At 44.0% G+C, this 531,368-nt stretch overlaps 9 protein-coding genes and 1 pseudogene across 10 annotated transcripts; 5 read left to right on the top strand and 5 right to left on the bottom strand.

Moving 5' to 3' along the window:
- The first annotated feature begins 50,652 nt into the window (after positions 1-50,652).
- Positions 50,653-64,254, top strand: SPARC (secreted protein acidic and cysteine rich). Its single transcript, XM_056866917.1, has 9 exons — positions 50,653-50,716; positions 52,117-52,170; positions 52,787-52,871; positions 54,583-54,704; positions 56,566-56,686; positions 60,397-60,530; positions 61,202-61,350; positions 62,545-62,693; positions 63,935-64,254. The coding sequence occupies exons 1-9, from the start codon at positions 50,660-50,662 to the stop codon at positions 63,961-63,963; spliced, it is 900 nt and encodes a 299-aa protein (XP_056722895.1). The 5' UTR covers positions 50,653-50,659; the 3' UTR covers positions 63,964-64,254.
- Positions 64,255-168,300: 104,046 nt separating this feature from the next.
- Positions 168,301-245,093, top strand: FAT2 (FAT atypical cadherin 2). Its single transcript, XM_056847555.1, has 23 exons — positions 168,301-171,517; positions 172,159-172,473; positions 188,984-189,045; positions 191,968-192,279; positions 192,917-193,127; positions 198,986-199,125; positions 201,979-202,254; positions 202,916-203,126; positions 205,643-209,695; positions 210,315-210,511; positions 213,208-213,361; positions 213,825-214,058; positions 215,009-215,398; positions 217,485-217,699; positions 220,094-220,231; positions 221,080-221,223; positions 221,717-221,914; positions 222,805-223,618; positions 225,226-225,371; positions 236,118-236,559; positions 240,345-240,501; positions 242,383-242,975; positions 244,532-245,093. The coding sequence occupies exons 1-23, from the start codon at positions 168,301-168,303 to the stop codon at positions 245,050-245,052; spliced, it is 13,140 nt and encodes a 4,379-aa protein (XP_056703533.1). The 3' UTR covers positions 245,053-245,093.
- Positions 245,094-248,445: 3,352 nt separating this feature from the next.
- LOC130475723 (melatonin receptor type 1A-like) lies at positions 248,446-253,728 on the top strand. The gene is given in 4 exon segments (XM_056847565.1): positions 248,446-248,467; positions 251,395-251,514; positions 252,147-252,845; positions 253,703-253,728. Coding segments are annotated over 4 exon segments (867 nt in total).
- Positions 253,729-260,765: 7,037 nt separating this feature from the next.
- On the bottom strand, positions 260,766-283,780 carry LOC130486315 (proton-coupled amino acid transporter 1-like). Its single transcript, XM_056859575.1, has 10 exons — positions 283,621-283,780; positions 282,240-282,330; positions 280,810-280,898; positions 279,513-279,608; positions 278,517-278,601; positions 276,262-276,480; positions 274,409-274,507; positions 271,316-271,482; positions 266,965-267,134; positions 260,766-261,174 (listed from the first exon to the last, which is right to left on the bottom strand). Exons 1-10 carry the CDS (start codon positions 283,761-283,763, stop codon positions 260,915-260,917), a joined length of 1,419 nt encoding a protein of 472 aa, XP_056715553.1. The 5' UTR covers positions 283,764-283,780; the 3' UTR covers positions 260,766-260,914.
- Positions 283,781-297,115: 13,335 nt separating this feature from the next.
- Positions 297,116-318,542, bottom strand: GM2A (ganglioside GM2 activator). The gene is made up of 4 exons (XM_056865068.1): positions 318,423-318,542; positions 311,306-311,455; positions 298,806-298,988; positions 297,116-297,289 (listed from the first exon to the last, which is right to left on the bottom strand). Exons 1-4 carry the CDS (start codon positions 318,540-318,542, stop codon positions 297,116-297,118), a joined length of 627 nt encoding a protein of 208 aa, XP_056721046.1.
- A 33,512-nt stretch (positions 318,543-352,054) lies between these two features.
- Positions 352,055-391,840, top strand: CCDC69 (coiled-coil domain containing 69). Its single transcript, XM_056863496.1, has 9 exons — positions 352,055-352,102; positions 370,415-370,484; positions 377,075-377,244; positions 377,529-377,616; positions 378,865-378,938; positions 380,623-380,724; positions 384,775-384,894; positions 387,901-387,998; positions 391,490-391,840. The coding sequence occupies exons 1-9, from the start codon at positions 352,055-352,057 to the stop codon at positions 391,653-391,655; spliced, it is 936 nt and encodes a 311-aa protein (XP_056719474.1). The 3' UTR covers positions 391,656-391,840.
- A 4,681-nt stretch (positions 391,841-396,521) lies between these two features.
- Positions 396,522-406,160, bottom strand: LOC130480938 (platelet-derived growth factor receptor-like protein). The gene is made up of 6 exons (XM_056853566.1): positions 406,005-406,160; positions 404,772-405,114; positions 404,249-404,400; positions 402,997-403,290; positions 398,333-398,472; positions 396,522-396,749 (listed from the first exon to the last, which is right to left on the bottom strand). Exons 1-6 carry the CDS (start codon positions 406,126-406,128, stop codon positions 396,528-396,530), a joined length of 1,275 nt encoding a protein of 424 aa, XP_056709544.1. The 5' UTR covers positions 406,129-406,160; the 3' UTR covers positions 396,522-396,527.
- A 4,921-nt stretch (positions 406,161-411,081) lies between these two features.
- LOC130475735 (cationic amino acid transporter 2-like) lies at positions 411,082-424,808 on the bottom strand. The gene is made up of 12 exons (XM_056847576.1): positions 424,788-424,808; positions 423,921-424,296; positions 422,922-423,077; positions 421,513-421,681; positions 418,790-418,926; positions 417,835-418,057; positions 417,205-417,341; positions 415,605-415,707; positions 414,372-414,514; positions 413,685-413,851; positions 412,608-412,716; positions 411,082-411,300 (listed from the first exon to the last, which is right to left on the bottom strand). Exons 1-12 carry the CDS (start codon positions 424,806-424,808, stop codon positions 411,173-411,175), a joined length of 1,869 nt encoding a protein of 622 aa, XP_056703554.1. The 3' UTR covers positions 411,082-411,172.
- A 13,034-nt stretch (positions 424,809-437,842) lies between these two features.
- On the bottom strand, positions 437,843-441,896 carry LOC130475746 (uncharacterized protein K02A2.6-like; annotated as a pseudogene).
- A 22,784-nt stretch (positions 441,897-464,680) lies between these two features.
- Positions 464,681-515,328, top strand: ANXA6 (annexin A6). Of its 2 annotated transcripts, XM_056857253.1 has the most exons (25): positions 464,681-464,725; positions 474,983-475,073; positions 475,997-476,091; positions 476,870-476,983; positions 477,272-477,362; positions 477,836-477,915; positions 477,999-478,055; positions 480,023-480,116; positions 482,049-482,144; positions 484,303-484,361; positions 487,852-487,974; positions 488,251-488,309; positions 490,221-490,299; positions 491,466-491,547; positions 493,435-493,529; positions 494,774-494,887; positions 495,933-496,023; positions 497,873-497,952; positions 500,185-500,238; positions 507,553-507,570; positions 509,155-509,248; positions 509,713-509,808; positions 512,761-512,819; positions 514,146-514,268; positions 514,942-515,328. In XM_056857253.1, the coding sequence occupies exons 1-25, from the start codon at positions 464,708-464,710 to the stop codon at positions 514,999-515,001; spliced, it is 2,022 nt and encodes a 673-aa protein (XP_056713231.1). In that variant the 5' UTR covers positions 464,681-464,707; the 3' UTR covers positions 515,002-515,328. The 2 variants fall into 2 exon arrangements, with proteins under 2 accessions (XP_056713231.1, XP_056713240.1); XM_056857262.1 differs by lacking the exon at positions 507,553-507,570.
- The last annotated feature ends 16,040 nt before the right edge of the window (positions 515,329-531,368 follow it).

A 531,368-nucleotide genomic window follows, 5' to 3' on the forward strand; every position in this document is an offset into this window, starting at 1 on the left:
AACTCACTGGATGACCTTGGATTAGTTACTCTCTCAGCCTGGCCTTCCCTCTCAGGATGGTGTGGAGAGAAAATGGAAGGGAGAACCGTGTATGCTGCCTTGTGTTCTTTGGTGGAACAGTGACAAAAAGATAGGATTTGGTTCAGGAGAATGGCCTACGTTCTGCTCCTTGTGTGCTATGAAGACATAAGCCACACCATAAAGTGAATTGGGAACAGCTGAAGAACAGCAGGAAGTGAGAAGCTGCACTGAAGAAAGTAGCCTTGCTAGTTTTGTAGTATTCAGAAAAATAGAGTGCATAGTTGACGGGCCATAGACCTGTATGTATTTACTACTGTAAATACCTCAGGCTAAACTAACTCAGGTCCTGCACCAAGAAAAATTAGATTCCCAAACATATGCATGTAAATGAATCTAATTGCATATATTTGTGTATTTGGCAAACTTTGTTCTTGTTAGTCTCGAGGAAAGGAACCTTGCAAGGTGCTGGAGCCCCACCTACTTACCAATTCTCAACACTGCCCACTTCTCTGTGTTTACCAAGCATTGCTCAGACACTTTCAAGAGCTTATATTCTGCCCTCCCGTTTGGACCAGGACTTAGCCACAGTTATAGTGAGAGAACTATCCTATCTTAACAAAACCTGTGGTTACCTGCCCATTACAGGTGTTAACTAGTTTAGCATAACTAGTGAATGTTGAAGTCTCTGTTTTTTTCTGGACTAGATTTGAATTTTGCGTAATTAAATTTTATACTGTATGGCCTGCTTCTCATGACCCCTTGAGCCTTGTAGTATCTGAAGAAGGTGGGCTCTAGTCCACAAAATCTTCAACAGAAATAAAATTGTGTTAGTCTTCAAGATGCCAGAAGACCTGTTTATTTTCATGAGCTAAAAACTTACTTTGAACAAGCTAGCTTGCTCAGAAATGCAGGGGAAGTGAACTCTGCCCCAGAAACCAATGTCTGTGTTTGATCAGAAGGGCAGCATACTCGCAGCCCTGGTTTTAGTTCCAAACTCCAAAGTAGTTTTTGGAGCTTTCGGACTGTAAAACTGCAATGGCCATAATCAAAGAGCAGCTGCTCTGGCTGATACATCCCACCTGAACTCCTGCTTAAGAACATAAGAGCATAAGAAAGGCCCTGCTGGATCAGACCAAGGCCCATCAAGTCCTGCAGTCTGTTCACACAGTGGCCAACCAGGTGCCTCTAGGAAGCCCCCAAACAAGATGACTGCAGCAGCATCCTGCCTGTGTTCCATGGCACCTAATATAATTGGCATGTTCCTCTGATATGGGAGAGAATAGGTATGCATCATTAGTATCTGTTTTGACTAATAGCCATGGATAGCCCTATCCTCCATGTCCACTCCCCTCTTAAAGCCTTCCAAGCTGGCTTCATTGGAGGGGTGTCTGAAAGTCATTTTATTTTTCTTGTATATGGAATCTCGATTACTAATTTCATTTATTTCATTTAAAGTCTGCCTTTTCTCACTGAGACTCAAGGCAGATTACAAAATACAAAAATCAATTCAAACAGCACAGACCTCCAGTAAACAATGCAGTAGGACTGGGATTACTGATTTGAAAAACAATGCAAAAAAATGATCTAAGGAATAATATACCGAAATGCTAAAAGTGGATTGCAAAGGTAAAAGATGGTACAGTAAAAGGAAGGGGATATATACAATAAACATTGCAATAGACTACAGTATTATCCCTTAAAGTGTAGCCTCCCAAGCTGTTCCATTATACTATAGCTCTCCTAAACACTTCTGTTCTGCACATTCTGTGAAACAGAAGTAAGACCTTTGGGACCTCCTCAGGCAGGCTTGTTCCACAAGGTGAGGGCCACAACAGGGAATCCATGTGAATGGGCAGTTGTTGATCTTGCCTGTTTGCAGGGTGGCACCTCCAGAAGCCTTTGCTCATATGAGTAAAACTGTCATGGCAGAGCATAGCAAGAGAGGCAAGTATGTGGGCCCAAAGCCATTAAGGGTTGTGTAGATGATAACCAGAATCTTGAATAGAACCCAGTAACTGATAGGCAACCCAATGCAGGATGGATGTGACATGCATGTTCTGCCTGGCTCCTGAGAGCAACTGAGCTGCGGCATTCTGCACCAAATGGAGCTTCCAAGTTGTCTTCAAGGGCAGACCTACGTAGACTGCATTGCAGTTGTCTAGTCTTGAGGTAAACATAGTGTAGATTCACGTGGCCAGCTCAGCTGTGACAAGGAAGGGGGCCATCTTCCAGGCTAAAAGAAGCTGGAGGAATGCATTTTGTGCAGCTGCATTAACTTGCTTCTCCAGCAATAATGCTGGAGTATAAACCCAAGGCTCTTAACTGAGTCACTGTGTGTCAGCTGGACCCTGTCAAAAGAGGGAAATACAGTGTCCTCAGCCATTCCAACCAGCATTACCTCTGGCCTGTCAGGGTGCTGTGCCTGAGAAAATAAATATGTGCTGTCCCACTTGCTTTCCAAATAAACCTCCAGATCGCTGCCCTGCCCATACAAACACACTATATCCTGCTCCATCTTTGTGCCATTTCTAAAGGGGCTCGTGCACTCCCATAGCCCTTAACAAGCAGTTCTAATAACACCCCAAAAGGCGGGCTTCTCCCCATATAGCAGAACCGGTGACTGTCTTAGTGCAGAGAACAATGTTGATGCTGGAAGCTGATCGTTGAATCCTGTACTTTTCTATTTCTAAAAAGCACAGGTTCTGACAGAAGAAAATTGATCAATAACCTAAACAGTGGGCTTCAAAGGTATCTGTGGAGGGTCTTTGTTATTATCCCCACTGTAAAGTTAGAAATGAGGGCAAACCCATTCTTCTCTGTCTCTTTCTCTCTGTGCATTGCGCACTGTTTATGGAACCTCCTGTGTGAGTCACAAAGTTGCATTGTAAGAAACTAACGTTTGCAGTTTACAGACCAGTCTGCTTACAGAATTCTGTTATTAGAACTGTTAAGAGATATGGGAGTGAGGAAGCCTGTTCCACTGAGGAACCACTCTTAACTGTTAGGAAGTTCTTCCTGATGTTTAGCCGAAAACTCTTTTGATTTAATTTCTGTCCGACCTTCTGGGGCAACAGAAAACAACTCTGCATCCTCCTTTATGACAGCCCTTCAAATACTTGAAGATGGCTATCATCTCACCGCTCAGTTGTCTCCTCTTCGGGCTAAACATACCCAGCTCCTCCAACCTTTCTTCATAGGACTTGGTCTCCAGACCCCTCACCATCTTTGTTGCCTCTCTGTGGACACATTCCAGCTTGTCAACCTCCTTCTTAAACTGTAGTGCTCAAAACTGAACACAGTACTCCAAGTGAGGTCTAATCAGAGCAGAGTAAAGCAATACCATCGTTTCGCGTGATCTGGACATTATACTTCTGTTGATACAGCACAAAATCGCATTTCCCTGTTTAGCTACCGCATCACACTGCTGACTCATGTTAGTATATGGTCTACTAAGACACCTGGATCATTTTCACATGCACTACTGCCAGGGCAAGTCTCCCCCATCCTATAATTATGCATTTGATTTTTCCTACCTAAATGCAGAACTTTACATTTATCTCTGCTGAAATTGATTTTGTTAGTTTTAGCCCAGTTTTCCAGCCTATCAAGATCATCCTGTATCTTGATTCTGCTTTCTATTGTATTTACTACTACTCCCAATTTAGTATCCTCTGCAGATTTAATGAGTATCCCTTCTATTCCTTCATTCAATTCATTTATAAAGATGTTGAACAAAACAGTGCCCAGGACCAATCCCCAAGGCACTCCACTTGTCACTCCTTTCCAAGAGAATGAGGAACCATTTACAAGCACTCTTTGGGTGTGATCAATCTACCAGTTACAAATCCACCTAACTGTAGTAGGAGCCAAACCACCAACTTGTTAACAAGGATATCATGTGTAACCTTATCAAACGTCTTACTGACATCAAGATAAACTATTTCTACGGCATTCCCATGATCCAACGGTAACTCTCTCAAAGAAAGGAGATAAGGTTAGTCTGACATGACTTGTCCTTGAGGAACCTGTGCTGGCTTTTGGTAATCACAGCTGTTTTTTAAATGCTCAAGGACTGACTGATTATTTGTTCTAAAACCTTACCACGTGTGGACATCAAGCTCAGTAGGTGCCTGGATCCTCCTTTCCCCACTTCTTGAAGATGGGGACAACATTTGCCTGTCTCCAGTCTTCTGGTCCATTTCAGAAATGGGGTTTTTTTGGGATCGGGTCAATAATTTTTATCTATGGATTTGTTGAGCAATTAATATTGTTTTATGGTGCTCGTATGTTATTTTGATTTGGTCAAATGACTGTAAATTAAATATTGATTGATCTCCAGTCTTCTGGCATTTTCCCTATTCTCCAAGAATTCTCAAAAATGAGGCTCTGAAATTATATCAGCCAGTACCCTTAGATGCAGTTCTGGCCCTGAGGACTCAATTTCGTTTAAAGAAATTAGGTGTTTACATACCACCCCTATTCCCATCCTAGGCTGCAACTACCGTCCCTCACTCACTCACCATGTGTGTGGTTTTTTTTGCCAGGTTGAGCACTGTTTCCCTTCTGTTTTTGTCTGCCAGGGCCTGCAGAAACGGGCGGGTGGTGGTGGTGGTGGCTATCAAGCACCTGACATGTCACCTTATATGATTGGTGGGCTCCATTCAGTTTGGGGAGGAAGTCACAAGTTGTGCAAGCTTTCAAAGATGGAGGAGGACCTCAGTTATTTGTAATTAATTGGCTTGGCCTTATATATTTGATACTTAAAGCTAATATTCCTTCTAGGTGTGGCCAGCAGGTGGTGATCTTGTCTAATGCTGTTTGCTCTCATTTGTTTTGCAGCAACGCTAACATGGCTTCAGTATGAAGGCAGCTGTTTATACTTCTGTCAGTCTCCTTCCTTTGACCACAGTTGCCCTGCCAGATGCTGGAGAAGAGAGGAAGGGTGGGAAGCCAAGATGTTTTGTGTGGGAAGGACTGAAATACATTTTAACCATAGCTGTCTGAATCTCCTCCTACAAATGTAGAGTTTATGCATCCTTCTTTTTGCGCCTTGTAATAAAACAAGGAGCTGCTTCTATTTTCAAGTAAACATTATGGCTCAGTGTTTTTTCTTTCAGTCTTTTTGCTCTGGTTCGATGGGAGGGGTACACACATGCTTTTTTTAAAAAATGAGATATTATCCCTTAAGAAGGCCTTGTCATTTGTTTAGGAACAAGTTAGCCCCATGACTGCACCAGCAAAAAGACTAGGCACTAAGTCATGCAAACTGGCCAATTTGTAATATTCTAAGTTGATAGACCAAGAAAGGTTGGGGTAATGACACCATTAACTAGGTCAGAAGTTCTAACAGGGATACATATTTCTTGGCCTCAAATTATTTGATTGCAGCACCATTACAAAATAGTGGGTGTCGTGGATAAATAGCCTTGGACATGGACTGTGTTTTGCACAGAGATCACTGGGTGTCCTTGGCCAAGTTACCATCTCTTGAGTCTAACAACCTCGCAGAGTTGTATGGATTTAAAAAGTGAGAGACTCCCATGTGTACTACTCTGAGCTTTTTCAAGGAACAAAAGAAAAAATGTAATATGATAATACAATTGGCTCCTTCCACTTTCTAAAATGTTTCAGTAGGGTTCAGTTGTTGTCAAGTGCTGCTAAAAGCAATTTCCTGTTGTCATCACAGTAGGCCATTCAGACATAAGCACAGAGGTTGTGTGTTCTCACATGAACACATGAAGCTGCCTTCTACTGAATCAGACTCTTGGTCCATCAAAGTCAGTATTGTCTACTCAGACCAGCAGCGGCTCTCCAGGGTCTCAAGCAGAGGTCTTTCACATCACTTATTTGCCTAGTCCCTTTAACTGGAGATGCCGGGGGTTGAACCTGGGGCCTTCTACATGCCAAGCAGATGCTCTAAAAACTGAGCCACAGCCCCTCCTCAGTCTCTCACAATCCACATTATGTGTGCACCAAATTATTTGGTTTCTAAGTGGCAGATGGTGATAACACCTAAGGACTAACTAAAGGTAATGCATTACAAACAAGCAGAAAATTTAGTATATGGCTTCTACACTAGCTAATGCCTCTCTAGACATCCAGATTAATTTGTCTCATATGTCTCAGGGGATGCAAGTAGCTGTTTGGTAGAAACATGTTTCTATCACAGTTGTACCCACTGTCAGGTAGAAGACTTGAAATAAGTACTGAGAGATGTATTAGATGGAGGAACAAGTCTCATCGCCTCCTTTCCCCCTGTTCATTATCCCTTTACCTCAATTATAAATATTAATATGGTTACCAAAAACAACTTTTACCAGAGATTAATACTTTGAAGGCAGGTTCACAAGTGCATTCTCATCCCTTCGCCACTCAGCTTTTCATAACAAAAAGAGTATTAAACAGCATACAACCATATTCACAACTTAAACAGAGTATTAGACATTATGTGGTTCTTAAAAGGTAACGATAGTTCCAGGCAATATTCCTTAAGAGAGAGAGAGAGCAATAAATCCTAAGCAGGTCTACATAATTGTCTCATTTTACTAAATGGGACTTACTCCTAAGAAAGTGTTCTTAGGATTGCAGCTAGAAAGGGTGCTTAGGATTGCAGGCGTTTCCAATAAACCGTCATCCACAAAAGAGAGTAAAGAGAGGGACTGCAATAAACAGGCTTTTCCCTTAAATCTCAATCAGTAGTTTAGGCTTGACAGGGCTGTAGAGTGCTGGACATTTTTTGTACAACAGTTGTATATACAATTCAGAACAAAATAAAAGACAAGTTGAAGTGAAAGTCTGGACTGTACCACTATAGATTGCAGGGGAGAGTCCTGTTTCTATGACTGTCTGCCTGATGTGCTGGTGTACTTGAAGCCAATTTGGTTTTGTTTAAAAAACCTACAGATGCAGACAGATTTGTAGAACATGGTTAGGTTATGGAGTAAAATGTAACCCCACTGTTGTTTTACTCAAATAATTTATATAGATATCAATCATCAGGTTACTGATGATACTGATATTCTGATTTTATACAATTCTTACTTCCCCACCACCATATTTGTGATATCTGTCATGTTTTTGGTCCTCTAATGTCCTACATTTGCCCCCAAAATACTAAAGGTGTGAGACCGAGCCATGAAATAAGTGACTCGTCTGAAAAATGTGGCCAGTGAGCAGCCTCCAAATTTACTGCATGGGTGATTTGTCCACACAATTTTTTATCTGTTTGTTTTACATTCTTGGTCACTTTAGTAAAATTTGGAGTGAAGTTTCCTGACTTTAGGATTCATACTGACTTAAGTAGGATTTTATGTTAAACTAAGCAAAAAAAAAATGTTTAAAAAGAACGCAATGCAGAACAGCTATACATACTTAAATCTGAACATCTAATCCATATTTAAAAGTATGCAAGGTGTGTACTGAAGCCATATTAATACTGTTAAGAACATAAGAAAGGCCATGCTGGATCAGACCAAGGTCCATCAAGTCCAGCAGTCTATTCACACAGTGGCCAACCAGGTGCCTCTAGGAAGCCCACAGACAAGATGACTGCAGCAGCATCCTGCCTGTGTTTCACAGCACCTAATATAATAGTCATGCTCCTTTGATCCTGGAGAGAATAGGTATGCATCATGACTAGTATCCATTTTTACTAATATCCATGAATACCCCTCTTCTCCGTGAATATGTCCACTCCCCTCTTAAAGCCTTCCAAGTTGGATCTCTGTTGGATCTAGTGTTGCCAGGTCCCTCTTCGCAACCGGCGGGAGATTTTGGGGGCAGACCCTGAAGAGGGCAGGGTTTGGGGAGAGACTTCAATGCCATAGAGTTCAATCGCCAAAGCAGCCATTTTTCTCCAGGTGATCTGATCTCTATCGGCTGAAGATCAGTTGAATTAGCAGGAGATCTGCTACTACCTGGCAGTTGGCAACCCTAGTTGGATCTCTGTTGAATCTTTCTGAATTTTATGAAATCAGTTTAACCACTGGATTATTTAGGCTAACATTGAATGGCCCTGTTTACTTATTATAACAGCTTTTCCTTTGGCTTCCTTCAAACCACAGATGTATGCAAATGCTGGATGCTTGTTCTAAGGTCCTTCATAGCTAATTTTAGTGTGGCTTTTCCAAGGAAGCAAAACTAAATCAAAATGGACAATTGTATAAGTGCCTGACTTTAGTCACTCACAGTTGAGTATAAAATTGAAATAATTCTTACCTCCAATGCTAGACATAATTACTTAGAAAGAGCTCACTGGAAAATAAATGTGCTAAGGACTGTTGTATAGGAATTACAACACATTCCTGACTTCTGAGGATGAAAGTCCTCAGGAGGCCAGGAAGGGGCTGTGCTGGCGTTGGGACCCCCCCCCCGCCAACGTCTGGGCTACTTACGCCATTGTAAGTGGCCCCAATGTCGGCGAGGAGGCCTGGACACTGGTCTCCCGACGCTGCCACGGCAGCGCCAACCTAGGACACCAACGGGGCCTTCCGCCGGCGTCCCACCAGTGTAAAGGCTCGCACCGGCGTTCCAGGGGGTATTCCAGCGTCCCAGGGGGCATTCCCGGGGTGTTCTGGGGGCGTGGCTGCCTATAGGCAGCCTCCTGTCCCCCTTTGCCCCAGGTATGCCGGCAGGGAGAAGAGTGAGAGTTTTTAGCAGGCGCAGCCTCACTATTCTCAGTGGGGCGAAAAGCCCCATTTTGAAAGAAAAAAGGCTTTAAAAGGCTTTTTTCGAGCTTTTGGCAGTCATGGAATGGCTTAGGAGGCACTGCAGTGGCACCTCCTCCCTGCCGTCCCCGGCCACCGAAAACTCAGGAATGGGCTGTTAGTCTTCTACATTTCACAGCTATTTCTCAAGACAAAATGAAAAAACGAACATAGGGGATGTTCAGCTAGAGACTTGTGGGCTTCATCTAGCCCCTGTCCCGATTTTTGTGGCTGACATCTCCATGAGCCTGATTGGAAGTAGACTTCGTCTGGAATGGAATGTACTTCTAGGGCAAAATGAGAAGATGTCTCACTCTGCCACTCTGTTGTTGCAGAATTTCATTTTGGTTTTTGGCTTGGCAATACCACTTTCTGATGGGGAAAAGCTACCTCTCCAGGCTGAAGAAGCTGCCCATTACCAGCATCTAGACTTTATGCCTAGCCTACTCGATCAGGTCCTCATCTTCAGCTTCATAAGCTCCACCTCTCCCCCTCTCCCCCAAAAAAGAATAGAATGACTTCTTTTCTCACAGAAGAATCCAGTTTTCATGGCCAGAGTTCCACAGAAACTCACCATACTGGATAAAAGAGCAATGATTTTCTCTTGGGGGGGGGTTCTTTCCATCTTTAATGGACCTAGACATACATCACTGAAATAAAATGTCATTTTGCATCTAGTAACATATCATTATCTGAGGACCCACAGTTTTCCCCTGCCATTATCTTTACTATGTCTGTAATTTTCTTGGGATGGTACGTTTTAGTTTATTCTGTGATGCCAAAAGGTATCCTTTTCCAGCTCTCTGCTAACCAAATCTTATGGCTCAAGCCTTTGGAGGGTGACACCAGTGCTTTGTGCCACAAGATTGTGAGTTCATTCTCTGTGTTTTAAAATGTGTGTTAGCTCTTGGCAGGAAATTTGCTGTTTAACTGCCAGAAAGGTACACCATTCTTTTTCGGTGGTTGGTCCCTCTTTGTGGAACAGTCTCCCCAAGGAGGTAAAGAGGGCACTGACCTTAGAAACTTTAAAGAGATTTGGTAAGGCTGTTTTATTTACCCAGAGCTTTTAATGGCATGTAAGTTGAGGTCATTTTATCAGGGTGGGGAGAAGAATTGGGTTTGTATGGTTATTTGGTTTTTTAAAAAATTATGGATTGTAAACCACCTTAAGCCACAAGAAATGCAGGATATAAAGGTTTTAATAAACATGCATTACTGGCTGGTTTAATTTATATCCCTGGTACCTACTGATCAGTATAAATTCAGGATAGGGGAAGAGGACGGAAAGGGGAGAGGAGAAGAGGAGAAAATGTTTCCTTTTGACCTCTGATGTCTACTCTGAGCATAATTCAAAATAGTTCTAAATAGATATTTGTTAGATAAATATAAGTTAAGATAAAGTGTCATGGCAGTAAGCATTCTGTATTCTCCCAATCAGAGCCCCGTGGCGCAGAGTGGTAAGCTGCAGTACTGCAGTCCAAGCTCTGCTCACGACCTGAGTTCAATCCCAACGGAAGCTGGTTTCAGGTAGCTGGCCTTCTATCCTTCCATCCTTCCGAGGTCAGTAAAATGAGTACCCAGCTTGCTGGGGGTAAAGGGAAGATGACTGGGGAAGGAACTGGCAAACCACCCCGTAAACAAAGTCTGCCTAGAAAACGTCCGGATGTGACATCACCCCATGGGTCAGGAATGACCCGGTGCTTGCACAGGGGAGCTTTACCCTTACTTTTATTCTCCCAATATCTTTTTCCTTGTGATATGCTAATGTTTTGGACAAAATCATCTAGTGTAACCTCACTGAACCTTGCAATAGGGCCTATTTAAAATTGTAAATGTTCACCCTCCCAATTCTCTTAATTCCTGTGAATCAAGTTTTGAAGTTCACTCAGCTTTCAGAGTGCAACCTGATGCTACAGTGTGACTGCAAAAGAAACACAAAAGTTTAGAACAATTCACGCAATATTAGGACTACACAAAAACAGAGGAAACCATCCATGTTCCAAAACAGGTTACAAAGCCTAACTAAACGTTACATTGAAATGTGCAGTAGAAAGCTTTTTGGTCATTTTCAGAGACAGAAGCTTGATTCAGGATGGGGCAATTAAAAACAGAGAACTGGTTGTGATGTTAGCCTGCTGTTGCTTTGTTCCAAATGAGTCTCTAACCCACTTGCCTTCCCTCCAATTTGGCAAAGTAAATGCATTCCTAACCCCATGTGGGGAGTAGTTAGAGAGATAACTTGAACGGGGAAGAGGCAATCAAGGAAAGGGTTGAGCTCTCATACCTTCTGCTTATCTGTTCTAAATCATTCCTCCCCAAGAGAAGTTTGATTATTTGCATTGAATGTTTAATTATGCACTCAAGAAAGCAATTTATTGACATTTTTTCAGCACACTAGACATCTCAGATTTGAATGACGGTGGGAGGGGTTGCACAGATATTTCCATTTTGAGATTAGATAATCTATTTTCCGGGTGTACGCATGCACTAAACCAAGACGGACACTGTACTCCGAGCTCTCCTTTGAACTAAAAAATTTATAGCTCAAAAAGAATGTAAATAAGGGAGTTCTAGCATATACAACGAGATAAGAGGGGAGAAAAACTAAGAGAAGCAGAGGAGATAAAATTTGGAATTTCAACATCGGTAAGACTGCTTTATTTATAGCTCTTCTGTGTGGGAACGCCTTGTGGCTGCAAACAGCTTATTAACTCCCCTAATCAGCTTCTAAAGATGGCAAAGAATATCAAGGAACTATCAGAGCAAATAACTGCTCTTCTTAACACAGTGTTAGCATTTCAAAATAAAATGAGCGAAGAAATTAAGTCTATACAGGATGACGTTGCTAATGTGGGAAAGGAGTTAGCAGAGATTAAGCAAATAGCTTCTTCCGCAAAAGAACTTGCAACAGAAAATGTGCAGAAGATTGCTCACTTAACCCGGCAAATTAATGAACTCTCTGACTGCAACAGAAGAGTGAGCAAGAAATGGAAGAAGAAGCAGAATTTGAAGAGGACCCTGAGGAAGGAGGGTCAGGAAGAGCTGAAAAACATCCTAGGACAGACTCACAAAGTGGAACTACCTAAAAGGGAAGTATAAAAATGTTAATTGAGCTAATGTATAATATTTAAGAGAGTTTAGGAGAGGGAGGGGATGTGTGCACTCCATGAGGTGGAGACACGGGATGTCTTTTTATCCCCGAATGGTTTCTCTACCACAGGGGGGGACGGGAAAGGGAAGGGGTGGGTTAGCAGACTATATAAAATACCCTCAGCCACGAAGCTTTAAGACCCAAAATATTAAGGAATATGGATAGGTTAATAAGATTACTGACACTGAATGTCAATGGATTAACTTCGGATCTTAAGAGATACAGAATATCTAAACTGGCAAGAGACCAAAAGACTGATGTAATATGCCTCCAGGAAACACACAAGAAAAAAATGATAATAAGCCGCTTTTAAAGGATACGGCCTGGGTGACATTAGCAGAAGCTAGAAGTGATACTAAGGTCAAAGGGGTAGCAGTCTTGATTCATAAGAAATATAAAGTGGAGGAAGTGGAAAAAATAGTAGATAGAGACGGTAGATACTTATTAGTTACATTTAAATTGGAAGGTAAGAGGTATACAATAGTAAATATTTATGCCCTGAATAAAGGGCAAAAGAAGTTCTTACGTAGAATTTTTTTAAAAAACCAAATAATTTTCAGAGGGGGAAATTATTATAGCAGGGGATCTTAATATCGATATTACAAAAGATAAAACAATTAATTTGGGAGAATGGGGTCTGAAAGAGGCGCATGAATTTATGGGCTTACAACCCAAACCCACTCACATATCTAGTAGACATAAAACAGCATCAAGTATAGATTATATAATCCTAGGAAAGAGTAGCAACATGAACATAAAAGGAATTATAACTCACCCAATCTGGATATCTGACCATGCTCCAATAAGTATTGAAACAGTAATAAACCAAGAACAAAAAAAAAGACACTGGAGGTACAATAATCTAATAATGGTTAAGGAAGAGGATAGACAATATATGAAAGAGCAGATAAGGCTGTATTTTGAGGAAAACAGAGGGACGGTCACTACCAATATCTTATGGGATGCTGCAAAGGCGGTGATAAGGGAGTATTGCATAAAAAAAGAAAGAATTATAAAAAGAGAGTGGTACACAAAAAGACAACTTAAAATCCAGGAATTGGAAAGGTTACAAAGTAAACAAATGAACAGATACAACCCCAGTGTACAGAGACAAATTTCGGAACTTAAAAAACAGTTAGAGGCTTTAGATTTAGCAACAATATGGAAAAGGGAAGTTATAGTGAGGATTGAATTCCAAAGAAATAGCATAAACTCAGCAAAAAGACTGGCTAATTATCTGAAAAATAGAAAGGAAAAACAAAGGGTCAAAAGTATAAAAGTTAATAACCAAACATCACAAAACCCTAAAGAAATTATGGAGGCGTTTGAGTCTTTTTACAAAAATGTATATAAGAAGAGGGATACAGTAGGTTTTGAAGAAGACATTAACTCAATATTGAAGGAGTCTGAGAAAGCTAAATTGGAAGAGGATATCACATTGCAAGAGATAAGAGACATAATTAAAGAATTGAAAAAAGGCAAATCACCAGGTCTAGATGGGTTTACAGGCGAATTTTACAAGGAAATGGCAGAAATCCTAGCCCCAGAACTTCAGTCGGTGTTTAATGAAGTCTTGAAGGGTAAGAAAGCTCCAGACTCATGGAGACAAACAGAAATAATAGTGATTTTAAAACCACAGAAAGACCCTGAAGAGGTAGGGTCATATAGACCTATAAGTCTTCTTAACCAAGTCTATAAAATATTCGCAAAAATATTGGCAAATAGACTAAAGAGGGTTATCCCAAATATAATAAAAGAGGACCAGTATGGATTTGTAAAAGACAGGAATATAGCACACCCTATTAGAAATATAATTAACGTCCTGCAACATGGCCAACGGAAAAAATTGGGCCTCCTAAAACTGGATGTATTCAAAGCCTTTGACACTCTTTCCCAAGAGTACCTGTGGCAGGTTATGCGCAAGTACAGAATAGGAAGTAATTATCTAAATGCAATTCAGGAGATATATAGGGATAGAACAGCAGTGGTGAGGGTTAACAATGATCACTCACAAGCTTTTCAGATTCAGAAAGGAGTTTGTCAGGGCTGTCCGCTTTCACCGCTCTTATTTATCATAGCGATAGAACAGCTAGCAGAAAGGATAAGAAATAGTGCAAGGATAGAAGGCTATAAAATGAAGGAAGAAGAAATGAAAATTAATTTATTTGCTGACAACATTATAGTTATTACGACAAACCCTAAAGAAGGGATAAAAGAAATAAAGATTATATTAGAAGACTTTGAAAGATGTTCAGGGTTAAGAGTCAATGTGGCTAAATCAGAAATTATATATCTCAATGTGAACAAGGATGAAAAAAAGAGAAATAAAATTACAAATATAGGAATGGGAGCTAAAAAGTTTAAATACTTAGGTATAGTATTACAAAAGAATATTAATAGAATATCAGAGGTCAATTATAATAACGTATGGAGGAAGACAGAGAAGGATATGAAAAGGTTGAGAAATAAAACCTTAAGAATCTCCTCTAGAATTAGAAGTACTAAAATGTTCTGGGTGCCTAAGTTAACGTATTTATTTTAGACGATACCATTAGGAATTAGTTAAAAAAAAATAGAACACTGGAATAGAATGATAAGAGGGTGGATATTTGATAGTAAAAAATGTAGAATTAAAAAAAGATTGGTATATAGCCACAGATCAGAATTGGGTTGGGGAGTCCCTGATTTGAATAGCTACTATGCCGCCTTCCAATTCAAGTCATTATTAGAGATAGGGGAAGAAAGCAACCAGAAATGGGTTAGATTTGAAAACAAGATCAACAGGGACATAGGAAGATTTGGTATTTTCTCCAAAGTTATAAGTAAAGATTTAAAATTAACCATAGGGCCCAGACATTCAGCACTAGAGGTATGGAGTAAATGGCAACCTTTATGGCTAGGAAGGACTTCAAGATGGGCACCGCTAGAGACTATGCACACTGAAACGAGGAAATGTAAATGGTGGGAAATCCTAAGGTCAAAAGGATATTATAGACTGGGAGATATTTACAGAGGAGGAACCCTAAAACCTTTATAGGAGATAGTAGAAGAGACAGGCAAGCAATATTGGTTAAAAACAACAGGCCTCTACAGAAGGGTTAAAATGATCAATGATAAAGGGGATATATGGTCAGAGAAACCAATGGAAGAAATATACAAAGAACTGCAAAAATCAAAACTAGGATTGGAAGAAAAATTTATAGGAAAATGATATCAAACAAAGATAAGACAATATCATATTTACAAAAAACTTGGAGTAAGGAAGGTCAGATATCAGAAAACAGCAGGTAAAATTATGAAAGGATTAGAGGAAATTAAAGTGATTAAATTTAATGAGTTGGAACATAATTTTTTTACAAAATGGTATAAAACACCAGCGCAATTAGCGAATATGATTCCGGGACTAAGCCCCATGTGCTGGCATTGTAGACAATCTAAAGGATGGTTCTCCCACATGTGGTGGGAATGCCCAGAGGTTAGGGATTTTGGGACACAAATACTAAAAATTATAAGGAGAATATGTAAAGTACCCTTAACCATAGATTTTAAGCTAATGTTAATGAGTATAACAGGGAACTTGGCGGTAAACAAGAGGGATCAAGCCACATTCAAGGCTATGTTATTAGCAAGCAAAGCAGTAATAGCTCTGGGTTGGAAGGATAAAAGCAAATGGACTATAGAAATCTGGCACAACTATTGGTTTGAATTTATACAGTCAGATATCGTCGAGATGTTGCGTCAGAAGACTTCATGGGAAGATAAGAACAGGGAAATCAGGAGTAGATGGAAGACCTACTTAGAGTGGATATCAATGGAAGGAAGAAAAGACATTCGGTGGAAGATCCAGACTTGGTGCCCATGGCTGGGGTTAAGAGACTAAAAATTACAAGGAGAAGGAGCGGGGATAGGGAGGGGGATGGAAGGGGTGGGAAGGGAATGAGAAAAGTACGATATACAAACAATGTATGTTGAATAAGTAATATATATTAGAAACTTGTATAAAAAAGGTAAAGGTAAAGGTCCCCTGTGCAAGCACTGGGTCATTCCTAACCCATGGGGTAATGTCACATTTCGACGTTTTCAAGGCAGACTTTGTTTACGGGGTGGTTTGCCAGTTCCTTCCCCAGTCATCTTCCCTTTACCCCCAGCAAGCTGGGTACTCATTTTACCGACCTCGGAAGGATGGAAGGCTGAGTCAACCTTGAGCCGGCTACCTGAAACCAACTTCCATCGAGATCGAACTCAGGTCATGAGCAGAGCTTTTGACTGCAGTACTGCAGCTTAACACTCTGCGCCACGGGGCTCCTATTGTATAAAAAGAAATAATAATTTAAAAAAGAGAATCTATTTCCATCTATGCTTAGTCAGAACAGAGAGAGCTCACAGAATGGTGTTTCTTCTAATTGTGGGACTTTCTTGCCACAGAGATCTATTAAAGTCTGTAGCATTTGATGGAAGCACCATCCTTCATACTTGGACAGGTTTTTAACAACATAGTAAGAAAATAATAGGGCAATTGTTTAGCAATTTAGAACCTTATGGGTCTTTTATTGTACTATGGTCTTAGTGGGCATGCCCACCTTAAACACAAAGACAGAGAAATAAAATATGTCGTGTTACTTCCTTGGCTATGATTCTTGGCTACTCTCTTTACCCTAATTTTTCCTTTTAAATGTTCTTTTCATGGTACCTTCAGTTCCCTGAAAGTAGCTCCTATTTTTCCCCTAAGGTTTTCTGTTCCAGCTGTGAAGGGGAGGGGGACAGACCAGCTGGAGTTCAACCACAGCTGTTGAAGCGCAGTGGTATTCCAGAAATGTTAGAGTGCATACTGAGAGGATTGGGGAGGGATTAGCACTGGGAGAGAGCAAAGCAAACAAAGGGATGATCGTGTGCCGCTTGTCCACCAATCTTATAAGCAAATTGGTTTTCATGTTAACAGGGCAGCTTCCCAGGGCTAGTTTTGTCACTCAATATTGATTTATCTTTGATTAAGTAATTTTAATCTGTCTGTTTCCTACGTGGGCCTTTAAGCAATGGCATCCTCCACCCCTTCAGCAATCCTGGAAAAGTAACAAGAGGTCACATATGGTCCCAGAGGAGGGTTACCAATGTCAGTAGGGTTACTTCCTCTCCCAGAATTACAAATGATCTCCATGTGATGGTTCTACCCAGCTCCCCAGTGGGATACTCTCATTTCCTTCCTCAGGCAAATAGCCCTCGAGCAAGGGAGTGAAAGGCAGCCAGGCTCGGAGGCTGGGACAAAAGATGTTCTTTCACTCCCCAACCCCCATTAAGAGGGATCTGGAGCCTTCCTTCATGTAGTGTCCACGATCTCTTGCTTGTCTCTGACACCCCCTTCTCTTGGTTGATGCCAAGAGGCACAGCGTGACCGTGCAGCCAAGGCCGTGGGTAGGAATCAAAGCAAGGTGTCTTAACCAAAATAACTTTATTGCTATGATACACACCTCTAGATTAAATACAGTTCCAGGACTACAATGCAGACAAAGAAAAGAAACACAGGAAGGTCACTAAACTATTTGAGCCTTACACATCCTGAGTATCTGTCCTCCCTTCTTTGCCAGGAGTTGCAAATGGGTGCACGCAAAGAGTGGGTGCTGGTGCTTCTACATAGCTTCACACACAGTCACGCACATGCACACACACAGAAGGGACAAGTCCTTTTCAGGTCTCTTCCTACGTGTGTCAAAGAAGGCCTTAACCAAACTCGGCCTCATCCCAAAAGCCTGGCAGGCCCAGCTTGGCCAATAGAGAGGTGTTCACCTTTCAAAGTGATGCCATGTTTTCAGTCCTGGCTGTAACATTAAGCTTATCCAGCTGCAAAGGACTTTTCCCAGCCTGGTGACTCAGAGCTAGTCCGTCATCATAAAGGTCATGCCCTATGTGTCCAATCCGCCCATCATTCACCACACTCCAGACTACAGAGATCAGCTCCCCTAGAGGAAACTGCAGCTTCAGAGGGCAAATCGTATGGCATCACATCCCTGCTGAGAGCCCTCCCCTTCCCAAACTCTGCCTTCCCCAGGCATCACTCCCAAATCTCCAGAAAGTTCACAAGCCAGGTTTGGCAGGCCTAGCCCAGACTGGTCTATCTCCCCCCCACCCCCACTGACCTTGCTTAGCTTCTGAGGTCTGACAAGATCAGGCTATTCCCATGCTGCCTTCCCTCCCTAAAGCCATGTTAAAGTGGCATAAATCCATTTAGGTTTGTATCTTGCGTAGGGCCATGGTCTGCTGTTACCGCTAAGCTTGCATGGAGAGCAAAGAATGAAAAATTGGGGGAACTTGTGAGCATGATCTTGGGAATTCTTTCCCACTCCCAACACGATGCTTATGATTATTTTCTACAAGCCTGGACATGCTTTTAAGGGTCATGAGCGTGGTGTACTCTCCCATAGACTAAGTGAACTCTCTTGGCTTCTCTACTCCTGAGATGGTCCGGGTTAAGTGGATGGTTTGAACAGCTCCAACCTGGTTCTCGGTAGGCTGTTCATTCGTCTAGTGACATTTCCCACTGAACTATCTCATGTGAGTCTGAAAGAGCTCGATCCCTGACCAGGTGCCCTGGCTAAGTCACCAAAGCTTTAATGCGACTGATCTGCTTTCGGCCCTTATCAAAGAAATTCTGCACCCTGTTGCCCATAGCTGCCCTCAAAGACACTTCCTGCCGGAGCTGCTCAGCTCTGATGCAGAGATGCTAATCAAGCCACTTGATCAGTTAAATTATCTCACAAACTGGGACCAAAGGATCACAGGACTTCGCTTGGCCTTTTGCAAACGTATTCAGCTACAACAAGCACATTTCTGCATCTCATTTTGACTTGTTTTCTTCCTTGCCCGTTTTCGGTAACACACACACACATTCACCCGGCTTGAAGGGCTTCTCTTTCTACATTGTGAGCTGGAAGCGAAGCCCTGTGCAGCCAGCTCAGGCAAACGGCAAAGGAAAGCAACACAACAGATCTTTGCGGTGCTTTTGGGTTCCGCAGCAACTGAGAGCTGAGCTTTCTGCGCTTTATTTTTAACTTTGGCTTAACCAGTTTTCCTGAGCCTTTTATAGCGTTCCTTCAAAACAAAAATATTTGCAATACCTGCCAGTACATTCATTGGTGCCCTCATCCATTACATCTATTTAGCCGATGCTGTTTGACTGAGTTTTAGCTTCTATATTAGGGAAGTTCAATAAAAGCATCATTTTAGGTTCATGTGTTTTCTTGCCCCTTTGGGGCTGGCAATGATTCTACAGACATACACTGTGATAGTCTGAAGACAGTGCCTGTATGTTTGGGCAGAAGAGTAGTTTGAAAGCAACAGTCTAATTAAGGGATTTGTAGAGCCAAAAGGCGCAGGGAATAGCATATAAAGAGCTGGTGAAGCATGAGAAAAGGAGTGTTTGCTAAGGGATAAATCAGATTTTTTCAAACTTTAATTTTACGCTCATGTTAGCTAGTCATTTCTGCCATCGTTATCATGTTGTTTCCTGCTCATTTCCTGCTCATGTCCTTTCCTGCTCAGCATACATGGAGTTATTTTTTTCTCTACATCTTTCCTTTGCGATAGATTGATCACTGTGTAGGTGATGGACAGATGCAGCCAAGAGGTTGTGCGTGTGTGTGTACAATTAAAGCCTCACTGCAGCAGCACAGGTTTGTTCATGGCGTTTCCCACTAATTCTATGCGTAGCCAGCCAATGTAGTGGTGAAATTAACCAGACCAGATGTAGTGCAGTTTCTGGTCTAATCAGTGTCACTCCCAAGGGAGACTGTTTTTTTAAAAAAATAAGGGAAAACCCTGTTCTTAGAGGGCCAGAAATTGTGGGGAAAGATAGTTGTGTCATAATATATAGGGTTGCCAACCTCCAGGTACTCGCTGGAGGTCTCCCGCTATTACAACTGATCTCCAGGAGATAAGGATCAGATCCCCTGGGAAAAAATGGCTGCTTTGGCCATGGGACTCTATGGCATTGAAGTCCCTCCCCTCCCTAAACCCCGCCTTTCTCAGGCCCCACCCCCCAAATCTCCAGGTATTTCCCAGCCTGGAGCTGGCAGCCCTACATAATGTATAATAAAGAAGTCCTACTTTTAGAAGTTTCCAGAATTGTTTAGGGCATGGAGGGAGAAGGGCTTATTCATTATGGCAGCCAGTTTTGGTGGTTTTTTTGAGGGGGGAGTCAGGCAGAAAGTGCCCAGGGCAGGGGTCTTCTCCTCCACTGACCACCCTTGTGTCGAAAACTGTTGTGGCTGAGATACAGATCAATCAGACAGCCATGTTGGCATGTGGTTACCACATGCACAGGGCCATGCATATCAGCCCCTGTCAAGAAACAAAAGGGTTTTATTTTGTGCCTCCTCAAGTCCCAAAATGGCTTTAGCGTTTTGTTACAAAAAGTGGTGCATGTTGTCTAGCTATGCTGCAGCAATATTTAATTAAAGCTAAAGATAATTGATGGTCCTTCAAATGTTTTGAGATCTTAAGGAGAAAAGAAAAACAGAAATGTTTGGGGGATCTTGAGGAGAAAAGAAACAGTTAGAAATGCTTTTGTCTAGGTGTACAGATAAGCAGATCAAAGCAGGGATGTGCTTCCCTGGAAATCCACAAAAGGAACAGGCCACACAACCTTCTGCCTTTCTTCCATTAACTGGAAGGTACCAGAAAGGGTTCATAACTAGTAACTGTCCCCATCTGGGAAGACAGGTTAGTGAACCATGACTAGGGTTGCCAACCTCCAGGTACTAGCTGGCGATCTCCTGCTATTATAACTGATCTCCAGCTGATAGAGATCAGTTCACCTGGAGAAAATGGCAGCTTTGCCAATTGGACTCTATGGCATTGAAGTCCCACCCCCTCAGGCTCCGCCCCCATTACGCCTTCCTGGAGTCTCAGCATAACAATTAAGGAAATATAGCAGAGACCTTCTTCTGTAGAAATGTGTTGCATTATTTTATATGTCTGCATATTTAAGGAGCTTTTATAGAACAGTGCTGAAAATAGAATATTTTACAGAAAACATTCTGTGCTGAATTGGTTTCAGTGTATTGTTACAAAAAGTGAAACATGTTGTCTAGATATGCTGCAGCAATATTTAATTAAAACTAAAGGTAATTGATGGCCCTTCAAGTGTTTTGGGATCTCTGTAGGAATAGGATCAAAATGAGCTCTGTATCCACACCTGGCTTTCTTTCGAAAGATTCTTAAAAAAAAAAAAAAAATCAGAAAGCATTTCTAAACAGGCCTACTCAGAATCCTCCTCAGATCTATTCAGTGGGGCTTACTCCCAGGAAAGTTTTCTTAGGATTGCACTGTAAAAAAAAAAAAAGATGTTAAGAAAGATGAGGCATTTTCTGAAGCTACAGCATTGAGTGACAACCGATGTATATGAGATTACAGAAGAAAAGTCATGTTTAATCCAAGTTCCTTTTCTAAAGCATCTGCAGTGGAATATTTCTTTTGAAATTCTTTTCTTAAATATGCAGTCCTTCAAGTTACTTAAGCCACAAGAAGAGAGAATTAATATTGCTGTAAAAGGCAATAAAGCTGGTCGCCCTGTGGAATGGTTGCAATTTCCCTAATAAGTAAGACTGTCTATTTGGCTCTGAGGGCTTCAGCTAGTGTTGAAATTTCTATTGCCACAGTTACTTTTGTTCATGGTTTCCTCTCTTTTTTTGTGTTGTAAATTCAGCAGCTCCTCTGCCAGAAGTGGCCAAGAAAAGAGGAGATGTGGCACTGGCAGGATTTCTTGCCTGGACTTTTTGGTTGACGGTGCTTTTTTCAGTGCTAAAGGAGGTCAGGAAGGCTTCTGTCATTCTGCAAACTATGAAAATAGAATTGTTCAGGAAAGCATTTTTATAAAGGTGGTAAGGATATATTATAATGGAATGGTTCAGGAAGGTGCATATAGAAACAGGACTGTAGACTATGCCACAGTGTATGGTATGTATTAAAGGTAAAGGTCCCCTGTGCAAGCACTGGGTCATTCCTGACCCATGGGGTGATGTCACATCCCGATGTTTTCTAGGCAGACTTTTGTTTACGGGGTGGTTTGCCAGTGCCTTCCCCAGTCATCTTCCCTTTACCCCCAGCAAGCTGGGTACTCATTTTACCGACCTTGGAAGAATGGAAGGCTGAGTCGACCTTGAGCCGGCTACCTGAAACCAACTCTCATCGGGATCGAACTCAGGTCGTGAGCAGAGCGACTGCAGTACTGCAGCTTACCACTCTGCGCCACGGTGCACATGGTATGGATTATCCATGTGCTATATTTATTATTATGTTATTGCATTGTTTTCTGTTTTTGTAATATCCTTTTATGCATTGTTTGACATATGTTTAGTACTTTTTACTTTGTTTCAACTTTTTAAAATCCTAGTTCTATTGCACTGCTTATTAGACGCCTCATCCTACTGATTTCATCGACTTACACTCTGTTATCTGCCTTGAGTCTCAGTGAGAACGACGGACTATAAATAAAGTAAATAAATAAACAAGAAAACATAACTTGGAAGAAAAATACTTAGTTTCAAAGGATATGTCTGGTAATAATAGGTCATCACCTTTTATGATGTTGTGAATTTAGATCCTGTCCATGGTTCTCATATAATGTGCACTGCCACTGCCAATGTGTTTTTATCAACTATTTTCAGGAGAATGCTGTAAAAATAGCAGCTGTAATTTAGAAGCTCAAGGCTGATGATGAGTAGCAATTGCAAAATGAACATACAGTCTCAAAAGTATATTGATGCAGAAAGGGTCTATTTAGCTTAGTGGCCTCGAACTGCAAATAAACATGCAATGTAGAGAGCCCCAAAGGCTCAGGGCCTCTTCTAAAATAATCATTGTCACAGAAGAGCTTTCTCCTCTTTCCCTCGCTTTTTTCAGGACAGACATTTTCAAGACAAAGCTTACTTCATGGGATCCTGAGAGGAAAGGCTATGTCAGCCAGCTCCCTGACGTCAGCTTGTGAACAGAGTGATCCGCTTTCCATTCCAGATGCAAGATATCGCTTGGCAAAGGCAGACAGAGGGAAGCTGAAATCTATTTTTTCCCCTCTCTCGGCAAGTAACTCAGAATACTATTTGAGAGCCCTTTTTTGAAAGAGAGAGAGAGAGAGAGAGAGAGAGAGAGAGAGAGAGAGAGAGAGAGAGAGAGAGAGAGAGAGACCATTACAAAGAAATTGCATTCCTTTATTAGGTTTGATTCCTGACCTATCACGAATCACGGAGATTCATCTGTCTCTATCATTGTCTTCCTCTAGCAGGTGAAGACTTTTTTGTTTTGTTTGGCATTCCACCACTACTGGCCCTCCTCCCTGGTTGTGTTGTTATGTAAGTTTGTGTGTGAAATGTTTTATTGAATTGTTTAAATATTTAAAACAATTAAAATACAATTAAATATTTAAAACAATTAAAACAAAAACAATTAAATATTTTAAACAATTAAAATACTTATACTTTAAATGCCGTTTTAATGTCTTGGTGCTTGAATGTTGAAATGTCTTTAATGTTTTGATGTTTGCCGCCTTGGCAATCCCGTTTGGGTGGAAAACCAGCATAGAAATGTTTTAAATACATACAAGAAATAATAAATGTCCTTTATGTAAAGTTTGAGATGTATATTCTCACTATACCAAATCCACTGTACTGGGAGCAGCTGGGAGGGAGAAAACTGAATGAGAACCAAAATATTTTTTACTCCCTTTCTTTAGGATTCACCAAATTTAACAGCTGTTTCAGCAGCAGCAGCACAGGGCGTAAGGTTTAATGTTTGTATCCATCTCATAATTTTTTACTGCTAATTCCTGCACCTCGGACAAGACTATATATTAGAAGGATTACCCTTTCTGCCCCTCTTCCTCTCCTTTGCTTCCTACCCAGCAACAAAACAGATTTGCTCACCTCTTGGGTCAGTCAATAACACCTTCTATTTTTAATGCCCCAGAAAGTTACAGGCTGGAGTGGAGAAGCCATCCAGAGAGAGCAAAGCAAACATAGATGCACTTCAGAAAATTAAATAGAATCCTGTTTTCATTCTGCAGAAAACTGTAGATGGTGTAAACTTGTTCTGGGCAGAAGAACAGTTATCCCACCTTTAAATTTGTTTTGAAAGAGAAAAGTATTCAGAAACTCTATGAGGGCTCTGAATAAGCCTCCTAAGAATTCAATGGCCTCAAAAGGCAGGCCATATTATTAAAGGAAAACATGACCAGAAAGATCTTGGATGGGCAGGGGATGGAAAACTGTGATGGATGCGGTTGAAGAATAGTTCAGAGAGACTTCCCAGCCCTGATCCACACAGAAACATCCAAGAAAGCACATACACCCAGAGACATTATCCAGGGATTCACAGTCTCCTGTACATTATAATGTGCATAGAAATACACATGCTCCAGCTATGCTGTGGTATGTGAATGAGAAATGTATTGGACATTACTTTCCCATCCGCAACCAATCTCTATGTGGGTTCCCTACCCAGCAAGAATGCTTATAAGCTACTTCCACCCCCATATCTCTCTTCTCAGATCAAAAGGGTGACTACTAAGAGAGCTAGTCTGGAGCATCCTGGTATTAGTGTTGGGGGTAACAGACAATGTAAGCCAGGAGATGCTAAAATTCATGGGGTCACGATAGGTAGTTAAAAATCCAGGAAAGAAAAAAAAATCCAGTTATTTTTATTTATTATTTTGTTTATTTGTTTAGGCAATTTCGATGCCACTTCTTCAGAGTCCTGTTCAAGGCATGTTTCAATTCAAACCATGTCAAATTTTTAAAATCTGGCTTAAAATGGTTGTGGAAAGTGCAGTCAAGTCTTAGCTGGCTCATGGCAAACCTTCATGGGTAGGGTTGCCAGGTCCCTCTTCACCACTGGCGGGAGGTTTTTGGGGCGGAGCTTGAAGAGAGCGGGGTTTGGGAGGGGAGGGACTTCAATGCTATAGAGTCCAATTGCCAAAGCAGCCATTTTCTCCAGGCGAACTGATCTCTCTTGGCTAGAGATCAGTGGTAATAGCAGGAGATCTGTTGAGAGCGGGCTAGCCATCCCATCCAGGCTTAAAATATGCCTGTTGAAAGCTCATTCAAACCATGATCAATGTGTGGATTTCATTACCATGAGTGGTATAGTGATTAGACTAGGATCTGGTAGACACAGGTTCGAATCCCCATTCTGTCATGAAAGCTTGTTGGATGACCTTGGGCTAGTCATACACACTCAGCCTAATCAGCCTCACAGAGTTGTTAAAATGAGGAAAGGAGAATAATGTAAGTCACTTTGGCCCCCATTAGGAAGAAAGTGGGGTAGAAATGAAGTAACTTGAAATAAATACCATGGAAAGTTGTACAAGGCAATAACATAATTGAATTCATAAAATCTCTATCAATTGTTAGTAATTACCCAAGTCTTAGCCTGAGAATTAATCTTATTTTAAGTGCCTCCTTATAATGCTGAGAGGGGTTGGGGAAAATGCTGGTTCTTTTTTCAACTTCTTTTGCATTGATGGTTTGTTGCATACATGCTATAAGCAGCACTGGTTTGAGCATCATGCATACACATACACGCAACCATTGGGCCACAAACCAAAACAAGGTAAATAAACTTGAATCCAGTGCAATCAATTCTGTTGTGGATTGTGGCCTGTATAACTACTGAATATGTCTGCGTTTGGGAAATAGTCAGTGTCAACTTCCAAAACTTTAAACTGCATCCAGCTACTGAGGTTTCTATTGGTGATGTCCAGCAAAGTTCCACTGTGACGCATTCCAGCTGGGATGTGATGTGGCCTTCCTTCCTCAGCCCTCCTCAGACTTGCGCAACCTCATCTGCAACACCACACCCATGCTGAACCATGCACACGTCTCCTGTTCTATTTAGCTGGCAGATGCACAGGAAGAAGAAAAAGGAGCAGTCCGCCCACCCACCCCACACACGGCAATCACTCAGAGTTCAGCGGTGCAGTCACAAACTAATTACAGCTGGGATGGGTACATAAAAGGTTTTAAATACATTCTAGTAATACCGTGTGTTAATTAAGAGGCAAATAAAAGGCTGGCTGTTCAGCATCCTCAGGGGCCTTGCTAGCTTTTCTCTGATTCTGTTTAACTACCTTGTTGAATTATTCTCCCCTTCGTTGTTGTTTTTTAGTACCCTTAGCACCACACAACCCCACTGTATATTCAGGTGTGGCTCCATTTGTATCTAAATCAAACACGGCTCATTTTCATGTAAAGCACTAAATCATTGTGCTGTCATATTATAGAACCGAAAGATGTTTGAAAGCATTGGTCAGACCAATGAGTTAGAAAAATGGTTGTATGGAAATTCTGGAAGTTCATGTCCCGGTGTTTTACGGTTAGGGTTGCCAGCTCCAGGTTGGGAAATAAATGGAGATTTTTGGGGCGGAGCCAGAGAAAGATAAGATTTGGGGAGGGGAGGGGAGGGTCTTCAATGCCATAGAGTCCAATTGCCCAAGCGGCCATTTTCTCCAGGTGAACTGATCTCTATCAGCTGGAGATCAGTTGTAATAGCAAAAAATCTCTAACTAGTACCTGGAGGTTGGCAACCCTACTTATATTGAACGCTTTAAAGATCTGAGCTTCCATTCTCTGAAGCCAGGACTCGTTCCCCTATCCCACAGCCTGCCAATGTATTTCATTTAGGACTCGCTTTTTCTGTCCTTGAGCTGGCATTAGGGTTGTGCATATCAATAAACCCAAACTGAAAATAAACGCAAAGCCATTTCAGTAAATTTCGGGATTCAGGTTTACCAGATACCAAAAACTGGGGATAAAGCCAGAGCCAAATAGGCGCTTCCAAAAAAGCCAAATAATTATTCGGCTTTTTCGGGTTTGGCTATTTGCCTTTGCTCAGAGGCACAGCTCTGTGCTTTCTCCCCTTTTCCTATCTTTTTTTGACTGTTTTTGTTAGGGCCCCATAGTCCTTTAAGGTTGAGGTCATGTTATCAGAGCCAACTTGGTCTGACCAACCTTACAAGTATATCACCCAACAGAAGACTAGCCTGCATCCAGCATTAGGGTTATTTAAAAGATGGGGCTTACCCAGCGCCGTCTGGAAGGATACACCCTCCAACCAAAAAGAGCCAGCTTCAACAGCTGCTGACAATACCAGGAGATTTCTTCATCCACGTGGATGAGCAATCTCCTTCAGATAGCCCCCATGGTTGAGACTTCAGCTGGCTCCGATCTCACTACCACCACCCATGAAAACCTGCTTTCCAAAAGGTCACCCCAAGTAGAGGCCTTGTTTCCCCATACTATGACCATCTCTTGAAATAAGATTTTTGATGACCATAATAAAGGACTGTTCATAGGATGTCATTTGCCACCCAAAGAAAAGTTTGCCTTATTTCTCTTGCATTTAAGCCCTTTTCCTACATTTGGAAGCTAATTTGCATGGACATCATACAAAGCAACCCAGAAACGAAGGCAATCGGCTCTTTCCGTCAGTCCTCGGAAACACTGAACTTTTGAACCTGAAAACCAATGGACAGCTCGGCTCGCAAATGCCTGGAGGATGGGGGTGAACCGTTTGTGGGCCCATTAATTTGGACCCCGTCCCAAAGTTCACCAAACTTTGGTGACTGTCTAAGGAGAATCCCTTGCAGCCATGTTGCAAATTTGGTGACTCTGCCTCCAAAAATGCCCCCCTAGGAGCTTTGGAAAAATCCCCATAGACTATAATGGACCTGAATTTTTGGGGAAACCTGAAAAGAAGCCAAATACCGAAATTTACCAGAGTGTGTATTCAACTTATTTCGGGTTTACTGAAAAAAATCAGGTCCAATAAACCTGAATCCAAAATTTACTGGAATTTTTTTTTTTGCACAGCCCTAGCTGTCATCGTAGTTTTTCTGTAGACATTTTTACTGCAAAGGATACCATTAGATTTTATTAATTTGACTGGTGTCTCCCAAAATATACTGCATTTGTGCCATGTACTGTATGGGGGTTTATCAGGCATACGTATCTACCGAGGCTTCTGCAACGCTTGGCAGCTCAACTGGATCCATCTTGCCAGCATGTACCACATTTTTGAAATTCTGACCCCTCATTTTAGAAATTATGAAAATTCTACAGGCTTGTGTAAGCTGAATACCTTTAGAGAGACTTTTCTTTTTATATCTTTTCTAGCTGTGTCTCTTTAGCACTGGACAACCTTGAGGGACTTTGACAAGCAGGGACTGACATGCTGATTTAACAGTATATTTAATAGTATAAATTGTGGGGGAAACTGCAGTGTGGAAGCCCTGTTGCAGCTGTGTTGAACTGGCAGCCACAGCAGCAAAAGGGACACTTCTGAAAAATATTCCCATTTAGAAGACCCTCTTCTGTCCTGTATAAATAGTTACATTATACATGAAGTGTATCTTATCACACTTTTGGGCTATGTCTTACAAGAACCATTCAAATCACTCGTAAGAATCCACTGGTAGGGTTGGACTGTGAAGTTTTTCCCAGTCTTTTACAATCCAAGGCTTTAGCCAGTTCTGTGAGCCAATGTAGCCAGTTCTTCTTTCCTACCCGGGCCCTCTCTCCAGCGATGAAATGAAAGCCAGGCTTAACTGGCAGGCATTGTGCAAAGAAAGTGGGCTGTCTGGGGGCTGCACTCTATCAGATAGACACCGTGGCCTCTTTTCTACATAAGAGAGAACCGGCATATTATGCTGGAACTTGCCAGTGATGGAACTTAAATGTGAGCCAGTCTTCCATCTTCCAGCATGACCGCAGAACAAATCTTGCCTTTTGCTTTTGTCAGTGATTCTTCTTTCAGCTGCCACGTATATGAGGAAATTACAGTTATAATTATCTTGCTGGCTGTGTCATTTGGTGTTCTTTATGGGTAGGTTTTACTTCAGGCCAGAACACTAAATGCTAAGCAGTTGCCACGTTGCAGCTATCAAGAGAGGTGGTTCTTCTCTTTAAACTTTTCCAGATGTTTTTGTCTTAGCAAGTCCCAACAGCTGTACTCTTTCAATGCCTTGACACACAAGGCATAACTAATCTATTGCAGAGCACATTCAGCCCTGCTGGGGACAAGCAGCTGAATATAGGGCTGGGAATACTAACGCAGAACACCCATTAGGACTGAAGCCTTTTTACTGGCCCTGCTCCACTGCATTTAATAGCAGCCAAAGATTTATAAATTTATCAGGTAAAGCCTTTTTATCATTCATTTTATCACTAGGAAAAGGTCTGCTGACAGCATGTCAGGTGGCTACTGAAAGGAACATGGGCAGGTTTAGTAAAAAGGGGGGAGGACACAGCTGTGGAACCCATATCAATGGGGATGGGGTCACCTGACTCCCAACAATCCCCCAAAAATACAACAAATGGAGGTTAGGCTAGGGTTGCCAGGTCCCTCTTCACCACCGGTTGGAGGTTTTTGGGGTGGAGCCTGAGGAGGGTGGGATTTGGGGTGGGGAGGGACTTCAATGCGATAGAGTCCAATTGACAAAGCGGCTATTTTCTCCAGGTGAACTGATCTCTATTGGCTGGAGATCAGTTGGTATAGCAGGAGATCTCCTGCTACTACCTGGAGGTTGCCGTAGGAAAAAACAGCAAGGAGCTCAAAAATGAGTGCCATAACCAGTCCTGAGACTGGTATCTGAGGAAGTGAGCTGTGGCTCACGAAAGCTCATACCCTGCCAGAAAATATTTTTTAGTCTTTAAGGTGCTACTGGACTCTTGCTCTTTTCTATTACTGCAGAATGACTAACTCGGCTACCCACTGTGAACAGTCCTGAGAGTTAAGACACGAAGCCCTTCGGGGCAGACTAAAGCTGACTGTGCTATAGAGATGCTGAAGAAGCCCCCTATGGGCGAAAACGTGCTAAAACAACCTGGAAGGCGTTCCATTTCCCTTTCTGGCGTTGAAGATTTCCTCACAAGCCATTGCTTCTATCATTAGCTTATCAGGCAATAACTATCTGTGTCGTTTGTATCGCGCATGCACTTTAGCAATGCCAAGTGCATAAAAGAAGAATGATTTACACAGAACCTTTTGTATATAATTATTGTGTTAGATTGTATGAGTCTTTATCGTTGTATGTATTGTGTTTGTGCACTTTGGTGGTATTTTTCACTTATACACTGTGATTAATGTTTTGTCATTTTTATTAGCTTAATACAATTCTTGCACTCATTTTTGAGCTCCTTGTTGTTTTTTCCTACGACTACTTACCTTACAGCATTGGTGCATATTTTCTCCAGTCACTACCTGGAGGTTGGCAACCCTAGGTTAGGCACAAGACAGGAAGTCATTCCCCAAGCTGAAGCATTCTCCATGCTTCAAGCCTCTCAGTATGTACCCTGATTTTCCAGTTCTCACAACAGACATACAGAATCCTAGGTTGCAGAAGTGTGGCGCAGTCCACACAGAGGAATATGCGATGCTGGTACAAGAAACTCTATGTCAGGTCACATCTTCTTGTCTCTAAAAACTATTTCCCATTTTTTTGGTTGGGTATTGAAGCGCAAACTAGGCACTGGGGCTTGGAGGAGGGGGGTCCCATGCTCATCCTTAATAATATATAAACCTCTTTATCTATTTGTCTGGGATTGGAAAATGGGGTGGGCTGGGAACGGGGAGATTGGATTTCAAGCACCTGATAGGCCATCTTGTTGCATCACAGGCTCTTCAGGCATCAGGGCCAGCATGGTGTAGTGGTTAAGAGCGGCAGACTCTAACCTGGAGAACTGGATTTGATTCCCCACTCCTCCACATGAGTGGCGGCCTCTAATCTGGATAACCAGGTTTGATTCCCCACTCCTCCACATGAAACCTGCTGGGTGACCTTGGGCTAGTCACAGTTCTCTTTGAGCTCTCTCAGCCTCACCTACCTCAAAAGGTGTCTGTTGTGGCGAGGGGAAGGGAGGGTGGTTGTAAACCACTCTGAGACTCTAAAGGTAGATATAAGTTGGGTATAAAAACCAACTCTTCTTCTCCAGGGGCAGGCAACGTTATTGGTTCAAGAGCCCCCCTCTCCCCAAAAAAATCAGCATCTACCTGTGAAGATACTGGTGTGTCTGCAAACAAAATGGGGGAGGGGAGATGAGGGTTGTACTTGGCCAGACATACTCAGAGCAAGCCAAGTCCCATTGGCGTTGCCAGAACCTCAGGGGATACTATTGGACTTAGCTAGTGACTGTGCAGATTTGGAAGGCAATGACAGGCACAAGCCATGCCTGTTGCCTTCTCCTGTACTACTGGCTCCAGCAGTGCTGCCAGTACTTAGGCAGAGATTTGGCTCTGAAGCCAAGCAAAATGGTTTGGTGTGCCACTGTCAGCATGTAAGCCGAGGTTGCCTGCCCGTACACTGTCACTCAATTCAGACATCACAAACAAATTTTAGTTTGTTCTAGGGATGCCTGAATACCCACAAGTTCAGCTCATGGTCTGTTCACCTACTGCAAACACAGAGCTGTTTTTCATTGATATGTTAGGTGTTCAGGAACAGTTCAACCCTTTTAGTGTACTTTTAAAATTTGCAAGCTGTACAGTACAATATAGTGCAATCAGCAGCATTTCATGCGCATTCTCCATAGCCCAATAGGAGTACTACTCACCCCCCCACACACACATCTATTGTTATAGTATGTTACACAGCAATCAATTGTATATTACACAGGGGGCAAATCAGTCAGCTGGCACTAAATATTTTTTAAAGTCTTCCTGTTTGATGTTTGTCTTGGTTATCAATATTATTTTTAACTTGTGCATTTTCACACAGCCTTATGGGAGGCATAGTTTCGCCCATGTCATTTAATTACCTGGTCCAACCATCCATTGTCCCGGAAAGAATAATCTCACACACTATACAGGTGCAAAAACCCAACAAGGCAAGGAAACAAAACTCCACCACCACAGCTGCAAAAGCTGTTCAACAGACTGGAGGATCAGCTCATAGGCAATCACAGCTGTTGAATGTGGTATGTTCACCTTTCAAACATGTTAATTGTGAAGTTCATGAAATCTCTCTTTGTTCATTGAAACCTGGTTAACAGCCAGGCTCATGCACTCCAACCCAACTTCAACATTTTGATGATAACTGTTTAACTGTAAAGATCTGAATTTACTTAGAAAGTTTGCTTCTCAGAATATTGAAGAAGGTTCATTCCATCAATATAACAGTATTCCTGGTCATATGAAGTTTTGTTATCTCTTTCTCTGGTGTATTCTGTATGGAGAATAAGCTAAATAAGAAGATCCAAAAAAGAAGAAAGCAAAAAAAAAAAAAAGTTTTGTGGAAAAAGTAGCAACCTTAGTTTGCAGTTTTGCATGTTTTGTTCAGCACATGCTAGAGGTTTTCTGATGGACACTGGCTCTTTATAGTGTGTTCTATGGATGTGCATTTAACTGCAGACAGCAGTGGGTACAGTACTTATTATTTATCATATCTGTAGCCACCCCCTTCTCCAGTGAATGCAGGAGGGTATACATCAAATTATTACATTTTATCCTTACAACATTCCTGTGAAGCAGATTTGACTGACTTAAAGTGGCCTAGTGTTACAGCTGAGCAGAAATTCAAACCTGGATGACCTCAGTCCAAGACCACCTTTGTGATAATTTATGATAACCGCTCAGCACATAAGCATTGTTGTGACCCTTGGAACTGGCCTACATCATATCATTTAGGGGAGGGTGGCTCAGTGAATGCGGTAGGTAGGGAATGCCAGATCTTTGGCTTAGCTGCCTTTCTCTAATTTTTTTTAAATTTATTTCGCATTTTTCACTAAAATACCACTTCAACACACACAGAAAACAGGCAGGGGGTGGCTGGAGAATTGTGATCGTCATGATGGTGTTGGAGAAATAAGCGGACTACTTGGAAGTAAGCTTCATGTTACTCAGATCAAATGAGAGAATCCCACTGCGGGGCTGACGGGGGCTGGTGACGTGTTTCAAAATAATACACTTCAGCCAATTACAAAGCAGCAGTTTCAGAGGGGAGGGACTCATGCCTGTGCTGATGTAAGGGGAGTGGCTTCAGCAGCTTCAGCAGCTTCGCAATATCACGTGGGAAATATGCATGGGCACATTACTGTAAGATTAGACTCGGGATTTCTTCGGGGCAGTAAGCTGCCATGCATATAGTTTTGAGAATTCAGATGAGAAAAGTGTGGATCAAGAGAGCATCTAACCCAAGGCAAACTTCCCATGCATAAATGGCCAGAGTAGAAATACAGCATGCTCTTCTACTCACATAAAAATGGAGAGAACTCTGATTTGTGCGTGGTTTTCCTGAAGGTGGGGATAAGGTTAAATCTCCTTTGACTTTGAAGAAGATAATCCCTACTTTAGTGTTGGAAATTTCACAGAGTACCACCTTACTATACCTCTCTCGTTTGCCTATTACTTCACTGCTCACAATAGATTCTTTGGCAACACAAAACCCTACATATTTTTTCTGTTAAAATTATTTGGCTGTCAAAAATTCTTGAAAGATGGGGTTTAATGTGCTATGAATGTCTGTTAAAGGCTATGATGCCTTCTGCTCTATATTTGTTAAATGTCATAAAATGTTTGATAGAGTATATGCACCACTGTAATGGAGGTAAAGGTCATGAAATGAACAGTGTAAGAAGACAAGTATTAGACTACTCAATCACTAATCACTAGACTTTATGTTCCAATTTCATATAAGGGTCCCTTTAGACAAAATCTTCTCTCGCACTCAAATCTGTCGGCTCACAAATAAAGAAACCCATTTTGGAAGTCAAAATGGTATCCTGGATAGGCAAAGCATTTTTCTTACATCTATGTAAAGGTAGCCCCCAGTGCAACCACCGGGTCATTACTGACCCATGGGGTGATGACACATCACGACATCTACTAGGCACACTATGTTTATGGTGTGGTTTGCCATTGCCTTCCCCAGTCATCTACACTTTACCCTCAGCAAGCTGGGTACTCATTTTACTGACCTCGAAAGGATGAAAGGCTGAGTCAACCTTGAATCAGCTACCTGAAACCAACTTCCATCAGGATCAAACTCAGGACATGAGCAGAGTGTTGACTGCAGTACTGCAGCTTACCGCTGTGCACCACGGGGGTCTTTCTTACTTACCTACAACTATGTACAGAGTAATTGTTGCTAAACACTTACAGAGTGGAATTGCTGAACACTGTCAGCTAATTTCCATCACCAATATATCTAATTCTTAGCATGGTCAGATCTGTGAATACTTAAATGTGGAGACTGGAGCCATGAACGGACAAGACAGATGTTTATACAACCCTGAAAAATGCCCCTGGTTTTCAGTCAATTAAATACTACATATAGCTGGCTATGAGGGGCAGATAAAAAGAAGGATGGTTTGTAGGTGGGTGAGAAGAAGAGAAGGAAGCAGGGAAGGGCTATGGGAGTTTTCAGGGAAAGGAAAGAAAAAACAGTGGGGGAGGGGGGAATGCTCCCCACATGTCCTTGCAGGTCCCCCCTGCTAAATTCATAGTGCTTGAACTATGCTGGGAGTCAGCTAAATTATAGAATTTATTTTATTTGCTTCATTTATATTTTGCCTTTCTCCCTAACAAGGACTCAAAGTGGCTTATAGTATGAGCATATGATGTGATCATTGACATCTGTATCTCCATTATTGCTCCTCTTCTTAGCAGTTGCCTTGGTCTGATGTAATATGGTAAGCATCTTGGGAAAGGGATGCTCTTATGCTGGGAGGGGGGATTCTTTAAACCCACTAGTGTCATACCATTGGGGATTTCTGAGTTTATGAGGGCTCAAAAGAGATGGTTTGTTATCTACTTACTTTCTATGACCATTCAAACATGGGGCGGAAAGAGAATTAGTGATAATTATCATGAATAACAAAGTGTCCTGTGGCATCTGAAAAATAAAGTTATTGTGGGATAAGCTATTCTGAGTGAGATCACATCATCAGTTGCAAGACAAACAGGGCTACGACTTATGAAAGCTTATGCCACGATGCAGTTTTCAATGAAGATTCCTATGGCACTTTTAATCGATGATCATTAGTGGTCTGGATCCTATCCCTGATCAATTGCGCATCACTATACAACAGACTTCCATTGGTTTTCAAGCCTTTGGTTTATCCGAAGGACAAACCATAGTGATAATATTTGGGGGGAACACATAAGAACAAAATAATCTCACTGGAAAGCTGAATTCTGGCAATAATAAACATGGCCGTCGGTGTCATTCTGCACCTATTCTGCTTTAGAGTTCGCCTAAAGGCACTGTGTGTTTTTCCTCTGACACTACTTGATTGCTCTGGTCTATCGTTTAGCTTTTGGCTGCAGCCTCAGAATATATTTTAGGAGAAGGGAACTGGTGGGGGGGGGGGAGATGTGAAGGCCAACCCACTGTAGCCGGAGAGAAAGGATCAGATTTGGTAAATAGAGGAGGAGAAAGACAGACAGACAAAAACCCAGCCCAGCAAACCCCCTGAATGCTTTCCTGTTGCCTCCTTCTAAGACATTCAGATTCCTTCAGATCCTTCAGAGAGGCTGAAGTTTTCTCAACTCCAGCGCCCCTGTCCCTGAGGTATGGCATTAAATCCTTCTTTTCCATTCTCTACTTTCAGTTATTTCTCAGTCCTCAGATTCTTCTCTTTATTTCTAACAGCCTTTTGCATAAGGTCTAACACTACCATCTGAATTATAAATTAGTAGGAAAAGTTGTGGTGCGTGAGAATATGCTGCATTTTGTTGCCTTTCTACTGCTACATCCATCTGCCTTGCTTTTGATAGACAATTTTTGAAAAGGAGATTTTCTTTATTGTTCTAAAAGATTTAGAAAAAAGTGCTGCTTATTTCAGTTTCCCACCCCCCCCCCCCACAATATATGTATGCATGCATTTTTGGAGGCTACAGACTTTGTTACTGTGTCGTTAGGCTTTCACAATTAATCCTCCCTAATTAATTAGGTTTGGCGCATGGCGCACATCCTGTCACTGAGTACTTCAGACCACAGTTCTTCCAAGGCTCTAAACCGATCAAGAGATTTTTTTTTCTTAACAAATTTCACCAAAGCATATTTTTCTTTTCAGAAAAAAATTGCCATTTTTAATAACACCCCCCCACACACACACACACACACATAACAACAGCCCTGTACTTATTTTCTCCCTGTTTTTCCGAAGACAGCGTTTGGAAGGCAAACACAGCAGAAGGAGAGATTCTTTCCGGCCAAGAGACTGTGGACTTATTAAAAATTAGGAGTGGGTGTTCACATGATACGTCTCTGTTCAAAAGGACAACTTTACTGCCTTTAAAGGCAGCAGCTGCCTCCCCTGCTCCCTCTGGGGCGAAAAATTGCATGGCTTTTGTCGCTGCTATCCTTCCCTCCTGGAACAGTATTTTATTTTGAAAACCTTGCCAAGGAAAAGACAGTTAACTTCGACATTCCCATGGAAAGATTCTATCCGGGGTAAAGCCATAAAGAAAGGGCTTCGTTGCCCCGAGCTCTCCATTTGTAAGGGACAAATCATGAAATAGCAGCCAATTGTTAGTCTGGAAGGGTGATAAAGTTGAAGGGGAGAGGGTTTTTTTTTTTTTTTTTTTTTTTTGGTTTTCGGTGAGGGAATTAAAGTCAATGCCTGCACAGTTCTATGAAACCGTTCAAACAAAGCCATTGTCTGCCACATAGGCAAACTCAGAAGATGGGGGAGGGGGAGGGGGAAGAGAGATATCAACTTTTCAAACTTTTGCCAAACTCCACCTACTGGGGGGGGGGGGAGAAACCCTCTTTTTTTATATGACTCTCCCACAGAGGAATGTCGGCTTCCATGGAAACCCTTTCAGTGTCTTCTGGTTCAGGAGATGAAGGGCTTTTCTGGCCTTAGCTGCGGAAAGGAAAGCCTGTGTCCAGTTGCAGCTCCCCCCCCCCCCGAATTTAAATGTGGAAAAGTTCAAAGGGTTATTTTGAAATGCTGCCGGTTTGGGTCTGAGTCGCCCTACTACGCAGTGCACAGGGAATCGGCATGAAAGGAACATAGCAGACAGTCTCTCGGCTTTTTCCAGTTCTTGCAAATATTTCCCGGTGTTATTCCTGGGTATATTCTGTACATTCTGTAGAATGTACAGAATGTATATTCTGTACATTATCTAGGCTTGTACTGCACGCAGAATATTTTGTAGAGTCAATAAAAATTTCAGACCCAAATCACGCATGCATAGTCGAGTGCGGTGACTGGAGGATGAATCGCAATTGTAAAGGAACCTTCCCAAATGGAACGGCCACCAGTTCATCCAGAAACCCAGGTCCGGTGCGTTTAAACCTGCCTCTCTTTTTCAAACATCAGAAACCTGATTCATTTAAAATTGCTTTTCTACTTACACCAACAGTGAGTGAATGGCTGAAATCACTTTAAATGAATGTCTGAACCCAGACTCGCTTTTACTCAGCATCTTCAGTCAGGATCTTTCTCTGCTTCAGGGATGATCTGTGCTTTATACCTGGGCTAAATTCTGGAATATGAGCAGCAAAAATATAAAGCAAAGAGCTCCACAACATGTACAAAGTGCCTTCACTAATCACAGTCTGTCCCTTTCCATTTTGGATTAAGGAGTATGGCTTCCAGGAAGGCTCAAATCCCAATTCAGCTTCATTTAGGTCTTAACAGCAACAGATCGGACTTTTCTACACAACCAGTATTTAAATATGTACTGAAAGAACAGCGGTTAAGTTCTGAAGAGGTGAGCTGTGACTCACGAAAGCTCATACCCTGCCAGAAATTTTGTTAGTCTTTAAGGTGCTACTAGACTCTTGCTCTTTTCTACTGCTACAGACAGACTAACCCGGCTACCCATAGTGATCTAAGTACATACTGTTATTTATGCCTGCCGCTATACTGGATTTATTACGGTACTTAAACAAAGGATTATGCAAACCTAGTAGCAAGAAGTAGTAATTCTTTGTAACTGGGTATATTGCTGGCATCTTTTTACACTGCTTTGTTTGTTTGTGTGTGTGTGTGTGTGTGTGCGCGCGCGTGCATGCACATGTGCATGTGAGTATTAAGGAGTTTTACAGGTGGTGACTATCTGGGCTTCTATCCAACCCAAACTTTTGGCCACTTTTCTCTTGGGACACAATGTCAAGAGCTGACAGCATGACTGTTAAACACCTGGACTCACGTACACAGTACCAGCAAATCCATAAAATAACAAGATCAAAATTAGCTAGAAAATTGCAGTCAAACTAAGCCTGACTTTCCTATGCTGGCCTTCTCTCACGCAGGTGATAGCTGTATCACCAGACTGATGGTGGGGGCTCATGCAATTAAATTTTCCTCAATACAAAAAAAAAAATCTTCAGCATAGAAAACCAGGTATCAAGGAGCAGTTTTCAAATCTAGTCTTTCCCCTGCCTTGCTAGTTTTCTATGTGGAGAGATTTAGGAGGGGGCGGGCGGGACATTCTGTTATGTAAGCCCCTACTTCAGAGCCAGCCTCAGCAGTGCCCAAAACCAGGAATCTACTGAGACCATCAAACTGTCTGGGAAGCCACTGCCAGTTGGACGTACCATGTAAGTATGTTGCTGCACTCCACAGAAATCTGGCCAATTACAGTCTACAAATCTTCTGCCTATGCTGCTGTGCTTGTGGTGGCAGAGCATGCCTCCCACTGCAAGCAGAGAGATCGCCTCAGAGGCCCCTGCGATGACTCACACTCCTTCTGGCCCCACCAGCACCAACCTTCTTGTAGAAACAGGAATGTAAGAATTGCTCTCCTGTCCTTCTACTGAGCTGTTCCCCTCCCAACTCCCAATGAAAGGAGGCCCTGGGGGGGACGGGGATGGATCACAACTCTCTTGTGCTCCTTTTGAATCGGTTGGCATGACATTATTTTTCCTTCAAGTACATGGAAAAAGATGCTCCCTCAGAATTCAGCTCCAAGCCCTGCTTATTAGCTTATGGGACAAGCATACTGGTTGCTTAAGCAAACTTTCTATTTTTTGGAGGGAGGGCTACATGGAGGAAGGCCAATGCAACACTCTTGCAGTCCTTTCGCAAGGATCAGTATGTTTGAGGCAACCAGTGCAACCAGGCCGAAAGCAGCGAGAGACGGTCTCATTCCAGTTTGTCCGCTGCCACCAGGACTGGTGAGATCCCACCATGGGCCAGAGGCATCAGGGAGAGGAGAAGGCTTTCTGCCGCTCCTCTCTGAAAAATGGCTCCTCCCTTGCATATTTTAAGGGGCTCACTGCAAATATCTTATCTGAGGGATTGGCAAAACATGGGACGGGCATCACCCAGTCTGTGGTCTGATGTGCAACAGTCTGGACACAGGTTTGTAAGATCAGTCCCAGATGTTGGGAGGGGACTTTAACAAAACGCCTTCTGGTGGATCCCTCAATAATGTGGCTCCCCACTGTCTGGGGCTCTTTTTGCACACGTTCCCCATTTGCAGGGCGAGACAGCCACCTCTGGCACTCGCCTTGGGAGAAGCAAGTGAACCCACTTGCCCAACAGAAGCGGCAACGGCTGTCTCTCCCCCCTCCCCATCAATTGCTGCGGCACCCTCTCCCTCCTGGTGCTGGCATGAATCCAACCACCATATAACAAAAGTGTTCTCTAGCCTAGTCGCTTCCCTTCCCACTCCTTTCTTGGTGCAGCCATAGGCAATTGCCTGCCCTTCCATGCCGGTGCTTACTATCTAGCTGCCCATTTTCTGCTGCTGGCACCCATGTTGACAGGGACAGATGCTCCTGGAAACACTGGCTAGCATGATCACTCCCCCATCACTTTTTGCCTCCTATTGGGAGATGGTGAGTGGTTAGGGTTGCCATGTCCCACTTTGCTATTGGCGGGAGGTTTTTGGGGCGGAGCCTGAGGAGGGCGGGGTTTGGGGAGGGGAGGGACTTCAATGCCATAGAGTCCAATTGCCAAAGTGGCCATTTTCTCCAGGTGAACTGATCTCTATTGGCTGGAGATCAGTTGTAATAGCAGGAGATCTCCAGCTACTACCTGGAGGTTGGCAACCCTATGGGCAGTAGCGGTGGACCACCCTGGGTCTGTGAGTTTCTGACAACTGCCCAAGGGTGCCTCTACCCCTTAAGACAGGCCTAACTGCAGTGAGGATTAGATATCAGTTCATTAAAGATCACAAGTGTGCCTGCAAACTGATTTTATTTTAGAAATTATAAGCTAAACCAGTTTGGAACGAATCTTCTTTGTACATTCATGTTTATAGCAATAGCTAGATCATATTCCTGACCTAACAGTTAGAGCGGTTCCTCAGTGGAACAGGCTTCCTTGGGAGGTGGTAAGCTCTTCTTCCCTGGAGGTTTTTAAGCAGAGGCTAGATGGCCATCTGTCAGCAATGCTGATTCTATGACCTTAGGCAGATCATGAGAGGGAGGGCATCTTGGCCATCTTCTGGGCATGGAGTAGGGGTCACTGGGGGTGTTGGGGGGAAGTAGTTGTGAATTTCCTGCATTGTGCAGGGGGTTGGACTAGATGACCCTGTTAGTCTCTTCCAACTCTATGATTCTATGACCTTATACTTACATAATATATTTTTTTCTTATCTGCACATTGAGAATAGCCTTCTGCCCTTCTTTGCCTTTAGATGATGGATATTTTGATAGACCAATATTCTTATAATCATTCCTACTGCCATATATATGATGCTGAGGAGCTAAACACGATTCTGAACAACCTCTTCCTATAAAGGCAAAATAAAAAGGGATACTTCTGTTTTGTCAAAATGTTAGAGTTAGGGCAGGCGAGTCTATCCTGTTTTATGGCAATGATACTGAATAGAAATGAGGAACAAAACCCCAATGACAGCATTTCCTACATGCTGCTCTCCAGGCCTTCTTATGCCAGAGTAAGTGTGGCCAAAGTACCTAGCGAGAAGATGTAGGTTCAAACCCCAGCAGAAATATCAAGTTACTGGGCAGTTTTAAACCTTGGCAAGGTACTACTTTTCAGACAATTTGCAACTGCAAAACTGTAATAGTAATACAACCCAGATTGTGGAATTTTTCTTCAGATGAAGAAGATTCGGATTTTAAAGCATGTTGTGCACTGCACGCATCATATTTTTAGCAACATTGTTCACCTTATACCTGAATGCTCATTACTTTTTCTGAATTTCATTGAAAGTATATCTGACAGTAGCAGCAAGTGCACAGGGGTTTGTGTACCATTATAAGTATGTTTGTTCAGAAGTAGTATGAACTATTGAGTTTAATGGATTTACTCCCAGGTAAGAGTTCATGGGATTACACCCATCCTTAGTCTGCCAGCCTTAAAGCAACATCTCTGGAACACTGAGGTCTCGCTCATGCATGTGTAATTGCAGCTACGGGGCTTGTTATGAGCTTTATCTGTTAGCAAATTTGCAAACGGGATCACCACTTTTTACTAGAGCATCCTAGTCTGTACATAAAATTGCCACCAATTAAATGTTCTACTGATAGAGCAGTGTCATGAGGAGGAGCAGACTCACCCTACAAAGCCATTTAGCTGCAGTACAGCTTTCAGTGAACCTTTTTAGGGGAAACGGGACAGCGTGAGGGCCAATGTGCATGAATCCCAGGAGCACAGTGACTACTTGAAATCTGATGATGTGGCAGTTCCAAGTCCCCAGTTATTGTTGTGAATCACATGTAGAATTGGACTAACTGCCTGTATGCTACCACAAACCCGCTGACGTGGAATACCCTGCAGAACAGTCTGGTACTACAGGCAGCAGATGCTCCAACACTGTGATTTCTCATGGGCTGAGTTGTCAACAAGCAGAATAATTTTTGCTCTATTATCTAACTTTTATCAGTTAAACATGACAACGAAATAATAAAAAGATGCCCTTTCTTTTTAACAATTAGTATCAGCTTTTGTTTATTACATTTACAATTGTTAAAAGGGAAAATCTGCTTTTTTATAATGTCTTTGTCAAATTACTGTAACTCAGTGGTAGAAACAGTACTCTCAAAAACAAGTGGGCCTCCAGCTCTGTGCCCCCCCCACCATTACAATTTACACTCAATGAGTGTAAATTGATTAACTAAAATCAACTAAATTGTTAATCAACTAAAAGCTGTTGTTGATTAATCTTCTTGTTAAAGTTTACATCCTTAGCATGAGCAAATATAAAATGACTATCACATTATCAGATGGTGTGTGAATCTACCCCAAGTCAAGTAATTACATTGTTGACACTTTGAAACTGCAAGTCCATATTTCCTCCCCTTAATTTAACCTTAAATTTAAATTCAGTTGCCACAACACAAAGAGTAACTGTTTCAGTTAGAGAAAGTATGGGAATGTCTTTCACAACTTCCAACTATAGACTTAAACTATGGAGATAGTCTCTTAATGGAACATATGAATCTGGGACCTGCTGGCTGCACGCAAAACAGATGCCCTACCATAGTGCTATGGTCCCACCCTGACCATTCTCCCCTTCATTGGCAGTTGAACCTATCATTGTATTGTAATTGAGGGAATGGCTGTGTGTGGTTTAATGGTAGAGCACATGATTTGCATGCACAAAATCCTAGATTAATCTCTGATGGTTAAGGAAGAAGGTATTGACAAAGAGTAGGGTTGGTGCCAGAAGTCAGTATTATTGGGCACAATGGCTCCCAGAAATAAGGGGCCCAGTATAAGTGAACATACTGATGATTATTTGCAGCATGGTAGCTGTAAGAGACCAGTGAATCAGGAAAATGGTAATAGTTCCCTATAAGAATTCCCATTATGATTTTCCTTCCACGTGTCTGAAGAAGTGAACTGGTTAGTCACAAAAGCTCATAGTGAAATCAATGCTGTTAGTCTTTAAGGTGCCAATGGATTTCAGCTTTATTTTGTTATTCTAGACTAACACGGCTACCCTATTGCAATCATTCGAGCTAGAAGCAGACAAAGGAGGAGTTAATCAAAGCTATTCAGCCTGTCTAAGGCAGAGTTTGAAGTGGAATCCTAGCTTCCTCAAAGCCTTTTTCTTTTTTCTTTTTTTGTTTTATCAAGAGACTGTTGTGTTTCAAGTGTGTAAACCTCAAAACTAGGACTGGATAAGTTACCAAAGGAGAAGGGCATAGTGTACTTGAACATGTCAGGGCAGCAACTAATTTCAGAAGAGAAGATGAAGCATGAACAAAGGGAACGGCAGAGAAAATGGAACTCTGTAATCGTTTAATGGGCCAGAAGTAAAAATTAGTCTTCCTTGAGAATGGAAAAGAAAGTGGGTCATGTGGAAAGCAGAGGCAAACAATGCTGACCTTGGTGAGAAAAGATAATAGGGCCTCTGTTGATCAGAAATCACATTTTGTAGAAAGGGTTACTTTCAATATGTACCCACGTAAAATTAAATCAAACAAATGGGGGATTCCTGGTGCCCCCATCCATTTTTTCCCCTATTGCTTTGTCTAATCAACCAGTTCTTGCCCTTCCTAATCCTACCTGATCTCCCAGTTTTCTCCTCCCTCCTAAACGCTCTAGAACACCTGTTTTCTTTTCCCCTGGGGTTGCCAACTCCAGATTGGGAAATTCGTGGAGATTTGGGGGTGGAGCATGTAGATGCTGTGGTTTGGGGAGGGGACAGTGGGATATGATAAAAGTCTAGAAAGTTGGCCTTTGAAAAAAATAAAAATGAAAGCTGGGATTCTCAGGATGCTGAACTCTGTGAACAATACTAATTTTTGTTCTCATGAATGGGGGCTGCAGACAGGCCCTTACGGGAACATATAGGGCCACTCCCCTCAGTGTAATGCTTTCTTGAGCAGAAATGCCATGGCCACCCACAGTTACTCCTTCCAGTTGTAGGCTTGCCAGGTCCCCCCTCTCCTCCGGCGGGAGGTTTTGGGGGCAGAGGTGAGGCAAGATGGCGTGCGCGCAGCCGGGCCAACACGATCGCATCACTTCCAGTTTACACCCAGAAGTGCCGCATCACAAGGGGCCTTTACCACTCATATTCATAGCCTATTTTGCGTCACAAGTTGTTGTGAGGATAAAAGGCAGCAGGAGGGAAACATTGGGTAAATTGATGTCACATCAACATTGTAACATTACTTCCGGCATGAACCTGGAAGTGGCATTGCCATGATGCTCTAAGGCTCCCCCCAAACCCGATGGTTTGTGCTGGAAGCAACAGCACGGCATTTGAATTTTCCTGCCCCCAAACACCCGCTGGTTGCCAGCATTCAGCTGGCAAGCCTAGACTGAAGTCATGCAACCTGTAGGCACATCATCTTAACAATGTGCAAACAAAATATGCATATTTGTAATATCTCACGTTCTTCCAGTAAACAGTGTGGTTGCCACTACTACTGCCAGAATCTCAAACTGATGGCATAAAATTAACTCGTAAAGAAGTCATTACATCAGTACTGTGCAGAAAATTTAGAAACCATGCCTTTTGAAGCAGAATTCCCAGACAGGAAACAGCTGTGATGATTATTCCCAAGAAAAGGAAACTCTTCACATGCTCAGAAACGATATTTTTAGTCCAAAATTTAAAAATCTCATCTAAAGCAAACTATTGAATTCTAACTGGGATCACCATCAAATCACCATATGAGGCAAGCCGTGGCTGACACTAAGCGTTGACCTTGATTTTTCTGTAGATCACACTGGGACAGTAACTTTGCCACTTACCAGTAAATGTTTGTCATCTGGAATTATTGATATTTAAATATTATCAGAAGTTATGCTTCCCTAGGTGACTAGCAGTGCAATGGTAAGCAGAGTTACACCTTTCTATATCCATTAAAGTCAATGGGCTTCAAAGAGTTTGACTTTACTTAGGATGGCACCATAAGCCATAGACAGAGAAATGTTGAAACTTTAAACAGCGTACCTAACTCTTTGGTTTTCCAGTTTATTCCTTTGGGACATGAAATGCAGTGGCTTGAAAAAGGAGGTTTACTGACAAATATAATATAGAGATCAGTCTTGAAAAACATGTCCTGGGCCTTACGCCCTTTTGTAGAAATGCCCTTGACAGCATGTCTCATGACCTTTTTTTACAGGTAGTATGCTTGATGGCTTTGAAATAGATGTTTACTATAAGATATTACATTATATATTTGACAAGGATCTCATTGCAAAGCATCAAGGACCTTGCTGGCCAGTTTCAGAGCTTAAACGTCGGTGCAATTCCACTCTAAAACATTGGTTAATGAGGCTTTTCTTTGCATTTTATTTGTAAAATAAACTCTGCTTCCTGTCTTGGGGAACAGACATGTATGCAAAACTTGTTTGCTCAGAGAATTTATCCATGTCCCTTCTACCTCCAAATACAACAGTGGCAGTTCAGAGTATTTGCTGGCTTGTTGTCAGGTTGACTAAAAACCCACAGCTCAGACCCAGTCTTTGAAATCTGATGTTCTCTGGGGCAGGGGCTGCTGCTGAGGTCTCAGGTCAGACAGAGATCTGGGGAGAGGGTCTTGGATTGGGAATACACCCCCTTGACACTCCACTAAAACCTGCCAACTTATGCAGAGAACATCTAAACGAGACATAAATAAGGCCAATACACTCTGAAAGGAAAAGCACAAGAAAAGCCCTTATAAATTAGGGATGAGGGAAACAGCCAGATTCGGCTGTACTTTTCCACACACACACACACCCCAATGCCCTTTGAAAGGGGAAGAGCTGTTGACCTCAGTTTTGGGTCTTGGCAGTCATGGCGGATGCTTTCAGCAGCCTCCAGAGCAAATAAAAGAGAGAGGAAGGGACTTGGTGTACTGAACGGGCGGGGAGGGGGGGGGAGGAAAATGCTGTATGCATTAGACAGCAGCCAAGTCAAAGGAAAATGGATCCCCCATCCTATCTGTATCTATCCAGGGCTTCTAACCAGAAAGTATCTGCAATGCTGAAATGCCAGCCACATTTGGTATAATTTGGTGGGCAACCATACTGCATGATTTCCATCTGAACCTCATTAAGATCCATATGGATGAGTATATGTCCATCACATGAACACACATACTATATCATGCAAAATAACTGAAGAGTAGAATAGCAAGCGGTTCTCCAGGTGAATACAGAGGCTGTGGCATAAATATTTTTCCAGTAGGTTTTAGTATAAGTATTTGTAAAGCCAACTGCAGATGTGAACATAAATAACTGGAAAATTCAGAGGCATCAAACATTTATTTCATTTGAGGTCCCTCATTTCAGGTGCAAAATCCATTAAAATAAATTCCATTGGAATCTGGCATAGAAATAGCAGAAGAAACATTTATATTCAATCTGATGGTTGGCAAAAAAAATAATATATGTTTTCATATTTCAAATATGTTTATACACATCTGCATGTCAAATTTTGAATTGATAATTTGGAGTTCAAAATTTGACACTTGCGTGTCAATTTCTTTGTGACTTTTCAGATCTGAGAGGAGACCTCAGTTTGGGGTGACTGACCGAACCATCCTATGCATACTTGTTTAGAAGTAAACTCCACTGTGTCCAGCAGGGCTCATTCCCAGGAAAGGATGCACTGGATTATCATCTGTTTGTGTCTAAGCTTTCCTTTTTTTCTGAGCTGACTGTTTTCAACATAAAAAGATAGGGTTTGGACTCTCAAATATCACATTTCTTGTTTCGTAAGAACCAGTTGTTCCAAGGAAATATGTTTTTGTATTGTTTGAGGCCGTGCCTAATGGAAATATGTTTATGATGTTTGGTGAGCTCAGAACTCTTATATTCAGTGTAGCCTTACAGCCCAGTATTTAAGAAGGATGTTTTCATTTTTATTATACATTAGCGGGAGATTTCCCCCATCCTCTGTCCACATCCTCTGTATCTAATGAAGGGAGCTTGACTCTCAAAAGCTCACACCTCGAACATCTTGTTGTTGTCTAAAGCACTACTGGACTCCAATCTAGCTGTCCAATGTTGCTCATCCATCTTGTGTGGTTGTAGAACTTCACAGGCAGCTAGAGAACAACTAATACTTTGTCCTCAATAGCAACTTGCTGCAGGGGATGGCAGGATGAAGACAGGTGTAATGTTTTTTAAAGCAGCAGAATCAACCTGGAAGTGCTCTCATTGCATTCCATCCAAACCTGCCTTTTCTATCCACACTCAAGCTCTGAAAAACAGGCTTCTTCTTGTTTACAGCAGAAGCCAGGGAAAGAATTTGTAAGTCTGAGAGCTGCATGAACATTTGATTTATCATTGCCCATTTCAGTTGTGATGCCAAGCGAAAGCCAGGCTTACATTGCAGCTGAAGAATTCATGACCAGTTGGGTTTTTGTAGTACACCTGTCTTCATGTTCAGCCACACAAATCTGCTACCACGAGTACAACACGACAATTTCTGGAAGATTATCAAGTTCATCCCTGCACATCTGTTTTGTATTCTTACAGATGTCCCTTCCCTGTTCAAAGAAGGAAGTGATTAATGAACAATAGACACTATCTGAGCTGTAATGGAGGCACTTGTAGCTCTCCTGATATTTAGTCTGGCTGTGATTCTATGATAGTAAGCGTCAGCATATCAATACGCGGTGAGTGGCTTGGCTTGTAGCCAAGGCAACTCATCTCGAGTTCATTTGTCATTTAATAGCAGAAGAAGACAAGCTCATTTTTTTTCTCAGCAGTGTCTAACTGCTGCCACACATTCAGATTCTTGTCAGCATGCCAGGCATAATAACTTTTTCCCCCTTCCCCCTAGTTCATACCACCATACATGGATATATTTACATTAGATGTAGTGAAGTACAGTTACCAACTCTGAGCTGGGAAATACCAGGAGATTTGGGGGGTGGGGCCTGGGGAGGGAGGGGTTTGAGAAGGGGCAGGACCTCAGTGGGGTATAATACCATAGAGTCCTCCTTCAGGGGAACTGACCTGGAGATGAGTTCTAATTCCAGGAGATCTCCAGGCTCCACCTGGAGGTCAGCCACCCTATGGAAATGAGAAAGTTGCCAAGCTTACTTTGGGTTCATGAAAACAAGGCTCTTGACCAAAACCATGAATCCCTAACAATAATATTTCCAGAGGGAGGATCGAGAACGGTGAAGTCTCTTCATGTCTGAAATTGTTTTCGACAAAGCAGTACCTAAGCAAAGACTGAAATCACACTTGGGATTTCCTGCTTTGTTTTCCCAAGGTCAGCACTTGCTTTGAAAGTAGGGTTGCCAGGTCCCTCTTTGCCACTGGTGAAAGGTTTTTGGGGCAGAGCATGAGGAGGGCGGGACTTGGGGAGGGACTTTAATGCCATAAGAGTCCAATTGCCAAAGCGGCCATTTTCTCCAGGTGAACTGATCTCTGTTGGCTGGAGATCAGTCGTAATAACATGAGATCTCCATCTAGTTCCTGGAGGTTGGCAACCCTATTTGAAAGACAGACCCAGAAACTAAGAAAGGCTTTAGACCAACAGAGTGGCTTGGATCCTGCCTAAAAGCTCCACAGATGGCAGGGGAGGGGTTTTTCTCTGATTCCCCTGTCCTGTGCCAGGCATACAACTCCCTAAACAAGCTATTGCTGGGGAAATCCTGTTCCCCAGGAACAGCATTTTGATAGGGGAGTTTGGACTACAGAAGGAGGGGAAATTTATGCCCATGGAAATTTTAGGCAGTTTCTAAGCCAATGCAGGGAACAGGAAGCAGAAGTAAATAGAATCATAGAGTTGGAAGGGACCACCAGGGTCATCATGTCCAACCAATCTTACTCTTATTCGCCACACTTGCTTATAATTAGGGTTGCCAGCTCTGGGTTGGGAAATACCTGGAGATTTTGGGGGCAGAGCCTGAGGAGGGTGGGGTTTGTGGAGGGGTGGGACTTCAATGCCATAGAGTCCAATTGCCAAAGTGGCCATTTTCTCCAGGGGAACTGACCGCTGTCACCTGGAGATCAGTTTAATAGCAGGAGGTCTCCAGCCGCCACCTGGAGATTGGCAACGCTACTTATAATGTTAGAACTGGAACTTTTGCATCCCTCACAACAGTCAGACACATCTGTTCCATGTGGTGGGGGGAATGCATGTCAGGATATTATAGAGACTGGGGGAAGCCCTGGCATTGGAAATCAGTGCCCCCCCTTCTGCAGTTCTTATGATTCATAAGAATGACCTGTGTGGATCAGGTTGAGCTTAATCACTTTATTTCCATGTTGTCATTTACACTGTTGTGATTATGTGATGTACATTTTATGTGCAGTACCTAAAAACATGACACACACCCCAACAAAAATGTACAACGATGATATTTTTAGCATTAGAGTGCTTCCAAATATAAAAGTCAAACTCAGCCCATTGGTGATTTCTTGCTAGGTTACTGACAAATGTCTCCTGTGGTCAGGATTCCCCCGGTGTACTAAGAACAAAAGAGGCTTCATGACTTCCATTCATTTGTGAGCCACTTTACAAATCCATGATAGCAATCACATACAGAGATTAAGACAACGATATTTGTCTGCTGGTCTGGCCACACTAGATTTGTAGTAGGGTTACAGAATGAGTGGGCCAAACCTTGCGGCTCTAAGACCATCCTTTCTTTTCTGCAACAGGTTAAAAGCAGCATAAATGCGGCTACATATTCTAGTCCCTCGCCTCCAAACACCACATCCTGTATTACCCCTGGGATCTTCTGCAAGTAGAGACAGGATTGCTCTGTTTGTATTCTCCCAGCTATGGTATTCTAATTTTTTCCCTGCAGCTGCAACATTCTTCTATCTGGTGTTGAAAGACTGGCCGTCACATACTGAATTGCATGACATTTCAAAGGAGATTTGTGAAAATGTAAATTCCACAAAGAGGTGGGGGGTGGGGAATGGTTCTCTTTAAACTTGTGGAAACTATTCCCCTCCCCATAAGGAAAAAACTCAGTAATGTCGCAATCCTAAACTGAGTTACACTCTCAGTGGGCTTTGAAGGGTGTAATTTTGCTTAGGATAGCTGTAATCCTAAACAAGATTCCAAGCCCGTTGAACAAGGTATTACTATTTGCATTAGCAGAGATCAGCTGACAAATGATATGTTGAAGGGTATAACGAAGATTGCCAGATCCTCTGCTGGGGATGGTTCCTACAACTCTGAATCTTCCATCCCCCCCCCCATTCTTTTTTGTCTGCTTGCTGTGGGACAAAATTGGAGTCCTAGGCGCAGCAGGGTGACAGCTGAGGACCAACTGATGACCTGAGTGGCACAGCAGTTTTGGCCTTACATAGGATTGCCAACCTCTAGGTGATGGCTGGAGATCTCCCGCTGTTACAACTGATCTCCAGGTGACAGAGATCAGTTCACCTGGAGAAAATGGCCACTTTGGAAGGTGGACTCTATGGCATTATACCCCATTGAAATCCCTCCCCAAACCCCACCCTTCTCAGGCTCAACCCCCAAAATCTCCAGGTATTTCCCAACCTGGAGCTGGCAACTCTAGCCTTACAGCAGGATCCAAAGGGGCACTAAGCAAGGGCATTTACCTCTCTAAGTGTGTTTAGGACTTCAGCCTTCATCAGCAGCTTTATGCATTTAAAAGCATTGGTTCAGGGCCCAGAGGAGACTATTCTGGGAGTAATCTGGCTACCAGTTGCCTTCAGTGGGGTTTGTGCAGGAGTTGATAGGCACAGATTCCAATCACTTTAATTAATTTTTTTTTTTGAAGAGGAGTCCTTGGGGATGCTAATCAATGTGATAAGCTTGATGCCACCAAGACCTTAGAAACAGATAACAATTGTAATACTGTCCTGACTATTTCATGCTAACACCCATTGTTTCTATTAAAATATAGCACAAAATAAAGTAAAATAAATTCTATAAGCTATTACAGTTTAAGTCATTTTTTTTCCTTTCCTCTGCACTCCCAGGCTTCACTGAAAAGATGCAGGCTTGGATTTTCTTCCTCCTCTGCCTGGCAGGGAAAGCCCTGGCAGCACCGGTAAGTAATAAAACTATCTCTTTCTTAAAATAGATTTCCTTGCTCCTGCTCCATAGCAGCATTTGCAGATCATATAAAAGCAGAAGTTTCAGGGTCTAAATACACATCATGGGGTTGCCACTTTGGGACCTTGATTGTAGGGGAGTTACAGGAAATGCTCACAGGGTGATGCCCGATTTATGCAGCAGCAGGTGGGCATGTAGATTAAGTGCTTGACTTCTCTGAGACTGGTTTTAAAGACCGTGGTTCACGCTACATGTCTACCTGAGCACAGAAAGACTTTTCACACACAAACGCTGCTCCGACCTCCACACTTTCCTGCTATGTTTCCGCTGCATTTCTGTAGGAAGAATGGCTTGTGGAAAGAGGCCCCTCAGGCTCACCTCTGCAGTCAGGCAGGCTGGGAGTGAAGCAACACCAACAGCCGCAGAAGGAGCTTGATGTCTGGCTCAGAGAATGGAAATTGTCTGATATTGCTCACTTCGTTTCATAACTGAGGCTCAATGACTACTGAGCAATAGGGAAGAAAGCCAATGGCCAATGCCTCCTTCCTCACCAGCCTAGAGGTAAAAAACGGTTGAATTTCTGTGTGCCACACCATCATTTAAAAGCCCAGGATCTCTGTCAGGAAATAAAGGTGGCAACCTTGTGTGCTAAATGCAAGAGCCTGCTTGTGAACCAGGCAGTGGTCAGAATCTGCTTTTCAGCAACACATGATGTTCAAGATAAGTCTGGTCTAGGATACTCGAAAAGAAGAAGTGTGGGTTTTTTTATACCCCACTTTTCTTTGCCTTTAAGGAGTCTCAAAGTGGTTTACAATCACCGTCCCTTCCCCTCCCCACAACAGGCACCTTGTGAGGTAGGTGGGGCTGAGAGAATTCTGAGGGAACAGTGACTAGGGTTGCCAGGTCCTCCCTCTCCACCAGCGGGAGATTTTGGGAGCGGGGTTGGGTGGTTGCGTGCACGTGGCTGTGCGTGATGTGAGTGGCAAAGTGTCCCATTGTGATGCGGCGCTTCTGGGAGTAAACCCGGCAGTGACGTAAGCACATCATGCACGGCTGCCACTCCGAGTAGCCTGCTGGATTGGCGGGCAATTGCCCGCAGGTTCCAGCAATCTAGCAACCCTAACTGTGACTGGCCCAAGGTCACCCAGCAGTCTTCATGTGGAGGAGCTGAGAATCAAACTCGGTTCACCAGATTAGAGTTCACCGATCTTAACCACTATGCCTCACTGGCTCTTGAGTGTCTTCAACATGAGATAAGATAAGGCCACTTTCCAAACCAAAGTGACCTAAGGAGCCTACTGACTAACTCCCATCTACCAGAGAGCAGGGAGTGAAAAAGAAGGAACTGGTGGCGCAGAAGAATGGGAAACATTACCTCTTTTTGCTTACTTACAGCAGGAAGATGTGTCAGAAGATATGTATGTAGTGGCAGAAGATCCTGTAACGGAGGTAAGATATTACACAATACTGACTCCCTTTCATTTCTGACCTGCAGCATTCCCCATGCATGCCATCATAATTGGCCCGAAGCATCAATTGTCAAATTCAGTCCTCATCCCTTTGATCAGAAACAAAGACTGTGCAAATACAACATAAAGATAACCAGCACTGGCCCCACTTCTTTTTATCTTTCCTCTCGACTGATCCAGGGGGAAACTCAATTTGTTGTCATATCCCTAAGATAGCAAGGTCTGCGCCAAAGAGTATCTAGGTCGCATTCCCTCCCCCCTCCGCACACTTTCCCTTACACAGCTCCCCTGTATAGAACAAAGGAAGAAAGCTGCAGTCAAGCACAATTACCCCCATGCAACAATTGGCAGGAGGCGGGTGGAGCAAAATTCACTTTGCCTGGGACTTTGATATAGCATTAGCTTTCAAGAAAATTAGCTCTATTGATAATTAGACGTTGCCAATATTTAGAATTAGCAACTAAGAACTGAAAAATCCCCTGGCTCCGGCCTTCCTGGGCTTTTACTAATGATGTGCATTTATGGATTTGGCATCCATGTTGCAGAAGTCAATAAGAGCACAGTTCTAACTGATCTTTTCCCATTTTCCTATTCAGGAGCCTGTAGGCGTTAACCCAGTTCAGGTGGAGGTTGGCGAATTTGAAGAGCCCACTGTGGATGTGGAGGAGGTGGCTTCTGAACGTAAGTGGTCTCACATCTAATACCAAGTGCCTCTGCTTAAAAGCAAAAGCCTACTTCAGACATGATCAGCAGGGTTGCCAGGTTCCTCTTTGCCACCGGCTGGAGGTTTTGGGGGTGGAGCCTGAGGAGGACAGGGTTTTGGGAGGGGAGGGACTTCAGTGCCATAGAGTCCAGTTACCAAAGCAGCCATTTTCTCCAGGTGAACTGATCTCAATCGGCTGGAGATCAGTTATAATAGCAGGAGATCTCCAGCTAGACTGGCCCTTGAACTGACCACAAATGTTCCCAGTGGAAGGCCACTGGCAGCCAGAAGGAAGCTGAGCAGAGGAGTCCCTGCAATACATTATACCAGGAACAGATATTGGGGAGACAAAACTGGCAATAGTCACCATGTAATGTGTAAAGAGGTGCTCTAGAGAGAGGGAAAATCCCATAATTTCAAAGTGGAGCAGAAAGAAAATGTGTGTGACTAACACATGGTGCAGGAAGCTCCAAAAGGAAAAGTTGCCTGTCTGTTGGGGGGGGGGGGATGCTGAGTTTTCCCTGTCATGAAGACCGTAATTATAGATTGCAGTGGTGATGAGGAAACATTCCCTGTCACCATTCTTTGTATGGAATAAGATACTCCTAATATAAGATCTCAGGTGGTCTGCAAAGAAAGATTCCCACTGGGACATAGTGTAGAGGTCAACCATGAACACATGAACCTGCCTTATACTGAATCAGACCATCAGTCTATTAAGCTTAGTTGTTGCTTGATGTGACTGACAGAGTCTCTCCAAGGTTTCACGTAGAGGTCATTCATATCATTTACTACCTGATCCTTTTCTTAAAACTAGAGATGCCAGAGGCTGAACTTGGTTAATTCCAACTAGTCCTGGTGTAGACTGAACTGTTCTTGGTTATCTTCTAGTTGTCTGATGGCATAACAAATTAGTTAATTATGAAATGTGTGGTAGCTTGTCTGCAGGACCATGATATAACGTTTTATTTTGTGCACCGTGACTGACATTTCTTCTTGTGGAGTCATATTGAATTCTCAAGGTGCCCCTATCATTCCCTATCTTCGTAAATAGGGCAGAATAGGCTTAGAATAGACAGCATTGGGGACTTGAAATGATTCCTCACCAAAACCTACCAGGGACAATGGCTATTCGTGTTCGTGTGGACACTGGCAGCAGAAAACAGAGGTCATTGTCTTCAGAGATCATATTCCTTCTGTAGGAACCTTTAAACGGCAAGGAGGGAAATTTCTCATTTGAAAAGAAAGTGGGGAGAAGTGGCCATGCAGGGCATACTTCCTCTGAGGCTAATGAAATTTTCAGCCATGATTTCCCCCCCCACACACACACACACACTAATACCCACTTTTTAAAGATGTATTGGTCAACCAGATGGCAAAGATTTGAAGTACATTAGATGTATGATTGAACGTCTGCCATTTATAATTTAATTTGCTAACCAAATAGAGGGGTTCTGGTCGTTTTCTTATAACCTTAGCCTGTCACAAATGCAAAATAACTGACTGTGTCTTATTGCATAAACATTCTTGTTAGTATGTCTTTCATCCAATGAGCCAAACAAACACTAAATTGGACATTTCAGACATGGATGTTTGTGAAAAGGCTGAGAGTATATCTCTATGATTAGAGCTCCAGTTTTTTATGAGGCACTTTTTGGCTTCTCACATTGCTTTTCTGATCCCACTTAGACCCCTGCCAGAACCATCACTGCAAGCATGGCAAAGTCTGTGAAGTGGATGAAGAAAACAACCCTATGTGTGTCTGCCAGAATCCTTCCAACTGCCCGCCCAGCACTGCAGTGTTTGAGAAGGTGAGAAGAGACTTTATGAGTGAACCCAGGGGCAATATAACAAAAAGGCAAAAAAACAACAACCCTGAAACCCTAGGAACAGTGACAGCATGGAACTCTCAGGTTCTATATGTGTGTTACACAGAGCTAGTGGATGCTCCTATTTTGAGGTTGCTCCTATGAAGCTCCCAGTAATATGTGCAATTCTGGTATGTAGCCACATTATCCACCCTAATCATATGAACAGAAATTTCAGATGTTACTGGGAGCAATTGCAGCATGGCTGACCATGAGATGACAAGAGTCACTGGAAAAGACAATCATGCTAGGAAAAGTTGAAGGCAGCAGAAAAAAAGATAGACTGACTCAATCAAGGAAACCAGGGCCCTCAGTTTACGAGACCTGAGCAAGGCTGCTAAAGATAGGACGTTTTGGAGGACTTTCATTCATAGGGTTGCCATGAGCTGGAAGTGTCTTGATGGCATCTAGCACACAAACACACTCTGGCAAACATACGCACAAGGCCTTGGTCATAGGTCTAAAGGTAGTCAGTCTTGGTGATCCAAGAGTCAAGACTACAGTGATCAAAATAGGACATATTTGGCTGAGGAAGAATGCATGTTGATCAAAGTAGTGGATAAGATCCTCAGAGAACTGAAGACTGCAGTACCTCTCTTGGCTGTTGCCTGTCTTGACTAGTGAAATCTGTCCAGCCTGATTCATCTATGTTGCTGACAGCTGTGGCAAATAGATTACTAGAGGAGGGTTGTCCGTTTATGAAGATGCCCTCCCTGGACCCAGATGATCTGAATAACTGTAGGCTGTTGTCATATTTGCATTTCTTAAGCTTGGTGATCAAACAGCTCCAGGAATTCTTGGATAAGGTGTATTTTCTGGGCACACACTAGTCTGGTTTCAGAGCAACGTTAGCACTGGTTGCCCTGGCTCTGTATTTAGAGATGGGCAGAGACTAACTGCATATTCTTCTGAACCCTTTGGTGGTTTTTGATCTAATACACGATCAAATCCTTGTGGATCTCCTGAGGCAAATGAGAGTGGCACAACAGGAACTGCTTGGCATGCTTATGCTCCTACCTGACTGGCCAGTGCCAGCGTGTCCTATGGGAGAATACAAGGTTACATCTTGTCCCAGAGGTTCTTTGTCATCTATATGCAGCTTCAGGGGGAGATCATTCATCAGTCTGTAGTGTGATTATATACTGGTTACATCCCACTTTATTTTTCATTTTCATCAAATCCAGAAGCTGGAATGAATGCTTAGAGGAGGTTTGGGGCTATATGAGGGCCAACTAGGGTTAATCCAGAAAATACATGTTTATGACACTGGATCTCAAGAATAAATAATTTAACCAGTTCTGGATGGGGTGACACTTTCCCTAAAGAGGGAAATGTGCTACATCTCTAAAGGGTGGACACCAGTACAAAGAAGGTCGAACTCTGTGACCTCATAGATGAGTCACGGCTTCTTTGTAATGTTGCCCACACTCTAAAATATGCTTGCATCAGAAGTATTAATGGCAATTTCTTTCTTGGGGTTCTTGTCATTGGCCAGTGCGGGCTCTTCAGTGTTGTCTGAAAGTTTTGACTTGATGCTCATATTTTTAAAAACACTGACAGTTGTTGATAGCCTCTTAAATGTGTATTTGTGAGTGTTGATTTTTGGAAATTGTTTTTAATGTTTTTTGAATGTTGCACACTGCTTTGAGTGTCACTTTGGCAGTTGAGAAGTAGTATAGAAATGTTATTAAAATACCAATAGCCTTCTTCTGCAATCTCTGTCTAACAGAGAGAAAAAAGTGGATCCTCACCACATTTGAGCACTTTCTTATTTCTAATGCAACTACTCTCTTTTTTTGCAAAGGTATGTGGTACTGACAACAAGACCTATGACAGCTCCTGCCACTTCTTTGCCACCAAATGCGCTTTGGAGGGGACCAAGAAGGGACACAAGCTCCACCTGGACTACATTGGACCTTGCAAATGTAAGTTTTCATCCTTGGGCTGAAGGGCAATTGGATTAGAAAGTAACTTATCAATAATTTAGTTATAGGCTCTGGGCTCTGGCATCCATGTGATCTAAGGAATAACCAAAATAATTTCCATGTTGTCCTAAGATAAGCGAGCATGGGACTCTACAGGGATGTGTATAACAAATGTGAGTCACAAGGAGTTGTATAACTGGAACTTATATCCCTCAAACATTAGATTTAAAATTACGCTTCTCAAGATCAAAGGATCAAGGAGCTTCTAAGGGATAAAGGAAAGGAAAGGATAACTGGAACGTGGATAACTTGGAGTCTGGGAGAGGGGGGAGGAGAAATCCAATTCTTCCCCATCATCTCACCAATAATACTGTGGAGTTGTTTTGAGCTCAGGTTTCAGGGAAGAGGCGAGACTCCAGAGTGCTTCGAGAACAAAGCTGCAGCTTTTACTGAATATAAATTTTGCCCTTACAACAAACATGCATCACTCACCAAATGACTGGCCAGGCGAGGGTCCTTTCATGCTGATCGATCAGGAGAGAAGCTTCAAGGGAGGATCTCTCCTTTCTGTGTCTTCTGGATTAAACAGCTTTCCCCCCTCCACCCTGTCTTCCTATCAGTGCCTCCTGGCAATGTAGGGTCACACTGGCACCCAGGGGTTTTCTGCCCTAGATGGACATTCTGGCACGCTCCTACTCAGGCCTATGATTTCCTTGCCTCAGCATCCTGATGGGGTGACTTCCAGTCTCAGAAAATACATCACCAGATCCACATCAGTGTTTCTCTGCATGTCTGTGTGCCATTCCCAGTACTAAAGTGACACATGTAGGTTCTCACTAGAGTCTGGGGTGCTTCTTACGTCAAGATAATGGTGATAATGGTGACCAAATGGTTGCACAAATGCCCTTTCGTATTCCTTGGTTACAAATATCAATCAGAGCCACCAACCTGGTCTAGAGAGGTATGAGATTGCTTCTAATTAGCAAGCATTTTCCAGCATGACTAACAAGTATAGCTGGAAAACAAGCTGAATAAATCACAAACAGGATTCCCTGCCAAAATTCTGAGCTGGAGGGGCATGGAGTTACATCAGGTCACAACACAAACTTTACAGTCAAAGTTGCTCTGTTGTACTTGGCATTGGCAGGATATTCTAAACACATGAAGCTGCCTTATACTGAATCAGACCTTTGGTCCATCAAAGTCAGTATTGTCTACTCAGACTGAAGTAGCTCTCCAGGGTCCCAGGCAGAGGTGCTTCACATCACATCCTAACTCCGTGTTGGCGAACCTATGGCACGGGTGCCACTTCCGGCACGCGTAGCCCTTTCTGCCGGCACGCACGGTTCCTCCAAGCCACTGGTCTTTCCGGCTCTGCCCCACCCTGGATGGGGGAGGCTGTAGCCCAGGGGTGGGGAACCTCCGACATGACTGGCGGTGGCCCCCGGACTCTCCCACAGAAGCTGCCGCCATTGCCACCGCTGGAGCGTGCGCGGCCAGCCAGGCGGGTGGGAGAGCGGGGAACAGAAGCTGAGCGCTCACACTCGGCATGGCCGGCGGCTTCTCCGGCGCCCTCTGAGCCTGTGCCGGCGAAGGGGCATGGCTGGTCGGTGGGTGCGAAGGAGGCGCCCTCTGCCCCACCCTGCTCGCCTCTCACAAGCGTGCTGCCGCGCCCCACCGAGTGGCAAATCCAAGGCAAAACCTCCCATGCATAAATGGCCTCTTTCTTTTTCTGTCTCCCTCTGTCCTTTTCTTTCTCTCCCTTGCTCCATTTCTTTCTCCCTTTCTCTCTCTTTTTCTTTCTTTCTCTCCCTCCCTTCCTTCCCTTTCCCCCTCCCTTCCCTTCTTTCCTTCCTTCCTTCCTTCTTTCCCTCCAGTGGCTTCTCCGGCACCCTCTGGGTCTGTGCGGGCGGAGGGGCGTGCAGTCCTATTCCACCTTTGAAGTGCCCACAAGCTATCCTCCAAACACCTTTCCATTTGTCTTGAAATGTAGAGAGAAAACACTAAGGAACTAGTTGCCAATCTCCAGGTACTAGCTGGAGATCTGCTATTACAGGTGATCTCCAACCAAAAGAGATCAGTTCCCCTGGAAAAAATTGCCACTTTGGCAATTGGACTCTATGGCACTGAAGTCCTTCCCCAAACCCCGCCCTCCTCAGGCGCCACCCCAAAAACCTCCCACTCATGGCGAAGAGGAACTTGGCAACCCTAGCCTCTCCCTCTGGGCCCCCTCTGGGGGTGGTATTCAGGTTAAATTGCCGCATTGGCACTCGGCGATAAATAAGTGGGTTTTTGGTTGCAGTTTGGGCACTCGGTCTCTAAAAGGTTCGCCATCACTGTCCTAACTGATCTTACTAGCTGCATATGGCAGGAACTGAACCTGGGACTTTTTACACGTCAAGCAGATACTCTACCACTGACCCACAGCCCCTCCCCAATTTTCAGCTTTACGAAGTCTCACCTTTTAAAACAAAAAGGAGCTTCTGCAACGAAGAAAACACATTAGCTGCAATCTTATGCAGTAATTCCATTTAAACTCATTAATTTCTATGGCCTTGAGACTGAAGTAGCTCTGTGTAGGATTGCACTATAAGTCCCCCAGTCTTTAGACAGTGGTGGCCAACAATAAGTCCAGTTAAACCTATGTCAATTTTAAAAGCAGTTCAAGCACTGGCCCCATTGCTTAGTGACTGAGTCAGAGAAACTTTGTGCTTTCAGCATATGTGTTTTGGCTACACATGTGTTCGCTAACCATGAAACATTTGCTCAAACGTGTGCTCAAATTAATGGAATTCCGGGGCTGGTCCACAGATCAAGGGAGTTGGTATGTTTTTGCTCTCACCAGCAATGTTATATTCTGCTATTTGTGGAAGAAGGGCAGCCTTTTGTAGCTAGGCTGGAAAGGGAGCTTGTATCTGAACTATGACATGAATGTGGCCCTAGGACTCAGCAGTCTGAACATGAGAATTGTGTGTTTGAGTATGGAGTATGAAACAGCTTTCCCAAAACCTCTGATAGCACTTGAAGTTCCTTAGAAGTTCCATTGGGCAGGACAGGTGAGGGAGATGAGACTTGTTTCTGGAGTGTCCATATTGACCTACGCAGCTAAGGTCCCAAGACAAGAGGCTAGTGAGTGTCTCCTCTCTCACTGACATTCAGGTTATTTCCTGCAGCGTGCATTTCAGTGATCAGGCAGCCCCATTAGGGGCATTCTGTCCTTCTCAGAGCAGGAAGGAACAGCTAGCTGAAGAAGGGAAGTGCAAACTCTTTAGTTCCCTTGGCCTACAATGGGGAGGAGCCTATAGGGATTTCTATTAATAGGTTCTACCTGCTCAGCCTTCACCTGGTTATAACATACTGCATGCACAGCGTTGTCCATTAATAGAATTTTGTGCTGAGTTTGTGGAAGAAGCTGAATCTGGGTCTCTCGAAATGTTGTAGTTGTCTAAACCTAAACTTAAAGTCTGTTCTGATAGCTTAGGGATGCAAAAAGTCAGTACGTTGCCTTGAATAACATTGCACCACAAAACAAAATCAAAACCAGGAACTCATGAAAACTGTTGTGGAAGGTAGCCATGTGTTGCTACACGATGCAAGGAGGATCACAGGGCGTTCTGGAAGCAGGTCTAGCTGGAAGCACTTGTCTAGTATAGCTTGGGAAGTTACTATGGGGAAGACTGGACTAACTGACTAATCTGGTTGGATTTCAGTAATTCCTGACTGCCATGATGCTGAGCTGGGTGAATTCCCTCTGCGTATGCGTGACTGGCTGAAGAACGTACTGGTCACCTTGTATGAACGTGATGAAAACAACAATCTGCTGACTGAGAAGCAGAAGCTCAGGGTAAGCAACAGCAACATATAAGCACACACCCACAGTGTATTCTGTCTACAGAACTGGGGGGGGGGGGGTACACCTCCACGGTGAACATATAGGGTCAAGATCTACCTACCCCATCTCACCAAGACCCACACTGCCTACTGAGAGCCAACTGACCACAGAACACACAGCTATTTCACACTTTGTGTTATTCAAAATGTGCACCTACATTTTTGAGGGTAAGCCTAAATTTTTTAAAAGCATCCAACAAAAGTGCCTTTGCATAAGCAAGTGTTATTCCAGTACACCCATCGGCACCAGATCTCTGTCAAATGTCCAGTCATGGCAAACCCACATGTGTTGTCACATAATGTGTAAAATGCCATTATCTGCCCAAACATGAAGCACAACATAGTTAAAAAAAATCCTTTCCATAGACAGCATCACCCATGTGGACCTTTCCACTGCTGAAAAAAATGCATTCTGTCAGTGATTCCAGATGGAAACTTGTCTTGGGAAAGCAGGGCATGCGTCAAATCCCATTCTCCACATTTGTGCCAAAGGTTTTTATAGTACAGCCTCCTTTCAGTGCTCTTTTTGCCCTGTTCCAGAATTATTTCTTTTTTCCAGGAGAGAAGGTATAACTGCTGTTGCAGACTATTTAAAAAAAATGGAAATTTTATCTTGCTGGACAGGTGAAGAAGATCCACGAGAATGAAAAGCGGCTGGAAGCTGGTGACCACACCATGGAGCTGCTGGCCCGTGACTTTGAGAAGAATTACAACATGTACATCTTCCCTGTGCACTGGCAATTTGGTCAGCTTGACCAGCATCCTGTTGATGGGTATGTACCTGCGTGCTTATAAAAAGGAAAGGTTCTTCCCCTGGCCTCTGATAAGCCTTGGCAGATAATCCACATCCATTCGAGTAATTTGTTTTCAAACATTAGGGCTTCAACCAAGATGGACAGGCCAGTGGCTAAATGAATTCTTTGGGACCTGAGAGGGTTGAGTCCAAAATGAACCCACTCATCTCCTGCCATGACTTATCAGTTTTGTCTTGAGAGCTGGTTTTAACTTGCCATGATGATAATGCAAATCAGATCTCGTTCAGATCCCAGTATCTCTGGCTAAATAAGGATCAACTAGTAGGCAGTATGAAAGACCTTTACCTGAGACTTTGGAGAGCTACTGTCAGTCAGAGTAGACAATATGGACCAGCATTTCTCAACCTTTGTACCCTTGTGGAACCCTTGAAATAATATTCATGTCTCAGGGATCCCCAGATATGATTACATATGATTTACATATGATTCATCACTATTTCACACTGAACCCCTAGTGATTTCTTGGGGAACCCTAGGGTTCCGGGGAACCCTGGTTGAGAAACACTGATATGGACCATCAAAGAACAATGATTCACCTCTACATGAGGTAGTGTCATGTGTTCAAAATTCCTATACCAGTTTTCCCATGCCCCACATTGGGGCCAATGGTATTCATGTGGGATATTCTGAAATGTTTCATTCTCCCATGTACTTCCCTCATTCCATACATGACTGAGTAGCATGAGTTACAGCCATGAGGCACCAGCACTTATGCTGCTCGTAACATATGAATCAGGATCCCGCTACAAGGAAGAACTTGCCATTAGCCACAAGAATGAAAAAGTGAGTAGGTGAAAACGTGGGAACCCACAATGGCTTAAATTGCTGCCATGGATTGATGTAGTATAGACTGAACTCATTATTCGTGTGCTTGTTGGTTTGATAGGGCTGCAAATCCTGGAAGCAGAGCACTTCCCATTGAACAGACAGGGGAACTACCCCAATCTTTAAACAAAGAGTATAAATTGGTGGAAGTGGCAGTTGGGTGTGATGAGATCGTCATCTGCTTTTTCCTGCGAGTGCCTTCAAGGCTAATCCCACTCCAACTCACTGATGCCATCATTTTGAACAAATGGAAGGAAGGAAGAAATTCTTCCCACCTAACCTTGTGGGATATTCTGTGTATTGTGATCATCTTGTCATCTCTTTCAGGTACCTGTCCCATACTGAGCTGGCCCCATTGAGAGCTCCTCTCATCCCCATGGAGCACTGCACCACTCGCTTCTTTGAGACTTGTGATCTAGATGGTGACAAGTACATTGCCCTGGAGGAGTGGGCCAGCTGCTTTGGCATTAAGGAGAGTAAGTACCATGATCCTTGCTAAACCACAGCTGAGAAGATGCTAGAGAAAAATGCAGCCACTAACCCCAGGTATCGCATGATGAGTCTAGCTAACCACAAGCATTAGAGATAGGTGTCAAGAACAAAAAAAAAGATATCAATTAGGTAATTTCTGGCAATACTCTTGGTGAGCATTGGCTATACTAACACTCTGGAATTACTTGTGGTTCTCTTGACACTCTAAGGGCACTTTCACACATGCCAAATAAGGCACTTTCAATCCACTTTGAAGCTGGATTTTACTGTGTGAAATGGCAAACTCCACTTGCAAACAATCATTAAAGTGCATTGAAAGTGGATTGAAAGTGAATTGTAAGTGTCCATTATATCTTTTACCTGTATCCTACTCTTGCTCTGAGAAGTTCAGAGCAGCTTACATTTGATTTCTAGCAAACATAAAACAGCAATTAAACTGCATTCAACTCAATTTATATACATGAATCACAAAGTAGTCACAAAGTATTCAGCATATATTTACAGCATATATTTACAGTCCATATGCACTAGCAATGAAGTGCACCATAATATTTACAGTCCGTATGCACTAGCAGTGAAGTGCACCGTAAGGTCCTGAATCAGGAATTGTTTCCTGTGTCCAAGAGGTAAAGTTAGTTGTCTTTTCACTTCAACAGAAGACCGGTATCCTTTCTGTTTTGGCTTGTCACAGCCTTCCTCATTTGATTTCTAGGCAATCTTCCTTCCAGGCAGTTTACAGAGCAAGAATCATTTAACTTCAGTCACTGATTTCAGTGGGCTCAGACTGGAATATCTCCATTGAGGATTATGCCGTAAACATCTTCACATAGTCCCAAAGTAAGGTTGAAAGGCAAATGACGCAGCAGCCTTCCTGAAGTCAATTGGATCTAGCCCTGGGTCTAATCAGTGCCTGGACAGGGGATCCACAGGGAAATCCGTGCATGCTACCTTGATGTCTCCAATGGAAAAAAGATACAATAAAAATATTATAGTTAATCAATACACCCACCAATTTGTTGTGTGCTAATCAGCCAAGTACTTGCTTCTTTCTTATCCCTTAGCCCGTTTGGATTGGGAGGGGGGCTATGTCTGAATCCTGAACCATTCAACTATTGGCTTAACTAATCACTAATAATTAGAAAAGGTAATCTGGGAGCCACAGTAAGATTGACTGGATTCGTGTAAGAGAGACTCTGTTCTTATATGATCTCTTCTTCTTTTGCAGAGGATATTGACAAGGATCTCGTGATCTAAACCTTCCTCATCTGTTACCAACAACTCCACGTTTCCTTTCATTTTTTAACCGTTTGGGGTTTTTTTGTTTGTGTTACTGGGGACAAGGTGCTAATATAGATCTAAACGTATATATTAACGGTGCTAAAAAAGAGACAGAAATTTGTTGTTAGTAGCCTAATCTATACCACTAGATTACCCTGCTCACGCCTGTGTGTTTCTGTCAGGCCTTTGATTTGATCATACCAGTACAGGGACAAATCTGTTTCTGTTCGAAGTTATCTACATCATCTTCTGACCCACTCATTTTCTGCTGTTGTTTTTTTTAAAATCCTTCATATGGCTTTGGCTATTTAACTCTCAGGCTAAAGTATTCCAGACCATTAATTCCTTAATTTCTAGAAGGGAACTAAGGGAAGGTGTACCAAAAAGTGTGTTGGGAGATTGGGCTTTCCAAAGCCAAGAGATGCAACTGTACAGGAAAAGTTTAGGTGACTTGGATTTTATTCACTAGTAGGATGGAAAGAGAGGGCAGTGAAAGAAGCCTGCAAAGGGCAATTTTATAAATCCCATCCTTTTTGAATGTAGCAAAATTGGACACATGCTCCTACAAAAAGAATGATTAGAGAGAGAGAGAGAGAGAGAGCAGTCAAGATGTCTGAAAAAAAAAGTCTTGTACAACCCCCCCCCTAAAAATAAAACGTTAAAAATGCTACCTGCTTCACTGATACTGAGTGATGTATTCTTCATTGCTGTATTTCCTTTGCTTAAAAAATTAGATTTGGTGCTGATCTCTGTTTGGTGGTGATTTGTTTACTTGATCTTCCTGCTGTGATTCATTTGTAACTGAGAAACATGGCGAGGGACAAAAAAACTTTCCCCCTTATTATGCATTCAACCACATTGGTGTACAGTATCTCATAAAGGCAGTTTAAATATACTTATATTGGTTTTCTGAATTGATGGATGGTCATGTAAAAAGGCTGATGGTCGGTTGTACTTCAACCTTTCTGCATTTCACAAAGGCTGGTATGATTTTGGTCTTACTTTCATACCCATGACTTTTTTGAAATACCCATGTGCTTTGGGGGACACTTTTAGAAATGATGTTTCTACTCAGAAAGGCATGTGTACTATAGTTTGTTAAGCATCTACACTTGGGTTGATACTTAAAATGTGGGAGGGTGGGTGGGAAATTTCTTCAAAAGAAGGATACCTTCAATAGCAAAAAAGAAAAGAAAAAGGGGGATATAGGACTCACATGTTGAGAATTCTTTTACTTCTGAATGTTCCCTCTGCCACTTGTCCCTACAATGTTACCACAGTTTGAACAGTCAAAATAATCGTTGAAATCACTATGCTAAATGAGACTGAAAATGTATCTGTGGTGTCTCCTCTTAAGTTTCAAGTCAGCCTCATCTCTGAATCACATATAAGGCCCTCTGCAGTGGCCTGAAACGTGTATCATTGCACTCCTTGTGAAAAATCCTTTATCTTATATTTGGCGAATTTGGTAAAAACTGTGAGTCTGACTGAGAAACAGGACTACAGAGCTCATTGTTTATATGCTTGCTCTGCTGAATCCAGGTGAGATCTTTCATTAATATATAAACCTTCAAGACCTACCTGCATTCCAGATATTCATTGACTATTGTTTCCTTATCCCCAGAACCCCATTAAAGGTAACTCTGTGAAAGTCCTGGCACTTCCTAACAGGATTCTTCATCTCCGTGACAAACTACAATTCCCAGGACTGTCTGGAGGAATTCATGACATTGGTATAAAACCAATATGAAGTGTTTAGGTTAGATGTATCCGGGCAGGCCCATTCCTGAAGAGGGGCAGGGGAGATCTGCGGCGGCTGGGAATGGCGCAGCTGGGCCACCTCCTCTGAGGCTTCCTGGCCGCTGCGGAGGGAAAAAGCACAGTTTAAAATAATTAAAAACAAAAAAAAGGGGGAAATGCCCCACTGAACAAAGCAAGGCTGGGCCACCAAAAAAGGTGATGCAGCCATGCCACAGCTCAAGGGGGCGTTCCCAGGGTAAATGGGGTTAGGAAGCTGCCCAAAGGCGGGAACGTCTCCCCCACACCGGCACGGGTGTTCTGTTCCAGGATTTAGTTCCTGGAGTGGCTGCACTGGCAGCGGGGGCTGGCGGAGCTCCATGGCTCCCAGACGCCAGCATGTTTGCCCCCACACTACTGTAGGTACCACTTTATTCAATGATAAAGTGGCACCTTCACCAGTGCGGGGTCACACCAGCTCCTAAGGAGATTCCCCACCCCCCACCCCCGCTTGAGGATTGCAACCTTAAAGTTTAACTCTAGAGCTGTCCATATAAGTAAGCAAATACTATACCTATCCCCCCTTTCTAATTTATACTAGTGTGATTCACAGGCAGGATGGTGCTGCTGCAGTCGTCTTGTTTGTGGCTTCCTAGAGGCACCTGGTTGGCCGCTGTGTGAACAGACTGCTGGACTTGATGGGCCTTGGTCTGATCCAGCAGGGCCTTTCTTATGTTCTTATGTTCTTAAGTACTCAGTGAGATATGGAAATGAGGGCTGTCATAATATTTTATTGAGGTTTTATTTTTATTAACAGAAAGAAAAAAACAGAAAATAGAAACATAATATAATTTCCTCAAAAGAAAAAATATATACATTTAATATGTTAAACAATAAATGATAAGAACAATAATATTGAAGAATAAATGGTGATATATTAGTAAACATTGAGTGGTGATGACCATAATAATAAATCTAAGCATAAATTTCTAAAAATAATCTCCAGATACTGGGAAATAAATCCATGTATAGTTGTTGTCTACCTATTATTCTTTCAAACATTTTTTTTCTTCTAAACACTTTTTAATACAGTATAGAAAAGAAATAGTACATGGCATATACATCAATTCAGGTTCTCCCTCCTCCATTCTCCATTTTATAAAAATAGTATGAATAATATACTTTCCACTTTCAAATTCTGTGGCTGCTCTATAATTCACATAACTGGTTAATTTTGCATACTCTGCTAGTTTACTTTCCCAGTCTTCCCACCGTGGACAATCATCTGCTTTTCATTTTGTGGCAAATATAACTCTGACCGCTGTTATCATATATCTAAATAATTCTTCCAAGATTTTTGGAATATTTTCGGGCAAGATGCTCAGTAGCATAGTCTTAGCATCCATTGCTAATTTGATTTTTAAAATTTTCTGGATTTGGCCAGGCATTTCTTTCCAACACTTTTTTGTCTTTTTGCAAGTCCATAACATATGACAGAAGGTGCCGTCCAGCTCATTACACTGTCAACATTTCCCTTTATAATTCTTATCCATTTTCTCAATATCCTTTGGGCTGTCATAATGTTATGACTGATATTGTCGTAAAAATTTGTAAAGCTTAGAATGAGAAAAAGTATAGAGTACATATACTCGTATGAACTTGCAATTGGAAGCTCCAAAGGAAAGTGACGGCAGCTTGGCTTGTTTAGGATCATTTATAGGGGGGCGGAGAATGCATATTAACTTTGTTCTTCATGTGTATTGCGCGTAAAAAGTTTCTACGATTAAATGCAGGAACACATGGCATGGAAAGTTTGGTATAAATCAGGCTTCAGTCATAAATGTAAAAAGTTTTACACATCTCAGCTGATACTACATAGTCCATCCAAAAGTCCAGTAACAGTATAAGCATCCTTCTCTGAGAAGGGCAATGGCAGACAGCAGATAGGTCAGTGCAAAGAAGCCATAAGTGGAGGCCTCTTTTTGGCTATTGCAAGATGCACCACATATTGCATTTCTGCTATAACTTGCAAATGGAATCACACAATTCTTGGCAAAAAGCCAAAGAAGGCCAGTAGCTTGGTGGTGATGTACCTGCTTTATATACAATAAGTCCCAGGTTCAATCTCTACCATTTCCATTTGAAGAGCCTCAAACAGCAGAGGCTGGGAAAGTGTTCTCCTGAAGACTCTGAGGAATCACTCGCCTTTATGCATGGCTGTTTCTCTCACGGTCACCCCTCCAACAACTTCAGGTTTTTGTTTTGATTATTCATGCCGTTTCTGACCGTCAGAGGTCACCTTGCTCTCCCCCTGTGTTTCCCCGCATTTTCAACTTTGGGATTAAACAGGTCGCTGCAAACACAGGCAGAATGCGGGCAAACAGGGAGAGCGAGGCATCCTCTGACAGTCGGAAACGGCATGCATAATCAAAACAAAGATCCGAAGTAGTTGGAGGGGTGACCATGAGGGAAACAGCCATGCATAAAAGACCACTGTTGGCCATAGACCGTATCCAACTAATGGCCCAACTGAGTATGACAGTTTCATATGTTCGCAGGCTGCCTTTTTCATTAAAAAAAAACCCAGTGCAATATAGTGAATAAAGTGACAGATGAGAATTGAGCAGACCTGGGTTCAATCCCCACCCGACCATGAAACTCACTGGGAGGCCCTGGGTAAATTACTCAGTGTCAACTTAACTGGTACCCCACAGGGCTGTTATTAGGACACAATGCAGGGTGAGAATAACGCTTCTTTGAGTTCCTTGGAGGAAAGACGGGATCTAAATGCAAGCTTCTCACTTGCCTTAAAAGCCCCTTGGTGGGGTCACCATAAGTCAGCTGCGACTTGTCGGCACTTTACATACAGGGCAACATGCTGTTACCTGAAATTCTCCTTTAATTGGGGAAATAGCTGAGCACACGGTAACTATAATATTTATAAAGCAGGATGCAACCAACTATACCACAGCCCATAACTGTGACCTTAGAATAACAACAGAGGCAAGTTTATGTTTTTCAAGCATTCAAGCAGATGTTAGGACAGCTTATACATCTCTCCATGGAGGAGACATCTGACTCCCCTCCTCACACATTACAGCAGTGACTGCTTCTTGTAATGTGAGGAGAAGCCATAGCAGAGTGGAGAGGGGCTGTAATTCACACAGAATTTCCTCTCACATTCTGAAAACTCTAATTTTCAAACGTAGTAAACATAACTGGAAAGGAAAACAAACTTGGTGTTATAAAAACAGATGGCATTGGTTATTTTGGTCAGTGCAAAGTCCCAAGTGTTAGCTTGGGACTCCCATCTCCTTGGTAAACCATTCTGCCACCACTAGTTAGTCAAGGATATAAAACTGTCAGTGTTTATTTCCCTCTAGCTACATCATCTCCAATTCTCATGTATGCTGGCATTCTGAGCACCAATACCTGGTGAATAGCCCATTCACTGAGCCTAAAAATCCCAAAGGTACATATAACCAAGGACAAGAAACAGCAAGAGAGACTTGTGGGAAGAACAGATTAGGGAAGGGAGAACCATGTATGCCACTCTGAGCACCTTAGAGGAGGAACAGCATGAAAATGTGCTAGAGAGTTCACACACTTGCTCAAGTTCAAACCCGTGCTCAGTCACAAAGCTCACTGGTTTATCTCTGTTAGCCTAACCTTCCTCACAGGGTTGTTGCAGATAAAACAGCAGAGAGAATCTTGCAAGGCACCTTGAGCACCTTAGAAGGAGGGAGGATAAGATGTATAAGTATGCACAGGGTGTGCTAAGATGTATGCTTATCTTTGCCAAAAGCTATGAATTTAGTGTATAAACTTCTGTAAGCTCTGCGATGGAGTGTCACGAATTCTCATCCCGGTCAAGGCAAAGAAGAGTGCATGACATGCACTATTTATATGTCAATTTGTGCACGTGTTTGTATGCACATATGCTTAGAATTCATCTCAAAAGTAAAACTAAGTTTCCTTAGAGGCAATTTTGTGGTATAGCAATGCTGTCTCACAGGGTTGTTGCAGATAAAACGGCAGAGGAGAAAATCTTGTAAGGCATCCTGAGCACCTTAGAGGAAGGGAGGATAAGATGTCTAAGTATGCAATTATATACATACACGTGTGTGTGTAGAGAGAGAGAGAAACATGGAGGGAAGACGGCATGGTATGTGTGTGTGTAAAGTGCCTTCAAGTAGCAGCCGACTTATGGCAACCCCTTTTTGGGGTTTTCATGGCAAGAGACTAGCAGAGGTGGTTTGCCAGTGCCTTCCTCTGCACAGCAACCCCGGTATTCCTTAGTGGTCCCCCATCCAAATACTTACCAGGGCTGACCCTGCTTAGCTTCTGAGATCTGACGAGATCAGGCTAGCCTGGGCCATCCAGGTCAGGGCATAGCCTGAAGTTAAGCAGGGTTGGTACTTGGCAGAGAGTCCACCAAGGAAGACTCTGCAGAGGAAGGCAATGACAAACCACCTCTGCTTCTCACTTGCCTTGAAAGCCCCTTGCTGGGGTCACCATAAGTCAGCTGCGACTTGTCGGCACTTTACATACAGGGCAACATGCTGTTACCTGAAATGCTCCTTTGATTGGGGAAATAGCTGAGCACACGGTAACTATAATATTTATAAAGTGGGATGCAACCAACTATAGCAGAGCCCGTAACTGCGACCTTAGAATAACGACAGAGGCAAGGGATTCCAAATTAACAGAGTTTATGTTTTTCAAGCATTCAAATGGTGCAACACAAACGCACAGAGAGAATCTAAGAATCAAAAGGGAGGAGAGAAGGACAATCGCCAATTTGGCAGGAGTTCGATGACGGATTATACGATATCTTTCCTGTAGAGGTGTAGTCCTGAGTTCCAGTAGACTAAGATACAGAGAAATAGAGAGGGGCGAGGGCTAGGGGTTCCCATGGACTCGACCAGCGAGGCGGGAGGGATCGTGGCCAGGCTGCGCAAAACCCAAACCAACAGAGTGAGGGCAAATATGCCAGGGAAAGACCTAAGGTAACATTATAAGTGTGGGTGACCCCAGTTATACTCTTTTCTGGGGGTGGGGTGATTGGATTACCCCTCCATGGTTCCCAGGTGACAAAAGGATTAATGGTCGGCTGCCGGGGTGGGGTGATTACACTTTGGAAAGACTATTCTAATTCCAGTGACTTGTGCAACCTGGGAGGAACCGGGAGAATCTCGATGATGAGCTTAATGATCTAAAACAATAGGAGCGATCTCGCTGTGTCCGGGGGTTGTCACTTTGCATGGTCAGAGGAGCGATTCCAGGTTGTTATCTCAATGTCTCTGGATGGCTCGCTTAATCAGTTCGATGATGCAAGGGGGGGTGTTGGTGCAGGCTACGTGCTCTAGCGCTTTCTCTGACATAGTTTCTGCTGGAACGGAGATGCACAGGAAAATGGAGTCTCTCTGGCTCACTAGAGAGGTTGACCTGGCCTCGGTTTCTCAGCTGCCGGCGGCTCAGGATACACAGGAGCGGTCGTATCAGTTTTACTGCCGCGTGTGAGAGCCTTCCCCGTAGCATTTGGGGCAAGACGCGCGGCTTGGAACAGCATGCACACGTATGCCTGGGGTTGTCATGACCAGTCCGGGAGTTTGGGGTGCTCCGTTAGGCAACAATGCACATATCAGAAGAATCAGCAACTGCCTTTCCTAAGCAGTACAACACAACACAAGCCTTTATTGGCATATAAAAAGGAAGAATATACATTGGGAAAAATCCGAGTACAAAGCCAAGGTTGATTTGGCTGATCCTAAGAAGTAAATAATCTTGAGACAGCATTGTTATGCCACAAAATTGCCTCTAAGGAAACTTAGTTTTACTTCTGAGATGAATTCTAAGCATATGTGCATACAAACATGTGCACAAATTGACATATAAATAGTACATGTCACACACTCTTCTTTGCCAGGATGAGAATTGGTGACACTCCATTGCAGAGCTAGTGCTTGCAGGAGTTTGTACACTAAGTTCACAGCTTTCGGCAAAGATAAACAGACATCTTAGCACCCCGCAATATAATAGTTACCCCATATTTCCTGTGGCCTCCACCCATACTGTCCAGCCTGCCAGCTAAGATCCTCTTGAGAGGCTGAGGTGGATGCCCACCTCAGGGCCTTTTCAGTGGTGGCACTTCACCTTTGGAACTCCCTCCCCTGGCCCCTACGTTATTTTCCTTCAGGTGCCAGGCTACATTCTTTTTTACCCAGGCTTTTAACTAAGGGTTTTTATCTCTTTAATGATTTATGGTCTCCTTCTGGCTCCAGGATCATTTTAAATTTAGCAAGGTGTATTTTAAACACAGGGGATGCAGTGGGATATGAGCATTTCAAATAAATATGTTACAGGATTCAATTACCAAACTCATTGCAAAATCAGTGAAGCCTTTGCTGACACATAACTCTGAAATCAAGATAAGAAACAGCACAATAAACAAATAGTGTCAGTGAGTATAATAGTGCCAAAAACATACAAAAATACAACAACAAACGGAAAAGACCACAGACAATATATACATTAATCAAATGCACAAAGTAGCCAACAAAGTAACAGCTAATACTTCATGATGAAATTGACATGAAATACAATGTCCATTCTCAAATAAGCAAAGATATGACAAGTAGTCATGAAAAATATGGACATTTGTATTTTCCATAGGAAAAACCCGAAGAACTGGGGGCAGAACTCCGGTAAATCCACAATAGTTCCAAGGACGTGTCGTCTAGATCATGTGACCACATTTCGCTATGGGCTTCATCAGCTATACAATCCTAAAAGACAATTCAAAAGACCCAGTGGACAATATCTTGCACCAGATCCAAAGGTTCCTTACAGAGATCTCTTGGAACTGTTGTGGATTTACCGGAGTTCTGCCCCAAGTTCTTCAGGTTTTTCCTATGGAAAATACAAATAATTGTCCATATTTTTCATGACTACTTGTCATATCTTTGCTTATTTGTGAATGGACATTGTATTTCATGTCAATTTCATCATGAAGTATTAGCTGTTACTTTGTTGGCTACTTTGTGCATTTGATTAATGTATATATTGTCTGTGGTCTTTTCTGTTTGTTATTGTATTTTTGTATGTTTTGGGCACTATTATACTCACTGACACTATTTGTTTATTGTGCTGTTTCTTATCTTGATTACTTACTTGACAGCACAGAGCCTTGCTTTCTTCAGGACACATAACTCTGAGCAACACAATCATATTGGTGCAACGAAGCAGTCTTGAATTAAGACGACATGCCTGGGAGGTTTTGCCTTGGATTTGCCGCTTTCTAGATGCACATTTTCCCCATCTGAATTCTCAAAACTCTGCATGGGGGCTTATTGTTGAGTTTTGAGAATTTGGATGCAAATCCAAGGCAAAACCTCCCATGCATAAATGGCATAATAGTAGTTGTAGCCAAACTGACGAGACTGAGGGAAGCTAGGAGCCCAGATGGAGACCCCTCCTATATCCTGTTTCTCAAGCAGTATTTTAGGAGCCTTGCCCTGAGATGTCTCCACCGTACTCCAAATGTCATGCCGCATGGATTTCCATAGCTTTGAAAAGTGGTGTGAATGTTGGAGGGGGGGCACAAAAGGTCTGAGAAACAAAGGATATATTTTCATTTGACACCCCCCTCCAGTCACACAAACACACACACACATTTCTCTCCCTAACCAACTTTATTGAGCTGGGGAAAGAAAAGGCAGACAGCAGTAAGAGGCAATCGCATAACCTGCTTACCAGCCGCTCCCTCAGAACCGAGGGTTCCCTATCTACATCTGCAGTCAAAACAAGGGCAGCGTTCCATCCAACTGAGCAGCGTTTTCAGCTCTCCCTCCAAGCTAATGACAGTCTACCAGGCAAACTCCCTCTCTTGTTCCTCCCGCTCCCCACCTCCCCTCCAGCTTTCATTCATCAGAGAAACCTTTTCCAGGCCTCCCTCCCCTCCCTGCAACCTTGTCCAGGAGTCAGCCCCAGGGAAAGGAAGAGGCAGCTCCCAGAAAGCTAGAGAGCGCCACCTCGTGGAATATTCATTCCAGGCTCTCGCACCAATGACAAACCTCCCCAAAACGGAGGCCACGTAAATGTAATCTTAATAAACAAACAAGCTGCCTCCAAATAAATAAATAAATAATACAACTACCAGCTTTTTGTGTTACCACATTTTACTATGCAAGTAAGAATTTTAAAAATAACCACTGTTTCTTCTATCCAGCTAAAATTCAGCGCATGGGGGTGGGGGGAACAACAACAGTTACGGTTATAGTTTATTAAATACAGTCACTGGCCACCATAACAACAAAAAAGAAGAAACAATCGCAATAGTAGACAATTAGCAAACCATTTCACATGACATCAGCTATCTCAATATGACAGAGCTTCGCCACTGTGTGGGAGATGGTGGTATTCTTCAAGTAAAAAGTTCACCATTAAACACTGGCATAACTCAACTGGCTAGTATATCCAGGGAACCTGGACAGCAGGGGTGAAATTAGATGATTTCTGACATCTACGTAGAATCCACAGTTCAGTAAAATATGAGCAATTGACTTGATTGCATTGGCACTGCAGGGGCATAACCGTGCCTCCATGGGCCGGGGGGGAGGGAGGGAGGGGAGGGATCCTGGGGTAATTCTTGAGAACTTCATCCCACTGAATGGGGGAAGCCAAAAGTTGGAAACAACTATACTAAGGAAAATAATTACCACTTAATACTAAAATAGAGGAAAATAATGTAAAAACTGTAAAGCAAAAATGAAAATTTTAATAATGTCTGCTTGTTGTAAGGGCAATGAAACCTCCAGGAACAATCTGGTTATATAAAGCCCCACATGCAGTGGCCCATCAGCGAAAAAGTGGTGGTCTTTCCAGTTCCCCCCTCCCCTCAGCCACTATTTCTTGCCCCAGGAAATTGATTAGTAACACTGAAGGACACTGTCCTTCAGTGTTACTCCTCTGAAGATGCCTGCCACAGCTGCTGGCGAAACGTCAGGAAAGAAAATTCCAAGACCACGGTTACACAGCCCGGATAACCTACAAGAACCGATTTGTTTTTTGTTTGAAGTAGGACTGAAAATGAACAATTATGTTTTAACAGAGTTGCATGCTCACAAGCAAATCCACAGGTGGTGTTTTGTTGGGTGCTTGCTAATATTGGCCCACATGATCTGAGTGATACAGCGTGGAGAGCCAGCGTGGTGTAGAGTGCTGGACTTTAATATGGAGAACCGGGTTTGCTTCCTCACTCCTATACAAGAAGCCTGCTGGGTGACCTTGGGCCAGTCACAGTTCTCTCAGAACTCTCTCAGCCTCACCTACCTCAGAAGTTGTGGGGAGGGGAAAGGTACTGTAAACAGTAGCGTATAGGACACCCTCTTATCTCAGGAGAGGTATCAAAGGTGTCAAAAATTGAAGGGTTGTATTGTGTGCGTAGAGAGACCATGAGGGGGTGGGGCCGTGGGCAGCGTGTGTGTGTGGGAGGAGGGTTGCAGCTGCTGACAGGCAGGTGGTGGTGGTGTGATTCCCAGTGTATTTTTTTTTAGAAAACGCACTTTCATCCTCCAGCCTGCGGGGTGGTTCATGAGCCTATGTTATGCATACCAACTTCGGGGCTGGAGTTTCCCCCAAACAAGTGATTTTTTTGACTAGGGAGAGGTTGTGGTTGTTGAAGCATGCTTTTATAGCCTGCAGACCCTCTCCCCCCTCCAAAAGCATGCCTTTCAGCTTTTTCCCAATCATGCAGCATAGGGCAGAGAGAGAGAGAGAATATTTCCCCTGCTAGAATACACAGCTAAGGATCTGTCTGAGACTTAAGCATAGATGTAGAACAGGTAGATAGAGTTTTCAGAGAAGCCCCCCCCCCCATCTAGATTTTAAAAACGTGTTTTATGGGGGCTGAAACCTATCCCAGCTCTACAGCAGAAAAAAGAACTGTTTTTAGCCCCAGGAGGGCAAAAAAACCTTTCAGAGCTCTAGAGACAGAGAAGCTGCCAGGCAGGCAGCCAGGCTGGCTGGCTGTAGGGGGACTGTGTCTAATGCAGCCCTTCCTTTCCCCTCTTTCTACAGCTGCTGTGGCAGGCAAGAGGGAGAGAGAGGGAGAGAGGGAGTGAGTGAGAGTGTGTGTGTGTGTGTGTGAGTGAGTGAGAGAGAGAGAGTAGGTATGCAGCATGACTAGCATCCATTCCAACTAATACCCGTTCTAACTAATAGCCATTCTAAGTGTGCTGTGTAGAAGCTTAAATTAGCAAGAGTGTGCTTAACACCAGCAAGGAAAAAAGCACCCTATTTGAGCCCTGTGTGCTTTGCTTTTTTTAACTGATCTTACCCCACAGCAGCTCTCTTAGTGAAAGAAAGCCAGGAGGGGCTCGCCAGGTCTATACAATGGAGGAATTGCCTCTTGGGAGGGGGAAAGAGAGAGGGAGGGAGGAGCCAGCAGGAGGTAGGGGTGTGTTTGGAAAAACACATGTGATCTGCTCCCACCTTCATTGGGGAGGGGGGAGGCACTGAATGGTTGCTCCGTCACAAGGCACAAGGGACATCCAGACAGGTGAGAGTGAGAGACAGAGGGGGGGAGAGAGAAACTGAACTTACCAGTTCTCTGCAAAAGTGCTCACAAAGTAACGCAGACATTTTTTTCCACCAAGGGAGGGGGAGGAGGAGGGGGCTGGGTGCCTAACACAGCTACAGCGAGGGGATCTGGAGGCAAGCAGGCAGGCAGGAAGGAGAGATTCCTATTCCACCTTTGATTATGAAGTGGTAATCAAGAGGTGTAGTCTCATCCTCTGGCTCCTGCGGCACAGGAGTGCTTATACAGCAGACCTTCCCCCAACCCCTCCAAACGCAAGTTCCTTGCAGGAACTTTTGAGAAAAGCAGATTTTTGCACAATAAGTCTGCAGTGGACAGAGAAAACGCCCTCCCTTCCCCCCTCAAACAAGCCCTGCAGCCCCCAAACCCCTGGTTTTTTAAAGTTTTCTTTCTTTCCCACTTTACAGCCAAGACGGCTCAAAATCTACAGCCCCTCCTTGCAAAAAAAGAAAGAAAGAAAGAAAAGAAACAAAACTGAAGAGATAGGTAGAGGGTGGGGATGGCTGCAAACGGTTTTTTTAATGCAGAACGGAGCTGATTCCTAGCCCCACTCTTTCTGTTCCTGAACAGGTAGAGAGGAACAGCAGGTCTTTCTGAGGGGGAGGGGAGAAGGGGAACTTTTACAGACACGCAGAGAGTGAGAGAGAAAGAGATACAGAGAGAGAATTTGTAAGACAAAGGCAGGGGGGCTGTGAACCCCCACACACACCCCACCCAGTTTTAAGGTGTGCTAATGTTCAGCCAGATCTTACCCAAAGCAGAGAAGTGTAGCAAAAGTAAGTTAAAAGCTGTGCTCCAGCCGTCTATATACAAGGAAACGCCTTCATTTCCCTACCCACCTTATCTGGCTGTAAGAATTTGACAGGCTGTTTGCAGCCCATGTGCTCTCCAAACCATGGAAGGAGGGGGAGGGTTGAGGGAGAAAGGGGGGAGAGGAGGGGTGGCTTCTCTCCTTATCTTTTACCAAACAGCTCTCTGCAAAAAACGGTTTCAGCAGTATGAACGACAGGGCAACCACGTCACACGGCTTTCAGCTTTCCCCAATCTTTATCAAACATGGGGTTTTTGAAACTTTGCCTCAGAGACAGCGACGGGGCCCCCAGGACAGATAGTTTGTGGATTGACAGGTCCCGGGGGGGGGGGCACAAGATGGTCGGAGGAGCCTTCTATTTTTTTCTAAGTAGTTGAACGAGCATAGCAGCAGCAGGGGGGAGGGAACTGAGAGAGTCTAGAGAGATCTGTGACTAGCTCAAGGTCACCCCCCAGGCTTTATGGGGAGGAACGGGGAGTAGAAATGTTTTTTAAAAATAAATTCCTATAAGGTGTAGAAAAGGGGTGTTGAATTGAGAATGGAAAAAATGAAGGCTGTTTGCAGACTCCTTTTACATTTTAACAGTCCTCGGAAAGCGGTGTGGAGTTTTCCAGCAGGTGCAAGGAATAGAGTTATACTTTCAGAAGGTGGTTTGTACATACACACAGGCACAAAGAGTGGGTCTTTAAATCTCTGTAGTACAGCACTGAACTTTAGAAGGAAATTCGGTTCTTTCCAATTCCCTCTAGTAAAGGCTGCTGCTCCTCCTTTTAATCAGGCCACCCTAGTGGACTGCAAATCTACAGGGCCCCCACACACCAACTCACCGAGAGAGCCAGTCAGAACACCGAGGTCTGGCACAGAGGTCAGGGGACAGTCCCCCTGGCCGCCCCCGCTGATTTTCGAGGGATTCGGAGCTGATTTTTTGGTGTGACCACTAGGGGCGCTCTGCTGCACATGTATCATTGGGGGTGTAACTTGCCACCTATCGCCATGTGCATCCGGGTGAGGGGGTGCCAGATCTGTGACCCCCGAGGGCCTGCGGCCTGGCACAGAGGAATTAGGGCACAAAAAGCACCCCCGGTCGAAACACAAGGTTCTGAGCGGGGCGTGATGAGCCCGGGTCTCGGCAGGCGGTGGGGAGAGAGGGCCTCCGAAGCTCGCTAGACCGAGAAGGGTGTGGCCCGAACCGCGGAGGGGGGCCCCAGGGGGGGGAAAAGCCGAAGGCGGAGTGGGAGGCCCGGCGAGCGGGCTTAAAAAGGACGACTCATTAAGAAGCAGTATGGTGAATTACAGAACTCTGTTAAAGCAGCATTCTTATTCAAAGCAATTAAAACCTTAACAAAAATAAGTCCTCATGATGTATTTTCACATATAATTTTCTTTAAACCGCTGATTAAAAATATTTTTTGCCCCCCTGCATGAGTGTACATCCCCGAGGCTTCCCACTAGTGCTTCTTTTCACACTTCAGGAGCCTTTTCCTGCAGTGTAGCGGCACTTAGAGGCCAGCAATAACTGAAATAACCCAAAGGCTGAGGTGAGTTGAGAGATTAGTGTGGAACGTTTAGAAAGGTCTCAGAGAAGTTGTTAGAAATTCATTCACAAAATAAAAAGATGGTAAAATAAATTAAATCTGTTTCTTTCTTTGAAACACTATGTCGTGTACCATTGTCAACGTGATTCTAGAGCTGTTCTGAAGGTTTTGCTTTCTGCTATGCTTCTCTACACAGTCACTGATATCGTGCCTAGTTTGAAATCTGACCTAGTACCAGTTCATACCGGCCAAACAACTGTGATAGATTTTTCACTTTCGGAAATAAGATGCTAGTTACCTGCTTAAATCAGTGTCTAGAAAAGGGAAAGTGCTCAAAAGGTTCCACATCACCCTGCCAAGCATTACAGCAAGGATGTGATTGATACACTCTGAAAGTGCAGTGAACGTGTGAATGTCTCTCAGTGGTGTGTTTTATTTTCCGCCTTAATATTTATCCTTATTTTGTTAAATCTGTTTCCCAAACCTGTCCATGTTCTTCTGGTTCTAATGATTCTCTAGCACGTGTGCTCTATGGGTGTCATTTTTTTTATGAGGATCTAAGATTGAGTTATATTCCTCTTCTAGCAGCTTGGACTAGTACCTCTATGTCTGAATTAATATTGTATTTATTAAAGGACACTGATCCTAAGGTTACATCGGCAGTGGCTAAATTATTGCATGTATTTGATAGGTTTAGATGGCTATAAAATATGCCAAATCTCACCATAATAAAAGTGCTTAATCCTACTTTTTTATAACCTTAAAACATATGCTTTCTACCCCTGTGTTGTCATTTTTTTAAAAAGGAAATCTCATGCACCTCCCCTGTAGGAGTTCTATTGTTCAGATGTGCAGTAGCCTTCTACTAAATGTTGCGGGGGAACTATGTAAGAGCTTTACACGGCAAGCCTATGCAGAATCACTTTAGTCTAAGCCTGTTTTATTTGTGTGGATGTAAGACGGGGATAACTATGTAGGGGTATTTCACTTATTTGTGACTGAGGAAAGATGTGTTCTAAGTTATTCTTAAAACTTCTCACCCGTGATGATAAACTACTTAGCAGTCATATAAACTCTGCTACCGAGGCCTGCAACAAACCAACTATGCTCTCCTATAGATCCTAACAATAACATCACCAGGCCCAGCAATGTCAGCCACACTGTCGCAGGTTCCTACACCTACTCATCTTCTAATGTGCTTTAGGTCATCGCAGGCCAGCAAATGCCCTTCCATCCTCCACATTGGACAAAACAGGCCAGCCCCTGCAACAAGGATTATAGGGACTTCAGAAACCATAACATTAAAAAACCAGTGGGGAGACAGGAGAGACTGCCGAATTACAAATAATAACGAAGCTCAAGACAAGGCATTCTCCTGGATCGAATGGAGATCAGGGGTTCTTGTCTCGTTACCTATGCTGCTTTCTCCACTACCTACTGCCACTCTACATATCACACCTAAGCTAATCAAGCCTGTTAATGTCATTTACATGTACTGGGGTACAGAGTGTTTGGTCATTGTTAAAATATTTAATTAGTAAAAACAGAATTTGCAAAGATGAAAGGGGCAGACAATACTATACACCTCCAGATTGTGGAAAAGTAATCATCATTGTATTAGCAAGTATTACACTGCAACTCGTTGGAATGCCACGGTCCTTCACGATGATCTTTAATGTAGCGATCTAAGCGTGAGACTGCTGTCTAAGAGTTAAATGGCCAACATTTATTGCGACATGGCGCCCCATAAAATTAAGAACAGGCCAGCCATATTACAGCGGATACATGGATATTGTTTAAAAGTTGTGTCATGTTAATTTAAAAAGTATATAAATTAAAAGGTTTCACGATTTGGATAAGAAATAAACATTTTGACACAAATTCAAAAGAAGATTTCTAACTTTGTTATTTCTTGGACTTTTATTTTACTAAACTTTGACGAAGTTTGTAAATTGCTGTGCAGAATGGGGCAACCTCTCTAATTGGTAAGGGAATTTCATCCGAGAGGAGCTTCCTAACCTGAGATTTTCTCAATCATGGACCGGGACAGCTTAGAGCGCTGTTTACCGTGTGTGTGTGTGTGTGTGTGGTTTGAACACTTTCAGCCCCCTCCCCTGGTCGGTTTCATTTACTGCACATAAGGGCACTGTGCACGACATCTGCAAAAAACCACCTCGAGTGTATTGGACCTTTTTTAACAGATAAGGTATAGGGTGAAAGCAGTGGGTGTTGAGGCTTAAAGGATATAGAGGGGATGCATGGAGAGGGACCATCAATGTATTTTTTTTCCTTTGCTCTTCCCAGTTGTGCGATAAAAAGCTTCCCTGGTACATCTTTTCTGAAATAGTGGAGATTGTGCATCAAGATTTAGACAGCAACTTCTGCGTTCATCTTCTAGGGTTTCACGGCTTTATTTTGGTCATTTAGTAGAAAACAACTGTTGGCTTGACAGGTAGATATCTCTTTGCAGTGCATCCCCTCTATACCCTTTAAGCCTCAACACCCACTGCTTTCACCCCATACCTTATGCCTTGGATTTGCCGCTCTCTAGATGCATAGGATCGGCTGATCCCATTCATCCCAATAGGGAAAAGGGGGGGACCCCATATTTCGGGGGGCCCTGATCCCATCTTTACAAAACTTGGGGGTTCTTGCAAGAAGGCTCCTCTGAAGCTACGCTGAAAGTTTGGGGCTCAACCCCCAAAAATGTGTCCCCTGCAGCCACGGAATGGCTGGAATGTAGTTTTTATGGCTTTATTCGGCCGAATTTTTCCCTGAACTCAAATCTCGCACCGAATTCCACGGATCCGAAGCAGGGGAGTTCGGACTTCGGCATTTCCTGAATTAAAACAGGACGAATTTTGCCAAATCCAAATTTTACCGATTTTTTTTTTCAACAGCCCTAGCTGTGGGGTAAGATCAGCACACGGGGCTCAAATAGGGTGCTTTTTTCCTTGTTAAGCACACTCTTGCTAATTTAAGCTACTACACAGCACGCTTAGAATGGCTATTAATTAGAATGGGTATTAGTTGGAATGGATGCTAGTCATGCTGCATACCTACTCTCTCTCTCTCACTCACACACACATACACACACTCTCTCACTCACTCCCTCTCTCCCCCTCTTGCCTGCCACAGCAGCTGTAGAAAGAGGGAAAAGGAAGGGCTGCATTAGACACAGTCCCCCTACAGCCAGCCAGCCTGGCTGCCTGCCTGGCAGCTTCTCTGTCTCTAGAGCTCTGAAAGGTTTTTTTGCCCTCCTGGGGCTAAAAACAGTTCTTTTTTCTGCTGTGGAGCTGGGATAGGTTTCAGCCCCCATAAAACACGTTTTTAAAATCTAGATGGGGGGGGGGGGGCTTCTCTGAAAACTCTATCTACCTGTTCTACATCTATGCTTAAGTCTCAGACAGATCCTTAGCTGTGTATTCTAGCAGGGGAAATATTCTCTCTCTCTCTCTCTGCCCTATGCTGCATGATTGGGAAAAAGCTGAAAGGCATGCTTTTGGAGGGGGGAGAGGGTCTGCAGGCTATAAAAGCATGCTCCAACAACCACAACCTCTCCCTAGTCAAAAAAAATCACTTGTTTGGGGGAAAACTCCAGCCCCAAAGTTGGTATGCATAACATAGGCTCATGAACCACCCCGCAGGCCGGAGGATGAAAGTGCGTTTTCTAAAAAAATACACTGGGAATCACACCACCACCACCTGCCTGTCAGCAGCTGCAACTCTCCTCCCACACACACACACGCTGCCCACGGCCCCGCCTCCTCACGGTCTCTCTATGCACACAATACAACCCTGCTATTTTTGACACCTTTGACACATCTCCAGAGATAAGAAGATGTCCTATATGCTACTTAAGCCGCTTTGAGACTCCAGCAGGGTATAAAAACCAACTCTTCTTTTTCTTCTACAGTGTAATATGGATAAGTCTGTTGAGATGGGAAAATGGCTAAGCTAGCCCTAAGCGACTCCATGTTTGCTCACTAGTTGAACTCTCCAGGTATGCTGTTTGCTATTTGAATTGCAGTTGCAATTACTGAGGTAAGCTGTACCTGGTAAGAAAAGAAATGTTAATGAGCTGCTAGCAAAGAGCCTGCTCCTCAGAGCAAGGCGATACCTAACAGCCTGATAGTCCATGACGAGAAGCATCTGGGTTACTCTCAGACCAGGGAAGGTTATCAGAACTGTAGAATGAAGCTAATGAAATATTGTTTGAAAAGCTGAACCATGTAATTCCTGCTATGCATGCAGGTATAAAGAGCACAAGAGAGGGGCTTGTAGGGAAGATATTATAAAAAGTTAGAGCACAGTCAGTTGGGTGCTGGCTTATGGTTTGTGACAAGCAAATAAATTTTCTTGAAGTCTCTTACCCTGCTGTCTAGTTATTTGGAATGTAAGCTAGGCAACGGACCTTTGTGATTTCTATGACACCTTACAGCAGCAAGAATGGTGGCAGAGCTGAGTTGCCCCAATGCCACCTGATTTAAGAAGTATAACATGCAACGCAGGTCTTCCTCCTATCTTGTCGCATGCTAGATCTGTGGCAGTCGTGTGGGTGGGTGTGTACTTTCCAGCTCACTTTGGCCTGTTCTGCTGCAGGGACCCTGGCAAACAGGCCTCCTTTTCGTGCCACAAGATGTCAGCCAAGACTTGCTGAGGCTCTTGTTCAGAAAGTGGATTCTACATTTTCATGGGCTCTGACCAGCTCTGCCTAAAGCAGAAACCTCATTGCTTTCATTAGTGTTCAAGAATACATCTATAGGATGTGTGTCTTGCTTTATAGGTAGGACCAAAAAACAACAACAACCCCTCTCTGGGGCAACAATAAGAACACCTGTGAAAAGCTCACCAGCTCTCTATAGGAAAACAATATTGCACATTCGATATCAGCTGTGGACCTAACAAGAGGTTCACACCTTCATGTCTTTATTTATTAATTAATTAACTGAAATATTTATAACCTGCTTTACCCATCGCTCAAGACAGCTTACGGATTCATTTACAAAGAAATACAAATGCAATAAAACCGCTCATAACCTCCTCCCCTCAAAAATAACCTGCAGCCTACAGCTCATTAAAAGCTGTAGCACACAGAGTGGCCGTATGTACACGTCTAGAGATGCCATCCTCCTCACCTCCTAAGGGAGCCTCTTCCATAGGTTGGAAGCTATGACTGAAAAAGCACAGGTTGTAATTGATGCCAGGTGAGAAAACAAGTGGCATGTGGCAATCTAAGGACGGCAGCTGGCACATGGGGACATAGGGGAAGAGATTTGTCCTTTAGATACGTGGGTCCTAAGCCATGAAAGGCTTTCAATGTCATAATCAACACCTTCAACAGAACTCTGAGCCAAATTGGCAGCCAACGTAGACGTCTTTTTTTAAAGGCAAGATATGGCCTTGCAAGCTGCAACTTCTGAGTTGTTTGAAGGGGCCGTGTCTCAGTGGTAGAGCATCTGCTTGGCATGTAGAAGGTTCCCAGTTCAATCCGGGGCATCTCCAGTTAAAGGGATCAGGCAGTAGGTGATGTGAAAGACCTCTGCCTGGGACTCTGGAGAGCTGCTGCCGGTCTGAATTGACGATAATGACCTTGATGGACCAGAATAAGGGAGCTTCATGTGTCTAAAGGCAGCCAACTCAGAGTGCGTTACAGAAATCCAACGGCAAGGTTACAAAAACATGGACCAGTGTGGCCAGATTAGCTGACTCTAGGAAAGGAGAGAGTTGGTGAACCAAATGCAGCTGACAGAAGGTACTCTTGGCCTGTTGTAAGAAGGAGCAGGGAGCGGCAGCAAGTTAGAGAAATGCATAACTATCCAGTTCTTTTGCAGTATTAATGTCTGGGCAAGTACATGAGGCTGGCAGGCAGTGCTATTACAACAATTGACACCGTGGGGAGGGGGATGAGTCAAATTGGGCTAAACGTGCTGCAGAAGTAGGATTGCCAGGCCCCTCTTCGCCACTGGTAGGAGGTTTTTGGGGTGGAGCTTGAGGAGGGCGGGGTTTGGGGAGGGGAGGGACTTCATGCCATAGAGTCTAATTGCCAAAGCGGCCATTTTCTCCAGGTGAACTGATCTCTATTGGCTGGAGATCAGTTGTAATAGCAGGAGATCTCCAGCTACTACCTGGAGGTTGGCAACCCTATGCAGAAGGCAAATGACTTTTCTTCTAGGCACACAAAAAGGATAGGGGCCTTGGAAGGTCTGATCTTCAAAGGGGCAGCTGCTACTTTGCCAGGGGTACCTCTCAAGCAGCTAATATCTGTTTCGCAACAATGCTAACCTCTAAGCTCTTCTTTAAGGGTGCAAGAGATCCTTTTCTGTTTGTGTTGGGCAAGCTAGAACTGGGGCTGCTTTCCCTTGTATTATCGCCCCTGGCTGCACCTTTAACATGTGTGGGCTTAGCCTAAAAGTCTGTGCAGAACACAATGGAGTTGCACAGAGGAGGAGGTGGCGCACGTTCTCTTAAGGGAGTGAAGCTGCAGTCCTATCTCCACTGATTTTCTTGGGAGTAAATCACAGTGAATTCAGTAGGACACCTCTGAGTAAACACCCACAGCACTGGTCTGCACAGGGGGAAGGACCATTGTGGCCCCCCTATCAGATCCATTTCTAAAAAGAGCATGGAAGGCAGCAAAAAATTTTTCCATCTTTCTGGAAACAGAGCTAAAGATAAATAATAGAATCATAGAGTTGGAAGGGACCACCAGGAAATTCACAACTACCTCTCCCCCCACACACACACCCAGTGACCCTTACTCCATGCCCAGAAGAGGGCCAAGGTGCCCTCCCTCTCATGATCTGCTTAAGGTCACAGAATCAGCGTTGCTGACAGATGGCCATCTAACCTCTTCTTAAAAACCTCCAGGGAAGGAGAGCTTACCACCTCCCGAGGAAGCCTGTTCCACTGAGGAATCGCTCTGTTAGAAAATTCTTCCTAATGTCTAGACGGAAACTCTTTTGATTTAATTTCAACCTGTTGGTTCTGGTCTGAACTTCTGGGGCAACAGAAAACAACTCAGCACCCTCCTCTATATGGAGGAAGATGAGGAGGCAGGGGAGAGTAACTGAGAGCCTTCATGGTAGAGTGGTTAGAGTGTCAGACCAAGAAGACCCCAGTTCAAATCTCCGCTTGCCATGAAACTTAAGAGATAACCTTGCTCATGTCATTGTATATCAGCCTAATTTATCTCTCAGGGTTGTTGTGAGGATAAAAGTACAGGAGGGAAAGACCATGTATACCACCTTGAACTCCTTCCTTGGAGGAAAGGTGAGATTAAAAAATGTGCTAAATAAATAAGCAAAGCATAGCAAAGAAAAAATCCCACATTAATATCTAAGCAGCAGCTTGGCAGCCATGAGTCAACATCAACTGTCATAAACTCAACCTGCATTTTCAAAATGTTGGCTCTTTTCCTTTCCTTTGAATGTTACAGCAAACACTTCTTTTCACTTCAGAATGACCCCATATCATCATAACTGCATGCATCAGACACAAGTTTTCATTCCTCTGTGTTTGCTAACAAGTTCCCTCATGTTGATTTCTTTCTTTAAGCCTGCTGAAAACTTTTCTAGTTCGCCTGCCCTCTGATCATTCAAGTTTCTGCTACAGATTTCTCTCTGGTCCATTCCTGTCTCCCACAGCAGAGGTGTGGCACTGGCCACCCTCTCATGGTTGGGCAGCTCATACAGGCATGGCTCTTCACCTGCAGATTTTTACTACCCCAGATGCTCCTATGGTTAGAGACTGACTGGCATGAGAAACTGACTGACACGCCTTCCTCCTCTCCTACACCCTCCAACATATGGGACAGAAGGCTGGAAGAAACAACTATCTTCTTTTCAACGTTCGATGCGTCTGACGAAGGGAGCATTGACTCCTCACAGGGTGTCTGTTGTGGTGAGGGGAAGGGAAGGTGATTGTAAGCCAGTTTGATTCTCCCTTAAGTGGTAGAGAAAGTCAGCATATAAAAACCAACCGCTTCACCACACTGGGAAGAGTTTGCTAGTATGTAACGCCATTTATGCATGGCGGTTTCCTCATAGTCAACCCGCCAACTACTTTAGGGCTTTGCCTCAATTATGCGTGCATTTTCCAACCTCAGAGGTCACCTCGCTCTCCCCATGTGTTTCCATGCATTTTGCCCGTGCTTTCTGGATGCTGGCTTAACACAAAACATATGCGGAAACATGAGGGGAGAGCGCGGCGACCTCTGACGGTTGGAAAATGCACACGTAATCAAGGTAAAGCCCTGAAGTAGTCAGTGGGGATATCGCGAGGTTACAGCCATGCATAAATGGCCCAAGGTTACGGAGCATAGCTCAGTTCTCTGTGCTGTGTAATAGCCCTAGAGGGAGCTCTTCACAAACAGAGCCACTCTAGTAATTTTTTCAGACAAGCTTATGTTACACATCTGCAGCCAGGAAGTTTCAAAAATAAATGGGGTGGGGGCATTTATGTTCTTCAGTCACACTTCAAACCAAATCATACATCAAAAGGAAAAACCTCCCACCTATGGTGAAGAGGGACCTGGCAACCCTATATCAGCCGGGCCTCTGCTTAACCCCTCCCCAAATGACTTTTTTGATTTTAAAACAAGGAAAACAATGCACGTAACATTTAGATGGAGACTAAAACACAACTTTCTGCAATTCTGTGTAACTTCAGTTTATTTTGCTTTATTCACATTTCTCTTTGTATTTGCAGCCTTCTGTACAACCTGTCGTCTTCCTTTCTGGCCCCACAGGGGCTGTTGTGTTGCAGCCAGTTCACAATACTTTTCAAAGCATTTAGGAGAGCCCTATCACAAGCACATTTAATATTGAAGGAGAACAGGCACAGAATTTTGCAGGCCAGCCTTTGCGAGTGGGAATGGAGCAAGGCGAACTCGTGCTGCTTTGCATATTTTACTCCGAAGTAAGACCCACTGCATTCAATGGAGCCACACTGTCTCCCTTGGGGAAGAGTCCTTTGTGGCTTGGGGGAGGGTTGGGATAGGTGCTCCTTCCTGAGTTCACCTACTCCAAGTTAATCAGCATCACTAGCAGTGATAAGTGAACGCCTCCAAGCTGGATTTGGAATGGGACTGCCAATTACAAGTGACACTGAACAGTGCTCTGGAAAAGGTCATTTCCCCCTGAGAATTCTAACGTTGCTTACAATTACCAGTCACCCAATGAACTCCATTCAGCTGGTGGTTACATGTTGTTATAGGGTTGCCAACCTCCTGTTACTAGCTCGAGATCTCCTGCTATTACAACCGATCTCCAGCTGATAGAGATCAGTTAACCTGGGGAAAATGGCTGCTTTGGCAATTGGACTCTATGGCATTGAGGTCCCTCCCCTCCCCAAACCCCACCCCCCTTAGGCTCCGCCCCAGAAATGTCCCACCAGTGGCGAAGAGGGACCTGGCAACTCTATGTTTTTATGACAGGAGCTGCTGCGACTGCTGCTGCCCCAGTGGTGTTGGAAAGGAGGTCTGTGTGTGTGTGTAAAGATCCAGCCCCACTTGTTGCTCTAGTTTTCCTAGGGTGCTTAATAATATAATATGAGAGGGAGACCAACAAGATCTTGCGGAGGAAGGGGGGACTCCATTTCCTCTCCCCCCACTAATTTCTCTTTCCTATAGCCTCTCACCATTTCCTGCTTCTTTCTCTCCTTCCACCCACCAGCCAGCCAACCTATCTGTATTTGTCTTCTTGTCTTCATCTCTCCCTCCTTCCTTCCCTCTGCCAGCCTCTCCCTGGGAAAACACTGCATGGCTCCAGCTGCTGCACTGGGCTAGGCTCAGTTGTGCAGTGCCAGGCATCAGGATGGGTCCAGTTATGCAGTGGGGAACCCACAAGGACTCTCAGGGGGACCCAAAGCAGCTTACATCATTCTCCGCTTCTTCATTTTATCCTCACAACAACCCTGTGAGGTAGGTTAAACTATGGGTGTGTGACTGGATCAAGGTCACCCAGTGAGCTTCCTTGTCAGAATGAGAATTTAAACCTGGGTCTCCCAGATCCTAGTCTCCCAGACCACTACGCCATATTCACTTTCATGAGGTTACTGCTGTTGAACAGTAGCAAGCAGGTGGGCCTGGGTGAGTCATGCCTCCCACCCCCTGCCTTTAGCTGACAGAAACAAAAGGTGGAAGGCTGGTAATACTGTTGTGGCCAATGGCCAGAGGCCACTTAGAGGGCATTTGTTTCTTAAAGCCACAGGTTCTGTTTCTATTATCTTATCAGGGTTTAAACCTCCTGTATGCTTTTTTCCTTTCTTTTTTTAGATTTCAGTTTTTACTATAAACCTGGGGCCTATTTCCGGTTTTTCAGAAGATCTGTCTTGTCTGTACATGGCCCCAATCTCCAGATTTAAGTATCCACAAATAGAGTTTTGTGGAGAATTAGATATATTGATTAGTGATATGGACATTAGGCACTCTGAAATGCTAAATGTCCTGGAGCCGTTTCAGCTTTCCTGGTACTGGAGAGTGTGGGAATAGAGAGACCTGCTGCTCTTAGCACTAATGCTATAGCGGCCACTGCAGTATCAACCGGATGAACAACACTTGAAACTGCTTGCACTGAATCAGGCCATTGGTTTATCAAGGTCAATATTGTCTACTCTAGCAGCAGCTTTCCACGTTCTTTCACATCCCCTAAGATCTCATGCTTTATACTGGAGATGTTCGGGATTGAACCTGGATCGTTTTGCCTGCCAAGCATCTGTTTTACCATTGAGCAATGACCCCTCTCCTAGGAGGGAGGGAGGGAGGGAGGGAGAGGACTTGTTCTCTGGCTCAGATTAAAAACCAAGTGGAGAAGAACTCTCAGGGCTGCAATGCTGAGCTTTCCCTGAAGGAGAGCATTATGAATCTCCAAGGAACTGTGAACTTTAGTGACATCACTAGTTCTACCACCCCCCTCTCCCTCCTGCTGCCAGTTGTTGGTCGGGGAAGGTATGCCAGGAGGAGTAAATGCAGTTTTAAAGATTTACATTGATCTGGATTACGTCTACGCATACCAAGTCTCTGCCTGTATGCCACGTTAAAGATTAGTGGCAGGATTTAATCTTTCATCCAGGTAGATTAATTTTGATGCTGACTTGCTGGTCTCAGCTTTTCATTTAAAGTGTTCGTTCCACTCATTTGAGGTTAACTGCATGTGTTTTTGGATGCTGTCTTTCTCCTTTTTTTAAAGCAGAAGAGTAGAACAGAGGCATTTGGCTCCTGGGCTTTTTCCACAACTGCAGCCTATTCCTCTTCAGCTTGCACACAGTATGACCTAGGGTTGCCAACCTCCAGGTGGTGGATGGAGACCTTCTGTTATTACAACTGATCTCTAGCTGATAGAGATGAGTTCACCTGGAGAAAATGGCTGCTTTGGCAATTGGACTCTATGGCAGTGAAGTCCCTCCCCTCTCCAAACCCTGCCCTCCAGGCTCTGCCCCCAAAATCTCCAGGTATTTCCCAACCCAGAGCTGGCAACCCTAGTATGACCTCTTATCCCTGCTACCTTACCACTGTGGCTTGAGACAATTCACCCACCTTGAGGAATAAGCACAGAACTGGCAACCATTTTTTAAAAAAAAACTGGCCAGGCTCTTATCCCTTTACAGCAGTCTGCCAGGTGAGTCCTTCTTTGGCATGAAGATGAAGTAGCTGGAAGAACTTCACCCACTTGTTACATTGCTGGGAATCTCTTCTGACCAAGCATTTACAGGAGGGAATATGGTGTGCTTCCTTTTACTTGGGAAGAATCCTGCACTTATTCATGGCAAATGCAAACTTCCTGTTGCTGAAAAAAATTGTGAGATGTGGTAGATCTGGGGTACAAAATATTGAAGCACTATTTTAATTATTGCTTTCAAGACAGGAAAAGCCTGAACAAATCAAAAAACATGGTGAACCTGCTATCTGTTATTTATACTGCTTTCCTTACATCTGTATTGAGTTGTGCTCCAATTTATCATGATTTAGTTTCCTGTCACTGCCAACACTCATTGTGTCGTGTGAACGAACACCGTTTTCTGATGCAGAGCTCCACTGTACGCATGGTGCTCCTGTGAGAGCTGAGTTTCCCAATTAACTCCAGTTCTGTGTACATTTCCACACTTAGCCACTGCTTCTTATGAAGGGAACAGAGAAGCCCTTGCCAGCTGGTCAATTCTGCACGTGTCAGAGCTCCCATGCAAGGAAAATTGGATCAATGCACTCTTCTTCATCTGCAGATGAATGGCTGATATGTAATTGTTTTGGCATACATGTTTGACTAACCTTGTATGTGCTGCTATTGCTTGTATACGGGCAGCACTGTGCACAGACTTGGGCGCAGGAACATCCTACAGAATACACATCTATCCTCGAGTAACTCCGTAGTTTTGTGCCCTTATTTTAAAAATACTTCTAGATTATATACAACTTCTCTCTATTTTTTATGGCGATTCTGTTCCTGACTTGAGTTCTAAGGTCACTGAGGTGAAGGAGAAAAGAAAATATTAAGGAATTTAGAGCTGTGGAAGTAATATAGAGGGCCCTTTCATCACTTCTGGCAGTGAGATAAGTGCTTTCCATTCCTTTCTTAATGATCTCATGTAGTTAAAGGAACAAGTTAACCGAGAATGTACACATTCTGTTATTCTCCACACACACACACCACACATACAAATTCCAAAGCCTACAAGGTGATACCATATGAGAAAGTCTTCAGTTGTTATTTGAGGAGGGGGGCATGTGTGTAGCTTGAACCTGAGCACAGGCCTAGACACACAATACAAATTAACGAGAAATCAAGCCAAAAGCCAATGATGTATCCCACATTTTTCCCAGCTAAAAATAACATGTTGACTGCTATCACAGGGTCTTGCTGAAATGACTCTTCACCCTTCAGGTAACATATGTTAAATCTATATATTTGGAAAAGGAATGTTTAATTTGTACTCTGCTAGTGTTGAGAAGTTAACCTAAAACGACCTTCCAGATAGACAAAGGGCTACAGAGCAAGTTTGTCGAGCTAAATTTCAGAGTCCTTGCATGGGGATGATGGTAACTGATACGTTAATACTGCAAGGTTTAATGTTCTACCCTCAGCTGTGCTAATAGAGAGATTTCAGAAAACCCCATATATAAATAGACTCTGTCCTTGTAGACTGAGATGCATAAAATCAGTACAGCATGTTTTTCTTTGTTGCCCTTTTTATGCTAACATTCCTTAACCCACTCTTAGTTAATTGGAATGGAGCTTCGGACAAGCGCAAGGTACAACTATTTCTTTCCGGACAAAATTCTGCCACAATAGATAAGGTAGCAAAATTTTTGCAACTGGCTATGAGGCTCCAAGAATTTAAATTTTGACTTTGTTTAGTCATAGTTTTGCAGTCTGTAGTCTTTGTGCATATTGCAAACATATGCCAATAAAGGTGCTGTTTTTGATGGTGATGATACGTTAATAGAAAGTGACCAACAAAACAATAGGATTATCCTAAATATTGGTTAAAAGTAATGTAATCAATTAGAATTTTCCAGAGTAAGGAAACCAGAACCTTCCATCAGCTTCAGAATTGGAGGGACTACTTGCTTAGAATGCTGGGAATTCCTGAGAAACTTTTTCAGATTTTCTGAACAGAAATTTTGGCAGAGAGCCCAAAGTCTGATGGCTTTAAGAAGATGACAAAAAGATGGAAACTGAAATATAGTATCAGAGATTACTTTGCTTAGCTGTTAATTTGCTATCATAGACGGGTAATTTTTAAACACTTAGAGTGAAGTTCCCCAACTATGTTGAGCTTGTGAGCACTTGGAATTCTGAAAAAGGGTGGTGGGCACTATCACAAAATGACTGCCACAGGAAACAATGAGAAAACATTGGAACATGGGAAGTCCCAGGCCAAAAATTCTCCTGTAATGGGGGCAGCTAGTTCCAAAATGGGCGCTCCCTGCAGACTCAAAGGTGATATCTCCTGCTAGACTTCCTGTAGAGCGTTTGGTCCGAGCGCCATTGTTTCCTGGGGGCTCCCAGGAGACACCAAGAGTCGTTTAGATTTGGAGTGCAAAAAGCACTCCAACTCGGTCCTAAATAGTGGATCGGGAAGCAGGAAATTCCCCTGCAGCCTTCAAGAGCGGTTTGGACTCCCATATTCTCTGAGAGAGCTTTTATTAAGCCTCTCTTAGACTTGGAAATTGTCCCCGCCGGCACATAGGGGCCACCATTGCCACGGACGACTCTTTGGATTATAGGCTTTGACCTCCTCTATACATTAACATCAAATAATCTATGAAAAGAACAAGAAGCCTCACCTTTGGAAGTCAGAGTGAGTAAAAAGACACTTTTTGCCTTTATCTTGATTGAGAAGACCTGAATGACGATACAAACACCTACGAAAACCGGCGACTCCCTGCCCAGCGTAACGAGACTTTTAAAATAAACAAATGCCATTAAATGAACTGACTAAGACCTTATCAACTTGATTAGTGAGTAGACGCAATAAAAGGGACTTTTGAATGACTTTACAACTACCAATTAAATGCTTTGAGGGGAGGGAGGGAGACGAAAACCTTCCCCCCCCCCACTTCCGGCTTTCTTTGATTCAATGTCCAGCCACGTCGCCTCTTAAGACCGGAAGATAATAAGAAGGGCTTTGTTACCATCGAAAAGACAGGGCAGATTGGAAGACTTGAAGTGAATCTCCCCAATGTAACCATCAAATCGTTCCTACCACTTAACCACCGAGAGGAGACGACGCAGGGTCTATGATACTGCAGTTTCCTGTCTACTTTCTTTTCTTTATCTGTGCTGCTTTGAAGCATAATTGAGGATATCTTGAAAATTACAAAGCCTGCTTCTATATAAGAATACAAGCAGATATGTCAAACAAGAGGATGGAAGAGATGTTACTCAAACAAATGGACATGTTTGCAGTGCAACAAGATTTAGTCTTTGAAAAACAACAAGCGCTCTCACATCAAGTATTTCAACTAGCTGAGGTGATGAATATCCTATTTAAATCAATTAATGGAAAACTGGACACAATTATTGAGGAGATCCACGATATGAAGACCCAAGATATGACAACAATTATGTCAATGGAAAAAAATGACAATGAATTAGAACAATTTATTTTTAAAGAGGTAGCTGCAAGTGACCAGCTGGCAATGAGAGAGAGCAACATGAGAGAACTCAATACCTCTACAATCTACTTGTCTGAGTTATTGCTGACAGGAGGAACATTATTATCCCAAGAAAACACTTCCTGGCAGCCAGCGATGGAGGGAGACATGACGAAGGATTTTACCAAGAAGCTGCTGGAAATTTTAACAAGAAGCCAATGGATACAATCACTGGGATCTTTTTTTACATTTTCAGAGGCCAGAATTGCAGCTACTATATTGAAAAACGGGGGGTGGGGATTGGGAAATAAAGAAGGACTGGCAGATCCCTCCCAAAACAAGATAATGGTTAAAATGATGCTTATTTTTGGGGTGTATGGGAGCCACGGTGGATTTACTTTGATGAATTTCTAATGGGAAAATTTGTTTATGTATTGATCTAATCCCTTTATTATAGAATAATAGAATGTTATATAGAGACAATGATGATAATATTATAACTAGGTAGGACTTGAAATTGCTTATAGAAGTAGTATAGATGGCTTAAAGCAAGTCTGTATGAGAGAAAATAAGGATTAGAAATTAATTTGAAATGCAAAAGTGTTAACCAGTAGAATTAGTGACTGAAGAAGATGCGGGGAAGTCACATATAGTAGATAGCATTGAATATTATAGATAACATATTCTCAGTAATAGCAATGAATTTTTTTGTTACAAGCAGTTACAACTGAATATATTGTTGAGATATGTTTATTTTTGTTGAATTGTAGAAAATAATAAAAATAATTTAAAAAAAAGGTGATATCTCCTGCTGGAGACTTCTGAAACACCTCATTCTCCAAGGCGGTAGATGAAAGCCAAGATTGGCTCTTTGCATTGGAGAAGAGATATTTTGGGGAAGAGTGAAGTGGGCAGGGCACCAGGAAAAATTAGTGGGCATCAAAGGCACTACATTAACTATCAGCGGCCTAGAAAAAGAGTGTTGGGCTTATCCCTTGTTTTCTTTTCTTTTTTGGCTCAGTAGTTGTTAGACAATTTCACTCACTAGAAGTTAATGGCTTTGATTTTGAGTAAAGTTAATTTGTTTCCTTTTTATTACATCACTGTGGTCATTCAGCACTCCTACAAAACCTTAACTTGGCCCATGCACACTAAACAAACTATAAAGAAGGTGGCGAGGAAAAGTCTGGAGTTCTTAATTTGTAGAGGAGGCTCTTTAAAGTGACCAAAACAGATGGTTAAATTTCCCGAACTTCTAAGCTAGCATCTCCCTACAAGACTATGGTAGTAGCAAGTGGTGAAAGTGTCTTACTTCTGCTCCTTGTAATTTATGTAGACAATTTCTGCCAATCTGCGGTTTACTGCTATCATTGTCTTTCATCAGCAGGTGAAGACTTTTGTGTTTCACTTGGTGTGCTGTTACTGACCTTCCTTCTTGTTAATTTCTAATTGCCATTTTATGTATTTTTGAAAGCCGATTTTAATGTCTTTTTGACTGTTCACTGCCTTGAGGGGCAAAGGTGGGATGGAAATGTTTTAAAGAAATAATGATAATATAAACACGCTAAAGGATATAAAGAACAAATTCAGATTAAAATAAAAAAACGTAATTACCCTTAATCTTAGTTCGGCATACTTTAACTGCATCAGCTCTCCATCTTTCAGGTATGTTGTAGGGTACTGTCACTGGATTTATGTATTTGGAGTAGAACCCCTCCCACACATATTTTTAAGTATCAGCAAAGATATCGTTGAACTTTTCTATTCACCCAGGGTAGCTGGTAATACAATTTCATACATGGAAATATCATGTAAAGTGGACAACCATGGGGCAGTGTCAGTGCTGCAGTACACATGATAGATGAAGCATTTTTTTAGCTGAATGACAAAGGATATTTAGATGAGTTATGGAGGATAAAGGAAAAAGACTGGTCTCAATTAAAACAACATCATACATATACTCTTGGCCATTTTTGTACTGGTTTTGCTGTGAGCAAAAGAAGTCTATGCCTCTCAACAGTGTTGCTGAAGTAAGGCAAATTAGTATTTTTGAGTGTCAAAACCCCCCACAGGATTTTCAAGGCGAGAGACTGAGATAGTTTGCCATTACCTTCCTCTGCATAGTGACCCTGAAATTCCTTGGTGGTCTCCCATTAGGGTTGCCAGGTCCCTTTTCTCAACCGGTGGGAGGTTTTTGGGGTGGAGCCTGAGGAGGACGGGGTTTGAGGAGGGGAGGGACTTCAATGCCATAGAATGCAATGGCCAAAGTGGCCATTTTCTCCAGGTGATCTGATGTCTATCGGCTGGAGATCAGTTATAATAGCAGGAGATCTCCAGCTATTACCTGGTAGTTGGCAACCCTATCTCCCATCCAAATACTAACTAGGGCCAACCCTGTTTAGCTTCCTAGGTCTGACAAGATTGGGCTAGTCTGGGCCACCCAGGTAAAGACTTTACTTGATTAGTTCTGGTTTAATCCTTTTTTCAGTAGAACAGCCAGTTTACTATTCCTGACTCAGGACTAGTTTACTGTCTCATGAGATGTTTCTTCTTTCTGTCCCAGCAAGAAGCATGACAGCTGTGTCAAGTTGCAGCTCCACCTCTATTATGACTCCTCAGTTATCTGTTATTGTTCAAAAACAAGCCCTTAGGGGGGAAAATAAAAAAATAAAAAAGAAGTTTTGAATGTATTGTACATCATTCTTTTTTATCTTTCCCTAATTTCTCCCTCCTCTTTTTATTTTATTTTCAAATTATTGTTTTCAAAAATAAAAAATTATGAAAGAAAGAAAGAAAGAAAGAAAGAAAGAAAGAAAAAGAAAAGAAAGAAAGAAAGAAAGAAAGAAAGAAAGAAAGAAAGAAAGAAAGAAAGAAAGAAAGAAACAAACAAACCCTTAGACTTGAATCTTTCCAAGGTTAGTGCTTAACCTAAACTGACAATTCGAATCATAATCTCAGGTTCAACTACCCAGCTTTTTCGCTAAGAATCTATATGTAGAAGCCTGTTTCCAGATAAGGATGCTCATATTATCTTTTTCTGTGAAGGTTAGCCAAGGCTGTGTTGTTGGAAACTGCTGAGGTTTCTCAGAAAAGTTTGACTTAAACCATACCCTGTGCCTACCTGTTACAGTATTCAGCTTTCAGTAACTGTTGTGATTTTCATTCGAACCAGTTATATTCCTTCTGCATCATAAAAATGCATTTGCTCATAATCCTGTTATAATATAGCTCATTAATGTATTCTTTTGTTAATTCAAAAAGAAAATCCTTGGAACTGCTGACTCCGAAAAATAAAACCACCTAATTTGCTATTCATTCTGAGATAACAGCACATGCTGCTGAATAAAAAGTCTGTAGCTTCTAAAATGATTTTTTTTAACTCCTTGCTTCTTGGCACATCATTAGCACACTGATTACTACATATTGTTCTGCTTCAGTGCTTAGGCTTCAGAAAATATATTACCAAATACGCTACTTTAAACATAGTCCATATTTTAGCCAGAAACAAGAAGTAAGTTTAAAGTCATATATTTATTAACTGTATGTAATTTCATGAGTCTTTAACCATGATTAGTTTAAGGGAGATGCACTATCAAGGATGGTAACAAAATGTCATGTAAGTTGCTTTTACAGTGCAATCCTAAACAGGTTTGTCCTGTTAGTGTAGTATATCTGACATTGAATCAAGCAGTGTTTGGTGCTTCACATATTACAGTAAATGCACATACATCCGGCAGTACGTGTGTACAACTGTTTGTAAAAAGAGACAAGTTGTGTTCATTTTGTAATTGAAACCAGGGAGCGGTACATGGATAAATATGGGGTTTGTATCACACATTCATGAGTACCCAGCTTGCTGGGGGTAAAGGGAAGATGACTGGGGAAGGCACTGGCAAACCACCCCGTAAAAAAAGTCTGCCTAGTAAACGTCGGAATGGGACAATACCCCATGGGTCAGGAATGACCCGGTGCTTGCACAGGGGCCTTTTACCTTTTACCTTTATCACACATACATAGGGTTGCCAGATCCCTCTTCGCCACCAGCAGGGGGTGTTTGGGGCAGAGCCTGAGGGGTTTGTGGAGGGGAGGGACTTCAATGCCATAGAGTCCAATTGCCAAAACGGCCATTTTCCCCAGGTGAACTGATCTCTATTGGCTGGAGGTAAGTTGTAATAGCAAGAGATCTCCAGCTATTACCTGGAGGTTGGCAACCCTACACATTCAGCTGTACCTCCTCTGAATGTAACATCCACATTATTCTAGACACGTGTATTTTTTAAAAAGTCAAGTGTACACTGCACACAGATTATACTTGTGTTCAGTGTAATTCATGAACAGAGCTAGACTCTTTTAGTTATTGGTTTGTCGCAGTTGGGGCCGTTAAGTGCCTACACTCTTAGAAAGGACCCCTTCCTGAGAAGGGATATGTTATCTTATTCAGCGAGACACCACTAGACCGGAATCAACGGTTCCTAGAAACTTGTTATTGCTCCTAGGACATCTCTTGAACACGCCAATAAATTTATAATAATGAACAAGAGTAGAAGTATATTAAAAACACATTTATTTACATTATACAATATATGCTTTTTAGTTGCAAAGCTTTAAAATATCATATAAGGCTAGACATCATTAGTCTTAAACATGTTTATGTAGCAAGTAATCATTCACTATGCCTCCATAAAGTAGTATTTTAGTCAGAATATACTCATAAAGTATCCTTAGTGCAATGCACCTTCATTCAGAATATAAGGTTACAGAAATCCTGTCAAAATATGGTTAATTCTTTGGAGAAAGATTTGGTTAGAAACATCCTAACTTAAATCATTCAAAACATCATAATATTTCTGAACAGAAGACACACTATACCTTGCTGTGTCATCTGTATCTTCTGGAGTCCTCTAAGAATCTAAGCTCTATGAGAACATATGAAGTTATCCCAGAGTATCTGTATTTGCTAAGTCTTGAATCCTTTAAAGACTTCTATTAATATTCTTAACTGATCATCATTAAGATCAGGCATTGTGTATGTACATGCTATGCATGCTCTTTCTAGTTTTAGACAGCAATGCTGAATATATAAATACTATGTGTTAGCTTAAAGCTGTTTACAGTCTCTTTGACTGTGCCAATCTGTGTATGTGCTGTACAATGTATCAGCATTGTGCATATCTCACAGAGTACAGAGAGTCTCCTTTCCCTTCAGGAACATCTCTGGTCTCTTGCTCTGAGTAGGTTCAGAAGTCCCTCTGTTAAGTAGAGGACGTTCTGACACAATCTCAGAGGTCTACCTATTAGCCCTGTATTCAGGATGCTTTTTAGCACTGGTAAGCCAAATAGGCTTAGTTTGTAAGAATCCATAAACCCAATGGACTCTCAGTGTTCCAATACATGGAAAGATCACTGCACTTAGATTCCCATTCAAAGGATAGGAATTCTAAGGGTCTCTATCCTCTTCTAGGAATAGAGCAGTCTCACAAGAAGACTGTAAGTAAGATATGTTGAAATATCCAGATCTTGATACTTCAAGATACCTGCTGTCCACGCAAGGATCAGAGTTTCAATGTTTTACATCTCAAGCCTTTTGAGATGGAGAAGTGCTACATCAGACAGCTGCAGTCTGCCAGTCATAGCACTCTAAAATACTGGCAATATTGAAGCTGTATTTATACTATTTCTAGACCCATTAAGAGTGAAGAAGGCTCCTTTATCCCCTCTTTCTTATCCTTCCAGAGGGGTGCCTTTATTTCCTCTTATCAGTTGTCAGGAGCAGTGTTGAACTGGCTTAGTGGGCAACTGCTCATGTCCTCTGATATCTTATTGTCCAAATATGGACTTCCTTTCATTCCTCTGTGCTTAAAGTATAAATACTCATTTCTGAGTTATATGATCACATTACATATTTAATTTCTATACCATCCTCTTCGTTAGGACAATATATGGAATTAATTCTGCACATGTTCACAGAATACCATGATTATGTCAGAGACCGTCACAGGTTCTCTTTTAGTTATTGCTCTCTTCAAGTATTTGAAGTGCTGTCACTTAGAGGAGGGAAGGGAGCTGTTCCTGTTGGCAGCAGAGGATAGGACTTGCAATAATGGGTTTAAGTTGCTGGAGGAAAGGTACCGACTGGATATTAGGAAATCGTTTTTTACCGTAAAAGTTGTTCGACAGTGGAATCAGCTACCTAGGGAGGTGGTGAGTTCCCTCTCAATGGCTTTCTTTAAGCAGAGGCTGGACAAACACTTGTCAGGGATGCTCTAGGCTGATCCTGCATTAAGCAGCGGGTTGGACTAGATGGCCTGTATGGCCCCTTCCAACTCCATGATTCTATGAAATAGCAGACTTCTTCGCTTCTTGCCACTGTACCCTAGTTAAACATTGCACTTTTACATTGCCAAATTTTGGTGTTCGCATTGGTAATGTGTGCATGGGGCAAGCATGTGCACTGGACTGATCTCATGGTTTCTTCCATGGCCGGGATGGAGGTTTAACACTACAGTCTGGCTGACTTCCAGGGTTGCCATTTGTGACATGATAGCATTCATTCCACCATGTGGAAGTGTCATTACAACAACAGCCCTGCCACAGCATTACTAGCCTGGGCCTAAGTCAGAGCTACATCACAACTTTCCATTTTGAAGCCTGGATAAATATAAAATATGCTCCCCTGCTGCATCCCAACCCACATGTTTCATAGTATAATGCAAGAAAAATAGCCATATAGGCCATTCTACCAGAGAAAGAAAGCTACAGTAGAGTATGCAATTTTATATCCTTAAACTCACCCTCCATATATGTAGATATGAGAACACTTACACACCGTTTAATGCTGCCCTCGTCTTTTCCCTACAGCAATGTACGTGATACAGGATATGATTCATCATTCTTGAGGCCAATAAAATAAAATTAGAATACCTTTGAATCACAAGAACACTTTTCAAGGTTTGTCACATTGTGATTACCTCTTCCATAGTCTAACAGAGTTTGTGATTACCTCTTCCATAGTCTAACAGAGTTTGAAAGGTAACAGTTATTATCTTTGGTTATGCAATTCTTCTCTTATGCTCATGTACACTTCATTTGCATAACGGTTGCCAGTTCTTGCGGTACAGTCACCTTCCAGCATGAGAATTGTTATCTGACAGCTCAGAGGACATATTTATCACCATCTACCCTGGGATGGACAAAACATGTTACTCTAACCCCCAAGTGTTCTCCATAGTTAACAGGAAGTGATAGCATTCTCACCCATCTAAGTAGCCTCTTCCAATATACATTTCCTCATCATTCACAAAATATGTATTTCTTTTTAGATGCCGTAAACTGCTCTTCTTTGTCAGGAACAAGCTACAAAACAGACATTGTTGTTGAAATTTAAGAGATATGCTATAAATGTTTAGGAAAACTTAGAGGGCAATGGATAGGCTCCTAGATGTTAGAGGGCTATGGATAGGTTCTTGAAAGAACTCCCTCCCCCCAAGTTTCTTGGTCCTTTATCAGACCCGGACAAAGGGCTGGGGAGGTGGCAATCTTCATTCAGGAGTCTTTCTCCTTCAGGGCAATTCCCACCCCAGAGATCTCTGGCATTGACTGTGTGGGTCAGGTGTGGGACGCTGAGGAAAGTGTGGTTATCTTGATGGTGTACCAGCTATTTAGCGCACTGGTTGAGCCTGTTGGAAGCAGTGTCAGGCTGGGCCTTGTAGTACCCCAGACGGATAGTTCTGGGGAATTCAATGTCCATGCTGATATGTCCTCTTCTTTACAGGCTTCAGACCTAGTGTCTTCCATGGTGGCACTGGGACACTCCCAGGCTGTTTCAGGTCCCACACATCAAGCAGGGCACACACTGGATTTCATCTTTGTTACAGGTGTGGATTAGGGTTGCCAGGTGCCCAGTGGTGGCGGGCAAACCCCCGTTAAATCACCCCTCTGCCCGTCGACCACCTGAGGGTCGGCAGGCAAACGTGCACGCGCGCGCACCGTACTTCCAGTTTACAACCGGAAGTGCCGCCTCGCGAGGGGCCTTATATCACTCAAACTCTTAGTTTTACTATTCAAACTAAGAGGTATAAGGCCCCTCGTGAGGTGGCACTTCCGGTTGTAAACCAGAAGTACCGTGCGCGCGTCAGTGGGTAGACGCGCGCAATGTCGATCTCTGCCCCATAGCCTCCCCCCGAAGGAGAGGGGGGACCTGGCAGCCCTAGTGTGGATATTGGCTCAGTTCTGCAGGGCCTGTAAGACTGAGATGTTCCACCAGTCCTATGGTTGAGGACAGCGACAATTCCATCCTAGCTGGCCTCCCTCCTCCTGTCCCCCCCTTTCCTTTCTTTTTGCTTCTTCCCAGATTGTTAGTGATATTGTTTTGTGGGGGCTCTGTCTTTTATAGTTGGTAAGATTTTAAATATATTATATAGAGTATTTTAATTGAATGTTTTAACTGTTGTTAGCCACTTTGAGCTGGACCTCGGTCTGGAAAGGGTGGGGTAAAAATCAATTAAATAAATACATAAATAAAGCTGTTGTACAGAAAATACATGGGCATTGAGACTGGGTTTGATCCAGGCTAAATTTTCCCTCAGTAGAAAGGAACTTTTTTGCCTCCCCTCCCTCCCAGCACTCACTGATCTCCATGAAATGCTGTTCCCGGGAGAATACGAGACCCTGAGGAATGGCATGAAGGAGGGTATGCAGTGGGAAGGAGGAATTGTTGGAAATAGCCAATTTAGGCTGGAGTAAATTCTGTAATTGCCTAAAAAGGATTCTCCACAGCAATTGTCTGTTATCAAAGGACCATATCACCCACGACAAGGGCAAACAAACAATAGCCTTGTATTAAAGTAAATGAGAGCACAGTGATGCTTAACAATTTAGTAGTGAAACCATTAGGGCCAAAGTCAGCTAATGCACCGTTTGGCCACCAGAACAGGCACACTTAATTGAAGCAAAGGTATTGTGCAACTGTAACCTGACCAGTGGGGGGCCACCTGCTCTCTTTACTCAGCACATAGCATAATTTCAGAGAGGATGTCCATGAGGAATTTAGTGTTGCTGGCTTGGAAATCATACAGTCCAGTGTATCACCTGCTCACTCTGAACACCAGAACTGCAAAAGAACTTCTCTTTGTGTACCTTTAGTTTCTCTCTCTCTCTCTCTCTCTCTCTTTCTCTCTGTCATTAATTTTTTTTTAATGGCAAATGAACAGAAGTGATTATTTGGGTCTGTACGATGTGACCCTTCATTAGTTTATACTGGAAAAAGGTGAATCTGGGGTCTCTGTGACAGGCTCTTCAGCAGACAATGCTTTGGGGGAGGGATTGGGGAGGGGAAGCCAGCCAAAGCAGCACGCTGGGTGGCATAATCTACAAAAGGTAATTATTACTGGATAAATCCCCAAAGCATATGAATCAAGATCTGAGTGTGTCTTCCTCAGCCCCCTGAACCTCTCGTGGATTATGGCTGGAAATGTATTCCTCACATACCTTTACGTGGACATGCTCATGCAAACTATTACAGCGTTTCTGGTGTTCGTTAACCTCAGCCAGAAAGGGTTAAAAAATTTAAGTGACGCGCCCAGCCTCCCAATGTTGTGCGCCTATCCACTCACTCAAAAGAGCCCCACTGAAATCATATTTCCTTCTTCTTCCCGCTTCTCAAACGAGTCCTGGTTTGTCTTGAGGTTTCTGCTGCCTGCCTTGCCGTGAGTATTAATTTTGAATATGGTAAGGGCAGAGCATTGTAGCGACATGCCCAGGCTCTTCTTTCCTGAAAAACTCTAATAGCGCACCATTTAATACTGCGGGCTTAAAAAAAAATATTTCTCTGCCTTTCAAGTGTTCATGATGATGGAGCTCACAACCAAGCAAAGGAACAAAGCATTCTAATGTGGCATTGGGGTTGCCACCCAGCCAGATTTTGATGAACCTGACTAGCAGTTTATTCCCTTGGCCTGTTGCCTAAACTTGGAGGATGCAAAGCTGGAATAAATTCCATTAGAAGGCACCTGAGTGGATGAAGCATAGAGCTTAAAGCACCATTCAGGAACGGAAGCCTTTTTTTGGAATGCACCATGCATGCATGTGCTGCCCAGCTCTATATATCCTTAACCAAATCCCCTGGTGATGCAGTAGAGGTCCTGAATTGCTGCCTGGTTGCTGTGGTAAATTGGCTAAGAGGGAACAAATTGAAACTAAACCCTGAAATGACAGAGGTAATGCTGGTTGGGAAGGAGGAGGTCTTACAGGACATTGTGCTCCCCACTTTTGATTGAGTTCAGCTGACCCTTGTTGACTCAGTTAAGAGCCTCGGGGTTATAATGGACCCAACGTTATTGCTTGAGAAGCAATAGAAAAGAGCAAGAGTCCAGTAGCACCTTAAAGACTAACAAATTTTTTGCAGAGTATGAGCTTTCGTGAGCCACAGCTCACTTCTTCAGATGCTTGAGAAGCCAGTTAATGCAGCTGCAAAAAAAAAGTCTTTCTTCCAACTCAGCCTAGCCAGAAAGATGGACCCTTACCTTGATATGACTGATACAGCCACCTGGATCCACACTATAGTAACATCAAGTCTACAATACTGTGATGCACTGTATATTGGTCTTGCATCAATATCAATTCTGAAACTCAAGTTGGTCCAGAATGCTATGGTTCAGCTATTATCAGGAGCTAGATGAAGCATGCATGTTGTTCCCATCCTGCAGGAACTTCCTACTATGTAATTTTTGCATAATATGTCCTATTAATACTTATGCTTTGCTTCAGTTCTGGCTTTAGACTTCTGGATGGTTCTACAACCCTCATTCCTATTGAAATTTTCATTGACTGTACCATCCTGTCAATTGTATTGACTCAATCTGTGTAATCTGCCTTGAGTCCAAGTGAGAAAGGTGAATGATAAATAATTAAATAAATAAAACAATGTGGATGCATCTACACAGCACTAACATGACTGCACCCTTGACTGGCAACCCCCAGGAGACTTACCCAAATGGTGACCTTCTGTTGCTGTAATGTCACTTCTGGCTGTGTAAACCAGAAATTATGTCATCGTGTTGCAGGACGTGCTAGAATTCACCCAAAACTCTGTGGTAAAAACAAGAGAGTTTTGGGTGAATCCTATAGCACCCCATGATACAGTGATGTCACTTCTGGTTGCATAGGGAAGGTGCCTACTACTAAGGAAAAGTTAGATGAAACCAAAGGATAGCCATTCCTCTCAAGAATCGTGAGGAGAGGTGGCACTTAATCTTCTTAATCACTTTACATCTTGGAATTCCCACAGTAAAAAGAGCCTGGGGAAAAACCATGTTTTTGGTCTCTATATAAGTTCTTGTAGTGAGAAAATTAGCTTTCTTTTCTTGAATATGTATAACTCTCTTGTCCCTTGGGAAGAATAATAAAAGGTGCTCCAAAGGGAAATGATGCATTATAGTTTCTGTTCTTGGATTTTTCATATTAGCTATGTCCCACACCATCTTCATACATATCCCTTCTCTCTCATTTCCAAGTTCCCGTTTTAATGTTCCCCACCCCTTAACAAACATTGTGTGTGTGTGTGTTAAGCACCATCAAGTAGCTTCCGACTCATGGTGACCCTATGAATGAAAGTCTTCCAAAATGTCCTATCTTTGACAGCCTTGCTCAGATCTTGCAAAATTGAAGGCTGTGGTTTCCTTTATTGAGTCATAACAAATGTAACAAACATTACGTTTGTACAATTGTACCCCTGTACTTCCTGGGCACAGCAACAGGTTCAGGCACATTGATGCAAAATGTAGCTGCCCGCCTGCTGGCAAGAGCTGGGTGCTGTATCTTCATCTGGCCAATTTTTAAATAACTTCACTGGCGTCCAATTTTTCTCCAGACTTAATTCAAGTTTCTAGCTCTTACCGGCGTGATCCGAGACCACTTGCCTGAAGGACTTGTCTCTCCTTGCCTGAGCCCACGTTCCAGCCAAGGTCTTACTGTACCTTTTGGGGCAGAGCTTGAGGAGGGTGGGGTTTGGAGAGGGACTTCAATGCCACAGAGTCCAATTGCCAAAGCGGTCATTTTCTCCAGGGGGACTGATCTCTATTGGCTGGAGATCAGTTGTAATAGCGGGAGATCTCCAGCTAGTACCTGGTGGTTGGTACCCCTACCATCAGAACGTGGGAGACCAAACTGATAGTTCTTACTAGAAGGAGTAAGGCAGTCCAAGGACCTATTGCTGCCAATGCCAGTGGTGACACCTTCTTCATTTTGGCCCTGAGTGGCCACTTAACATAACATAAGGAGACCCCTGCTGGACCAGGCCAGTGGTCCATTTATTTCAGCATCCTGTCCCACACAGTGGTCAACCTGGTACTATGGAGGGCCATTAACAGGGCATAGAGGCCAAGGGCTTCCCCCAGTGATGGCTGCTAGCACTGGAATTCAGAGGTTTTCTGAGCATGGAGATTCCCTTTAGTCACTATGGCTAGTAGCTGCTGATGGAGCTGTCCTCCATGAACATGTGCTGTACATTCAAAGAACCAGTCCTGGTTATGTAAACTAGCACATGCTGCTTTGAGCTTTGGAAAGATGGCATACACATTTTAAAGTAAATATAAGGTCACCCTCTAGGGTGTTTGGAAATAACACTGAATATTACCAGTGGATGAGAGCTTCAGACAGGCAAGTAGCTGAAACTATTTTATTAGGGCACTGTGTTTCCTGGCTGCAAACGCAGGCATGCTACACTATGCTTTCATGTTCTCCAGCCTGGTAGGTGCCTGGTAGGTGCCACAATGGGGGAGATGCTGTAGGACTGCGAAGCAGTCTAGTTTACTTTCAGGAAACCTCCCCTTCACCACTACCAAAGACCACTTTCAAAATGTTACTATCTTATATAAACTGCCCATATGTACCATTTGTGGAGGCACAAAAGGGAAAAAAGGCGAGTTTTCTCTCAGTTCACAAAAATGTCTTACTTCACCATAGGAGACCACAAACTGGATATTGACACATTGGCTTAACAGGTAACAAGATGCTGACAGCAAGGTGGTACAAGCAATCATTTCTTTACACAGAAGCCCCTAATAGCTGATGCACGAGAGCTTATTTTCTTCTTTGGCCCTTCCCCTCCAGTTCTCCTATCCTTTTGCATTCACAGTAGAGCTGATCTGCACACAGAAATTTATTTCTGCCTGCAGACCGGCGCCTCTGAATTGGGGAAATTATCTGGTCCACTGAATAAACATTAAGGAAATTTGCTGGATGAGTCAAACGTGGATCCTAAATTCAGTTTCAGAACCTCCAAGCACCTCTGCAAGAGTTTTGTTTCTAGCCCTAGAGCTCAGTTCTTGAGGTTTTCATGCAAGCAGGCCATTCAAACTATTAGGCTGGTATGTAACAAGAAAAAAAAAAGGTTCATCTAAGGTAGTGAAACTTGAAACTACACTGATGCCACTGCTTTATCCAACAGCCAACATCTGGAGGCTATGTAATGTGTGGAACATGTGCACATAGTGTACTTAATGATGAAAGCTACCAGTGCAGACAGCAGAGCTTCCAAAGGTTCGTCCAAGTTATGTAGATAACTGATACATGAAACCAAACTAGTGAAGAAATACTATTGAAAGATGTCCAGGTGTTCTGATAAGACCCTGCCCTTTCTCTAGGAAGACCTCCTCCTACTGACTCTCATGTCCCACAGGTACAAGATGGATTTTCCAATCCAGCATAAATTCTTATTCTGTATCCGATTTCATTCCTTCTCTGCCCCAATCCCCGCCTGATCGTATCAGACAGGAACAGTTGCACCACTCCTGCATGATTCATTGCCTACTGGGCAGGATTTCTTTCTTAAATAAATGCATCCAGGCATAGGAGGGTATTGGAAGGTCTGAGATGTGGGATGATTCACTGAACCCTAGAAGAGCTTCTGCGTGTTGAGACGTGGCTCAGGAAGAGATTGCAATGAAGTTTAGACTGCAGCCTAGAGAATGTGAAACAGAGGTAAGCAAACACCGAGAACATAGCTGTAATTATACTCTGAGAATCAAGAAGGGGACAGTACAAATTAACCAGAGACAGGCACTGTATGCAAGAAATCTGTGCAAGAAAGTAACATACCCAACAGAAGAAGAACAAAAAGTAAATTGTGATGGCCGATATTGTTATTATAAAATTATGAGCTACTGCCTTTTCCACAGGACATCTGATTGAACATTATCTCATAATGTATTAATATAAAACCTCTAAAATAAAGCCCCTTTCCTCAAAACTAGAAAGTACTTTTTAAATAATTCACTGTTTATGTTGTACTGATTCAGTAATTAGTGAAATAAGCCTAAGCCCCAGTGAACTAGAACATGTGTAGTTATGTGCCAATTCCAGCTTTTATTAGCTTTAAACTTCATACAGTGTGAACTATCAAACACTTAAGAGTATCTACTAAAGAACAGCAAAAACATTTTGTAAAATGTTAATGAAATCAAGATGACTACACCAAGTAATTTATCAGGTGGCAATTAGAACTGTTTCCTGATGTATCAACACACGTGTTATCCTGAGAACATGGCAATGTAATAGCATGAAGACTGTACACACCGCAGAGATTGCACTTTTAGTCTGCACAGGCATCATAAAGTTGCAACAAATATGCTCTTAGAAAAAACAGGACTCCGACAGGGATGAAACAGGAGGCAGCAGATTGATGGCAACGTGGCTGGAACCCCAGTTATAACTGTATGCAAATGACCGTAACTGTGCTACATATGACTAATAATGTGGAACCACCCTTGGTAAACAGAAAATGTGTTCAGTGGGACAAGTCTGAAGCATGTAGTGGCCACAACTACAAAACTATCAGACTGCTCAAACAGTGTGGTAGTTCAGGCAGTCTGCACTGAAACTGTTACAAAGTTGGGCAGTTCCTCTCCTTTCTTTGGAGGGCTCAAACAGAAAATGCTGCCTGCCGTCTATTCCAGATGAGATGCCATACTAGTCAGATTCAGACAGCAAACACACAAAAAAAGAATCTTGTAGCACCTTAAAGACCAACAGATATATTATGATATAAACCTTTGTGGGCTGGAGCCCAATTCATTAGATACATGATGAGAAAGCATATATAGATATATAGATATATATATAGAGAGAGAGAGAAGGGAAAATGTTAATATGATGATAAAAAGGCCATGAAATAGGTACACAAAGCTGCCTTATATGAACTCAGACCTTCAGTCCATAAAGATCAGCATTATCTACTCACACTGGCAGTGGCTCTCCAGGGTCTCAGGCAGAGATCTTTCACATCACCTATTTCCTGATCCTATTAACTGGAGATGCTGGGGACTGAAGCTGGGACCTTCAGCTTGCCAAATTTTTGTTCTACTACCGAGCCACGGCTTGTCCCCTAAATGCAAAAAGTACAGCCTGAGATAGTCATATGAAAGACTCAAAAGGGTAAGTGGCACCTTAAAAAGTAACAAGTTTTATTCTAGCATAAACTTTTGTGGACTAGAGCCCCCTTTCTCAGATGCATGTACTGTGACAGTTTGTAACAGCTGTAATTGGCTATAACAGTTTCCCTTGTTATGTTGAGATAGTTTAAAGCTGCAGTGGGTAAGAAGAGTCTTCTCCATTAAAGTCCTGGTTATTTAAACTGAGCACTTGATGATACAATACCTAGCAGAGTGAGTGCCTTTATAACTCCATTGAAGCCAATAGGCGTAGAATGGTGTGATTCAGCTTACAGTGGCACTATGAATTCCAAAAAATGCCAGCTCCCCATTTCTTTTTAACAAGCTGTCTCTCTAGGCCACAGCTGGAATGATTTTTGTTGACGTTGGTTTCCACCCCATGGCACTTAAACTCTATTTCATCACCTCTGGATGTGGCAAGAGACAGTTAAAGCAATTCTTACTGTTGCTGGAAATTTAATTGTTATTGAGGAGTTAATCTCTATGGGCCAGGCACTTGGAGCCCCGGTGCTTTCTGTCTGCTGTTGAACTAAGGGTCTTAAAACAACATGGGGCAAACAAGCCAACTTTTCAGAAGCTATGTGGATTGGTGAACCCTGTGTGAGGAGACGGTAAATGAGATTTGAGTCACATTGCTTTTTATTGTTCTCTGAAATGCTTGTGGTTATGTTTAATGGATGACCAGCATACAGAAGAGGTTGGGGGCCAGCAAGGAATCAGGGGACGGGAAACATTGTGGAAATTCCACCCCACTGCCTAAATTAGGGTTGCCAACCTCCAGGAACTAGCTGGAGATCTCCTGCTATTACAACTGATCTCCAGCCGATATCGATCAGTTCCCCTGGAGTAAATGGCCACTTTGGCAGTTGGACTCTATGGCATTGAAGTCCCCTCCCCAAACCCCACCCTCCTCAGGCTCCACCCCCAAAACCTCCCACCAGTGATGAAGAGGGACCTGGCAAGCCTAGCCTAAATCCTTCCTTGCACTAATGACAGAGGCTTTAACTGCCTAATTTTATCCCCCTTCTTTTTTCCTCTCACCTGCTCCCAACATTCTGTATTCCTGGAGCATATTCAGTCCTCATCAGGATGGTGTTTGGGGGAGGGTTTTTTTTCTTTTTTGGTAACTTACAAAATCACGCATATTTGGAAAGTCCTCTAATTTTGTTGAGGCCTCCACCTTGTTTATGCCTTGGTTTTCCAGTTTTCATGACTGACAGGGGGACAAGCTGCTTTATTAGTCATTCTACCTACTTTATGCAAGTTTTTTAAAAGCTTGCTTCACCTTCTCTTTGTTCTAGCCCATGAGAAGCCACGGGTGAGATTGACAAGTCTGAGACTGAAATCTCTGTTTCCCTCTTACCAGGAAATGCTTCTGTTCAGTCTGAGCTTTCTGTTTCTTAGGCTTAACTGGCTTTATTTATTTAAAATATTTACTAGGTGCCTTTTTGCCTTAGGGAGTTCAAGGTGGCTTACAAAACTGCCCAAATATTTTTTTTAAAAAAAATCTCTAGTCCCTCTATCTTTTCAAGAATATAAAAGGGCTGGGTTTTTATCAATCCCTTCCCAAGCGCTCTCTGTAACATTGAGAACAACAGAAAAACAAACCAATATTTATATTTCAAAGTTGGACAATAATTTTAAATCGTGTAGTCAAGGTGAGCCAAATTTGGTGGTGTTTCTGGTTGATGGGGTAATGTAATTAGTCCAGTCTTTTTCTGATACCTTACAGCGCAATCCTGAGGGAGGGGTAGTTTCCAATGGTGGCACAGCCATGGTGCTGCCAAGCTGCCTCCTGAGCAGCTTGCTGCACCGTAGCCAGCAAGCTGAAAAAGGACACTCCCCTGATGCTCGTGGAACTGCTGTAAGCAGTTCCACAGGCTGTGCCACCATTTTTGCTGGTGTAAGTTAACGCTGAGAAAAGTGGGTGTACCCATGTGTGGCACAGCCACGCCTCTCCCCAGCGCCAGAGTAAGTGGCCCAGCGCCAGCGTAAGTGCCCCTTTTGCTAGTGGAAGTGGCCTTTACGCTGGTGCCAGGGTCATGCCTCCTCCTAAACGCTTTCACACACCTCTTAGGATTGCACTGGAAGTCTTTGAAAGTTGTGGAAACTGGAGGGAATTCGATTTAGCTACAAATCTAAATATAAGCGACTGGCTTGAAATTATTTTCTTTATACACAGCCCAGTTTTTTGACCAGGATTCAGTGACACTATGAATGCTGAACTTTGAAGTTCATACTAACTTTCCTGTACAGTAGGAGTCTTTTCCTTCTAACTGCATAAAGACTATGATTTCTAGTACCTGATGAACTTCCATGTAATGATCTTCAGTATAAGGTATGCCAATAAAAAGCATATTCAGGCTCTGCTAACTCGAGGGTGGAGCAGCAGTATATCTGTCTGTTGACAAAGAATCTGACTACTTCTTGGGATTCGTTTAAATGGCTGAGATTATGGACTGGTATAAATCTTGAGTTGTGTAGTGAGTTTCTTAACCATCTCTGCAAAGAAAGTAGACTTAATATCGTGTGCAGTGGGAGATGTTTGAAATGTTTAAGGCTGCAATATTATGCATGCTTTTTGGTGTTAGTCCCATTTAAATGGACACTATTTACTTCTGAGTGAATTAGGATTCGATCGAAGTTTGCATTCCTGTTCACACTTCACTGATAGTATGTTTCATGGAAACCAGTGACACTGAAACAACAGGAAGCAGGAGTGCACAGAACAACAGTCCTCGATTCAGTTGACAATGTCTAAGAGGACTTTTTATTTCGACAAAGCCTAAACACTTAGAACCAGCGTGGTGCAGTGGTTAAGAGCAGCAGACTCTAATCTGGACAACCAGGTTCGATTCTCCACTCCTCTGCATGAAGCCTGCTGGTCGACCTTTGGCCAGTCACAGTTTTCTCAGAACTCTCTCAGCCCTCACAGAGGCAGGCAATGGCACAACCCGTCCAAATGCCTCTTGCCCTGAAAACCCCAGGGGGTTTCCATAAGTCAGCTGTGACTTGACAGCCCTTTCCACCACCAAGCCTAAACACAAATGAAAGCATGGGCGGGCATTTAAAAAAAACAAACGTTTAGCTGTCAGTGGTTCAGTGACTGGAAGAAAAACTTATACTTGCATATTAATTTAACAGAGCCATGTACTGCAGGAGCAACCCAATCAGAGACTGTAGAGTCTTGCTCCATCTTACTCCCAGACAAGTTTTGATTTGATTTGATTTATTTGATTTTTAGGCCGACCTCCCCAACCAAGTCCGGCTCAGGGTGGCTTTCAAGTCTTTAAAACAATTTCCACAATCCATAAAATTAACAATTTACAATTTCCATACACTTAATAAAAACCAGGCGCCCCTAGGCTACAGCAGCAGTAGACTCAAAATTACATAATAACGATGACGATAACCAATAACCAATGAAGGCCTGTTGTCTCAGAAGAGAGCCTGAGCAAATCCAGACATGTGCAAAGGGTCAGGAAAACTTGTACTTCCTATTAACTTTTCCTAACTTTTTTGTGGTGGTTAACAGGAAGAAGCGCGAAGCAACTGATAGATGATGCAACACTTCATGTGCTTGATCTGCATAATGTACAAATTAAGTTACCTAAATTTGTGGCAACCCTAGATATAATGATTATCAGAATTAAATTGGTTGTGGAGTTGGCCCTATTTACTGTACTATATTTCTGAAAGAGACTTGGTTGCTGTGTAATATGAGATACAGGACAAGACAAGTTGGTCAAAAAGTGCATTGAAGGAACAAAGACAGGCTACATTCTAGAGACCTTTAAGAAGCTAGTAAACCTTGTACTGAAGCCCAGAACAACACATAGTTTAAAAGAATAGTAAGTGAGTGTTCTGCAAGACACCCAAAATCTGCGAGCTTAGAATGTATGGGGGATTGCAAGTGCTTTCTTCTCCAGCAAAGCTGTCTCCTGCAAAAAGAAATGCTTCCCAGATATAACTGGGTATTCCCCATTCCCCTTTTAATAATTTTGTGGTATTTCGGCAGTTTAGGCTATAAGGCCTTTATAGCACAAAAGACATTTTGTACTGTTATTAGAAAAAAAATCTTCTTAGAAAGCTGATATGAAGAACTTGGTTGAAATTGGAAGCACATAATTAGAGCACGTGGACAATGGAATTACCTGGCATATGGCAAACAAATCTACATTCCAGAGGACATTGAACAAAGAAGAAAAAGTAAGTAGGCAAAGTCTGCTTATTTCCCCTCACTATTAGGAATGTGGGATATGACTACGCTAAGACTGCAGTCCTATGGGATCCTCGGGGGAAGAGCCATGGCTAAGTGTTAGAGCATCTGCTTGGCATGTAGAAGGTCCCATGTTCAATCCAGGGCATCTCTAGTTAAAAAGACCAGGTAGCAGATGATGTGAAAGACCTCCGCATGAGACCCTGGAGAGCTACTGCTGATCTGAGTAGACAATGCTGACTGTGATGGACCAAGGGTCTGATTCAATACAGGGCAGCTTTGTGCATGTTATTCAGTGGAATTTACTCCATCCTGAGTAAGTCTCAATGCAGACCTAATTGAAGTGTCAACTGAACAATGCACCCAAGGATTATTGCAATTGATCAGAAGAGATTACTTAATTTGAATAAAGTATGTTCATTTTCTGACAACCTTTGATCCCATTGTCGCTGCTGGTCCTTGCTGGTATGTTGTGTTGTATTGTGATCTTTCCTGTTACCAAACATTCTCTTACAGCACACCTCAAACAGAGAATATCGGAAGAAAGATTAAGCTCTTTTTGTAGTCATTGGCAGTTGAAATCCATGGTGCAATCATTAATATTCTGAATCTGTTTTGCATTGGTTGCCATTTTACTTCCATCCCAGTTCACTCTTGCCATTGATTGTACTGTACAAAACCCTAAATTGCCTTAACCAAAGGAACTCTTTCCCCGTATACCCCTCCCTTTATTTTCTGCAAAGGCTATGCCTCAAATTCTCTTTTGCTTGAAAGTTTACATCAGTAGGAGCTCTGGGCAATAGGAGGCTTCTTGGTTGTGGGACTGTAACCTCCCATGGAAGTCCCATGTGACAACATCATTTCATTTTATCTAGGGGTGATGGAGTTTGGGGAGAGGAGGGAGCTCAGAAGGAATGTGATGTCACAGAGTCTGTCCTCCAAAGATGCCATTTTTCCCAGGAAAAATGATCTCCTTAGTCTGTAGATCAGTTGTAATTCCAGACCCCACCTGAAGTTTGCTAACCTATTTCATCTGACTTTTAATGTTTAGTTTTAACGCTTGGCTTATGTGATTCATCAATAATTTCTGCTGAATTTGGAAGTTGCTTCTGATAGTTTTATTGATTGTGTGCATATTTTTAAAGAGTTTTGTATGCCAGTTTGAACTGGGAAAACAACATTAATTTCAGTAAATGAATAAATGTCAGTCTGGTTTTATGTCTAGGATTGCTCCTCTGGAGGAGGGAAACAGCATTGGGAATTGCTATAGATAATATTCCTAAAATCCCACAAACAAATCCATCGTTTCTATCCATGTAGATTTTGTTTTTGCTGGAATTGCCAGAAATAATTGTTTTGCTTTTATATATGTATTTTTTAAATCTAGCATTAATTCCACTGAACTCGGCCATAACTAAGGCAAGAACTCACTAGATGACCTTAGGCAAGTCAGCCCCTCCCCATATGGGTATATACTAGCCTACAGAGTTACCAGCTTCCAGATGGTGCTTGCAGATCTTTCAGAATTACAACTGAACTCCAGACAACAGAGGTCAGTTCATCTGGAGAAAACGGCTCCTTTGGATGGTGAATTGTGTTACACCTAGGGGGTGCGCACCATTTTTTAAAAATATTTTTGGGTTCAAGTTTAATAAACCTGGAAATTTTTTAAAAATCCAAAAAAGCTGAATCCTTATATTGGCTCTTTTGAAAATTTGAAAATTTGGGGGTTAATTAAACCCAAACCCAAAAAATACACAGTGCAGAGCTGAATGCTGGGTTTGGCTGAGCCCAGTGTTTTGTTCTGAGCTGCTGCCTCTGAAGTCCAGGTGGGCTTCAGAGGCGGTGGTGGTGAGAACTCAAACAGCAGGTAAGTAAGGGAGAGAGGGAGGGAGGGGGGAAATGGCAGCGGGGCCAAAGCAGCCCCAAATAATGCAATAATAATAATCATCAGAATTATCCACTTTTGCAGCTCCCTTTATTTGCCACCATTTTTTACCGGTAAACCCCCCCCCCCAAAGTACGAATAAGGTATTTTCCAGGTTTTTTCCACTTCAGTTTTAGCTGAATGCATACCCTTAGTTATAGCCTGCTGAGGTATTTCCCCAGGATCCACCCCTAAATCTCAAGGAATTTTCATACCCAGAACCCTACTTACAGGACAGTTGCAAAGATTACAAGATGCTACATACAACGCACTTTGAACACTGAAATTGCTATATAAATGCTTATGTTACTGAGTGTGTGCGTGTGGGGGGGACTCTGAGCACTATCCTTATTGGGAGTTAGATTGATGAGAACAAAAAGCAGGATCTGTTCTGTAATGGCACAAGGGTTGCCAACCTCCAGGTGGGAGCTGGGGATCTCCTGAAATTACAACTGATCTCCACATGACAGAGATCAGTTCCTCTTGCGGGGGGGAGGCTGTCATGGAGGGTAGACTCCATGGCATTATACCTCTCTAACCTGCACCATCTACAGGTTCCACCCCCAGGTTTCCGTGAATTTCCCAAGCAAGGGTTGGCAACCCTAAGTGGTACCCACATTGTGGAAGTCCCTCCCCAAGGAAACTATTAGTAAAACTAGGCCTTCATTTTAAAAGGTCGGTGTAAACCTTTGGATTTCAGCAGGCCTTTGACCGCATGGCCTTGTAGACTAATGAGCTGGCATGCATCCTTTTTTTGTATTCTGTTGGACAGACTTTATACTTTTCAGAACTGTTCTGGTCTTGTTGCAGCTTGGACAATCTTTGTTTTTGGCCACTGTGTGAACAGACTGCTGGACTTGATGGGCCTTGGTCTGATCCAGCAGGGCCTTTCTTATGTTCTTATGTATTTTAAGTTCATTTTGCTTTTATCTGGCTTTGTTTTTAGTGTTTTTCTACTACCGGTATCTTATCACTGGCCTTGAGGATTTTGTGGAGCCAGGTTGGCAAAGTAATTAAAAAATGTATTGTTGCAAGAGTTTATTTCATCATGTGCACCCCTTAAACAAGCCTATAGTAAGTTCATCAAAGCTCAGGGTAGCCAAATCAAGGCAGCCCAGCAATCCCTTCTCCTGCACAAAAAGATGTACAAACTCTTAATCTCTCAAAAGAAAAAGGAGTACCTTAAGGAGTCTTGGAGATTACTGATTAAAGAGGCCAAGGCTAAAAATTCATCCGTATTCTGGAGGCTAGTTACTGGTAGCAATTGCAAGGAGAACTCACCTTTAGACTCACATGTGGCCGCGGATAGGTGGGTCATATTCTTTGAGCCTTTCTGATGACGTGCATCCTTTGGCTCCTTATAGTCCTGACCCATCAGATATTCCCTCCTGGCCACCTGTCTCGTTAAATGAGGTCAAATCCCATATTAACCAACTAAGACGGGGTAAAGCTCCTGGATATGACGGTATCCCCCCAGAGTTTATCAAGGAGAACATAGATTGGTAGGCTCCCTTTCTATCCGCACTGTTTACCTATATAGACTCCACTGGAAGAATCCCCAAAGATTGGGGGCTGGCAATAGTCGTCCCCATTTATAAAAAAGGAAGTAGAAAGGACCCTTCCAACTATAGGCCAATTAGTCTCATAAGTGTCATCAGCAAATTATATGCAAGGCACCTGCTAGATAAATTAACCCTTTGGCTCAATCAAGAGGATATTTTGGCAATAGAGCAGGCAGGTTTTAGGGAAGGGAGAGCAACGATAGAGCGCTGCCTTGTCCTGCAACATCTAACAGAGAAATATTCTAATAAGGGACTACCCTCTTTATGTGCAGCATTTATTGATTTTAGGGCAACATTTGATTCAATTTCCAGACCTTTACTCTGGGACACGCTCAAAGCCTCAAATGCAGATAAAAGGCTCCTGTTGCTGCTGCGAGCCCTATATGAACGGACAGCACTGAGAGTCTGGTGCAATAGAAGAGGACATCTTACCGTCCCCATAAACACCTATAGAGGAGTTAGGCAGGGCTGTTTACTCGCCCCCCTGCTATTTGCCTATTATATAAATAACATAGTCAGTTCCTTGAATGCACCGGATTTACATCCACCTAAACTAGCGGACAGGCATATTCCTATTCTGCTCTATGCCGATGACGCAGTACTTCTTTCAAGAACCCCAGTTGGCCTAAGGAGGGCGCTAGTGAGAGTGGGAACATTCTGTAAGAAGGAACACCTGACTATTAATTATGACAAAACAAAAGTAATGGCTTTTGGCAATCGCCCTAATTATAGGAGGTGGAGCATAAATGGCCATAGGTTGGAACAGGTAACCCAATTCAAATATCTTGGAACGACAATCCAGGCATCTGGCTCCAAGCTAGCCCATAATACCTATGTTGCCAATTTAGGGAAAAGATCAGCCCGTTCAATAATAAATTTTCTCTGGACCAAAGGGGCACACTATATTCCAGCCGCCCTTAAACTTTTTCAGGCGAAAACCCTAGCACAGATGTTATATGGAACACAACTCGACTCTCCACCCTCATGTCTTATTCCCATGGAACGAGTGCAATCCAAGTTTCTAGAGCTGCCCTGCAATTGCCAAGATGTGTATCAAATGCTATGATCTATTTAGAAACTGGCATGATGAAGGTGGAGGCAAGGGTTGTCTTGTCCTCTCTTTATCTGTGGCTGAAAATTAATTTCAACCCCAAGGGTCTTCTTCCACTGATTCTTTGTGATACCTTTAGGTCTAAGTGGATAATAGCCATTGAAGACAAACTAAATAAACTGGGTTTTACCCCCATAGCACTACTTCAGTTAGGGTGGGATCAAGCTAAGTCAACTATAAACCAATGAGATAAAGATATTGAGCGACAAATAGATCTAGCAAGAGCGCCCCTATTTATGGCTCCCCCCCACTCCAAATTTATCCTTGCACCGGCAGCCTATCTCTGTTACCTAGAGATAAACAAATATAGGAGGGCTTTTACCTTGGCTAGGTGCGCAGCCTTACCCTCTGCTATGTTAGAGGGGAAATTCAAGAAGATACCCAGGGCAGAGGGACTATGCCCCTGTAAATCTGGGGATTTAGAAACCACTGAACATGTTCTCCTGAACTGTAACTATTACACTATACCCTGCTCTAAGTTTATTGAGCCCCTCATACTGAGAATGGGACCCGTCAGGGAAAGAGAAAAGTTAGAAAAGCTCCTACAAGGAGATAATCCCTCAATCACCTCTCAGGTAGCAAAATTTTATACGGGTTCAATGACAATTTGTTGCCACAGAGTACTCTCTTAGTCCAAATGGCAGATGTAACTTGGATATTATTTATTTTATTATTTTTAATTTTTTAAGTGACTTAAGACTCGGACTGTAAACCTTTGTCGGTAAGACCATTTTTGCCCATGTATCTTGTTTTATCTGGCCAAGGGCCGCAAATAAACTATCTGAATCATGTGCACAAAGGGGGTCACAATTTTTTAAATAAATTCTATTATGCCCAACTAATGGTTTGAAGGAACAGTGTTAAGAGTTGCCAAAAAAAGGCCAGAACCACCCATATTACTAGGTTTTTCCCTTAGTCTTAGTTGTAATCCTTTAATGAATTAAATGGAGTAATTAAAGAGGATTTGTGAAATCCAAATTGGCATAAAAATCAAGTATTTTTTGTCACTCAAACACCTAATGTGATAATTAATATGAAGCCCCTCAGATTTAGAGATTCTACACACCCTACTTCTTTTACCCTTCTTTCTATTGTTCTGACAGCCTCACTGCCATTTCTTTTAGAAGGATTGATCTGTCTGTTTCAGTGACTATCTAAATCTCAGTCTAGATACCAAGTGAAGTGCTGTGCCTGAATGATTCCTCTGTACAAGAAGAGGACTCATTCAAGATGTATCTAAAAGTGGCTGATCCTGTTAATGGCTTCTTTGGAAAGTGCCTGAAGCAGTGTTCGTCTGCTGCAAGGAGCACCCTCCATTTGAGCGGAGTTCCTTCCAAATGTGGTAAAGCCCCCCCTTACATGGGAACACTGAGCAGAGGTCCACAATAGATTAAAATGCCACAAAAGAAGATAAATTACACACATCACAGACAAAAGGTGGCCATGGTGCTCTCCGCCACTGGTATGGGAGATGTGAATTGACAGCTCAACACATCATTGAAAATGGGAATAATTAGGAAGGGAACCGGTTGCTGCTGGAAGAGGGAGTGGGTGAAAGCAAGGTGAGGCTGGGATGTACTAAAAAGAATGACAGGCAAGCCGATTAGAAACAATGGGAGAGGCTGCACAGCTCAAGGAAGGTAGTGGGAGCCTGGCTGGAATGCCAACTGGCATTGTATATGCTCGGTGGCATATGCTCCCGTGTTGGCTCCTGCACAAAAAATATCTCCATACCTGCAGCCGTGTCTGGTAGCAGGGGTGGCTCTCCGAAAAGTGAGATCATTGTCTCATTGGAGTCCACGTCCTCCAAGGAACTGCCCTCCTCGACACCGAAAGAACTGGGTGCAAAATCCAGCTCTGTAAGAAAGATTGCAGGGGGGGGGGGGTGAACATCGGGGATTTACAGTGAAAAGAATGATTCAGCCAAAGGCAGGCTTCAAACCTCATCCCCGCCAAAGAATGATCATTATGTGTGCGTGGGGGAGAATAAAGTGGAATTGTACTCACCATGGCCGTCTGAATTAAAGGAGATGGAAGAGGGATCGACGGCTCGATATTCATGGCTGAATAGTTCTGCTGATCCCTTTCCGACCTGAACCTGTGGGCTTGGATAATCTGTTACCACCACCAGATTCATGCTTTTTACAAGGTTATGTGGAGAAATGCTTGGGTCTCCACGGAAAATTCGATGCAGATGGTGATAGTAAGGGCAGTACTGGAGATCATTGCCTGAGATTGAGTTGTGGGACACAGACTTTTTGTATTCATTTTTCAGAGTTTTGGTCTTATTCCTGCACTCTACTGCACTTCTGGCATGGCCCCTGCTCCTCATCTGTTGAGCTATGCGCTCAAAAACATCGTAGTTTTGATGAGACACTCCCAGGACCTTTGCCTCCCCCAAAAAACAAATAAGGTCGAGGGTTTCTCTCTCCCTCCAGGAGACTCCCCTCACCCCAACTGGGCGGCTTGGGACAGACATTTCCTTGGCTAGGACTGGGAGCACGCAGGAATGCCGAATAACGGGCAGGAGGGTGAGAGTGGGAAAATTTGGAGGGCAGGAGGGTAAGGGCTCTGGTGTCCACGCCCCGCTTCCATTATATCAGGGAAAAAATTATGCAAAAAAGGCGGTGAGGTTGCGAGGGGAGGGGTTTGGAGGTGGGCGGGACGTCGTGACACTGGAAGACTCGGCTTGTGTTAATCTGAAACAAGCCGGGGTAACGGTTTGGGTCCTCAATTGCAAAACCAGGTTTCGTTTTGGGTCGAGACAGCGCTCAGCCAGCAGCAAATGAGGCGCTGTTCGTTTGCGAGGATTTGATCCTGGGTGAAACAAGGAATAAACAGGGAGGAGACTGGGCAGAAACCGGAGTAAGTGACCGTGCGTTTTAGACCATTGTCTGCAATATTGCCATTCGAACGGCAGCAGCCCCACTACAACAACTGCATAGATGCGTGGCCGTAATTGGGAGGGGGGTGAGGAAGGAAGCCACTACCCCTGTGGCATGCAGAGAGGGTGGCAGAACTGCCTCTCCTACCTAGCACAGAGGCACCTACAGGAGAGGAAGTTCTGCCACCCTCTCTGCATGCCACCGGGCAGCAGCTGCCCTTCCCCCTTTACAGCCCTGCATAGATGGAATCACCATACACCGAAGTCATGTAAAACATCTGATATTTAGAAACCCCACTATAAACACTGCAGACATCTACCACCATGCATATTCAGTAATGGAATCTGCAATGGACTAGATGTTTTCGTCCTCTTCCTCTAGGCCCAGGTTAGCCCAATCTTGACAGATCTTGGAAGCTAAGCAGGGTTGGCCCTGGTTAGTATTTGGTTGTGAGATCACCAAAGAATACAAGAGTCACTATGCTGATGCATGGAATGGCAAACCACCTCTGAACATCTATTGCCTTAAAAACCCTATGGCGTTGCCATAAGTTGGCTGCGCCTTGATGGTACTTTCCACCAGCAATGTAAAAGAGGAAGATGGGATGAGGGAAATGTAAATAAGAAAGGGACATTGTGAGGTGCCCCCTTTGCCTGCTCGGTTCCCTTGCTCTCTGCCATGACCCTTGGAGGGCTCACCAGGCTTCACAGTGGGGCAGGTCCCACCACCCGGGGATCCTGACTCCCCCAGCTCTTGGAAGTAATCACAACAGGGAGTAATCACACCAGCCAAGGAGGAGGGAAGACAAAAGGAAGTGGCTGATTGGTGTCTTCCTTCTTTTATCTCTGTCCCCACCCCACCCTAACATGTCTAATCCCTACTCCAGGTGGCTGTGGAGTCGCCCCTGGGGAGTCTTTTTTTTTTAAAAAAAATATTTTTTTATTTTTCTTCATTTAATATATCAACAAAAACAATATTATAATAATAATAAAAAGAAAAACAAATAGTATTTCTAATTTAACAATCAAATGACTTCCCCCTTTCCCTCTTCCATCTAAAATTAAATTGTATAATCTTTTGCTAACTGAACTAATCCCACTATTATTTTAATTAACCTGTTCTTGTCATAGCCAACATTATTAAATAAATACCAAATTATAGAGTTTAATACAAAATATGAGTAAGGGATTAGATCAATGAGTATCCTTTAAATGGTCCCGTTAAAAAATAATTTTCACTGTACATTCTCCAAGCCTCCCATCCCCCCCAAAATTGTTCATTATCATTCTGATTAATCAAAGCTGTAAGCTTCGCCATCTCGGTCAGTTCCAGCATCTTTTTATCCAGTCTTTTTTGTCTGGTATCTCAACTGTCTTCCATTTAGCTGCATATATCAATCGAGCAGCCGTGGTGGCATAAATCAAAAAAGTTCTATGAGTAAAAATGGTATCTGGTATCATACTCAATAGCATCATTTCAGGTGTTTTAGGAATATTTTGTTGTAAAATCAACCTTATTTCATTATATATCATCTCCCAAAATTTCTTAGCTTTTTCACAAGTCCACCACATATGATGAAAGGATCCTATTTCTTTATTGCGTTTCCAACAGTTTGGTGACAGTGAAGCATACTATTTTGCTGATTTCTTCCGTGTTAAATACCATTTATACATCATTTTATATACATTTTCTCTTAGTAGTTGCGAAGAGAGTTTCAGGTCTCTGATCCAAAGCTTTTCCCATTTTTGTAACATTATATCATGACCCAGCATTTGTGCCCAACCAATCATGGTAGGTTTTATTCGTGCTTGTTCACAATAAAGTTCTAACAGTAATTTATACATCTTGGGGAGTCTGACGGCAGCTGTGTCCCCTGCCACTTTGGCTTTGCAGCTCTCCCCCTCGGCTGAATCCCGGCACACCCCTTGCGGTGTGGCCTCACCACTTGGAAAGTGCTGGGATGGCAAGCTGTGTAAGTGTCGGGATGGCACGGGGGACTGAGTCCCCTGGCAGTCATTTTATTGTGATGCCAACTACCTGTTCTCAAAATTCCTGAAGCGTCTACGGGTTCAGCAAGGTTGGGGAGCCCAGAAGACAATTCTGAGATAGATGGACCATTGGTCTGATGATATAAGATTGCTTCATATGTTTACAGCTGAACACAGTCAACCATCAGTTTGCTAACACAAAGACATTTCATTAAAATGGAATGTGTTGTTCTTCATCTTTCATATAGTGTTTTGCTGTTTACCTTCACAAAAAAAGAGTATTTATTTTTATGTTGAAGATCCAAAAAGGGTTTAGAACCCACCATTTACAGAATGTTCATGTTTATATTAATAGTTACATTGCAAGAGAGGACTCCGTGGAATTCAATTGTCACAAATAAATGAATAGGCTTTGGCTTTTTTGCTGAGTTAAGCAAAGAAGAACCGCTTCGCCCTTTGAGTAGTTCTGCAAGAATCTGCACGATGTTCAGCAAAGTTGAGAAATTTCTTTGCCACTCCATCCGGCCGTGCAGAGAATGCAGCAAAACAAAAGCAAGGATGCACTGCCGTGTCTATACATGCCCAGAAAACCTGCTCATTACAGTTGGTGTAAACAAAGGATGTTTCTTTGTAAATGTTATGTGAGTGTTAGACATTGCCTATTGTTGAATTTCCTGTGGTTAGGTATTTATGTATACCTGCGATTATCAGTACGGTAATTTGTTTTCTCTGCATTGACATTCTTAAAATAACAGTTATTATATACTTATAGTAGTACTTAGTTTGTATGCATAATTATATGAGCATAGTTATATCACATATTTGTTGCATCCTTAATAGCTTTTATTATGAGTACAATCTGTGTGTATGATAATGACTAACTGATAGAGGGTTGAGGAATCAAAATGATAACACATGGCTAAATAACAGATGATAAACACCCCCAAATAGTAAGAAAAAAGAAATATATATGTGATGCCTTCAAATAAGTTTGCCCTATGGAACAGTATTGTTTTACCCCCATAACATTCCACTGATGTCAACTATAGAGCCATGCCCTTGAATACATTTCCATACACAAATTAATCATAATGTGATATGCCAAACTCCTTTTGAGACCATGAAAAATAGATTAAAAGCAATGACACCCTAGGCAGGTTTGTTGTTCTGTGAGTTCATGAAATATAAACAAGGCCACTTATTATAAGCAAAGCAGGATCTTTGTTCCCCCATTTTAGTTGCAGTAGAGATGTTGGCAAAGAGACATGGAATAAATTCTCAAAACATGCCTTATGTTATAATCTCATTTGGAGTACATTCAGTCATAGTATGCTAATTTGTGGCACTGTCCATTTATTCTGGAAATTTTATTCTAAAAGTATTTTCTGTAAAGCTTCAGTATTATATATAGGAACATATAGCTATATGCACCTAGGGAATCTGCTCATTAAGAGTGTAGGTCACAAATACCTTAAATAATAAGCCCGGCATCTTAAATAACAAGAGCCAGCATGGTGTAGTGGTTAAGAGAGGTGGCCTGGAGCGGTGGACTCTAATCTGGAGACCCAGGTTTGATTCCCCACTCCTCCACATGAGCAGCGGACACTAATCTGATGAACCGGGTTGGTTTCCCCACTCCTATACATGAAGCCAGCTGGGTGACTTTAGGCTGGTCACACTTTCTCAGGCCTACCTACTTCACAGGGTGTTTGTTGTGGGGAGGGAAAGGGAAGGTGATGGTAAGCCGATTTGATTCTTCCTTAAGTGGTAGAGAAAGTCGGCATATAAAAACCAACTCTTGTTCTTCTTCATGTGCTAGGGGGAAAATGTCCTTACAGTGGAACATTTAGCTCTTATAGTCAACTCTGAAGCTTCCAGCTGGTGCAGAACGCTTCAGCCCAATTATTGTCAGGCACCAGGCAGAACATGCACGTCACTCCCATTCTGTAGTCACCCCATTGGTTACCAACCTGTTACCAGGATCAGTTCAAGGTGCTAGTTATCACTTATAAAGCCCTTCATGGCCTTGGCTTCACATACCTGCCGGACGGCCTCTCCTGCCCTGCCCCTCTGCGATAGCTTCATTCAGCTGGGCAAAGCCTTCAGTAGGTGCCACCCTATGAAAAAGTGTAAGACTGGCAACTGCCTGTTTACAAGCATTCTCGGTGGTGGCTCCCACTTCTGGGACACTGTGCCTGAAGAGGTCAGGAAGGTTCCCAAATTTCTATCATTCCACAAAATGTGTAAAACAGAAATGTTCAGGAGTGTATTTTTATGAAAAGATTGTAATGGAACAGTCCAGGAGTTTGCTGTTATCATGGAATAGGACTGTAGTCTACTGCAATGCTTATTCTAGGCACTGGCCTGCATTTTCTTCATTGTCCTCTACCTTTGTAACTAAGCTTACTACACTGTTTACCGTGTCTTAGGCAGCTTGCTGTTCACATTGCCTTTTAATTCTGTACTATAGCACTGTTTACTAGATGCCTATCCTATATGAATACTTGCTTTCATTCTTTAACTTTCCTGGACTCTTGGTGAGAAAGGCGGGCAGTAAATAAATAAATATGCTTTTCCAAACAGTTTTGTCTTGTCCACAAGGTCTGGTGAAAATCTAGGGGGAATGACCCAATCCTGCACCGCATCTGCCCCATTGCTTCCTGCATAATGTTCCATACTCTATATACTCTTACCATCTACACCAGTCACCAGTCTTCTTCCACTTTAACAGTGGCTGGCAACAGTGGGTTGGGTTGCCAGGTCCCTCTTTGCCACCGGCAGGAGGTTTTTGGGGCGGAGCCTGAGGAAGGCGGGATTTGGGGAGGGGAGGGACTTCAATGCCATAGAGTCCAGTTGCCAAAGCAGCCGAATTCTCCAGGTGAACTGATCTCTATCGGCTGGAGATCAGTTGTAATAGTGGGAGATCTCCAGCTACTAGCTGGCAGTTGACAACCCTAACAGTGGGACAGCTTTGCATGCCTAACAGTGCACAGCGAAGCCAGACTGCAGTGGCCCTTTGAGATTAATGGCTTTTGTTCTAACAAATACAACTTACAGTTTCCAGGATAAATTTAAAGGTATAGCCTCGGATACTAAGCAGGGCAAGCAGAGTCATGCTAGAGGAAGGCAATTTCCCTCCGTCCCCCCCACCCCCATACTGCCCATGCAGCCTTCTGTGACCCCTGAAATTGTGTTCCTGTGGGTCAGTGGGCTCCAGGAACGGGGAGGGGGAGTCTGTAGCAGGACAGGGGAAATCAGCTCAGCATTCCTTCCTCTTCTCTGCAGAAAGAACAGCCTGTCTGCTGCAGCAGTTGCTGCTGCTGCTGTGCTGACAGCAACTAAGCACACAGAAGCAAGCAGAAAAATGAAGCTGCATTTATTCGTCCGTTTGCATTTTTAAAAAACACGATTTTAGTCAGGGGACTTATTTGCAGCTGTCTGTAATCTGTTTTTTATGGTCTGTGTTTGTATCTCAGGCTGGGTTGTTTTCCTAAAGCAGGATTTTAATAAATATCTTTTAGTGCTTTGTGTTTTTTGTTTGTTTTGTACGCTGCCTTGGGCAGTTTCCTGGAGAGGCAGCATAAACATTTTCTCAATAAATGAATAAATAAGCAAACCTTTTCTTGATAGCCAAATAAATATTCAGTTTACACAGGTAGTCCCAATAGTGGCTCAGCAAGGAATGCGGCCTGAGGCTATCCCCCTACATCCCCTTCCCCCACTCGCCCAGCCACAATAGCCCACTCCCATCTCCTAGGCCTGCTGCCTCCATCCAGCACCGCATCTCATAAGAGTTTTGGAAGCGCTTCTGGGCATGCCTAGTGTGTGGTGCTGTGTTTAAAGATGTCTACGGGGAGCAAGGAGGAAAGGGACATGAGCTGCTCTAGGGAGGAGATGGGGACGGTGGCAGCAAAGCAGTATGGCAGTGGCATGGGGGAGGCTGCATGGGGGGAGGAAGCTGAGGCCACTGCCTCCCAAAATCTATCAGCTTCTCTAGCCTCATTACAGAGCCATCCCTATCTAGGCTGAAGTCGCGATTTTTAGTGATTCTGTGGTTTTACACCAGAGGCTCACAATTCCTCGATAAAACATAATGCAATTTGAGATGCTGCTTGAAGTCTACAAGTTTTGTATTATAGAAGAAGAAGAGTTGGTTTTTATATGCCGACTTTCTCTACAACTTAAGGGAGACTCAAACCGACTTACAATCACCTTCCCTTCCCCTCCCCACAACAGACACCCTGTGAGGTAGGTGGGGCTGAGAGAGCTCTAACAGATCTGTAACTTGCCCAAGGTCACCCAGCTGGCTTCATGTGTAGGAGTGGGGAAACAAATCCCGTTCACCAGATTAACCTTGCATCTCTAATTTTCCTTCATAGGCACTAGCAAAAGTAAAGGCCAAGTACTGTCTGTAACTTTGACCTCCCTCAGTCACCTGCATTTTTCAGGCCTGCCTTTTTCAAAATATACTGTTAGTGTTGTCACTATGTCATAATTAGGGTTGCCAACTGCCAGGTAGTAGCAGGAGATCTCCTGCTAATTGAACTGATCTCCAGCCGATAGAGATCAGATCACCTGGAGAAAAATGGCCGCTTTGGCAATTCAACTCTATGGCATTGAAGTCCCTCCCCTCTCCAAACCCTGCCCTCCTCAGGCTCTGCCCCAAAAATCTCCCGCCAGTTGCGAAGAGGGACCTGGCAACCCTAGTCATAATTCATTGCCAGTTGTATATTTATTACCCTGATGAAAGCCCCCATGACCAAGCTATATCCCAGCCTCTCTGTAAGGTGAGTTGCCAACATCAATTAGCTCAAGGCATGGGGTTTATGCAGGATGACAGGCATGAACATGCACTTCACACCAACTCCATGGTATCACTGTTTCCGCTGCCCTGGTGAAGTCCCGGCCCATCTTCTGTTAATTTCATTTTTAATTCTCACCCCGCCCCCGGTTCATTTAATGACCATTTCCCTTTTCTTTCAAACAATTTCCTCCTTTTATATGCTTTTTTCCATTTCTGCCTTTTCCTATGTATTCATTCAACAGCGTTGGCCTTCTAATGTTCCCTTGAAAGCTTTTAAAACATTGGCTTCCTTTGTCTTATTTTGCCTCGTCTACTACTTGATATCCTTAATAACAACAGATCGATGTGTGAAAGGAAGTCAATACTTCATTACTCTTTTTAGGCCAAATCAGGTATTACCATGTTCTAGTGAGCAAACTGCCCTGACCTGGATAGCCCAGGATAACCCCATTTCATCAGATTACAGAAGTTAAGCAGGATCGACCTTGGGTGGGGAGGCCTCCAAGGAATACCAGGGTTGCTGTGCAGAGGCAGGCAATGACAACCACTCCTGAAACTCCTCTTGCCTTGAAAACTGTTTGGAGTCGCCATAAATTGGTTGTGACTTGTTGGGGGGTGGGGGGGAAGTGAGCAAACTGCACGTCAGTGTATCTGAGTATGAACTATGTCTTTCAGAATTAGTCTTCAGAAACATAGATAAATGAGAGAAGTTTTAAACACATCCTCAAATTATCTTTTAATTGGTACATAAGAAACATTTAGGAGAGATCTATTGGTTGAAACATGAAGTGGTCTAATTGAGAAGAATGCAGCTATTATCTCCTAAAAGGGGATTGAGTTACAGGATGGAAATGGGAAGTAACTGGGCTAAAACAAATGTATGGGAGAGTACTTTGGGCCACTTCCACATGGGGATTCCTCCCTTGCATGGACACAACAAAGTGAAGCATCCAGATGATGCCACAGGACCAAACCAGTCACAACTTGTCTGGCACTCACTTTATCCCATTTATTCCCAAGAAAATATAAATTTCATTTTTCTCTGGTTTAAAGGGGAAACTGGAGGATGGCTGCAGGTGGGGTGTCTGTCTGGCACTAGGGGGAGTCGTGCAGCTCCATGGCCTGTAAGGTTGCCAACCTCCAGATGGGGCCTAGGGATCTCCCAGAATTACAACTGATTTCCAGAAGACCGAAATCAGTTGCCCTGTAGAACATGGCTGCATGGGAGGGTAGACTCTATGGCATTATACCCTGCTGAAGTCCTTCCTTTCCCCAAACCTCATCTTCCCAAGGCTCCAGCCCCAAATCTCCAGGAATTTCCCAAGCCAGCCCTGCCAGCCCTTGTCTGCCCCTGTGCTGCTGGCCACAGTATTATTGTTGTTGTTATTAAGATTTACATCCTGTCCTGTTCCAGCTGTGGCCAGGCTCAGGGTGGGTCACATCTACATATACCATAAAAATGATAAAACATTCAATTCATACAATATCAATTAAAACCTACAATTCCAGTTAAAATCCAATTAAAACAAAGGTGGTGCATGAGTTTGACATACATGGTCTTGGCCAACTTGAGAGGAGCAGCCAGGCTCCCCAATTAAATGGTGGAAAACATAGAGATGGGGGAGGTAGGGAGGACAGCTCTGATAGAAAACAGTTGCTGCCCTCAACCATAGGCCTGGCTGAACATCTTGGTCTTACAGGCCCTGCGGAATTGGGTAAGGTCCCGAAGTCTCAGCCTGTAAAAAGCAAATTGTAAGTGTGCAGAGCCCCAGTTTGGATCAGAGCTACACAGGAGGGGACACGGTGTTTACCCTTTTAGCCACTCCCCTCCTTTTGCCAGTCAAAACGACCCCACAGTGTTGTGAGTGCTTTTAAAAAGATTAATTGTTCAACACACCAAAGATTCTTGTGTGACTTTAAGGACTGCCACTTTTGATCCTGAATCCAATCAACTTTGCTGGTGAAAATGGCAGGAAGAGTTCCCACTGAATGGCATAAAAGGCTATGCTGGAGATCACGGGACCAGCATTGACAAAAATTACATGGGATGGATGCTGTAGTAAGGAGGGAATTGCATGAAATTGGGTGAATGGTAGCTCTGGACCCAACCTTGTTGAGCCAAAGTTTTCATGAACCCAAGCTCACTTCTTCAAGGGCATGTTTTTGTGTTAGTTGTTAAGGTGCTGTATGACTACTCCTAGTTCCTTCCACCCCAGGTACATCTTATTTAGTGTCAGAAGTGTCAACATTTCAGGCAGGACCTTGAGGGAGGTGGGAAACCAGAACTAGGTTGCAACATTTGTTTGGGGACGAGATGAATAATGGTGATTGTTCACAAACTTAGAATTACAGAATTACAGATATGTTGGTAATCAGGACTGAAAAGGAATGTCGTCACTTTTGAGCTGCCATGCAGTTTCTATCATCCTTGAAACATACAAGTGATAATGATCTCATGCTCAGGATGCTGATACAAGGACATTTGTGAAACATCATATTTCCCTATTTCCGTCTCTGCTGATCCTTTGGCACACCTTACATAGACTGCGGGAATGGAATATAGCTTCCAGTGCCAAAAGCAAGAAATGACATAAGAGTTTCAAGAACAGATGGAGACTGATTGGCTGGAGGTGAAGTAACGGTTTAGAAGTGAAGATTGAGGGTGGGTAATATACAAACTGGTAGCCAAGTCATCTCTCAATGACATCTATGGTTGGGTTGTGTCCCACCTACCCCATTCTGGGAGAACAGCAGTTGTGGTCCATCATCCTGTCGCATCTCAGTTTTAAATAGAAGACAAACTATGATTCACCTTGTTGTTTGGTGCCAGCACATTCACTGTGTGCATGACTTCATCCCCCAACCAAGCCCACTGTTCTACCAGACTGTGGTAGTATCTCTTTTTCTCCCATCAGGGCCCCATCTGTTTAGAGGAGTGATGACATCCCCCTCTCAGCGTGACGTTGGCATCCCGACTTGCACTAAACCTTCTGTTGCACCAAGTTCCTGAAGTAACCAGAGTGGCAGATGGCCTTGCATACAGATGACTTCATCTCCTTTAAACACAAACTATTTTTTGCAGTGTGTTTGGGGAATCTAGGACAACATTTATGCAGAACCCACTTTTAAAGCAATGACCAGAAAAGGAAGATCAATATTTAGGGCTATTCGCACAAGATATATTTTCAAATGATAATTCCTTGAGTGGAACCAGTACATCACCACTGTGTAACAAACATGGATCTGTTTTTGCTGTGTTTTGATCTGCTTTTCCCCACTGCATGTACATAAGGTAAGATGGGCACATGAATGCTGTCATCACACATGAAAGTGTACATGTGGATATTACCCTATTTTTTACATAGAGGTGATATCTAACTTAGAAAATTGTATTCCTTAATGCAGACTACATTTCTGGGAGTGGAGGATTCTGTATAAAGGAAAAAAATGTAATGTGTGTCTCTAAGAGCAACTCCTATCAATAAGAAAACAGGTGGACAGATTTTCCTGTAATTAAACACTGCTGTTAGCAACAACTTGAAGCTAATTGAATCCATTCCTATATATTGGTGATATAATTTTCTCTGGATACTGCTCAAGCTAGTGGTGCAATGGTCCTATCTTTGGGCAAGAGATTGATACAAATGACCTTTGATCCCTTCAGAGCTTGAATTTTATTATTCTATTGTCTGATATTCTTGAAAAAATGTTTCTGTACTTCTTGGTTGAGTGGATGCTGGTACTAAACTGAATTGGGGCACATTTCAAGAACATTTCTGCTCCCCTTTTGGCAACTTCATTCATAGCTTCTCATGAAGAGGTATGAAAGTGTTCAAAAGGAGCCAAGTGTCAGACGGAAGAGGGAGCATATCCACAGTGCCCAGGCAGCCAGGACAATGGTCCCTTGCCCTGATTGTCATACCTATTTATTTATTTATTTATTTATTTAATTCATTTTTTTACTCCACACCTTTTCCTGCAAGCAAGGCTCAGGGTGGCTTCCAACAGTTAAAATATACAATATAAGCAACATTCAACACATAAAACCAGGTTCTCTATCTGATAGAAATATGGCACCCTGAATTTCATATCCCTTAGCTTTAAACTGTGTCATAGGTGAGGTAAAAATGGGGGGAAATATCCAGCCACAGAGAACTTGCAGGCCCAGAAAGCAAAAGGAAAAATCAAAAACAAGGGAAAGGGGCAAGAAAAGGAAAAAAGAGAAAGAAGGAAAAGAAAGATAAGGTCAAAGAAGGAAAGGGGAAAGGGGGAGGGGAGGAAGGAATTAAAAGGAAGGGTAAGAGGGAGGGAGGCCAGCGGATCTATCTGACTATCTCTGTCCTCAACAAAATGCCTGGTGGAACATCTCTGTCTTACAAGCTTTATGGAACTGAACCAAGTCCTCCAGGGCCCGATTCTCACTAGACAGAGAGTTTCCCCAGACTGGGGCCAGAGACAAAAAGGCCCTGGCCCCGGTTGAGGACAGCTGGACAGTTCTGGGGCCAGGGATTACCAGTAAGTTATTACCAGAGGAGTGTAATGCCCTTTGAGAGTTATATAGGAAGAGGTGGTTGGTCCCAGACTATTTAGGGCTTTAAATGTAAGCACAAAAACCTTCAATCTGATGTGGTACTCAATACCTGGAGCCATTGCAGCTGGAGGAGCAGGTTGTATGTGTGCCCTCCAAGGGGTCCCAGTAAAAATCCACGCTGCTGCATTTTGGACCAGTTGTAGTTTCCAGAGCAACTTCAAGGGCAGTTTTGTGTAGAGCGAGTTACAGTAGTCTAATCTAGAGGTGACAGTTGGGTGGATCACTGTGGCCAGGTCAGCCCAGGACAGGTAAGGGATCAGCTGCTGGGTCTGGTGGAGATGAAAGAATGCCATCCTGGCTGTTCTTGTGACCTGTGCCTCCAAGGAAAGTGAGGCATCCAGAATCACACCCAAACTGATGGAGAAAGTTGGTTGCAGTTGAAATCCATCAAGAGCAGGGAGCTGAATTCCCTGAGCTGGACCCCCACCCAGCAATAGGACCTCTGTCTTTGATGGGTTCAATTTCAGGTGACTCTGCTTCAACCATCCCACTACAGCCTCCAAACAATTGGCCATATTACCTGGGATGGCATCAATACTAGCACCTTGAATTGGGCCTGGAAGCAAATTAGAAGCCAATGTAATTTGAAAAAGGGAATAAGACTGGAGTAATGTGGTCCTTATGATCAGCAATCTTGCCAAGCATTTTGTACTAATTGTATTTTATGGACACTCTGCAAGGGCAGCACCACATGCAGCACATTGTGGTAATCTAATCTAGATATTACTAAGGCATGCACCACAGCAGCAAGATCTTTTTTTACTCAGAAAAGGTTGCAGCTTATATAAAGATCTTTTAAAATGGGAAGAGAATAAATGTGCCCTGAAGGACTTCGATGATGTTAAAGACTACTTAACATGGTTTCAATATTACCAAATACAATCTGTATATATCCAAGATATGAAAAAGGGATTTCTTAAAGAAAAATCAATTCTACAACAGATAGTTTTGGATAATACTGATCATTTAATCTCTAGGATGTATAAGCTTTTTTTGTTGCTGTATACAGAACAAGAAAGAATCAAGCCAACAATGATTACCTGGGCACAAACAATTGGTCATGCTATTCCCTTGAAATGTTGGGAAAGACTTTGGTCAAGAGACATGAAAAAGATTCTTTCCCAATCGATAAGGGAGAATATTTACAAAATGATTTACAGATGGTACTTGACACCGAAAAAATTGTCTACAATGTACAGTACAGTGTTACCAAACTGCTGGAAATGTCAGGATAAAGTTGGTTCTTTTCACCATGTTTGGTGGCTTTGTGATAAAGCTAAAAACTTTTGGGACATGATATACAACAAGTTAAGACTGATTTTACAATAAAATATCCCTAAAACTTCAGAGATGATGTTGTTAAGCATTATACCAGATCATATTATAACACAACGAACCTTTTTACTCTATGCCACCACAGCTGCGAGAATGGTCTATGCAGCTAAATGGAAAATGACTGAAACACCGGACAAAACTGATTGGATTCATAAAATGTTTGAACTAGCAGAAATGGCAAAACTGACTGCGTTAGTAAATCAAAAAGACAATAATGAATTTGTTAAGGAATGGGAGGCGTGGATTGTTTATTGTAAAAATGAACTTAATGTGCAAAATGTTAAAGGCTATGACTTAGACTAATTCAAATTGTTATAAGTTAAGTTAATTTCTTTTTTCTTCTTTTTTTAACAACTGTAGAATGTTTTATAAATCTTTTATAAAGAATTAGAAAATAATTGCTAAGAGGATTATGAAGATAAGTTAGAGATAGAAGAAGGAAGAGGGGAAGTCAAAGTAGGGGAAGGTGATTGTTGAATATACAGTAGATTTAATTGAGAATTGGAAGAGATTAAAGGACAATGTTAACTGATTGTATAGAATGTATGAAAAAACAATAAAAAATTTATAAAAAAGAAAAAAGAAAAGGTTGCAGCTGGCTCACCAACTAAAGATAGAGGAAAGCACTCCTGGACACTGCTGCTACCTTTTATCCAACAGGTGGTTCAGGTCCAGCAGCATCCCCAAGCTATGAACCTGCAACACCATCCAGAACAGGAGGCACCTCAGTTCTCGGGCCCGTCCTTTTCCCCATCAGTAGCACCTCTGCCTTGTCAGGATTAAGCTTCAGTTTATTAGCCCTCATGCATTCCAAAACTGCCTCTAGGCACCAACAGAAGGTTTCCACAGCTTCCCTGAAAACTGTTAGACTGTGAGATAGAACTGAGTATCATCCACATAATGGTAACAACCCTGCCCAAATCTCCAGATGACCTCACCCAGCAGGTTCATATAGATATTAAAAAGCATGGGGACAAGATAGAGCCTTGAGGGACCCCAGGGGCCAAGCATTAGTCCCCCAGTGCCGCCTTCTGAAAACTGCCTTCCAGATAGGACCAAAACCACCACAAAACAGTACCTTCCAATCCCATCCCCAAAAAACAGTCCAGAAAGATAACTTAATTAAAGGTACTGAAAGCTGCTGGGAGATCCAGGAGAATCAACATGGTCATACTCCCTTTATCCATCTTATTTATTTATTTACTTCATTTATACCCCTGCTTTTCTCCCCAATGGAGACACAAAGGGGCTTACACCATTCTCCTCTCCTCCACTTTATCCTCACAAACCTCCCCTTTTCTTGTGTCTTTCTCTCCTTCCACCCACCAGTCAACCTACGATTATCTATGTTCTTGTCTTTCTCTTTCCTTCCTTCCCTCCACAGCAACTCTCCCTGAGAAAACTCTGCATGGTTCCAGCAGTGCTGGGCTCATTTGTGCAGTGCCAAGCAATAAGGTGGGCCCAGTTATGCAATGGCAACCCGCAAGGATTCTCAGCAGGACTCAGAGCAGCTTACATCATTCTCCTCTTCTCTATTTTATCTTCACAACAACCATGTGAGGTAGGTTAGGCTGAGAGTGTGTGGCTGGCCCAAGGTCACCCAGCAAGCTTCCATGGAAGAGTGGAGATTCAACCCTGGGTCTCTAAAGCACAGGTCACCCACCAGAGCTGTATATGATGCTGTAACTTAATCTTGCTCACTAACTGATTGCCAATTAGCTGTGATAATAAAAAAAATCCTTTCAAGTTTTTTTTTAAAGATGCCGAAGCAACATTAGACAGGGGAATTGATGACTGAGAATAGGCACAAAAAGGTATGAAGTGTGGAAAATAATGTATTTTCACTGCCATCTTCCCTTCTCCTTAAATGGCAACTGGCATCAAAAATATGGTGCAGTACTAGAGAATACCCTTTGTCAGATATTATCATACCCATGAACATCAGAATCTTTTGCTTTGGAAATTGTGAAATACTCACACCACACTTGGCCAGCTATGCAATGGTTTAGAGATGGTGGGAACTTTTTCCCTGACTCCTGTGTCAGTCTGCTGATGCCCTGTAGTGAAAGATTTCATACTTCTTGCCTTAACATGCCTAAACATAATGCCATTGTTATTTACAAATCCAACCATCTAGTCTCCAATGAATGGTTCCCTTTCCCTTAGTTGGGAGTGTGACAGCTGTATCAAGACAGTTTCATTCATTTCAAATAATCTTGCATCACTTTTCTAGAGAAAAGCCTTTTTAAAAAGAAAACAAGAGAATGAGAAAAGGAGAGAGAATAAGCATTAACTTCTTAAATAAATTTCCTTGCAGATTTACATTCAGTACTACTGAATGTTTTCATGTAAACCTTACTTAAAGATCAATTAAAATCCACAATGCCTCCTTCAGATACAAAGTTTGATGGAAAAAAATGTTTTGAATTTGCTGGAGTGGGCTTTCCACTGTATTTTTACAGTGGCATTGCTTGGTTTTGGGGTTTTTGCTTTATTAGCTGTGAATGAACTGTAACTGTTTTAAGTATTATTTTCGCAGTAGAGTTATGTACAAACTAGAATACAGTGGAAAATTTGGAGCTGGGATTTCTGAGAGACAAAAATTTGGGCGGGTCTGGCTGGTAGAGACCTCTCTGTGTTGGCAACAGCTGTGATTGCCATATGGCAGCTTCTGTGGCACACATCGGGCCCTCTCTGACGTTCTAGAGAGAACCGGATTGGAGACAGTAGGAGCAGAGACTGGTCCCCAACACAAGAGCTTTGTGGAAGCCTGTAAGTGATAGCAAGGTATTATGGGCACTGATAGGCACAGATTGCTGCTTGCCTTGTCAATTCTGGAGGCTCTGCAGAAACATGCTGATCAGTTCCTATCTCTGTTCTTTTCCCCTCTCTCTGCTTTGTAGACTTTTCCCAAATGGATTTTTTTGCTTGGCATCAGCTGAGCAAAGTTCTACCTAGAGTTCTGTTGGTGGATTTGGGGTGAGGAGATCTCTGATTGCTAAACAAACTTGGAGAGAGTTCGAGTTAAGATATCAGCTTCCTCTTCTCTAAGTTAAAGTGACCATTTGAATACAATACCTGGTAGAATACTTTCGTGCTATTGGGCTCTGTTGCATGCTCAGAATACATATGGGAACCCACTACTCTGCACAGATCCTCTAGATCCTGCACAGAGCCAGAGGAGTATAGTGGTTAAGAGTGGCGGACTCTAATCTGGCGAAGCGAGTTGGTTTCCCCACTCCTACACATGAAGCCAGCTGGGTGACCTTGGGCTAGTCACACACTCTCAGCCCCACCCACCTCACAGGGTGTCTGTTGTGGGGAAGGGAAGGTGATTGTAAGCGGGTTAGATTCTCCTTAAAAAGTAGAGAAAGTCGGCGTATAAAAACCAACTCTTCTTCTCCTCCCCCTGTAACTTACGTGCTGAACACTTTCTTTCTTTCTCTCTTTCTCTCTCTCTCTCTCTCTCTCTCTTTCTCTCCCCCATATCCATCCCCACATCCATATAAATGACAAAAATTTTAAAAACTGCATGGCAGAAAGAGTGTTGGCCTCCTCACTTCTATATATCAGTATTTAATACCCAATAAGTGAGAATTGCAATAATGCATCCACACAGCAAGTGCAATGAATGTTGTATGTGGATAATTACTATGTTTTACCATGTTCAAAGTACTGTAGTTTGCATGCTGGGTAGAAGTAGTACTGCCACAACAGAAGTGTAAACTTGAGAGAAGCTGAACGCATGGTGCAGCACACATGAAAAACAAGTGGACAATTCCTTGCGCAACAAATCAATTGTGTGGAAAAGGTCACTCCCAATGTATTCTGTGAGAGCCCATAGCAGTGACCAGCCCCCTACTCTAGCCTTCCCTCATCCAAGAACACGCCTCTCAGTCAGGTGCAGCCATGAACCTTAGTGATAAATTCACTGCTCGGCTAAGCTCTCAACCAGGTTCAAACCCCAGCCACGAAGCTCCCCTTGGGCCAGACATTCTCGCTCTTCACAACGCACTTCGCCAGGGTTATTGCGGGGGCAAAACAAAAGTGGGAAGGACCACCTAAGTCGCCCCGAGGTCCTCACAGGAAGGGCGGAACAGCTCCTATAGATAAATGTGATAGATAATATTTGCATATTCGTACATACACACACTTTTCAGTCGCTAGAGATCTTTCACCCAGATACAGGCGCCCTTCCTTTCTCCGGCCCAGTGGCGGACTGGGTTTAAAAATATTGGTTGCCAGGAGACAAAGGGGGCCCACCCATAACTATAAGGCTATCATTTAATTTTTATAAGAAATAAAATTTTCAAAAAACACATACGCGGGGGAAAAGGTACAATTAAAATTCCCAGCTAAGCTTCATTGCACCGTCGCAATAGTAAAGATCAGAGCCTATATAACGTATGCGTCGGCCTCACATAAACCGAATCAGAATTATTTTTTCAGAGTTATTTATTATATTCTTAAATATAAAGTATCCTCAAAAAATTATTTTATTAAAAAATATTAAAACAGTAATACAACATAAATTTTAGTTGCATACAGTAATCATATTGGACCTTCTATTATATTTTCAAGCTACCAAAAGGCCGTGGCGGGCTGGCCATTGTGTCAGCTTGCCCGATGGCAAGTAGGCCCTGTGGGCCCCTGATGAAGTGGGGCCCCTTAAACATTAGACAATATGTTAAAAATAAAAATTAATAAAAATTAAATGATAGCCTTATAGTTGTGGGTGGGCCCCCTTTGTCTCCTGGCAACCGATATTTTTAGACCCAGTCTGCCACTGCCAAAAGGTCATTAGCATTTTAAACACATTGTCTAATGCTTAAGGGGGCCCACTTCACCAGGGGCCTACAGGGCCCACTTGCCATCGGGCAAATTCACACCCTGGCCAGTCCGCCACTGCTCCTGCCCCTGTGCATCTGGGCACTCTTTCTCACACACACACACTGTGGCCATTTATGCCTTGGAAGGTTTTGCCTTGAATTTGCCGCTCTCGAGATGTGCATTTTCCCCATCCAAACACTCAAAACTCAAAAATAAGCCCCCGTGCAGAGTTTTGGAATTCGGAAGGGGAAAATATCCATCTAGAGCAGTGGTTCTCAATCTTTTTCCAACCGTGGCCCCCTTCCGACCTTGTTTCCTTCCTGTGGCCCCCCTGTCCTACCAGTAGAAAGGTAGCTATTTAAATGTTTTGTTTGTAAATAGCCAATGAACAAAGAAGCATAAACAGCCACACAAAATGCACACATGCCATTCTTATTGGGAAACTGAAATTTACAAAAAATATCCCACAAAAAGGGAATACAACCCGCTAATAAACAACAATGTTCACATACAAGGGAGAACAAAGCCTCTACCACCGTTGCACAAGATTACAGCAGTACAAAAATCCAGTTGCAAACGATGCATAGAAGCGCAATGAAGAAAGTCATGTGTGAGGTTTTCGCGTGTTTCTGTTTTCTTCACTTCTCACTTCCCACTGTGGCCCCCCTAGTCTCGTGCCGCGGCCCCCCATTCACGCAATTTCCACCTGTGGCCTCCTTGGAACATCTTGGGGGCCCTGGGGGGGGGGGCTTTTTGAAATTTTCTGCATGTGGTTGAGCAGGGAAGGGGCTGTGGCTCAGCGGCAGCGCATCCGCTTGGCATGCAGAAGGTCCCAGGTTCGTGGTCCCAGGTTCAATCCCCAGCATCTCCAGATAAAGGCAAACGATGCATAGAAGCACAACGAAGAAAGTCATGTGTGAGGTTTTCACGTGTTTTTTTTAAAAGTTTTTTTATTGCTTTTTTTATAATAACGCATACCAAAACAATATAATAATAAAAATAAAATCATAGTTTTCACGTGTTTCACCAGGGGCCTACAGGGCCCACTTGCCATCGGGCGATTTCGCACCCTGGCCAGGTGATGTGAAAGACCCCTGCCTGAGACCCTGGAGAGCCGCTGCCGGTCTGAGTAGACAACCCTGACTCCGACGGACCAGGGGCCTGATTCACTAGGAGGCAGCTTCACGTGTTCACATGGCAGGTTGGGAACCCCTGCTCCAGAGTGGGGCAAATCCAAGGCAAACCCTCCCAGGCATCAACCCAGTCCGCCTCCCCAGAGCCGTTCCTTTGGCGCCCACGTGCTAGCTCGCCCCCCCCCCAAATCTCGCCTCTCTCAATGCCTCCGCCCACGCCCACCCACCCAAGCCAGCTCTCCATCTCTCGACGGGTGTCACGAGCCCCCCCCCCTCCACACACACACACACACACACAAACAAACACTCCGACAGAACTGGACGAGCCGTCCTGCTGTGTGCTGAGACACACACCTACACCTGCCTGCCTCCTCCAGCCGGGGGAGGGCTCCGCGCGAGGGAGGGAGGGAGGGAGGGGCTGCCCCGCCCCGCCCCGCCCTGCCCGCCGCCCGGGCTCCTCCTGCCCCTCGCGGGCTGCCTGGCAAGCCGGCGTGCGCCTCCTTCGCTGGACTCCGGCTCCGGTGCAGGGGCAGCCGCGGCGCCAGCCATGCGCCCCCCCCAGCCGGGCCGGCGCTGCGCACCGACGCAGAGGGCAGCGGCCCGACAGAGAGGACGCCGATAAGTGCCACGCCGGAGCTCCCCCCGCGGCGCCAGGTAACGCCGGGGAAGGCGGCGGCGGCTTTGCGCGGGGCGAGCAGGGAGGCTGTGCTGGGAGGGACTCGGGGCAGGGCTGCTGGGACGCATCTTGCTTGAGGAGCCCATGGGCTAAGCCCGAGTTCGAAATTTGTGTGTGTGTGTGTGTGTGGGGTGTCCTTATTGCCACCAAACTTTTTTTTGTAGTTTTTTCTTTTTCTTTTTTGAAAAGGCAATAGATGCCGGTGCACGAGTCAGCTCTCCGCTCCAAGCTTTAGGGAGTCTCCAGGACAGGCGTTCTTGCCTCCTCTTGTCCCTCCGCGCATGTATCGTCCGAATTCGAACCAATAGGTGGAACAAGTGTGGTTGTGGGTTTTTTAAAATATGTTGTAGATCACGCTTTCAAAAGTATCTGGGTTGTGCTCTTTTACCCCCCCCCCTTTCCCTTTTAAAACTGGGCTCAGGGCTTGTCGGGAAAGGTAAATGTCTAGCCGTGATGAAAACCATAAAATTTAAACTTCCTATTGGGAAATGACAAAAGGGTAACAAAATAGTGGCATTTATATTCCTGATTTTTCATGGTCTGCCGGAATCAAACTGGGTTGAAGTCCCAGAGTCAATCTTGGTGGCTTTGTGTCATAAGGTTTTCTTTATTTGCAGTAAATCAGCTGGTTGCTTACTTATTCAGTCCTTAAATAAGAAGCAGGTAATTCACAGTGGGTAGCCGTGTTAGTCTGTTTGCAGTAGTCAAAAAGGGCAAGAGTCCAGTAGCACCTTAAAGACTAACAATTTTTGTTAGTCTTTAAGGTGCTACTGGACTCTTCCCCTTTTTGACTACAAGAAGCAGGTAGTGAGGGAGTACAGAACATGGGGTGGGTGGGAAATAACAACAGTAGTATAGCGTTGTGGCCAAGGCTGCAATCTGATGCATGTTTATTTGGGAAAAAATACCTTCGACTTCAAGGTGTCTTAGTTCTGAATAAACATACTTTGGGTCAGATTGCAAGATTGTGAACTCTGAGATCCTGTGAGCATAGGCAACTTTACTTTTCATTCAGTATCAGCCTCCTGTCTGGAGCATGGAAATAACACTGGCCTACCTTACAGGGCAGTTGTTAGGCTTATGCAGAGATGTATAGCCCAGGCTAGCCTGATTGTGTCAGATCTCAGAAGCTAAGCAGGGTTGACCCTGGTTAGTTCTTGGATGGAAGACCACGAAGGAATACCAGGATCACTATGCAGGTGGCAATGGCAAACCACCTCTGAACATTTCTTGCCGTGAAAACTCTATGGGGTCGCCATAAGTCAGCTGTGACTGGACAGCACTTTACACACAGAAAAAGATGTATGCATAGTGTTATAAGGTACCTGAAATGTATACATGGTAAGTATTATTATCAGCATTTATTCGTCAGAATGCTGTTTTATATTGTTATGCTTCAGATTTCCCCTGCCTGAATATTTCAGTTACCCAGAAAAATATGTCAGATGGTCAAAGTACTAAAATCCTAGTCACAGTGTGTTTAAGGCTATAAACTGTGTGTGTGTTAAGTGCTGTCAAGTCTCTTCTGACTCATGGTGACCCTATGAATCAATGTCCTCCAAAACGTCCTCTCTATAAACTGTAGCCCAGGTAAATCAAGTCACTTGGAATTAAGCCCTCAGCCTGTATCCTACCATTCCACTAAGTCTAAAGTGTTCCACCTGCCCATGGTAGCTCTCTCCAACTTAAAAGTCTCTTCCTCCAGTGGCAGAGTGATTTAAATTGGAGGCCAGCTCCTTGAATGGGAGGAAGTTCCTCCAGCCTAAGATAGGATACCGCCCATTGATGTTGACAGTGTAAAACCTGATTAATTCAGCTGCTGACTGGAGAAAGTTACAAGGGTGTACCTGCCTAAATGTATACTCTTTTGAGAGGGAGAAGTTCAAGACAATTTACAAAAGTCGGTTCATGACGATGACCAGATTTTCCCTGCAGCAGATGAAACTGTAGTGGAAAAGAATAGTTGACTGCGGTGATTAAATCTTACACGAAGTATGTAAAAGAGTTTGTGACTATATTTGTCTTTTACTACACAGTTGCTGATAATTTTCCATGATACATTAATGAGGGAGCAGGAGAAGTTACATTCTTCTGCATTCTCACCATTGCTCTTTTTGATGAGCCTACAACGGCAACATGAAATGTTGAACAAATGTCTCAGGGGAGACAAAGCTTTAAAGATTGTTCCCTTTTCACATATGGGTGTCTTTGTTGACAAAGAGTGTGCATGTGTGTCAATCTATACATTTATCCATTTTTTGTGTACCTTCAGATGCAACATAGATTCTAAGTAAACTGGCCCTGTGTGGTTTAGATGTTGTTTGTCTTAGCACCCATAAGAAAGAAGGGGGAGGGGAGACATGGAGATGGGGTGGCCAGTCATTTACTGCATGAAGGTAATACACCTGAATCCACAGCAGCAGGAGTTATCAGATAATTAACCTCCTCCGGGAATTTAAAGTGGACTCTGTGAAACGCAAGAGCCTGTAAGGACAAAGATCAATTGCTCAATAGCATCTGTTGGCTTTTGGACAATGGCTTTTTCAGAAGGGAACACTTCTGTATGCTGGACTTAATTTTGGTGGAGGGCAAACATGTTTAAACCCAGGTATTCTGGCTTATTCTGTATGGTAATGACAGTAAGGTTTTGACACCTCCATTTTTCAATACATCTGGCCTTTGCCGTAAATAAATTTATTATTATTGTTATTATTAATCTGATCATTCAGAAACACATGAGAATGTGGTGCTATAAATGTATCAACTGCTGCTTTGGTTTGAAGTGCATGAGAGAGGCATTGGATTGGGGTGGTTAGTGCTTATTTATCCAGGCATGCCCCCACCCCCTTCAAGACACACTCATTGGTACGGTTGTGTAATTAGATCCTGTTCACTTGCCTATATTAGCTATGCATCCTACATGGCAGTGGACAGGACCTAGGACCAAAAAAACCCTTCCATAGCAGTAAACAAAAAAACCTCCAAAGCATGCACTCAGTATGAGGAAGCAAGAAATCTATCTCATTATGATCTTTCTATACAGTAAATAAGAAGGCCCCCCCCCAATAATGTTCTAAATGTGAAGAAATAAGTGATAATATGATGAACTGCAGGAGTGTTAAATGAAAACATGAATTCTGAATGACAACAGTTGGTTCAGGTTAAGGGTTGCTTGTTTGTAAGGGCTGTCCCTTATTTTGAAAGATTATCTTCTGCTTTTGAATATTACAGTCCCGTAGAGCGTAATGAGTATCTTTATACCATGGCCTGTGGTAGTTTATTATCTACCTTTCTTATAGCAGCTCAGAGGGCAGATTATTTAGCCTCACTGTTACCAGTGTGATAATTTAGGCTAAGAGAGCAAGAGTGAGAAGTTTGCCCAAGGCTTTCATAGCTGAACAGGGATTTGAACTGGGCTTCCTACCTCTAAACTCTGTAGCTTCTTTAACTGTACCATACGGGCTCACACTTGTTGCAATTTGCTTGTAAAACTTGAATCAAGTTCTGTTTGTTTCTTTCATTGCTCCCAACTTTCTGGTTGTAAGGATGATGTGCAAGTGTTTAAGGCACACTTTGCACATGATTAGGGTTGCCAACTCTGGGTTGGGAAATACCTGGAGGTTTTTGGGGCGGAGCGCTAGGAGCGTGGGGTTTGGGGACGGGCTTCAATGCCATAGAGTCCAATTGCCAAAGCGGCCATTTTCTCCAGGTGAACTGATCTCTATTGTCTGGAGATCAGTTGTAATAGCAGGAGATCGCCAGCTAGTACCTGGAGGTTGGCAACCCTACACGATGGATTTTTGTCATGTATACCTGTACAAATATAGGCCATAATCCATCTCAACACACCTAAGCACATTGATTTTCTTGAGTTTAAGTACATTTAGCTTTCTCCTGAATGCCTATGACATATTTATGTACAGTAACATTCACTAAGGATCTGGGATTGTCTTGCAGATTCCCACACTATGTGCATACAGTTACAAGCACATTGCTGTCATGGAGAGTGAGAAGCTGGAGAGAGAGAAAGAGAACAATATAGTTGATTGAAATACTCATAGGGAACGTAATGTGTCATGCTGCCTTTTTACCTTGCTAGAAACCCTATCACTTTGGTCATGTTGAAATCATTTGGCTTGCTTTTGTTGCCTTGCTAACTCTTAACAAGCACCACCAATCTCACCTTATTTCAGGGGCATTAGATAAACGTGTTGGAATTGGGTGTTGTTTGGAAAGGTGTTCATGAACCAACTGAGATCTGCTATTGCACAAATTCCTCAGGTTTGTGCAAAATAATAATAATAATAACAACAATAATAATAATGAGCTGAGATCCAAAGAGCAACTTGAACACTTGCAGTGAGTTTTCTGTTTAGTTTTTTCACCCTTTGAAATCATTCCATGTTACAGACTGCTTTTGGTTTGCTATGTGACATCTGGAAGAGTTCCTTTTCTTGAAAATACATACTCTGCGCCCTCTTGGGCAGGCAAAACCAGTCGCATGGTTCTTTGGATTTCATTCACCGATTATGTTTTAGTCACAGAGGTGTAGCTGTGTTAGAGCAAAAACACTACAAAGGACCAGAACTTTAATCTGATACATGGTCTTCAATTGGAATATATCTATTACATAGGCCTACGGGGGTTGGGGGGAGTAACCAATAGGGCCAAAAGGCTCTGAAACTTAAACTGTACTTCATGCATTTCATGGTCATTTGGCCCCATGGTTTACATTTCCCCCCTATATTCCTATGTGTATAATGCCAGCAAGATTGTAGGTAGATGCACTGGTCCAAAGCAAAATCCAAAATAGAAAATTAAATGGAAGCTTTTACTAGGTTCAATTCAAATAACACAAAATAGTGTGCAAACTTTTGAGTTCTCCAGAACTCTTCTTAAGACTGGTTGTTAAAAACTAGAACAAGAAAGATGACGGGAATCTCTGATCTAAATGCCTCTTTTCTAAAGCCCTGTTCACAAATTATGGTGAACACATGTATGATTTCTGTACAGTGTACACTTGATTTAAAAAAATAAGCGGCTTGAGTAATTTTCATGTTACGCTCAATGCAAGTGCAGCCGAACATGTGATACAAACTCCATATTTAGCTGAGTACTTGTCACTGGTTTTAATTGCAAAGTGAGTTTGTAAGAAAGAGCATTGGCTTTTTCTTACAAGCAGATGTATACACATGCAAGCTGAATGTACCTGCATTCACTCTAACGTGTGAACAGAGCTTAAGAATGTTCTCTTCCCCAGATAGACTTCATGCATCTGACAAAACAGATCTCTTAGTCCACAAAAGTTTATGCCATAATAAAATCATTAGTAATCAAGATGCCACACAACATTTTTGTTGTTTATCCAATAGCATGTTTGGATACTGCGCACACAAAAGGGCCGACGTGTACAGTATTTTGAAGTTTTCCATGTAAGCAGTTGTGCTTCCCGTACTCTACAACTTTTCCTACAAACTGATACTTTTGTTCTGATAAGAGAATTATGCAGAAGCTGATTGGATGAGTCAGCCAAGTAAATAAATAAACATTGCCCTTATAAAAGGGGAATAAGGAATAATTAAGACACACCTGGAATTCAACATCTGCTGCAGGCAACACATGCATTTTACATTACACTCTATTGCCAACAGCTGTTGGTTGTAATGCAAACAATACAGGACCATTCATGCCAGACCTTGGCAACAGACATGGCAATTGTTTTTTGTTTACTTGTATCTCTTTATGTGCATACATTGTATGTGTGTGTGCGTGCGTGTGCATGATATGTACCTGTAAGCATAGCAGCAGGTACACTTCAGCCTTCACTGAAGCATGAACATAACAAGATTATAAAGTAACCAACCTTTCTTGAAAAGCTGGTGCTATTGTGTTAATAGAAAGAAACTCAATTTTGCTGAATAGGCAGGCTTTGTTTTGTTCCCCCCCCCCCCCGCGCCATTCTCTTGTGGTTTTTCATAAGAGTAGGAGGGCAAATTACATGCAACAAAGAAGCTTCCCTGTTACTACAGGCTGTATGAATCTAGAAATGATAGAAATGATACTTTAAACCACAAGAAATATTGTTCAGTAGCACCTTAAAGACTAACAAAAGTTCTGGCAGGGTATGAGCTTTCGTGAGTCACAGCTCGCTTCTTCAGATAGCGCTGTATCTGAAGAAGTGAGCTGTGACTCACGAAAGCTCATACCCTGCCAGAACTTTTGTTAGTCTTTGAGGTGCTACTGGGCTCTTGCTCTTTTCTACTGCTACAGACAGACTAACATGACTACCCATCGTGAAGAAACAGTGTTAATAGACATATGGTAATGTTATAGGCAGAAAATAGGTACATCAGACATCAGGCTTCATCCTGAGAGATCACCTTTGGCAGTGAAAGAGAGCCAGTGTGGTTTTATGGTTAGAGTGTTGGACTAGACCCAATGGAGACTCAGGCTGATTGGGTGACTTTGGGCTAGTTGCTCTTTCAGCCTAACCCCCTCATAGAGTTATTGTGAGGATAAAATGTGGGGGAGGGCGGCCAGTGTTCTTTGGAGGAAGGGTGGGATAGAAAATTAATTAAATAAATAGGTGGCCTCAGGCAAGCGGCCTCAGTCCCACAGTGTGCAGCATGTGGATGACCGCACTGATCTACCATAGTGGAGAGAGAAGCAAAACAGTAGAGCAGCACAGTGAAATGGTTGCACAGCAACCCATAATCTGCCTTGAGTCTCAGCGAGAAATAGGGTTTCCAACCTCCAGGTAGTGGTGATCTCCCAGAATTGCGAGTGATCTCCAGACTACAGAAGTCAGTTCTTCTGGAGAAAAGGGCAGCTTTGGAGGGTGGATTCTATGGCATTATACCCCACTGAAGTCCCTCCGCAAACTCTGCCCTCCCCAGGCTCTGCTTCCCAAATGTCCAGCAATTTCCCAACCCAGAGTTGGTAACCTTAGTTATAAATAAGTAAATAAAATAAATAAATCAAGCTCAATGTGAACATGACGGAAAGGCATTAGGTGCTTTTCAGCTCATTCCTGAGGCATGCAGTGATTGGGGATGGCGTGGCTGTGGCATTGCCGCAGTACCTCCAAGGAGGTTTCATGGCCACTTCAGGCAGAAAAAAACGGGCATTTTTTAACTTAAAAATTAAAAAGGAGGAGGAAAGCCCCATAGAGAAAAATGATGCTGCGCCAGCAAAAATCTGGCACGGCACCACTAAAGCATAAGTTGGCATTCCCCACCTGAAAGGGGTTAGGAGTCCGCCTAATGGCAGCTCCGTACCCCGGAACACCCCGGAAACCCCTCCTAAGACGTCGGACCAAGGACTTGCACCGACAAAAAGCTAGCAGGAGGCCGAGCCAGCAGCCAAGAGCTGTGCTGCCGCAGCAGTCCTAGGAGGCTGCTGCAAGTGGCACAACACCGGCATCCATGCCAGTTTGCATGGCACACGTGGTACAGATGCCGGCGTTGGGGTCTGGGCACCTCCTAAGCCTATTCGGCCCGCAGGCTCAGGAATGCAGTGTTTGTTTGGGCTATTCAACAGGCTGTGCTCTGAGCATTCTCACAGATTTAAAACCCTAAGTATGTAGTGCTGTTTTGTTCTCCCAGAAGTATAACGCAAGATGGAGGCATGGTATGGCAGAGGAGGATGCGTCCCCCCCAGAGTCCTTCTTGTCTGTGCTATTTACAGTGCAAGAGGCCATGCTCTCTGTGGTTATAGAGATACCCTGAGAAGTAGCACACTATTCGCTGTATATTTGCACAAACTGTAAGAGTTCTCGTACACTTCCCTGACAGTTGATAGTCTCGATGTGTAGCAGCTCGCCAATGGTAAGGCCCCATATGGACCTATCTTCTTTTCAGTTGCTACTGCAGTAGATCATTAGATCTAATTCTGAACTGGCCAATAGTATGGATTAAAAATCTAGAAATGGGGCTAGGGCAGATGGGGGGGATGTCCCAGGTTCAGAAAAATATGAAATATTTTAAAAAAATACACTGGGGTTGAATCCGTTTCTGCTTTTTTACAAAAAGTGTGCCTCTGAGATTTCCCAATATTACATTGCAAGATCTCAGTGGCCAACACTGCTGAGGAGTCCAAGCCTCAGCTGTTGTCAGTGTGGGGAAGGAAGAAGAGAGTCTAAAAAGGTAAAAGGTAGGAGAAAGGGGAGGTAAAACTGGAGGGGAAAGCAGCAAAAATGTACAAAGAGAAAGCAAAGAATGGGGATGGGGAACAGAAAAAGGTGGGTGAGGGAGGGGCCAGAGACTGCCAGAGAGAGAAACAAGAAAAGGGTAGTGGGGAGGGAGAAAATATAGGCTACAGGAAATGCCAGGGGAAGGCAAAGCAGAACGAAGGAGGAGAGAGGGAATGGGGAAATGAGATTCCCCCAACAAGTCCTCACAGGTTCACCACCACCATTTGTAGCATACTAATATCTTGAAATTCTAGGCAGAACTTGTACACCACAGGCTGCATTTTGTAGTTCATTCATATAGGTTCTATCAAATTAAATGCCCTGTCAGTTGTATTTGAATTTATTTGTGGCATTCAGAAAAGGCTTACTGTGCCTTTACTAATTGTGTAAAAGAAGGATTTCTGGTTGGTTGTGCAAGAATGAGAAAAGCAGCACCTTCCTTTTCTTTAAAATTATTAAACACACAGGAACTGTGCCCTATGCGGTATCTAGGTATTCATATCTGTTACATATCACCTTTCCCTTATACGTTGTAATAACTGAGTTCGACTCATGTCTTTACATTGCTTCATTCTTAATGCTAGTAAGAGTCAGAAAGACATAGATCAGTTTCAAAGGTGACTACAAGCAGAGGGGAGAAGCAGATGTGTTTGAATCTTAACACTGAGACAATTTGCACAAATTACAATGCTTCTAATGCTTTCCTTCAAAGTCATCCTGAAGTGTCTGGAGATAATTTCTGCAAGGTTAGCAAAATAACTGAGAACATATACACTATAAATCTTGCTTGTAGTTTTGTGTGGGGAGGGTTCTTTGGACCAGGTCACCAGATAGACTTAGATCAAGATGGATTCTATCCCCTTATCAGTCCTGAAGTCTGACCTTCAAACAACTTCACCGATGTACAAGGCTGTTCCATGCTATTTCTCTAGGAAGTTGTTTTTCCCCCATCCATGCAATCGTTTAGATAACTCACCACCTTTTGTTTTCAGCACTACCTCCCTTTCCCCTTCCCCAACAAATCTTCCTCATAAAAAAAACTCTTATCACTTCCCAAAAAAATCTTGGTGCATTTAAAACTCTAATCTTTTTCAAGTCAGAAGTCCCAATTTTTAATGTCCTTCAGCCTGGGATAAAAGTCATAGATATTAGCAGAGGAAACTCATTAATTAATGGCCAGTGTGAGGGAAGACTGTGATTGAACCTCAGGGTTTTCTCAATCTCCTGGAGGTATAGAATTGGCTAAGAACAGCACAACATATGTAAGCAATAGGCAGCATCCAGTGTCTAAACAGAACATGTTGTAATACCTTTTGTGCTTTGCTGTGGGTCCTAATAAAAGTATTATGAATTGTTTCTTGCCATGTTTGCACATATTTGTGCCTAAGGTTTTCTATTTGTACATCTAAAAACATGACATGAATATGACCAACAGATGTTTGTAAACGTATATATCATATAAACACATTAAAGAAGTATCACCCCTCGCCAGTGTGCATTCAACAGAAGATTGTAGTCTACATGCATGCAGCTGTATGCACATAGGGCTTCTTTCTCTGCAGATGAGAACCCTGACAAACTAGGCTACCTGAGCCTTGCATGCACACAGCTGAATGTACATAGGCTGATCTTATCAAGCATGAAATATGCACAGGTTAGAGATGGGGCCAGAGTAGGGTTGCCAACCTCCAGGTACTAGCTGGAGATTTCCTGCTATTACAACTGATCTCCAGCTGATAGAGATCAGTTCACCTGGAGAAAATGGCTGCTTTGGCAATTGGACTCTATGGCAATGAAGTCCCTCCCCTCCCCAAACCCTACCCTCCTCAGGCTTCACCCCAAAAACCTCCCACCGGTGGTGAAGAGGGACCTGGCAACCCTAGGCCAGAGCCTGCTGCCATAGGCTGACTTCAAGGGCTATACTTGCCAGGGAGATAGGCTCCCCATTGAATACTCTTGGTGGCAACCCTGGATTATCTAGTGTGTGAAATAGCCCTTTAGCATAGATATGAGAAATGTAAGGTTGGTTTCCCTAGCTTGCTCTTCAACTATACATTTCCATAATGAATTAGGAAATCAAGGGTGGATCAAAATGCATAGTCAGGAAGTTGTTATAGTTTTCATTCCATATCCCTGTCTTTATTTGCTTCTTATGTGAACCAATTGAGAAAAGATCATGTGGGTCACAAGTGAGAAAGGAAATGTAAAATAGTTCAGTCTTCCCTAAGGATATTCAATGGAATATAGAGCAGAGTTAAACAGAAAAAATAAAACAGAAATTAACATGGGTATCAACAAAGGAGAAGAGAGGGAATGGGGTACAAATTAAATTGGAGAGGGGCAGAGTTCCAATCTATCTTTTTTTAAAACACAAACTGTTGCTGTAGGGAGGGGACCAATTTAGATTGGGGTCATGGCGCTGAACAGGAAAGATTTGAGTATGGGATTGATTCTATCATTGAAATCAATGGGAATATAAAAAGTGCTTAACTTTGTCTGGATCATGCCCACAATCTTAGTTTTAAAGTCTCCAAATCAAATGCAAATACTTTTGATAAATGTTTAGGAGGAGAACGCCAACAAAAATTGACTTAGACATAACAGTGTGAAGGAATATAAGTAATGTGAACAATGTTATTATCTTATAAATCATTATTTTTGCTTTTTGCATTTTGCATTGTTTTATTTTATTTACATTATTTATAGTCTGCCTTTCTTACTGAGATGCAAGGCAGATTACACAGTGTAGATCAGTGGTTCCCAACCTTTTTTTGACCAGGGACCACTAGGACTTTTTTGTTCGGTGCAGGGACCCCAAGGTTCAAAATAAAAATTCCGAGAATTTGAAAATAAACTTTAATCATAACTGTTAGTTAAACATTAAACTTAGAATAATATTTGAATATATATTTTTATAATAGAGAATTTTTAATTGAAAATATTAATTTATTATGGGTTTATAACTTTGTTTCATGGACCCCTGGTTTAGTTCTCGTGGACCCCTGGGGGTCCATGGACCCCTGGTTGGGAACCAGTGGTGTAGATCAAAACAATTAACAGACTGGGACATCAAAAAACCTATGCAATAAGGTTTGGATTGCAGAAATCTGAAGCAGAGCTGAAAATAAAGCATAAACATTACCATGACGTCAAAAGATGCAGAAATGGCACCGTAGGATTATACATACAGCAACAGCTAGAAAGTAATATACAAGTTAGTATAATTACAGTCCTTGTCCCTTTACCAAAGCATCCTTCTGAACCATTTTGTTTTAGTGCAGCCCTTTTTTTAAAACTTTTTTTTTGGGGGGGGGCATCAAGTCGCAGCCAACTTATGGCGACCCTGTCCATTTTTCAAGGCAAGAGACATTCAGAGGTCTCTTGCCATTGCCTGCCTCTGATTAGTATCCCTGGTATTTTTTGGTGGTCTCCCATCCAAATACCCATCAGGGTTGACCCTGCTTAGCTTCTGAGATCTAACAAGATCAGGTTAGCCTGGCCTATCTAAGTCAGGGCAGCCCTATTGCCTGTGTAAATATGTCTTCCTGACTAATTCAGTTTTGCACACGGAATATCAGGAGAGTAGGAGCTTCCATTCCATAGAGTGCAATAGAAAGCACCAGTTGACATGGATGAATATAGGCTTTCCAGATTAAAATAAACCTACCAAAGACTGTTATTATATATGGATTGAGAAATGCCTGGTGTTCAAGCTGGATTCAGAATAGAAAGAGGCACTAGAGATCATATGGCAAATTTACGTTGCTTACTGGAGCATAAGAGAGAATTTCCAGAAAAAGAAGCTTGTGTTTAATAGATTACAGCAAAACGTTTGAATGTGTGGATCATGAAAAGCTATGGCTGGTTTTAAAAGAAATGGGTGTGCCACAGCATCTGATTGTTTTGATGCACAACCTGTACTCTGGACAAGATGCAATGAAACATAATGGTTTCTGATTGGCAAAGGTGTTCAACAAGGATGGATTTTATCTCCCTCTCTCTTCCATCTGTATGCAGAACATATCATAAGGAAAACTAGATTAGATTTAGATGAAGGTGGAGTGAAAATTGGAGGGGAGGAACATTAACAATTTGAGATATGCCGATGCTACATTACTGGCAGAATATAGCAAAGACTTGAAACGATTACTGCTGAAAGTTAAAGGAGAACGTGCCAAAGCAGGACTACAGCTGAACATCAAGAAGACAAAAGTCAGGACTACTGGGGAATTACTCAACTTTAAGGTAGACAATGAGGAAATTGAAATTGTTCTATTCCTTGGTTCCATCATCAACCAACAAGGAGACTGCAGCCAAGAAATCAGAAGGCGATTGAGACTGCGAAGGGCAGCCACAAAGGAGCTAGAAAAGATTCTTAAGTGAAAGGATGTGTTGCTGGCAACCATGATCAAGTTAATTCATGTCATAGTATTCCCTATTACTATGGATGGGTGTGAAAGTTGGATGATGAAGAAAGCTGACAGGAAGAAAACAGATTCCTTTGAAATGTGGTTTGGAAGAGACTGTTACGGATACCATGGACTGCCAAAAAAACAAATAATGTGTGTGACTTGCCTAAGGTGTTGCTCATCATCAGGAAGGACATAGTCAGAAATGCGGGTCACTTGTGCAAGGCCATTGTGTATGGTTTGATGGTGCTAAAAAAGTGTGACCCCGCTGCCACCACCACCCAAAAAAATTTCATGCATTAGCTAGAGGAAAGAAATTTGAATCCACCAACAGCTTAAGGCTGTTTCAACAGGTCATAGGTAGAGAAGCTGTTTGTGAGAAACAAGGTATCCACAGGGATCTGTTCAGTTAACACTTACAAATTAACTTACATGATTGTATCAGCACAAAAATGGACGATCACAGTTGTGCAAATTGTGGTGACCATGCACATACAAAACTTCCAATTGAGTGCCTCTTGGTCATGATCCCAGAGGTCTTGAAGCATTTCTGAGGCACTAGAGCTATTGTTGTTATTATCTGAACTGGCTTGAGTAACAGCCATGCATTCCCTGGGCCATACAACCCTAGGCAAGAACATTCCTAAAATGCTAAAGCTTCTCCCGTTCTGAACATGCACAGTTAAGGCAGGCATGCACAAGTGGAACAGTGACATTTTTGCAGGCAGTCATCTGTCATTTAGCCTTTTTCACTGCCATGGGGTCAGGTTCTTCTGATGGCAATGTGAACACCTGAATTTTAATTTTCTTTCTCGGAAGTAGCTGCTGCTCCTCTTCTCTGACACTTCCAAGCTAAAGACAATGGCATCAGAGCAGGGGCTAGGGTTGCCAGGTCCCTCTTTGCCACTGGCGGGAGGTTTTTGGGGCAGGGTTTGGGGAGGGACTTCTATGCCATAGTTAGGGTTGCCAACCTCCAAGTACTAGCTGGAGATCTCCTGCTATTACAACTGATCTCCAGCCGAAGTAGATCCGCTCACCTGGAGAAAATGGCCACTTTAGCCATTGGACTGTATGGCATTGAAGTCCCTCCCCTCCTCAAACCCCACCCTCCTCAGGCTCCACCCCAAAAACCTCCCCGCCGGTGGCAAAGAGGGACCTGGCAACCCTAGCCATAGAGTCCAATGACCAAAGTGGCCATTTTCTTCAAGTGAACTGATCTCTATCGGCTGGAGATCAGTTAAATAGCAGGAGATCTCCAGCTAGTACCTGGAGGTTGGCAACCCTAGCAAGGGCCCTTCCCAATCTCATCAAGACAAACAAAGATATCTGGAGGAGGTCTAATTAACCAAAATAGTAAAGGCCTACTCCATACTTCATGTACCGAAGGCATTTGCTGCAGGTACACTGTTGTTTCCTATGGGAAACTTTTAAAGTATGGATATCACACCTTTAAATATAAGTGTACTCTCATCTGATATCCTAAGTGAGCATTAAAAAGCCTTCCAGTTCCTTTAGGGTTGCCGACTCTGAGATGGGAAATTCCTGGATATTTGGGAGTGAAGCCTGGGGAGGGCAGGGTTTGGAGAAGGGAGGAACCTCAGCAAGGTATAGCGCCATAAAATTCACCTTCCAAAGGAGCCATTTTATCCAGAGGAGCTGATCTCTGTCACCTGGAGATTAACAGTAATTCCAGGAGATCTTCAGGCCCCACCTGGAGGTTGGCACCCCTGTGTTCTAGGTGTGTCCTCCATCGGTCCTGTAGACTGACCTCCTGTGGAAAATCTGTGTCCAAAATGTACCAGTAGTTCCCAGGTATATGGATAAGCAATTCAGATTAGTACGGTGGTTCATGAGAAAAGGGGTTGTACACCTTGCCCCCTGCACTATTTTCCCGATCTGAGATGGCCCAGAGGAACCCATATTTGCCTGGTTCGGAACACTGTACTGTTGGGCTACAAGTATACTTATGAGCTACATATAAGGGAGCCAATGGGATCTCCTAGGTGCCATTTCTGCTCAGGAAAACAGCACAACAAAAGAAAAAAGAAAGGGAAATAACTTAATCCACACTAAATTAAATTAAAAACCAAAAAGGTTAAGACCATAGAAACATATGGGCTCAATATCTATGTTAAAAGCATAGATGTAAACAAATATAGCAATATATATGTATATTTGTTACAATATTCCTTATAAAAGCATATCTTGCCCCCAAATGATAGCCTCACAAATGTACATAAATACAAAGGACCTTTATTGACCCTGACCAGACACATAATGTCCAGAGCCCTTCTGTATGAATAATATTATTTGACCACTGAGGAGAGCCAATGACTTCCCTCAAATTAAATCAGTGGATTTATTTTATAGCAAAATATTTTATATAATTCTTTTCCCACACCTTTTGTCAAAAACAGATCCATCATTGCAATCTGCTTTCTTTGTTTGCATTTAACCCATTTGCTCCACCCATGATCTGACAGACAAAACATGTAAAGACACCTCTTATTAGACATCCCATATGTCATTAGGAAGATTAAACAGAGGGGAACTGACACCCAAGATGAGGCTGGTCCTGATTAACATTATCAGTATCAACTAGATCTGACTTTTGTAAGCTCAGTAGAATTCACCACTTTTATGAAGGCCAATCAGAATCTAGAACACTATATCTTTATAATGACTATATAGTACCTGACTATTTTCCCTTTCCCATCCCTGAAAGGCCCCATAGCCTCTCCTCTTTTCCTGCTTCCTGCTCTCCTTTGACCCACCAGCCAACCTATCATTATCTGCTCTCCCTGTCTTCGGCTTTATCTCCTTCCCTCCCCCTGGCAGCCTTTCCCCAGGAAGACTCTGGCCGAGTTGCATACTCCCAGGTAAGGGATACTGAGTTGCACAGTGAGGAACCTGCAAGGACTTGCATGGTGTATGTCGCTTTCTTCCTCACACTATTTCTTCTTTCCCTTCTTTTTACAGCCCACATATCCTCACATTTCCCTGCTTCCTTCTCTCCTTCCCATCCACCTCCTTCTCTCTTCCCATCCAATAACCAACCTACCGTTTATCTGCCACCCATCTTCAGCTATACTTACTATTTATTTACTTCATTTATAGCCTGCTTTTCTCCACAATGGGGACTCAAAGCAGCTCGTGTCATTGTCTTGTCCTCCAGTTTATTCTCTGTCCTGGGATGGGCCCCCATCCTGGCCTCCCAGGCCTGCAGCCCCCAGCCCCACTCACCTTCCCAGGGAGGAAAGTAGCCTCTGGGAGCACTGCCCGGATGAGCACAACGGCCGGCCAGCCAGCAACAGCCTCTCCTCTTCCCCCAGGAGCAGTCAAGAGAGGGAAGATGTCAGCTGAGCTCGCCGCTGCAGTGGCAGCCCAAGCTCCAATCCAGGGCCCAGCCTTAGCAAGGATGCCACCGGAGGAAGAACCCCGTCCCGCCGAACAGCTGATGATCGGGAGAGTGCAAGTGGGGCAAAGACGAGCGACCAGGCCTGCAGCCACATGGGAAAGGGAGGTTCACTCCCTCCCAGCTATATAAGGACTTCAGGGGGGGCAGGGGAAAGGTGGAGTTTGGGTAGAGCCTCTCTGGCCTGGAGGGTATATAAGGCCAGAGAGGAGCCACAGCCAGGGAGAAAGGTGACAGGCTGCCTGCGAAGTTTGAGACCTAAAGGCAACCTGGCAACATCTGATGGGGGAGGAAAGCTCAGACTCTCCCTCAGACTGGTCTGAGGCTGAGGAAGTGCCCTTTGCCCGGCCCTCCTCCAGGGCAGAAACCCCAATATTGCAGGGGTGAAGGCGCAATGCACCATTCTCATAATATACCTGTGAGGTAGGTTAGGCTGAATGTGTGTGATGGGCCCAAGTGACCTTCCAAGACACATTGGGGACTCAAACTTGGGTCTCCCAGTTCCTAGTTTGAAACTCTAACCACTGCACTCAGTTTTGTGGGGTGGCTGCTGTAGAACAGCAGCAAGCAGCTGGGCCTGGGTGAGTCATGCAAATTGCATGATAGCAAATTGTTCAATGGCTGCTACCAGGCCTGGCCCAAATGAGTCCTTCAAAGGCCAAAACAGCCCTGGAGAGGCCCTGCTCCCCTCCCTTTCCTCACAGAACCGAAGGCTTGAAGGGTAGCAAAACTGTTATAGTTGCCTAGCAATGGCCACTGAGGGTATCTATTTATTTTGGTGCTTTTTACCCCCCTCCCATGTATTTTTTAAAGATTTGAGATTTTTCTGAAAACCTGGGGTTTTTCTCAGGTTGGTAAAAAGGTCTGTCTTGTGTGTCCAAGGCACCAGTCTCCAGGTTTATCCACAGATGGGGCCATGTTGCAAATTAGATATATTGATTTACTTGCATGTATGATAACCACTTTATAAGAAGCTAGACTTACTCTGCAGCGAAAGAATCAAGTGTCTGCATTCCACATTGATCCCTTGACCATGGACAGATCTATCCAATACATATTTTAGTTTCAGTATCTTGGATAGACACTTCTGTCATTTAAAAAAGTTCTCCACATCTGGAGAGCTTGAAATTTGCTGAGATTTCAAGAAAGTTCAATTCTGTGTCACAAATTCTGGGTTTGTGGAGTATGAACAACCATAATGGGAAAATCTTCCAATCCGATAAACCCCTTGGCACCATTAGCTCCCTTCAAGGTTTCCCCACTCCTCCATTTTACTTTGACAACAACCCTGCTGGTAGGTAAACTAGGCTGAGACAGAATGACTAGCCCAATCTCATCCATCAAGTTTCATGGTCAAGTGAACCTTGGTCTGTCCAGCTTTGGTCTCTCTAACCTTAAGCGTTATACCGCACAACTTTCTCATAGTAGCTCTGTTGTTCTCTAGAAAGGACAGTGTGGCAGCAATAATTCATCAGTAATCATTTCAGAAGCTGATTTTGTTTCTTCTTCAATTCTTTTACATCATTTTTCATTAACATAAGCAGTGGTACTTGCCTATAAGGAAGGGTGCCTCTGTGTAGATTCCATATCAGAAAATATTGGAAGACGTTCTCATGCGTTACATGGCCATAAGTTCAGGTCTGCAACTAAATGCACGCTTGATGGATAGCTACAGCCAATCCTCCTTTTCTGAAAAATGTATCTGTATACTACATGTGTTTACAAATGTATGTTTGTCCCATTTGCACAGTACATTTGAGGTAGACACTTCAAGCATTTTAGGCAAGGGTTGAATGAATTGGCCTTGAACATGTGTACATGTACTTTAGTCCACTTGGAAATTCTTATTGTTTTTTCTTATATAGACATTTAATTAACTTGCTGTTTCCAGACTGGGCCATGTGTGATGTAATTCTATTTAGGAGCAGGTGGTGAGCAGGGTAGTACCCAAATTTCTGGGCAATAATGGTCCTCTCTTTGCATCAGATTGCAGCTTTTTCCTTTCCTTTCCCATTTTTTCTCTTCCGTTGGACAAGGACTCTTAAGTCACAAAGACCTACATGCAGCTACATGCCTACTTCCTTGCTATGGGTTGGAAAGAATGAAGAAAAAGATGGAGGAAAAACAGTTCTTCCAGCTAGACCTGTGACTCAACAGAGGGTCAGTTTTATTGAGGTTGTAAAGTGCAAAGAGAACGGTAAGGCAGACGGGAAAGGGATTTGTTTAGCTAGTAAAGTCAGGAATATGGATGAAGGAGACTGCAGTGAAGACCAAGAGAATCTGTAATGCATTTTCTCTTCTCTGGATAGTAATTTCCTGTATATTTTTCATAGTCAAAAATACTTCTGTGAATTTGGTCCAGCTCACCAAGCAGGAACTGTAGCACTACTTTGGCTGTATAATAAACCAGCAAGAGCTGGCGGGAGAATCTGAGTGAAATGGGTACAACCATTTTAGGGATGGCTGGAGATAAATTGCCCTGCATGCAGATCTGCCCCCCCCCTTTGAAACCGGTGTATCGTCCTGCTCAACCAAAGTGGCGTAACCCTCCCCCCTTTGGCAAATAGAGCCTCTACCAGTTCAGCTAAACTTCAGTCTGGCAATAAGAGTTCTCTAACACAAAATATTATGCAGCTGGTCCGTTGAATACAATGCAACCCTTCTAATATACAGTCCCAAACAAATCACTATTTCACAGATTGCAGAAGCACTGATGGGAAATAGATTATATTTTTTTCTAAGAAACACCTCTTCATATGAGCACAATAACCTTGTTGCTCAGCTTCAGTTCATTGCAGTGGAGCATGCAGAAAAGAACTTTCTAGTGGAAAGTTCTGCTTCTTGGGCCAGATCTCATAGTTACACCACAACTTAGAGTCCTACTGAATGAAACGGCGCATGCTCCCAAGTGAATGTGGATAGGACTGCAACCTTAGATAAGATAGTCTGCATTGACCAATGTCAACAGAGTTTCTACACCTACATTTATGCAGCATATTTCTGTGTACTTTGTTGCTAATCTCTTAGAGAATCAAAGACAAACATATTTTTATGTAAGCATTAGAGAAAATGTTGTATACGTGTGCTCACCATACTCCAGATGGGGGTAATTAGCCCCTCAGGATAGCATATAATTACTGATAATCAGTAATGTTTTTCATATTTCAAAGACATTTCCCCCCAGAACCTCACCCGTCTGCCAGTCTGTACATTTCAGGAGTCTCAAATGGGAATTTAATTTAGGTTCACCAAGATGGCTACTCAGTTAAAACACTTAACTAATTAAAAATGTGATGAGGCGCTTGTGAAGTCTTCAAGAGAAGATCATGAGAGAGGCCTGATTCATCAGGTAATGCTCTTTTGATATTTACCTAGCAGCATTTAAATGCTGATCTGTCTAGCTAGTTTTTCTCACCATGTCTTACGAGGAGGATTCCAAAACCACCAGAACAAATGGAAAGGACAAAGTGGAGAGATTAGTACTGTCAGTACTACTACTGTTACAAAGCAAAACCACACCTACCTCTCCATACACCCAGTCATAACAAGACACAACAGGTGCATTTGCCCCAGGGTTCCACGTCTTTCTCTTACCCCGCTGCATTTCTCATCGGGTGCCCCGTACTGTCAGAAAGCATCACACAGCGTTGCCCCAGCTTCTGCATATGCCTAACAGCCCCTTTCAGGCTTAGTTGTTTCACTTCCAGGGAAGCTGTCCCTTCTACCTTCTATCCAATTCAGTGGCTTCCGGCCACTCTTGCTAAATTTGCTGCTGCAACTCACAAGATACTGGAAGTCAGTTCAAATATTAGGATTCTGGTAACTCCAAAAGCTGCTCTGAAAATTCTTGAGGGCCAGCATCATGTGGTGAGTGTGTTGGACTAGGATATGGGGGCTGTGCATTCATATCCCCCCTGTAGCATGAAGCCTAATGGGTGATCTGGGGCCAGTTGCTCAGCCTAACCTACTGTGAGGGTAAAATGGCGGAGAGGGGACTGATATATGTCACCCTGAGCTCCTTGGAGGAAGGGCAGGATAAAAATTTACTAAACAAATAAAATAAAGGCTGTTTTTGTTTTATAAAAGAAAGTATATTCCACCTTAGACCGCAATCCCAGCCAATTTGCAACATAGTTAAAGAATCTTATGGCATCCAAATAACCATACCCTCCTTATAATACCTGGTGAGAAAAACTAGCTAGGCGGCCTCAGCAGAAAAACTTCAAATCCCTTTTAAAACCTGATGAAATAAGAATGCCTTGCGCTTTGGGCACCTCTCTGAGTCAGACCCCTCTCATGAGGTCACTGCCGCAAGCTTCCTGCTCTTCCTCCGGATAGTTCCTATATCTTTTAACGATGGGTAAAAGCTGGAGTGTAGTAGTTAAGAGCGGCGGACTGTAATCTGGAGAACCGGGTTTGTTTCCCCACTCCTCCACAAGAAGCCTGCTAGGTGACCTTGGGCCAGTCACAGTTCTCTCAGAGTTCTCTCTGCCCAAATGGAGGCAGACAATGGCAAACCACCTCCGAACGTGCCTTGCTTTAAAAACCCTATGAGGTCTCCATAAGTCAGGTGTGACTTGACGGCACACACACAGCTGAAGTACATGATCAGAATAATTATCTAATTTATCTTTTGCTGAGCTTTACCATTTCAGACTAAATGCTCCCCATATTTTATAAAACCTGCGCATGGAACACTAATGTTTCACGGAGAAAGAAGTCTACCTTCCTTGATGTACCAGTTTTCTATTTGGAAAGAGGATGTTTTACAAAATATCTATGGTGCCTATGCAACTGCTTATTTGCAGCATGCCACAGAGCTTCAGCTTATGTGTTCACACAGCCTCACGTTGCCCTGTTAGCAAATACTCCACCATCGCCTAAAGCCACATGAGAGGTGTTGGGTTCATCTGTGACTCTATTTTTGGTGTCCACATTGATGTGTTATAATTACTTTTTTAAAGGCTTCAAGGAAACAAATGCATTACTCATAAGGCTGCCGTTAATATTGATTGAAGAAATGAAGACAGGTTTGACATGTTATGTTTACACTCTTTTGTGGGAGTTGTTGTTAAAGACTATGATTAGGTGGAGAAGAATAAATAATAAGCATCACCATTTTCCCGCTGTTACAGTGACTATTTTCTAGGCCAGACATGATGGATTTTTATGCTCCAGACTGTGATCTGGGGATGGAAGTGTGCCGTGCCACACAAGCTGACCTCCTCATGGTTAGTCAGGCTGTATAATAAAGTTGCCACTACCCAGCAGCACGAGTGTCACATTTATAGAGCGTATGTGCTCAATCATAGCTGCAGCAGACAGAATCCAACTTTTGAAACAACTTTCTCTTTCCTTGGAAGTAGACATGTTTTTCCACCCCCATGTTGATTAAAATTCGGTGAGGCAGCCAGGGGCCAGGCAATAGTGTTTTGAGGTTGGGTCCTGTAAACAGCCAGCTAGATGGTCACCCATTGTCTAGGCAATTGAAGATTCTATTTATTGTAACACTGATATGTTTATAGACAGTGAATTTAAAAATGTCATGGTACTTTGTAAGAAGAAGAAAAAGATCCTGCCATTATGCTGTCTTCCAGCAATAATAGATTTCATCCGTATAACTTCACTGGTCTTTAATAAGCTCATTGTTTTGTATTATCAGCCACTCGTGAATCTGTTTGTTGATCTGAACATCCAGTCAATTGAGTTATTTAGATCCACATTGGATACTTAGTTGTACCTCATAAATATAACAGTTCGCACTTACCCCTGTTTTAGTTTAAAATATTAATCACTTGAGAATTTATGCTAAATGTGGATGCCGTCCTGCATGGCTGGTGTGTGCAAAGTGGCATGCAAATAAGCTCAGCAGCAGTGAATTGAACACCCTCTCAGCCCTCTGCACTGGGCTGCCACTGCTCTGCTAGGAATGCAGCACTGGGAGGCGCTTCTGCACTTCACCGACAAACATCCACAATCTCATGTCCCCCAGGCTCCATCTTTTCCAACTCCACCTTGCATCTGCAATATGAGACCTATACAACCACATTGTGCAGCAGACCCAGAAGGCCTCTTTTATGTTTTTGGGCCTGTGATTGTGCTTAGCCTTCAAATTGCTCGTTAATTATATTACAATTTATTTCTAGATTCAGAAAAGTCCCTATTGTATATACATTAGAACGATATTAATCTTTTTATATCCCACCCTTCCCTCCAGAATTTCAGAATGATATACATCACTTTATTCAGTTTTATCCTGTGAGTATCATGCTACAAACATGGCACCGCCTTAGTAGCTAGTAGTGTGAAATTAATAGCATGTTCTAGTGGCTCCTCGATAAAGTCTGACTCTCATTTCTCCAAAGTCCTTTGGAAATCTCCAAGATGAGGGTATAAGATATGTATGTATATTTGTTTCCTGAATAAAAGCTAGGATGCCTTTTAGGCATCTGCTGCTCCTTTTGAGGCTGAACGCTAAATGGACCACACCCTTATGCATCCCTTCCCCACCTTAAAGCTATGTTATGGAACCTGGATTTAAGAAGAAATTAATTGCATCTAATGATGTGCAGCACATCGTAACTTAATCATTCAATTTTCCATTCTTACCTACTACTGAAACTTAGCAGGCATTGCAACTTCAACTATTTTGTCTTCAATTGCAGCAGATGTTAACCACCATTGAATCAGAAGCAGGAAAAGAAATATGATATTTAAAATGGTTGTTAAAAATCTAGTGCCTGTTCCATTATTGACTGTAGAATTCCTTTGTGTCCTCCATCGCAGTCATAAATATATATGCAAAAGATTGTTCCCAGTGATATTCATGTTATTATTGATATCCTACTTTTCTCCTCAATAGGGGCTTGAAACAGTTTAAAATATTGTTCTCACATTTCCATTTTATCCTCACAACAACAATCCCAATCCAAAGTCACCCAGTGAACTTCCACAGTAGAGAGGGATTTGAAAGTGGGTCTCCTAGGTCCTAGTATAACACTGTCTAACTACTACACAACAATAGCTCTGATACATACTGAAGAGTAGATTATTTTGGGGTATAAGCAAAGCATGCCTAAGCAGTTAATCTCCACATCCCTCACTTACAGTGTAAAGCTATGAGAGTTACAGATATGAGATTTTACAGATATATTCAGGTGTCCAGATGGTTTCTGGGATTTTCTAGGATACTGGTAAATGGGTCTCAAAAAATTTCAGAAATATTTGGGAGTAACCAAGAATATTGGGGGTCATAACTTATAGGCCTCCAGGACTGGTTTTTCTTCCATTTTACTGTGTGTCTGTGTCGGTATCATCTTGTCAGGCTTGGTATCCACTTTCCAGGATGGTTTGGCTTGGGATTGCGTGTTTTGAAATTGGTTCTGTTGATCTTGCAAGTTGTAGCATTGTGTTCTTTGCTCAAGTTGGTTTGCATTTGATTGTCTGGTTCAACATTGGTTTGGATTCTCTGATTTGGCATTGTTGGCATGCAACATCCTTCCTTGTTAAGTTGTTAAAGTGATCACAGGAAGCTGCTTTATATTTTGTCAGGCCATCTGTGCCAATACTGTGCATTCTGCCTAGCAGCAACTTTCCAAAAAGTCTTAGGCCCTGTTTCCCAGAAGTGCTCCCAGGTTCTGCTTTCTGAGAACTTATTTAACTGGAGATGCCAGAGACTGAACCAGGGCACCTTCAACATGGAAGGCACAGAGTCTATAAGGTGTTTTGTTTTCTCCCCTAAGATTTACTATGGAAAAGTAGGTAGGGCGGTTCTTATTTTGATATTTGTTAAGTACTGGGATCCTTTTTCAAGGATATAAAAGCACTGCTTAAAATTTCTGTAAATATATATGCAGGAGTAAAATTTGTTCACAGATTGTGTTTTAAAATAGAATACATTTCAGGACCTTTTAAGGTACAATTTACATCACAGCAGTAGGTGGGAAATTTGGGGGTTATTTAAAACCAATTGATTTGAGATAATCTCAGCATATGAGTATGTAGTAAGTGTAGTGTTGAGGAGGTTTCTTTGCCAAAATCATGATATGCAGCACCTCCTATTGTACTGTGGGTTAAACAAAAACAACACAACAATAATCAACATATCTAATTATTAACATAGCCAAATCTGTGGATACTTAAATCTAGAGACTGGAGCCATGAACAGACATGAAAGATCTTTCCAGAAATCTGAAAAAGCCCCAAGCTTGTAGAAGGATCTGAAACCTTAAAAAAACACCATAGAAACAGCACCTGTACCTTTAAGAAATAAACACCTTCTCAGTAGCAGTTGTGGGGTTTGTCATTGAGGTTAGGGAGTGGAGCAGCCTGTAGGCCTCAAGAAACTGCCAATTTCCCTGAAGGCCTCCATTCCAAAGTACCCTCCAAACATCAGGATCTGACTGTGAAAAAAGGGAATGAAAACAGGCACCAATTGCTGTCAAGGAGAGAGACCCCTAACAGATAGCATTTAAGGCCCTGCACAGGGAGGGAGAGTGTTCATTCGCTGAACCAGATCAGTAGACTGTTTTTGGTGAGCATTGATTCCTCTTCTCATGGTGGGGATGAGTCTGGCCTACTAGAATTGGATATTGAGAAAGGAATAGGAACCAAGTAAGACAAAGATCACACAAATGCAGTTACATACTTGTGCAGCTTCAATTTGCCACAGAGCCTGCAGTTTCAGTTTTAATTTTCTGGTCAGGGCGAGATATGTGATCTATCTTTTTCACAACTTAGGAAGTTTCCATTGGCCTGTTTTTAGCACATGGGACAAGAAAGCCTTCTTGCTATACAGGACTAAAGGATGCCAGCATATTTTATTTCAAAGTTCAACAAATGAAACACAGAAGGAACAGCTTCCGACAAGTTCCTGCACGCTGCTTGACTTTTTAACCCTGTTAAAGTCATGACAGGAGATGTACTTTTCTTATGAACGTGGCTTTCTGTCTGGGAATAGGCTGTGTGCCTCTCATGACCCTAACCTTGCAGATCTTCTGAAGCACTTGTTCGGTGAATTGTTTGCTTAGCATGTGGGTGGGCTAGTAGGAAGCTATTCTTCCCACCAGTAGCAGCCCTCTCAAAACTCTGCTACTTGTGCATCACTGTGTTTGTGGAGTGCTCCTCGTAAGGCACTGTTGTAGAAACTGTTCGGGGAGGGACAGCTATGAGTACCATCAGAACATTATAGGATTTCATCTGGATTAATCACAGATTATAATGAACAATGTGTACGATCATAGTATCTTTGTCATGTGAAGTTGTCAGCTCATCACTACCACTTTTTCCCAGTTCAAAGCTCAGTGCTTTTAATTATATAAAAGCTTGGAAACATAGGGTTGGATCCTATGACTGTCTTCTCCTAAGTATGTCTGCAAAGGAGAAAGACTTCTTCCAATGGAAAATGACTTTTTTTCTGATGGAGAAAGATTTCTTCTGGTGGGGAAAAATCTTTGTTGAAGAAAGTCTGCTGGAGGAAGACTTGGTGGAAGGAAGTCATAGAATCAAACCCATAGTGATGGGAGAAAGATGCATCTGTGAGGTAAAAGTTAAAGGTACAGGGCTACATGACAAATTGCACCTACCAGCCCTGTTTAGACCTCAAGTGCAAGACATGCTGCCGCAACCTGCAAATGTTAGTATGACATGCAGTTTGACTGTAACAAATATTCCCTTGCTCAACAACATGTAGTTGTGATTATGGGAATCCCCAAATGCTGGAATAATCGCTCACTACCAACCCACTCTTGCGGATTAAGTGGGAGAAGCCAATTCAAATCAGCCCTCGAGGCAGACTTCAAACATCTCACTCAAAAAGAAAATGAAATGCCAACTGACTCTGCGCCTGAATTGGAAAAGTGCTATTTAGCAACAAAAGTCAGGTGTGAGTGATAGTATCTAGTTTATTTATATAGCAAAGAGTTTTGATTTTGTGTGTGCGTGCGTGCATGTGTGGCATTTGGGCACCAGAGCTCACTTCATTAGATGGATGAAGCGGGTTCTGGTCATGAAAGTTTATGTCCTAATCAATGTGTTTGTCTTTAACTTAACAGCCACTTTGAAGATACTCCGAAAGTTATAATCAAGTTACGCCTAAATGCTCATTTGCATACAAGCGCTCTTTTTGCACTGGAACTGGTTAGTCTTTAAGGTGTCACAATGCCCTTTGTTACTTTAGCTGCAGCAAACTAACACGGATACCTCCTTGGAATGTGGCTGTATGGTTTATGTATGTTTTTCTATCACAGTTAAGCATTGCTATAAAATAACCCAACACATACATAATCAGGAGGCTTACAAACTAAGGGTCTAGTAAAATGCATCTGAAGTTTGACTAACAGAGCAATCACATGAACACAGGAAGCTGCCTTATACTGAATCAGACCCTTGGTCCATCAAAGTCAGTATTGTCTACTCAGGCTGACAGCGGCTCTCCAGGGTCTCAGGCAGAGGTCTTTCACATCACCTGCTTGCCTAGTCCCTTTAACTGGAGATGCCGGGGATTGAACCTGGAACCTACTGCATTCCAAGCAGATGTTCTACCACTGAGCCACAGGCCCTCCCCAAGTGGGGGGGGAATGGCCTTAGGAGCCGATGTGACCCCTGTGCCAGTGCTATTGTCACCTGTGCGAGCTAAATGGGCTCTAAAACCGACACAGGGCTACTTACACTGGTGCTGGGGAGCCACGTGGCAGCACCATGCATGGGCGCTGGTGTAGTCACTGCAGCAGCATGTCTCCGCCACAAGGGCTCATGCCAGCACCAAAGGCCCATCCCCAAAAAGCTCCCACTGATGCTGAGGGGGGACCTGGCAACCCTACCAGCAAGCCACTCAGGAGGTGGCATGGCTGCACCATCCCCACCGCAACTACCTCCCCCCCTTAGGATTGTGCTGTCCAAGTGACAACAGAACTATCCTGGGCATTTAGATCATGAAAAGTGTCTGGAAAAACAGGTGTTCTTAATTAAGAAAGAGAGAGAATGCCAAACAGCAGGAAGGTATTTGATTACCGTATATACTCGGGTATAAGCCGACCCGAGTATAAGCCGAGGCACCGAATTGGACCACAGAAAAGGGATTTTTTTATTGACCCGAGTATAAGCCGAGGGTCAATAATGCTGCGCTCTAAAATGGTGGCCGCCATTTTAGAGCGGGAGGAGGATCTCGCCCCTGCCCCGGGTCGCCCTCCCGCCCACCCCAACCCCAGCGCCATCCTACGGGGGGAGGGGGAAAAGCCCTTGAACCCCCTACTCACCGGGAGAGGCGGCGATGCAGCCAGCTAGGGGTGTGCGCCAGAGGCCCCCACAAGCACCAACAGGCCCGCTCATCAGCTGGTGAGCGGGAGGACCGGCCCGGGCAGGCCCCACCCTGCCAACGAGGCGCCGACGACGTTCCCTGGCCCCCGGGCTGGCCAGCCAGACGGGGCCGTGGGGAAAGATGGGACAGCGCCGTGCGGGGGAAAGAAACCACCGCCGCCCAGCAGAAGGTACAGGGCAGGGGCTCCCCGGCGGCACATCCAGCACGCAGGCCGGGTGATCCATGGGGGGGAGAGCAGGGCAGGAAACCTCCGGTGGCGCGGCCAGCGCAGAGGCTGGGGGATCAGGGGGGAGGGCAGGGCAGGGGCTCCCCGGTGGCGCATCCAGTTGGTATTGGTATTGAGACACTCTGGCAAGGAAAGTAGGCAGAGAAGACATCTGAGAACATGTGTGCGTAGCTTCAATAATTCAGGCTCAACATAATGAAGTTTGCCAGGCTGTGTTGCTACTTTATTTAGACAGAGTTGCAAATGCTGGGGTGATAAAAGACGATAAACTCTGAGAAGTCTACACCCATTTGTGTTCAATGCGGTGTTACTTCTGTTTTCTAAATTTGTATCATAAATGGTTTGAGTTCCAGATACCTGGTTTCTATACTTGCTGTCATTACTATTCTCTAACTGTTCATTTTCCTCCATTTAGGACCTGCAATGGAAATCAATACAAGGAGGTCTTTGGTGAGGTTTGCACTGTGCCTGATGGCCTTTCTGGCTTGTGAAGGGAGTTCGGAAAAAGGCAACGCATCTCTTTTGCACTTTACTGATCCTCTATACAACACCACTGTCTATGAAAATGCAGCCCCCAAAACGTATGTGGAGAGCTATGTCAAAATGGGCATTTACATCGCTGACCCAGCATGGAACATCAAATACAGAATAGCTTCTGGAGACACTAGTAGCCTGTTTAAAGCTGAGGAACATATTGTCGGAAATTTCTGCTTTTTGAGGATAAGAACCAAAAGTGGTAATACGGCCCAACTGAACAGGGAAGTCAAAGACAAGTACTTGCTAATAATCCAAGCTGTGGACAAAACCTTTGCTTATGAGGCTTGGGCCAAAGTAATGATCTACATCCTTGATAAAAACGACTTGAAGCCTCTGTTCTCGCCCCCCTCTTATAAAGTAACCATCCAAGAAGACACACCTCTAAAAACCATGATCACTGTGGTCAGTGCCACAGATGCCGACGTTGGCCAGAATGCATTGTTCTACTATGCATTAAATACAAAGTCACAGTGGTTTACCATCCATCCCACCAGTGGGGTAGTAATGACTGCAGCAAAACTGAACTCTACCCACAGAGGGAAGCACCAATTACAGGTCCTGGCTGTGGACAGAATGAGGAAAATCTCAGAGGGAAAAGGCTTCGGAAACTTGGCTGATCTTACAATCCAGGTAGAACCATCTGTCCGGAAGCCCCCTGTGATTACATCAGTGATGGTGAGGGCATCTCATTCTGCTGAAGATCTTCTATATGCTACTTTGAGTGTGGAAGCGGATGGGTCAGGAGCTGGGATAGATTCTGTTGATATTGTGGATGGAGACCCAAAGAAGAATTTCAAACCCATCCGATCATACGTGGGAAGCAATGAGTTCATGATCGTGTCAGCCAAAGAGATCAATTGGCATGACTACCCACATGGTTTTAATCTCAGCCTGAAGGCTAAGGACAAAACCAAACCACCTCTTTTTTCTCAAGCTGCAGTTGTTCAAATACCACCTTTAAAGTACACCTCTGTCAAATTTGAAAAAAGTGCATATCAAGTCCAACTCAGTGAATTTTCACCTCCTGGAAGCCACGTTGTTATGGTTAAAACCATTCCAGTTCTCCCAAATCTAAAGTACATTTTAAAACCTACTTCTGACAGCAAAAACTTTAAAATCAACCCTCAAACAGGTCTGATAACTACAGCCAGACAAATAGATTTCCAAGAAAAGCCCCATTTTGATCTTGAGGTTACTACTAGTCACAGCTCAATCTCTGCCACAATTGCTGTTTACATTATTGACTGCAACAACCATGCGCCAACGTTTACCCAGCCTTCATACCATGGCAGTTTTGATGAAAATCTGCCTGTTGGCACCAGTGTCCTATCAGTGAAGGCTACAGATAGTGACTCTGGGGAGAATGGTTTTGTCACATATAGCATAGCCAACAAGAGATCTGTTCCATTTGTCATTGACCCATTTTCAGGTGTCATCTCCACCTCTAAATTAATGGATTATGAGCTAATGCAGAGGTGGTACCGTCTACATGTCTGGGCATCAGACTGGGGGTCTCCTTTTCGCCATGAGACTGAGGTCTATGTTTCCCTCATTTTGAGTAACGTGAATGATAATGTGCCAGAGTTTGAGAAGATCAACTGCAACGGAAGTATTCCCTGGGATTTGCCTGTGGGGCAGTCTGTGGCCACCATGTCAGCCATTGATATAGATGAGCTACAGCACATAAACTATGAAATCATGTCTGGTAATAAGGAACAGGTTTTTGAGCTGGACCCAATCTCTGGAGTGATTTCCCTCAGAGCTTTCCTCAGAGATCTCCATGCTGGACTACCAACTTCTTATTCTCTCAAAATCACTGCTACTGATGGAGATAACTATGCTTTCCCGACATGTGTAAATATCACTGTAGTCAACCAGGACACCCCAGTCCACATTCAGTGTGAGGAAACTGGAGTACTGAAAAAACTGGCTGAGACCATAATCCATTCTATGGATTCTCAGTCTTCAGTACAAAACCTCAATGATGACACTTCCTTGAATATACACCTCATAAACCATCATGCACCAAAGTTTGAAGATACTTTTCCAAGATCTATTGATATTATGGAAACAATCACAGTCAACTCAACCATTGCTCACCTGACAGCCATAGACAGTGATACTGGCTTTAATGGAAAGATAGTCTATGTAATATCTGATGGAAATGATGATAGCTGCTTTTCCATTGACACAGAAACAGGTCTCCTCCACGTGTCCTCTCCTTTAGACCATGAAAGAACAAGCTTCTATGTACTTAACATTACGGTGTATGACCTTGGTATACCGCAAAAGTCATCATGGAAGCTGCTAGCAGTGAATGTTCTGGATACAAATGATAATGCTCCTAAATTTTTGCAAAGTACTTACTTGGTTACAGTTCCAGAAAACATAAGAACAGGTACAACAATAGCAGTGGTAAAAGCTGATGATGTGGATACAAATGACAATGGGAAGATAAAATATTCCTTTCTAGCACCCACTGATAAATTTGCCATCAATAGCATCACTGGAGAAGTGGTTGTCACTGCACCCCTTGACAGAGAATTGTGGCCTTGCTATGTATTAAAAGTTGAGGCCAGAGACCAGCCCCAAAAAGGTCACCAGCTGTTTGCGATTGCTGATCTAGTTATTTCTTTGGAAGATGTCAATGACAATTCTCCACGTTGCATCCCAGCCTTGAACAAAGTAAAGGTCCCTGAGGACTTGCCTCTTGGGACTACTCTACTGTTCCTGGAAGGCTTTGATCCTGATATCGGCTCAGGGGGGGAACTGAAGTACAGTCTGTTCAGTGATGGTGAGGATGCATTTCATCTAAATGAACTGACAGGGGCTCTGAGCTTGGAAAAAGAGCTTGACTATGAGAAGCAGGACTCCTACAATCTGTCTGTGAAGATCAGTGATACTGGGAAGCCCCTTTCTCTCTCTTCTCTCTGCTACATTGAGATTGAAGTTTTGGATGTCAGTGAAAATGTATATCCTCCTCGCTTTGATTCTTTTGTGTATGAAGGCTGGGTTGAAGAAAACAGCCCAGAGGGGACCTCTGTGTTGAGAGTAACAGCTCAAGATGGTGATGAAGGGAAAGACGGACAAATCCAGTATTCCATCAGAGACGGAACAGACTTGGCTCTCTTCAAGATTGAAAGGGACACAGGTAATAATGGGGCATGGGAGGGTGTAGAAAGCATGGGTTGAATGATACTGGATTGATCTGAAATTTTGATTTGCCGGTGGTGTTTTCTTGTTTGGCTTCTATTTATAAATTATTCATAGTCCTTGTACCATGGAGTGGATCTAGCTTCTCTGTGGTGAATTACGCTCTAGTAGAGTACCAGCAGGGCTTGAATGCATGTATTGAACAGCCAAAGTTTCAGAAGCCAATACTGTCCAACAGTCTCAAAGTGCCAGGATTTTCATCATTTCTTGGTATTATGGGATGGCATTTTCTGTTTAGTTCAGAACTAGGAGAGGCAGTCTGTTTTATTATGCCAATTAGTTATTTTATATGTTTCAAACTCATATTCTTCACCTAACACAGAACAAACCTAAATTTAAAGGCCCTGTTATATGACCAGGTTGATAACAGAAGAGGTGAGTGCAAATTATATGACTTGCACAGCTAAGACATTTCAAGATGTTCAGATATGATGAAAATGAAGGGCATATTTTCATTGGCTACTTTGTCTCAGAAGAGGTTCAGAGTAAGAAAACAACTTTTTAAAGTGAAGAACTGTTTATGAATCTCTCTGTTTTTTTATTTTCTGGAATTGAATTAATTTTTTGTGTTTCTCTTAGGTACCATCTTTACCACTGGGCCACTGGACAGAGAATTCAGCTATCATTACTGGCTTACTGTGCTAGCTGTTGATCTAGGATCTGTCCCTCTGTCTTCTGTGGCTGAAATTTACATAGAAGTCACTGACATAAATGACAACCCACCCCAGATGTCCAGTCCTATCATTTATTCCTCTGTCATGGAGAATTCGCCGCCCAACACCTCCATCCTTCAGGTTAAAGCGACTGACCCAGATTTTAGTTCCCAAGGAAAGCTGACCTTCCACATCATCAATGGAAACCATCAAGGATTCTTTGCAATTAATCCTGTCACAGGTAAGGAATAAATTTTATTGATTTATTTAGGGCATTTCTATGCCTGCTCCTCCAGTTCTGCTCAAGGCAGCTAGTTCCACTTGAATAAATGTAGATTTTGTGTTTGTTATTTAAGCCCTTCCCAGTTCACATGTTTAAGCTGCTTTGGGTCCCCACCGAGGAGAAAGGTGGGGTATAAATGAAGTCAATACATTTTAAAAGTGGTGCTATAGAGAGTGCTGTCTGGCCTCTGCTGCCCAACATTTCTGAAAGTCTGAATTTCGAAATTTCATCTTTGTTCATAAGAAAATAAAGGCAAAAAAAGGTGCATATTCTTTCCTATTTTGGCATTACAGGTTTTGAGAAATGAAAGAGGGAATCACAGGAAAGCATACAATTAGTAAGTATCCTGGATTCCAATGTCCTCATTGATATTGGAAATCATGATATGAATACAGACTTCAGGATATTAGAAAGGAATGGGGGAAAGGAAGCTGTGAGACCAAGTTCAGTGCTGTTTTGCCCTGTTCCATCACAGTCTTTCTCCTTTGCTCCTTCTTTCTTCCTTGTTTCATTTCTCTCCTCTTTAGTGTCTCTAATGTAAGAAGAGAACAGAGGGGAAAATATGAAGACAAATTTATGCTAATTTTGTTGCCTCTTCTGCCTCAGGAATAGGTGAGGCCATGAGAGAGGGGGCAGGAAGGATCACTCGGCCTGGTACAGTTTTTAATCATTCATTGCAGTCACCTTTCTTTCCGTAGCCAAAAAAAGGGGGCAGACTGGCCCTTGGAAACTTGCCAGGGAAGTTCCCAGTGGGCTGCTGCCCTGGCAGGCTACTGATAGCCAAGAGCAAGCTGAGCCATATGGCCCCTGCATTGCCGGCAACATGGCAGGGTTCACTTAGCTCAGACCTGGGCTGTGGCAGTGATGACAGCAGGCGCATGTTTGCGCATCATCTCCATGGGGCCCACTTTGGCTCATCTTGTTCCAGGGCTGTTTAAAACATCCCGTTCCCCTTCTGTCAGAGAATCATTACGGTCAAATCCCTGCACTCACCTCTCCCATAATCTAGGGTTCGAGCGAGAGGGCTGATAAGGAATGATGATTTGGTGAGACTAAAGCCCAGGACCTCTCACCACAGAAAAAGAACTGCTTCACTGCAGAAGGCCAAAGAGCTGAGATGCTACAGTGCTCAGGCACTCTGAAACTCCACCACATCTAACAACAGAAACATCAAGTATTTGAGAGGATCTAAATTTGATCTGACTCTGAGTGCCAGAACTACAAACAGAAGAAGAGAAGATTCTGACATTGTGCAGAATGCTGCTTTTCACTACAACCCATCTATGGCGTAATTTGAAGTAGTTGTCTGAAAGTTTAGTACCCTGTAATGAAGACAGTTATTAGTAGCTATATCCCCTTCTTTCCACCTTTCCTAAGACAGTTAGGAAGTCACAGTCTTATGTGCTGCAATATCTCTAACAATATTACTCTATGTATATGACTCTCCCTAGATAACCGATAGGCTATCATACTGTGGATATATTAGCTTCACGAAGCTGTGTAAACTTAGGGACAGACCTGAAGGGGGGAAATGTCCTGTCTCTTTAATGGGATTAATGGAATGTTATTTATCAGGATATGTTATTTACCTCCATGCCATGAAAAGCCTCAGCTGCCCATTTCCACTCATTAAGCCTCTATTAAAGGGACAAGTCTTTATTCTCCGGGCTTGTTGGCACCCCTAACTAAAACAAAGTTTTTTTTGGGGGGGGGGTCCATTTTAGGTTTTGTTCTCTCAGTGACTCCCTAGGTCTGTTCTTCTGTACAAATGCCAACCTTTTATAGACTGTAAACGTTAAGGAATCTGTTACAAAATGAGATAAACTTCTCAAATACACACTGAATACGCTGGATGGGTATTCTCTAGTTTAAGAATGACCTCTGGCCATCTTCCTTCTCTTTCTCCCGCCACCCCTACAATTAACTGAATACATGAGCTCCTCTCAGATCCTCCATTTGTAAAGGAATTCAGGATCATACATTTCTATTTCTACATGATTGTCATTCTCCCAACTTGAGGCATTTCAGGAACCTTCCATATGATTATTACTACCACTAATGAGTTTGTGATTGGTCTGTAAAATATAAAAATATTAGTAATGCTGCATTGTACAGATGTAACGTCCCTGTTGTGAACAGAATATCAATCCAGTGGACATCCTGCAATATGCACCTATTTGGCACTTAAAATCCAGTTCTATTAAAATCCATAAATTTGACAACTTGAACCATACATGTAGGTTACTTATATGTAGGTTTTTGCTGTTTCAAATTTCCAGACCCCCCTCTTTCACTGTTTATTATGTATCTGCATTTCTTTCACTGTTTATTATGTATCTGCATCTCAATGTTTCATACAGTGGTAAAAGTCCATCTAAAACGACCCTTTGCACACTATTTTTAATTCAGATAATTCACAAACTTAAGATAATAATTGCCATTGTGTTGCAGTGTGCTTGAACTGGGTCCTTGGGCGTGAGTTTGAGTGACGAGCAGCAGCACTGACAAGTAATGATCTTTTGGAAGCACTAACATACTTAGTGCAGCAAGCAACTATCAACGCCCACTAAATTCCCCATGCTTTATGATCTCTGTTCCCTTGAGCCGTATTTATCACATGCTTTGTTTTTCTCAGTCTTCTCAAAGGAGGTTTACACTTAGTCTATGTCTGTCTTTTGCCTCTGTCATCGCTGGCTTAGGTAATAGATCTTTCCAGGTTGTTAAAATCCTGTTGGTGTTGAATGTAAACTATGTCCTAAAAATGGTATTCTGGGTCTGGTATTGAGCCGTGCAGCGCACTATGTGGATAAAATAAGTTATATTATAATGGAGGTATGACTGTATGAGGAATATAGGTTGAGACCTGGATAGCCCAGGCTAGCCTGATATCATCAGATCTCAGAAGGGTCAACCTAAGCAGGGTCAACCCTGGCATGTATTTGGATGGGAGACCTCCAAGGAATATCGGGGTCATGATGTGGAGGCAAGAAATGGCAAACCACTTCGGAACGTCTCTTGCCTTGAAAACCCCATGGGGTTGCCGTAAGTCAAATGTAACTTAATGGCAAAAAGGGGAGATAGCCCATCAATGTTGAGTTTGTGGCTGTGGCTGACATAAAAGAGAAGACAGATACACTGTATTGATATCAAGCAATGGATTTGCTTCCTGGAGGGCTACTGGTAGCCAAGAGCAAGTTTAGCCATGTGGTCCCTGTATTACTGGCAATATGGCAGGGTCCACTTAGCTCAGTCCAGGGCTGTGGCAATGATGACAACAGGTTGCCAACCTCCAGGTGGTAGCTGGAGATCTCCCACTATTGCACTTTGAAAGGTGGACTCTGGCATTATATCCTATTGAAGTTCCTCCCCTCCCCATACCCCACCCTCCTTGGGCTCTACCCCCCAAATCTGCAGGTATTTCCCAACTCTAGGGGCACCCATCACTGACGGTGTAATGCCACTTCTAGGGAAAACCCAGGTGTGACGTCACACCTCTCTAGGAATTGCCTGACACGTTATGGTTTTACCATACATGCCATGCCAGCATTGATGGAGATTTTTTAAAATAATTTTTCTCACACTACCCTCTGGAGTGCCAACAGGCAAGGCCCTCTGGGGGCAGGAGACCTCTCACCCTGAGTAGGAACATGGCAACCCTAACAAGATCCTGGAGGGATGCCTCAAAGGCATTCACTAAAAGTCCTGGAGGACATGGAGAAATGACCTTCAAGCTTGTTAAGCCTATTCTCCTGGAATTTGCCAAAAGATGAGAGCTTGGCTATTTGGTTACTGCAAACATTATAAAACTACACACAGAGACTAGAATGTAATGTGAAATGACTGACTGTTGCTAAACTTCCCTGCAAGCTGAACCTTGACAACACATCCCTTTTACTAATTAAGCACCAAGCCTTTCTCTCTTGAAAAAAAAAATCATATGACAGATTAAGAGATTAAGTTTGCTTGTCTGTAGTGACAATGAAAGAAAAAGAACAGGACTGGCAATTAATTTCAGATTCATGTTTTCAGAAACGTGGCACTTTCTATGCTGTTCTTTGCTTCCTCTGCATCCTTTTATAGTTTGATTAAAGACCACAATCTTGACTGATGATGAAGTAGCTCAGCTTTTATCTATTGTGCTCTCACTGATTTGGTTGGTGAAATTGCTCAGCATTTTTCTTTTCTTTAGGCATCTAATACTCTGAGGCTTAGAAATAAACGGCCTTCTTCTTTCCTCCAACCAAGTATTGCCCATTTAAAATCACAGTGTCTCCAACACTAACAGTAAAGAGTAGTTAAAACATCAGAGCACAACCCAAAATTGGATGTTACTTCTAATTTAAAGACAGGTCACACCAGGGCAGTAACCCAATGTTCTTCTTTTACAATTTTATTTTCCATAGATTTTTATTTTTCAACAGATGTTGTGCAATGCCAGGTCCATTGCATGAAGTGGACATGGCATGCGTGACCAAGACCTGGGTGAGGGAGGGTAAGACAGAGGCCCTGAAAGAAGTAGTCCTCCCCCAGGGTTTTCGGTCCTTCATCAGTCCTGGACAAAGGGTCAGGGGTGGCTCTCCCAATCCCAAAGGTCTCCAGTATTGATTGTGTTGGTCTACTGTGGGACACTGATGAGAGTTTGGCTATCTGGCCGAGTGAGATCAGGATCCTGTGGGACTTGAAACAGTTCCTCAGGGCCTGTAAAACTGAGCTGTTCTGCCAGGCATACGGATGAGGACAGCAACAGTTTCCATCTACTGGCCTCCCTTCCCTTTCCTGAACAGTATTTCTCCCTCTCCCTCTGTATGGTTTCCCGCCCTTGTACTTATTTATGCTGCTTATAGTTGAGGCCACCTGGTTTTTAAATTTACCGGTAAATCAATTTTAATTGTTTAATTTAAATTGTTTATTTAATTATATTTGAAGTGTTGTGAGCCTCTCAGAACCTGACCTAGTCAGGAATAGACAGCACACAAATCTAACAAACAAACTAATAAATGAAAAGATTGCAGGAAAGAGTAGTAGAAGAAAGAGAAAATGGCTAGAAATAGGACATACATAATAATATTTAAAATGGGTATGGCTTTGTGGGGTTAATTGTGCAGTCTTGCAAAGATTGAAGACTGCGATGCTATGTGATATCTGTTGGCAAATAAATTGATCTAAAAGACATTTAAAGAGACAAATGAACTTAGTGGAGAATTGTGGGTGACACTGGATCGTATGCTTTGAGAAACTAAAAATCTTGGGTTTCTAGCCTTCACTCCTACAACAAGTTTCTACATGCTTGGGTTGTTCCCAAATTTAATCTCTTGTCTTTTGTTACCAAGTTTGCATTCTTGGATTTGCTAACTTGTGGAGTTAGGAATTAGAAACATGAACAAAACATGTATAGAAACCTCCCCTGCTGCAGATCATCACTTTTCCATTATCCCTCTTTCTTTATGTGGGAAGTATCTCTGTCCATAGTCAAATAGTTCTTTAAAATGTCCTATTCTTCATATTTAAATTCCTTTAGCAGAAGTCCATACTCTTCCTAAGCTTTAAGGAAATGAGAAGGGCAACATTTTAGTAGTAGCTACAAAGGGTTCTTCATAGGTTTGCCAACAGGCCTGGGAAAAAACAGGTCCAGTCCTTTTAATAAATAACATCCTATTAAGCCTCTACCTGGTGAAATTATTTTCCCATGCCTTGAAAAGTTTCAGCTGCCCATTTCCACATGTTAATCCTCTATTTAAAAGGGACAGGGCATTTTTCTCCAGGCTTTTTGGCAAGCCTATCCTTAACCTGAGTTGTAATCTTGATTTCCCAACTTGCTTTAAGCACATGCAAGCCAACAAGTCAAATGCTGGCTCAGTTATTGGGTTTGTCCCTCCCTTCATGATTTGAATGGCTTGTCCATCTTCATTCAAAAAAAAATTATGTGGTATATACATTTAGACATGTCTGTGTTTGGCCTTATTAAATAAAAATAATTGCCCAAACTGCACATGGGATTTTAAGAGAGGAGATGTATTAGTGAAGTCATGAATGTTAGCCAATATGTACTCTCCACAGCCAGCATTTTCCTGATTCAAGCTAAACCATGCTGCAGACTTGGAGAACCAGTTTGCCTGGAACAGAAAAAAGTATGTCTGTATGGAACATGGTGAAGGTGCTTTGAACCCAGTCCTACTGCTCTTATAACATTAATCTGTCTTCTTTAAAAAGGTAAAGCACCGGGTCATTCTTGATCCATGGGGGTGACATCACATTCCGACATTTACTAGACGTTTACTAGGAAGCCTATGTTTATGGGGTGGTTTGCCATTGCCTTCCCCATAGGGTTGCCAACCTCCAGTTGGTGGCTGGAGATCTCCCACTATTACAACTAATCTCCAGCTGATAGAGATCAGTTCACCTGGAAAAAATGGCCATTTTGGCAATTGGACTCTATGGCATCGAAGTCCCTCCCCTCTCCAAACCCCATCCTCCTCAGGCTCCACTCCAAAAATCTCCAGGTATTTCCCAACCCAGAGCTGGCAACCCTACTTCCCCAGTCATCTACACCTTACCCCCAGCAAGTTGGGTACTCATTTTACTGACCTCGGAAAGATGGAAGGCTGAGTCAACCTTGAGGCAGCTACCTGAAACCAACTTCCATCAGGATTCAACTCAGGTCATGAGCAAAGCTTGGACTGCAGTACTGAAGCTTACCACTCTGCACCACGGGGCTTCTCTGTCTTCTTTACCTATAGAATTGAACATCCTTTGTCCCCCTACCCCCATCCTTATAATTCACGGATTCTTATAACTTGTTATATCTTTATATCTTGAGGATGGGGGATCAGTGATCACTGAGTATGCATAGTTGGTATATCAGGCACCAATTCCCCACTTCTTGTGCCACCAGGGCACTAGTTAGAGGAGGCTGAAGCAAAGAATATAACCCCTTCAGACTGGAAAACTATACAAATAAGGTGTCCTCAGAAGGGTAACCTGATGCCGTGGCTAGCTGTATAGCTCCAGAGTAGGGTTGCCAAGTCCCCCCTGGCCGCCGGTGCGGGATTGGGGGGTAGGGTTTACTGATCCAGGTTGGGAGACTCCTGCAGATTTGGGGATGGCACATGGAGAGGACAGGGACCTCAGTGGGGTACAATGCCATAGAGTCTACCCTCCAAAGCATCCATTTTCTCCAGGGGAACTGATCTCTGTAGTCTGGAGATAAGCTATAGTTTGAGGGGATCCCCTGGAGGCTGACATCCCTACTCCAAAGCATGCTGTAATCAGTGTGGGCAAATTGTTGTTGTGATCTACTACTGTGTGTTTCCTGATGGATCATCTTCCTGTTTACTACCCCTTCTGCTTTATGTTCTGCCTGCTGGCACTGTCTTTCCAATAGCTGGAGGTATGACCTTGCCAGCGCTCAGATTCCTCTTCTCCCTCACATGCAAAGTGGAACAGAAATAAAGAGGCACCTTAAAGAAAAACAAAGTTTATTCCAGCATAAACATTTTGAGTCACACCTCACTTCATCACAGGCATATGGAATAAATAGGTATTTATAGAGACTTTTATAACCAAACTCATGAAAGAATTGTAGCAGAAAGAGGTCTGTTGCAAATCCTGTTTTAATTTATTCAGGTTGAGTCCCTGTGAAAAAAAAACACAAGTCATTTTACCACCAGCCTAATCACCCATATTCAAGGGTAATTTGAAATCTAAACATGTATCAACAATGAACGTGAAACATACAGTCACAAATGCAGTGGGTCTAGCATGGTGTAGTGGTTAAGAGCAGTGGTTTGGAGCGGTGGAGTCTGATCTGGAGAACCGGGTTTGATTCCCCACTCCTCCCCATGAGCTGCGGAGGCTAATCTGGTGAACTAGATTTGTTTCCCCACTCCTACACATGAAGCCAGCTGGGTGACCGTGGGCAAGTCATTCACTCTCAGCCCCACCCACCTCACAGGGTGTCTGTTGTGGGGAGGGGAAGGGAAGGCGATTGTAAGCCTGTTTGATTCTGCCTTAAGTGGTAGAGAAAGTCGGCATATAAAAACCAACTCTTCTTCTTCTTCTCCTCCTCCTCTTCCTCTCTCTTCACTTACAACCTGATCCCAGAAATTTGGGCAGTTACACATACCATCACACAAGTAAATAAATTTTTAGGCCAGCTACTTCAATTCATTCAGGGTGTCATTGACAAAAAACATTAACATGCCAATTATTGGCTCTCATTAAGTTTAACTCTTTAACTTCTAACCTCCTCAGTTTGGGCAAACGGCCAGGACTTTATACCCAGTTCCAATTCCGCTAGGATAAATTGTTTTTAGGGTATCTAACAACAGTGCAATGTTGATTTTGCTGTTCCTGTTGCAACATGACTGGCTTTTCCCTACCTCCTCTTCCTGATAAAAAGCAGAAGGTAGGCAATCCACAGCTACAAGCAGAAATGGTTTGTTCCCAACATTTGAGACAGGCAAGCTACTAACCCAGGGCTAGAACTGAGACTTCAGAGAGTTTTGTCTCAAAGGGTAAAAAACAATTAACAGTGCAATCCTAAGCAAAGTGACACTCTCCTAAAATAGCGTAGCCAACCTCCAAGCGGGGCCTGGAGTTAGGGATGCCAGCTGATAGTTGGCAACTGCTGGGAGATGGGGGGGTTGGGGACATGGAGGGTACCAGTATTGCACATGGCATTACCTCACTTCTGGGGATACTGGAGGTGAAGTCATGTCGCTCTAAGAAACACCAGAATATCATCCAGTGATGTGACTTTACCTCTGGTTTTCGCTGGAAGCAAAATCACACCATGAGCAATGCTGGTGATCTAATTTTTCCCCTCTTACCATCACTCCAAGCAACAGCAAAAAAGAAAGGTTTGCCAGCAGAAGGTCTCCCACCATAGCAGGGGACCTAGCAATACTATCTGGAGATCTCTGGGAATTACAAGTGATCTCCATAGCAGGGGACCCAGCAAACCCACCTAGAAATCTCTGGGAATTACAAGTGATCTCTAGACTTCATAGATCAGTACCCCAGGAGAAAACGACTGCTTTGGAGGTAGGGTTGCCAGCTCCAGGTTGGGAAACACCTGTGGTGCTTTCACACATGCTGAATAATGCACATTCAGTCCACTTTCAATGCACTTTAATGATAGTTTGCAAGTGGATTTTGCCATTTCACACAGAAAAATCCAGCTTTGAAGTGCATTGAAAGCAGATTGAAAGTGCATTATTTGGCATGTGTGAAAGTGCTCCTGGAGATTTTGGAGTGGAGCCTGGGGAGGGCAGGGTTTGGGGAGGGGAGAGACCTCAGCAGCGTATAATGCCATAGAGTCCACCCTCCAAAGCAGCCATTTTCTCCAGGCCAATTGGTCTTGATCACCTGAGGATCAGTTGTAATAGCAGGAGATCTCCAGGTACCACCCTCTTTGGAGGATGGACTTTCTGGCATTATACCCTGCTGAACTCCCTCCCCGAGCTCCACCACCATATCTCCCAAAATTTCCCAATCTGGAGATGGTAACCGTATACTTTGATGGATCTAGAAGGCTGTAAATCTGCTTTGAATTATAAGGTAATTCTCCATGAGGTCCCAATCCTGTACCAAAAATCTTCCATGAAAGTATATACAGGCCAGTGCCTTTGTCATTCTGGGCAACCAAACTGCTACTTCCCCATCTATCGATAGGAGAACAGCAGGCAAGGAGACAACACAGGCAGAATTCTTAACATCAGGCTTTATTCTTCTGTCCCTCTCATAACCTCTGCTCTACCTTCTTCATCTTTGTTACTTCTTTCCTTCTCTGCCCTTTTCCTTCAGTGTAGAGGACCCTAGTTTGCCCAGCAACAGACTACAGTCTCCATTGAGACAAGCTTCTAAACTTCAACAGTGAAATAACTTACAAAACAGCTATTAAAACACAACAGGTACCATTTTTCTAAGCTCTACTGTGTGCCATGCAGATTCCAATTTACCACAGTTTCAAAACACCTCAACTTGACAGTCACCACATTTCCCAGCCATGTATTAGTAGAATGGAACATGAAAAGTCAAAGACTTCCTGGTTTGTTCATGATGACTGCATGGACACTAAAACTAATCAAGATCAGCAAGTAGGGTCCCTCTTTCCTACTGGTGGGAGGTTTTTGGGGTGGAGCCTGAGGAGGGCGGGGTTTGGGGAGGGGAGGGATTTCAATGGCCAAAGCGGCCATTTTCTCCAGGTGAACTGATCTCTATCGGCTGGAGATCAGTTGTAATAGCAGGAGATCTCCAGCTAGTACCTGGAGGATGGCAACACTATCAGCAAGGGTAGCCAACCACCAGGTGGGGCCTGGAGAGCTCCTGGAATTTCAACTGAACTCCAGACTATAGAAATCAGGTCAGCTGGAGAAAATTGTTATTTCCGAAGGTGGGCTGTATGGTATTATGCCTCTCTGAGGTGCCTCCTTTCCCCAAACCGTGTCTTCCCCAGGCAGCACCCCAAAACTCCAGGAATTTCCCAGCTCAGAATTCACATCCTTAAGATCAGCTCATCTCTAGCCCAAATATTGTAACCAGCAACAGCATGTTCATACTGGGTCTTTTCAGGAATTTAGAAATTAAGCTAGTAAATCGCAGATTACAATTTTCCTGCTATAAAGCCACAGATATTAAAAATTTAAAGGAACACGGTGCCTCCTTTAACAGTCTGTACCTCCAGCTCTTCTGCTTTTGATAGTACAGTCATAATTTGTAGTTGATTCTACTAGGTTCTCCTTAATTCCAGCTCTGTTCTAATCTGTGCATGTTCTGACACTACTGTTGGAACCCATATGAACACATCTCATATTTGTGGGCCTTGGCAGAAGCAAAAAGACCACAGCTGTATTTGGGGACTAGCTTAATTAACCATTAACCACAATTGCTTTCAGCTCTAGTTACAGACCTTTTAAGGAAATCAGTAGTGGCTGTGAATTTGAGGCATGGAACCAGACACAGGGCAGTTAAACAAGATTGTACCCTAATGGAACAGGCTATAGAGAGTCAGGAGAATAAAGTGCTTAAAGTAGAAGTTCAGTAATACAGAGTATGGTAAATGATTCTTCACCCCACAGTAACCCAAGGTCAAATTCACAGTTTGTGTAGAAAAATACTCTGTTGATACTCAGAGATCAGCCTAACCTGTCCTTTGTGTAGAATGAAAGCAGTAATACTAGAGTTGCCAGGTCCCCCTTCACAACCAGCGGCACATTTTTGGGGTGGAGCCTGAGGAGGGTGGGGTTTGGGGAGGGGAGGGACTTCAGTGCCATAGAATCCAACTGCCAAAGCAGCCATTTTCTCCAGGTGAACTGATCTCTGTCAGCTGGAGATCAGTTGTAATAGCAGGAGATCTCCAGCTACTACCTGGAGGTTGGCAACCCTACTCTGCCGTGCACATGTTCCATTTCCCACCCACCCCCAAGCTGGCCTGCTTCTACCACTGACCAGCTGAGGGGCATGAACAGGTCTGTTAATTGACGGGCAATTGCCCACCATTAACAGGCATCTGGCAACCCTATGCTTGAAAAACCCTACTGAATGCTGTTGATGAAGATGATAAGAAAGCCCTACCAAAAATGTCTTTAATTACCAAAGAGGTTCACTATGATGAGTTTCACATTTACTGGCCACAGGATGAAGCAAAACTGACAGATTATCATACAGCAAGTTTTCTTGCTGCTTTAGCAGCCCCCAATTGAAGTGGAACACTGGTAAGATCCCAGTTTACATGGGAGGGGTGAGATGCTAATTCCCATGGCAAAAGTAACATCTAAACCTGTACTTTATCACTTTTACCTAATTTTGGTGTCAGATTTTGGTGCACCTATGCACTATGCTTTAATTTTGTTAGATGCCTGTTCTGCATGAGTCATGGCTCAGTATTTCGGATCCCATTCAGCAAATACCCTTTAGGCTGTACTTTGCAGACTGTGTGCTTAAATGCTTTGCTTGAGGCCTTCTTCATTGCCATGAATACAAACATTCCTTTTGAGTTTCGTTGTTGCCCTTGGGAATTGCTGTTTATGCCTGGATGTAGGGTGGAAAAAAACACCCAACCATACATATTCATATATAGTCCATTCATTTTATCTTGATATAACACATTGTGCCCTTTGGTTTTAAATGTAATTTCTTATATAAATTAAATCCAAATATTCATAATCCCTTAGAGCAAAAAAGGGAATGAACAAGTAGTAACTGCTATCCATAGCCCTGTTCCAAATGCTTGCTCGATAATCCCTGAAGCTATGCAGATCCAGCTGTTTCTCATGAAATTTACTTGTCCCTATAGGAGGTGTGTGCCCTGAGCTGGATAGCCCAGGCTAGCCCGATCTCATCAGATCTTGGAAGCTAAACATGATCGACCCTGGTCAGTATTTGGATGGGAGACCACCAAGGAATACCAGGGTTGTTACCCAGAGGTAGGCAATAGCAAACCACCTCTGAATGTCTCTTGCCTTGAAAACCCTATAGGTTTGCCATACGTTGGTTGCTACTTGACAGCAGGAAAAAAAGGAGGAGGTATGCACAATTTATGACCCACCAAGGCAAACTCAATATGCCAGCTACATACTGACTTAGATCCTGTGCAGAGTGATCACAGCAGCATTGCATAAATGGCATGTACTGTAGTTTTCCTGCCTCTAACGTTGCTAAAACCCTGAAGAAAAGATGTCCTGCCTCTTTAATAGAGACTTAATATCTCTAATTATCAACATTACCTCATCTGTAGATACTTAAATCTGGAGATTGGAGCAAGACACATCTTGAATAGACAAAACACATCTTTCTATAAACCTGAGAAAAGCCCCAGGTTTGCAGAAAAAGCTAAAATAAAAATGGGGGTTAATCCCATCCCAAAAAAATAATATAAGCAGCACCTATAGCTTTAAGAAATCGCTTCAGTGGCCATTGCTAGCCAACCACAACAGCATTGCCAGCTTCAGGTATTGATTTCTGTCAGTAAAAGACAGAGGGAGGAGCAGGGCTCTTTCCAGTGCTGTTTTGGCCTTTGAGGGAGGACTCATTGGAGTCATGCCTGGCAGCAACCATCAGGCAATTTGCTACCTCACAACTTGTGTGATTCATGAAGGCTCGGCTGGTTGCTACCATTCATCACCAGCCATCTGATGATAACCAGTGTGGTATAGTGCTTAGAGTTTCAGATAAGGATCTGTGAAACCCTGGTTTGAATCTCCACTCTTCTGTGGAAGCACACTGGGTGACTGTGGCCCATTTACACACACTCAACCTAACCTACCTCATGGGATTGTTGTGATGATAAAATGGAGGAGAGGAGATGTAAGAGGCTTTGGATCCCTATTGTGAGGAAATATGGGTTATAAGTGAAGCAAATAAATATAATCGAAGATGGGGACTTATAATGGTATATAGGTTCAAATCCTTGCTGGTCACCCACTTTTGGGATATTATTTACCACCATGCCATGAAAAGCCTCAGCTTATTTACCACACATTAAGCCTCTACTAAAGGGAGAGGATATTTTTCAACAATTAGTTGGCAGTACTGTTGGCCTCCCAACTTCTGCTGTCATCTTCTTTTTCCTAGAAATTGTACCCCTTAGGACCTTGGACCCCCCCCCAATGAACCCCATGGGGGTAAAGTGGGGGCTGGAGTGAGAGGGGGGATCTTTGTCTTCTCCATCTCCTGTGAACAGAAGTACCTAGTGTGAATGGAAGGTAAATTGCATGAATGGAAAGCTTAGGATCCTTGCTACTGCCACCAGCAAGTTTGACAGTCTGCCTGATTTTTGCAGTCTCAGTCAGTAGAGCCTTGGATAGGCTAGAATACTTTATAAAACCTTGGGTGGCATGCTATTTGGGCACATTTATTAATGTTTTTAATTGAATAGCCCCATTAGACAGGAAGGAGGTACTCCTTTTCCCATTTAGTCAAAAAGATATCTCCCTCCCCCCATTTCTTCTGGATGGCATTTCATTAAAACCTTCTGGAATCCCTGTTTGTACAGAACATCAACAAAGATCCCATCAGCTGTGCCATATAATTCAGATAAGGCAGAGCAACAACACTGAACAGACAACCTGGGAATAGTTCGTGTTATTTAAAAGACTGTGGATATTGTTAAAGCAAGTAACTCATGAACTTTGCACTCACCTTGTAGAGAATAGTTGTTCAAACACAGGGGCAAAAGAAAAACAACCCTAGAATTAAAGCATCCTCATTTGCAAAGTCAGGTAAAAGACCAATTGTTTATTTCAACAAATGACAAGGCTATAAAATTATCTCCTGTGCTGCTGATTATGGCATTGAATTTCTTTTTTAAGATCTTGAGTATTGTCTCCATTTCCCCACCTTTGTAAGACAGCAGTAAATGTTACTTCACTGAGATGAAAAGGCTTGCAGCCCAATCCTATACATGTTTATTTGAAAACAAGGCCCACTGAATTCAGTGGGGCTTACTGTCAAGAAAAAAGGCATATGACTGCAGCCTTGTTTAAAGAGTACTTGTAAAAATCAAAAGTAGACACCAGTTCACATCAGTGTGCATATGGTGGGGGATTTTTTTAAAATCCAGTGTTACAATGTACTGCCAATATGAGAGTCGATTTGTCCCCGGGCATCCCAGTGGCTACCATTTTCGGTCAACTCCCTCCGCCCCCCGGGCTGCAAACGTAGCCAGCAATATTTCCAACTTTGTTTATCCTTGCCTGCACATGAACTGGGTCAAGAGGCACCAAGCCTCATCCCCCTCCCCTGGTGTGCTGCACAAACAACTAATTGGTTGATACTACTCCGCACCACAAGCATTTCCTCCCAGCCCAGCTAACCGTACAATAAAGGATAGATTGTTACAGGAACAGTCCTTCATAATATGATGCCTCAGGAGACTTGCCATTTAGCCCTATGTGAGCCACCTGCCTTATTCCTGCCATCACTAGTTATGGCTAAGGTTGCCACCTCCGAGTTGGGAAATACTTGGAGATTTTTGGGGTGGAGCCTGAGGAGGGTGGGATTTGGGGAGGGGAGGGACTTTGATGCCATAGAGTCCAATTGCCAAAGCAGCCATTTGCTCCAGGGGAACTGATCTCTATCAGCTGGAGATCCATTGTAATAGTAGGAGATCTCCAGCTAGTACCTGGAGGTTGGCAACTCTAGTTATGGCCTAAACAGTCCAAAGACCAGGCCTGTTTATACCACCACCTGGAAACAATGTGAAATAATCCCCTGAAAGTCCAGTTATAGATAACCAAAACATTCCTGCTTGGCTCCAAAGCAACCAGCTAACTCCATGGTGCCTCACATGAGCGTGGTATGCAGCAGAGAGTCCTAATAAGGCTTCCAAACTGCCCTTCCTATTGGGCAATTAATAGCCCCTCCTTCATTCAAATCTTGAAGAAGCTGAAAAGATACCATCGTTGGCTTTAACAGTCGTGAATACATTCCTGGATTCTTAACTTACTAGTTTGCTCATGTCAGATACATCTAAAAAAATTTCTCTGTTACCTAATTTGCAAAGACTGAACAAAAATATGTCATTTTCCAGAACTTATTTCCATACATAATGGGACAGCTTGTAGTTCAGCCTTCAAAATGCAATATAAAGACCGTTTAGGAAGCAGACAGTAGTGTCAGCACCTATTCTAGTCATTAGCATTCTTTTCAACATGGGCATCTCAAGGATACACCATGAAAAGACAACTTTAGTCATCTGCTGAGTTACTGACGTTAAAAAACCTGAAGTGGATGGAAGGGCGAATGATAAGACATGTGAAAGAGTAGCTGGGTTTCAGTTCAAAGTACCAGTTCTGCACACTGAATGACTACTGTTACAAACAATTAGATGGACCTGTACTCTAGACATACGTACATGCCAGAGGCACACACAAGGTGTATGTGTGAGTAGTGTTGATAGTACTGCAATAGTTATTGTGTAGTATAAAGAAGCAGCCATTACAAATCCTCTCAAAATATATTGCTTTTGGGTCCTGAAATGCTAGAGGGAAAGGCAAGCATATAACTATGTCAAATATATTTAAATAAATGTTGTGCAAGTGATGGATCTATCTAAGAGAACACCTTTAAACCTGCAGAGATCCTTGGTTGTACTACAAGGAAACTTCATCACACACACACACACACACACACACACACACACCAGTTTTGAAACTCTGTAATTGCCATCCTTGGAGGTAGAAGGGCTCATGTATTTGATCAATTAGAATAAAGTACATTGAGATGAATGTTGAAAACTTTTTTTTAAAAAAGGAAAGAAACCCACCTCACCTAAGGAGTATGGCAAATTTCCACGCCTGGGGGCAGAAAATGTTGTAACTAAAAACCTCTTTTGCTCTTGGCATTGCTTTGCTTGGGGTAGCATCACCTTTGAAATTGGCTCAGCTTGGCATACCAGGTAAGAACCGCATGGCATTGCTGAGGTGACAATCATTCTGGGAACCAGCAGTGATATTTTCTCTTTTGGCAGGTGTGATTTATACCACTTCTCAGCAGCTAGATCGGGAATACAAGGCTGAACACATCTTGGAGGTGAGTGATGACGAAGTTGCAATTAGTTTTATTTACTTGAAAGTGGTTTTTTTCAAGTTGTCAAAGAACATTTTCTTGCATGTTGGAGCACACAGAAAAGGAGGAGGAGGAGAACTTACACCATTGGTTCCAAATTGTTCAGGATGTTAATTGCCTGTTCTGCATTTTTGTGTTTGCCTCAAGTGCCAGCTTCAGAATTTTATTTAAAAAAGATTCTCATGGCTTCCTGACTGAAGACAGAAACAAAGAATCCTACTGCTAAGCCATGCAGCATAAAGGGTGGCAAATTATTTTCTATCCTTTAAGAAAATTGACACTTCACTTCTACTTTTCACCACTGTGTGACAGCTAAATGAAACATCCAAACTGAGAGGTTGCTTATGAGTAGCAGGTTCAGGGACAAATTACTAGGGATCACTATGCACAGCCAAGCAGCACATGGCTGGTCCTTATTGGAATAGTGGATCAGATAACTTTTGCTTTCATTTAGCAAGGTGGATGTCATGTTTTGAATTTCTATCAAGCCAAAGTTAAGAAATCAATTTATTTCTGTGCATCTGTCATCACTTGACAGTTCTGAGGTATTGGGACAGTCAGAGCTGTTGTTTCTCCTTGTCTCTGAAGGGGCCTCGCTAATGTTCTAGGCCAGGGATCGGCAAACTCATTGGTCAAAAGAGCCAAATATCAACAGTACAACGATTGAGATTTCTTTTGAGAGCTAAATTTCTTAAACTTAAACTATATAGGTAGGTACACTGTTTATTAACTTAATAAACTTTAATTAAAGTTTTAAGTCTTAATTAAACTATAGGTACACTGAATAAAACTTGATATCATACTTAATAGTGATCTTATTTATTGATAAAAATTAAATTGTAAGTCCCTGCCATTTCCCCCTCCCTGTCTGGAGTCCTCGTCTGGAGACCTGGTCTACCGGCCTCCGGCTGAGTCCCATTGGGAGGCCAGGTCTACCCATAGGCTTTCTTGGCAGTAGACCTGGCCTCTGGAGGCCCATAGAAGCCAATTGGTAGACCTGGCCTCTGAAGGGGGACTTTTTCCCCTCCTCGGAGTCCAGGTCTACCGCCAAGAAAGCCAGTGGGTAGACATGGCCTCCCAATGGGACTCAGCCGGAGGCCAGGTCTACCAAAGGAATCCCGCTGTGCCCAACAGCTGATAGGCGGGGGGGCAGGAACCGCCGAGCCGCCCGCCCAGCAATCGCGCGGCTAGAGGGGAGGGGAGGCTTTAGCCTCCCAACCATTGAGGGCAAGGGAAAGGGGGACCTGGCCAGCGCGCCCGCTCGCCTGCTCTCTCGTGCTCGCTCGCTCGCTCTCTCAGGTGCGCCAGCTCCGCAGCCCGGCTGCCGGCACGAGCAGGTGTGAGAGCAGGGGCTCTGAACCAAGTTTGGAGAGCTGCACTCAATGGGCCAAAGAGCCACATGCAGCTCGGGATCCGCAGTTTGCAGACCCCTGTTCTAGGCTGATGCAAGGCCCAATCTTGTGTGTCTCATGGGGGGATATCTTTCATAGAAGGGTCAATAGGAGTGCAGTCTTAAACCTAGTGACACCTTCCTAAATTCATCGAAGTATGGGCTTAGAATGGTGTATCTCTGCTTAGACTGTACTGTATGGGTACAGAAGGAAGGATGTTTTGAAACTGTGCTTGAAGGGGGAACCGGGTTGCTATTCATTTTGTCATCTCTAATTTTAGAACTATTCAAGCTGTTCTCTTGTTAACTTTTACATCAGGCCTGCACAAACTGTAAAAGTTAGACTCTCTAACTTGAAAAACAGTGTAGTTCTAGATAGATTCCATTGAAGTCAGTGGGATTAAAATGGTGTAATTCTGTTGAGGTTTGCATTGTAATAAACCTAAAGAATTAAGGCATAAGAATAGTCATGAAATTCTAACATTTAAAGGCCATCACATTTTGCCATGACTAATAACCAGACATAGTGGTAATCAGTGGGTGTCCTGCTCACAGACCATGAGAAATGGAGCCTACCTCATATGTAGCAGATAGTTTTCAAGAAAACCAAATATTTTGCGAAATCAGTGAAAGCTAGTAACTCTGCACCTTAGGAAATAACACAAGGATCTGCACTAGGGTCACCCACACTTGAAATTAAAAAAACACACGCCAAGTTATTAGGTAGGGATCTAAAGTCAGAGCCTTCAGGATCACAGCTTGGAGCCCGCAGGTCTAGGGCTGCAGCCTGAGGTGGGACCCTGGTGGTTCTTGGCAGACCTGGGGGTGGAGCATATCAGGTTTATGTAGATCCAGGAGGTACAGCCCAGCACACAAGGTATATATCGGTGGGGCAGACTAACCTTTCTAAGTTGCTTTTCTGCTAAATGACAAAGAAGAAGACGACAACAATGGATAATGACCTCACAGCCGTAATATTTTCCTGGCCTTTTAGCAATCCTAACCTATATTGTTAAAACTTATATAAGAATAAAAGGGGGGGAACTCCTGTATGTAGCTTGATAAAGTCCACTCCATTTCACAGCTTGACATTTGCAAATGTGGGATCTTTCAGGTTAACTACAAAGCTTGCTCTGAGACCTACTACTAGCAGGACCAAACTCTATAAGTACAAAGCACACAGGATTGTTGAAGAAGCATCCAAGAATTTCTACACCTTAACTGGTGATGTCTGTTTTTTGAGTTTGTCTGTTGATCACCAATATCTAATCCTTCTGCTAAAGTTCCCCCATCTTACCACCAGTAAAACTCTCATCTTGTAGTGTAAACAAACTGCTGCCATACCTTTTCAGAATGTTTCATGTATTTAATTAATGTTTATAAAGATTAACACGTAGCCCTACAACAACATGTATCTGCATGACTTATATTACGATCTTTAACTGATATGGTTGCGATGGGGTTCTCCATTTCCTTTCATCTCACTTTCCTTGTAGGTCTCTGTTTCTGACAATGGAGAACCGCCTTTGAAATCCACCAGCAAAGTGGTACTCCAAGTCATGGATGTCAACGATAACGCTCCCACCTTCTCTCACAAATTGTTCGTGGTTAACCTCCCAGAGAAAGTGGCATCTGAAACCCCTCTGCCAGTCTACAGGATGATTGCCATAGACCATGATGAAGGGATGAACCGTCAGATCACTTATAGCCTTGAAGAAAATATTGATGGTTTCTTCAGCATCCATCCTGAAACAGGCATGGTGTTCACCAAAAAGGCTTTTTCTGCCCAGGAGTACAGCATACTAATGGTGAGCGAAGTAAAGGAAACTGAGAGGACTTTAAGTGGATGATTTGTTTTCCACTGGACTGATTTCTGTTGTTGTTTTTGATGAACTTGCTTTCCTTCTGTTGTCTGCAACAGCAGTTGCGAGTTTTTGTTGCATTTAAAAAACCAGCAAACCCTCCTTGACTAAAAATGGGGCAAAATAAATACATGTGTGCACCACGGGCAACAGTAGTTCTTGGAACTTTTTTGTGGACATAGAATTCAAGGAGAATCCTGCGTGCAAGATTCTAGATCCGTGTTATAGCCAGCGTAAAAGTTGGGGGCAGTCTGATCATCAAGGTCTTAGAATAATGAAGAAATTAGCTCAAGGTTCTTAGGTCAACCCCCTGTAGACAGGGACCGATGGTAGACTGGGCAAGCAAGGAGGGGTGATCCAAGAGATGTCCTTGGTTCCCATTAAGCAGCCTTCACATGTATTGCATCCAGAGACCTCTTGAACTACCTGATGCTTGTTAAGTTCGTAGCTTCAAACAAATTTGTCTTAGGGTTTTGAGATACATTTGGAAGCTTTAAAAGCAACTTGACAGTGCAATTCCATGATATTTCAGACCAGCAATCTTTGTTAGCTGTTCCTTTTCTCTCTTGGGATTTGTTGGCAGGTCAAGGCAACAGATGGTGGCAGTCCCCCACTTTCCTCCAGTGTGAGACTTCACATCGATTGGATCCCAAAGCCCATCCCTTCTTCAGATCCACTGGCTTTCGATGAACCTCATTTCAACTTTGCTGTCATGGAAACAGACCTCGTGAATCACATGGTTGGCGTGATTAGCGTCGAGGCTGGACTTAGCCAGCTCTGGTTTAACATCACGGGTGAGTGGTGTGAGACTCCAAGGTGGCTGGAGATTGGTATGATTTTGCCCCAGTTCTCTAGGCACTTGGCACATAGGTGACCTGAGCTAAAAGCTGTTTATTTAGATGGTGAATGTACTGTAGTCAAAATCTCAGCTTAGGCATTGAGCAGCATTCAGGCTGACACAAGCAGCTGCCCCACAAAAAGCCTTGTGCAGTGCTGGTATGATCCGTCACAGTTTGCAAAATGGTATTTCTGGCACTTAGCCAATCTTAATGAAAACGCTTGCATTGCAAACGGGCAGAAACACATCTTTGTGGCTCACAGGAAGTATGTGGCAATCATAACTATTCCCCACAGCGATTTTAAAAAAACTCAAGAGAGAAAAAAATTAAGTAGTTTTTGGAACTCCTTACGGGTTATGTCGGAAGATACCTACAGTTAGTGCTTGGCAGTTCCCGTAGTAAAATCTATTCTACTTTATTGCTTTTCTTCCCTGTTGTTTTGCCTCACTAATCTGAAAAGTTCTATAGTTTTTATGTGTACAAGCATGCCAAAGGGGAAAAAACATATTAACTCCTGCAGAAGTGTATTAACATAAGAGACATCTATTTGAGATAGATCTTCTGGTGGCCAGTGCATTCGGGGTTGGGAGAGGGATGCAGCTGGGTACTGTTAGCTGGAAAACTGGGCAGGCACCTGTGGACATTCCATCATGAACACACTTCCAGATTACCTGGGCAAGGGACCTTTGATATTTGCATGAACAGGGACAAGCTTGGGCAATATCTCAGGAAGGGATTCAGAGTAGCAGTTGGAGAGAGAGAGCGAGAGAGAGAGAGAGGTCTTGAGTTTTTAATCTTTACTGAATGTTTAAAAATAACAGAAGAAAAGCATGTAGATAGATTGAAAAAAGCGATATAAAATAGTATATTTGGGGAATTACCAAGCTATGAGTAACCAGCATGGTGTATTGATCTGAGAGGCCCAGGTTCAAATCGCCACAATGAAAGCTTGCTGACTTCGGTGGACCAAGGGTCTGATTCAGTATAAGGCAGCTTCATGTGTTCATACGAATTGAAGTTGTTCACTAGAGCCATCCAAGTAGTCTCCAGTTCATAACTAAGCTCAAAACCAGACAGAAAAGGGTGAAGGGCATTTAATGTATAATAAATCCATTTAATTTTTACATTTAATCGTAGGAAGTTAGAAATGTATCGATTTTTGAAACAGCTGTTAGACATGAGGGAAATTTGGCTGTTAAATACTTTATAGAATCCAGAGGATTGTAAGCTGTTGTTTACTGGAAAATTGTCTATGCCAGATGAAAATCATGTACATCTATCCATTTTCATACTCCCTTCTTCCAAGGACTTCAGGGTGGCATGCATAGTGCTCTCCTCCTTCATTTTGTCCTCATAACAACCCTGAGGAAGTTAAGCTGAAATAAAGGGACTGTCTCCAGGTCACCCAGTGACAGTGCAAGAACTTAATGACATAGTGGGGATTTGAACCCGAGTCTCTCCAGTCATTAGCCGCTACATACCAGGCTTGGAGTTACTGTGGGAATATAATCAGGTTTTTAAAAGTTTGTAATACAGTACAAAGCATTTTCTGTAACATATATTCTCATCTGGTTTTGGACTCTGCTTTTTATAAGCACTTTGTAATATGGTTTATTATGAGCAATATTATTTCATTAATGAGTTAATGTGTTAGAGATGGATTCTGTCTCAGTACAGGAGGTTGAACTACATTATCTTTAATACATCTTTCAGCTCTGCTGATCTGTGATTTCTGTACTTATTGGTAGTTGTAGACTAGATTTTATTAAGTCGCTTGGGTAAAAAAAATCCCGTCCATGATGGCTGGTAGTTTGCAGACTAGCAAGAATGGCCATTCACAAGGCATCACCTTAAATGGTTACATGAATACCTCTTTTTCTGTGGCGCTCGTGAATGGATAACAAAACATAAGTACAATTAAAGCAGAACAAGAATCAATACCGCACAGAATTGACAAGGCATGGGCAAAGTTTATCCTATGTTAGGACAGTCTATTAGTGTTGTGTCTCCTTGGAATTCAGAACAGGCTAAAGAAAGTTCTACTTCACATAATATGTTAAGTTGTAGGATCATTTGCCACAGAATGTGGTAGGCCACACTAACTTAGCCACCTTTGAAAGGTGATTAGGCCATGGAGAATTGGTTCAACAGTAGCTATTAACCCATGATAATTAAAAAGAACATGTTCAGAAGCGGTACACTGAGGGTAGTGTACTTGGGGAAGGCCTTGACATTGCTTGCAGGCCTTCCACAGGTAGCTGTGGACTGGCAGCTGTGTGAAACAGGAAGAACTAGTAACTGTGGGAAACAGGATGATGGATTCACTAGACCGTTTATCTGATCCAGTGCAACTGCTTTTAAATTATTATCTTAAAAGGTGTCCACCTCTCTATTGTATTGCAGGTAAAGACAGGCAACTGTTTTAAGTATGGTGGAAGGGGTTGGGCAGGCATTCACTGCATCCTGAGACACTTGTTTTCAAGCAGAGAGTGCATGCTGAAACCACTTCCACCATACTTAGAATGTCAGAAAGACAGATAGTCTTTCCCCTGACTAGCCATGAAAAATAAGCCCGTTCATTTCTCTTCATGCATCTCCTCCTCTTCTCTCTCAGCTTCTTTTTGATTCTCATTGTATATAGAAGTGCTGGCGGGCTTTGTCTATCCCATTTACTCTTCTAATTATTGAGAAAGCGCTCCCTGGGCTAGTTTGCCTGCAAGGGTTGCATGAATAGGAAGAAGAGTTGGATAATTAATTAGTTATTACTGGTGAATACTCTGAGGGCCACTTTGTATATTAATTTTCTACCCATGCTGCTCTTCTTGCACTCCTGAACCTTTTGTAGGCCTGCATAACCAATTACCTCATATGGGATTGGGAAACTGAAGGCAGGAGGAGATCATTGGGCAAAGGAACAGGCATGCTCAGAGGGTTGCTCTAGTAGAAGAAGAAGAGTTGGTTTTTATACCCCACTTTTCTCTACCTTTAAGGAGTCTCAAAGCAGCTTACAATCTCCTTCCCCTCCCCTCCTCACAACAGGCACCTTGTGAGGTAGGTGGGGCTTAGGAAGTTTTGAGAGATCTGTGACTCACCCAAAGCTGCTTGTGGGGAGGAGTGGGGAAACAATCCCAGTTCTCCAGGTTAAAGTCCTCTGCTCATAACCATGACACCACGCTGGCTCTCCAGCATAGTAAGGCACTCACACTGCAAGAACAAAATAAACCTCTCTGGATGATACGGGATAGGCTTAGAATCCCAGAGCTGACCCCTGTATAGGAGACTACCCTCCTTCCTTATATGGAAGCCCAGCTGTAGAGAGCTGAGGAAAAGAACAGTTAATCTAAGACTGGCATGCCCCAGGTGGGGCAATGGAGACACCCAAACCCTGATGGCCAGAGGACGTCTTACACTCACTTACCTCTAGATGCCTGAGCTGTTCCGCTCAGCAGCTAGCCATCACACACAGATCAATCTCCATAGATGTGTATTTGTTTGTATGGTTATAGTTAGTTCCACTTATTGGGCAGTCAGTACTGTGCAGTGGCTGCTCAGACTGATTATTTGTTGTGGGGGGCGGGGAATGGCACACAGCTCTACAATATATGGTGTCTTCCTATATGAAGCCGGTTCTCTATGAGGAAAGAGTAAGGTATGAAATAGCTTACAGGAGCCATTCAGCAAAAACTGAAGTGACTGATGACCAGATCACATGACTGAAAGAGCCACTCTTTTGTTAATTTGGAATAGAGTATTCCAGGCACATTTTTCACACAGCGCAAGCCCATGAAGCAAGGTTTATATGTTCATATCCTTGGATTAAAAAATGTTGGCAGCAAGGACGTTCCACGAGTTTCTCACATCTCTCTATACTGTTATGACCATCTGGGTAGGAGCAAGCTGCCTTAGCACCTGCTGGGAGCATGGTCTGTTTCTACAACTGCTCAGTGTTGCATGGTCTGTCTACAAAGCTTGGAGCTTCCCTGGCATTCTAGTAGAGGACATTACAGTCTCAGTGTCACCTTGAGTTCCAAGCCAAGAGCTGCTCCCAGTGCTAACACTGGTCACTTTTCCTTGGCTTCTCAAGCAGTTCCTAATGCAATTGAGTTAATGTCCTTTCCTGTCTGCTCAAATAGCTCAATTGCACAAATTCATTGTGTCCCTTATTTTGTGTTGTCCATTCGTCATCTCTTACCTTTAGGTCCCCCAATCTCCAGTGCTGAAATATACAATTGTTTACATTTTAAATGGCCATGATCTTTCCTCCCCCCAGAAAGTCTGCTCTCCATGCATTGCACAATAGCTGCTTGCCACCATCCCACAATGCCCAAAATGTGATTCGAGCATGCTTCTCCTGTTTTTTTTGGTACAGTCTCACAATGGGATCTCTTTAATACAAACAGCTTGTTCAGAGCATAGTGCATAACAGGGCAATATTACAATGATAGGCTTATATAAATTGTGACCCATCAAAACAGCCTACCAGCTGTATATTGTGACTGCCACACGTAGTGATGGACTGAATTTTCTTGCTGGATGACAGCACTGTTCATGTTACAGTGAACACATGCACACCCTCTCCTTGTAAGTAAGTGCCAATGAGCATTCACTTTACAAATTAAACTGTGGCCCAGTACCTGGCGTTTCAATCACATCCTCGGCTGCACGTGTAACAGGAAAATTACTCAACATACATATAAAGAAAAATCAAGTGTGTACATTGTACGTAGATTGAATATGCGCTCACTGTAATTTGTGAACAGGGCTAAATTGTGTCAGCTCCTGCTGGTATGGCAGATTATTGATGGTCTTATATTCATCATGTGGCCTTGTTCTCTCTTTGTGAATGGACTAAACATTATTGGACAATCAAGGTATTTCTGGTTTCAGTCGTGAGATCCAAAATATTGATAGTCCTCGTCCCTCTATAATGACCTGGGAGAAGAACTCACAGGTGATCAGAAATAGGTTGGACAGTAGTTAACAGCAATGGTTTAGAGCAGTGGACTCTGATCTGGAGAACCAGGCTTGATTCCCCACTTCTCTACATGAGCGGCGGAGGCTAATCTGGTGAACTGGATTTTTTTCCCCACACCTACACATGAAGCCAGCTTGGTGACCTTGGACTAGTCACAATCTCTCAGCCCCACCTACCTCACAGGGTGCCTGTTGTGGGGAGGGAAAGGTGATTGTAAGACGGTTTGATTCTTCCTTAAGTGGTAGAGAAAGTTGGCATATAAAAAAACCAACTCTTATTCTTCTTCTATGGCCAGTGTCAGAGAAAATGAAATAAGCAGGAGATGGGAATGCAGGACACCCCCCCACACACACACCCCAGGATCAGGGCAAGTCTCAACAGACTGCCAGAGAGAGAAGGGACCACTTTAAGCATCACATTCTGATGCTCACTCCTTTAAAGGTGGTGTTCTGGTGAAGCCAGAACATTTACTCTTCTCAATTTCCCTTTATATTCCTTCTCTTTGGCAGAAAGTGTCCCTGTGCCCCCTCCCAATTTCACATCTCTCCCTTCACACTGACTGACACAACAGCAAGAAAAATATGTACAACACACTTAAGCCAATGCAAAATTTAAGGAAAATGAAATAAAGAGCAACAGTGATGACAGACTTGCACCACCCACCAGTGATGATACTCTGCTATCGCCCTCTGTATCTCTCCTCTTTCAGTCTGGGAGTGAGTTTGTTGCAAATGTTAACAGATGCAAGGTTTGCTTTTCTCCTTGGAAATGCTAGTAATCAAAAACGTGGCTTTCCTCCTCATAGCCTCCTACTTATGACATTTCTCCTCCTTTAAAGGTGGTGATGATGGTAACGATTTTTATATTGAGACGAATACTGGCAGTATTGTTATTGCAAGAGTCTTGGATGCGAGTAAAAGGTCAAACTACAACCTCACAATAGAAGTCACCAATGGGACGAGCATTATCAGGACACAAGTAAGTATACAGACAGCTTGGTCTAAAGCTTTCGGTAATCTTTGGGAAGCTTCAAGGAGAACTAGATTGGACTACAGATGATGTAGACAAGTCTCATAATCATATATTGTAAAAGTACTGGAGACTGTCAGTTGAACTAAACAGCTCATCACATTTTGAGGTTAGGTGCTATTGGGGTTCCACATCCTGTTCAATTCATCTGCTCTAAATTAACTGCAACAAAACTACAACACCATTAATGCTGGAGGAGGAGCTGGCCATAAAATATCCACAGTTTTCATCCATGGTCGGTGAGGGCCCTAATGGGTCAGCAAAACACAAATGAGACAGCAACCCTCTAACCTTGAGAAGCTTTCCCTCCCTAAATTCCTTCCCCAGCATCTCTCACAACCAGAGTTTCTAAAACTGTCCAGATTCAGTTTTATTTAACACGTAACACAGATACATGCTATGTGTATCTGGCAGAATTTATAAAGGCCTGTTGTCTTGTAAGGTCTGCAAAAGGTAAGGAACAGAAATGGTTCCTATGTTCACCTCTTGTGTATGTGTAAAGTGCCATCAAATTACAGCCAACGTATGGCAACCCCTTATGGAGTTTTCAAGGCAAGAGCTAACAGAAGTGGTTTGCTATTGCCTTCCTCTGCACAGCAACCTTGTATTCCTTGGTGGTCTCCCATCCAAATACTAACCAGGGCTGACCCTGCTTAGCTTCCAAGATCTGATGAGCTTGGGCTAGCCTGGGCCATCCAGGCCAGGGCTTTCATTTCTTGCTTATGTTCAAATAAGATCCTATGAAACTTCAAATAATAGAAGAAGACAGAAGAACGGTACACTCCTTCTATCTGGGATGGTCATCCTCTTCCACTGAGCGGGAGGGATGCACATGGAGCGGTGAGGGAAGTAGGGGACACCCGCCTAGCCAGCCAGATCAGCCAAATCAACCCTGGCTATCAATGGGATGACAGATGTCGCAGTGAGATTGCCCTCACATCCACCTTAAATAATAAATGCCTTTGAAACTACATCATCTGCCAAAGAAACTTGGGAATTCTAGTTACAGATCTTTAGTCACATCAAATAACTGTAGTATTCTTGGCTAGGAGTCATGACAGTTTTGCAAGTTGGGGAGGAGCTGAGGATGGAGGAATTGTGGCTCAGTGGCAGAGCATCTGCTTTACATGCAGTTGGTCCCAAATTCAATCCTTGGCATCTCCAGTAAAAAGGATCAAGTATTGGATGATGTGAAAGACCTGAGACCCTGGAGAGCCACTGCCAGTCAAAGTGAACAATACTGACCTTGAAAAATAGACTAGTGATCTGATTCAGTATAAGGGAACTTCATGTGTACATATGAAATTGACATATGCCTTTTGTCCCTGGTTATTAGGCTTCCTGATCTTTCACTGCTGCTGATGAGGACATTTGATGTTTATTTTATCTAGAAAGACAGGGGGGTCTGATCATATCACAGCTTTATTGGTAGCCACTAATATGATCATAATATCAGAAATTAAGTAGAGTGGTCTCTAGGAAGCAGATTCTGAGGGTTCTGTTCTGTAGCTGACAGATGCTATGCTGAATCTCTTAAAATAATGTTCTGCCAATGAGAATCATACTCTGATACCTTGGATGACATGTAATCACTGGCCTCTAAGAACTTCTTTCTCTGTTTACTTTGGCGCTGGAAGCCATTGATGGATATGTTGGCGAACCTGCTATTGCAAAACCAGGGCAAGTTGGATTTCACTGAAGAAAGAAAATGATTGCATCAGAGAGTTTTTCATCACATAACCACATCTTGGAAAGACACAATCAGATCAAATAGAAGAAAACTGTCAAGTTCTCTTTGCAGCTTTTGACAGTATGCTTAGAGTAGGGTTTATTTTTCCTGTTACAAGGGCAAGCTCTTGCACATATATTTCCATGTTGCTCCTGAGATACAGACACCTTTTCCCACTCCACCTGTATCCTTTCCAATAAGTTCCTAGAAGGATATTAACAAGAAGCAGGGCTGTGTCAAATAATCTGTAATTTTGATAATCACTTCAAAAGTAGCTCATTCAATGCAGCCAAAAAAAAGTTGCTTCCAAACCTCCATGCTGTTTTGCACTTCTGTTTCCCTACCAGCAACTTCTTTTCTGTCCTCACTTGCCCAAGCCGCCACTGAACATAATTTACTGGGATGAATCATGTGATTTTGTTAATAAGCACTGGTGATGTCATCACATCTGATGTAGCACCATAATATCATCATCATCAGAATCACACGGGTCACCTCTGCAATAGGGTTAAATGGCAAGGTGGGCCTGTGTGGATGATGGCTGAGAGGGCTAAGAAGAAGGTAAAGAACTCTAAGAAGAACAGCACAATGCAGAAAAGGGTTCTCAGTAATATATATTCAACACTAAATAAAATGAATACCAATCGAGTCATGTACTTTTAGCTCAGCATTAATGAGAAGCAGAAAAGCTACAAAAGCTAAGGGCAGCCAGATCAAAATACTCCAGTTCTAATGTGGTTGCTGCATATATGGTGTTCTCCTTCAAAAGAGTGTTTACAGGAGGAGAAAGCAACCTGAAGCTTCCTGAGGTGATGGGTACTTTTCGACATACCTTTTCAGGTCACTGGAAACGTGCTTGGGACATGCACATGTATACATGGTGGTGAGCACAAATGAAACATCAAAATAACCCTGCTGAATCTGGTATGCTGATTACATACCTGAGCCATCCTAATTTGGCAATCTCTGAAAAGATTTTTCAGTGAATACTGTTAAAATGTCTAGGAGTTACTCTCCTTCCAGACCTCCCTGTACTTTCTCTGACGCATACTTTCTCCCTATACACTCCACAGGCCTATATCCGTGTGATTGACATTAACCAGTACAGACCCCAATTCTTGGAGCACCATTATGAGGCACACATTCCAGAAGACACACCTCCTGGGACAGAAATCGTTTGGGTCAGTGCAACAGACCAGGACCACAGGAAAGGGTTGATTTATACCCTTGACAGCAGTGTGGATCCCAGAAGCATGAAGCTCTTTCATATGGACCCAAGCCGTGGCACACTCATAACAGTGATGAGGCTCAGTTCTCAATCCATGTTGCTGCACACACTGACAGTGATGGTATGTGAGACACAAACTTTCATATCCCTTCTGCTAAGCTGTTGCAGAAGGAAGGGTTTTTTCCCCCTGAATGGCTGGTAACTTACACCATGAACCTCAGCGAAAACATCTGGGACAAGGTAATGTGGGACAAGATATTGGTGTTGCCGAAAAATATTGGAAGTGCAAGAATTTTTAGTGAAGGCCGTCGTTTTAAAGGATTAGTCTACAAAATCAAGATTTGGGTCAAACTATATGCATGCCATAGTTTTTCTAGGATCAACGCCTTTTGCTGTTGTACTTGCTTTTTTAAAATGAAGGGAATGAGTCATGGGTAACTCAAAGAAATATGAATGCAGTGACTGAAATGGTAAGAAATCAAGATTAGTCTTTTAAAGTAGGGATTATCTCATTTCCTACCATAGTCCCTGAAGGGTGGGAGTGATGGGACAGAATTCCAGTCACCTGGTCTACATGGAGTTGGGCAAGTCATGTGATTTGTTTTCATACAGTGTTGGGATTTGATCTAGGTGGGATGAAGGGGCTCAAAAGGAATTTGCTGTGGGTGACCAGGATGGTTCTTCGCAGTTCCCACATATCGTTCTGAGCTAGAAAGTGGTGCTTATAATCACCTCTCTTCCCTAACGTTGACAATCTCATGCCTATCTTTTCTGCCACTCAGGTAAGAGACCAGGGTGTCCCAGTCAAGCGAGACTTTGCCAGAGTTGTCATCCATGTAGAGAGCTGTAACAACTATCCTCCCCAGTTCACTAGCCTCCATTATAAAGCAGAAGTTCTAGATGCAGCTCCAGCAGGTACAGAAGTTGTGCAAGTCCGAGCTCTGGATCAAGACCAAGGAGTTAATGCTGATATCCATTACTACCTTCAGGCAGGTAAGCAATGTGAGCAGGTACTGTTTGACATAAATACAGGTGCATATCTGACTGACAAATTCAATACTATCCCAGTGTATTATATGTACAAGATTAGCTAGAATAAGAGAGCTGTATGAATTGTACCAGGCCAGCCAATACAAATAATATTTCCTTCCCCATGCAAGTTATGGGTTTGTGTACAACAGCTGTGAACTGTAATTAATAATTATGTAATACTGCCCATGGTGCTAGAGAGGCGCATTCTACCACCTATTATTTGTAAACATGCATATCTTACATGATTACTTAACGTGTGATTCAGTCTATAGAAACACTATAGAAATCACTATAGAAACACTTTGCTCTGGTTAGACTTCACCTAGAGTATTGCATTCAGTTTTGGGCATCGCAATTTAAGAAAGATGTAGACAAGCTGGAATGTGTCCAGAGAAGGGCAACAAAGATGGTGAGGGGTCTGGAGACCAAGTCCTGTGAGGAAAGGTTGAAGGAGCTGGGTATGTTTAGCCTAAAGAGGAGAAGACTGAAAGGGGATATGATAACCATCTTCAAGTATTTGAAGGGCTGTCATATAGAGGATGGCGCCGAGTTGTTTTCTGTTGCTTCAGAAGGTCAGACCAGAACCAATGGGTTGAAATTAAATCAAAAGAGTTTCTGTCTAGACATTAGGAAGAATTTTCTAACAGAGCAGTTCCTCAGTGGAACAGGCTTCCTTGGGAGGTGGTAAGCTCTCCTTCCCTGGAGGTTTTTAAGAAGAGGCTAGATGGCCATCTGTCAGCAATGTTGATTCTATGACCTTAGGCAGATCATGAGAGGGAGGGCACCTTGGCCATCTTCTGGGGGTATGGCGGGGGAGGTAGTTGTGAATTTCCTGCATTGTGCAGGGGGTTGGACTAGATGACCCTAGTGGTCCCTTCCAACTGTATGATTCTATTATTCTACCCCTTATATTTACTGGTAGCAGCTTTCATCTTGAGAGGGGATTACTGAAGATTTTCCCTTCCTAGATAAGGCAACAGTTGAAAAGGCAATGCATTTGTCATTAGAAATTTCAAGGGACTTTTCTTAAGCATTACTTTGTTTATCAATACCAGCTGGGGTCATGCTATAGTGGGTTTATTTTTCTGTTATTGTAACATATGGACAGGCCCACATAAGAAGTGGCATGGATCATTTTTTGTTCTGCTATGAATGCACAGCATGCATAAATTTCACATTCTATTTCAGGGAAGGAATTGTTACCTATTGTATTCTACTTAGTATAACTCTTTGCCTTGGATCCTGTGAACCACTAGCAGAAAGCATTGAAGGTCTAGAATCTTCACCACCCTCCCCTCCCTTCTAGAGCCATTTCTGATCCATGAACTCTGCTCACAGAAGAGAAAGAAAGAAGCAGCTTCATCCCCTTCCCTCTTCCTACTGCAGCCAGCCAACCAGTGCAACTATTTGTACACACAAGTCCCTCAACCCTGGAAAGAAACGTTCATGAGATCAGAAATAATTCCAGGAGGAGGAAAAGGTGAACATCACATGATCCCTGCACCCACGAATCACAAATCATTCATTTCCACTTTCATGTTGCCTGTAATTTTTAGAAAGACTCTTAATTAAGAATAAGATTGAATAGGCTGGTGACCCATGAGGACTGGTAGAAAGGGGAACTCCCTCCCCTGCTGGCAAATACTTCCTCTCTTTTTCCTCCGGCTCCACTTGGCTATCCTTCCTCTGTTACTTCTTTACTTCTTCCTTTTATCCCCCATGCTCTTTTCCCCCATCATTCATCCGCTCAAACACCTTGCCCAACTGCCTGGGCACTCATGGATGGCTCTACTGACATCCTTCCACCTTGCACTTTCCATGGTTTAGGGAAGGGGCCATGGCTGAGTGACAGAGATCTGCTTGGTATGCAGACGGTCCAGGGCTTTAGTGCCAGTGTCTCCAGTGAAAGGGGTCAAGTAGCAGATGATGTGAAAGACCTCTGCCAAAGGCCCTGGCGAGCTGCTGCCAGTTGAAGTAGACAGTAATGATCTTGATGTACCAAAGGTGTGATTCAATATAAGGCAGCTTCACGTGTCGTGTGTTTATACCCCCCCTTCCCATGCCATTTCCCATTGTCAGGAGCTATTTTGAGTTTCTGTACTAACCAAAACTGCCACCTAAAAATATTTCCCATGAAAATCTGAAAACTTCTGCTTTGGGAGATATATTTTAAAATAATCAGGTTTTTCTGCAAACCTGGGAAATTTCTTAGGTTTGCAGAAACAGCTACCCTAGTTCTGAGTGGTAACATTGTGTGGATTTTTTGACCCACATCTTTGGGCCACAGTTATGAATTAAACAGAAGATGGTACAATTCTCAAACTTAAGCTCCATAGAATAGAATGGAGTTTCCCAGAGAGTAAAGATGGCAAATTTCAGCGTGATGTTGATAGAAACCAACAACAGACAATTAAAAAGTTTTAAAAATCATTTAGAAGTTCATTTACTTTATTCATTTTAATGTGTTCTTGTTTCAGGGAACACTGGAGAATTCTCTATCAACATGCTCTCTGGAATTATTACAGTTTCTCAGAAACTGGATCGATCCAAGCAAGAAAGATTTGATCTGACCATAAAAGCAGAAGATCAAGGATTCCCTCAGCTGACAGATTCAGCTACCGTGCACATTTACATCAAGCCCTCTGATGGCACACCTCCCCAATTTACAGCAGTGGAATATGTTACCGAGATCAGTGAATCTGCAATCATTGGCTCTCCCGTCATCGTTGTTTCAGCCAAGAGTGCTCTGCCTGTTAGCTACGAAATAAAAGAAGGTGACAGGAGTGGGTTGTTTTCCATCAGTTATCAGTCTGGCCTTATTTGTATTCAAAAGAACTTAGATTTCGAGCAGACTTCATCTTATCAGCTGAAAATCCGTGGCACCAACATGGCCGGAGCCTTTATGGATGTTATAGTGTTTGTTTACGTCATAGATGAGAATGACAATGCGCCTGTCTTTGATAACCCTTTGTTTGTTGGCTGGATCAACGAGAACATCCCACGGGGCAGTATGGTTATGGATGAAAACAATGCCCCACTAGTGGTGCGTGCTTCAGATGCTGATCAAAATTCTAATGCTTTGTTGTCCTATGAAATTTTGCAACCAGAAGCACTGGAGTTTTTCAAGATAGATCCAAGCATGGGCACCCTTACTACAAATGCTAATATTGATTACGAACGTACTCCAGTTTTCCACTTCAGTGTCCACATCCATGATAACGGCAGTCCCACTTTGTTTGCTTCCAAACCCACTGAAGTCACCATTTATGTTAGAGATATAAATGACTGTCCTCCAGTATTTTCCAAAGGCATCTATGAAATGTCTGCTGTGCTACCTGGGTATCAAGGTATGGATCTTCTCGCAGTACATGCGGAAGACAAAGATTCAGAGGTAATATACAGTATAGTGGAAGGCAATCCTGATAATGTTTTCCACGTCCACCCAAAGACTGGACTCATCTCTATGCTGAACACTACCACTGTGGGAAGCTATCATGAACTTAAAGTTAGAGCTGGAGACGGTCTGTATAAGACAAACGCTTTGGTAAGAATAAATTTTACTAAAGCACAAGACAGTACTTTAAAATTTGATCAGCATTTATATATGGCAACAGTGGCAGAAAACTCTACCGATATTAAAACTCTGGTTGTGCTTGGAGTTACTGGGAATCAATTGAATGAACCCCTCCTTTATTCCATCATGAATGAAAAAGAGAGGTTTAGGATAATCCAGTCTTCAGGAGTGCTACAGACAAATGGTGTGAAATTTGACCGCGAAACTCAGGACATATATGAGATTGCTGTGGAGGTAAAGGATATTAAAGATCCACCGAGGGTGTCTCAAGCTGTAGTGAAAATATACGTGGACGATGTTAATGACAATCCACCCTGTTTTGAGAATGTTCCTTATTATACAACAGTACAGGATGGCACTGAGCCAGGTGATGTCGTCTTTCAGGTGTCTGCAAATGACCAGGACGTGGGAAATAATGGAGTTATTTTTTACTCCTTTGTGGAAGACTATGAATATTTCTGGATTGATCCCTTCTTAGGGGACATTTCACTCAAGAAACCCCTTGATTATCAAACTTTAAATAAATATACACTGCAAGTTAAAGCCACAGATGATGGTGACCCTCCTTTATATGCTGTGGAAGAGGTTCTAGTCACAGTGAGGAACAAATCCAACCCTCTGTTCCAAAGCCTCTTCTACAATGTCAGAGTGCCTGAAAACATTCCACTCTACACTCCTGTTCTCCATGTCCAGGCCCGGAGCCCTGAAGGTTTGCGCCTTATATACAACATTGTGGAAAAAGAGGTCCTTAAGCTGTTCAACATTGACTTCAAGACTGGTGTCCTCATGGTCGTCAGCCAACTGGATTATGAATCTGCAACAAAGCACGCCTTTACTGTCAGAGCAACAGACACTGCCCTGGGTGCCTTTTCAGAAGCAATGGTAGAAGTAGAGGTTGAGGATGTTAATGACAATTTACCTGTATTTTCTCAGGTGGTTTATAATGCATCTGTCACTGAAGGCCGGCCGGCTCGGACCCCTGTTATACAAGTCTTTGCTACTGATAGAGACTCAGGGCGGAACAAACTCGTTTCATACCACTTCTTGGAAGACAGTTCAGATATGGCAAAGTTCTTTAATGTCGATGCCAGCACAGGTCAAATAACTACAAGTCAGGTGCTTGATTATGAAGCCAACCATGAGTTTCACATCAAAGTGAGAGCCACAGACCATGGCATGCCTCCTCTTAGCAGCGAAGCCCTTGTGAGTGTCAGTGTGCTGGACATCAACGATAACCCACCCAAGTTCAGTCAGCTTCAGTATGAAGCTAACGTAAGTGAAATGGCCACTTGCGGCCACATTGTGATAAAAGTCCAGGCTTTTGACTCTGACAGCAGGGATACCCCCAGGCTGGAATATATGATACTTTCGGGGAATGACAACAGACATTTTACCATTAATAGTACTTTGGGAATCATTTCCACACTGAATCGTTGCAAAAAGGACCTGGAATCTTTTTATGACCTCAGGGTTTCTGCATCCGATGGAGTATTTAAGACAACGGTGCCAGTATATATCAATACCACAAATGTAAATAAATATAGTCCGTCATTTCAGCAAGATGCGTACGAAGCAGTATTGGCTGAAAATGCCAAGATAGGAACCAAGGTGATTGAATTGTTAGCCATTGATCCAGATGATGGCCCATATGGCACTGTCGATTATACCATCATAAACAAACTTGGCCAAGAGAAATTTGCGATAGATAACTACGGCCGCATAGAAACACTGCAGAAACTGGACAGGGAAAATTCCACAGAAAGGGTTGTTGCTATTAAAGTCATGGCCAAAGACGGGGGAGGGAAAGTGGCCTTTTGCACAGTCAAAATCATACTCACTGATGAAAATGACAACCCACCTCAGTTCAAAGCTTCTGAATATGTCTTGTCTGTCCAGTCAAACATGAGCAAAGGGTCCCCAGTCATCCAAATACTGGCATATGATGCTGACGAAGGAGTCAACGCTGATGTCATTTACTCTGTTGATTCAGTGGTGGACGTCATTGCAGAGGATGTGATTGAGATTAACACTGCCACTGGAGTTGTTAAGGTCAAGGAGAGTCTCAATGGGCTGGAAAATAGAACAGTGAACTTTAAAGTCAAAGCTGAAGATGCCCGACCTCCTCACTGGAATTCTGTAGTCCCAGTGAATCTTCAAGTTGTTCCAAAGGAAGTTTCTTTGCCAAGGTTTTCTGAGCCACTGTATACTTTCTCGGCATCTGAGGATCTTCCAGAAGGGTCGGAAATAGGATCAATCAGAGCAGTGGCAGAGGATCCAGTAATCTATAGTCTGGTGAAAGGAACCACTGCTGAAAGCAATAAAGATGGGGTATTTGCTCTGGATAAACAAACGGGAGCCCTGACAATCCAGAAAGCAATGGACCACGAGAAGATGAAATGGTATCAAGTTGATGTCTTGGCTCACTGCTCACACCAAGATACTGACTTGGTTTCTTTGGTATCCATAAACATCCATGTAAAAGATGTCAATGATAACAAACCTGTTTTTGATGCTGATCCCTACAGAGCCTTTGTCATGGAGAATATGCCAGCAGGAACTACTGTAATTCAGGTCACTGCTAGTGACCAGGATACTGGAAGTGATGGGGAGGTGACCTACAGCCTAGTATTGGAAGCTGGCAATATCAGGGAACTCTTCACTATTGACAGTGAAACTGGCTGGATCATGACTCTTAAAGAGCTAGACTGTGAAGTCCAGGAAATATATCAGTTTTATGTTGTGGCATCAGACCATGGCAGGAAAGTCCAGTTTCATTCCCAAGCATTAGTGGAGGTCACTGTCACTGATGAAAATGACAATGCTCCACAGTTCACCTCAAAAATCTACAAAGGGTCAGTGATTGAGAACTCTGAGCCTGGACAGATTATTACCACTCTGAGAACTACAGATGCTGATATTTCAGAGCAAAACAGAGAAGTCATATGTTATATCACAGGTAAGAACTGACCTTTTTAAAAAATGTTAATAAATTAGAATAAACAGAATGTTACCATAGACACAGTTAAAGAAAGAAAAAAATGAAAACCGGTGTGGAGAAAGGGAAATTGTCCTGTTCAAGTCTCTAAAAGTATTGCACAGGAGAAACTGGCATCAGGAGGATATTTCTCAGGCTCCACTCCTTGATCCCTCACAGTCCTCCAAATTGTACAACATATTTTTCTCATCAGGAAGTGTTGTGGGAATGGTGCAGATGTGAAAATACATGTCAGCTTTCCCAAGAAGGGCCCCTCTTTGAAACAAGAAAATGGAAACATAGTTGTCATGTCTGCCCTCGTCTTATGACAGAAGCTCTTGTAGGAAAATTTATTGCGTCTCTCAACCTACATAATCAATAGTCAATATAGCAGTTCAACTCTATGACTAGGGCCAGTGTCAAGCAGCCTAGATGTCGTCAACAAGATGACTCTTGCTTCTTACAACTGGTCCAGAAACCAGCAATTCCAGCACATTTGTTTTAGGATGTGCTTACCTGTCTCTTTGGCTTATCTCTGTCCTTGAAACTCTGAATTGTTTTGTATTGACTTTCAATACCTCTGTTTTCTCTGCCTTATCAGAAGGAGATGTCCAGGGACAGTTCAGTGTTGACCAGATTGATGGAGAATGGAGGATTTTTTCCAAGAGGCTTCTGGACAGGGAAGATACAGAAAAATATCTACTCAAGGTCATGGCTTCTGATGGAAAGTTTCAAACATCAACAGAAGTGGAGATTTTGGTCCTTGATGATAATGATAACAGCCCTGAATGCAAGCAGGTGATTATATATGTCCATAAGGCAGACTCTGCTCACCTGCAAGCCACCAGACTTTCCATACTGTGTGGCAATTCTGAGTCAAGCCTGATCAGAAGGAGCCCCAGTGAAACCTAAGTCAAATACTTGAGCAACTGTCCTCAGTACTGGGTCACCCCACAGTTTGTACTTTAAGTGTCCACTGGTTCTTTTAGCTTCCCGCTGCATCAAAGATGCTTGAGAGGCCAAAGCAAAGCACTCTGATGCATGCAGAAAAAGAGAATCGCCATTAGAGCCATTATGCTGTACAAACTCTCTGTACAAAAGATGATATCCTTAAGACTTTGATCACTGTGCCTTTGAATAAACCATAAATGAGCTGGAAAAAGCTGGTCACCAGATGCACGTAAGTGTGTGTAAGGCACTGTGCAACTGTGGCCTGTGAGGAAGTGTAAATGTATGGCAAAGTACAGTGAGGAAAACTTGCTAGATAGTGGTATATGAAAAAAGGGCCTATTCAAAATATCCTAGATTAATATCTTGAGTTACTGGGAGCTACTTTCTTTACTGATACCTATTCTACTTTGGGAGGGCCTTCTGAACAATAGAATGAACCAAAAACCCAAAGGTTTTAAAACAAATACCATGGATCCTCCTGTCACAGTTCGATCATTAAGTATGAAGGGCTGGAACAGATGCATGTGTACTTGTAGTCAGTCTTCCCTTTGTCACAGTTATATAAGTACAAGTGAGGACCTGCAAGATTCCTGGGGGGGAGGAATCGTATACTCTTCCCCACATATGCCTGCTGCACCAGATTTGCCCTTCCCCTCCCTTTGCCACATGAACACATGAAGCTGCCTCATACTGAATCAGACCCTCGGTCCATCCAAGTCAGTATTGTCTATTCAGACCGGCAGCAGCTCTCCAGGGTCTCAGGCAGAGGTCTTTCACATCACCTGCTTGCCTAGTCCCTTTAACTGGAGATGCCGGGGATTGAACCTGGGACCTTCTGCATTCCAAGCAGATGCTCTACCACTGAGCCATGGCCCCTCCCCATCGCATGGGGCCCCATGGCTCACCCAACCACTTACCAACTCCTGGTGATGGTAAGGCAGCGTTACTGGCTCCTTCTTCACCTGCCCACATTGCTGCTCCTTCACAGCTTACATGGGGGCAGTGGGGGGATGGCAACTCCTGCTCTTCCCTTGCACCTGTCCACCCACCCGTCTGTCCTCCCTCCCTTCCTCTTGAGTGTGTGTGGAGGGTGGCAGCTTTTGGATTCCCTCTCTTGCCTGCCTGCCTGGCTGAAGCAGGGGGGCAGCCACGGCTCTTGCTTCTCTCCATCTACCCACAGCACTGCCACCTTGTCAGCAGGGAATGGTTCCCGCCCCTCCCCCTGCCCACCTGCCTCCAGAGGACAGGCAGGGGTGGGCTGCACTAGGGCAATCAAGGTCACTACTCTTCCCCTCCCCATGGCTGGCAAGTTCCTCTGTTCTGGGCATTTGTAAACCCAGCTCCATTACCCCCTCCCCCCGAAAAAACTTTTCCAATTTTTCTGCCAACCTGGCGAGTTCCCCAAGTTTGTTAAAAAAAATAATCTCCATTTTCTCTACATTTCCCCTACATTTGATCCACAGGTTTAAGTATCCACAGATGGGGCTGTCATCTATTAGAGATATTGATTATGTGATGGTGACATTGCTTAATGAACCCATGTGCATTGTTTGTGTTTTGTTAGCATCTCCCTTGGGTGATCTAGATAGAAGAGACTTATTTAATCTTATTTCACCAACAGCATCATAATTTATTGTATATAAAAGTACCTAGAATATTCTAGGTGCTGTGCAGGGTAAAATCTTGCTGCCCTCAGGTCCCTGCTTGCAGCCTCACAATATCATTGATAATAGCCCACTCTTTTAGAAAGTTTGGAGTGGCTTATATGGTTGCTCCCAGTTATCACTCATCCAGGTACTAAATAGGTCAGCATTTCCTTATCCTAAGATTAGTGCTCCCAGGTCAACAACATATCATTCTTTATTTACTTCATTTATACCTCACCTTTCTCCCCAGTGGAAACCCAAATTGGCTTACACCGTTCTGTTCTCCTCCATTTTATCCTCACAAATAACTGTGAAGTAAATTAGGCTGATAATATATGACAGATCCAAGGTCACCCAGCAAGCTTCCATGGCAGAGTGAGGATTCAAACCTGGGTCTCTCAGATTCTAGTCCAGGGCTTTAACCACTACACACACTGGCTCTCCTATCATAACTAGCTAGACCAGTATAAAAGATGGTGGGTGGGTGGTTCTAGCTTTGGGAATCAGAATTACCCCACAGTGTCCTTTGTTGCTTTCATCTTAACTTTTCTAATCTGTGAGATCTACTTGTAGTCATGTCCATTACTACACATGAACACATAAAGCTGCCTTATACTGAATCAGACCCTTGGTCCATCCAAGTCAGTATTGTCTACTCAGAATGGCAATGGCTCTCCAGGGTCTCAGGCAGAGGTCTTTCACATCACCTACTTGCCTAGTCCCTTGAACTGGAGATGCCAAGGATTGAACCTGGAACCTTCTGCATGTCAAGCAGATGCTCTACCACTGAGCCAAGGCCCCTCTGCAATGGCTGAATTGGACTGGGCCAATTCAGCCATGGCAGAGATAGAATGAAACCAATTGTTCCCACTGGTAAAATGCTGCTCTTCTTTCCAGACACCATACAAAGGAAATGTTTCAGAAGATGCACCTCCAGGGTTTACTGTTTTGAAAGTGTCGGCCACTGATGCTGATGTTGGGAGCAATGGCCAGATTGCTTATAGTCTCCATGGACCTGGTGCTGAAGACTTCAGACTGGACTCACATACAGGTAAAAGTGAAAACTCTCCCCACAGACATTTAGAAAGGAAATGCTTGATGTACTCATTCTTGGTACAATGCTCTGAATAATCTTTCTGTATACTACAATAAAGGAAGCCACAGCCCTCAGTTTGCAAGACCTGAGCAAGGCTGTCAAAGATAGGACATTTTGGAGGACATTGATTCATAAAGTCGCCATGAGTCGGAAGCGACTTGACGGCATTGAACACACACACATACTACAGTCCAGGCAGGCATTTTCCTTCCAGTGCAGTTCTTTTAATGACGTGATGCTTCTTCTGATAATGGACAGCTGAAGACTTAGCATAGAGGGTTTTTTCCTTTTAGTTTGAAATGCAATGAATAAATATTTTTAAATCCATAAATACCTATCCTATTAACATAACCTATGTTGCAGCATTCCTTGCCGTCATGGTCATGGCCATGTTTCTCTCTTAAATTATTCCATCCAGGGGAGCTGACCACTTCCATGTTACTTGATCGAGAGCTGAAGCCTAAGTACCAGCTTGTAGCCAAGGCAACAGATGGAGGAGGACATTTTTGCCAGGTGGACATAATTATAGACGTGGAGGATACAAATGACAACACTCCAAGGTTCTTTCCTAGTCATTGTGCTGTAGCTGTTTTTGATAACACAACAGTGAAGACGCCCATTGCAGTTGTCTTTGCAAGGGATCCTGATGAAGGTAATCTTGAATTTGTGGCATCTACAAATTCTACCGTATTGCAATATCCATAGGTATTTTCAACATGCACAAACAGATTACAACCAAAGGAACTTCTGACTGTGACTTAATGTTGGAAGTTTCTGAGTTGTTGACTGTATTCTGCAAACTAGTTTAATTTTTTTTTAAATTAATTCCAGATATTTGGTGGGAAAGTGTATGGCAAATACCTAACTGAGATAGAGATGAACAACTAAGCACAAGTGTGTAAATACCCTTTGAGAATTAAACACTATCATGCCAATAAATAAGGTTATGAATGCATGAAAATTAAATTAAACACAACTGAAATTTTGTTTTCCAACAAGTTTCAATTGGGCTTGCTTAACTCTAATTAATTAGACATTTACATGAAAATGCCGTAGGGACATTTCTAAAATCCAAGCAGACAGAAAACATTTAAAACATTTTATTTTGCCTATCTCCCAACCAGGACAGAAACACTCACGTGGAATTATACCTGCTGATGATCTTTTCTCATATTTTATTATGTAACATTTAACCCTGTGGTGATATAAAGTAATTAATATTATCTAGAAGATTTTACCCTGTTTATTTAAATTATTTATAATATATATTTAAAAAAATAAGATTTTTTTGGGCTGCGGCAAAAAAATTAATTTTACAACTGTTGGTAAAATTGAATATGATAATTTTGCATTCTGAGTGTAAATTAATCCAGTAATACCAAAGCAGCTCTGTTACAGCATCTATATACTGATCTAATTTATACCATTCCTAGCAAGGACAATTTCCTAGTTTTTGATCAAGATAAAATCCTGGGTCTCTGTTTACTGCCTCAAGAGATGAGGTACCATGCACAAGTTTTCTCTTCAGTTTATTCCATGTATCAAGTAATGGTTCCAAAATGTCTTTACTGTAATAATTCTATCTCTTGTGCTTTTTTCCAGGTTCTAATGCAGAAGTGGTCTATTCTCTAGCTGAATCAGCTCATGGGCACTTTTCCATAGAGGAGGCAACAGGTATAATTCGGCTGGAGAAACCTCTAAAAGAATCACAGGTGTCCACACTGGAGCTGACTGTGTGTGCCATGGACAAAGGTTTTCCCCACTCCCTCTCTTCCTTTGCCACTGTAACAGTCTCAATAGTGGATCTGAAGGAATATCTGCCAGTGTTCCTGGACAGCGAATATGTGGTTGTGATACGGGAAGATGTAGCTGTTGGTACAGAGGTTCTGAACCTGTCTTCAATGATGAGGGATGGTGCTCAGGACACAGAGATCAAGTATGAAATTGTGAATGGAAATGAACATGGGAAATTCACATTACATCCTCACACCGGTAAGTGGATCAGGATACTGATTTTATCTTCTTTGGTTCTTTCGTATCACTCTTCCTCTGGTCTCTTCTGGGTACTTCTCTTTCCCTCATTATCAATATATCCAATTCTTAATATGGACCCATCTATGGATACTTAAATCCAGCGATTGGCACCATGGACAGACAAGACAGATCTTTCTACCCACCCAAGAACAGACCCAGGTTTGCAGAAAAATCTGAAATCTAGAAATGCCCAGAAACATTGGGGGTTTAAAATACTCCAAAATGACTGAAGCAGTGCCTCTAGCTTTAACAAATGAATGCCCTCAATGACTGTTACTAGGCAACCATAACAGTACTGCCAATCTTCAAGCCTTTGTTTCTGTCAGAAAAAGGTGGGGAGAGGGCAGGATTCTTTCCAGTGCTGTTTTGGCCTTTGAGGGAGGGCCAGCAGCACCCACCGAGGGATTTGCATGACTCATCCAGGCCTGGCTGCTTGCAGCTGTTCAACAGCAGCCACCCCACAAAAGCCAGTGTGGTGTAGTGGTTAGTTTTAGATTAGGATCTGGAAGACCCAGGTTTGAATATGCATTCTATCAAGGATGCTCACTAGGTAACTTTGGGCCAGTCACACACACTCACCCTAACCTACCTCAAAGGGTTGTTGTGAGGATAAAATGGAGGAGAGGAGAATGAGGTTCACTGTTTGGGGTATAAATGAAGTAAATAAAAACTTTGAGGACAGATAAAAGGTAGGTTGGTTGATTGGTAGGAAGGAGAGAAGGAATCTGGGAAAGCTGAGAGAATATGGTGGCTGCCAGGAAGAGGGGAAGAGGAAATTGGGAGGCGATACAGGGGAAAGTGTGGTGACCCCCACAAGTCTTTGCAGGTTCCCCACCATGCAACTGGGCCCAACCCAGCCAGCACTACGCAATGATGCCAAACCTAGAGACTGGCAGCACATACCTTGGCTAGAGCAGGGAAAGGCTGCCATGGGGAGGGAAGGAGAGAAATCTGAAGACATGGGGCAGATAGAGGTAAGTTGTCTGCCTGAGACACCGGAGAGCCGTTGCCGGTCTGAGTAGACAATACTGACTTTGATGGACCAAGGGTCTGATTCAGTATAAGGCAGCTTCATGTGTGTCTTGTGGGTGGGAAGGAGAAAAGGAGGCAGGAAAAAGGGGAGAGGCTATGGGAGCTTTCAGGGATAGGAAAGAGGAAATTGTGGGGGAGGGGAAATGACATGCCCCCCCAAGTTCTTATGGGTCCCCCACATGGCAATATACCTAATTCTGAAATTGGCCCCATCTGTGGATACCAAAATCTGCAGATCAGGGCCAGGTGGAGAGAACGGAGATTTTCCTGCTAAACTGGGGGACGCTCCAGGTTTGCAGAAAAATCTAGAAACTTATCACAAATGGGGGGAGGGTTAATCTTCCTTAAAGAAACCTCTCTGCACTTGCACAAAACCATAGCTGTCCCACCATTGCTGCCTCTCCTCAGCAGTCTCTGAGGCAGTGTAACTGTGGGTGGGGGAGGTGGTGGCAGTGTCACTGGGTGCTGGAGGAGGAGGAACCACCAACACTGCCAACCCCATCATCACTGCCTTTCCTCATAATCCTCTTGTGGAGGCTGCTTGTGGAGCAAGAGGAACCACCTCCCGCCATGCCAACAGAAGAGGAGTCACCTCCAACCACAGTACCCACCATGATGGAGGGAATGGTGGCACTGCCATTGGGTGAGATGGCTACTCTCACAAGTTCTTTGCAGGTCCTCATTTATAACTTGTTCTGTTACAGTGTCCTGCCACTTCCTGTATTTCATTTACCAAGTCTTTTTCTTACATACATCTCTTGATGAATTCTGTAAGAACCAAGAGGGGTTGTTTTATACCACAAGCACCGAAAGAGTAAAGCTCTTAATGGCTTTAAGTTTCTATTTTTCTAATTTAAAAACCCTTAAATACTGTTGGCCTTGTTGATAATTTTTGACTGTATATGTTGCTTTAACACTTTTACTGCCCTTGAGATAGGCAGTTATTCCCCTCAGTTCTTATGGATGCGTGCTCAGAATGTTTTCTGTCTTTGTTGTACATATGTGTATGCAGGAATATTATTTGTCAATGGGAGTCTGGATTTTGAAGTTAGCCATGAATATTACTTGTCTATTGAGGGTGTAAGAAAAGGCTCTAGTTCTCTCAGCGACATCACCATGGTTGTGCTCAACATCACAGACATAAATGATCACGTGCCAGAGTTCAGCCAAGATCTTTACATTGTTGACGTCCGTGAGGATGTCGCCATCGGTGAAATGATCCTTATGGTAAGACGTACCTGCAATTCCATTATTGCCTACCAGGCCGGGGCCACAGTTTTGTCTCTGCCATTATTATTGTGTGTATCAGGGGTGTCCACAAGTCCCTCTAAAAGATAATTGTATTGGACAGTGTCTATGAGTATCGTCAAAAGACAGCCTTTGTCCCATTTAGAGTTCGATGCAGAACACAGGTGGGAGAATGGTAGTGGCAGTGCAAAAAGCATTCATTAAAGCATGTTTGCTGAGAGACATTATATCATTACAGCTCATTCCTGAGCCTTTCGGCAGCTGAGGATGGCATGGCTGAGGCACCACTGTGGCACATCCAAATAGGTTCCCCAGCCACCGAAAGGCTTAAAAAAGCCTTTTTAGAAGGTTTTTTAGGGAAATGGGGCATTTTTCCCTATGAAGAACAGTGAGGCTGCGCCAGGAAAAACCTGGCATAGCAACGCTGTTGCAGGAAGGGGAGTTCCCGGGCTGGAGAGGCTACCATCAGCTCCTGCCTCGGGAATGCCCCCACACACACACTGGTGCCGCATTTCTCTTCAGAGATTTAGGTCCTGGAGAGACTAGGTGTCAGGGGAGAGGCATGCAGCTCTACGGCACCCAGGCGCTGATGGAACTGCCCCCACCACCAGCATAAGTGCCTCTTATCACAGAATAAGAGAGCACTTAATGCTGGTGACAGGGTCACGCTGCCTCCTGTACACTTTCAGCCCATTTCTTAGGAATGGACTGTTAGTGCAAGAAATTGATCACTAGAAGTCCAGCAGAAAAACATTTCAAAGCAGAAATTAGAATAGTAACAGAGTAGCATTAAGAGTCAGATCAGTCCCCCACATCTTTTAAACCCAGGTGAGGCTGGAATGAGAATTGACATTATACAGATGCAATGGCAAAGTCATTGATGCAGGAGAAGGGTGTTCCAGCTCAGTGATAAAGGACCTGCTTTGCAAGCAGAAAGGCCCAGGTTCAATACCGGACCTCTCCAGCTGAAAATCACAGGTGGCAGATAACTGGATTATTATTTTTATTTTGTCTGAGTCCTCAAATAACTGCTGTAAGTCAGAGTAACCCTACTGAGCAGAGTAACCCTACTGATGGGCCAATGGCCTGACATAGGAACATGTGAAGCTGTCTTTTACTGAGGTCCGGCCCCATTAGTCCACCAAACTCAGTAAAGTGCAGCTTTTGTGAGCTGCTGCCTAATGAAGGAGATAATACTGAGCTAGATGGACTAATATGTGCTATACGAAACTGACATCTTTAGCTCAGCATACCCTCATTGGCAATAGCTCTCCAGGATCTGCCAGAGATTAAAAGGAGGACTCTCAGTCGGCAAAGCATGCAGTCTCCCACTGAGCTACAGCCCTTCCCATGAAGCAATGATCACTTTCCTTCCTCTAGAACTCTATAGCCACCAGGTAAAGAATTTCAGTGGCTCACAGGAGACAGTTTTGGCAGGGCTAATACAGAGGCTTATGCAGCATACTGTTTTAGAAGCATTCCCTAATGTCTACCTTAACTGTGAGCTCAATTCCAAATCATATATGTTTGAGTTCACCCATCATTACCTCTGCTACTAAATAGGTGTGTCCGGGGAGGGGGGAATAGCATGGGTTACTGGGTTAATGTGAATGCATTTCCACATATTTTAATACATGTAAACAAAATATGAAACTAGTAGGGGGTATGCATATCGGTATCCCAAAATTTTAAAAAAATCAAAAACATACCTTTACGATATTTTTCGGAGTTTTTTTTACCGATATGAAAAAAGGCAGCAATAAAGAGCACCAAAAAAAAGTGGAAGTTTTTCGGTATTATTCGGGCCACTTTGGCCCTGGACTCTGGAGAAGTGGCACGGGCTAGATTACTGTCAGATCTGACAGATCCGGATTTTTCAGTATTTTTCAGGTTTGAGTCTATCAAATCCAAATATTTTCAAAAATCCGGGTTTTCTGGTTTTTTACAAAAATTCCAGGTTTGATCGATCCAAATCTGAAAAATACCCCCCAAAAATGGTGTGCACCCCTAGAAACTAGCACATTTTCTCTATTTTCAGGGAAAGGGTTAGACATGTACTCTTTCCCCAACATACTAGCTTTCCACAAGCAAGGAATTTCTTGGCACTGGGACTAATTTAATTATGTTGTCTCCCCTCAATTGCAGTGGAGTCCTAGAAGGGCTGTGCTTCTTTCTAGAATAGATACTTCTGGAGAAGAATACGTAATTATCTTTCTTTTTTATACTTCTCTGCAAGAAGTAGTTTAATTAATTACACAAAGTGAATATGTCCTTTTCTTTGCTTCTTATAGCCAAAGTCTCGCAGGTTATATAGCACTTCCTTCCCATGAAAGGATGCGTGTGTTGATAATACAGCTCCCTTTACCTCAACAGGTTTTAGCTGATGACAGAGATGGTGTAATGAACAACCAGATCACATATTCTATTGTGGATGGCAATTCACTGGCCTGTTTTGTCATTGACCTCAAAAGTGGAGAGATCTATGTTGCCCAGACCCTGGATAGGGAAGAGGTGAGTGACACATTCAGCAAGGAAGGGGAGAGGTTACTTGCACCTTGAAGGGAGGTTACTTGCGCCTTGAAGGGAAGTTACTTGTGCCTTGAAGAGAGGTTACTTGTACCAGGAAGTTATATTTCGGAGGCGAAGTAGGAAATATCCCTTTTGGTGCCTTGACCGGGGAGGGCGGGTTAGAAATATGAAAAATCAATAAATAAATCTCTCTATCATGTTTTGAACGAGGATATAATATTACAGTCAAAAAGAATGGTTCATGAGACATAGAAATCCCCTAGACACTGAATGCTACTCCAAAGAGGCAGCAGGGGTTGATCTGCAAATAGGATGGCAGTGGGTTTAAATGGATGGGACACACATTTAGTTGTGATTTCATTTTTGATACTTTAGAACAGTCACACGTTAGGTACATACACCTCAGCGTCTCACACACTCCAACTACCTTCATTCCACCTTCTGATAAACCTGATTTCTACTTGTCAGAATACAGATAATGCAGGTTTCTTAATTTATTATCCAATATTTTTTAATTCTGTGTGCGAGTCAGATACATACAAGGAGAAATGTCAATAAAATAATTTTATCTGCAGTCTTCCAGCTATCTGCACAATAAAACCTCTAGATTCCTCTAGAGTCAACAGACCTGTGTGTTAACAAATGGAGCACGCACCTTCTGTTTGGTGGAATTACAGAACCAGTTAACATCTGATTGGCTTTTATAGTCTTCATGAGATCAATGAAGTACAAGGCATGAGCAGGAAGGATGCCCAAACTGAGATTTAATTTAATCTTTACTATTTGGGCTAATGGACATTGGACTAACGGACATGTGCTATGTTTTCTAGATATCCAGCTACGCTCTGAAAATTCAAGCCATGGACAATGGACAGACACCTCTTTTCAGTGACACCACTGTGCTCATTCGTGTGTCTGATGTCAACGATAACCCACCTAGGTTCTTTCAGCTCAATTACAGTGTGGCAGTACAGGTAAAATACCAACCAAAACAGAGCAATCCTACCTGATCAGTCTATTTAACTGAGAATCCTGAGAGTTGCCATCTGCAATCCTGAGGGCTGCCTAAAAGCTAAGAGGCAGCCAAAGCTTAGCTATAATAAGAAATCAATTTGGTGGGTCCCGGAAATGTGGTCTTTCAGAACTTGCTGCATGGTCCTAAAGATAACCTGGATGTGCAGTTTTAACTGTTCTGTGATACCTACATCTGGTCAATGGATGTCTCATGACAGAAACATGTGACAGAATTACTAAAACAACACTCTGGTTTGTTTCAGCACGCTCATACTTCTAAAAACTTTTAACTTTTTGATGGCTAAAGCAATAAACCGTGAACCAACATCCAAATATTTTGTTAGTTTTACCTTGTTCATTCGGTTTCTTTTCTGTCCTATCAACCAAATAAGCAGTTCCATACATAGTTACCCTATCGGTGTCCTTTCCCCAACCTTTTCTTGAACATTTCAGGAGAATTCCCCTGTGGGCACAAACATCCTGGAGCTGGTCATGAGTGACAGAGACTCCCCAGAGAATGGGCCACCATACTCTTTCCAGATCATAGAAGGAAATGAAGGAAAGGCATTCCAGATCAACCAGGATGGACTATTGGTGACATCATCTGTCCTGAATAGAAGAGTAAAAGAACAGTACCTGTTACAAGTCCAGGTAGATCTCTTTCTTCAGGTTACTTCAAATATACTGAATCTGGATTGCAATAATAATGGAAGCCACAGGAACTAGAACTAATCTACAGAGGTATTTCAGAGCAATTAAAATCTAACAGTCAGTTGAAGCAAGCCATCCCCATTTTGTCCTTCACAGATATGATACCAGTTCTCTTATTAGGACCCAGTATAAGTGTGATGCTGGGTGTGTACACAAACATGATCCATGAGGCATTCATGCATCCAGTGTCTCGTTTAAACTCAGCTGTCTTGCCTGTACTTGCAGCATTATCATGCCAGGATTCATGTGACCTAGGCAGAGACTATGCTGGTATACTAAAAGCTGCCTGCACAGGCAAGATGGCCCACTTCAAATCAGTCATCAGGTGTATGGAATGCCACACAGATACTTTTTTTGTCATTGCCAAGCATCACATTGAATCTGGACCTGAGTTGTGTTTCTGAATGGTTAAAACTCTTCAGTCTACAACTTTTCATTCATTCTACCTTTACCAAGAAGGGCACACTCCAGTGAAGCAGAGCTATTTTCAGCATAAAATGGCTTTTTGGAGTGATGGGGAGCAAAGCAAGCAACAGAGTTTTCAAGCCTAATTTTAAAAAAATCCATACTCCTCTGCCCACCACTTTTTCTCTGCTGAGAACCTGCTGGCTGTGAAAATCCAGAGTGTGCATAAATGTGTGCATGCATATCCACTGGAAGCATAGCTTTGTGCAGACTGCAGATAGATCAGCAAAAGCATGTACTTGTTTAATATCTTGAAGCCTGGATAAGAAAAAACACACACCATGCAACCAAAGTACAAGATGAGAGTAGAGCCTGATGCAGATTTGTGCAGGGTTTTTAATGGTTGGCTGTATTATCTCCACCAGGTCACAGACAGTGGAGTTCCTCCTCTCTCTTCATCTGCATTTGTAAGCATCCAGGTGACTCAGCAGAGCAGATATCCACCTTCGGCACTCCCTCTGGAGATTTTCATCACGACTAACGAGAAAGCTTTCAGAGGTGGAGTTCTTGGCAAAATTCACGCCACAGATCGAGATCCCCAGGACACCCTGCAATACGCATTGGTGTCCGAAGGGCGAGAAAAGCAACACTTTGCGGTGGGATCTACGGATGGCAAGATAATTGCAGTCCAAAGTCTTCCTCATGGCCACTATACTCTTAATGTGACCGTCAGTGATGGGACCTTCGCCGTTACAACCAGCGTCCACATCCATGTGTGGTCTTTCAGCCAGAAAGCTTTGGATGAAGCTGTGGTGCTACACTTCCGCCACCTCTCCCCTGAGGAGTTTATAGGCGACCACTGGCGCAACCTGCAGAGATTCCTGGGAAGCGTTCTAGAAACCAGGCGACAAAACATCCACATGGCTAGTTTACAACCTTCAGGTGCTTCTTCTAACGGCGTGGACCTCCTGCTGGCTATTGGGGAACCTCATCATTCCTTTTATAAGCCCAGCTTACTGGCCAAGAGGATTTCTCAGTCCCTTGAAGAGATGGGCCAGGTGGTAGGGCTGCAGATCAAGAAGATGACTCATGTGCCATGCCATGGGGCAGACTGTACTATTCAGCGGGCCTGCAGAGAGACAATTCAGCTTGACCCTGGCATGGTATACACATACAGTACTGCCCGTCTTAGTGTTCTCACTCCTCGGCATAGCTTGGAACAAATATGTTCTTGCAACGGTGAGAAATTTCATCATCATTTTCTTTGTTCTACTTTTTTTTAAAAAAAGCCAAGCTTCCTATTGGAGTTTTTCGTTTCATGGAATGCCCAGGATTTCCTCCCTCACCCCCCGATGATCACTTCTTTCTATTAATTCTGAGCCCCCACCCCACCTTCCAGGAAGGCACTACAAAATCAATCCAAATTTTCACTTCTCATTAAAGAGAGTAGTAGTTCTGTGCTGATGTCAGAAGGGTTGTGCCCCTTGGGCACCTTAGTTGTATCTGGGCCATTATGGTACTCATTTCAAAAGAGAGTTCACAGGAACTATCATGTCAGCTATTCATGAACTACTCAAGAGCAAAGAAATTAAGGTATTTCCTGTGTAATAAAGAGCAGACATATTAGGGCTTACTGTAATTTTGAAAATGGCCAGATTCAAGCAGTTCAACTGCTATTTCCAAGGCTGAGTGTATAATACCTGATATCTATTTGACTGATAAATCCAATCAACTAAGTCATTAATAATAAAAAGTATAACTTTTCAGATGTGCAGAAAGTCATTTAGGGATATTTAATAGAATTTTTCCAGTATTCATATGAAGTTTAATCGAAAGTTTTGTGCTTTACTTCTGCATCCAGATGAGATTAACTAGAGTTTGAAAATATTCTATATTCGACTTCTGACAAAGAAAAATTAAAAAGATATCATGTGAAGATTCTTTTTTCTTTTAGGAAGAACAGAGAGACGTGTGTTGAATATGAGGCTGTCTAATTAAGATAAGAGCCCCGTGGTGCAGAGTGGTAAGCTGCAGTACTGCAGTCCAAGCTCTGCTCACGACCTGAGTTCAATCCCAAAGGAAGTTGGTTTCAGGTAGCCGGCTCAAGGTTGACTCAGCCTTCCATCCTTCCGAGGTCGGTAAAATGAGCGCCCAGCTTGCTGGAGTAAAGGGAAGATGACTGGGGAAGGCACTGGCAAACCACCCCGTAAACAAAGTCTGCCTAGTAAACATCAGGATGTGACGTCATCCCATGGGTCAGGAATGACCTGGTGCTTGCACAGGGGACCTTTACCTTTTTTTTAAAATTAAGATTGATCAGGGTATATCAAGGAATAGAAAAAATAAAGGGACACTGGCAGAGATCCAGAGTAGAACTTGAGTTGCTGGTAATCTGGACAAGGCTGAGCTGCCGTGTCTGTTGGGGAACCACGATTTGTACAGCAGATTTCTACGCTCAATTAAGATGTGCCTTCAGTAGCTTTCCATGCAACCAGTGTAGAACTTTAGCAGTAAACAAAAAGCGTGGAAAGTAGCCAGGAAGGGTCCCTTAAGGAAGATGATATTCCTCCCCAGAACTATCCATTCTGAAAGTTCAGGCTTCAAAGGCCTATGAATCTATGGTCTAAGTTACAAGGGAGCCGCAGGGAAGCAGTGCAGGTCTGGCACCCTTTGTATGTACCGCCACATTTGAAGGTGCACTGAAATCTCTGTGAAGCTGCACCTTTAGGAAGTGAAGCAGTAGAACCTGCTCTCTATAAGATTTTAGAAGAGTGAAGCACATCGTTGTGACAGCAGCAGATGTTGTTTGTTCTTCAGAAGACAGCTTTCTTTGTTTGCATTTTCAGGCACAGCTTTGAGGTTTAGCGGACACAGCTACATCTGGTACCACCATCAAGGCAGAAGGGATTGGCAAATGCAGTTCCTCTTGCAAACTCACCAGCTCCAAGCCATACTTCTCATCACCAATGGAACCAACAGTGCTATTCTGCAGGTAAGAGTCATAATTCATTTCTGTTTTTTTTTATTGCTCAGAATGGTTTGGTACATTAAGCAAAATACAATACAAAGAAGCAACAAGAACTGACCTTTACATTAAATGTGGAGTTCCTATGCATCTGCAAAAAAGAAAAGAAAAGATGCAACTCTGCCTATCAAGGTAAGCTCCTCTCAGCCTGGCCACACAGGAAAGAACATCAGTTATGACTAGTTGCCATCACTGATCTTGATACATACTTGTTTCTTAGAAGGTAAGATTTATTGGATCAAAATATCTTGCACCAGGAGTGTGATGTAGTGGTTAAGTGGTTTGGAGTGGTGGGCTGGTTTGGAGTGGTGGTTTGGAGTGGTGGAGAAACAGGTTTGATTCCCCACTCCTCCACATGAGTGGTGGACACTAACCTGGTGAACTGGGTTGGTTTCCCCACTCCTACACATGAAGCCTACTGGGTGACGTTGGGCTAGTCACAGCTCTTAGAGCTCTCTCAGCCCCACCTACCTCACAGGGTGTCTGTTGTGGGGAGGAGAAGGTGATTGTAAGCCAGTTTGATTCTTCCTTAAGTGGTAGAGAAAGGGGGTTACCGCACTTTGTATTCCCAGCGATGTATTAAGAGTTTGAAAATGTTATAAAAAACATCGCTTTAAAAGGGTTTTTGGATACCTCGGCTTATAAATGGTTGGAAGACATCTTCACAGCTAAAGGGGCCAAACAAAGTCCGAGCAGTATTTTTTATAATGTTTTCAAACTCTTAATACAACGGTGGGAATACAAGTGCGGTAACCGCCAAAGTCAGCATATAAAAACCAACTCTTCTTCTTCTTCTTCTTCTCATGCATGCTAGAGTGACCTTTAGTACACAAGATCTAAAGTAGGTCAACCAGATTTCACACCATCTGCACCACCACTTTATATATTTACAATCCAAGATCCATGAGATACTCACAGGGGAGGAGGAATCCCAGTGGCTGTGGCACCCTTACTTACTGACCAGCCATCTTCCCCTCCACACTGGGTGCCCTCCCTTTTCACTGGTGCTGCTTCTGACACTCTGCCTGCCCAGCTGCTTTGCCCTGCTCCTCTCCACTGTTCGACCTGACATGCTTCCTTCAGCCCCTCAGCCACCGGTTCCAATGCCGGCACCAGCCAGCCTGCCTTCCTCAACTCTCCCAGTGGGCTGGCCAGCGCTGCCTCTGCCGCCTCCACCTGCCCAGTTGACATGGCAGTGGCAGGGGGCTTGTGTAGGCTTTGGGTCCAAAACCCACCCACAGCACTGCTGCCTTGGCTGAAGGGGGAGCAGCACCTCCCCCTAATCCACTCACCTGGCTCAAGGAGCTGGGTCAGTAGTTCCAGCAGCTCCTAGTCCTCCTCGCCTCCCACCACGGTGGTTGTGCCCCCACCAAGCTCTTAAGAGAGAGTTGGGGAGCAACAAGGGATCCCTACTGGGGACGGTGGGTTCCCCTCAGGCAAAATATATTCCCCCCCGGCTTCTGGAGTGAGGTTGCCTCTCACTCGCCTGCTTGCTGCCTGCATTTGCAAGTTGGGAGAGAGTAATCTAACAGATGCCAACCTGGGAAATGTGACACACACTAGTAAGTATTCCCTTACTTTCATTTGGGGCAGGAGAAACAAACACAATTGTATTGTGCCAAGGATTTCAAGAAGCTCCTGCGGCTGCACAGTATCTCCTTATCCTGTCCCACAGCTGTCAAAGCTTGTACCCTCTTTGCGGTATATTGTGCCAATGAAGCTGGAATACATTTCAACACTGTGCTCTCCTACACCTCATTCAATGAAAAAAAGAACATGCCATAACTAGCGTCTGTTTGGATGTACTGAATGTTCTATGATGACACAAAAGGGAGAAGGCAATCACAGGATTACCTTCTATCTATCTAGCGCTTAAGAGCCATTAAGTATCTCGTGCTTAAGATTATTTTGCGAAGACAAATAACCACAGCACAGAACTAATTGAATTATTCAGGGAGACCGATGACAGTCTGGAATTAATGTGTTTATTAATTGCCTGTATTAAGCGCTATAGATTGTTTGTGCAGTTAGGGGCAAAACTCCATGTTGCATGACTCCTTTGGAGGAGTTTTTTTTTTCCCCTTACACAATGAAGTTGCTGAAGCCACAGTTTGAAGTGGAAGATTGGCATGAGGAGAGAGGGGCTTCTGCAACCGGGGCGGGAGAAGCAGCTTGGAAAGAAGGGGAAACACTATGAGGAAATAAGGCTTAAGAGCCCCCTCTGCTGCTACGCTGGTCTTCGGCTTCAAATTGTAGTTCAGCAGCTGAATCATATATGTGCCATCCCAACACGAAGAATTACAGGATTATACATAATGTTTAGCTTCACCCTTAGCTATGCTAACAGTATCCTATTGTTTTTGCTGTCTGTGTCTTGCATATCTGTCAATTGCTTTCTACACCTTATCTTTTAAACTGGAGACTCTGCAGACAGATGCTGTTGTTTATTAGTGGGTAGCGTTCTCAAAATTGCTCAGCGCCAGCCTATATCTGTTCCTCTCATTCACTGCGCTGTTTTTATATTTTGTAATCCTTCTCGAATCTCAGCAACAAAAGCAGGCTTTGAATGACGTTAGTCAAATAAAGTCAGCTGTAACATTATTTTGGTCTCCGAGGAATTGTGATTTTCCAGGTGCCTAATATTATTTCAAACGCGGCACTAAGAATTGAATCTGGGATGATCACAGTTCAGGCCAGACTTTGGGTCATCACATTTATTTTTGGGGTGAAACTGCAATATCAAAAAAAGGGGCTAATAACCCTGATACTAACACATTCATTCAAAGCATCCTGGCAAACGGCACTCAATAAGAAGTTGGGTTATTATGGGCTTTCCTGTCAATTTCTTTTAACAATGACCTATGAGAAGGCAAAGGAGCTTCTTAAGAACAGAGTAGCTGAGGTAGAGAGGCAACATGACGTAAATAAGATTCTGAATCCTCTATTTAGAAAGGATCTGCTTATCTGGAGTAGGGCTATGTTATATCTGTCCAATATTACAAATCCTGAATATTGCAGAGCCTTTATGCTTCTTCAGCATAACGCCCTGCCAAGTTCATAGATGGGATATATAATAAACACCCATTAGAAGCATGTAGATGCATATGCAAACAGGATGCTCTTGAAACCACCGAACATGTGTTATTTGAGTGTAAATTATATGATCATATCCGCACAGGTCCATTGATTCCATTATTAGTGGGCTGCCCCAGATCTCTGAGAAAACAACATCTAGTGCTCCTCCTATTGGACACAATAGTTAACCTATCTGCTAGCGTGGCCAGATTTGCTTGGTTAGCAATGAATATAAGACAAAGATCGCTGAAGTCTAGACAGTAGCCGAGGAAATTGGGAATGTGTATTCTGTGTACTGTATTTATCTATATACTTAATGTATGTTCTTTCCGATTGACTTATTTTACCAAGCTTTTGCTATTATTAAGCATTCCAATTTTAATAATATACTGCTTTCGTTCTACTTGATATTAATTAGCTATGTACCTCTGCATTCTTTTCCATTTTAAGCATCTAAATTTTTATTGAATTTTGTACTTCTTTTACTCTATATTATTCAGTTTTGTAAATTCAATTTGTTTGATAGTCTATGAATTGCAATTTTTGTTCTAATCACAACAAGGAATTAGAACCTTTCGTGGGGTTCAGTGTCATGGGGGTAGAGTGACTGCTTAAGATGCTGATGCACCGAGAAATTTTCTCCTGCATTGTGGTTTGCGAGATGGGGTGTGTTTCCCCCAGGTTGTTTCACTCATTTAGGTGCCGTTAAGTAGTTGTGTGTATAATTGTATTGGTTGTAAGTTTTGTATTTGTTGTATGCATTTATGGTGGAATTATATTTGGTAATTGATTGAGCCCATGTGCTGTTTTGTTTTGTTTTTTGCTTAGTACCTGGAGGTTGGCAACTCTAGGTAGACTTGATAGTTCAAGCGTACTGTGATGCACTGGTGAGATTACAGCATCTGACCAGAGGTCTGCTAGAACTAGCTCAGTATTTAACTGACTCTGTTTCTAGCTGACTCTATTTCTAATCCTAATTTTTCATTACTTATATTATGGATTTCCATTAACAGTAGTTCAAATGTTTATACAAATTCTGTGTATTTTGGTGTTTAGCACTGAGACCAGTTTAAGGTTTGTTAAATAAATAAATAAACCATTTAAACCATTTAAAAAACAAACCCACAATCATCATGAATACAGACAGGCATCAAAGCTCTCTTGTAGTATCACACTGACTGCCTCTAACTCCTCAGCATAAGGTATGTGTCTAATCAGAATTGAATCATTCAAACTTTTTAAATATAAAGTATGTGCTATTCCCCAACCTATAGTGCTATCCTATGCAAAGTTACTTCAATGAACTTAGAATTGTGTAATTCTGTGTTGTATCTATTGACTTCCTAACCAAGGGCAATGTCTAGTTTTCTCACAGAAGGATAAGGCAAGATTATTAGAGTTGCCAGGTCCCTCCTTGCCATCGGTGGGAAGTTTTTGGGGCAGAGCCTGAGGATGGTGGGGTTTGGGGAGGGGAGGGACTCTAATGCCATAGAATCCAATTGCCAAAACGGCCATTTTCTCCAGGTGAACTGATCTCTGTCTGCAGGAATTCAGTTGTAATAGCAGGAGATCTCCAGCTAGTACCTGGAAGTTGGCAACCCTAAAGATTATGTCATTGTGGGATGGTCTCATTCCAGGAGACTGAGATATAATCCATTGGTGATCATATACATTTGAAAAATGTCATCTGTCAGGCAAGAAGGTATTTAAAATGATCTGTGATTTCATTGAGTTTGTCTTTCTCAAGGTCATTTTACAATACTGAGTCCCTCATGAGCAACCATGTGCAGGTTACCAGATTGGGAAGAGGGAGAAGGAGACCAGTCAAGCACAAACATGTGAACCTCTGTGTTGATGCTTCCCTTTATGAGTTTCATCACTCAGTGCAATTTGCCAGAAGCAGGAATATCTTGATCTGATATCTTCCTGTTTATTGGCTGTGCTTTTGGAATCTATGTGGAATTCAAAGGTGTGTACGCCTCTACTGTCTTGGCAGAGGGGGAAGAACATCACCCTGCAGACATAGTTTCCTTTTTATTTGCTGGTCCTTCATTGATTTTAATGGGACTCGGTGGAGAAATGAGAGCTTGTAACTTGTTAGTTTAAGTATTTTCATTTTGAGTTCAACAGCTTGGTTTTGTGCCATAAATTAAGTTCAGCAACATGGTCATTTATAAAACTGTTATTTTTCTCAAAACTAGCTAGTGAGTAAATGAAGTACATTAACCCATAGATAGATGGATCATGATGGGTAGCCGTATTAGTCTGTCCGTAGGTCGGCCCTGGTTAGTATTTGGATGGGAGACCACCAAGGAATACCAGGGTTGCTGTGCGGAGGAAGGCACTGGCAAACCACCTCTGTTAGTCTCTTGCCATGAAAACCCCCCAAAAAAGGGGTCGCCATATGTCGGTTGCGACTTGACGGCACTTTACACACACAGCAGTAGAAAAGAGCAAGAGTCCAGTAGCACCTCAAAGACTAACAAAATTTCTGGTAGGGTATGAGCTTTCGTGAGTCACAGCTCACTTCTTCAGGTACAGCTAAAATGTGAGTCCATCAATCCTTAAATAGAGAAGAGTAAATTCAGACACCCACTGGGGAAAATGTGTGGGGATAGCAAGGTGACCTCTGAAGGTTGGAAAATGCATACATAATCACGGGTGACCGTGAGGGAGACAGCCATGCGTAGGGTTGCCAGGTCCCTCTTTGCCACCCAGCCTGAGGAGGGCAGGGTCTGGGGAGGGGGGGGACTTCAGTGCTATGAAAGTACAATTGCCAAAGTGGCCATTTTCACCAGGTGAACTATTCTCTATTGGCTGGAGATCAATTGTAATAGCAGGAGATCTCCCTCTACTGCCTGGAGGTTGGCAACCCTAACCATGAATAAAAGGCCAATGTTTGCCAGCACCTTCAGTTGAGATCACAAGCCAACAAACAGTCATTGCTATGCAATTGTATAGGACCAAACATGTGGGTTCTTTTCATCCTGTTCCTGTTAAATACATGTGCTCCATACTGCTCCAGCTGTAGCACCCATATTGTTCTACAAATTAAATATTTGGAGTTGCTTCTTCATGTAGGTTTTGCTCTGGTTTAACATACAAATCAGGGCAGATATTTTTGGTTTAACTTGTCATTGCCTCATTGTCTTCTGGGGTTTCTTCTGCCTTGTTCTGATCTTTCCCAAACTGATCTTTCCCATTTTTTGATGGGTTCATCCACATCAGCATCATTTCCTTTGCTTCGGCCCCCTGTGACTGCTTTCACCTTTCCCCCACTTGAGGGTATTTGGCAGCATTGTTCTCCTCTCTTCCATTTTATCCTCACAAAACTCTGTGTTGTACTTTAGGCTGAGAGTGTGTGACTGGCTTAGGATCACCCAGCAAGCTGCCATGGCAGTGTGGGGGTTCAAACTGTGGTTTCCCAGATCCTAGTCCAATACTCTAACTGTTATGCCACACTGGTACTTTCACACTGGTTATAATGATCTAGTGATCAAAGAAGGCAAGGCCAAAATGCCAGTGGTGGTGGGAAAATGAAAACTCATTGAATGGAAACTAAAAATTGACTTTTTCCATGCAATAAATTTTAATTGGTATTTTGCCTTGCTTTCTTTCATCTTGGTGACTGGTGCAGCCCTCTTGTTTTTCTATACTAATCTATTGTCATGATCTACTAGTCTGTTTGAATTTTCAGCTTTCCGCTTTTAAAAGTAAATATCTAACGTTTGTTACAGATGCACATCTTTCCCCTTATGTCTCTGCAACAACAAGGGCTAGAGACTTTTTGTACAAATAAAAATGTTCAGTGGAACTAGAAGACTGTGACAGTAGATTGTGATAACATTATAATTCTGTAGCACAATAGCATGGTGCAGCATGGGGAAAATGCAGGCAGAAAGTACACAAAAAATTCCATATAGACACTCCATTACTAATGCAAATTCCTCTGCATTCACTGTGGCAATGACAGAGAACTGGAGAATCCTTCAATTGGTTCTTTTGGTTCTTCTCATGTGCTGACCAAAGAACATAAATTATTCTAAGAATTGCCGCTTTCATGTCACCTTTTTCTATATTTCCCTTTCCTTCCTTCTCATTGGAAAAATTCTGAAATAGAACCTATTAAAAGAATGAAAAAGATTACACAACTGTTTATCATAATTTTCTCATAGTTTCTTGAGATCTGAGCCCTAACTTGTTCCATTTGGAGAATACTGGAGCTATTGATAAATTCTTGCCAAGGCCTCCCACCTTCTTTTTAAAAATGTTCTTCCAGAATATGTTGCAAAATTTATCATAAATCCCTCATGATAGCTAGTAATGAGCATATATTTGCTGATTCCTAATTGTATGACAATATGTCACCCATTTATCTGTATACTTCTTAGAGGATTTCACATGTATTTGTCATAGATTTATTCAGAAGCGTTTCATTGCTATGGACTTTTTTTCTTCCAAATATGAAGCATTGAGGAAGTAATCATTTGTTTGTGTAAAGTGCCATCAGGTCGCAGCTGACTTATGGTGACCCCAGCAAGGCAAGTGAGAAGCAGAGGTGTTTTGCCATTGCCTTCCTCTGCAGAGTCTTGGTGGTTTCCCTTCCAAGTAGCAACCCTGCTTAAATTCCGAGATCTGACAAGATTGGGCTATTCCGTGCTGCCTTCCCTCCCAGTCGTTTCCTTGACCTTAATATATTTCCCCTACAATAATCATTCTCATCACATCCAGCAAACAATAATTCCTTTTGCTCTTTAATAAAATCTTTGCTTTATATAATCCCCAGTTCATGAAAAGGTAGACTTGTCCTTATTCACAGGTGCCTGTTAGGGAAAAGGAAAGACCTAGAATTTTGTCTTGAGGTCTACCTACAGCTGCAGTTGCCTGGTTCCTCCTAACCCACCTTCAACCTGTCACTAAACCACAACATTTGATAAGATCAGTCTCTGGCAACCAACTGCTTGCTGCTACTTCCCTGACACAATGAAGTCTGTGGGTTACTTCTTAGAAGCTCAGTGATCCTATTGTTTCGCTCACAATGCTTTATGCTGCAGGCTTTGGATTAAGCTCAAGGCTACGTGAACAAGCTTGGCTATGTTTCTATCATGCTGATAAATAGCTGGTTGTTACAGTAGGTCTTTTCTATGCCTTTCCCTCCTCCCTTCTCTAGTGACTCTCCCCATGTAAGACTGCCAGCTGCCATTCCCAGCCTGGATTCTGTCAGCACTCTTTCCTAATGCCAACAAAAGAGCAAATAGACAACATCCATAGCATTAACAAAATAGCGAGAACAAATCCATGGCTAAGATTGCGCAGAAAGTTTTGGCAGACAAGCATTCACTTGCGTCCAGCAGTCAAAAAATGTCCTGGATTTCAATGGAATAACCTAAGATCTGTGGATCAGAGGCCAATAATGCGCTTCTAATCCACTTTAATGCACTTTGCAACTGAATTTTAATTTGTGAAATGGCAAAATCCACTTCAAACAATCACTAATGTGCATTGAAAGTGGATTGAAAGTGCATTATTCAGCGAGTGCCAAAGTGCCGGCAGGCCACCAGGCAGCACATAGGATGTCATGTAGGGTTGCCAACCTCCAGGTAGTAGCAGGAGATCTGCTATTTCAACTGATCTCCAGCCGATAGAGATCAGTTCACCTGGAGAAAATGGCTGCTTTGGCAATTGGACTCTATGGCATTGAAGTCCCTCTCTTCTCCAAACCATGCCCTCCTCAGGCTCCGCCCTAAAAACCTCCCGCCGGTGGCGAAGAAGGACCTGGCAACCCTAATGTCATGACACCACATTTCTAGCTGGAAAAGCCAAGGCACATCTGGCAAGTGTTACAGTGGACAGGTAGGGTTGCCAACCTCCAAGTACTAGTTGGAGATCTACTATAACAACTGATCTCCAGCCGATAGAGATCAGTTCACCTGGAGAAAATGGCCGCTTTGGCAATTGGATTCTATGGCATTGAAGTCCCTCCCCTCCCCAAACCCCGCCCTCCTGAGGCTCAAACTCCCGCCAGTGGAGAAGAGGGACCTGGCAATCCTATGGACAGGGGGCATGTGTATGTGCATGTGTGTATGCAGAGACTTCCCACTTCTTTCCCCCTTCCCATCGGGTATTTTGGGTCGCCACCACCCAAGCAGATTTGCCCTTCCCCCATTTACCAGTGGCCCATTTATCTGGCGTATTAGCCACAAATAAAATTTATTATTATTATTATTACCAGTGACCTGGGATACTGGTTGGGCTCTGTGTGCATGAGAGGAGTGTGGATGCTCCTAGCTCTCACCCAGCCTAGCCAGGAGGTTATAGCGTAATGCATGGATGAAACGGACAGATGCACAGGTGAGACTGTATTCACTGCAGTACAGCTTTATGCTCTAGAGCACAAGTACAGAGGGAAAAGTTTTATTACAGCACTAAGGACCATTGCAGAACTAACAACAACAAAAAATACTTGAGGCAAGTCTGACACAAGACGTCTGATACTGATACAAGTGGTCCCCGTGTTTTCTTAAAGATGCAGTGCATGGATTATTGGCTTTGGTGCATGCAAACAAGAACTCTGAAAAACCAGGATCTCATGTAGCGTGTACAGAGGCTGTATGCATGTGCAGAACCCATACATTGTCCCTTTCAGACACCATGGCAATCATATGTATCAGGGAGATCATGGTTTGCAGGCTCCCAGTATGTGAATAGTATTGTCTGAAAAGGGCTTAAGTGTTTTGCATATGTAGTTGGGGCCTTTCAGTTTGAGTTGGCATTTGTTGATGAGATAAGCAGCTAGGGTTGGGTATTTTGGTCTCTTTAAAACAAAAAATGTTTGTGGTGACATTTGTAATGCATTGGGAAAAGCCAATTTTAATCAATAAATTTAAATTTAAGTGAAATCCAGCAAAAGGCCTAAATCTACCTGAAATAATTGAAATTAGGACTGTTATTTCTGGGTTGGGAAATTCCTAGAGATTTGGGGGCAGAGCCTGGGGAGGATGGAGTGTTTGGTGTGGAAGGAGTTCAGCAGAGTATGATGCCAATAACATCCACCCTAAAAAGCTGCCATTTTATCCAGGGGAACTGATGTATATATTCTGGAAATCAGTTGTAATCCCAGGAAAACTCCAAACCCCATCTGGAGATTAGCGACCATAGTTGGAACCAAAATGCATAGTCAGTGCTGAACAGGATTGCCAACCTCCAGGTACTAGCTAGAGATCTCCTGCGATTACAACTGATCTCCAGAATATAGAGATCAGTTCCCCTGGATAAAATGGCCGCTTTGGCAATTGGACTCTATGGCATTGAAGTCCCTCCCCTCCCCAAACCCTGCTCTCCTTAAGCCCCACTCCCAAAACCTCCCATTGGTGACGAAGAGGGACCTGGCAGTCCTAGTGCTGAAATGTATGTGTTACATGGTTTGCTGCATTGTTTCTCGTAAACCATGCACTCCATTCTAATGAAGGTTTCAAATCAAGACCTTTATGTCTTGGCCAATCGGAAAATCTGCTGAGAGCCTAAAAATCACATGGTTAAATGTTTAGATTTGTCTATTCTTTTTTCTTTTTCTTTTCTAAAGAGAACGAGAGTTGGAGGCAGATTTTCTTATTTTGGCTCTTCTGATATCTTTTGCAGCTTATCAATGGAATCCCTCACCTTGTGTACATATGTCGGAACGGTTTCAGTGGGAACCTTTCATCCAACCGTTTTGTGAGTGACAGAGTTTGGCACTCGGTCCATCTGGAGGTGAAAGGCAATTCCATCCGCCTGCTTGTTGACAGCTCGGGAAACGCGTCTCTACAGCTGCCAGAGGCCTGCCGCAGTTCCCATTCCAGGAGAGATCTGCTCATTGGGGGGTTTGTTCAGCATCATCAGGCCCAGAAGGTCACCAATGGGTTCAGAGGCTGCCTGGATGCCATCACGCTTGACGGAAGAGAGCTGGTCGTTCTGCCGAAGGAAAAGAGGTCCAGAGGGGTCGTTGAAGAGGCAGGCGTTCGGCAGTGCTGCTCCCAAACTGGGGCCTGTCGCAACAACCCCTGCCTCAACGACGGGCTGTGCGCTGAGAAGCAAAGCGGAGGTAGGTGCTGTTTTCACAGAAACAAAGGGGAAGGGGGTCAGGCGAGGGGAATTGCCAGCGTTCGTCACACTTGAAGGCAAAGAGACTTCACAGAAGTCCTGTGCAAGCATGTCCTGCTAGTGAAATATGAAGTTAGACACACGTTATAAGCAGCTGCTGCTTGGTTTTTCATGTTGTGTTTGTGTGTATTTTATGCACATGTTCTCCTTTGAAGTCTTCCCTGCTAGTGCAGGAACCAATGGCACAGTGTATGCACCCAAAGGGAGAAGGGCGTGGAATAGGTAATGGTTGTAGCCCGTGGCAAGGAAGATTTGGATGGCAGGGATGTATGTGATTGGTAGGATGGTGTAGACAGCCTTCTGAACTTGAACAGAAGAAGAGTCCAAAGTTTGGAGCTCTAAAGGATCTAAAGTTAGGTGGTTTGGAGCAGTGGACTGGAGAACCGGGTTTGATTCCCCGCTCCTCCACATGAGCGGCGGAGGCTAATTTGGTGAACTGGATTTGTTTCCCTACTCCTACTTGCGAAGCTAGCTTGGTGACCTTGGACTGGTCACACTCTCTCAGCCTCATCTACCTCACAGGGAGTCTGTTGTGGGGAGGGGAAGGGAAGGTGATTGTAAGCCGGTTTGATTCTTCCTTAAGTGGTAGAGAAAGTCGGCATATAAAAACCAACTCTTCTTCTTCTACATCAATCAGCTGTGTTTTGCCATATGAGGATTTTGGAAGGCAAGCTGTCACAATGGGACAGAGTGCTTAAATGATAAGGAAGTTGGAAGTGCCAAGGGGGCACTGTTACCCAAATCAGTCCCTGTGCCCAATCTGCCACCATAAGGGCATCCCCTTTTCCGGCCTTGGTCGGGAAAGAGAGCGGGGTATAAATCTAACAAAATAAAAATATGTACAGATTAAGCAAAAGACACTGGGGTAAACCTGAGTGAAACATGGGGAAATCAATATAAAAAGACATGAAAGCCAGTACAGTCCTGTCAACCATAGTAATTTGAAACCAGATACCTAAGTGTATTTCTCCCAGAGAAAATGTTACCTTCGGGGGAGGGGGGACAGGGGAGTAAGCCAGCTATCTGTGAAAACTAGGACAGCTGGAAGCAGGATAGGGGAAGAAGAAAGCAAATCTACTTAGTCTTGAAGAAGATCCCAGTGTGTCCATGTTAGTGTGGAAGATGGTTTTGAGGGCCATCTACAAAATGAGGGGGGGCTTGCCCAGCCCATCTTATGCCCCTGAGTTGACCCATTGGTCAAACTGGGTGTGAAGCTAGCTGTTGAAATCCCACTGGACCAATGGTGTAAATTTGGGATGCCTGTTGGTGGATGCAGGGGCTGTCCTTTGATGGGTGCAAGTGAGGAATTAAGAACCTATCGTCGTCACAAACTTTGGAGTGCAATTTGTCATAGGATAGTGAAACCAGCCTAGGAGTAAAAGGGCATCTGAGGAACTTTGATGATGCAAGAAGGGTGATTGATTTAACAAGGTATAATTCTTGACACAATGACTTTTCCTGGCAGATAATTGTGGCAAATAATTGCTCTGTCCAGAATGGCATTTGCAGATGAGATACAAAAGGGGTTTGATTATTTTATCTGACAAACGTAGGTCATTGTATAAGAGCCAAGATGGTGAGGGGCTATGAGAACAGGCTGAGCTGATGTCCTCCTGTCGCCTTCAAGGTGTCAAATGGCCTTTCCTGTCAAGAAACCTGTTTGCCACTCTGGACTTGCAATCCTTGAAATGTAAAACAAAAGGATGTCTTTCTCTTCACCTCTGGTATGCATTGACCAGAGGTTTTTGGAGTCTGCATCCTGTCTTTTTCCATTCCTGCATTTCTGCCACCTGTTCAGCCCAAAAGTTCTCTCGTTGAGATGCTGCCAGAGTCTCTATAAGAAAGATATGGTCCGGCATGCTTTTCCCCCGTTGCTGGTCCCTGTATTGGGTACAGGCTACAGTAACAGCACTCAGTACTATAATACCAGAGGCAGTGATGACTCTGGTGAAAGGATTTTTACTAGCAAGATGTGGAAAACAGCACATTTGGAATGAATGATAACTTTAGGAGTTAGCCAGTGTTACAACCACTGGCTTTCTCCTATCTCAAAATCAGTTTCTTTTTTGTGTGCAAAACTATGGATGGGGTTCCTGGGCATCTATTTAACAGGGAGTTGGCTCTCCAACAGCCTCTGGATGAGGACCATCTGTACAAAACAGCTTTCATTATGCCCATAGAAATTCTTGCTTATATTCACTTATACAGCCTTTGTGAATTAATTGATTCATTTTAACTGATTTTTTAATTTTCACTCGTAAAACTGTGAAAGCCCCCATCTGGAAGCTCTGATGCTGCTGGGCAGTATTGCTGAGCTGTGCAGTGACAGGGACAATGCACACACCTGTCTTAGTGGGGAAAACACCTGTACTGGACTTTCACAAGAACGACACACATCCTCTCCCACTGGCATTCTACTCTGAAGTCTGTGGATGGATGTGGCATATGAGAGGAGACAGCACAAAGTCTGTACGAGATGCTTCCGGGGTTGCAGAAACTTCCCCTTTCCTTCTCCTGAGGGTGGGGATGGGGTCGAGGGATGTGTAAAGGTGGCTTTGATACCAGTGTGTGGTGATGGGAGATATGTACCAAGCAGCCCTTTGAACCTCCTCTTATAGGCATGTATTCCTTTGTTATTTCTGCCCAGGGGCCGGCTGCTGAGTTGCAAGCCCTGACAGGAGCTGAGCAGCTTGAAAAGTAGAAAGCCCAAACTCTGCTTTCCTTCAACTCATAACAAAAGGGGCAGAATGCCAGTCAGCAGCAGCAGCCCTTGTAATACAGGAGAACTTGTTCAAATATAAAATTTTAACAGGGACAGGTAGCATAAGTGCATGACCTTGAAGACTGTGCGCATGTATGCATCATACAGTGTACCCTGGGAACATGCATTTATGTGTGCTTCTGCAAAAATGCCTGTAGGCTGTCACTTGGGTTAATGTGGAAGGCACAGTCAGGATGTCCTAGACAACTGGTGACTGACCAGATCAGCCATGGGGCTGATCATATGCTGGGCGTTTTAAGTCTTCAGGACCGGAAATTCTTTTTCTTCCATATTATTGTAACTGGTGAAATCTCCCTTCAGATTGACAGCTGTGTTGGGAAAGGGGGCCTGGGCGGGGCTTCACTTGTCTCTGAGTGGCAGCTGCAGGCAGAGGTCTTAGAATTCTGCACACAGAACTATGTCGCCTTTCATCTCTTGTGCTGTAAGTTTCCCCAGCAAGGGCAAAAGCAGTTTGGAAGTGGTGCTTTTCAGTGGGAAACCAGCATTGGTCATAGAAAGGTTAAAAAACCTGTCTCCCCATGTGCCGATCCTTTCTTTAAAATTGCAGGTCTCAGGAGCTGCGTTCCATGAAATACAGAAGTCTGTCAGAAGAATAACCAACATTATATGTAATGTGTAGTGTTACCTTTAGTCTCCCTCACACATCTAGGGTCTACACTGGTGAAATCACATGCCATGCTAGTGACTGCAATAGCTTTGGCAGTGTGGGAGGGAGGGAATCACATTTTCCCAGTAACTGTATTGGTTTGATTGGGCAGAAAATGTGATTAGCAGAAGCATACTGTCCTAGCTGTGGGAACAGGGTGCTATTTGGATCCACTGCAATAAATAGGTATCAGTTGTACATTGCTCACATAAAATCATCATCACCTGAAGCATGCTCTGGTTGCATATGTGGGTGGCTGATGTGGTTTTTTAAACGTTCCTCTCTTTTTTGTTATTAGGTTATTCTTGCATCTGCCCCATCCAGTTTTCAGGTGAGCTCTGTGAAGTTGCTGACAGCCTTTGTGAAGCCAAGCCCTGCTTACATGGAGGGACCTGCACCATCTCTGAGAGAGGCAGCTATAAATGCCACTGCCCAGATTGGCACTGGGGGAAAAGGTAAGAATGCCCTTTAAAGCGCAGACCCCATGTTTTTAGCTTAAATGGCATAGGAAACAAGGATCATACCTCCAATGAAAACCTGGAAATTACACTGCTGCAGATGTCACAACTGATTCACACATATCTGTTGGACCCTCAGTAACTGCAGCATCAAGTGATAACATGCTTGTATGAAGGGTTTGTCAAAGAAATGTTTCATACAATTTCATGCCACTCCAGACACAGTGTTTGTCAATGGATTAAATTTACACAGCTGATAGCCATTAACAGTGCAATCCTATGCAGTTATGCTAGTCCAAAACAATTTAAGTCAGGAGGTTAGACTTGGGGTAACTGCATAGGACTGTTTCAGGATTGTTTTGCTGAGTGAGTGCATTTTTAAATAGCACTGGGAAAATGGTCAATAGATTGACTTGGCTTTGGATCTCCTAATTTTTCTACTAGCTCAGTGGGTGGATGGAGCAGGTTTGACTTCCTCCAAGGGCTATGCTGAGGATCATGATACCTTGCAGCCTTGCAGGATGGGGCTGCAGGAAGGAGAGGAATGGCATGAGTTTGCCTCCTCCCCGCCCCCACATCTTTGCCAGTGGAGAAGCTGATGGGATCCCACTTCTTGTGATTACACAATCACCACCTAGATTACGTGGCGTAACAATTACAGGCAGAGCATGTGGCTTAATTTTATTGATTTTTCACTTTAGACAATGAATATTTCCTCGGTTACAAACCAAGAAAGATCTTGTATCCGCCCCCAAGGCCTGCATCCCTAATAGGTCCTCTGCTGCCCTCTAAATTTACAGCAAGGGCCTTTCTGTAAGCGCAAACTGTGCTGGTGAGCAGAACGGAGCCATTGTTCTGAGCAAATCAGTGATCACCTGGATAGCCGGTGCTGCTGGTCTGTCGCCCCAGCTCAGTCTATGATCCAGTTCTTTGGAGTTCCCATTAAGTTAACAGTAGCTGTCTGTGTAGTACCTCCTCCACTGTTTATGTGGCTAGTGATGAAACGCACAGCAGCTGCAAATGGGAGACCACTGCAGCATCAGCTATCCACACATCATCAGTGTTTGAGGAATAATAGATCACTTACATCTCTTGCATATAGCTAGGACCACAGAGCAATAAAAAACACTCCATATGAGTAGGGTTGCCAGGTAGTTTTATGTACTGCTGTATCTTTGTTTCCTGCTGCAACCTCCAGGTAGTAGCTGGAGATCTCAAGCTATTACAACTGATCTCCAGCCGATAGATATCAGTTCACCTGGAGAAAATGGCTGCTTTGGCAATTGGACTCTATGGCAATAAATTCCCTCCCCAAACCCCACCCTCAGGCTCCACCCCAAAACCCTCCCACCGGTTGTGAAGAGGGACCTGGCAACCCTACATACCAGACTGTGGTTGAAGTACGTTTGGCCTAAGGGGAAAAAATCGCTCAGATCAATGTATAGTGATCCTCAACAGTGCTACACGAGGAAAATGCACAAATGGTCACTAGATGGCGTTGCTATATCATCACACCACCTTTTTAGAGGCCTTTCTTTGGGTGCCAAGACTAGGAAGAGAAATGATATGTTGTTTCATGCATGGAAATACTTTTTCCACATATTTTTATCAATGATCCTACCTTTCCTATAAACATATTTTGTACTGGTTCATCTGAATCTGATTCCTGATTTGCTATAGTTATTTGGGGAGAAGTCCCATTGAAAGGAACAAGAGTGACGCCACTGGTTTCAGTGGGATAGTCTCGATTAACTCTAGCTGGATTAGGATCCAGATGTTTTATTTCTTGGGTACTGTGAAAGCCCAGCTGTTTTTACAGATAGAATCTCTGGTTCATCTCCTCAAATGTCACCCTATCTTCCATTACCTCCTCTACAGATGTGAAAAGATTGCCGAGGAATGCCTGGAGAATCCGTGCCTGAACTCTGGCCGCTGTATGAATTCTGATGGCTCCGTTCATTGCATTTGCACGGGTGATTTCCAGGGGGCCTTCTGCACACAGAGGATTGTGACCCCGACCATTGGGCAGTCCGACTGGATCCTGGGGTCTGATAAGATCGCTGCAATTTCAGCTGGGGTGTTAGGTTTAATCATCCTGGTGGCAGCAGCATTCATGCTAATCCGCAAAGGCTATTGTCGCAAAGTCAAAGCCCACAAGCCGGTGGCCAAGGAAGACCCCGACCTGCTCTCCAAAAGCGAATTCTCCAAAAGTGTGGGGGTTGGAACTCAAGGACTTCCCCCCATTGAACTGAACATCCTCAGGAACGGCCACCACAGCCGCCGGAACGGTGATGCGCTAGATCCAGGCAAGCCTGCTGTCTCACCCGAGTTGGTCAACTTCAGTGCCAGCAATGTCCAGAAACAGCGAGGGGCCATTGTGTGCAGTGTGGCCCCCAATCTCCCACTTGCCCCACCATCATCTAACACTGATGAGTCCATCATGAAGAGCACCTGGGCTGGAGAAAAGATGGGTTTGTTTGACCTTCTTTCTCTCTCCCTTCTCTCTGCTGCATTAGGGTCTTTCCAGACAATGATCTTTTTGTGCAGTACGTGCACAGAGTTGCCGTTCATTTGTTGTGGGGGATTCAGAAATCTTTCCGCAAAGTGGTGTTCCTACTGTAAGGTTATCACGCTTTACCAAAATGCAAATCGTAATGTTCTGCTGCTGGGACATCCCTTTTAGTGCACTAATTTGAAATGCAAATGTACAGGGAAAGGGAGGGAGCTGTAGCTCAGTGGAAGAGCCTCTGCTTTGCATGCAGAAGGTCCCAGGTTCAATCCCAGGCGTCTCCAGTTAAAAGGATCTGGTAGGAGGTGATGTGAAAGACCTCCGCCTGAGACCCTGGAGAGACGCTTCTAGTCTGAGTAGACAATATTGACCTTTGTGGTCTAATTCAGTATAAAGCAGCTTCATGTGTGTTCATGTGTGCTCGTATGGACTTCTGAAAATGATAAACTCCCACCATGAGCCACTCCCACAATGCTGTGATCTTTCGTGAAGTTTGTTTCACATTTTTGAAGAGGCGTTTTCACTCTACCACTCAGAACACAAGAGCACTAGCAAGTGTACCTCCTCCTTCCACATCAATCCCCCAACATTTCATGAAACTTGTTTACAAGAGAAGAAAAGTAGTTCTTTGATGGCTGCATTCCCCCTTACTCATACAACACACTGGTGCAAAAATTCCCCTAATAAACGTAACTACTGCTATAGTAGGATTCACTACAGACATTACAGGTACCCAGGGTGTTGCACATTACAGGTACCCAGGGTGCTGCATTAGAGCAAGCGCTAAAAAGTCTTGAGATAATAGTTATTATCTGGAAAGACCCTAAAAGCTCTGAACATGCACAGGGTTGGTAAAAAAAGGATCAGTAATCCAGGTTACATTGTCGAATAGTCTAAGCAGATACTCTGAGCTCCACCAATGGATCCCCGGATCTCCCAGATCCTTAGCTTTCCTACAGCACAAATATCCTTGTCATGAATCTTGGTTCTCTTTCATTTAGACATTTTCACACACCACGTACCAATACACTATATTAGGTTCAAAACTGCAAATATCTTTGTCAACTGTTCCTTCAAATTCCACATCCATAATGCCAATATATTGTTTGGTATTCAGAGCTAGAGCAGCATGCCTGTGCTAAAATGCCGTTCATCCCTGGAAGGGTTTTTTTTTTTTTTTTTTGGTTGAGTCCATGCATGCTTTTCTGAGCTATAATAACCCTGTATGCTGCCATCTCCACATAAATCAACAGGTACAAAAGGGAAGGAGTACATTGTTGAGGGTCTGAGAGATTTCTGCATATCCTTGACATATTATGGGGCACTGTGATATCTCATAAGTTAACATCCTAGGTTTTTTATTATCATTCAGTTTGTGATCATTTAGTATATATGTTCAAAAATAAAATAAAATGAAGTATATCATTGTACAGAGAAAGATAGAACTGGCTAAAAATGAGCAATTACTAGTTACAAAATTCATTATAAAATATTAATATCTTTCTGATTTTATTTCAGTGTACCCAGGAGAGACGATCTACTGGCCACCCAGGTACCAGCCAGCAGATGTCCAAGAGTACCATCAATACGAGGTTATTCAAGGTCCCCTTCCACCTTCTCCATGCCGTCGCCACCGTCCTTCCATAGAGTCAGATCCCGTTGACCTTTATGGTGGATTTCCTTTTCCACTTGACCAAAACAACAAGCGAGCGCCTATCCCACCCCGCTACAGCAACCAGAACCTTGAAGACTTTTTACCCCCTGTCCCTGCTGAGCTGCCTGCTTCCCAGTGTCAGAATGAATACACGGCTATTAGCTACTACCCTTCTCAGTTGTTGGAGCACGAAGGGCCACCTTACCCTCCAGACAGTGGGTACAAGAGGGTAAGCATGAGACTCAGCGTGGCCCAACCCTCCTATGCAGACTGTGAGGCGAGGCCTACGTCCAGTGTTAGAACTCAGCCAGGACTGCCTCTGAATTACGAGGGCTCTGACATGGTGGAGAGTGACTATGGGAGCTGTGAGGAGGTGATGTTTTAGTGAGGACTTTCGCTTGACATGAGAAGGAATACGGTGCATCAGATTTCATTGGCGTCTGCAGTAGGTTTGAAGGAGAGACAAGTTCCTTTGAGTACAGATTTCTTGATATTTTTAACAGCAGCATTAACATACAGAACAACGTCGGAAACAAGCAGAGGTGTTTAAGACCTCAGTCCTGCCACCTTCAGTCGCTTCGGCCTGAATCTCAGATGGACTTTGTTGCTGCTTTCTCAGTTGGGCGGCATCTGGAGGAAACATAAAGGGTGCCTGTCAAGAAATGTATCTGTATTTCTGCTCAGCCCTAAGTGCAATTTCTTCTCAGTGATACTGGTTCCCTCAAAAACGCAGTGAGAATTGCAGTGCCATTTTCCTGTCACTTGCACAGAACAATTTGCTGTCAGGAAAAAAAAAGATAGAGTGCAGTGCATTACAGCCAAGCAATGGCAGGCACTGGTGGTTGCCAGGAGAGCAGAAAATAAGGGATGAAAAGTGCAGGGAAACTTCAGCAGAGTGACAATGAGAAATCTCTCTGTTGTTCCTTTGGTTCCAGCACCAGCACCACAGGTTTGGACTGGACTGAAAATAAGAACATTCTTTTGTCCATTTCTTCATTCCTCAGCCTGTAACCCTCAAGCCCTTTGAAGGAAAGGGACAGGAGAGGGGGGAAGGAGAGAATACCTACATTTCTATATCAAAAAGGGATGTTAAGCAGAAATCATATTACGTCACAAGAGGTGGTTATAGGTCAGTGAAAGGCTTGGACACAAACAAGCATAGAGGTATTCAAGTAGGGTCCATTTTTCACCTGGAAATCTGTCCCTTGCCTCATTTGTACCACAAGCATGGCTTGTCCCCTGTAAACGGCATCCTTTCTATTAACAACAACCCAAGAGCTCCATAGGAATCCAATAAAGCAGCTCATGTATGGAGACAGATTAGATCCTGTGATTCCTGTAATTAACCACAGCCTGTCTCATGAACACATGAAGCTGCCTTATGCTGAATCAGACCCTCGGTCCATCCAAGTCAGTATTGTCTACTCAGACCGGCAGCGGCTCTCCAGGGTCTCAGGCAGGGGTCTTTCACATCACCTACTCGCCTAGTCCCTTTAACTGGAGATGCTGGGGATTGAACCTGGGACCTTCTGCATGCCAAGCAGATGCTCTACCACTGAGCCACCGCCCCTCTCAACAAGTGTCTCCATGTACCTGCCCAAGGAGACAAGGGAAAAAAATAGACAGCATGCCTACATCAGTTTTCACACATGCCATGAACCACAAACATCTAACAAGACGTCCTGATGTACATGCACAACTCCATGCAAGGTTGTGTGTGAGAGAGTGTGTGATAGAGAGTCTGTTTATGGGCAAGCATTGCCTGGGGAAAAGAGAAGTTATGCGATGTCATCCCAAAATGGACTGTGGAGCGGATTATTTAATACAAGGCTGGCCTGTATATCTTTAATGCTTCCTTATGCACTATTTCTCTGTGAGAGTTTATTGTGTACATTTGTTTATATAAAAAGAGCAATAAAAGAGTCTTTTAAAAAATGATTTGCTTGAGGATGAATTTGGGTTGTGTGCTGACAGTGATGCGGCAGTCTACACATCCCAGAATAAAGACAGGAGGAGCTGGGCGAGGAATTTTCATTCAGACTTCAAATACCCTGACATTCCAGTAGCATTTAGATCCTGAGGGATGATTCAGTGAATTAGGAAGAAGAGTTGGTGTTTATATGCTGACTTTCTCTACCTTTTTAAAGGAGAATCAAACCAACTTACAATCGCCTTCCCTTCCTCTCCCCACAACAGACACCTTGTGAGGTGGGGCTGAGAGGGTTCTGAGAGAGCTGTGACTAGCCCAAGGTCACCCAGCTGGCTTCAAGTGTAGGAGTGGGGGGGAAACCAACCCGGCTCACCAGAGTAGAATCCGCCACTCGTGTAGGAGTGAGGAATGAAACCTAGGTCTCCAGGGAGCAAGTCCTATTGAACTCAAGACAATTTTCTTCGGAGTATACAAGTTTAAGATTGCACATCCAGAGCGGTATGAGATTCAATTTGAGCAAGTATAAAGTGATGCATATTGAGGCAAAAAATCCCAACATTACACATACACTAATGGGATCTGTGCTGGCAGTGACAGACCAAGAAAGGGATATTGGGGTGGTAGTGGATCGCTTTTTGAAGATGTCAATCCAGTGTGGGGCTGCTGTGAAAAAGGCAAATTCCACTCTGGCCATAATTAGACAAGGAATGGAGAATAAAACTGCTGCTGTCATACTGCCCTTGCACAAATCTATGGTGAAACCACACTTGGAATACTGTGTACAGTTCTGGTTACCACCCCTAAAAATAATCAGGGGACAAGAGCAACTGCCCTATGAGGAGCGGTTAAAATGCTTAGGGCTGTTTAGCTTGGAAAGAAGGTGGTTAAGGGAAGACATGATTGAGGTCTGTATAAAATTATGCATGATATGGAGTGGACAGGGAGAAGCTTTTCTCCCTCTCATAATACTAGAATGTGGGGTCATCTGCTGAAGCTGGAGGGAGAGAGATTCAAAACAGATAAAAGGAAGTATTTCTTCACACAATGCATAGTTAAATTGTGGATCTCCCTGCCCCAGGATGTGTTGATGGCTGCCAACTTGGAAGGCTTTAAGAGGGGAGTGGACATGTTCATGGAGGAGAGGGCTATTCATGGCTACTAGTAAAAATGGATACTAGCCATGATGTATACCTATTATCTCCAGGATCAGAGGAGCATACCTATTATATTAGGTGCTGTGGAACACAAGCAGGACAATGCTTCTGTTGTCTTGTTTGTGGGCTTCCTAGAGGCCCCTGGTTGGCCACTGTGTGAACAGACTGCTGGACTTGATGGACCTTGGTCTGATCCAGCAGGGCCTTTCTTATGTTCTTATGGTATGTGCATGTAGCTCCTGAACAAGGCTGTCAGGGAAGTGGGGGGGATTCCCTGGGTCTGTGTCTATCTGGTTTTCCAAATTCCCAGCTTTCTTCTTGTGATTTTTTAAGTAAGCCCCTAGCCTTTTCCACCGCAGAGATATGTCTGTACCATTATATCTCTGCAACAGGGACTAAAAACTTAATTTTTAAAAAGATGAAAACTGGGAATTTAGAGAACATGGTACACATATTTGTTATATAAAATTATATCAATATAATGATAATCTAGTGCCAATTGTAAAGAAATTTAAAGCCTCCTGTGGTGGGGGAGGAAGTGGTGATGTAGGGACCATCTCCAATAAATAGCTACCACTCACACAGTAAGCCATCCAGGCTTTACTGTGGTCTTTCGCAAAACTTTGAAGCAAAGCAGATTTGAGAAAGACTGGAGAAAAGCCCACAACATCCTGAGTGGTATTGCAAAGGCACCATGATGCTCAGGGACAGGGACGGTTGGGGGGGAGCTTCCCAACTCCATTGAAGCCAAGGCAGAAAAGCCCTGAGGAAGTCATCAGAGGCTGGATACTTTACTACAGTGAGGCTGAGGCAAACACTTGACCATCCTGAGATGCTGCTAAGCCCACCAACCAAGCCAGCATTAGAGCAAGGCAAGACCCCTCCCCCACCACCACGCCAACCTTCTTTTCAAATCTGGGTCTCCTTTTTTTTCATCCTCCTCCTGGCTGGGAAGTTAAAACATACTAAATAGTAGAACAGCAAACCTCTGTTAATATTATGAAGTCAAGTTAATATTTCCCAACGATCTACCAACGTAACAAAAGGGTGGTTTCCCCCCCTCTACCCTTTACATGTATTATGATCTGTATTAATCTATATTCGTGGTTATAAATGTGGAATAATAAATGTGACTTTCTGGATTAAACAACACAAACAAATATTGTAGCTTAAGTATGTGGCTATGATTTAGGTTGGTTTTAATCGATCTTGTTTTAGACTTAGTTGAAGCATATATGAAATCTAGTTAGAATTACTTCCCCCACATAATTAGAAGAGACTTAATTACATTTCAAACACTGTTCAAGCTATGTTTTTTATTATTATGGTACTGGTGGGACATCTGATATTTATCGTGTGACATGAAGCTTAACTGACTTAATCTTTTTAAAAGAAACATCACTAAAATCAATCTCTGTGATCCCAGCACTTTTTATTCTATGGAGGATGCTATCAACTTTTCCCATCTCCCCAACCTTCCCTCCACAGTATCTTTATATTGTTGTGCACTTGCTTTTTTGTCTTGGTGAGTAGAAATATGTGAAAGTATTTTTTTCCAGTTTAGTACTTTTTGAAAAAGACAGATGCCTCGCTTCATGCAGTGGGGCTTATTTCCAGGTAATTCATGTCTTGTATGTTTTTAATTCATAGTGAAGGCCAGTATTCTGGAGACGTTCCTTGGCTTTCTGATTTTGCTGGCTGATGTTTTGTTTTGCATTGCCTTATTGCAATCTGCGCAACGTAAACCCTAAATTTAGTAAAATCTATCCTTTAAGAAATTTAGTGAAATCCTTTAAGAATTCTGTCCCTTTTTCTTTACGGCTTTTGACCTAGCAAACAAGTCTTATTCTATTCATAGTATCAGAAAACCAAGGGGTTTGCTTTGTGACGCTGTTTGGTGGGTATGAGGAGGGGACACAGAGGCACTAGGACCGGGGGGGGGGGATTTCTCCACGCTGGAAACGTGGTTCCCTCCGCGCTTCTGGAGGGAAACGTCCCCCAGTGGCTAGGAATAGGGGTTGCCAGCTCCTGGTTGGGGCATTCCTGGAGATCTGGGGGTGGAGCCTGTGGGAGGCGGAGTTTGGGGAGGGACCTCAGCAGGGTATGTGTGAGATTCTTAAGGGCTTACTGCTACCATTCAGAGGGAGTGGATCGTTGATCCTGGTCTATTGAAAATAAAGCTGGACTCACACACGCGCACAAAAAGACACAAGACGTTTGTCTTGGTAATAAACAAGATTTACTCTAAACTCAGGGTAAAGGGAAATCACTGGGAGCAAAACAAATAATCCTTCCTACATTCTAGGTTTCCTATGCTTGCCGGGAGCCTCTGGCAGGCGCTAAGCTTACTCACGAGTAGGCATTCTTAAAGGGCGAGAAAGCCTCTCCAGCCTAGCAGGCTGGCTTCCAAAAAAGAGTAGTAGGGAACTGAATTACTTTCACTTCCAAACAAAGGATATCGAAAGCAGTTAAACATGCAAATTGTCGTATACGTGACCACCAGGCACGATTGCAATGGCCACCATACTGACCATTTGGTCAGTTACAATATTAACCCTTAACTGTCTGACATGTAGCAAAGCTCGCTAGAGGCCACCCCTCCAAGCAGGCACGATTGTTTCCTGGGGTCTTGGCCGGCTGGAGTTCAATTGCAAGAGCAGGAGATCTCCAGGTGCCACCTGGAGGTGGGCAACCCCAGCTAGGAGGCACCCTCGGCAATCAACCGCGACCGCTCCTGGCGGGGGAAAGCCCCGGCCGCGCGTCCCTTCGGCGCTTGCGAGAGCGAAGCGGGCGGCGGGAAACGGGGCGTCCCGGGCTGGAGAGGCGCCTCGGAGGGCGGAGCCAAGGCTCCAGGGGGCGGAGCTGAGGAAGCCACGCGGCTCTCTCTTCTCGTAAAGGGACCCGCGAGCGGAGCTGGCTGCAAACCTTTTGACCTGCTTTGCCTGAGACCCGCTGCCCCGGTTTCCCCAGCAGCAGGGGCTTGGCCGCGCTTGCCCCAAACTGTTCCCCCCCCCCCGCACACGCACACACACACACACACACATATATTCTAGCTGTATCTGAAGAAGTGAGCTGTGGCTCACGAAAGCTCACGCCCTGCCAGAAAATATCTTTGTTAGTCTTTAAGGTGCTCCTGGACTCTGGCCCTTTTCTACTACTGCAGACAGACTAACACGGCGACTCACTGTGGAGCACAATAATGCACGGGGGTGTGTGGACTGGGCTCCCTCCCCCGCTAAAGCTGCTATTGGGGGGGGGGGTTAAGGCTCAGGGAGAGATCCCAGAGAGGAGGAGGCCATTAAAAGCTGCAATGATGGCATGGTTTTTGTTTTTTTCCGGGAAAGAGATGAAATTACCCTTTCAATGACACCGAAGGTGGTGTCTTTCTTTAGTTATCTGAAGAAGTGAGCTGTGGCTCACGAAAGCTCCTACCCTGCCAGAAAATATTTTGGTTAGTCTTTCAGGTGCTCCTGGACTCCTGCCCTTTTCTACTACTGCAGACAGACTAGCACGGCGACCCACTGTGAATTATCTTCATGGAAGGCACCACATTTAGCCGTACAGAATGGAAATCCATCAACCTTGTGAAGACTAATGCTTGTCTGAATTCACTCTCCTCTACTTAGATGGATTCACATTCTAGCTGTATCTGAAGAAGTGAGCCTCCTCACCACCATCCTCACCCTCGCCGTTGCTGTGGGCATCCTGGGCAACCTCCGGGTGATACTGTCCATCTACCAGAACAAGAAGCTGAGGACAGCAGGTAATGGCGTTGCTGGCCAGGGGGACCTCTGCCTGGGGTCTTCTCCCCCTCTTGTAGGGTCTACTCAGAAGTAAGTCCCATTTTGCTCAGTGGTGCTCACTCCCACGAAAGGGTTTGAGGGCTGCGGACCTAAATTCTTGTGCCACCAATTGGGACTCACCGTTTGCATTCTTCTTCCAGGCAACGCTGCCTGCCATTTCTTTATAGTTGCTCATAAGGGCCGCAGAGTTTCGCTTTAGGTAGGCAGGGGACCTGAATCTCCCTGGTCTGATTTCCTCAACATTACCACACTAGCTCTTATTTCTCACTGCAATCTTTTGTGAAAGATTAGAAGAACTGCCTGATTAGAGAATGTGCCTCAGGTTATCCAAGAGATTTCTGTGACACACTCCCCCTCCAGCTGCTGACAGTCACTGTTGATAGTCCTGGGATTTGTCTGGCCTCCAAGATGGTTCCTTTATCAGTTGTATTTCAGAAGTCAACCTTTTCATCTTAAAAAGCTTAACAGCTAACCACAGCAAACAAACAAAAGCAACAAAAAGGTACCTGTAGAATATAAGTATTGATAACTCCTCATCATAATTGCTTGTTTATAACTCCCATTACCTTTAATGTTCCTCTTTTAATTCCAGGGAATGCCTTTGTGGTCAGCCTGGCTATTGCAGACTTGCTGGCCGCTTTGTACCCCTTCCCATTGGCTCTGATAGCCATTTTCCATGATGGCTGGGTGATGGGAGGCTTCCATTGCCAGGCGAGCGGCTTCCTGATAAGCATGAGTGTCATAAGCTCCGTCTTCAACATTACTGGCATCGCCATTAACCGCTATTACCACATCTGCCACAGCCTAAGATCTGACAGACTTTGCTCCTACCACAACACATTCTTCTACTTGGGGCTAGTTTGGGCCCTTACCTTGCTGGCGATCATGCCAAACCTCTTTGTGGAATCCATAAGGTATGATCCATGAGTGTATTCTTGTACGTTTTCCCAATCTGTCAGCCCCCTTTACACCATAGCGGTGGTGGTCATCCAGGTGCTCCAGGTGCGGCGGAGAGTCAAGCCAGGTGTCCAACCCAGAATCAAGCCTCATGACTTCGGGAACTTCCTGACCATGCTTGTAGTTTTTGTGCTCTTTGCTATCTGCTGGGCACCACTAAACCTCATTGCCTTTGCAGTTGCCCTGAAACCAACATTGGATTCCTCCATACCCAAACGGCTCTTCACAGGGAGTTATTTCATGGCGTACTTTAACAGCTGCCTGAATTCTGTGATTTATGGAGCGCTGAATCACAATTTCAGAAAGGAGTACAAGAGAATCATGCTCGCTCTATGCCAACCACCAGCCTTTAGCGTTGGCTGAAAAATCCAAATGGGATGAGAAGATTGGCTTTGATGTCATACTGCAGGACAAAGTTTACAGAAGTATTTGCTGCAACCGGAAGAGCCTATAATTCTGCATACATTTTCCTCAAAAAGAACCTGAAGGGGGCAGCTGTGGATCATTCTCTGTGAGTACAGTGAGGTTGACCTAGCAGGCGAAGGCTTAATTCTCACAGCGAACACTCTCTTGTTGGTAAAATGACATTGTTCATGTTTAATGGGAGCTCCATGTTCAGAGCTCGTATAGTTGTGAATGCCAGTGGCTGGGGAGGGCAACAACGGGTGTGGGGGGCTTTGGGCGTCCATAGGCCTTCTTTTAGGGCTTATAGGAGCATCTGTTTGGCCGCTGTGGGAAACATGGTGCTTGACTAGCTAGATCACTGGTCTGATCTAGCAGGGCTTTTATGTTTGTTAATAGAGCTGAACCAAGCAACAAAGTTACGTTATGAGTTCAATGGATTGTTCAAGCCTCTCAGAGTTCTCTTATTCCCACTGAGTTTGATATGGTTTAGTAGCAGCCATCTGACTGAATGAGGGCTTTTTGGTTAATGAACCTTGGTTGGGAGAAATCTCCTTGCAGGGTTTTCTCTCTGTGAATATTGGCACCCAATGGGCTGAAATCACAGTGGATCTGGTTTTCCCAGGTGTATTGCAAACATAGATCAACTTTGTAGCCTTGGGGAGATGGCATCATCTAACATGGCAACACTGACCTGTGCATAGTCTTTAAAAGTGTATGCATAAGGTTTTCGTTGAGGGTACAACCGTGTGCACACAGCAATGTGCTGTTTTGTGTGAATGAAATGAGGCAAGTTACTCTGCAGAAAATATTAACTGTCTTCTTGAAATGCAAAATTGTTTGGCCTGTGGAGCATGCACGTAAATGTGGATGTACGCCATGTGAAGAGAATGTGACAACGCTAGATATAAAAGGCAGTATACAACTTCTTGGTTAGACAGGACTTTGGGGGCCCACACACTGGGAATGCTCAATATGCATAAAGGACAGAGAAGCTACACTCTGTCTTCCAGTTGCAGCTTCATGGAATGAGGGAACCAGTCCCTCAGTGGTAGAGCATCTGCTTGGCATCTCCATTTAAAGGGACTAGGCAGGTAGGTGATGTGAAAGACCTCTGCCTGAGACCCTAGAGAGCTGCTGCCGGTCTGAGTAGACAATACTGACTTCGATGGACCAAAGGTCTGATTCAGTATAAGGCAGCTTCATGTGTTCATGGGAGTGCTGACTTTTTGGGGGGGACATCAGAGCAAAATCATTGGCTTTAACACAGTCTCAAGCTACATCTTAAAATGACACCCCCATTGGGGTACATTTTTTAATTTTCTCATTGAAATGTTTCTGCTTCAACTGTCCCCCCGCCCCCTATGCACTGTACAGAACTCAGCTTGGAGGGAGATTATACAGAAATACTTATATGTACATGAAAAATCTGCCTATCAGGAGGAAGAGAGAATCTTCCTTCCTATCAACCCTGTTCACATTAATCCCCTTCATCTATCCATTGAATGCAGTGAAAGGCACTAAGTCCAATACCTCATTAATTCAGGTTGCTTTCCTTACAGTATTTGGAGGCAGTGGGTTTTCACAAGTGGGCTCTTGTGCAAATCTTTATGAGGAAGACAAAGGCCTGTAGATTCTAGCTGATGTTAATTGTACTCTCGGGACTGGTCAGGAGGACTGGCAGGGGACCAAGATAGATGAGTGGGGGGGGGAGAGGGGGAGGGAGAGAGAGAGACAGAGAGAGACAGAGAGAGAGAGACAGAGAGAGACTGCTCCAGAGAGAGACTGCTCCATTACACCAGAATGGACAGGCAGAATCTGTGAGACTGGCAGGAGGAGGAGATGAGGTAGCAGAACTAGCCATGCTGTCTCTGGGCACTGACCCAAAGGACAGGTCATCGACAGCTCCTCCTTCCAGCTGTGCTGCAGAATTATTGTTCTGGCCTGGAGTTACTAGTATGAACTAAACACAATTTGCAGTACCTACCTAGGATAGCAGCATAATTTTCCACACACAATTGAGGCAGCAGTTATGTCATTTAGGGAACATTTGAGAAAGACAGAAAATGTGCTGTAGAGAGAATGATGCCCAGATACTACTGCTTCTCCAGCAGCCGGAAATCACTCAAGAGTCCTAGTATCCAATGTGGTATAGTGGTTAAGAGCAGTGGTTTGGAGCGGTGGGGTCTGATCTAGAGAACCGGGTTTAATTCCCCATTCCTCCACAACAGTGGCGGAGACTAATCTGGTGAACTGGAACACATGAAGCCAGCTGGGTGACCTTGGGCTAGTCACAGCTCTCTCAGCCCCACCTACCTCACAGGGTGTCTGTTGTGGGGAGGGGAAGGGAAGGTGATTGTAAGCCGGTTTGAGTCTCCCTTAAGTGGTAGAGAAAGTCCAACTCTTCTTCTTCTAGTCATGTTGCACTCTGCTCTTGAAGAAAAATAATGGTCAAATGTGTGTGTGTACAGTGCCATCAAGTCGCAGCCGATTTACAGTGACCCCTTGTGGGGTTTTCAAGGCAAGAGACTAACAGAGGTGGTTTGCCATTGCCTTCCTCTGCATTGCAACCCTGCTATTCTTTGGCGGTCTCCCAGCTTGGAAATCTGGTGCTGAAGTAGGCCTAGTTTTCACAAACAGCAAATGAGGCAGTGAAACAGGATGGCAATAATACATCAGAGCAGGATAAATATATCACATTTTCATGCAAAATATAACTAGAATGAGTAATCCATTGACAGACTTTAAAAGCCACATAAGAACAACACAACACACTTAAAATGAAATCATAAAAACTCTGTCAAAGTAAAAAACATACTTTATTGAGTAAGCTAACCAATAAAAGAACATGATTTGGGTACAAGCACCATCACACACCAAGATAGCTCTTCCCACTAGGTAGGTGCAGTAGCAAAGTGCATGCTCGCAATATATACAGACTGAGGTACAAATAAAAATACATCGACTGATTCAAGATAAATAGACACACCTTTTTTTGTCCAAAGCTATCCCATCTAGAAACATTATTTTGATGGACTAATTTTATTAATTTCCTTTATCGTCTTGCTAAAATTTGTTTGACTGTGATTCTGCGATATTAAAAACAAAACTGCTGGAACTCTTGTAGGAGTGTTGACAATTCTGTCTTCTAGTTAACCACATAGAAAGGCCCAGTGCTCCCAATCCAGAGTAATAGGGTTTTAAATTAACCCTAAAAACTGGATTTGCACAAGGAACAGAGACTTCCTCTCATGATCTTCTGTGGGGAGAGCAGCAAGTGTGTGTGCATCAAACTACCAGTGTTTGGTTCATGCTGGAGCCACTGCTGGAAACCTGGTCAACAAGTCTCTTCCCACAAAACTCTGAGGAAGACCCTAGCTGCAACCTGAATTTTTCTACACGGAGACTGCAAAACTGCAGCCATTTTTAAAAAAATAAATAATATCCAAGCACATATTTGGTTGAAAATGCCCTTTTATCCATTGTCAAAGTAAAACAAACACACAATAATAACCCTAATAACATAGTCTGCACTTGTAAAAACGGACTAACACTCAACTAGAGAGTCTATTTTAAAATTATCTGGTGACAGTTGCCTAGAAATAGTAAAAGGTATTTGCAAGCTCCTGTCTCATCATTCTCCAGCAAAATGCTGCAGATAACGCATCTAGGGCAAATTCATGGGATTCAGCTTGTCTATAAAGCTGAACTATTATTAGTGTTTCATGCTGCTAAGATATCGTTTATTTCTACAGTACCTTTGGTGGAAGTAAGCAGGACAAGTCCTATCCCACATACCCCCAAAGACTGATGCATACCTGGGAACACCCACAAAACTACACAGATTAAATCATCCCCATCACCAATAGTGCATGTTAAACTAGAAATAAGCCTGCTACTATATATGTTACTTTTGCCCATTAGGAAGGGATGCTAAAGCAGTTAATTGTTTAGTAATCAAGAACCATTGCTATGTTCACTGAAAGGAATACTTCTAGAGTTAAATCAGAATAAATATTTTAAAGAACCCCTTACAATGACAGATTATCTGAAGAAGTGAGCTGTGACGAAAGCTCATACCCTGCCTGAAATTTTTTTAAGTCTTTAAGGTCCTACTGGACTCTTGCTCTTTTCTACTGCTAGACAGACTAATAAAGCTATCCATCATGATCTAATGACAGATTGAGACAAATACAGACTTGTAGCAACAAACTTTTGCTTCTAAATGCTATGGCAGCAAATACATAGACTCTATTAGTGGCATGAATACCTTATGGAAGGCTAGACTGTTTACACTGATACCTTCCAGTAATACAAGGCAGTATAACCAGGCTTCTTCCTGGTGGAAATTCTATGGAACTCAAGAGAACACAGTTCCAATCTCCAAAATGCCATGACCACCATTCTCCTGTAGTTTACATTTAAAAGTGCATGCTTGTTTCCCCCCTATGGCACTGAGATGAGCTCTAGAGCAGGGGTGGGGAACATCAGGCCCGGGGGCCGTTTAAGGCCCGCAAAACCATTTGCTCTGGTCTTTCGTGGGTCTTGGCAGATCTCTAGCTCAGAAGAATCCAAGAGTGGTGATCTGCCCCTCCTAGGACAGGAATAGCCTCTATTCAAGGCAGATGTGAGTTTGTTTTGCCGAGAAAAGGAACCTTTCCCCCCCCCCCCTTGCAGAAGAGTCGTTCGCTATGGATCTGCTAGGACCGCCCAAGATGCCACTGGCTGGATGCCTGCCTACTTGCCTGCACCGGGGGGGGGGGGGAATGTCCTCTGGGGCAGCTGCCTGCTTGGGGTTTGGTCAGCCAATTTTTAAGTTGATAATTTTGTATGGCTCCCGAATGATGTTATAAATATCTAAATACCCCTCGGCAGAAAAAAGGTTCCCCACCCCTGCTCTAGAGCAACACGAAGGCAAAGCAAGTTCTACAAAGGACTGTTTCATCATTTTGCCATTCTTGTTTCTTACATCCATTTCTTTTAAGAAATGTAATACTGTCCTGCAACAAACAGGTGCAAGTTCTTGCAACAACTCCTCAGTATATAATGGCTGTCTTCAATTTCTCTCTTCCATAGAAAAGAGAGAAATTATTCACGGCCACAGATTTCACTTGCATTCCCACCACTGTACTGAGAGACTTCAGAAAGCTAAGCCTGCTGACTGTGGCAAAGCTATTCTAATAAGCAGTATCAAAGATCTTCTGTAAAACAAGGTTCAACCTAAATGCCAACTCATAAAAGTTACTAATATACAACCTTCTTGTGCAAATATATCACTGAGCCGACATCACTGTAATCTCACTTAAAATGTGTGCAAAGGTTATAAAAACTAAAATCTAAGCACTACAGGACCTAATTTCTACCTATTTATATAGAAGGACTCTGCTTTGATGACATCCATATTGAAGTTCTGGACTCAATGGCCAAATTGTTAATGGGTTGAATCCAGACTGAACTGACAATTTCCACTGATTCCCCATTCCCACTGCAGAACCTCCCCTTCATGTTGTTCCTCAGAGTCTATCCTGCAAGAACAGCATTTGATGGAGATTAGTGAGCTGTAGTTGGAGTGGGAAGCAGGTAATTCCACTCCAGTAACTGAGTGTTTCAGCATGACAATGTTTCAACACAAACAAGATTATGTGCTGAATTTGCTTTGTTTTACACTTACGTGCCTGGAACCTCCTGTCTCCCACACCATACAGGTAGAGATGGGGGAAAGTAGTTGTGAGTTTCCTGCATTGTGCAGGGGGTTGGACTAGATGACCCTAGAGGTTCCTTCCAATTTTGTGTTTCTATGATTCTACGAGCACTTCAAGTATAAACTGTACTGAAAATACAGCAACCTAAGGAGCACTTTGGAGCATAAGAAGAGATGGAAGATTTTGCATCCTGCAACTGACCATCCCCGGCTGTGAATACACGGCTGCAAATTTACTTCTCTTCAAAAACCCCTTTCCAATTCTTACATGCATCTTTCTCCTAACCCAGGGGTCTGCAAACTGGGGCTCCCAAGCCGCATGGGGCTCTTTGGCCCCTTGAGTGCGGCTCTCCGAACTTGGTTCGGAGCCCCTGCTCTTGCGCCCGCTCGCACCGGCAGCCAGGCTGCGGAGCCGGCGCGCCTGAGAGAGAGAGAGCGGGCGAGTGGGCGCGCTGTCTCTCCCCCCCCCCCTGCCGTGGAGAATGGCCGGGTCCCCCTTTCCCTCAATGGTTGGGAGGCTAAAGCCTCGCCTTCCCTCTAGCCGCGCGATTGCTGGGCGGGCGGCTCAGCGGTTCCTCCCCCCCCCACCTATCAGCTGTTGGGCGGGACGGGCTTCCTTTGGTAGACCTGGCCTCCGGGTGAGTCTCATTGGGAGGCCATGTCTACCCACTGGCTTTCTTGGCGGTAGACCTGGACTCCGAGGAGGGGAAAAAGACCCCCTTCAGAGCCCAGGTCTACCAATCGGCTTCTATGGGCCTCCAGAGGCCAGGTCTACTGCCAAGAAAGCCAATGAGTAGACCTGGCCTCCCAATGGGAATCAGCCGGAGGCCAGGTCTACCAATAAGCTTTTATGGCGATAGACCAGGCCTCCAGACGAGGACTCCGGACGGGGAGGGGGAAATGGCAGGGACTTACAATTTAATTTTTATCAATAAATAAGATCACTATTAAGTATGATATCAAGTTTTATTCAGTGTACCTATAGTTTAATTAAGACTTAAAACTTTAATTAAAGTTTATTAAGTTAATAAACAGTGTACCTACCTATATAGATTAAGTTTAAGAAAGTTGGCTCTCAAAAGAAATCTCAATTGTTGTACTGTTGATATTTGGCTCTTTTGACTAATGAGTTTGCCGACCCCTGTAACCTGATGACCTTTGCACTGGGAAGTCTCGTCTAAATAAAGAATATTAGATTTTACTCTCCTCCTGACCATCTTCTGCTCACAGTCTGACTGACGATGCCTCTGTTTTATGGGCCATATAACTCCATGTTGCCTGAGCCTGTTTAGGACTCCACAACTATTTCCAGACAGACAAAGACAAGAAGGGGCCTGGCAATGAATGAGATAACAACATACACTTGAGTATGCATAAACCGGCACAAATGTTCACTAATGATCTTCCTCCCGGCCGCTTCCTTCCTCACAAATATTTCAAGTGCCGGCGGGGGGGGGGGGGGGGGAGAGAAGGTCCAACTCCGTTAAGTGCTGCTACCAGGTCTCCTTCTTTCCTCAGCACTGGGCCACTCGTCCCTCCTTCTCACTGCCATTTCCCGATCACACTATTTGCTATAACAGACATGGAGATGTTGACACCAGAACTCAGATACCCAGTAAGAGATTGATGTAATCAGGTGGAAGTGGTGTGTGTGTGTAGGGGGTTCTTTGCTCTCAAGGCCTGGTAATATGATGCTTAAGGGTCTTTACAAAGGTGACCAGACCATCGTACCTTTGCGTCTTTTACAACCATTCTTTACAACACCCCTTCCTACCTTCCGACTGGAATAAAAAGACTCAGCTCTCCCTTCTTAGTCATGTCTGACAAAGGGAGCTTTGACTTTTGAAAGTTTATACCTTGAAAATCTTGTTGGTCTTTAAGGTGCTACTGGACTCAGATCTACCTGTTCAGAGTTCTGAGATTCTTAATTCCCACACATTCATTGCTCTAAATCCAGAAGGCTATAGTGTGTAACTAAAATTCAAATCCTTGCAGAGTATTTAGTGTCTAGGGGGAGCAAGTTCCCAGATGAACAGAAAGAGGTATTTCCATTCCAACCAGAGGCCAATCCCCACATCACAAGGGCTCTCAGGCCTTATCAAGCCAAAGAAATAAAAGGCCTGTGCTCTCTTTCCCCCTGCTGTAGCCTGGTCCTTACAGCTGCAGAACACAGATGCTCGGAAAGCAGGATGGGACCAAAATCACTGTAGCTGCTAGAAGAAGAATCAAGAATCTGACCAAATGGCTGGGGAAAAACCCGATGGCAATGCAGAACTGAAAGCTGTGCACAAGTTAAAGTGTCACTGTAAGGCACTGGTGGCATTGGAAGCTGTTGGTACGATAAGTTCCAAGAGAGCCTCATAAGTCCCCACCACGAATCCAATAAAACCCAGGAGACTGATCACCACATCTTTGGCTACGGTCGCAGGATGCATGCCTTCAGAGTAGTATGTGGAAATCTCCAGAAGGGGCGGGATGATCAGGGCTAGGGCACTGCTGCTCACCGAGCCCACCAGAGAGATGACAATGTCCAGCCGAGGAATCAGAATTGCTAGCAGACCTGAGAGAGAAAAAGGGATACACATTTGTTACTACCAGCAGCTAACCCAGAACATAGATTCCTATGTTCATATGTTAAACAACAGGTTATCACAAATTGATCAGAGCAGTGATCCCCAATGTGGCCCCCATGGGCAACATGCCATGCAATGATGTGTTTCCTGGTGCCAACTTGCTTCTTCCCCCAGTCAAAGAGCCAATTGTGGCTTCTCTGTACCCCACTGGAGCACAATACTTAAGAAGATCCCAGGAGGCATCATCTCAGGTTACTCTCATGTGAAGAGCACCCATTCCAAAACAGCTGCCTCAATCCCTGGAAGACATTGGCTTGGGATCTCCCAACCTTTTGTAACTGTTCCTCAGCAACAGTCATTTTGTAGTGTTGCCCACTAGCCTGTCTCAAAACTCTACAAGCAGGCTCGGTGTCAACAAGGTTGGGCACCCCTGCAATATAGCAAACAGCCCTGTTTAAGGTCAGAGCCCCAGGTGCTTTATTTCTGCAGCAGGCTCAGTCTGCTAAAGTGGGAGTGGAAGAAGCAGATATATCGGGAAGATACATCTATGGTAGGGCACATACTTTGCCCATACAACATTCTCAGGGGGCAATGTTGGTAAAGACCTCTGCTTGCAGTCTTGAAGAGCTACTGCCAATCAGAATAGACAGTTTCAAGCTGGATGAATCAATGGCCTCACAGGGTACAATGCAGTTTCACATGTTCTTAAGTTCTAGGCTCTCTATATACCTTCCCTCTTAGTTTCACGATGTAGTTTTCTACAGATTTAAAGACTATCAAAAATGTGGCTTATTTTCACCCCACAGAAACCAAGGCGGTAAAGCTGTGGGAAAGCAGATTGACAACATGGGAAAGATGAATGCAATTTCCAGCTCCGTCATGACTCAGCCTCACAAATGCAGTCCTTCTGTTGCAGTCCTAAGCACGCTCACAATAAAAATCAGTGGGCTTAAAGCTGACTCGGTACAGAGGCAGCCACTTGAAGACAGTGTTGTCGTCCCACAAGAGAAGCAGCTTCAGCTGCACTATAACAATTCTATGGTTGACAAAATGTTTGTTCTAACACTGTTGAAAACCATCACACCACGTGGGAAGCACTGTAGTGGTTAGAGTCTCAGACTAGGATCTGGAAGACCCAGGTTCAAATCCCTACTCTGTCACAGAAGCTTGCTGGATTTCCTCGGGCCACTCACATCCTAAGTCTAACCTACTTCAGTGCTGTTGGGAGGATAAAATGGAAGAGGAGAACCATGTAAGCTGCTCTAGGTCCCTATCGGGAAGAAAGGTGGGGTATAAAATGAATGAGTAAGTATGGGAATGCTATGCATGAGATGTTTTCAAAAGATTTACAGTTTATCACTCCTTTAATGTAGGGACAGGGTAAGTCCTGTCTTCCAAATAAGTATTGAAGCACTATTTTCTAGTATTTAGTTTTGCTCCTTTGGATGCAGCGTGGCACCCCTGTGCTCAACACGAAGCACTGAGACCAGAACATAGCACAGCTTATTTGATACAATATCTCACAAGATAGAAACTACTATAATTCTTGCTTAAAAGTAAAATGGCATTTGGATTTCCTCAACACATGAGTTGGTACAATAATGTTGTAAGGGCTCTGAAGTATCTTACTGTAGGATTCTGAGATACGTGTAGGCAGAACTTCAATCCAAAGTAATGAACTTCAGAACCACAAAGGAGAGGGAGCACCAAGACTTTATCATCACCAAAATTTTTATCTCTAAAGAGTTCATGGCACCACAACAGATGTCCTAGTAGTGTCCCTCTGACTAGACGCAGACAGGAAGTCATTGGGGGGGGGGCAGGAAACACAGCCTAAACATAGACTTTTTTGTGAGTTACTCTCAGAACATGGTAAATAATTCTACATTTATGTACCAACCAAAGAGACTGTACACAGTGAAAAGGATATCTGTGGAGCAGCACTGAGGTGCATGCTTGAGGTGCGGGGAACCAGTCTCAACTCACTTTCTTTTAACAGCAGTAATCTAAAATTAGACTTGACCTTTTTTAAGCCACAGTTGGCGTGATGTTCAGAAAAAGCACTTCTGACTACGAGGCAGTTCTATTAGAAGTCAGACTGACTAAGGAATTTCATTTTAAGTGACTGATTTCCAAGATCAGAGAAACAGGAGGTAGATGTGCTTAGAGAAAGGGACAGCATGTTATCTTCATTCTTTCAGCCCAAGAGTTCAACTGGGGGGGGGAAATGTTGGTTCAAAACCAGAATTATTATTTTTTTTAAAGAAGCAGCTTGCTTTCCCAGTCAGGATGGTGTTCTGACCATCCCAGGTGTGGGAAAGAAAAAAAGGTAAAGTCTCACGAGGACTAGGGGTCTGCTCTGCTACTTTTCCATGGAATTAATTGCATACAATCATACTAATAGTATCAAGAGGGAACCACACACTTTGTATATCTCTCCATATGGACACTGATATTGCATATGAACCTCTGGCGGTGAACAGTTTTTGGGGGGGAAAGACATCCAAGGGCCCAGAACTCCTTGCTCACAAAGCTGGACCCACACATTACGATGGATCAAAAGCTAGGTCAAACATTCAAAGATGCCCTGTCCTTCGAATCACAAAGGCAGAAACAAACTGCCCTCTTCTCCAGTAACATTACATTAGAGGGAGTCCTTGGAAAGCGGTGGTTAGAAGAGAAAAAGGACCACTTTCTACATGTTCATCTTCTGCCAAGGAGGTAGGACAGGGGTCGGCAAACTCATTAGTCAAAAGAGCCAAATATCAACAGTACAATGATTGCGATTTCTTTTGAGAGCCAAATTTCTTAAACTTAAACTATATAGGTAGGTACACTGTTTATTAACTTAATAAACTTTAATTAAAGTTTTAAGTCTTAATTAAACTATAGGTACACTGAATAAAACTTGATATCATACTTAATAGTGATCTTATTTATTGATAAAAAATAAATTGTAAGTCCCTGCCATTTCCCCCTCCCCGTCCGGAGTCCTCATCTGGAGGCCTGGTCTACAGCCATAAAAGCCTATTGGTAGACCTGGCTTCCGTCTGAGTCCCATTGGGAGGCCAGGTCTACCCATTGGTTTTCTTGGCAGTAGACCTAGCCTCCGGAGGCCCATAGAAGCCAATTGGTAGACCTGGCCTCTGAAGGGGGTCTTTTTCCCCCTCCTCAGAGTCCAGGTCTACCGCCAAGAAAGCCAGTGGGTAGACATGGCTCTGAGGAGGGAAAAAAGTAAGTAAGGCATCCATAAAATTAAATCATGACAATGACTGACAAACACTGTACATTTTCCCCATCTGCATTCTCAAAACTCTGCAGGGGGGCTTATTGTTGAGTTGTGCATTTGAGTGGCAAATCCAAGGCAAAACCTCCCATTCATAAATGGCCAATAACCCCCATGCAGTTTTGAGAATCTGGATGGGGGAAATGTGCATTTGAGTGGCAAATCCAAGACCTCCTCCTCCTTGCCGCCACCTGGGCTCCTTCCTACCTTCCCTCAAGACCCGACCCAGGACTGCCTCGGGCGGACACTGACAGGCCCCGCACCCCACTTACCTCTGAGCCCGGGAAACAGGCGGCGCAGCGCGGCGTGAGCGCGGCGTGGACAGAGCCAAGCCGCAGTGCCAGGGAGAGCGACGGGGCCCCCGACAGCCATCCCTGACGGGAGGGAGGGCCGGAAAGGCATTCTCCAGGCCAGCATGCTGGGGCTGAGAGGCGAGACCAGGAGCGACCCTGGGCAGGGCAACGCCCCAGTGGGCCTGCGCGCAGACGCCGACGGCTCCAGCACCAGGCGGCCCTTACAACAAGGGAGAGGGGAGCCAAAGCGGTGCGGCCTAGAGGTGGCCCTGGGGGGAGGTAGCTCTCGGGCTGGCCGGCCACCCGGAAGACGGGCCCGGACGGACGCCAGACAGCCCCCCGACCAGACCACCCGCCAGAGAGGAAAGGGGCGGGGCTGGAAACCGGGAGGGCCCTTGAAAGTTCGAGGAAGGTGGAAGGGGCGGGAAGCGCTTCAAACCCCCACCGGCCAGCTGGGTGGGACTGGAAAGAGCTGCACTCAAGGACTCAAAGAGCAGCATGCGGCTCGGGAGCCGCGCTTTTGCGACCCGTGAGGTAGGAGAAGCACCAGCTCCAACATGAACACAACATTCAAGGTTGGATGCATGCAAAGGTAACATGAGATGAACATTTATTGCCAAATTACGCAATAAATGACAACTAGAAATTCTCTATGAAGGCTGGGAAAATTAATGAAGCTACTTTCTGCTCTACAGTGAAAGAGTTCTAGTCTGACAATACTCTCAGAAATCTTGCAACACTTTCTCGGTTTAACTGAGCCAAAGAAGTAACAAGCAACTAAACAAGTTGGTCATGCCTTCATCTTGGAAATACATTTTACAGCTTGTTGATCTCATTACAAAATCTGGGGCTTTGAGAGAAGGGGGGGGGAGTCAGAAATAGCATCCATTTTAAGGATAGAGAAAATGCAGGTTCCATGTAATTATTAATGCTCGCAAAGACTAATGCCAACAAATGCATCCGAGGCAGTAAATCTCCTGTGCGATGACTTGAATCACAAATACACGGCTTAAGAGTAACAAGGCAGCTAAATGGATGCTCCACATCAGGAAGCAGCATTAGTCTGAGAGGCGGAGGACAAAAAGCAGGGGAGGGCTGCCACCCCCTTGCCCGATGTGTGAACTTCCCAGAGGAACCTAACTGGCCACTGCTGGAGTTAGCATATGGACTCTGGGTCAGTGATGAAGGCCACCCAATGCATCCTTGATACAAATTCAGTGGAAACTGCCTTTTTCCTAATTGCCAGTGTGGGTGGGTGGGGGTGGGGGCTTAGAATCCAACTTCCATTTAATCTGTGTTTTGTTTTACCAAGACAACACATCTGGCCATTTTCAGTTATATGTAACATGCATTCCCAGTGCTAGCTGCAGGGAAACTAGAACATTAGTTCTCTTGTCAGCCTCACCAGCTGCAAATATGCTTCCAGGCCAAACGGAAAGTGCTGGCAATGATTTTTAGATCACTCTGTGGCTTTGGCTCAAGATATCGGCAGGACCATCTCCCCTTGCCCAGCTCAAAGAGGTCTGCTGTATGTAATCTACGGACCTCTGGTTTTTGCACACTCCACAAGGTTGGTAGCGGCTTCTGAAAAAACAGACCTCCCATTTTGGACCTGAATAGAGCAGACATTTTTATGAACATGCACAGCTGCCACACTGCATCTGGCCCAACTCTGTGTAAATAGGCACAGCATCATGCTCTCCAAGTAGCAGCTGCACACAGAGACATCTAAGATGAGGAATACCAACTGGAAATCTTATACCTGATTTATGTTGTGCCTTCCAACTCCTTCCATTCTTTTATGACCCCACTATGGAGTGCTCACCATCGGCCCCCGTGGATTAGCAGCCTGACAAGAGGTGCCACTATTGAGCCCCTCTATAACTCAGCCAATTGTTGCATTTCACAGTAAATGGGATTTCAACACCCACCAGAAAAAAAACAGCAAAGCTAAACTACCCAACTACAGTCCCCCAGGGGACAAAGGTGATGCTTTCCACAGATATTAATTCAAGCAACAACAAAAAACACACACACACTAATGAAGAAAAATCACAGCCTACTTGCTGCTCACCCTCAAGGCAGCTGGGAACTACCACAGGCCCTTGGAAAAATATATCCTCTGACCCGCCCCACCATTTAAAGAAGAGCATGGGAGAGCGCATTTAAGAATGCATCAACTTTAGCCTTCTACTTACATGTTGCACAAACCAGAGATGACCTCAGGAACAGATTGGTGCACAGCGCCCAGCGTTCAGGGACCTGAGCCAGAGCCACAGGAATGATTATTTCTGCAGGGACGTAAAACTGCAGTGCATACGTGAAGAAGATCCCAAAGGAGTAGAGCAGCTTGACAGACTGATACAACCTGCAAATGATACAAGGATCAACAGTTATATCCATTCGTTCTATGCGGCAAAGGAGTTAAATTAAAAAGCAAAAGTCACCATACTTTTTATCCAGGGACTTTGCCATATAATTACTGCTTGCACAGGTACATGAGTGTGACAGTGAGAGCGAAAATGAGTGACTCGGGACTTTGCAGAGATCAAGCATGTTAAAAAAAGGCCTTTCGCTGATTAAATGATTTTACAAATTATGGAGAAAGCCTCCCTCCTACAGCCCTCTGCTTATTTTATTTATTAATTGGACATATCCCGCCCTCTGTCTGGCCCAAGCCGGGCTCAGGGCGGCTCACAACCATCAAGATGTCATAAAATACAGTAAAAATATACAAAGATTCAATTAAATACTGACTTAAAAGCCAACCGTTCTAGATTTAAAATCAAATAGGCACAGAGGGCCAAAAACTACAGTATAACACTGTACTGTAGTAGTAAAGAGTATATTGGGGGACTTAGCTGCAAGTCCCCATTTAGCCATGAAGTTCACTAAACGATTTTGAGCCCATCCCTCTCTCTAAGCCAAGCTTAATCCACTGGGTTGTCATGAAGACAAAATGGTAGAGGGGAGAACTATGTACACAGCCCCAGTCTCCTTGGAGGAAGGAAAAAGATACAGACAGATGTGTACGTGAAGTTACTAAATAGTGGCCTGTTAATTATATTGTTTAATGTATAACTTTCTGGCCCTCTAGTGGTTTACATGCAAGAGATAGGGCTTTTCCGCATTCCACTTTTGTGTTCCTGTTGCTTGGGGGGGGGGGTCTGCTTTGCATGTGTTTTGCTTCCTCTAGTGGTCAATTCAATATTACAATGCTTTATGTCCAGCATATCTCCCTGCAGATTTGAACTGCAGGTTTTTATGGCGGACATAAAGTGGTGTAATGTGGATGGCCCAGGCTAGCCTGATCTCGTCAGATCTCAGAAGCTAACCAGGGTCAGCCCTGGTTAGTATTTGGAGGGGAGACCACCAAGAAATACCAGGGTTGCTGTGCAGAGGAAGGCACTGGCAAACCACCTCTGTTAGTCTCTTGCCATGAAAACCCCAAAAGGGGTCGCCATAGGTCAGCTGCGACTTGACGGCACTTTACACACACACACAGTGTCTAATCAACCACTAGAGAGAGCAAAACATGTGCCAAACATGCCACACACACACCCAAAGCAACAGGAACACACAAGAAAGGAAAATGTGAATGTGGAAAAGCCTACAGTTATGTCTTCTTTAAAGAGCAACCAAAAATAAGAAAGAGTGGCAACTGAAAGAAAAAGAAGGCATGGACATTAGAAGGGAGCAGAAATTATAGAATAGGACCAAGTCTTCAGACAGGGAAAAGATCTGAGTCCCTGAGGAAAGAGAGTAAGGAACATGCAGCCAGACAAGAGGACTTGAATTGCTACTGTTCAGCATCTCAGCAGAGACACTGCTGATACACCCGGCACCCCTTCTCCCACTGTCCCTGGCCAGAACCTGTACTGGAAAGGAAATAAGGGAAGTGCTTAAGAAGGGCATAAGAAGTGCATGCAGGTTGAAAGTGAGGGCAACCCACCAGTGGCTTATTGAGAATTGGGTTTGAGGGAGATTCTACTCCAAAGTAGAGCTATGTGTTAGTGAGAAACAAAGCACACACTCCATCAATGTTTTACTGTCTTTAAGCCATTTTGCAGAACCTTCTGGATGAAAAGGAGGGTAGAAATCAAAGAAATTAAATGCTCTAGTATCACAAAACTGAAGCCATTCAAAGCAGTTTTTATCAGCTTCAGTCATTAATATTTGAAACTTTCGCTTACTGCCATTCCCCTTGCCAGCATAGGTCCTGATGTAAAAAGTTCTATGCAATCCTGATGTCCATCACCAATGACATTTTTGCTGGCTTGACTCAAAGGTAAGCTATTTACATAAAACTGAAGCTTTCGAGTAAATGTGGTAGACAAAGGAAGATTAGTTTTGTTACAGTTAACGTACACCCTATGATTCTATGTGATGTTGATTCTTTGGTTTCTGGTAGTGTCTGTCAGTGATTCACTGGTGCCCTAAACATCTACAAGTACACTAAGCTTCTAAGACATAAAGGCAGGATGAAACATTCTTCATGATCCTGTAAGGAACAGAGGAGCTCTGCTATATGGCAATTTGCCAAGAGGACAGAAGAGTAAGTTGTTCCAAACCTCATGGCATCAAATAGACCTGCTGGTCCACGAGCATAAAGAACAGAAAGGAAAGAAGGAAAGAAAGAGAGTATACCCCCCCCCCGGTTGAACCTACCACCCTTTGTATGTTGAAAGAGTTATTTATAACACCTTTGAGATAAAGGGTGTGGGGGGGGGGGAGAAAGGAGTTTGATCTTGTTTGTTCAGAAACAAGCCCTGTGGAGTTGCGCAAGGATAGGTGGAAAATACCAAGAGTCTCGAAAGGTCAAAGGCTTCCATCGCCAAGGGAAGAGTTCTGCAAAGCTATTGGCACATCTGGAGCCACCAGCTGAGAGAACTCCAAGAACAGACGTCACAGGCCAACCAATATCAACTGCAGGGAAGCGGTCAGGGCTGTCACAGTGGATGGCTTACAGAAAGCCTAAGCAGGAAAGAAAAGGAAGATTGTGCCATTTGCTTGTGGCTAAACAAAAAAGAACCCCCATGAATCTAGCTGTTACCAGGATCAAGAATGGAAATCAGACCTTTTTAGACACATACAGACTTTATAAAATACCTAAGCTATATGTTTCATTCAGTCCATGGACGAATTAATAAATAAGCAGAAACATATGAATAAGCTCACACCTGACACGTGGGCAGAGAACTCCACCTTTGCCTAAGAGTTTCTGAATCCTACTGGCACAGTACAATGAAAACCTTAAAGCTCTGGCTCATGTTGCCAGAAGAAACACATTATTCTCATTTGGACCTAGAAAACACTTAACAAAAACATGTGCAGGCAAGATGTGTTATCAATTAAACACTGCCTCCAAGCTGTAGATAAACTGAACATGCTTCAGAGACTTTCAGCAAAAGAAAATTCACCATCCGGCTCTTAATTAGCACTTCTTTCATCTGACCTGAGGCACAGAAGCTTCATACAAAGGATGAGGCAGCTACACACAGATTAAAGGTTATGGTGACTGGCAAAAACTTTGCCTAGAAATGCCTATGGCAATACAGTATGAATTATCCTCTTTTTCTATCTTATTCTATCTGAGAATCACTTCCGGACATCACCCTATTAGCCTGCTGGTTTAAATATCATAGCAAGTGTACGCTGGTGTCATGAGTCAGCCTGTGGAGATCTCCTCTGATGAAGAGAACACAGATGCCAGAACAGAGGAACAGCCACAGAAGATGGCTCACCATGTCTGCAGCCTGCCAGCTCAAGTTCAGCTGGACCTGACGCCTTGCAACAAGCAGTGTCCCCACAGGGCTCACCAAAGTAGCTGGATCAGAGGAGGAGATGGGTTCGACTGGAAATGCAACAGCAACCCCAAAGTGCGAGATTGCAAGCCCAACATAGAGCTCTCCTTGACAGCAGTGACAAGGCAGAGCAGGGCTGAAGCATCACCTGGCTGAGATCAGCCTAATTGGCAACAGCTGACTCTGCTGCAGCAGCAAGATAGGGGGTATTTAAGCCATCAATTAGGCCTGGCTGTTGTGCAAGCAACTCGTCACCAGCCCCCTGTGTATTGGCCTTGTCTCCCTGTTATTTAGATTCCTGGCATCCTGATTTCTTGGACTGAGCCTGACTCACAACTTGGACTGTCCTCACCCATGTTGATATCCTGGACTCTGCCTGAACCATGAATGACTTTGGACTGCTTTCCAGATTACACTTCATGCCTCTGGCCCTCGCTATCACCCTGCAGCAGGATAGCTGGAGATATAGACTACCTAAAGTCACTTACTAATTATACTATGACAAGTGACATAGCTTGGAGGCAGCTGGCTTTGAACAGTGCCTGTGTGTGATGCCTTTAATTAATCCAAGTGTGTTAGATGGGCAGTGCATTACTAAGAGGGGGGTAATGCATTCCTAAATGCCCCCTGAAAATGGCCTCTGACCCCTCAGTGTCCCTCCTCCTGCTTCCATTCTAAACCACCCAAACTCTTGACTCCAACTTGAACAATAAATAAAAGAGCCTTTCCTCCTCTCTTGACTCACCAGCAATTAGGCAGATTGAGTGTTATGCTGGCCTTGATCATCTCTCCAAAACGCAAGTATCCCAGTGCTCCCAGGGTGATATAAAAGACAGTGACAAGTCCCATTCCCACATAGAGGATGACGGGGAATTGCTGAGGGTTCTTCATCTTGTTTTCTAGAGGAAGTATCTTGGGGAGAGGGGGAAAAAATAGACTTTGAATGTAACACTTTAACTCAATTGTAAGCTTGACAACTGTCTCACAATCTGACCAAAGTTAGCTTGATAATTGTCTCACAATCTGACCGCCACCCATGCAGGGCAGCCCAATGTTCAAGCTGTCTTAGCCTTTTGTCTCCTAACAGCTAGATGCCAAAGAGATTGTCTCAAAGTGCAGTATGATGTAGCTTGAAATATACTCTCTATTATTGATATGGTTAAGCTCAAGACCTTTGGTCAAAGGAGCTAGTAAATAAATGGAATGGAAATATACTCTCAGTACCCTGAGGAAGTATTTTGACCATGATGGCTAGACCCAGCCAATATCTGTCTATCCCTGAAAGAAATCTTAGGCAAGTGTCTCATCATACCACACTGTGACAATTAACACTATAGATTATCTATCCATTGTGAAGGATGCAGTAGCATTATTTAACTCTCATGTCACGAAGGCATTTTATAAAGTTTCAAATGCTAGTAAGAAAAAATTACCATCCCATCTACCTCCCAGTAATTTAATTGTACATGGAAAAAATACATCCAGACAGTCCATGGTGGAAAGGAGAAGTCATGAAATGCTAAGATGGCGATAGGATCTCTCCAATGAAGCATATGCTGCTAAAGGACAGTAATGAATGCACAAGTATTCACAAGCTTAGCAAGCATTTCTTATGAAGCATGCTCTGTAACTTTTATGGGCATCTTAATGGACTTTTGAGCTTTCAGCTTCTGTATTTACACAGTGAACTAGTACAGATAAAGTCAAAATGGCAAAGTAATTATGTCGCATTCCATCCACACCCTCTATTACTTCCTCCCCAGCACGTGCTAATGCTCAGCAGGTCAATGCAGTGCAGCTATCCTTCTCCTGGGGCACTACATGATTCTTTAGTCCTTCACCCCACCTAAACCCAGTTTCTTTGCCATTCTAGCCCTCCTAGGGATTATTTTTCCTCTGGCATGGGGACTAGAAAGGAAACACTTATGTGCCATGTAAGCCTGCACCAGGCAAACTGGTACACAACTTGCACTCTGCCTGGGTACAAGTAATGGTGCAACAAAAAGTGAAGGCATTTCTCACATGTCAACTGGGAACATTATAGGTGCACAAGGTACACAGGCTTATATTTTTATTTTGCATGTGAAGCAGCAAAATGGTTAAAATTACAACTTATGAGCCAACCACAGTATGCGATAAAAAAAAAGAAGTGACTATCTACACAAAAAGGAATCCCAGGTAACTACAAATACAGGTGACTACAGAGGAGACTTGAGTCCTCTTGATTCAGAAGGCTGCACCAGAAGCACAAGCGTATTGCTCTAAGTCAATTTTAGACAGTAGACAGCCTCCCACATTTTCTTGGCTTGTATAACCTGTTAAGGCTATTGATTTCTCCTTTCGGCACAGTACTTGCATACTCCGAGCAACCCTGTGACGCGTAGACTCCTGCATTTTGGGGCTGAGGTGTATCTGAGATTGCTTATCCAGGGCTGCCTTAATCTACAGAGCAGGAGACTCCGTACCTGAGCAGACCAGCTGCCTTCACTGCTCTCACCCTTGTGAATGAGTGCTGGCAATTCAAATCAAAAGAGTTTCCATCTAGACATTAGGAAGAACTTTATAACAGTTAGAGCGGTTCCTCAATGGAACAGACTTCCTCAGGAGATGATAAGCTCTCCTTCCCTGGAGGTTTTTAAGAAGAGGCTAGATGGCCATCTGTCAGCAATGCTGATTCTATAACCTTAAGCAGATCATGAGAGGGAAGGCACCTTGGCCATCTTCTGGGCATGAAGTATGGGTCACTGGGGTGTGGGGGGAGGTAGTTCAGAATTTCCTGCATTGTGCAGGGGGTTGGACTAGATGACCCTTGTGGTACCAACTCTATGATTCTATTCTTCTTCTCTATTACACCATAATGTCAAAGTTGGAAGATAAATATTTCTTTTAAGACTTTTCAACTTCCCACTCTCAACCCCCCCAAAAAACTGAGATCATTCAGAGACTGATGTTATTTTCTAGACACTACCTGTTAGCCTGCTGTTGCAAAATGAAACAGAAATCAAATGACACCTTTAATGCTAACCAAATGCATTCCAGCATATGCTTTTGTGAGTCAGAGCTCACTTCCTCCGATGCATTCGAAATAAAAATGTAATATACACATTTGAAACCCTTGACCACCGTTCTTGCTTTCCTTACCAATTTGTCCATGCCCTCCACAACACAGCAACTGGAATGGAACCCAGTGCTTTGACTGAGACCTAACCAGTGTCAAATATAGCTGTGCTATTGCTTTCCCTGAATTAGATGCTATATTTCTTCAACTAATGCATCTCAGAATGATATTTGCAGTCCAGGAAGCTATCAGTTCTGCAAATTCAACCTAAACCAGTGCAAGGTAAGAGAGAAAAACTACCAGAAAGAAAGGCAAGGGAGAGGAAGATAGATCAAACATTTCTATTTTTATCCTACTTCCCCCAACAAGGCAGCAGAGTAATACTGTTCAGAGAAAGTTGTTCGCCCACACCACTGCTCTGTGCTGAAAAACCAGTTTCATATAATGATTTTATACTAGAAAAACCAATCTGAACAATGTTTGATCTTAGAGCACTAAGGCATTACTGGACTACTGCTAGGTCAAGGCAATTGTTCAGCAATACACTACAAAAGGGCATATGCTCTACCTTGAAAGTCTGGAAGAGAAGCAGGAGGGAAGTTTCATACAGAAATAATGACACAGGATCGTCAGTCTCATAGATGATTCATCAGATGGATAACCAAGTGTTGCTGTATTCACTGCTGACCAAGAAACAGCTGCTGAAGAGAGCCCTCATGCAATTGCACTCTAATGTTGCTTCTAGCAAATTCTGCCTATCATACTCTGGGCAAGACTTACCACTCCAATGCCTTCAAAAGCAAAGACGGCAGTGCCAAAAAACAGCGGGTATGTCTTCCACTGGGCCACAAGAGTCAGGGAGCTAGGGTCTGGAATGCCCTGGCAACAAGGAAAGAGAAAAGGAAATTTAGACGCGACGGCAAAGGAAACTAAGAGCTTTTTCCTCCCTCCAAATCAGGATTCTTGGAATTGAAAGCTACACATACTGAATATGAATACTGGTGAACTATTGTCAACAGAAGCCAATCAACAGTACAGCAGCTGCTCATATAGTATCTTGTATGTTTTCCCTTGGTTGCCAGTATTCACTCTATTGCCGAGTGATGCTGTTTCTCCCTGTATAATGTTGTGGACATCTGGTTTTTGTTGTTAACTAAAATACAGAACCTCTGGCTGACCCCTCCTCAGCCACTGCAACCTTCTTCTCGCTGTCATATTTCAGCCTTCTATTGAGAACATTGGTCCCCGTCCAACCTATGCAATGTACTTCTGAAATCAATTCACTCGGCTCCTCTCCCTTCCATATCCAGCAGAAACTCTTTGACCTTGCCTCCCATGGTTTTGCCCCACCATGTTTCTTCAAATGTGACCTGTGTGCCTTCAATTCGACCACGCTCAAAGTCCCCCAAGCGTCTTCTGTTAATTACTATCTCCATTCTTTCTTTTGCTGCACTCTGGGCCAAGGACTCCACCATCTTATCCTTCAGGTTCCCTTCCAAAAGCTACCTGTTCTGATAAATTTTTGACACTCACCCCCTTAAAACAAAACAAATTTATGTAATTGCATTTGTGCAGATTCAATCTGTTATCTTCCCTCAGTTGTCAAAAAATTCAACAAAAGTTGGCAAGGTCTGAGATCAGTCTACTTATTTACCCTGCCATGTGCCTAGGTAGCACTAAATTAGTAAATTTATACTATATTAATATAGTAAACCATCAATGAAGGGTCCAGCACTTACATCCTCACCTGCAGTTGTTTGTCTGCAAAGAAAAGGAGCTCCTCCAAAATGGCACAACAGGGAAATTCTGAATGGACACTGCTATTGAGGCATTGCTTCTCTACTGCTCATTACAGTACCTGTGCAATCTATGTGTATAGTGCGGCTTTTTCTTCACTCTACCGAGCTAAGGAAGAAACAGCAACACAGCAGATGAGAGGGAGGGTGGTCCAATACCACTGACTGGATGGCCCAGAAGCCAGCGCTGCCTCTGCCATCTTGCAGAACTGCTGCAACAGGTTCATCAGCCCTGTGCTGCATTAATACACAATCCTTTCACAGCCTCAAGATCTATGTTGCCACATGACCCTTAAAGATTCAGGAATCGTGCAGGGAAGTCACTCGTTCCAGATACGGACCTTTAAAATGAGAATCTGACTTTCAAGGCCACCTAGTGATAGACCAGATTTGTTTCTGTCATTTTTAACCTGCCTTATTCCCAACGGGACTCAAAGAGGGTGACAATATTAAAAACCTAAAAAACAAACACACACACCAGTAACTCTACAAAGAAAGCTGGACACAGAATCCTAATATAAACCAAAACCATCTACAAGAATGGCTTTCATAGGATTGTCTGCCTAAATAACACTGCCTTGCATTGTTTTCTAAAAAGCAGCACTGAGGGGACTTTTCTGACACTGTTTTGGAGGCCATCACTGAAAACATTCTAGAGCAGGCAGTGACCAACCTTACTCACCTGTAAGGTGGAACACTAAGCAAGCTTTTTTCAGCTGAGCGAAGGTGAGTTAGGGAGACAAATCGAGAGAGCAGACAGCCACCTGGAATGGCAGCACATGAGAATTCTGAAAGAAGCCCTTCTAAGTCCATTGCTATAATGGTCTTTGTACATACCCTGACAATATACTGGTATATCATCAGCAGACTGCAGATCATGGCAAGGTTGGCCAGCATAGAGAAGATGGAAAGGAACTTGAGGTTCTGGATGAAGACTAACAATATCACAAATGGCAACAAGGACAGGATGTATAACCGGGTGTCCATGGTAGGAGCCAACACCATAGTTTCGTTGCCATCGCAGGAGCTGGTTGTAGCATTGGCAGCAGATACCACCTAGGAAGAAGTCAAGAAAAAAATTCTTCTGAATCTGGTTAGTTCGTTGTTTGAACACATGAAGCTGCCTTATACTGGAGGAGCTCCATCAAGGCCAGTATTGTCTGCTCAGACTAGCAGCGGCTCTCCAGGGTCTCAGGCAAAATTTCACATCACCTACTGCCTGGTCCTTTTAACTGGAGATGCCAGTTATTGAGCCTGGGACCTTCTGCATGCCAAGCAGATCCTCTGTCACTGAGCCATTGCCATGCCTACTGTAAGACAGAATTTGACCACAAATTATTACAGGACTACAAGTACTTGTAATACAGACTGTCTTCACTGCATCAGGATGCCTATTAGATGCACAGTAATGTTGGGGATTCTGTTCAAAAGGATCCAAGTATGCTTAAGCAAGTAAGCAGTTATTACTCGACCCTTTAGTAAGAAAGCATCCATCAGATTTACAACATCACAAAGAGGGGGGAAAGACCAGCTTGTCTGCCATTTTTGATACAAAGCCACCTCTGATATTGCTTGTCTAGGAGAGTGGCAAGCACCCTTGCAGACTTAAGCACATACACACTCAGCATGCAAACTGAACAGAGTGCCAAGCTACACTAGTCTCTGTACTAAGCTTCTAAGATCAGAGAGCTGAAGGTGAATTAAACTTTCAGATCAATAAAAAGGAAAGTATGCCCTTTACAGAGTTTCAAAAAGTCAAGCCAAAGCCAGGAGAAAATACTGCTGAGAGGAAAACAAGTCTGTATCCTGAAGTACACAAGGAAGCAATACTGATTGATAGCATAACCACCTTTTGATTCTTTAGGGCTATAGGAAGCCATTTACAGCTAAGTGGGCAGGAGAGGATCACAGAGGGGGGAGGGAAATCACACGGTTGTTAGACCTCTGTTCTCTCTAAGTGCAATCAATAGTATGCAGATTAACTCCTGCTGTGCCTGCATATCTGTATCACAGTATAAGAGGATTTGGGGTATGTGCGAAGGACAACAGTTAAGAGTCTTAAATCCAGTGGGTGTTACATTAAAATGAAGCTTTTAAAATGTCAAAACCTACTAAATAATTTTTCAAGCTAGCTGAAAGATAAAAAGCCAATAAGCACAACTACCCAATTTTCATAGGATTAATTGGATCATCTATACCCTCTACTCAGTTATTAAAACATGTCCTGAAATAGAGATATTCATAAATAGAGATATGTATGCATGTTTATGCATGCACAGACATGCACACTAGTATCCTAAGTAGTACTTATAGGGCAATCCTATGCTGAGTTACTATAGTCTAAATCTTGTTGAAATAAATGGAATAACTCTGGATTGCACTGTAAGTAACATACTTTTTGCGTTCAGGGTTAGCATAAATTGCGAGAAACATTGCAGGTAGCGAAGACAAAGGTGGACACAATCTCATGAAGACTAATTTCTGTCCCATACAAAAAGGAAGCAAATGACCCAGAGCAACACATGGCCATTTCCCCTAATCTCTGGATGCTTTGTATTTTATTAAAATATAGGCGTTTCAGAACCACCTGGGATTACCATGGACTCATAACAGAATTATTTGCAGACCAGCTCCCAATTCATCCACTCTGAGCATGCCGTTCCCAGTAACTGCATGCTATCATCAGATCAAAGATCACACACATTAGTCATTACTTTTACCGAATCCATACATTCAATATATGATGGTGATTTGTTTTTAAGGGATTAGCCTTCAAGGACTTTGTTTACATCCTCTGTAAGGCACTGTAAACAGAAGAAGGCCCTCATCTTACTCTAGGATAAAATAGAGGCAACGTACACACAGCCCATATATGGCAAGGTATCATACCTAATTCACTCAAGTGCCCCAAGTAAAATAGGAACACGGAGTTTTGTGCCAGCTAGGACAACCTTAGTTATACAAACAAGACCTCATCTTCCCATCTCAAGATTTTTGTATTGGTTACTCCAATCAATGAAATTGGAAGAGTTCCTACACTCTTAAACCATCACCTAATGCCACTCTTAAAATAATATTGTATTAAATCTTACCTGTTTCAGATTGTCAGCTAGGAATACAAAATACACACAGCAAAACCCCAGCTGAGTGAGAATCAAGAAAAAGCCCACTATATGCCTGAAAGAAAGGAAAAGATATGCCATTTGTAGACCGAAGTTATCGCAACAATTCACCATGTTTGAAATACTCTTAACTTTAATTTCAGTAGTGTTGCCTGTCAGCATTACAACGTCACTTAACATTTCTAGCCCTCATGGTTCCAGAAATCTGTAACCGTACTGGCACCACTAAAAGGTCAGAAACAAGGGGACAATTCAACAAGCCTAAAAACACTGCTTTTCAACAACACTACAGTTATCAAGTAGGCATATCAATGCTTTCTAAGGACTTAGTCCAGTTTTTCAAACAGCAATAACTTGGCAATAAGCACGGTATACCAAATCAACCTGAGTTAGCTGTCTGTCAGATTCATAGAAGTTATAAGCTGATTCCATACAGGCTGAGCTGATTCCATACATGCTGACTCCATGGTAAACATGCCAGTTTGGGAGTGGCTACTCTCCATCCCTGAAATCAGAGAGGGCCTTGCGATTATCTAAAGATCTTTGTCTTTTGCAGTTAAACGTGACAAGAGGGTGGAGATACATGATTCTTTTTTTAAGTTTAAAGCAGCCACGAGGAATCTTGAATCATATCAGGGAAGAGGCTCTGGAGAGAGATTTAACCCTTTTCTGGTTTAAAGGCCTCCCTCCCCCCTGAAAAAAACCCTGCTAACCCTGCCACTTTAACACCTTCCCCACCCACCCCCGGCACCGCTTTGAACTTTTATAAAAACATCTCTCACCAGCTTGACTAGGGCGGCCCTTCAGTAGAACAGGTTTCCTCCACTGCTATTTGAAACAATCCATATCAGCCCTCTTATTTTATAAAAGCTGCATCCCACCTTTCCATTCAGAATTCTCTTACAGGCTGCTTGCACCACTCAGCCAGACCATACTTCCCCATCTGGAAATAAGACATGTATGTACCTTCCCCAGATGGAATGATTCCTGAGCCAGGCGCTGGGGCTGGCTTCCAGCCCATGCATCACAGCATCCCCATAATCGACGAACGGTTTTTGGTGTCTGGAAAGGAAGGGGGGGAAGCACACCTGAATGTGTTGATCCGCTTGCTATAGAATCATTTGTTGGAGGAGAAAGGCACCATTCCATAGGCATATTTCTGTAAACTTTCTGCATCGGTGGTAAAACTCCACTGTTTATCTGCTTAACCTAGGCAAGACAGTCAAGGGTCACAAGGCTCTAGAAATACGCACCACTCATTTCCCGTGCATGAGCTCCAGGTGGAGATGGAAGACACTGCAACACTCTTAGAATCTGAGCTAGGCAAACTTGTAACACAGTTCTGGGCCTACAACTATTGGAACAGCATGACTGTTCAAAAGCTTCTCGTGCATCTCCTTGAAGCGCTTCCACTTCTCCATGGTGCAATCCCACAGGTGAAACAGAGAAAAGCAGATCTAAGTCAGATAAAAGTTTCTGTTTTGCTGAGGTTCTTATATCCATGTAGGACAATGCCCAGATGTCAAAACACTAAACAGGCACACAGAATATACACAAGTGTGTGTCTAACAAACATGAATGGCTGTGATTGTATTGGGGCTGGGCTGGGGTTGAAGCACCCTTCCTAAAAAGGAAAATATCTTTAAAATTGCGACTGCGGTTCAGAATGGTGCCTGCTGCTGCATAAGGAATTCGGTTGTCTTGAACAAGGAGACAGAGTGGAATTGGCCCTACATTGGCTTCTTCCTTTGAGTGCAATGAAGTTCCCCCCTCTCATTCAGGAAAGTGGATGAGTTTTTTTTTTTAACCTCTCATGCAAGCAGATCAGAATAGTACAAGTAACCTTACTGGTGGCTGTTGCATGTAAACACAACATAGTTCAACGTGCAGAGCACTAGATGTACTTGGCTTCAAGACCAGTTTAGCCAGGATTCCGTGGATGTCCTTGGGCAAACTGCCATCTGTCAACCGCAATTTCCCTAATAAATAAGTAATTTTTCATCCCTATCTCATTGGCTTGGTGCAAATTGCCATCTGTCCACCTCAGTTCCCCCAATAAACAGGTAATTTTTTATCCCTATCTCACAGGTTTGGTGCAAGAGAGAATGAAAGAACCATGTTCAAGAAGCATAAGACTAGCTACGTAGTTTGACATCTGTGTAAAGATTGGAGGCGGAAGACAAAAAAAAGGAGGAATATGCTGTCAAGGAAACTAAGGCTGCTTTCTTTCCAAAACAGTAAGAGTTGGGTATTTTTGTCTTACTTGTTGCAGAAATGGTGGGCACACTTCACCAGGATATGCATACAGTGCACTGCAATTATTCCAATCACAAACAAACTGATAGGGCCCATCTAAACAATGTGAAAAGGGGAAGAGGATTAAGAGCACACTCTTATGGCCAACATGAGAAATGCAACATTTATTTCAGTAAAACCAAATATTTTACAAAGATCTAGAAAAACACATCCAGCAAAAATATCAAAGATCCTCAATTTCATCTCTTTTCCTCTTGTTGCCATTTTGGCATCTACACGTTGCCTTGCATTTAATGTACATAAAACCCTCTCTATGGTTTGTTTTTTGCTCCTTCTTTTTCATTAGATAATACTTCATTTCCCCCACCTTTCCCCAAATTACAAAACCTTGAGTCTTCTGACTCACTCTTTTCCTCCTTTTAGACATAAACACACAGTACTGAAAGGCAATTATTATTTAAAATAGGGGTTAAAATATTATTAACTGCCAGTCTGTAGCTAAATCATTTTGTTTTGATTTAACATTTCTTAATTGTAGTTTACATGATCTTGAGGACACATCCCGAAAGAGAGTTTTAACATCCACACTGGAAAGTAATGACATTGCGTACTGCTGTAGCAGAGGCTAACTTCAGAAGTGCTCTGAAGTCATGACCTACATACCTCTGTCTATGAAATGATTACACAGATGACAGATACATTGTTTAATAAGCTGAGCTGGACTGACATTGTGTAAAGTACAAATCAAGAACTTCCCTGTAGTTAGAGAGGCCTTACTGGTTTTGGTTAGAACTTCCACAGCAAAGGAGGGGACACTGAAACTATCTTCCGTTTGGGTGTTTTTAATTAACGTAGTGCTCAAAAATGCAAGATAACTCTGAAGCTGTTGCCTTGTTTGTTTGTTTAGACAGCACTTAGCACATGCTTTCTAACCTTTTGCTCTCCATGTTGCTTGCATCCTAGATTGAAACAGAGCACCGCAATAGCTTTCAAAGCAAGCCAGACAACCTCCCATAAATGGGAATGGCACCCCTTCCTCCCCCCATTTATCTGCACATATGCACACAGACTCCATCTCCATTGGCCTGGTTTGCAGAAGCAGACCCCCATGGAGGAACACAGAAATAGGGAGAAATAGCCCATACCTTAATTTAGACCTCTTTGTCACTCAACTATGGTTTTGTGCTGACCAAGAGCTCAAATAGAAGCCTATTAGATGGTTACATTTTACAGTTACTCAGGTAGCTAGGGATGGTAAACTCATTTCCCTTCTAACAGCTGCCCTGAAACATCAGGACAGGTATCATTCCTTAGCGTAGAGGACTTCGCAGGGTTAACAAAACTAGCAAACAAGATCAGCTTCTATAAAAAGTAACCAGGAACGACCACCTTCCCCCAACATTTGTAATACATTCAATCCAGCAGCAGACACCTTACCACAATGCCAGCGTTTTTCACAGCTAAGGGGAGACCCAGCAGGCCCGTACCGATGTTCCCTTTCAAGAGGTGTATTAAGGTTTGAAACCATCTGAGAAAAGAAGTCAAGGGGGGGGAATCATCAGGCACAGGCCGTCCCAAACTTGTCAAGCCTGTGGGCACTTTCAGTATTTTGAGAAGGAGATAGTGAGAACAGCTACCCAAGGAGCGCTGGAGCCAAGCACAGGATTTTGGAACATTACAAGTCAGGCATTCCTCCTGTAGCAGAGGCGGCTGCTCTTCAAAAGCACTCCCTGTAGACACAAGGGTGATGCCTCCTGAGTTATTCTGAAGCACCTGCTTCTCAAACAGTGTGGAAGGAAGCCAGGGCTGGCTCTTTGCTTTGGGGGGGGGGAAGAAACTTTGTCCCCCCCCAAAAAAAGCAAACGGGTGAAAAGAAACCCATGGCCAGGCACCATGTTGGGGATTATTTAGTTCAGTTCAGATACCTTTATTGGCATATCCGGGGATTATTTATCAAGCACCTTAAAGGATGCAACCCTAAGTCTATTTTTCAGTCAGCTCAGTCCTAGAAAGTAGTATCCAGCTTCCTCCCAGGCAAAAGATGCAGCCCACAGGCATTTTAGAAGTAAAGTGAAAGTGATTTCAATAAGGACGCTAATGTTCAATATAATGAGAACATTATATCTAATCTACATCGGAAGTTCATTTAAAAAAAAGGAGAAAGAAATGCTTTGATTTAAAGGAAGGATTAAGAAACAATACATTTTAAATTCTGGAAACATCATTTCTCCTAGAAACACACCATGAATACATTATTATTTTTTCACTTCAGCAAAATCTAAATGGCTCTTAGACATAACCATTATAGATCATGAACTGAATTTGGGGCTCCAAGTGACCCAACATATAAACAGAGAGCATACAAACTGTGATTATTTTGGTCTGTTTCAGTATACCAAGTGTGGGCAAGGAACAGGTTTTCCCTGTTCAGAGGGAACAACGTGAGAGATAATACATCTCTGAAAAATGCACGCTTGCAAGTCATCTTTTGCTGAGGGAATAAGGAACCAGAAGAAGTTCCAGTTCTATACCTAGACAATCTGAAACTAACTTCTGGCTGGCTGAATTCACACTCCCTAAGGGTCTGAGCAACTTGCCCGTGAGCAAAACAGTTCTCAGATTAAAGAATCAGGGCGCGGTTATGCTTACCCCCCTAATTAAAACCAGTGAGTTCAATCATACATAAATGGGCATTAGTTCTTTTATAATTATATCCTGAAATGCATTTATTGACATGGTGCAGGCAGTCTGCCCACCCTCCGCTAGGAGCAGACAGCTCATGTGCCAACGTACATGAACTCTGAACAAAAATGCTTACGTCGTCCCATCCGGCTCCCCAAACCGCTGGTAGGATGATGGGGAGGAGAAGCCGCTTAAGCCTTCTGGGGGGCTGCTGTCAGGAGAAGCTTCTGTCGAGCTGTAATCATTGTAGTCATCACTGCGTAACCTCCTGGTAGACATTTTGGCTGCCTGGGAAGCAACAGGAGAAACCGTCATCCCTGTTAGCTCAATGATCCCTTCTTGGGATACTGCTGTGTTCTCTGACTCAGGCTTTGCTAGACACGACATTGCTGCTGTATGACTGTCCCCGCGTCTATTGCTTGGGCAGGTTCTGCCTGGAAGCATTATATAGTGACACGCCCCCCCTGCCCTGCATTGCGAGTTGCATCAGTAGCACACTCAGAGGAAAACTCCACACCAGATCAGCACTTAACTATAATTACAATGAGTGTCAAAGTGTAACTCTGTCAAAGTCCAACACCCACACTTTCCCCATCCCCAAGGCAAAAAAAAGAGGGGGGAGAGAGATATCGACTCTTAATTTGTTCGTCCATTACCACTGCCTTGAACGTGATCATCACAGGAATTTCAAAGTTAGCAAACTGTACCATTTGTATTAGTTTTCCCCACCGAGATAAGTAGTACACTCTGCACTCCAGAAAGACTGTGGGCAGATGGCATCTATTTCCGAGGTCTTCGGTTTGCCTCTGAAGAATATGAATAATAAAGACATATCTCTCCATATCTCTCTGTCATCTTGCTCAAGACAGTGATCCTTAGACTTCAGGAGCCAGTCTAAATTAAGCAAAGACCTTATCGTTCTCCTCTTCACAGTTCCCAGCCATTTTTAAAAATGACATAAATCTGCTGTTACCAGGACCCCCTTTCCCAGATGTGTGCTGTCTGCTCTGACTTCGCCTTGGCTAATTTTGCTTTGGAAGCCATTTTAGAAGCTAGTAAGCGCCATGCTTTGGAGAAACCGAGGCCAAGGCCCGCTTCAGGCTTTGCAAATGAGTGGACAAAACTTTGGGCAGGAGACTGATTAACTGATGGGATATCTGCATGCCTACCCATTGCCACAGGGGCTTGCAAAGGCAGGTATCTACCTAAATCTATCATCAGTGATTTAATCAGCCAGGGCAAGTCCTCCTGAGTACAAAACCTAAGTACCAGGTGGGCTTGATTTGCTTTACTGACCTTATCTGAATGTCTCCTCCCAACCTGACTCAGACATGGGGGTGAAGCCCCCAGCCAGCCAGCTCTTTTGTCCACTCTGCCTAGATGCAATCAACTATTGTTACCTTTCTGGGAAGAGCCACTTCCAAACTCAAACGAAGTCAGGAAACCCACAGAGTCCCATCCTGGACCCACCCTGAATTCCTGGACTTCACAATTATTTCTTTGATTTAGGTACTGCTGCTCTGCCAGATAAAATTGTGCAGTCTTACCCACCCACCCCCCTTGCTGGCTCAGAGGCTGGCAACTCCACTGTTCTCTTCTGGAACCAGCAAGCCTTCTTATTATTTCCTTGGGATCCTTGGAAGTTCTGCCTAAAGGTCCCCTACACAGAGTATCCCTGGATCATCTACAGACAATGCACTCTATGCAGCTGAGCAGACTGAGGATTGGTACACTCCTTCTCTGTTCACTCCTTTTCTCTTTCCCTTCTTTAAATCCTTCTCTCTCTCACACACACTTCTCCTTGCATCCATTCCCTTGTTCAGAATTCCCACTCAGCCACAGGCTTGGCTCTGTTTTACTTTGTCTTTCTCTCTTCTCATATGCACGTCTTTCTGAACACAACAATTGCACTGTCCTTATGCTTGAGTACCTTTTCCATTCCTATACCCCTATATTTCCCTCAATACATTGGAAACCTTGGTTTGGAAAAGATCTGGCTGTTTCATGGCTACTGGTACCCTATTAGAGGCAATTTGCCCACTATCCAGCTAAAGATCCCTACATCACATGTTCTGCTCCTCCTTAACTGGTAAGTGTCTCAGTGGAAGCGGGAAGAGATTCCCCCATGATGCTAAGCTTAATTCCCTCAAACTGGTTCTGGGCAAGTGTCCCAAACCCAAATTAGAGAGTCCTTACATGCCAGTACAAGTGAAACGGAGCACATGTGGCAAAAATGCTCTCATATTAACTTCTATGTTAACCCTGTTGTACTCACAGCTACATAATGTCCTAACTACTGCTGCTGATGTCCTCTGTCCCCAAATCATAACTCATGTTTCCAAAACACACTTTTGTGTGTGGGGGAGGGAGTATTCCCAATGGAAGAATAAAAACAGACATTACTCCAAAAAATTTTGCCCAGAATGACAGAATTACTTCCTTGTACAGAAAAAAATCAGACTGTTGAAGAGAACTTTGTGAAGCAATGTTCACAAGGGATGACCAAAATAAAGAGAGGACTTTTTTCTTTTTTTAAAAAAAGGCAACAGTTTTAGCAAGTTTGATGATAATTCCACATGCCTTCAGGAACTATAAAGAGTGTTAAGATTTATGCAGATCAAACAGCGGTAGATAGACACACTCGAACATTTTACTGTTATACACGTATGTAAGAAGCAGCATGGTTCCTAATGGCAGGCTTAGGACCCATGAATCCAAAGGATCCTTTCCTAGGTCCTCATGAGCCAGTTACGGGCCTCGGGCTGCCGCCTAGTGGCAGTTCCCTCACTTATGGTAGCCCTCTTGACATCAGCTAGAGCATGTGGCTTTTCCGGTGTAGCTACCACTTTGTGGAATGGGCTCCCTGAGAAAGTGAAAGGAGCCCCATTCTTTGGGGAAATTCAGGAGACTCTACAAGGCCATTTCATGTGCCAGGGCTTTGAACGGGGGACAAACTGCAGCCATCTTCTGGAAAAGGGGGATTATCTGGGGGTTTATTTTGTTGGTTTTCAATTGCAATGTTTTAACTGAATTGTAAGCCGCCTTGCCATGCACAAAGGCAGGGAATAAATTAAAATAATCGGAGGAACAATTTATTCAAAATTTCACAAAATACTTTTATATTTTCTGCCAAAGTGGTACATATAATACTAATGACATAAACTGTACAATGGAAAGAAGTTGTTTTGCAGATTGTGCTTTCACTTTGTAAGCTCCCAATACCAAGTTTATAGAGTTGAAATGTGTCAAGGCCATTAATTTCCACACACTAGACTTTGATATTTAAGACCTTTTCAATATTTGTTTCTCACTAGTTGCGTGGGCCTCTGCTCTGGCCTGCTGGTACGCGTCTGTACCCTCTAGTACAGAACTATTTTGTTGGGTTTCAAGCAGAACTCTTCCAGTCATAGAAGACTAGTTTATACGCCAATGACTGGCACCCCACCCCTGTGACAAGTACCACTCAATAAGTATGCAATAGAGTTCTAGTTTTTCCACTAATTTCAAAACAAAATGCTGGACCTTTTTAGATGTGCTTAGATTACTTTCATCCATTGATCAATATGACCCTACTAAAGGAAGATGAACACAATACAATGGCAGTCATTTCACCAGGAAATTAAAAAAAAAAAACAGAGTTCCAAATGCTGCCCCGGTGCTCCCAACAATTTATATCATTTGTACAAATGAGAAATGTCCCAGTTAGTCCCCAGACACATCGACTTGTACTGTAAGCTGGTGGCAAAATCAGCTGTCAGGTTGGGGACAAAGAAACTCTTCCAAATTTGTAATCCAAGTGCAGATAATTATACAGCAACAGCTGTGCCACCTACTCCTCCTATGGCACTAGTGACATCGCAGTCGAAGCAAAAGACTCAAAACTACATATTAAAGTCTGACTAATGCAGATAAATAAAGACATGGCTCTTATTCTCCTTTCCCTTGAGGAATAATAATTGCCCTCCAATAAGTTTCAGTGCCATTCTCCATTGAAAAACAGCCACATTCATCCCCTCCATCCATGATACAACTTCTTTGTTTCTAACTTAGAGACCGCAAAGGAGTAGGAAGCACAAGACCAATTCCACTGCAATCAGCAAGAAAAACTGCTAGAGAAGGTGAAACCTGGAAAAGTACTAGACGAAGGGATTACAGTCTTAGATAGGAGAAACATTTGCAAAGCGGAGGGGTTACCTGGAGATGGAAAATCACCTACGTGCAGGTCCCTGTTTGACCGCAAACCTGCGCATGCTTACACAAATGTCTCATTTCATACTCAAGATTTCCTAATAACCTGTCTGGGAAGGGCCTAATAAACTGGTAGCAGATGCTTTAGAATTCACTAGAGGCTTTATTTTATGTGGATTGCAGGGTTCTTGCACTTCTCAAATGCTTACATCAGCATAACTACTTTATTATTAGATGATGCTCCTGAGGAATGGGGGACCCACAGGGGCAGCATGAGGGAAGGATTGGAGAGCAGCAGCAGCTGCTGCTGCTGCAGCGGGGGGGGGGGGGGGTCAAAAGAGATTGTGTGCTTCTGTGTGTGCACAGATTTTTGATGGCATCCAACCGATATACTTGCACAGGCACTTGTAATAACCATACAAGTATCTATTTTGCCACAGTTTTAGGGGGTAGCCACGTTAGTCTATAGTAGAAAAGCTAGAATCAAGTCCAGCAGCATCTTAGAGACCAACAAGATTTTCATGGTATAAGATTTCAAGAGTCAAAGCTCTGACAAAAGGAATTTTGACCATCAGAAGCTCATACCCTGAAATCCTTGATGCTGTCTAAGATACTACTGGACTTGATTCTAGCTATTTTGCCACAACTATACATTGAAGTCAAAGTACACTATTTTTTTCATGCGTGTTACCACAGCAAATGAAACAAAAAAAATATTTTATTTGTTTAATTTTGTACCCCACCTTTCTCCCAGTGGGGACTCAAAGTGGCTTATATCATTCTGCTCTTCTCCGTTTTCTCTTCACAACAACCCTATGAGGCATAGGTTGGCTGAGAGAGCATATGACTGGTTCAAGGTCGCCCAGTGAGAGTGGGGATTTCAACCTGGGTGTCCCAGATTCTAGTCCAACACTCTACCCATTATACCACACTGACACCCTTCCTGTATTTTACTGCTTTTTATTGATGTCAATTGTATTTTATTGTGTTGTAAACCAAATTGTTTACTTTTTAGTTGAAAGGCTATGTGGTGTAGCGGTTAAGAGTACTGGCTAGTATCTGAGACCCAGGTTCAAATCCCTACTCATGCCATGGAAGCTTGCTGGGGGACCTTGAGCCAGTCACACACTCTCAGCCTAACCTACCTCACAGAGCTGTTGTGAGAATAAAACAAAGAGAGTGATGTAAGCTTCTTTGGATACTCATTGGGGGAAAGGTGGGGTATAAATGAATTAAATAAAAGTCAGCAGAGCAACTATTTTTTGCGTTGATAGTTCATTCCAAATGAATCATTCTCCTGGCTCACTACCTAGGGTTACTGCTCAGTCACAATGCAGTATTACACCCTTCTAAGCTCACTGACTTTAATGCACTTCAAAAGATGCAACAGCTTAGGTCAGCATTGTTAATTTCCTGATATCTTCCCTTTGTTTGTATAAGTAACAACTATCTTGCGTGCTAAGCAGTCCTCATTTTCCTCTTTTGATAGCTAACCTAGTAACCATCCCCAATCAAAAAACTGTCTTTGGCAACAGCTTTATTTTGCACATCCCAGAATATATACAGTTCTTATTCTTTAGTACAAGTTAAACATCAGTCCCATGCTTCCCAGTGAATCACAGAACACTCCTCACATGAACAAAACTAAATCATTCAAGATACTCATATTTTTAACTAAATATGAACATTTCTCTCCTCTTCAATACCATTACAGAACACCAATCCTTCCCACACAATTTGCATTTTGCATACACAGCCCACCACAGCATATGCAAGCATTACCATTCCAAGCATGCCTCCTCCCCACCCCACCCCACCACCAGTGTCAACCCCCATCACCACACCACCTGGAAAGTTCCTATATCTTTAACAACGGTAAGAGTCCAGTAGCACCTTAAAGACTAACACAGTTTCTGGCGGGGTGTGAGCTTCCGTGGTCTCTTCAGGGAAGCTGCAGGAGTGAGCTGTGACTCACAGAAGCTCCTACCCTGCCAGAAATTTTGTTCGTCTTCAAGGTACTACTGGACTCTTGCTCTTTTCCACTGCTACAGACAGACTCACACGGCTACCCATCGTGATCTGTAACAACTGTGACGGGGAAAACCTCGGCCGGCACATCATTTGCCACCAATTCACCTCCGGGACAGAAACCTCCACGCTAAATGTGTGTGTAAAGTGCCGTCAAGTCGCAGCCGACTTATGGCGACCCCTTTTGGGGGTTTTCATGGCAAGAGACTAACAGAGGTGGCTTGCCAGCGCCTTCCTCTGCACAGCAACCCTGGACTTCCTGGGTGGTCCCCCATCCAAAGACTAACCAGGGCTGACCCTGCTTAGCTTCTGAGATCTGACGAGATCAGGCTAGCCTGGGCCATCCAGGTCAGGGTCCCATGCTAAATACCTGCCAGTTATTCAGCAGTTACCCCCACACAGGACCCTTATGGGGAAGGGTCAGCATTGCACATCACTCCCCTGGCGCCCCTCGCCCTGTTCCAGCTGCCAGCGCCTAGGTCAGGCCTTCACACAGCCCAGCATAGGTCCCAGCGCCTCTCCTGAGGACTCCTGCTCTTCCCCACCCATCCAGACTACTACATCCCTCCACCAAGGAGCATCCCGTCCTCCCCTCCTGCCAACCTCCCCCATCCCTCCCCTCCATCCGGGTACCACGCGCCAGCCCTCACCTCCTCGCCACCTCTGTCCTTTTCCGCTTTCACCGGCTCTCCCTTTCCATCGTCGCCTCTTCCTGCGGCGGGTCATCTGACAGACAGGACCGCTTTCCCTGCCCACGTGACGGCGCCGGCTCCGCCGCAGCGATGAAAGGGAGTCAGCTGACCTTTTTCTCGGCGCCTCCAGCGCTACTTCCGCCCGAACAGCGAAGGCTTCTGCGAGGGCGGCGACCCAACGTGTGAAGAGCCGGCGTTGGGTGGCGTCTACAGCGCCATCTGGAGGGCCGTGCGCGCCTTGCACCCAGGAGATCTGTTTTCTCTTGGGCGGCTGAAGAAAGGCAGCGATGCTAGGAAAAGTTGAAGGCAGCGGGCAAAGAGGAAGACTCATCATGAGATGTAGAAAAGGGCAAGAGTCCAATAGCACCTTAAAGACTAACAAAAATATTTTCTTAAAGACTAACAAAAATATTTTCTGGTAGGGTATGAGTTTTCTTGAGCCACAGCTCACTTCTTCAGATACAGATTCACATTCTAGCTGTATCTGAAGAAGGGAGCTGTGGCTCACGAAAGCTCATACCCTACCAGAAAATATTTTTGTTAGTCTTTAAGGTGCTACTGGACTCTTGCCCTTTTTGACTACTGCAAACAGACTAACACGGCTACCCACTGTGAAAAATATTTTCTGGTAGGGTAGGAGCTTTCGTGAGCCACAGCTCACTTCTTCAGATGTGTGTGTGTCAAGTGCCTTCAAGTCGCTTCCGACTCGTGGTGACCCTATGAAAGAAAGTCCTCCAAAATGTCCTAACTTTGACAGCCTTGCTCAGATCTTGCAAACTGAAGGCTGTGGCTTCCTTTATTGAGTCACTCCACCTCTTGTTGGGTCTTCCTCTTTTCCTTCTTCAGATAGTTTGACTCAATCCAGGAAGCCACGGCCTACAGTTTGCAAGATCTGAGCAAGGCTGTCAAAGACAGGACATTTTGGAGGACATTGATTCATAGGGTCTCCATAATTCGGAAACGACTTGGTGGCATTTAACACACGCTCAATGCACAACCTTGCGTGTAGCCAGCTGCGGCTATTTTGAAGGGCTAAGTACAAGCACAGAAAAGAAAGTGTTCTGAAGCAGCAACTAACAGAGCTTCTAAAATCAGAAGGGATTTAGGCAGACGAAGCTTTGTCCTGCAGGAGTGAGGAAAGCAGAACATTCAGAGATGCCCGTTTCTAATGTAGCTCCTTCAGGTTCCACTCTGTTAGTGTGTGTGTGTGTGTGTGTGTGTGTGTGTGTGTGTGTGTAAAGTGCCATCAAGTCGCAGCCGACTTATGGCGACCCCTTTTGGGGTTTTCATGGCAAGAGACTAACAGAGGTGGTTTGCCAGTGCCTTCCTCTGCACAGCAACCATGGTCTTCCTTGGTGGTCTCCCATCCAAATACTAACCAGGGCTGACCCTGCTTAGCTTCTGAGATCTGACGAGATCAGGCTAGCCTGGGCCATCCATTTCTCTCTCTAGGCGAGGTCATTTCCCAACACAACCTTACACCCTTCCTGATTCTGATCTGTCACACACTGATACACCACCCTTCTTAAGATACTTCACACCATATTTCTGCACTTGGAATTTATATCAAACGTCTATTAAAATAAAGCCAAAATGTGGTGCAACATATCCTAACCACTAGAAAAGTCTGAATTCTACCTGTCAGTTTGGAAAGATGGGAAGTGAAGCCTGCCTCAAAACTGCAGACTGCCCTTCCAACACAAGAACAAAACTTGTCACAAATGACGGTCTAGAAATATTTTAAATAAATAAGAACAAACCCAAGTCTGTCAGGATAACTGGTTGGGACTATGGGTGCTGCAGCCAGTTACCTGGAAGTAACTAAGATGTTTCAACAGTTTTCTGATCCCTTCAGTTCATCCCTACCAAGCACTTCAGTTTGTGCTGACATAGGGATCAGAACTGCTGGTGTAATTCAGCACAGCTGAAATTCTTGTATTTGGTGCACAGGTGTCCCCGGGAAGAAAAGCTGACTTTTCCCCACCACACGTCCCATGCTTCCAGTGGTATGCTACAGCACCCCCGCCCCCAGTTGTTCCCTTAGCAAGCCCTCCAATTCATAGAGAAGGCAGAGAAGTTTCTTCACTGATCTCTACCAAATCATTCATCTCTAGCCCTAAGTTGTCCTAGTATAACAATATCACATCTGTTTCTGATGGTCAAACACAGCAGTATGTTTATTTCTTCATCTGATCTCCTCTGGCTTTCTCCCTCTGAGACAACAGCCATCTACTATCGAAGGACTATATGAGCTATGAGTTTATTTTAAAGAATCTGGATAAACAAAAGGCAAAAGCAGACTAACTAGCGATCTTTGTTTACAGCCTTCAGGACAACAAACTCCACCTCTTCCCTTTCATGAGGCGTAATGATAAAAAGAGAAAGAAACGTTTGCAACAGCTGCCTACGTGTAATGTGCAGTCTCTGGCGAAACCATGCCATGTCAGGCAGGCCTGACAAGAACTTTTGCAGATGATGGTTATAGGTCAACCAGGCTGAGAAGCTGGCAAAATAGTGACAACATTCCAAGGAATATCATTGTTGACGTAAGAGATTATGGAACCAAGAGAGAAGTCCTAGCCACATCAGTTTTGAACACATGAAGCTGCCTTATACTGAATCAGACCCTTGGTCCGATAAAGTCAGTACTGTCTACTCAGACCGCCAGCGGCTCTCCAGGGTCTCAGGCAGAGGTCTTTCACATCACCTACTTGCCTAGTCTCTTTAACTGGAGATGCTGGGGATTGAACCTGGGACCTTCTGCCTGCCAAGCAGATTCTCTACCACTGAGCCACAGGCCCTCCCCATCAGTCCATATGGATGTGTTCAGCACCATGGGTTGTGACACACATTCCTCCCAACTATGCCAGTGCTGACAAGCAGCTGTTTCTAACATAGCTGAGGAATAGGGGCTAACTGCATGAAAGGAACCATGGAGTGATCCGTTGTCAGGCACCCTAGGAGTGTTTACCTAGAAGACAGCACACCTGTATTCAATTGAGCTTATTCCCAGGCACATGGGCATGAATGCTGCCTTAGAAGCTCACTCAAGAGTGTTGCCTACTTCCCAACTGCAATGAAAGCAACCAAGATAGGTTCTGTCTTGCTAAACAGTGTTACACTTTTTTTAAAAACCCCAAACCTACCTCAGGATTATGTTTAAAAATATAATGAGATTAGGAATTGGCTATAATGTGTAGCCCAAGCCTATGTATGCTTACCTACAAATAAAATCCCAGTAGGTCTTATGCCCAAAGTAAATGTACAGAGGACTGCAGCTTTATTTGATTAATCAAGAGTTCACTCGAGCACAGAAAGAGTGGTAACAATCCTTTAGAGCAGCTTGATAAATTCTGGTTGTATGTTGATGGTAAGAACAGAACAACTGCTCTAAGAGTTATCTTAAGGATGGTAATAGTTATGTGGACTCTAATGGCAAAGGGAAAGTATCAGAAGATAAACATTAGCAGGAACTCACGGTAAGAGGCTGAAGAAAATTTATAAACACTAGTCAGCCGGAATTACACTAGTACCAAACTCATATTGCCATCTTCTGAACCTAAGAGCTTCTTTCTCTGTGTGATTATTCTTGCCATCTAAATTCAGCGCTGTAGTATGTACCATGTAAGCTTCAGAAAGATTTTCCAGCAAACAAAAAACAACCAAGACACTAACACAGAAGTATCCATAAAAAGATTTATTCAGTATTTCCCTATGGCACCAGTAATCAAGGCCACTCATCTTTTAAAATCATGAAACTGAACACTCCCCCCCACAACCAAAAGCAACTAGTTTCTCATAAGCATTTTGGGTTTAAAAATTGATAGATTAGAGGGCAAATGAAAGCATCATAAACTAATTATCCATATTAAATGCAGTAGACCAGGGAAAATGAAATTTCTTCTAAACAAAACATTCTATATAGGTACACAAGTTCTAATCCTAATGTTTCATATATTGGCATAATCCATTATCAGGACCTCACTGGTGTCTAAAATCAAACAAGTATTTTGTGATGCTTTAACAGCACAGTCCTATAAAAGCACTATATAAAATTTGAAGGTTGCTATGCAACCAGTTAGAATGGAGTACACAATGCCAATGGCACAATTAGCAGCCAAGCAATAGTGCCTAGAACACATACCTCATATGAAGTGCCACAGGATGAGTGTGGGGGACTCGGAAGCTCTTCAACACATGCCCTAGAAACAATTACGGGTCCAGCAAGAGAAAAGGGCAGGAGGGGTATGATCTGCTTCTTAACTACTTAAAGGCATTTTTTGTCATGTGCTACTTCCTGCTTCGACTCACACGTATTAAAAGCATTTTCCAAGTTAGGGAACCAAAGAAAACAAAGCAACCCTGCCTAGTATAGCTGTGCAGAATGGAGAGGTCAGTAGGATAAGGCCTCCAGACAGATCCCTCACAGTCTTTCCCTGGATCTGATGGGTATGAAGCAGCTTTCCCTACAGCCCTATGACTAGGAATATGAGGGGAAGAGAATGACTATGAAGTCCCTCCTTATCCTGGATTCTCCAGCCCTCCCATCAACATATTTTCTCAATTTAACAATGAGCCACACTAATTATCTAGATTACAGTGGAACACAGAGCACATACTATGTAGCTGGGAATCTAAGACATGAAGCATGTCAGGTATGCAAAAGGAGCAGGATGGGGGTGTCTGATATACAAGATGGCATTAGGATGCACACATGATAGCCTATCTACTCATATTAAGTGCAATGGTGCAAAATCAAGAATGTTAGGGTAGCCTAACAGCTGAAACTTCTGGAAGAGATAATCCTAGAGAAAGAGGTTCTATTTAGCTCATTAACATCAAGGGTAACGAATACAGGACAAAGTATGTGGTCACTCTAGTTCTACAGATCACAGGCCCAAATTCACTAGGATTTGTAGAGCCTATGATAACCATTCAAAAGTGTAAGGCTTTATTGAGAGGAAGAGGGAATGGGGGGAACTGAACACAGTGAAATTACAATGCTTAATTGAAGAATTTCTTTGAATGTCAATCAAGTATGCGCATACCATAAGAATTAACCTTCAGTCAGAAAACATATCAAAAGACATAGACCAATCACATGTAACAGAATGCAGTTCAGGTACAGCAGCTATATGTCAACATCCATGTCTTCAAATTACTCGGTTGACCCCAGGGTTACCTGAGCTCCAAAATAATAAAGTTTGGAGTGTTCAAAGGCCAGTCAGCTTGAACTCCTTTACTTTAGTGGTCATGAATATGCCTCTTTGAACCTAAGAGAGACTGGCGTTTCAGGACTCCCATTAGAGTGTGAAATCAGTCATTTGCCATCCTAAGCAGAGCTATGCCATTCTAAAACCAGTGACTTCAATGGACTAAGAAGGGTGTGACTCTTACCTAGGATGGCAGTACTAACTTCTTAAGAAATCAAAGATCAATAACCATCTTTCCTTCTCTAGCTAAACAAGAATGGAAATCTGTTGCTTCCCCCAGCAGTATACAAATAATCTACAAATATCTCACACCAGATCTACAACCACTTGTCCTTTCCAGGAATGTTAGTAGAGTCTTTCACATGAAATGTAAAATAATTCAGAATTACCTGCAGAGACCTTCATGTTGCCTATTTTCTTCCGGATTCTGCCAAAGGCTGACTTGAAAGGCAAGTGCCACCTCTATAAGGGCCAAATGCACTAATATAACCGAAACCTTTGTGCATAATGAATGAAGTTAAAACATGCACATAAGGGCTGCTTCACACATGATTTTCCCCTCACATGTGTGTAGGGAGAAAAAGGCAATTGATTTCTCAAATCTTTTGAATCTCCTCGCAATCCCAGTTTCCTCTATCTTTTGGACCACAGTTCCCAACCAAGCACCAACTACATGTTTAAAAGATGGGCACGTGGAGATGTGCTCTATATGAAGTCATGTACAAAAAGTAACATAAGAGCTTTACTTAGGAGCGAACAGATATTTTAAGTAGGAGCTTTCTCGGTTTTCCATCTGTTTCCACTCTCATAGCTTTGTTCCAGATTCCTCCACTCACTTACCCAGTGGGGAGCAAAGGAATGAAACCAAGTGAAGCAGGTATGGCTACCATAATGATTACAACATTTTTTGTATGTGATGTGAGGGAAGGTGAAGGAACCACAGCCAGGCTGGCAGGGGCTCAGCAGAGGGGGAAAAGAGGAAACCAAGTTTGCTCAGAGGTTCAAGGAACAGGAACGGAAGTGTCTACATCCTTCCAACTCATGCTTGCTCAGAGTACATACCCTTTTAGTGCCTCACTGGCGCCCTCCCCATCATTTGAAAACTTGGGATAACAGATGAATCCATACATAATGATATGCGCTGCACACCTATTTTGTTGCACAAGCATGTGCCTGGAAGTACATTCTCAATATGCATAGATGCATTTACATGATCTACCCGCATGACAATGATACATTTCTTCTCTGCTCCCATGTAGGACAAATATCTTGTGTGAAGCACCCCTTATCTTAATCAATGAATGAATACTGATTGGTCATAGAAATATTTATGAACACATCTTCGCTGAATTAGGCTGCATCTCCAAAACTTTTAAGAGCAATTATAAAAGCAGAACTTATTCCCCTTCCTCTTAAGGCTGAAAAGCGAGTGTCAGTTCTAGTATGCCTACGGGACAGAAAGCGTAGGAAGAAAACAGGACATTTGGCAACATGGATGCCTGTGCTGCAGTCACCACCAGAGCCACTGACTCCCCGAATGCAGAGAGAAGGACAGCTTCAAACAGCCGATCTCTTGGTCACCATTACTCAGTACAGACTTTAGCCTGTAGTCCCCATTGGTGAGGAAAGAAGGCAAGTCCATGTTGGGTATGAAGATGTCAGAAGGAGGCAAGTTGTAAGTACCCTGAGAAAGGGAAAAGAAACACGAAAGAAAAATCAAAAACCCCTTTCGATGCTTGTTTATCTGAGCATACTGATGGTAACACAATAGGTAGCATTCAATGTGCAGTCTTAAAGGCAGGCAGGCAGTCTCCAATTCCTTATTCTTATGTCAGAACCCTGAAAGAATTCACCTCCTCACTGGAGTCACAGCAAAAAGCCAATCCAATCTGAATGGCCAAAGCAATGTAAAAAAAACCCCACTCCCCCCTCAATCCAGTTTCTACAAGCAATAAATTCAAGTCCAATAGCATGGTATAAGTTTTCATGAGTGAAGGTTCACTCTGTCAGATACAAGAAAGAATAAAAACCCATCAGTCCTTATAACCAGGTCAGATTGTGGGAGGATACCTAGAAAAGCCAGTTGGAGTCCAGTTACAGAGGCACAATGCAAAACGAAATCAGCTTGATTAGAGCAAGGAGGTATTCAAAGAGGAGGGAAGTGCAGACGATGCTTACATGACTCTTCATTCTTTCTAGCAGCTGACAAAGTGAGCCTTCACTCACGAAAGCTCAAAATGTTATTGGTCTTGCGACTGGACTTGAATTTTGTTCTACTAAAACAGACCAACCTGACTACCCAGCTGAAACTAAAAGCAACAGTAGGCAGGTTAGCACGAAACATTTCAATCTCCCAAACCTGATAAGGGAGTTGACCTTATAGGCTGCCTGCATGAGACCCTACCAACAGACTGCCCCTCTTCAAATTAACATAAGCAATGGGGATAGTGTTCTGCAAAAACTGCATGGAAAAAACCCATGTTGATATCCATCTTTCTGGTCCCAAGCAGTAGATTTTGCAGAAAACATACCAGAATCATGGCCAGTTTTCTGTGCTGTCATCCCTTTAAGGTAGTCAAAAAGGGCAAGAGTCCAGTAGCACCTAAAAGACTAACAAAAATATTTTCTGGTAGGGTATGAGCTTTCGTGAGCCACAGCTCACTTCTTCAGATAGCTCAGAAAGCTCATACCCTACCAGAAAATATTTTTGTTAGTCTTTAAGGTGCTACTGGACTCTTGCCCTTTTTGACTACTGCAAACAGACTAACACGGCTACCCACTGTGAATCCCTTTAAGGTGATTGAGTATTTGCTTCTTGTGAACACCCTGCATGGTTTGCTCATAGATGCATTGCATGATGGGCTTCGTAAAACCCGAAGGCTCACTAAGAGATGATTTCACGCAAGTACAAAAAGGGTAAAATTTAAAAGATGTGAGCCCTTCCTAAATAAACAAAGCTGCTGCTGATTTGAGTACAAACTGAAGATTTCGGTAAGCAGATTGGCCATTATAAAACATTATTCTGCTTTAACAGAACTGCACATGTCAAGCCAAATTCTGCTTCTGATGAAATTTGATGGTAGCCCAATATACCACGGAGGCGCCCACTTATATCTTCTCACAGCCACTGCAACAAGCCTACAATCCCAAGTTTATTTGGTTTCAGTTTTCAGGTACAAATGGCTGAGGATAGGACTTACCGCTTTAAAGGGGCAGTGGCAAGGAATGCCGTAAGACTGTAAGGGTTGTGGACACGGCTGCCCTGGAGGGACAAGCGTATCCAGGATAGCACAAAGGTCATCGTAGGTACAGCTCCCAAGGTCATCCACACAGGGGACTTTGAGCCACATATCACCAATCTTCTTCTCCAAAGTAATGACTGCCTGGAAGGAAACATGACACCAGCAATCAGGATAAAACCTGAGTACAGTTTACCACTTTCCAAAATTCCCCAGTAGCCCTTCCACAGATAAACACTCAATACAGATAGAACAACTGGACAAGTCCTAGATAGGGGCTGTTCAATACTGTGTAACTTTGATAGCAATACATGCTTCCAATCTTTATTATTTTCAGTTAGAAATCATCATAGGGGAGGGGCTATGGCTCAAAGGTAGAGCATCTGCTTTGCATGAAGAAGGTCCCAGGTTCAATTCCCAGCATTTCCAACTGAAAGGACCAGGCTGTAGGTCAGGGGTGGGGAACCTTTTTTCTGCCAAGGGCCATTTGGATATTTATAACATCATTCGCAGGCCAAACAAAATTATCAACTTAAAATTAGCCAACCAATACGTTTCTCTTTTTTTTTTTTTTGAAAATTTTATTGGTTTTTATATTATAAATTTTCCATGTTAACAAACAACAATATACGTAGTATTAAAAACTAAATCATAGGTAATGTTGTTATAATTGTTTAAGTGCTAAATAAAAATAAAAAATAAAGGAAAATTTACTGACTTCCCCATCACCTCCGTCCGCCTCTTAATAAAGTATTCTATCCCGTCGTGATATGGTCTGATCTTAATTATTCTTATATCTCAATTAGGTTTCAGTCACATTATACTATCAATATAATTGATTACGTTTCTTTATGTTAACAATGTCATCTAGATCAGATTAAAAGGTATTCTTCCATTTTCCCCAGTCCTAGTTCATATTCACAATATTTCATCCACGCCTCCCATTCCCCCATAATTTGAACATTGTCTTTTTGATTTAAAATAGCTGTAAGTTTTGCCATTTCCACCAGTTCAAACATTTTCATAGTCCAGTCTTTTTTCCCCAGGAGTGTCTGCCCCTTTCCATTTTGCTGCATAAAGCAGTCTTGCAGCTATAGTCGCGTAAATCAAAAAAGTCCTGTGTTTTAACAAATCATCAGGTATCATATTTAATAGCATCATTTCTGGTGTTTTGGGGATGTTTTTTTGTACTATTAGTCTTAATTCGTTATAAATCATATCCTAAAAATCCTTAGCTTTGTCACAAGTCCACCACATATGATAAAAAGAACCAACTTCTTTATTACATTTCCAACATTTAGGGGATGTCACTTTGTAGATCTTTGCAATCTTCTTAGGCGTTAAATGCCATCTATACATCATTTTATAGATATTTTCTCGAATTGACTGCGCATTTATTCCTTTCAGGTCTTTCGCCCATAGTCTTTCCCATTTGTTTAGGGCAATATCATGTCCCACAGTTTGAGCCCAATTAATCATTGTTGGTTTGATTATTTCCTGCTCACAATAAATTGTTAAAAGAAGATTATATATTTTAGAAATCAGTTGAGTATTATTATCTAATAGCATCCTGTGAAAAGATTATTTTTCTTTAGAAAATCTATTCTTCATATCTTGTGTAAATACTGATTTAATTTGATGATATTGAAACCATTGTAAATCGTCTTTAAGTAACTGAAAGTCTTTTAGTGAGCTTTTCTTTCCTTCCCAGTTGATTAACTCTTGGTAGGTGATAAATTTATCCAATCTAAGTGGGCGTAATGTCAGCATTTCTTGAGGTGATATCCACATCGGTGTTACTGGTTCAAGAATGTTTATATCTCATCCATATATGAAATAAGGAGGACCTGATTATATGGTTACAAAATGATGCTTGTATCTTAATTTTACCATACCATAAATAGCCATGCCATCCACTTATATTGTTAAAACCTTCAAGATCTAACAAACGCGAATTGGATAAGTTCATCCAGTCCTTTAGCCATACTAAAGCGGCCACTTCAGCATAAAATTGAAAGTTAGGTAGTGCTAAACCTCCTCTAACTTTAGAGTCCACCAGATGTTTATAAGCAATCCTCGGTTTTTTCCCTTGCCAGATGAAATTTAATACGTCTTTCCTCCAGGTATCAAAGTATTTAACATGTGATATTATAGACAAATTTTGGAATAAGAAGAGCATCCTTGGTAAAATGTTCATTTGGATTGTTGATATACGTCCCAAAAGTGACAATTTTTTATTTGACCAAATGATCATATCAGTTTTTATTTTGTCCCATAGTTTAAGATAGTTATTGGTTATCAAGTCTTTATTCTTTGCAGAGATCCAGATTCCCAAATATTTGATCTTATTAGCCTTCTCCCAACCTGTGTATGATATAAATTCCTGTTGTTCTGTTTCTGATAAATTCTTAAATATTGTCTTTGTTTTTTCTTGGTTAACTTTAAATCCCGATACATTTCCAAAATCGTCCAAAGTTTCCAACAATATCTTCATTGATTGTGTTGGATTCTCCAAGATTAACAGAAGATCATCCGCGAATGCTCTCAGTTTGAATTCATGTTTTTTAATTTTTAATCCGCGAATGTCCTCCATACTCCTTAGCTTACAGCATAGTGATTCCAACACCAACAAAAATAATAATGGAGACAAAGGACATCCTTGTCTGGTTCCTTTCTTGATTGCGCAGTTGTCAGACATGGATTCATTCACCAGAATTTTTGCCTGTTGGGATGTATATATGGCCAATATACCTCTCAAAAAACGGTCTCCAAAATTTAATTTTTCCAATATCTTTTTCATAAAGTCCCATGAGACCATATCAAAGGCTTTCTCTGCATCCAAAAATACAAAGGCCGCCGTTTGTTGAATATTCTGGTCATAATATTCCAATGAATCTAATAAAACTCTTATATTATCTTTAATTTGCCTTCCTGGAACAAAACCTGCTTGGTCTTCATGTATAAGGTCCTTAATAAAATGCTTTATCCTATTCGATAAGACCGAAGCATAAATCTTATAATCCACATTTAACAGCGAGATAGGTCTATAATTTGAAGTTTTTTCTGGATCTCTTCCTTCCTTAGGTATCAACGATATAAATGCATGTGACCAAGTCTCTGGAGATGCTCCCATATCCAAAATTGTATTACAAAGTAATACAAAAAAGTTCACTAAATTGTCACTAAATGTTTTATAAAATAGTGCAGTAATTCCATCTGGTCCTGGTGTTTTGTCCGTTTTTTGTTTCATTATTGCTTCTTGTATTTCGCCCTTTGTAATTGGTGCATCTATCCATTCTTGTTGGGGCTTTGAAAGGACATTCATCTGTATTGAATTTAAAAACTTGTCTATTTTCTTTTTTGAGATATTTTCTTTCTGATATAAGTTAGTATAGAAAGAAACAAATTCTTTTTGTATATCCGTAGTTGTATAAACTGGTCCTTTAGCGGATTGAATTTTTGTTATAATCTTCTTTTGAAATGAGTCTTTCAGTTGGGTCACCAAAAATTTTCCAGGTTTATTAGCATGTTCAAAGTATTTTTGTTTAGCGGATTTTAAATTTTTATTCATTTCCTCCATTATTATCAAATTTAAATGGTGTTTAGATACAGAAATCTTCATTTGTATGTCATTTTTCTCTTCTTCATGTAAGGCCATAACCAGTTTTTGCTCCAAATTTTGTAGATCCCAAAGTATATTATTGGTAAATTGTAGTTGAGTTTTCTTCCAGGCCGTGTGTTTCTGTATCATAAATCCTCTTAGAACAGCTTTAAATGCATCCCAAACTGTATTCAGCGAAGTTTCCCCATTAAGGTTAATTTCAAAGAAATCTTTAAGTCCTGTAGTTCTTTTTGAATCTTGTTATCCTTTAAAAGTTTATCATTTAGTCGCCATCTAAATGCTTGTTTATTGTTCCATTCAAATGTAACTGGATTATGATCAGAAAAAGTTCTTGGTACAATTTGGATTTTACGTAGTTGCGTGAAAATAGATTTACTAGCCCATATCATGTCTATTCTGGAGTGTGATTCGTGTCTCGCTGAATAAAAAGTATATTCTTTAGCCGTTGTATTCATTGTTCTCCAGATGTCTTGTATTTCCAATTCTGAAGCCATGGTGAAGAAAGTTTTAGGTAAACATCCTTCGTTTTCGTCTTTTGCTTTTGATTTTTTATCCAAAATTGGGAGAGTAACACCATTGAAATCGCCCATCAAAAGAATCTGATCATTTGCATACTGAGAAATCAGTTCATGTAGTTGTCCATAAAATTTAGCTTTTCCTTCGTTAGGTGCATATATTCCTACTACAATCGTCTTTTGCCCCAATATTTTGGTCTTGATAATTACAATTCTCCCTTCATTGTCTTTGTACAATAGTTCAGGACTAAGGCTAGAATGAGCATATATCACAACTCCCTTTGTTTTTGTTTTAGCCGATGCAACAAATGCTTGTCCAAGCATTTGCCTATCCAGGTATTTTTTGTGTTTTGTTGCTATATGAGTCTCTTGCAGACAAATTAGGGAGTATTTGTATTTCTGTAAATATTTAAAAATTCTAGCCTGTTTGGTTTTTTCATTCAAACCATTCACATTCCAAGAAATTACTTTTGCCATGATGTAGTAATTATTGAAGCAAAATATTCAGTCTATAACACAGTGCCTCCTTCTGCTCCCTGTGGTTCTTCTTCTTCTTCCTCTTCCTTTTGTTCCAGGGTTAGTCCTTTAAGCTCTGTCTTGTATTTCCTCAGAAATTTTCCCACATCCGATGGAGATAAGATTGTCATTTTCATTTCTTTGTAGGTGAAAGCCAAGCCCTGTGGCATAATCCAACGATATTTGATACCATTAGCTTTCAAAACAGACACAAATTCTTTGTAATTATTCCTCTGTGAGAGTAAATGTCTTGGTATGTCCTTTAATAATATTAGAGGAATATCTCCTGCTGAAACCGGTCATAGTGGATCTTCATGATCCTGTCCTTAATCCTAGTGTCATAAAAAACAATCATGAGATCTCTTGGTTTAGATCTTTTCATTCTAGCAGGTAATGGTATTCTGTAAACTCTGTTGATGTCTTGGTTCAATTCTTGTTCTTCTATTTGAAATAAGTAAGCCAGATTTGGGACTACAGTTTCTTTGTTGTCTCCCATCATATCTGGAAAACTGCACAGACGAAGGTTGGTTTCTCTAACTCTCATCTCCATCATTGCTATCTGATCTTTAACAGCTGTCTGATTAGTTTGTATTGTTTCAATCTGCTTCTCTTGGCTTGCTAATTTTTTCTTTGTATCCTTGTGTTCTTCCATCACTTTCTTAACTGATGAATCCATTGCTTGCATGTCCATCTTCATAGTATTCATTTGGGTCTTTACAACTTTAAGGTCTTCTGTAACCACATCTAGCTTTTGGTTAATAGCTTGAGATGCTTGGCCAAGATTTGTCATCATAGCAGTCAGCTGTGTCATTTGTGCAGACATCTGTTCAAACTGTTTAGTTGTTGCCTCTGTTTGCTTGGCTAACATGTCTTGCAATTTCTTTTCCATGGTTAAGGTTTGTGTCGCTTCTTTCAGTTTTGTATGGGCAGGGCTATGTAATGAGCCAGAACGGGGTCTGGATGCAGACATTTACATTGAAGTAAGGCTGGTAAAATACATGTCCTCAATCAGGACCCTCTGATTAGTTGTTGATAGAAAATGTTTCAATAATCAGCTTAATAATTTTTTCGCTTTAAAAAGACCCCTATTTCACTTTAAAACAGCTTTTTAAAGTTTTGAAATACCAGCGAGTTTTGCCGGCCACTCTAGGTCGGATCAATCAGGAAGTATACCGGAAGTTGATTTCACCGTGGACCTTCTACCGCCTCTTCTCGATGGTTGTTCCCTTCAGGAACTATTTCTATGTTACTCGAGTGCGATGTGTATCCGGTCCTACGAGTTGCTTCCTGTTGTTGTAAGCCAGATGATAGAGAGGGTGGTATAGAGGGTCTTCCGGGTTAAAGAGTTCCTTGCTGCAAACGTGGCTGGAGGACCCCTTTTTTTTTTTTCTTCTTCCACCAGAAGAAAGAAGTTCACCCTCCCCTTCCCTCAAAAGTACTTCTCATTGGTGGAAATTTTAGTCCATCTTATAAGCGTCTTTCTAGCTCTTTGTTTTAGTTTAAGCTGATCAACTTGATAAGGCTCCTGCCTCTAATCCTGATGGATTTTATAGGTAAAACTTATCCAGTTCGATTAAGGGAGGGACAAGGATGCTGGGAATGTCTTCATCTACCCCCCGGTTATTCAGTAACATCAGTAAAAGACGAAGGGTTCTTGCGTACTCACTTGAGCGTCTAGAGGTGAGGTTCTTATCTTAAAGTAGTCCTTATGGTGGTTATAAGGTGGTGGAGGGTAGAGCCTTATGCCGAAGTTGCGTTTTGGCGATTTCTTCCCTAGGTGCCCTCGCAGGACCGGCGTCCAAAACTCCGAGGGACTTAAAAAAACTCCCTCAGAGTATTTGGGAGGTCAAACTGCTTTTGCGGGCTGCAGGGAGTTCCTGCTATCCGACCCACTTGCAAGGATCGGGTTGGGATGCATATAGCATCCCAAGATTAATGCAAACTTGGATTTCTCCCAGGACAGCCTGGGGAAACGTAGCACTCACCCCAGCAACACCACCGGAAGTCTACCAATACGTTTCTCCATGGCCCGGGTGGCAAAGGGTTAACACAGTTTCTTGGGAGGTCCTAGCAACTCCATAGCTGAAGACTCTTCTGCAAGGGGGGGGGGAGTTTCCTTTTCTCGGCAAAACAAACTCACATCTGGCTTGAATAGAGGCTACTCCTGTCTGCAGGAGGGGGCGGATCACCAGTCTTAACTCCTTCTGAGCTAGAGATCTGCCAGAACCCACGAAGGGCCAGACCAAATGATTTTGTGGGCCTTAAACAGCCCCCGGGCCTGACGTTCCCCACCACTGCTGTAGGTGATGTGAAAGATGTCTGCTTGACACCCTGGATAGCCGCTGCCAGTCTGAATAGACAATACTGACCTTTACAGACAGATTCAGTATAAGGCAGCTTCATATGTGTTCCTATATGTAACACTACAATATCAAACATTTTACAATTTAAAAAAAAAACGGCACGAGGAAATATCCTGCCTTTAAATTTGTCATTTCAAAACAGAACAAAGACCATTTCCCTACAAATTTATCTATGTAAAATCAGAATTTCTCTGCTGTTTTATGTTAATTTTTATTTGAAAATCTATATTCTGGAAGTAGATAAACCAATCCTTGATACTAGGAGGAATCCTTTCTTTGTCCAGCTGGTGGTAATGCAAAATCCAGCAGCCCGTGGAATACTCAATATTAATTCTAAACCTGTGCTCCGAACCTTATTTTCCAATTAGCAAAATAGTTATTTAGTTTGATGGTAAATGATAACTTATCAGGAGTTAAACCCAGTACACATACTGAATGGATTTTTGTTGGGAGAGATGCTAATAAATTTCATCTTCTCCCACATTAAGGTCATGAAGGTGATTATACAACACATAATTAACTCCTGGGATTCACCGTTACAGAGCGATTTTATTTCTTGGTAAAGCAGCATGTAATGGAGGACAGGTCTATCAAAGGTAGGGTTGCCAACCTCCAGTTGGTGGCTGGAGACCTCCCGCTATAACAACTGATCTCCAGGCGATAGAAATCAGTTCCCCTGGACAAAAAGGCTGTTTTGGCAATTGGACTCTATCACATTGAAGTCCCTCCCCTCTCCAAACCTTGTCCTCATCAGACTCCGCCCCCAAAATCTCCAAGTACTTCCCAACCTGGAGCTGGCAACCCTAATCAAAGGCCACAAGATACCCAAAAGGACAACCGATGTAGTCAGAAACAATATGACTCAGAGTACCAAAAGCATGGGACCGACAACCAAGCTTGTGCTCTCATGCCCTCGTTGGTGTACTCCAGAGTCGCCTGGGTGAATCATGATGGAAAACGATAGCCAATGGTCTAATTCAGCAAGGCAGCTCTTGTTCTTAGGCATGATAAACCACCACAAAGGGGCAGTAAAGAGAAACAAGGAGTCACACTGCAACAAACGGAGGTGAACATTTCAGCACTTCTAGAGTGAGAAGAACATGGGGTTAACTTAAGCATTGGTGTAGTTCTCGTATTCCCGCCTCCCCACAAATACTCAGGTCTTTCTTCAGCTTCTAAAGCATCAGCCGGGGGTTGTGTGGAGAGGCAGCTTTTTTCCCTTCACAACCACCCAGCTGCTCAAAACCTCCCCCTCGTTCCCCAAGTCATCCCCCCCACTTTCAAGATGGAAAAAATATGGGGGACTTCCCAGTAGGAAGAAAAGGGGATGCACTGGGTTTTGGGCAGACAACTGGCTAAGAAGCATGGGTGTGACTAGGAGGAAAAGGGAAAATCACAGAAGAAGAGCTTTCCTGATTGCCTTAGGCCTTTCCAATCTGTGCTGACACCGAAGGTTTTATTCATAAAAGCCGAGTCTAAACATGTAGGCTGGCTAGCAATGGACTGATAAAGCCTGCCTCCTCCAGTTTCTTCCAGATCAGGTTCCTTCCCTCCCTCCCGCAAACCAGCGTGATCAGATCTTGCACAGAAACAGCTCATACAGCCAGCGATATCAAAGGTTCCACTAAGCGTTTCCGCTTTTGCTGATGCATCAGGCGAGGTGGCAGTTCCCCTCCCATTTAACCATGCTTACTTGCAGCCAGCTGCGAAAGGACTGACTGAAAAGCACTCGTTGAGAGTGGCCGTGAGAGTCTCCGCCGTGTCTATTGCGGTGAAAGGCTCCGCCTGAGGGCGCAGTTATCGGCTGAAGCAGCCTTAGGTCTCACCAAGATTAGCAGTGAAACCAAGAGGGAAAGAGAGAGATTGGCCGATGATGCATGCTCACTTTACCCTTCTTTATTCCCCGTTTCAGCCAGGATCAAAGCAACCTAGGTTGGGGAAAACTGTATGCATTGGCTTGAATGATGATCAGGGAATAAACTGTGTGCAAATTGGGGGCATGAATACAGGAAAGCAGTCTCCCAAGTTCAAATCAAGTCCCACCCCTTTAATTGCTGGTTAGTGATTGGCCCACCTCGTGAGAGAGCATTTCCTTCCCCCCAGACCCAACTGCCGCATAAAAAAGCATTTTAAGAACAAAAAACAAAAAATGGAGCCATTTGAAAGAAGGGGGGGCAAAATCCAAGCCTTATTTTTAAAAAGCCGTTCTTTCTCTCAAAGAGCTCCCAGGAAGCAATTGAATCCCTGCCTCTTCGTGATTGGCTGTGAGAGATGTCAATCTTCGCTGCTTCCCCTGTATGGCTATCAGCAAACAGAACAGAAGAGGGGTTTGGAAAGGGGGTGGGGAAAGCTCAATGCCAAGCAAGTCTATGCACGCTCTTTGCATCTGGTTTCAGCTAGGAAAGACCGTTTGACTCCGGCAAGAAGAATGGGAAAAGCCGAGTTCGTTTAAGGTTGCAACGGGGTTGAGCCGAAAAGGAATGAGGTATCGTGCATTTTCAAAAACTTGATCCTGGCTGAAACAGGGCATGAAGGAGGCTAAACCGACCATGCATAAGTGACCAGAGTCCCAAGTGTTGCTGGACCATAGTTTTTGAAAGCTACTGCCATCTTCTCCTCCTGCCTAGGGGGAGGGGGCATGCAAGTCCCCTCCTGCTCCCTCCCTACCCCCTGCCCCTCTCCCCACTTAGTGTGTGAGGCCCTGTAACTTGCAGTGCAGCCTGAGGTACCTGCAAACCAAAAACAATCGTTCCCATGTGACATAAATAAAAAGAGAAATCTTTTTAAAAAAAAAAGATTAGAAGTGACTTCACACAATTAGCAGTGCCTCTCTGGGTCTCTCCTGCAGCAAGCTCTCCAACTTATTTTGTAACTTACGTTGTTTTAAAGGCATTGCTATCCACAGCCAGTTGGTCATACCATACAGTTTAGATACTTAGGAAAAAATCTAACCCTAGTTCAAGGAAGATGTCTGCCTTGGGATAAATGTAGTGTTGGACCTTCCAACGAGGTGGTACACCAAGCTTAAGAGAGCTGTGCTGCCTCTTACTACGCTTCTGTGCAGAACTACCAAAAAAAAAAAGGAACTTGAATGGAGCAAAATGCAGAGGTACTGGAAGTGAAACAGGTTGTGCGCCCTCCAGCCCTCAGGTTCTTCTTCAGACGTTACCACAGAAACACTGTAAAAGGAAACGAACCTGCTTGTACTTCTGTCTGTTATTTAAGATTAGATTATATAAAGATCTGTAACTCTTTCTCTTATTGTGACACAGTTGCAGAAAGGGACTGTTTTCCGCTGTAGAAAAGGCTGGGGAATGGAAGAAGAAAAAGTCCTTTCCTTTCCTTTATCCCTTAGAAGCTCCTTGATCCATTGATCTTGAGCAGCGTAAATCTAATGTTTGAGAGATATAAGGACTGAAATAAATCTTGCCACTGACAATGTAGCCTTGGGATCCCTGTCACTTAATAAAAAAGGCATTATGTCAGAGACAGGGGCATTAGATTTATATGTTAAAAGGGGAGAGATATAACGTGATCGAAGTGGAAGAAAAAGATCCCAAGCCTAACAACCACAGTAGGAATTATCTCCAGCAGACACCAAAGCGAAAATAAAGATCATCGCGAAATTACCAGTAGAATGGTAATAAAATCACCCAGACAGGAAAAGACCTGAAATTAAAGAAGTTTACAGCACAGCCATTCCACCAAATTTCTCAGCCCTCAGCCCTGAACTATACATCTAGACCTGTTAAGAACGAAAACTGCAGTATATCTAGATGACCAGATGGAGTGGTTCAGCACCAACAACAAACGTAGACAATATTCTTCAGACTACACTGGGCCCCAAATCTGTAGGTACAGATTATCATCATCAAAATTTATTTCAATATAAAATCAGCTCCAGAAGATTAGCAAATGGTTAGAATAAAAATAAAAGTAAACATGTATAATATGGCAAATATAAAATAGTAAATTGAGAGGGAAATAGAGAAGAATAAAGTCCTCCACAAGCAACCAGGCAGAGTTGCTAAGACTTAAGTCAGCTGCTTTCACATCCCACTTGACCGCAGGCAAAATTTAGCAACTTTATAAATTATCTCCTAGCAAGAACAAAGAAGGCATTAAATTGTTCAGATCTTTCCGGTATTATTGACAAAGCTGGAGCTATATACTGATGTCAAATATCATTATAAAATGGGCAGTGCAGCAAAACATGTTCAATGGACTCTATTTTTCCAGTATTACATGGACAGAGTCATTGAGAAAGCAGGACCCGATGGTATCGCCCTTCCAGAAGGGCTGAGGGTGAAGCATTAAAACGTGCCAGCATAAAAATTCTCCAATATTTGGGGATCTCAAGGGACCTAAGATAATCTGCCGGTTAAAAATATTTGGTACACTGCAAAATAACTGGATATTTCTGTTTCTGTGCCCAGTCTCGCATGAATCCATTTCCGTTCTAATGCTCCCTTTTCCCACATAGTTCCCAGGTACTATCCGACCATATTTGCCCACAAGAAGCAAAGCTGAACATTCAGACAGATACATTAAGCCAATGCTAGTGACATGCGGTTGTTTAATAAGAAAGACTGGACACATACTCCTGCTTGGCCTTAGGTTTCACACCACACCACTTAGAGAAGGCACTAAAGCCTCTGTGATTCAGACCAAAGGTGAATATTTTTCACAACTGCGTTTGTATCTAATCACTTCACTGGTATTACACATGCCAAAGGCTTAAATCTCTCTTCGCTTAAAAACAAACAAAAGGTGACTGACCAATGTTGGTTGCACTGCTGTGATTATTTCCTGTCTTTTATAATATCCACAACTATGTTTTTAGAATCTTTTTATTTAAAAAATTGCAATTTATCTTAAGTTTACCTAGGAGATTCTGGTTATGTACTTGACAGCTGAAGTCAGACAGGCAACCTAGGCAGGCACTTATGGCCCATCCACTGAAAAGATGGTAGTTTGGGAACTGCCAGATGCTCAGTATCACTTCCCTTTCTGTTTAGCTGCTTGGGACTAACCATCCTGTGGCAGAACAGTAGAAGAAAAAAATCACATGGGTGCCTAACTATCAATATGTCCACACTTTCCTTATGACTTCCAAGCTACTGCCAAAAGTTCTGAAGAGGTCCCTGAATTTTCAAATTGTCCTCCAGAGTCATACCCTCCTACTCTTCATTCACTCAACAGCCAGGAGAGAACAGCCGATGAGGGACCAGGAAAAATTAGGTCCATGCCCCATTTATTATCTTTGGAGAATCAAAGTGTCATACAGCATGAAAACGTTTGTACAACTTGACTGGCTAGAACCACTACCCAAATTTGGTTAGCAATTCTAAGAGCACTAAACATATGTTTTGTTACCCATTTACTAAACCCGGAAATATAAGGGAGCCATTTCAGCTTTGCTTGGCTCCCTCGTCTTTCACATACCTTCACAGGCGCATCTAGAGTTATCGTGGTGGTGCCTGAGGCACTGAGCGTCACATCTCCTGGGATGCAAATCGGGTCTGGAATTAAATTCAGGCTCTTCATTTGAGCAGGGGCTGAAGGAGCACAATTCTGCCATGCAAAGTTGTGTACCTGGTGGAGTCAGAGGAGCAAAGTATTACAAACATTGCATTAATTTGTCAGTCGAAGCAAGCTGAGCTAGAAACACCTAAGAGACCAAGTACCAAGTTTTGTTCTTGCCATGATGTCCAACAGATACAGAAGACAAGTTGACCGCACAAGATGCCAAGACAAATGTCTGTGGTTCTCCATTCTAGTGCAACTAGATTAAGGAAGAGGGGGGCATAAGGAAGGGGGGGACCAATTTCAAGCAACATCCTGGGGATCTTATGCTTCCGTCACCATACACAGGCTGCTTGCTTCCTACACAGTCCACATCTGAAACTGCTCCCAGCAGAGAAATCGCAGCATTTCCTCTTTACATACTAAGCAGGCAACTTCTCTTTGGGGTAAATGTTTGCCTTTGTCTATGCTACTTCATAAAGCATCAGGATGATACTACAGTATCAATCATCTCCAGAGGAAAATAGCCATTTCATATAATGAGTATATATTTTGAGGATTTTTTAAGGCAGACTTGGTGCAGAGAAGCAGATGAAGAGTTGGTTTTTATATGCCAACTTTCTCTACCACTTAAGGGCGAATCAAACCGGCTTCCCTTCCCCTCCCCACAACAGAGACCCTGTGAGGTAGGTGGGGCTGAGAAAGCTGTGACTAGCCCAGGGCACCCAGCTGGCTTCATGTGTAGGAGTGGGGAAACCAACCTGGTTCACCAGATTAGCATCTGCCACTCATGTGGTGGAGTGGGGAATCAAACCCGGTTCTCCAGAGTCCACAGCTCCAAACCACCACTCTTAACCACTACGCCACACTGGCTCTCAGCACACACTTCACCACAATAGATCTTCCATCTAGCTTGTCTCAATGAGCTTAGATATTCTGTGGCAGCATTGGCACCCCATCTTTTGTAAGCCAAATCAAAGTGTCATGACAACTACAATTAAGCAGGTATATGGAGCACGTCAAGGTGTGAGGTCAAGGCAAGAAGACCAGGGCTTGCAAAGAGTTACCAAAGGCCCCCAGATAAAGACGCCCTCTGGGCTTCACTCCTCATATCACACAAAACACAGTAAACACATAAACACAAATCACATTATTTGCCCATTTCGTAAACACCCCCCCAGGGGACCAGGGCCCCTAGAATTTTGTCCCCCTAGTCCTCCCCTCTGCAGCAGGTCTGAGGAAGACCAAGGTTCAGTGGGATGACATTCCAGGATGTAGACTAGAAAGAGGCCAAAGGCAGGTTGACTGGAGTAATGCTAGCATCTTCTTTGAAAAACTGAACTGTTCCTGTTCTTTTAAAAACAGCCAAATGCACAGAAATGCCTCTTTAAACTTTTTATGTAACACATCCCTATGTCAGGATGAGGATCAGTATAAAAATGACAACCCCAGCCTGGATGAAGGAGATACAGCAGGCAGCAGACTTGAAAGTGTGCAGACACTTGAAAGGCAAGTGTCTGAACATAGTGAATGCCCTCCAACAATTCACAGATGAAAATAGGGACAAGTTCTTCTGTACTTTCCCTTCTTGTGTGTGCATATGTGTGCGTGCGTGTAAAGTGACATTAACTTATGACAACCCCTTAGTTTTTTCAAGGCAAGAGACTTACTGAGGTGGTTTGCCACTGCTTTCTTCTGCATAGCTACCCTGATATTCCTTGGTGGTCTCCCATCCAAGTACTAACCAGGGCTGACCATGCATAGCTTCTGAAATCTGACGAGATCAGGCTAGCCATATCAAAGATTATTGCTGGAGTGACCTGGTGGTTTACATGTTTTAAATATTAAGAATATTTAACAGAAAATAATAGGATTTAACAGCAGATCTGGTTGTAATTACACTTTTTATCAGCACTATTTAATTCAGGCAGCTATGGAAGGCGGTGGAAGGAAAGTTTTGACACCCTTTCCCCCCTCTAAAAATGCATATCTAAAAGGAGAAAAATAGGGATAGTTGTAACATCTGGAAATATACATATATAGAGAGGAAGAGGCCTGAAGAAAAGAAGAGTAGGAAGCTGAAAGAGATGAGAAGACAAAGTTGTAACTGTGGAAAAACATCACACAGCCTAAGGTCAGGAGACTGCACACCAGTAATAGAAGGGTAGGTAGAGAAGGAGGAATGCTGAGCAGACAGAGACCTGGTTGAGAGTCAGGTGCGCTAAAAAGAAGACACACATAGTAGATGAAGGGAAACCTTAAAATGAAAAGGAAGGACCTGAGGAAATAGTGGGTGCTGGTAGGACCTATGGCATCTATAGGCTATAATACATTGCGTACACTCTACGCATTAGTTTCTAAGGCCTAGTTCTCACTGAGATGTTATACCTGTGTCTGCATTTTACCACTTCATGTGATTCCTGGACTCAAATGGTTTAATGTTGCTCTGTACAAAAAAAAAGTTACATCTGGAAAGCTAGATGTCAGGGAGTTCCAGCCTAGAGTTTTTCCCAACGCTAGTTTTCTATGTGTAGGGATTTTCTCTTGTATGAAGGTACAGCAACACATACATCCAGATGCAGACTTACCACTTCGGTGAGAACTAGGCCTAAGTTTCCCTTCAGATCATAATAGAAAGCTTTCTTAAGTCAGCAACCAAATGTGATTAATTCCCAAGCCCTTGCAAAGGAGGACAGCGATCAACTATAACTAGATCAACTAGCCAGTGTGGTGTAGTGGCTAAGAGTGGTGGACTCTAATCTGGAGAACCGGGTTTAATGCCCCACTCCTACACATGAAGCCAGCTGGGTGACCTTGGGCTAGTCACAGCTCTCTTAGTGCTCTCTCAGCCCCACCTACCTCACAAGGTGTCTGTTGTGGGGAGAGGAAGGGAAGGTGATTGTAAGTCGGCTTGATTCTTCCTTAAGTAGTAGATTAAGTCGGCATATAAAAACCAACTCCTCTTCTTCTAGAGGCAAAACCTCACATGAGGCCCTGAGCCAGAAGCAGCAATGAACAGATGGCAAGGAAAAATGCAGACAGGCAAGGGAAGCTGGAATTTTGCCAGGGCTCTTCCATTTGTGATACAACGCCATGGTGCTCCCTGGGGTTTCACTGATTCCCACCACTTCCAAGGGTTTTTTAATCCACAACTGTGCTAAGCACGTTAATTTGTGGACCCCTCACAACGTATTTAAGCCCACCTCAGATGTCGCAAGACTTCTGTGCAGAAAGCACTTCCAACCTAGCAGCTAGTCAGCACTTGGCAACCCCATAGGCAGGTTGCTCTATCATTCTTACACAGAAGTGATTTCTATGTAGGATACAAACCTGAGACAGACTGGTTAGGCAGGGCAACTCCCCTTAGCTACTAGTGAAACCTCTGCCAGGTCACGGGAACTACTTGTACATTACCAAGAACCGTTTTTGACCTAAAAGCTCAGAACTGTAATCTACAATCAGTTTCATAACAAGGTTCTCCAGGCCTCTACATGCTGAAGTGGGTGTATAAGTATAGTGCCACTCCTCAGGCACTTTATGGACCTCTGTATATCCCATACTCTATTAATCATGTTGCTAGATTCTGAGGATAGTCAAGCTTGACGTACCATACATAAGAAAGGCACTTGTTCTTGAGGATCAGGCGACTAATGTTTTGTTAATAAGCCATTTACTGAATGTTAGTAGCGTAACTAACAACAGACTTCAAAAGGCTTAGAAGGGGTTAACTATTTCGGGTTGAACTGCAAGTGTCTTTACAAACAGAAAAAATGCAAAGGCTCGTTAGTCCTTTTGGAAATAAGCATCCTTTCTGACAGGTACACTTGCGATCAGGTGAACTTTTAGAAAGCTTAACATTCAGGAGAATGTAAGAGAGGATTAAATACAGACTCTGTCTAGAGATGCACTTTAGTAAGAGTGAGGCACTATGACCAATTACTTAACACAATGGAGGATAACTTAGTGGCCTATACCATAGGAAATCCGGAGTGCCAACTATCTGAGGTTTATCAATCTGTTAGTCATTAAAGTATCTTTTTTTCCTTTGAATATAGTTATTGCTTTAAAAGTACCTGATCATTACTTAAGAGGTCAATTGGGCAAATCTTGTTGACCAGTCAAATGTCAATCCTATTCAGGACACACTCAAAGAAAATGTCTGGCCACAGAGGCAAATAAAACCTTGTGAGGTGTGCTCAATACAGAATTAGCATTTAGTGGAACAGAAAAAGGGAAACGGCATATATGATAACACCACAAGAGAGAGATTTTCTCTTGGTAGGCCCTCAACACAATCTCTTTCTTCACTCAAATATTTGTTATTGCACAGATTATTGATACTTTATTACTTGAACATTGTCTTGAAAAAAACAAATGGACTCCCAAGCATTGGATGCACTGGAGGGGAGGGGGAGTCTGTTTAGTCACTTAATGCCAACAGGTTCCTGTAAAGCTACAATGCACATGTAATATGCATCAGCTTCAAATGAATCAAGAGGAAACAGTGTTTAAGAAAGCTGACTTTTGCAGATACGGTAAAGTAACCAGAGAGTTAGATTTGGTTCAGACATAAAGCAAAATACTCTTTAATTAAAGTAGCTACGGTTAGTATGATTACCTGAATGCTTGTTACTCCACTAATGATGGTGAGTTGATCCCTCCATCAAACCAGGATGATATGAATTCAGTTTATTTACCACAATTAGTCTTAACTATGGTTTTGCTTGACCCAGGAATCCTACCTTAGCCCTAGTTTGTCCCCTGGAACTACTGCCATGAACAGAGATGCTTAACCAGAAAAAGACAATGAGGCAAGCATGTGTCGAGGAAAACCAGGAATTCAGTGATCACCTGCAAGCTGAATCCTGATTTTACACAATGAACATAATTAACCTACACCACTTTCATGCTATGCCTGAAAACGGTTTCTGGCTTGCTGAAATTCCAGTCCAAATCCCCATTACCTGCAAGTCTCTCTCTCTTAGGCTAAAGAAACTCAGTCTTTGGACTATACAAATGCATGCGATTGTAAAAGCATGTTCATAAAACAGCCTCTCTTTTGTCATGTCAGCCTGGGTCAAACTGATTTTGGAGACTGCGAGGGGAAGACTTGGCAAAAGGCTTTTCACTGCCACCCAACATGCATTAAATGCATTACTAAAACACTTCCAATACAAACAAACAGCTGACTGATCTACTCCATGTCAACTGCACTATAATCCTATGCGTCCCACACAACACTGGAACAGTTTCCTTCTGCAAGTCTGCACAGTCTCTTATTAACTCTAGACTACATTCTACATATTTATTCCTTTTACTACCCTATAATTAAATTACCAGTCTTACTAAGTAGCAGAGACAAGCCCTAGCCCACAGAAATTTCACTTTTCATTAATGGTTACAGCTAACTGTAATATTTAATTCTACACATTCAGAGATTCTTGACTGAGGGAAGAAATGCTGCTAAGAGACATCTGCAGTTACAACTACCTATGAGAAATAGTAAATGTAACAGATTTTCGGTGATTACTCAAAAATTGACCTTTTTGCAATACACATTAGACTGCTGAAGTGGTTACCACTTCAGATAGGGTATGACAGTATTTACTCAAATGCAAGACTAATTTTTTTCCAGGTATGCCATAAAAAACAGGGGGTGTCATCTTAAATGTGCGTACACATTACAGTTATGTGTGTGTGTGTGTGGTGCCGTCAAGTCACTTCTGACGAAATTACAGTTATATCGAATAATAAAAAAAAATTGTGTATATTGGTTTGTTGGGGCGGAAGTCATCTGAAGTGGTAACTACTTCAGGAGCCAGCATGGTGTAGTGGTTAAGAGCAGTGGTTTGGAGCGATGGAGTCTGATCTGGAGAACCGGGTTTGATTCCCCACTCCTCCACAAGAGCAGCGGAGGCTAATCTGGTGACTGGATTTGTTTCCCCACTCCTACACACGAAGCCAGCTGGGTGACCTTGGGCAAGTCACATTCTCTCAGCTTCACCTACCTCACAGGGTGTCTACGGGGAGGGGAAAGGAAGGTGATTGTAAGCCGGTTTGAGTCTCCCTTAAGTGGTAGAGAAAGTCGGCATAGAAAAACCAACTCTTCTTCTTACATTCAGGGCCATTTTTCTTTGAAATTACATTTAGTACAATATCAGCCACTCTACTTTAGTACTAAACCTTGGATCTTTCATAATTATACCAAATTGGCCCCAGGGGCAAGGTGACTATGTTATGATCATTCACACATGAAGGAGTAAGGGAACCTTACAGTCTCGACTGTGAAAACTGCCTTAGTGGCCTGTAATGAGAACAGTTTGATGTAACTATGGTCGTACTACAATGCACTTTAAACCAGTGGTTCCCAACCTTTTTTTGACCAGGGACCACTAGGACTTCTTTGTTCGGTGCAGGGACCCCAAGGTTCAAAATAAAAATTCCGAGAATTTGAAAATAAACTTTAATCATAACTGTTAGTTAAACATTAAGCTTAGAATAATATTTGAATATATATTTTTCTAATAGAGAACTTTTAATTGAAAATATTAATTTATTATGGATTTATAACTTTGTTTCGCGGACCTTAATTTAGTTCTTGCGGACCCCTGGTTGGGAACCAGTGCCCTAAAGTATTCTGGTGGATCATTTTGTGTGTGTGTGTGTGATGTGTGTGTTAAGAGCTGTCAAGTCGCTTCCGACTGATGGCAATCCTATGAATCGAAGTCCTCCAAAATATTCTATCTTTGCAACCTTGCTCAGATCTTGCAAATTGAGGGCTGTGCCTTCTTTCATTGAGTCCGTCCATCTCTTGCTGGGTCTTCCTCTTTTCCTGCTGCCTTCAACTTTTCCTAGCATGACGGTCTTTTCTAGTGATCATTTTAGAAGTGTGCAAAAAAAAAAAAAAAGTGCTTTCTGGGTCCCCCCGCAACTGCGGATAACCCAATCTCTCTCGTTGGACCAGTTCTCACAAAATACCCTCCCTCCCCAGGCATCCGGCACTCTGGACCGGAGAGGCCGACCAGCTAGAACTTACCCTGCTCAGCCTGATGGGCCCGCCATTGCCTAGCAGGAACCGCTGGTGCTGCGGGCCTCCCAGAACAGCTGGGCACAGCTGCAGAGCGGACAGGGCCAGCGCGAGGAGCAAAGCTTGCATGGCTCGCGAAGGAAGAGGAGCCGCAGGATGGAGCGAAACCCAGGAAGCGATGCGATGCACAACGGCAAGAGCTGGGAGTGGGGGCTGGCTTTATAGCTGCCGGCGGCCGGAAACAAGGAAGCGGTCTTCGCTGCAGAAAGCGACAGGAGGCCGGAGAGAGCGGCTGTCGGCGGCACCGACAGGAAAGTCGAGCTGTTTGCTCCGTTCCAGGCGCCGGCGTGTCCCCTCCCCCCGCCCCGGAGGTCCCGGCCACGCCGCTTTCTCCTACTCCGCGTTGCAGCGCCGCCTCTTTTCGGGTTGCCCGTGGACGGGAAACGAGCGAGGGGGGCTCGCCCGGCAAGCGCAGGTGGACGGGAAGAGGCTCCGCCCTCTGCTGGAATGGGGAGCGCGCTCGCCCGATCCCTTCGCCGCCCATGGCTGAGACTCGTTGAGCGCTGATCCAGTAGCCGGGGTTTATTTCTGACCCGATGGAGATCCTGCGTTCCAGGGCGGCTCATTCCGGCGTGCGAGGTCGTTTGGGAAATTAGAGCAGGCTCCGAGAGGCATTCAACTTGCTCATTACTTATAGGATTGTGTGATGGAGCCTTTCCCCCCCCCCCCAATTCTGGGGAGAGCCCCGTTGCAATTTTTGTTTTGTTTGTGCTGGAAGTATGTTCTTACGACACACGATTTAAAGCAGTGGTTCCCAACCTTTTTTGACCAGGGACCACTAGGGCTTTTTGGTTCGGTGCAGGGACCCCAAGGTTCAAAATAAAAATTCTGAGAATTTGAAAATAAACTTTAATCGTAACTGTTAGTTAAACATTAAACTTAGAATTATATTTGAATATATATTTTTATAACAGAGAACTTTTAATTGAAAATGTTAATTTGTTATGGGTTTATAACTTTGTTTCGCGGACCTTAATTTAGTTCTCGTGGACCCCTGGGGAACCAGTGATTTAAAGGCTTCCAACGACAGCCTCTGAGCTTTCTTTATTTGTACTTATGCTTTAGATTGAGAGTTGCAATCGTATCCTGTGCAAATATATCGCGAATTATCAAAACCGCTATGCTGTGGTCTTTCTTCCTTAAAAGAAAAAAACTTTTTAAATAATATGTTTTGCTGGTGAAGACCATTTAGATCAGGGGCGTCCAATCTTTTGGCTTCCCTGGGCCACATTGAAAGAAGAAATGTCTTGGGCCACACATAAAATACACTAACTGATCTCATGCCCTGACCTGGATGGCCCAGGCTAGCCTGATCTGGTCAGATCTCAGAAGCTAAGCAGGGTCAGCCCTGGTTGGTATTTGGATGGGAGACCACCAAGGAAGACCAGGGTTGCTGTGCAGAGGAAGGCGCTGGCAAGCCACCTCTGTTAGTCTCCTGCCATGAAAACCCCAAAAGGGGTCGCCATAAGTTGGCTGCGACTTGAAGGCACTTTACACACACACACACACACACACACAACTGATCTCATAATGTTTTAAGTAAGTTTTCGATTTTGTGTTGGGCCACATTCGTAGCTGTCCTAGGCTGCCTGGGCCACTTCTGATTTTTCCTCTTTTTAAGACTTTCTCAGGGAACCAGTGGTGGCAGCTAATTCAGAACTGTCCGCTAGCTATGAGTCTCAGATCTCCCTCCAGTTCTTGTGCCAGAGATCCGTTAATTCAACCTGGGACTTTCAGAATGCAAACTGTTTGCTCTACCACTTGGTCAAATCCCTTAAAATGTTCCAATGGGAGTGTGCTCAGTGAACATATATGCTCCAGAACGTCAGAGGAACCACAGTATAAACCTCCTACATTGCCTGATGAAGCTGCAGGACACTCTTTTGAAGATTCTGTTTTACAACCTGATTGTTTCACTTGGTCCTTTTGTGCTACTACCTGATACCAGTACAGGACAATTGTAGGCAGGCAAATTATGTCTCCTGCAGGAGATGTTTTGATACAAGCAGGTTTTCATATTAAGAGTTATATTAAGAGCATATTAAGGTGTCATATTAAGAGCAGGTCAGAATTTTATTTATTTTTCCAGCCTCAACTCCACTTGCTTATCAAAACTCAGGGCTAGCCCAGTCATTGAAGGAAACTTGGGTGCATAGGGGATGCTAAAATTCCAGTAGTGCCTGCCTCAGCTGTGTAAATAGTCTGTAGACTCAGCCAAAGTCTACAGATGGAAAGAACAGAGGCAACATTACATTTCCTTTGTGTACTAGGGGATATAATCAAGATCTCCAGAGGTCATTCAGGACATTAACGCAAGGACGGGACAGACACTAAGTGTGCTAGAGAACTTTGGTCATTTTTTCATCATTTCATTGTGCTCTTGTGCTGCTCAGCATAAAACTGAGCAGTTAAATAGTTAATTCAACTAGGGCAGCAAACTATCTGGAGTAGCCCTCTCAGCTCTTCTCTAACCCAGTTGCTGCCACACCTATACACAATGCTGGATGGGCAGGGTCACTTCCCTGCCTTCAGGGGTCTGTGTTCAGGGCTGTGGACCAGGCAGGCTGGACTCTCCCCATCAGGCCAAATTCATAAGTCAGATGCTAACCCTACCTAAATTATGTTGCACTCATGATAAAAAGGAATATCATCTTTCATAAGTGACAGGCATGTAGCTAGACCAAGAGCAAGTAATGAAAGAAGTGACATGACTGTGTGACACACACATGAAGCCTACTAAAGCTTTACATAGGTTGGGAAGACACAGCATTTTCCCAAAGGGTGCATTTAACCAGACTGATGCAATGTTTGTATAAGACGGGTTAGAAAGTGTGTGTGTAGAGTCCTCTGGAAAGCCAGGCTGGACAATGTTGCCAGTATCAGATGTATATGAAATGAATCGAACTTTTTGTAATAAATACGGAAATAAAAGTGTGTTCTTGAATCTAACCTTCTTAAACTCTCCAGCCTTACGCTCTATTAATTTTTTTGGTCTTGATCAAGTGCAGTACTAGAAAATTTTTGCTACGAGGTTGGGATAGAGGTTTGAATAAAATGTCTGAGTTCTGCAAGGAAGAAACTGAGGGGGGGCATTTTAAAGAGCGTCAGTACTGTAACTGTCAGGCCCTTTCCAGGAAGTGAGCCCCTAGGAGGATATTCTGCCTCCTCTGCAAGTGCTATACTAGTAGTGCTAGTAGCAGTATTACTCTGCCTCTTTTATCCTCAAATACAAAACTAGGACAGTGCTACAAAGCTGCTGGGGTTAACATTGCTGTTCAGGGAAGCCTAGGCCTTAAAAAATAAGTGTGTGCTCTGGTGAGGGCATATGGCAGCTGAGGGGAAAGAAAGAAAAAGGGCCAGAATGTACCGTAATCAGAAAAGTAGGTATTTACAGTACATGAGGATAAGAGAGGCACTTCTGTGATTGTCCGGTGTAAGGTTTTGCTCATCTTTGTGAACCCTTATATGTAAAGGGCACCTTTCTGTAGTATTCTGAGATGACGTGTGTGTTATGCTGCCTCCTTGCCTTCCTTAGTGTTTCCTACTTTTTTTTGCTTCCACCAAAGGCTCCTGTCTTAGAATTTTTAGTTAAACCCAAAGAACAGGATGGCTTAGTTATATTTGTTAGAATGACAGAACAGCCAGTGTGGGGGGGTAGCTCTGAGGTCAAGGGGGATCATTTAAATAAAACAAATGTTTTATCTTAAACATAGGGTTTATTCAAATGAGTAACAGTGCAATGGTTTCAGTAAAGTTCAGAAGTTTAATAGTTTCAGATAGGTTCAGTTCTTTTTCTCTAAAGAAAGTCATCACAGGGTAGCAGCAAGTGAGTGACCAAGGTACTACCTCAGCCACATTCTTCACAGAGAAATGCATCAAATAATCACACTTGGGTCAGTAAAAAATACAGTTACTAGTCTTATCAGTAAGAACAGCACTTCCTAGGGAGTCACTTGGCTGGTTCTGCGATCTCTCCCTGGGAAAACGACTGCATTAGGAAAAGCCCTAACTTCAAGCGTTACTATATTATACCACACCCTTTTCAAGGACTCAGCCAGCTTCTCGGCGAGTCCCTTTAGTGCCACCACCCTCCTTTTATCATTATCTGACATCCTTTCAAAAATGTTGCGACTCCTATTAGAAATACTATAATTTTTTTGACTAAATTAGAGTCAAGCTGGCCAGCCTTCCTCATTGATTGCTGGGACATCACTTCTCTGTGTTCAGACCTCTCTCCCAAACAGAGCTGATATGACAGGGATTTTTCATTTCACCAACAAAATTTTTATTTTTTAAAAAACTGAATGCTTCTGATAGAGACCTTTTATGCACAGGCTGTTTCCATCGCCATCACCCTCCTGACTACTTTGGGGCTTTCTTTCCATTATGCACTGTCATGGCCCGCCTTGCCTTCAGGAAGGGCTGCCCTGGTCATTCTCCACTCAGAATTTCCCTCAAGCCTCAGAATGAGAAGGTTGCACCACCTGATTCCTCCACTTCTCAGCTAGACAGCATCTGCCATTAAGAAGCTCTGTTTCTTCTCTGGCCTTAACTGGGATCTGCCTTATATCCCCCTGTGCCCTCATTCCCTGGCCCTCCTCCCACCTGCCCATGCTTATCACCTTCAGCTGGCTGCCATTTGGGACCTTGCATGCATCCTTCCCTTTCCCCACCTGGGTCAGCCCTACTCTCGAGGAGTCTAGCTGTGCCCATCCCGATCGTGCCCTCCACTGTCTGCGCTCTGTTTGTTGTCAATGGGGAGAGAGGCTGGGCAGCCCCAGCCGCAAGCTATACAAGATCCGCCAGGGACCCTCCCCACTTCCTATAGCTGCCTACTGAAGTCCAGGCGCTGGGCGTGGGAGTCGTCATTTCTCGCTAGCTCTCCACTTATCTGCTTTTTGCCCAAGAGATCTTCGAGAGTGCTGGTGAAGAGGTGATTTGGGGACACGCCGCTGAAGTGGGATAAGGCTGGGCATGGGCCCCAGACGTGCACATTTTCTCTGACCTTTAGAAGTTGCCTTGTTCTCCCCTCACATTCTCCCCACATTTTCTGGATGCTGCTCTAGCCCGAGTTTAAAGTCTGCCTCGATCCCATATTGAAAGCTGGTCCTGAGCATACTTAGCAATTCGGGTTTTTCTCTCCATGCCCATTCTCACTTCCACTTGTCTTTCCCCCTCATCCAACCCCTCCCCTCAAAGCCATCTTTTTTGTTTGTTTGTTTGAGAGTACAGGACTAGGAGAGAATGCTGCAATACTATGAGGCTGCTTATTTGGTCAGTTTCACAGTGAGTGTTGGTCAGGTTCAGATCTCAGCCGGATGGAACAGATTTTTTTGTTTGCAAGTGCAGGACTAGGGAGAGAAAGCATAAATAATCACAAATGACCTATGTGGCTGCTTATTTGGTCAGTTTCACAGCGAGTGTCGGTGAATTTTAGACCTCGGACAGATTGGACAGAGCCAGGCTGATTGCCACCCTCTCCTTATACGTGTCCTCTTTAGGATAGGCATGAAAGCCATTTTTGTTTGTTTGCAGGTGCCAAACTAGCGATATAACGCTGGAATAAACCAATCTATGCAGCTGCTTATTCCCGTCCCATTTAATGTCCTCATCGACCCCCCCACCCCCGACTGGATGCTACTCAGCTCAGTTAAAATGAAAGAATCCTAGGAGGGGGCTATCACACATAAGTGCCTTTTTCCTGTCTGCGACCTATTGCGAGATGGATCTATTGCTAGCGTGCATACGTGATAAAAAAAAGGGGGTGGCAAGTTACATAACAACAACATCGGTGACCATTCCCTCCTTGGTTCAGACGCTCCGCATTTTCACTGGTGCATGCAGAAATTTACTCCAAGTAATCCCAAGGAATTTATTGTGGGGGGGGGGGCAGTCCCTGTGCCCAGTGATTTGAGAACCTGGCTGCAAATACTGTGCAGAGTAACATATCCAACTGAAACAACCCATGCACAAAAGGCCAATATTCAAACACCTATCCAGACACTCGAGGTGTAGGCCTTAATTTATTTCACTTTTATTTGAGACGTGACAGAACAATTAGCTTTCACTGGTGTAATTATCTTTGTGCTCTTTTTCAAAATAACAAACACATACACACAATGTGAAACTGAAAATTATACGAACTATATAATGAATTTTCAATTTTAAGTTCATCTTCTGAGGAGACACCATTACATGCTATGCAATATTTGATTTGTATATCAGTAACCAGTTCACAAATAAGTTGCAGACTGCCATATCCATGGATTCAATATTCATTTTATTTTGGATATTTTAAAATATAATTACAAACACAGTTTGATCCAGTTTTTCTTTGCTTGTGTGGACAGGATCCAAATAATGGTGCACGTAATTCAGCTTACCCAATGGAATGTTTGGGCTTGAATTTATTAAAACAATAGCCCTGCAAGCCACATGACAAACTGCTTTTGAAAATGGCTTTTCACGCAATCATGTGTGTCACATGGCTTTTGGTTCTGCTGGTGGAAGAAAAGATATCATCTCTTCCACTGGACTTGGGCATGCCTCAGGACTTAGGGTTGCCAAATCCCGATTTGGAAATACCTGGAGATTTGAGGGTGGAGCCTGGGAGAGTAGGGTTTAGGAAGGGGAGAGACCTTGATAGGGTATAACACCATGCAGTCCACCTTCTAAAACATCCATTTTCTGCAAGAGAAGTGGAAAGATGTTTCAGATCAATAAATCATAAATTAGCAATTTATGTAGACTGGAGATCAGCTGTAGTTCCAGGAGTTTCCCAGCCCCCATCTAGAGGATGGCAACTCTACCTTAAGTACCTTTTTGGATTCTAGACTTTGTCCTTATTCTCTACAGGAGGAGCTGTTTTAAGTACAAAGAGATGAAATGGGAGTCTTTGGGAACACAAAGTGTGTACGTTTAACTATTTATGTGTTGCTTGATTAACACTAATCTCAAAATGAGGCTACAAACAAGGGCAAGAGTCCAGTAGCACCTTAAAGACTAACAAAAATATTTTCTGGTAAGGTATGAGTTTTCGTGAGCCACAGCTCACTTCTCACAGCTCACAAACAAGGAACACACAAAAAATAATATAGAGCTCACCCAGCAAATTCATTTGGCAACAGCAGATTATTCACAGTGGCCGAACAAACCAGCAGGCTCCAGCACTATAATAAAACCCAAAAAAGGAGGTTTGTACAAGATTTAAAAAGTAATTTTAGAAAAGAGTCAGCCAGGCAATATTCCTTGGGAGGAGGGGGTTCCCATGGCTGGATATCATGGACAAGAAACCTCTAGACCAGTTGCGTGCAGCCACACTTGGCCCAGGGAGGGGTCTCCTGCAGTCCACCAAACCTATAGTGCAGCCTGCAGCCACTGACACCAAAGGTTGCCAGACTCCAGGTGTGGCCCACAGACCTCCCAGAATCACAGCTGATCTCCAGACAATAGAGATCAGTTATCCTGGAGAAAATGGCTACTTTAGAGGGTGGCGTCTATGGCCTTAAACCCCACTGAGGTCCTTCCCCAAACCCCACCTCAGACTCCACACCCAAATCTCCAGCAATTTCCCAACCAGGGTTGGCAACCCTACATTGCTGGACTCCATGCCCCTAACTGGCTGCAACTTTGAGCAACAACCACTTCAGCAATTTCAGGAAACTTGGCTGGCAATAAAGCAGTACCACAAGATTAGTGACAAACCTCAGGCAAGCTGTCTGTAAGTGCTGACAACTTGGCAACCAGGGCATTAAAATGGTAACATAGCAGGGATCCAGGTTTCATATGGAGAAACCAAGTAGAGGCTGAAAGGTTATACCTTTAGGGTTGCCAGCTCCGAGTTGGGAAATAACAGGAGATTTTGGGGTAGAGCTTGAGAAGGGCAGGGTTTGGTGAGGGGAAGGACTTCAACAGGGTATTTTAATGCCGTAGAGTTTACCTTCCAAAGCAGCCATTTTCTCCAGGGGAACTGATCTCTGTCACCAGGAGATCAGTTGTAATAGAGAGAGATCTCCAGCTACCACCTGGAGATTCTAAAGTAACAAAAAAACCTGTGCTGGCAATAGTGAATTTAACAATAATAACAGCATGAGGGCTCAACTAAATGATACAATTTACTGAAGTAGAATTCTGCAATGTAACACCAGAATAACACAAAATCAGAGAAGACAATAAATAAACAAAAATACTTCCCAGGGAAGTTATGTTCAAGTGAGCAGTCCAGGCATATAAACAAAAGAACAGAGTTCTATTCTAGGAAAGTCCTGTGCATCAAATCCAACATAAATGAAACTAGGTTGATTCACCCAATACGTATGAAACCAACAATAAGCAGAAAATTCTTCAACAGCAACAAAGACGACTCCTCGAGTTTGGTAGTCGTTTCGCAAGTATAGAGCTTCTTCAGTTATTCTTCTCGTATAAGTGGGCAGAAAGCCTCTGTGGGGATACACAGGAATATATTTGATGTAAAATGTTTTTTTATATACGTCTTAAAAAGGGCCAGTATAAAAAGGGTCTTACCACTGTCATATGCAAAAGACTACTAGGGTTCCTTCCAAAAATAATATGCAATTCATAGGGCAAAGTGCCTCTGTAAAGATATTAGAATACAATCAACATAGAAACATTGAAAAAACATTGAAAGAACAAAGGGACATAGAGTCAGAAGTCACTGATAGACAAAAGAGCTTACCCTTCTCGCAATGAAAATGGACCAACACGGTTCTTTTGCCCTCCAAGGAGGTTGTAAGAAGGCATAATTACCTACACTAATATGCAAGTTACAGTTGGCTGCTAACAGCTGTGCCTAATTGAGGAACCTAGCCACAGCATGAAAAAAGAACGAATTTAAAGGAAACATCCCAAATCAAGAGCTTACCCTTCTTACAACCTCCTTGAAGAGCAAAAGAACTGTGTTGGTCCATAAAAAACTTTTTACATCAAATATATTCCTGTGTGTCTGTCAGATAGGCTCTCCGCCGGCCCCGGATAGAAACAAGATGGTTTTCCCCAACTAAGAGTTGGCAACCCTACCTGGAATTATTTACTTTATTAATTTGTACCCCGCCTTTCTACCCAATGGGGACCCAAAGTGGTTTTGCAACATGTGCAGATTTTCAGTGTGCATAATTAATTTTATATTGTATTAATTTTTATTATATTGAAATATGCATTTTATTATACTGGTTTGATTAAATTGTATTTTAATTATGATGTGAACCGCCCTGAGACTAGCTTTGCTGGGGGAGGGCGGGATATAAATTAAAGTTTATTATTATTAGTAGTAGTAGTAGTTAACATTGTTCTGCTCTCCTCCTTTTTATCCTCACAACAAACCCTCTAAGGTAGGGGTAGGCTGAGAGTGTGACTGATCAACTGTTCATGGCATGAGTGGGGGTACAAAAGATCTCCAGACTACAGAAATCAGTTCCTCTGCAGAAAGCAGCTGCCTTGGGAAAAGGTTTTGGGGCGGAGCCTGAGGAGGGAAGGGACTTCAGTGCCATAGAGTCCAATTGCCAAAGCGGCCATTTTCTCCAGGTGAACTGATCTCTATCGGCTGGAGATCAGTTGTAATAGCAGATCTCCAGCTAGTACCTGGAGGTTCAAACCAGTAATAACAACTGTAATATGTTACAGTTCAATGCGTCTTTTTGCATTGTTAATTATGTGTAAGGGATAGCCCCTGTTTAACAAGACGTCCTTAAGATTAGTTGCTGCTGTTTCATAGTCCTCCATTTTAGTGGCAATGCGTTTAAGCATAAAAATTGCCCATAGGGTAAGTTGTTTCTTAGAAAAGGAGGGTGGAATGAGTTATAATGTAGGAGGGGTGGCTGAAGAAGTTTTGAAACAGGCAGTTACCGGCATCCTGTACCACTACCAAAGCGGATAAAAGCCCTTTAAGAAGAAACTCTAACACGTTGTTCTAGAAGAGACTGCTCTTTATTGTTTTTTGCAGCTAGCCTGCCTTACAGTTGGATGGAAATCTATGTTATGTTTAAGTGCAAGCCTGCTTTATGTTATGTTTAAGTGCAAGCTTGCTTTATAGTTTGACTGAAACATACATTATGTATGTAATAATGTATAGGATATCAGCTTATTTTTGTGAACTGTGAAGGAACAGAAAAATGTATTTGTAAGATTTTTCTCATACCACATGTTATATGCTTAAAAAATATAACTATTTAAGTTAACATCAAAGTTTGATCATTTAAAATAGCCTACAACTGCAACTTTGACTAGTACCTGGAGGTTGGCAACCCTAACTATATGGCATTGTACTCTGCTGAAATCTCCAGGAATTTCCCAACCTGGAGCTGGCAGCCCTAGAACCCCTTTCCCTTCCCTGCACAACCCTGAGGCAAATTTAGTATGATAAGCCTACAATTTATTCATGGAGCAAGATGATGATCTTCATCTCGTCTGAGATTTAAAAGTGTTGCAAAATCCCAGCATCCCAAACCCTGAAATTATACGGTAAGGCATGATGATGTCAGGGGGCAGGGCCTGGTGGTGTCATACTTTCACAATATGGCCTACTTCCTTTCAGTCAGGTTTGTTCTGACCCGTGTAACTGTTAAATTTGTGTGTGTGTGTATGCAAAACCTGAAATTAGCAAAGTGCACAAAGGCTATTGAGCTCAGGAAAGCCCATCTGATCTCTGTGTGTGCTAAGAACAAAACTATACGGAGCCTCTTTTATCTATTCAAACTAATATACTTCACTTATTGTAGGAACTCCAATTCTGGATAGGATAGAGTAAATATAGTTTCCTAATCTAGTCTAACTAACTAGGATGGAGGAAGATACAGGACCTGCATCCTGCCCTCATGGTAGTAAAATGGAGACGTAGAGTGTGTGGAGGAGGTGGGAAAGCAGGAAGGAAGGGAATTTCCCTGAGATTAGCGATCTACACATCAAAGGGATAGGGTCAGAGCTGTAGGATGCCCAGTGCTTTGACCCCTCTATCTCTCTGACTCTCTAGTCAAGTCCCCCTCTGAAGTCTGAGGTAAGAGATAGCGCAAAGCCATTCACTTCCAACAGGAACATGAATTATGCATAAGGTTGCCAGGTCCCTCTTTGCCATCATTGAGAGGTTTTTGGGGCAGAGCCTGAGGAGGGTGGGGTTTTGGGAGGGGAGGGACTTCAATGCCATAGAATCCAATTGCCAAAGCGGCCAGGTGGACTGATCTCTATCGGCTGGAGACCAGTTGTAATAGCAGGAGATCTCCTGCCACCACCTGGAGGTTGGCAACCCTAATTATGCAGCAGTTTTGCACCTTGCATCCAGCCATCCAGATATCCCCAGACAAGGAGACACTCAGCAAGATCTTCCTAGCAAATCAAAGGAACAAAAGTGACCGCACAGGAGAAGATACTCCTTCCAGTACCCTGGTTACAAGCTATTTATCGTTTAAAAGGTTAATGCCAGCATTTTGATCTCAGCTCAAAAACAAATGGGTAGCAAGGGCAGCTCTTTCAGTAAAAGGCATCATGATACCTGTGGGCAGCTCTCTAAAGCAGGGATCTTTAACAAGTAGCTTATGAGATACTGACAGCTCATGTAACATCTAGAAGGTACGGTGGGTGGGGGGATGACACAAAGATCTATTCCAGACTTTTTAAAAAGCTTTTATTTCATAGGATTTTTCTTTGTGCCACTTATCTGATCTCTTTCTTTCTGGCATTCTTCCTAGTCCAAGTTCTGTTTCTTGGTAACAAAACTTGGTAACATGTTGGGGGAGGGGGGAGTAGCTCATATTATTTTTCATTGCTCAGAAGTAGTTCTCATTTAAAAAAAAAAAGCTGGTGTCTGCATTCTTAGCCAATCTGGCCACTGCATTCTTAGCCAATTGTAGTTTCCAACCATCTTTCAAAGGTAGCCCCAAGCAACAGCATTACAGTAATCCCACAGAGAAATTATCATGGCATGTATCACAATGCTGAGAACCTTCTTGCTCAAGAAAGCTCGTAAGGGGCACACCTAATAGTCCTGTAACAGACAGGCACTCCTTGCTACCACAGAAGCCCGAATCAAACAGCAGCTGTAGATGAAGCTGTCAAACCCAGTTCTTCAGGGGGTATGTGACAGCGTCTATTTCTAGTAAGTGGAAGTCTACCAAAAAATACCTGAGGCAATAACTGGTTTATTTGAAATTCAGCCCTCAACTCTCTGAACTCCTCTTCAACAGCACCCATGCGCCTGCTGAGGCACTCTCCCATATACAACTCTGTTTGGCTTCCCCCCAGCAATGATTGCCATAAGGAAATAATGCAGATCACCCTGAGGAAATACGAGGTGTGTTGAAGATTCACTACCCCACCCCTAAGAATATGCCACCCTTTCTGCTGATAGTTCCTTTTTAGCCCTGTTCACTCAGTCAAAATCATGTACACTCATCATGCACAGATAGGCATTGGATTACACCTGCTGCCCCTTCCTAGAAACATCTGCAGGGAGTACATCCAGACAGGCATGCACAGCCTCCTCTGTGTGACTGAGAACGCTATAAAAAGCAAGCTCTCAGTGGTGTGGCGGCAGCGGGCCTTTGGGTGATGCCATTGTGAAGCCAAGTGCTGTAGCTCCAGTTTGGCCACACTGCCTCCAGTCATCTTGGGTAGCCTCCGCTCTTCCCCCCCTGGCCAGATGGCCACTTTAGACTGCAGCCTAGCCAGTGGTTCTGGGCATCGCCAAGTGCTCTAGCTCCCGCCTCCTTCGTGGGCTGCATAGGGTTGCCAGGTCCCTCTTTGCCACCAGCGGGAGATTTTGGGGGCGGAACCTGAGGAGGTTGGGGTTTGGGGAGGGGAGGGACTTCAGTGCCATAGAGTCCAATGGCCAAAGCAGCCATTTTCTCCAGGTGAATTGATCTCTATCGTCTGGAGAACAGTTGTAATAGCAGGAGATCTCCAGCCGAAACATTTCCAAAACATTACCTGGAGTTTGGCAACCCTAGGGCTGCGGCCTGTCCTCACTCAGCTGAACTGGCTCCATTGCACTGCAGCTCCTAAGTTGATTGCACTGTTAGGGCTGGTGGGGGCTACTTAGGGTTGCCAACTTCCAGGTAGTAGCTGGAGATCTCCTGCTATTACAACTGATCTCCAGCCGATAGAGATCAATTCACCTGGAGAAAATGGCCACTTTGGCAATTGGACCCTATGGCATTGAAGTCCCTCCCCTACCAAACCCCACCCTCTTTAAGTTCCGCCCAAAAACCCTCCCGCTGGTTGCAAGGAGGGACCTGGCAACCCTAGGGCTGCTGAAGCCCAGCAGAGTAATACTGGGGTTGCCCAGCCATGGGCTAAGAAACCCCACATGGAAGAAGGGTGAACTAAGCTGGGGAGGAATCCGGGTGGGAGAAGCTCAGGGAGAGGAAAGCCCTGTAGGGTAGTGGCCACCAGAAATTTTCCTGGTAATTTAAGTGGCCAGTCTGCCTGTAAACAAGAATTTTCAAACCAGAAAAAAATTGTTCTGTTTAACAGAAATGTGTTCATATTGTGCCATCTGAACATTACTGGACAAGCAGTTTCTCACTGCAATAATAACATAATGCGAGCAAGACTACACGTGGCGGAATTCATCGCAAGAAATGCAACTATCCCATCTATGGCAAGGATACTGCTCTCCTGCACAAAGCGGTTCACCTGGATGTCAGCCATCTTTATTGGCTATTCTAGGACATGCTAGACTAGCATATTTAGTTGTCATGGACGTACGGTTGCCAACCTCCAGGTGGTGAATATAGTAGAAACTGTAAAAGATGGCAGCGCGTGGCTCTAGCAAAAAAGAAACCGAAATCAAGATAACAATTGTTTGTAATAAACAGAAAAATGGAAATGTGTTCCATCACACCGTTTGCCTCGCAGGGCTTAAGGGCAAAATTTGCACAAAACAAAACCAAAGAAACCTTATAAGGAAAACAATATTCAAAAAATATTCAAAATAGCCCAAACGGGCTTATCATATAATCATACAATACTAATAAATACTCAATGCAGCCAAATCAGGCTTATATTATCAACATGCTATATAGAATACAACTTCATATAAATCACGAAGAAACGAAGAATTGCAAAGGTCAGTGGCTGGGTCTGTCACAAGGACGCGTTTCGAAATCTTCTTCAGCTTGCCGACCCAAAGCAATTTAAAGGGACCGCCATGTCCGGAAAAATTCTATAACGGTGAGTTTCTAAAGTCAATAATAAACAGGTGACTTGATGGTGGTACACTTAAGTTATGAGAATACATAACAGCCTACTACTGTAGTATAGGTGTGAAACTGACAAGACTCGCTTACCCACTATCTCAGTGTGTCAGAAGCCTCAACAGTGGGACTTTGCTGGAGTCAAAGATTTTTAAAGTATAACAGAATGAATCAGTCGATATCTATTGGGGCTCAACAAATATGTAAAGGACTGTAGTAAGAATAAGTATAATTAAGAGAATAGTGAAAAAGGTTCTTACCACAAAATGCAAGTTCTAAGAGTTGAAGTCACCAGTAAGGCTATCCAAATTTTCTTCCAAGTGAAAGGGAAGTGTGGCTCAGTGCTAAAAATACATACAGCTGTGGGCTGAAGGCACCAAAATGTGGGATCATTAAAGTGACACGGTTACAAAAAACAGGAGAGGTCGAATTTCGTGTTGAGACCACTAGGGGCCAAGGTTTTAAAGAGGAAGATGAAACGTCTCTCCTGACAATTCAAAATTTTATGCACATCTTGTGCTTGATAAGCTTTGGGCTGATATTGCCACAACACAAAAAATTTCAGATCCCGATCACTGTGGCCATGGGTGATGTAATGGCTTACTATGGGCGTTTCTTTAGTGCAAGCCCTGACTCTAGCGCGATCTTCATCAATGCGTAGCCTGACTTGGCGAGTCGTACAGCCTATGTACATTTTTGGGACTGGACAGGAGCAAATCAACGCATACACAACAAAAGCCGATGCACAATTGGAAAATTGTTTTAGAACATAGGTGAATTTATTGTCAGAAGACGTGACACGTTTGACAGGTAAACTGTAAGGGCAAGCGGCACAGCTGTGACATTTAAAGTGACTGAATGCGGTGATTTTAGCTTTTCCAGAGAGCATGTCTGTCTTAATGAGTTGATCCCTTAAAGCAAGGGTCTTCCTTAAGCCTAAGAGTGGAGGTGAGTCACAGCCAGGTATATGATCAATTATGTGCCAATGACGTGAAATGATCTTTTTAATATCATAAGAGAGATGTGTAAAATTGAATGAGGCTATCAACTTGGAAAATGCACGTTGGCAAGGTTTAGGAGTGAGAAGTGTAGATCTATCTGAAGAGACTGCTCTCTCAAAAGCCTGTGTCAGTACAGTTTCTGGATAAGCCCTGGAACGGTGATCCTGTGTAAGTGTCTTAGCTGCTGAGATGAAATCTGCAGAGGTAGTAGAATTACGTTTGAGCCATAAATATTGGCTGTATGGAAGATTTTTCTGCAAATAAACTGGGTGATGTGATGTATAATACAAACCTCCTCCTCTATCAGTTGGCTTCCTGTAAGGTTGGATGATAATGGTGTTGTGAGTAGAACGGGTAGTCAATACATCTAAGAAAGAAATGGTGGTGTCATTACTGTGACCTGTAAATTTCAAATGAGGGCTCAAGGTGTTGATCCATTGTAGTATTGTAGAATAAGATTCAGGAGACTTGCATATTAGATACAGATCATCCACGAACCTGCGGTAAAAGACCACATGGATATTAATCTTGCCACTGGGCTGTGTCGAAAGGCTGGTTGTAAGAAGCAGAGTGAGGCAGTATACTAGGGTTGCCAGGTCCCTCTTCGCCACCGGTGGGAGGGTTTGGGGGTGGAGCCTGAGAAGGGTGAGGTTTGGGGAGAGGAGGGACTTCAATGCCATAGAGTCCAATTGCCAAAGCAGCCATTTTCTCCAGGTGAACTAATCTCTATCGGCTGGAGATCAGTTGTAATAGCGGGAGATCTCCAGCTATTACCTGGAGGTTAGTACAGGAGCAAAACTGATTTAAACAGCCTCTATCTTACTTCGTGACATCTGCCTTCATTGAGAGATTATATACTCATTATTGAGACAACTTTGACAAACTACTTTTCTACATTGTGTATACCGGTATATGGTTTTTTGTAGGGTTGGTGTATTACTTGTCACATGTTGTCGTATATGTGGTAGCTTATAAAGTATTTTTGCACTTTGTTTAAATCAGCTTGGCTCCTGTACTAATTTCTAAATCCGTTGATACTTGTACAGTGGTGTTCATTTCGTTCTCCCATTACCTGGAGGTTGGCAACCCTAGAGTATACCCTTTCAGCAACTTGGACCTGGAAAAACTGTCTAACCAGCTACTACTTTCCTTCTTAAAACGACATGCACTGGCTGCACAAGAGGAACGCCTGGAAGGTCAAAAGGGCCACCAGAACACTCACCTATTTTTAGCAGGCCTGTGTTTGCAACATCCTTATTTAGCAATCCCACATAACAAGAGTATTTCACTGGGCATATATGAGTCTGGAGGAACTTGTGACAGGAGATGGATGCATGCAACATAGGACGAGGGTTTGCACCAGCCAGGCAATGACAACTGCTTCCCTTATTATCTACAGAGGCTTAAGGGGAGTAATAAATAGTCTGTCTCACCCAGGCATTTCCATCCCTCCTTCTGGGTAGCCATGATCTTCTCATGCTCCTGGCAGCAGCAGCACTGAGAAAGTGTAAGTTACTCAGCACGGATCAATTTTCACTGTCAAGGATCTGCTGCCTGCTGGGCCTGAGGAATACCAGGGAAGCCTCTTGTAAAGAAGAGATGGGCTGGCCCAATCTTGTTTCAGAGTCGTCATAACAGCACACACCCCGGACATCAAGTATATTCAGCCACTGAACATCTGCTTGCAAGTATCACAACTCTCTTCCAGATTGAACGAATGCTGACTGCCGAGATACCTTGATCACACAAGGGACAGGACAAAAAGCATTGCATCAGAATCTGTTATATATGCCCTCATAACAGAACCGACCCAAAAGATAGAAAGCATTCCTGTTTTAGAGTTCTGATTAATGTTGGAGAAAATGTTGCTCTTCTGACCAAAGAGATGGGGCAAGTCTAGCATTCATTACTCTTCTAAATGTATGCCTGGCTTCTTGAGACTTTACATCAGGGGTGTCAAACATAAGGCCCCGAGCCAGCCGAGGCAGGCACACCCCAGTCCTGATCTGGGCTGGCTAGGCATGGCCCGGCTCGACCAAGTGACATTTATGTCATATCCGGCCCTCATAACAATTGAGTTCGACCCCCCTGCTTTACATATTATGCACTGTTTGAAACAGATGTAATTAAGGGCAGTTCCTCCAGTGATGCACTGGACAACTGCAATATACTGACAGGGCATGTTATTCGGTCAATACCACCTGAGCTGCAGATTTTTTGAACCATGTATGACAAGGGTGTCAAACATAAGGCCCGGTGGCTAGATTCAGCCCCTTGAGAGCTCTTATCTGGCCTGCAAGCCAGCCATGACAGCCACCCCCCTCCACTCTCAATCTGCGGGCTTGCCAGCTGGGGCAGCCACCCTCCCACCCACCACCCACTCCTGATGTGTCAATTATCAAAGACTGTTAAGTAAAAGAAAATACTGTAAGAGTGTTATCGCCTTAAGAATGTTTGTGTTTTAAGTAAAAAATAAAGTAAAATAATATAATGAATTGGCTTTGCCTGTGTCTTCTATAAAGTTTGCATCGCCGGTACCTGGCATTACATTTTATGGTACACATGGCTCGGCCGGACCAAGTGACATTTATGTCATATCCGGCCCTTGTAACAAATGAGTTTGACACCACTACGACTTTCACCATCTAGACTCCCTCAGGCACAGCATATTAACCCCTGTCTTCTTAGGAATCCGGCACCATTCCTCAACTGCTGTTAACTGAAGACTTCAAGGTTGACCCTAGCAACCAGATGGGCTTTTATAACTACCTCAAGTGTCACATGGCAATTTGATTTCAAAACACTGGAAAGAGTATTCCCCCCCCACTTGACACAAGCTCCGACATCCAAAGGTATGAATGAATAGTCCATTTAACAGACAGACAATGTCCTTCAGTGTTACTCCTCTGAAGACGCCTGCCACAGCTGCTGGCGAAACGTCAGGAAAGAAAATACCAAGACCACGGTCACTCAGCCCGGATAACCTACAAGAACCAAAGTCCATTTAACCTTTCCCTCCACAACAACAGAAGAGGCCATGCAAATTCTGATTTGATACTGAGCAAGGTAACTTTGTATATATATCTGTCCATTTACTTGGCCGCCAGGCTTGTTCATTTTGTTTCTATGCAGGCTGGTAGGTATTTCGGATTTTGTATTACACTTCCTCACTCTTGCACAAACTCTCCTGACTGCTTACTCATTATGGGAACAAAATGCAGGAACAAAGAGCTCATGTAATTGGAACAGTTGTTCATTGCAGATCCTCATTTGTATTATTAGTTCCTGCCCAAGGCAGGCAGGCATTTTCAACTGTGATTAAAATATTCATGGACAATGACCATTGATAGACCTATTAGCCACAAGTCAGCCTCCACAATCAGAAGTAATATGCCACCAAATATCAATTGCTTGGGGTGAACAACAAGGTTAAGGGTATTATTGCCTTTTTGTCTAGCTTGTGGGCATCTAGACATCCAGCACTGTTTTTCTTATGTTCCATCAGGCTATAAAAGTCTCAACAGGTATTTCTTTCCAAGCTTCTTTCAATTCTGTGAAAAAGTAGGCTATGAAAAAGATAATGTCTTTTTCAGGACACGAAAAGCAGGAGCCTACAAATGCCTGGATCTGAATTCCTACCACGGAGCTCTTCAGAAAAGCTGCATCTCCACACGGATAGTTCATTTTGACTTATGCAGAAATTTGGAAGTGAAAAGATGGGAATTCAAAAATGGCATCGCAGCAGCTTTCCTATTTATTAACCAATGTGCAAAATGAGCTTTTGTATGTTCTGTGTTTGCTGCAAAGAGGAAATTCTCAAGAAAGACCCGAGATTCAATTTCTGAAAAATCATTTCTAGCCTTCCCTTCAATTTCAATACAGATCCTTGGGGACAGCTGCAATAAATATAAAATATGTGTCTCAAAGTACACAAGAGATGGTCACGGTGCAGGGAAACGAAGCCTCTACTGGGGCGACCTTCAGTTTGACAGCAGGCTTTCGGGGGGAGGTGATATCGGAGCCAGCCAAAGACATGTCATGACTTGTGAAGATTGCTCATCCACGCAAATGAGGAGTCTTCTTCAAAAGCCTGGTAAGCAGCTGTAGAAGGTGGCTTTTTCTGTTGGAGGGTATATCCCTTCAGATGGGACTGGGTGAGCCCCATCTTTTAAATGGCCCTTCTGCCTCCAAACTATCCTGATCCAGATCACTCCACTGAATGGTGATGGATAGTTTGGTCAGACCAAGTTGGCTCCGATTACACAATCCCTACCTCAAAAGGGGTTTGACAAAACCAATCAAAGATAGACAAATGGGAGAAAGCACAGAGCTGTGCATCTGAGCAAAGGCAAATAGCCGAAACCTGAAAAAGCCACATATGTATTCGGGTTTTTCAGGAATCACTTATTAGGCTTCAGGAAGATTCCCAGGTTTTGGTATTCCGTCTACCCGAAACCCGAATACTGCCAAAATGGCTAATTTCAGGTATATTTTCAGTTCGGGTATATTGATATGCACAACCCTACTTACAATTTAAAGATGAGAGACCAAATGATTGCAACCAAGTAGACTTCCCATGGGAGGGCATTCCAAGCTGAACTATGGTGCTGCTGCTCCACTCATTCTCATAATCAGTTGATGTTTCAAACAACAAGGGCATATGGAGATCACCTCTAAGTTGTCCTCCATGTCCAAGCAAGACTCCGTTTGTACCTTATCATTCCTCTCAAAGAGCTGAGTGCAACTTACACATGCTCTCTACCCTTACAGAGTTGCTTTTTTTTTTGGCTGCCCTTTGCAAGGACCTATGGCATAGAGAGCAAGGGTGCCATATCTCCCACCTCTCTTTGCATACATGTTGAGAAGAGCAGCTGGGCAGTGAGGAAAGTCAGAGGGTGGTAGAGAGGATTCTTCCACAGCTCTGACCCTTGGATTCTTCTTCACTATGGTGCATCTCCTGGTGTTCAACTTGTGTTGCTCTTTTGCAGGCATGGAGCTGGGGGAAGGAGCGCCCAGGACAGGGGGGAGGGAAGGGGTGTGCCATGTGCACATGGGCGTGCATGTGCTGAAGCCAGGTGCTTGTGGCCCCAGGGATGGTCGCTGTGATGCCGCCATGTGCTCGCCCACCCCCTGGCCTCACACGCAGCTGCTGTAGGTGTGGTGTGGGCAACAGAGAAGGGCAGACAGCTACATACTGGGCGGAGGTGAATGCACCAGCTGGGCTACAGGCAGACAGCTGTGCCTGTGCTGTGGTGCTCCTCTTCTCCATGCCTGCGCTGGCACCCCTCTCCTTGTGCCTGGGGCGCTTGCCCCCCCCCCACAAGATCACACCCCTGCTCTGTTTCTGATGGTCCTGGCCTTGACATCAGAACTCCTGCTCTTCCTGAACTTTTCTGCATGGGTTATTTACCTTGTGTTCAGTGTTATTGGCAAGCTGGTGTTCTTCTTGGGTTTTTCTCAGTTTTTCCTCTGGTCTTTTCCAAACTTTCTTTGCTGCAAAGTTTTGTGAAAAATTCACAACAAAGTGGATGGTTGCCACGTGGGCAAGCAAGTCTGGATTTTCTCACTCCCATCCACATGGTAGCCATTTTCTATGCCCCATTCCTTGCAGTGGCCATTTCCTCCCTGTGCTCCAATGAGTTTTAAAGTTTTTTTTTTAAAACTGGGACTTGACATATTAATATAATGCAGTATTTCTGAAATGTTTTCGGGACACAGCCTCCTGGTTCCCTAAACTCATTCCCAGTGCCCCCTACTTTACCCTATAAAAAGCATTATTCAGAATAGTGGTTTGCACAACCCACTAAGGAAGATAATGGTAATAAAATTCAAAACAGTAACAATTAATTGCACATTTATTCAAAATCCAATTAAAACTTTAGTTTAATTTATTCAACGAAACTGATGAACTTGATCTAGTGACACCAGCTTCTCTAAACCTGATAGTCATTTAGCAGGAATCTTAGATACCACATTTAGTAACTACTTCTCCATTCAGTCAGTTCTTAATGCGATGGTTGGGCTTGATGAAGTATGTGACGGACAGGAGGCTGTCCGGCCCCTGAAGGGAAAAATAGCCACTCAGCTGAGCCTATGGGAGTGCTGCTCCAGCATCCAACCACCTTGGAGAAAGAGGGACGGAATCTTGGAGGAAAGCACAGGAGGATGGAGAGTCCAGTTCTGCCTCTGGGAGAGAGTGGTGACAGCTCAGGTCTGGCTCAGGAAAAAAAAGCAGACAGAGGGAAAGGTAGCTCTGCCTGGCAGGGTGGCAGAGTGCTTTAGCTCAACCTCTGGGAGAGAATACGATACCCAATTGTTCCTTTTATAACCAGAATTTGTATTAATTATACCCAAATTTTTCTTCCACCCCCTAAGTTTTCCTTAAAATCAAATTTTCCCCTTTCTGAGAACAGTAATTGAGAAATTTTAAATCCTTATGTAACCCTGGTTTCTCCCACCAACCCCAGTTGAGGGAAGAAATTATGGTTGATTAGTGGAGGGGGTGTATGACAAGAAAAAAAGGAATCAGCTGGCCCTACAGCCCACTGACCTCCACTTCCTAACTGGAGGGATGTCCAGTAGGCAAAAAAGAAAAAAAATTCAAACACAGATCCCAGACCCTTCAGTCACCTATAACCACCTATAAGTGGTCAACGGGGCCCGCCTATAAGTGGTCAACGGGGCCCGCCTATAAGTGGTCAATGGGGCCCGCCTATAAGTGGTCAACGGGGCCCACCTCCAGTGCCCCCTGCCTATTCGGGCCCCCCTAGGTAGTCCTACTGCCCCCCACTTTGGGAATATAATGGTATTGCTATAATGGTATATTGCTATGTCAATTACTAGTAAATAAAAATCCTCCCCCATAGACTCGGGTGCAGGGAAAGGGGAAAGACCACTGCAGGAGAAACCCACCATCTAAATGTTTTTTGTACTACTGCATTGCATTGGCAGCCCCAGCAACAACTGGGCTTCCACAGGAAAGCATCACTGTGTGGAAGTTTCCTAGTCACATGACTGTGATGTCATGCAACTTCGAGTTATGTGCTTGCAACTCAGTGGGTCCCATCATTAGTGCACCCCAAGCCAGGAAAGGTCCATTGTCCTAATTAAGTCCTAACACATATCATGTATTACATTTGAAGTCTACAGGCTACAAATGTGCCTTGAAACAACTTATTTAACCCTCCGCACACACACATGCGGAGGGTTACACATTTTTAATACCTAACACCCAGCCTGAGGGAAGAATTCTAGGGAGAGGAGGGGACATGGCTCAGTGGTAGAGCACCTGCTTGGCAGGTCCCAGGTTCAATCCCCAGCATTGCCAGTTAAAAGACCTGGCAGTAGGTGATATAAACAATCTCTGCTTGAGACCCTAGAGAGCCACTGCCAGTCTGAGTAGACAACACTGACTTTGATGGTCCAAGGGTCTGATTCAGTAGGAGGCAGCTTCATGTGTTCTGGAGTACCAAAAACTTTGCTCACTATTTTGTGAGTTTGATTGGTAAATAAAAGGTTTTACATGACTTTTGGTTTGTGTGTGCGCGCGCAGAACAACACTGCTGCCTACAATCTTTGTCCTTGAAGATACGATAACACTTTAGGGAGGTGTGTTATGTACATAGCTTTATGTACACAGCTTTAGGTTATTTATGCAACATGTGTTATTTTTATCTACAGCTTTATCCATTGCCCTTTATAGGCTGTCCTGTATCTTGCTAGGGTGTTTTTATAAATTTTAAACACAGGTTTATTTAAGTTATTAAATGATAATGCGTACTCAGAGTGGATGAATGGCCAGCCATGTTGTAATCTTATCCACTATTCTAGGACCAGGATCACCTTTATGTATAAAGTAACATACTCTATATCCCATGAAATCTCCAGAAACCAGTCCAGCATCTATGTAAGTAATGTGTGTGTAAAGTGCCGTCAAGTCGTAGCCGACTTATGGCGACCCCTTTTGGGGTTTTCATGGCAAGAGACTAACAGAGGTGGCTTGCCAGTGCCTTCCTCTGCACAGCAACCCTGGTATTCCTTGGTGGTCTCCCATCCAAATACTAACCAGGGCTGACCCTGCTTAGCTTCTGAGATCTGACGAGATCAAGCTAGCCTGGCCCATCCAGGTCAGGGCTTAGGTAGGTAATAGGACAGAATTATCCAGTTATTGCACAGAAACAGATTACACAGAAGCATTTGACAGTAACATTCTGCTCTCTCCAAAATGCTTCACTTTTGTAATTAGTCAGTTTTTACTTTTTATATTAATTTTAGTTAAATTTTCCAAACAGAAGACTACCACCAAAACAAAGATAACAAAAAACATTAAAAATTCAAACATAGAAAATATATAAGAAAAATACATAAGTTGAATCAAAATATTGACAGAGGGCTTAGTATTTAACACATTTTTCAATTTACCTTACAATTACAAAAACAAAATTCATTAAGGGCAATTCCTTATATATTTTATACTAATTTCCTTTTCCATAATCTGAGGAAGGGCTTGGATATATGTTGAATACCTTTCTGATTCGTGTATGAAATAAAACTATGCCACGTTTCATAAAAATCTGATATTTTAGCTTTACCTTTGACTACTCTAAGTTCATGTGTCAATTTTTCTGCCATGGCTATTTGCCACAGTTATGGATACCAAGAATGTAAAGAGTTCTGTGGTTTTCCAACATTTTGCTATTACGAGCTGCCAACAATATAAACACTGTTGATCCTTTGGATGCCGCTTTTCCATTTTGTTTTTGGTATAGCATGAATGATCTGATGTGTAATATTTGCCATTTCTATAAATGGCAAAGCGACATCATTGACACAGTCCTCTTCCCCCGCTCAGGAGAAGTTGGAAAAGATAACAAGGACTGAATTAAACCGTAGTTGCTGAATTCAGGTATATTTTGGCCTTCAAAAGGAAGAGATAGGAAATTGCTCAGAAGGTATTTATGTATAGCAGAAGAGAAAGTCTAGCAGGAATGTTAGACTGCATCAAGGAGAATAAAACAAGTAAAGGCTCTCCAGTTAGTGACAAGGCTCTCCCAACAGCAGACCAATTTTCTAAAAATAAAATTGTCAAAGTTGTCAGATACTGTTGTCTATTTACATGAGAGAGTGATAACACAGTCTTTTGAGGGTCAGGCATCTCATGTAATCCCACACTTGCGTGCCATCTCCTTAGCTTAAAAAAGAAACCACCAACTACCTCACGCATTCCAGAAAATCTGAATTCCTGTTCATTGGATTCACTGTGAAGGTAATGCGTGGAGGCGAAACTTCAGAAAACATGCAGCAACATTTAACCAGAAGCCATAACCAATGACTGCTTTCCAAGTCATCTTTGCTGTAGGATTTCATGCACGAGTCTTTCTTCTTCCCGCATATTATAGTAGTCACTGCGCAGACAAGTACTACCCAAGAACTTTGTATTCCTGGAACATGTAAATAGCTCCAAGCTGAAAATATTTCCATGACACACCTGTAGGAGACTACTATCACTGTACACTGGGGGGGGAAGAGCCAGAAAAAAAGATGCTGGGTAGTGGCTAAGCCCAGTGGCGTAGCGTGGGTTGTCAGCACCCGGGGCAAGGCAAGTAATTTGCGCCCCCTAACCCGTGGATTCTAGCACTCGAGTCTCTTCCACTAGATTAGTTAAAGAAACCCTTACCCCCTAAGCACATGTATTGTTTGTTATGAAAATACTGATGTAATTAAAGTAAAATGCATCTAAATACAAGTTTATTTTCAAACACTTCTCAGAAGAGCATCCTGGTGTCCGCAGCCTCCGCCAGGGCTGTAATGTGTTTCCAAGGAGAGGGCCTGTGGGGGGGGGGGCACTGGTCCCCTGCAGAGCATGTTGTGCTAACTGGGGCCTGGGAGGCCTGGGTTCAAATCTTGGCTTTGCTGGGGGGCGCAGAAGGGAGGGCAGCTTGATTTCTGGGGCTTGGGGAGGGGGTCTTGCTGCAGGTCGTGCTCCAGGGGCTGGCTTGGAAGGAAAGGCCGGCGGCAGAAGCCGAAGGGCCGGCCTTGCGCCGAAAGGGCGCGTTCCCGCGGGAGCGGGGCTGCTGTGCCGCGCAGGGGCCAGGCCGGCTCAGCTCCCTGTGCCGCGCAGGTGCTTGGCGAGGGGGTCGGGCCGGGCCTCGCCTCCCTGCGCCACGTCTGCTGGCCCCGCAGCAAGAGCAAGAGCCGCCTGGACGCCGCGCAGGTGAGCGGGCCGGGGGGCTGGGGGTGTGTGCGTGCCCCCGGGCTGGCGCGGAGGCGCGGGGCCAGCCAGCCTGCCTGCCTCCCTGCCTCCCTGCCAGCAAGCGGCCAGGCTGGCTGCGGCGCCAGGAAGGGTGGCTTGGCGGACGCTCGGCTCGGCGGGGCAGGGGTCGAATCCCGGCTGCGTCGTGCACGCGTGTTGGGTGGTCTCGGCCAAGCGCGTGCATTCTCCGCCTGGCCCACCTCACCCGGTGGGGTGAGGATAACATGCCGCAGAGGGGAACAACGTGAGCCGTCTTGGGTCCCCACTGGAGAGGAAAGGGGTGGCGGGTCGGGTGAAGCGTCCTTTTGCCGGAGGGGAGGCTTCCCCTTGAGACCCTGGCGGGCGAGGCGAGGCTGGAGCGGACTCTGGAGAAGAGCGGCTGCTGGGGACGGGGGGGGGTCTGCCCCCCCTCCCCCAGCCATGGAGACCCGGCCCCTCGGGGCAGAGAGCTGCGAGTGCGAGCGCGCCCCCCCAGATGTTGCGCCCGGTGCGGCCGGCCCCCCCTGCACCCCCCACGCTACGCCACTGGCTAAGCCACTCCGTAGCTTCCTAGCAACACTGCAACACAAGTGAACACTTAGGATTCCCCAACGTGGTGCCAGGCTCCCACCAACACTTCCTGGTGCCCACCAAGTGCTTTTAGAAAGGGGGTGGGGTGGGTGGGCTTTTTGCCCAGCAAGGCATCTGATGGGCTGGGCAGATTTTTTTTTTAATGTTGCTTTGGCAGCAGCTGCCAACACTGTCTGAAGTAAGCTGCGGCAACCCTTTTGTGGCTGGCGACGCCTCCTGTGCCAGCCATTTTGTGGCTGTGCCACCACCGAAAACGTACCTTAATGTTTTACCCTGGGCTGCTGTGTATGTTTACAGCTCTCCATGCTCAAATTGTATGGGGATGTAACCGTTTAAGCTCCTCGGAACCTAGGGTTGCCAGCCTCCGTGTGGAGCCTGGGTATCTGGAATTACAACTGGTCTCCAGACAATGGCAATAGGTAGCATTATACCCTGAGGAGGTCCCTCTCTTATCCCAAACCCTCCCTAGGCTCCACCCCAAAATCTCCAAAAATTTCCCAACCTGATTGGAACCATGGATGCAACATCAAATCCCTCTACTAAATGCAACCTATTATATCTGGGTTCCAGGCCAGGTTCTCATAAACAAAAGAAAAATCCTCAGCTGATAAACCAAAGCATTAAGAAATGCTCAGTGTCGTTCATTATCACATCATTGAGCTCTGTCTAGCCAGCACCCAGCTGTCTTTACTCTTCCATAGCCAAGTTTTATTTATGTGAGCAAGTGTCTGCATCTTTAGAGAAGATTGCAACAGCCTCCTTCCTGTTTCTATCTCATCCAGTATTCACTGAGGTGGCTTCTTGTTAAGCACAGCCTTGGTGGTTTACATGGCTGAGCTTCCTGCTTCAGTCTAGAAAGCTTACAATGCACTTTCATGCTTGTTTACTGCCAAGTCTGTAAGAAAGCTGATAGAGTTTGGTGACACCCCCCCGCCCAGGAGACTTACCCGAATGGCATCCGTTGATGCCACAAAGTCATTTCCAGCTGCATATCAAAAGTGACGTCAGTGCATCACATGACATTATGATTCACTCAAAGCTCTACGGTAAAAATCATAGGGTTTCAGGTGAATCCTAGAGCATCCCGTGTAAGGTTGCCAACCTCCAGGTAGTAGCTGGAGATCTCCTGCTATCACAACTGATCTCCAGTCGATAGAGATCGGTTCACCTGGAGAAAATGGCCGCTTCGGCAATTGGACTCTATGGCATTGAAGTCCCTTTCCTCCCCAAACCCTGCCCTCCTCAGGCTCCGCCCCCTAAACCTCCCACCAGTGGCAAAAAGGGACCTGGCAACCCTAATCCCATGGCACGCTGATGTCCCTTTTAGTTGTAATGTGTGTGTAAAGTGCCGTCAAGTCGCAGCCGACTTATGGCGACCCCTTATGGGGTTTTCATGGCAGGAGACGAACAGAGGTGGTTTGCCAGTGCCTTCCTCTGCATAGCAACCCTGGACTTCCTTGGTGGTCTCCCATCCAAATACTAACCAGGGCTGACCCTGCTTAGCTTCTGAGATCTGAGGAGATCAGGCTAGCCTGGGCCATCCAGGTCAGGGCCCCTTTTAGTTACACAGCCAGAAATAAAGAAACAGTGTTGATGGATGCCATTTCACTTCCCCAATTTTTCTCCCACCATCCTATAGGGCAGCAGTTGCTCACCAGAGCAGGCAACCTGGCTTGGCTATTCCCAACAGCATTGAGCTCAGGGCAAATAACTCATTTGGAAATGGCCTTAGACAATCTAGTACTCCTATGCACTCACCTGTAAGTCCAAGGGGGCTTATATTCTTGTGTTTTAGCTCCGAAGAAGGATGTGCTTCCAGTCAGCTTTTAATACAGTTGTGTGTACAGAAGTTGGTCCGCACCACACAGAAAACAGAGAAAAGTGAAGCAAAGAGGTTCGAAAGGTTTTCCAAATTCATTCTTGGATTTTGCATTGTGTTCCAACTATCTGAGTTATTAGATGTTTAGATTACTTTAAATTTGTAAAAAAAAACAAAAACAAGAACTCCCCAGTTCGCATCTGATTTGGTCCTCAGGCTCTAGCAAAGCTGCTGTTGAGGATATCATTTTATAACGCCTACTTTTTATCCCAAACTTGACATCTTTTTATCTCCCCTTTGGCAATCTGATTCCAGCTAGGCCTTTAACCTTGTTCCCTATCCCCAGAACTAAAGCTATACTCCCAGTTTATGTGAAAGACAAAAAGACAGCTGCCCCAAGAGTTTCCAGAATGCAGCCCTATTGAATGCACAACTGGGTCTGAGTGTGGGAGATGAAGGACTAAAGTAAGAACATAAGAAAGTCCATATTGGATCAAACCAAGGTCCATCAAGTCCAGCAGTCTGTTCACACAGTGGCCAACCAGGTGCCTTCAAGAAGCCCACAAAAAAGACAACTGCAGCAGCATTGTCCTGCTTGTGTTCCACAGCACCTAATATAATAGACATGCTCATCTGATCCTGGAAATAACAGGTATGCATCATGACTAGTATCCATTTTTACGGGTAGCCATGAATACTCCTTCCATGAACATGTCCACTCCACTCTTAAAGCCTTCCAACTTCGCAGCCACCACCACATCCTGGGGCAGGGAGTTCCACAATTTAACTATGTGTTGTGTGAAGAAATACTTCCTTTTATCTGTTTTGAATCTCTCACCCTCCAGCTTCAGTAGATGAAGTAAGCAATGTGGAGTCACCCTGAACTTCTGTTCACAAGGCTGCAAACAAGCAAGACCCCAGAATATTCTCCTACAGCTTCATGCATGCCCAGCTTAGTGCACAAGCCTAGAGCTGTGTGCCTATAGGACCTGCTCACCCACTGCTGCCCTGGTTTGTTTGTCTGTTTTTAAGTCCAGCCTTGGTGCTGTGCTTGTTAATACCACAAACTGACACATGCTTACGATAAACAGTCCCCCGCCCTTTCCTTCAGGAATGGTAACAAGTATACATGCCAATGAAAACCGATGTGAGCATAAAACTCGTATAGCCTACCCTCCAACGCAAAAGAAATGCACTTCCACTTTCCAACCAGCAGATGGCGAAATGAAATCTTAAGTACAGCAGCTTCATCCTGCTGAGGTTCTTCCACTCTCCAGAGTAGCATGATCATGCTCAAGCCCTATGTAGATGTATGCTTCACAGATAAATCCCTTCCTAGCTCACTCATGTTCAACTGCTAGGTCAGTGTGGCTACAGCTAAGCCACCTCTCTCGGGGATCTGAAAGATGCCTCTGTATTCTTGATTTTTTCTCCTGATTTGCAACATTTAATTATTGAATTCATTGCCATAAACTGAAGGAACAGCCACAAAAGTCCCCTAAAGTTAGACAGACGTGTGAAAGATAGACCTAACACATATATCCATGAAAGCAATATATACTTCTGACTACCAGGTGTGGCTAGAGAACACCGTTTCCTTTTTGTCCCCCTGGAGAGTTCCCCCGGGGGGCTTCTGCCAGACTAGCCTTGAAGACAAAGCACTCAACAAGGTAGACCTTCGATCTAATCCTGCAACATATTCCACTAGGAAGAATTTGGTCTAATCCTGGAGAATATGTTTAATATCGTATTCCCATGAAAACATTGCTTATTTATTTATATCCCGCCCTGGCAAAGCTGGGATCAGGGCGGCTCACAGCACAATCAACATCATAAACACAGTAGAATACAATAAAGAGCAATAAAATAATTCCAATCAGTTAAAAACAGGCCCCATAAAACAATCACAATACATAATTCATAACTCAAAAATTCAGATGCCACCAATTGCAAAAATATGCATCCCAGCAGGACCTGCTAGAAGTCAGACCCCCCCCCCAATACCATTATTGGAAGTAGGGGGGGGGGAGGCCAGCATTGATGGCAAACAGTAGCTGCCCTCCAGCATAGGCCTGGTGGAATAGCTCTGTCTTGCAGGCCCTGCGGAATTTCTTAAGGCCTCGCAGGGCCCTGGTCTCATTTGAGAGACTATCCCACCAGTCAGGGGCAATGGCAGAAAAAGCCCTGGCCCTGGTTGAGGACAGCCAGACACTCCTTGGGCCGGGTATCACCAGCAAATTACTCTTTGAAGAATGCAATGTCCTCTGGGGGGCATACCAGGAGAGGTGGTCCCGCAGATACGAAGGTCCCAGACCATGTAAGGCTTTAATGGTCAAAACCAGTACCTTAAACGTGAACTGGTGTTCCAGCTGGAGCCAGTGCAATTGGCGGAGCACTGGCTAAAAGTGCATCCGCAGTGGGGTCCCCATAAGAAGCCTCGCTGCGGTGTTTGGAACCAGCTGGAGTTTCCAGGTCAGTCTCAAGGGCAGTCCCACGTAGAGCGAGTTACAGTAATCTAACCTGGAGGTGACCGTCACATGGATCACCGTGGCTAGGTCAGGGCGGGAGAGGTAAGGCACCAATTCTCACCTTATTATTTTACTAACAACATCCTGGAAACATTTCTGAAGATGTGACTTGGTAGGGCTTAGGCAGTTGCAAGACTACAGGGTAATCTGTGTAGTTTGCATGGCAAATAAATTGTAGCTGCTTTTTCCAAGAACTTTGCTTATGTTTGCTTTTCTGTTTTACTGTACAAGCAAACACCAAACCAGGAAGGGCCGGGGAAAGCTGCTAACAGGGCATGGCTTAAATACACACTTCAAGAGCCAGAGTACTGTTGTGGTAAACGGGGGTTGGGGGGGAGTATATACTCTATACTAGCTAGAGTGCCAGATCAGGATCTGGGAGATCCAGGTTCAAACCCCCATTCTTCCATGGAACCTCGCTGGGTGACCAGACTGTCTACCCTACCTCTAGGGTTGCCAACCTCCAGGTACTAACTGGAGATCTCCTGCTATTGCAACTGATCTCCGGCCAACCAAGATCAGTTCACCTGTAGAAAATGGCCGCTTTGGCAATTGGACTCTATGGCAATTGGACTTTTGGCAATTGGACTCTACCCAAACCCCACCCTCCTCAGACTCCGCCCCAAAAACCTCCCACTGGTGGCAAAGAGGGACCTGGCAACCCTACCTACCTCAAAGGATTGCTGTTGTGAGTATAATATGGAAGAAGGAATAATGGTATTCTAAGCCACTTCTGGTCCCTGTGGAGGGGGGGGGGAATGGGGCATAAGCATCTAAATAAAGCTAAACAAAAAGATATTTGAAGATAAGAAATGAACTGGTTCAAATAATGCTTAAGTGGGCAGATACTAAAGACCACAGTTTCAGCTTCTTGTGATGGACAATAAACTTAATGAAATAACTCTCTCCCACAAAGTCACAAAATTCGTTACTTAACATAGTTTTCAAGGGGCATCATACATTTACTTAGATCCCCCCCCCAAAAAAAAAGCCCCTTGGCAAGCTTTCATCCTTCTGTTGCTGGGGGAAGGGCTTGCCTAGCGGTAACCTAATCTTGCCTAGGGCCCCCTGATTTAAATGGCAACATTTTACAAACCAACATGTGCAGTAACTGAAGTCTGTAACCACAACACTCCCTGCCATGCTGCTGCCCAGAAAGCAGGAAGCCTGCCCTATCAACATATCCGACATGGTTATCGTATTACAGCTAATACTGGACGCTTCGGGGTAAGGAGACCACAGCCCTGGGAAACGACAGCCAAAACGGGAGGCTTTGACAACACAGCCAAACCCACACATGCCACAAAACCAGTTGCTGTGCTGCTCTTAAGCCCTGCAAGTATCGCGCAGGCCTGCGAGTCTCGGTCAGGCCAGAATGAAATGGGACGCAGGCAAGCAAGCAAGCAAGCAAGAATTTACATGCCGTACTGGGTGGGTATCAGGCCTCGCAATTACACAGGCCCTCAACTGCTACATGCACAGCGCTTGTGCATCAGCGCAGCATCTGCTCAAGCTGCAGATTCCTGGCGGGATAACAGTGCATGAAAAGCAGCCAGGGCCCCAGTTAAAACGCCGCACCAGCACATATTGCTGCATATTTAAGTTCTTGTACGTCTGCGGCGTGTTGAAAGCCAGCCTTACATAACAAAGGAAGGCCAGTCAGGAGCCAACACTAACCTATACAGAGCTAAGAGCACAGAAGCTCAGTGGTCATACCAGCAACGGCCCAATACTCTTCTCCTGCCCTAGACACGCTTCACACAGTATATGTTCTCAATAAAGGGCAGAGACAGGAACCACTTCTGGGCATCAAGGCAAAGCTCATCCCAGCAGTGGTAGAACTGATGGGCTGCCTATTCTCTGTCAAGCCACCTCAGTACGTGCAACTGGGAGGCAACATCAGAGGAAGGCCTCGGCCCCTACATCTGGTTTGTTGGCCCTCTTAATCACTTGGCGCTTGCCCACCGTCTGAGACAGGATGTTGGATTTGATGGACCACTGGTCTAATCCAGCAGGGCACTTTCATATGAGAAAGGCAGCGTGATGCAGTGGTTCAGAGCGGTGGCTTGGAGCGGTGGACTCTGATCTAGAGAACGGGGTTTGATTCCCCACTCCGCCGCGTGAGCAGGGGAGGCTAATCTGGTGAACTGGGTTGGTTTCACCACTCCTACACATGAAGCCAGCTGGGTGACCTTGGGCTAGTCACACTCTCTCAGCCCCACCTACTTCACACGATGCCAGTTGTAGGGAAGGGAAGGTGATTGTAAGCTGGTTTGAGTCTCCCTTAACTGATAGAGAAAGTCGGCATATAAAAACCAACTCGTCTTATGTTTTTAATGAAAAAATGTGGATTTATGGATATGCTTTTAAAAGACAAGTTGCTCACTAGAAAGACTGGTTGGCCATAGGACCAGGGCGTAAAGTTTATCTTGATACCATGGGAAGAGCTTCACCTGTTGATTTCTGAGCACCAATCTAGGACGATAGACAAAAAAAAACAAGCCAAGCCACATCCCCACCCCTAAATTGGCAATTCTAAGCAGGACTTCACCCAAGCCTTGCTCAAACGAACAATGCTTTTACAGAAGCAGAGCTACAGTGCCCAATGGTATTGGTTCACTGTCTTGTGTGTGTGTGTGTGTGTGTTAAGTGCCGTCCAGTCGCTTCCGTCTCGTGGCGACCCTATGAATGAAAGTCCTCCAAAATGTCCTGTCTTTGACAGCCTTGCTCAGATCTTGCAAACTGAGGGCGGTGGCTTCCTTTATGGAGTCCGTCCACCTCTTGCTGGGTCTTCCTCTTTTCCTGCCGCCCTCCACTTTTCCTTTTTCACTGTCTTAACTCTCAACAAAAAGGCCTTTTGTGCGAAGCGCCGTCCAATCGCGTCCAGCTCCGGTTGGCCGGCAAAGCTCCGGCTCCCTCTCCTGGCCATGTCACCAAACGTTGCAATCGCCTTCTTCGATGGCAAACGGGTGTTTTTTTTGGGGGTTGTTTTTTTTTAAGGGAAAGGAAAAACTTTTCCAGGGCCTTCTCTTCTGAGACTTACGGCGCTCGTCTGCCTAAGCATGAAGTTCCAGTAGGCTGTTGGCAGGTTGGGTTTGGGGGTCTCGGCGGAGGCGGCGCGCGGGATGGAGCCCTTCCCTGCTCGGCGGGGCTGCTCGTAGCCCCGGGGGCTCCGCAGGAAACGCCCCCTCCCCGGGCAGGCCCAGAAGCATGGGCTGCAAGGGGAGCAAAATGGGCTGCTGTGACGCCCGAAGAAAGGTAAAGGGGGAGAAAGAGGCCACGAGCTTGGAGGAGGGCGAGGGGTCGGGGGTCGGTGGGGGGGCCTTTCCCCGTCCCTTGCAAGGATCTAGGGGGGCCACCGCGGCGTCCAGTCCCGGCAGTAGAGAAAGGAGTTGGTTGGGCCACAAAAGTCCCCCCGGAGTCCACGGCAGCAATGACAAAAAGTCATTGTGCGGAAACGTTTCCCTACCCCCAACCAGAGAGGGAAGCAAGCGTCCCCTTAGAAAGGCTGGGGGGGGGGGGGAGGCAGTATTACACCCCCCACACACACTTTCAGACAAAGAGATCTCTTTCTAACTGTAATCCGAAAGTGAGCGAGGGAGAGAGCCTGCGGGAGCGGGCCGGCAAACTTCGGCCCGGCGTTGCAAAGCTGCAAACGTGCGCGCTTTTGTCTCTGCATCGCCGGAGACCCCACGTTGCGGATGCGATCTGCGAGCGGTTGTTGCCGGGGGGGGGGGGGGAGAGATGCAGGGACTTGCTGCAAAGCCCTTGACAGGGCGACCCGTTATCTCCCACGATACTGTCCCGGTGCATGGCCATTTATGCCTGGGAGGTTTTTGCCTTGGGTCTGCCCCTCTCTAGATGCACGTTTTCCCCATCCGAGTTCTCAAAACTCTGCCCGGGGGCTTCTTGTTGAGTTCGGAGAATTTAGATGGGGAAAATATTTAGGCAGGGTTGACGATTCGGATTTCTGATCGCTACCAAAGGTCGCCGGGTAATATTTCTTGCATTAGCTAATTTGGAACTGGGGAATTGTCTCTTCTCAGTCCGTCCTGGCTAACCTGGTGAATTCTTAAAGCAAATACATGCGCCTGGTTGTTCAAAGGCACCTGTATATCACCCTCCCAGGCCATTTCTAGTAAACTATAGCAAGTTTTTTTTTTAAAGGAGCAGGTTCCATGAAAGGCAGTGTAAGCATAACTGACTTTACTTCAGTCCCTGGTTCTCCCGACTATTACTGCCCCTAGAATTAAGACAGATGCTTTAGAAAATTTTGACGGGGTGTCACAGGACAATAACCCGTGGGTGACCTCCACAGTACTGACTTCGGAGGATAAAATGCATGATGAGCCTGCAGTTTCAGATACTTTCCAAAGGTCATCTGGAGCAGGAGGGACAGAAAAAGAGTAGCCTTTTCTGGAAGTATATTTTGCTTTTCCAGTTGTCTGCCGGTTAGACTTGCAGCTCATCGGAGAGAACAGGCAGCTGCCCTGACGTGCTTGCAGAAGGTTGGGGCTTCTTGAAATCCAAAACAAGTGGGTTCTTAAGAATAATCATGACCATCTCTGAAACAGACTTCAACAATCTGTTTTTTTAACAATCTTGTGTAAATTTTTTATATTCTTGCAGAAACCTTAGTTTCATTACCCTGAAGTGGGCACTAGGAGCTGGCATAATCCAAAGGAAGTTGAGGCTGGATCTTCTGAACTTTACAGATATCCTTCACATCTCTGCCAGTTTAATCCTAAACAAGTCTGCTCAGAATCCCACTGCAGTCTACTCAATGGGGCTTGCACTGTGCAGATGTCAAATGTGTTAATGGGTTTATTGAATTAGGGCTAAATTGTTTTGTAAATAAATAATTTCATTTGGTCTATCAGCAGCTTTTTCTTTCAGGGAAAAAATATGGCTTTTCAAGAACATTTTGCATGATCGAATAAGATCATGTTTGTGAAGCATGTACTTAGAGCATGTTGCTGATTGCTGGTTCATAGTCACAAGCGCATGTTCTGTTCAGAAAAACATGTTGCTAAAACTGAGTGGGAATCAATTACAAAATGTAGTTGCTAATTTAAAAATAATGTATAGAGACATATGTGAGGTTTCAAACCTGCTGGGAAAGCAGACTCTCTGATCATTATATCCTGCCCACTAGTCTCAGATGGGGTTAGCCATAGATACTGACTGGGAAGAAAATGCATTCTGCACATGCTCAGAGGCATGCACCTGCTTTTATATGATTTTATTTTCAACGGCTGGGCCCTGCTGAGCCCTAGCTGAAATTAAGACCTGTAATATGATGGTTCTAAACTCTTCAGAAATTCATAGCCCCACGATATTAAGAATACAAGAACTTTCAATATTCCCTCATGTATACGTTTTCCCAGTTCCTGGGAAATACCAAGCTAAAAGGCAAATATACCGTATTACTGAAAAGATTCTGTGGGAAGGGTTGCCAAAGAACATCTGTGGTTTTTTGTTTTGTTTTTTGCAGTCTCTGCACCTGTCTCTGGCCGATAAATATGCTTAACTGTATTGTGAAGTACATTAATCTCCTGCATGCAAGATCAGGCACTTCCATATTAACCCAGTCAGAGCTAGGATAACAGTTTTTCTCCAGTTCGAAAAGGAACACTAAATTTGAAAACTGCAGCATGTACGAGATCTGGTATTTGGAGACACATTGCTTTCAGAGATGTGGCAGGAATTGTCAATAAATGGAGAATGTATGCACTCTGGTTCTTATGTTTGTATTCTTGTATTAAAAGTTAGTGACAGTTTCTTACAAATTCCATAGCAAGAATATCAGTGTAAGTATTCCATCTATGCAAAAAGACATATGAAAAGAGCTTCCCAAGTGATGTGCTCGATGGCTGTCGTGGCCATGAACCCTCTCTTCAGACCAGCAAAGCTCAGGCTTCTATGTTCACTGGCAGGGCTACAAAACCTTCTTAGTTGTGCTCTAGCACACATAAGGAAATGACTTGAGGTAATTCTTTGAAGTAAATTTATTTCTGAGTCTACTTGTTCCAGGACATCTGGGGGCTTGATGGGATTGTGAGGTTCTACATGCTACAGAAAGGAACATCTGCGCATTAGTTAAAATAATCATCTGAGGCCCCAGCCTGTGGAGGAGAGGCAGTTATGTACTGAACACAGGACCTTTTCTATGGTTGCACCCAAACTTGAATACTCTTTTTCCCTTGACATTATTGTCTTGGCACTATCTTTGTTAACATTTAAGTGTCAGGCGAAGCCCCATGCTTTTAAAAAGCACTTAAGATTGTTTATCTGGATTTATTGGTGTCCTTGATTATGTTTTTAATCCTGCTGGTGCTAATGTTGTGTGGTGTAGTGTTTTATGGTTGGTTTAATTTTATTTTTCTTTTGTGTGTGTTTTTTACATTTTCTTTTGTAAACTGCCTTGAGTGCCAAAAAGCAAGGTGTAAAACCTCAAAACAAACAAATAAATAACATGATTTTGTGTCGATGAGCCAAGAATTAGTGAAACTAATTATGGGGCAGGCTTCAACTATGTGGATAGTGAGGATTGATAGCATTATAATATTTCAGTATTGTAAGGGTCAAGATCCGGCCAAACGTGAGCATTTTTAACCAGATAGTTAGTATGCACTCAAGTTGAAATCAATAGCTGATGATAGTTCCAAAGTGACGATGGGAGCTTTGACTTTCAAAAGCTTATACCCCAAAAATCTTGTTGATCTCTAAGGTGCTTCTGGTCTCATATATGAAAGGCTGAGTATGTTCAGGTTTTGAGCAGGGGTTTGACTGTGAGATTCAACTTAAGGAATGAAATCTGTTTTAGTTAATGAATTGACTAGAGTTGGATTAGTTACCTCCTAGTGCTGTTTAACCCTTTTACTGTGCTTACAATCAAGGCAGTAAAAAGGTTATTCTTGGGTGGCCAATTATCATGTGTTTGTGATCTTGCACATGTACCATAAGATGGATTGAAGTATTTTACATAGTAAAAAGACTAGCTAATGAATTTATAAGAAGCACACTTGTTTATGGACAAGTGTGTGTAGTGGTTAAGAGCGGTGGTTTGGAGCAGTGGACTCTGATCTGGAGAACCGGGTTTGATTCCCCACCTCTCCACATGAGCGGCGGAGGCTAATCTGGTGAACTAGATTTGTTTCCCCACTCCTACGCACAAAGCCCGCTGGGTGACGGTGGGCTAGTCACAGCTCTCTAAACTCTCTCAGCCCCACCTACCTGTTGTTGGGAGGAAAAGGGAAGGTGATTGTTAGCCGGTTTAAGTCTCCCTTAAGTGGTAGAGAAAGTCGGCATATAAAAACCAACACTTCTTCTACTTCTTATCTAGTAGTGTTTTCAGGTAGTAATAATCTCTGGAAAACTGTTTCCCGTGTATCTTATTCCTACCTGCATCTTTTCAGTGACCGAATACAGATAGTATCTGAAAATCTGTAAAGATACATAATGTTGGAAATTATTGGTGAGTTTGACACTGGCACACCAGAAGAGGTTTGCTGTTTATATATAAGAGAGCAGTTATGCACACTCTTGGACTGAAGTGACAGAAACTGTGTTGCTTAAGATTGCAGCCCAGGGGAAATAATTTTGAAGGCTCCCCTATGTAAAATGTTCCCTGCATGGCAGTAGGGAAGAAAGAGAAGCAAGAGAATGGGAGGGGGGGAGAAGTATGATAAATCTTCACAGTCAGTCTAGAATTATGCCATCTCAGTCTGCTACTTTATCCTTAGGGTTGCCAGGTCCCTCTTCCCCACCGGCGGGAGGCTTTTGGGGCGGAGCCTAAGGAAGGCAGGGTTTGGGGAGGGGCTTCAATGCCATAGAGTCCAATTGCCAAAGCGGCCATTTCCTCCAGGTGAAGGGATCTCTATTGGCTGGAGATCAGTTGTAATAGCAGGAGATCTCCAGCTAGTACCTGGAAGTTGGCAACCCTATATCCTGCGTAGCACAGCTCTAGGTATTGTATTAGCAATACCGGCTAAGAAATTCCTGGTGATTTGGGGGTGGAACCTGGGGAGGGCACAATTGAGGGAAGGGAGGATGCTCAGCAGGGATGTAATACCATAGAATCCACCCTCTGAAGCTGCTATGTTCTTCAGGGGACCTGATCGCTGTAGTCTGTATTGGAGATTAGTTGTAATTCTGGGAGAACTGGAAGCTGGAGGTTGGCAACCGTAGTTCTCAGGCCTGCTTCACATTCTTAGTACTGAGAGGGAGTTGTGGGATACTAGCCAAAAATAATTTCATTTAGTTTGACTTGTTCCTATCACATGTCGCCTGCCTCTTTGTCATTTCAAGGGTATAGGTTCTGGTAGGCCTCAGCCTTTCCTGTCACCTATTTTCGTTTCTTAAAAGAGCAAAAAAGATAAGGAAGTGATTGTGTTGGGGCAACACACAAGTAGCCCATAGAGATCTGTAGCAATAAGAATGTTGGATTGTGCTGCCAAGAGGCTGCAGCGTTACATTATATCAGGGCTGGAATTCAGCTGCCTAGCGCCCAGTTCGTGTTTATAGCTTGATCTCTGATGGGAAGAAGGGCTAAGCAATGCCTTGCCATCTTGAGCAGGGTTAAGTCTTGGCTGGCCTCCAGGCCTGGATTAAATATATTGCCCTACAAAAGAGCAACATTGCAACAACACACAGTTGTAATGTAAGCAGGCAGAACCTGAGCAGCAGGCTAAAATACTGCATCACAAAGAGGAAATACCGAATGAAAATGGGGAAGAGAAGGGGTTTTCATGCATTCTTTGACTCCACCTCAACCCCTCCTTGCTGTGTCCTGTATGTTCTACTTAAAATTGACTATAGCTTTGGTCTTCCACCTTTTCCTCACACAGATTGCTGGTACTTAGGGTTGCCAGCCTCCAGGTATTAGCTGGAGATCTCCTGCTATTACAACTGATCTCCAGCCGATGTAGATCAGTTCACCTGGAGAAAATGGCCGCTTTGGCCATTGGTCCCCATGGCATTGAAGTCCCCCCTCCTCAACCCCCCCTCTTCAGGCTCCGCCTCAAAAAAACTCCCACCAGTGGTGAAGAGAGACCTGGCAACCCTACTGGTACAGCAGGACCTGCCTTGATGGTCTCTCCAATAGGGTTCTCAGTTCTTGGCAGGCATAAATCTGCCAGCGGGCAGGCCTCACCCAGGGGTGAAACCTAGCCCAGGGGCCACTCATCAATTGGGGGCTTGGCAATATCAAAGAGCAGAGCCCATGTGCCAAGAGTCAAAGAGAAAGAGAAAGGGTCAACCAGCAGTGTCAACAGAAAATACTAATTATTCAAAGGTCCACAATGCTCTCTCTCTCTCTCCCCCCCCCATTTTTGGTTGAGGAGATATGAGGAAGGAAAAGAATGCAGAAAAGACAGCTAAAGACAGCAGCAGGATTCAGAGAAGCTGTTCTGAAGGCACAGAAAAGCCTGGGCTGAAAATGAAAGTTAAAATTGGCTGCAAGCATAGTGCTCTAAGTCTTAAAGCATAGCAAATGCCTTTGACTTAAAAGATACTAACCAGTTAAAACTCCCATCTGTCCTGGAAGGGCCTCACCTATAAAAAGATATCTTCGGGTAGGGTCGCCAACTTCCAGGTGGGACCTGGCTATCTTCTGGAATTACAGCTGAACTCCAGGCTTATAGACATCAGTTCCCCTGGAGAAAATGGCTACTTTGGTGGGTGGACTCTATGGAATTATACCCCACTGAGGTCCCCCCTCCCCAAACCCCACTCTCCCCCCAGTATTAGCAATCCTAGTTTCTGATGCATCACGAGAAGGAGCTACAGGATTTCTGCTCTAGCTGGCCAGTTTTCATTAAAGCCACTAAGCAGAAATTTATTATCGAGTACGGGCTGCTTATTGTCCAAAGTCTTTGCTAGACCAGTGCTAATTGAACTCTGATTTGGATCACTTTGTGCAGTACATCACCTGCCACATTCCTTTTCCTAGTGGACCAAATCCAGTTACTATGCTGATGTGAGTAGGATTGCTACTTTTTTGGGGTGGGGGAGCTGGGATCTCCTGCGCTTTTGAACAAACAGAAGTCTAGCAATTGCTTTCCAATAGAAAGATGCTGTGGTGATGGGAAAGCTTCACCTGTCAATTCTCTGCTTGTTTTGGAAATATTTAAGCTTTCTAGAAATAAAATTGGCCACCTTATTTATCAGAAATCATAAGCTGGAGCTGTGCAAACAGAGCAGGTGTGGCTCCTGGCTTGCTACCAGGGCACCATCCCTTTATGGGAAGCCCCCCCGTACATTTTGGCAGGAGAGCCACCGTTCCAAGCGAGTTTAAAGGCAATCAGTCCCGTGCAGGCAGTTCTTGGCGCAGTAGTTGCCTTGTTCCAGCTTCCTGATGTTAAGCCATAATCACTCTGGCCATATATTTCTTATTCATTCTTTCCAGTTCTGATTGTTTTTACATGTGCTAATAAATATATATGAAGACTTCCTGAGAGAAATGACTGTCATCTTCTGGGAAAGAGGATTCTGTAGGTTCATTTCAATAGAGAATGCAGGAGATCACGTTGTTGGCATGGATGGACATTAAGGTGCATGAAATTGGTTATATCACGAGGACTCTAATCTGGAGAACCGGGTTTGTTTCCCCACTCCTCCACATGCAGCCTGCTGGGAGACCTTGGGCTAGTCACAGTTCTCTCAGAACTCTCTCAGGCTCACCTGCCTGTCAGACTAATCTTATCTCCTTTTTTGAGAAAGTTACTTCCTTGCTGGATCAGGGGAATGCTGGAGACATAGTTTATCTTGATTGCAGTAAGGCTTTTGATAAGGTTCCACATAATATTCTTGTTGACAAATTGGGAAAATACGTTTTAGATCCTAGTATTGCTAGGTGGATCTGTAACTGGTTAACAAGAATGCTTGTTAATGGTTCCTCATTCACTTGGAGAGGAGTGACTAGTGGAGTGCCTCAGGGATCTGTCCTGGGCCCTGTGTTGTTCATCTTTATAAATGATTTGGATGAAGGAATAGAGGGGATGCTTATTCAATTTGCAGTTGATACTAAATTGGGAGGGTTAGAAAATACAGTAGAAGACAGAGCCAGGATACAGGATGATCTTGACAGGCTGAAGAATTGGGCTAAAACTAATAAAATGCACTTCAACAAAGATAAATGTAAAGTTCTGCATTTAGGTAGGAAAAACCAAATGCATAATTATAAGAAAGAAAAAGATTACAGAAGAAAAACAGTGAGCAAAAAGCTCATTCCTCCTGTCCTCTCCCTTTCAGTTATCCTCTCATACCCCAGCTTTGCAAATATAAGATTATTGGAAACTGCAGTCAGTATCAGTATTTCTGGTTTTCCATTCGGGGAAGATTATTCAGCTAGTGGCTACTCTCCACCACTGTATTTTATTGATCCTGTTAGATCTTTCTACCGACGTGACACTGTTGATTATGTGGCATCAGTGATCATGGGGTGCTTGCAGGGGCATGGTAGGCATTTGTCGGTTAGCTTTTTAGAGCAGTCACAAAGGGTGGTGACAATCAGGAACTGAGGGAATACCAATAAAATGTCCCTCTCCCTACCCATTTTGTGAATCTGTTTATTTTCCTTTGTGTATATATAATTCCTTGGATGCTGTGCACTTTCTCCCTGTTTGTATTTTATGTATGGTATGGCAAGCAGACGATGCCTCTACGCGAAGGTAGCAAGGACCAGCAGCAAGGACCAATCATGGATTATGTACACCAGATGGCTCATAAACTGGGCTAGTACTATTTTTGTATTAAGAATAATGTCCCTTGGGTTTTTCCCATCACCTGCCTTCAGTAGAAGTTGAGTTGGGATGAAGCTTCTTTCCTTGGCATTTCCCCCACCCCCAAAAAATGATCGTTTTCACACCAGAGATCCAACTGGAAGCAGGTGCTGCAAGATGAAAAAGACTACATAAGGAAGGGAGAAAAGAGCTAGGGTAGTTAGTGGGAGGAATTTTACAGGTTTATTTTGGGGCTCAGGTTTCTCATGTCAATGTCATATATTCAGCCAAGCCTGTGTAGCAAAGCTTCCATACAGCTTCCCAAAACACTGCTATAAAGCAAAGGAAATGACTGGAAGCATTCCAGTTTATAGTCAAGGGAAGATACAACTCATGGAATAAGACACCCTCCCTCTGCCCTTAGACTTGCCAGATGTGTTATTTTAAAAGTTATGGTCCATTCCAGAAGACAATTGCTCTGCAAATCCCTTATTTCAGAAAACCATATAATGTAATGTTCCAAATAAAGCCATGATAATTCTCCATATTCCATTGTCAGCAATCTCGAGCACAATGGCATGGAAATTATGGGCATTTAAATGATAGGTCATAGTTGCAAATGTACTGTATAGGTCACAGAAGCCAAAATCAGAGTTTCCAAAATCCATCCCCAGGTAACCTATTTAGAGCAGTGATAGAATAATAGAATCATAGTGTTGGAAGGGGCCATACAGGTCATCGAATCCAATCCCCTGCTCAATGCAGGATCAGCCTACAGCATCCCTGACAAGTGTTCGTCCAGCCTCTGCTTGAAGACTGCCAGAGAGGGGGAGCTCACCACCTCCCTAGGAAGCCGATTCCACTGCTGAACAACTCTCACTGTAAAAAATTTTTCCTAATGTCCATTCAGTACCTTTCCGCCCGTAATTTATAACCAGGGGAGCCATTTGGGAAAGGTTCTCAATGCAATCAGTTGAGACCTCATCTTCTCAAGGACTGAAATATGAAAATAATGATTCTGCAAGTTTGTAGTGGAAGCAAACTGTGTACTGTGTTTACTGGTTGATTCCACTTTGCTGTCACTTAGGAACTTCCCCCAATCTGTGGAGCAGTTTTTGCCCTTTGGAAAAAAAAATCATTTTTAATTAATAGGGTGATGAATGGAGCAAATAAACGCATGGATATAAATGCAGTGCTTTTAAAAAATGAAAAGGACAACAGCCTGCTTGATGGGTGAGCCAGCATTCCATTCGTTGGTGGGTACATCTGTCATTCCATTTGCAAAGTCAGGAAGAAGTGGGGCCATTCTGAATTTGAGGGATGTGCTGTAAATTCTGCTAACGCAATGCTGTTCGAGTATGAAGTGCTGATCGTATTTCATTTTATAACACATTGGCCGTTTGTTTGTGTCATTTATACCCCATCTTTATCCCCAGTGGGGACCCAAACATGTTAAAAAAATGGGTAGCACACTCTCCCATGATTTTGACAGTCAAATTTGTGTGAAGGAATTACCCATGAAATAATCAAGTATGACATTTGGAGTAACCGGGGGAGGGGGGGACCCAGTACACAAGACAATCTTACAGCAAGAGGAATCAGAGAGTACCTTTTTTTGCAGTGTAGTCTTTTCGCTTCCTTTGACATTAACGCGGTACAAAACCTGGGGTTCCAATCCTATCACTGCCACTGAGTGCTCTTAACACCTCAGAGCTGTATGACTCTGCTAAAGAAATCTACAGGGCCACCTCTTTTGATATGAGCCCGTGTGCCAGCTTAATTCCACTGAACAGATCCTTGAGGAAGTGCCCTCTTGGGCTAGTAGTTTGATGAGCTGTTGCCCACACGAGGGCCTTCCTCAGAGCCAGTGTGGTGTGGGGGTTACAGTGTTAGAGTAGGATCTGGGAGACCCAGGTTGGAATCTCTTCTCTGTTCTGAAAGCTCACTGGGTGACCCCAGTCATTCACAGCCTAACCTACTTCATCATGTTGTTGTGAGAATGGGGAGGGGACAACCTCCTCATTCCAGTAGCCTTGGAAACAGCCTACACTGTGATGACATTTTGGGCAAACATAAGTAAGTGGCGTCACAGCCCCCCGCAACACTCTAGGAATCTCACAAATCTTTATGGTAAAGGTCACAGAGATTGCTGGAATTCCTAGGGCATTGGAAATGGGCTGTGAGATCATTTCCGGAGTTGTATTAATCCAGCTGTATTAATCTGTGTAAGTAGAGTTACCAACCTCCAGGCAGGGCCTGGAGTTGTCCTGGAATTACAACTGATCTGTACGCTACAGAGATCCATTCCCCTGGAGGAAATGGCAGCTCGGCAGCCTGTAATCTATGGCATCTCATCCCTACCAAGCTCGCCCCCAAAAATGCTGCACTCCACAGGTACCACCTACAAATCTCCAGGAAATTCCCAAGCTGGAGCTGGTGATATTACTGGCAGCAAAAACTAGAGAGTCTTGTGACCCCCTTAAACTAATTTGTTGTATCATATGCTTTGGTGGAGTTGAGTCCACTTGGTCAGAATATGCATTAAGAATTAGGGTTGGCTATAGCTCTCCATTAAGCGAACTGCACACTTGGTCAACAACTCAGGTTTGTTTCCACGTAATGTGCAGATTAATGACCCTAACACTCCCATGAATGGCTTGATTTTTTCCTGACCTAGTAAATATTAAGTTGTTGTGGTAACTTTGATCCTACAAACAGAAACAAAGTTCAATATCCTTTTATTGGTCTGCAAATCTTGGTGCTGTCTCTGATTATAAGCAGTTTATATCCTGAAACATCTTTCACCTTCCAACACATGCATGGTGCTCTACCGAAAGCAAGTCTGTGACAGAGAGGATCTAGTAGCTAGTGCTCCAGATTTCAGTATTATTGTATACTGAATAGGCAGTGACTAAGACATTCTGCTTTGTTTCATGGGTGTCTATTCCCACACCATTGTGCTTTCATTCCTTTCTTAACCTGTAGCTTCCTGAAGGCATTCTGTACAGTCTTCCTTTAGAGACGTAGCAGGTGGCAGCAAATAGCTCTGTTTTGCTAAGAGCTGGTTGCAAAACCATTTTAAGAACGTGCCTTCACATTAATGCCTTCAGATACATTCAGGGGAATCCAAAACTTGAGTTTTAAAAGAGTTTAGGTTGTTCACATGTTGCCCAGATGCTCCTATGATTGTGCTGGGGCTCATATGTGTGTCTGTTGCAAGTGGCAGTGGGCATGATAGCAGGAAGGTAGTGATCCTGTTGTCTCAGTCATGGTGTCATGTGGCCATCATTTATGTATTTATTTGTGTTATTGACAGTCTGCCTTTCTTACTGGGACTCAAAGCGGATTACATAGAGTGAATCAATACAAGTGACAGGATGGAACAGTCAGTAAATAATGCAATAGGTTTAGGGTTGTAGAACCAACCAGAGATTTGAAGCAAGGCATAACATTAAACAATGCAAAATCACATATCCGGGTCCTACTCACAGCAAGCTGTACACAGTAGTATAGAAAGCTTCTTAAACTGTTGGTTGCGACCCCATATGGGGTCGTGTAACTGAATGTGGTGGTCACGAAAAATTTGGCAACAGTAAAAGGTTTCTTTATGATTTATTATCAGTAAAGGTTTGATTTGTATACCTATTTTATATACCTATATACCTAGGGTTGTGTAAAAATTTCTTGGGCGAAAAGGGATCGCAAGTGGAAAAAGTTTAAGAAGCCCTGGTATATATAGACCACAGTCCCTAATTATTTATCCAAGTTACTTTGTGAATCATTTTGTACAATGCTACCCTATTGCCTGAATAGAAAAACCCTCTTGAATAATTCAGTTTTCCATAGTTTGTGGAAAGTCAGGAGAGTGTGGGTCTTCCTGACCTCCTCAGGCAGCCCATTCCATAAAGCGGGGGCCACAATGCAGAAGGCATGTGTACGGGTAGTTGTTGACTTTGCCCATTTGCAGGTCGTACCCTGCAGAGGGCCCAATTCAGATGAGCGAAGTTTTCATGGCAGAGCATAGGGGGAGAGGTGGTCTCACAGATTTGAGGGGCCAAGGCCATGAAGAGCTTTGTATGTAATAGCACATACCATATATTGAGTTCAATAACTGATGGCCAGCTAGTGGAGTGACTGCAGAATGGGAGTAATATGCTTGGTCCGTCTAGCTCCCTAAAATAGCTGAGCCATGCCATTCTGCACAAACTGGAGTTTCTGAATTGATTTTGCGTGGAGACCAATGTACAGTGCATTACATTAATGTAGTCATGATGTTAGTGTGTGGTATCAATCCAGGTGGCCAGATCACCCATATCAACGTAAGAGGCCATCTTATGGTCTAGGCTGAGTTGGAAGAAAGGGTTTTTTTTTTTTTTTGCAACTGCCTTATCTTGCTTCTCCAGCAGTAACATTGGGTCCAGTATTACCCCAATGCTGTTTACTGAGTCAGCAAGGGTCAGATGAGTTCCATCAAAAGTGGGGAGGGGCACAATGTCCTTCAAGATCTCCACCTTCCCAACTAGCATTACCTCTGTGGTGTAGTGGTTAAGCGCAGTGGACTCTAATCTGGAGGACCGGGTTTGATTCCCCCCTCCTCCACATGAGCAGCGGACTCTAATCTGGTGAACCAGGTTGGTTTCCCCACTCCTCCAGATGAAGCCAGCTGGGCGACCTTGGGCTAGTCACAGTTCTCTCTGAACTTTCTCAGCCCCACCTACCTAACTAGATACCTGTTGTGGGGAGAGGAAGGGAAGGAGATTGTAAACTGGTTTGATTCTCCTTAAAAGGCAGAGAAAGTCGTCATATAAAACCAACTCTTCTTCTTTTTCTTCTTTTCAGGGTTTAGTCGTAATGTCCGTATGGATGTGTTAGTTCTTTCCGTGCTGTCACTCCCTGCCAGCTATTAGACAAGGCAGCACATTACAGGAGCACAGAATGATGAAGCTGAAATGTGTGCAGTGTGTGAACAGGACTACGGTCTGATGCGATTGGGGCAGAGGGAGAGAGGGTTATCCTCCTTGGTAATTTAGATACAGTTCAGCCACTCTCCCCCCCCCCACACACACACACACTTTCAACTGCAAATAAACTAAACTGCCCCAAGGCTGGAAGGGAGGCACCAAGCTTGTATTTTAAGCAAGGGTCCTAAATCCAGTTTTTATAGACACCCTCTTTCAGAACTGCGCCTGGGATGGAAACTCTGACAGCCCCCAGGATCAAGTGGGGCTGGTGGTTGCAGTTGACACGATAACAAAGCATTCCTTAAGTGATGATGTAACCGTTTGAACGGCAGCCTGAGCGGGTTCTGCGAGAGCCAGATATTTAGAGGAGTTATTAGGACTGGGCTTTATCCTCGCAGTTGTCGATGATTTATTGCTTTTTTATTTCTCGTTCCTGCACAATCCGTGGCCTGGAACAGGCTATTTCTAGAGTCTGCATCTGGCTATTAAAAAAAACAAACAGAGAGCAGTACGTCTGTGGGAGTTCGAAGCTCAGATTCACCCTGTCGACTGAGTGGACGTTACCATTGGCCATCTGGCTGAATGGGCGTGTGGGGTGGAAGCTGGGGTGAAGGGGAGGCTCATGGCAAGGCTGTTGGAAAGTGTGTCCTGCACCCCTGTGCTCGGTAGTGGGATGCCAAGCATGCTCCTTGTTTGTCAGTTCTTTAATCCTCCTTCAGATTTTCCAGCTGTTCCTTCCCCGGCACTCCTCGAGGGGAGCGGGGGGCCTGATTCGCTTAGCTCTGCGAAGGTAAAGGGGAGGGGGGAGGCAGGAGCTCCAGCTGCAAGAAGGACATGAAGAAAGTACAAGAGGGGGGAATGTTAATCTTTTAAACTCACTGGAGGGAGGTATGAGGGATATGACCTCTGTGTATTTTCAGATGTGTGGGAGAGCATCCGCCCCCTTTTTAACTCAGTATGCCTTATTATGTCAGTCTGGAGCTGGAAGGAGGATAGCCCAATGCTTCGGTGACATTAGTCAGCTTTTCAGACCACGTGATGACAGGAAGAAGCCGAAAATACAGCTGCTACAAACTTTCAGGGGCTTAATTAACGTAACTGTGGGTGGAACTAAAATGCGAGTCCAGTGGCGCCCAAAAGAGTAACAAAATCAGTTCCACTGCAAGATATCGGGAGCCAGACCTCGTTTCATCGGATGCACTGGAATGAGTTCATTACACTGGAGCCATGGATCCAGTGAAGTGAGTGGGACTACGTATTAAGAAGGACACGTGGCATGGCCAGTCCTGCAATTCCTTCACAATCTAATGCAGGGGCTGGAGAAAGCACTTGGAGAAGAGACTCAGTGGGCAGGAGGTTTGCTTGATTCTTCCTCTGCTTGATGATTCTTCCACGTAAATGCCCCAACATGAGCACATGAAGCTGCTCTATACTGAATCAAACCAGTGGTCCATCATAATCAGGATTGTTGTGGCTCTCCAGGGTCTCAGGCAGAGGTCTTTTACATCACCAACTACCAAATCCTTTAACTGGAGATGCCAGGAATTGAACCTGGGACCTTCTGCTCTATCTCTAAGCCACAGCCCATCAATCAATTAATCCACTGAAAAGTTTTTAGCCCACCTTTCCCCTCTACCAGAGGAAGCCTAAAGCAGGTTACAAGATCAACAGTCATTTAAAAAAAAAATCCAACTAAAATTAGTTAAAATGCAATCATCAATATTACCACTATGCAAAATAATCACAGAGCTAACGCCATTAAACAAAAGCCAACCTAAAGAGGACAGTCTTGTTTACTTCATTTATCCTCTGCCTTTCTCACTGGGGCTCCATATGAATTGTGTGTGTGTGTGTGTAAAGTGCCGTCAAGTCGCAGCCGACTTATGGTGACCCCTTTTGGGGTTTTCATGGCAAGAGGCTAACAGGTGGTTTGCCAGTGCCTTCCTCTGCACAGCAACCATGGTATTCCTTGGTGGTCTCCCATCCAAATACTGACCAGGGCTGACCCTGCTTAGCTTCTGAGATCTGACGAGATCAGGCTAGCCTGGGCCATCCAGGTCAGGGCCCATATGAATTACAGAATTATAAAAACAATGCAATAAAAACCAGAATAATACATACAATAAGCTGTGCAATAAAACTGGAGCTCACCATTAAGAAATAAACAGTGCAATAAAATTGGATTACACCACTAGAGAAGAATGAAATAAAGGCAGTATAATGTATCCAGTAAACAACACAGCGGCGAAGGGAGTGGCTAAAAATGTCCACCTGTTAAACCCACAACCCTATCTTGTCCTACTCCCAGTATAAAAAGTGCCACCTTTCACAATTCTGTGTTGCCGCACTCCCATCCCTTTTGTATGACCTACTGAGTAGAAGCCTTTCTGACCTTGTCAGGTAGGCCCTTCCACCAACTAGGATCCACAACAGAGAATGTTCGGTTGCTATAAAAGCAGAGATAGTAAAAACTAGTCATAACCCCCAAGAAAATCCCAGAGAATGGGTTGCCCCAAATCCCACCACTCTGCAAGATGGAACCATAAGAAGATAGTGAAAGTGGGAATCTGAAACAGGCAGTGAATGTGGCTGAGGGGGGACAGTTTTGTTGTGGCAGGATCTACAGGTTTAGAAGGGTTTAAGTACCCATTCCTGCTCCAGTGAGTTGTGACTCCCAAAATCTTGCAGTGGAACTAATTTGTCACTCTTTTGGGTGCCGCTGGACTCTCGTTTTAGTTCCACCCACAGTTTTCCCCTGCCAAGCGCCTCCTTGCTTTTACATTTTCATTGTCTCAGCAGATGGCTGCTGGGGCCATGCCTTTGCCCAGATAATATCTGCTTCCACCCAATGAGACGGTAAACCAGGAAGTTCCTGATAGAAACACACACACACACACACACACACACACACACACACACACATGCCGTGAACTCACCAGATGGCCTTAGGCATTTCTTTATCTTTCAGATTTCTGTCTGCAAAATGAAGATGATGGGCAGTGGTCAGAATTACTGAGATAATGTCTATGAATTGCTGTGAATGTCAAAAAGGAGTGTGTGTGTGTTAAGTATTATAGCTATGGCTTTTTCTGACCTGGACGTTATGTTTTGCCCCTTGCCTACTGTACCAGGAAATAACTGATGCATGCATCTCTGTGGAAGTCCAAGCGTGGCCATGGTGGTGGAAAGTGCTGTCAAGTTGCAAGTGACAGAATGGCAACCTCACAGGGTTTTCCAGGCAAGAGGCAAACAGAGGTGGTTTGCCATTGCCTGCTGCCACTCAGCAACCCTGAACTTCTTTGGTGGTCCCCTAGCCAAATACTAACCAGGGGCCACCCAGCTTAGCTTCATCTGATGAGATCAGGCTACCCTGGGCCAACCAGATCAGGGCAAGCCTGCCCATAAGCAGCAGTAAGCCCAGCTGAATTCCCCACTGGTGATTCTTGAGTATTGCTCATGTATAGGATCCAGCTCATTGTCCACACTATTAGGAGATAATTTCCCCTCATCCTCAAACTGGGGAATGCTCTGGAGGGTGAGACTCCTTTCCTTTAAAATATGTGTGCTTGATTCCTCTTGAAGGATCATCAGATGCTCTTCCTCCTGCTGCATAAGCAACTGTTGGCAGGGCTCTCGGCACTATCCCAGTGACTGGATGCGGTAGTGTAGTGGTTAAGGGGGAGCAGGCTGAAGTTGAATCCCTCCAAGATGGAGGCCATGTGGCTGGGAAAGGTTGAGATGCTAGCTGGAGGGCCACTCCTGAGACTCGATGATGTCCAGTTGATAGTTGTAGACTCTATAAAGGGCCTTGGGGTGTGGTTGGATTCTGCGCTATTTGCTTTTTTAAAAAGTGTCCATGGTGTGCCAGGCCCACCAGCTGGCTGCTTCTTTGTCTAGGTCAGACCTTGCCACATTGATCCGTGCAACGATCACCTCCAGATTGGACTACTGTAATTCACTCTGCGTAGGGCTACCCTTGAAAATGCTCTGGAGACTGAAGGCAGTCCAGAATGCAGCTGCCAGGTTGCCAGACATCTTTAGGTTCCGCTGGGCATGAAACACCAAATTGTTTAGGTTGCCCTTTGGACTGTATTCCACATATTTGGGTTGTTTTGTTAGTGGTATGGTGCTAGCCACATATTTAAATAGTTTAACATTCTAATGTTAATATTTTATATTTGTTATCTGCTTTGATGCTGTTTTTAACGTATTTATAATGTTTTTACATTGTACGTCACTGCAAGACCCTTTGGGTGAGAGGTAACTAAAAAAAATCTAAATAAATAAATCAGTGCTTGGCTTTCAAAGCATGTTTCTTCACTTTATTTTGTTGAATATGGGCAGTACTGGTAAGTAGATCTGTTCAGAAGTTTAATGGGGCTTACTTCCAGGAAGGTAAGGAGCCCCGTGGTGCAGAGTGGTAAGCCTCAGTACTGCAGTCAAAAGCTCTGCTCATGACCTGAGTTCGATCCCGACAGAAGTTGGTTTCAGGTAGCCGGCTCAAGGTTGACTCACCCTTCCATCCTTCCGAGGTCGGTAAAATGAGTATCCAGCTTGCTGGGGGTAAAGGGAACCACCCTGTAAACAAAGTTTGCCTAGTAAATGTCGGGATGTGCTGTCACCCCGTGGGTCAGGAATGACCTGGTGCTTGTGCAGGGGACCTTTCCTTTTTTTTTTACTCTTAGGAAAGTGTCCTTAGGATGGCAGCCTAATGTGTCACAGGGACCCAATTTTAAGAGTACTGATACTTTCCAGTCAGCCTAAAAGTTTTTTTAAAAAGAAATGAGCCAGCTCTTTTCAGTTTCAGTTCAGATTAAATGTCACTCTACTACAAGGTAATATGATCCTATTTATGAGCGGTGATTCTTTCTGTTTGCCCTCTGCAGAAACCACTCAAAGCTCAGCATGAAAGGGGCAAGGATTCCTGTGAACTGACAACCTTGAAGTTCTCTAATGGTAAGTTGCAAATGGACATAAAGGTCTCCTTGATGCATCTCCATTTTTTTAAAAAGCACTAAGGGTTGTTTTTATTACAGTTCTTTTTGGTACACGTAGGCAGTATACATTCACATGAACAGCAGTAATGAGTAAATCATGGATCCATCTGGCAGCTATTGCTGTGACCATAGTGGCTGAAAGAAATACTGTTGTAGTCATGGACAAGAGGCCACAGTTAGAACAGAATATGGAGAAACGGAATGGTTTCCAATTGGCAAAGGTGTCAGACAAGGATGTATTTTATCTCCCTATCTCTTCAATCTATATGCAGAACATATAATTAGGAAAGTTGGATTAGATTTAGATGAAGGTGGAGTGCAAATTGGAGGGAGGAACATTAATAATTTGAGATATGCCGATGACACTACATTATTGGCAGAAAATTGTGAAGATTTGAAACGACTACTGCTGAAAGTTAAAAGAGAAAGTGCCAAAGCAGGACTACAGCTGAACATCAAGAAAACAAAAGTAATGACTACAGGAGAATTACACAACTTTAAGGTTGACAATGAGGAAATTGAAATTGTTCAAGAATTTCTGTTCCTTGGCTCCACCATCAACCAAAAGGGAGACTGCAGCCAAGAAATCAGAAGGAGATTGAGACTAGGAAGGGCAGCCATGAAGGAGCTAGAAAAGATTTTGAAGTGTAAGGATGTGTCACTGGCCACCAAGACTAGATTAAATTCATGCCATTGTATTCCCTATTACTATGTATGGGTGTGAAAGCTGGACAGTGAAAAAAGCTGATAGGAAGAAAATAGATTCCTTTAAAATGTGGTGTTGGTGGAGAGTGTTGGACTGCCAAAAAAAACCAAATCAGTGGGTTATAGATCAAATCAAGCCTGAACTGACCCTAGAAGCTAAAATGACTAAACTGAGGCTATCGTATTTTGGTCATGTCATGAGACGACAAGAGTCACTGGAAAAGACAGTCATGCTAGGAAAAGTTGAGGGCAGCAGGAAAAGAGGAAGACCCAACAAGAGATGGATTGACTCAATAAAGGAAGCCACAGCCTTCAGTTTGCAAGATCTGAGCAAGGCTGTCAAAGATAGGATATTTTGGAGGACTTTGATTCATAGGGTCGCCATGAGTTGGAAGCGACTTGACGGCACTTAACACACACACACAGTCATGGAAAGGGTTTGGTTTGGAATTAAATGGTTTGGATTAGTTTCATTTTTTTGTGGAAGGTAGGTTCCAGAAGGTAATGCTGGTAGTGGGACTTCTGTTCTACTCCTTGTCTTTCAGTTTATGGGGTACTCCACAGTTCCATCTTGTGCCCCATACTGTTCATCGTCTACATAAAGCTTCCAGAGACCCATGGCTCGAAGCAGATGAAGAAGACAGGCTTTCCGGGTAATGATTAGGCTCCATTTGTGCTTCCAGCTTCTCCAGTTACTTGATCCAAAAGTCACAATGTATCCAGTGTGTTGTTTCTTAATTGCTCCTCAAGAGTTCATTCCTATGCATCGCTCGCAGCGTAGGCTTCCTATCAAAGAGTCATAGACTATGTATTATGACTCTTTGATAGGAAGCCTACACCAGGAGCAATGCAGTAGTAGGAATGGACTCCTGAGGAGCAATTAAGAAATAACACACCGTGACTTTTGGATCAAGTAACTAAAGAAGCTGGAAGAGCAAACAGAGCCTAATAATTATCCGGAAAACCCATCTTCTTGATCTACTTCGAGCTGTGGGTCTCTGGAAATTTTTGGATTATTATACTTATCTGACCAACTTGGCACTTTGCACCTAAGGAGGAAGAAATATTACTTGGTTCTTAAAAGATACAGACTTATTGACTTACCTGTTGAACACTTATGGTCTTACCTGTTGAACTCTCAGGTTTGCCTTTACCTTCTTTGGAGGGTTGGGTTCTGTGCAACTGCATGTAAAATACTGAATGGATACTTTAGTTTCTATGCATTACTGTCATGTTTGATAGAAATTCTTAGTGAATATAGTACACAATATTGTAGTAGCCTAATGTTGTAAAAAAATGGGTTATATCAACTGTTTGTACAGCAGTGAGTTTGCTTGTTTTGGGCTAAAGTCATAGAATTAGCATTGCTGACAGATGGCCATCTAGCCACTGCTTAAAAACCTCCAGGGAAGGAGAGCTCACCACCTCCCAAGGAAGCCTGTTCTACTGAGGAACCGCTGTGTTAGAAAGTTCTTCCTAATGTTTAGACAGAAACTCTTTTGATTTAATTTCAACCCATTGGTTCTGATCCCACCTTCTGGGGCAACAGAAAACAACTCGGCACGGTCCTCTATATGACAGCCCTTCAAGTACTTGAAGATGGTGATTATATCACCTCTCAGTCTTCTCCTCTGCAGGCTAAACATACCCAGCTCCTTCAACCTTTCCTCATAGGATTTGGTCTCCAGACCCCTCACCATCTTTGTTGCCCTCCTCTGGACACGTTCCAGCTTGTCTACATCCTTCTTAAATTGCAGTGGCCAAAACTGAACACAATACTCTAGGTGAGTTCTAACTAGAGCAGAGTAAAGCGATACCATCAGTTTGCGTGATCTGGACACTATACTTCTGTTGATACAGCCCAAGCTCGCATATGCCTTTTTAGCTGCTTCCCGACTGTTGTGCTTCTAACGTGTGTCTGCCACCATCATGTGTCGTTTCTCAACTACAATAAAATCCACAGTCTTTAGATTTTGCAGGCACTTTTCCTTACGCTCACAAACTGCATGGATACTCTGCCAAATCCAGGACGTTTGCTAATATTCCAAGTAGGCTAACAAGATCAATGTGGTTGGCACAGGAGCTGGAGTGCCGGCAACCGTGGCACCAACCCCAAGTGTTGCGAAACAACTCTGATTTCAGAATACGTCATTTTAAACTTTGGCATTGCAGATACTGGAAAAGCTGGGTGTGCAAGGCTGTTGCATTCTTTTCATCACTGGAAATCTTTTCTTTAACTTCAGTGACCTTCTAAAACACTGATTCCTCATTTTTTTAAAATCAAGAGATGCCACCAAATGAGGTCTTTGTCTTTGGGCTGGGTGCATCTGTTGTATGTGAAATCCCCTTGCCCCTTAAGCATACTGTTCCCATTCCTCAGCACCCGCTGCCATCTGTCTGTTGATGTGTCCGCACGATTCTTATGATTTATTGGTGGTTCCTAGCCGAGCAGCTGGGAGTGGCTGATACAGAGAGTACTTTCTTTGCGCCAACCAACCAATAAGGAAAGGTAATGAGGAATGGAGTGTCCCTACATCCATGAATGCTGCTATCTCCTCCAGCGTAGCCAAAACGTAGGTTGTGTCTTTTGTTGACACTCCTTGCCCATTGTGCTCCTGAGCCGTTCCTGATGTATTTATAAGCCATGTGCACAAAGAGCAGCAAAGAAAAAACAGAAATTTTGTGACTAAGTAGTCCATGTTTCCACAGCACACGGCAAGGTTAGGCTGACGACTTACAAGTATATCCATTGAGGGGGGGGTAGGCACTTTATTCTGCCTCATCAAGCAGCATGTCAGGGAAGAAGAGCTGGTTTTTATGCCCCAATTTTCTCTACTGAAAGGAGTCTCAAAGCAGCTTACAATCACCTTCCCCCTCACACCCACAACAGGCACCTTGTGAGGTAGGTGGGGCTGAGAGAGTTCTGAGAGAACTGTGAGTAGCCCAAGGTCACCCAGCAGGTTGCATGTGGAGGAGTGGGTAATCAAACCTGGCTCTCCAGATTAGAGTCTGCGCTCTTAACCACTACACCACGCTGGTTTATGGAACTGACTTATGAGTAGATCAAGGGGTTGTTTGATGCAGCTTGTTCTGCTTGTTCTGCTAAGAGGGGCTTGTTCTGCTAAGAGGAAGGTTTCCATCCTGCTATTATCTGAATCCTACTGTTTCAAAAACAGATTGGGACACTTCCTTGTGAATAGTCCTGGGTTGGTATACCACTCAGTTGTGTAAAACAGCAGGCTGGACCAATGATTTACATCCAGCTCACGGGATAAATAGTGGGTTCAGACTATCTTTTCTTATGCAAACTGCTTTACAGTCCTTATCTCTGTCTAACAACATGGCTGCACTAGTGTTTTAGGCAGAGAAAGAGAGAGAACAAGTGCAAATAATATTTCCAAGTCTGAGCATGGGCTTAACCCCACACTTTCTTGGTCTGAGCCAAGAACATTACCTGCTGATCCACTTCAAAAAGGTATTTATTTGTGACCAGCAGTCTTAGAGTATGGTTGGGGACGTGCATTTGAATAAGCATTCTGTGTGCCCTATCAAAATCAAGGCAGTGCAAACAGAAGGTGCCCTTCTTGGATAGCTTCTGATGTCCATGTAGATGTGCATCTGATTTGTACCTGCAGTTCTTGATCTGACAAGCATGCAAGCCTGTTTATCTATGCAGATCTCCTTAGCTGGATCAGGGCAACTGTGTACTGGATAATTTGGCCTCAACGGTACACATTAAGCTGAGAATATATACAATGTGGGTGTAAGGCAACAAAGAAAAGAGATGCATTTCTCCTTAAATAGCTAGAGCTTTAGCAATGGCAGCAGAATCTGTATAACATACTTCCATGCGAAACATAAATATCACTCGGGGGGGGGGGTTGGAATTCCTTGGAGTACGCATTTCACATATGTTATTTCCTGCAGAGTGTAACTCCACATTCTTTGGAATATTCGTGATAATATTAGCCTATTCTAATATTACTCATCATAGGCAGGTAGAATTTTTGCGGTTAATTATATAGCTGTTGAGTAAGGCGAAAATCTGGCTGTGGTCTTAGGCTTTGGCAGCTGGGCCGGCTCACTTAGCCAAGGAATTCTCCTTAAATAAGCAACTCCTCCATTTAGCAAACAGTAAGTTCAGTTCAGAAATATGGGGAAAGCAGCCGTCTTTCAGAGAAGGTGGTGGCTTCTATCACCCAGCATAAAGGAACTTGCATATGTTTGTCCAAAGAATTGCTTTCATCATTGCTTGAATTAGAGTTTCGCTCCTGCCTTGTATAGTTGAACATTTTACTGCTGCCACAGAACGCAGACTGTGGGGGGGGGAGGGATTGTTCCCATTGCTAGTCTAGCAAAAGGAGGGGTTGTGGCTCAGTGGAAGAGCCTCTTCTTTGCATGCAGAAGGTCCCAGGTTCGATCTCCCGCATCTCTAGTTAAAAGGACCAGGTGGTAGGTGGTGTGAAAGACCTCTGCCTGAGACCCTGGAGAGCTGCTGCCAGTCTGAGTTGACAATACTGATTTGGATGGACCGAGGGGCTGATTCAGTATAAGGCATCTTCTTGTGTTCATGTGTTCATAATCTATACGAGAGATGTACAGATATTCCTGCCTTGTTTCTTTTCACTTTTGCATGTTGCCTTTGTTAACCCTTTTAATGCAGCCATTTTTATTGTGGTGTCACCCATTCATTTTTTTATACTACCCGCATAATGTTGTCACATTATTTATATGCACTTGACAGAAAAATAACAAGGTGCAAGAAACTGAAAACAGCAGAAAAGGAAAGACTCGTTGGTTCAATTTGTACAAGAGAAAAAAACAAAAACAAAATGCATGCTTTTGAATCCAATCAGTGGGGCTCTGAAATTTGCTAGGATTTCTGAACTGTACTTATGCAAGGACAGATGGGTTTGGATTTGATTAGGGTTGCCAACCTCCAGGTAATAGCTGGAGATCTCCTGTTATTACAACTGATCTCCAGCTGATAGAGACCAGTTCACCTGGAGAAAATGGCTGCTTTGGCAATTGGACTCTATGGCATTGAAGCCCCTCCCCTCCTCAGGCTCCATGCCAAAAAAACCCCGCTGGTGGCAAAGAGGGATCTGGCAACCCTAGGTATGATCGATATGCAGTAGGGTTGTGCATGTTGATAAACCCGAACCAAAAAAAACTCGAAATTAGCCATTTCGGTAAATTTCAAGCTTCAGGTTTACCGAACGTAAAAACCTGGGGATAAAGTCAAAGCCAAATAGGCAATTCCCGAAAAAGCCCAATACATATTCAGCTTTTTAGGTTCGGCTATTCGCCTTTGCTCAGAGGCATGGCTCTGTGCTTTCTCCCCTTTTTCTTTCTTTCTTTTTTTTTTACTGGTTTTGTTAGGGCTCCATATTATTGATTTGGCAGAGTCAGTAGCTTGTGTAAGATTGCCTAGTGTGCCCATGCCTAAGCAAAGATTTGAAATAGAGGTTTCATACTTCATGACCTTAGCTACCATGACAAATCATGTATCTCCTCTAGGGAACAGTGTGTGCCCACCTCCTTGATAGGCCTTCTTTAGCTGGCTCTGACAGTTACACAAGGAGGTCTAGTCAACATTCGAACACTTCAGTGGTATTACTAAATGTCCCTCCAACCTTTAAATATTAAAATTCTCTTTATGAATCGAGGTCAATATGACCTGGGAACCAGTGAGGCATTGCATGCAGAAAGTTTCTGTATCAGTCTTTGGCATCTCCAGTTAAAGGATATTCACATGAACACATCAGCAATAAGAAAAATCATCTGTGCACCTTTAAAATATTGCCTTTCTTGTTTCCTTCCTCCTTCTTGAACAATGTACAGCCAATGCAGCCCATGTGCATGAGGAAGCAGAGAAAGAGAAAGCAGAGCTCCTGGAGAAGCAGAGAAATGAGATCACGAGTCTCCAGCAGCAACACTGGAAGGAGAAAGAATCTCTGAAGGATGCTCACCAAGCTGAGACTGAAAGACTTAGCCTAGAAGTTAAAACCCAGGTTGGAGTTTCATAGTTCCCTTTTATCATTAGTTTGCTTTCACCATGTCTGCCTGAATGTTAGCAACACTCTTCTGGTGGTTTGGATTTCTTCCCTTGTACTCATATTCATCAGCACTGTGTTAGCGTGCTAGTAATGTCCTCCGAGAGCAGTACACATCATATCAAGTTATTTACATTGGTGGTCTGATGGAAAGGAATAGCAGGATAGAAGAGTGTTTGTTTTTCATTAACATTATGAAACCCCACACTACTTATATTTTTGCCCACTTTGGGTTTTTTTAGGTGGAAAAGGAGAAAGATTTAGAATGTAGACAGCACATATCTGAGCAATGTGAATTGCTGAAGAGAGAGCAGGAAGAGAGACTGCAAGGTAAGAGTCCAAAACTTGTCTACATGTTAACTTCCATCTGCTGCTAAACACTTAGGATTGCCAGCTCTTGGTTGGGAAATACCTGGAGAATTTGGGGGTGGAGCTTGAGGAGGGTGGGGTATGGGGAGGAGAGGGACCGGTGGGGTCCCTTTTCTCCAGGTGAACCAATCTCTGCCACCTGGAGATCAATTGTAATAGCAGGAGATCTCCAGCCACCACCTGGAGGCTGGCAACCCTATAACCCTACTCAGTACCATTGTTTCATCTTTCCATTTCCAAGCCCCATACACATGGCAATGATTAAAGAGCAGTAGGATAAGGGAATCCCATGGTGTCAAAAGCATGTCACCTTTATATGTAACAGAGGATCTGTCATACAAATAACTGGATGGTAGGCAGAAATTTAAGGGCCCAAAGTCTCTGTCAGGGGGAAAGGAAGCACCCATAGATGATGTTTAATAGAATAAATTTCTCCATATCATAGCAATGATGTCATTTACACTTGTATCCCACTTGTTGTATCCACACTTGACCCCATGGCAGTGTTCGTAACATTCCCTGGAGGTCTCCCATCAAGACAATGATCAGACCAAACTTCCTGAGTTTTATTAAGGTTGTTGTATCAGATTGGTGCCCTCTGGGACTTTACTTTCACTGCTCACTTTGCTGGCCTTCAGGCTGCCATTGTAGTTCTGATGATATAGTCTTGCCGTGGTTCCCTTTTTTACCGCCCCCCCCCAGCCCCTACAAAGTGCTTCTCCTTATGACATAGTAGCAGTATATTTGTGGCTGTAGAGAGATTTTCATGTAGCACAGAAAGAATCCTGAAAAGGCTTGGAAGCAGTCGTGGGTAGAAGGCTAACAAGCAAGGGTTACTGAACAAATGGAGGTACAGGAAGTAAGATTTAGAGAGTCAAAATGTATTTAATGCCTCTGTACAAACTGCAAAGGGAGGTAACGCCGGTACTAAAATTTTGTGAATGCAGCACACAAACACACACCATACACAAGTTCCTCCCTGTCCTGGAGGTTGTCCATGACTCTGGTGCTTGTGAGCGTTCTCATTAATGAGTCATTCTCCCAAGAAGACCTCCCATTGTGTCATGAAGTGGGCTAGGGGCCACTTAGCTCCTGTTGCCTGGTGGCTTGCCCAGATTCTCCATTCCCAAGAGAGAGAAAGGTGAAGACTTACATGCAATAATTCTCCTCTCAGCTCTTCTGATCATTGATTTGGTGTTTCCCTTGCAGAGCTCCAGAAGGCACATGACCAAGAGAAGCTTCTCCTGAGAGAATCCCATGAACGGTCCCAGTCATCTTTACAGGTGCCTCTCTGAATGCCTCTCTTCAATGCTGCACATCAAATGCTCAGAGAGAAGATGACATAAACCCCCTAGCTAGACTTCTGCAGTGCTGCCTTGCATTGTCCCTTGATTTCTTAAGCTCCTACATAAAACAAATTGTCTTTACAAAATCTCCTCTGAGCTGCATACTTTAGCCAAGGAGATTCCAAACAAAGGCCTTTCAAAACACAGCGACCAACCATCATCTGATATATTTTTTGATGTTCGTCCTTCATTTGTTTGTACAATTCTTCACTATTGGAAGCCAAGTGGATGGTCTCAAGGCAGTAAGCAGAGCTGGGCTTCATGAATTCAGGACATTTAGGGACTATACTCCATCCACCCCTCAATCCCATCCCATTGTGTATAAAAATACCTCACCTTCAGAATGTCATGCTTCCCATAAGAATCTGGTTTGGGCCTTTACAGTCCTAAATAGCTTGGACCCAGACTACCTGAAGGATCACCTCATATCAACCAACCCTAGACTTGAAGTCAGCCTAGGAGGCCTTCCTCTAGGAACCAGCCCTAGCAGAGGTTGGGCTGGTGGAAACCCCAGGGGAGGTGCTTTTTCAGCTGTGGTTCCACAACTTTTGAACTCCTTCTCACAGGAGTTGAGAATAATTACTTACCTAAAAGTATACCAGATGGGTTTGAAGACCTGCCTGTTTCAGTTGCATAATTCTGTTGCTTTATAAAGGTAAAGGTAGTCCCCTGTGCAAGCAACTGGTTATTCCTGACCCATGGGGTGATATATAACCAGAATGTTCCCCAGCATTGTAAGAATTACCTCTTATCTACCTGTTATCTTTTTATCCCAGCCTTCTTCCAAGGAGCTTAGGGTACATAGTACTTTCCTATTATGTTTTATCCTTATAAGAACCCTGAGAAAATGGTTAGAATGAGATCATGATAGGGCACAGGGTTACCCAGTGAGCTTGAGTGGGGATTTAAACCTGGGCATCTCTAGTCATGCCCTGACCTGGATGGCCCAGGCTAGCCTGATCTTGTCAAATCTCAGAAGCTAAGCAGGGTTAGCCCTGATTAGTATTTGGATGGGAGACCACCAAGGAACACCGGGGTTGCTGTGCAGAGGAAGGCACTGGCAAACCACCTCTGTTAGTCTCTTGCCATGAAAACCCCAAAAGGGGTCGCCATAAGTCGGCTGCAACTTGACAACACTTTACACACATACACACATCTCTAGTCGTAGTCTGACTCTAATCACTGCACCACACTTTAAAGTTTATTAGTAAAAACAGAAAGAAATTGTAATGTGGCTTTAAAATTTCAGCTAAGAGTGGAACAGATAGACATGAGGAATTTGCACTTGTTTAGGAAATTAATTTCCTAGGAAATTAGTTCCAAATTCAGAAGGGACTATATCACAAGACTGATCTGCCACTCTTTATTGTCATCAGTTTTGGTTCTCTGATGTTTGTTTTTGGTTTTGTAGATTTGTTGCAAGACTGACCTGCTACTGGTTACAAGCTCAAACTGCCACACAGGCCTATATACCTTTGTAGTCACTGTGCAATCGGTTTGAATTTTGACTTGTGTCATTAGCTTATGTGGTATCATACATGTTTGGGAACACATTTTCTTCTGAATTATTACTGCTTCCTACAGAATCATTAATTTCCTCTGCCTTCTCTTTATGCCACAGGAGGTGATTGACAGATTGAGTTCCCAGATTGCATCCTTCCAAGAGAAAATGAAACGGGTAGAGGAGTCAATCCTGAGCAGAGACTTTAAGAAACACATCCAGGTGCCATAAACCAAACTGGCCATAATTTGTTGTGATGCCTTTCTAAATGTGTGTATTTATAGAGACCCAATGCCACTTACCATTGATCAGACAGACTATGTGAAGAGTCTGGGCAGATAGAAGGAAACTGGATCCAAAGGACTGTGTTTGCTGAACATTAAAAGGGGATGATGGTACTGCTTATATGTTTCCCTTTTAGGTAGACATTTGGTACCGTCTAACCATGAGCACAGTGATGGCCACAAACAGGTTCTAAAGCAGGTGTGTCAAACATAAGGCCTGTGGGCCAGATCCGGCCCCTTGAGAGCTCTTATCTGGCCCATGAGCCATACGAGGCAGCCACCCCCCATTCTTGATCTGGGATGGCAAGGCATAGGCCCGGCCCAACCAAGTGACATTTATGTCATATCCGGCCATCGTAACACCCCTAATCTAAAGCCTCTAGAAGTGAGAACCCATACCTGGTTCTGTGGACCTTCAGACAATGTTCACGTCCTTTAATTTTAGGTCAAGTATCTGTGATTCTTTTCGGTGTACCCCCCCCTCCTTTTGGATGCACACCTTAATGTGGTGAGGGGATTTGTCAGTGAAGCTGAGAGCAATACCATAGGTTTAGTCCTAGCAGAGTCACTCAAGGCGGAATGGTCACAGCTGAGACACTAGACTAAGATGCCTCCACCACTTTCAGGAACCAGTAGCCACCCCAGCAGAAGAGAACAGGCAGGCCCAGTGGTGATGGGGGTGGAGGAATCCTGGGAGGGTAGCTACTGGGCAGCAGCAGTAGTGGAAGATGACGCTGGCAGAGGATCTACCATTGGCAATGGCAGCGACACTTCAGCTAACCCTGGTTAGCACTGTGCAGACAAATGCAATAGTAAACCACTTCTGATCATCTCATACCTTGAAAACCCTATGGTGAGACCAAAACGAAAATCCAAAAGGGAAAAATGATACCATGATGGAAGACAGCCCCCTCCCCCCCTCCCCCGGTCAGATAGCACTCAATCAGCTACTGGGGAGGAGCAGAGGGCATGTGCAAGTAGCCCTGTTCTTAATAAAGCAACGGGATTAAAGCCAAAAGGAAGGCCCCCTGGAACAAACAACATTAGCAAGCCAGGAATAAAACCTCTAGCCTGAACTTTTCTTTGGCAATGTTCAGTTTGCCTGTGTAGTAGAGCATGAATGAATGCTAAATAGTTTGTGGCTGTTCGTTTTCATGTATATTTTTGTCAACAGTTTTGGTTCTGTGGTGTTTCCTGTGGTTTTGTAGATTTGTTAGTGTGCACGTGTTTTGTGGATTTTATACACAGTTGATACAGGCTTGATTCCTAAACTGCCTTTCTGCTCATGGTAAGCATTTCCGCTCAGGGAAGGGAGAGATTTTGCTGATTCTCCCCTCTCAGTGCAGCCCCCACCCCCATATTCCTGGAGGTCCACTGACCCATGCTCTCAGGAAGCACGAATGACTTGCAGCAGGAGAGGAGAGCCAGGAAATTTACCATTTCTTCAGCACAGCTCTGCTAGTGGTACATAGGAGCCACCGTATTTATAAGTTCAGTGTTCATCTGTGATGCTCCCCCTGCTGGCTCTGAAGCCTGTCCTTCAGTTGTTGGGTGGGTATCCGCCCCTGAGCTCCACAGGCCTCAGAATGGGAAGAGGAGGGGGTTGCACCACTGGTTCCTCTCTCTCTCTCCCCTGGATACCTGTTTTCCCCAGCCAGGAGCTTTCTCCCTGGCCTGTTGTAGGAACTGCCTTATATGGGTTGGTGTCATGGGGCAGGCGAGGAGCGAGGGCTGTAAGTTGTAAGCGTAGTCTGGGTCCAAGGTCCAAGGTCATTCACAGTGAAGGCAGAGTCTGAGATATCAATACAGGCAAGGGAAGTCCAAGGTGTTAGTCAGAGCCAGTCCAAGAAGTCAGGGTACCAGGAATCGAAAGGATAGCAGGGAAACAAGGCCGGTACACCAGGAGGTTGGTGACAAGTTGCTTGCACAACAGCCAAGCCTAACTGATGGCTTAAATCCCTTCCCCTGCTGCTGTAGCAGAGCCAGCTGATGCTGATGAGGCTGAGTTCACAGGTGGTGCTTCAGCCCTGCTCTTCCTCATCACTGCTACTGGGGAGGTTCCTGTGTAAAGCCTTCAGCCTAGCACTCTGCCGTCTCTGCTGCATTGCCAGTTTTCTTTTCTGCTCCAGTGGCCTTGGCGAGGCCTCTGGAGACACAGCATGTTGCAAGGTGTCAGGTCCAACTGGAGTCCTTGAGCTGGCAGGCTGCAGGCATGGCGAGTCATCTCCTGACTTTGGCTGATCCTCTGTTCTGGCCTGTACTTCCTCTTCGTCAGAGGAGGTCTCTGCAGGCTGACTCTCTGCAGGCTGACTCATGACAGTTGGGTTTGGCCCTGCCTTTTCCTCAGCCTCCCCCAGTCTCTGGCCCTTTAGATGGTCTAGCCTGTCTGAGCCAGGTTGAGCTGGTTCCTTCCTCCCTGCTCTCTCTGGGGCTCCTGGGGCTGCCTGTTAGCCCCTCATTCGTTGACCCAGGAGGTCTGCCAGAGAGGAAATTCCTGCCATCTTGGCCAAGCCAGCTTCTTTTGGGCCCACCTAGTCCCAGTGACTGCCCATGCTGCTTGTTCTACCCCTCCCCCCTGGCCTTCTGTTTCTCTTAGTGATGTGATGCTGCCACGCCCACTGCTGTCCCCTCTGCTGCCTTTGGGTCTTCTGAGGCCCCTGCTGAGCCCCGGCCAGCTGCAGGGAGTCTGGGGCTGCCACTTTTGCAGCCATTGGGTGTGGCTCCTGAGGCTGTAGGAGGGCTGGCAGTGAGTCTGGGGATGGGCCGATCCCCAGGCAGCATCATTTATAATGATGATTTATTGACACACAGATTATATTGAACAATATCTATACCAGACAGGAAAAATTGGGCAAAAATAAGAAATAGCACAAAAATAAAGAACTGCAGTTTCATTCATAGAAGGAGACCAAAACTAAGAGAAGTATTTGGACAGTTAAAATTGCAGGCATTAGAAATCTAAAATAATTCCTGACATGTGGGAATCTTTTGATGATGGAGCTATTTATCTGAGGTCATACAGATTGTTTCAGTCGCCACAACAGTCTCTAAACGAGGTGATCCTACAGTAACTCTTAAGATGAGTTTAGAAGAATGGGTCCCTGACTTAACGTGGGGGGGGGGGCATTTGTACCCCTTAGAGGGGGGCAGCTTGCTGGGCCAGACGCAGTCCTTGGCCGGCATTTCCTGACCCTGTGAGTCATGCTGGTTCCCACGGCATCTCAGCAGACCTTCTATCCTGGGAGCAGGTCAAGCAGGTGGACCTGAGGCAGCAAGTTTTCACTCAGGTCCACTGGCTCCCCTTAAAATTATTCCCTCCAAGGCCTGAGTAGCAGGGGATAACACAGTGTCTTGCGCCCAGGTGTCTCCCATATCGCTGCCATCCCAGGTTCATCTCCATCAGCAGGCTGACTGAGGGACAGGGGTTACAAAATGGGTGGCAGGCGGGTTGCTCGATGCCTTGGGATCCATACACACCAAGCCAAACCTTTGCCCCTGTAACCAATCAAAAGTTGTGACCTGTTATACCAACAGACAGTGTTGTCTTGGTTCTCTGCCTGGCACCAGCCACCCATTCACCACTGGGCAGCAAACACTAGTTATTGCTCAGTGAATACATTGTTAAATGATGGTTTGCGTGTGTGAAAATAGTCCTGACAGATTGAACACCACAGAGAGTGTCTTTCTGTATTATCACATTACCTCAGATGCAGTACTTTTCAATGGTGGTGGCGCATTCATTCATATGCAAGTGATCTACTTAATCAGTTTCCAGTGCAATCAGTTTCCACCTCTAAATGTGGTTGTACTCCTATGTGGCATATATACATATCCCTGGACATGTTGTAAATTTTGTGTGTGCACAAAGAATTTGAATGGCTTGGGACTTGCTTGGGAAAGGGCCGGGTATAAATTAAATTAAATAAAAATAAATAAATATAGCCCGACCTTTTGGTGAAAAATGTCCTCCCTTTTTAAAAAAATCTAGGATTATGGGAGCCCCAGCCAGTTCTGGGAACAGGAACTAGAGAGTCTGCATTTTGTCATTGAGATGAAGAACGAACGCATCCACAACTTGGACAAAAAGCTGCTGAGCCTGGAGACAGTGGTGGGTTTGCTGTCTTAATTTCCCATGGCGGTTCCCAAGAATTAGTAGAGATTGGTGGGGGGGCGGTCCATTGTGTTCTATACATGAGTGGCCTTCCTGACGGAAGCCCTACTGACTTCTGTCTAGGTACCACAAAATTTGACAACCACCCTTACTTCGTTCCAAGCTCAGGTTTGGAAATGTTAAGATTCTGGGAGGCCTTCAGCTGAGACCAGTCTCTTACAAGAGTTCTAAGATGAAAGCTTTGGGTTCATATTTCCCAGAATTCCCACCTACAACAACAGTGTCCTCTCCCATTGCAATTTAAGATGTTCTGGGTGTGATGTTCTGTCACACACTCTTAGGGAAAATGAGGCAGCTGGCCCACTGTTTCTCCTCAATTGTGCCTGGAGCAACTGAGAGCTGTACACAACCTAGTTAGTCACACTTTGCCTCCTAAAGCCTTTAATATGCAGGAGGGAGCACGGAGATAAAACTGCAGCTTTAGAGAGACAAAGAAGTATTTGAAAGACATCAGTCAGTGGAGTTTATTTTAATTGGATAAGGAAGAAGAAATGCAATATTTTTTTCTGTTAATTTGATTGGAGAATTCTGTTTGATCAGATTAAAGAATACACCCCCAGTGAATTGGGGTGGCAGATTTTTGCATTGTATTAGCTTTAAAAACAGTGGGCACAGGTGATCTCTTAACCAGGCAGTCTCTCTTTTCACACAGGAGGGTATATTTATTCTAAAACGGCACATTCCATCTGCTGGTGCTGTGTGATTATGCAGCCAGGGACCGGTGTTTTCCTCACTTCACTGAGGTCTAGCTCCAAGGTTTTTAAGACTCCCTAGTAAATAAACCTGAGGCAGCTCCCTTCCTGGCTTGGTGTTTTTATTAGCTTTATTATTATTTTATTAGCTTTAAGGTAATGCTTGTTAAATGTTATTTTCCTCAGCAGAATTGCTTTTATTAATATATAAATGTATGTACTTAATTGATTAAAATCAGATGATCGACTAAAATTTATTTAATCAGGCAAAAATTAATGAATGTGTCTTAATTGCTTTTAGTAATATATATTGATTAAAATTAGATGATTAATTTATTTAATCAGGCAAGAGGCTTACATTTTAATGAATCTGCTTTAAGCCATAATCAATTCACACTATATTAATGGATTAAAAGGAGGCAGATACTTAATTCATATAGCTGTAGATTGTTTGCATCAGAAGGCAGTATGATGAACTCAGTCCTATGCAGAGTAAAGTGCATCTGACCCTGCATTGGATCAAGGCTGCTAGTAAACTGGAAGGTATATGAAGGTAGTTAATCCAAGTAATTTGAGGCAGGACCCCTAAGATAAGAGTAAGGCACAGACAATTTTGAATGTGGGAGTGTTCATTTTGTGGGAAGACAAGTGGCAGCAACCAGGGCAGGGGCAGTTACCACAGGTGTTTAGGGCACATTGGTACATGCCCAGTGGACCAAACTGGTGACCTTTGCTGCTCAGGAGCTTGTAGAGTAGACAAGAAAACCTCCTCTGTCTTCAGAAACCAAAGAGCATTTTTGGTACTCTTCCGCACATCTCCTCAATGCACAGCATCATGGCAAAGCATGGATTAACGCTTCTGAATTTAATGCGTGTGTGCATCCATGCAGATACACATACTTGAACCTACATTGGCTTCTTGCAGAAGGGGACATGATCAAAGACTATATATTGTCGAAGGCTTTCACGGTCAGAGTTCATCGGTTCTTGTAGGCTATCCGGGCAGCACAACTTTAACAGAAAAGAAGAAAGTTTAAGAATAAATAAGGCTTGGCTTCCTGTCCTGAAAACCTCCAGACTAACAAAGACTACAGTCCACAATAGCCATGCAGATTAGCTTTGGATTCCACATGTTAACAGATCACTTCAGGATACAATGGTTCCACATTAACATACCACACCCTCATTAGCACATTATCTTGATACCTTCAGGACAATGATTAGCACATTACCTTTAATACTTTGCAGGACAATGACTCAGCTCAAACCCAACCCCCTTCTGACCATATATTACTATTCCTACACCTGACACTGAGAGACACTGTCCTTCAGTGCTACTCCTCTGAAGATGCCTGCCACAGCTGCTGGCGAAACGGCAGGAAAGAAAATACAAAGACCATGGTCACACAGCCCGGATAGCCTACAAGAACTGAAAGACTATATAGCCACCTACACTGCCACAGAGAGGTGTTGGAATCAATGGCAGCCAGCCCCTGAAATCTCTCCCCAGTCAACCAACCTCTAGTGCTGGGACAGACAACTGCCCTAGTCACAGTATGGGGGCTGGGTGGGTAAACTGAGTCACAAAATGGTAGGTTGTACAAAAATTACACTGTTTCAGAGCAGGTCTTCTGTGCTCAGGCGGGAAAACCTTTCCTCTGTTGTTTCCCCAAAGCAACCCCCCCAAATTTTTTTATTTTAAATTATTTTATATTAAATTATTTTGCCCTTCAAGGGAAAAATACACAGTTACCTCTGTGTATTCACTGGAAGAGAGCTTTGAGGGGGTGGGAAAGAGTCAATAGTGTGTTCCGTTCCTATTCAGAAAAAGGGTACCCGTGTGAAGAAGGAGGAAAAGAATTGGGTAGGAAAGGGTGCTGGTGCCGTTGTTTTCACACAGTGTGTACACATGTGCACATTCATGTGCTTCCTTCTCATGAAAAAAAGAAGCTGCTGTGGTAGCTTTAATGGGAAAGATAAGAAAATGATTATAGCAGCACTGGAGGAGGGGCAGAGAGCAACTTTTAATTGCTTGGAGAGTGTCTGTTCACTCCCAAGTGACTTTCTGCTTACCTCTTCTCTTTTGTGTGTTTCCTAAATTTGGGACTGGATATCCTTATACAAACATTTTCCAAAGTTTTCTGGCTCTCTGCTTTCCTTTATTTGATCTAGATGTTTCTGGATGCTGCTTCATGCGTGATAACTCTGTCACATCTGATGTTTCCTTCATTGCTCTTCTGTCCTCTGATAGATGGAGAGAAACTTGTTGCTTGAAGAGAAAGTTAAAACTCTTCAGCAGGAGAATGAAGATCTCCAGGTACGGCTGCAGAACCACTTGGCGGTGGCAAGGTAAGACCTTAAAATATGAAGCATCTCCCACTAAAACATAACTTTGTCTTTCTAAAGGGGTTTGTGGAAAAAGCTGGGGAAATTCATATGTATTAAAAACTCCTTGAGAAAGCCTTGAGTAAACTGAAATCAGTGGTGTAAGTGTGCATAAGATTGCATTTGCCCAAGAGTTGTTTTGAATTTTATAAGAATGTATTTAGAAATAAATGTATTTATTTTATATGAATATTATATTTTTCGCAAAAACAGCTTTCCTGAGTGTGGAGTCTAAAACTGAGCTTAAAACTGCTTTTTAAGAATGTTCTCAAATTAATAGGCTGGACAAAAGAGCTATATAAATGATTCACAGTTTTGTGCAAAAAGGTTGGTGAAATAACTATTTAATTTATTTTAGTTAATTAATTTAACATATTTCTATGCTGACTTCCACTCATATAGGGTCCCCAAGGGGGCAGACATTAAAACAGCATTTAAAATAAGGTATATGTAAAATATGTAAACAATTCAATAAAAACATATAAGCATACAAACACAACACAACCAGAGAGGAAGGCTAACAGGAACTACTGGGGGTATGCCAAAAAAAACAAAGTCTTCACCCACTGGGGGAAGACAACAATAGAGGAAGACAGAAAAATCTCCCTGGGGAGGGAGTTTCAAAGTTTGGTTGGCACCATGACCAAGAAGGCTCTTTTTCGGGTTGCCACCTGTAGAGCCTCAGATGGGAGGAGCACCCAAAGCAAGGCCTCCAAAGATGACCAGAGGGGAGAGCTAGGTTCATATGGAGGCAATACTTCAGATAGGCTGGCCCCAAGCCAGATTGGGCTTGAAAATGTAGGAGTTCATTAATATTTGGCACCATTAAAAAACAACAACAGCAAAAGTAGTTGTTTATCTGAGAATAATGATCCCATCCAACCAAGGATCATGTAGTGAATATAATAAAGACATGAGGCTATCTAAACAATCAGATTGGTTAGGTGATGATGTAGCATAGCCAGTTGAGAGTCAGGAGCCAGAGTGGTGTAGTGGTTAAGAGTGGTGGCCTCTGATCTGGAGAACCGGGTTTGATTCCCCACTCCTTCACATGAGTGGCGGAGGCTAATCTGGTGAACTGGATTTGTTTCCCTGCTCTTCCACATGAAGCCAGCTGGGTGACCTTGGGCTAGGCACAGCTCTCTCAGGGTCTGAGAGGTGTCTGTTGTGGGGAGGGTAAGGGAAGGTGGTTGTAAGCTGGTTTGAGTCTCCCATAAGTGGTAGAGAAAGTCGGCATATAAAAACCAACACTTCTTCATCTTCTTCCTGGGTTAGAATTGTCCTGACTCTGAATGAACATCCATGTCCTTTTTCAGTGCCTCTTCCAAATTGCCTAAGGATAGTTCTCCTCTGTTAGAAGCTTTGGGGAAAAAACAAACCTTTCCCCTAAACATTGGGGGTTACCGCACTTGTATTCCCAGCGATGTATTAAGAGTTTGAAAATATTCTAACAAATATATGTAATATGTCCCTTCGATCAGCCTCTGTACCAGAGGATTGGAGAATGGCCAATGTAACACCCATTTATAAAAAAGGTTCCAGGGGGGACCCAGGAAATTACAGGCTAGTTAGCTTAATGTCTGTTCTAGGTAAATTAGTAGAAAGTATTATTAAAGATAGAATTGTCAAGCATATAGAAGGGCAAGGTCTGCTGGGCAAAACCCAACATGGCTTCTGTAAGGGTAGGTCCTGTCTCACTAACCTATTAGAGTTTTTTGATAGCGTCAATAAGCATGTGGACAAGAATGAGCCTGTGGATATTGTGTATTTGGATTTCCAAAAAGCTTTTGACAAAGTCCCCCACCAAAGACTGCTAAGCAAACTTCATAGTCATGGGATAAGAGGACAAATCCTCTTATGGATTGAGAGCTGGCTGAAAAATAGGAAGCAGAGAGTAGGAATCAATGGTCAGTTCTCCCAATGACGGTATGTGAGCAGTGGGGTGCCTCAGGGATCTGTGTTGGGACCGGTGCTTTTCAACCTGTTCATCAATGACCTGGAGTTGGGGTTAAACAGTGAAGTAGCCAAGTTTGCAGATGACACCAAATTATTTAGGGTGGTTTAAACAAAATCGGACTGTGAAGAGCTCCAGAAGGATCTCTGCGTACTGGAAGAATGAGCATTAAAATGGCAAATGAGATTAAATGTGAGCAAGTGTAAAGTGATGCATATTGGGGCAAAAAATCCCAACTTCACATATACACTGATGGGATCTGTGCTGGCAGCGACAGACCAAGAAAGGGATCTTGGGGTGGTAGTGGATAGCTCAATGAAGATGTCAACCCAGTGTGTGGCTGCTGTAAAAAAGGCAAATTCCATGCTGGCCATAATTAGACGAGGAATAGAGAATAAAACTGCTGATATCATACTGCCCTTGTACAAATCTATGGTGAGACCACACTTGGAATACTGTGTACAGTTCTGGTCACCACACCTAAAAAAGGATATTACAGAGCTTGAGAAGGTGCAGAAAAACACAACCAAAATGATTAGGGGACTAGAGCAACTGTCCTATGGGGAGCGGTTAGGACGCTTAGGGCTTTTTAGCTTGGAAAGAAGGCGGCTAAGGGGAGACATGATAGAGGTCTATAAAATTATGCATGGTTTGGAGAGAGTGGACAGGGAGAAGTTTTTCTCCCTCTCCCATAATACTAGAACACGGGGCCATCTGCTAAAGCTGGAGAGCAAGAAATTCAAAACAGATAAAAGGAAATATTTTTTCACACAACGCATAGTTAAATTGTGGAACTCCCTGCCCCAGGATGTGGTGATGGCTGCCAGCTTGGAGGGCTTTAAGAGGGGAGTGGACATATTCATGGAGGAGAGGGGTATTCATGGCTATTCGTTAGAATGGATACTGGTCATACTGCATACCTAGTCTCTCTAGTATCAGAGGAGCATGCCTATTATTTTGGGTGCGGTGGAACACAGGCAGGGTGGTGCTGCTGCAGTCGTCTTGTTTGTGGCTTCCTAAAGGCACCTGATTGGCCACTGTGTGAACAGACTGCTGGACTTGATGGGCCTTGGGCTGATCCAGCAGGGCCTTTCTTATGTTCTTATGTTATAAAAAATACTGTTCACACTTTCTATATATTCCCACCGATGTATTAAGAGTTTGAAAACGTTATAAAAAATACTGTTCACACTTTGTTTGGCCCCTTTAGCTGTGAAGACGTCTTCCAACCATTTATAAGCTGTGGTATCCAAAAACCCTTTTAAAGCGATGTTTTTAATAACATTTTCAAACTCTTAATACATCGCTGGGAATACAAAGTGCGGTAACCCCCATTTTTTCATGGGTTTTTTTCTGCTTCCTGTTTTTAGAACCATTAAATTTCCATTTAAAAGATGAGGAAATGAATGTAATGAAAATGGGCTCTTGTTGCTATCTTGCTACCTACTCTATGACATTTAAAACTCTCCAGAGTGTTCCACTGTGTACTCTTGCTTTACAGGCAGCTTTCTGATGAGCTCATCACTATTCGCCAGGCCATGGAGAAGGAGTCTCAGCTGAGAGAACAAGCCCACCGGGAAAAGGAAGAGTTGCTGTACAGAATGCTTAGTGGCGATCCTTCCCACCCCTTCCCCATTTCCACTGAGGCACCACTCATTGCGACATAACACTTTGAAAAGCAGAAAGAACTGCTGGGAGTCGTGGGGTAGTGGAAGAGGATAAAAACAAGAGTCTTCCATCCTTTTATTCTAGTTCTGAACTGGACCTGGAGTTATGAGACTCTGGCAGGAGAAGGGATCCAGAGGTTCCACATGCTCTGTTCACTTCACTATTTTGACACTTGAGGAGGGTACAGTGAGTTGCTTAAAGAGGGGAGGTTTATTCACTCTTAATGCTAGTCAAAAGACAATGCTAGACGGACCTGCATATGAGTAATGTATGCAAATTAGTAGTGGCCTAAGATTCCTCCCTCCCAGGGAGAACTAACTACCTCATGCCTTATGAGGTAAGCTGGTGTCACAATTACTGTTGGTTTAATATTTCGATAGCTATGGTTGTAGGTAGAAAGAAGCCACAGAAAAAAAGAAATTGTGTCCGGGAAAGGATGTGCAATTAAACTTGCTGCCCCTTGTTCAGTTCTGCTATCTGCTATTGTCAGGGGTGTGAAACTTTCCTAAGATATATATCTTAGCAGAAGCCAGACCATTATCAGTGAGCAGTTTCCTCATAACTGGAAGAACATTTAAATGACTCCATTATGTTAGTGAGGTTGCTTGCATAAGTCTTTCCCACACTCCACTGATACTGAGACAGTGTGTGTGGGCTGATTCTGTGGGAAAGATCTACACAATTGGACCCACTTACATGGTGGGCATTTATGCTTCTATCCATGTGGGAACTGCTCACAGTTGAACATTTGCCTCACATCTGAGAGAATATCAGAAGGACACCTAAGATCTAATTCCTGCCAAAACCAAAGCTGATCTTCCAGTAGAAACTGTTGTGTCAGCCTTGGAAGGTTAAGGTTTCTTTGTCAGGGGAGATTTCCTGTTATTTGAGATAAAAATCAAATGAAAATGTCTGGAAATCAAGGGGTGCTTTGAAACCCCAACTGAGAAAATGACAATAGAAGGTTCCCATACTGGCCGTGAGGCAACAGTAATTTCAAAGAAATGAGCTCTTGTGTTCCAGATCACTGAAACTCTGGCAGAGGTGCACAGCAAGTACAACTGACGGTGTAAGAAAAGTTTCGCTTGAATTAGAACAAAGTGGTGGTAAAATGCGTTCTTGTTCTAATCCACACACATTTTATACAGTGTGCAATGGTGGACGTGATAAGTAGCACAGTGTGTACAGAGAATATAGCGAATGCCACAAAAACACAGGCTTGTGAAAGTCAGGGCAAAGTGGAAAACCAATGAATATTTAATTTCTGTCTTAAGAAAATGTAAAACTGGTCTGCATAGCTTGTGAGCCACCAAGCTAAATGCACCCCATAAGCACCACTACCCCCATGCACTTGCAGTACCAGATAAAACCAGGACTTCTATCCTGACTTTGGTGCTACACCATGTAAAGCTGGCAGGATGCTATCGGTTTGGTGGCCCATATGCTGTGCCGGGTGGTACAGATTTTATTTCCGCTACTCGTTCGGTACCGGAACTCTTGCCAAAGTTGGTTATAGAAACGAATTATATCGTTGTCTCTCGAAACAGCCTTAATTGTAAATCGGAACCCATCTATGCCTGAATGATGAAAAGAATTTATCTTAAAGGTATCCCAACATGATGACTTGGTATCAGCCATTGTGCACTGTGAAGTGGTGTTCTCTGGTTGCCCCCACTAATAATCTCTAATGCCTTTAGTGCCTGCCTATGAAGGGCAATCCACAAAACTATGTAGATGGAAGTGATCAGTGCACATGTTTATTTTTAAATTGGTGAACTTCAAAAGCGGATTGTTTTAGATTGTATCATTTTTATTAACTTCCATTTTGAATTGGACAAAATTGTCAGGGGAGTGACGAAAAAGTAGCAGAGTAGATGTGTATGTTTTGACGCTACGGTTGATGCCAGCACTTGGCTAACCCAGCCTAGTGCTGCAATGAGACCTCCAGATTGCCTCAACAAGAGACTGCTCCCTGTCACAACACCACAGAACTCCCTTTGATCCTTAAGGAGTAACCACTATGTAACAGTTACATGGAGCTCTGTGGCGGAGAGTGGTAAGCTGCAGTACTGCAGTCCAAGCTCTGCTCATGACTTGAGTTCGATCCCAACGGAAGTGGGTTTCAGGTAGCCGGCTCAAGGTTGACTCAGCCTTCCAACCTTCCGAGGTCGGTAAAATGAGTACCCATCTTGCTGGGGGTAAAGGGAAGATGACTGGGGAAGGCAATGGCAAACAATCCCATAAACACAGTCTGCCTAGTAAATATGGGATGTGACATCACCCCATGGGTCAGAAATGACCCGTTGCTTGAACAGGGGACCTTTACCTTTTTAACAGTTACAAAAGAATTTCTCCTGCCATCAGTCCACTGAAACGGACATCCAACCACACTGGGTCTCCTGTCCTTATTGTACATTTGTGCTCCTGATGGGAGAAGCGGTTCCCAAATGTTAATATTTCTTGCCTTTGGGCAAGAGATCCTGTGGGCTGTTGGGAGGCAAAGGTTCCTTAGAATTCCTTTGCTTGGATTCTCCAAAATGTGGCACTGGGCCTGAGTGGAGTCTTACCTGCTGCCCCAGGGTGCAGGGAGGAAAGTGGGCTTTTGGGGCCTCTAGATAGCCAAGCTGAGGCCCTCACACAGTTGGAGAGGTGAGGAAGGCTGTCCGAGAACGATGAAACCTAGTCACCTCTACTGCCCTACACCTGGAATTGAAGCACTCAGGCTATCCACAGGTTGTGACCGTTCCTGGTGGCGCAGCTATTTTAGTCTAGCCATGGAATTATTTGGAGGAGCTGTGAGCAGACACATTTTGCAGCAAGGAGGTCTCAATGGAGAAGTTCTCAAGGATTCCCTAGAGAAAAGTTATCATGTTGACAATACAGCCAAAGACCGCCAGATAAGGTTGCCAGCTCTGTGTTAGGAAATTCCTGGAGATTTAGGAGATGGAGTCTGGGGAGGGGGGGGTTTGGGGAGAGGAGGGACCTCGGCAGGATATGATGCCATAGAATCCACCCTCCAAAGCTGTTGTCTGGAGAGCAGTTGTAATTTCAGGAGATCTCCAGACCCCATCTGGAGGTCGGCAACCTTCCCAGATGCCTCTAAATGAGGTGCTAAGGCAAGCACGTACAAATCTTCCCCTAGGTAACCTTCTCCTTTCAATCCATTTGGCTGGTTCTCTTACCAGATCTGTTGACCACATCTGCTTTCAGGCAGGGGATTTGCTACTTCTTTCTGTGGTAGCTCTCTCATCAGACATGAGCCCAGAATCAGTGCTGGAGCCAGGTCAAGAATAAAACCCACACATGCTTTTTCAGAGGGGTGTAAGAGCTGTGCATTGTGTATTCACATCCATACACAAACATCGTGGCACTGCTTTAGTTAGTTACTCCAGCATTCAAGGCTTGCCAGAGATTTTTAAGGCAGTCAGTGGATAAAGCTAAGTCATGGCTTTGATATGGCAAGGCAATGAACTATGTGAGTGTATATTAGCAAAAGACTCAACGGGCACGTGTGCAAGGTCACTGTAATAGACATAGATTCCAGTTTGAAAGGGCCTGTTAATTGGCCGTTTTCTGTCAATTCTGTTAGCCATTATGAACAGATGAGAGGAGTTACGTTTTGATGAGCGCTTCCTCGTTTTATATTAGCAAACATGAAAAGTGTTTGTGTGTCTTCAAATTATGGTGGTTTTATTCAGGCTGCTGCAAGGACAAGGACTTGGTGCCTGGCGGAAGCATTCCAACGTTGCTCCTAAGTGTAATTTTTCTTGCAGCATACAAAAAAAAATAAGATTTTTTCCCCATGTCTGGAATATGCTTGTCTGTTTCTGAAATATTCCTCGTCTCCCTGATTGTACACACCTTTCCTCAGGAGAAAGCTCATGCCATACTCATCACAATATCTCATTTATCTCCTGGGACTCACCTCTATGTACACCTCGTTCACTTTACTATCCTTTTCCCCTAGGACCTCTTGCCCTATAGGAACAAGCAGATACTTTTCCATGTGATAAGAAACTGGGATGGCTATAGGGGAGATTCAAAGGGAGGATTTGGAATGCATACGCTACACATCACCTCCAGAAGCCCACATGCTCAAGATTTTTAAGCCCATTATGGTCCCCTGAGTATGCACATTACTATAACCCATTTACTTGATCATCTTCCAACATTATACCTGCCATCAAATGTCAGCAATGCCCTTGCACTTTCTACATTGGACAAAGAGGTCAGTCTCTACACAAAAGAAGAAGAAGAATTGGTTTTTATTTGCCGACTTTCTCTACCACTTAAGGGAGGCTCAAACCGGCTTACAATCACCTTCCCCTCCCCACAACAGACACCCTGTGAGGTGGGTGGGGCTGAGAGAGCTCTATAAGAGCTGGGACTAGCCCAAGGTCACCCAACTGGCTTCATGTGGAGGAGTGGGGAAACCAACCCAGTTCATACAGATGGTCGGTATGTTGACCTGGGTGCCCTGTCATATGTACGGATACAAAGGACTAGTGCTCATTGACCTGGTGTGTGTGGGCTGTGCCACTTCAGACTGCTGGTGGGGACTCACATGATGGATGCTTCTCTAAACAAAACAAATTCCCTCCGTGTAGAAACCTAGATGTCAGGGAGAAGTATTATCCTGGCAAAAGCCATCAATGTGTGTTTTTCCGGGGCATTCCTGTCTTGCACAGAGTGATACAAGCAAAAGGTAACTCAGTCTCTGCTTGGGAAAAAGCCTTGTTGCTTTAATGAATAAACTAGGTGTATAAAGAGGGGGAAGGGATACATGAGAGAAAACATTCCTCTGTTTTCAAAAGCAGCCTCCAGTCTTTATATTTCTAGCAGCACCTGAGACTTTGCAATCCAAGGCGCGGTTACCCAGACTTTGCCTTCTTGGGAGCTGGTATGGCTGGGAGCATGCGGACACGAGTAGATACTCTGGAGGTGCCCTGCAGATTTTCGGCAATGCAAGTGTATAACCCATCATCGACAGCACGGGCTTCGTCAATGTAGAGGATGCTCTCGGACTCTTGGTGCACCTGCCCCCCACGTCTTACCAAGTCTGCGCGTTCATGGACATACGGTGGTCTACCAATCTGGAAGTGAAGAACAAAAAAAAATGCTCAAGATGCTCCTTCTCCTTGGCTGAGTCATAGCAGAGGACTTGCTGAGTCAGGGGCCCTCTGCGTTGCTATGGAGGTTAAATCTGAGTCATATCTGATGCCAGTGACATCATCTGCTCTATTCAAAGACTGCAGTGGAATCTTTCTGACCAGATAGAAGTATTGAAATCTCTACGAAAGCTTCTCTCACTATGAATAATCAGTGCTACAGTTCTATTGCCAACAATCTCCTTTAGGCTGTTCTGCCTTAGGAACCTTCCATGTGGAAATCATTTGTGTGTAGAGCTTCTTTCACTATGAATCATCAGTGCTACAGCATTTGAAATAGACACCAATCAAATGGCCTAAACTGAAGCGTTGCCTCTATTGCTGGGAGGGGTAAGGATAGAGGAGACCGAACAGGATGGTGTATCCACATCCCAGCTGTTTCTGAAACTATCTGTGTGTCTTGTTTCTCATTTCATCAGTGTGCTACGAGGTCACACAGCTCAACTTCCCTAAAAGCTCATACACTCCCCAAAAGCAGTACCTCTCATCTTGGCAAAGAACAGGAAAGGAAGAGCAAGATGGCACTGTGTTGCCGTGTTTACAGCAATCAGGGTGCCAGTCTCTCCATGAGTAACACAGCTTCATAGTCGGGACAGGCCTACCTCTGCCTTCCGTGTTTAGTTAGCCTTGGATTCAGCTGGGATTGCATGGCCCAGTAAAAGCAAGTCGAAAAGTTTTCAGGCTTTACAATGGTTGATTGGCCAAAAAAGAGGCGAACAGAAAGCCACCAACAGAGATATTGCGACCCATTTTGGCTTCCACTGTAAAACCATGCCCCTAATCCTAAATCATCCAATCTGATTGGGGTGGGGGGGTTGCAGGGAAGGGTCAGCACGATAAGCATGGACAAGTTTCCTGATAAAAAAGTGCTGTCACATCAAGGACAATAATGTGAGAAATAATGAATATAATGTGAGAAACTATGTAGGTATGTGAATTAGAACTGCCCAACCACTGCTTCTGCATGAGATAATGCAAACAGAGGCAGGAGCTGCAGCCCCTGGCTCTTTATGAATGCATGCTAACTGCAGGTCTTTCCAAAAGGCAGCAAGAAATGGCAGTTCTAGAGGGCCTTGCAACCTGGCAAGTAGAGCTCTGTGACCCATCCTCCTTCCATTTAATAAAATGCCCACATTTGAGTGTCACAACAAACTGGAGTTGTCATTAACAACTCTTGTCATTTTCACACACACTATGGAGGTAGATTAATATCTCCTGTATTCAGAAAGATATTTAAATGTAGGCAAACCACATAACCCAATTGCAAAGAGGAACATTTCCCCCCCATTTTATCCAGGAGATTGACCCAATTATTATTCAGCTTGGCTTTGCATCCCCTTGTTTTCTGGGGTCACGGGTCATGTTAGCCTTCTGTTCTGATTTCCAAGGGGGAAATGCCACTTATGAGCAATGGAGCCAAAGGTCTTTAAAGAGTAATACTGTATGGGATATGCCATATCTATCTTCTCATGCCCACTCACCGCATTTGTACCCAGCCCATCACCTACTTGTTGTCCTGGATATTCCCAAGTGAAATCTACAGCAATTTCCGGTTCCCCAAACACTGTGCAAGTAACATTAAAATTGTCTCCAGCCTGAATAGACGCTACTGAGGGTCTGATAGCTGGTTTGGGAACCGAGGAGGGATCTGCAGGGTCAAAAAGAAAAGGAGTTCAGTATGTCAGAGGTTGCCTCCTCCTGTTGAATACTTTGTTCAACCAATATATATTCAGTACTCAGTTGCTGCCACAAGGGCATCGCTAATCTTGCCCTTGCTAGGTTTTTGCATCAAGCGTGATAAAATGTCACAGTTCTCCCAAATGGAGCAGAACAATGGACAGCTGGCAGGTATGATGCCCCCACTCTTTCCAGCCTAGGTCTGCTCCTCAGGGCCAAATTAAACAAGTCATTGGGAGATCCTGTGATCTGATCCCTTGGAAGTTTTGCCTCTTTGAGAGCAAAGCAATTGCTGCAGATTGGGAAAGTTATGCAGGGATCTTTAATCCACTTCCCCATGCCACCTCCCTATCTAATATTCAATCACATACACACAGACTTGCGTACCCATTAGGGGAAAGCATAAATTTTCCTTTCCCTAGATGTAACAGCCACTGGCTATCCATCAACCACTTCACACTTTAAAAGGGGGAAATGAAATTTAATTTTCCTTGACGCTATAAAGAGAAAAGTTGCCACATCTCTCATGCAATTGATGATCTATTTGACAGCAGATAATGCAGTATCCACTTCTCAGAAAGTGTCTTTAGCTGTTTTATCCAAGGAGTGATATATTTATTCCGTGCAATATTATTTTGTCGACATGCTAAAACAATGTGGGCTAGGGAGTCTATTTGATCTGGACAAAATGGGCATTGCCTATTCCTTTCCCCTATGGGAATGAATTTCCTATTCATCCCCCCCCCCCCCGGATCAAATATTAGATTGGAGGATTATGTGATTTTGATTAGGATAATGGGAGGCAGGAAAGATGAGTTAAACACCCTTTTAATCTGACCCAGTTTTGGAGTCTCCGTGGCTGCTTTAACTTACTACACAACAGAAATCTCTCTCTCTCTCACACACACACACACACACACACAGCAGATGTTACCGAATTAGATATTGGTAAGTTTTAAGAAAGGACAGTTTTTGATACAAGCATGACTGCATGCCCTGTGTCCAAAGCCACTGCAGGGCAGCCTATTGCAAAATAATACTGGTATAGGTGATGAACGCAGCCCTAGGGTGCAGAGTGGTAAGTAGGGGTGTGCACTGACCCCCCCCCCCCCAGTATTTTCCGGATTCGGGTTTATTAAATGTTTGAAAATGTTTGAAAAATCCAGAAACCCTGGATTTTTTGAAAATTTTTGGGTTAATAAACCCAAACCCGAAAACTACCAAAAATATTCAGCACAGATAGGAAGGCGGGGGAGTGTTCCTTTCACTGCAGTCAGCGGCAAAAGGAACAGTCCCCTGCCTTCCTATGGAACTCCCGGGAAGGCGGGCTGGGGGAGCTACATTTTGATCCACACTGCCAAGCCTGGCAGCATGGATCTTAACGAAGCCCTGCCCGCCTTCCCGGGACTCCTGGGAAAGTGGGCAGGGAGCACTTTGTTAAGATCCACTCTGCCTGGCTTGGCAGCGTAGATCTAAGTGAAGCTCCCCTTGCCCACCTTCCCAGAAGTCCTGGGAAGGCAGGGGGGAGGGCTTCATTGAAGTCCACGCTGCCAAGCCTGTCAGCGTGGATCTAAGTGAAGCTTCCCCGCCTGCTTATTCGGGGTATTCAGGAAGGGGCTATCCAGCTTTGGGGCAATTCCCCTTTCCCCCTATTCGGCTGCAATTAAACCTGAAAAAAGCCAAAAGGGCTTTTTTCGGGTTTATTTGGGGCTCGGTACAGCCGATATGCACAGCCCTAGTAGTAAGCTGCAATACTGCGGTCAAAGTTCTGCTCACCACCTGAGTTTGATCTCAACGGAAGTCGGTTTCAGGTAGCCCGCTCAAGGCTGACTCAGCCTTCCATCCTTCCGAGGTCAGTAAAATTAGTACCCAGCTTGCTGGGAGTAAAGTGTAGATGACTGGGGAAGGCAATGACCAACCACCCTGCAAACAGTCATCCTAGTAAACGTTGAGATGTGCTGTCACCCCATGGATCAGCAATGATCCGGTGCTTGCACAGGGGACTACCTTTACCTTTAGGTGATGAACAGCCATCATCAATGTGTAATGTGAAACTCTGAATGCTAAAAGTGCATAAAAGAGTCTCCATTTTTATTTGTGGATTATTGCAGGATATGTAGTAAACACATCTCTGAACCATCTAATCCTGGGGTGTCAAACATAAGGCCCGCGGTCCAGATCTGGTCCCCTGAGAGCTCTTATTCAGCTCACGAGCCAGCCAAGGCAGCCACCCCCACCCCACTCTTGATTTGGGCTGGCGAGGCACGGCCTGGCCCAACCAAGTGAAATTTATGTCACAGTTTGCCCTCGAACCATTGAATTCGACACCCCTGATCTAATCTGAGAGACTGGCAAACTAGTCTGAAAGGGGCTATTGGCAATTCTGTAACCCACAGAGCACAGCCATTGAAGTTTGATTCACAAAGCCCCAAAAGCTCCTTTCCCTGCCTGTGACCAGCTACTCTCCAAAACAGTCCTGGAAGGCCCTGCTCAAAATTCCACATTTGGCAACAGCAAAATTCAATACTCGACCAGACCTCAGGGCAACTTTGCCATTATTTAGAAAATATTGCAAAATGTTGCTTCAGAGGGGCATTGAAGACCGCATTTAGCAAACATGTTTCCCAAGATTTATGAGACTGGGGTGGGGCGCAAAAGAGGAAGCAACTACTAAGGAAGACTGGTGCACAGGGATGCACTTAACCCAGCTCAAGAGTCTCCCCTCCAAAATCCCGCCCCCCGCCAATGGTTTATCCACAACTGAGCTCTTATCTAGTTCTGGAGCCCAGCTGGGGGGAAAGGGTTCTAAAACTCTGATTGGGGTGGGGAGGTGCAGGGAGAATCAGCAGGCAAGGGAAGGGTTAATGGTCTTTCTTCCCAGCCACCCATTCCCCCCCTCTTTTCTCTTCAACTGCCTCTAGGTCCCCTTTATAATTACCGGTAGTTCAGCTTTACGATTTGTTACTGACTGCTATCTCAGCGCGTTTAACAGATTACAGTTTCTGTTCTGTTTCAAAATTATTTGATGGAGTCTGATTCTTATTCCAGTTAATAAACTGTGGTCTTGGTGTTAAGTCACATGCTTTGCCCAATTTCTGCCACCTCACTTAAAGCACTGCAGGTTGCAGGCCCTTGGGCAAGACCTTACTGTGCCTGAGACCCCCTGCCAGAGGAGAAAAATACTGAGCTGGAGGGACCAGTGGCATGACTTGTTATAAGGCAGCTTCATTTGACATCTTATAAAAACAGAATGCTACCTATGTTATTTGCACAGCTTTTCATTTTGGTCATTTTAAATCTGTTGGCAATTATTCACTTCTGCAGCTTTCCTCTCGGCTCGATTTCCGGTCTCCTGTCCCTCTTTTCTCTTTCCCAGTCATTATTTCCTGAGCCTTGATGCCTTTCCTTAGGTCTATACTTTTTGTAGCCTTCCTGTCTTATGCCCTTTGCCTGTCCTTCCTGTCTGTAAGATCTGAGCCCTTCTCAGCCACAGGCAGCCAGAAACCCTCCGTGAACATCTGAGCTGCTTGCCCAGCTACAGCTAGAGGCCATCTCCACAGCCACAGAACCTCTTTATGCTTTACTGTATTTCTTAACTGGTGGTGCCCTTTTTCTACCTCCTCCTGTCCTGCGGTCCCTGACTTTTCTCTACCATTCTTAGATGTCAGTCTTGGCTTTCACCTGTCACCTACACTGATTCCAAGTGTCAACTCTATTGACCCAACCCTGCCTCTGGATTCGAGAGACCACAGCCAGCAAGGCTCTTGCCATTCAGACTTCTAACAAACTCATATGCCTTAAGTCGTAAGCATATGCTGTGAATAGATTTCAGAACCCTTTTTCACTTTCACCATTTTGCACAGAGATAGAGACAGTCTGAATGGCAAGAGCCTTGCTGGCTATAGTCTCTCTAATCCAGAGGTTTGGGAGTTGACACTTGAAACCAGTGTAGGTGACAAGTGCAAGCCAAGACTGATGTCTAGGGACCCTGATGTCAGGGACCACAGGACAAGAGAAGGCAGGATACTGTGGACTGCCCAAAAAACAAATCAGTGGGTTATAGATCAAATGAAGTCTCAACTGTCCCTAGATGCTAAAATGACTAAACTGAGGCTATCATACTTTGGTCACATTATGAGAAGACAAGAGTTACTGGAAAAGACTATAATGCTAAGAAAAGTTGAAGGCAGCAAGAAAAGAGAAAGACCCAACAAGAGATGGATTGACTCCATAAAGGAAGCCACAGCCCTCAGTTTGCAAAATCTGAGCAAGGCTGTTAAAGATAGGACATTTTGGAGGACACTGATTCATAGGGTCACCATGAGTCGGAAGCAAGTTGACGGCACTTAACACACACACAGAGATAGTTCATGCAGAATTAATTTGATTTTGGCATCTTGATTAGAGGAAACATTCCACTAACAAGGGCGGGCAGATCAGAACTTTATTTCCTAGTTTTAGGGGTGTGCGGCTCCTTGTTAAGGAAAAAACTTACAGTTCACATAAATCAGCATGTATTTGGTAGAGATCTGCCTCAATCCGTTCATGTTTGCCATGCAGAAGAGGGAGCCCGCCAGGGACGGCTGAGGGCGGTGGATCGTGAACCCTTTCTTCACGTCAAAAGAGATGTCTATCCCATCCACGGCAACCTTCTCAGGTGGAAATTCCCTGTGCAATGTAACTTTGGCAAGGGGGTTGGTCACCTGGCAGGGTAGAAGGGTGGGGTGGTTGGTGCGCAGTTGTATCACTTCATAGTAATCTTCTGTGGGCACAAATAGCTCCTGGGGGTCTGAGGAGAGAGGGCAAAGAGACAGAGAGCTCAAGAGACAGCTCCTCCTTCTGTACCAGTGCAGGCATGCAAAAGTACTGTCATCTGAAGCCTCTTTGTCCAAAGACGGTGCCTGTATCATCCTCCCAGCTTTATTCATCAGGAGCCAATGTTGCTTTTTAAGGGACAAAGAGTTTGTGCAGAACGAGCCCTACACACAAATGCTTGTATATGCATGGAACCTTTATTCACCTTCAAGTACATGGGTCTCTGTCTGTCTCCCTTACTGGGAGCCCTGCTTTTTCAGGTCACCTGTCACATGGAGGAGTGCTAGATGCACAGCACCTTTTCACACCTTCGAGTACATGTGCTTATTTTGAGAGCAGAGCTTGCTGCTGCAATGCTGCTTCCCCTTCTCCTTACACATGTTCAATATCCATGCAGCTTGTGGAGAAAGTTGGGGAAGAAAGAGAGAGAAGTTTTCCTTCTGTGTCCCAAAATATTCACACCTGTTGGTACCCAATGAAGTCGATGGATGCTAGATTCAGAACAGTCAAAAGGAAATACTTCTTCATGCATGTAGCTAATTGCAGAACTCAAACCACAGGACATGGTGATAGCTACTAGCCTAGAAGGCTTTAAAAGGGGAGTGGACAATTCCATGTAGGTATATTTCCATCACTAGCTATTAGCCTTGAAGGTTAAATGGAATTTCTGTATTCACAGAGTATATATCTTTGAATGCTACTGGCTCGGTAGCAACAATGGGAGAAGCTTTATGTTATTTATTTATGTATTTATTTTAAATATTTATATTCCCACCTTTTGCCTGAGCATCGCATGCCTCAAGGCAGATCCCACATCTTGTTAGCCGCTGTGGGGAACAAGCAGACTAAATGGGAACAAGCAGACTGAATGTGTGGACTAAATGGACTACTGAGCTAACCCAAACAAGGTATTCAGTGCAGAAAAGCCTGACCTGTGAAGAAGATGAATGTTTTGCCCATCCGGTTCTCCCCATCACGACACTCATTATCCAGGCATTGCAAGGACCAGCAGCTGTATTCGCCAGTGTCAGCAGCAGTGGAGTTGGCAACAATTAGCTGACTGTGCCTTTCGAAGTTTTTGATTCTGAAAGAGAGGGAACAAGGTTTCCCTTGCAAGCTTTTCAGGAAACACTGACCCTTTGCTTGGCTTTTGCTTATTCCATTCGCAGTCATGCTTGTAGGACTCAGCTAGAAAGGCAAATGTGAGGCCTGTACAGAGGTCTGAGTGAGAGATGACATTCCCCAAGGATTGAAATGTCATTTCTGCCATTATTCTCACCAAAGTCTTGGAAACCCATCTCCAATCTAAGAGCATCCTCCATTTTTACAAGATGACTGACAACCTTAGTTAAGTGGCTTTCATGTAGCCTCTTACCCTGACAGCCCATGACTAAAAACCATGGCACAAAGAGTGAAAATACACTTGATTATCAGTAGGATACAATCAACCCTCACCGGAGACGTCTCTCATCATCTTCCTCGAGGTAGACTGGGTATCTCCATTTGACAGACTTTCCTTTACAGCGCAGGTCCAGGGTTTGCCCCACTCTTAGCACCAAGGTCTCAGGAACCTTCTGGAACTGCCCCTTTGTCACCATGCGAGTCAGAATGGATGTAGACTGCAGTCCCTGACTGGAAGCGATGGTGGGTTTGACTCGACCTTTCTTCTCGAGTAGTTTCAGTGTTCCTTGTTTTACCTTTTGACTAGTCGCTTTGGAAAGTTTGGACTCTCTGGGTTTTGACTCCTTCATGACTCTCTTCTCTATAGCTTTGGAGGTCTTTTCTTTTTGGCACTCAGCTACAAAGAGAAACGTTAACATACTATCATAGCAATGGCATTCACCTTTCCTGATTTACATCTAAAAGGTTTTTAAAAAAATATTAGTAAGCCATATAAACTCAGTGGGATTTATTTCCCTATAAACATTCGTAGAATCAGGCTATTCATTTGTTTATGCCTGCTGGGCCCCAGGCTGTCAGACATACTCAGTAGGAGATGTCAGAGCTATGCGTTACCTTTAATTGATTCCATATTCTTCAGATAGCCAGGAACTCTGGGATATATACATGCAGAATTTTTTTCTGACAATTTTTATCCATTCAAGGGAAATATTTTAAAAGCTGTGCATTTGTAGTTGGTTCATTTAAAAAAAAACACCTGGATCTTCCTTGGACTTTGCAATGAGGCTTTATAATACCTAATATAATACCTTTCCTTTTGGAAAATGTTGCAATTGAATGATCTTCTTAATTTTCCACATGAAGGAAATAATTTCTGCCATTCCAGTCATGTTATCTGCTTGATTAAAAATGGGGGGGGCATAATTTTGGCAAACTATTGTTACTAGACCAATCCTCTCAATGTGTACGTTCAAAAATTTCTGGTACCCATTTTAACTTTTTGTTTTTGCAGCTCCTTCAGGGACGCCACAAATTTGCTGAGCAACATTCTCTTGTCTCATCTTTCTCCCAATTAATTGTTTTCCTAGTATTTGACCTAAATGTGCTGGGATCTTGTGGGAATACTGATCCATGGCTCCCAGTTTGCTATCTGCCCAACTTAATCCCTTGGCTCCCAATGTATGAGCGGCTGTGTTTTCCTTGTGAGGAAAATCGAGAAAAGGGGGAGCAATCGTAGGAGCGTCTGGAAGAGGAAGGAAGAGAGAATAAAGAAAAAATGAGACTTACCAAAGACAAAGAGAAGAAGGCAGCCACTCAAAACAACCAGTAGCTTGGAATTCATGCTGGAACAATCCAGAAGCAAAGTGTGTATCTCTGCAGCCAGTTCCCAAGGTGCAAAGGGCTCGTTCATCTGCTGCCTTCGTAGGTTGGAAGAAATCTCACACTAATTTGTTGGGGGAGAGGGGGTGGAATGAGATGGGCAGTAAAGGGAATTCAGGCGATTTCAAAGCAAATGCTTGGCTTGCCTCTTTAAACAAAATCCCTTTCACACATGAATGCCGCAGAGTTCAGGGTCCTACAGGGGAGGTGAATGGGGCTATTCAGGGCCGCACTCTGTCAGATGCACTCCAAAAACAACAATTTCCAATTACAAAATCTCGTAGCTGCGTTCTTTTCAGACACGTTCCAGAGGGAGCAGCAGGGAGCACAGCAGTGGCTTGCTAGGCTTCGTGGAAGGAGCTTGGGCCAGACTCAACATTATACTCTCTTGCATTCCTGGACAGATTAAAGCTGCAAATGTTGACAAGACCCTCTGAGTACAAAGATGAGCTCCTTGGAGAAAGGGTGGCACACAGATACAACAAAATAGAAACAAAGAGAAAATGATTATTTTATTGTTTTATTTTTAATTTTGTATTCCACTTATCTTCCTAATCGGGACCCAAAGCGGCTTCCCCTCCTCTATCCTATCCTTACCACAACAGCCTTGTGAAGGTGGTTAGGCTGCAAGATTGTGATGGGCCCAGCCTGGCGAGTCTGTGGCAAAATGGGGATTTGAACCCAGGCCCCAGTCTGACATTCTAACCCCCATTTCAACCCAGCTCTCAGGAGGACGAAAGAGCGAACAGGCTAACAATGTGCTGGATGTATATCCTATGCTAGGTCCTTCTGTATACTGGACACATTCTGTGTACGTACCTAGTTAATCCACAGTTTGGTTCCTTAACTACTTTTTAATATGTTAATATATAGCACCCTGAAAAAAGATTTCCCCCCAAGGGGGTTAACAAATATATCAAGACAATTAAACAAAATAAAAACTTCTTATTACAAAACGGCAGCATAAAGGCTTAACAATATTAAAGCAGTGTAAGTTACTAAAAGAAAACCAGCAATATTTAAAGGCAGCCTTAAAGTAATAAGCATGAGAACAAGAAGCAGTAAAAGAATAGTGCAAAGAACGTATAGCATCGGTTATATAAACAGCTTGGTAGTGCTCAGTAGCTGATCAATGCTAAACAAGCTATTTATATACATTATAATGAATATGAATTACTTTGGCACAGATATTTTTGGTGGGGAGTGGGTGGGGTGCTCAGAATACACATGATGAGCTCCTTCTCTGGGAACCCAGAGAAGTTAGATGAGTGGTTATAGGTGGATGGCCTTCTCTGCCTTGGCCCCCAGCTCTGGAACCCGTTTGCCATGGAGATTTGCCTGGCATCATCTTATTGCTACTGAAAAGATCTGCTGAATATGTTGACGTGACTTATACTTTTGTGCCATTTCTTGCTGCAGTCATATAATATCTACATGTTTAAAATTATTGCTAATGAATAATTATGAATAATTGTGAGCTGCTGCTTTTTAAAATGTTGTCGAGATGTTTTAAATTTTTAAATTTGTGATTTTAATTTTTGCAAGCTGACTAGAGCATTTTTTAAAATGGAAAGACAGAAGCATTATGAATAAAATTAATATACATAGGTGTGACTATTCAGTCTTATAGTAGCATAGAAAAACCCGTCACATAGTTTTCTACTTGACCACAAATGGAAGCTTCTCATACACAGCTCAGAGCTTAAACGATAATTTGTATCCCTACCACTTTTAAACTATTTCTTCAATAAGCACTGTGTTGTAATATGGTGGAGTGCATGCATAGTGCATGAGTAGTCACATCTACACGCACTCATACACTAACCTATGATGATGTATATGGAGATCCAAGGTAAATATCTGTACAGGTGAAAAACAAGAGTGCGTGGGTGTATGGGAAGGAAAGTGGCAGATGGAATATGGGCCCTATACTTGATCTTCCAACTTTGTTTCAATAATAAGAAATTCAAATTCTTTTTAACGTGAGTAGGTGAGATCAAGTTATTCATAGAATCATAGAGTTTGAAGGGGCCATACAGGCCATCTAGTCCAACCCCCTGCACAGTGCAGAATCAGGCTATAGCATCCCTGACAAGCACTTGTCCAGCTGCTGCTTGAAGACTGCCAGTGAGGGGGAGCTCACCACCTCCCTAGGTAGCTGATTCCACTGTTGAACAACTTTTACTGTAAAAAAAAAAATTCCATTAATATCCAGCCGGTACCTTTACCCCCACAATTTAAACCCATTATTGCGAGTCCTATCCTCTGCTGTCAACAGGAACAGCTCCATGTCCTCCTCTAAGTGCCCTTCAAATACTTAAAGAGAACAATCATGTTCCCCATCAACCACTGCCTCTTCTCCAAACCAAACATTCCCAACTCCCTCAGCCTTTCCTCATAGGGCTTGGTCTCCAGGCCCCTGATTACCCTCGTCGCTCTCCTCTGCACCCGCTCCATTCTGTTCACATCCTTTTCAAAGTAAGGCCTCCAGAACTGCACACAATACTCCAGGTGTGGCCTGACCAATGCACTGTACAGTGGAACTATGACACCTTGAGATTTGGATGTTATGCCTCTGATGATACACCCCAAGATCGCATTAGCCTTTTTTGTCACTGCATCACACTGGCTGCCCATATTTAACTTACAGTCCACCCATACCCCAAGATCTTGTTCTCACATACTGCTGCCCAGAAGTGTATCCCCCATCCAGTATGCATGTTCTACATTTCTGATACCCATATCTAGAACTCAGTACTTACCCTTGTTGAATTGCATCTTGTTCACATCTGCCCACTTTTCCAGAGTGTTCAGATCTCGTTGAATTCTATAACTTCTGGGGTGTTTGCTGCTCCTCCCAATTTGATGTCATCAGCAAATTTAATCAGTAGTCCCTACACCACCTCATCCAGATAATTTATAAAAATATTGGAAAGTACCGGGCTCAGAACCAAGCCCTATGGCACCCCTCCCTCCATTCAGATAAAATGCCATTGACAACTACTCTTTGAATGTGGTTTTCCAACTAGTTCCCTATCCACCTAACTATCCTAGGGTCCAGCACACAGTCTCTAGTTTATGCATCAGAATATCATGGGGAACCCTGTCAAAAGCAAGTGACTTACAGAGCAATCCTAAACAGAGCTGTACCTTTCTAATTCCACTGAAGCCAATGGGATTATAAGGGTATAATAGGGTTGCCAGCTCCAGCTTGGGAAATACCTGGAGATTTTGGGGCGGAGCCTGAGGAGGGCAGGGTTTGGGGAGGGGAGGGTCTTCAGTGCCATAGAGTCCAATGGCCAAAACGGCCATTTTCTCCAGGTGATCCGTTCTCTATCGGCTGGAAATCAGTTGTAATAGCAGGAGATCTCCAGCTAGTACCTGGAGGTTAGTAACCCTAGGGTATAACTATGTTTAGGGTTGCGCTGTAAATTAAACAGCGGGCAGTGGCATGTCCCATCCTCCCTCTGCAAGTGTTTTCTAGTAGAAAGTTGGTGCTGCTAAAGCCGATGAGACGGTATCTGTACCTGCAAATGCAGTTCAAACTCTTGGACCAATAAACAAATGGCACTTTATGTATTGAATATAAAATGCTCTCTTTATTGTTTTGAACAAGTGAAATAAACTGTGGAATGTATGTTTTGTAACAGATAATGACCTAATAAACATTTTCATGGTGTCACCCTTGCTCACTTTTTTTACCAAGAGAAATTACATACAAACACTTCTAGCAAATGCTTCAAATTTCAGCAAGCTCTGAGTGCTTTTAGAAAACCTGCACATTGCACATATATGTGGATAAATCACTGGGGCCCATGGGCAAAACATTCCGCCCTTGATGCATCAATAATCTCTATATTAGTCACCTGCCCAGGGCTATGGTCTAATTTGCATGCCTCCCCTAGAAGAAAGAGCCAACATTTCTCTCCACTCTCAAAACAATTTCTTGAATGTCTGTATGTTGAGAGACTTGTTTTGAACCAGTTTACACATTCCAGTTCCAGTCTGGGATAAAGACAACTGAGAAATTTTAGGCTCAGGTTCAGGTCCAGTTAGGGTTGCCAGGTCCTTCTTCACCACCTGCGGGAGGTTTTTGGGGTGGAGCCTGAGGAGGGGAGAGGCTTGGGGAGGGCCATTTTCTCCAGGTGAACTGATCTCTTTTGGCTGGAGATCACTTGTAATAGCAGATCTCCTGCCACCACCTGGAGGTTGGCAACCCTAGGTCCAGTTCACTATTGTGTCACAACATTGCTATGCCACCTGTGCTGATTGTTCTAACCTTTCCCAAGTAGCAGTAATTAGCACAGGAATTGGCTCACTGTAGGGCTGTCCAGCTGCAGATCCTGGATGCTGGTTGATTATAAAATAGTTAATTTGAAAATTCTTTAAATGAATCGATGGTCTACCTTGCTGTCTTAGATCAAAGCTGATCTAGTCTTCACTCCCATTTCCAATAGTAGCCAAGAGATGCCCTGGAAGCCAACAAGCCAGACATTAAAGTAATGACCAGGACTTTTCACTTGTTTCCAGTATCTGCCTTCAAACATGGAGGTTTCATTTAGCTATCCTGGCTAATAGTAGTTGATAGATGACTCTTCCATGCAGGTTTCTCAGTCTTTAAAAAGCCATTCCACTTAAAGGTCATGGCTGCACAATACTTAGCATGAACACTAGGTATTTCAAGTGTTAAGAGAACTATTTCAGTAATTCATACAGCAACCCTGTAAAGTAGGCCACTATGATTACTATTATTTCTGTATTGCAGGGAGGGGAGGGACTGATGCTGGTGATTTACCAAGTGGTATGCACTGAGTTTGAAGATGAGGTGAGGTTTGAACTACCGCTTTCACTTTTACTCACTATGCAACACCAGCTCATCCAGTGCCTGTGAATTCCACAAGTCAGTTTACTATCTGCACTTAAGACTTTAGTAGTCAAGAGTTTTTTTTACTACAAATAAGTACAGACACACATACATTGAAAGTTCAGGGAAATCAGTCCGGCCAGTGAGACTATTATTATGAAGTCCTTTGATAAGTGAGAATCAATAGGTCCGTATCATCATTCCCCTAAAGTTATTTTTTGCAAATGGCAGCTGAATCTGCATCACCTCTTTCATGTTTTGTCTTCTGTAGTGACAGATCTGTATCCCTGTGTCTCTCTGCGCTGTGCCGGATCCCGTAGCCAAAGTAAATTAGGAGGCCTGAAACATGTAGCACAGCAATAAGTGACTTCTTTATCCTTTCACAACCCCAAATGCACAGAAATACCCATCACTAAACATTCCAGTAATATAAGCAAAGCTATTTCAGATACAGTCAAAACACACTCCACTAAATTTAGCCTGGAGTTGGTTCCTGGATTGAATTATCTTCTCTCATTTGTGACCATTTTCCAGGCACAAATACTTGCACTGACTCATGGTTCCCTATTCATTACTCCTCTTCTGTACCGGTTTACCCATGCACATGTATCACTTGATTTCTCTGCATTTGGTTACTGTGCACTTACTGAGTGGCAGTTGAATGTGTGGACTGACATAAGTGAAAAGCACTGTCATTGAGGCGATGCAATATTATCAGATATGAAACATAGTCAGATACACAATCACCATCTTACACACACTCATTAATATTTGTTTGTACATTTGTGTACGACATCCTTCATTGTATATAGTATTGCTATAGTCATGTGAGGAACATGCATGTTTATGCTACCTTCACTTTTTAGAACTCTTGCAAGGAAGAATAGGAAGAGGAGGAGAAGGAGGAGGAGAAGAAGAAGAAGGGGGAGAAGGAGGAGGAGGAGAAGAGTTGTTTTTTTATGCCCCAATTTTCTCTACCTTTAAGGAGTCTCAAACTGGCTTACAATCACCTTCCCTTCCTCTCCCCACAACAGACACCTTGTGAGGTAGGTGGGGCTGAGAGAGTTCAGAGAGAACTGTGACTAGCCCAAGGTCACCCAACAGGCTTCATATGGAGGAGTGGGGAAGCCAAGCCGGTTCACCAGATTAGAGTCTGCCATTCATGTGTAGGAGTGGGGAATCAAACCTGGTTCTCCAGATTATAGAGTCCACCGCTCTTAACCACTACACCAAGCAGTGTGAATGCAGGAGACAAGATCCTTTTAACAAGAATTAATTAGCCATAATGAGCTAATCAACAGGTATCAATGCTTTCCTGAGAATTCAGATGACACTAACTTTACAAATTACCATTGAGTGTGTAAAGTGCCATCAAGTTGCAGCCAATTGATGGCAACCCAGTAGGGTTTTCATGGCAAGAGACTAATGGAGGTGGTTTGCCATTGCCTTCCTTTGCATAGTGACCCTGGACATCCTTGGAGGTTTCCCATCCAGGTACTAGCCAGGACCAAATCTGCTTAGCTTATGAGATCTGACGAGATCAGGCTAGCCTGAGCCATCCAGGTCAGGGACAAGTCACCATTACTTTCCCCCAAATATGCCACTGTAAAATGTCTGGTTGAACACCCATAGTCTAAAAGACTTACCAAAAGCCATCCATACCAAGTACCTAAGCCAAGTGTCACTGCTGAGTTGGGCCATTAGACAGCTATTGACTAGGACACTGAGGATGGGCAAGAATGGCAGGCAGGGGACCTGGAAGTTAACACAGAGATATTGAGAGGTTAGACTGCAATAGCACAAAAGAAGCCTTGGCCCCAGGGACATTACGCGCCAATGAAGAGGACCCTAGGGCCACATACCATAATCTATTCCTAAAATTTTCTTCATGAATAAGAAATTTAGAATGCATGAGCAAAATTTCAGTTTAAACAACAACAACATAAGCCTGAAGCTTCTGATTGCTAAGTTTTGTGGCACACACATATGCAGAGGGGGCTGTGGTTCAGTAGTAGAGCATCAGCTGGAAGTGCAGAAGGCACAAAGTTCAATCCTGGCATCTCCAGTTAAAGGATCTGGCAGTAGATGATGTGAAAGACCTCTACCTGAGACCCTGGACAGCCACTGTCAGTCAGAATAAACAATACTGACCTTGATGGACCTAGGGTCTGATTCAGTATAAGGCAGCTTCTTTTGTTCATGTGTTCAGAAGGCCCATCTCCAAGATTTAAAAACAAACTATTAAAGGACATGACATGAACCTACATACATATGCCATTGTTGCAGCGAGCCAGCACAGTCACCATGTTTTGGGAATGCATTACCATCTCCCCCAAACTTAGAAATAACCGGTTCTTTTGCTTTGTAGCTAACTGGAAATGTGCACAGGGATGACTGACATGATAGCTGACCAATCACAAAGCCACCTCTCCTCTCAGAGCAAGAGTGTGTTTTTAAATGGCTGGGTTATTGAGAAAATGTTTAAGCAGGTGAGCTTACTAGTTACATTTGGCCAAAAAAAAAAAAACCAAGCAGGCAACCGTGCATGAAACACAGAGGGAGAAATAAAAAGGCAGTCTGCCTTTGACTCGGAGGCTGTGTGTGTCAAGAGCGGTTTACCCCACAGCAGAAGGTTCAAAGGCATGTATGTGCACAGCCTTAGCAAATGTAAAGTTTTCTGCCTGCGCATCATCAAAGATGATCTGGCTTGCTGAAAAGCTTACCATGAAAGCTGCTTTCTTCTGACTCTGAGGCTGCCTCCAGATGATTAGCGACGCCACAAGAATCCCCAGAAGGAGGAGAACGAGGCAGACAATGCACCAGGCGCTTCCAGATAGCAAGCATGGCAGTCCTACAGTGGTCACCACACCGACAAGGCAGACTAGGGCAGCTGGAGAGAAAATGGCCTGTGAAAAGCACACTGGGGGATGAACAGGGAAAGCCTTTTTCCTCGCATACAAGACTGACCCCATATACCCAAATGACGAATCCGAATACTTCAGAAAACGACTAATCCAAAAGACAAAGTCTCTGTTGCTCAGTTAATTTTATGAGCTGATTATTCCTGTCGGTTTTTATATTCATTTAGCAAAATATTTTAATATACTGCAACAGATCCCCATCTGTTTGGCTATTTCATATCCTCTTAATGTAGGGTTGCCAACCTCCAGGTACTAGCGGGAGATCTCCCACTATTACAACTCCCGCTATCACCAGCCAATAGAGATCAGTTCACCTGGAAAAAATGGTCACTTTGGTCACTGGACTCTATGTCATTGAAGTCCTTCCCCTTCCCAAACCCCGCCCTCTTCAGGCTCAAAATCCTCCCAGCGGTGGCGAAGAGGGACCTGGCAACCCTATCTTAACGTGATAGTTGATATGAGAGATGAGGTTGCTACTCCAATACTTACCTATCAGAGAGACAGTACGGGACACTAGACGGGAGGAGTGCTGGGATGGAATGATATCTGGGTCAATTAAGAGGTCTACCCAGAGTATTCTGCTTGTCCTCTTCTTTCCTGAGGAGCCTAAAGCATTGGGCTCAGGCTGGTACCTGCAAAAAACAATGGTCACAAAGCACAATCTGGTCTTTCTTGCCAGTTACTGGCAAAAAGGGGCAAAAAGGGACCTGGCAACCCTGATTATTCCTTTCGGAAGAAATGGCAATTACACTTAACAGAAAGATTACATATAAGGTTGCCAGACCCTCTTCACCACTGGTGGGAGGTTTTTGGGGTGGAGGCTGAGGAGGGCGGGGTTTGGGGAGGGGAGGGACTTCAATGCCATAGAGTCCAATTGCCAAAGCGGCCATTTTCTCCAGGGGAACTGATTTCTATCAGCTGGAGATCAGTTGTAGTAGCAAGAGATCTCCAGCTATTACCTGGAGTTTGACAACCCTAATTACATATAGGATGTTTGTAACCATATGTATGATGAAGTATAATGACTGAACAGGGCTCTATTGTGTCTCTGATGCCCGACCTAGGTATGTAGTGGTATGAAGTGATAAAATGGCCTGTACCACTTCAGATTGTAGGTGGACAGATCCACATTTTAATACTCCATGAAAAACCTCCCACAATTAGGAGGGAGAAGTACATCAGAAGAAAAGGTTCTAGTCTAACTCTTTGCATGGTGGACTAGTTTTCAACTTGGAATAATGTATTATGGGAAACTTTGAAAAATACAATCCCTCCCCTGCAAGTATTCTACCCTCAGCACTCTGCCATCTCCTTACCATCTCATTCTTCTGTATGTTTAGGCCAAGCCTAACATTGGGTTCACGGCAGAGGCAAGATTTGAGCTGTGGAGTTCCCAAAATCACTGCTTAGGTCTCTACTACACACTTTAAAGAAAGTTTTCTTCAAAGAAGAACTTGGGATATAGTTACAAAAGCAGCAGTTGGGAAGCGCTTTCATTAGGATTAGCTGTGCTGTCCTAAAGTACTAAGAACGCTTTCAAGTATTGTTATTATTGCACTGTGCTATCGTTATTTGAGTGATGTACCAACATGGCTACCTGCTATTTCCATCTGCGTTGAAGTTTGCTGTTAGGAGATTTCTCATTAACTTGGGTGTTGTCTCAGTGGGCAGTGAAGTGGCAACTCACCCCCCATCAGAAATGCCTAGTAAGCAGACAATTACCTGAGGAGAAGAACGCAGATACCAACTAGAGTGTAGGCAAGCAGTGTCCCAATGGACATCATGTCAACTAAGGCCTTCAGATCAAAAAGTAAAGCCATCACAGCTGTGAAGACAAGAAAGACAGCATATTGCTAACAAACACAATCATTTTTTTCCCTGCGAATGCCTACACATCTCTAAATGGAGATCATTTCCCCTACACATACTCTGCAAATCACCATACCACTAAGCCTTTCAATATTTTGGAAAGCAAGGAATGCAGAAATTCTTTTCCAGTGAGTAGGGTTGCCAGGTCCCTCTTTGCCACAGGCAGGAGGTTTGGGGAGCAGAGCCTGAGGAGGGCAGGGTTTGGGGAGGGGAGGGGCTTTAATGCCATAGAGTCCAATTGCCAAAGCAGCCATTTTCTCCAGGCGAACTGATCTCTGTTGGCTGGAGATCAGTTGTAATAGCAGGAGATCTCCAGCTAGTACCTGGAGGTTGGCAACCCTACCAGTGACATACCCACGAGAGGTTAATTTGTCATAGAAGGTAGGAGCCAAATCCCATCCTGTCAAGGAGAGCACCAGATATGAGAACCTCCCATCAATGAGGGACAATTTATACAATCTCGTTTGGAGTTTGTGACATGATGACTTTTATTTTTACAAACACATCTGAGTCATCTACCATGTACCCAGATCCCAGCTGGGTACCCCACAACAATCCATTCTTCTATGGTTAAATTCTGTATAGGGGAAAAGCTAACACAAATGACAGGGTGTGGTGATCAGAATCCATTGGCCTTTTCTGAGTAACCACATTCAGTGGCATTAAAGCAAAGTGGACTGGGTGCTTATACCGTGATCTTTAGGAACTGTCTCCAAAAGGCAGGCCAAAATGCCTTGGCAGACTGTAATACTCCCCCCTCAACATTAATAAAAAATATCAGCAAAATTACACATACAGCATTCAACAAAATAGTTACAGAAATTAAAAAATATGTACAGATACCTGTCATTCTGACTTTTCGAGCTATATTTTCTAGCTATCCCAGATTATTTCTTTGGGTGGAACAATATGCTCTCACATAGAACAACTTTTTCACCTCTTCCCTTTTTCACCTCCCCTCTCCACATCTAATGCCTCCATAAATCCTGTTCATGAGGTCAGTCCCCTGCCTCCAAGGAACAAGATTTTGGGGGAGCATTTCATACTACTGCAGGAAAGTTGTGCTGCACATGTTCTGGGCCCTCAGAAGTATTCTGGAGGATCTAATCCAGTGTATTTCTACTAAATATTCAGCTTCATAGCTAGTCAGACAGTAGCTGAGGCACCTATGTTTGGAAAGAATTATGAAATGTCCCACTTTCAGGTTAAGTACCCAAAGAATTTCCATACCTCTATGAGTAAGTGGATCAGTGATGCTTGAACATCTTTGTGTATGTGTGATAAATCAGGAAGAGACTTTTCCTTCTGGCAGCAATCATGGTTAATCTACGGTACCCACATTATATTGAGAAATGGTGTGAGAGATTCCATATTTAATAAAACAGACCCCACCCTATATCTACTGTAAGAACTATTGCCCACTGATTGTTGCCACTCCTTTTGACATGCTTACCTGCAACAGCTCCAGACACCATGGTTGCAATCACTGGACTCTGTCGGCTGCTCACTTTGGCCAGAGGCTGGAAGAGGAGTCCATCCCTGGCCATGGCAAATAAAATCCGGGGCATTGGGAACATAGAACCCAACAGGCTGCAGGGAAGAAAAAGAAAGAGAAAGAAGAGAGAATACCCTCAAGTACAGGGCTTTCTTCCCTCTGTTTATCCCATCTCTTTTTCAACTAGTTTGAGCAGGAGGAATACAGTAGAGATTTATAAATTATGAATGGGGTGGAAAGAAAGGTGAGACAGAAAGGGAGTAAATTATCAACTCATCATACTAGACCTCAGGACCAGCCAATGAACAGAATGGCAATAAATTCAGCAAGGACAAAAGAAATCACTTCTTTTCAAATTGCAATATTATTTGCATTGAAATTGTTGGCCAAACAATTGCACTGGCTGCTGTCTGAGGTGATTTCAAAAAGAGATCTGATAAATGCATGGAGGAAAGGTCTATCAATGGCTATGAGCTACGAAAACTGAATGGGACCTCTGTGTTCAGAGGCTGCATGTCTCTAAAACCCAACAGGAGAGTGAACTGTCTGGGGAGGGATGTGTGTATCTTTCTACAAAGCTACTCTTACCTTGTGGTCAGAGCACACAGGGACCCCACAGCTACAACATACTTGGCCACGTTCCACCCAATGTATTCAAAAGCCACCGGCAGAGGACTCATGGTGTCAAGAAGGTGATAGGGCATCATCAATGTCAAGGCAGCAGAAACTCCAAAGTAGGCCAGGAAGCAGATGAGCAGGGATAGGACAATACCCATGGGGATGGATTTGTGGGGTTTCTTCACTTCTTCCCCTGGGGGACAAAGACGTAAGAGGTCATGTGTATGTGTGTGTAAAGTACCCTCAAGTCACAACTGACTTATGGCTAGAGTTGCCAATCTCCACGTACTAGCTGGAGATCTCCTGGGATTACAACTGATGGAGAACAGTGGCCACTTTGGAAGGTGGACTCTATGGCATTATACTCCCTTGAAATCCCTCCCCTCCTCAAATTCCACTCTCCTCAGGATCTGTCCCCAAAATCTCCAGGTATTTCCCAACCTGGAGCTCACAACCCTACTTATGACAACACAGTAGGGTTTTCAAGGTGAGAGACGAACAGAGGTGGTTTGCCATTGCCTGGCTCTGCACAGCAACCCTGGACATCTTTGGGGGTCTCCCATCCAAATACTGAAAGGCAACTACACTTAGCTTCTGAGATCTGACAAAATCGAGCTAGCCTAAGCCATCCAGGTGAGGACTGAGGGGTCATATAAATCTGAATTTATCAGTTGTCTTCTCATGGTCATATTGTTCCTGGCCTGGGGTTCTAGAGATTGTGTGATGATACGGGGCTTTGAGTACTCTAAAAGGAACAGCTATTGGGTTTCTGCTGCAGGAACTTGTTATTCTCAAGACAGCACTGTAGAGCACTTTCTGCTCCTCTTTTCAGGACAATGGTAGAGCACAGGGCAACTTTTAAAATGGCTGACAGTTCCTGCAAGGTGATCTTTCTGTCTTGTTTTTCCTAGCTGCTCTTGCCTACCTGTAGTAGCGATGCAATCAAATCCAACAAAAGCGTAGAAACAGGTAGCGGCTCCAGCTAGGGTCCCGCTGAAGCCATAGGGCATGAACCCTCCAGCCCCAAAATGGCAGGTTCTGTTGCCAGTCACAGATTGGTTGCTGTGAAGAAAGGGAAGATAAAAGAAGTCTTTGTGAGAGGGATCTGAGCACAAGGAAAGATGGATACGGATATATCAAACTGTAAATTAGCAAGCTGCTGGTAGCTAGAAGGAAAGAAGAAAAAACAAAACCAATTAAAGAACCTATTTTTTACAACTTAATTACTAAAACACAGTGACCCATGCTCTTATCACCTCCAGATTAGATTGCTCTGTGTGTGGGTGCCCTTGAAGACTGTTTAGAAACTTCAGTCAGCCCAGAATTGCTTCCAGTGTAGCCTATGGGCAGCATAATACATTTGTGTTTTAAGATCATCACTGAATTTCCTCTTTATTTCTGGGCTTATTGCAAGATGCTGGTTCTGGCTTCTCATCCCCTATACAGCCTTGGACTAAGTATTTGAAGGAGCACCTGCTCCTTTACACTTCTTCCTAGACACTATGTCATCTCAGGTCCCACTTCATGTTCCCCTGCCTTCACAACTAAATTTTGTGGTCATGAAGGAAAGCCTTTTCAGTGGTAGCCCCTTGTGCCTGATACCATCACTGAATATTTTCCAATACTTGACAGCTTATAATTCCATTAAAGTTTTGATTGTTTGCACCCCCTCCTTTAAGCTGCAGTTTTACAGTACTGTCATTGATGATGGTTTAGATTCCCACCTTTTTTCTGCTGGTTTATATGGTTTATGTTCTGTTTTTTTGGAGGGGATTTATGTTACTGGGGGGTTGGATTATTGGATTTCATTTTTGTTTTATGAGTTGTACTTCTAATATGCTGTAAACCATTTGGGGCACATTTTTACAGAGAAATATATTCTAAACAAACAAATAATGCAAACCCCATTTCTTTTAGAGCCAGCATGGTGTCATATAATGGCTAGAATGTTGGACTAGGACTGCGGGGAGCTGCATTCAAATCCATGTCCAGCTACAAAGTTCATTGGGTGAACTTGGGCAAAGCACTGTCTCTTAGGTGTACTGAGCTCCTTTGGGAAAGGGTAATATACTGTTATCAGTAAAATTAATTCTAGGCCTGGCTGTGTTGAGTTTCCTTGAAGCTCAGTGTTAACACACAGCTGGAATACTAAAGACATTCAATTGGGGCTTCTTTCTTACAGCCAGTGTCTAGGGACATGGTACTAATGAACTGTGTTCCCTGCAGCTGGATCTCAAAGCACTGTGAGAGCTAGTGTTGTATAGTGGTTATGGTATTGGCCTAGAATCTGTGAGACCCAGGTTTGAACTCCTACTCTGCCATGGAAACTTGCTGAGTGATCTTGAGCCAGTCACACACTCTCAGTCTAAACTCCCCCACAGTGTTGTTATGAGGATAAAATGGAACAGGGAGAGTGATGGGGGAGTGAGTTCCTATTGAGTCTCCTGGACCTCTCAGAGGAGTTTGATACCATCTACCATGGTATCCTTCTAAAGAGGCTGGCTGGGCGGGGAGTAGGGGGCATGACCCTTTCATGACCAACCAGTTCCAGAAGGTGGTGCTGGGGGATTGCTGCTTAACCCCGTGGCATTTATTCTATGGGATCCCACAGGAATCCATTGTGTCCTCCATGCCATTTAACATCTACATGAAACTGCTGGGAGAGATCATCCGAGGATGTGGAGTGAGGTGCCACCAATATGCAGATGACACTGAGCTCTATTTATTCTTAACAGCTAAGCCACATGGGTCGGTTGAAGTCCTGAATAGGTGCCTGGAGAAGGTAATGGAATGGATGGGGCCCATTAGACTGAAGATCATGCCAGACAAGACTGAGGTGCTCTTGGTCAAGGGAGAAGCCACTTAGGGATTGTGGATCCAGCCTGTCCTGGAGGAGGTTGTACTCCCCCTGAAGGAGCAAGTTCATACCTTAGGTTGCTACTAGATCCTGGCCTACTGTTGGAGGCTTATGTCTCCTCCATGGTACATTGGACCTTTCATCAGCTCCAGCTATGCCCATTCTTCGAAAAGTGTGATCTAGCCATAGCGATCCATTATTTGATCACATCCAAGTTGAATTATTGCAATGCATTCTACATACAGCTGCCTTTGAAAACAGTTCAGAAACTTCCATTGGTCCAAAATGCGTCAGCCAGGGGTTAGTTACAGGGATCATATTAACTCCATGCTGAAAGATCTGCATTGGCTACCCATCAGTTTCTGGGCACAATTCAAAGTGCTGGTTCTTACCTTTAAGACCCTAAATACTTGGGAACAGGGAACCTGAAGGGCTGTCTTCTCTCATACCATCCAGCCCACCAGTTAAGATCTACTTCTCAAGCCCTTGCTTTCAGGGACGAGGTGGGTGGTGATTAGTGACAGGGCATTTTCTGTGGTGGCACCTCGCCTTTGGAATGTCACCTGACACCTACCTTACTTTCCTTTAGGTACCAGGCTCAAATATATATTTTAACCCAGGCTTTTAATTAGGGGTTTCTTATCAGCTTTTTAATTGTCTGCTTTCTTTTATGGATAGTTTTCGTGCTGCTTGTGCTTATGCTTTATGTTGTGATTTTTAATTGTAAGCCACCTCAAGAAGGAGTCTGAAGAGGCAGCATAGAAATATTCTAAACAAACAAACAATCTTACCCTGTTCTGTGAGCCATAGTTCTTAATAGATCACTCTCACTCAAATTCCAGTTCTTCAAGTCTCCTTTGACGATCCCACTGATTATGATGAATAGGAGGACCAGCACATTGACAGCTGTGAAGGCTTTATTCACTGTGGTGGATTCTTTTACTCCGATGGATAGCAGCCCTAGAGAGTCAAGCAGAAGGGGCGATACTAGCAGCAAGATCTCAGTGTTGAACTGTCACTGTTCAATTTCACTAAACAACAAAGGGACAATGCTGTAGAATGACCAATATCAGAAGTCACAGCATGCACAGCCAAAATAATAATACAAATGATAATAATATACTGGTGTGCTGTAATTTTTCTACAGCACACCAATATATTATTATCATTTGTAGTATTATTATTAATATTTTTGGCTGTACATGCTGTGACTTCTGATACTGTTCAATTTCATGCATGGCAAATAAAAAGGAGTTAGGCTATCAGGCGGCGACCATGTCCCTTTTCAGGGGACAGCATGTGTGCCTGCTCTTACCACAGGAAAAGAAAACACAATCTGACAGGGTATTTTTTGTTTTTAAAAACTCAGTAAGGTCACTTACTACATTAATATGTATAGGTAAGTGTGGCTTACGAAGATCATAAAGAAGGAAAAGAAGCATTCCTATGGGGTAGCAGGCCTGCTAGTCGATATCATATCCTGAGAGAGAGAGATTCTGTGCCCCAAAAGCACTAATGCCAGTTCACGGTTATAAGTCTCTTCTCTCTATATGTGTTCAAAACTCAAACTGCTGCTTCTTCACACATACATGAACACATGAACATATGAAGCTGCCTTATACTGAATCAGACCCTTGGTCCATCAAAGTCAGTATTGTCTACTCTGACCGGCAGTGGCTCTCCAGTGTCTCAGGCAGAGGTCTTTCACATCACCTACTTGCCTGGTCCCTTTAACTGGAGATGCCAGGGACTGAACCTGGGACCTTCTGTCTGCCAAGCAGATGCTTTACCACTGAGCCACAGCCCCTCCCCCATAATGGATGGAGCCATTGAGGAACCACTTGCAAATACTTAACATTAATTGAGAAACCACCCACCATCTTAATATTCTTTTGTTGGAACCCCTGGCTTCATTCCCCCTAGGCCACGCCTATTCACACTGATCAGGCGCCAGTCTCACAATAATATTAAATGTGCCTGGCTATATGGGGCTGCAATCAACTCTTGAAAAATTAATTCCATTTTTAAATTAACAGTGTAATCCTAAACAGATTTATACTGTTCTATGTCCATTGATATCAATGGGCTTAGAAGTATATAGCTTTGCTTAGGATAGCAATGTCTCTTCTTCAACTCTCTTGATATAGGGTTGGTTTCTGGATTTTTACAATTCTTTCCTCAAAGGATACTACAAACATACCTGCCAGTATCATAATGAGGCAAACAGCAAAGATATCAGGGTATTCTGCCAATCCGGGAGAGCTGATGGACATGTGGGTGCTGAAAAAGATCCCCATTCTTTTGCCCAGGAGTTCATCAAAAGTAGCACTCCAGGCTCTGGCCACACTGGAGGTTCCTGCAGAGAATCGGCCAGTTAAACAAGATGGCACTACCAGAAATGGACAGAATACAAACCTGAGGGATATTGGAGTGTCCCACCATCTGTTCAAATAACATTTATGGAAGTGGAAGACTGAACCCTTTGGAAACATCAATATTAACATTATATGCCCTGCCCATCTAAAATTATCTTCTAAAAGAATGTTAAAAACTGGACAAATAACCCTTGTTCATGTAAAGCAAGGAAGAATAGACTTTTATTTCTTGCCCTAAGTTCTCTCGTTTTACTTCTTTGTTACATTATCCTGTATCTGGTTCCACCTTTTCTCACTTTAAGGTCACTGTTCACAACCGCTTTGCCTATGGATAGAGCAGTTATTTTACAAACCTGCTTACGTTGCCTGTATATTGCCCACATTAAACCAGTTGAATGAGGCTCTTGCAACAAGTTCAGAACACTGTTAAATGTGCCATCACTAAATCTACTTTTTGAAGATTTGTAACCATCCACCCAAACATTTGAAACTGTAATAAAAGCTCTGACACCCACCTAAAATCATGTGGAATATGAAAATTAAGTAGCATGACCTCTGGTTTATCAATAGGGTTGCCAGCTGCGGGGAAATACCTGGAGATTTTTGAGGCGCAGCCTGAGGAGGGCAGGGTTTGGGGAGGCAAGGGTCTTCAATCCCAGAGTCCAACTGCCAAAGCAGCCATTGTCTCCAGGTGAACTGATCTCTATCAGCTGGAGATCAGTTGCAATAGCAGATTTCCAGCTACTACCTGGCAGTTGGCAACCCTATTTATCAATAAAACCTGACAAAGACACCAAATACGGAAACCCAAAGCATGTTTATACCAATTACATAGGAGAGCAGCAGGTTCCAGCCAGTGATGAATGCCCACACCTCTCCCACTGTGATATAACTGTAGAGGTAAGCTGATCCTGTCAGAGGGACCCGGGCTCCAAATTCGGCATAACACAATCCTGCCAAGACAGATACCAGAGCAGCAATTAGGAAGGAGATGACAATGCTTGGGCCAGAGTTGGTCTTGGCTACTTCTCCTGCTAAGACGTATACCCCTGCCCCCAAAGTACTGCCCACGCCCAGAGCCACTAAGTCCAAGGTGGAAAGGCAGCGGCGCAGGTTTGACTCTTTGCAATCACTGGCTGGTATTCTTTTTCTGCGGGAAACTGTTCGAAAGAGGGAGAGCAGGAAATCCCAGACTGACATCTGAAAAATAAAGAAGGAGGAGAGAGTATTAACAATGACACACACACACAAAAATCTTATCTGGTAATCTAAAATTATGGAAATAGCAAACGTAAGAGCTGTCTAGCTGAACTGGATGGCAGCGGGCGAAATTAACAGCGCAATCCTAAATGGAATTGGACCCTTCTAAGCCCATTGACTTAAAAGGCTGGGCAGTGCAATCCTAAGGACTGCCTGCGCTGCCACGGCTGACTGCCGATGTAACTATGGCGCTGCTAGTCTGCTCCCTAAAGGGTTTAATCACTGAGGTTAAGCTACGAAAGCCTGACGTAGCTCAACCTGCATGGTAAGAGCTTCACTCTGCACTCTGCCTCACTCACTTCCCTGCCGATCAGAGGGGGATGTGCTGGTATGTAGATGGGCCAGCAGAACACGGGGAGGGGCTCCTTGGACCTCTGAGTTTGGTGGGGACCTAGAATGCCAAAGGCCTCCTGGTTGGGACGCTATGGTACGATTGCTGGGGATGCTGACATGGTTGCGGCCTCAAACACAACAGCGGCATGCTCTTTTTGGTACCCCCCCCACCTCCACTCCAAAAACCTCCCACCGAAGAAGAAGAGGGACCTGGTAAGCCTAGATAGGCCTCTATGAAGGACCCCAAAAGCCACTGATCTCCACTACCTCAACCAACATAAAAACGCAAGCACATTTTAGCTAGTTCTCTTACCCCAAATAGTGATGTACGGACTCCCCAGTTTGCCTAGATAAATTATAGTTGCACTATTGGAGCATTATAGTGCAGCTGAGGAAGTTAGCAGAAGGAGAAGGAATTAAGGAAATTTAATTTTCTGCAGGAAATGGCGGGGGCAGTTGACTAGTCATAAACATTTCTGGTTTAGGTTCATGGGTATGCATTTGTCTACTCATTTGAAAGTGGGGATAGGATTCACTGAATTGGAGGAGACAGAGGCGGTCAAAGAGGTGGCCCGCTCTGAGCCTAGCTTGCCGGGAATGAGGGTGGGCTAGAAGCGTAAATAAATAAACAAATAAATATGTGGTTGATAGAGCCACGAAGCAGAAATGCATCAATGTGCTCTGTGAGGAGCACATTTGCAGTGTGAAAAAGTGGATGCACGTTAGTAGTGATACGAACTGATAAAATGCTGGCTGAGTGTTGCGGCTATGTGTCAGGCTGCTATCTCGGTTTCGTTATTGCCTCTGTCTCTGCGCTGTATTGTCTGCCCCCCAAGGTCGCATACCTAGGCCTGGGAACTCAGCTCCTGGGAAACTGTATTCAGCCTATGCGTGTAATCTCCCGCCTTTCCTGCCTTATAATATCTCCCAGCTAGTGAGTCTCTCATAGCTGTCATTTTATTCGTTTGCACTGTATGCCTATTTGACCAGTAAAAGCCATCTGTTTGGACTCTATATGACTTTGTGGTGATTTCTGGTTCTGTGGGCCAAGGGCTGACATTATGACAGCTATCTCTCTTCACCATTCTACTAGCCAGGCTGGAGCCCAGGGGGGTTCGCCTGCCACTTGGATGGGAGCTGTGCAGCTCTCCAGGTGATCTACTACCCTGGAGCCCTTCTCTGAGGATCCTACTCTGTTACAAGACTTAATCGCTGAACTTTTCCGGACGACCCGAGAGGTTTGCCGCTTGAGGGGACTGGTACAGGAACAGTGGCAATCTCTTACAGGACGTCTCTGGATGTTAACGTCGGAGGATACTGATGCTCGTTTAGATCTTCAGGACTTGGATCAATTACTGGACGATGCCCGATTGGCAACTGAGGATTTACAAATATTAACTGGACTTTTGGATAATCTTATTTCTCGAGAAACTCTTTCTACCATGGCGGGAGCCCCGCCGGAGGGTTTTTCCCTGATCCCGGATGCAGCCAGCTGTCAGGCTGAGGCCAAGCGAGTCGCTATTAGCACCGCTCTTCTCCTTGTGGAATGTACAAAGGACACCCCGGTAGCCACCTTGGCTCAAGTTTTGACCTCGACTTTTGGAGCCGAGGCACCCGCACTGGCGGTTCGAGTACAACCTCTGCTGGGCGGGGAACCCGACCCCATACTCTCACTCCTGGAGACAGAACTTTTGCCGCGCATTACGGCAGAGACTGCCCTAAGACTTGAGAACGCCAAAGTTCTTGCGGATCAGCAAGCCGCCGAAGCGGCTAAGGTCGCAAGAGAGAGAGAGGCTGCGGAAGCAGCCAGGGCGGCTGCAGCAAGGATTAGGAATCAGGCGAACGTGGACACGCGCCCCAAGGACAATGTACTAGGGCTATCAGGTCTGTCTTTTTCCCCGGCGTTTGTCCCGTCGCGCGCGACCCAACGCGCACGCCGTTTGGCTGACCGACGTCGAGACTCAGGAGAGTCTGAAGACGAGGATTTATATGGGGATAGCTCTCAATGGGCCACAAGCTTCCGGACCAGTAAGCCTCATCTTACTGGTGGCCCAAGTGAGGAGGTTCATCTCTTACGAGCCCAGAATCGGGAGCTCTCCGACCGTGTTGATCAACTCCAGGAAGTAATGGAACTTATGCTTCAAGAGAACAGGCAATTACAACAAACCCTGATAGCTCAGAGACAGCCCGTTCCGATACCGGGTCAGGGGGTACCCGTACAGCCACCCGCTAATGTGCCTGCTCCACCCTTGCCTCCTGGAGCTCCTGTTGCTCCTCCGCCCGGACCACCCGTGCAACCACCCGCTAATGTGCCTGCTCCACCCTTGCCTCCTGGAGTTCCTGTTGTTCCTCCGCCCGGACCACCCGTGCAACCGGGTCAACCTGCGCCCGGCCCTTGGAAGCAACTCAAATTGAGGACTACGTATGACGGATCTCTCGAGACTTTGCCTTGTTTCTTGCATCAAGTGGACAGTTATATGCGAGAACAAGGACAACTTTTCCCCACGGAAGATAGCCGGGTGCGTTACGTAGCTTCCCTTCTGACAGGTAAAGCGGCTGACTGGATGGTCCTCCAGTTTGACACCCGCTCTCGTGCTATTCGTTCCCTCAACAACTTCATGACTGCCCTGAGAAGGAGGTTTGAGGACCCCTTCCTGGGGGAAAGAGCCAAAACGGAACTCTTACAATTAAAACAAGGCTCTGCTACAGTTCGAGAATTTGCCGATGAATTTCAACGACTGGCAAGTAAAATTGTAGGTTGGCCCGAGACCACCCTGATCCATCATTTCAGGGAAGCCTTGCATCCTGACATTCTGAACTGGTCTTACATGCGGGGCGATCCCGATACCCTCGAAGACTGGATCCTATTAGCCGAGGAAGTGGAAAGCCGCCGACGCTTTATTTCTCTCGTCCGTCAAAAGCACAAGGAAAAAGGCACCCAAAAGCCTCAACCCAAGGCGCCACTGCTCGTCCCACGAAATCCCCCACGTCCGCCCCAGGAACGTGAAGCCCGATTTCAGAGGGGTGCCTGTCTTACTTGCGGAGAAATGGGCCACTTTGCAGCCGTTTGCCCACGCCGCCAGGAATTATTTCGTCCCAGCACGACAACCCGCGCCCGAGGTCGTCCACCACGCAGAGGCACCGCGGCCACCCGCAGCGCAGCTCCGGGAAGACCCACACCCTCTGCACTCCATGCCGGGGACCCAGCCTCCCTGCCTACTACCAACGACCCCGCCGGGTCTCGGATTACAAGTGCCCCATTGGGGGACAACTTTCCCTCTTCGGATGAGGAAAATCCTTGGATTTCTCCAGCCTTAAACCTGGAATCTCCCCTCGACTTGTCAAAAAACGGCTCCGGTCTGTGGTGAATGGAGCGTCTCCACAGACCTCTCAGGATCTTCCTATCAAACCGAATGCTCCTACCAAAATCAAAGAAGTGGACTCCACCGTCTACGTGGATGCAGTTTTACAACAACTTAACGGTGGCCCACAAATCCCCGTCAAAGCACTAATTGACTCCGGTTGCTGTCGCACTCTCATAAGCGAAGCCACTTTTGCTGCACTCAGAGCCGACTCTGAGGCTTTACCCGCCCCCGTCCAATTTGCCCAAATGGACGGAAGCCATTTCCAGGGGGGTCCAGTTGATCACCGCACCATAGGGGTGGCAATGGGAATTGGTTCCCACTGGGAACAAATAGACTTCACTATAGCCCCTATCCGATTTGAAGTGGTCTTGGGAATTAACTGGATTAAAGGACATAGTCCCAGTATTGATTGGGAAACAAACACTATCTCCTTCGCTAGTCCCACCTGCGACCAGCATCGGCAAAACTTTGCTCTGCTATATCCGCCCGTTCCAGCATTAACCTCTACTGCCCCAGCACCACCGGCTCTACCCGCTGTATACCGGGACTTTGAAGATGTCTTCGACCTTAGGGAATGTGATGCCTTACCCCCCCACCGGGCCTCAGACTGTGCGATTGAAGTGGTAAAGGACTGCACATTAACCAAGAGTAAGATTTACCCTATGAGCGCTTCCGAGCGCACTGTCCTCCGGGACTTTTTGGACAAAAACCTCGCCAGAGGGTTCATTCGCCCTTCGAATGCCCCAAACTCGGCCCCCGCATTTTTCGTCCGGAAAAAAGAGGGCGACCTTCGCCTGTGCATTGACTTCAGAAAGCTCAATGCGGTTACCCAGACCAACGCCTATCCTATCCCATTAATATCAGATATTTTGGGACAATTACAGGAAGGCCGTGTGTTCTCTAAATTAGACTTGGTGGAAGCTTACTACCGAGTCCGTATCCGCGAAGGGGATGAGCACCTCACTGCCTTCTCTAGCTGTTTCGGAATGTATGAATTCCTTGTGATGCCGTTCGGATTAAAAGGGGCCCCGGGGGTCTTCATGCAACTCATCAATGAAATCCTACATGACCTTCTATATCGTGGGGTGGTGGTCTACTTAGATGACATTCTCATTTATTCGAAAACTATGGACGAGCATGTGGCTCTGGTCAGGGAAGTTCTGCAACGCCTGCGTAACCATCAACTTTTCGCAAAACTAGCTAAGTGCGAATTTCACCAAAGCAAACTCACGTTTTTGGGATACATCATCTCCCACCAAGGTCTTCGCATGGACCCCGCCAAAGTCCAAGCCGTCCTCGATTGGACTCCCCCCACCAACCGTAAGCAAGTACAGCAATTTCTGGGATTTGCAAACTTCTATCGAGGATTCATCCCTAACTTCGCCCAGGTGGCTCTACCCATTACGGACCTACTGAAAACTAAGGGAAAAGTAAGCTCGGCTGCCTTGCCCTCCGCAAAAATCCTATGGACTGAGCAATGCCAAGCCGCCTTTCTGGCCCTCAAACGCCTCTTCACTTCGGAGCCGGTGCTACAGCACCCAGACCCAAATCAAATGTTCATTGTGCAAGTCGATGCTTCCGATGTAGCCATGGGAGGGGCTCTCCTCCAGCAAGGACCGGATGGTCTTCTTCACCCTTGCGCTTACTTTTCAAAAAAATTTGCGCACGCTCAATTAAACTGGCCCATCTGGGAGAAAGAGGCCTCAGCAGTTCATCATGCACTGACTCTATGGCGACAATTCTTGGAAGGGTCTAAAGTCCCCTTTGAGGTTTGGACCGATCACAAAAATCTAGCTGCCCTCACGGGGTCCCATAAGCTATCGGCGAAACAACAACGGTGGGCGGAGTTCTTTGCTCAGTTCCGTTTCACCCTGAAGCACGTCCCTGGGAAGCAGAACGTTCTCGCGGATGCCCTCTCCCGTTTACCACAATATCCGGTAAAACTCGAAAGACCCACCAACTCTCTGTTCACCCCTATGCAACGTGGGGCCCTACCTATGCTGGCTGTGCAAACTCGATCCCAGCATCAGCACACCTTACCCAACTTACAAGCTCCGCCAGCCCAACCGGCTGCCCAGCCGCCACCGCAACAAACCGGAGTTCCCGCCCTTCCTACCCCTCCGACCGCCCAGCCGCCTGCAGTCTGCGCGCCGCCGCACGTAAGCACTAGCCCCATAACTGTTTCTAAGATCTCCATGGCCGACGGGGGGGCCCCCTCCAAAATCCCCATCTCCGAGTCCTTTTTAACTGTCCTTCGGGACCAGTGCCTTTTAGAACGTTCCGCTCATACCCTACCTCCTGGTGTTTTGGAACAAGGAGGGTCCTGGTACAAGGACTCGAAATTGTATGTACCCAAAGCTCTCCGGAAGGACGTTTTACATTTAGCTCATGGAGCCAAAACAGCTGGGCACTTTGGGTTTCTGAAAACCCTTCACTTATTGCGCAGACAGTTCTGGTGGGGGGGAATGCGTTCCGACATTGACTCCTTCATCCGCGGCTGTCCCGTTTGTGCCGCTGCGAAACGATCGCAGGGCAAACCCCCGGGACTGCTACAACCTCTTGAAACGCCCAGCAAACCTTGGGAAGTGATTGCTATGGACTTCATGACTGATCTCCCTCTCAGTGGGGGTAAAACTGTGTTGTGGGTTGTTACTGATTTGTTTTCTAAGCAAATACATTTGATTCCATGCGCAGGGATCCCCTCTGCTCAGAAACTGGCCCGCCTCTTCGTGACGCATATCTTTCGTTTACATTCGTTTCCGCGTAAGATAATTTGTGACCGCGGAAGTGGTTTCGTTTCTAAGTTTTGGAAAGCTTTCCTCAAGTTGGTGGGAGTGGAACAAGGGTTGTCTAGTGCATACCATCCTCAAACTGATGGTCAAACTGAACGTGTCAATGCTGTACTTGAATGTTATTTACGCTGTTATGTTAACTACCACCAGGATAACTGGGTGGAACTGTTACCTTTAGCAGAATATGCCTACAATAATGCCATGCATCAATCCACAGGTTTTAGCCCATTTTTTGCTGTGTATGGACAAGATTTCAGTCCCATCGCTCCTGCAGATGATGTAGAGGGGGAGGGGAACCCCGACATTGCCTCCTGGGCACACGCCCTCCGTACCACTTGGCCCTGGCTCGTTAGCAACCTCGACCGGGCCAAACGTAAATACAAAGCGCAAGCTGACAAACATCGCTCCCCCGGGGGTGATCTGCAAGTGGGTGCTTTGGTTTACCTTTCCACCAAAAATCTCCGTTCCACCCAACCGTGCCATAAGCTCAGTGCTAAATTCATTGGCCCTTTCCCCATCACCCGGGTCATAAACCCTGTCACGGTGGAACTGGCTCTCCCCAAATCCTTGAGGCGTGTGCATCCTGTTTTCCACATTAGCCTCCTCAAACCCCATGTTGCTTCTCCACAGTGGCATCCGGACCCACCTCCTGCGCAACCCATCATGGTGGGGGGGGAGGAACACTTCGAAGTCTCCAAGATCCTTGACTCCCGTGTTTACCATGGCAACCTGCAATATTTAGTCCGTTGGAAACATTTCCCCCCTGCCTATGACGAATGGGTGCGCGCACGGGATGTCTCCGCCCCCGACCTCGTCGACGCCTTTCACATTGCTTACCCGGATAGGCCAGCCCCCTTGCGAACTGGGAGGGGGCCTTGAGGGGAGCAGAATGTCAGGCTGCTATCTCGGTTTCGTTATTGCCTCTGTCTCTGCGCTGTATTGTCTGCCCCCCAAGGTCGCATACCTAGGCCTGGGAACTCAGCTCCTGGGAAACTGTATTCAGCCTATGCGTGTAATCTCCCGCCTTTCCTGCCTTATAATATCTCCCAGCTAGTGAGTCTCTCATAGCTGTCATTTTATTCGTTTGCACTGTATGCCTATTTGACCAGTAAAAGCCATCTGTTTGGACTCTATATGACTTTGTGGTGATTTCTGGTTCTGTGGGCCAAGGGCTGACACTATGTCTGATTGGTTGGAAGCCATAAAAGATACTAAGTAAACCTCATGATCTCTTCAGATTCTTATGAAAAGATCTGAAGAAGAGGGTCACACTGAAACAGGGAAGCTGCCAGATTCCTGTGACAGACACGTCAGCTATATGTTCATACAGTTTCGTAATGATGTACTAATTCATGCTCCGTTTTGCATACGATTTTATACCACATGTGTGCATCGGTGGTTCTATCAGATTCACAGCTACTGTTCCTTGTTACTAATGACCGTTAGATGTTCTGCCGGCCACATCATTCCTTCCTCTCCAGGAGGCCATAGCAACTGTGCTCAAGGTGGACTTGAAGAAAAGGCCCCTATCAATTGACAGGAGCACAATTGACAGACACTAAAGATTCCCCAAGAGAAGGTTATGGCTGTTTGTACAGTTTTGCCTTTTGCACTGATAGTAAATGTATGACAGTGCTCTGAGAATATAACATTAGCATCCTACAGCATAAGCTAACGGTTACATGCACAAACACATGAAGCTGCCATATACTGCAATATATTTGGTACATCTAGCTCACTATTTACTCTGGCTTCCAGCAGCTTTACAGGGTATGAGGCAGAGAAAAAATTAAGCTTTGTCTCAGAAAGTAATAAGAAAAAAAAACTCCATAATTTGTAATGTAATCCATAATGCCAACCCATTAGTTCTTTTAATATTAAAGTGAAAACGATCATTCACTCACAAATGTTCTTCTTCAAAATCTGCATCTGTAATACTCTGTGAGCTTCCTTTGGGTTTGAAGGAAGCATTCCTCCTATTTTGACACATATCAGTTCTGCCCTTTCTCGGCTTCTATGTATGCTACACTGTATTTCAAAAGCCTTGTTTACATATATAGATATTCTCTCTTTGCAAAATAAGCTACTTACTTTTGCACTCTTTCAGGAAACTAGCACCAGCTCCACACTGGGAAATGCAGGGAAAGAAGCAAATCAAGAGTCACTTGGTATGTTTGTTCTCTCCTCATTTAAATGTATTTCATAAGATCTGTAGCCCATCCCCCTGCCTGCCTCTCTTGCTCTCTCTGCCCACCTACCTCTGTCCTTCCCTGGCCACTATGTTTGGTCACAGGAGAACTGATGCAGAAATATTTTTTTCCTATAACACGTCTCCCAAATCTTACATTTAGCACACAATGCTGGGTGGCTTTGTGCCTTACTGGCAAACTTTAAATAACATTGGGGAATTGCCTAGGCTGGCAGAACATAGGGAATCTTGTCGCCTTTGCCTGCACTTCTTCTCCCCCTTCTGTGTTTCTTTCTGTCTCTTGGCATAAAGAGTATGGAGCCTTTAAAAATATGAAAGGTAATATTTGGCAGAGCACACCCAAAGAATGAGGTGCAGGCATTATGCAAAAAGAGGAGAAAGAACATCTGAGAAGAAAAGAGAACCGTGACTCAGGAGGATGGAACTGTATGTGCAGTTGGACATTGGCTGAATTCTGGAAGACCAGAGGCATGAGGGAGCCAAGAAGGGTTGAAGGATGTTGTAGCAGGTCTGTTGTAAGTCTTGTTTTGTGAAGACACACACCGCATTGCTAGATGTAGCTCTAGGGTTGACAGGTCCCTCTTCACCACCAGCGGGAGGTTTTTGGGGCAGAGCCTAGGAGGGCATGGTTTGGGGAAGGGAGGGACTTCAATGCCATAGACCCCAATTGCCAAAGCGGGCATTTTATCCAGGTGAACTGATCTCTATCAGCTGGAGATCAGTTGTAATAGCAGGCAAGCTCCAGCTAGTTCCTGGAGGTTAGTAACAAATTCACAGCAGTTAAGCCAAAACTACCACTCTCAATATATTAAACTGTGTTAGTGATATAATAGAATTATCTGCTAAGCAGTAAAATAACAATATGCATTGTGCAAACAATACAACAACATTGACAATCATGATGACATAAAGGACTGGCACACAGTCCAAGCTTTTTTTGTCCAAGCCTCAGAGGACCACCTGAGTGATTAACTTGACGGAGTAATCAGCTGGAAAGTTTCAAGTCGGCAGGATTCTGGTAAAGTCCTGTTTCACAATATCTTCATCAGATATACGAGATGTGCTCCATGCAATTCATTCTGTGGACTTCATACTTGCTAGTTTCCACCACATGCACACACGGACATATGAGTCCTTGGTAAATGGTGGAAACTAGCAAGTATGCAGTCCGCAGACTGAATTGCACGGAGCACGTCTCGTATATCTGATGAAGATATTGTGGAACAGGACTTTACCGGAATTCTGCCGACTTGAAACTTTCCGGCTGATTACTCTGTCATGTTGATCACTCAGGTAGTCCTCTGAGGCTTGGACAAAAAAACCTTGGACTGTGTGCCAGTCCTTTATGTCATCATGATTGTCAATGTTATTGTTTTGTTTTGCACAATGTATATTGTTATTTCACTACTTAGCAGATGATTCTATTATATCATTAACACAGTCTAATATATTGAGTTTGGTAGTTTTGGCTTTGCTGCTGTGAATTTGTTACTGACCCTGCTATTTAGCACAGTTGTTTTGGTTTTTGAGTTCATGGAGGTTGGCAAACCTATGTAGCACCTAATGTAACAGCTGCAAATGTTAGTGGTGGATTTAGGGTTAGCAAGTTCAGGTTTGGGACATTTTGGTGTCTGAGGCTGAAAATCCAGTGGGCACTCCCTCCCCAACATGCTGTTTTTTAAAACAATAATGACAACAACAACTAATAAACAACTAAGTAACTGTCAGGTTGCTGCCCTGTAATATTACCTCACAATGTGCTGCTTCACCCTTTCTAAATGATCATAATCTGTAGTGTTGTGTTGTTAGGGACCATGACTTGCCAAATCCATTGGGTTAAAGATCCTTTGAAACGACTGACTAAAACGCCCAGTTCATGGTGCAACTCAGACTCATTCAATTCTAAGTAGACTTGCCAAACTGAAATGGTCAGGATTTTGTTTGTTTTTTTGCTCTCAGGTCAGTGGCCAGAAAAGCAAGGTCAGGGCCAGGTTTTTTTTCTTCCTCGGCCACTGCTATACACATTAGTCGAATAAAATCTTTTTGCACTGGATTCAGTTCCTGGACTCTTCGAAACCCCAGGTCTCTTCAAAGCATTGTGCCCCACTCCCTGGCTCTCTCTCAGCTCCACTGCCAATATCCAGATTTTTATATTATTATTATTTTTAGAATTGGCAAGTCTAGTTCTGACAGCCTAAGTGAAAAAAGAGTAAGGAGGATCACAATGTGGCCCAATAATGTCCTCTTAGCCTTACAAGAGAAAGAGAAACAGTGTCCATGAAAAGCAAGGATTTTTAGAGGAATCAGGTTGCCTGTAATAGACATCCATGTGCTGAAATAAAGTTCACCAGCATCATGTAGTGGTTACAGTGTTTGACTGGGATTTGGAAGGCCCAGGTTCGAAATCCCACTCTGCCATGGAAGCTTGCTGGGTGACATTGGACCAGTCACACACTTTCAGCCTAACCTACCTCATAGGATTGTTGTTGAGATAAAATGGAGACGCAGAGGACTATGGAAGAAGAAGAAGAAGAAGAGTTGGTTTTTATACCCTGATTTTCTCTACCTTTAAGGTGTCTCAAACCGGTTTACAATCACTTTCCTTTCCTCTCCCCACAACAGACACCTTGTGAGGTAGGTGGGGCTGAGAGAAATTGGAGAGAACTGTGACTAGTCCAAGGTCACCCAGCAGGCTTCATGTGTAGGAGTGGTTCACCAGATTAGAGTCCACCACTCATGTGGAGGAGTGGAGAATCAAACCCGGTTCTCCAGATTAGAGTCCACTCCAGATTAGAGGCCACTGCTCTTAACCACTACACCATGCTGGCTTTGGATTCCCATTGGGGAGAAAGGTGGGGTATAAAAGAAGTAAATAACAATATCCTTGTAATTGATTGAAAATGTAGGATAGTGGGTACATGATCCAGTTACAGTGCAACTCCATGCAGAATGACACCCTTCTAAACCCATTGACTTCAAAGAACTTAGCAGGGGGCTACTTTGTTTAGGATAAGCTGGTATCCAGTAGGAACTAACTCTTGATGCTTAACTCTCCTAAAATTGCAGCTGTAGTTTTCTCCAAATTTGGGTAATTTCATTTTTATGGAGTCTTTTCCTCAAGGGTTTTTAAGAATCTTTTAACACAGCCGTTGGTTTTGGTGCCTGCAAATGCCCAATCAAAGGTTGGTGGCCCTATTCCATCTCCTCCAGTTAATGTGCAATAAACCCTCATTGACTTTTTCTTCCCTTCTGCTAAACCAGTGCCCCTTGTTCTTGAAACAGATTCTTCTGAGGACAAGTTGTTAGATTCATAACAAGCTCTACCTCCTTTAGAACAAGCAGCGGACCCCGATCGGGGGGTCCAGATTTGCGGACCCGCGGGGGGAGAGGGGCGGGGGGAGCGGGGGCAAGGCGCTTACTTACCGGCGGCACAGCTGTCCCAGGGAGCGGCGCCGCTCCAAGGGTGGCCCTGGGTGTCGGGGGCCCAGCCAGCCCCATGAGGGGGGGGGCGCACGGGCCCTACGTGCTGCGACCCGGGCAGGACAATGGCGGCCGCAGGCTCCCATCCGCCCCCGCGGCTGGCCACCCCCCGTCTACAGGTCCCGGCAGGCTGTGCCAGGGGTCACGGGGCCCACCCGGACCCAATAGGGCCCACTCCAGCTGGCAGGCCGGGAGGGGGATATAAGGCGGCCCCTCCCCCGGCCGGGGCCATTCTTCCCCCTCCACACTGCTTGTCCCGCCCACCCTTCCCTTTGTGCATGTGGTTTAGCTGCTATCTGTCACAACTAATGGTTCGCGGTTTGGGCATGGGGCCGGATCCAGTTTGGGGGAAAAGATGGCCTGCGTGCCCCGCTTCCCATTCTGGGGACCCTAATAAGGGGTTTTGGGGGGAGGCCAGGAATGGTTAAGCCTGGTTCGGGGGCTGCGGTTTGGCCTCCTCCCAAGTGGCAGGGGACCACACGGTTGGCTGCCGCCCACGTGGGTCCCAGCATATTGCCATCTCAGGCTGCGCCCAGCAGGCAGGTTGGGCACAGGGTGTGATCAGCTGGCATATGGGTCAGCTGATCCCTGGATCCCGCCCTCCATGCTTGCCAATGCCTAACGCTGTAATCAATAAAGTTGTGGCCTGTTTACTCCAGCTGCCGTGTCTGTCATTCTTGGTAAGACCACGCCTTCCGTCCCACTAGAGTGGGTTGGCCCCCGGGAGGGCCGTGGGCCCCCCCCTGCTCCTTTCCCTCCCCCATAGGGCTGGGGCCGCAAAATATGCTTGCTAAACTTGATCTAATAGATTGACTGTCATCAGAGACAGGGGAGCAAAGACCACTTTGTCCAGCATTTCCCCAGATCCCGGTGTAAGTGATTAAACAAACCACCTTCTTCTGAGCATTTCCCCGTAGGTCCACCCTTACAGCCTCTTCAAAAAGGTAAAGGTAAATGTTAAGTCCGCGTGGGGAGGACACACGAGGTCGAGACGGAGTTCCACAACAACACAGCTTTATTGATTTCAGCAATAACAGATGGAACTGGGGAACTATACAACCTGGCCCTGCTTATATGCTCCCCTGGTCCCAGGTGGCCGCTCCCCCCCTGATCCGTGATAGGGGGAAAACAACCCCCAGGTCACCAATGGCATGACCTGGCTTAGGGCCAATAGGATGTGTTGGCTGTGGCCAATCATGCGAGCAGGGCCTAGGATCCTTCGCCCAGGACTCAAGCTCCTGGGCTTCCTTCATTATGGTCTTAACTGATGCCCATACATTACACCCCTCCCCTCTAAGTCCAAACACTCACGAGCACACAAAGTCTTTCAGGTGGCGGGGTCGTGTTCGTAACCGCTGCGACCTACGCGGTACCGGAACTGGTGTTGTGGGTGGTGGGGCCGCGTCTGTGGCAGCAGTCGGCCCGGGTTCGCAGGAGGTGGGAGAAACGGCTTCCAGGAGCTCTCTGTGCATGCCGGCAGACAGGCGCTCCCCGCTCGGCTCGCTCTCCCCTGGTGCGGCTTGTTCCGGCACTCTGGGAAGCTCTGGAGCTTCTGTGGCAGCGGCGCGGTCGGGCTCGTCAGCCAGTCGGCGGCGCAGCTGATCGATGTGTCGCCGGAGGACTCGACCCTCGGGGGTGGCAACCCGGTAGGATACTGGGCCGGTTGCGTCCTGCACGGTAGCCGGAATCCAGGCTGGGCCCATTCCATAGTTACGGGCATAGACGGGGGCATCCTGCTCTACGACTCGTGGGGTTGCTGGTTCTTCTCGGTGGCGAGGGCGTTCTGGCGCAAGGTCGGGGTGTAGCCGGTCAAGTGGTGTTTTTGGCCAGCGGCCCATGAGGAGCTCCGCGGGGCTTTTTCCGGTGGTGGAGTTGGCGTGGTGTGCTGGTACAGAAGGAATTCTGCCAGCCCCCTGTCCAAGTCGTTGCGCTCAATGCGCCGCATCGCTTCCTTGGTCGTGCAGACCATTCTCTCCGCCTGTCCGTTAGTGGCAGGGTGGAACGGGGCCGAGGTCGTGTGGCGGATTCCATTTTTGGCCAAGAACTCTTGGAACTCCGCGGACGTGAATTGGGCCCCGTTGTCGGAGACCACCGTGTCTGGCAACCCATGGGTGGCAAAAAGCTTCCGCAGTTCTCGAACCACCACTCGCGAGGTCATAGAGCATACATCAGAAACCTCCAGCCACTTGGAGTAGGAGTCCACCACGATCAGGAAAGTTTTGCCCTGGAATGGACCGGCAAAGTCGATGTGGAGGTGGGACCAGGGCTTGTGGGTGGACTCCCAATGGTGAGTCGGGGCTCGCGGCATCTCGGGCCGCGACTCTTGGCACGGCTGGCAGCGGCTCACCCACTCTTCCACAGCAGCGTCTATGCCCGGCCACCACACATAGCTCCTCGCCAGGGCCTTCATGCGCACCATGCCTGGGTGGCAGGCATGCAGGGCGTCCAGGACCTTGGTGCGCAGTTTGGCTGGAACCACGACACGGTTCCCCCAGAGCAGACACCCCTTGTTCAGCGAGAGTTCATGCTGCCGCGTGAAAAAGGGCTTGAATTCACCCTCCGGCCTGGCCGCCGGCCACCCCTTCCCCACCCAGTTCAGAACGCGGGCGAGGGTGCGGTCCTTCGCAGTGTGAGCCGCAATGTCCGAGGCATGCAAAGGCGGTTCAGGCAGGGTCTCCAGCAGCATGACGTTGTAGGCCGGGGACGGGTCCGGGTCGGAGTCCTTGAGCGGCAAACGGCTGAGTGCGTCGGCGTTCGCGATGCTGGACCCGGGGCGGTGCAGTAGCCGGAAGTCGTAGGCGTTGAGAAAAATCGACCACCGGAGCATACGTGGGGACAGGATTTGTGGTGTCTGGTGATCCGGCACGAACAACCCCAAAAGTGGCTTGTGGTTGGTGATGATGGAGAAGGGGCGGCCATAAACGTAGTCGTGGAACTTCTTCACGCCGGCCACGACAGCGAGCGCCTCCCGATCGATTTGCGCGTAATTCCTCTCTGCAGTGGAGAGGGTCCGGGAGTAGAAGGCAATCGGGGCCTCCCGACCGCCTGGCAGCTGGTGGCTCAGAACCGCTCCGACACCGTAGGGCGAGGCATCGCATGTTAACACAACAGGAAGCTTCTCATCGAAATGGACGAGCAAGCTGGAGGGAGACAGGAGGGCTTTGGCAGCCTCGAACGCCCGTTGATGCGACTTACCCCACGCCCACAGGGAGGATTTGTCCAAGAGCCGGTGGAGCGGCTCGGCAACCGACGCCTTGTTAGGGAGGAAGGCGTGGTAAAAGTTCAGCAGGCCGAGGAACGACTGGAGCTCCTGTTTGCTTCGGGGCGGCGGGGCGTTGTGGATCGCCTTGATCTTGTCGGGCGTGGGATGGATGCCCTCTGCGTCGATCAAGTAGCCCAGGAACTCCACCTGCGGCAGGCCCAGCTGGCACTTCTCTCGCTTGACCGTCAACCCGGCATCTCGGAAACAGCGGAGCACCCGGCGGACGCGATCCAGGAGCTCGTCCTCGGAGCTTGCGGCAATCAAGACGTCGTCGAAGTACGGGACGACGCCAGGCAAGCCCTTCAGGAGGTCTTCCATCAAATTCTGGAAGATGCCCGGGGCCGTGCTGACCCCGAACTGTAGGCGTGTCACCCGGAAGGCACCCCGGTGAGTGACAATCGTCTGCGCCTCGGCCGACTCGGGGTCCACGGGCAGCTGCTGGTAAGCCTGAGCGAGGTCCAGTTTGGCAAACACCTGACCCCCAGCAAGGGAGGCCAGGAGGTGGCTGACAACGGGCACGGGGTAGGCGTGCGGCCGCAGCGCAGTATTAATAGTACATTTGTAGTCCGCGCAGATGCGGACGTCCCCGTTGGGCTTGAGCGGCGTCACGATTGGGGTCTCCCAGGGGGCGTTGGGGACCGGTACCAGTACCCCCTGAGCGACGAGACGGTCAAGCTCCGCGTCGATCCGGGGCTTGAGGGCAAAGGGGACGCGGCGAGGCTTGAGGCGGATGGGCGCAGCGGCGGGGTCGACGTGCAGGCGGACCGGCGGCCCCTTGTAGCAGCCCAGTGGGCCCTTCCACACGTCCTCGAACTCCGCCCAAACGTCGTCGAGGGCGGCCTGGCTGATGTGGTGGATGCCGCCGATGTGAAGGCCGAGCACCGGAAACCAGTCGAGCCCCAGGAGGCTCGCGCGAGGCCCCTCGACCACTATGAGGCGGAGGCGCCCGGAACGGGCCGGAATTGAACGGGCACGCGGGCCTCCCCCCGGACCGGCACCCGGCGCCGCCGATAGTCCCAAATGGTGACGCGGGATGGTCGCAGCTTGGGGAGGGAGGCAGAGCGACGGCCCAGGTCGCGGTACGTGTCCATCGATATAATGGAGAGAGCCGACCCGGAGTCCACTTCCATCTCGCAAGGCGCACCGCCGATCTTGACGACGATGGCGACCTTGTCTGCCCCGTGCACCTTGTGGAGGGAGACGCTGTGCAGCTCGGTATCGCGGCGACCCCGGCGGCCGCTGGTGGGCTCGTCAGCGTCCAAGTCGTGGGTGGGGCGCGGGGCGCCGTCTTTCCTGGCTGGGCGCGAGGACCGACCCTTCGGCGCCGAGCGACAGACTTTGGCAATGTGGCCGACCCTGCCGCAAGCCCGGCAAGAGGCTTCGCGGAACCGGCAGGAGCGGCGGTCGTGTCGCTCGCCACAGCTCGCGCACGGTCGGTCTGTGGTACCCCGAGCCCGGCGCCCCCGAGAGGCCCCGCGGTCACTCAGTTTGTGAGCCTCGTCCTCGTCGCTGGAGGCTGCGTCGCTGGCGCTCTCGTGGTGGACTGGAACCGGATCGCGGGGAATCGGTGTAGCCCGGTCACCCAGACGTCCGGGCCGGGCGGAGGATTCGGCCGCAGTGGCTTCCTCGATGGCTGCAGTCAGCGCGAGGTCCTTCTTGGCGAGGAGCCGGCGCCGCAACTTGTCGCTCAGCAGGCCAAACACGAAGCGGTCACACAGCCGGTCGTTGAGGTCTGGGAACTCGCAGGAACGGGCGGCCGTGCGCAGAGCGGCGATGTATGCAGCTGCAGATTCCCCTGGTCCCTGGTCCCGCAGGTGGAACGCCAAGCGGCGGGTGGCCCGAGTTGGCTGGGGGCTGAAATGGCTCCCCAGCGCCGCCATGATCGCAGGAAATGGCGTCGTCTCCAGTTCGGCGGGAGCCAGCAGGGACTGAGCGAGGTCGAAGGTCTGGGCCCCGCACACGCTGAGGAAGGCGGAGCGCTTCTTCCCGACATCGGTGATATCGTTGGCGTCGAGGTAGAAGGCCAGCCGGCTCGCGTAGCTCTTCCAGCCGCCCGGTTTGGTGGGGTCGAATTCTTCCAGAGACCCCCGGGTAGCCATGTCAGCGAAGTGTTGCGTCTCAGGTGTGTCGTAGTGAATTCAGCAAGGGCAAGCCGGACTGCCTACCGGGCACCGTGAAGTCGCGGCGACTCGCAGGAGATTTCAGCGAGAGTGATTTCGGTAGCAAGCCGGACTGCCTACCAGCCTTCGTCGCCACTGTTAAGTCCGCGTGGGGAGGATACACGAGGTCGAGACGGAGTTCCACAACAACACAGCTTTATTGATTTCAGCAATAACAGATGGAACTGGGGAACTATACAACCTGGCCCTGCTTATATGCTCCCCTGGTCCCAGGTGGCCGTTCCCCCCCTGATCCGTGATAGGGGGAAAACAACCCCCAGGTCACCAATGGCATGACCTGGCTTAGGGCCAATAGGATGTGTTGGCTGTGGCCAATCATGCGAGCAGGGCCTAGGATCCTTCGCCCAGGACTCAAGCTCCTGGGCTTCCTTCATTATGGTCTTAACTGATGCCCATACATTACAGTAAAGGTCCCCTCTGCAAGCACCGGGTGATTCCTGACCCATGGGGTGATGTCATGCCCCGACATTTACTAGGCAGACTTTGTTTACGGGGTGGTTTGCCAGTGCCTTCCCCAACAGCCTCTTCAACATCCGCGATATTAAGACTGACAGACTATGAGGCTTTTAGAGGGTGCCAAACTTAGCCAGGAACATATGGAAACCTCCAGTAACCTCCCAGTTGTTCCTTTGAGCCCTCTAATGTCTGTGTTCCAGGAGATAAAACCAGTATTACAGAAATATAAAAGAACAAATCCCTTTGCTATCAAGGAAGTGCTGGGCAGGCTAGGACTGAATAAAAGAATACAGCAGGAAGACAGAGCTTTCAGCAATCTGTCACTACTGGAGGTGGAGGACTTGCATGATGATCCTGAATATAATATCAAGGGTGTTATATGAATGGACCCAACTACATGATACACTTTTCCTAGGGTTCCCAACCTCCAGGTGGGCCTGGACATCTCCCAGAATTACAACTGATCTCCATACTATAGAAATGAGTTCTCCTGGAGAATGGCTCTGCTTTGGAGGGCGGGCTCCATGGCATTGTAGCCTGCTGAGTATCCTCCCTTCCTGGAACCCCACCCTCCCCAGACTTTACCCCCCCCCCCAAATCTCCAGGAACTTCCCAACCTAGAGATGGCAACCCTACCTGTTCCTGGATCGATCCCTGGATCCACTGTGGGTTCCGTTGAGAATCTACTTGCTGGAAGTTCCTGGCTGACCCTTTAGCCAGTGCATGAGGACTGAGTCCAGGCGGGATGGCAGAACACAAAGAAAAAGGGCTTAAGCTTCCCCCACTTCATTTTCCCAACATGAAGCCATCCCAAGGACCTGCTGCTTGCCCCACTGGGGAAACTTTCATGAGTTATGCATAATTCTGGGGGGGGGGGGAAGTTTCTTGTACTGGAAAAAAGGGTTTCGTGTTCATTATCATGTCTATTGGTCTGGCTTTCAAGCCTTAAGTTTGATGGGCCAGGCTGTGTTGGAATGCAGTGAACAAGGCGTGGATTTGAAGCAATTTGTTTGTTTTGTTTTCCATCACAGGGAAGGGGGCAGTCTGATATGTGTACTATTGTCAACAAAGCACTGATTGTCTTGTACAACATTTCACATGAGCTATTTTCTTTCCAGTGCCGCAGATTACACCAACTTCGTTGTACATAAAAAGCATGACTTGCAGTAGGAAGCAGTTATGGAATGGTTTGTGAAGTAGTGGGCAGAATGCTGGGAAGAGAGCAATTCTATCTGTTGTGTTTTGCTGCATTGCATTAGAATAAGACCTTTAAATCCGGCTGGCTGAAATCCAGTTCAGTTGAGGTACCTTTTTCCATGGAAGCATTCCTAACAAGCCCAAATTTCCACGGATAATTGAAACATATGGACCAAGGCAATTACAGATCTTTCCACCAAGAATTTCCCACCCTCCAGGAATGGTGTTTCCCCACCCACCAGGAATTGCCACCATTCTTTATAAAATCTGTTTATTTACAAATGTACAAGCAGACTTTATTGGAAGCAGGCAGACTTCTAAATCAAGCAATGCAATGGCTAATCCTGCATCAAATTCCTGAAATGAAAAAAAACTGCATCCCTCTCCCCTACTAAAAATTACATCCCAGTTTTAGCTATCTAATTAAAACCTGCAGATTGCTTATTCTCTATCTGCCCAGACTAAATCTGTCTTTGTCCTTGGCACAAACACTAGTGGGTGTAGCGTTCTAAAGGTTGGGAAGATATTTCCAGCCATTACAGACCCTTAAGCTCATCAATCATTGCCAAGATGTGAAAAACTATATAGGTCTATTCACAGTAAGAAAGTCATAACAGAACTGTGTGGACTGAGCCTGGCTGGTAAGTTCCATTGCGTGTTCTAATAGATGAAAATAGGTTTCTCTGCCAAGCATCTTCATGTTTTCATGAAAGCACAGAAGAGCGTTTTCATGAATTTAAATGTGGATACACAAATGTCTTCACAGATTTCTACTGTGGTAAGTTAGCAATTGAGCATATTTGTTGGCATCAGAGCCTTTCCCGTAACACGTTTATAGTCATTACTTCATTCGCCTTTCCCCAAATCACCTGTGCCACATTGTTCTAGCCCTAGAACATGACCAGCTGCCCACAGGATCCTGTGCAAAAATACAAAGGGCAGGTTTGCTTATGGAAATTGTCATAGAGAAGGAAAAAGACAAAAAGTAGAGTGACTAAATAAACGGGCCTATTGCTGTATGAACTTTTCCACACCACATCCTAATTCATGCAAAAAGGAAACCGATGGTGATATATATGTGAGCTGAAACACAGTGGAAAATATATCAAATTAAGGTGAGAACTAAAAATGATAGAAATACAAACAACCACATGGAGGATACTAAATACATGTGGAGAAGAGGGATCATGAAACACCCCCCTTCCCTTATTGACTCTTCTGCACAAAGTCTACATACGTATGTTGGGGCAGTACAAAAAGCATGAACAAGATTCCTGCTTCCCTAACTTTAAACAGTGGTGAATAAATAAATACATTTTATTTGTGGCGAATACGCCAGATAAAACAGGTAAAAACAGTGGTGAATATACAATGAACTACATAAAAGACAGTTTGTCTTTCAGAGTGCAAATCCCATGCATAATACTTATTCTTGCCTTGAGAAACACCGTGGCATTATTCATTTTAGCTCTCCATTCTTGGTCTGTAAGCGCCCAAAGAAACTATTCTGAAATGATGTTTGCTGAATGATCAAAGAAATGGAGCACATGATGTAATATTCTTATATGTTAATTGTTTAGTTATTATTGCTAACACAGGTGTCGAAATGTGATTGGAAAGACTGTAACAATCTGGGTAACTGTTCATTTAGGATGCCAGCTTGTGTGCAAGGATTGTGAAATTCCACACGCTAGGATGGTCTGATTTCTTTTAAAAACAACAACCCACCAAGTATTTAACACCAATTGTGAAGATTTCTTCAAATGTATTTTACTGGTCACAGAACTGATTTCAATTATACCTTCTCGATTTCTTATTTTATTGCATCTGCATGCTGACGATTAGGTTCATTGTGAACTGGGAATTTTAAACATATAGCTTTTGATTCTCCATTCTGGTGATTATTGTGAACTGAAGTTTTTCATATCTAGAAGAAGGAACACTGTCTTTCACAAGTTTCCACTGTGAATCTCCTGTTGCTATATTTCATGGACTCTAGTGGCAAGCTAGCCTGATGGTCTATGTCTCAAAGGACAGCGCCTTATAAGGCATCAGGCCATTAGTGCCCTTTGGCACTATTTCATAAAGGAAGCGGGAATCTTGCTGGTTCTGCAAAAGATGATTTCTTAAGGCACCCATAACAGTTTAAGTCTGCACATGAAAATGGCTAAGCAGAAAACCAAACAGGACAAATCATCACACAAAAGCATGTTCTAATATGAAACTGTCTAGATCAGGCATATCAAACATAAAGCCCATGGGCTGGATCCGACCCCTTGAGAGCTTTTATCAGGCCCACAAGCCAGGCACCCCACCTCCCACTCTGGGCTGGTGAGGAATGGCCCAGCCCGACCAAGTGACATTTACGTCATATCCGACCCTCATAACAATTGAGTTTGACACCCTGGTCTAGATGGTAATACCAGAAACAGGTAGCTAGAATGGGTTTACAGTGCTGCATAATGGTTAAAGTGCTGGGCTGGGATGACTAGGAGGTTTAAATCCCCACTCAGCCACGAAGCTCACTGAGTGATCTTGGGCCATTCACTCTCTCAGCCTCACCGACCTCACAGGAATGCTGTGAATGAGCCTTGTATACCTCCTTGAACTCTGTGGAGAAAGGGTAGGATAAAAATATTAGATAGGTTGAAGACGGTTCCAAAATACAAAACACAACTTAATAATAACTTCATGTAGGGAAAAATGCCACACAGCTAGAGGTGCCCTGATCCTAAAGAGGTATCTGTCGGGAGACTATTGTCAATTGCTCTTCTCTCCTCAGACAGAAGATGGCAGAGTTGTATTATGCAATCACTGGAAGGCTTCATGCTCCTGTTTTTTCTGAAAGGACAGTTCTTGTTCTGGTGTTAAGAGGAGCATGAATGCTCCAGGTCACTTCTAGACAATCTTATTTCCCAGAAATTAACGTTCTACTGTCATTCACATGAAACACATATTTTTCAGTTTTTCCTATTCAAACTCTGCACATATTTTTAAAGCAGTCACTTTGGGGCTAATAAAATGGATTTTAACCTACTGGCCTACCTGTAAGCATACTAAATCTTACACCGGGTGGGGGGGGATGCTTCTAATTCCACAACCATTGCACTTGCTTTGAATAGGTGGATATCTGCTGTAAAAAACTATTTTCTTCTCCCCGCCTTAAGAAAAGCTTTCATACTGGAGAACATCACAGCTCGTCTACTTGTAGATGCTCTACCACTGAGCCATGGCCCCTTATAACGTAAAACCATAACTTAAAATAATTAATTGGCATATCACTGTAACAACACAATAGTGGTATGTCAGTTACCATTTCTTTTTAAAAATTGTGGTGGTGGTGGTGGGGGGGAAATAGCATCCATGGTTGGCTGGGAAAGGAAAGTACATGGGAAACTACCATGTGGACACTCTATTGCCATAGCAAATGCCTCTTCGTTTGCCCTGGCAACACAAGGAAAATGAAAAATCATCACCAAATAGATGCAGCCTCAGGGTGATAGTTTGGCTCAGGATGGAATATCCTCATGACGGTCGTTCTGGCAATTCTCCTTTTTCCTGGAAGCACAATGACTGGCTCACTGGCCTCAGCTATAAAGCTTTATACTGCAAAATCTATTCTTTGTCTTGTGCCTCTGCCAAGGAGCACTTTCCCCCCTTCTACTCTTTTTTTTATAATGGTTCCCTCCCCTCTCTTTTAAGGACTGTTTCCCTTAATCCAATCAGTTAGATGAGATGTACGTGAGGTACTTTACCGGCCAGTGGTTCTATGAGCCTCACGTACTCGTGGTTCCCAGAAATGGGGCTTCCAGCCAAACATGAAGAATTGAGACAGTGTAATGATTATAGTGTAATCATGTTGAAATCCATGTCCAATTTACTGATTGATATTATCTTATTGTGCCAAATATTATGTATTATAATCAAAATATTTAGAGAAAAGGCTGTGGGACAGGCCTGAACCAGCGAAGATATTGGGCCATGAGTCAAGTTGGGATTCTCCAACTAAATATTGTCGAAGGCTTTCACGGTCAGAGTTCATTGGTTCTTGTAGGTTATCCGGGCTGTGTAACCGTGGTCTTGGAATTTTCTTTCCTGATGTTTCGCCAGCAACTGTGGCAGGCATCTTCAGAGGAGTAACACTGAAGGACAGTGTCTCTCAGTGTCAAGGGTGTAGGAAGAGTAATATATAGTCAGAAAGGGGTTGGGTTTGAGCTGAGTATTGTCCTGCAAAAGTATTGTCCTGTAAGTATCAAGATAATGTGCTAATGAGGGTATGGTATGTTAATATGGAACCATTGTATCCTGAAGTGATCTGTTAATGTGTGTAATCCAAAGCTAATCTGTATGGCTATTGTTGAATGTTGTCTTTGTCTGGAGGTTTTTCAGGGCAGGAAGCCAAGCCTTATTCATTGTTAAACTCTCCTCTTTTCTGTTAAAGTTGTGCTGATGTTTATGAATTTCAATGGCTTCTCTGTGCAATCTGACAAAATAGTTGGTAGAATTGTCCAGTCTTTCAGTGTCTTGGAATAAGACCCTGTGTCCTGTTTGTGTCAGTCCATGTTCAGCCACTGCTGATTTCTCAGGTTGGCCAAGTCTGCAGTATCTTTCATGTTCTTTTATCCTTGTTTGTATGCTGCGTTTTGTGGTCCCGATGTAAACTTCTCCACAGCTGCAAGGTATACGATATACTCCTGCAGAGGTGAGGGGGTCTCTTTTGTCTTTTGCTGATCGTAGCATTTGTTGTATTTTCTTGGTGGGTTTAAACACTGTTTGTAGGTTATGTTTTTTCAAAAGTTTCTCCATCCTATCAGTGACTCCTTTAATAAATGGCAAGAATACCTTTCCTATGGGAGACTGTTTTTCTTGAGTTTTCTGATTTTTGTTTGGTTTAATGGCCCTTCTGATTTCATTCTTGGAGTAGCCGTTTGCTAGCAGTGCGTGATTTAGATGATTAGTTTCTTCCTTGAGAAACTGTGGTTCACAGATCCATCTTGCACGGTCCATTAATGTTTTGATTATTCCTCTTTTCTGTCGGCCTTATTTCACCATTGTTTGACAACAAGTTATTTCCTATGGGATCAAGAATTTTATGAACAGATTGATGGAGTAGCTATGGGAAGTCCACTCAGTCCAGTAATAGCAAACTTTTACATGGAATATTTTGAAAAGACAGCATTAGAATCAGCACCTTACAAACCTACAGTCTGGTTCAGGTTCGTAGATGATACATTTACCATTTGGAGCCATGGTGAAGAAAAATTAATGGACTTTCTAAACCATCTTAATAATATCCATCCAAACATTCAGTTTACCATGGAAAAGGAAATTGAGGGTAAACTCCCATTTCTTGATACCCTTGTCATCCGTAAAACAAACCTTCAGTTAGGTCACAAGGTCTACCGGAAACCAACTCACACAGATCGCTACTTACACAAAAACTCCAACCACCACCCCCGACAGAAAAGAGGAATAATCAAAACATTAATGGACCGTGCAAGACGGATCTGTGAACCACAGTTTCTCAAGGAAGAAACTAATCATCTAAATCACGCACTGCTAGCAAACGGCTACTCCAAGAATGAAATCAGAAGGGCCATTAAACCAAACAAAAATCAGAAAACTCAAGAAAAACAGTCTCCCATAGGAAAGGTATTCTTGCCATTTATTAAAGGAGTCACTGATAGGATGGAGAAACTTTTGAAAAAACATAACCTACAAACAGTGTTTAAACCCACCAAAAAAATACAACAAATGCTACGATCAGCAAAAGACAAAAGAGACCCCCTCACCTCTGCAGGAGTATATCGTATACCTTGCAGCTGTGGAGAAGTTTACATCGGGACCACAAAACGCAGCATACAAACAAGGATAAAAGAACATGAAAGATACTGCAGACTTGGCCAACCTGAGAAATCAGCAGTGGCTGAACATGGACTGACACAAACAGGACACAGGGTCTTATTCCAAGACACTGAAAGACTGGACAATTCTACCAACTATTTTGTCAGATTGCACAGAGAAGCCATTGAAATTCATAAACATCAGCACAACTTTAACAGAAAAGAGGAGAGTTTAAGAATGAATAAGGCTTGGCTTCCTGCCCTGAAAAACCTCCAGACAAAGACAACATTCAACAATAGCCATACAGTTTAACTTTGGATTACACACATTAACAGATCACTTCAGGATACAATGGTTCCATATTAACATACCATACCCTCATTAGCACATTATCTTGATACTTACAGGACAATACTTTTGCAGGACAATACTCAGCTCAAACCCAACCCCTTTCTGACTATATATTACTCTTCCTACACCCTTGACACTGAGAGACACTGTCCTTCAGTGTTACTACTCTGAAGATGCCTGCCACAGTTGCTGGCGAAACGTCAGGAAAGAAAATTCCAAGACCACGGTTACACAGCCCGGATAACCTACAAGAACCAATAATCTCCAACTAAAGTCTCTTTCCCCAGAGCCAGACAGCAGCTTTGGGGAATTTATTTCCCTGAACACACCAAGGCCTGATTCAGATTGCGACTGCAGTGTTGTGGGAAGAAAGGGCTCCAGACTTCCCCCCATGACATTTTTTCCAAGCAGAAACAGCCACAGGAAGGTGTTTTTAGCTCTGTGGTGGGGCAAATAATGCCCCTGAGGCTATTTTGGCTCATGAAAATGGCACAGTCGGGAAGACCAGAGGCCCCTCTCCCACCCCATGCCATGGTCCCAATCCAAATCAGGCCTTGGCTGTTAGCCAAATTGCTTGATTATGAATATTTATGGAGAAATTAGCATTCAATAACCGGCTAAGGGCATAACCCACAGGATCTAACCTATGTCTATGGGAGTCCAAACTGTGATTCAATGAATAAAGCGGAGTAAATGGATTTTAGTTTCAAGAGTTTACTTATTAAAATGTGTGCACAAGCACTCAAATATCATACACACACCAACATACAGAGTCTAGGAATCAAAGAGAGGAGTTGAGAGACAGTCGCCAATGTGGCAGGCCCACGATGATGGGTTATACTGCACCTGTCCTGGAGTGGAGTTGTCTTGAGTTCCGTAGGCTAAAATACTGGGAAAGAGGGGCAAGGAAGAGGGGTTCCCAGGGACTCGACCAGCGAGGCGGGAGGGGAGCGAGTCCCAGCGAGGCGGGAGGGGAGCGTGGTCAGGCTGCGCAAAACCCAAACCAGCAGATTGTCGGCAAGTAAACCAGGGAAAGACCTATGGTAAAGAATGGATGGCGGGGACCCCAGATATATTCTTTACTGGGGCGGGGTAATTGGATTACCCTTTCGTGGTTCCCATGTAAACAAAACGTGACAAAGACCCTAATGGTCAGCTGCCGGGGTGAGGCAATTGGGCAATTGAGAAAACGATGCTATTTCCACTGATTTGCGCAATTCCGGGAGGACCGGGAGTTGCTTGCAGATCGGATTAATGATCTAACACAAAGGCGCGCATAGCTGTGTCTGGGGCGCGTCACTTTGCATAGCCGGAGGAACAATTTATCGTTGGTATCTCGATGTCTCCAGATGGGCTAATAATCATGCTGACGAGGCAGGAAAGGGGGGTGCTTGTGGTGACTATGTGCTTGACAGCTCCCTGCAAGATGGCTTCTACTGGAACGGGGCACACAGGAAAATGGAGTCCCTCTGGTTCTCTCCGAGAGGCTTCTCCGCCCGTGGCTCCTCCTTGTCAGTTTCACTTGCTGGCACGGGAGCTGTCCCCATTGCGTTTGGGGCTCGGCGCGCGTCTGGAACAGTGTGGGCACGCATCTGCTGGGGTTGCCATGATCAGTCCGGGAGATTGGCAACCCGTTAGGCAACAAGGCATGCTCAGGAAAATAAATTCTCTCCATCTGTCATTTGGCTGCAAGGAAAGGAAGTTGGGTTGAGAGAACCCAACATTGCTCAACACCTCATTTACTTATGGCTATATCAGTTAGAAGAGCCTCGTGGCACAGAGTGGTAAGCTGCAGTACTGCAGTCCAAGCTCTGTTCACGACCTGAGTTTAATCCCAACGAAAGTTGGTTTCAGGTAGCCCACTCAAGGTTGACTCAGCCTTCCATCCTTCCGAGGCTGGTAAAATAAGGACCCAGCTTGCTGGGGGTAAAGGGAAGATGACTGGGGAAGGCACTGGCAAACCACCCCATAAACAAAGTCTGCCTAGTAAACGTTGGGATGTGACATCACCCCATGGGTCAGGAATGACCCAGTGCTTGCACAGGGGACCTTTACCTTTAGCGGTTAGAGTGTTGGACTAAGATGTGTGAGACCTAGGTTCGAATCCTCATTCTGCAATGCAAACATCACTCTCTCTGAGACTAACCTCCCTCTCAGGATTGTTGTGAGAGTAAAATGGAAAAGGAAAGAAAGAAGATCCTACATGTCTACCATTCAAAGGATGTGTAAAACGGAATTGTTCAGCAGGAAATGGGTTGTAGTTTATTGTACCGTTTTGTTTTTATTGCATTTCTTCTCACTCCTGTAATTCAGTTTTTGCACTGTTTGTGGTCTTGTACTTTTTTATTTTGTTTTTTTCCCTCCTAATTTTGTAATCTGCCTTGACTCTCAGCAAAAAAGGTAAACTATACAGAAATAAAGTAAGTAAGTAAATAAGCCAGTTCGGGTCCCCATTGAAATGAAAAGTGGGATATTAATAGCTACACGAATAAATTTTGTTCTGTGTTTGATAACGAGGTAAGCAATTCTAGGTAGAGATATAGGATACATGATCCCTGGTTAAGATGGAGGCTGCAGTTCCATTGTTACTGTATGTTAGATCTCTCATAAGCTGTCTCAAGAAGCAGTTTGGCTGAGAGTTGTGGGATAGAAATACATAACTAACTAAATAAATCCTGTGCATGCTTACTTGGGAGTAAGTTGTCATGGAATTCAATACTCCCAAGAATTAGACTGTGTGGTTATTTTATAGTCTTATACAAAGGTACTGTCTCCCTAAACTTTATAGAGAAAATAGTGACCACCAGACTTTTAATACACTGTTTGGTAAATGTCTAGAGTGATTACAACAGAATTCTGTTCCGGTACACTTTTGGATAATGGCCAGACAGCTGCTTTGGGACAGGTGGCTTGACTGGGACCCACACTTGCATGATTTCTGACAACAGCTTGGGATGCAGCTGCTATGAGAACTAAAGTAAACAGGCCTTAAAATACGTCATCTGAAGAGAGGCCCACTCAAGTTCCACTACTCCAGAGTTCTGGTCTTGGAGTAAGCTATTACTAATGATGAATTAGAATATCAGCCTTGTTTTATCATTCAGTCACATTCTGAAATTAATTAACAAAAAGCCAAATCTAAAGAACAATAGTGAGGCTATCCCAGTGGCCAAGCTGTTGCCACTATCAGAAAAGCAGGGAGACAGATTAGCTGAGAATGCAGATACAGAAGGAAAGAAGGAAAGAAGGAAAGAAGGAAGGAAAGAAAGAAAGAAGGAAGGAAAGAAAGAAAGCATTCCTAAGAAGAGTTACTGCAGTGTAAGCCCATTCATTTCAATGGGCTTACACTGCAGTAACTCTCCTTAGGAACGATCTGAAAATGTGCCATAATGTGCCAAACACAATTTTCCAGGCAAAACTGTATAAAAAGATGTACAGAGATCCAATTTCACGGAGAATGGAGGAGACACTCTCTGAACAGTGTCTTTTACAAAACTGTGTCCTTTACCAAAAAAAGAGGGAGGGGGAGCAAATCTCTCTATACGCCTTATATGGCCAGAGGCTGTTCTTGTGGAGGTTGTTCTTGAAGGGAGCCATGTGACCTTTCCTAGTTCCACTCTTTCTTCCCAAGTTCCTGGGAAGCGCTGTTGCTGTCGTTTCATGGTTAATAAATGTATTTCAGGGACTCTGATTCTCCTTGGATCTGGCTCAGGTTTAACACTGTGGGTACAATCCAGCAAAAGTTAGTTACAGCTAAAAACAGCAGGCCCCTTAAGGTGCTTTTGACCCAGTGGTCAAAAATATAGTTATTTGTAATTTTTCCACCCCCAGAGCCAAAAGTCGTTGGGGCAGAGGATTTTCTGTATGGTGGAAATGGGTGAGAGGAACACTAAGCACCAAATGCTGCATTCTGAAAACAAAGAAAACATCAGTTAAAAGGATCATCAAAACATTAGGGACTGACTATGTACAGTTACTGGGGTATCAGCTGTGCCGAACACAATGAGGTTTGCTTCCAAAATACACGTGCATAGGATTGGCTTGCTTTATAATAGTCACTTCTCACCAGGGAGCTCTTGCCCATTTAGCTTTTTATCCATTGCACTGTAAAATGTGACAGATGACAAAATACCTTCGAAGGGTTTAGCCAGGGCCGTCTTAACAGAATTATGGGCCCCTGGGCAAACCAGTGTGCTGGGGCCCCTAGAACAACCACTCACAGAAATAAAAAATTTAGTATAGTCTATACTACTGTGTAGTAGTGTTTATTTATGGTAAGTCACTTAACATACACAGATTAGCATAGGGCCCCTATGCTCGTGGGGCCCCCGGGCAAGTGCCCATCAGGCCCATGCATTAAGATGGCCCTGGGTTTAGCAACTTTGCAGCAGGGACAAATTCTGGCAGGATACCTTTACCTCTTCTCTGTACCACAGGCTGCATCTACAGATCTTCCCTCGGAGCAGTTCATTTTAAGGAGCAGGGATATTTATTTATTTAAGTATTTGTGCCCTGCTTTTCTCTCCAAAAGGGCCACAGTGGCTTATAACAGTGGCTTATAAGTGGCTTATAAACAACAATGACATCTTGGGCTGGTCCTGGCCTCATTTGCTGGCTCATCCAAAGGCATGGTCTAAGAACAGAAGGGCCAAGATCAGGGGTGCAGCAAATCTCACCATGAACATGTTCGATAGGTGAACTTACCAAGTGTCGATCAGATGTGAGCTGGTCACCCAGCCTGTTCAATTTGTGCTGAACAGCAACAAGCCTGCCCCATCCTTACCCTTCAAGGAAGTGAGGGGAAAGGTGTGGTTTGGCCACTGGTGGCAGGAACAGAGAGCCAGTCGGCTGTCACACCTGGGGCCTGACGCAGAAAGAGAGGCGGCTCAAGGAAAGGACATGACTCTTTCGGAAAGGAAACATTAGGAGCCAGCGACGGACACACAACAGCAAGAAGGAGAAGATAAAGGCCCACGTGCAGGATAAGTGTGTGTCAGGGGTACTCAATGCAATTTGGAAGGGAGAGAGCAATTCATGATGGCTTAGGACCCTGCCCAAGCACTCTCTACCCCTTTGTTAGAACAGCCCCTACAGCCTACAACAGCAACAAATGCCTGCTGAATATGTTTTGCATTGTTTTGTTGCAAAACTGCAAGTACAGAAAGATGGCTGCCGATTCAAATGGATCAGCAGCCATTAGTCACTAAGGATTACAAAGCAAAACCCTGAAAGGTAGAATTTTATGACAATACATGTATTACTGATTAGTATGATTTATGACTGATCTAATAGTTTATTTAAACAATTACCTGAGGACGAGGGAGGGGGTGAGACCTCAGATTGTGTAAGAATGAACTTGCACAAAAAAGCAATTGTGCTGTACCACACAGGAAGGGATACAGTGAAACAACCTGATGAACAGCCATGAACAGAGAGATGGAAAGTCAAACCGATCATCCAAAAAAAGAAAAGATCAGCTCCCTGTTCACAACCTGCACAGAGAAGGTGAGCTGAACTGGTAGGTATTCGAGCATCCCTAGATTCCAAGATCTCTTTGGCTCTTGCCCTTCTACTCACACCCTAGGGTTTGAGCCTCCAGCTAGGACAGAATGAAACTGGGCAATTTCAACAATGCTTTTAATCTTTGCATTAAACAAACAAACAAAAAAACCCTGTGATTTTTGACACTTGTAGTTAGTAGCCATATGGGATCCTGTGTGTACAAACTATTTTCGCAAGTGATGCTGAAAAAAACAATTTTGACTCTCCCGCCTCTGTGATTTAAATGGTTTGAAAAATTGGGTGGATGATTTCTGACAGGAGAACTGTATGCTTTGTGCCATTGGGTAAAAGTAAGTTTGCAAATCTAATTAAAAAAATTAAACTCCAGTTCAGGACCCAACTGGTATATGAGCGTTCCTAGTCTCTTTCCCTTTCTTGGTCTGTATATATCCGTGTTGGCGAACCTATGGCACGCGTGCCACTTCCGGCACGCGTAGCCCTCTCTGCCGGCACGCGCGGTTCCTCCAAGCCGCTGGCCTTTCCGGCTCTGCCCCGCTCCGGATGGGGGAGGCTGTAGCCCAGGGGTGGGGAACCTCCCACATCATTGGCGGTGGCCCCCAGACTCTCCCACTGAAGCTGCCGCCATTGCTGCCGCTGGAGCGTGCGCGGCCAGCCAGGCGGGTGGGAGAGCGGGGAACAGAAGCCGAGAGCCCACACTCAGCATGGCCGGCAGCTTCTCTGGCGCCTGTGTGGGCGGAGGGGCGTGGCTGACCGGTGGGTGCGAAAGAGGCGCCCTCTGCCCCAAACCCCGCCCTCCTCAGGCACCACCCCCAAAACCTCCCACTCAATGGGGAAGAGGAACTTGGCAACCCTAGCCTCTCCCTCTGGGCCCCCTCTGGGGGTGGTATTCAGGTTAAATTGCCTCATTGGCACTCTGCGATAAATAAGTGGGTTTTTGGTTGCAGTTTGGGCACTCGGTCTGTAAAAGGTTCGCCATCACTGGTATATATCATTCTCACCTCTCAGATCTATAATTCTCTCTGCTGCCCCTTTTCCTCCTGCAGTGCTGCAAAAACATGCATTTCACTTTTCGGCGTTCTCTCACATTTATGGCATTCACAATCGTGCACACACAAATTCTTTGCTTGTAAAATGCCCACATAGACAAAAGGGCCCAATACAAGTCAATCCTCCACACGCTCACTCAGAAGTAAAATCAATTTACTTCAATGGGGATAATTCACAGTGAGTCGCCGTGTTAGTCTGTCTACAGTAGTAGAAAAGGGCAAGAGTCCAGTAGCACCTTAAAGACTAACCAAAATATATTTTCTGGTAGGGTATGAGCTTTCGTAAGCCACAGCGCACTTTGAAGTGAGCTGTGGCTCACGAAAGCTCCTACCCTACCAGAAAATATATTTTGGTTAGTCTTCAAGGTGCTACTGGACTCTGGCCCTTTTCTATTACCTTCAATGGGATTTACTTCCAAGTGAGCATGCACAGCATTACAACCTTAAGCATCCCTGACAGAGATCCCCCCCCCCCTTAAAAACTTCCAGAGAAAGCGATCCCCCTGCAGCGTGGAGCCCTTCAGAGGCCGTCCAACATCCCTCCTCCCTCTCCGCGTAGTGCTGCAGCAGACGAGAGACGGAGGGGCTCCTGCAGCCAGCGTGGCCTCTCCCACCTGGGAGCCGGCGAGGGGATGAGCAAGGGCCAGCCGGGATTGGAAGGCTCTGCAGCGCGTGACGTCGCCGCTCGAGGCGAGGCAACAGCTGCAGCGCCTGGAGCCCCGGGCCTTTTTCGCTGCCGTCTCGCGCGCCGCCGGGCCGCCTCGCCAGGGACGCTGCTCCTTTGAGTCGCCACGGCCGAAAACGCCTTCGCTTGGCCGGTACGTTTTGGAGCGGGCCACGGGGGCCTTTCTGGGTGGTTTAGGGCGAAAACGCCCGGGAGGTTTTTGCCTCGGGTCTGCCCCTCTCTAGACGCGCATTTTCCCCCATCTGACTTCTCCAAACTCTGCCTGGGGGCTTCTTGTTAAGTTCTGGGAATTCGGCTGGGGGAAATGCGCATTCGAAGAGCGGCGAATCCAAGGCAAAAACCTCCCGGGCGTTTTCACCTTCCGAAAGAGTTTCCTTGGAGGGTGGGAAGGGGGCGAGCGGCAGACTGAAAAGGGGAGCAGCGGTTGTAGCAGCTGCAAAATGGTGCGGGTGGTTTTGTTTTAGATTTCACTTTCACCATGCTCGTAATTTCTTTTTTGGTGAGGACGGGTTGCTTTGTCCTGGTAAGAGCCACGCATGGTTTGCCAGTGCCTTCCTCTGCAGAGCAGCCCTGGTCTTCCTTGGTGGTCTCCCATCCAAATACTAACCAGGGCTGACCCTGCTTAGCTTCCGAGTTCTGACGAGATCAGGCTAGCCTGGGCCATCCGGGTCAGGGCATTGTACCGTACGCTCTTTTTATTTCGCTGGGAAGTTTGCCTGAGCCTTTATGAATTAGTTATTGTGTCTGGAGGAGCCGGTAGGTGTGGCCTGGGCAGCCAGCCAAGGATGCTAACCTTGAAAGAATTGCAGTGGGTTTTTTTTTTTTTTAAACTGATACAAATGCATCAAAGATAGGATGTTTTTGGAGGACATTGATTCATAGGGTCGCCATGAGTCGGAGGCGACTTGAGGGCACCTAAATACAAACACAAATGCATCACCAAAATGTACATACAGAGTTCTGGAAGTAAATTGGGCAGCTGGTTCTGGTGAAAATGGTGTTAATGCCCTTGTACTTTCTGGGGGTGGGGGAGTTTTTGCTGTGTTGGGCTCTGAATGGTACCAAATCACGGAAGTAGTGGTGATTAAACTAATCGTGCTCAAGAAAACTTGGTGGCATAGCTATGACATGTTAGACATTTGGCCAAACTGTTACCAGCCCTCGGTCTGCAGAAAAATATTGATGCTTCATGCCTTCTTTGGGTTCGTAAAATCTGTGTAGTTGTAAAACTTAATATACATGCTTGCACACCAACTCCAGACTCAAGTGTTGAAAGCTAGAGGAAAGCAGCTTTGTGGCTGTGTGTTATAAAGAAAGAGAAAATAAGATTTCTTGCTGTTCTGATCCATACTTGAAAGGCGTGGAGGGGGTCCCAGCTCACTGAAATTATTGAGGCCTTTTCAGGGAGAATTGTCAGAGCCATTCGTTGTAATGCTTTTGGTCTTTTATGACCTTAACAGCACCATCCTAAGCAGAATTACGTGTAAGTTTGTTAAAGTTGGTGGGCTTAGGAGGCTGTAACTCTGCTGAAGACTGTCGTGCAAATGTAGTAGGTTTCTGAACAAATATGCTATTGTTGACCTAATTATTAACAAATAAACAAATGAGCCTTGCTACAAAAAAATCCATGTTTGTTTTTATTTACTTGCATTTTGAAACTGAGGTCTTTACGAACCATTTCTTTTCGCTCTGAGGGCAGAAACCCATTTGATCAGTAAAAATGCTTAGATTCTTGAGGACTGTGGCTAAGTGATAAAGCACATACAAAGTGTTTGAAGCCTTCTGGTTTCAGTCCCACAGCTCTAGATAAACTGTGTGTTGAGGAGAAACTGCCCAGATCCTCCTTGTGTTGGTGATTGCAACTTTGACACATGACACTGTCTTGTTCTGTAGCCAGCTACCCAGCTTTGTAAATGCCCCACCCTTTGGACTGGGTAGGGTTTTGTGCCTACCATATTGCTCCAGGGAAAATAAAAGACTTTTAAGCTAATTGTTTCAATGAGGATTAAAAACCCTTCTGATGCCAGAGGCTCAGATGTTGGTGTATAATAGCTGTCTTGCATACCGTCTACATGGTTTAAAAATAACCATTGATCCATGCCCTGGCAGTATGGGCTGCTTTGAATTCATGGAACTGGAGATGCCATGTTAAAACGAATAGCTCTGGTTGTTTGGCGTACCGTTGTAAATGTGTAGCTGATCCATCCATCATTCCCAAGAGAGGAGAGGGTGGGGCAGGAAGGCCCTGAAAAAAAAGATGAGCAAAGCATGAAATTTGTGTGAATAAAAGGTATTGTGCCAGCCGTTAAATGGTTAATGTTCATGATCTGTTCAGTTCAGGGACATGGAGGCAAATCTCATTCATTCGGTCCACTGGGGTAAATCATTGATCAGGAATGCTTTCACAACTGTATTGCAGTTTCTTCAAAATAATGATTGAAACCAGATCTGCCCAAACCTGAACAGAGATCTTCTCCTCCTTAAAGTCACAAAGGCTGCTTAATCTTGGGTGGGAGTTTCAGTCACTTTTTCAGTCAAGAAGACTATCTTGGATTAAGTTTGCAGCCATTTTCAGGGAACTGGCCATCCTTACATGAGCTCAGCCTGCTGTTTCATCACCTTTTCTTTCAGTGGTTTACGTTTATCTGCAGAGGACTGAAATTACTTGAGAATAATTGACTCTTTATTTTCTCTTTAATATGACTGCCATATGGGGAAAAATAATATTCTTTCCCTGGCTCCATCCATACATGAGCCCCATGGAAAGCTAGCACTACACGAAATTGGGATTCTGGTATTGATGTGATTTTGTGATAGTCTAATATGTCTGGAATAATACTGCTGAGCAATTGTTTCTTGGGAGAAAGGTTTATACTATACATTCCTAACATTATTTCATTGCTGAATATTCAGATGACACTATTTTTTTCCAAATTGGTAAAAACTCATTCTCAAGCCAAAAAGAATGTAATAGTTCTAAGCCTGGAATTTTTACATACAGGAGTCAAAGCTATATAGACAATCTGCATTTGTGGGGTGGGGAGAGGAAATGAAATGGCAGGCATGCGAAAGCACATTGAAGTATTCACTTCCTCCCTTTCTTGAGCACTACATTCTGAAATGGTGATCAGAGCAATCTCTGGTGAAAGGATACCATGTACTACACTAGATGCCAAATGCACAAGGCATAATGACCAAGCAGGAAATTCACATTAAGCTGGGTTATTTGCTCAGGAACACTAAAGCACAAAACAGCCTGTACATTCTTCTACTGTACTGTACTTTCTGTCCAGTGAGACTCGGGCCCTGCAAGACTTAGCTGAGTTCCACAGGGCCTGTAAGACGGAGATGTTCTGCCAGACCAGTGGTTGAGGACAGCAACAGTATCATCGCAATGCTGGCCTCCCCTCCCTTTTCTTTCCCCCTTCCCCTCTCTTTCCTCTATTGTCCCTTTCTCCCCCCTTTTTCCAGCCTTGTCTTACAACTTTTCCTAAATTTGGATTCAGTCCATTGTGCCCCTTCCTCAGATATGGAACATTGATAGGGTATTACATCAATCTATATTTGTCATGAGAACATTTCTCCCTACAGGGATATATTGGGTGCCAAAGTTAGAACTAGAGAAATTACAGCATGTCATAATGTTTTGATTTTTGTAATTAAATGTTTATGTATGGTTAATCATGTTGGTAGCTTCCCTGAACTCGGCCTGACCGGGGAGGGCAGGGTATAAATAAAAGTTCTTTATTATTCTAGCTCAAAGTCTGGGTGTAGTACCTTGCTACAAGTACTTCTGGTCAGCCATGGCTCTCTGGCAGCTGCTGGCTTGTATTTCAGGGTTTCTATTGTCCCCGCTGTTCTCTGCTTGCTCTTGCCTCTAGTCCTTCAGCATTCTTGATGTGGTCTCTTTCAGACCAGCTTTCTTCAGCATATACAGCTTCTGGAGACTGTCTAGATTAGAACAACTGCATCTTAGTCTCATTGAGGGTGTATGGCATGTCACAACAACCCTGTGAGGTTGAGAGAGAGTGGCTGCCTAATGTCACCCAGTGAGCTTTGGAACTGAGTGGGGAATTGATCCTAGGTCACTCTGGCTTAACCCAGCACTCTGACCTCTGCACAATACTACACCAGGCTGACTCAAAAGACCTCATAATTTTGCCACCCTGTCTGATGGCTTTGAAGAGACTCCTCCCCTTTTAGACACTCTTTGGGGGCAGTGCTGTAAATAAGCTAGGGTTGTGCTCTCTACTGCTGCTTTCTTCATTCTTCCCCATTCTTTTTGGCTGCATGACACAATGCCAGAGTGCGAGCTGACCGTATTTGCTTCACTTTGGTTGGCTCTATGATGCCGTCATGAAGCCAGATCAGATTTGGCTACGTGATATCTGAAGCCAAATCAGGGTGAGAGCTCTTCTCTCATTCTGGGATCATCTCTTTATAAGGAATTTCAAGTGGCCATTATAGTTTCTGAAAGCTTTAGTTACTCTTTGACCAGCAAGAACCCTGTGAGGTTTCATGACCCTCCACAAAATGACACTCTTCTTTTGCTTTGAGACACAGCCTCACAAGCATCTTTTTGACCTTATCGCCAACTGTAGTGCATTGCTACAGGCTTCTCGGGCTGTTCCGCCATAACTTGTATGTTTGCAAGACCCATAAATGTGGTAAATCCTTAGGACTTTTGAGTGGAGCTGAGGGAAAGAAGATGAGACACGAGTAGTCCCTGCTGTTCTGATGGCCACACAAAGAGGCATGTGAGACTGCACTGCACCCGAATAGGTGAATTCAGTAAACATTTTAACTGCTGCATCGTACTAGGCTGAGTCAAAACCAGAGAATAAGGATAGATACACACATGGCGTGGTGGCAAATGTTTTTGCCACTGCACATATGTGTATAGTTGGTATGTGGTGTGAACTTGTGTGATATATGAGCACCAATAAGTGCACGTCTGTTGTGTGCACAGATTTATTTTTATGTAATACAGTAAGCTGGCATCATATGGCCTATTATCTTGGAGGTTCCCAGTTCCAATCTTACCTCTGGCACAAACTCACTAGGTAGCCTTAGGCAAGCCGCTTTCAGCCTCCGCTCAAGGTCTGCAACGGGGGTATGATAGTACTTACAGCTTATCTTACAGGGCTGTTGAAAGGATAACAGCACAAAAGTGTGTAATGTGCTTTGGACACTGAAAGCACTATACAAATGCTAAGTATTCAGGAAAGGGCGGGGGGAGGGAAATAAATTCTCACCATCATATAAAGTATTTTGATAGTAGATGTTAAAACATAATGTGTAAAGCTGCCCTCGGAGAGCTGCAAGCGCCTTTGTCAGTAGCACAATTGTTGAATATGGAATGCTTAACTTTCTTATTGGACTGTAGCCCAGTAGACAGACGCAGTGCAGTGATGGGCGGTCTGCAAGGATCTGACCATGCTTTGTTATTGGCTGGAAAGATCCACTCATTAGAGATCTGAGCTGAGCTCTCTGTCTTTATTCTATGGGCCTTTCCCTTCTGTTTTATGCAAGGCTGTGGTCAGAAGGTTGGGAAGGAAAGCTGTTGAAGCCTGCAGTCTTGCAAACACACCCCTTCTGGTCATGCCAAAGTTTGTAATACAGCATTTTTAAAAAGTTTTTTTTAGCATAAGGGACATTTTTGTCTTATCACAAGTTTAAATGTTATCAGCAAGCCTCATAACGTAGCATCTTGACACCCTAAATCTTAACAATGTCTAGGAAATGTCACCATTTGCCAAGTATTTAACATTCACCATACAATATGCACACTTTAATACAGTGTGTCTGCTGTGGTAGCTGCTAGTGTAGAGCGCATATGAGTGTATCTTCTAGTTACAGGGAAAGAGTATTTCGGTAGTGTTTGGAGGCTTGTCCGAGACTACCACAGAGAGTCTGTGGCAGAATCAAAAATAAAGACCGTTACGCATCCTTCATCCTGCTAGCCGATCTTGTGTCAGAAAATAAAGCAGTGTGGATTTCATTGGATGCTTGTGATGAGGTAAAGGGAGGGGAGCAGGAGAGATGGGAAGAGCATGTGTGTTGCATGTGATTAGCTCTGTGCTTTAATCCGCTTCCTCCACCCTCAGCAGTTCACAGATCTCCAGCTTCCACAAATGGCACCACCCTTTCTGCCTTGCTGCCGTTTATCCTGGAACTTCTTCCCAGTTCATCTCTTTGGTTTCCTTCAGGTCCTACCTCAGAACCCTCTTTTCTGTGAAGGCTTGGCACAGCTTCTTAATCATCTAATTGCTAACATGTGGAAGTGAGATTAGCATATATTCTTCCCCTATTTATCTGCTTCTGTACCCACTTTACTGTCTCCCTTATGGTGAATTTTAGCTTGTAAGATCCTCCAGGCAGGGACTCATCCTCTTTCAAGCACCATGTATTTTGATGGTGCTATGTTCATTAAACAAATCATGGTTTTTGTAAATTCCCATAGACTGTAATCCAAAGGGCGTCAGTGGGGAATCCCATTTTGTTCAGGGGGGAGTTAATTCAGAGTAAATGTTCATAGGATTGGTCTATTTATGGGATAATTTGACAGTAGGAATTCTAGAATATGGATTTGAGAACTGTGCCCCTCTTCTTTGGAACTGCAGTCCTACTGAATTTTCATGCAATGTGTACAGCTAGAATCAGAGTACTGACTATGTGGGAATAAAACACATTCTAGCAATCTGTCTTTCGAATCTATCTTTTCTATTGGCTGGTCCCCAGCCAGTGAACAGATCTAATACTGTAGATAAGGGGTCCCCAGCGGGGTGCACCCAGCCATGGCACCCAGCGACACTTTTCTTGGCACCCACCAAGTGTTTTTACGAAGTGAGCAGGGCCAGGTGGGGCTTTTGCCCAGCATTGGCCATTGGAGATCAGATTGGCTGGGCATATTTTTAAAGATGTTACTTTGGTATGTAAATCTATATACTATGTGGCAGCGATTTTGTGGCCGGGGCCACCATGCTGTGTCAGAATTCCAAAGGTGCCCGCAGACTCAAAAAGGCTGGGCCCCCCTGTTACAGTTAGCTGGATACACGTAACACGGCCATTTGTATGGTAAGAAAAGCTCAAAATCCAAGTTGGTGCTTTACTTGAAACTAGGGTTGCCAGCTGCCAGGTAGTAGCAGGAGATCTCCTGCTAATTCAACTGATCTCCAGCCAATAGAGATCAGATCACCTGGAGAAAAATGGCCGCTTTGGCAATTGAACTCTATGGCATTGAAGTCCCTCCCCAAACCCTGCCCTCTTCAGGCTCCACCCCCAAAATCTCCCGCTGGTTGCGAAGAAGGACCTGGCAACCCTACTTGAAAGCTACAAGGCCACAGTACTGTTTTTCTTTGCACATCCAGGATGTCTGAAGCCAGGTGCCTCTGAGTACATGACCAGTGCCATTTCTGTAGCACTGAGGCAACATGGCAAAGACTTATTCACTTGAGATGCAGGGTAAGGATTCCAATTAAGCTCAGATCCCTTCATTTCTCATGTAAAACCATCACTGAGGAACATTCTTCAGCTGGGGGGGAAAAATGAAATAATAACTTCGTTCATTCTTTTTCATCTATTTTGCAGCATCCTCAGTTTCCTCTGCTATTCTCAGTCCAGACGCCATGTCAAGCCCAGGAAAGGTAAGGCATGTTCTTCTTGAGTAGTGGCAGGCCCTCGAAGGCATAGACTGCTTACCAGACTAACATTTAAAAAAAATAGAAATGTATGTACTAAATGTAAAATCTAGTTGAGCTTTTAGTGCGAATTATTTCTTTCCATTCCCAGTTTGCATGTACAGTAGTTACCCCAAGCAGGCATGTGTAGAAGTCTTAGAAGAAGCTATAAATTGTCAATATGATACCTCATTAATTATCCAGGGACCTGGTTGGCCGCTGTGTGAACTGACTGCTGGACTTCATGGGCCTTGGTCTGATCCAGCATGGCTTTTCTTATATTCTTATGATTCGCTTATGAGCCTACTAAGTGTCCTTTGCTGATTTAATTACTGTACCTACATTCTTAAGTAGGGCATAAGATTGCAGGGTATGATTTAAAGCTGTTTTGGGTAAACGACTGGTGGAGGAAATAACAATTAGTACCTTAGCTGCTAAAAAGGGAGATACGAGTTATGTGTGTGTAAAGTGCCGTCAACCCCTTTTTGGGGGGGGGGGGTTTCATGGCAAGAGACTAACAGAGGTGATTTGCCAGTGCCTTCCTCTGCACAGCAACCCTGTTACTCCTTGGTGGTCTCCCTGCAAATCATTTCTTCAAAATAGAAGTAATCCCCTAATAATCAGTTAGGTCTGCTTGCTGTGTCTGGCTACTGTGTAGTGAGGGAAAAGCATTCTGCACATGCACAGAGTGTTTGCAGTTTTGGTGTTCAGAGAAGTGATTAGTCTGCACAAATCCTCCCAAAGATCCTCCTTGTTCTTCTAGTCTTAACTTCCTGGAAATTATGCCCCCTCAAACCTTTGGCCTTCTGTAGTAAAGGAATTCTTTTCTTGCTGTGGAAGGTTCTGCAGTTTAAACCTGTCTAAGCATTATTCCTTTTCAGTCCTTTATCCCACGCCTAATCTCAGATTGAGAGGGGTGAGGGCAGGATCTTGACAGTAGTTATTAATTACAGAATAAAAGGTATTCTGTGCACACTCAGAGGTATGCATTCTTTTAGACCGGGAAATTGCATCAAGGTGGCTTGTGTTCCACCCCACTTATTCCTGATGCAAATTTCCCACTGTAAACAGAGGAAGATATATTTCACTCTAGTTTAATGCCCAATAGTCTCACTTATCACTATGGATATTCAAGAGGAATAGAAACAAGACAGTGGTGATAGGGGCCCTGGGAATAAAGGTGGTGGGACAGAGCAGACGAGAATTAATTTGATCAGGAAGGGGCACCAACACATTTTCCCTTATAACTCATCAACAAAAAGGGCTAGAGACCCGTTGTTCTTAAAGAAAACTGAAAATTCAAAGATGGAGCATCTTATATATATGGGGTGATAGTCCCCAACTGCTTCCCATAGCTACAGACCTCAGTTCTTGAGTCTTACTCAATTAAAGTCCTAGGTTTGTTAGAGCTGGTAACAATAACCAAAGCCATATTGTCATTCCAGTTGTGATTACCTACCTATGTTATTGTCTAATTCCAGTCACCTACCAAAGTGGACAGATGAGAGAGGGATTACTGACTCTTTTAACAGAGAACTGAAGTCCCCTCCACTCCCAAACTGTACTTTCTAAGGAGAGAGGCCACTATGATGCTTGACCTTCTTGTACTCTGCTTCTCATGCAGCTAGCTTGGTTTCACATGGAAAAAGGAAGGCAGCCTGCCTGCCTTTGTGGCTTTTTGCGGGAGTAAGATTCGCAAGCACAGTTTACATTCTTTCCTTCTGCAGACAAGCACTGGTTTTAAACCGAAAGCAGATGTATGTTAGTCTCCAAAATGAAATCTCTATGGTGTAGAACATAGAGAGAGAAGAACGGCCACAGCGGGGGCAAGAAGGTGAAGAAACAGAAGGAGATACTTGGTTTGTTTAGTCACTGAAGTAGATGTAGTTTGAATTTCCAGAGGCTTCCATAGCAAATGTCCATGAGGCCAGCTACAAGAGAGCTCAAGAAGGGGGCTTTTTGTGATCTGAGCTGGAGCCCTTGTTCTCTGACTCACCATTTTTTCCTTGAGAAGTACCTCTCAGACCTTCTGGGCCCAAGTAACTTTGCTAGGCCCCATGCTCTAGCCAGAGGGGCTTTACCATGAAAGGGGTTGCTTTTTATTTTTATTCCAGATCAGAATGTGACATAAGGAGGCGTAGCACAGATTGCCTCTGTCAAATAGTTTCCCAAGTTCCAGATTCAAAGTTGTCTTTGCTTCCCTCTCTCTAGATCTGAGATACGAAACTTGTGTCCCCTGCACAGGTAATTCAGCTATTGCTCCATCAGTGGCCATCCCTTCTAAAGGATGGGGGTTGGTTTTTGTGAGATTCACTGAGAGAAGAGTAATTCAGAGCTACTGATAAGCTCTTGTTGCCTTTGTTTAAACTACGGGATAGAGGCATTTGTAGCATCCCTAATAGCCCAGATAAGCCTGATGTTGTAACAGCTTGGGAGACCACTAAGGAAGACTGAGGCTGCTGTGCAAAGAAAGGAAATGGCGAACTGGCTCTGCTCATCTCTTGCCTCAAAAAACCTGAGGTGGAACTTCATGGGGTTGCCATAAGTCAGCTGTTGTGACTTGACAGCACAGTTCGCCTTAGAGGGGACTTCTGAGTTATGGAAGTTATATGAAATGGCTTAGTATCCAAAGCTGGAAATTTCACAGCAGACCAAATACCTTGGAATAGAGTTTCATATCCCCTGGCATACCTCAAATGCACTGTTTTGTTTGGAGCTTACATGTTCAGCCAGGTGTCTTTAGATTTATTGAACAGACCATGGTGAATGCATATGTGAATTGATTCTGATTGCCACAGAGGAGTAACGTGGGGGTAGGCAGAGGATGCCCTCATCTTGTGTATCCTTGGAGGAACAGAGATGAGATTTCACCTCATGCCTAACCTATATGTCAGACTTTACTACTAAGGTCTCACAGCAGCTACTCTGAGCCAAGGCTGTTCAGCATGTGCTACCCAGGGCATTATCTTTTTTGATGTTTGATACTCAGGGGAGCATGTTATGGGTGTCCTGTGCTAGAAAGAAACTTCTGTAGTGCACTGTTCTGGATGTTGCTGGGTGCAGGTATAATGCAGGTCTGTTTCAGTGATAAAGGTGGAATACGTGTTTTTTTTTTCCAGAACTCCTAAGACCTAACCAAGTTAAGTATTATTGTCTTTGAAATGGTACATAGACGTGTAAATTTAATCAGAACACTCTGGCTTTTAGACCTACTGTCTGCAGTTTGAAGACCAACTAAATAGACTGCCTTTCCTCTCTGGACTGATTGGCTTGCTGATTCTTTGCCCTTATAATAACCATGAAGCCACCTTTTTCTCCCTCCCCTCCTCAAACTTGTTTTTTTCTGTTTAATAGTTGTTTTTTAAAAAAGGTAACAAATGAATACACAATTTTTAAAAATGAGGAGGTTGAGATAAAGAGAAAATCAGCATCCGATTGGGAACAAGAATTTGTGTTAGTTGAAGAATAAAGACATGGAAAAAGCGAACTCACTTGGCAGCAGAAAAAATCATACTGACCCCTGCTTATATGTACCTTGAATGCACCTTAGAAGAATAGAGAAGGTTTGAGAGAAGCTTAGCTTTTCATGGTGTGAGCACATATTTTTAATGTCCCACAGTTACCTCTGTACAGAAAGCTTTTGTGTGGTTTTGGAATAATAACCTACAAAACCTTCTTACTAGAACACATGAAGCTGCCTTATACTGAATCAGACCCTTGGTCCATCAAAGCCAGTATTGCCTACTCAGACTGGCAGGGCTCTCCAGGGTCTCAGGTGAGGTCTTTCACATAATCTGCCTAGTCCCTTTAACTGGAGATGCCGGGGATTGAACCTGGGACCTTCTGCATGTCGAGCAGATGATCTACCACTGAGGCACAGCCCCTCCCCAAAGTGGGATGGAATGAGTGTATGCACCTCTAGCAGCAGCTTTCTGCTATTGTTTGTCTTCAACCTATGTGTAGTGATGAATGTGAGTGAAATATTTTACCTGAACTCCATAGAACTTTCTAGTACTCTGTTCCTGACCATGCTGTCCTACTTTCACATCTGGACAATTGTTATATGTGTGTATATAAGCAGCTTTGTACCATGTTGCTATGTTTCAGAGACCGGTCTGTCAGATGGCCGTTGCTTGGTGGTCTGAAAATACCACTCTTATACAAACTCTCCCAAAGCTCATGATGTGCATAGAACCTTGCAGGAAAAACCTTCCCATCAAATGCAATACAATAAATCCACCCCTCTCTCTGACAGTTTTCTTAGCCCAGGGTCCCTGGTAAATAATGCAAAGAGCCCTGGTGGAAATTCCCTGTTAAAGAAATCCACACACAGTTGTTGCTATGAATACTGTCAGTGTTGGAGGGTTGTTTGTGCCACTGAGCTTTTTTTTGGACCCAAGAATGGGGTGTAGCTTTTGCTTTAAAGATGGACACACAAGGTCCTTTTTTTTCCTTTTTTTTTTTGCCGTCAAATCACATCTGACTTCTGGTAACCCTGGTGGGGTTTTCAAGGCAAGGTAGTTCAGAGGTGGTTTGCTATTGCCCGTTTCTGTGTCACAACCTTGGAATTCCTTGGAGGTCTCACATACAAATACTTGCCAGGGTCAAGGCAGAGACTGGCCCAAGGTCACCCAGCAAGTTTTCACAGCATATTGGGGATTTGAATCTGGGGTTCCCAGATTCTAGTCTGACACCTTAGCCACTACACCATACTGGGTCTCTAAGGTACTTATAAAAAGGGTGAAGAGAGACAACAGTTGTAAAATTTCCAGAAATTCTGAAACCATGGCAAAACAGTTTTTACTTTATTTGGGGGGTTAGTATATGCAGTTTGTAGAGTTTGCTCCCCCCTTTATTTAGGTTTGTCATATCCTAGGGCCTTTTCTGAATATTTAAAATATTTAACTGTTCCATGATCGAGAAGAGCATGTATGTTAGCCAAATTAAACGTGCTACCTTCTCAGGTAATGGATGGTCGCTATAAGAAGCTTCTTTACTTGAATAGTTTATGTTTGTGTCATTTGGAGCAAATTGATACATTGGAGCATTGTCTTTTGGAATGTGTTTCCCCCCGATACAAAAGAATTATGGATTTTGCCGCATCTTCAAGGGAGGGCTACTATGCCAGCATGGTGTAGTGATTTGGAGCGGTGGATTCTGATCTGGAGAACCGGCTTTGATTCCCCATGAGTGGCGGAGGCTAATCTGGTGAACTGGGTTGGTTTCCCCACTCCTACACACGAAGCCAGCTGGGTGACCTTGGGCTAGTCACACAGTCTCAGCCCCACCCACCTCACAGGGTGTCTGTTGTGGGGAAGGGAAGGTGATTGTAAGCCAGTTTGAGTCTCCTTAAGTGGTAGAGAAAGAGGCTTATCGCACCCAGTCCAGGAAATGTGTGGAAAACAACTTAAAAGCGTTTGTCCTGGATGCGAGTTCCAATTTCCCCCCCGCACTCCTGTCCGTTCTAACGTCTCTGAAACGTTTGCTTTCAGAGCGCACCTCCAATAAAATAGCGCGCACTCAAGAGAGAGGGGGGCGTGGAGGGAGCGACACATAATCGTGACAATGGGGTCACGTTTCTCCCCCCCACCTCTAGTTCTCGCACGCATACAAACCACACACAGAACTCTCCAATCAGATTGCATTGTAACCAACTAGTGAAACTAATGGGGAGGGGGGGAAGGTGCCCTAAAGGTTGGGTGGTTGGGAAAACAGGGGTCTTGCAATCAATCGGGACCCAGAAGCAGAATAGGGAAAGTCCTTCTGCCTAGAGATTAAAGGGGTGTGCACTAGAAGTTATCATGGTTTAAGGGGGGGCTTGCAAGCATACATTTTTATTTCTCCAATTACCAGAGGCTGCTAGGAATGCTCGCTGTGGTGGTTTGGAGGTTAAGAAAGGGTTTTTTCCCCTCCAAAAACATGAAATTCCCGTTGAGGCTAGGTAGAGAGCAGACAATTCCCCAATGTGATGGGGGGGGGGGGAGAATGCTTGGCAATACAATCCACTTGCTCATGTTTAAGTGATGGCACACTCCAAGCACAAACCAATCAAAAGGAGTGTGCACAGCTGAAATAGTCCCATCTGGGATCCTGTAGCCTGCTGTCTTCCACCCTTGTCTCAACGAACAAGCCTCCCTTTAGCAAAAGCAGATGGCGATAAAAAAATGGAGGATGCAAGCAAATCAAAGAGGAGTGACCACAAGATTGACCAGGAGGGGAGGAGTCGGAGGCAGCTGGGGAAAGTGGGCGTGGGCAGAGGGAAGGGTCCTCAAAGCGTCTGAGAGTTATCGCACCCAAGGCTAGAACGTTATGGGAACGGGGTAAGTTTTTAAATCGTCACAAAACTGTTTTGGGATATTGCAGGCTTTATATGCTTCCAAAACGGCTTCATGACCAAAACGGGAAAATGTGGTGTGGGGGGGGGGGGGAGGAATGTTCCGTGTTATAAAGGGTTCAGAAACGTTCCCTGGACTGGGTGCGATAAGCCTTAAAGTCAGCATATAAAAACCACCTCTGAATCTAAAGAGAAACAGAGAGTGCTCCTAGTAGGCATTGAATGCAAGGCCCCTCTGAATGATGGAAAGTTTTCCCCCAAGTCATAGCACAATATAATAATATGAATAAATGAGTCCAAGCCTGGAATCAGGCTATTAGGATTGTTTTTAACTTTATCAGGGTGATACTACTCAAGGTGACTGGGTCAAATGAGTAGTTTCACTTAAATAAGTAATATATGCAGTTCTTTCCTGTCACGTACTATTTGACATTTTTATGGGATTTAAAAGTAGAGCTGTCTTCCCTTTCTGTAAGAAAAATTACAAGAATACCCAGTACATGAGGAAGAACTGCAAACTGCTGCACCCTGTGGTACCAATCTTAATTTTTGACATATGAGAAGTAGGAGAAAATAAAAGTTGAAGGTAGAAAACAAATTCCAGAGTAAATAAAAGGAAACTTGTTTTTTGGACAGAAACCTCAAACAGTCACAACAGGTAGGACTGATACTAAGCTAAACTTTATAACAGTAAAAATACTGAACTTTTAAATAATGTATTAGCATGAAACACATTATAGCCAAATTGTTGCCACAATGATTTACATTTAACTAAAATAAATCTTGAAAATGTTGCATGTGTGCAGTAGGAAATTCCATATATTCTAATTCTCAACCTTGCCAAATCTGAGGCTACTTAAATCTGGGCCATAGCTTTCCTAGGTAGCAGTTGCCGGGGGAGGAGGAGGGAAGGGTGAAGATGGGGGGGACAGATAAAGGTAGGTTGACTGTTGGGCGGGTAGGAGAGGAAGAATCTGGAAAAGGGGAGAGGCTGTGGGGCTTTCAGGAAAGTAAAAGTAAAATAGTGCGGCAGCCCCCCCCCCCAACTCCTTGTGGGCCCCTTGCTTGTCAGTAAATCTAATTCTAAACATTGCACCATGGATACTTAAATCCGGTGACTGGGGCCATGGAAACCCAGGTTTGCAGATAAATCTGAAATCGAAAACAAACAAACATGAAATCAAAAACGAACATGGGAGAGTAAAACAGCCCAAGCAACTTTAAGAAATGGCTGGCCTCAGTGGCTGCTGCTAGGCAACCACAACAGGGAAGGGAAGGAAGAAATAGTGGGGGAGGGGAACATGAGATGCCCTCTGCAAGTCTTTGCAGGAGCCCTGCTTGTGCCAATGTGCTATATAGACTTGTTAAATAAATGGAAATGATATAAGAAGCTGGCAGAAAGTCTCCTTCCACCCCCAGTAGCCAGGATGGCATGTGTAGAAGATATTAGTGAGATGGCATCTGCTGCTTCGAGATACTGCTATTTTTTATTTTTATTAAGTACTTAAATAACTATAACAACATTATTTATGATTTAGTTTTTTATATTACTTTTATTGTTTGTCAACATGGAAAATTTATATTATAAAAACCAATAAAATTTTCAACAAAAAAAAGAGATATTGCTGACCCTCCCCACAGAAAGAGAGGAATAATCTTGAAGTGACTCATCTCGTTCTTTCATATCTCAAAATGGAGACTGCAGGGGTGGCTGTGAGTGCAGTAGTGTGGAAAAAAAGGATGCTTTTACTTAAGAGGTTGGGTTCTGGACCTTGTGTGGTGAAGAGTCTTCAAGAAGAGAAGGATGCATGAGCATGACATTGGCATTGTGAGACGTTGCCAGTCTGAATAGATGAGTAGAATTCCGGGCAGATCAGCTCATCTATTTATAACTTGAAGGCCTCTTACTTTCTGTCAGGAAGTCAGGATGACTCAGAGACCTGGGGGAAGGGCTAAGGAGAGAAAGAATTAAATTTCCTATACATGTGAAATTTTAAAAGCTGTCCATAGAATCTGAGAACATTTTTAGCCTCTACATTTCACACCACTTAACACAAGCAGCTCCCAAACTGAGATAAGAGACAGACTGCAGAAAAGGCAGCATGAAACTGAGAAGGGAAAAACCTGGGAGAGCAAAGTAATCCCCATGAATGTAAAAGCTGGAACTAAGCACTTCCTAACATGGAAATCTATAAAGGAAGCCACGGTCCTCAGTTTGCAAGACCTGAGCAAGGTTTTTAACGATAGGACATTTTGGAGGACATTGATTCATAGGGTCACCATGAGTCGGACACGACAGCACTTAACACACACACACACACAAAACACGGAAATAATTGTCAGCAGTATTTGCCACACTCTGCTTCTCTATGCAGCCCCGGTTGCACATCCAGGAGATAGACCACTGAGGCACATGTAGAGAGGGAATGAATGATGTGGACACTTCATAATGCTGTAGGGTGGATTCTAGAGTTCCCATGTATTGGGTGGAGGGGAGAGAGTGAAGGAGCAACTGTGAAAGATGAAATACAGATAGCTGTGTGCAAAGCAGCTGCTCCCTTCTGCCTTCAGCATTCATTGTGCCTCTGCAAAGATTACTGTTCCATCCTTGCAGCTTTTGGGGTAGAATTTCAGATGCCCTTGACCATGATCTGCATTTGTACCTTCATGCATGGCACTGGACAGTAGGAATGTGCATATCAATATTTCCCTCCCCCCCTTTTAAAAAAAACAAACAAACAAACAAAAAAACCCTTTTTGGCATTTTCCGGGTGTTTTTTTTTTTAACCAACAAAAATAGCAGCAAAACAATTTGGGGCTGAAAAAGCAGAACTGAATAATTCTGAATGTATTCAGCATTATTCGGGCTGCTTCAGCCCCGTCGTCATCCCCCCTCCCTCTCTCCCCCCTTCCCTGCCATTCCCCCTCTTCCCTCCCCCTTACTTACCTGTTTGCTGGCTCAGATCCTCGCCAGTGGCCTTCTTTCCCCTGCCTCCCTCTCCAAGCTGCTCCACATGGAGGCCTGATCTGGCATGCAGCTTGGAGAGAGAGGTGGGGGTGTTCCTACAAGCCCCACTGCCTGCACACTCTTGACTCCCCAGGGAGGCCCGATCTGGCATGCAGCTTGGAGAGAGAGGCAGGAGTAGGAAGATTTTTTGAAAATTGCAGGTTTAATAAACCCAACCCCCAAAATACAAATGTCCAGACAGTCTGAACATCTTGGTCTCATTTCCCCTGTTAATATAGGGCAGGTTTACTCTTGTACTATCAGATCAAACCAGAGAAAAAATTCTGGCCACAGAGGTCTTTTTTAATGTCACAGTCCCAAATACTTACCTGGGATGAGATCCTGACACCTAATAAATGTCTATTGTATTGTGTGAGTTAAGCCACCTAAAGCACAGCTGAAGCCTAGCCAGCCTGACCTGGGAAATCAGCTTATTCTGAAAAAGGCCTGTGCTTTTTCTGCAGTTGCTCCCATTTTATGGAATGAGCTCCCTGAGGAGATGAGGGGAGCATTATCCTTGGAAACTTTTAGGAGGTTCTGCAAGGCTGCTTTATTTACCCTTAGTTTTTAATGGAGTGTAAATGGCAGTTGTATTTTATTGTGTCTTATTAGGCTGGGGGGGGGATTTCAGGTTTTAGTGCTATATGATGTTTGTTATGTATTGTAAGCTGCCTTGAGCCATGGGAGTAGGCAGGCTATACATGCTTTAATTAATAAATGAAGATGTTTGAACTCTGGTGAAATCTCTAAAAGAGAACTTTACATGTGTAGAGCAGACACTGGGATTGCATTCATATCTATATTCTGCACACAGTATATTGTTTTGTTATTGGGCCATATAACTGGTAATAGTCTAGTTTTTCTTTCTGTGTTTTTCCCCTAGGCTGGAAGATATAGGGGTTCTGTGAAGGATTTCCCAAACTTTGATGCCAACCAGGATGCTGAGGCATTATATAATGCTATGAAAGGATTTGGTATGTTCTACAGTTGTTTTAATCTGTCAGTCTCATCTATATTTTTGTATCACTAAATGGGAATCATGTCATCTTTGCCATCTGTCATCCGTTCTGCCTACAAAAGCTGCCAAGCAACACAAGGTAGTGATAGTAACATTATCTGCCTTTGTTTCTCTCCTGGAGAAGGTAGACCAGAATGTGTGGAGAAAAGGACAGAATGTTGTTTTTGTTCATTCCGCTCCTAACCAGATCTGAGTTACCACTTTCTCATTGCATAGCTCAGTGACGTGAAAGTCACTCTTCAGCTTACATGCTTGTTGTGCCCCTGTTTTGTTTAGCCAGGGAGTAGGAAGCTATATAAGACTGGAAAGGCTGGCAGGAGGGTAAACTTGGCTCAGCGCTACAGGCCCATGCCCTCCCTGATACTGTGGAAACTGCTGTTGCTTGTGCCATGTCTGGCTCAAGCCTCACAGGTTTAGTCTTTCATGGTGTAAAACAATGAAAAATAGAATGCTATTTTTAACTGATTTCTTGCTATTTGTGTTTCTAATCCAGTTGAAAAGTTATTGGGGGTGGGGGTGGGGAAGAGTCCGAGTACATTTTTCGTGCTGAGCAGAGAAAGGCGTTGGGCATGAACCCTCTCTTTGAAATTGGTCAGGTAGTTTCCAGGGCCCAGAGCAGGGCCGATAACATGAAGAGTAATTGAACCTGCAAAAGTTAGATGTGGCTGGCATCCCACACTGCTTCTCTCTTCCTCCCTTTTTCCCTTGACAGTAGAAGGTAGTGTGTTAACAAGTGTTGAGTGTCAATGATGTCCTTGTTCTTGTCAGTTCCGGTTATAAAGGGAAATGGTAAATCAAAGTGACATTTCAAAGGAGATTGCAAGAAAAGCTACAGGGTGTTGTTGTCTGAGCCTTGACTGAGCCTTCTTTCTTCTCTAGGTAGTAACAAAGAAGCCATACTTGAGCTCATAATATCCAGAAGCAATAAACAAAGAATTGAGATTTGCCACGCCTACAAATCTCTCTATGGAAAGGTAATCTTGAGAAAGAAAGAGAAGCCTTCAGCCTTCTTCCTTGGAAGTCTGTACAAAAGATTGCGATGTGCGAATTATACTGACTCTGGAATGCATGATACCACCTTAAAAATTAATAAATTGTACTGTTGGGAAGCAGAGTTAATAGGAATATCTCAGATTAGTCATGAAGATTCCAAAAGTGATGTAGTAAAGAGAAGGCTGTTTCTGTCTGGGTGAGTATGGGGTATGTGGGGGGGGGATATGTATTGCAGGATTGTGAGGGGCTTTGTCTAATAAGCAGCGTATATATGGTCTAGATGCCACTGCTGTCACTTTTGCCTTGCAGCAGGTGGTACTCTGCTAGATGAGGATATGACTTGTGTGGTCAAGTTCCTTGTGTGAGTTTTACTTTTGAGTGAACTCATTGGAAGCATCAGTAGTCCAGTAGCTAGAGAGCTGCCTTTGACCTGAAGACCTAGTTCTAAATGGAGGTCACATCTCTGCTACAGAGTCATTCATTAGCTTTGGGGCAAGTCCCTGCCTCTCAGTTTCAGTTCCCAGTCTGTAAGATAGGAAGAAGAGAAGCCTACATCACAAGTGGGGTAGTTGTTGAAAGGGTGAACTGACAATACATTGTGAAGTGCTAACATTAACAATTAGTAGCAGTATTTGTTTCAACGAGTTATTAACTTCACTGGGATTTCACTGAAGAAAATGATTTTGGGAGTTTTGATCTAAAATAATTTCCAGGATCCAGTCTTTTTTCTTCATCTATCTCTTCTACCCTTTTTACTAGGACCTGATTGCAGACTTGAAATATGAGCTGACGGGGAAATTTGAGCGACTGATTGTGGGTCTAATGAGACCCTTAGAGTACTTTGATGCCAAAGAAATAAAAGATGCTCTTAAGGTAACAAGAAAGCTAGGACTATATTTATTTATTTTAAAGCAGTGATACATTTTTTGGTGAACCATTCAAAGTGGCTTACAATAAATACATTATAAAATACATTATACAATGTGTAAAAAATCAAATAGTAACAAAACCATCAGAGCAACTAGGAGAATTAAAATGCTTTAGGATTCCACTTGAGAAAACATTTCCTATGTTGTTCTACCGAGAGAGCCATTTGGGGATATTCGATTCTTGGCATTCAGTGTTCTGCTTTTCATAAGGAATTGTTTTCTTTACTTTTAGGGCATTGGGACTGATGAGAAGTGCCTGATCGAAATCTTGGCTTCTCGGACCAATCAGCAGATCCATGCTCTGGTGGAGGCCTACAAAGATGGTGATTGCAGAGGGCAGGGGTTTAACATGTCTCTGGATATTGAACTGGGTTCAGCCACTGTTATATTATGGAAGCTAAAGAATTAAGGCGTAATGTCGGGAGGGCAGTTGTCAGTTTATTCACAAATAATCATCCTTTCTTCTTCCTCCATTTCTAATGGTTTTATGTGCCAAAGTTTGTTCTTGGTTTCCTAACTGAGAATGAGCAGGACCAGGTTCAACTTCTGTGCACCTATTTTGGAATAGTGCAGCATAATGTAATGAGCACCATGCCCACTGTGACACAATGGTTAACCAGTGTTCTGAGCACTTGCTCTATTTCCATTTTGGATGATTGCTGAAAATGTAATGGCCCCACAATCTGGGTGCATGGTGAAAAATCAGAAAGAACAAAATATTTCCAGTTCAGTGGTAAATTAATTTTCCTTGTGGCTTCTGATATGAGAGATTCCATTTTTTATCTCCTCTCTGCAGCATATGAGCGGGACCTGGAGGAAGATGTTGTAGCAGACACCGCTGGACACTTCAAAAAGATGTTAATTGTTCTCCTTCAGGTATCTTGGGCTGTAAGCAGTTCTGCATCCATTATCACTTTACTCACAGTCCTAGTGGGATTAATTCACTGTCTTTTCTGCAGGGCACCCGAGAAGAAGATGATGTCGTGAGTGAAGACTTAGTGGAACAAGATGTCAAGGTGAGCATAACTGTTGTAGTACTTTGCTTAAGGACGGAGCAGTCTTTGTGCTGAAACTAATCTAGGATTGGAAGAAGTCTGTGCGCTAGAGAATTAGTACCATGATCCAAATGTTTCTTGCATGTTCTGATGTGATTTCTCCTGAAGCCCCTTATGCTAGCATAAGGCAGTTGAATTCTGAGCCGCAGCTCACGTCTACATTATTTCAACTTCCACCCTCAAATCTTTCCAGCCTTTCAGATTCAGTTAGAGGGCTCAGTTTGCCTGAATTGGTTCCTTTTCTGATATTGGTAATTCTTTACTGTTTGTGAACCCAAAGCATTAGTGTAAGGGCCAGGTTTCCCAAGATTGCTTATTAAATGAGACCACAGTTGTCGTTTCCAGTTCTAGGAAAGCTGATTCCTCGGGTCATAGGGCCCATTGGAGTAAAAGTCACGTGGTTTGGTGGGTTGCAGTGATGAGGGGGAATACTAACTTTACACAGCAAGTGATTAAAATGTGGAATTCATTGCCAGAGGATGTAGTGATGACAGCTTTAAAAGGCAATTAGACAGAATCATGGAGGATCAGTCTATCAGTGGCTACTAGCCATGATGACTAAAGGGAACCTCCACATTGAGAGGCAGCAAACCTCTGAATACCAGTGCTAGGAGGCAACGTCAAGAGAAGGCTTATACCTCTATGCCTTCTTGTGAGCTTTCCACAGTACCTGGACAAGCACTCTGTGAGGCAGGATGCTGGACTAGGTAGACCACTTGTCTGATCCAGCAGGGATCTTCTTACGTTCTTATTTCTTATGCTCTTATTTCACCCCTTGCCTCCCCCTTACTGAAGACCATCCATCCGCATGGTTTTTACTCTACATGATTCCAGAGGCTGGAAATCACTCTGGGGAGGAGGGGCAGGAAAAATCTATGATCTGTGCCCAAGCAGATCAGAAGACCCAACTCTAAAAGACCCCAGTCTCTTAAGCCAGCCCTTGGGTTATGATTGTTCTTTTCTATACCTTTCCAGTTCTGTTGGTGACAAAGCTATGTAGTGTTCCAAATGCAGTCACACCATAGGTTTATGTGTTTAATATATTTCTAGATTGCTTTCTGGGATCACTCAAAGCAGTTTCCAAATATATAAATAAAATCTCAAACATTGGAACATCACAAACAAGGTGATATTTAAAAACCAACACAACAGCAGGTTAGTTTCCAAAGGCCCTTTTAAACAACTCAGCCTCATGCTTTTTTTCAGAATATTGCCAGGGGTTACACTTCCCAACAGGAACCATCGCCCTTGGTGTTGGGACTGATAGCAGTCCCTGTTGAGATGAGCCTAGCTGTCTTGAAGGCTCATTCTGAGCACGGTGGTCCAGCAAGGATGTAGAGGAGGTGCTGTGGCTCAGAGCATCTGTTTGCCACGCAGAAGGTCCCAGGTTCAATCCCTGGCATCTCCAGTTAAAGGGACTAGGCAGGTAGTGATGTGAAAGACCCCTGCCCGAGTCCCTGGAGAGCCGCTGCCAGTCTGAGTAGACAATACTGACTTTGATGGACCAAGGGTCTGATTCAGTATAAGGCAGTTTCATGTGTTCGATTCCAGGCTGTTAAGAGCTTTAAAGGTTAAATTGAGGTCTTTGAACTGAGCTTGGAAACAGACAGGCAGCAAATGTAGTTCTTTCAAGATTTCAGTCGTTGCAGGGGAAGTGGGGTGGGTGGGGCGGTGAAGCCAGCATTTGTCGAGGCAAAACAAGATATGAATAAATATCTGCAAGCTAAATCCTGGCTTTGCAAACTAAGCACAGTTAAAATAAATGGTGGTTTCAGATTATGTCTGAACCAAGCCATTGTGTCATCTTGGGTTGCATAGATCACTGCACTAAGATTCTTAAACGCTTCTGAGATAAGATGATTTTGGGAAGGTCAGCTCACTGGATTTACTCCCTAAGTTGCTGGAGTTATGTTGTGCTTTCTTAAAAGGACCTGTTGGATGCTGGAGAACTTAAGTGGGGTACAGATGAGGCCCAGTTCATCTTTATTCTTGGAAACCGAAGCAAACAACACTTGCGGCTTGGTGAGCACTGCACTCAGAGAGATTATTTGATTCTTAAACCACAACTTACTCTTCCTTTTTTTTCCTCCTGCAAAGCATCTCATGCCATCCTGAAGTGAATGTCAGTTAGTTGTGATGCACAGGATGAGTTCATCTAATGGCTTTATTAAGTTGTTGCTTATGCCCTGTAGGAAAGTAGTGAATGGTTTGCCAAAGTCATTCTTTGCGGAAGTTCTTTGCAGTTTGTTATTTCTTTGGACCCTGCCAATATATTTCTACTGGGTCAGGAGCTGATCTGTGACTACTGCTTCATTGAGCTCTCCTTCAAAATACAGACACTTTGACCTTCTGTTCACATCTTGAAGTTCTGGGGCCAGATGCTTATTCTGTACCCCCACAGCTAAGTCTGTTTAAATGTATTCAACTAGCTTTGGTTTGTCCTGTTAAAAAAAAATCACAGTTGCTTCGTTATTGCACTCAGTCTCTCTGCAGATTGTTATTGGTGGTGTTAGTGCCATCACTATTCATGGCTTTTTTTAATGCAGAAAGAACGAGACTTTAGCCTAAAGATTTTAGTCATCTGAATTTCAACAGTGAGAGTTGAAATTTATATTCCCAACTATTTACATTTGTTTGTAAAAGTACTTGAATTAAAATATTGTCAAAGGCTTTCACGGTCAGAGTTCATTGGTTCTTGTAGGTTATCCGGGCTGTGTAACCGTGGTCTAGGTATTTTCTTTCCTGATGTTTCGCCAGCAGCTGTGGCAGGCATCTTCAGAGGAGTAACACTGAAGGACAGTGTCTCTCAGTGTCAAGTGTGTAGGAAGAGTAATATATAGTCAGAAAGGGGTTGGGTTGAGCTGAATCATGAAAAGAGACCCCCTCACCTCTGCAGGAGTATATCGTATACCTTGCAGCTGTGGACAAGTTAACATCGGGACCACAAAACGCAGCATACAAACAAGGATAAAAGAACATGAAAGATACTGCAGACTTGGCCAACCTGAGAAATCAGCAGTGGCTGAACATGGACTGACACAAACAGGACACAGGGTCTTATTCCAAGACACTGAAAGACTGGACAATTCTACCAACTATTTTGTCAGATTGCACAGAGAAGCCATTGAAATTCATAAACATCAGCACAACTTTAACAGAAAAGAAGAGAGTTTAAGAATGAATAAGGCTTGGCTTCCTGTCCTGAAAACCTCCAGACTAACAAAGACTACAGTCCACAATAGCCATGCAGATTAGCTTTGGATTTCACACATTAACAGATCACTTCAGGATACAATGGTTCCATATTAACATACCACACCCTCATTAGCACATTATCTTGATACTTACAGGACAATGATTAGCACATTACCTTGGATACTTTTTGCAGGACAATGATTCAGCTCAACCCAACCCCTTTCTGACTATATATTACTCTTCCTACACACTTGACACTGAGAGACACTGTCCTTCAGTGTTACTCCTCTGAAGATGCCTGCCACAGCTGCTGGCGAAACATCAGGAAAGAAAATACCAAGACCACGGTTACACAGCCCGGATAACTACTTGAATTAACTTGCAAGAAATCATGAGAGATTAATTTAAAAACCAGTACTAAAGGAGCTCTAAGGGTAACAAAGGTATGCCAAGCTGTGGGTAGCAATCATATTGCACCTAGTGAATCTAGAGGACAGCCAATATCAGAGGCCTTTAATACTCCTCAAACAGAATCATAGACTGATGTTCATGACACAATACTGTAGAAATAATCAATACTGCGTTCAGGTTACGTTGGCCATCTGTTTCACATTTCAGTCCTGCAAGGACTTGATAGCAGTATACATAGCGTTCCTTATTATGCTAATTAAATAGCTCTGTACCAGACATTTGAGATTCTATGCCTCATGTAGCAGCGACTAGATGTAAGTATCAGCCTGTCCCCCTCCTTTTTTTCAGTGTTCGATGAGTATCTGAAAACTGCAGGCAAGCCTATTGAGTCAAGCCTCCGGGGAGAGCTCTCCGGGGACTTGGAGAAACTGATGTTAGCAGTAGGTGAGTTGGCCTATGCTGTATTTTGAGGAGTTAAATCTGGAGAGAAGTGACTCTGAAAAACCAGAATTATTCAAACTAGTTCTATGGCTATTTTAAATGTCTTTTTTCCAAAGATGCCAAGTTGCATGTTGTTTATTGTTGTTACAGCCAATGGCCAGCATAGAATTATAAAACAATACAGCTACATATATAACATTATAACATTAAATAAAAAGAGAGAGAATAAAATAAGATATCCTAAAATGGACAGGTTAAAATACATTTACATAAAATATATTTATCAGCATATTAAAATACCAAAATCAATTGATGTTGGCAGTAATTTAAAAACAACAAGTGTCAGAGGTGGACTCCTAAATGTGTTATATCTACAGACCATCTTAGACTAGAAACAGAGTTTGGAAAATGAAGATTTACGCCAGGTGATGGGAAACTTCAGCATGAAAGATCTGTATGAGGAATTTACAAATTGGAACTAATCTACATATTTTAGTTGTAAATATTTCACGTATTTGGAATATTAAGCAGATACTAGATTGCATGCGCAGGTATGTTATTTAGTCAGTATTTATATTCCCAAGTATTTACACTTGTTTGTAAAAAGTACTTGAATTAATTTGCAATGAGAGATGAATTTAGAAACCAATGCTAAAGGAACTATTTGACGTTATTTTTAGGCGTCTTGTTCAGCTCTTCACTCTGATGGTAGCTTTTTTGTTGTTCTGGTGTCAGCAGCACGGAAGCATGCTAGTGAGGGGGAACAGTATTTAGGAATATCCATTATTAATTTTAAAAGCTTACCCTCTTAGGTCACATGGTGCCACTGAAAATCCTGCGTGGATTCCCTGCCTTTCGTCACAGCAAAGGAAGGAATCCCAGGCTGTTCACTGATTGCACAGCCTGGCTTGTCAGTTGATGGGGTCAGGAAGTGAAAGAGGGCAGTTTAGATACACAAACTTTTGTGCTACTACTTCATATAACATTGGCTGAGTATGGATGCAGATTTGGGAGAACAATGAACTTTCTGTGCACATATGCCATGGGTGGGTGAGTTTGGTTTTTGTGCCTTTTCCTCTTTTAGTGCTTTAGTTTATTGTTTGAAGCAGTTAGAACACTGTTTCTTTTATGGACATTTGAAAGCATTTTCTTTTTTCATGGTGTGACGGATAAGGGGTTAACCAGCAGCAAGAGGTGACAGGCCAAGAATGGGCAGAGCCAGAGAGCTGACACTCTTGAGCTGTGAGGGACAGAGAGAGCATTCAAAGTTTGGGACCCAGCCTGACAGGACGGCTGTGATAGGATTCGAAGCTTGGAACCAGCCTGGATAGGAGGCTGTGAAAGTAGTGGAAGCTTGAGACCAGCCAGAGAGGGCTGTGTTAGATTCAGAGCTGGGTGAAAAGACGAAGAAGAAGCCAGACTATACTCTGAGAACCTGAGGGGGGTTCAGTGAAAGCCAAAGCTATTGACACACAACCTGTGGGAGTGACAGGAGTGAGAACTGGGTTAGAGAGGGCCCATTCTCAAGTCACAAGGGGAATTAGTCTCTGAGGTAGAGCTATTCCAGTAGCAGGAAGGTGTGGAGGATTACAGCCACTGAGGTGGGGTAGTCGGAGAGAGAGCTGGGCTGGGGACAGAGTTTTGAGAGTCTGAAGCTGAATGACAGACTGAGAGTCTGAATGTCTGGATAATAGTTCTGTGAGGTAGAACTAAGCTTGAGAACTGAAAGTAACTTGAGTAAAGGGAACATCTAAGCTATTTCTCTGAAGCAATCTTGTGTATATAAATCTGACTTGAGTTTTCCCTCCAAAATATTCTGCCTTTTCTTGAAAACCAATCTCTGTGAGTTCCCTTTAATAAACTTCCCTGTTTTCTCTGTTTAAGTTGAAAAGCCTCTTGACTCCTATTTCTCACTGAGGTAAACACGGGTGTGGGACTGGAGGAGAAGAAGGAAAATAATTCTCCTCACAAATATACTCAGGCCAACGCCTTTTCCCCTCAGCATATACGGCTGGGCTGAGTGAGTGGGATATTGAAGGGGTTGGAAGGGGGGGGGTGCATCATACATGGTAATCACTGGGTTTTGAAGGGCTGTAGGACTAAGGAAGCAATTGCATTTAACTGAATTTTAGATGACTCTTTCTACTGGTTCCGTCCACAGTGAAGAATATCAGAAGTACACCAGAGTATTTTGCAGACAGACTCTTCAAAGCCATGAAGGTGAGTGGTGTACCCCAGGCTGTCTTCTCTCTCAAATTATTATCGCTTTTTCATATTGCATTCTGCATTGCTTACAGACAGACACTGAAAACAATGATGTTCCAGTGCATTAATGTGGTGATGACTGATGAGAGAATTTTCCAAGTTCTCTCCCTTGAGCCCTTTATTTTTTTGGTCTCCTCTGCCTGCTACTTACCAAAGCAACGCCAGAGAATGTAATAGGAAAACACAAACCATGTACGTAGGACAGTTTCAGACCACACACACATAGCAGTAAAGCATATAGGTTTATTGAACTTACAAAGGTTGTAAGGCAGAAAGAAGGATAATACTTAGGCAGATTTAACAACACCCCACATAGAGACTGATAGACAGACAGACAGACAGACAGACAATCAGAGCTGCTCTGGGTCATTCCAGAAGAGAGACAGAATGGTCTCTCCCTGGGAAGGACAAAGGACTGGGCCTCTGGACTAGCCTTTTATAGGTTGGACCATGAGAAAAGAGTCTCAAATGGCCCCCTCCTGCCAAATTCTTCAGGATATGAGTTTTCACAAATCATGGCTATAAGTTGTTTAGAGGATCTCTTGTTCCATAATAATTCTTTTAGTGTCCAGGTCTGATAACTGATTGTTTTTAGTACATTGGGTGATGGACAGAGCAATCTCCCCCTATGTGAGCAGACAATTTGGTGCCTGATTAAACGGCCTTGCTTATCACAAACATAATTTAGGGCATTCGATGTGTTTTGGGTGATTAATTCCAAGTAGTGCAATCTCCTATGCCCTTTAGGGTCAAGATCCTAATTAGAACTGGGGTCAGCTAAAAGTCAGGTCTTCATATGGCTTCTAAGTTATAGATTAATAAACTACAGATTAATAAAATTGGTTTTTCTTAACCCAAACCCATTTAATATAGACTAATATATTTAATATAAACTAATGTTCATTAAAAAAATTCTCACCACAATGACTTGCACTGTTAAGGAAACAGCACTGGGCTGAGGGGAGCTCTTGTTGCTTCACAAAGAGAATGAAAATGGTTTCAATAGGCCCGTTGGTTTTATTTATACACTGCTTTTCTCCCTGAGTGTGGACCCAAAGGGCTTTTTTTCGCATAGTTCCTCCCTCCTCCACTTAACCCTCACAACAACCACCTTGTGACAGTAAGTTAGGCTGAAAGATTGTGATGACCTGAGGTCACTTGGCCAGCTTCCATGGCTGAGAGGGGAATTCGAACCCGTTAGTCCCAGATCCTAATGTGATACTCTTAACCATTATGCCACACCAGCCCTCAGTAGTTTAGTGTAAAATCTACTCTGTACAGTCTAAACTTCATTTGTATGATGTTGTTAAGCTGTGTTGCTTTTCTCTGCACAACATTTTGAAAAATGTTTCTGTACAACCTTCTCCTTATTTAAAACTCTAGTGCATGCTCTGCTCATTTCCTACCTTGGCTATCACACAAGCTTCTTCTTTCTGGCCTCCTTGTGACAGACCTTTGTTCAAAAGTCTTGCTGTGCCAATCATTCACTTCTCCTATCACTTGGACCATGTGGTGACCTTATCTCAAATGCCTTTATTTGCTTCCTATCCTCTTCCACGCTAGCAGTGAAGTTGGAACATATGGCATTTACAGGAGTGAGGGCAGAGAGATCTAAATCTTGCTCCATGTCCACGGCAGAAAAAAAGATATGCATGAATTTCTGTATGCAATCCAACAGGAAAAATGAAAGAGGGTACTTGGAGGAATGTAATCTACATCACTGGCCCCCTATTTCAACTTTATCTGCTTCCCTCCCACCTGTCTTTTGGTTCCTGCCTCCCTTGGCTGCTGATTTACCTCCAGTCACTTATTCCCTCCCCCAAACCAATGTATTTAGAAAAATGTTATGATACCTCTCCAGGGAACCTTCCCTAGGTGTCTATGTTAGGCAATGCTTGGAGATGAAAACTGTCACCCTAATGGTCCCCCCACTTCTTTGCCTATACAGCCATCACTTTTTTATTAGGGGATGTTGAACAGTCTTTCAAAACCTTTTTCCAGCACTTAGACTTTCCTTCAAACTTGAATAAGTTTTGTAGAAACATTTCCCCTTTTCCTATGTTGCACTTTTTGGCAGATCTTTTTATCTGTATCCTTGGGCCAAGTTCAGAATTAGATATTTAGGAGTTGCTTTTTTTTCCCTTTAGAAAAGGAAATGTTGTAATAAGCTATGTGCTGTTTCTCAGAAAAATGACACTAAGGGTTATGCTGTGGGGAATAATACCAGTGCTGGTCTGTGGTCTGCCTAACTTACTAGTCTAGACACCTTCCTCTCGTTGGAGGCCTAGATCACAAATACAGCTAGGATGGCATTTTTCCATCTTCTGCCAAACTCGGCAGTTGACCCCTTATCTGTCCTGCACTGACTTGGCCACAGTGATCTGTCACCCCTAGACTGGACTGCTGTAACTCACTTTATGCATTGCTGGCCTTGAGGTTGCTACAGAAACTGCAACTAGTCCAGAATGTGGTGGCACGGGTCCTTATGGGGACCCCATGGAGAGCGCGCATGCAACCTGTGTTCCACCAGCAGCACTGGCTCCATATTGAGTACCAGATCATGTTCAAGGTTTTGGTACTTAATTTCAAAGCCCTAAACGGTCTGGGACCATTGTATCTGCGGGACCACCTCTCCAGGTATGCTTCCCCAAAGAGCAGTATGCTCTTCTAAAAACAGTTTTTTGGAGGTCCCTGGCCCCAGAACCATCCAGCTGTCCTTGGCCAGGGCCTTTTCGGCTCTGTCCCCAGCCTGGTAGAACTCTCTGTCTAATGAGATCTATGCACTGCAGGACTTCAGTTCCACAGGGCGTGTAAGACAGAGATGTCCCCCATTCCCCCCCCTTTCCCCCCTGTTTCTAATTTCTGGAAGACCTGTGAGTTCTTAGCTGTCATTGGTCACCTGAGTACCATCCTGAACCAACTTCACCATTGAAGAAAACTCCATCTATGAGGTGGCCACATAGAATAGGACATCATCTTGCTAAATGAAACTGGGATTAATGTTTTAAATTATTTTTTAATTCCATATTTTATACTTGTATTTAAACTTATATTTGTATTCTATTATTGTTGGAAGCAGCAAATTAAATAAAATAAATAGTGTGAGGCTCTTGTAAACTGAAGCACCCAGAACAGAAAGAACAGGAATACAAGATTCGATGTATATGTATAAGTGTTCACATAACTATACAACTAAACAAGGTAGTAACAACTTCATGTCGAATTCCTAGGAGATGAAAGCTGATATTGCTGAAAAAAGCATTTGCAAGACAAGTGCTGCTTTTATTAAAGAAAAATGAGCAAACCTCACAATAAGCCTGGGTTAAACTGGCATTTGTGATTCTCATATATGTATATATTTGTACGACTGTGATTTTTAAACATATTCATTTATGCCCTGATTTTTCCACTACCATACTTTGAAATAAATCCCAATCTATTGTAGGGTTTAGGAACAAGGGACAACACATTGATTCGGATTATGGTGTCGCGCAGTGAGATTGATATGTTGGACATCCGGGAGATATTTCGGACTAAATATGAAAAGTCCCTTCACCACATGATTGAGGTAAATACTGAGTGCTTGTACTGTCACTGATGTATGTGAGAGATGGAGGTGGCTTTCACACTAGCAATATAATCTGGAATGGATGTCCCTCATTCAGTTTTTACAGAGAATCAAGATTATGTTATTGACAGTCTGTTGAATTCCATCATGATCCTCATGTCATTTTTGAGATCTGAGCTTTTCTTTAACTGTGAACTTGTCCTGTCTGGTTGGGTGAAGCTTTCTCAAGGTTATTGTCCCTTTAAATTTTGCTGCTCTTTTCTTTTTTCTTTACAGAGTGACACATCTGGGGATTACAAAAAAGCGCTGCTGAAGCTCTGTGGGGGAGATGATGAGTAAGCAATTTCAGCCCTACTGTTACTTGGAGAATTGTTCTGTGTCATTTTTCCTAATCTGCCTAGACTACAGGCACTCTATTGATCTGAGTAGAGGGCTGCCCCTTGATGAGTTGATTGACTTGATGAGCTTACAGACAATAGGTGTCTTTGCAAAATTCTTCGAGGGTAAATATTTGCAACTGGATTTTGGTTATTTCCAATTGGACTGCTCTTCAGATTGAACTCATGCAAAACAGATTTGAATTTTTTGGTTGGTTTGTTTTTAACACAGTGGTTCCCCCCCCCCCAGTGTTAGTGTATGCCATGAACACTAGAGAAAACATGTTTTTGAAGTCCCATAGGTGTGCCTTTCTCTGACCCCAAGGTTCAGAGATCCTTGAAAAAGCACACTCTCTAACCTATAAAATAGAAACAAAAAGTAAATGATAGAATCCCTTCAGAACTAGCCTTTTGTGTGTCAATAGATACATGTTTCTTTGATGGTTTCATTTATCAGCACACAGAGGGCTAACTTTGAAGGACTTTCCCTTACTTTTATATCTTTGTTCCAGAAGTATACAACTGAGCTCCTCTCTACCATGGAAACAAATAAAATAGTGGTAACTCCTTCAATGTTATACCGCTGCAGAAGGCTTACATTTCTAATAACAGCTTGACCTAATGTTGTTCTTTTGATAATCTGTATTTATTATTTAAAAATACTGCTCGAATCTTGAACATCAGAGGCAGGCAATTCATTTCAATATAAGAATCTACAGCCAGCACAGAGTGCAGATATTTTGTGCTCCTGCTTTCTTGGCTTCTTTAATGTGCAAAGCTGAGGTTTGTACACCTCATCCAACATAAAATCATATTATTAGTCTCACTCTGAATTTTTAATTTCCAGACTGTTGGAATCCTATCAGTTGTTATTTTGGATAAACCAAGCTCTTTTCCTAGTTTTCATAGCAGTATATCCAGAATCTGCTTCACGTTTTCATGTTATCTTAATCTAGTTTTGCACATTCCCAAACTGTAATAGGACAGAATTTTTAATCCTGGACCATTTTGTCCAGGGTGTCCTGTACAAAGGGCCTTCCAACTTTAGGTTGGCTTTGGTGAATCTTTGATCGCGTATACATAGAATGGCCAACTTTGGTATTCTCACTTCTGCTATCCCAATAGGTGTCTGATGGCTAAAAGTATATTTTGTTGCCCAAGTGACCCTGTCAAGGTGACATGCAGTTGAGCCCTATGATACTGTTCATGCCATCTTGCAGGATGTCAGAATTACAGGGTTCATGGAGATGGGCACAATAGGGGCAATTGATATGAAATTCCAACTTAAAATGTAACATTGTTCTCCCCTTCTCAGTGAAACTGTAGTTAAAAGGTTGCTCACACTTTGATTAAAATTGCATAGGTTGCTTCCAGTTTGGCTGTCCACAGGACTGTTGTTCAGTGGTACTTTGTTGCATATAGACGCTCCCAGATTTAATTCTTGACATCAGGATTTTGTAGGCAACAGTGCTGAAAGGCCTTCTGCCTTGCCGAATGTATATTTTGCTGCCCAAATTGACTCTTTCACAGTTATAAGTCTCTGAGAGCAGCTGCTGGTCAGAGTGAACAGGCACTACTGAGCTAGATGAACCCGTAGAGAGGCTCAGTTTAAGGCAACTTTGTATATTTGATTTTTTTAAAAAAAATAATGTATCTAGACCAAAACCGGTCTTAATTACATCAGAAATAGTTAGTGCTATAGCATAATTTTCAAGCTAGGTAAAGGTGTGAGATTTTGTTGGGAATGGAAGGTGGAAAGCAGAATACGGTAGGCACCCGCTGATTTCTGCAGGACCTGAGTTGCTGCGTCATGTGTTTGTGTGTCTCCACAAGATCATAGCCCTTGTGTCCTGTCCCCTCCCATTTCAGTGCTGCAGGTGAGTTCTTCCCCGAAGCTGCGCAGGTGGCCTATCAGATGTGGGAAGTTAGTGCAGTGACCAGAGTAGAGGTCAGAACCCAACTCTTTCCCTCCTTTGCTCCTTGCTGGCTTGAAACGACAGCTTCTTCACGCCACGTGCTGCTGACTGCCTTCCTCACCTTCCCTAGTCCTGGTGGCTAACTTTTTCTGTTTGGCGGGCTGAACTGCAGCCAAATGCTTTTTTTAAAAAAAAATTACTGAATAGTTATCCCCCCTCCCATCTTGTGTGCGCTTTGGAACTAACCCTCTAAGATACTGAGTGCTCTAAGATGCTGTGTGCACAGCAGCATGAATATTTTCACGAGTATACTGGAGAGATGGAAACAGAGCACAGGGCTGTTTTGTCTTTGGCATTCAGTGCATATGCATTACTCCAATGTGGTCTCTTCAGCGCATACATAATGCTGGAGAGTAGTAGAAGTCTGTCTTGAGGACCCTTGCTTTAATGAATAGAACCGTCCCAAGGAGCTCAATCTGCAGGGCCCCCCCTTGTGAGAGACTGCTATATCCTGTCCCCCTGCATCCCCCACCAGGTGAAATATTCAACATACTAATCTCCTCCAGAGGGTGAATTTGCACATTTTGTGTGTGTCATGAAAGTTATAGCTATGACTTGATTACCTGAATGTGGAAAACTGGTTACCACACGGTATCTTCTCATTGTGTCAGACAATTGCTTAGCAGGAGGAAGCTAACTAAGAAGTAATAAAGCTGTTGGAACATTTTTTCTGATGCTGAAACAGAGTGTATGAATTCACCCCCTAGGTCTTATGCATGTGGAGCCCATGGGGACCCTGCCTTAGAAGAACCGTTGTCCGTTCATAGAGGAATCACTTGAACATGAATTAATGTTCAAAATGCAGTTGGTGTGGCTATAAAGATGTTCGGGGGCCTGAAGTGCCCTTGAAAAGTCAAGGATCACCCTCCTTCCAAGGCAGTCAAATCCATGTAAATGCTCTCCATTTGTTCTTGCCGCTGTTTCCCCCCCCCCCCTTAAGTGCAATAACACTTTTTTAGCCATGGGTTACTTTTTCTGGTTTGGCTGTCTTTTCCTAAGCAAGAGGATTGTGATTTCCCAGCTTGCTCTAATCCTGGTAGCTGCTTTGCTCTTCCTTTGCCAACCAGCGCCTCTTCTGTCTCTCTTTCTCTGTCCACTGAGCTTGGTTTTAATCTAAACCCTGTTACTCTTTCTGCAGCTGAAAGGAACCATTCGTCCAGCTGGAGATTTCAATGCTGATGGTGATGCCAAAGTACTAAGGAAAGCAATGAAAGGTTTTGGTAAGTAAGCTTTTACCTGAAGTGTGCTGCTGTTTACATTCTGATATCTTTTCTCCTGTGGGAAAACAATATTATGGCTCTACAGTAACACTAGAAAACGTTGCAGATCTTAAAATCCAAAAATCTTTTCTTAAAGCAATCTTTTCTACATTTCTCTGCGTCATCTGTTCTCCCCTGGGTTTTCTTAACACTTACTGGGAGCAGCTGTTACAGCTTGCAGCCATATCTACATGGTATCCCAAATTAGGTTTTCATTTCTATGGTTTGTTCCAGGAAAGCCTGTGCTTCATGCATAGGAAGTATGTGTAGGTTGTCGTAATATCTTGACAGACACCCAGTGTTTTACATATCAGGCAACAATTCTGCCACCCAAGTCATTCTGCTTGTGATTTCACTTCTCCTTTATTGTGTTTCTTGTCTCTTTCCTAGTTCTCTATTGAGCACTGAGCATGCATACATACACACACATCACAAGCTCAGAAAACACAGCACAAAGAACAAAAAGGGAGAAATCAAAATTAAGTTGGATGGTGGCTAGGGTACATTGTGCCAGAGATTCCAACTAAGCAAATGTTTGGAATGGTGGGCCTGCTTTAAGATCACACACTGAGCAGAGGATTCAAACAATTTAGTTCTCTCTCATTTTTGCAGATGGCTCACCAGTTGACAATTTCACCTACATATCTAAGTTCAGGTGGGCTCATGAGCTCTTCTGCTCCCTGTGGTCCACATCTCTTTTTGCTGTGCCGCGAAGCATGTTGTGGTTTTTCTGACTAAATTATTACCAGCTCACACTTTAAAACCATCCACCTTGGGGGCACGTTTGGCAGGAAGGAAACAGAGCCGGGCCACTGCACAGTTGCTGAAGTGTTTTCAAGTGATTACTATTAGATCATTAACATGTAATCCACAAGAAAGAAGAAAGGTACTGTAGACCATAAGTGAGGGAAAAAGGTAAATCAGATGAACATTTATCTTTTCATTTTACTCATGGGATGGGGGGAACTACATATTCTAATAACTACATATTCTAATAATATGTATTTGCCTCATAATGGAGGAGACACTTGACAGGGACATTCTTAACTCTCTTTCCCATCCTCTAATTCATCTTTTCAAATGCTCCCCCCCCGCCTCATCCCCAGTAGCAGGAGCCAGTCTGCAGGTACAGAAAAGGTTAAAGCACCTACCCTTGCACCAGTTTTCAACTACCAAATGCCCCTATTCCTGCCTTCGTGTTATCTCTGCAAGAGACCTGAGGTCACATTTGCTCAGAAGATGTCAGTTGTGCTGTGAATTTTAACAGAGCTTTACGTGCATAGCCTAGCATAATTTAGGGCAGGAGACTATCTGAAGGAAATGTTTGCTAGATAGCCCCATTTTAGACCACTGAAATTCTGCTTCCTTTTGGATGGACTCATGCATTCCTTTATGCCAGGGGTGTCAAATGTAAGGTCTGGGGGCCAGGGTCAGCTCCTTGAGAGCTCTTATCTGGCCTGTGAACCAGCCGAGGCAGTGCCCCCCCCCCTTGATGTGGGCTGGTGAGGCTAAAAAATGTTGAGTGTGTGGTTTTTGATGTCCTGAAAGATGTTGGCTCAACAAGCTCATTTAGGTTTGACTGTGACTGGATGCCCTTTTTGATCTAGTCTGTTTTGATCTAGTATGTCAGTATATCTAGTATTAATGCCCCTTTTGATCCAGTATGTTCGATCTAGTATGTGTAGTATGATCTAGTATATACTTTTTTTGCATCCTGGGGCTGAATTGGCTGTTTGCTTCCAGGTAGCTGTTGGGGGTTGAATCTAAATGTTCTTTCTGTCTAGATCTGAGACTTGTGAATTGCCCAAATGTCAGATGAATCATAGTTTCTATGTGTTGGGCTTTCAGGCACTGATGAAGATGCAATCATTGATGTTGTCACACATCGGAGTAATGCCCAAAGGCAAGAAATCATAAAGGCCTACAAGTCTCATTTTGGCCGGGTAATCACTGCAATCTGTTTTCTCCTCCTACACATTCTTAAAAGTGATTTGTGTAATCTGCTGATGTTTCCTCTGGCTCCCATTGACTATCCCCTTGGAAATAACCAAAAAGCTCTCTTAAAACCAAGATCTAACATTGTATGTCTTTGTAACAAAAGAGCAATTTTTGAAGTTCAGTAAACTGCTAAACATCTAGTAGTTTCTTAAGCGTTTAAGAGGAATGAAGAGAATGGGCTATAGCCTGGTGATGGAAAGTGCCATCAAGTTGCAGCCAACTTATGGTGACCCCATAGAGTTTTCAAGGCAAGAGACATTAAGAGGTGGTTTGCCATTGCCTGCCTCCACGTATTATCACCACCTTGGTTGTCTCCCATCCAAATATTAACCACAGCTGACCCTGCTTAGCTTCTGAAAACTAACAACATTGGGCTATCCTGGGCCAAATAGGTCAGGCCTATAGCCTACTACAGAGCTACACTGAGTGGTCTGATCACTAGCCTTTCTGTGAGTAGCTATTTGAAGCATTTTGCATGAAAGCAGCAAGACCGTTCTCTTTCTTTTTCTGCCCATAAAGATTGCCACTTGGATGCCTACACTTTGGGGGGTGGGGAAAATATCAAAAGAACAGTTCACACAACATGGAGATCGCAGGTTGGGTCCAGGGTCCTCACTAGGCCTGTGCACGTTTTTTCCGGTATTTTTTGAATTCAGGTTTAATAAGCCCAGAATTCTTTTTGAAAAGCCGAATATAATGGATTTGGCTTTTTTTGAAAAATTAAAAAGAAAAAAAAACTCCACACAGAGCTTAAGGCTGGCTCCATGTGGAGGTTGGAGCCAGCAGGCAGCATAGATCTGACTCAGGTAAGTAAGGGGGGAGGGGTTAAATGTTGGCGGGTCCAAAGCCCCCCTTTTTCGCTCGCTTTAATTGCTGCCATTTGTTTTGCCAGTAAAACCACTCCCTGAATGGGGAATGAAACCCGGCTCTCCAGATCAGAGTCCACCACTCCAAACCACCGCTCTTAACCACTGAATATTACTTTGCTTATACTTGGAGCATCCAGAACTTGGGAAGCCCACAGCTAGAGGCCTAGTTTTGAGGGAGCAGCTGTCAACAGCTTTTTTTCCATCCTGTTCTGTTCAGCTCCATTCTTTCCTGTTCTGGCCAGAAGGGGGGACTGTAGGTTCAGAATTCCCAGCACCTGCACTGTTTTACACATGTTCTTTATTGGTGTTTCTTGTGACAGGATCTGATGGCAGACTTGAAATCTGAAGTAGGCGGGGCCTTGGCAAAGGTTATCCTTGGGCTGATGATGACACCAGCACAGTATGATGCTAAGCAGCTGAAGAAAGCCATAGCGGTATAAAAAGTATTTTTGAAGTTTCCTTTAAGAGAGCGCTTCTGAATGCATTGGTTAAATTCATTTGATAACATGTCCAGGGTGCATTGAAGCCTTCTTAGTCCTGATTTATGTCTTGTGATTCAGAGCGTACATAATCATTCCAGAAAAGTAATGCACTCCTGATTTTTGTGCTCAAACGACCAATGCTATAGAAACAACTGAAGCTAAAAGTGTGTGTGCATGTTGGAGGACATATATCTAGAACAAGATAATTGATCTGAGGGAAAACTAAAAGTCCTGTGTCATCAGATTTGTTGTTCCACACTGCTCAAAAACATATTCCACCTTTTAAAAGGAAGGATACAAATAAATTAAAATATAAAATATAAATATAAAACAAAAAGGATAATAATTACAATACTGAGGTCCAGCTGCAGTCAAATGCTTATTCAAGGCCTGTGACAGAACGCAGCCATACAAGCCCCTACAGGATGCTAACAATGAAGATACTTCGTATACCTCTGACAGCAGTGAATCGTTGCAATGGGGAAATGGTGGCTAAATTGTACCATTAACAGAGACTGGCAGAAAATTTAATTTGGGCCCTGTATGGGGAGAGGTAAGGCTTGTAGCCTGTGACTCAGAGAAAACAGGTGTGGCCTGAAACAAGGGTCTCCATGAGTCCCAATTCTACAGCCAAATGCTGGTGGTTTTCTTATCATTGGCACAAAAGTCTTTAGGAAGAATAACTGAAAGTCCTTTTCCATTGGTGTCTCGTCAGGGTGGATTGTGGTCAGGGGCAAAGTCTTCATATAAGTGAAGTACATGAGGGGAAAATGTGTGAGGGGAACCTCCAAGCTCAGAGTCCTTGAGAGGAGGAGGAGGACATTCTGGCCAAGTGCGACTTCTCAGTTCAATTCGAGACAGCCTGTTAGCTCCTCCTTGACTCACTCTCCTTTATTGTCTTGAGGCTGCTATGTTGACATGCCCCAGCAACAAAACGTGGTACCTCCAATGTAGTGTTAGCAATGGATGAATTGCCGAATATTCTGTAATATTCCAGGGGGCTGGCACGGATGAAAACATTCTCATCGAAATCTTGGCCACTAGAACCAATCAGGAGATCCAAGCAATTAATGCAGCATATCAAGAAGGTAAGAGACTGGGAAATTGAGGACTCAAGGGGGAGATGGATAACTGTGCAGTGAGAAAATGACTGAGCTGCTCCATTAAAACGTTAGTATTGAAAATCTGGAGCTTTTCAAAAAAGTCTTGAAAGTGCTTTGAGAGTAACAGAGTAACATTATGCTGACTTATTCCAGTCTTGTTTTATATATTTACATAGCTTTTAATTCACCTTTGGTGAATTACAAAACACAATGCAATAAAACTTCCAGAGAACCCAGAGCTACAACCCTCTTCCCTTTATAAAAATGCCCGCCTGAACAATTCTGTTTTGCAGTGGGCTGAGTGAAGTAACTGCATAGGATTACACTATAAGAAGGACTTGAATCTTTGATGTTGCCAAAAAATTGTCCAGGCTAGTTAATAAGGTTGTGAGAATGTATATTGTGGTGCTCGGTGTAACAGTTTTGCTGTCGAGGTGCTAATGGTTCTGGTGATAGTAAATAATAGGGGGATTTTGTTTGTTTTTTTGCACAAGGTCCATGAGAGCCATGTACCTGTGGATAACAAGGGCATTCCAATCCCACTACCTATTTCCCTTTAATTGCCAGATCAAAGGCTTGAGATCTCCAGTTATGAACGCACATTTCCGCATATATTCAGCATGAGCCATGGCATGTATGGTAGTTGTGCTCTCATCTTGCACATGAAGGTCAGCCTTTGTGCATCCATGTAATGCCGTGTTTGGGTTGCTAGTCCATTCATGTACCCGCTTGGGCACATATACTATGCAACAGAATGAGGTGAAAGAGTTCTGAGATAAAATATGCTGTGCTACTTTGAGTCTGCAGGTGGAGGCTCACTTATATGAATTGATAAGTCCCTGCGACTAGTAAACAAGGAGCAGACTGGGCTAGAACTGTTCCTCTTGATATACCGTTTTTTTACTTCTAGAATAGCAAATGAACTATTCTGTTATTTCCAAAAATACGCCGATCAGAATTAATTTTATTATTAAATTTAAAATAAAAGGAAAGGGGGGAGGCAACTTCATAAACTTTCAGAAATAAACATATACTGTACTGCCAAAGACAGTCATTAGTTACCTCCACTAAAGGCATGCCAAAATAATTCTGTTCTATACCTTCTGGGGAAGGAAGATAGTATACACACATGAACACATGAAGCTGCCTTATATTGAATCAGACCCCTGGTCCATCAAAGTCAGTATTGTCTACTCAGACCAGCAGCGGCTTTCCAGGGTCTCATGCAGCAGTCTTTCACATCACCTACCTGCCTAGTCCCTTTAACTGGAGATCCCAAGGATTGAACTGGGACCTTCTGCATGCCAAGCAGATGCTGTACCACTGAGCCACAGCCCTTCCCCCATACCATACCTGGAAAGCTGTTTCAAGCTGTGGGCACAGCCACTAAAAGTGAATGCTCACAGGCTGGATCTGAATGAACCTGCCAGATAGAGGGGACTGTTAGAAGTGAGGTGGCTGATCTTAGTTGGTGCACAGGCTTGTCCAGGGAAAGGCAGTCCATTGGTTATGTTGGTCCCAGGTTGTGAAGGTCTTTAAATAGTATTGTCGAAGGCTTTCACAGTCTTTAAATAGGTTTATTTTATTATATTTCTATCTCACCTTTGTTTTTCAGCAGAATAATGGAAAGTGACTAACAAAAGCAATATACAATGCAAATTGGTCAAAAAGACCTACAGAAGGGGCTGTGCTGTCTCTCCCCCCCCTTCCTTCAGAATGACTGGCTACTGATTTTGTTATAGGTTAGAGTTATTTGAGCCATGTGGGTCAGAATAAGGACCTGTACTGTGATGTATATTCCTGGTGTTCCACTGATATCTCTTTTTTTTCTTAGTTTACCATAAGTCTTTGGAAGATGCGCTGAGTTCTGATACTTCAGGGCATTTCAAAAGGATCCTGATCTCTCTGGCTCTGGTAAGGACTCACTTTCTCTGGTGTTCTTCCCCTCACCTAAAACGCAGTCTCGTCGCTCTAGAATCCCCAAGACTGATGCAGATATTACAACCACCATGTTAAGGTAGTACTATCATCTTTCCTTCTGCAAAGTATTTGACGGTGGTATGCCAGACAAACATTTAACAGCTGAACTGTTGAGAGACACAGAGGTGAATTTGTTAGAAGCTGACTTTGCCTAGTCTTAAAGGCACAAGGGACCTGACAGGAGAAAAAAGCTGACAACTGTTTAGGGATTCTTAGGGCTGCTTTAAATTGCAATACCTTTTCCTGCATCACCACAGATCTCTTTGGAGGACTGTGTGAGATAAGACAAAATAACCCAGTCATTGTGTTGCATCCAAACTGCTAGCAACATGGCAGCAGTCAACATGGGGTTTGAATGGACACACCCAGTCACTTGGTGGCCGTAGAGTGTGCATCCCCCCCCCCCATAAAGAGCATCATATTGAAGAGGTAAGTGTGACTGTCTCAGGGAGGAGCAAAAATACAGTTGGCTCCAGTAGGAAAATAGTAACGTAATATGACTTCATGTTCCATTATAGTAAGACCAGTGATGCAATTGTAATACCAGTCTTGCAATCATAAGGCCTAATTACTATCTTTTCCCTGAGGATGTCCTCTGGTTGGCTAGAGAGATTTGTTCTGAAGCTCTTCGCTTCCCAGGTGCATGTAAGCCCAATTCGGATGACAGCTGGGGTGCATGAAGAGATCAGGCTTTGACTTTCCCGGTGCCTGTTTCCAGATATGAAATAGCCCAGAGAGTGGGGGTTGCTGTTAGCTCCATTGATGGCTGTACATGTACTGATGAGCTACATGTTATGTTTCTATGGCAAGGCAAATAGCACCCCTTGGGGGCTGTTTCAGGGCAGCAAAATAGCTTGAGTGTGGAAATCTAAGCACCCTCTCTCCATGCTTTGCAGTTCTAATCTGAACCAGACCCACTCACGCCTGGGAAGCATGGAACTTCAACACAAAAGCATCCACCTGACCAGGAAATGCCCCTAGAGAAAATATAATATCAGATTTCCCCTCAATTCTTCTCTGTCTTTACTGCTTCCTGTCAATGCTCTGGTGTCCATCACATTTAATCTTCCTGTTTTTGTGAAGGCTCATTTCTTTTCTCTCACCTCTTTTGTGGAACTAGTCAGTTACCTTTACTGGGTCTGGTTTTTGGCATCCAGGCCCTTTTTGATGTGTGTTTATCTTCAGTATGTCCCCTAGCTTTGTATTAGTAATATTTATGAACATATATATTGTGGGCAGATTGCCTAGCTGCTCTTGTTTTTGGAACTGTTGGGTGGTCAGTACGTTTGAGAGTTCTTACAAAGCATTATGAGGAGTGGGGGAAATTGCTGGATGTTTTATGATCACTGAGGCTAAAGATTCCCTGTTGAGAAACAGATTACTTTAAATTGAAGCAATGGCAGAGGAGATGTGAACAGTCAGCTCTTGCAGATTGGTTAGAGTAACTAAAATTACAGTCCCCAGACAATAAGTGAGTACTTTTTACCTATGGTGGGTTTGAAGAAATCTGTTCTCCACTTCTGTCTGCCTCAGCAGTTTAGTAGAATAGCAACTATTTGAGGCTTGGTAAGGGCAATGAAAAAAGCTGAAAGGAAGAAAGTAGGTTCCTTTGAAATGTGGTGTTGGAGGAGAGTGTTACGGATACTGTGGACTGCCAAAAACAAACAAATCAGTGGGTTCTAGATCTAATCAAGCCTTAACTGACCCTAGAAGCTAAAATGACTAAACTGAGGATATCATACTTTGGTCACATTATAAGAACACAAAAGGCACTGGAAAAGAAAATCATGTTAGGAAAAGCGAAAGGCAGCAGGAAAAGAGGAAGACCCAACAAGAGATGGATTAATTGGTTCTTGTAGGTTATCCGGGCTGGATTGACTATAAAGGACGCTACTGCCCTCAATTTGCAAGACCTGAGCAAGGCTGTTAAGGATACGACGTTTTGGAGGACATGGATTCATAGGGTCGCCATGAGTCGGAAGCAACTTGATGATACTTAACACACACACACACACGAGGGAAGAGAGACATAATAGACTTTGGCCTTATTCAACAGTTACATGCCCTTCTGCCCTCTTAACTCCATGTGTTTGTGACCTTTGCACCTATAGATCTGATGCTGATCCGTTTTGTGTTTTTATTAACTGCTTTCAACCTTAAACCTAGGGCAACCGTGATGAAGGAGGGGTAGACAATGCAAAAGCTCACGAGGATGCCAAGGTGAGAAGGGCGTGTTTACGTGTGCCCAGAATAACCACAATAAAACAAGGAACATTATCTCTCATGGCTTTTGCTTCATTGGCTGAGAATGGAAACTTGCCTGCCCTAAAACTGATTTCCCACCACTCCATTCCAAACTAACTTGCGTGAATGTGAGTCACAAGTTTTAACATGTTTATAATAAAGCAAATAGGTTCCAATGCCATATTTCCAGGATAAATATTTGGTTTATAATCAATTACCGTATTTTTCACTCCATAGGACGCACCTGACCATAAGACACACCTAGTTTTTAGAGGAGAAAAACAAGAAAAAATCTTGTTTTTTCCTCCTCTAAAAACTTGTCTTATGGAGTGAATGCCGGCTGGGCGCGTGCGCGTCGGGACAGCGCAAGCTGGCGTTCCCCGCCCCGACCGCCAGCTGGGAGGCGGGTGGGGCCGCACAGAGCTGGCTGGGCGTGTGCGCGTCAGGACGGCGTGAGCCGGCGCACGCGCCCAGCCGGCTCTGTGTGCCCCGCCCGCCTCCCAGCTGGCTGTTGGGGCGGGGAACGGCGGCTCGCGCTGTCCCGATGCGCACGCGCCCAGCCGACATTTTCCCTCACTTTTGAGGAGGAAAAAAGTGCGTCTTATGGAGTGAAAAATACGGTCACCTCCTTAGTATTTCAAGGACTGGAATGAAGTGTTATAATACCTAAAGGTTTGGAAAGAACGCATTTTTCCTCATAGGCATAAATCTTTCCCATTGTAGCAGTTTAATGCGGCTGTCACTGTTACAGCACAGTGGTAGCTGTGTTGCTCACGCTGACTGCTGATCTGTCTGCATTATTGGTGACTGGCCCTCTGAAAGTGGATTTCAAGCAATCACTTTTCTGACTGACCGTCTGCAAATGGGGCTTTTTCACTTGACAGGAACTCACATGGAACAAGAGCATATCTGACATTTGCTACTTCTCTTAGAGCCAAACTAGATGTTACATTTTTAAAAAAGTTGAGTCCAGTTTCCCTGCTGACACTCCTCACTGACAGCTGCACAGCAGCTGTGGGGCTGTCTGTTTAAAAATAAAGGTGAGGCCGATTGATCTGGGAACTATATGGTGGAGGAAGGAGGCACTCTTGCCTTCCCCTCTGTGCCCTTTCCTGATCAGAAACAGCACTGGGGGAATTATTTCCCCCTTTTAGGCTGTCCCAAAAGAGGGAAATAACACCCTCTCTGGCACTGCATGGCTGCAGAACAAGATAAAGTCCAGAAAACCCAGACTTGATCTTTCAAAAAAGAAATGTAACATCGAATTTGGTTCTTAGGTGCTTTCCACACAGGGAGTGCTTGTGTGGTTTCCCCATTACGGGTACAGCTGCTGATAAAGTGCAGTAGTAACCGGGCTTCCGCATGGCAGGTTTTCCCACAGTTTCCCTGCCCCAATCCCCCAGCAGCAGCCGGCCCCCTCCCCTGGGCCACCAAGGCTTTTGCAATTTTAAAAAAATCAGCACTAGAATGGTATACCAATCTGTGTATCAGGTTCTCTGAATGCCAGACTTTAATTTTGTATGTAAGTCTCTAGCCTCTTCCATTGCAGGTATATGCCTTTCTGCTTATATTTTGGCAATGGAAGAGGATAGAGACTTGCCTTTTTAAATGAAAGCTAGGAATTCAGAGAACCTGATACATTGGTATAATATTACATTGATATAATGATAGTCTAGAGCGGATTTTAACAAATTAACCCAGAGAGACTCAGAGAGAAGAAATGGACACTGCAGAGACAGGGTTAGGGAAAATGGCTGCCATGTGAGCAGGACAGGAAAATCCTAATTCTTCCTACCCTCACAGTATCCATCCAGGCTTTTCTTTGATCTTTCCCAAAACTGTGGAGCAAAGAAGTTTGAGAACGGTTGGAGAAAGCTGGGAGAAACCCAAGAGGTGCATAAATGCACCTTGATGCTGTGGGGAAGAAGGAAAAAAACTGCTTCCCCAAAGCATTGAATCCAGGGCAGATAACATGTGTGGAAATGGCCTTAGAATAACCTAGTAAAACATGGATGAAATTGCCCATGCTTCATCTGTTATGGTATATTTTATACCTGGTTACATTAAATATTTAGTTTTAATTACAAAGTGGGAATCGTTTTTTATGTGTTCATTTTGCCTATGTGGGTAAACATGTACCCACAATATTCTGAGTCGAAGGCCAATGCAATTTATGGTCACGTATTTTCTTAAGTAAGTCTTTGTTTGTTTAACTGGGCTTTGGCCAGTTAATATGTTCAGCAGAATGAAGTGGGAAGCCTTTTCCCAGCCTGTCCCACACCCAGCTAAAAGTGGGAGGTTGCATATTTGAGTGTTATCCATTTAGATATTTCGTGATCAATTTCATCCCATCCCTTCTCCAAGGAGGTTAGGACAGAAGAGGTGGTTCTTCCCCATCATTTTGTCCTTATAACAACCTTGTGAGGTAGGTTAGACTGAAGTCACTTAATGAGCTTCAGCACTGATCAGGGATTTGAATTTGGGTCTTCCTGGTCATAGACCCACATGGTAACCTCTATACCACACTAGCTGTCAGTCCTTTGTCATGGGTGTAAAAACTTTCCTGCGCAGAGATGAAGACTTTTTCAAAGAAAAGCATAGGTTGAACATTTCCCTTACATATTATTTTTCTACTTGCAGGGAGTTACCCCCCCCCCCAATATTCAAGGGAGCTTTTGAAACTGCAACATGAAAGCTTTATAATTTGATTCTTTTGAACGCATAAACCTGTATACATGATGCACAAATGTGTCTAAAAGAGCTCTGATACCACTTTTTAAAACTTAGGGCAGGCTATGGAAGAAGGAATTTGGACGGGGTTCAATCTATTCCTAGGCTGTCCCCGCTACATTTCCACTCTAGAGGGGGAGGCTAAAGCAGCCTGGGAGTGCTTTCTGAAGCAGATAGTGGAAGGATTACACATTCCCCTCCCTTGCCACTTTTCTACCCTAAATTTTTTATTTAGCCTAAATGCTGCTGACCAGCAACGTGGAAGAAAGTGATGGCTGATGATTCCAATTTTGACTCCTGCTTGGCTAAGGATGAGAGCAGATGAGATGCTGGGAGATCCTTCAACAGATCTTTTTAAGCTCAATTATATCTGTTTGGGTGGGGTATGGGGGGGAGGAGGCAGAGGGGATTTAACCCTTTCATCTCTGCACAGTTCTGCAGATCAAAACCTGGCTCCCTGTGCTATTAAAGGCCTTCAAAGAGACCAAGGACAACAAAAGATGGTTGTGTATCTTTTTTCTTCCTTTATAGGACTGGCAGCGCAGGGGCTCTGGTTTTGACTAGCAAAACCATGCAAGGGTGGAAAAACTGCTGTCCTCCCCATGCAGCCTAGATTTCTGTTAGGGGCTGTTCCTGGCTGTAATTTTTTTTGAAGACCAACAGAGATCTGCTGCCTCCATCATGTCAAGGGCTAAATCAGATGAAATGATGCAATTCCTATTTATGGAGCCCTCAGCATTTTTTTCCCCCTTTTAAATATCCAGTGTACAGGAGCAGAATCCTGATTAGGGCCATGGTTTGTGAGGAGGCTGGATTAAGGTCCATCTCTTACCCTGTGCTGTTTTTCTGACTCAAAGAACATAGTGGGACTGTAGTTTGCCTGATTGGACAAATATGTGTCTTAATAAACCATCCGTATTTTTGCCTATTTGGGCAAATAGGAGCCCCACAAAGTCACTTCAGGTCAGGAAAATGGGGCAGGAGGAAAAGGCTTAAAATTAATTCCATTGTCCCAGTCCAAATTGGGTCTGACAAGCCACCTATTTAAAAGGTAAAAATTCTGGGAGCTCCCTGTACAGAACTTGCAGTGTCTCACCTGGTTTGCCCCCCAAGGTTCCACATAAAGGAAGGAGGAAAGCTTGTGGGAGAGAAAGTGGGCTTGATCAGTTCATCTCGAGGGGAAGACTGCTCAGTATTCTGTAGGGATGAAAAGCCATGAAGTCCTGTGATGGATTCCCCGCTAGTTTAGAGCAACTTCCCACAATAGAGAATACTTCGCAGTTGGTATGTCTGAATTGCATGGCAGGCGGCCTCATATTTCACTCTAATGAAAGTCGGCTGAAACCAGTTCTGCACACGCTGCTGTAAGGCTTGTGTTCAGAGAGAATTTTTTTTCTTGGTCGTAACTTGCTTTCCATATGGATTCTCAATCTGGAAACTCCGTATAGGGATTTAAACAAAACTGCATTAAACCTGACCACGTGATGTGACTAAATATACATTCTCAGAGAGTTAAAACCTTTGGCATAACTGAGAGAATACATTTTTGAAATCCGTAATAAGGGACACTTTAGGAAGATATGCAGGCTAAATAATCTATACTGTGGAAATAATCTATACTGTGAGGAAAAATGAGTTTGTTTATAACTCTCCAGGTGAGATAACTCTGTTTGGAGATACAGTTAACATTATATAGATACGGTGGAGGAGTAAGAATACTTGTGCATGCTTATGCATGTGTTAACTAGGCTCTGCTTCATTGCTGCTGCATCTAATTAGAGGCTGGGAGAGAGAGAGAGAGAGGGTCTAGTGGCTCCCATACAGATTATTGTAGACAGATTGTTGTAGAACCCACATCTCCAGTTGTGACAGTCAGTGCTGAATTGAGTTGGGGGGATTCACTGAAGTGTTCAGAATTAATGCTGTGCAGTGAGACCATCCCCAGCTCCATAGTTAACATTTCTGCTCCCAAGGTGCCTCCTGATTCTTGCAGCGTACACACAGGCACAAGCCTCCGTCATTCTTCAGTTTCCTTTGCCTTAGACTTCTGTTGCTGATCTCTGCTAAGGGTGAACCTTCTCTTTTGCCTATCTCTCCCAGGGGCATTTTTCACGGTAGATTTTGCTTCTGTTTTGCCACAGACTAAAAAAACACACGATTTAAATGTTTTTTTCATGGCCACGATTTATCCCCGTCAATTATCTGTAGTTTTGGTTTTTCATGGGAACAAAGTACGCTGTATTTGACAACGGTTTGGTCTGTCCCTTTTGCAGGAGGCCTCCCCTTCCAACAGGCTCATTGTTTATGCCTGCCCCCAGCTCCGCCCCAACTCCGCCCAGCAGATTACCTCATGCAGTTCACCAGCCCCAGCGCAAAAAAAAGCACCAGTCCCTCTGGTCTCCTCCATTTTTCTTCCACCCTCGCTCTGTTCTGCTTTTGGAACAGTCAGAGTCCAAGTTGCGGGGGGGTGGGGGCAAGGCAGCACTTTCCTCAAAGCTTCCCTCTATTTTCTATAGGTGTGGACAGACAGGATTGGGGGGGCAGGGAATCCATGTGCCCAGAGAAGTGTTTAGCTGAAAGTGGGAATGGCGGGTGGGGGGGAGAGGAAAGAAGGCCCCTGGATTGCACGCCGGCCATGATCCGGCCACAGTGCATCGAGAGAGAGGAGGGAGATTAGAGCAGGCTGGCCGCCCCTCTTCAGAAGAGTGATGGGAGGGAGCTTTGCCTTGGGTTTTCCGCTCTCAGGATGCACATTTTTCCCATCCGATTTCTCAAAAATCCCCCCTTCCCTCTGGGACAGAGGGGCCAACAGCCCCTTCCCTTGAACATCCCCCCCACGGGTCCAGCTGCCCTAGACTGAGCTGCCACCACCCCCAGCGCGCGAGGAGCACATGGCGTGGCCCCGCTGGTCTCCCCCTGGAGCCGTCCGTCCAACATCCCCCTGGGCTTGGAGGTGTGGGCCCAGCTCCAAGGCCCATCCCGGGCGAGGGGCGGGGAAGGCGTGCGGGGATGGGAGGGAGAGAAGTGCCAGGACTCTAGGCAGGCAGGCAGGCAGACAGGCAGCCAAAGGGGCGGTATTCTTGTCCGAGCGCAAAACTCCCCCAGCCAACTCCCCCAGCCAATCACCGTTCTCGGGGGAGGAGAAAGGAGACGTCCCGGGGAGCGAAGCAAACATTTTTTCATGGGCATCCGCGCAACAAAACACGCGTCCACAGGCAAGATCGTCTCAAAAGTGGTTTGGATTGCCTCTCTTTTAACGCGGCTTATTTTGCTCAGGGGAGGAAAAGACGGATCTGCAGTGAATAACCAAAATTTGACTCCGATGCAAATCAGCATCGAAACAGCAGCAAATCTCTGTGAAGAATACCCCCCAGTCTTCTCTTGGTTCTGGTAAACTCCAAGCAAGTTGGAGAAAAATCCTTGAGTTAGATCCTCATGATCCAAGAGCACAGTAGATCTTCCCTTGTCCTTTTCCCCCAGCAGCCCCCTGTGACCCTTAGAAAAAATGATGCTTGGGGTCAGGAGACCATCATGGGTGTAAAATACTACACAACATGGGGCCTGCAGTGAGGAGAGGATGAAGCAGGCAAAATCACACACCCCTTGTACTAGCAGAGGATTGCTGCAGCTTCTTTTGCTAGCACATAGGCAAAGGGTGATTTGGCCCAATCCCCTTTCTTCATTGCCACTTCCCAGTGGTGTACATTTTGTCTATGAAGGTTTCCCAGGCTCAGGATCAATTGGCTTTTGGGAGGGCCACAGGGGAGCTAGTAGCAGACAGTGGGGAAGATTCACCTCCACAGGTGCCTTATGCTCGCAGTTCATATTCTGCATTGCCAACTTCTTGTAAAACTCCACATATGTGCAAGTTATCAGAAGAATAGTGTGTGGCTTTGTTCTGTCATGGTCATCTGAAGCTTGGAACTGACCCAGGACAAGAGGTCCTTCAGTAGTCCCTTCCAATAAACCAAGTAGCTTCCGCATGCGTTTGGCACTCCCTCCTCCAGGAAGGGATGTGTCTGCAATCATTCATTCCCCATCTGTGCAGGTGAGGTTAAAAGGAATGTGAAAGAGTGGCCCACCCTCTCCTAGCAGGAAATGGAAGATCTAAGGATCCTTGGGAGGATCTTCCTTTCCTAGTTGAATGAGAGAGACCAAGTGTATCTGGTCAGCATCTCCCCCCCCCCCGGGCTGTAAGCTGGTGCCCCACTATGCCCCATGGCTTCCAAACTTCAGGCAGAGATGTCTCCTTTTTAATTTCCTGCTTTAGTACTGAATGATTTCTAAACTAAGATGAAGGGACTTTGTCTAAACAGCTTAATTAGATCCATTTTTATATCCACAGAAAGGCCATACACAGTCTTGGGATTTTGAACGGAATATAGGAGAGAGTCACACACACCCCTGCTGCCACTATTCAGTATCCTGTGCTAATGTCAATATCTAATTGGGATATCACTTTGACCCAATTTGATTTACAAAATGCCAGGACCGCCTTTGTGGCACCATCTTTGACCCTGTTGCCTTCCCCACCCTCTCTCTCTTTCTCTCTGTTGTCAGGTTGTTGCTGAAACCCTGGTGAGTGCCTGTAATTTTTCCCCTTTTGTACCTCTTTGTATATTTCAGAACAGATTTTGCAGTGCAAGATAGCCTAGTTCTATCTTATAGCTGCCTTAAGATGTGGTTTCACCTCCACATAGCTCTTGAGGAGGAGGGGGGGCGGCGCCGTGCCTCTGCCAGGAGGGTGTGCCGTGAGCAGCGCCCGCCCCTGGGCGGAGCCAGCCTGGCAGGAAGGGGCCGGCCCGGCCGTTTGAACGCTGGGCGCGCAGGCGGGTTCCCAGAGCCGCGGAGAGGAAGGCGGGGCAGCGGGCGAGCTCCCGTGTGGCGCAACCGCCTCTTCCTCTGGGGCTGCGTCCCTGTGGGGGACTGAGACTCGGGAGGGGTGGTCGGTCCAGCGGGCCGCTTGCCCCGTGGGGGGTGGGGGATGGTGGGCAGGCAGGCGCGAGCCGGCCCCTTGCTGGGGGACCGACCCCCCGCTCCGAGCTGGCGCCGGTGCCTCGGGGCCCCCAGCGCCATGACGGCCTCCCTCCTCATGTGGCCAGCCCTCCCCCGCGTCCCAGGAAAGCCCCCTGCCTTGCCTGGCCCAGCCGCGAGGGTCCCGGCCTGGCCCTGAGCTTTGCCAACCCAGGCCCCGCGTTGGTGCTGCAGGGGAAGGGGAGGGCGCCCTCCCAGTGAGGGCGGGCAGGGGGGAGCAAATAGGACAGTGGCTCTCAAAAGAAATCTCAATTGTTCTACTCTTGATATTTGGCTCTTTTGACTAATGAGTTTGCCGACCACTGAACTAGATTAAGATCCCTCAATGGGCCACTGCCAATTTTTCCATTGTACTTTAATAGTGCTCACTGCTAGTTAACTGACCAGCCTACAGTGGCGAACCCTCATCTCTTGGTTCCTCCACTAGTGGTTTAAGAGGATGCTACCCTCCTCCAGTCCAGCATGTGCTCTGTAACTGAGTCCTCCATTTCTGGGAATTTGTAATTGGATGTGGGTGGGTTGTGCTAAGGACATTTGAGAGAGTTTCTTGTTGATGGCCAAACAAAAGACATTTCACTAGATCAGTGTCTTCAGTGCCTTTTTGGTTTTAGAGGGTAACTTAGACTTGTGGGGGGGGGGGAAGAGAATTATGTTATGCTCTATTACCAGACTTCTGTCATAGTGTCTCTGTGCTATAATAGTAGGAATGTCTGGCTAGGACATGAGAGACCTGGGTTCATGTTCCTTCTCAGCCATGAAGCTCGCCGAGTGTCCTTAGCTCTGTCACTCTTGCTTAGGTTAACCTACTTCACATGATCGTTGTGAGGGCAAAATGGGGGACTGATTGTGCCTCCCCCAAGCTCCCTGGGTGAAAGGCCGGATGAACCTGTGAAATAAATATAAAGCTCTGACTGACCTTCTTTTCACAATCTCAAATGTTATATTAGAAGAAATTAACGCACTTTTCAAGCATGGTGGATATGGATAGGTCTAGCTTAGCATCTTAAACATATGAATTAAATACAAGCACTATTCTGACCATGGCTTCTCATAGGATTGTACTTAAGGCATTTTATCAGCCATGCTCTTTGCTCTCCATACCTCCAATATTTTTTGTTGGCTTTGCAGAAATTAGCTGATGTTTCCAGCGATGACTCAACATCCTTGGAGACACGCTTCCTGAGCATCTTGTGCACACAGAGCTACCCACAGCTCAGGAAAGGTAAGGAGTAGTGTGTTTATCAGCTGCAACAGAGCCTTTGGCTACAAATGAACACATTGGCTTGATGTCATCCTCCGAGGGCCTTGAAAAGAAGAAGCTGCTGATGCAACCTCCTTGCTACAAGAAAATGGAAATTCTCCTTTAGTTCAAAATGACCAGCTCCTCCACCCGTTGGAATTCAGGATCAGGAAGTTCATTTTGTCAGCTGCACCTGTCCTTTGAAATGTTAATGACATACTTCTATGGCATGTCCTGATCTCTGATGCTTCCCTCTGGTGTTTCTAGCTTTTTTCCTTGAGCATACTTGCCTCAGAAAAACTGGTCCATGGGTATTAATGACTTCCTTGCCAATTCTGAGGCTCAGTGGGAGCTGGTTTGATCCCAAGCTTACCTTTTAGTTTTAACCTTCCATGATGCATAGTAAGAAATTCTGACTTCTTATCCTCTGCTTTTGAACCCTCTAGTCTTCCAGGAGTTCATTAAGATGACCAATCATGACATAGCACATGCCATTAACAAGCGGATGTCTGGGGATGTGCGGGATGCCTTTTTAGCCATTGGTGAGTGTCTCCATTTCATGGGTATAGATGACAAGAAACTTGTGGTTTCCTTATATATGGATTTCAATACACTTTGTCACACTGAACTTGCTTCATCAGTGAGTTTTAGCAGTCTGAGGAAATCACATTTGTGGGAGCAGAATCATTTATATAATTTAAGTTAGTGGGCCTAATTTTATTTCATTAGCAAAAACAATATGGAGTATGGTGTTTCACAGACTTTCACCATTTTGTGGCATGGAAAAAATATGGGAGAGAACACAGGAATACGTATAAAGTTGTCTCAAGCAAAGACAGACCATTGGCTTATTGAGTTCAATGCTGTGTACTCTGGTTGTCAGTGGTTGTCTGGGGCCTTAGGCAGAGGAAGGTTTTTCTAACCTCTTCCACCTCAGATCTTTTACTAGAGATGCTGGGGATTGAATCTGGACCTTTTGCATGTGGTCTGCCACAGAGCAGTGGTCCCTTCTCTGAATACCCAGACTACAAGGTCTTCTGCAGGTGCTGGCCTGCAAATGGGCAAAATCAACATGTGCCTTCTCTGTTGTGGCCCCCACTTTCTGGAATGGCCTGCCTGAGGAGGTCAGGAAGGTTCCTGCTCTCCTGGCTTTCTGCAAACTGTGCAAAACTGAATTATTCAAGAGGGCTTTTCTACGCAGGCAATAGAGTTGCACTGTATTAAATGATTCACAAAGGTACGTGGATTCATCATTAGGGACTGTGGTCTATACTACTGTGTTTAGCTTACCGAAACTGGGAACCTAGTACGTAATGTTTCCATCATTTAATGTGTCATGTTAATACTTTGCTTCAGTTCTGTTTTTAGACTTCTGATTGGTTCTGCAACCGTAATCCTGTTGTATGGTTTATTGAATGCTCCATTCTGTTGATTGTATTGACTCACTCTGTGTGATCTGCCTTGAGTCTAAGTGAGAAAGGCAGACTATAAATAATGTAAATAATAATAAATAATAAATACACACATGCTTCAGGGCAGTGGGAAATAAAGAGTGGCCTACAGGGTGCTGAAAGCCCCAATAGAATTCTTTTCTGCACAACCAAGAGAACTAGCAATTTGCTCATTTTTAATGAAGCTTTTAATATTCTATTCATGCTGCCCGATGCTATGCTTGGTATCTGTGTTCCACATTGCATAGCAGCATGCCAGTCATATAAATGCTAAATTCCCATTAAAGCTAAGCCAGAGTAAGCTGCTGGAGATAATCTGTGTATCAGTGAGTTTTTCAGGAACTAAGATTGAGATCACCCACTTGCAATGGATGTCTAGCTCTCAAATTCACCACTGACCCTTTATTCTTATTGGCTGGAGTGAGGATGTTGCCTGTCTGATGCTTTATAGCCTCCCTACAAAACCTTTATCTTCACAGAGCATAAGTAGTGCTTAAGGGTTGTGGTTTTCCTGATTTCCGCAAATGTTCTGGTTTGCTTCAGTTTTTTCACTTTTTTGTTAATTTGTGGGGCGGGGGAGCTCTTTTACCCTGATCTCTCTTTCAAAACAGTTCTGAGTCGCCTTTACACCTTGTGCTTCAATCATTTTTTTGTCCCACCCATTGATGTCCATCAATGCCCACCTCCCATCATCAAATCACACCCTCCCTCCTATCCATTTCTCCTTTTCTCTTCCCTCTGCTCTCCTTTCCCCTCTGTCCTCCACCCTAATTTCATTTTTTTTAATTTTCAAAGTGATATAAATAAGGTGATATAAGAACGGTTCTGCCCTACCCCCTTTTTATATTGCTGTTGAATGTCACTACATCCACTTTTCCACCCAGGATACTTTTTTCTCCATTTAATAAGAGGTCATTAATATATTTGCAATTGAAGATGAATGTTTCCTTTTTTTTAACGTTCAACGGTTATATTGATATAAGAAGGCTTACACCAGTATAAGAAGGGAAGATACTTCCTCCAAAATCACCTTCCCACCATAGCCATATAATTTTCTTCTTTAAAATAGATACAAAAGGGTTCTCGTTAAGGGACCCACTTTTTACCCAAAGTGCTGTCCTGTAACCCAGTGGGTTTTTAAAAAACGTTTTATATCAATATAGCACTTGTCTCCATAGCACTATAAATGCACAGAACTATAGGGTTCTTGGGGTGGGCTAGGCAAGTAGGTGATGTGAAAGACCTCTGCCTGAGACCCTGGAGAGCCGCTGCCGGTCTAAGTAGACAGTACTGACTTTGATGGACCAAGGGTCTGATTCAGTATCAGGCAGCTTCATGTGTGTTCATGTGAGCACTGGAGAAAAGGCTTTTCCGTGGTGCTGAGAAGCTCCATTTCTCAGTACTACTTCTACAACTGGAAATTCTCTGGTCTCTCAATGGCTGTAGGAAGAAATAAAGGAAAGAATTGTCCGGTCAGTGAACTGTTTTCAAAAAAGTAATTTGAGCCAATCTTGTACTGTACATTCAAACTCAAAAGGGTGGGAGGACTTCTGTCCAGTCAGCTAATTACAAAGGGGGAAGAGCATCACTCTTGTAGCATCACTCACTATATTGCTGTAGCGCATGAGCAAAAAAAAAATGTAAAAAGGGGGGGGTCGGTGCTGTGATGCCACAGATGACAACAGGACCCTCACTCTATATTTCTGATTATTTTGGCAAGTCTGGAGCAAAGACACTGACTCCATGACTGAAGTAATGCAGAGAGAGGGCAGATATGTGGAATGACTGTACCCAAGCTGATTCTGATGCTCGGGGATCCACTGCTAAGAAAACCCATCATAAGTTGAACATACAGAGAAGCCCTCTGTCTTTTCCCTCCTTACTTCTCTTCTTTTGCTTCCTTACATAAGCTAGCATGACTTGAAATAGCTTCACTCTTTAAAAATGTTGTTAAGGGGAGGCTGGTCTGTCCAGCTCCAGCTCTTGGCCTGTTCCTGCTGACAGTTTCATGTTGTGCTCTTTTGTCTCCCTTTTGGTTGGCAGTGTGGAGTGTCAAGAACAAGCAAGCTTTCTTTGCTGACAAGCTGTATAAGTCCATGAAGGTAACACAATGTCCTTTTTTCCATTTGGCACCCCAGGGAGGGAGGAAAAGTAGGCTTATTACTTTTTAAAATATATACTAGACTGAATTGATGGATTTTCAGAGAGGTGGGAGTGGTAAAATTGCCCCTTGGATTTGCCTAACAACAGGCAGAACTATATACCGTATATACTCGTGTATAAGCCGAGTTTTTCAGCCCAAAAAAAGAGCTGAAAAAGCCGGCCTCGGCTTATACGCGGGTCAATACGGTAGAGGGGGGAGGGAGGGAGGAGGAGGGAGGGAGGAGGGAACTTACCGCCGCCGCCGCCGCTGGGTCCGCATCGTTTCCTGCCGCCGGGAGCGGCCTCCTGCAGCTGCGCGGAGGCTGCCCCGGCCCCCGCCCGGCCACGGCGCCGCTTCCTGGGGCCGGGAGCGGCCTCCTGCAGCGGCGCAGAGGCTGCCCTGGCTCCCGCCCGGCCGCGCCGCCGCTTCCTGGGGCCGGGAGCGGCCTCCTGCAACTGCAGGGAGGCTGCCCCAGCCCCTGCCGGGTGCACCACCGCCGCCACCAGGGCCGCACCGCTTGCTCCCGGGAGCCCGTCAGGTAAGTCTGCGGGGGGGGGGAGGGGTTATAAGCCGACCCTCGGCTTATACGCGGGTGCCTAATTTTTCCCCATTTTTGGGGAGAAATTAGGCACCTCGGCTTATACGCGGGTCGGCTTATACACGGGTATATACGGTACCTGCCAGCTAGCTCCAGTGAGGTGCTATCTAAAGAGATTGAATTTGGTGAACTTGTCGAAAAGATAGGTACAGCAAGACTTACTTACTTCATTTAAACCCCACCTTTCTCCTCAGTGGAGACCTGAAGTAGCATATATCATTCCCTTCTCCACTTTATCCTTACAATAACCCTGTGAGGTAGGTTAAGCTGAGCCTAAGCCCAAGTTCACCCTGAGCCCAAGGTCACCCAGCAAGCTTCCATGGCAGAGTTGAGATTCGAACCTGGGTCCCCAGATTTTAGTCCGACATCATAACCACTATACCACTCTGAGTCGCTTGCATCTTTCCCCCAGACATAAAAGTTGACTGGGGGAGCAGCAGCAAACTGTAGCATGTCCCTGGGACAGCACTGGCAGATCTCCAGCATTGACTCAGAAGGGAGATGTTACGTAAATGGCAGAACTATTCCCATTCAGACACCTGCCCATTGTCTCTGTGTAAACAAAAGAACCCTAGATTTGAGTGACAGTGCCTGTTGCCATCTCTTCAAAATATTTTGCTAATAGCAAGGCAAGGGGAACTCCCGCCATTTCCTGCTTTGTTTCAACTGTTTTCTCAACCTCACAAGGGTGCCGGCACAGACGACAGAACCCTCGTCAGGATCATTGTCTCGAGAAGTGAAATTGATCTTCTGAACATCCGGCGTGAATTTTGGGACATATATGACAAATCCCTCTACCACATGATTGAGGTAATGAGGGTGGCAGCCTATGCAAGCACAAATTGTCTGTTTCTGCACAAAGAGTTAGGTTAACTTCATTGGTTTGGTTATTGTGTGTGCACTTTAGCGTGTGGTGTGTTTGTGGCAGGCCATTCATACAGCTTCTTCACCGTGCAGATGTTCAAATCCAGGCATGTTACAGTTTCTATCTGCATGGGTCAAGAAGGGGGTGCAACCAGTGGCGGACTGGGTCTAAAAACATTGGTTGCCAGGAGACAAGGGGGGCCCACCCACAACTATAAGGCTATCATTTAATTTTTATAAGAAATAAATAAATTTTTCAAAAAATACATAAGTGGAAAAAAAGTACAATTAAAATGTTAGTTCCATACTGTAATAATATTGGAACTTCTATTGTATTTTCAAGCTACTTAAAGGTCATTAACATTTTAAACATATTGTCTAATGTTTAAGGGGGCCCACTTGCCATTGGGCCAGTCCGCCACTGGGTGCAACTTGCAGTCATGGTGAGGTTACTTAGAATGACCTCTGCAGAGACTAATCTCCCTGTAAGCACGAGCGGGAAATTCCTCATGTTTTGCCATGAACGCAGTCCTTGAAGACTCTGTACTTTATCCATGAGGCTGGTCTCTCTGGCAGGAAACTCCTGCTTTCATATGGGCTGTTTGTTTTTCTCTTGCAGAAAGACACTTCAGGAGATTACTGCAAAGCATTGCTGGCCATCTGTGGGGGAGAAGATTAAGCAATCAGTGGCTGTTATAGAAGCCCGTCCTTGTGTCTGAGCCGTTGTCACTCTCACAGCCTAGATGTCGCTGCAGGTTTTAGGAGCTTCAATGGATGTTTTAGACCCACTGAGAAGATTCACTTTGTGCTAGAAAACACCATATCACAGAAGAGCTTAACATTGCAAGCAGTGAAGACCACAGGGGTTGGTGGCTCAGTCCTATTATGGGTGGGGGAAGTATTGTCTGAATTTGTGCAAAACTGAGTAGTGTGCACACATCCTACCAAGTCTCACTGATATGGGGTATTTTAAACCAAAGAAATAAAATATGAATATTGCTGGCCATGGTGTGGTCTGTTTCTTTTCAGGGGAAGCACATGGAAATGCTGAGGCCTGATTGAAACGTTATGTTGGACATTAGCCATTCCAGTGTTCCCTTAAAGATCTAGGAATGTGGCTACTCGTGGCAATCTGTGTTAGCCACCTGGCTGCCTGGCCCAGCAGAAAGCAGGAGACAAGCAGGGGCTTATTTCTGACCTTGTGCTGGGCTTTATTAGAACTCAGAAACAGCTAAAAGTGTCATTGGTTCTGATTGCTTTTTCAGCTGAGTGTGACATTAGAGATAAGACCCCCACACTTCCCCAGCATCTTCTCTGTGAGGGAGGGGCAAGGTTGGTGGCAATGTGGATAACAGTTGCATTGGCCCATAGACCAGAATAGAATCATAGAGTTGGAAGGGGCCATACAGGCCATCTAGTCCAACCCCCTGCTTAATGCAGGATCAGCCTAGAGCATCCCTGACAAGTGCTTGTCCAGCGTCTGCTTAAAGACTGCCAGTGAGGGGGAGCTGATTCCACTGCTGAACAACTCTTACTGTAAAAAGATTTTTCCTAATATCCAGCTGGTACCTTTCCGCCCGCAATTTAAACCCATTTTTGAGAGTCCTATCCTCTGCTGCCAACAGGAACAGCTCCCTGCCCTCCTTTAAGCAACAGCACTTCAAATACTTACAGAAAGCGATCATGTCCCCCCTCAACCTTCTCCAGACTAAACATTCCCAACTCCCTCAGCCTTTCCTCATAGGGTTTGGTCTCTAGGCCCCTGATCATCCTCGTTGCTCTCCTCTGCACCCGCTCCATTCTGTTCACATCCTTTTTGAAGTGAGGCCTTCAGAACTGCACACAATACTCCAGGTGCGGCCTGACCAGTGCAGTGTACAGTGGAATAATGACCTCTTGCGATTTGGAATTGCAGGTGTCGGATTTTCATACATGTGTAGAATTTGCCTACCGGTGGCCCTTTCCTTTGAGCCCTACAGCACTGGCATGTAAATACTACTAGCATGTATACAAACTGACGGCAATAGTTGAGAACCCTTTAAATATGATGCCAGACCATGTGAAACATGGCATGGGGAAGTACTTTTTACGCACCTAGGATCTCATTTGAATTGAGCTTTACTTGCAACTGTATGCTCTTGCTGATTTTCCTTTGTAGCATATTTAACAAAAGGAAGATGACTCTGAATGTCAGCTGACACCTCCCCCCCAACAAAAAAAAAGCTTGTGGAAGCAAGACAAAAGGGTTTGTGTCTACCTTATAATTACTGGGAGGATTGTGAGTTCAGCCTTCAGCCCCATCATTGTCTTTTTCAAAGCTAAAATTAAATCTTGAAACTTTGCATTTGTGATCTATTACTGAGAGCCAGCATGGTGTAATGGTTAAGAGCGGTGGTTTGGAGTGGTGGACTCTGATCTGGAGAACTGGGTTTGATTCCCCACTCTTCCACATGAGTGGCAGACGCTAATCTGGTGAGCCGTGTTGGTTTCCCCACTCCTACACATGAAGCCAGCTGGGTGACCTTGGGCAAGTCACACTCTCTCAGCCCCACCTACGGTACCTCACAGGCTGTTTGTTGTGGAAGGGAAAGGGATGGTGATTGTAATCCAGTTTGATTCTTCCTTCAGTGGTAGAGAAAGTTGGCATATAAAAGCCAGCTTGTCGTCTTCTTCTAAATCCTCTGTTTGGTTTGTTTGTTTACAGTCTCTTAAAAACTGATCAAAACTGCATCTTATGTGCCGCTATGGCCCACTTGGGTAGTGCATTTAATTTGGACCTTAGATCAGAGTGTTTACCCATGGTATTTTATGGAGGTTGTCTTGGTAAAGTCCTTATCTGTGTTTCCCCATGCGTAAAATAAGAATAATATTGACAGGACTCTTCCTCCCCCACCCCAGGCCTGTTGCCATAAGGACTGTATAGTTGTGAGAGACCTCTATGTAAGATCCTGGAGAGCTGCTGCCCATCTGAGTAGACAATACTGACCTTGATGATATACTGATTCAGTATAAGGCAGCTTCATGTTCACAGTTGCTTGCGCGTGTTTGTGTGGAGACTTGTGGCAGCATTATAAAACATGCTCATAGGCATCGATGCTTGCTGTCAGACCTCAGCAACACGTTGCGTTTCTTGTAAAGGGACTCCACTCCAGACGTTGCAGCAAGTTAGAAGTTTTATTCAGAAAGTCAGCGAATTCAGCAAGTCATAGAAACCTAAGGCTAGAATACAGGCATGGGGAAAACTCGGTACATATATAGGGTAAATACAATGGGTTTGATTAGGTTTGGGATACAAAGAAACATTAAGAAGTTAACTGCCGGTAACGACTTAAGACAACGCATACAGGAAATTAACGTGTGCATTAACTGACTGATCTTCCCGAGCTCCCGACATTGTTCCACGGGACCTGGTATCAGATCAGCGATTACTCGGGCGGGTCTCCATTGAGGTGCAGATGTCGGGCGGGAGACAGAGTGCAAAATGGGGGGGGCGGAGTGCACAAAAACTCCCATTTTGTCTGTGTGGGGAACCATCTTGTTTTTACCCGGGGCCGACAGGGAGCCTAGCTGACACTTGCATAAGGGCAACTCCCTCAAGCAAGTCATGGTTCAGAGATTGGCTTCAACTGAGGCCACACCTCTCTGCATAGTTGTAGGACGATCATGACTTTCAAGTTACTTAATCAAAAAATAAATACACAGAGGAGTTTCTGAAGCCAGGCAGAGCCAATGCAAAGAGGTGTGAGCTGTTTGTTGTGTGTTTGTTCTGGTCATTAGCCAGTGATGGAATCCCTCGTATTGTGACCTACCAGAAACTGTAGGATATTCATTTCTCCCACTCAAAAATTTCCCCTGGAAAAAATCCTGCTTTGTTCCTAGTTTGTTGTTTGTTTTTTAATTTAAGTTTAATTTTTAATCTTTTAATTGGGAGAGCCAGCGTGGTGTAATGGTTAAGAGCGGTGGTTTGGAGCGGCAGACTCTAATCTGGAGAACCAGATTTGATTCCCCACTCCTCCACATGAAGCTTGCTGGGTGACCTTGGGCTAGTCACAGCTCTCTTAGAGCTCTCTCAACCCCACCTACCTCACAGGAGGGGAAGGGAGGGTGATTGTAAGTCGGTTTGATTCTTCCTTAAGTGGTAGAGAAAGTTGGCATATAAAAATCAACTCTTCTTCCTCTTAATTTAGGCTTGGGTATTTCAGGGCATGTTGTTAATTACGGCACAAAGATTCAAGGGAAGATTCCAGTATTTGCAAAAGGACTTTGGTGTGGTAAGAACCTTACAGTGCAATTCAGTCCAGAATTCCAGTCTCAGCACAGTGAAGTCCATGGACTGAGACTGGAGGAACTCTACAAAGGACTGCACTTAGATTTATTAGAGAGCCACCATGGTGTAGAGGTTAAGGTGTTGGACTGGGGACTAGGAAACCAAGGTTCAAATTCCCACTGGCGGCCTGGAAGCTTGCTGGGTGACCTTGGGCCAGTCACACATTCTCAGCCTTGACCCTGGCAAGTATTTGGATGGGAGACCTCCAAGGATTACCAGGCCAGGGTCATGAGATGAAGGCAGACAATGGCAAACCACCTCCAAACATCTCTTGCCTTGAAAACCCTACAGGGTCGCCATAGGACAGCTGGGTCTTGAAAGCAAAAAACAAAAACCCACCTAAAATGAAGCTTGTCAAAGGAAGCTTTTAGCATACCTTGTCTTAAATTATAAAGATGTGTAATAAAGCACTGTGCGTAGTGCTGTTGCTGGGTAACCAGACTGAATCCTACCTTCTCACCTGCTGGAAGGTAGAGAATGTTAACACACAGCAGGCAGGAGGGTAGGGGAAGCCACAGAAACTTTTGCAGCTATGGAGACATTACAGACAAGGTGCAGGTTATCTTGAGACCCTATGGGGGTGGCTATGTGAGATAAAAATGTTAATAAATAAGGATGAATGTTCTGAATTGTGATCTACAACCCTCACAGAAAGGGCTACACCTTGCAGAAAGTCAAACGTGAATTTGTGATTTCTAATCTTAAATTCCCTTTGTGTTCTGTTATGCTGGTCACCCCACTAGAAAACAGTAGCAGTATAGGCGGTAATTGGAGAGGGAACACTGGAACATCCCATTACCCCTCAAGAGCAAGATTTCTCTGTAAAAGAATTTTTTTCAGGTTATGCTCTCCAAGCTCTACCAACCCACAGACAATGACAATGGCATGAAGCAATGGTTTCAACACTTGCCCTGTATTCTTACATCATATTATGGATTTTGAGGTTTATTGGGAAGCTTAATAAAATACAGTTATTTTCAGCATCAGTTCTGGCAAAGAACACATGCTTACTTAGCAAAACCCTCAGCAACAGAGGACCCCCCCTCCCCCCGCAATCATACTTGCAGCTTGCATATAACAATACGGCAAGATATAGGAAGCCACACTCAAAAGTTTACCGGCATGTTAATTTGTGGTTCAGGTTTGAATGTAAGATTTTAAATTTGGCATTCTCAACATTTGAAATTTCAGTGCTTTGCACGGTGTTGGTATCTCCTCATTGTCATGATTTCTGACAGAAGTTAAGCATGAAATCTCACATGCTATCAGATGTCTGATAGTAAATACAATTTAATGACAGCTGTCAAATACAGTCAAAGTTCTATCACAAGCAAAAAGAATTAGACAAATTATTAAATATGCAAAGAATTTTATCTAGTGAATTTTTTAAAATCAAAATTGGCCAAGAATTGAGAATGGCATCAGATCAATATTTGAATGGTAGAATTAAACTTCCCCTTAACACATTTCTAGAGAATAATGAATAACAAGGAACTTGGGGTGTGTGAAAAGCACTAAATAGTTTGATTTTTCTGAAACGTTTCCAGGGAAGATGGTTCTGTAACTTCCCCAGGCAACTTGTTGTATTGCCCAACTATTATTGCAATTAGGTCTTTCAAACTCTTCCTTTGCTGTTCCTTGTTGACTTGTTTGCAGTAACTCTGAATTCAACATGTCCCCTTCCATGTTAATTTCTAACGAGAGGGTCATTTTCTTTTGTATACTGTGCAACATGACACATTCATACTCTGATGCATAGGAGAGACCTACTTTGAGGACACAGGTATGAAGACAGAGACCCTGTCTCGGTACGGGTAGAGTGACTCAACAGCTCTGGGTTAGGCCAGTGAACTCAAACCAATGTAGCTTAAAAAGCTTTATTGATAGAAAAGTTCAAGAAAAAAGGGTTAAAATACAAGTTCCATAGTCAATAGTCAAATTGCAATAATAAAAACAATCTACCTGGCTAAATAATACTAAATTGTTATATGATCAGCTGGATTTTAAAAGCTAAAGAGGCTCTTCAAGGTGACAGAGTAATTTGCTGAAATCAAGGTATGAAGGAAGCTTAACTACTCTGAGACATAGTCAGACTTAAGGAAAAGTGAACCTAGGACGGGTGACCCTCACTCCCAATCAGGGTGGACCTTTGGGAGAAGTCTAGATGGTGTCAGCCGGTCTGAACCAGAATAATGCTCCCAGAGGAAATCTCACCCCTCCCATCTTCACACCGACATTCTCACTCAGTTAATTAGGATGGTATGAGCTAGTAGTGACCTTGATTGCCAGGCCTGTTGGTGGAATAAGTTACAGGTGGTGGTATGAGAATGAAGCCAGTTAAGCCTGTGTGGAAAACTACTGAATGCTGATTGCCAGGCACACAAAATGGAGAACACTGAGGTAGCAAAAATCAAAATGGTTCTTCTGCCTTGACAACGGGTTTTGGGTTTGAGAGGTGCTATTTAAAATGGACAAATGATCCCAATTTTTTTTAATAAAACAGCTCTAGTCTAACCATCTTCTCCCTGCCCAACCGCTTGGCTCCACTTGAGTTACCTGGAATGGCCAGGAGAAATGCACTTGGGGATTTTTGGGAGGTAAGATGAGACACCTCTTGCTGTTAAAATCAGAAATGGTTCCCTTCCCCGTCCTGCTTTCTGTGTGTTCGAGGCAGGTCCATGCTTAAAGGTATGAATCTTCTGCCATCTTGTCTACAGTGCCACTAGAAGTACTGTAATCTGTTCCAAGACACAGATGAATCACTGAGCAGCAACATCTAACTGTCAGGCTCTTGGGCCAGGCACCACAACAATAAGCTCTTCACTTATTCACAACAATAAGCTGCACACTCTTATGGAGCGTGGACATTAAAGCATAATGCATTACATCCGTTTGTTACAATGGTCTGCTCAACAGAAAAAGTTTTGCTGTAGTGATGTGTCATTTCTCCTTTGCTGTATGTCTTTCCTTAGTCCTTTCCCTCCCTCCCGTTTTTGCGCGGGGGTGGGGTAAACACAAGCAATGCAACAGGAAATAGTGTTTTCGTCTTTTTGAGGACAGCACAAAAATTGGAGGAAGGAAAAGTACTGGAGAAATGCTGCTCATGAGGAAACAATACCTTAAATGGTTCACGCAGGAAAGCCGCTACATTAAAGTGTGGATGTTCGTAGCAGGGCCACACAACTGCGATGTTGCATGACCCTTTCTTAATGTGGGCAGCCCAGAGAAGTTTCCAGGAAAAGCAACATCGTGTTTCACAAGTTGCAAAATTTGGAAGAAGCAAGCAGCCCCAACCACGTTGCATCCAGATGTCTGGAGCATAACCTCCTGAGTCAGCTGATGCTAGTGTTTCACATCTCTTTTGCCACTAGCAGCTTCTCGGTGCTGTGTTGTGCATCAGCTTTGGAATCTTGGGTTTTGTTAGGAAACTTTTTTTCGGTTTTTAGCCTTCATTCCTCCAAAGCAATTTGTTTAAGGCGGGCTTCCTCAGGAAGAAAGAAACAGATTTCAAGTGCTCATTATGGAGAACTTTTTACAGCAAGGCAGGAGAAGAGGATCATTAGAAGATGAGGGAAAGGCTACCTTACACCTGCTCCTTCCTCCACCCAAGGAAACGTTTTTACAAAGACCTTTTTCACACATAGCACTTCTCACTTTCCCCAAAAGTCACAGCTCCCTGGCCTCCTCTAAGTGACAGCCTTTCAAATACTTAAAGAGCAATCATGTCCCCCATCAACCGCCTCTTCTCCAGACTAAGCATTCCCAACTCCCTCAGCCTTTCCTTATAGGGCTTGGTCTCCAGGCCCCTGATCATCCTCGTCACTCTTCTCTGCACCCGCTTGATTGTGTCCACATCGTTTTTGAAGTGAGGCCTCCAGAACTGACCACAATACTCCAGGTGCAGCCTGACCAGTGCAGTGTACAGAGGAACTATGACATCTTGCGATTTGGATGTTATGCCTCTGTTGATACATCCCAAGATTGCATTAGCTTTTTTTGTTGCTGCATCACACTGGCTGCTTATATTTAACTTACGGTCTACCCATACCTCAAGATCTTGTTCACACACACTGCTACCCAGAAGTGTATCCCCCATCCAGTATGCATGTCCCTTGTTTCTGTTATCCAGATGTAGAACTCGGCACTTATCCTTGTTGAATTGCATCTTGTTCACATCCGCCCACTTTTCCAGTGTGTTCAGATCTAGATAAATTCTATATCTTCTGGGGTGTTCACTGCTCCTCCCAATTTGATGCTGGAGGAGGCAAAGGGCATGTCTAGTGCCTGTCCATGCCCCCAGGCCTGAATCTCCCAGTTCAAAGGGTGCTAGCAGTGCCACCCACTACCTGTATGCCATTGAGGGCTTTCTTGAGGTTTTTTTTTTTTTTTTTAAATCAGCCATTGGCATATTGATATTGTGATATATGCAGGAAAAGCTGCAGCAACACTAGGGCTTTCATAGGAAAGTTTTACTGTGCAAAAAATGCATTCAAGGATTGTGGTGAATTTTTTTAAGAGTCTTAATTCCTAATCCTTAAACTGTCTTCTCCTTTTCCTCCTTTCCTATCTTGGACTTCTAACCTCTCCTCTTTTCACATACCTCCCCTCCTCCCCCATTGTCCCTGAGTTTCTTTCTATCCCCTGTTCCCCCAGAGCTAGTGTTTTCTGTTATTCTCAGGGCCTCTTCAGATGCACTCAGGTTAATCTGAGTGCACAATTTGCATATACATCAGGGATCACAGTGTTCTGGAAATCCCCTGCTCTGACCAAAACTTCCTCCCTGTGCTCAGAAGGCGTCATCATTTTGTTTCATCTGCTTTCTTTCAGACCAGACCAACCAAACCGAGTAAGTCAAGGGGTAAGCAAATAATAACAACACCCCACTTTTGATGTCAACAGTAGCTACATGAAGTCTTCGACATTGTCTCTTGCACCCATTTATTATAGGTTTCTTTCCAATGGGTCATCCTCCTCAAAAATCTCTCAGGTTTTATGGAAGAAATCTCGTTTCTCAAAATGAATGTCATAAATGTCATAAAGAATAGTGGGGAGGGGGCCTCTTGGGGCAGACTGGGAAATTTAAATGGCCCAGGAACAAGCCAAGTGGAGTAGCCCCTGCAGGGCTATGAGCTAGCACTGCAAGGGTCACCCAGCTCAAACTAGAGTGGCCAGGTTGCCTGCCCCCAGCCTAGGATTGCCAGCCTCCAGGTACTAGCTGGTGATCTCCTCCAGTTCACCAGGAGAAAATGGCCGCTTTAGCAACTGGACTCTATGGCATTGAAGTCCCTCCCCTCCCCAAACCCTGCCCTCCTCAGGCCACATCCCCAAAAACCTCCTGCTGGTGGCGAAGAGGGACCTGGCAACCCTACCCCGGCCTCCAGGCTCCTGCTTAATGGAGCAGTGTGGGGAAAAACAGCATCATCGTGCAGTGCCCTGACTTACTTCCAGCTTCTTACCGGGAAGTGATGTCATGGTGTTGGAGAATAATCTAAGAATTTCCCATATTGATGGTAAAACCCATAGAGATTTGAGGGAATTGCTAGAACATTGCACAATGCCAATTTATGCAGTCCCTGCCTCCCAATGATCTCAGGGCTTGCAAACCAAGGGCTGGCAACCCTAACTCAGACCCAGTCAACAGTACTGATAATGGGCATCAGTTCACCCATTGCCACCAGTGGCGGTGCAGGAGGAGCCAGTATTGAGCTGACATGAATCATAGTTGCTGCTGAAGGGCCTCAGCTCCTGCAGTGCTGGTGAGGCTCCTTTGCTTTGCTTGTGCCTGCCCCCCGTGCCCCCCTCCACTGAGAACTTTCCAGTAATTCAATGGCCAGCCTTCCTCTGGGCATCACCCATTCCATGGAGAGGGATGCTGGTGGTATTATTTAATGTCTAATTTGCATGATCTTGTGTGAAAGAGCATTCAAGAATGTCAGTGGATTTTATACCTTAGAAAGGTGAGTAATAGTGTAGTCTTAGGCTGCGGTTTAGATCACCTGCACAAACAATATTTTAGGATGAACAGAGAACCAGTACAGTCTGGTTTTCATTAAGTGCACCAGTTTGAAGAGAAGCAAATTCTGTTCACAACAGTGGGTGAGGCTGGACATCTGTTTGAACTGGAGATTCTCCATTATTGTCACCTTGCCATATTCAACCTTGTTCTACCTGTGGTGGAAAAAGTGTCATTTGCAGTTTTTTCATTTATATTTGGCACAGTCCTAGCAGCTGCACTTTTGGCAGGATACTGAGAATGTAACAGAGAGATCTTGGGCTCACAATTTTCACAATTTACAAGGGACTATAATGTGAGTTGTTCCTTGATTGGATGGCCTCAGTTATGGCACCTGCCTCAGGGCAGCACATAGGATTCTACCCTCTTCCATTTATACTCACAATAACCATCTCAAGAGATGGGTTTATGCTGAGAGAGAATAACTGGCCTAAGGACACCCTGTGAGTTTAATGGCAAGTAGGAGGTGAACCTGAGTCTCTTGAGGCACAGCTGAGCACTCTAGTCAATATAGCACATTGGATCTTCAGTAAGACATGACAGATTCCTATGCAATTTAACTATGAGAAAAATACACAAGAAAACCAAATGCCATTAGCCATGGAAGAAGTTTGAAATTATATGAATGTTCTAGATCAGTGATGGCGAACCTTTTAGAGACCGAGTGCCCAAACTGCAACCTAAAACCTACTTATTTATCGCCAAGTGCCAACACGGCAATTTAACCTGAATACTGAGGTTTTAGTTTAGAAAAAACAACTCATAACACAGGGATCACTTGCTTCTCTCTCTCTCTCTCTCTCTCTCTCTCTCTCTCTCTCTCTCTCTCTCTCTCTCTCTCTCTCTCTCTCTCTCTCTCTCTCTCTCCCTCTCTCTCTCCCTCTCCCTCTCCCTCTCCCTCTCCCTCTCCCCCTCTCTCCCTCTCTCCCTCTCTCCCTCTCTCCCTCTCTCCCTCTTTCTCTCTCTCCTGGAGGCCAGGTCTACCAGCTCAGATGACATGGCCTCCAGCGGATGGCTTTTCCCAGGGGCCAGGTCTACCAGCTTGGATGATCTGGCCTCCAGTGGATGGGGGAGGGGGGGCTTTGAGCCCAGCGGTTCAGGGAAGGGGGGGGAGCGGTTCAAAGTCCAGGGAAGGAAAGGGCTTTGAACCAGGCAGCGCGGAGTGGTTCAAAGCCCCCGCCACCCAGCTGCTCAACTTACCCGTGCGTGCCAGCAGAGAGGGCTCGGCATGCCGGAAGTGGCACGCGTGCCATGGGTTCGCCAACACGGTTCTAGATAGTTGGCAAGGAAGGGGTCGTGTTTAGTATAAGGCATTAGATGTTACAGGCATTAAAATGAGTCTTCTGGTATGTGTGAAAGATTTGGGGGTGGATCTTGGAAGAGGAGAGGTGATTAAACAGGGAGCAAGAGAAGAAAGACATATGAGCTACTCCTGCTTTATTAACAGTGATGAGGTTAGAGTTTAAAGGGGGATGAACAGATTTATCACCTTTGCTTATATATGTGATGGTTCTAATTCATGTTTATTCTGCATGCAGGAACAAGGGGGGGTTGATCTGATTTATATCACAAAATTCAAAGGTATAATCTTGTGTGCAGTGCAGTGGAAGATAGCTAGGGTTGCCAGCTCCGGGTTGGGAAATACCTGGAGATTTTGGGGGTGGAGTCTGAGGAGGGCAGGGTTTGCAGAGGGGAGGGACTTCAATGTCATAGAGTCCAATGGCCAAAGCAGCCATTTTCTCCAGGGGAACTGATTTTCTATCACTCGGAGACCCATTGTAATAGCAGAAGATCTCCAGCTACCACCTGGAGGTTGGCAACCCTAAAGATAGCAGAAGCTTGACAGAAGTTAACTTGAAGTGCACAAGTCACCACCCATTCTTCCTGACTGTATCTCTGAGTATTTTTTCAGACACTTACTTTAAAATAGTCCATAGGACTATAGGACTATTTATAGTAAACACACAGAGGATTGCTCTGCACCTGTCTGACCCTGGGACAGAAAACGGACTTCAAACAAGGTAACCATCATTTATTTATTAAAACTATTTATACCTTGCTTACCCAATAACAATACTGGTCAAAGTCGCTTGCATCAATATAGTAAAATGAATAAACCTTCTATGAAAGAAACAACGATAAAGTACTAGGCACTAAATTCTAAACCTTAGGGCTGCTTAACTCTGGCAGGAAATCAGCCACGCTTGCCAACTTCTGGCAGACCTGTAATCTGAGAGTTCTCTATACTGTTTAGAGTTTAGCAAGCACCTGTATGGACTGGGTAGGTCAAAAGGTGTCATTGAAGCATACTACATTGCACTGCATTTCACCTCACTCCACTCCACAGTAGGGTTGTCAGGTCCCTCTTTGCCACCGGCGGGAGGTTTTTGGGGCGGAGCCTGAGGAGGGTGGGGCTTGGGGGATGGGAGGGACTTCAATGCCATAGACTCCAGTTGCCAAAGTGACCATTTTCTCCAGGTGAACTGATCTGTATTGGCTGGAGATCAGTTGTAATAGCAGGAGATCTCCAGCTAGTACCTGGAGGTTGGCAACCCTACTCACAGCCATTTTAATTCATCTCCCGGCTTTGTAAAGGCTGACCAAAAAAGGAGCTAAACTTAGTTATTGTATGGCAGCATGATGGGTAAGTTGTGGGAAAGTCCTGAAAGAAAAATAGCAGAACCAAAACTGGAATTGAGGAATGGTGGTGGGACACATCGCTTCTTATCTAAGCACACCAGCAGCCTGTGGCAAGGGAATGGATCGTGGACCTGTTCATCACCGTCAACATTCCAAAGTAAACTGTTGCTCAAACTGCATCTTGCAAAGGAGGATTTGGGAATATTTATTTCAAAGTGCAGGTTACTTTCCCCACAACGTAAACCAATATTTTCAATGTGATGCTTAAAAAAAAGCACATTGGTGTTGTAAAAAACCTGCAAATGGATTCAAACATTGATTTTATAAACCGAAACATGTTCGAACTGTATTTCAGTTATCTGCTGATCTATTTTCCCCTTACAACAGATGCGGCATTACAGCTGGAGACACACAAGTTGCAGGGAATTTTTGATGTTTGATTTTAATTCTTCCCTATAAAAAATAAGAGAGCCATCATGGTGTAGTGGTTATGAGCAGTGGACTCTAATCAGGTTCAATTCCCCACTCCTCCACATGAAGCCTGCTGGGTGACCTTGGGCCAGTCACAGTTCTCTCAGAACTCTCTCAACCCATGTGGAGGCAGGCAATGACAAACCACCTCTTAGTGTTTCTTGTCTTGAAAGCCCTATGGGGTCACCATAAATTGGCTGTGACTTGATGGCAGTTTCTACCACCATACAAAATAAAATAGCTTCCTATCATATTTCTGTATGCAATGCCTTAAAATTTACTAGCGTCTAGGTATGTACATTTTTAAATTGATGAGATAATGCAAAAAGAAAACATCAAATCAGAGAATCAGAGAGTTGGAAAGGACCATCAGGGTCATCTACTCAAACCCCCTGCACAATGCAGGAAATTCACAGCAACCTCCCCCACACACACACCCAGTGACCCCTATTCCATACCTAGAAGATGGCCAAGGTGCCCTCCCTCTCATGATCTGCCTATGGTCGTAGAATCAGCATTGCTGACAGATGGCCATCTAGTCTCTTCTTAAAAACCTCCAGGGAAGAAGAGTTTACCACCTCCCAAGGAAGCCTGTTCCACTGAGGAACTGCTCTGTTAGAAAATTCTTCCTAATGTCTAGACGGAAACTCTTTTGATTTAGTTTCAACCTGTTGGTTGGCAACCTTCTGAGGCAACAGAAAACAACTTGGCACCATCCTCTATATGACAGCCCTTCAAGTACTTGAAGATGGTTATCATATCACCTCTCAGTCTTCTCCACTTCAGGCTAAACATACCCAGCTCCTTCAACCTTTCCTCACAGGACTTGGTCTCCAGACCCCTCACCAATTTTGTTGCCCTCCTCTGGACCCATTCCAGTTTGTCTACATCCTTCTTAAATTGCAGTACCCAAAACTGAACACAATACTCTAGGTGAGGTCTGTCATGGTCAGCAGGGACCAGGACACTGAACAGACAGAGCTCCCGGATGAGTTGGCAGCAGAGGCTGGGCCCTATACCTCCTCGGAAGTTAGCAAATGGTCTCTATCAAAGGCTGAAGCCCCCGCTCCTAGCATGAGTAATGAGGAGAGACAGCTGCAGCTGGTAGAATCAGGTCCCGGGTGGGGCTAGGAGGCTGGGTAGTCGTGCGGTCCAAGGTCGAGTCAGTGGAGATCAAAACAGGAGTCCAAACGTCCAGAAGAAGAGTCGTGAATCAGGCCAAGGGTCGGAGTTCCAGGAATTCAAGCCGGTCGGAGAAAGGGTCAGAAGCCAAAGTTGATGCGAAGCAGTCCGGAAACTGAATCGTTGCTTCCACAGAGAAACCACCCAACAGCCTGGAATATATGGTTCTCTGGTGGTGCACTCCTTTGCCCCACTAATTACCTAGCCTGGCTCCTGTCAGTATTCAGGGCTTTGTGTTCGCCTATACTCCCGTGCATTCCTGCGGCAGGTGTCTAAATCTTTGCGTAATCTTTCACTCAGCCTAGCTACAGGCGGGGGTGATTCTACCAGCTGCAGCTGCCTCTCCTCCTCATTACTCATGCTAGGAGCGGGGGCTTCAGCCTTTGATAGAGACCATTTGCTAACTTCCGAAGAGGTAGAGGGCCCAGCCTCTGCCTCTGCTGTCAACTCATCCGGGAGCTCTGTCTGTTCAGTGTCCTGGTCCCTGCTGACCACGACAAGGTCTAACCAGAGCAGAGTAAAGCGATACCATCACTTCGCATGATCTGGACACTATACTAGCCCAAGATCGCATTTGCCATTTTAGCTACTGCATCACACTGCTGACTCATGTTCAGTGTTTGGTCTACTAAAACCCCAAGATCCTTTGAGCACACACTACTACTAAGACAAGACTTCCCCATGCTATAATTATGCATTTGATTTTTCCTACCTAAATGCAGAACTTTACATTTATCTCTGTTGAAATGCATTTTATTAGTTTTAGCCCAATTCTCCAGCCTGTCAAAATCATCTTGTATCTTGGCTCTGTCTTCTACCATATTTGCTACCCCTCCCAATTTAGTATAATCTGCAGATTTAATAAGCATCCCCTCTATTCTTTCATCCAAATCATTTATAAAGATGTTGAATAACACAGGGCCCAGGACAGATCCCTGAGGCACTCCACTAGTCACTTCTCTCCAAGTGGATGAGGAACCATTAACAAGCACTCTTTGGGTGCGATCTGTCAACCAGTTACAGATCCACCTAACAGTAATAGGATCTAAACCACTGTTTAAGGTCTTAAACAGGCTTTAAACAGAGGAATGTTCTAAGAAGAACAAGTGAGATAACATTGGAAACAGACTTTATCAGATGTAAGAAGTGTTTAAAACATTGGTACAAATATGTATGTGTATACAAGTATAAAATTACAACATGAGATAACATGGTTTGGATTAGGGTCATTTGGGGCGATGTGTAACCCTTCTCTAGGGGACCCATGGTGGATCTGGGCAGCCCTGGCAGCACCTGTCAATATTAGAACTATGCGGGTGCAATAGCTCTATGCTTGGCTCCAGTGAGAGCAGGAAAAAAAGAGGAAGCTGAGCTGAGGACTAAAACAATAGTTGCCTACAGAGGGGCAAGAGGTTGCTAAAATAAGAAAGCCTGCTTCCAGCCTGCAGTTTTACCTACCTCCCCTTCGACCATTGCCTATCTTTCACCAGCTGTTGGTTTAGCCAGCAGCTACCTCAGCCCTGAACCTTTATGGATTTGAACCCCAAATATCCTTGTTTCAAATCCAAAATCCTTATCCACTGTACCACAGTGGCTCTTCTTCTAAGCAGCAAGGATTGTTACCCCATTTCCCTTTTAAAGTATGGGGCTGCTCCAGGATCTTTCTCTTTCCCTCCTTTTTCTTCCTTCCATCTCCTCTTCCCCTGGATTTCCTGACAGAAGACAGATCAGCACAATGAGAGCCCTACGCTAAGGGGGGGGGGACCCAAAAAGAAGCCAGTGGTGCCAGAACCGGTGTTTGGACCAGGCACCACTGTATGTCTTCTTGGAGGGGACAGTCTCTGGAGTGTGGGGATGTGTCATTTGGGGTGGTCCAAAGATTATTTTGGGGTGCAGTGTCTGTATGTGCATTGGTGGTGGGGGCACCCCACTTGGGAGCTGCTGGCCGAAGAACCGGACTTTGGATCAGGACCCAGTATGCGCCATTTCAAAGGGCACAGTCCCCTGAATGTGGGGGTGTATGATATGTGGTGGTCCAATCCATATTTCGGGGTGCAGAGCTTTTGAATTGTCCTCAAAAACATTCAGGAACTAGGAAATGTGAATAAGGAACTGGGAATAGGGAACGAACTGGGAATAAGGAACCAACTTCAGCCTCCTCGCCAAGAAGCAATAGTATGCCAGTATTCATAAACTGTTGGGGGAAGGGGGGTGGTGGTGACAAAAACCCCTCAAGACATGTGGCCCGAGATATCTGACAAACAGGAGGTCTGTCACTTGCCAGCCAATTGGCAACTCTAGGGCCTCATTTTATTTGTAGTGCAATGGAAATGATTAAACGTATTTATTCCGCAGAACATGTTAGGATTTGACTATGTATGATAACTTTTCTGTCCTCTAAAGGGATAATACA

Source organism: Euleptes europaea, chromosome 1, assembly GCF_029931775.1.
Source record: "Euleptes europaea isolate rEulEur1 chromosome 1, rEulEur1.hap1, whole genome shotgun sequence".
In the NCBI taxonomy this organism is placed as follows: domain Eukaryota; kingdom Metazoa; phylum Chordata; class Lepidosauria; order Squamata; family Sphaerodactylidae; genus Euleptes; species Euleptes europaea.

Coding starts and splice junctions, on each gene's coding strand:
- LOC130475735 (XM_056847576.1), bottom strand. CDS start 424,808: ATGTCAGCATCCCCAGCAATC. Junction 413,852..414,371: donor CCGTACTGTCTCTCTGATAG/GTAAGTATTGGA, acceptor TTTTCTCTCCAG/CTGCCCTAGTCTGCCTTGTC. Junction 411,301..412,607: donor CTTGGTATGGATGGCTTTTG/GTAAGTCTTTTA, acceptor TACATGTTTCAG/GCCTCCTAATTTACTTTGGC.
- LOC130480938 (XM_056853566.1), bottom strand. CDS start 406,128: ATGAACGAGCCCTTTGCACCTTGGGAACTGGCTGCAGAGATACACACT. Junction 404,401..404,771: donor GATGATGAGAGACGTCTCCG/GTGAGGGTTGAT, acceptor CCTCTCTTTCAG/AATCAAAAACTTCGAAAGGC. Junction 396,750..398,332: donor GGGAATATCCAGGACAACAA/GTAGGTGATGGG, acceptor CTTCACTTCCAG/ATTGGTAGACCACCGTATGT.
- CCDC69 (XM_056863496.1), top strand. CDS start 352,055: ATGGGCTGCAAGGGGAGCAAAATGGGCTGCTGTGACGCCCGAAGAAAG. Junction 378,939..380,622: donor GGTCCCAGTCATCTTTACAG/GTGCCTCTCTGA, acceptor TTTATGCCACAG/GAGGTGATTGACAGATTGAG. Junction 384,895..387,900: donor TGCTGAGCCTGGAGACAGTG/GTGGGTTTGCTG, acceptor GTCCTCTGATAG/ATGGAGAGAAACTTGTTGCT.
- FAT2 (XM_056847555.1), top strand. CDS start 168,301: ATGGCCTTTCTGGCTTGTGAAGGGAGTTCGGAAAAAGGCAACGCATCT. Junction 199,126..201,978: donor CGAGCATTATCAGGACACAA/GTAAGTATACAG, acceptor TACACTCCACAG/GCCTATATCCGTGTGATTGA. Junction 214,059..215,008: donor TGCAAGGGATCCTGATGAAG/GTAATCTTGAAT, acceptor GCTTTTTTCCAG/GTTCTAATGCAGAAGTGGTC.
- GM2A (XM_056865068.1), bottom strand. CDS start 318,542: ATGCAAGCTTTGCTCCTCGCGCTGGCCCTGTCCGCTCTGCAGCTGTGC. Junction 298,989..311,305: donor CTCTAGATGCGCCTGTGAAG/GTATGTGAAAGA, acceptor GTTTCCTTCCAG/GCAGTCATTACTTTGGAGAA. Junction 297,290..298,805: donor GCCACTGCCCCTTTAAAGCG/GTAAGTCCTATC, acceptor TCCCTTTCTCAG/GGTACTTACAACTTGCCTCC.
- LOC130486315 (XM_056859575.1), bottom strand. CDS start 283,763: ATGTCTACCAGGAGGTTACGCAGTGATGACTACAATGATTACAGCTCG. Junction 282,331..283,620: donor GGGGAGCCGGATGGGACGAC/GTAAGCATTTTT, acceptor TTCTTTTCTCAG/ATGGTTTCAAACCTTAATAC. Junction 271,483..274,408: donor CTTTTGAAGGCATTGGAGTG/GTAAGTCTTGCC, acceptor CCTCTCCCCAAG/ATACTTCCTCTAGAAAACAA.
- ANXA6 (XM_056857253.1), top strand. Junction 488,310..490,220: donor CTCTGTGGGGGAGATGATGA/GTAAGCAATTTC, acceptor CTCCCATTTCAG/TGCTGCAGGTGAGTTCTTCC. Junction 514,269..514,941: donor CCCTCTACCACATGATTGAG/GTAATGAGGGTG, acceptor TTTCTCTTGCAG/AAAGACACTTCAGGAGATTA.
- SPARC (XM_056866917.1), top strand. CDS start 50,660: ATGCAGGCTTGGATTTTCTTCCTCCTCTGCCTGGCAGGGAAAGCCCTG. Junction 52,872..54,582: donor GGAGGAGGTGGCTTCTGAAC/GTAAGTGGTCTC, acceptor GATCCCACTTAG/ACCCCTGCCAGAACCATCAC. Junction 61,351..62,544: donor GACCAGCATCCTGTTGATGG/GTATGTACCTGC, acceptor CATCTCTTTCAG/GTACCTGTCCCATACTGAGC.